Source organism: Pongo abelii, chromosome 10 (assembly GCF_028885655.2).
Source record: "Pongo abelii isolate AG06213 chromosome 10, NHGRI_mPonAbe1-v2.0_pri, whole genome shotgun sequence".
In the NCBI taxonomy this organism is placed as follows: Eukaryota; Metazoa; Chordata; class Mammalia; order Primates; family Hominidae; genus Pongo; species Pongo abelii.
In genome coordinates, this window is record NC_071995.2 from 38294778 (window position 1) to 38789564 (window position 494787).

Below are 494787 nucleotides of genomic sequence, written 5' to 3' on the forward strand. Positions count from 1 at the left end.
AGCAAGTTTACATTGAAATTATGCAAATACAAGTTATTTCCAAATAAAACAACAAGTTTTACTTTAACTGGCATGTGCAATATGCCTTGCCTTCAATTATATATATGCAAAAGGTTTTGACTTCTGCTTGGAAACATTTCCTTTTTTTTCTTCCACTTTTTACTTTTTTTTTCAACCTGGATTTTGGATTCTCCAATATAGTAAGTATATAGTGTATAATTTGTGGTATAAATTCCTCAATATAGTTGAGCATTAAGGTTCTCAACAGAAAAGCTATACCTCAGCTCTTCAAGTGCCTGTTTTGTCCAAATGTCCAAACCTTCTATTTAGGATGGATAGTTGGATGGACTACAGAGATGACAGGTGAACCTATCATAGCAGCATTGTCCCTCCATCCTATCATCACCAGTGCTATGCAGAAAATAGGAATCTATCTGCAGAAACCCATGTACTGACAATTTGACAGTTGGTTCCCCTTCTTCAGAGGGAGGTGGATATTTGTGTTGTATTCTCATAATTTCAGAAACACTGAAAAATTTATGTAACTAGAGTTTTTAGTATAAAATGAGAAATTTATTGGCTACCATTGGGATAAGTTATAAATAATAGAACAGTGTGTGTGAGCTTGCTTATTAGATTAAATGCAAACTTTTTTTTGTTTTTGTTCTTTCTTTTACTTTTTTTTTTCTTTTTGGTTAGGTTAAACTGCAAGATTTCATTTGGCACAGCTCCTAGAATGTAACGGAAATTTAGAAACAGCTAGAATTGCCCTTCTTTTCATTTTTGTTGAGATTGATGCCAGAGGCATGATGGAATACAAATGTGTGCTTCTCCATCTTGTAAGTAAGCACATTCTGTTTACTTAGGCACAATGCACACTTAATTTTGTTGATTTGATTCTTTGCATGAACAATGAGAAAAGGAAAGTCAGCACAACAAAGGAGGAAAGAAAAAGCAGTTGTTGACTTGTCCAACTTGAGCACTGTTGAAGTTCAGTAAGCTGTAGTAAGAAGTTATTGAGAGAATAGTGGAATTTGGAGTCTAAATTCCTGGACTTAAACCACAACCCTGAAACTCATTAGATTTATGACCTTGGACAAGCTATTAGCTTTCTCTGAGTTTCAGTTTCCCATTTGTAAAAATGAGGGTAAGGATAACCCATCTTGAAGATTTGTGATGAAATCCTGCCTTTTCTAAAGGAATCTGGCACACAGGTGCTACTCCAAAAAGACTATTTAAATCTGAGAACTCTTTGTTCTTTTATTCCAAGTTGCCTGGTTTCCGCTATATTTCATTATGGTTGAAAGTTTTGGCTTAACTATTTAACAATCATGCTTCAAAGTAATTCCAAGACAAGATAAGGTGAAAAAAGAAGGATATTGGATGGGCTGCAAATTCATTTTTTTCTATTTTCTTTTCCTGGAAGTCTTTCTTCCAGGATTTGCATTATATATGTCTTGTTTGTATTCTTTTAGTGGTAGCCTTGACATTGAAAATTGCATTTCAGCAAGTTTTATTAAGCGTCAGTATTTAAAACTATGGATTCTGCTACTTTTGTGGCTATTACTTGATGTTTCTGATTCAGATACTTTTTGTTGCTCACTGTTAGTTTTTTTTTTTAACCGTTTGTTGTTCAGATTAGAAAAAAATGTATTATCGAGGTACATTTTTGAAAAACTTAAAAATGCTTAGCTGATATTTCAAACTAATTAAATATTGTAATTAAAAACAAAAATAGTTATAAAATCGAAGTTGTCTTTCAAATTATAGTTATAATTTGGTCTTAAAATTTCTAGAGTTTATAATATTCTGCTTCCCAGGTGATATAATTTGGTCTTAAAATTTCCAGAGTTTATAATATTCTGCTTCTAAGATGCTGTACTGACCCCTCTACTTCTCTTTCCTGGTTGAAAATCTCTGTTTTAATCCTGATTACCCTTTTCTCTATTTATATTAATCCATTTTTTCAACCGCCAGATGTCCATGTTTGTATTATTATTTTTTTCTGGAAGTGTATATAAATGTATTCTTTATGAGACCTACGTTTCTAAAATTATATTCTTTTGCCCTGGCAAATAAATAGAAGACTGAATTTCACCAAGGTATTAGTCAGTGAATGCTAAGTGTCAGGATGAGGTACTTTTATTTGTATTCCAATTAATATAGTCTCTAAACTAACTCCTCAAATATTCCACCAGGAACAATTTCTTAGGAGGGTACATAATTTTCAAAAAGTTATTACTATGACAAATTATAAGTAGTTGTCCCTTTGCTCTACTTCTTCCTACTCACAATTTCTGTTTCCCTGAGGCAGCCATTTCCAACTCTTTTGATGTGTTTTTCTAGTATTAATTCTCAAAACTGTAAATTGTATGTTTATAAATCACCTGTCATCTATGAGTTATTTTCTAAACATCTGAAGAGCTGAAGATTTAATCTCTTTTGTTTCCTCTCAAATCTCCCACATTCTTCCCCTCCACCTCTTCCAAACCATCACTCAACTAAAATTTTTATAGTTTTTTGCTGAATGTGATGGTTAATTTTATGCATTAACTTGATTGGGCCAGAGAATGCCCAGGTATTTAGTCAAACATTTTTCTGGGTGTGTCTGCAAGGGTAATTTTGAATGAGATTAATATTCAAATCAGTAGAATGATAATATGGTGGTCTTCATCCAATCACTTGAAGGTCTGACTAGAACAAAAAGGTTGAATCTCCCGAGCATAAGCAGGAACTTCTGCCTGAATGTTTTGGAGCTGGGACATTGGTCTCAAACTGAAGCATTGGGTATTCTTGGGTCTCAAGCCTACTGACTGTTGAAATAGAAATTACAACATTGGCTCTCCTGGTTTTCAGAATTGTGGAGAAACAAATTTCTGTTGTGTATAGCCCACCTACTCCATGATATTTTGTTACAGTAGCCCAAATATATTAGGACAATAGTTATGGACATGGGTATACAAATATCTTTTGCTTTCAGTTCTCTCAGATATATATCCAGTAGTGGAATTGCTGGATCATATGGTAATTCTATTTCAATTTTTTGAGAAATCACTATACTTTTTCCACAGTGGCTATGCCATTTTACATTTCCACCAACAGTGCACAAGGATGCGAATTTCTCCACATCTGTCAACAATTTTATTTTTATTTTCTATTTGTTACTTAATAGTAGTCATCCTAATGGGTGTGAGAGATCTTTATATCTTTTATGGAAATGAATATGTTGTCTACCAGAGACAATTTTGATAAACTGTATTATCATAAGAAATTATCTGCTGTATTTTCAGTTTTCAACATATATCTAAAAGTTATTTTACAATACATATATCATAAAGATATATATGTATCATATATATTTTACATGTTAATTTTTATGTTAATCATGTATATAATACATATTTATATTTTATATATTTATATATTTTATAAAATATATTATGTAAGATTAATATATATTACATATATAATATATGATCAATATATATTACATATATATTTCTCCTATATATCAATAGTAATTTCTCCCATGCCATTTCTTTTCCTTTCATTTGTACTCAGTTAGCTAGTGTTTTTTCTATTTTGTTGACTTATTTAGAGAATCAAGATTTTTATCTGAAAGACTGTTTTCTGTTCACTACCTCATTAATCTCTATTTTTATCTCCGTTATTTTCTTCACCATGCTTATTTTGGCTTACTTTTTAAAACTTTTTGAATGGGAAATTTATTTATTTACAATTCATCTATCTTTCTATTGATACATATGCAGCAAGAATTGGCAAACTATTTTTGTAAAGGGCCTATAAATAACATATATTTTACGTTTTGTGGGCTGTACAGTCTCTCACAACTACTCCACTTTGCAGTTGTGCAAAAACAGTCACAGAATATGCTTAAATGAATAAGTATGACTCTTTTTGTAGGCCATACAAAACAGACAGTGAGTTAGAGTTCGCCACTACTGTGACCAGTAGTTTTCTGACCCTTGAAACAAATGCTTAAGTCTCTGAATTCTCCAATTTTTCTTTAAATATATCCCACAGATTGTAATAGGTAGTTTTTTTAATCATTCTTTTTTTCCAGAAAATTTTGTGATTTCTGTTTGTGTTTCCTCTTCTACCCAAGAGTTACTTAGTAGACAGTTTTTATTTCTGTGTGAAAAAGCCATTTTTATTTTAATTTCTCATTCTTTTACATTGTAATTGGAGTGTGTTGTCATTGTTTCAACTTATGAAAGTTGCAGACTTCTTTGTGATTTCTTTTTGTGACTACTCCATGTGTACTTGAGAAGAAACTATATTCTCCGTATCACTATGTAGTGTTATGTTTGATATACCTCCATAAGACCTATATTGTTGATTGTTATTTACATTTTCTCTAATCCTTTTTTTCTTTTACCTGTCTTACACCGAGAGTAATATATTAAAATCAAATAAATATAGTGTTTCTATTTTATATCTCCTCTCATTTGTTTTAAGTGATTATAGTATTACTTAGTGCTTAGATATTCATAACTTTCATATCTTCACTGTAAATTGTGGCTTTTAATATTTTAAAGTGCCCATTTTTCTCATTTAATACTTTTTGCCCTGAATTTTACTTTAATGTCAGAAACACAATTCCTGCTTCCTTGTTGTTCCCATTTGCCTGATATAGCTTTGCTGATGCCTTTATTTCTAGCACATTTGAATTATTATGTTTTATGTGTGTCTCTTGTGCACAGGAGAGTTGAGTTGCTTTATGAGCCAATTCAAAAGGAGCTTTCTTTTAGTAGGTGAGTAAAGCCTATTTATATTCAATGGTACAATAATTATGTTGGTTTCTGTCATATTATGTTATAATTATTGTGTCTATTATGTTATATTTACTATGCGCCTTTCTGTATTTATGGAGTTTTATTTCCTTTATTTGAAAATCTCCTTTTGTATTTAGAAAGTCTTGTGTTTTGTATTATCTACTACCTATTCATGCACACCTTTTAAGTGCCTTTAATAACCTTATTTCTTCCTTAATGTTTTACTCTGCAGTTTGTGAAATGTACATGGTACTCTTTGACTCCCGCCTATCACCTTTACAGTCAATGCTCTTATTCCACTTTCTCCTTTCTCTTTCTTTTCTCCTTCCATCTATTAGTTGTGTTCTTTCTACTTTGTCAGTATATGTAATGCTTACACACTGTTCTTTCATTCACGTATCAACATTGTATTAGTGTTAGTTCTACAGTTAAACACATTAAATGCTCATCTTTGGTCCTTTTGTATAAGCTTCCCCAGGCATCTGTTTTGGTGAAGTTTATCTGGTAATAGACTACTCATGAAGAGCTCATGAAAGTAACACAACTTGAATTTCTTTTAATTCAAAGCTATTTATTTCATAGGCTTGTTATTTGAAAGATGACTTGGCTGCATATAAAGTATTTTTCTCACACCTTCTCTAGGTTTTTAAAAAGTGTGCTTATTTTTTTTTAAACGTGACCTTGCTTTTTATGTTGCTTATGAAAAGTCTGGCACCAGCCTACTTTTTTTAATCCTTATAATTTTGTTTTATCTGCAGATGCTGATGATTTTGTTTTTGTCTCATAAAACCTAATCATTTTACTAGGATATGTCTCAGAGTTATTATTCTGGGTCAGTTTTCCCAGGTACATAATGGGCAGTCAGTTTTTAAATTAAAGTTTTCTTTTGAAAATCTTGTTAGATTATAGTTTTAAATATTATTTCTGTTGATTGTGTTGCTTTCCTTCTTCTGGGATTCTATTTATATGTGGTTAGGTCTTCTTCGTCTTCTATATCACCTGTCTCTCTAAACGTGTTTACTTCTTTATTTCATTTCATTTTTATGGTTTCTTTTCTTTCCCTCTTTCCTCAATGCTCCTTACTAAATTTCCATTTAAATCTATTATCCCTTGAACATTTGGTAATTTATCGTTCTTTTCTAATATGATTTATGTAATTTACTAAACTCTTGTTGCTTTCTTTCAGTGGAAATTTTGTTGATGGTGCTTTTTTGGGGACCATTTGTATTCTTAGCTTTTGCATTTTTAATTTTTGTATTTTCTAAAAATACCTTCCAATTCCTGCTTGAGGATTTTAAACTAAGACTTAAGCGTTCTGTTATAGGTTTATTCTGCTTTGTGGCTTGTTTTATTTTTAAGGAGAAATTTTCTCAACTGAAATCTTGATTCACACCTTCTCTTTTCTCACTTCAATGCCATATATAAAATTTGTTTGATTTATTTCTATTTGTGAGCATCTAATGGACAAGATTCTTTGTTTGAAAGCTATCTCTTAGTTTATGGAAATGTAGTTTTGTTAATGGTTCCTTATGTTTATTCTGGTGATGGTTTATTTTTTCTCCTTTTGTTTCTGCAAGATTGTTAATTCCCTCCTCTTTGTATTTTTGTTTTCCTCTACTACCATATTTTCCCAAGGGGCGTTACCCTTCTCTGTTTATCTCTCTTCCCCAGAAGTAGTTCTTCTCTCAGGCTGTCACTCCAGTTCTCACTTTCAAGTACCTTTCCTGTAGTAATGTGAATTACCAAGTATCAGGCAAATACTTGTGCATTTGCTGCTGAATCCCTTTCTTGCTCCCTTAGGAATACTTTTTCCTTAATGCATATATTTACTCTGTCCTCTTTTCATGGACTTTCTTAAGCCTCCCCTCTCCTATCATCCATACCTGCAGGTATGCAACAGCCATGGGAACTCTGTCAGAAATTGGGTGTTTATTTATTTACACCTAATCTGACTCTTTTAGTATCCTCTGACTTTTAATAATGCTGAATACTTGGGTCATATGTGATTTTATTTGCCTTCCTTGTTGCTCTTATGTTTTTTGAGATAGTGTGTAAAGATATTCAGATTCAGGCAGTCACCCTAACCCTCCATAAATCTAGTTTTAAATAAGGTTTTTGAAATTGAGCCTACATTTGAAAATACATGACATGAGCACCATATCCACAGTTCTATAGCAAGACATGTCTCTTAGTTTTCTGAAAATAGTCATTTCAGGCTAGGCATGGTGGCACACACCTGTAGTCTCAGCCACTTGGGAGGCTGAGGTGGAAGGATTCTATGAGCCCAGGAGTTCAAGGATGCAGTGAGCTATGCACTCTAGCTTGGGTGAGAAAGTGAGATCTTGTCTCTTAAAAATAAATGAATAAATAAATAAATAAATAATTAACTTTTTTGTAGCAGAACTATAGTTTAATCTCTTAGAGAAACCACCTTCTCTGAATAAGTTGTTTCTAGAAATGTTTTTCACAAATAATTAGTAGTTATAAATTAAAGTGAGTATCTCTAGACTCAACCTTGTGACTCTGCTCTATAATCTGGTCAGTTTGTGGCTTAATTGAGTAGCTTTATATCTCTTCTTGTCTTCTGACTGGTGTAAAAATTTTACCTATTCCAAGTTTAGGGAAATTATGTGTGTGTAGGGGAAAATAAAGTTTGGGTACCTAAGCAGAATTATGAGAGTATTTCTATTATGTGAAGGGAATTAATAAATTACCAACATTAGTAAGTAAACCACCAAGTTATTTGATGTAAAGCATTAGAAAGCTTTGCTTAAATGGACTGACTGTATCACTGCAGTGCTAACTCCTTTGAGCCTACCTTGGAGCATAACCAAGCAGCCTATCCTGGCTCTGACTGGAGCACTCTATAGGACAGTTTATCCAGTGGGTAGTTGTCAGTTTGTGACTATGTGAGTGCTCACCAAAATTGTTCTTTTATTACTGCCTGCCATGGATATATATATGTTTTTTAAATAGGCATGTGTTATTATTGTTATTTATTTATTCTAAAATATCTGTTGAGGCCAGGCATGGTGTCTCATGCCTGTAATCCCAAGACTTTGGAAGGCCAAGGTGGGCAGATCACCTAAATTCAGGAGTTCAAGACCAGCCTGGTCAACATGGCAAAACCCTGTCTCTACTAAAAATACAAAAATTAGTCAGGCTTGGTGATGCATGCCTGTAATACCAGCTGCTAGGGAGGCTGAGGCAGGAGAATCACCTGAACCCAGGAGGCAGAGGTTGCAGTGAGCCAAGTTTTTGCCACTGCACTCCAGCCTGGGTGACTGAGTGAGACTCCCTCTCAAAAAAATAGATAACAAATAATAAATAATAAATAATAAATCTGCTGAGCACATAAGTTCCTGTTCTCACAGAGCATATACTCTTGAAGAGAGAGAAAAGAGATATACAAATAAACAAATAAATACCAAGTTTTTTTCCTGCAGGAAAGTGTATGGAAAGGAAAACAACAGTGTGATGTGATAGTGAAGATACTTTAATAGTGTTGTCACGAAAGTCTTCTCTAAGAGGTAACATTTAAGATTAGACTTGAAAAATCTTAAATAGCCAATCATGAGGAACCAGGCAAAGGTCTTCTATAAAAAGGGACAGCAACTGAGTTCGTCACATTTGAAAAACAGAAAGAAGGCCAGTATGACTAGAATACAGTGAGCAAAGTGTTGAATGGTTTAAGATGAAGTCAGAGAGGTGAGGAGGCACCAGACCATATGTAATGAAAAAGAGTTGGATGTTCTAGCTGGAATTCAAGGCCATTAAAGGGTTTCAAAGGAGGGAGTGATATAATCTCAATTTTACTTTTAAATGATCACTCTGGTTGTTTGAGTAAAGCAAACAGCTGGGAGACATGAGTGGAAGGAGGGAAATCAATTAGCAGACTATTGCACTAGGCCTCCAGAAAGATAATTGTTGGTAGCTTTGATCAGAGTGACAGCACTGATGATACATTAGAATATAATCTGGAGGAGGATTAATATGAATTATGAATGAATTAGATGAGTGAGTGAAATGGAGGAATGGAGGATGACTTCTTGATTTTGAATTTGAGCAACTAATTGGACATTGAAAAAATAATCTAAAAAATTGGCATTTAATATTGCAGGAATTGTTGCTGATTTGCTTTATTGTCATCACAAAAGTAGAGAGGAGGGATACAGGAGAGCATAAAAGTGAACTGGTAGGAAGTTTCCATTTTCTTTTGTTGCACCTGGTCAAAACCCATGGTTTAGTTTTACAGTATTGTTAGGGTCAGCAGGGATTCAGTTAGTGGCTGAACAATGGTGGCCTGGGCCTCAGCATGCAGTAGGCTGTGCACCTCTGCTTAGTAGTGTTGTCAGGGAAGTCTTTTCTGAGAGGTGCTATTTAATACTAGAATTCAAAAATCATAACCAGGCACATGAAGAAGCAGGAGAAGTCCCCCTTTTCAAAAAAAGGAACAGCAACTGAGTTTGACAAATTTGAGGAACAGAAAGAAGGCCAGTGTGGCTGCGACATAGTAAGCAAAGTGCTGAATGGCTTGAGATGATATCAGAGAAGCGGGGGAAGGGTCAGATCATACATAATAAAAAATAATTGGACATTAACACTGTAATGTAGGGCCGGCCATTCGAGAGTTTTAAATAGGGGAGGACTTAGTTGTGAGAGGACTTTTAAAGTGAGAAAGCGTCTCAGGGTGGAGTAATTCCAGCTCCAACAACCCTGCATCTCATATCAATTCCATTATGCTTTTCCAAAGAATTGTGGCACACATGAAAAACTTCAGCATCTCTTATCATTTTCAAGACTACAGTTTAAATAAGTCATTATAGTGTGTTTTTCTTTTTGTAACTAACCTGACTTAGGTTAGTGTTTTTACTAGAAATTTACTAGTAAATAATGGAATTTTTGATAGTATAAGAACAATCTACCTAATGTAGAATAATAAGATTGTAAAGAGCAGTAGCAATATAGGAAAAATTCATACATTCAGCTATACTGGAGAGGTATGATAGGCAGCTTCCAGCAATATATGTGATAAATATATATGTCTATATCTAATCAGTTAACTCCCTTTAGTTAGACCAACAGGTGGAGGCAAGTCCAGGCTTTGATCCAATTTTATTTCAATGCCAAATGGTACAGCTTCTTGAGAAAGGAAATTATTATGTCTACCTAAAGTGTAAGTAAGTTTTCTTTTAAGTAGAGCTTCTTAACTGAAAATTCAGTGGTGGCTAAATGCTTAGATTTACTGGAAATAGGCAACAGTTTCTCAAGCTGTGCTTTTTGCTTTCCTTGTGTGTTGAGATATTTGTGGTTTATGTTCCTCATAATATTACTGAAGACTCAAAGGAATGGCAACAGAACAAGACAATGGCAGATCTCGTTTTCTTCAGAAACAACAAGCTGGAATTCAGAGTCCTGAAGTTTGAATTCTACATATTTTCTACTTGTCTAAGTGGATTTAGAATTTTTGGTGCTTTAACCTGTGACTTGCCGTATTTTCATATTTAAAGTTATGAGAGCATCAATTTAACACATAATGAAGATAAAAAGTGACACAGCTGCTCTTTCTATAGTGAGAAACTGGTGATATGGTCCTTAAAAATTTCTGCTATTTCACATGAGAATAAGGAAACTAAAAGCAAAGTAAGTTGTCACTACAAAACTACATGTATGCTATTTCTTATCCCTTATCTAGTTGATTTTCATTTGTTTACAAATACATAATTCATATGACACTTTTTCTGAAGGCATCTCAAATGATATATAATCGAAAGTAGACAGAAGTAACATTTTTTTTTTCAGTTCTGACCAGGATACCCAATAAACAAAATATAGCCTTTGCCTTAAGGAGCTTTTATTTGTAATGAACAGAAATATACCAATAAATGCCTACAACAAAATTTTATAGTATCATGATAAATTTATGTGTAAAGTGTAGAAGTACTGAAGAGGAAGTGGTTATATCTGGGAATGGGAGTAGGAAGAAGGGATAGAGAAAGCTTAACGAAAGAAGTAACTTCTGACAAAATTTTGGTGGGCAAACAGGAATTCACCTGGTTGAAAACAGTCTAGGTGGGGAAGAGGGAGGAATCGTGTCCAGGTCGAGAGAAAAACAGGTGTGAAGACAGAGTCAAGCAAAAAGAATGGCATTAAGGGTGTTCTGTTTTGTTTGTGTTCCTAATTCTTTAATTTTCTTTTTTTATAGGCAACAAATATTTATTGAGTACCTATCACGCCCCATGGACTGTTTACTTTATGAAGCTTAAGTTGTAGAGAAGAGGTAGGTAACTATATTCTACAAGATAGACAATAAACCCAATGAACACAGAACACATACTGTAATGGAAAATGCCATTGAGAAATTGGAAGTAGGAAAGGGGATGGAGAGATCTGGGATGGGGATTGGTGAAAGTGAGTTTTAAATGAGATGGTTAGGAATGGGCTCACTGAGAAAGTAATATTTTAATAAAAATCTGAACAATCTTTTCATGCAGAAAACAGAAGAGCACTTCAGGAGAGAAATCAGAAAGTACAAAGGCCCTACAACTGGATTTCTCCTCATTTACTTAAGGATTAATGAGAAGGCCCCTGCAGTTTCTAATTATTTTTCATCCTCTTAATGCTTATGATTTAATCACAATCGACTCCTCTCAATGCTTGAGTATGCCTTACTATTTTACAATATAAATTTTTTATATTTTTTTCTTACTAGAAATGCCATCTTATATCTTTATTTCCCTGAATATAAACAATTTTTACTTTAAGAATAGTTAAGTGTTCACCCAAATGTCATCTCTACTTCCTTTTTTTTCCTCTTAGGCATATTGTGGTGCTGTTGTCACAGTGCTCCATTGTAGATTGTACTGAAGTAATCAGTTAGTTTTGGACGTTTGGAATTTGACATGATTTTGAATCAACTAGATAAAGATGTTTACTAGAGGAATGGATGTATGAATCTGAAGTGCAGAGTATATCCAAGGTTGGATATAGAAAGATGATCTTATAGGATGAAGTTGGGACCATAAGAGTTTGTAATATCACAGAGAAGAAAAAGTGGTAAGAAAGTCAAAAACTAGCTCTGCAATTTTTAATAAAATCAACAGTGAGAGACAGGCCGAAAAAGAATATTTGAGGAGGGAGCTTTTGAGTTCTTAGAGAACTAGGTAAAAAAATAAGGAGAAAATTGAAAAATGATGTGAAAGCCACATGTGAGGATCACAGTGGAAAATTTTTAGTTCTCAGGGTCTCTTACTGTAATTAGAGGGAAATGCAGGGTCAGAATCATTTTCCATGAGAAAAATTTGAACATGTTTGTATAATAAGGGGAAGTCTGTAGAGAAATGGATGTTGGACATACAAGATGTATAGATGATACTTGCTAAAAAGGGAACAGGAGAAGGATAAATTTTAAAAGCCCATCTTCTGGTATTTACTGCAACTAGTCAGCCTTCAATTGGAACACCCATGAAAATTCAGAGAAAATTTGCAAAATTACAAAAGCCTAGTAAACTAACATCAAACAATAATTTGTCAGTCTTTGCAGAGATTTCATTCCAACTATTAAGACTTGTAGTTTTTCACACTTTCTATAATGAGCATATATAATTTATTACATTATGTTGGGTTAACCAGGAAGCAGAAGCTAAGATTTGTGTGCAGAAAATTTATTGGGGAAAATATTCAATATGGACATATTTTCCTTTTTGGCCTTACACAGGGTTATAATAGCAGTTTTTAAAACCTTGCCTGTGATTATAATATCTGAATTTTCTCTTGAATATGAATCACATTTTCCTATGTTTTGGAGGGGAGGGGATGAAGTGGAGAGCAGTGAAGCAGGAAATTTTAAAGTATATCTGGGACGCTATGATGATGCATCCTGGATTCTGTTGTATGTATGTGGTGTTTTTTTTTGTAAGAGTATTAATTTTTTTTTGGTATGTTTGTTTTAGGAGACAGTTAACTTGGTTGCACTCAACTGCAAACTCTGTCTCCCCTTGGACAAGCAGCTGCTGAAATCTCTGCTAAGTTCTTGTAATGGTTTCTTAAGGCTACTGTAACATAATGTGACCACAATGAAACAATAAAAATTTACTCTATTATTTGAAAAAACAAAATGTCTTAAAATAACAAAAACTTACTCTTTCACGATTCTGGAGACCCACAAGTTCTGGAGACCCACAAGTCCAACTCAGTATCACTGGGCTAACATTTAAGCGTTAGCAGGGTTGTATTCCATTCAGAAGCTCTGCAGGAGACTCAGTTGCTTGCTTCTCCTAGCTTTTGGTGTTTGCTGGGACAGCTTGGCATATGGCTGCATCACTTGCTTATCTTCAAGGGCAGCATCCCCAAATCTCTCTCTGTGGTATCTTCACATTACCTTCTGCTCTGTGTAGTAAAATCTCCCATTGCCTCCTTCTTATAAGGATGCATGAGGTTGCATTTAGGGCAATCTCAGCTGGATAATCCAAGATAATCTCTCCATCTCGAGAGCCTTAACTTAATCACTACATAGACTGTCACGTAAGGTAACACTCACAGATTCCAGGGATTAGAGGAAGAGGGTAAAGACTTCTTCTATTTACAACTTTTAAAGCCTTATTTGGGCTGCTTGGAGTTTGCCCTGTGTTTACAGAGTTTAAGGGTCAGTTTAAGATTTGGATAGAGTTTATCTTCAGAACTGGATGAAAATTTTTCTGGATGTCTATTTTCTAAGATTCACCTGCCTTACTTCTTTCTTCTGTTATCATCTAGAGTTCTGTCCACTATTTCTTCAAGACAGAAAGATTGTGCCTTTTTTGTTGTTTGAGACTTAACCATCCTGTTTGGAATCAGCCAGTTTCTGCATTCAAGACCAAAAACTAGATGAAATAGGAAGCTACTTTCTGTCATTTCCTTTTCCCACAAATATTCACTTCTTCAGTTTCTGCCTGCTTTGGACTATTCTACAGTGCCCTCAAGTAGGTGTTCTTCTCTTTTTCCCGGAGTTTATAGTTTTTATCTATAGGATAGATGGTCAACAGCAGTTATTCCTCTGTTACTGAAAGCTGGGCCTGCACATTTTTTTAAGAGCACATGGGGCATTTACAAAAAAAAAAGAAAAATGCAAGTTTTGGTTTATAAACAAAGTCTCAACAAATCACCATTTAGGTTGCAACACTTTTAAAGTATTTTTCTGACAAAAGAAATTTAAAATTCTAAAACAAAAAGATAAACTAAAAACCTTAAATGACTATATATAAAACAATGGACTTTTAAATAATCTTTGAGTCACAAAAGAAAAACAAAGATTAAAAAACATTTGGACCACATGCTAAAAAAGACATTAAAATGTGTCAGATATACTAAGGCACTACTTAGAGAAAATATTATAGCCTTAAAAGCAAATATTTAAAAAGAGAGAGGGTGAAAAGACAATGACGTATGTTTCCATCCCAAGAAAAAGAAAAAGAATACCAAATCCAAACTAAGTAGAAAAGGAGGAAGGAAATAATAGAGATACGAGCTGAAATAAATAAAATTAAAACCAAATATACATTAGAGAAAAATAACAAAGCCAAACTGATAATTGAAATGATTAACAAAATTTCTGAACACTGTGAAAAACAGACAAGAAAAAAGCTGACAACTTATCAGTAATCAGGAATAAAATTTAGATTATAAATACAAATCCAATAGACATTAAATATAATAAAGGATACTGTGAACAGTTTTGTTCAAAATATTCAAAATAAGTTTGAATATTTGGATGAAATGGACAAATTCTCTTCTCTGTTCCTTCTCCTTTGCACCTCTCTATTATTGTGTGAGGGTGGGATGTATATCTGGGTAGATGACCTTTTGTAAAAGAACTGCTTTATTGTATTAGGCCATTCTTGCATTGCTGTAAAGAAATGCTTGAAACTGGGTAATTTATAAAGAAAAGAGGTTTAATTGGTTCACTGTTCTGCACACTGTACAGGAAACATGGAGCTGGCAGCTACTTGGCTTCTAGAGAAGCCTCAGGAAGTTTACAATCATGGCAGAAGGCAAAGGGGGAGCAGGGATGTCACATGGTAAAAGAAGGAGCAAGAGAGAGAGAGTAGAGGGGAGGTGCCGCATGCTTTTAAACAAACAGATCTTGTGTGAACTCAGTGTGAAAGCTCACTTATCACTAAGGGGATGGCCCAAGTCATTCATGAGGGATCTGCTGCCATGATCCAAACACCTCCCACCAGTCTCCACCTCCAACACGAGGGATTACATTTCAACATGAGATCTGGGTGGGGACAAATATTCAAACTATACCATTAGCAAATAGTTTTGAATATGAGTATTGTTTAACTTTGCTCCTCATTTTATGGCATAGTAAACTGAGGTTTACAATTCTTTCCCTATTCTCTTAGCTAGTTATTAGTGGAGAGTTGAGCAAAGGTGTTGTTGTTTAAATGTTCATGTGTTGAGAATTTAATACCAATGCAACGCTGTTGAGAGGTGGGACCTGTAAGACATGATTAGGTCGTAGGGCTCTGCCCTCATGTGTGGACTAGTGCCCTTATGGCAGGAGTGGGTGATTTATAAAAGAGTAAGTTGAGCCTTCTTCCCTCCCTTCCCTCCCACTCCTTTTTTCCCTCTGCCATGGGATGATGCAGCAGAAGGCCCCCACCAGCTGTCGGCCCTTTGATCTTAGACTTTCCAGCCTCCAGAATTGTGAGGAAATAAATTTCTGTTCTTCATAAATTACCCAGTCTCAGGTATTCTGTCATAGCAGCGCAAAACAGACTAAGATAAAAGGTCTTCTAACGTCCAGTCTTTTATCCACTTCAGAGGGTGAAGGTATCCATTATTTCAAAGACCTATTCAGAAAATAGGATTTTCAGTGTCTATAATGAGAGTTGGTAATGAAAGGAAAGGACATATTAATTAAGGTTGAGAGTGGGAGTTCACTAATAATATCTGACTGCTGACTTTCCATGAATAAGAGACTAAAGCTACAATTTAAACAACTGAATTGAGCATTGGCCACTCCCCATGAATTGTATGGGTTGAAAGAATTTGAGGACACATTGGCTATGAACTAAGGAGTAACATATCCTTTTGTTACATTATATGTTGATTCCTATTATATAAATGGGGCAACATGAAAGATAAATTAGTGGACTCCATTGTGAAACAATAGATGTGAAGATGTCCTTGCAATATTAGAATGTGTCCTTTTCTGTAAATTTGCTCTTTTGGTGCATAACAGTTACTGCTAAAGCTAAGAGATTCAAATATTACTCTTAATCCCTAAAAAGATTACAGTGGCTCTGCATGAGTAGCAAGTTGCTGCTGTTTAATATATATCCAGTATTTAGTATTCAAAAACTTTCCCATCCTGGTCTCCCCACCACGTGGCACTGATAGTGTGTGTGTGTGTGTGTGTGTGTGTGTGTGTGTGCACGCATGCTTGGTGCACTATGCGTCCATCCCATTGCCTGGATTCCCAGTTGGCTATGTAAAAGCTAGGTCAGTGGGCTGACGTGATCTCTGAGATGCTGCAGACTGGGTTTAGCATGACTCTCTTTAAACCAGTAGACAGAACCTTGGTAACCTTTCTGCTGTGATAATTGCAGCTTAAAATATTAATTGGAAAAGCCCCGTTTTCCTTACTGTCCTGCTTTTTTGCCATATCGAGTATGTTAGAAACTGTTCTGGGAAGCCTGGAGAAGTGAGGAAACGGTGGGCGGAGCAGAGGAGAAAGAAAGGGAGTACATGCTGTGGAAAGCTGCACTTTCCCTTCACTGAGGTTTAATCACTAGTTGGAGGAAATTGGAATGTTTGAAGAAGGAGGGCCAGTGCAGGGTGGAAAAAGGAGGGGAAGACAGGAGAATTCAATAATAAGGCCAAGGGCAGTTTAGCAAAGCAATGCCCAATAAATTGTACTATGGAACTCTGTAAGTGGCTAGGGAGTCAGAGCCATCCAGGGCACATGGCAAAATTGTCCTGCTGTTTCTTTTGAAGATCTGCAGACAGGTTCTATACCAGACTGCCAGATTGGAATCCTTCAGACTATTGTTTCTATAATTCCCTTCTTCCTAATTTTAGGGACAGAAGTGCCAGCTGGCCATTCATTTTCCAACAGCTTTCTTCATACCTCGACACCAGTCCTGATGACTCTGATCCCATACTCATGAGGCCGACCTCAAACTTACAAGCAAGTTGAACCTGAGCTGAATTTATAGTTAAAGCGGCATGCTTTCACATATTTTTATAGATGCTGGAAGATGAGTACACCAGTTGGATCAGTCCTGAAAACATCAAAAGGCTGGATGATACAGGGAGGAAAAAGAGAAGGAACTCTGCTGAAAGAAATACCAAAACTATTATTGTTCATGTGGTAGAAAAAGTAATGAATGAAGTCTTAAGACCTGGGGTCTAGCTACAGCTTTCCCCTAACTAGTCACATGACCTTAAGCAAATTCTGTCCCTCCCTCACAGAATAATGAGTGGAATTCAACAATTCTTTCTTCTTCTTTTTTCTTTCTTTTTTTTTTTTTTTTTCTGAGATGGAGTTTTGCTCTTGTTGCTGCCCAGGCTGGAGTGCAATGGTGCGATCTCGGCTCACTGCAACCACCTCCGCCTCCCAGGTTCAAGAGATTCTCCTGCCTCAGCCTCCTAAGTAGCTAGGATTACAGGCATGCGCCAGCACACCCAGCTAATTTTGTATTTTTAGTAGACACAGGGTTTCTCCATGTTGGTCAGGCTGGTCTCGAACTCCCAACCTCCGGTGATCTGCCTGCCTCGGCCTCCCAAAGTGCTGGCACTACAAGGAATTCAATAATTTCTAAGATCCTTCAAACTTTCATAGTTTCAAAACCATATATTTGTCAACAAATAAATATTAGATGTCTGCAATATGCCAAGCATTATATACCCACCTATAATATTTTACTGCCTTGTTTTTGAGGGACCACATTTCTCTTTGGTTACTCAATTTCCTCATTGTGAAATGCGACTAATGATGACTCTCCTGCTTATTTTAGAACACAGAGGGAAATTGTATCTGAAAGTGATTTGGAAAATATAAAATGTTCTGCAGCAGATACCTTTGACATATTCACTTGTATTCTGGGAACATATGTACAGATTTTTCTCTTTGAGATAATAAGCAATAACCTGAAAACACTCTGTTTTACTTGAAAATGTGTGAGATGCCTGATCCAGAGAGAAATTATCCTAATACTGTTCTAGAGTTGTGTGTGCATGTACACGCAAAGCTGCTAATTAGATCACAGTAAATGCACAAAGCAACATTGTCTGCTTGAAGAATAAAGAATGTGTTCCATGAGAGCTTGCCTATTTTATTCATCATTATATTTATAATAGTAATATTTGTTGAAAGAATGAATGAATGAAGCAATGAAAGAATGCAGATAGCAGAGATTTCTTTAGTTTTCTTTTCAGTACCAATTTCAATTCTTGTGTTGTCTTTAATATTTAGATATTTTCTTTGATACTTTTTCTTCTCCTCTGATTACCTCTAGAGGAGAGCATGTTGAAGCTCATTTTGACTCAAAATAATTTATGCTTAGGAATCAAAAGATGTTCATGTTGCAAACACACATTCCTTTTTTTTTTTTTTTTTTTTTTTTTTTTTCTTTTTTTTTTTTCTTTTATTATTATTATTATTATACTTTAGGTTTTATGGTACATGTGCCCAATGTGCAGGTAAGTTACATATGCATACATGTGCCATGCTGGTGCGCTGCACCCACCAACTCGTCATCTAGCATTAGGTATATCTCCCAATGCTATCCCTCCCCCCTCCCCCCAACCCACAACAGTCCCCGAAGTGTGATGTTCCCCTTCCTGTGTCCATGGCAAACACACATTCCTAAGAAATATTATTATTGTAATTGCTTCCTGAGATCATCTTTAACGGGTCCAATACATTATTCTGCTTTAGTTCTGTAGCACCTAACACAGGATATGGCACTGAAAAAGTACTCAGTAATTCATGAATGATTTGGCCAATCCAATGGAATAACTGGTGTGAGTACCTGGGACAGAGGTGCATGACTAATAGGAGTATTGTGTAAGAAATGACACAGGGGCTCTGAAATTTTGCCACGGCATATTTAGTCATTTCCATTCAGTGTTAAGATGGTTGTCACCACACAAATCATATCTGTTTGTTCACTGTAAATTTTCTCCAGGGTCCCTTCCCACCTTCAAATGCATTATTTTATTTTATTTTATTTATTTTATTTTATTTTATTTTTTGAGGCGGAGTCTCGCTCTCTCGCCCAGGCTGGAGTGCAGTGACGCAATCTCGGCTCACTGCAAGCTCCGCCTCCTGGGTTGACGCCATTCTCCTGCCTCAGCCTCCTGAGTAGCTGAGACTACAGGCGCCCTACACCATGCCCGGCTAATTTTTTGTAATTTTTTTTTTTTTTTTTTTGAGTGGAGACGAGGTTTCACCGTGTTAGCCAGGATGGTCTCGATCTCCTGACCTTGTGATCCGCCTGCCTCACCTCCCAAAGTGCTGGGATTACAGGCGTGAGCCACCTCGCCCGGCCCCCACCTTCAAATGCATTAATCGGATTCCTTCAGTATTATGAAGAAAACATTATGAAGAGCCTTACCTGATGATAGTAATAACAACCGTAACCAGTAAGTAGAGTCTACATTTATTAATAGCAATGTCATCTTCTCTAACAGTTGTTCCAGTGTCCCAAGCCTATCATAAGCTCTTTGAAGCTCTTTGAGAATGAGAGTTGTGTCTTATGCTCAGCACTTAAGATGGCTACTTAATTTAGATAGAAGAAGAATGTGGCTATTTGCAGGCAGAAGGCAACTTGATTCCTCACATGGTACTATATACTAAGACACCTTACACCCCTAGTTTTACATGTGGTAGTTCTAGCATGTTCCTTCATTTAAGAAGTCTCTTGAATTCCATAATTTCCAGATTCCACCTGAATAAATGGCAGAGATGGCAACTGGACACAAAGTTATTTTACCCTGTTCCCTTCACATAAAAGGCAGGCTTGGGATCACTTAGGTTTGGGGGCATAAACATCCTCTCAGTGTCTGAGTACCAAAGAAATGATAAACTACTATCAATAGAAAAGTAACAGATCGCTTAATTATCCATCAGTCTAGTGGTGATTATTTTAAGACTTTTGCCACAAACTGAACTGCCCCAAAGCAAATCTCTCATGCAGTTTGGCCTTAATTTCTTTTACCCTTTTTTTTGAGAGGTTATTATGCAGTGCTTCCCCGTTTAAAACACTGTCTCTACCAGGGAATATTTGGGGGTCTTCTGCACTACAGACTAAGCAATTCAGTCTTTTCTCCAGAAAAACTGCCATGTTACATCTGGACAAAAATGGAAACTTTAAAAAAAAAACCTCACATCATTTTATTTTCCCTTCTGTGTGTGTATTTTTTCCCACATAAGTATCTTATTATTTCCTAATCGAAGCTCATTCTTCTCTATGAGGCGCTGGCCTGATATTTTCGCCTGACAAATCTCCCGGAGCAGATGGTCCCTTCAGGGAAGCTCAGGAAAGTGCTGGGTGTCTAGTTATGCCTGGCCCCTCCTTCCCTCTTGGGGCCTCAAATGACAAGTCATCAAACCAGTTTCTCTCCAGCAAGGGTCCTTGATCCGGTAGCAGCAGGTTTGGGTTTCAGGCACTGCAGAGACCCTTTGCAGTTGGGTTTAGCAGCTACCCAAGTCTGCAGCCTGCGCTGGTCCTGGGGGTGAGAGTGATATCCCTGTTGTCCAATCAGAGACGCGAGTTTCCCTGTGGTCCCCGCCCCACTTTCCCTGCTGTCCCAATAACCGCCCTAAAAGGCCGGGCTTCTGCTGTCAAGTAGCCAGGGTGGGCTCCGCCGAGGCGAGGAGGGGCGCCGGTGGGGAGATGCGCTCCCAGGTGTTTGCAGCGGAAGTGGGAAACCTGTAGGTTATGGTCCAGCTGTGCCGCACCGAGGCGAGCAGGAGCAGGGAACAGGTAGGAAGCTGGACTTTTCCTTCTTTGCAGATAAAATAAAGAATGCGCATTTCCATGCTGTTGCTTCCCTTCCCCCAGCCCCGCCCAGCCCTCGTCACCCCCAAATCTCCTGTGGTCGCTGCAGCTCTCGCCGTGAAGTACGGCGCGGGAAGGACCGGGGCGGAGGTGGCTGGGGTGCGGGGAAGCAGGGGTGCGGGATGCCGGAGCCCTGGGGTGCTGGGCAAGGCAGGACGGCAGTGCCCTAGGAGAGGGCTCCGAGCCCGGGGTCTGTGTCTCGTCAACTTTCCTTTCCGCGGCTGCCGCCGCCAGCGCCGGGAACTCGCCCCAGGGATGCCATGTCGCCTCGGCAGGGGAGGGGTGGGGAAGCAGAGAGGTCGGCAGCCCAGGGCCCGCAGGTCTTTTGCTCCCGACGTCGGCCCGCACCTGCTTATCTTTCACATCCCACCTGGGCGCCTGGCTAGCGCATCCCGGAAAACCTGGGAGCCGTTGCGGAGAGGGGAGGAAGGGACTTGTTTGTCCCCTGACCCCTCTGTTAAGATCTAGCTCCCTTCAGGAGAGGGGGGTGGGGAAGAATCCCTGCAACTCGAAGGGCACGTTCCGATTAATTACATCTCCGTTGAGAAGGCACCGGCCCTTCTCCACGATCTGCGGCAGGTGGGAGGGAGAGACCGCGGAGCCACGGCCCCTTCCCTCCTAGCCTGGCGCTGTCTACGGGAACCACCTTCACACCTAGTTTCTGAAAGGTGGGTTTGGCTTCAGGGATTTCCAGGGAGTCAAGTGATTGTGCCCGGATGGGCTCCGAGCGGCTGCGAGGCTGCCTCCCTAGGTGACCGCATCTGGGTAGTAGGTGTTGGCCCAGTGCCGGTTCCTGCAGGAGTCAGATTGCTGGGAGCAGTAGGCAGAAGAATTGCAGAGATCAGACGCTGCATCACCCTCTGGGACTGATGACACCCTGCTTTGAACATTCCTGAAAAATTGGGATAATGGGAAAGAGGGAAAGTGGATAGCTGCGACCTTTCCTTATTTATTTATTTATTTTCATGCCAAACCGGGCATGGGTATTTGTACGTGTGCTTGTGTGTGCACATCTCCAAGGTGGAGCTATATATAGCTCCTGCATACCCAGCCCGGCTTCCCTGCTGCTGAGCCGGCTGCCTTGGCCTTCTCAAGCAATCTGGAAGCACTGAGTGGGAGGGGCAAAAGGGAATCCAATTCTCCATTGGGGGAAAAGCCAGAGAAGAAGCATTCAGACTGCTGAAACCCTGCGTGAAATAATGTTTTTGTAACTCACGTAAAGATCCATATTTCATATTTCATGTTTTCAATATGTCATATCTCATGTTTTCAATATTTCAGTATTTTGAAAACATTCTTATAGTGCCAATATGATCTTCATCCATTTCGCCGCATTTTTCGGTTTCTAAGTGTACATATGAACCTTACCAGGCCGAAGTGTAATGCAAATCAAATTAATACATGCCGTATCTGGGATATTTTATTAGACTCGGCATAATGGTTTGGTTATTTGGTAGTAAATTTATTTCAGTGATAACTTATGGCTAACAGCATTTGGGGATCTGGGAATGGATCCACCCACTTTCCAGGAGTAAGGAACTGCTAGAACCCTTGCTGGGGTAGATGTGAGGTATTTATTTGTACAGATTTTACTTGTGGACCTGATATTTAAATTTGTACTGCTTTTTCATATCACATCTATTTGTACTATGTGGACTTTCTTTTATAGATTGATGTATGTGCATTTATCTTTGCCATTCCCTGAAATTATTTATTCCTGATGACAACCCTTCCATATTCACAGATGAAGAAACTAAGATTCAGAGGACACAAGTGATTGGTTGAAAGTCTTCTGAAAACTTTAATATTCCAACAACCTGCCGTGTAATTATACTGCATAGCAGTTTCCCCTCAAATAGAATACTTTTTAGCTTCCCAGGATTTTTGGTCCTGGCAACAAAATGTGGTTAATGTTGATACCAGGAACAATATAAACCAAGTTTATTCGGTTCTAGTCTGACATGTATCCCTACAAAATTTAATTCTGTGTTTTAAGAACAAAATTCTAACTTGCCAAGTCATTTTGAAGATAAATGATTTAATCTACCAAGTTACCGTCACAGGCAATGCGAGCTGGCTTTTAATTTTGCTCTGCAACTTCCTGATGATCTGATTTGGAGAAAGTTAATTAAACTCTGAGAATCTGTTTCCTTGTCTTCAAAAGGAATTTTATAGCATTGAATTTTCAGGTTGCTATGAGGGTCATAAAAAGTATGCATGTTTCTATCATGGGGATGGGCGCATAGTGGGTCATTAATAATTAGGGCTATTGGTAATAATAACAATACATTGGTATGTATCAACTATATGCATTTTAAAATTCATGGTTCTAACAAAACCATCACTCCTCTTCAGAATCTCTAGTAGACTATTTTCACTTGGAAACTTAATCTTACTTAGTCTTATTTTGTTGCTTAATCCTCATTTGTATGTCTGATTTGTTTTCTAATTAGGAAGTACTTTGCAGAAAAAGACTATGCTTATAATCTTTTTGTATACCCCGCCACATTGAACACAGTCCTATAATAAGTAGCCTTAAAGATTCTTGTTCAGGAAGCATCATCCTAAGGAGCTGGATGGGTGCCGCAACGATTTGGGGATTTTTTTTGGTAGAAGGCTATGCCTTGGGAGGAAACTTCCTCTGGCTTTATGATCCTCTCCATGAGGAGTAATGGATGACATAAAGTGTTTCTATATCTTTTCATAGACTGATTCAGTTCTCCAGTAGGGGTTATGACTATGTACTGGTTCTATGTATTCTCTTGTATCTTGTGTCCCTTCAGACCAACTAAAAAGAGCTGAAATAGACAATTTATATTTCTGTATACAAAATATGCCCTGTAATTGCCTTATTTCAAAAAAATCAACAAATGCTCCAATTTCCATCTATTTCTACATGTAAATTGGCCATGGTCTCTATCATATCCCACAACTTATTCTAACTCACCAGTAAGCTCCTCCTCCTCAATTCCAATGTTTATTTTCTTTTTATTGATGTATTATCCATTGTTCTCTTCTGACCTTCTATTTTCCATATTGTCCATCTTCTTCTTGAAATTTTGCTCCTTGACACTACAATGCTCTGATACCATGCTTTTTTCGTAATTTTTCTAACTTTCCTTTCTTTGTCTCCCTTATCTTCTCTTTCTACTTCTAGCTTTCAAGCAAATCCCCCAAATTGATGACAATTTATCTTATTGAAAATAAAGTTCTCCTTCTGCATTTCCATTCCTAATCTCCCTCCCATTAGCCATTTCCTTTACACTTATCCTATTGGCTAAGAGCACAGGCTTCGGGAGGAAGCCTGCAGGTGTTAATATTTATGTATCATGATGCAGTTAAGCGAACATCAGCAAGTCAACTGGGGATTATCATAGCACTTATGTGAGAGGATTTTGTGATTTGTAAAATATTAAGTGAGATAATGCGTGTTAAACATTCAAAATAGGGTTTGGCCCATGGTAATTACTCATAAAGAATAGCTATTAATAACAGAAGTGCTATTGTAGCAATTGTAATGCACAAGGTGAAAACTGGTTTTGCATTTTCTCCATCAATAGGCATCATTCCTAAACTGGCTTTTATCAATGGATACTACAACTTTACAGGCTTTCTGGCTTGTGGTTAGTTACTTTTTAAGACTTTCTTTCCTCTAGTCCAAGTGTTCACCATATAGTCAGTAATTAATTCATTTTTATTTTCAACTCTAATTTGTATCTTTCTCTGCTTGTTCCAGTGCTAGTTTCCTCTGGCACTCCATGTCTGGATGAGTCCAGTAGGCATGTTATCAAAACTTCCAATGTATAAGTCTATCTGCTTTAATCTAAGATGCCATGTATTATTGGTATAATGTGTTTTCAATTTTCATTAGTGCTTCTATTTTCCTTTGAAACTTTCACTGTACTTTCATTCAAATCTTAAAAAGAACTGATTTTGGAGCAGGAGACTCAGGTTCAACTCCTGACAACAGGACTGATCAGTTGTGTGACGTTGGAAATGTAGCAGCAGGAGGATGGAGCATTATTTCACTTCAATAATATGAATGACCTACTGTGTAAAGTTACATTCAAAAGTCTATTTAATATTAAATTGAAAATAATACTTTATTATTATAAGGACATCTAGAATCATTAAAGAAATACTGGGAATAAAGAAAAATCCACCAAATTCCACAATACAAAGAGATCCTATTTCAATCTTCCAGTCTTATTTCTATTAATATAAATAGGTATTTTTCAATTATAGATTTGAGTTTATAGTGAACATTCACCTTTGTATTTAGCTTTTTAAACTTAATATACCATAAACATTTATTCATTTCATTTACTATTCTTACTAGCCATGTGTTTTTTGGCTGTCAATATTCTATAATAGATCTTCAGATTGTTTTCAGTTTTGCACCGTCATGAAAATGAATCTTTATATACATTAATATTTGCATTTCTGACCATTTCCTTATGACAACTTCTTAGAAGTTACCCAGGCAAAAGTGTAAATATTTTTAGCCTCATAACACTTACTGCCAAATTGCTTCCCCCAAAATGTAAGCACAGATTTATACTCTACCAGTGGTTGTACCAGTTTGGCTATACTCTCATTAACACTTGGTATTATTTTTAAAAATTGGGATCATTTTGATAGTATAAATTGTGTATCTAGTTATTCTTCTGAGTTATTGTTCCTATGATTTTGGATGAGTTCAAAAATGTTATTATATTTATAGGTTCTTTGTATTTCTTAATTTGTGAATTTCATTTGACTCTTTATTGGAGTGTTCATATTTTCTTCCCGTAATAGGAAATTTGTGGTATACTGCAAAAATTGTCCTCATCTTGTTCTTTGCATTTTAAAAAATGCTCTCTAACACACAGAAATGTATAGCTTTACTGTAGTTTATAAATCTATTTGCAGTAGTATCTCTTTGTAGCTTTCAGGTTGAGAAAACTTTCTACCACTTAACGGAGAATTGAATATAAAAACAACATGTGACGGTGCTGTTGCTGAACTTCTTTCCTCCTTTGAATCAGAATCTGACTTACGTATATCATATGTATATCCCAGTGCGAAATGGCTCTGGGGACACATAAAATTCACTCAGTCTATTAAGATCCCATTATTCTTTAGGCAGCTCTCCCATGAAGTGAATAGTACCTTAATTCTTTCTGAGCTACTATTGTCCATTTCAAAAGAGCCACAGGGCAGAATGCACTATGGAAGATATTAATGGCCAGGTTACTCAGCCAGAGCAGGGCACTTTGTTTGCACAATTATCTGAATGACTCAGGCACTAAATCTGCTTCTGCCAGGATTATCCAGATGGTCCTTAATTCACTAGATAATTGTTCACCCCTGTACTTGATTTTGTTGGTGTAGACCTGAGTATGTCATCACTTTTCCTGCACTGTTTTGTTACTACTCTAAATGCTTAGGGCTGGTTGCATTGGTTTCTTTTAGGAGAGGCAGGTTGCCCGGTTCTTCAGAGCATAGGTGTTAAGAGTTATGCAGAGCTTTGCATGAAACCTAGCTCAGTCAGTTACTAGCAGTGTGTTTGAGGCCAGCCACTTAATTTTTTTTTCTTTTTTCCTTTTTTCTTTTCTTTTTTTTTTTTTTTTTTTTTTTACGGAGTCTCACTCTGTCGTCCAGGCTGGAGTGCAGTGGCGTGATCTCGGCTCACTGCAAGCTCCACCTCCTGGGTTCACACTATTCTCCTGCCTCAGCCTCCCGAGTAGCTGGGACTACAGGTGCCCATCACTTTGCCCGGCTAATTTTTTTGTATTTTTAGTAGAGATGGGGTTTCACCGTGTTAGCCAGGATGGTCTTGATCTCTTGACCTTGTGATCCGCCTGCCTTGGCCTCCCAAAGTGCTGAGATTACAGGCATGAGCCATCATGACCGGCCATGAGACCAGTCACTTAAATTTTTTTACAACATTGTTTTCTGTGTAAGAAACATATTTAGAGTTTGAAGTCCCTATTTCATTCTCCTGCCTCATAGTCGCCTTCTTCTAAGTACATTCTATATGTCATAACCACAGTTGTCTTTCTAAAACCAATCTCATCGTATTCTTCCTCTGCTGAAAATTTTTTGAGTTAGTTCCCCTTTTTTTTGTATTAGTAAGATGTCTGAAGTCTTTTGCATTGCACCTAAAGTCCTTTATTAAATGGTACCTGGTAACTTCTCTAGATTCATTTTCTGATTAATCAAATTTCTTCCATCTCCAATCTCCCACAATGTCAATCAACTGAACGGTATGCCTTCTCCTAATGCATCTTGTTTTCTCTTTTCTCCCAACACCCTCCCATGTTCCCCATGTTCTATTCTCTACTATAAATAACCTGTTTTCTTGTCTGCTTTTTAACTAACCTAACCTTTTCATGCCTTGGGTCAGGTGCCACCATTTCTTGGAGAACTTCCCTGAATTCCCAGTCTTAAATTTTGACTCCCATGGTAACCTGTGGATATCCCTGCCATATCACTTACCATACTATATTGTACTGATTGTTTACTTGTCTCTTGCCCCCACTGTAAGTCCTTGAGGATAGACACCATATGTTATTTTTCTTTGTGTCTGATAGAGGACCTGACATAGAGTTGATACTTAATAAATATTTTCTGAAGAAATGAATAAAAGAAGGTTAAGACCAAATTAGTTTTTAGGATTTCAACAAATGAAGGATTCATATCTTTACCCTGGAAACCAATCAATAAAAACTAAAAATTATGTCACTCTTCACAATATTTCAAAAATTAACTTCCTGGTTTTGTTGATTTATACAGAATAAATAAAAGAGAGTTTTTTTAAATGAGGAATTTTGTAATGAAAAGCATGCCTAGGACAGTCAATAATTCCAAATTGCTAAATCAGTCAATAAATATCTTTTAAATAATTCTGCATTTTAAAAGAAAAGAGGAATGTATAGTTACATGGATAATGTAGATGTATAAATTTAGCTGTGTTGGAATTAAATAATGGCAAAGTTAATTTCACTTTTCTTTATTTAATAAAAGGTCTTCCATTGGTGTCATCTTTGGTAGATTACAAAGCATGGTCACATGTGTAGCCTTATTTGATCCTTTGTAACAGTTTTGAAAGTTAGATTCAAAGGCATGGTTATCCACATTTACAGATTTAAAAAAAAAGCTCAGGGAAGTAACTAATTTGCCCAAGGTTACACGTTAGGGGCAAATCTGGACAAGTAAGATGATCTTTCTCATAGTTGAGTGTCCCATGTGTTACGCTTGGCCCAGAACATTTCACTGAGACATGACGGCCATCATTTTGTCTAGGTTAAGGACAACAATCTTGTTAATAATAATCCCCTGAAAGTCCTGAGCAATCTAGTAAAAATGTATTGCATTATTACCTATAGAGGATTTTTACTTAGATTTTTAGTAATCTGAGAAGAAACCAGCTGACAGAACTTTTTGCTTTAAACATATTTTAAAGTCTTATATTTAGTTACTTAATCATTTAGAACACATACACATACACACACACACCATATTACCCTTTTTGTTTGTTTGTTTTGAAGTATTTGTCTTTTTATATTAGGTGACAAGTACAATGCTGTTTCCCTTACTTTTTTTTTTTTAAACTTGAATTATTAAAATATTTTTTTCAGCCAGGCATGGTGGCTCACGCCTGTAATCCCAGCACTTTGGGAGGACGAGGCGGGCAGATCATGAGGTCAGGAGTTTGAGACCAGCCTGGCCAACATGGTGAAACCTCATCTCTATTAAAAATACAAAAATTAGCTGGGCATGGTGGCACATGCCTATAATCCCAGCTACTCAGGAGGCTGAGGGAGGAGAATCGTTTGAACCCGGGAGGCGGAGGTTGCAGGGAGCTGAGATCATGCCATTGCACTCTAGCCTGGGTGACAGGGTGAGACTCTGTCTCAAAATAATAATAATAATAATAATAATAATTCTGGATTTTCTTTGTTTAGTAGACAATGTTCAACTTTAGTCTTCAGGTTTTGGCTTAGCATATATTCTGTGTAATCTTGGAGAACCAGATAGGTCAAATGCATTTTTTAGGAAATAGTGCAAGTGATGAAAAAGAAATTTATGGAAAAGAGATGGGTACTTAGTAAGAATGGTGATCTATCCTAGGTTGAAAATTACAAACACCGAGATATAAGATTGATTTTTAAAAATGGACTTGTGCAAACGTCTTCTCTATAACTGCACCTCAATTATTAATAATCACTTATTGAGCACTCACTCTGTGTTGGGCATTTAAAAAACAATGTGTTGCACATGACCATCTCAAAACTTTACAAAACCAGTGAAAAGTATTTTTAAAGTTTACTATTCCAATTTTGCAGATCAGGGAAGTTAGTTATTAAAAAGTTAATGCATGGAGAGGCTAGAATTCACACCCAGATTGTCTGACTCTGAAGTCCAAGTTTTTAATTGCTGTGTTATTCAGCACCAATCCCCAGTGCTCATGATAGCTGGTTTTAGTATTTTGTGAGTCACGGTTTAAAACGCTGCTATTCTAAGTGACCAGAATCTATCCCTAGACCCTCAAATAAATTTAGTATTAATACAAGGAATTAAATCATTCTAAATTTGCATGTTTTATTTATGAATATCTTATTGATATCTTTCACTACAGTAATTTACATGGTGCAGTTTCCCAAGCATGAATTGGACCATTACAATGTGTCATTTAAATATGCCTCTAATGGGCCAATCATTTGAATTTTGACGCAAGCACCAGAAGTTTTATGCATTTCTGCCCTAATTTTGCTTTCTAACATCTCAAACCATAAACAATAAGTCTCTCCTAAGGCTTCTAATCTGATAGTATTTAATTGTCATGGTTACTAAAAGTACAGATTTGTTAACTGTAACAGATAAGATGAATATTATAAATAATATTTATAGTATTCTAGCTTGAAACTCAAGCTGTTTACTGTAATAGAATTTTATCTCAGTTAAAACTTTCCTTTGTAAATTATTTTTATACATTAAATGCGGTGTAATATAATTTAAAATATTTGTAAATGCCTAATGGATTGACTTTATTTTTCTTTTGGTCTACTTATATTATTTTGGAGAGCATAACAACTTTCAGATTGCTTGAAAATTAACCTAATTTCTCAAAAAATGTTATTTTCAAATTTTGGTTTATGCACAAGTTGAGTGGTAATGAACCTAAGACATCAACTTTCAGTAAAACACTGTATTATTACATTCTTTCCTTTTCTCTTTTTAATTAAAGAATAGCAGACATACAGAAAACATTTGGCCCAATGAGCTATAACAAAGTATTCATACTATGAAATCAACACTCATTTCAGAAGAAAGAATCTTGTCAGCACCCAGGTACCCCGCTTCCAGCCCCACTTAATCACTATCACCTTACTCTTCTCCAAAGATAGCTTCTGACTAATAAGACTGTAGAATAGTTTTGTCTGTTTTTAAAATCTACATAAACGGAATCATGAACTACCGATACTATTGTATCGGATTTTTTTTTTCCCCAGAGACAGGGTCTTGCTCTGTTGCCCAGCCTGTTCTCGGACTCCTGGTCTCAAATGATCATCCCTGCTCAGCCTCCCGGAGTACTGGGATTACAGGCATGAGCCATCATGCCTGGCCCAGATTCCTTTTGTTCAAAATTTTTTGTGAGCTGTGTCAATATTCTTGCATGTAGCAATAATTTATTTTCATTGTACTGTAGAATTCTAGTGAATGAATGCCCCCAAAATATACATATTTATTCTATTGTTGAATACTTGGGTTGTTTCCAGTTTTGTGTTATTACTGATAGTTCTCCTATGCATGTTTTCAAGTTTATTAGACATTCTTTTTCTTTTTTCTCTTTGAGACGGAGTTTCACTCTTGTTGCCCAGGCTGGAGTGCAATGGTGCAATCTCGGCTCCCCGCAACCTCTGCCTCCCAGGTTCAAGCAATTATCCTGCCTCAGCCTCCCAAGTAGCTGAGATTACAGGAGTCTGCCACCACGCTTTGCTAATTTTTTGTATTTTTAATAGAGGCGTGGTTTCACCATGTTGCCCAGGCTGGTCGTGAACTCCTGACCTCAAGTGATCCACCCACTTCAGCCTCCCAAAGTGCTGGAATTACAGGCACGAGCCACTGTGCCCAGCCCAAAATTGAATTATACTATATACGGTGTTCTGCAACTTCCTTTTATCTTGGGCAATTTTTTCTTTCCACATATTATAGTGCCAACACATTCTTTCCAGCACTTGCATAGTATCCCTTTGCATAAAACACAATTTATTTGTCTCATTGTTGGAACTTTGGGTAATGTTTCCAATGTTTTTTAAAAAAGAATGCTACAGAAACATTATTCTACGTGTAGTTTTGTATATTCCTGGGAATATTTTTCTAAGATATTTCCAGAATGAAATTGCTAGCCAAGAGGTATATATATATTTTTTACAGATTATTGATATTTCCAAGTTGCCCTGTAAATTATATAGTATAAATTACTATAGTAATTTATAACCTTAGAAACATGAATAAGAATGTCTGCTTTTGCATATTCTCCCTAGTACTATTATCAGTCTTTTAAATATGTTTGGATTTTGTATTTCCAAATCAAATTATTACTGAAAAAATAATGTAAATGAAGCATAGCTGTGTGCTAAAGAGATCATAAAACATAACATTTGGTATTTCCCTATAGACCAAATTTTGCTATTTTATATAAAAATATTTCAGTTATTTTTGGAATTGTAAAAACATTTCAGTTTATTTAAGTGGATCCTAAGTTAAACTCCCCTGCTTTCATCGTTATTTTTAGTATTACAGCTTTTCAATGGATAAAGATTTAAATCTATATTCTGGCACATAGTAGATACGTAATTTTGGAAAATTTACTCAGTTCCTCTTACTCTGAGTGCCTTCATTTTCCGAAGTCGTGAAAATAGATATGGAAGTTAAGTTTGCCGTATCGCTCTCATCTGATTGTTTTCCAGGTTTGATTTAGGTAATTAGGCTACTTAGGCAGGTGCCTGTTTCTCACTGACCTATTTATGACCCTCTCAGAGCTGCTTGTTCTTCAGTGAGAAGTTTCTAGACATGTAAAGGGGCCTGTTTCCTATGAATAACCTACAAAGTAGTCCCTTCTGCTAGTTAGAAATGGAAAGAAGTGACGTGAATAATATTTCCTTCTTTCCTTCATTTATATTGTTGGTGAGAGGAGGGAGAGAAAGAGAGAGAGAGAACAGAAATGCAGATCTACCATGTGGTAGACATTGCACTGGGGCTAGAGATACGGTAATGATTAAGTGAGACTTTCTCTTGCCTTCAAGAGTCTTCTAAACTAGGTGTGTAAAATAGATAAAAAGGTAGTTCAAAACTGCAAATGGGTGCTTTGAGCCAAGCAGAGCCAATATGCTAGGGGAATTGTTCTATGCAGAGGACAAATAAAGACCTGGAGGCAAAGAATAGCATGACTGGTTCAAATAATAAAAAGAAATAAAGAAATATGGCACAGTATAAATTATACAGTAGCCAGACACATGGCTGAAGAGCAGAAAAAGAAAGTTTCTTTAAAGTGTTGAAGTATGTGTCTTATTCTCGGAGCAATGGTTAAAAGAAAGGCAGTGATTTAATCAGATTTCATAATTATTTTTTAGGATTTAATAAAGTAAAAGACACTAGCTATGAAAGGGCTGTAATTTCAAAAATGTTAAAATAAGTCTAGATTTGAAACAGCGTATCTAGATCATTCTTGATAAGAAAAGAAATTTTGAAAAATTGGCAGGTCCATACTCTCCAAATTATCTTTAATAAGATCTAGTAGTAATTTTATTATTGACTGAATTCATCTTGCTGTTAGGTATGTTATAAAAACTCCCTTTGAGTAGTTAAGAAAAGATAATTAAACATAGAGTCATATTTTTTTCATCTTCATCTTTTTCACAGCTTCTTTGATTTCACAGCTTCTTTCTTGATTTTGGCTAAGACACATATATTTTAAAAGCCATAAAAATTCACAGATGTCCTAGACTTAGGATTTTATCCCTAGCTATGGCTTAGAATACTACCTTGCTTATTTTTATAAACACGTATGGTTTCCTGTTTGTATACAATCATATCTGTTATGGGGGTATAAGAAATAGTCATTTACAATATGACTAAATCACTAAGGAAAAGATGTACAGTAAAACTTGGATTTTGGAGATATTTTAAACTGATGGTTTCTATAAAATGCTATTCCCTGGAACTTCTCATGCCTCACATCACCAGACTGATAATTTTTTTGTCTTATTTATTTTTACAATGGTAAAGTGATTAGTTGTAAAGAGGAAAAATTGCCATTGCTACTGACCTAAATGATTATGTTAGTCATACTGAAATGTGCTCAGAGAATCATTGCTCAGCATGTGAAAAGCTTATCCTTGCAATAAAAATCCCTCTATTTTCTGATACTCTGATAACATTATATATTGAGAAGTCACAAAGATTTACTGATATATAGCAAGTGTAATTTCTTCTTTGTTTCTTCTTTACTTTCTGTCCCTTTTTAGCGCCTTCATTGTTCAGGGAAGTGTCATGCCAAGGTATATTGACAATACTGGTCCTTTTTGAGTGTCCAAAAACAGTGGTATTTCTCGAAGCTAGTGATTGCCTATTATTTGATTCATTAGGGAATTAAACTTTGTCAGCCTTTTCTCCAGGATTTTGTTTTATCCAGAGAATATTTTCCTTCCCAATTGCTTGCAGTTGACACCACTATTTGAATCCTGATGAATTATTTCTGCTTCATGTTTGCCATAGACCTTCTGCTCAGTTTGCATATGCTTATATACTTTATTTATCAGAAACTTCCTTGTGTTTGAGATGGGGTAAGCGCTGTTGATGATGGGTAGTAATAGAGAATTATTCCATCTACATCAGATCATAGTTTTTTTTTCAATGTTTAATAATAGGTTTTAGAATTCTGGGCAAAAGTAACATCTCTTTTTTTTTTTTTTTTTAAGTGTTGTGTTCGTCCATTCCTGCATTGCTATAACAAAATACCTGAGACTGGGTAATTTATAAAGAAAAGAGGTTTAATTGACCCATGGTTCTGCAGGCTGTACAGGAAGCTTAATGCAGGCATTGCTTCTGAGGAGACCTCAGGTAGCTTCTAATCATGGTGGAAGGTAAAGAGGGAGCAGGCATCTCACATGGCAGGAGCAGGAGCAAGAGAGAGTGGCAGGAAGGTGCTGCATGCTTAAACAACCAGATCGGTCACAAGAACTCAGTCACTATCTTGAGAACAGCACCAAGGGGTTGGTGCTAAACCATTCATGAGAAATCTACCCCAGGATCCAATCATCTCCCACCAGGCCACACCTCCAACACTGGATATTAAGATTTGACATGAGATTTGGGTGGCAACACAGATCCAAACTATATCATTTGATGCTTTATATATATATATAGATATATATTTTTTTATTATACTTTAAGTTCTAAGGTACATGTGCACAATGTGCAGGTTTGTTACATATGTATACATGTGCCATGTTGGTGTGCTGCACCCATTAACTCGTCATTTACATTAGGTATATCTCCTAATGCTATCCCTCCCCCCTCCCCTGATGCTTTAACCAGAGAGAAATCTTTGCCTGTGTCTTCACTGTATATCTGGTAAACATCTGCTCATTTCTCAAGGTTCTTCCATGCCACATTTTTCAGGAAGCTTCTCCTGGCCTGACTTCTCCCAGGCAGATTGACACCTCCCTCCTATGTTCCTAGTGTATCTTGTATAAACTTCTCACATAGCCTCTTTAACACTTCATTATCCATACTTTTGTCCATGTCTCCCTTTCTTTACTAGATTGTAAGAGTGGAGAATATGTCTTTTCAATTTTTATTTTGAATCTTCAATGCCTAGAACACAGCCTCAAACTTATAGGACCCCTCAAAACACAGTGATGTTTTGGATGTTTTTAAGTAAACAAAGAAAATATTTTAGAAATGTTCTTTTGTAATAATATTTCATATTCTGAAAATCCCAGAGGAAGGTTGTCTATTTATTAGCAGATGCCGATACTACTTCTTCCATATTGGTAGATATGATCATGATAATATATGTGCTGCATAACTGATACGTTATGAGGCACTGGCTGTTCTCAAAATTTACAGTTCATAAGAATTACCTGAGATTGTTAAAAAGGAGGAATCCTGACTCTCATCCCTACAGACTCCGGCTTAGTAGATCTGATATGGGACCCAGGAATCTGCATTTCTAACAGTGTCTCTGTTGCTTCCCAGAGCGCATTCCAGAAACAAAAATTTTGATCAACCTAGATGGAGTTAATGCTTGTGCTTCAACAAAACATACATATAAAGACGTGCGCGTGCACATACACACACACACACACACACACCCCTGCTCAGATTAAGACTATAGAATTGCTTTTAAATACCTCAAGGATCACGACAGTGCCAGAGCCATCACCATTACTTCTTTCTCTTACTCTGTTCATTGCTTTTCTCCTTTTCCCCTTTCATTTCTTTTCTTTTCTTTTTTTTTTTTTTTTTTTTTTTTTGAGACGGAGTCTCACTCTGTCGCCCAGGCTGGAGTGCAGTGGTGCAGTCTCAGCTCACTACAAGCTCCGCCTCCTGGGTTAACGCCATTCTCCTGCCTCAGCCTCCCGAGTAGCTGGGACTACAGGCGCCTGCCACCACACCCGGCTAATTGTTTTTTGTATTTTTTAGTAGAGACGGGTTTCACTGTGTTAGCCAGGATGGTCTTGATCTCCTGACCTCATGATCTGGATTACAGGCTTCCTCTTTCATTTCTGTTATCTTTCTTCTTCTCTAACAAAGGATGGCTTTTTACAAACATTGCTAGCCAATCTGAGCATCCCTTTCCTTTCATGTTAAATACTAATTTATTTCAGTGCACAAAATGTTGTAATCTACTGTGCTTGTCCAGATATGTTTTTTGATGACTGATAATGGGTGACTGATTTGTCTCTAAAGAAAGTGTTTCGTTGTGAGATAAAGAGGAAAATATGAGGAAGAAACAGTATTTTGGAGTCTTCAGTTTCTTGGGTGGCCATTGGAAAGATGGTTTCTATATGGTTAATTTTAATGTAAGATATTTTTAGTCAACCAAATTCTCAACGTGGCTGCAAAATGAAGCATAATTTATGTACAAACTAAGAGCAAAGGCCACTTGCTGTAATTTTTATATAACTGTTATCAAAAATTGATGCATTATTTTATAATATTAACTCTTCCAATGGCTTTTTAGTCCTAGGTACTTTTCTCAAATAGAAATTATATTATGATCTAGAATTTTGAATATAATTTGAAGTTACATTTTCCTCCATTTATTAAATTTTACATTAGAGAGAAATTATGGTATATTACGCATACTAAGCTTTCATTTTGGAAGTCAAAATTGTACCACTAAGACTCTCTATTAACGTTTGTTCATTAACTACTGGGTTTCTGGCAAGCTATGAGCATACCTTGTAGTTTTTGTGGGTTTAGTTCCAGACCACTGCAATAAAGCCAGTATTGCAATAAAGAGAGTCACACAAATTTTTTGGTATTGCAGTGCTTATAAAGGTGATGTTTACACTATACTGTAGTCTATTAAGTTTGCAATAGCATTATGTCTAAGAAAATGTACACACCTTAATTAAAAAATACTTTGTTACTAAAAATGCTAATAATTGTCTGAGCCTTCAGCCAGTCATAATCTCTTTTAGCTGGGAGAGGGTCTTGCCTAGATGCTGATTTCTGAGGACTGATTTAGAGTGGTGGTTGCCAAAGATTGGGGTGGCTGTGGCAATTTCTAAAAAGATGACACTGAGGTTTGTGAAATCAGTTGACTTATCTGTAGCATGCAATTCTGTTTTATAGCCTTTTACCCACAGTAGAACTTCTTTCAAAATTGGAATTGATCTCTCAAATCTTGCTACTGCTTTATCCGCTGAATTTATGTAATATTCTGAGTCCTCACTTGCCATTTCAACAATGTTCACAGCATCTTCAACAGGAGTAGATTCTATCTCAAGAAACCACTTTCATCCATAAGAAGCAACTCCTCTTCTGTCACAGTTTTATCATGAGATTATAGCAATTCAGTCAAATATTCAAGCTCCACTTCTAATTCTATTTCTCTTGCTATTTCTACCACTTTTGCATTTATTTTCTCCACTGAAATATTGAACTCCTCAAATTCAACTTCTTCCAAACTCCTGTTAATACTGATACTTTGATTTGACTTCCTCCCAAATGTACTTAACGGCATCTAAAATAGTTAATTCTTTTCAAAAGATTTTTAACTGACTTTTTTCCCAGATCCATCAGAGGAATTACTATCTATGGAAGCTAAAATCTTATGAAGGGTATTTCCTAAATAAAAAAAACTTGAAAGTCAGAATTATTCCTTGATTCATGGCTGCAGAATGGATGTTATGTTAGCAGTCATGAAAATAACAGCAGTCTCTTCATACATCTCCCCCAGTGCTCTTGGTGACCAGGTGCATTGTCAATGAGCAGTAATATTTTGAAAGGATTGTTTTTGCTGAGCAGTCGGTCTCAAGAGTGGGCTTAAAATATTTGGTAAACCATGCTGTAAACAGATGTGCTACATCCAGACTTTGTTGTTCTATTTACAGAGCACAGGCAGAGAGAGTTAGCGTTAATTCTTAAGTGCCCTAGAATTTTCAGAATGGTAAATGAGTATTGGCTTCAGATTAAAGTCAGCAGCTACATTAGCCACTAACAAGAATGTCAACCTGTCTTGAAATTTTGAACCCAGGTGTTGATTTCTCCTTTTCAGCTCTGAAAGTCCTAGATGGCATCTTTTTCCAGTATAAGGCTGTTTGTTTACATTGAAATTATGTTGTTTAGTGTAGCTACCTTCATCAGTGAGCTTAGCTAGATCTTCTGAATAACTTGCTGCAGCTTTTACATCACCACTTCCTGCTTCACTTCGCATTTTTATGTTATGGAGATGGCTTCTTTCCTTAAACCTCATGAACCAACCTCTGCTAGCTTCTAGCTCTTCTTTTAGCATTCATAGAATGGAAGAGAGTCAGGGCCTTGCTCTGGCTTAGGCTTTGGCTTGAGGGAATGTTGTGGCTGGTTTGACTTTCTATCTAGGCTACTCAAACTTTCTCCATTATCAGCAATAATTCTGATTGTCTTTCTTATTTGTGTGTACACTAAAGTAGTACTTTTACATTTTTTCAGCTAATTCTTTTTTTTTTTTTCTTTTATTGTAATTATTATTATTATTATTATTATTATTATTATACTTTAGGTTTTATGGTACATGTGCCCAATGTGCAGGTAAGTTACATATGTATACATGTGCCATGCTGGTGCACTGCACCCACCAACTCGTCATCTAGCATTAGGTATATCTCCCAATGTTATCCCTCCCCCCTCCCCCCAACCCACAACAGTCCCCGAAGTGTGATGTTCCCCTTCCTGTGTCCATGTGTTCTCATTGTTCAATTCCCACCTATGAGTGAGAATATGCGGTGTTTGGTTTTTTGTTCTTGCGATAGTTTACTGAGAATGATGATTTCCAATTTCATCCATGTCCCTACAAAGGACATGAACTCATCATTTCTTATGGCTGCATAGTATTCCATGGTGTAGATGTGCCACATTTTCTTAATCCAGTCTATCATTGTTGGACATTTGGGTTGGTTCCAAGTCTTTGCTATTGTGAATAATGCGGCAATAAACATACGTGTGCATGTGTCTTTATAGCAGCATGATTTATAGACCTTTGGGTATATACCCAGTAATGGTATGGCTGGGTCGAATGGAATTTCTAGTTCTAGATCCCTGAGGAATCGCCACACTGACTTCCACAAGGGTTGAACTAGTTTACAGTCCCACCAACAGTGTAAAAGTGTTCCTATTTCTCCACATCCTCTCCAGCACCTGTTGTTTCCTGACTTTTTAATGATCGCCATTCTAACTGGTGTGAGATGGTATCTCATTGTGGTTTTGATTTGCATTTCTCTGATGGCCAGTGATGGTGAGCATTTTTTCATGTGTCTTTTGGCTGCATAAATGTCTTCTTTTGAGAAGTGTCTGTTCATGTCCTTCGCCCACTTTTTGATGGGGTTGTTTGTTTTTTTCTTGTAAATTTGTTGGAGTTCATTGTAGATTCTGGATATTAGCCCTTTGTCAGATGAGTAGGTTGCGAAAATTTTCTCCCATTTTGTAGGTTGCCTGTTCACTCTGATGGTAGTTTCCTTTGCTGTGCAGAAGCTCTTTAGTTTAATTAGATCCCATTTGTCAATTTTGGCTTTTGTTGCCATTGCTTTTGGTGTTTTAGACATGAAGTCCTTGCCCATGCCTATGTCCTGAATGGTATTGCCTAGGTTTTCTTCTAGGGTTTTTATGGTTTTAGGTCTAACATTTAAGTCTTTAATCCATCTTGAATTGATTTTTGTATAAGGTGTAAGGAAGGGATCCAGTTTCAGCTTTCTACATATGGCTAGCCAGTTTTCCCAGCACCATTTATTAAATAGGGAATCCTTTCCCCATTGCTTGTTTTTCTCAGGTTTGTCAAAGATCAGATGGTTGTAGATATGTGGCATTATTTCTGACGGCTCTGTTCTGTTCCATTGATCTATATCTCTGTTTTGGTACCAGTACCATGCTGTTTTGGTTACTGTAGCCTTGTAGTATAGTTTGAAGTCAGGTAGCATGATGCCTCCAGCTTTGTTCTTTTGGCTTAGGATTGACTTGGCGATGCGGGCTCTTTTTTGGTTCCATATGAACTTTAAAGTAGTTTTTTCCAATTCTGTGAAGAAAGTCATTGGTATCTTGATGGGGATGGCATTGAATCTGTAAATTACCTTGGGAAGGATGGCCATTTTCATGATATTGATTCTTCCTACCCATGAGCATGGAATGTTCTTCCATTTGTTTGTATCCTCTTTTATTTCCTTGAGCAGTGGTTTGTAGTTCTCCTTGAAGAGGTCTTTCACATCCCTTGTAAGTTGGATTCCTAGGTATTTTATTCTCTTTGAAGCAATTGTGAATGGGAGTTCACTCATGATTTGGCTCTCTGTTTGTCTGTTATTGATGTATAAGAATGCTTGTGATTTTTGCACATTGATTTTGTATCCTGAGATTTTGCTGAAGTTGCTTATCAGCTTAAGGAGATTTTGGGCTGAGACAATGGGGTTTTCTAGATATACTATCTTGTCATCTGCAAACAGGGACAATTTGACTTCCTCTTTTCCTAATTGAATACCCTTTATTTCCTTCTCCTGCCTAATTGCCCTGGCCAGAACTTCCAACACTATGTTGAATAGAAGTGGCGAGAGAGGGCATCCCTGTCTTGTGCCAGTTTTCAAAGGGAATGCTTTCAGTTTTTGCCCATTCAGTATGATATTGGCTGTGGGTTTGTCATAAATAGCTCTTATTATTTTGAGATACGTCCCATCAATTCCTAATTTATTGAGAGTTTTTAGCATGAAGGGTTGTTGAATTTTGTCAAAGGCCTTTTCTGCATCTATTGAGATAATCATGTGGTTTTTGTCTTTGGTTCTGTTTATATGCTGGATTACATTTATTGATTTGCGTATATTGAACCAGCCTTGCATCCCAGGGATGAAGCCCACTTGATCATGGTGGATAAGCTTTTTGATGTGCTGCTGGATTCTGTTTGCCAGTATTTTATTGAGGATTTTTGCATCAATGTTCATCAAGGATATTGGTCTAAAATTCTCTTTTTTTGTTGTGTCTCTGCCAGGCTTTGGTATCAGGATGATGCTGGCCTCATAAAATGAGTTAGGGAGGATTCCCTCTTTTTCTATTGATTGGAATAGTTTCAGAAGGAATGGTACCAGCTCCTCCTTGTACCTCTGGTAGAATTCGGCTGTGAACCCATCTGGTCCTGGACTTTTTTTGGTTGGTAAGCTATTGATTATTGCCATAATTTCAGCTCCTGTTATTGGTCTATTCAGAGATTGAACTTCTTCTTGGTTTAGTCTTGGGAGGGTGTATGTGTTGAGGAATTTATCCATTTCTTCTAGATTTTCTAGTTTATTTGCATAGAGGTGTTTGTAATATTCTCTGATGGTAGTTTGTATTTCTGTGGGATCGGTGGTGATATCCCCTTTATCATTTTTTATTGCATCTATTTGATTCTTCTCTCTTTTTTTCTTTATTAATCTTGCTAGCGGTCTATCAATTTTGTTGATCCTTTCAAAAAACCAGCTCCTGGATTCATTTATTTTTTGAAGGGTTTTTTGTGTCTCTATTTCCTTCAGTTCTGCTCTGATTTTAGTTATTTCTTGCCTTCTGCTAGCTTTTGAATGTGTTTGCTCTTGCTTTTCTAGTTCTTTTAATTGTGATGTTAGGGTGTCAATTTTGGATCTTTCCTGCTTTCTCTTGTGGGCATTTAGTGCTATAAATTTCCCTCTACACACTGCTTTGAATGCATCCCAGAGATTCTGGTATGTTGTGTCTTGGTTCTCGTTGGTTTCAAAGAACATCTTTATTTCTGCCTTCATTTCGTTATGTACCCAGTAGTCATTCAGGAGCAGGTTGTTCAGTTTCCACGTAGTTGAGCGGTTTTGAGTGAGATTCTTAATCCTGAGTTCTAGCTTGATTGCACTGTGATCTGAGAGACAGTTTGTTACAATTTCTGTTCTTTTACATTTATTGAGGAGAGCTTTACTTCCAAGGATATGGTCAATTTTGGAATAGGTGTGGTGTGGTGCTGAAAAAAATGTATATTCTGTTGATTTGGGGTGGAGAGTTCTGTAGATGTCTATTAGGTCTGCTTGGTGCAGAGCTGAGTTCAATTCCTGGGTATCCTTGTTGACTTTCTGTCTCGTTGATCTGTCTAATGTTGACAGTGGGGTGTTAAAGTCTCCCAATATTAATGTGTGGGAGTCTAAGTCTCTTTGTAGGTCACTCAGGACTTGCTTTATGAATCTGGGTGCTCCTGTATTGGGTGCATATATATTTAGGATAGTTAGCTCTTCTTGTTGAATTAATCCCTTTACCATTATGTAATGGCCTTCTTTGTCTCTTTTGATCTTTGTTGGTTTAAAGTCTGTTTTATCAGAGACTAGGATTGCAACCCCTGCCTTTTTTTGTTTTCCATTTGCTTGGTAGATCTTCCTCCATCCTTTTATTTTGAACCTATGTGTGTCTCTGCACGTGAGATGGGTTTCCTGAATACAGCACACTGATGGGTCTTGAGTCTTTATCCAATTTGCCAGTCTGTGTCTTTTAATTGGACCATTTAGTCCATTTACATTTAAAGTTAATATTGTTATGTGTGAATTTGATCCTGTCATTATGATGTTAGCTCGATGTTTTGCTCGTTAGTTGATGCAGTCTCTTCCTAGTCTCAATGGTCTTTACATTTCGGTATGATTTTGCAGTGGCTGATACCGGTTGTGCCTTTCCATGTTTAGCGCTTCCTTCAGGAGCTCTTTTAGGGCAGGCCTCGTGGTGACAAAATCTCTTAGCATTTGCTTGTCTGTAAAGTATTTTATTTCTCCTTCACTTATGAAGCTTAGTTTGGCAGGATATGAAATTCTGGGTTGAAAATTCTTTTCTTTAAGAATGTTGAATATTGGCCCCCACTCTCTTCTGGCTTGTAGGGTTTCTGCCGAGAGATCCGCTGTTAGTCTGATGGGCTTCCCTTTGATGGTAACCCGACCTTTCTCTCTGGCTGCCCTCAACATTTTTTCCTTCATTTCAACTTTGGTGAATCTGACAATTATGTGTCTTGGAGTTGCTCTTCTCGAGGAGTATCTCTGTGGCGTTCTCTGTATTTCCTGAATCTGAATGTTGGCCTGTCTTGCTAAATTGGGGAAGTTCTCCTGGATAATATCCTGCAGAGTGTTTTCCAACTTGTTTCCATTCTCCCCGTCACTTTCAGGTACACCAATCAGACGTAGATTTGGTCTTTTCACATAGTCCCACATTTCTTGGAGGCTTTGCTCGTTTCTTTTTATTCTTTTTTCTCTAAACTTCCCTTCTCGCTTCATTTCATTCATTTCATCTTCCAGGGCTGATACCCTTTCTTCCATTTGATCGCATCGGCTCCTGAGGCTTCTGCATTCTTCACGTAGTTCTCGAGCCTTGGTTTTCAGCTCCATCAGCTCCTTTAAGCACTTCTCTGTATTGGTTATTCTAGTTATACATTCTTCTAAATTTTTTTCAAAGTTTTCAACTTCTTTGCCTTTGGATTGAATATCCTCCCGTAGCTCGGAGTAATTTGATCGTCTGAAGCCTTCTTCTCTCAGCTCGTCAAAGTCATTCTCCGTCCAGCTTTGTTCCGTTGCTGGTGAGGAACTGCGTTCCTTTGGAGGAGGAGAGGTACTCTGGTTTTTAGAGTTTCCAGTTTTTCTGCTCTGTTTTTTCCCCATCTTTGTGGTTTTACCTACTTTTGGTCTTTGATGATGGTGATGTACAGATGGGTTTTTGGTGTGGATGTCCTTTCTGTTAGTTTTCCTTCTAACAGACAGAACCCTCAGCTGCAGGTCTGTTGGAGTACCTGGCCGGCCGTGGGAGGTGTCAGTCTGCCCCTGCTGGGGGGTGCCTCCCAGTTAGGCTGCTCGGGGGTCAGGGGTCAGGGACCCACTTGAGGAGGCAGTCAGCCCGTTCTCAGATCTCCAGCTGCGTGCTGGGAGAACCACTGCTCTCCTCACAGCTGTCAGACAGGGACATTTAAGTCTGCAGAGGTTACTGCTGTCTTTTTGTTTGTCTGTGCTCTGCCCCCAGAGGTGGAGCCTACAGAGGCAGGCAGGCCTCCTTGAGCTGTGGTGGGCTCCACCCAGTTCAAGCTTCCAGGCTGCTTTGTTTACCTAAGCGAGCCTGGGCAATGGCGGGCGCCCCTCCCCCAGCCTCGCTGCCGACTTGCTGTTTGATCTCAGACTGTTGTGCTAGCAATCAGCGAGACTCCGTGGGCGTAGGACCCTCTGAGCCAGGTGCGGGCTATACTCTCCTGGGGCACCGTTTCCTAAGCCCGTCGGAAAAGCACAGTATTCGGGTGGGAGTGGCCCGATTTTCCAGGTGCCGTCTGTCACCTCTGGAAGGGGAACTCCCTGACCCCTTGCGCTTCCCGAGTGAGGCAATGCCTCGCCCCTGCTTCGGCCGGCGCACGGTGCACTCACCCACTGACCTGCGCCCACTGTCTGGCACTCCCTAGTGAGATGAACAGGGTACCTCAGATGGAAATGCAGAAATCACCCGTCTTCTGCGTCGCTCGCGCTGGGAGCTGTAGACCGGAGCTGTTCCTATTCGGCCATCTTGGCTCCATTCTCTTACATTTTTTCAAGAATTTTTCCTTTATGTTCACAAATTAGCTATTTGGCCAGGAGCCCCAGGTTTTTTTTTAGCTTTCCACATAGCTTCCTTACTAATCTTAATAATTTTTAGCTTTTGATTTAAAGTGAGAGACGTGGGACTCTTCCTTTCAATTGAACACTTGGAGGCCATTTTATTTGACTTTTTCCCAGAACCATCAGAGGAATCACTATCTATGGCAGCTAAAATCTTATGAAATCTTATGAATCTTAGAGGCCATTGTAGGGTTTTCTGAACTAATTTCAATATTGTTGTCTCAAGGAATGGGAAGGCCTGAGGAGAGGGAGAAAGATGGAGGAATTACCCCTTGGTGGAGCAGTCAGAACACCTATTGATTAAGTATCAATTAAGTCTTACATAGGTGCAGTTCATGGCACCCCAAAACAATTACAATATTAAAATCAAAGATCACTGAACACAGATCACCATAACAGATAAAGTAATAATGAAAAAGTTTGAAATATTGTGAGAATTACCAAACGATGACACAGAGATAAGAAGTGAGCTCATGCTGTTGGAAAAATTATGCCAATAGACTTACTTGACACGAGGTTGCCACAAAACTTCAATTTGTAAACACATGTAACATCTGTGAAGTGCAATAAAGTGAAGTCCAATAAAATGAGGTATATCTGTACTGATAAATTTCCACTGAATATGGAAATCTAATATGTGATCTAAGGTCGTAGATATGAATATAGTGACTGGTATTCATTTAAGATATTTTTTAAGTGCAGACTGTAAAACAATGTTACAACTGTTTTTACAAATATTATTTATTCATAATGTCCTCTATTTCTAAAAAGAATACTGCAAAACCAAGGAATTTCTTATGGGTTCTTGCAAATATACAGGTAGATACAATCTTGCTGTTCTCAACAATTATTTTATCCTTTTAGATTTCATAGTGTAATTCACACATAAGCTACTTATTTCTACTTTTGAATTTTAAATTCACCCTTTCTCCACATGCTTTGTAACCTATTCTAGAAGAAGATACTAATATTTATATTGCTAAAAATATCACTCTGAGGTGCAATATCTTAGTTAAATTCGGCTTCACCTCAGTACCACAGTGTAGCTATTTCTACAGCTATCCTTTAAACCTGTCAGAGAGAGGGATCTCTTCTCTTTCATATTTCCATCTCTCTACCAGTGCTGTGGATCTCAACTTTCCACAACATGAAGGGAAATTTTCTCTTGTGCTCAGAAGTTTCTACGCCTGAAATTTCAGTCTTTCCCTCTCAATTCTAGAATTCTCCTGCCTTCAAACTTTTGGGTTATGTTTCTCTACTACCTTTTCTAGCTATGTTTTTCTTTCATTTTTCTCTTCCCTTTTCAGAATTACTAGTCTGTAGTTTCAAAATCTCTTCCACCCAATTTATTGTAGAGAAAAAGTAAAGCCAATTTTGGTCTAAGTCTTCTTTCTCCTCTTGGGTTCTGGGTTATATACCTTCACATTTTTAGGGACCTCACTGTATTCATTATCACTTCTTTCTTGTATCTTAAACTTTACCCTCTCTATTGACTTCCTGATGTCAGGATTTATGCTTAGCTAATTCTCTTTATCTTAAAAACAATGCAGAAGAAATTAAACAAATGAAAACCCTCCTTAAACTTTTGCACCGCCAACTAATGATCATAGTCATTTCTCCTTCTTCTCTTTTGTAGCCAAATTTCTTTCTTTCTTTGTTTCTTCTTCTTCTCCTCCTCCTCCTCTTCCTACTCTTCCACCTTTTCTTCTTTTTTTAAGAGACGGGATCTTGCTCTGTCTCCCATGCTGGAGTGCAGTGGTATAATTAATAGCTCACCATAACCTCAAACTTCTGAGCTCAAGCGATCCTCCCACCTCAGCTTCCCAAGTAGCTGGCACTACAGGCACTTGCCATTATGGCTAGCCTGTTATTTTTATTTGTAGAAAAGGGGTCTTGCTATGTTTGCTATGTTTCCCAGGCTGTTCTCAAACTCCTGGCCTTAAGTGATTGTCTTGTCTCAATTTCCCAAAGTGTTGCTATTACAGGAGTGAGCCACTGTGCCCAGCCCAAAATTTCTTTAAACATTCATCTATGCTTACTTCACAGTTCTTTGCCTTGAATTCACTCTATATTTCTGAAATCTGCTTTTTATTGTTTTATTAAAGCTGCACTTTACTAGGTCACTAAAATATCCTTATTTCATAAATTGTATGAATACTTTTCAGATGTTATCTTACTAGACCTTTCATCACTAATTAACACTGTTTAATTTTTCTTCTTGGAAAAAACTTTTGATAGTTTGAATTTGTTTTTCAGCAAATATTCATTTGTCTTCTATTCCTACTGTGATAGAGCATACTGCCATGTCAGTTGATGTGCTAGGCCATATGATTTTCTATGACCAATGTAATAGTAGTGGATAGGAACTAAGTAGAGGTTTCAAATGTGCATCTGCTATTTTTTTTTTTTTTACTTAAAGACTAGTGTGATAGTAATGCTTAGTTGTTATACTCTGTCATCTGCCTTGAGAAGCACATATGCTAGTAACCTGCTGATCCAAGGTGGATGTGGAGCGATCTGAGCAGAGTTGAACTCAATACAAAGCTTAGAGCAACCCCAACCAACCCCATAGCCTAAAGTGTAACTGGCCCAGTCAAACTGTGGACCTATGAGCAAGAAAAAAATAAATGCCTGTTGTAATTTGGGGATGTTTGTTTTGCAGCCTTATCAGACAATAGCTGATTAATATAACTCAATTCCTAGAAATTTAATAAAACCATCTTCTGGATATTTCTTTTAAGTTTCAGGAACCATTGTAACATGCTATAGTTTGGATGTTTGTTCCCCAAAACCTCATTTTGAAATTTAATTCCCAATGTTGGTGGTGTAGCCTAATGGAAAGTGTTTGGGTCATCAGGGAGGATCCCTGATGAACGGCTTGCTGTCATCCTGCAGGTAATCTGGGGATGTGAGTTATTTCTTAATTCCCACGAGAGCTGGTTGTTTAAAAAAAAGTCTGGCACTTCCCTTCGCACTCTTGCTTGTATTGCTATAAAGGAATACCAGAGGCTGTGTAATGTATAAAGAAAAGAGGTTTATTTGGCTCATGGTTCTGCAAACTGTGCAAGAAAAACACCACTAGCTTCTGCTTCTGCTCAGGACCTTATTTTTGCATTCATTTCAAAACCAAGCACATTCCATTAAAAAGTTTTTAAATGAACTGAGCCTTTTATTTTGAATCCTATATCATGATTTTTTTTTTTTTTACTGCTTTCTCAAAAATATGATTGAAGTGATTTATGTCATCTAGAGAAGTATTTTTCTCCCTCAAGTCATGGATTGATATAGTTCATGGGAATAATTATAGGGATTTATTGAGCAGAAATTTAAATAAACTTGGTGTTGGACAAAATCAATACTGTCATGCCGAGGAGCATTTTATCATGGTTGTTATCATACTTGTTTATATTATACTAAATAAAGTATATATATGTATTTTAAATGCAGAATAAACTTACTCAGTGATTTCTGTTTATTTATGCTAATAACCTATTGATTATTTGGAATATTATCATGGGTTGATTTTTCTATTTATATAGAACGACATAACACATATAAATGCCCCCCACACACCATAAAAAACATTTGACTAATAAAAGTGCTAGAGAAGTTGGCTGTAGATGTAATATTTTTAAGATCCTATCATGTTAAAAATATGCCATAAGGCACAGGAAAAGAAAGTCAGTATTTAGGGAGAATGAAGGAACTCTATATGTTCCCAATACAATAAACGAAAAAGTAAATGAAATGTCCAATCCAAAACCCTTGTGCATTATTACTATGAGAACCACTGAAAAATAGAGTCATATGTCTTTTCCACATTTAGTGCTTTGTTCATATCTATTGTTTAATGACAGAATCATACCTTTTTCCGCTAGTATTATGAAATTACACTCTTCTCTATTTCTCACTGCTAAGAGGAACAGGATGAGGTCAAGTGACCTCCCTGGTGGGTAATTGGGATTCTGCTGATCACTGGAAAGATCTTATTTTATTCTTTGACTATCTATGTGGTATGAGATGGGAATGATTACCAGCTGTTTTTTTTTTGTTTGTATTATTCAGAAAATAGCATTCTCTACTTAAAGAACTTACAATTGGAAGATGACTTAGCATCTTGTCTGTTTGAAAATTCTTCACAGATAGACACATATTAAACACTTTTGGATTTTCAAAAAGCAGATTTTCACTTTAAACGTTAATAAACTCAAGAAAGTCGTGCAGTTTGGGCACTTCATGAAGAAAAGTGGAACAGTATGTATGTTTCTGGAATCAGTGTGTTGCTGGATAGTAACTGTAAATCTTACACAAAGGATCCCATATTACTGAATAATAGCACCTTCCCCCATCTCTCCAACATAGGCATGATTAAAATGTTGATTATTTGTGAAGTTATGTTATCCATCTTTATTGGAAAATGAAAAGATACAGTAGCATGTCTAATCCTTTATTAACAAGATGCTCTTATCTTTTATATCTTCACAGAAATAGAGGTTGAGATCAATATTATATATTATTTGCTTTAAGAAGTGACATGTTGAATCAGCTTTCCTGCAGACTTTCACTTATTCAGCCTTGAACTGATTACCTTGTAAGATGTCAGGGTTGTCAAAAATGCTATTTAACATGATTTTTTTTATAGAAATAAAGCAACTAAAATGCAAGATTATATTTCAGTGAGCTAAAAGTGACTATATCATATCAATATTCTGCAGCTTCTGAAACTTTGGGATTTTGTACTATCCAGCTCCCAAGGGATTCTTACTGCCTCAGGACCTGCTGAAACAAAATATGCCTTTGATATTTAACTCTATGCTCTGTATGTGATCCACTCAAAAATAGACTGAAAGTCTTTTGTTTCTTAAAAAAGAGGTAAATATTGACCTTAGACAAGAACTTCAAGTCCTCGTGGTCATTCTGCAGCGGATTGAAAAATTCCCTGTGAAAGAAAACTATTTTGTAAGCATTTTTCTAGAAAAATTAAAAAATGGATGTAGAAAGACATGCAATAAGAAAATATAATACCATGAATTAAGAACTGAATTTCATTTGTTTTAGATTTCCTCTAAGCCCATGATTCTTAAGCATGAATGTACATTGAATATCACTGGAACTGCTTGTTAAAACAGATTCCTTGACCCCGCTATCGGAGAGTCTAATTCATTAGGTCTTGAGTGGGGCCTGATAATTTGCATTTTAACAAGCTCCCAGGTGATGGTGGTACTGCTTTTTTGAGAGCCTCCTTTGGGTAGCACTGCCCTAAGTAGTAACTTTGGTGCCGCCACTTCTTTGTTACCTGGTAACTCTCATCTCAGAAAATGATAATGATGCCAAGAGTATTAATGGGAGAAAAGAACAAAACAGATTCGTTTATGCATAGGATAGCCACATTAGCAGGATTTTTTTTTTTGCCTTCATTTAACATTACTAATTTCTTTTTATTAATTGGTGCAAAAGTAACCGCAGTTTTTGCCATTACTTTCAACGGCAAAAACTGCGATTACTTTTGCATGAACTTGATATTAAAAAACAACTAAGTAGTCTTCCAGGACTTGATTTGATTCCCCTTGTGTTGGAGAAAATATTGACATTCCTGTTGCTTTTAAGAAATAAATCTGTTAGGGTCTCAAGTTTTTATTACAATCAAGCCTTTGGGGGAGCCAGTGGAACAGATCTGAAGCTTTTTCATTAACTGATTTCAAATCTCTTATAGTTTAGCAGTCAGAGGAGTTGATGTAATTTGCCATCACAAATCACTAGTAAATGCACCCTTGTGATTAATAATTAAATTCCACAGATGTCTGTAATATTTTAAAAGTCAGGATGGTAGAGTGACTCACAACCTCGCTGAATGTTAAAATCACCTGGGCAATTTTAACAATACTGATCTGATGCCTGGGCACCACCATTCAGACATTCAGAGTTAATTAGTTTGGGCTTGCATCTTGACATAGGGAAATGGATAGAGGATAATAGTTAAGGAGGGAGAGGTGCAGATATGAAGATAACTACCATTTCTTGAGACCTACTTTCTTTATGTCAGGCACTACAGAGGGCATTCTAAAAATACTGTCTCTAAGCCTCACATAAACTGAAAAGGTAGCTTTAAAAAAAAAATCTAAGGAAAGAAGCTTGAAGAAAAGGATAAACTTTTCCATGGCAAGAGGTTGTTAAGTAATGAGGGACTGGCCCCAGCATCCTTGCAAGGGTACTAGATGCCTCCATTCCTTCTCTCTCTCTCTCTCCTTTACTTCTTCCCTTCCTTCCCTCCCTCCTCCTTTCCTTCCTTTCTCTCCCTTTCTTCCTCCTGTCTCCTTTTCCTCCCTTCCTTTCCTCCTTCCCCTTCCTCCTCTTCTCCTCCTCCTTCTCCTCCTCTCTTTTCTTCTTTCTTCTTCCTCTTTTTTCTCCTCCTCTTCCTTCTCCTCCTTCTTTATTCTTCCACAAATCTAAATACCTTGGGACAAGAGACAACCTCTAACAAATGTTGAAAGTCCCATATAAGGAGCAATGTATCCTTCAAAATATACACTTGATGCCTATTATGAATAAAGCTTTACCTGCACCACCTGGGTGTTGGACATAGGCAATTACAAATGTGTCTAGAGACTGAGACACTAGCTGCATTTCCAAGCATATCTGAAACTCATCGGCTTAGCATGAAAAGGGCATTGGAAGATACACAGATAGTTTAGATTCAGAATTTGGCAATAATTATTACTGTAATTGTAGTTGAAAACCATCTGTGATCTTATTACATAGTTACAGGGACAAGATGAGGGTAAACCTCTGATACTAAGAATAAATGAACCGTATCAGAGAGAACACCAGAAATTCTTTCTTCTCTAATGTTAAGGAACCCATGTAGAAATCAGTCTACTTAAAAACAGATAAATATAACCTGCTCCCATATATATTAACAACACTTTAAGGCTAACAATTACAAAGCTCTTTCAGATGTGTTTTGTAATCTTGTTTAATCTTCACAACATCTTTTTAGAGCAATGGAGAAAGAGAAAATAATGGTTTATATATTTATAGGTGTGTACAAAGCCTTTTGTACATATTTTTATGTAACCGTCACAGCTAGCCAAAAGTGTTATTTTTTTTTTCTGTTTTATAAGAAAGGCTCAGAAAAGTGAAATAACTTGCGCATACTCATTGATTCAGTAGCTACTGGAGACAGATCAAAACCTGAACCCAGTACAAGCAAAAAGTTGACTAAAATTACTGCTCTCACTCTCTTTAACAGTCATTTGTATTAAGCTGAAACACAGTTGAACCTCTGTATAGAAGCTGTTATTTGTTTTACCTAAATGTATATATAAATAAGAAAATCAATACAGGACATTCATTCACCTAAAATTATAAATAATAAATCCATTAAACTCAACTAAAATGAACACTGAGCTACTTTTCATATAAAGGGCTTTGAAGAATGTCATAGGGTATAGTTATTATATTCTTGATATGCATTGGATTTCCGACCTAAAATTTTTTTCTTCCTTTCAGTTCCAAAGTACATTCTTATTTAAACTTCAGCTACCCATCCAAATTGGTATTTAAAATAAATGAATTTCTGCTCATTCACTGGGTGTCAATATTTGTAAATATACAATCATTTTCAAATGAACTTCATTTATTTTATTTCAAGTCAGTTTCTTGAAGGAGCCTTATGACATCATGAGGAAAGTCATTTAACAGTTTTATGTAGAAATATAGTTTTGTTTTTCTAGCATTGGTTATGTTGAAGCTTTAGAATTGCGGGCACCACTGGATAAAATTGCTCCCGTAAACATGGGACACCTGGTGGATTACTTCAGCAAAATAGGGCCTTGTTGAAAAGTAATTGTGCCCATGAATTCTTACAAAACTAGGTTTGTCATCTTTAGGTCTATATTAATCAGTCTTTAGTGAGCTTTAAAGTTACTAAGAAAATAGGACTTTTTAGAAATAGGTTATATATTTTGTCTTTAAAGAAGAAAGATTCTAAAATTTTAATTGAATGACTTAAAAGTAGATTAAGCTTTAATTTTTTCTCAGTGTTTTATTTATGTTTTCACATGGAATTGGGCCTATTTAGTTTCCTTTATCTCATCTGATGGATATCTCTTTCTTAAAGTAATGTGCATTCTCATTTGAAACCAAGAACATGCTGAATAATTTTAAGGATATTTTCTGAGGTTCATAAAAGGTTTTTTTTTGTTTGTTTTTTGTTTTGTTTTGTTTTGAGACAGAATCTTGCTCTGTCACCAGGCTGGAGTGCAGTGGCACAATCTTGGCTCACTTGCAACCTCCATCTCCCAGGTTCAAGCGATTCTCCTGCCTCAGCCTCCTGAGTAGCTGGGATTACAGGCACGTGCTACCATGCCCGGCTAATTTTTTTTTTTTTTTTTTGTATTTTAGTAGAGATGGGTTTTTGCCATGTTGGCCAGGATGGTCTCAATCTCCTGACCTCGTAATCCACCCGCCTGGGCCTCCCAAAGTGCTGGGATTACAGGCGTGAGCCACCGTGCCCAGTGTTTTTCAGTGCCTTCTCTGATAAGGAACCCAAGAGGCTTCCAGTCAACACTGGGGGCTGGCTTTAGTGAATTCAGTCATGCTGGTAGAGCCCACTATTTTTGTCCTAGTGGGCAAAAAAGGAAGCCTCTAGGGACAATGGCTAAAGTGTTCTGAAACCCATCATGTTGCAGCAGTACAACTAAACAGAGTCCTCACATGGCACTGTGAGGTAGAGACTACTATCCCCTCTTTAAAGATGAAGAAACTGAGGTCAAATGAGGTTACAAGTTTAGACTCAATAAGTGATAGGGCTGGGATTCTAAGTTACATCTGATGGATGTCATACCTATCCTTCAAAACTTTCTCTCACCCTACTGTTATCTTTATTTCAAAAGGCCTTTGTGTGCATTTCTGAGCCCTGGCTATTCATATGATGAATATCTGGGATTTTTTTTTTTTCCATTAGAGAACATTTTCCAAAGATGCCCTTAGAAGGATGGTTTCATCACATTTTCTTTCCCCTCACCTTGGATGTTTGGAGGGCTTGATTCTTTTTTTAACAGAGGCTATTTGAGATCAGCATTATTTGATTACCTGCATGTTATTATGGTTCAAAACTTTTTAAACACTGAACAACTGAAGTTAATCATTTACTTATTTGTCCCTTGAACAAGTGTTGCCCATTCAGTTAGAAATAATGTGCTCACTATGGAAAAATTAACAGTTGCAGAGTCACCAAAGGAAATAATGCAATTTATGGATATTCTTTTTTTATAATATTAGAGTTTGTAAATAAATCAGTAATATGTGAACACAGTGGGAAGAGGAATTAATAGTTACTTTGATTTAAGATTGAGGATAGTTGTATTTTCGGAGTATGGTATTTAGGAAAGCTTTATATATAGGCCTAATCATTTAGACATCATAAACTTCTTTAAGCTCAAAAATTGCTGTGTAATTTCTAAGCTTTTTACAAGCAAATTCTAATTAGTTGTCCTTCTTAACCTGATGATCAGGCTTATAAAAGAGTTACTAAATGTCACAACTGAAAGAAAAGAAGCAGTAGCTTTTATGAAAAAGAGAATCTATCTTTGAATTAAGACTGAAACCTTAACTATATTCCATGTGTAATTGTGAAACTTAAATTATCTTATTGTGCTTTGAGATTAATAAAATATATCATCCTTATTTGCTTAGTATATTCTTGCATGGTTCAAATGAAATATATAACATGCTTGCTACATAACTATAGATCTTAGACAACAAAGCAAATATTTACTATTTACCATGTGTCAGTACCACGCAAAGTTAAAAGAGTAGAGTTGTTAAAAGATTTATCTTGGTGGTCCAAATACTTTGACATGCATCAATGTGGCCTTCTTTTTTTTTTTTTTTTTTTTTTTTGAGACGGAGTCTCGCTCTATCTCCCAGGCTGGAGTGCAGTGGTGCAGTCACAGCTCACTGCAAGCTCCGCCTCCCGGGTTCAAGCAATTCTCCTGTCTCAGCCTCCTGAGTAGCTGGGATTACAGGCGCATGCCACCACGCCCGGTTAATTTTTTTTTTTTTTTTTTTTTTTGTATTTTTAGTAGAGACGGGGTTTTACCATGTTGGTCAGGCTGGTCTTGAACTCCTGACCTTGTGATCAGCCTGCCTTGGCCTCCCAAAGTGCTGGGATTACAGGCATGAGCCATCGCGCCCGGCCTAATGTGGCTTTCTTAGACTTGTCTACTCATGACTAGTCTAAGAATTAGACTATTTGTTTTTATTTTCACCTATCTTTATCTCTAAAATATGTTAGAATCAAAAGAGTAAGTTTTGAAAAACATATTTACTGGTACTAATTTGGTCTCTTCGGTTCTAGTTTTTTTCATTGACTTTTAAAGACTTAATTAAGGTATGCTTGTTTCATTGTTAAATACTATAGCTAGATCACAGGATAAGTAACACCCATCTCAAAGGGGTGTGTGTGTGTGTGTGTGTATACACACACAAGAGTCATGCAGTACAACCAGTGAATTAAGGCACAGAGTCAAATACCATTTCGTTTGTGTGACTGTTTGTTTTGTGATTTTGAGAATTGAATTGTGTTTGAAATGCAAAGACAATACAGTAGATGGATAATTGAATCATATTATAAATCTCCTTGAAAGTTTAATAATCATAACAATTTGTTGTGTAATTAAAAAAATATTGTCTGGCCAGGGGCAGTGGCTCACGCCTGTAATCCCAGTACTTTGGGAGGTTAAGGTGGGTGGATCACGAGATCAGGAGATCAAGACCATCCTGGCCAACATGGTGAAACCCTGTCTCTACTAAAAATACAAAAAAATTAGCTGGGCGTGGTGGTGCGTGCCTGTAATCCCAGCTACTCGGGAGGCTGAGGCAGGAGAATCCCTTGAAGCAGGGAGTCAGAGATTGCAGTGAACCGAGATCGCACCACTGCACTCCAGCCTATTTGTGACAGAGCAAGAGTCTGTCTCAAAAAAACAAAAAAAAAGAGAGAAATGTATATATGTGTATATATGTTGTACACATATATACACATATACACATATATGTATGTATATATGTTATACACATATATACACATATATACATATATATGATATGTAGTCAGATTGTTTAAACTGAAATACAGCTATGAATATGTAAAATATAAAGTGAAATATGTTTTTTCTCATTTAAGAAAACAAATGCATTAGTTGAATCTCTGTCTCCTCTTTCCGAATCCCAGGCATCACATTCATCTAGACATCTCACTTATCAGAATTACGTTTCAGACAGTGATACTTACATAAAGGATGTAATGCATTCCATCTCCGTCCTCTTTCATAGCAATGTCATGTGCCAGTTTGTCATGTTTCTTATCACATTCTCTGCCCCAAAATGGCAAGGTAGCTACATGGATGATGACTATAAAAATATGCAGGACCATCTCCTTTTTTTTTATATTTAACCTTTTTTTCTAGGTTTTAAGGTTCTTTATGTCATATAAAGATCTCTAAAAACATCAACTTATTTTCCCTGCCAAAGAGAAATACCAAAGAAAAATTCGACTTTGATTCTCAATCTCAAAACTTAATATATTCATTTTTATAATTTATCATGAAGGATGCTGTCTGCTGAATTGGGACATATTACATTAATTTGAGCCGTGGGGAACAACAGACTTCTCCAACAGCTAACAAACACCTTGTAGGGGAGCTGCGCAGGGTACAAAAGAAGTAGAGGTCCACATTTCCTTCCTTATAATATGGAAATTCAAACTAAACATGCAGTGTCTGTGGCTCATTTGGTGACAAAATTTGATCTTGACCTGAACTCACTTGTTAGGATAACCTGTTCTGAACTGGTTTAAGGCAATTTATATCTTATCTATTCCACTTGGTGTGAATATTCGCAATATTCACAGCTTTTGCTGAAGAAATATGGATGTCTTTGATTACATGTTGTTATTCCAAACACGTATATACACATATATACACAAATTTCTAAAAATTATAAGAAATACCTAGGTCCAAAACATATATGGCCCTATGAGCTTTGGAAAAGTGGTTGTAGGTCTCTATTAGATATTGTCCATGTCTTCAAGCCACTTGTAGCTTATTGAGATGCGTGACAGTAAACTCTACTCTCAAACAGAGAGTCAGAATAGTTATTGAAAGTCTAAGAGTTGGCTGATATATACATATACATACATACGTACGCATACACGCATGCACACACTATCCATGTTTTGTATATATTATATATAGTATGGATTTTGTGGTACAGGAGAAAAGTAGTGTTAATGTAGAATGAGTCTAGTAATGTAAAATATTTCAGAGAGTAATAGAACTGGTTCTTTCTTTTCTAAGTGTATTTGAATTTATTTCTTAATAAAATAAAGCAAAACCACAGCCAGTAAGAAAACCTCTGCATATATGCCGAGGGAAAACGTATATAAGGCAGTAAAATTTTCATGAGAGCCCTCCAACAAATGTATTTTTTTTTCCTATGTAAAGGAAAGGTGTTTTGAAGATAGAGTTGTGTAATCAGTTTAGAGCAAAGAACTAAATAGAATTTGTTGGCTTTCACTCTCGCCTTACTAGATCTGACTTTAGGCAAGTTACTTAAAATCTCTCAGCCTGCTTTATTGTCTATGAAATATTAATAATAAAAGTAGCTGCTATAGAGAGCTGTTAGAGGATGACATGGGATAGTGCGTGTACTGGTGGGAGCCTGGCACAGAGGAGGCAGGCCAACTTCGCTCTTTATCTGGAAGCTGTTCCATCCAGCCCTAACAGATGATGTTTTTAGACTGTGGAATTCCACATAATTAATTCTTAGCTATTCAAGATTATTATTTTCATTGCATATTAGATTTCCCTTTGCTGGGCTAAATTGTTCCATAATCTTTAAGATTTCATCTCTAATAACTAAAGTAGTTGTCTAGTGAAGCAGCCAACCTCAGCTGCTTTACGCTTTCAGTTTTATTAACCTGAAAGCCTCCGAGATGACTCTCATGAGACTTCCAGATTGAACCTTCAGAATTTTTCCAGAGAGTGGAGGAAACTGGAACTAAATGGCATATGGCTATATAAATGTTCGTCTGAGTGGTTTTTGAGCTTTGAAAGAATATATACTTTATTATCCCTGATTTGTTTTTTAAAGTGTTTTGTGAAACACTTGATGTGTTATTCATGGACTTATAGGTGACTGAAACTTTTATAGCTCTGTTATTCATTCCAGGCATGAAGTGATCACACCTTTTGCCCTATTAGGATTGTACCACAGTAAGCAACAAGATACAGAAACAGGGGATATATGGCAATGGGTGATATTCACATCTAGAAACTCTGACATATTTCTGCTAGATATAGTGAAGTCATACTAGTTTGAAGGAACTACTAATGTGACCAAGAATCTCTGCATGTATTTAAATGGTTTATCTAAAAGGTAAGTGGAAGAGACGGTAGCAGGGCCTCATTATGACTTTCACGGACCCTACACACTTCTAACTCCCTGGGCCTCTCCTTCCAATAGAAAGAGAAAGAGAATTATAAATTATAAAGGAGAAGCAGAGACAGAGAGAGTTACAAATTATATTCTGTCTTAGTATAAAGACTGGATTCATTATTATATATTCATTATTTTATAAATACTATTCCTTGTATATCCAGGTTGGATTCATTATTATATATTCATTATCATTATATTTTTTCATTTCTAATTTAAAGACAAATTAGAACATTTTTGAACCTCTAAATGTAACATGTACCCTAGGCACTCTGCCTACTGTGCCTGCCTCCTGGGTAAGTCGGTCCCAGATACTCGGAGAAGTTTGCTAATCCTTTCTCTTAAAAGCCAGTTATGGTCAGATTCTGGCATATTCTGGGAACAAAGAGAGGGCACCACTGCAATCCCTGGATTTCTACAGGAGTGTCTTTCAGGCATAGAATAGTGGCTTGGCTCATCCAACTACTGATTTCTTCAACAGAGGAAAAGAAAACTCAGCTTCAATATAGGCTGACTTGTCTTGACTTCCAACACAACTTAATTTCTGTCTGCCACTATCGTAGGCTATTGGATCTCCTGACTAGCAAAATAAAAATAAAAGAATTTAAAATTATTTCATTCTCCTTTCATTTGTGCTAGAAATATTTTGAAATAGACACATAAGTTTTTTGGAAGAACCTATCTCAATACTCAGTATTGAAAAGGCACAGACTGTCCTCTGTGATCATGAGCAAAGAGAAGAACACTTACTTTGGTTCAAAAGATAGTGATATTTAAAATAAGACAGTATAGATTTATACATTGTTTACTACAACACGCGATAAAGGATTTTTGAATTTATTATGTTGGTATCAAAAATAAACCAAGGACATGCTTTTCCAATTAAGGTAGAATAAGAATCATGGATGAGAAAATGCTCTGAAACAATGAGAGATTGTGTGGAATGAAAAGCACTATTGCTATATTTAAAACCTGAAAGAAAATAGAGATCATTGATGGAATTTTACCAAATCAGCCATGTAGATGACAAGTTCAGGAAATTCTCCTGGAACTCAGAAAAATATAAAGAGACCAAAATTACAAAAGCCAAATGACATGTGACCAAGAAAGACTTAAGTTCCACTTACCTTGACTAAATTGGCTTCTTCCTAAGTCTCAGTCCCCTTACCTCCCTTTTCTAGGGGATTTACCTTAGAAAACTTGTAATTGGGCCAGGTGTGGTGGCTCATGCCTGTAATCCCAGCACTTTGGGAGGCCAAGGCGGGTGGATCACCTGAGGTTGGGAGTTCGAGACCAGCCTGACCAACATGGAGAAACCCTGTCTCTACTAAAAATACAAAATTAGCAGGGTGTGGTGGCGCATACCTGTAATCCCAGCTACTCAGGAGGCTGAAGCAGGAGAATCACTTGAACCTGAGAGGCAGAGGTTGCGGTGAGCCGAGATCACACCGTTGCACTCCAGCCTGGGCAACAAAAGAGAAACTCTGTCTCAAAAAAAAAAATAGGAAAGAAAAAAAAAGAAAACTTGTAATGGGAAATTTTTTTCTCTTTTTCTCTACCCCTTTGAGATGTACATAAATCTTTTCCCAGCCCAGCCTCTAGCCAGTTTTACAATCCAGGAATGTCTTTCTCAAGGACCTGGGAGCCATCCCTTTGAAATATAATCACTAAGGAAGATAGTGCCCCTACCCCTATCTCTTAGTTTCTATAGGAGAGTGGAATCTAATTTCAACAAGTGCCAATTAGCAAACACAGTTGACCTAATCACCAGCCTCACCATAACACCCTTCAGTATGTCCACTAGCTCACCTCAGCTCTTAAAATCTCTCTCACTTATTGTTTTGGTGGAGTTGAGTCTAATTCCTTTCCACTATTGCAATAGTCTTGAGTAAAGTTTTTCTTGCCTGGTTAAATTTGTGTGGTACAATATTTCTTTGACACAAGGAGGCCAGAGCTCTGAGATTAAATAGGTGTTTAGTAGGCATTCAATTAAAAAAAAAAACAGAGCAAACAGGAGAAGCAATAATTTAAAATAGTGGGGAAAAAAACGTTTCATGAGTTCAAGGAAGTCTTGAATCAGCATTTGTATAGTAATAACTGATGAGAAGACATCAGTACACAGGTATGGTAAAATATCTAACATTTCAAGAATAATAAAACCTTTGTTTAATGACTAGGGAGGGGGAAAGAATGTGGCAAACAGAAGAAAATAAATTTCACCCACTCCAGAATTAGAATATAACTATTCTTTATTATTCTTGATGTGATAAAAAGTAATACAAATATTAAAATATTTTAGAAAAATAAAAATGTTAAAACAATTCAGAAACTATGTTCTGGTTTAAAATAGTACATATGAAGAAATTTGATAAAAAGGATGTATTAGTTCATCTCACACCACTATGAAGAAGTACCCCAGACTGGGTAATTTATAAAGGAAAGAGGTTTCATTGACTTGCAGTTCTGCATGGCTGGCAAGACCTCAGGAAACTTAAAATCATGGTGGAAGACAAAGGAGAAGCAGGCACCTTCTTCACAGGGTGGCAGGATGGAGTGAGTGCAAGCAGGGGAAATGCCAGGTGCTTATCCAACCATCAGATCTCCTGAGACTCACTCACTATCACCAGAAAAGCATGGGGGAAACCACCTCCATGATCCGATTACCTCCACCTGTTCCCACCCTTGATACATGGGGATTATAGGGATTACAATTGGAAGTGAGATTTGGGTGGGGAGGCAGAGCCAAACCATATCAAGGGATAATTCAACAGTTCTTTTCTTTTTATATTAATAATGTCAATAAAAGATGTGAAATTTATTTCAAGTTTTAAAAAATTCTGTTGGAATAGAAATAGAATGTTTGCCTTCAAAATCAGTAGACAAACTAATAAAGGAAAATGAATTAAAATAAGTTAGCCATCACAATTTTTATAATGTATTATATATTTTTGTTAAAATACTTATGTTTAAAATTCTCATGTTTTTTATTAGAATTTAAACATTATAATAATAAAATTAATTATGAAAAATCTAAATAAAATTAAATAAAAAATTCTAATCTGATTTTTAATCTAAAAAGTCTTTTATTATTAGAATTTAAAAATTCTAATAATAAAATTATTTCTTTAAAATACTTCCTCATATTCTTTTTTATTATAATAATTAAAAATTTCTAATAATAAAAAAGAACATGAGGAAATATTATTTTTAAAATACGTGATACAGTATAATAAATGTGATGATTACACTTCTTCAAGGACAAAGTGTCAAAAAAGGAAAAACAATACAAAAATCAAAGACTCTAAGATTGGGGCAAAAAAAATTCCTGATATATGCTATTTACAAGAGAAAAGTTTAAAAGTTTTTAGTCATTATGTTTAAAATGACATAAAGCTTTAAATAAAATGAGAAGAATGTCAGACAAATATAATAGCAAATGAAAAGCAGAAATACTCAACAGAATTCAAAGCAAAGAGGATAAATGGAATGTAGAGGATTAGTTTTATAAACGGTAAGAAAATGTACATCACAGATTAAAAAAAAAAAAAAGAATGGTCCTGAATGAGCCAGAAAATGTACATGCAAATTTTAAGAACACTATTATAAATACAAGGAAATTCAAATGACAAATAATATAAACATATTGGATTTAAGTGATAGAACTAATAAGATTAACTTATATACTAAACTTGTAACTTACTTAGAAAAAAACACTGTATTTTCAAATTTCCATGTATCCAAACAAAATCAGTCCTATATTAGGCCATAGACAAATTGTTGAAAAATTCTAAAAAGCAAAAACTACACATGCTACACCCTTTATCTATAAAATAAATATAGGATATTTGTTAAAAATCCTAACATAAAAATATGCACTGAATTCGATAGGCCTTCCCAGATGCAAGTGATTTATTAAGGAAATATACTCAGGACAAATCTGTAAGTAAGGGAAATAGAATAATGCATTCCAGTGGTATGAGAGACTGAAGTCTAGTCTCAGTCACTCCCAATGTAAACTCACATCCAAATGACCCTGTAGAGGTGCCCACTCTCAGGCAGAGCAGCAGTGTTTTTGGACTGTCCTATCACTAAACCATTGGCTGATGTGTCATGCCCAGAGTAAGGCAGCTCTTCTTAGGCCAGGACAATTTCCCAGAGAAGAGTGCAGCTATGTGCTCATGGTAGCTGGGAGACATTTGTACTGTCTAGTAAAAAGGATTCTGGGTTGAGAACTGACATCAACAACAGCCATGCTTTCAATTAACATTTATTTTAGCAGCTAGAATGAGAAAACCTAATGAAAGTAGTGTAAATAAGAAAAGGCTTTGTTTTTTTCATGAAACAAGAAGTCCACAGGCAGGCAGATTAGATCTGTGCATTAACTCCAGGAAATTCTTAAGTATCTCTGCTTTTTCTCCCTGCTCTCCCGCTCCATAGTATCCTAGGTGTGTGGTTTCATCCTCGTGTTGAAGAAGACTGCTAAGCCTTTGGGCAAGTGACCATATCCAGGCAGGAACAAGCGGAAGAGTAGAGGACCAAAAAAAGGGCAACTAGTAGTAAGCTCTGTAAGACTTCTTCTAGAGCTTTCCTGGAAGTACTACCTAGCGACTTCTGTTAATATCTCATTGGGTAGAACTAGACCCTAGTTGTAAGGACTTAGCAAAAATGTTGGTTGTCCACATTCTATAGGAAAGGAAGGCAGACAAGAAGTGGGATTTGGAATGGCTCTAAACACCAACAATGTTTACCAAATCAACCCATTTTACATTTGAGATAAATGACTCTCTTAATTAACTCTTAGGAAAATAGTCACTTTTACAATTTTATCATGCTTAGAAAATAACAGAGATTAAAAAGTACATATAAAGTGATGCACAGGCTTCCTCCTCCTCCTCTTCCCAGGTGAGTGCTCCCCCAGTAGGCAGGCAGCATGGTGGCCAAGGAGACAGGTGGCTGGAGTCCCCAGGTCAATCTCTATTGTCCTACCTGCATCAACTGGGCATCCAAGGCTTGCAATTCTGCTCACAGAATATTTCCAGGAAAATTGAGCTGCTCACAAATTATTACATAAGAAAGCAAAAGATGAAAAGGAAAAGCAAGAAGTGTCTTCCTGGACTGTAGAAGGTGATATTAACACTGACCCGTGGGCCAGTGTTAATATCCATACACTGGTCAACTTAGACCACACTATCCACTGATGACAACAAGACCAGTGCCAAGTTATAGTCAAAGATGATTTTACTGATCATTCCTTGGGAATGTCTGAATCTGAACAGGCTCTTAAAGATACTCCTCAAGTTAAATTTTTCTAATCTGAAGATCAAAAGGGATGCGACTTGTATCTAAGCTGCTAGAGAAGTGTTGAATATTGCTGCTGGGATGGTTAAGCCAGGTGTAACTACTGAAGGAACAGACCATGCTGTACACTTAGCATGCATTGCAAGAAATTGTTATCCTTCTCCTCTGAATTATTATACTTTCCCACAGAATTCCAGACAGTCCTTGGAAGAAGGTGATAATGTCGACATCACTCTTTATTGCATTGGTTGTCATGGGGACATGATTAAGACATATTTTGTTGGCAGTGTGGATGAGGATGCACGGAAATTTGTTCAGACCACGTATGAGTGCCTCATGCAAGCCATTAATGCAGTGAAACCTGATGTTTGATACAGAGAATTGGGAAACATATTTCAGAAGCCTGCCCAAGCAAATGAATTTTCAGTTGTTTGAAGCTATTGCGAGCATGGAGTCCACAAACATTTTCATACAGCTCCCAATGCACTCCATTGTGCCTAAAATAAAGCAGTTGGTGTGATACAGTCAAGCCATGTATTTACAGTTGAGCCAATGATTTGTGAAGGTGGATGGCAGGATGAATCCTAGCCAGAAGGTTGGACTGCAGTGAGGAGACAGTGAAAGCGGTCCACTCGGTTCCACTACTCCTTGCTGATCACAGACACTGGCTGTGAAATGCTAACCTGGCAACTTGATAGTGAATAGCCTCACTACATATCCCAACTTTAATTTCTTCCAAAATAGCACATCTCAATTGTACCTTCTTACTGTACTATGCATTTTTTGGGGAGTAGAGAAAGGAAGGGGACATTTTTTATCATTTGTTTTGTTTTGACCAAAGGTAAGAAAGGACTATAGCAATTTGATGTGTGTCCTCAAGAACTTGTTTTGAGTCTAAAAAAAGCTGAGAAAAATAAAGGAAACATTGCTCAACTCCTTTCAGTGCTGTCCCCTCCCTCTAAATCTTCCTACACACCCATTTTCTCATTATCAGGCTTTTTAAAGTTTAGATTATGGCAAAAGTAGCCATGCTCCCAGTGGTGGCTGACTGTTGCAGGGCATGAGAATTTTGTAGTACACTGCTATGCCAAACCGCTAGTTGGTCAGAAATGGGAGCGGCAAAGCCCCTTTTCTTCTCATCTCTATTTTATTTCAACGGCATACCTTGGAGATTCTCAGAGAAGGGTGGAGGGTGCACTGTGGAGGATGATGGGGAAAGAGTTCTAAAGTGTCTCCAGCTGTGAGCACAGTGAGTCAAGTGTGCTGTTAGATTCTGTTTAGTAAACCTGATGGTGACTATAGCAGGGATGTAACTGTCCATGGTATCCTGAAAACACACGTCACCTTTACATAGTTGAGAACCTCATTAGAAATGACCTCAGTTGCCCAATATCTATGTTCCTTTTGACAGTTGTCCAAATAGGAATGTATCCAATGACTACATATCAGATCCTAAAGTCATTGTCATTATTAGAGTGGACTTAATTAATGGGTATTTGCTAACTTTCATGTAATATAATTTCATACCACTGACATGTTATATAATAGTTGTAAGAGTATATCTTTTCCAGAGTGTCTGAGTCCTTATTGTTTTAAAATAGTTATAATAACATTTCCATTGCTTTTATTATTTGATTGATTTAGTAAAGTGACTATATCTGGTTTCAATTTGGGGGAGTATGTGTGTGAAGTTTTTATCAATCTGTAATATTTGTGATGGAATGCCTTGCAATGTAAATGTTAATATAATGTGTAAAATGAGATTTAAAAGTTTAAATGACGATCAAAAAAGGTATTACGCAACGGGCATAGTAAAGCCTGAAAATAAGTAAACTAAAAATTAAATAAACTAAGCATTAGAAAAAAAGAGTAAGAATATATACTTGAGGAAAGTAAAGAAGAAAAAAATCACCAAAAACAAAAGCTTAAATTTAAAAATTGGGATAAAAAGGGGAAATGCCATTTTTAATTTAATATTTGTTCTTTGACAAGGTCATTAAAATAGACCAATCCTTGGCAAGACATATAGGAAAACAAAGGAGAAAAGAAATGTATAATGTTAGAAATGATGGTGGGAGGGATATAACAACATATTTTGGGTGTTTTTTCCCTTAACAATAAAGCAAATACTATGACAATTCTATATTTTTTAAAAAGGCCAAACAGGAGTGAATTACAAACTTTTTAGTAAACCATAAATGACTAAAATTGATTTGACAGATAATAGAAAACCATGGGGAAAATGCATAAAGCAGCCATTAATTTTCAAAACACCATTTGTCAAATTGAAATGGAAACAACAGTCTGAGCAAAAAATCCTCAGCACAATTTAAAAATATAAATTTCAAAAGTTTTTAAAAATGTACATATTCTTTAGATATTTTGCTCGCAGGGATTTTTATTGGGGAAAGAATGAAAAGATATACATAAAGATTGATGTGATCAAGTATGCAATATACCATAGTTTATTAGCACTACTTATTATAGAAAGTATTGACAATAATTTCAATATTCAACTGCAGAAAATTAAACTGCAGAAAATTAATATATTCCATACAGTGGAATATATTAATTAGGTTGAACTGTATCAAATTGCCACTATTAACCATTTCTAATCAACAAAAACAGTGACTTCAAACCTAATAAATACACACAAATATGTATTTAAATATCCCAGTAATTTAACTGTGGTTATCTCTGACTGGGGCTCTTTTGGGTGATTTAAACAGTCTAATTAGATTCTAATACAGGAACAAAATAAGCACATAACATGCATGTATTGCTTTATAATCTTTCACTAAATTATGAACTCTTGGGGAACGGGCATTTGGTTTTGGTAATCATTACATTCTTGGTGCAGAAGGAAATCTGAAAATATTTGTTGAATCAATGACTGAAAAAATATTTGTACTATAAAATAGAAAATTTTAAATTGCAAATGAGAAACACTAGAGAAATTGCTCATTAAACCATTTGCCTTACCATATGGAAGGGTCAAAGCAATTTTAAGTCTATAGCGCTTAATTTAGGCAGTAATTTTTCTGCAAAGTATTCAGTATGTATAGTATCTGATAATGTTATGTCTACTTTCTAGCTATCTTTGAAAACATCTTATTAAATTTCATAAATTTAATATGTGGAGAACTAAGGAAAATTCCAATGATAAATGGGGACATTCAACATTAAGAGAACATTCCTGCGTAAAAGTTTGGAACAGAACTGCAGCATAATATTTTAATTTATCATAATGATTTATGAAATTACATCAAATACATTTTACTGTCTCATTATCTAAAACTCTCAAATTTCAAAAATGAAATATTTGAAGATGTCAAATAATTATGTAGACCATGCTGATAGTCTGCCAGGAAACCTTCATTGCAGAATTGTAGTTGAGTTGTTTTCTCCTTTAGTGCATAGAGGGGCATAAGAAACCACTGACTGTGATGGTCTTTAATGTAATGCAAAAGAACATTGAAATCCATATTTGCTCAGAAATCCTATTAGTGTCTCTATTGAGGAAACCTCAAAGAAAAGCACTGAAGTGTTAATGATTTGCCTACAGAATTTTTTGTCCAAATGTTTGGATAAGCTGACAGGAATTAATTCTATAAAAGTCATTTCTTTCAAATTATTTCACTAATATAAAACTCCCTAATCCAGTAGCATTCTTTGACATTTTTCTTAATATCAAAATGCTAATTTTGCCTACATAATATTAATAAATGAAGCAGGCATTTTTTATTACTCTCTCTCCTTACTCATAGGGTTGGTGTATATTTTAATTAGTTTCAAAAGTTACAACTGCCTTGTTATTTTTACTAGAAAACTTATTCTTGTAGTCACCTAATGGATATGATAATCAGTACGGAGCCTAGAAGCTTCTGCATTCTGTTTATAAAAGAGACACAGTTCCTGGGTATGAATTTGGGCTCTGAGTGGAGACAAGTAAACCAGGAGAGAATATTTATAAACACATTAAGTAGATGTATTTGGTTATAATATTTTGTTGGCTGATGTTACACTTGATTTGCAGTTTTCAAAATACAGTGTCCTTAAAATACAATGTTGCCCCCTAACAAAAAGCTTGTAAACCCGAATAAAGTTACTTGTTTTTGCTTATTATTTTTCTGGTCACAAACAAATAGCTTAAAAATGATGGCTGAAATACACATTCTAGATTTGGATTCCTTATTTTAAAAGTCAGATTTTTTTTTTCAAAAATTAAAATATATTCAGTGGCAAAATTTGACAGCACAATATGGGGTTCATATTTTTACTCTCAAGCTATTATTCTCAAAAGTGTTCAGGTAAGGAGGTCTCCCTGCCCTCCCCCTTCCCCTGCCAGAGGAAGAGGTACAAGAGATTTTTGGCATCATGAGATAAAGAAAGGCAGCAGGCTTAAAAAGCAACTAAAGGAGTTGATTGTGAGGAATTCTTTATTCCCAGTAGTTCAACGTTGAACTAGGAAGGGATTGCAGAATATTTCCAATTTGATAAAAATGTATATAATACATTCTAAATATTTTATATTTAAAAAGAGTAAATATTCTTTCTTGTCTTTTACATTTATCTCTACTGCCACACAGCTCCATTTAATGGAATTTAGAAAGTTTGTCTGTGAAAGAGTACGGTCTTCAACTGATCCTCACGTTTGTCAAGAACACTGATGATTGATTTGATTGCAGCTCCAGCAGTTAAGGGAGTGTTCATTTCATGATCAAGTAGCCTGAAAACACTTCTTTAAAATGAATGTTTCTTTTATATTTGGTGAGTCACTGCTCACCAGGGTCTCTGTTCCTGGGTTTTCCCCACAACTCTCCTTCTGACATTTCCATTAAACTGTAAAAAATAAGTGTCGACTGATTAACATCTTAAGAGCTCTGCAAAAAGCCATATTCATGAATCAAAGTCAGTGTGCCCCACTGGTAATTAACTTGACAAAATTCAGCTTTCCAAGCTAATCATCCTCTGGCTGCTTTATGTAATTGCTGTCAATTCAGATCTACAAAACAATTGGAGTCCACTAAAAGGCAGAGAGAGCATAAGAACTAATGATTAGGCCAAGTTCTCTAGCTGAGAGCATATTCTGATTAAAATGCTGGAGTATAATGAGGAAACAGAAACATTCAAAATGTTGACTTGAGGGTTCCACATTTATAATTATATGAAAACAGCCTATTTAAGATCAAACTAATGGTAAGGGTTAAGTGGTGAGATTCAATGTAATAAATATCCTGGGGTTTACCATGTAAAAGTTACTGAGCAAGACCCTGAAAAGGCAGTAGACCTTTAGGGCACAGTAAGGCATCGTGGATGAAGAGCACTGCTTCTGCACTGAGACATTTAAATACTGGCCTTTGGCTGATTGTGTGATTTGGGACAAACTGCTCGGCTTCATTCAGCCCATATTTTCTCATTAGGAAAATAGAAAAAATGATTTTACTTAGCTTATACGTTTAAGGATTAATGCAAATAATGACTTAATCTGTTACCTGGAATTTCGTAGATGCCAAATAACTATCACATATTCTATTATCATTACAATTTATCACTAAGGGAAAAGTCAAGTATGCAAATTAATATAACATAATAAGCATGCTAAGAAAAATACAGATGAAATTGCCCATTGTATTTACAAATGGAGAACCAACATCTGGGTCAGGAAACCTTGAAGGAAGAGAAATTGATTTTGGAGGTGTTTTTTCACAAGAAGTATAATTTATCAATTAAGTTGAGAAGATTTATTTCAGTAAAGTAAGAGCAAAGTCATTCATCAGGAAAAGCATGGTGTGCAACATAGGAACAGTAAAACAATCATTTTACTAGGCATACGATTTTATGATAGTGTAAAAGAAGATTATACTGCAAAGAAGGGTTGGATAACTATTGTGGGTTGACTATTTAAATCATCATTGTTGAATGTTTCAAAGGATATTTTGTTCATTCCTTAAAGACCAGAATATTTCAATACCAAAGAGTTCCACAGAACCAAAACAGGCTTTCTCTCCCCATAAACTCTCAGTAGACATATATTCAATAATTAAAGCTATGTATACTTTCTTAGATTAAAATGAGTAGCTTTTATGGAAGTCAGTTTAGTACTCCTATTTAGAAGTGACAAGAAACTTCAAACAATGTAAGAAGATTCTTCAAAATACACATTTGGTACATACAAAGAAAGAAAGGTAACTAGAATATTTTAAATATTATTAAAAGCCTATATTTGTTTGGCTAAGGCAATGGGCATCGTTCCCACAGAAAAATCACCTATAGAGTTTATCAAATTAAACATCTCTTGGGCTGAGTCTTAAAAATTCTGATTTCATTTGTTTAGAGTGAAGCTCAAAGCATCAGTAATTTTCAAAGATATAAGGGAATCCTAATTGTGAGAAAGGAGACAAAAGATACTTCCTCTTTCTCTCCTCCGAAATCATGTAAACAAGAATAACAAGAAAAATGTAAACCATGTTTTTGACAAAAATAGGGATATCTATAATCTTGAATCACAATTTAAGATGAAGAGCTGTCAAATGCAATAAATATCAAATCAGGGTGCAGGAAGATACTGACAGAGGGCATATGCAGTTACATATCTCAGACACAGCCAGCCAAATGCAAACATTTTCCAGAGCATCGGGGGATGCTAAAGAGGAAAACCAACAGTCCTCGGTTTGAGTCAATAGAAACAACGTGTTTGAGCTGACTGTAGGAACTCTCCTGTCCTCCATTTGTTACTACAGAGAGGTGGGGAGGTAGGTCTCATTGAGGAAATCACATTGCTTGCCATCTTTGCTGGAAGAGAAATGTGGAATAAGCAGAGGAGAAAACATCTACTGCGATTACCCTGCAGCTGTCTCAGAAAGATGGGGCAAGACATGATGGCCTCATACAGACATCCAATCCCCAAGGAAAGCCGAAGGAAAAGGCAGCACTCTGTGAGCCAGGGCCACTTTCTCTTAAATAGACCACTATTCTGACACACACAGACACACATACAGAATCAATCAATCAAACATGAGCACTTGGAAGTGTAAAACGTATATAAATGATAATGAAGATCTGGCAGTCATTAATACATAGGCATAAGTAAAATGGACAGAAATATAGTAATACAATATTCTAATTTATATAGAATATTCTAATTTATCTCTCAGACCACGGCAAACAAATAGACCAAAAGTAATGCATAGATCTTAATAATATAATTATAAGATATGATTTAAAAAGCTCTTGCAATATTCACATGAGAAAAAAAATAATAGATTAGAAAGAAATCGCTAACATATTTCCCAAAGGAAAAGAATTAGCTTCACTGATCACAATGAAATAAGTGGCTCTCACAAGTGGCTTTTGGGTTAAAGATGAAGTTCAGAGAAAAAGAGCAGATTACTTGGAAAATAAATATAATAAAGCATTATATATGAAGACCTATGGTATACAATTTAGTCACAGTAACTAGAGACAAGTTCCTAGCCACAAACACTTGCATTGATAAAGAATGAAAATAAATAATTTTGGTAACTAACTCACACATAATAAAATAAGTTAGATGAAAATATTTAATAATTTAAAGCAGAAAAGTAATGTCTTAGAGAACAGACAAAACAGAGCTAATAAATCAACCCAATAACTGGGTCTTAAACAAACAAACAAACAAAGAAAAAACAATGGCTAACCTAATCAGGACGCTGATGGTGAAAGCACAAATACATTAAGAACTGGAAATGGGAAAATATCTCAGAGGCAGAAGACATTAAAAGAATTGCATAAGGTTAGTTTTTTCAACATTATAAAAATAAATTTTAAATCCTACACAAAATCAGTATTTTTCTAGGAAAATAGAAATGAGTGAAACTGATCCTTGAGAACACAGACCAATTGCTAAAGAAAAAATTCAAAAACTTTATCATGGAGATATTCCCCCCTCCAAATCAGTATAAATCCAGATTGGTGGATTTTATATATAAATTTTTTATCTTCAAATAGTTTGAAGCACTACAAGAAACAGATGCTTGTAGCACTTCAAGCTATTTGAAAAGATAGGAAAATAAGTATTTACACTTGTATTAGTCAGGGTTCTCTAGAGGGACAGAAGTAATAGGATATATATATGTGCATATATGTATATACACTTATATATGGGAGTGTATATATGTCTATATATATATATGAGTTTATTAAGTATTAATTTACATGATCACAAGGTCCCACAATAGGCTGTCTGCAAGCTGAGGAGCAAGGAGAGCCAGTCTGAGTCCCAAAACTGAAGAACCTGGAGTCCGATGTTCAAGGGCAGGAAGCACTCAGCATGGGAGAAAGATGTAGGCTGGGAGGCTAGGCTAGTCTCTCCTTTCACATTTTTCTGCCTGCTTTATATTCGATGGCAGCTGAGTAGATTGCACCCACCAGATTAAGGGTGGGTTTGCCTTCCCCGGCCCACTGACTCAAATGTTAATCTACTTTGGCAGCACCCTCACAGACACACCCAGGATTAATACTTTGTATCTTTCAATCCAATCAAGTTGACACTCAGTACTAACCATCACACAATTATATTTTCTAATCTAGCATTACATTACTACCAAAATCTGACAAATTAAAAAGACATATAGACAATGGAACTTGAAACAAAGATCAAAATAAAAGACTAGCAACTAGAATGAAACATCACAAATAAAGAGTAACATACCACCACTAAGTGTGGCTTACTCTAGGAACTCAAATATGGTTCTGGATTGAGGCATCATATTAAGAGATCATATGAGAAAAATCAAATATTTAAATACACAGAGATTGAAATTATTTGCATAATTCATCATATATTCTGTATTTTTAGACTTTTAATAAGATAGTAATAGGTTTGTTTATTCTTAATAAATAATCTATAAATCCCAAAGTGATTTTGAAGAACAAGTGAAGGGGAACTGCTGTATCACATACCAAATTTAGCATAATTTCATAATAATATGATATTTGTTCAGAGTGTACAATGTTGAACAAAACACGGAGCTCAGAAACTTATATTGATGTCATTATATGGATACACCAACTAGTGCGGGAAAAGAAAACTATTCCACAAATGGCACTGGGAAAATTGCTGTTTTATTTTGGGAGATGGGGCAGAAATTTTTACTTCATACTAATAAAATAATTCAAGTCCATTAGAATTTTGAATGGTAAAAAAAATTTAATCTTTAGAAAAACAATTTATGAAAATATGTGGATGACTTTTGTGTTGTGAAGCATTTCTTAAACAAATTACAGAAAGCAAAAGGGAAAGATTAAAAATGTAAAGCTTCATTTTGACAAAGGACATCATTAAATACAGTTTGAAGTCAAGCCATAAACTAGCGAAAGTAATATACAAGACCTACAATAGAAAAGGAACCACAAACAAGTTATAAAAATTTTATAACTCAATAACTGAGAGATAAATGACCCGTTAATAAAGGGTCAAATATTGTGAACAGGCATATCAGAGAAGAGAAAATCTCAATAGTCAATAAATACATGAAATGAGGCTCAACGGCACTAACAGTCAAAGAAATGCAAAATAAATCTACAGAGATTTAATGTTTTGTGTCTACCAAATTTGCAAAAATTAAAAAGCATAGCAGTGGAGAGTTGTATCTGTAGTCGATGGGATTTTGAACTAGTAAAAGCACTCTGGAGCTCAATCTGGCAATATTTAGTATCATAGAAGATTCATAGGTTCATAGAAGATTCATAGGTTCATAGAAGATTCATAGATTAAACCTAGCAACTTCACTTCTAAAAATATATGCTGGAGAAGAACAGTGGTTCTTAACCTTGGGTGCACGTGACAGTCATACCAGTACCCAGGCTGCACTACAAACCAGTTAAATCAGAAATACCAGAGACATTTTTCTGGCATCAGTATGTTATAAAGCTCCTCAGGGGATTCTAGTGTGCAGTGGAGCTTAAGAACCCATGTAGGAGACTCTCTCACAAATACCTAAGAAAAATGAGAAGAAATCTATGAGCACATTAATTTTAATCTCGTTTGTAATAATGAAAACCTGCATTTCAAATGAGTAAACGACTTGGGTAGTCAATAAGGATAAATCTCAAAATCTCAGCATTTAGTTTAAAAAGCTAGCTGCAGAATGAAACATATTGTACCATTTATATAAGATTTGAAGGCATGCAAAACAATCCTCTAAAATGTTCTTGATCACATAATGTGCAGCGTTTTGAAATGTGTAAAAATGATTAAAAAACAATTTCAGGATATTTCTAGACCTCAGGCATAAGGATGTCAGATTTAGCAAATAAAAATACATTCAAATTGTATATCATATGAGACATACTTACACTAAATATTTATTCATTGTTTATGTGAAATTCAAATTTAACACGAAGTCCTGCATTTTATATGGCAATCCCACTTGGGAGGGGAGCTGGAAAGGTAAACAGAGGCTTCAGCCATATCTGCAATGTTTTATTTCTTTAAGAAATAATTGAAACAAGTATGGTCAAATGCTAGTTTGACAGAGGTTGTTTACTACAGGGGTATCTTATATTTTTCTGTGTCCTTGAAATACTATTATAAACATATTTTAAGGAAAATACAAGGAAAGAACAGACCTCAGTTGTAGTAACAATACGAAGGAGAAACTATATTGAAATAAACATTAGTAAATGTCCAAGATCGATAAGAAGAAAACCTATTACACTACCAAGGATTAGAAAGGAGGAGATGAATAGACAGAAAGACATGCCATATCTTGCTTTTGGATTGTTAGACTTACAGTGTAAAGAAATCTGAGCTTCCTATGTTAGCCCATACATTCAATAAATTCCCCTCAAAAATTCAACATAAATTTTTATGAACTACACAAAATAATGGATTCTAAACTTCATAAGGGTAAATAAATTCACAAGATCTGCCAGATAAATCTGAGAGTGATGAAAAATAAAGGGTAGATAACTCAACCTTGTAATGAAACATGTTATAAACCTACTGTAATTAAAACAAAGGAGTATATAAATAATCATTGTTACATTCGAGCTAAAGTTGTGACCTTTGATTTGGATGGCCATAGAAGTAAAATTGTGTCAATCATTGCATAATGCAGATTTACCCCCAATATATTTTAAAATCTATGCTATCCTCGTTATCTTTTTACTTTTTGCCCCCATTCGGATTTCTATCACCTTTCTTCTGGAAATTATAGTAACTCTAACTGCTGTTCTTCTTCAAGTTTCTCCTAAAACTTTAGCCAAAACATGATTGATCATAAACATAAAATGTGTCAATTCTTTACATAAAATAGTTAAATGCCTCTTCATTGCATCCTTGACAAATGTTAGGCACAGTAACATGGAATAAAAGACACTTTAGGGCCCAGCCTTGACCTCCCTCTTCAGCCTTATCTCTAGCACTGAAATAACTCTGAGAGTTTCCCCTTGTCCCCTCCTGATATGGTTTTGCTGTGTCCCCACCCAAATCTCATCTTGAATTGTAGCTCCCATAATCCCCACATGCTGTGGGAGGGACCCAGTTGGAGGTAATTGAATTATGGGGGTGGGTTTTCCCATGTTGTTCTCATGATACTGAATAAGTCTCACAAGATTTGACGGTTTTATAAAGGGCAGTTCCCCTGCACACGCTCTCCTGCCTGCCGCCACGTAAGATGTGCTTTTGCTCTTCCTTTGCCTTCCACCCTGATTGTGAGGCCGCCCCAGCCATGTGGAACTGTGAATTCATTATACCGCTTTTTCCTTATCAATTATTCAGTCTTGGTATTTCTTCCTAGCAGTATGAAAATGGACTAATACCCCTCCTGTACACCTGGCCATTTCTCACTGCCTGGAACTTTTACCTTTTTGCACTCAATTCCTAGCATCCTATATATATAATTGGTGGTTAGTAAATGAAGTGACCTATGGAATATCCACTGAAGTCTTTTCAATAAACAACTACATACATGCCCAGATAATTGATATTTAAAATAGACAAAAAACAATAAACTTCCTGGGATAGGAAGCTGGACAGATATTTCTAGTTTTATTGACTATGTCCTTATGCTGGTTTTTTTTTACTTCACTTTAAATCAGCTTTAATAAATCTGTTTTTTGATATCAGTTAAATGTAGAAGAATCAAACCATAATCCGTATTTCTTCATTTTACAATGGTAGTTCCAAGAAAAACTCTAATGAGGAAGCTTCCCTCATTTTTATGATCCAGCCCTTTTTCTTCCTATATATGCTCTCTAAATTATCTTACACCACAAAAAGATATAAGAGTGATAAACTAAAACACTGAGTTTAATTGGAAATAATCTGATCATTTAACTTTAATTACAAGGCTATTGATGTATTTAAATTTCATTTTAAATGACATCTATTAGCAACTGTTTGCACCGGGTATTATAAATATCAACTTAATACTTGAAATAGCCTGTGGATTAGGCATTAATTCTATTTTACAGATGATGAAATGTGACATTGAGTTACCACTAGTAAATGCCAAATCTCAGAGAAGTAGACGTTATATCATTTCACTTCAGACTTATTTTCCTTGATACAAGTGTTTATCCTATTTTTACTTATCTTTTGTGATGGTTATTTACAAATAACAACTATTATTAGATGAAATAAATTTTAATGGAAAAATTTTAAAAATTCTAGAAATGAATTCATAATGTATTATCATTTCTAATTGAATACATTTGAACTTGCTTTTTTTTTAATTTTTCTTTGAGAAGCAGAATTTATTTTTCTTTTTTTCCCTCTTTACTGTAGGGGGAAAAAGTCTAAGCTTTCAAAATTTCCAAGAGTTTTGTATATATATTCTGAAGAAATGAGACAAAACTCCTTCTACTTATAATAGGACTTTTTCTCAAGTCAGACAAACTGACCCAATAATATCACATTACAGTGGGATTTTGGCCTAAAGTACTTAAAATATAACCCGTGTAACCTAGCCACAACTGAATGAAGCCAATAATGCTCTCCTACTGTTCAATGATAAAAAGAACTTCAGGAAAGTTTCATTTATCCTGCTCGCTCACTGTTCAGCAAGGTGACTGCCAAGTTGAGTTTACAATAGCTTAAATGGGCTAAAACTAAAAGCATTTGGTAGAGTGGTATTTCACCATAGCAGTTCTTGTGCTCAATAGCTGAACTGAATTTACACAAAAAGGGAAGGAGGAAAATGGTTTGTCTTTTTTTGCAGAGAATTCTATCCAAATTAACTTGCATTTAATTACTTCGTATTTTGGAAATAACAACATTTTCGAGTGAATAAAGTTTGTCTTTTCTTTGCTGCTTTTCAACTCTTTCATCTTTCTTCTGTAAGTATATATTTTTAATTTAATTTTCTTTCTTTTTTTTTTTTTTTTTTTTTTTTTTTTTTTTTTTTGTGAGACAGAGTCTCGGTCTGTTGCCCAGGCTAGAGTGCAATGGTGTGATCATAGCTCACTGCAGCCTCAAACTTCTGGACTCAAGCAATCTTCCCTAATTTCTATATCTTGTCTTCTCTCATGTCCTTTGACTTCTGTTCCTAGAGACCTGTCAGCCTTTGCTATTAATTCTCTTATAAGGCCTTATAAGCAATCAGTTTTCAGTCCTTGAAAACTGATTCATGGTGCTCTGATAATTTTCCTCCTCAATCATTAATCAAATATGCCAGGCACTGAGTGAAGCATTAGCATATGGTGGATGTGCAACTAATATTGCATAAGACAATGATACAATGATGAGTAAGACCCAATCCCTACTCTGGATGAGATTATTATTAAGTAAGCAAGATGGAATAGCCAGTAATTAAATTCTGTTACCTTACAGTAGGTAATGAGTTAAATATATGAAAACTGTATTATGGGAACGCGGCGAGCAGGACAAATTATTCTGCAGGTTGAGGCTGGGGGAATGGGAGGCTTCATTAAAGAAGAAACGTCTGAGTCTTGTTGTGAAGGATGTCTAGGGAGAATAATTGGGACAGTTTTCTAACCAGTTGAGGTATTCACAAGCAATGGGGTTGGGCAAGGACCAGTTGTGTCCTGAGTCTTTCTATTGAGTTTGGAAGGAACACAAGGTGTGGGGTGGGAGTGACAAGTGATAAACTTGGACAGTTAGACTTGCTCTAGACTTTCAAGGACTTTCTTTGTGATGCTATTGATTTTGAATGTAATCATGTGGGCAATGCAGGACAAAATAATGTTAAAAAAAATTGTAATAAGTGACATAGAGACAGGGAGATTGTTGGAATAGTTAAGGTTGCCAGCTCTGCCACATACTAGCTGTGTTATCAAATTACTTATCTTTTTGTACATCAGTTTTGTCAACAATATGGTGCTAATACATATGACTGGTGTAAAGATTAAAATAGGTAACAAAGGCTAAGTATTTAGAATGGGTGTTTAGGAAAAAACAAAACATGTTTGTTGGCCACATAAATGTCTTCTTTTGAGAAGTGTTTGTTCATGTCCTCTGCCCACTTTGTAATGGGTTGTTTCGTTTTTTTTTTCTTGTAAATTTGTTTAAGCTCCTTGTAGATTCTGGATATTAGGCAAAAATATTCTCCCATTTTGTAGGTTGTCTGCTCTAATGATAGTTTCTTTTGCTGTGCAGAGCTCTTTAGTTTAATTAAGTCCCATTTATCAATTTTTGCTTTTGTTGCAATTGCTTTTGATGTTTTCGTCATGAAATCTTTGCCTGTGCCTATGTCCTGAATGGTATTGCCTAGATTTTCTTCTAGGGCTGTTACAGTTTTGGGTTTCACATATACACCATGGAACACTGTGCAGCCATGAAAAAGAATGAGATCGTGTCTTTTGCAGGGACATGGATGGAGCCAGAAGCCATTATCCTCAGCAAACTAACACAGGAACAGAAAACCAAACACCACATGTTCTCACTTATAAGTGGAAGCTGAACAATGAGAACACATGGACACAGGGAGGGGAACAATACACACTGGGGCCTGTCAGTAGCAGGGGTAGAGGGAGGGAAAGCATCAGGTTAAATAGCAAATGCATGTGGGACTTAATACCTAGGCGATGGGTTGATAAGTGCAGCAAACCACCATGACACACATTTACCTATGTAACAAACCTGCACGTCCTGCACATGTATCCTGGAACTTTAAATTAAATTAAATAAAAAAAATAAAAGAACAAAACAAAACACAGAGATGAACGCATGAAGGGAATGAGGGTGGAAAAGATGCATTAATTTCAGTAGATTTCTGGAATGGAATAGCCTGCATTTGGGAACTGGTGTGTTGTGATGGGAAAGGGAGAGAAAGAAGTGAAATTTGCGCTGAGGTTTTCTAGCATGGTAGCATAAAATGCTACAGAGGGCCAGAGGTGATTGAAGGAATTCCTGTTAACATTTTTGTACAAAAGATGCTACAAATCTTTGCAAGAAACTGCTATATCTTTCAGTTGATATAGATATAGAATACATAGGACTGAAACTTAGAATAGAAGTAGTAGTTAGAAAAGAAATATTTGGGAATTAAGGGCATAAAAGACAGCTGTTAAAGCCATTCAGGTTGAACGTGTGGATTAAAAGGCGGAAAGAATTGTTTGTTACAGCAGTTTTTAAGGATGACCAGAGGAGAAATTGCTAATGATAGATTCCTAGATATATTGGGGAGGGAGATCTTTTGGTGCAAGAACTTCTCATGGAGGCGTTTAACACCTATGTTACATATTAGGAAAATAAAATTACTGTTTTGGAGAACATTTGGAAAAAAACCATATTTATTTTATGTGTTTATTTTCAGCCCTTTGTTTCCTAAACAAATGTTTCCTTACATGTTTGTGATTGGACTGTAACAATGTATAATCTGCTTCATTCACTTAATATTTGATGTGATCCATATTGTCACATAATCTTCATAATCACCACATTTAGCAGCTATAAAAAGCCCATATTGAATTGCACCAAATTTCCTTGACTATTTCCCAACTGGGAGATATGTTAACATTTTCTTCATTTTGTTCTGCCAAATATCTTCAGAACTAAAATGACTTTATCTGTTTCTCATTTTTCCTTATGTTGATGAGAAGAGTCAAACTCTGTAAAATATTCGAAGAGATTTATTGTGAGCCAAATATGAGTGACCATGGCTTATGACACAACCCTCAGGAGATGCTGAGAACATGTGCCCAAGGTGCTCGGCCCACAACTAAGTTTTATACATTTTAGGGGGCCATAAGACATCAGTCAATTCATGTAAGATGTACATTGGTTCTGTCTGGAAAGGTGGGATAACTGGAAGGGGGCCAGGTTTCCAGCTTATAGGTGAATTTAAAGATGTCCTGATTGGCAGTTGGTTGAAAGAGTTTATCTAAAGATCTGGAATTAATAGAAAGAAAATGTCTGGGTTAAGATAAGGGATTTCGGGGAACAAGGTTCTTACTATACAAATTAAGCCTCCAGGTGGCAGGCTTCAGAGAGAATAGAATGTAAATATTTCTTATCAGACTTAAAAAGGTGCCAGCCTCTTAGTCAATTCTCTCCGGGATCAGGGAAAAGGCCTGGAAAAGGGCAAGGGGATTCTCTACAGAATGTAGTATTTTGCCCACAGAAAACAACTTTGCAGGGCTATTTTAAGATATGGCAAAGAAACGTATTCGGGGTTAAAATATTTTGATTTCTTTCCTTATCTGTCAGGTGATGTTATGCCAGAGTCAGGTTGGAAAGTAAGGTATGTTGTATAGGGTTAAATAAAACCCCTCTGATGAGACTTTATGGTTTGCAGGGAGTGACTCCCTAGTCCCTTAGATATGAATTTGGGCAAGAGAAGGAAAAAAAATCAAAGTTTAGTTCTCACTTAGGTAGCCCTATTTATGAAACTGGACATAAATCACAAAATGTCTATTCCACAGAATTGATATTTACTTTAACAGTAAGACATATTCAACTTTCCAACAATTATTGATGCAACAACTTAATTATTAGTGGCATTCTCACTTGCATTATTGTCATTTTCCATCAAGGTACAGGTATTGGCATCAAATGCTCCTTTTTAAAAAAGACCAAATATTGGCAGTCTTACTACTACCAAATTATACTTAACTGTTAAAACATTTTAAGGTATTAAAATCTGCTTCAAATAATCTTGGCTATTCCAATACTTATTAATGAGCTTAATTCTGTATTTATTATTCACTAAAGAACCAACCATATAAGCCATTATCATATATGAATACGTTACTGGCAGCAAATCTATAAGGGTCTGCAGCAATCTAAATTCTTGCCTCCTCAGAAGAAAGAATTTGACTGAAGGGCATAAGGCAGAAAAAGAGACCGAGGTAAGTTTAAGAGCAAGAGTAAAAGTTTATTTAAAAGCTTTAGAGCAGGAACAAAAGGAAGGAAAGTACCTTTGGAAGAGGCCCAATAGGTAACTTGAAGGAAAAGAGTGGGGTTTGATCTTTTGAGTTGGGGTTTTATATATTGGCATACTTCCAAGGTCTTGCATGCCATTTCCCTTGATTTTTCCCTTGGGGTGGGCCGCCTACATGCACGGTGGTCCGCTAACACTTGGGAGATGAGTATGTGCAGTGTGTTTACTGGAGGTGTAGGCACGTTCACATGAAGCATTCTTCCCTTTTCCGGTGGAATGCCCACGGAAGGTCATATACCAGTTAAACTCTGCCATTTTGCCTCTGAAGTGTGCATGCTTGAGCCCACTCACCCAGTTCCTGAGGTCTTAGCAGGAAACTGTCAATCACCAGGTTCAGGTGCTTTTATCCATTAGGAAATTGCCTTTCCCTGATGCTGGCTACAACCAATTATTACTTTAGAGACGCAGTGTGACAACTGCCTGACCATCACCTGATGGTTGCCTGACATTCCTAGTGGGGTACGGGGAGCCCCCTCCTGCCCCACTCCTACCTATCTACTGTAACAAATATAGCCTAGACACATTACGTGTAATGGAGATAATTAATCTGATAATATAGATTAATGTGAAAACTCATTCTGTCTCTATCATTGAGTTTCCAGTTGGGAAATTCATATTTTTGTTTGTCTCACTGGGTGCATGGTTTACAAATGAAATAATTATCATACATGGCATTTCTATCTCGCTTTTTCAAACCAGTTGAATTTTGTACATATTATAATAGTATTCCAATATTTTGTGAAGGGGTGTGTGTGTGTGTGTGTGTGTGTGTTAGTGACTATTTTAGATAAGGTGGTCAGAGAAGGTATCTTCAGAGAAGCAAGCCATGCAAAGACACGGGAGAAGAATTATAGACAAAAAAAGATGATAAAATACAACATGCCAGGAGCCTAGTGAGCAAAAGCCAAGTGATGAATTCCAGAGCACAAGTGATGAGGTGGCTGGCCTGGTGCACAGTGATTCGTGATACTTTTGCCTTGTGTTCTAAGTATGTAGACCCACTAGTGGATTTTAAGTGGAGCTGTTACCTAACACGATTTGCACCTTTAAAGTATCAGTTTGGCTGCTGGATGGAGAATAGCTTGCAGAGGGGAGAGGAAGTAAGGAATCTAGTCAGGAAGATATTGTTGTAAATTAACGGAATACATAATAACACACGGAGTGGTAAGAAAAATTAGCCATATTAATGTCAATGGACTTGACTGTGATTTGATGCCAAAAAAAAGTGTTTCTTAATAGGAAGTTGAGATACAAATAAAGACAAGTATATTACAAGCAACAAAAAACTACTTTGGTAACAAAGGCTTCAATTTGCATGACTTCTTGCTCAGCAATCAGTAGTCTGAGTTGAGTGAAATGGTGTATTCATGAAAGGAGAGTATTAGATACTAAATTAGATCTCTGTGGAGGCAGAGAGACCCACATTGTGGAGGGCATAAAATACAAAGTTCAGGAGTTTGTACTTCATCCTGTAGGCAGTCGTATTAAATGCAAATATTTGAAGAGGACCATGGAATGTACAATTTGGTGCTTTAAGCATATTGATCTGGCAGTGGTTTTTAGTATGTTTTGAGGGAATAAGAGTGCACGCAAGAAGACTTGCTGGGGAATAAAATAATAGATGGGATATAAATGAATATCTGAGCAGAAGCCAGGTTCATTGTTAACTGTTAGGTGAGAGACATTGGAAGAGACTGTCTGTAGGGTTGAAGAAGGAAGAATGAAGGGTAATTCCATTTTATTTACATAAAAATTCATCGTTAATCCCTGCAACAAACTGATGAGGTAGGTAAGATTCTTTTACAGAAGAGGAAACTGAGATGGCCATGGCATAGTAGCTTGCTGAATTCTCACAAATAGTGACGGACAGAGTGGGACTTCTAAGCCCTGGTAAATTATATAACACAGTCTCCAAAATCTGCTGAAATAATTAAAACTTTCTAAAGATTGATTGTGCACACTTATTGTACATATTCTCAGAATATTTATTTCCTTGCTGAAATAGTTGTTATACTTGAAACTGTTGTGCTTATTTATATTGTTGTTGCTAAGCTATTTAAAACACAATGTAAAATTGAAACTTTATTTAAATAGAATTTTGACTTTTATCCTCACTGTATTCAATTAATCACAAAAAAAGTTAATGTACTTGTTCCTAAAGTCTTTTATATTGCTGTTTTGTTAAATCTATTTGCTTACTGATTTAATTAATGATTTGTCTATGCCAGACCTATTTGGAGATTACTATGCTTAAAAAAATGGGATAAAGTCAAAGAAATAAAGCTGTAGAAACAATTTAGTGGAAGAGAAAATGCTTTGACAATAAGCAGTAGTCTAAAAATTTTAAGTGCGATATATATTTTTTATCTATGTTTTCTTGCTAAGTTAAAATTAAAATGTGCTAGACTTGAAAACAGACAAAACACCCCTGAGGTTCTTTTACCTGGTTTTATACCACAGCATTCTTTGATATTAGTGAACTATTTCAGTTTGCTTCTTTGCATTGTTATAGGAATGATTAACCTGGTGTTCTCCTGATTTATTAGTGCTATCTGAAAAGCACCAATACTTCATTATCTCTCCGGAATTCTTTTTCATTTTGTAAGCATCGTTGAGAGACTGAGCTGTATAATACTTGTATAGAGCTGTGTCTTCTCAAAGATTTAAGGTAAATCATTATAAATTAATAGTCATTGACTTCACATAGTGGACCAGTTATTGTAGCAAACTGAATGTACAGTAAACAGCCTATACCTCTATTGTCCACCTTTCAGTTTAACACACCGCAATTCGTTGATTTCTTTGACTGAAAAAAATATTTCTTTTTTTATCCTTATGCTTAGTCCTGCACAGGAGTGTACAGATATTGTGATGTATGTTAGTGCCACTTGAGACATCTTTCAGATGTCTTCCTCTGGGTGAATAACAGCTAGAATATAAGTATAATTCAATATTTTTTTGTTAATAACCTGGTAGGACTAGGGTGAGGTCATAAAGAAAATGAGGAACTATCTATACAATGGTAATAGTAGTAGTTACATATGTGGTTTTGTTTTTTGTTTTTTGTTTTTTTTTTTCATTTAATCCTTGAAACCTCTCAGGCAACCAGCTTATTTATAATCATGCCATTTTCATGGATAATAGAAAATAAAGTTCTGACAGGTTAAGTAACATAACCAAAATCACAGAGTTTACATTTCATGAAAAGTAAATCTATATGTCGTGGCAATAGGTGTTGTGCAGAGCTTCAGTGAAGCTGTGTGAGGGAGAGAGTCTGGTGAAAGAGAAGAGTTGGAGTCTAGGGTGTTATGGATGAGGTTTTTCACTATTTTACGTATGTGGTTAGGAAGTTCTGACTCTCAAGAAGGAAGGAGTGATCCACTGTATCAAATTCTCCTACTAGTCCCTATAAAATGAGAACTGAAGTTTGGACCTTTAATTTGGTGGTGTAGAGGTCACTGAGGCTGTGAAAAGAGCTATTTCCTGGAGTGATAAGAAGATAAGCCTGATTGAATTGGTTCAGAAGAATGAGAGGAATGGAGACAGTATTAACAGCTCTTAAGTGTTGCTATAAAGGAAAGCAGAAAAATGGGACAGTAACTGGATGAGGATGTGGGATCTAGGAAGGCTGATTGTCACTTCTAAGATGGACAGTTTTTTAAAAATGAGGTTTGCATGATGATGACTTCATCTACTAGAGAGGAAATATCAATGAGGCAGGAGGGGAATATTCTGGAACATTGCCTCTAAGTAGATATAAAGGTATGGATGTGTTCTAATATATAGGGAGGGATTCACTCTAGGTAAAGTAGGGAAGCTCATGTATTTTAACAGAAGAAAAGACATAATGCATGAATACAGATGAAAGTTAGTTGGTAGGTATGGTGCTGGCGATATTTGAAAGTTCTCTTTTGATTGCATTTTTTAAAAAAGAATTAGAAAGCACGGCTATCAGCTGCGCATGGTGGCTCACACCTGTAATCTCAGCTCTTTGGGAGGCTGAGGCCAGAGGATCACTTGAACCCAGGAGTTTAAGAACATTCTGGGCAAGATAGTGAGACCCTCATCTCTATTTTGAAAATAAAAAATAAAAAATAAATTAAAAAGCATGGACACCAGTTGAGAATCAGAAAAGAGGAAAAATGCTAGTGAGGGAATAGAAATGAGACAACTCAAGAAAAGGCACTTTGGAGAAAGAGGATTATAAAGAAAATATATTTATCTTGAGGATCTTGTGTTTGAGATCCTCTGGTCATTCAAGAAAAGAGGATATCTAATCCTTTTGCCCAGTCAGGAGATGAAGACTAGAGATAGATTTGGGTATTTATGGCACAGATATGGTAATTTAAACCATGGTGTAAAATATATGGCCAGGGAGAACTAGCAGAGTGAGAAGAAGCCAAGGTCATAACTTGAAGAATTTCATTATTTGTTTAAATAATGGAAGAGGAGCGAGCACAGGAGGAAGAAAACAAAGACAGGTAAAGAAAAGTAGGATCAAACAGCAATGGCAGTGACAAAATGAACATTTACAGAGTGTTCAGTTTTTAAATGGAATCTAATAGGATGAAGACTAAAAAGAGACCACTGCATTTTTAAAAATTAGGAAGTTATTGATTATCTAACTTGGAATTATTTCAGAAGAGTGATGGGTTTGAAATTATAATAGTGTTGGCTGCAGATTTGATATATTTGACCATGAGAGTGAAATGAAACATCCTGGGATGTTAATAGTTTAAACTGTGTAAGAGGAAGTTTTATGTTTTTATAAAAGTTAACTAAGTATCTCCTGTGTGCCAGACACTATTCCCAGTACCCTTGGACAAAATGGACATTGCGGAAAACATATAGACAAAAATTTCTATCCTCAAATTTCTTACATTCTAGGTTAGGTTCTTTCTTTTAGCCTGGAAATTTTGTATCAGGAGAAGGAGTCAAAGGAGAGAGAGAAATAAAGGAGCTGTCTCCAGGGCACTGCAGAGCTAAGAGAAATTCACAAAGTGTTTAGATTACATCACAAGAGGAAACCATGATAAACTGTAAACCAGGCAACCCTGGTTTTCAGTTTATGGCTTTTACATGAACAAGGATTTTGTAAAGAAATACTATAATTCAGTGAAAACAGCAATATACTAGGTGTCAGAAGACTGTGGTATCAGACCCACAGCATCACCAGTTATATGAGTTAAGGAAAGAATCCTGCAGAGCCATAGCTTCTTCTCTGCTAAGTAGCGATAATATCTACCTATTGACCTCCAAGTGTTGTTACGCTGGTCAGATGAAATTATATGGTCTCTAAAGAGCCTCATAAATTAAAGGGTTTACTATAAGAAGGCGCTAATTGACAAAGCATATCTTCAGAATCTTGTGACCCATATTTTGTGGTTCTCAAATTGAAGCCATTTTTATGATCATTATTTATTTGTATTTATCTGAGGTCTACTGGAGTGAATTTTTTCATCTTCTTGATGTTTTTATTCTTAAATTTAAATTTGTAAAATATTTACAAAACATTTTATTAAGTTTTTTTATGAGCCATTAACAAAATAAATTTGGAATATATAATTCTCCTTGACAACTGTGCACTAACACAGAAACAAAGGCTTTATTATGCCCTGTATGGTCACATGTTTATAATAGATGAGCCTTAGCTTACAATGACTGCTTTGTTTGATGTTTATTAGTCCATGCCTTGGTGCAATTTAACTTGTCCTAAATTCACTGTTTCAGAACTACAACGTGTGTAGCACATTCATTGTCCTTTGAATCATACTCTGTTGCTTGAGTAGACTCTCATGAGACTATAACCTTGGGATTTTAAGGTTCTTTCCTTATATGCTCTAGAGAATCCTTAATGAATGTCAATTATGTAAAGGCATTAAAATATTTTAAGTGGTAGAAACTGTCCTTATATGATTTTGAAAAAATACCTATTTTTAAAAAATAGCTACGTAGAGGATCTGGCTTACCTTACATTCTCCCCTTAGTGCTGATGTTAATGAACGTGATCCAGGTGTCAACTTCAACTAGTGGTTATTTTATCCAACTTCAAATAAGACAATTCTATGTTATAGTATATTTTTTATAATTCTAATCTTGATTCCAGGAAGTTTCCATAATAATTTTGATGATTATTACTTAATGTTTTACAATGGTTTCACAAAAGTTAAAGACAAAAACATTTCAAACATAACATTTTAAACTCTAGAACACTTTCTTTTTAGATACCCTTGATTTATAAAAACAAAATTTGTTTCTCCTTATTTTTCTCAATATTACTAAATAAAACAAATGGGTAATTAAGGTACTAAGGTAATGAGATTATCTCATTCAATCAATTTATGTTATAATTAAAACTGAAGTTTAAAAATATTCTGTGACTCCCCAAGCTACATGATTGGAATGTAGAACCTAGAATCCCTTCATTACCAGAGTATATGTCATTGCCTTTGGTGGTTTTCATAATTAAATATCTTCACATATGGTAGTGTTAGTGATGGTGAGGAAAGAGTGGGGTTGACCACAATCCTGCAATGTTAATTTTACCTTGCAGGGGCCTGCAACCATGTGACTACTCTGAAGCTCTAGTAATTTTGACCAATTCCCACTAAAAGGAGTGAAGAGAGGCAAACCTTATTCTTCCCTCCTCCTCATCTCCTTCCTTTTCATCTTCTTCGTCTTCACTATTTGTTGCTTTCTTCTTAACTTTCTGAATAGACTGCTATAAAAAAGAGGAAAATGCTGAAGAAAATTACAATTACTTATAACTCCATGACTCAGAAATAGCTACTCTCTTTATTCTCCTATCTTATCATTATTTTTATTAGTCAATTTTCATACTGCTATGAAGAAATACCCGAGACTGGATAATTTATAAAGAAAAAAAGAGGTTTAATGGACTCACAGTTCCACGTGGCTGGGGAGGCCTCACAATCATGGCAGAAGGGGAAGCAGACACGTCCTTCTTCACATGGTGGCAGCAAGAAGAAATGCCAAGCAAGAGGGGAAAAGCCCCTTATAAAACCATCAGATCTCGTGAGAACTCACTATCCAGAGAGCAACGTGGAGGTAACTGCCCCCATGATTCAATTACCTCCCAATAGGTCCCTCCTATAACACGTGGGGATTATGGGAACTACAATTCAAGATGAGATTTGGGTGGGGACATAGCCAAACCATATCATTATTTTTCTGATGCATTTTTTGTAACAGATATTTTAGAAAATTGAGACTATATATTTCACACTATTTTATTACCTGCCCCGTAGATTAGACAGTGTCTGGAGCAACATCAAATATGCTTACATGTTCTTCAATATTATGAATTTTAATTGTTCTATAACATTTTAATATAAGGATATATTATAATTTAATTCATCCCCTACTGTTGGAAATTTATATTGTTTCTATTATTCACTGTTATGAAAATCAAATTTTTTAAACTTTGTTTCATATTGTTAAATTACCTTCAGAAAGTTATCAGTTGATATTCCACCAGTATGAAAGCCCTCATGTTCTTCTATGCTTCACAATATTTGGTACACTATAGATGTGTGTGCATATACACATATATAGGATAAATTATAATATGTGTTTAAATAATTTAAATACATAAGTCATAATAGTACCTCATTTTTTGATTTTGTTTTACATTATTATATATTGGCAAGGCTAAATATCTTTCATATACTACTGGCTATCCCTATAGTCATCCCTTGCATCTACAGGAGAATTGATTTCAGCACCCTTATAGGTATCAAAATTCACAATGTTCAAGTCCCTTTTATAAAATGGCATAGTATTTTCATATAAACATTCTCCTGCATACTTTAAATCATGTCTACATTACTTACAATTCCTAATACAATGTAAATGCTATGTAAATAGTTGTTATACTGTATTTTTTTATTTCTACTTTTTTTTACTGTTGCATTTTTTTTAATGGTTTTGAAAACTACTTTTTTATCCACAGTTGTTTGAATCTGTGGATGTGGAACGTGCATATACAGAGAGCCAACTGTATCTTCTTTTGCATTTCTTAATCATGCATTGCCAGTTTTTTCTTTTGAGCAATCATTTGTAACAGTTATTTGTATTTTTATGATACTTTCTCTTTTTCTACTATTTATGTTGCAAGTTTTTTCTCAAGTTGTCAATGTTATGTTCATATTTTTAAAAATTAAATCTACCTGTATTCCTTTTTGCTTTGTATTGTCATAATTATCACATCCATTATTAGGTCCCTTTCCGTACCTCTACTCTGTGAAAAAGAACTCTATACCTTCTATTAGTACCATTTTCAATATCGTTGTTGCTTTATAATATGTCCTCATATTTTAAAACTGATTTCTATACATTTAAAAAAATTTCTTGGTTGAGGCTGGGTGCTGTAATCCTAGCACTTTGGGAAGCCAAGGTGGAATATCCCTGGGGCCCAGTCGTGATCAGCCTGGACAGCATAGTGAGACTCTGCCTCTACAAAACATAAAAAAGTTAGCTGGGCATGGTGGCATATGCCTGTAGTCCCAGTTACTTCAGAGGCTGAGGTGGGAGGATTGCTTGGGCCTAGGAAGTTGAAGCTGCAGTGAGCCATGATTTTTCCACTGCATTCCATCCAGGGCAACAGAGTGAGACCCCATCTCAAAAAAAGAAAAAGAAAAAGAAAAAGAAATGGCGTGGTTGTTCTTACTATTTATTTATTTATTCCAGAAATAAAAATTCTTTTTCATTTTCTTATTTCTTATTTATTTATTCTTCCAAAGAAACCTATCTGGGAAAAGAGAAGTAATAGCAAGTTTGTGTGTTGATAGGAATTAACAATGGGTGTTGGAAAACATTGATGATACAAGAAGAAAAAGAGGCTGGGCAAGGCTGGTCACATGATAATCCTAGTACTTTGGGAAGCTAAGGTGGGAGGATTGCTCGGGGCCGGGAGTTTGAGAACAGCTAGGGAACATAGTGAGATCCTCTCTCTACAAAACATTTAATTAAAAAAAATCAGCTGGGCTTGGTGTTACAATCCCAACTACTTGGGAGGTAGAAGCAGAGGATACCTTGAGCTTAGGAGTTTGAGATTACAGTGAGCTATGATTGTACCAGTGCATTTAAACCTCAGTGACAGAGCGAGACCCTGTCTCTACAAAAATTAAAAAGGGGAGACTTCCTGGAGTGATTAGAGTAGGTGAGAGGGATAAGATCTTGTGTATAAGGGGGAAGTTTTGATCTTGTAGAATACGATCTTGTAGACCCTTATTATTATATGCTACTTGCCTAGTAAGGGTGGAATTGAGGGAAGGAATATTAATAGCTTAAGGAGAGAAGAGTAAGTTTGAAATACTAATCTAGAAGAATGGGAGCATGAATGGTTTGGTTTATTGGGGATTGTTCAATTTCAGGATACTGTTCATAAATGTAAAGTGAAAACATTCTGTATGATTATATGGTGTGTTTTGTTTTTCTAGCCACATTTAGATACACAGTTGCAAGCACAGAAAAGGTGTAACTGATTTTAACTGGGGTTGGATCCAGTCAAGGCTACAGTGAAGCAGGAGAGGAGCAAGGGAGTTTTATATAATGAAGGGATTTTTGTAATGTGTCATGAAATTTAAGCCAAATAAGGAAAAGAGTAAGAGCATGAGATGGGGGTGAGGGATCAGGTAGTAGGATCTATGGATTGTAGGTCTTGGTGTGGTAGAACCATTGGAGTTAAGGAACTTTGAGTGAGTGATCTGGGAAGAAAGAAGGCCATAGTCAGAGAGTACAGCGCTAGAAACTGAGATTATAAAGGGAGTGTCCTCATTGGTGTAACCAGAGGAGCTGCAGTGGCATGGATGACAAAATTACCAAATGAGAGGAAGTCAATAACTAAAAGATCAGTGTTTCAGTGGAGCCATGTGTACAGCTATTGGAACTGCCAAAAATTACAATAAAATTAGCATTGGAGATTGTGACAGTGGGCAAAGATGTCTAAGAAATTAGTAGGTAATTGCAACAAGAAGCAGTACTGGATGGTACCGTCAAAGGCCATGAGTTTCAAAGCTGAGGGTTGTTAGGAAAGGCATTTGCACTAGGTGTTCCCCAAGCCTAGAATGCTTTCCCCTAGATCTTACAAATAGTTTGCTCCTCTTTATTAATTAGTTCTTTGTTCACATGTCACCTCCAAGAGGCTTTGCGTCATCATCCAATTTGAAGTAGTCCCTCAAGTCATTCTCTGCTTTGTTGCTTGCTTTATATTTTAACAGCACTTATAACTAACTGAAACTATCTTGTTTATTTATTTGTTTTTATATACTGGACACTCCTTCTTAGGGGATATATTTTGAAAACAGTTTTGCTAGTCTTTTTGTGTAGCTAGTTCCCAGACTTGTGATTACAGCCACATAGTAATCAGTCAATAATTAGTTTTTGATTGAATGAATGAATATTTATAGGACGACTTGGTCAGCTTGGGCTGCAGTAATAAAATGACATAGACTGGGTGGCTTAAACAATAATGCAGTTCCTGGTAAGGGCTCTCTTCCTGGTTTGCAAACGTCAGCCTTCTTGCTGTAACCTCACATGGCAAAGAAAGAGTGACTCTGGTCTCTTTCTCTCCTTCTAAGTATATTAATCCCATCATGGGGATTCTACTCCTATGATCTCATCTAAATATAATTATTTTCCAAAGGCCCCACCTCCTAATGCCATCATGTTGGGGGTGAGGGTTTCAATATTTGAGTTTGGGAAGGACAAAAAATTTCAGTCTATTTCATAGATGAAATATTATCTTCCACATTCCTGTGACTTCTTTCAGAATCCAAATATATTTTTTAAAGCATCCTCCAGCTCAGAGCATTCATTCTTATAAGAATTCCTATTATTGACCCTTTCCTCAAGAAACGTGAATTAGAATACAAGAAGAAATAAAGTATAAAGGTAAGGCTTGCTTTGTGATAGTTAAGCTTTTAAAGTTAGGATTCACAGATATTGTCAGTTATTACTTCAAGCAATTCTCACCAGTGGGTTAATGAACTTGAAGTACAGTTATCTTTTGATGTATTGGTTTCAGCTTCCACTATGCTGTTTTGCTCAGCCAATGATAACCTTCCATAGATTTTCACCACACAAGGATAACCTTGTTGCTCCCCTCACTATGACATTCTTTCAGAATTCTTCGCATGTTCTTTTAGAAACCAGGGTAAGCATGAATTGAAAATCTCATTGGTAAGAAAAAAATAAAACCATTTATCTATCTTAAGTTAGTCTTTCTTTATTAAAATAATCAAATATCTTTATATTTTTGTGCTAAATACAAAGTACTATAAATAAATTTATTTTCTTATGGCTTGACAATAAGCAGACATATTAGGTAATTAACATGATATTTAGTTGATATATAGAAAAGTAGAAATACCATGGTGTAGTAGAATGAGCACTTGGTGTTGTCGAGGATTAATTAAGATAACAAATGTAAATCTGTCTCCCCTTCTTTTCTCTTTAATGGACCAAATATGTGTTATTCATCTTCTTATACTTTAATTTGGTGCCTTAGAGAAAGAAATTTTTTCCACATTGTAGATAGTTATTATCTAGTATGATTCTAATTGTTGCTGCCCTATTTTTATAAAATGCCATTCTGTAATCACATCAGTGATTTAATGTTTCTAATAATTTACATTTTTAAGCCTCTGGTGTTATGAATATTTTATACAGTAGTTGATTTCTATGTATATATTCAGAATATTTGAAGTTCAAAACAAAGTTTTTTTTTTATTTGTTGGTGTTCTGAGAATTTTATAGGAGATTTGAAGAGAAATATGTCACCATTTTAAATTCTGCAACCAGTTATTGAACACCTACCAAGTGAAAGACCGTAAGATAAGAAATATAGGCACCTTTTTTGAAGTAAAAACTACTGAGACGATAATTGCAAAGGTTATTTCATTTCCTGTTACAATGTAATTCTTTATATCAGCTTAAAAATTGTGTCTTCTGTAGATATTGAAACGTTTATGGACACTCCACATTGTAATATTTTGCATCCCAGCAAACTGTGTAATCTATTTTTGTTTTATTTTGTTTTTATTATGAAAAACTTCAAATATGTACAAAACCAGATGAAAGAGTATAATGAACTGCTACACATACATAATCCAGTTTCAACAGTTATCAACTCAAGATGAATCTGATTTTTTTATACCACACCCACTTGTATATAACTTACCTCTTTGAACAAAAGTTCTCGAAAAACAAATCTGAAGGAAAGAGACTTTATTCCAGTGAAGAGTTTGCAAACCAGGGGAGACACAGCCTTCTTGTAATGAAAGTACATTCCAGACAATAGACGGAGGATTCAGGTTTTATATATACATATATATATATATATATATATATATATATTCTTTTTTTATTTTTTTTTGAGACGGAGTTTCACTCTTGTTGCCCAGGCTGGAGTGCAATGGCACGACCTCACCTCACTGCAACCTCCCACTCTGAATTCAAGCTATTCTCCTGCCTCGGCCTCCCAAGTAGCTGGGATTACAGGCATGTATCACCATGCCTGGCTAATTTTGTATTTTTAGTAGAGATGGGGGCTTCACCCTGTTGGTCAGGCTAGTCTCAAACTCCTGACCTTAAGTGATCCATTTGCCTCAGCCTCCCAATGTGCCGGAATTACAGGCATGAGCCAATGTGCCTGGTCAAGTATTCAGGTTTTATAGCAAAGTTCCTGCTCAGTTTCGAAATAAGGTTTGTTTATACAAATGGAGGATTGAAACTTGCTTAGTTCTGATTGGTTGATAGAACTGAGCCCTGATTGGCTGGGTCAAGGGAGCTCTGATTGGTTGGTTTCCAAGCCCAAAACCAGAGGTCTCTGTTAGGTATTTTTTCTTTTTCTTTTTCCTTTTTTTCTCTTTCTTTCTCCCTCCCCTCCCCTCCCCTTCTTCCCTTCCCTTCCCTTTCCCTTTCTCTTTCTCTGTTTTAGACAGGGTCTCACTCTGTCACCTAGGCTGGAATGCAGTGAAATGGTTATGGCTCACTGCATCTTCTACCTCCCAGGCTCAAGTGATCCTCCCACCTGAGCCTCCCAAGTAGCTAGGACCACAGGCACCCACAATCACACCTGGCTAATTTTCTGTATTTTTTTGTAGAGGCGTGGTCTTGCTGTGTTGCCCAGGCTGGTCTTGAACTCCTGGGCTCAAGAAATCTGCCCACCTCGGCCTCCCAAAGTTCTGGGATTATAGGCATGAGCCACCTCACTTGGCCCAGATATATTTGTTTTTTTTTTTTTTTCAAAAAGCCACTGTGGGACTGGGGAGTGAATCAGGCAACAATTTATCTTGGCACCTACAACAGGAACCGATTTGACTTTATTATAGAAAGGAAGGTCCTGTCATACTTTTATAACATCTTTCTGAGAACACAGAGTAGGTGACCACTCCCTTACCCAGCTATGGCCACCAGGTTCTGTCTTAAATATAGACATCTCAGTTAGCCACGGGGGTCCATTTTGCCTGTTGGTCGGGGACATACTTTAATACCTTAGATCTGGAATCAACCACTCCTCCAAGTTCTGATTGCATTAGTATTGCAAGCCTTTAATCTGGGTGCCAGGGGATTTTACTGCTACCAAGCTGGGTTTGTTTTGGTTTTTTGCTTTTTTTAGTTGACAGTATAGGAAATATGTTTTGTTTTGATTTTGAATATAAAATATATTTTCAGTTCATACTGGCTTTTACAATTGAAATTTAAGGTTTCTGAATTTTTAATCACTTTCTTATGTCTGTACATCCTTCTTCCATATCAAGCATCCCATGTGTCATGAAAACAAGAGATGATTATATATCACAATTATATCACAAATTTGTATCACAAAATTACACATTTGTTTTATCCTATAAAAAACGCACAAGAATATCTACAATACAAACACTGCTACCAACATTATTATTATTGACAGCAGTTAATATGTTTTTTTTGCAGTTCTTTTGCAGTTCCTTAGATTATAGCTCACTAGGCGTGTGCAAATTATTGTGTTTTAAAATCACTTGGAATTGCTGTTCACAGTGTGGCTATACCAGTGACTGGATACACATTTGGATCTATTTATTTCATATTATTTTGTGATTTTAAAAGCTTTTTATTGAAAATCGGATTTTATTTTCTAATTACCCAAAATATTTACATGGTTCAATGAAAAAATACAAAACAAATTATATTTAAGTAAATCTAGTTGATAGCTCACACCCTGAACTCTATTTTTTTATCCCTTATAGGTGACAACTTCAAAAAATAAATAGTTCATACTTACATTGTTGGTCTTTTAAAATAATACACACACACACACACACACTTCCATTCTGATATCATAAAGGCCAAGGATGTAGTCCATGTTACCTGTGTTCCCCTAATTTAATTTAATTTTATATGATATGCTCCAGAACACTGAATTGTGCCCTTGGAAAAATAATTACTCTGTCAAATAAATTTAGAAAAATGGATTAGTCAAACTAAATAGGTTTTCTGGAAATGTGCATTATAATCTTCAGAGAAGATTATCATACATGTAGCATTTCACAAATATATTTCATAGGTAATCTATTTGTAAATCAACATGATAAAATCTCTAAGTGAAATACAGTTTGGAAAATACTGACTTAATTCATGTACTATGGAGTTGTCAACAGATTTATCTAAAGACTTCCAATTTTTAAATATTTTTCATCTATACCAATTTTTAGAAAAACATACTCTGTAATTTAGTGTAGTAACACTTCTTTTTAGTTAGACACCATTTAATTTTCTTATAAAATAGTAGTGGGTATCTTTTAAAAGCATCCTAGACTGGGGAAATTATAATAAGATTTGTTCTTCTACCAGTCTTCACTGGAGCACTTCTATTCTTTAATCTGCAGTTTTCTTTTTTTTTTTCTTGAAAAGTTTTAGTAAACTATTTTTAAATACATGATTCAGTCAGTTTTGATTCCTGGTTCTCAGTTTGGTTGTGGACATGTGGCATTAAAACATATTTTGGTTTTATTTTATTTCTTAGATAGATCAGCTTAAATACTTTAAAAGGTAAGCTTTTTAAAAAATCTACTGGTTGGTAGCTGTTGCTTGTATGAGTATTTATATTTCAGTTATTTTACTTGTAATATTTTAAATTTAACATTTTTTTTCTCCATAGAGGGTTTTTTGTTTGCCTGTCTATTTTACTGTTCACTTGGATTTTGGGGACTGTTTGTGTCTTCAGTGAACAATCTTCAGGCTAGAATTGTAGAGAAATTAAATGTTATTTTAGAATAGGCTAAACTTCTAAGCTTAATTAAACTTTCAAATTAATACCAGAATCCTAATTTAAGCTGAATGGCAATGCAGGATAACTGATTTCTTTGTTTTTGTTAGGGACACTTTTACAATACAATCCTAATTTAAGCTGAATGGCAATGCAGAATAACTGATTTCTCTGTTTTTGTTAGGGACAGTTCTACAATACATATTGACTAGCACAGACATCACAAGGTCTTTACATTCCAGAATGTATACTTTTTGTTCCTCTTTAATTCACAATCAGGCTCAAATATATTAATCTCTGGGTAACCACAAGTAAGTATATATTTAAAGAAAGCTAGACTTTATTTTCTTTCAAAAGAATAGTAAGTACAAACATTATGAATTTTACTGTTACACATATACAAAGATCACCTTTAATATAGCCATTTACAAGTACAATTTCCAAAGTAGAAATAGCCTTAAACTACCACAAGAGGGATTTAGGGCAAACCTTTGACATTTTGTAGAATACCTTCATCAGTGATGAACTGCTAGATATACTCTTTAACTGTGGGTAAAAATCATGATGATAAGACAAGGAATTGGTCCATGGACAATAGAAGTCATCACCTTAGAAAACAGATTAAAATTTAAATGTTCTTGAGAATTCAGAGAAATAGTCAGAACTTATCCAAAATAACAGTATATTTAGGCAAAAACTTTACAAAATTTTAGATGAGTAATACGTATTATCACAAAAACTGAGCATAAGTTCAAAACAAAACAAAAAAAAATAAACGTCTTTATATAATGTATGAGGATAAATGTTCTACTGCATAGAATAGTAAAAGAAGGAAAGGACTTGTGTCCTAGCAGCTGGATTTGAATCTTCACTCACGCATAAGAACTGTCTGAGACCCTGCTTTGTGCTATACTGTGTGCAGGTACCACAGATAAAATGATGAGTAAAATTATACATGGCCCTTTTTCTTTTGTGGCTTACATTATAGTGGCTAAAACAGGAATTGAGTAAATAATAATAATAATGAAAGCATGTAATTAAAAAGTGAAATGGTGTTCCTGTTTCTCCACATCCTCTCCAGCACCTGTTGTTTCCTGACTTTTCAATGATTGCCATTCTAACTGGTGTGAGATGGTATCTCATTGTGGTTTTGATTTGCATTTCTCTGATGGCCAGTGATGGTGAGCATTTTTTCATGTGTTTTTTGGCTGCATAAATGTCTTCTTTTGAGAAGTGTCTGTTCATGTCCTTCGCCCACTTTTTGATGGGGTTGTTTGTTTTTTTCTTGTAAATTTGTTGGAGTTCATTGTAGATTCTGGATATTAGCCCTTTGTCAGATGAGTAGGTTGCGAAAATTTTCTCCCATTTTGTAGGTTGCCTGTTCACTCTGATGGTAGTTTCTTTTGCTGTGCAGAAGCTCTTGAGTTTAATTAGATCCCATTTGTCAATTTTGGCTTTTGTTGCCATTGCTTTTGGTGTTTTAGACATGAAGTCCTTGCCCATGCCTATGTCCTGAATGGTAATGCCTAGGAGAAACAGGAACACTTTTACACTGTTGGTGGGACTGTAAACTAGTTCAGCCCTTGTGGAAGTCAGTGTGGCGATTCCTCAGGGATCTAGAACTAGAAATTCCATTCGACCCAGCCATCCCATTACTGGGTATATACCCAAAGGACTATAAATCATGCTGCTATAAAGACACATGCACACGTATGTTTATTGCGGCATTATTCACAATAGCAAAGACTTGGAACCAACCCAAATGTCCAACAATGATAGACTGGATTAAGAAAATGTGGCACATATACACCATGGAATACTATGCAGCCATAAAAAAATGATGAGTTCACGTCCTTTGTAGGGACATGGATGAAATTGGAAATCATCATTCTCAGTAAACTATCGCAAGAACAAAAAACCAAACACCGCATATTCTCACTCATAGGTGGGAATTGAACAGTGAGAACACATGGACACAGGAAGGGGAACATCACACTCTGGGGACTGTTGTGGGGTGGGGGGAGGGGGGAGGGATAGCATTGGAAGATATACCTAATGCTAGATGACGAGTTGGTGGGTGCAGCGCACCAGCATGGCACATGTATACATATGTAACTTACCTGCACATTGCGCACATGTACCATAAAACCTAAAGTATAATAATAATAATAATAATAATAAAAAAAATAAAAATAAAGTATTTAAAAAAAAAAAAAAAAAAAAAAAGTGAAATGGGTGCTCTGAAGTTAAAATATAGTTTGAATATTTGTCCCCTCCAAATCTCATGTTGAAATCTGGTCCCCGATGTTGGAGGTGGGGCCTAGTGGGAGGTGTTTGGGTCATGGGGCAGGAGCCCTCATGAATGGCTTGGCGCCCTCCCTGCGGTAACGATTGAATTCTCACTCTGTTAGTTCGTGTGAGAGCAGGTTGTTTAAAAGAGCACAGTGCCCATCTTCACTTCTCTTCCTCTCTTTCTAGCCATGTGACAAATCTGCAGCCCCTTTGCCATGATTAAAGGTCTCCTGAGGCCCTGACCAGAAGCAAACGCTAGTGCCAGGCTTCTTGTACAGCCCGCAAAACTGTGAGCCAAATAAACTCCTTTTCTTTATAAATTACCCAGCCACCTTTATGGCAGTGCCAAATGGATTAAGACAGTAGGCAAATAAAATGAGCTTAGAAATCTTCATATTAATGGAAACGTAAATCTTGAGCAAAGGTCAGGAAAGAGTTCACTGATGGAGGAATTTAAGGGGAGATCTGAAGGTTAAGTAATATATTTATTAAGTAAATTTAGTAAGTAAACGAAGGGTGAGGGGCTTGTGCAGCTGACAATATTCTAGGATGGAAAAATGTAGTAAGAACAAATGTTTTGTGGAGGGAAGAAACACATTGTATTAGGAAAACGGGAAGAATGTCACTGTGGCTAGTGTACAGATAAAGGAAAGAAAATGAAAGGAAGGTGAGGCTAAAGAAAGGAGAAGAGGATACACCACAGAAGGCTTTGTAGGCCATTTAAAGTATTTGGGTCTTTGTCTAGGGTGCCACGGAATAAAATGAGGAAAACAAAGTGGGGCTTCAGAGGTATGTAATATCCATGACTAATTTATTGAAAAGTGAATTTCAATGAACTTACTGAAAATATGTTGAATTATCCTCACAATCGCAAAATCTTATTGGCTTCTAAGTACACTTATTTCCCACTCAATGGTCTGAACATTTCCTGTAGCAGCTCTGCTCCAGATTTTAGACTCTAGGCCTGGGATATCTCAGAATATCTCATTAGGGACTCAGTATCTACCTGGACAATACTTTTCTTATAGCATGGGGTGTAGGAGATGGGGGCGGAAATAGCATGGGCCAAGCCAAACCATGGAAACACCTTTAAGGCTCTGTTTAGAGATGGTTTATTTCCATCTGTTCACATAAATGCTTTCCATTAACTGAAGCAAGTCACATGGCTAAATTCAAACTTAATAGAAGGGGTACTCCTTCCATAGAGGGAGTGTGGAGAAATGTGATTATTTAGTGAACCATAATATCTACCTAAAGGATTTTCTGGAAGCTATGGGTTAGGAACGTTAAAGAACAATAGCACCAGGCAGATTAAACAGGCAAGGAAGACTTTATTCAAGACTATTGCAGTATGGGAGAAAGACTGTTGCAGTAGGGGAAAGAGATTAGCCTCAACTCCAGTGAAACAAAAGGCAGAAAATGCTGAGATGAACTAATGCTGAGATGAACTAATGGAATAGTACTGAAGGACATTAAGAAAAGAGGTTTGTCTATTTGATTAAGCCATCTGTGTTTTCTAATTGTTTTTTATTGATGCTAGGCTCCTACTCTCCCACAGAGACTGTAGATAAAGGTATTAATACTATCTTTTTTGATGATTACATTTCAAAGAAATGGCTTCCAGGACCTTGACAAAGACTTTCCTAGTATAGAAGATTTACTTCTCAAAAGTGCAGAGAAACAACTCACAATTGCAAGTTTTAAAAAAGCAATGGTCTGAGAAAAGTGAAGTCAGGGGCCTATTGTTAGGAAGAAACCTGCCTAAATTCTAATAAAGTCAAGGGAAAATGTAAGACTGTCTTGGTCAGAAGAAGGAACAACCACATGCTTAGAAGCATTTCAGCAATGTCCCTTAGAATTCCACCTTTCATGAGAAGATACTCTCCAGGCATTGTTGGATTTCTTCTTTGCACCATTGATTGTTTAGCAGCATATTACTTAATTTACCAATATTTGGGGATTTTCTGGTTATCTTTTGGTTTATGATTTCAAATTAAATTTCCATTGAGATTAGAGAACGTATTTTATTTCATCTCTGAGTCTGCTTTCCAAAAAATTTGTAAAATGTTCCATAAGCACTTGAAAATAATGTGTTTTTGTAGTAATTGGATACAATATTTTATATTATATATATTAGGTCATATAGAATATATATTTTATATATGTATATAAGGATATTAGAATTGAGGATATTGTTGACAAGATTGATAATGGATATATATGCAGAATATGGTAAATAAAGGAATCAAGAATAACTCTAGATCCTTGCTTCGTGGCTTGACTTGAGCTGCAGTTTGAATGATGAGGACATTTTTCTGAGAAGAAAACTCAGAAAGGAACAGGTTCGAGTAATATGTCAAATTTGGCCATGCTAAGTTTAGATGTCATTTGACATACAAGTGGAGATGTCAGTTCAGGAGTAGAGTATAAAAGTTTGGAGCTCAGTGAAAAGATAGGAAGCTGATTCACAGATTTGGGAATCTAATAGTGTCACCTGGACAGAGCGTTTAGCTAGAGAAGAGTCCTAATGTATTTCAACTTCAGAGATAGAACAGAGGCAAAGGAACCAGCAAAGGAGAACAAGAATGAGTCTTTAGGAAAATGAGAGGAAAATAATAAGTTTGGTTAACAGAGTCAAGGGAATAAATGTGTTTTAAGATGGAGTTCAGTGGCTAACTGTGTCAAATATTTCTAAAAGGTGAAGTAATATGAGAACAGAAAAATGACTATTGATTTTGATAATCCAAGACCTTTGATGACCTTGACAAGAATCGTTGGCAAAAGATGGTATAACACTTACCCATATTTTTTGCCAATAGAAAATTTAAAACATTGTTTAATTCTGAAGAATAAATAAATTCACACATTTATCAATCTCCTGCTGTATACAGGTCCCTGGGGACACAAAGATAACAAATGCTGTTTTATGCTTTGATGGAGCTCATAGTGTTGGAGGGAATCAGACATGCAAAAACAAACTAAAACAAAATTTTACAAGTCCTGGGCAAGAGATATATCCGATGTTGTGGAAGCTGGAGATGCCCATGGTTATTTTAACTGTGGGAAACTAAGAGGAGGAAAGACTGGGGCTTGAGAAGTGCTTGACAGTTTTCTTGGCAAACATTGGAGGAAATTGCATTCCAGGCTGGGCATGGTGGCTCATGCCTGTAGTCCCAGCACTTTGGGAGGCCGAGGCCCTCAGATCACTTCAGGTCAAGGGTTTGAGATCAGCCTGGCCATCATGGCGAAACCCCATCTCTACTAAAAATACAAAAATTAGCCGGCATGGTGACGTGTGCCTGTAATCCCAGCTACTTGGGAGGCTGAGGCAGGAGAGTCACTTGAACCCAGGAAGTGGTGGTTTCAGTGAGCTGAGATCATGCCACCGTACTCCAGCCTGGGTGACGGAATGAAACTCCGTCTTAAAAAGAAAAAAAAAAAGAAAGAAAAAAAAAAAAAGCATTCCAGCATTTCAAAAGCATTGAAGAATGTGCTCTTAAGGCTCAGAGGCAGAACATTTAGTGAAATAATCAGAGAACTGTACCATCACCTCTGAGATAATTATAAATGTGTGTATGTATTGGATGGGGCTTGGTCCTGCAAATTTTAGGTGCTACCGGCCTTTAAAAGGGGTGGAGGATACTAAATATCCTGTAATCCTTGGGTGGATTCTCTTGATCAACTTATCTGATGCACCCCAATAGGGTGTTTCCCCATGGAATTGTAATATAATATATTAGATTGTGATACATGGAAGGACAGGTGGTGGTGGAGGATGAGAAGAGATGTTGGACAGTAGAGAGATGCAATGATAAATAATGGCAGATATTTTAGAATAGAATACGTTTAACCTGGAGACCGATCAGATGGGTCTGAGGTCAGGCAAGGTTGTGACTGCCACCTTTTAGATGTGAGTCACTGTGTGGATAGTGGTGCTTCTTAATCAGACAGGAATATATGGACAGAGCAGATGTCAGCCTGTGGGAGATGTTGAATTTATTTTTGAACAGGTTAAATTTTAGGGGTCTATGGGAAATATTCAAGTATAATGTCCAGTATAAAACTGAAAATAGGAATCTGGACTTCAGAAGAGAGATTGGGAATGGAGATAGATATGGGTTAATAACAATGAACTTTATAGTAATGAAAAGTTACTTTAAACAAATGTAATGATTCAAGGAAATATATATTTTTAATATGATCAATGAGAGTATTTAGAAATTTCAAATTTCCAATTTATTTTACATAATCTCTCCTTGGTCTGAAAATTACTAGGGGTCAATAATACTATGATATAAAATGTTTACTTTTTAATTAGTTCTTAATAATTGAATTATCTTATTTCTACTGACCTTTCTATTTTTTTTTTTTTTTTTTTGAGACGGAGTCTCGCTCTGTCGCCCAGGCTGGAGTGCAGTGGCGTGATCTCGGCTCACTGCAAACTCTGTCTCCGGGGTTCACGCCATTCTTCTGCCCCAGCCTCCCGAGTAGCTGGGACTACAGGCGTGCGCCACCTCGCCCAGCTAATTTTTTATATTTTTAGTAGAGACGGGGTTTCACTGTGTTAGCCAGGATGGTCTCGATCTCCTGACCTCTTGATCTGCCCGCCTTGGCCTCCCAAACTGCTGGGATTACAGGCATGAGCCACCGCGCCTGGCCTTTTCTTTCTTTTTTTTTTTTTTTTTTTTGAGACGGAGTCTTGCTCTGTCACCCAGGCTGGAGTGCAGTGGCGCGATCTGGGCTCACTGCAAGCTCCACCTCCTGGGTCTACTGACCTTTCTTTATATGTTACTTAAATACTACTTGAAAAGTTATCAAACTGAGATAACTTTCTTTCCACTTTTCTTATTAATTTATATTTTAGTAAGTAAAAATAAAGTGTTTTCCTTAAACAATTGACTTTTCTAACCTAGTAAATTGTAAGGCCCATTAATGTTTCTTTAATACTTTGTATTCCCAAAAAGGAAAATCTTAATGTAATAAATGATTTTGTTGCAATATTTTATCAGTTATACTTCTAAAGACTGATCAGCTTATACGTTTATAGACTGATAAAAATAATTTTAAAATAAATTTCTTCCCAGCACAAATGGAGATTGGCTTTACAACGTTACTCATATTCTCGATGTATCCTTTAAATTCCTTTACAACATTTGTATTACAGTTTATAATTTACAAATTATTAATAGTTGCTGTGTTGCTTAATTGTTACCACAATTCTGTGAAGTGGATGTCAGTAATGTTATTTCATGGAAAAAGACACTTTAGCTCAGAATCGAAGGTCACCCAGCTAGTAAGGGATGAGGGGCCCTCAAGTTGGTTCCTCCATCGCAAGCCCGCAGATCTTTGTCCATACCTGGGTAATTTCAAAGCCATATCAGTACTTTTGTTAAAACACTTGTTTGTACTGCTTTTACAAATCCCTTATAAGCACACACTAATTGGGAAATCATATCCTTTATAGAAAATGGCCAAGACGTGATCCATCTTCTCCTAACCCTCTGTCTTTTTCTCAACTGGACACAAGTAAGCATCTTGTATGAAACTGAAAAAGTACTACACTTTTTGGGTTATAACAAAGCAAGGTTATTTTCATCTCTAACAGTTCCTGGCTGATCACCGTGTTCCATGCCACAGAAAAGCCTGAATAATTCCTTTAAACAACGTACTGAAGCCAAGAATTAGCATTCTTTCTGGCTGAATTGCAACTGCACCCAGGTTGGCCTCTCATTTTTACAACAATGTTTTCATTAGATCAGCTGAAAGGCTGGCTTCTCTGAATGCAAAGTGAGAAACAGACAAGGAAGAGGAGTTTGAGCAAGAAATAATCTCTAGTGAGTCCCTTGTGTACATTTTCTCAAATTTTAAATAGTAACTTTATTCTTATGCGCAATCAAGGATTATTTATTTTTATTTTATTATACGTAAGAATCTTTTATTTGTATGTTATTGCATATGTTCATATATAAACATATATGTTTACATGTTCTTTCAAACTCTGGTGGTGTCCCCAAAACAGTGTGCTGTGATGATCAGCATGAACCAATCATCCCAAAGCAGGATCTACAGAAGGTCTGAGTGGGTATAATTGCTTTCTAGTGGCAATTCATTATTGCAAATTACAAAGTCAGATATACCATAGTGCATCTGTGTGGAATTACAAAGAATTCATTATTGTTATTTTCATTCCTAGATTCAACATGCTTTAAAAAAACATAAAATAAAAATAAGCAGAATAATTCTATGAAGATGAATTTTAGTAGTTGTAAACAATATCTCTTTTTTTCTGAAACACATGAGCAATTGATTTTTATTAGTAGGAGGGGAAGAATAATGTTGCACTAAATTCAATCTTCTGATAAACATGATGTTAATGTTATTAAATATCATAGCCAATTGTAATTATTTTGGAAACAAGAGCAGACTATGAAGTGCATCTTGTGTTTGCCCATGGCCAACAATTAAAATTCAATTTATACAGGAGAAAAAAATAAATACATTATAGATTTGGTGTTTAATGATATTTATTCTGACATTTATGAACTGAACTCTAGCATGTTTCAATTAACCCAGTGTAAGAGGAAACAACCAGCAATGTGAGGGCTTATTTAGTTAGATACAGTGCATAGGAACTTGTCTTCATTTAAAATTTTTGTATTTTGTTCATCATGAATTTTTGCATCAATTTCACTGCTTTAGGATATTGCACTAAAATATTATTTATCCTTATTAGGGATTTTTTTGGAGTTCCCTTAAATTTTGCACCTGAGGCGAATGCCTTATTGTTTCATCCAGGTCCTGGCCCTGTACTGTTTAGATATTTTAAAGTCAATAATAAATTGTAATATTTATAGAAATATACCTCTAGGAAAGGTTTCATCCTTGGCCCACTATTTAATTAGTTATGTGTAAATATCTCTAACAGAACATTATTAAAAATAAAAAACAGGAACCATATGCAGAGAGGAGAAGACCTAAGGGCCTATGAACTCTGTTGCAGAGAAGTGAGAAGAGAGTTCTACTAGGTTGTTTTGCACTCAGGCACAGTGTTATTTGACAGGTAGTGAAACAAAAACTGTAACCCTATTGAGATTGGAGGAGCTCTATAGCCGTAGTCGTGCCAAGCTTTGTATTTTGTTAAATACTACCAAATCCCTCTTTATAAAGCAATCAAATTTTTTTAGCACCTGAAAGTATGCCACTGTTACCTGGAAAGAGGGTTCCTTGGAGAATAAATTGGCAGTCTTTGTAACCTCAGTTATTCTGGAGAGGCATTTACCAAATCAGCGATCCATAGAAAGAACAGCTCTCAGGCCCAGGGTCGCATTCAGAAAATTTTCAGAGGAAATCATTAAAATCTCTTTGAGTCTTTTCTAAAGAGCCAACTTAGATGCAATATTATCTGGACGTGGAAATAAAACTAGCACTAGAATAATAAAATTTTCAGTAATAAAGCCTGTATAAATGGAATCAGAACATTTCTACGGTAAACTTTTGTTAAAATACAGCCATTAGATTTTCGTATGTATGGATGTGTGTATATGTGATGTGTGTGAATGTGTGTATTTTCAATGCTTTAGGTATTGAAGCCATGAAAAGAATTAGTAAAGGGTGTATATATAGCTTAAACCAATTCACATACTGGGTTCAAATAGGAATTTTAGAGTCTAGATGCCATATAAGGAATACATAAATCTTAACATATAACTTGCCGTTAACAAAAATATAATCACAAATATTTCTAAAATGTATATAAAGAGGGGATGATCAGAGATTGTGCAAGAGACTGAGACTGCCCTGACTTGATTCATGCTTTTTCTGTTACCTGAACTTTATTGGATAGTCTAAAGCACATGGTATATGCAAAATAATAAATATAAAATATGAAGCTATTACATTTTACTAGTGACAGTGAAATAAGCAGGGGTGGGTGCATTATGAAACTAATGAGGTGGAAACTCCCTTATTAGTGTTTCAATTTTAATTCATTGTTTTCCAATCCTATGAGCTGAGTCTTGCTTTGCTTATTGAGTCAGAAACCTCAGTGCATTTTCATTTGTTCATAATTATAGTCTGTCCATGTACTAAAGAAGCCTGCTCTAAGAGAAACCCAGGAAATTAATTCAATAGGATCTCATGAAACTCTTAGAATATTCTAATAAGAAATCACATTAGACATAAATTTAATTCTGCTACAATTAGAGAAAAGATTGAGGCTTGTGAAAACTTGTTGAATTAGGATCACACTCAGAGAGTATTAGAATCTGGGCTAGAACCATTTCTCAGGCTTGCAAACTAAAATTCTTTTCTTCATATCAGTCTGTCATCCTGTATTCTTTCCATGAATGGTCACTATGTATATTTTTTACTTTGGCTTTAGGATAATTTGCTGAGAAGCTTAATTTTCAAGTAAAATAAAGTCAATGTCTAGTGTTATTTATTTCTTTTACAATGTTGTTCTTGCAAATATTCTGCTAGATATGGGAAACTCTATATATTTAAGAGGAATGTGTTCTTATTTAGACAGCCCAGACAGAGGAAACCTAAGACTATTTATCTAATCTGTGCTGATGCAGAAAGTCCTCAATTCAGGATTAGTCAATGATCGTGTAAATAAGTGGGAAAGATATGTATTGCTGCTTTCATAAGCAACTGAGCTGCAAAATTAATAAGCACAATAGGCACCTATAGGCTGTGGGTTGCCTATGGCCCTACCCAAGGAGAACTGCCAGTTGTAAAATTGGTTAGGGTGGGTGGTGTATTTATGAGGTGTCCAAAAAATAAAATATGAGATCTATTATAATTATTTGGTAATACTAATTATTTAATAATATCAATTTTATACGATTTTTAATTTTTGTTTAAAAGACAATTTGAATGGTCTTGATCTGCACCCTCTTCCTTAATGCTATGCTGAGGGAAATACACACATAGCAATTTGGACAGAACACATGGCAAATGGCAGAGGAGGATTAGAGTCTAAGTCTCCAGGGCTCCTGGCTCCTTAGATTTCTCAGAAAATTATGCTTGTACCTTTATATGGTCAAGTAAATTTACTGGAGGAGAAATCTGGTTATGCAGATACTGGAATACTAATTTTGGCTTCACCTCCAACCCTTCATATAAACTTTTTTCTCATATTTATTTCTTATCTGCAAAATAATATACTGCAGATAGTATATGGAATTGTGAATTATTCACATAATTCGAATAAAGTTGTTTCTAAATGGCCTTCAAGTATTTGTGCTTTAAAGATAAATTAAATCATTTTTTATCCATGTGGTACAAGTAAAAAGCAAGAAGAACATGAACTTTCTTTGGCTGAAGCAATCACACTCATTTGTTTGTCATCACATATCGTGTCTTATCACAATATAATAGATGACTTCCATAACAAGTTACCTAGAGGAGTTTTAATTATAATATGAGAAGTTAAAGCCAGAGAATAAAGAATTAAAATCTATTCTGGTATTAAAACTAAGAAGAAGCAAAATAGAGGGGAGATATTAATACTTGCTGAAGAGTTATAAGTTTGAAAGATTAACTTTATACCTACCTGTACAATTTTTGCCATGTTTTCTCTTACCCAGTAATTCAATACTGTAAGTTGAGTATTTAGGCTCATGAAAAATAAATATAAGCATCATTGTGTACCTTGATAATTTCAAAATGAATATTGAGCTGATGTTGGGAAGGCATTGAATATATCTTAACAGGACAATCAGATGATTATGGCTGTGACATAAGAATATTTCTCTGGAATCAATGCGCCAGATAAAGTGGAAAAGGAGGCTAATTAAAAAGTTGTTGTAATTGTCTAAGCAATAGAAAGAAGGGCTTCATTAGCGTGGGGACAGTGAGACTAAACAGATTGTAGACCCCATTAAAATTGCCACTTCACATGCTGTTAATTTCTAAGGGAAGTGGAACTAAAACGCACTGTGTCAAGCTCAGGTAAGTGGAAAAGAAGTATATATATCGTGTGTGTGAATATATATCGTGGATTGGATATACGCACATTGGATATACATATATTCCAAACTTTTGTAACTAATCTTAGATAGGCAAATGTGTATAAACATTGCTTTGGTTGATATATTAGTTCTTTTAAAAATTCATGCAATAAATCCACCGTATGCTGACTCTAATATTAATGTTTCTGTCAAATAACACCTTCAAATAAGTTTAAACTCCATAAAAATTAATACCTGAGTTAAAGACAACTGAATTCCAGATTTGTTTTATGAGACAAAGTGCTGATAAAACACTCTATGTAAGCCTGTATCCTACTCCTTTTCTGCTCTGACTGGCTTGGCACTTTTCGTTTTAGAAAACGATATAGTCGTTTTAGTTTTAATTTTACATTCATCCTGTACAACAGTGAGGATTCAGACATTTTTCCATCCTTTCAAATTCTCAAAACCTATATTTATTTTTAAAAATATACGAATAGATGTGTAAACCTAGGAAATGATTCTAATATACATAGTTAACATTTCATTGACTTTCATATGTTAAATCTGTGCTGTGTAAGCAGCAGGAAGCTACAGAGACTTCCGAAAACAAAACAAAACAGTGTTAGCTTTATGATAGTGCTCAGCATTCTTCACTTTAAACAAAGTTTTTCTGACCTCTGACCAGAAACTGTACATATATATATATATATATACATATATATATATATATATATATATATATATATATATATATGTTGCTATTCTAAGTACTTTCTGGCAAGTGTGAGCTGTTATCCCTGTTCTTAACAAGCAAATTTTGCACAAAAATTAGAGCATATTTCCAAAGCAATGTATCAGCAAACATTAGTTTACATTATATATAATTGTTAGAAGCATATGTTTAGTATTGGACACAGAACTCCAGATATGATCTCATCAAATGCAATTTTCATGGAACTTATTTTTGTCAGCACACTTACCATCTTCTTTCTCTGCAATTTAAGCTCCACGACGGAAAAGATGTGTTTGACTTGTTCTCATTGGTTGTCACTGTATTTGCAATGCCCTGAAGAAGCTGGAGTATAGAACAAGCTGAAGTAGGCAGACCCTCATGAGCAAAAACATGTAGTTCCAAACAAGGAAGATTGTAAGATAATATAATAACTTGGTTGATATAGGTGGGACGAGTTGATCAGGGAAGAGAGAAGCTCAAAACAAATTGAAGACTACATAATTTTTTTGCAAAATTAAGATCTATAAGTGAGGATTGGTGACAAAAGGAAGGAGCCTCATATTTGAAAGAGCTCCTCAGAAGGTTGTCAAGTAATGTGGGGTTTGTGTTGCTGGAAAGGCACTCTAAGGAAGGCAGTCATGATTGTGATGTCTAAAGAGAATTTCAAAGACTGGATTCATTTCTGAATGTTTAAGGGAAGACATCGATCTATCAGTAGTTCAATTATTCATGAGAGGGAAATTTGCAATCTCACAAGACAGCACATATTTAAAGAATGATTATAGAAAATATATATGATCTGATGAGAGTCTCCTCCAAGGAGAGAAAAACTAATGGTGGTTGTCAACTTTCATGAATATTTTAACAAATAAATAAACTCAACGTGATAAAGTCTGCTTTGTAACGTATTCTACTGCTTCCTCTCCAGTGTAATTTCATGAATAACTACAGAAATCACACACTTAACTCTCATCTCAATATATAATTTAGCTATTATTGAATCTTCTTGCACTAAGAGAACATTTAAATTATGCTTTTAGTCTTCTACTTTTGGTCTTTTTTTTTTTTTCATTACCTTTCTCCAGTTTTTTAAAACCAAAGTTTACTAAAATATTTGAGAGAGAAATTAGAGCAACTAAGTCTTTTTAAATTTTTTATTACTATGGTTAAATAATAGTTGTACATATTTATAAGGTACATGTGATACTTTGATACAAGTATACAATATGTAATGATTAAATAAGGATAGTAGAGGTATCCATCATCTCAAGTATTTATCATTTCTTTGTATTTGGAGCATTCCAATTCAACTGGCTTAATTTAAAATGTACAATAAATTATTGTTAATTATGGTCACCCTTTTTTGCTACTGAACACCAGCTCTTATTCTTTCTATCTTACTATATTTTTGTACCCATTAACCATCCCCTCTTTATTGTTCTTTCTAATGTTTAGTAGGAAAGTGGTTATTTTTCTTGATCTACTATATGGAGAAGAGATTTTAAAAATAACTTTAGATGCTGTATTTGGAAGGAAGCTAACATATTTAAATGAAGACTACAATAAAATGTTTTTAAATATAATGCATGTTTCTTTAATATAAATAAATTATATATAATGTAATGTATATTTCCTTTGGTAGATATTAATTTGGAAAAATTTTTAGGTATGAGATATAATTACCTAGAGGCCTAGAAACTTGGGTAGGTAATTTATCTTTAGTTCTATAATTATTTTTTTCCATTATATTTTGGGTACTAAATACATGTCTCTTTGATTACATATCTAAGCCTGATATCCTAGTAGGGAATAACATATGTACGTTATGACTAGGCCATGGTTTATCTTTTTTTCTGTTCACTTTTTACTTCATTTGAGAAATCGTTTCTCCTAATCACAAGTAAAATATGAACATACTTTAAGTCTGGAAATCAGCATTCAAAAACTAAAGTGTACAAATACATAAATCCATGAGCTTAAAGAAAGACAGTAGAAAGACAGAGTTACATAATAAATTTTTTTATGTGTAGGCACCAGCAAGTTTTGTTATAAATTAAGACCTAAGTTAGACACAAATAACTAAGACAATGGTGACTTGAAATGCTAGAAACATTGCGGGGTAACATTGCCAAAAACAAGTAAGCAAACAAAAAAAAGCCCCAGAGATCAATATGAGGCAAAAACATAGTGTAAGTAGTATGTTGTCACTGCATAGTTACTTCATGAGTCAATTACAGATATAGATAGATTTTTAATAGTATAAAACAAAAGTTTTTTGAATTATACAGTGTGGCTTATTAATTATCCATTGTAAAAGTTACAATAGCAACTATGTAGAGCATTTGCCTCATTCCACATGATGTATGGTAATGTTACTGCAGCCCAAAGCACTGATATTTCTCTATTATTCCTTTGTTTTAAATTTCCATTCTTTTTTATTTAAAATGGGCCACAAATTATAGTTTCTGTGTTATACTAGCCAGTGTACAGTTGGGACTCATTACTGAGTCTAGAATTCTACAACACTGTAAGACAGATAAGATCAAGAGTTCTCAACAAGAGTTGGACACATAAGATAAAAGTAAAGCCTTTATAATAAACCAAAATTCACTGAATTGCACACTTAAAATAGATCAATTTTAGGGTGTGCAAATTATATATCAATAAAGTTACTTTTTGTTTTCTTTTGTTTTGTTTTAAGATAGAACCAGGAGAGGATTTCACTTCCAGCCATTATTGATTTGTGACTCGTAATTCTTAGGTCTTCTGTGAAATACTGTGGGGTCAATTACTCAGGCCTCATTTTTATATTTTGAATTGCTCCTTTTTTCCAGATACATTCCCAACTTTAAAAATGCCCATTGAGCTTACATTCTTAAAAACAAACAGGAAATAAACAAAAATCTTTCTCTATCCCTACTTCCTTCTTTTCTGTCTTCTAAGTTTTAGACTTAAGAAAGGAATAGTCTCTGTATTATTTCAACATCTTTAACACCTCCCTTTACTATTGGGTCGAGAGTGACTTTGCAGAATTCACCAGTTACTCTTGAATTGCCAGCTGTAATGATTTCTGTACAATTCTCATTTTTCTAGAACTCTATCAAGTAGGGTTCACACTTAAGAAACTCTTTTCATTAAAGCAGTTTTTGTTTTTGGCTTCAGTGACCCTATTTTAACATGTTATATATTTTCTCTGGTCACACTTTTATACTGTTATTTTGTTTTTTGTTTATCTTGTATATCCTACCTCTCCCAGTCTTAAATTCTTCCCACTTATGTCCCCTGATTCTCTTGGCATTAACTGTCACACCTCTATAAAAATGGCATCCCAAACCCTAACTCTAGCCTTGACCTCTTTCTTTACTTTGGGTACATATATTCAACTTCCTTTTTGATCAATATAACATTTCTCACTAAACCTTAAAGTGAAAATCATCTGTCTTTCTCCAGACTCTATCTCCAATATCAGGTAATAGCATATCCATACATCTAGTCAACCATGCTAGGATAGTGAGGGTATCTAATTACTATGGTTTTTTTTTTTTTTAATTCTCTATATCCAATCAGTTACCAAGTCTTATCAATTCTATCTTGAAATTTCTTTTATATATGAAGTCTTTCTGTGTGTATATAGTAATAAGCTCTTCCTAGGACTTAAAGGAAGGGAAAGGCTAATGTTACATATGCTGTCCGGGAACACAGCATTTCCTCAATACCTTACTCTTTGGTAACACCTAGGCGACCCTCCTGGCACAGAGTTTAGCATAATGTAAAAGAACAAGTCTTCAGGGTCAGCACAGGATGAGTACTATCACATATGGCACATTGCAGTGAATTAGAAAAAGATTCCTTCTGTAATATACATCCTTCTTTTTAAAAAAGTCACAATCTAAATTTTTAAGAAAAATATATGTTACTAACATCTATGGGAAAAAGTCTGGAATAAATATACAAATCTGCATTGTCTATCCTCTGATGTGTCGTGTTCTAAGGGGTGCATAAACTGCTGAGCGCACATGGTAGCTCTGCGTAATGCTGTGCTTTTCAAACCCGGGTTCAACTGTTTAGTAGCTTAACCTTGGTAATATACTCAACAACTTTGAGCTTGAGATTCATCACCTATGGCGTAACTAATAACACTGTCTCTTTCAGTCAGTCTTTGGGAAGGGTAAATATGGAAATATATATAAGTAATAAGCAACTTCAAATTTACCTGTAGATGTTTTCAGTCTACTGCCTCAAAAGCACATCATGACAAGATACCAGATTGTGGAAGTCCTTACGCTAATGTAAAGGGGCAGTGAAAACACTGTTGGTTTTACATTTCACTACAAATCATTAAACATGTCTTCAGGAATATTATTTGAGGTCATTTTAAAAGAACCAGAGGAACAGTCATCCTATTTATTTAATAACTCAAGAGGTAGCCTGAAATCTAATTATACCTGAATGTTGGACAAAACTATGTGAAGGCTTATTACCAAACTATAAAAAAGTATCTTGGCTTCACCATTTCCATGTTATCATCATATTTTATTGTTCTCCTATTTCAGAGGTCAGCAAAGCACAGGCCATGGACTATATCCAACCCCTGTACTGTTTTTGTAAATAAAGTTTTATTGGAGCATAGCCACATGCATTCATTTATATACAGTCTAGGCTGCTTTCCTGATACAAGGGCAGAACTGGGTAGTTGTCACAGAGACCATATGGTCTGCAAAGAATAAAATATTTATCTGGGCCTTTATGCAAAATATTTGTGAACCCGGGATTTTTTATCCATTTTAAAATACCAATTCACTTGACTTTCCATTTTGCTCAATTTTACAAATAGACAAAAAATATTATATTAATCTGGAGCATAGTGAGTCTTATTTTGCCTTTCAAAGTATCTTTTATGAATGAACATAAACCTAATTATAGCATGCTGGCTTAAACATGAACAATTCCTTAGGTATTATTTTAAAAAACAAAACAAAACTAACCAAAAAAAACCTAAGACAAAGCAACTTGTTCATTTTTGCCAGATTTTTATTGGAACTAAATAGAAAATATTTCCTATAAGAAATTGGCTCTCAACGACTGATTGTTTTGTCATTAAAATGTAATAGTGGGGAAAAGTCCATTTAGTAGTTTTAGAAGAGCCATGTTATTTGATGATACAGTGACTGAGTTAGTTGCCTGTTTGAAACTATTTTTGATTGATAGGAAATTCCGTGAGCTCCTACTTCATTCATTAAAGCAAGTAGTTGAAACCTTTCCTTTTCATATGGAAAAATGACTAAAAATTAGGCAGCATATTGTTATGGAAAAATATGAACAGTCAGGTAGATGTAGTCTTACTCAAATACTAGCTGTATAATTTTGGGATAGACTTTAGTTTCCACATTTCTGAAAGCAAAATAAATAATCTTTATTTTTTTAAGGATTTTTGATAATTATGTTAAAATCTTAGTAAATAACAGTTTCTTAATTAATAGTATGGTAAAGATTGAGTTCATTAAGTAAAATATGTCAAATTTACTCAGAATATTCTTCAAAAAGTCTATTTCTCAAATTTCCCCATCTGTTTGTGTGAATTTATTTAGCAATTTGTTTTGTGTACTACTTCTCATTCTTGAAAACAAGTTAAGAACTTAACCTTACTCACCTTTTTCCACCTACCTTTTAAAATGATTCTACCAAGGCCACTTATAATTTAAAAGCTAGTTGTCTGGTATCATTTGGATGTGTAGATACAGCTAAAGGAATAATTAGTTACGGAGTAAGAAAATAAACAGCAAACCTTAAGAGATTAATTTTTTTATTGAGCTTTCCAAAGTCCTAAATATCAGTGGCCAGGGATTGAACCTTAATTATAAGTACAGCCTCCAAAAGCATCGCTGTCATTTAAGACATTCTTTTAAATGTGTTTCTTTAGAGTTAAGCCATGAAAACGAAGTTTTCCTATTATTGACTGTAGAACAGTTAAGAGATGCTTTGTAATCCAACATAGAAGGTCCTCAAAGTTAAATGAAAATAAGAGCAGAAGTTAAATCTATTTTTAAAAGAAGAAATTGAATATAAAAAGTGTCATTGCCATTGATATCAAAGTGCAGGTATAATCATAGTTCAGCAGGATATATTTTAGCTAGATTATGAAAGCTTTTCATAGATGAGCGCAGTTCAAAGCAATCTGATTCTGGTTTCTGTTTCTGCCATTGTTATGAGGACTCTTTCACATTGGAAGACTAAATCTCCCCAAACAGGTGTCATTCTGGAGCAAATTGAAAGAGTTTGAGCTTGGATTATAGTTAGGATTCCTAAGATCTTCTGGACCAAGTGTCTTTCTCTTGAAAAGCCTTCAGACCAAAGTGTGTTCTCTTTTTATATCCTAAAAGTGACCTGCTTTGGAGATATGGCTGATCAGTACAGGTATATGGAAGAAATTCTCTGTGAACTTTGTAATTCACAAATTGTAAGAAGTTGTTATAATTGTACAGGATGATCATGGGAAGCTATGTATCTCAGTTTGTCTACCTAAGATGGGCATCCTGGGAGGATTTCAGGTGAACTTGTCACGTACGTATCCCAATTGGGAAAAGGAATAAGGAATTATCTGAATGATTAGGTTTTGAAGTTTAAGACGGAATTCAAAATATTTCAGAAGAAAAGTCTGACAGTGTTTAATAATTTATTTAGTTAACAACACTGTGGGCAGCTACAATGTGGTTTCAGCTACAATATGGCAGCTACAGTATTTCAATTGATTCCCATGCTACCTATCAAAATAAAATAAAATTTGAAAGTCTTTCTTATACTTGCATGTCTGATATTTTCATAGAGAGTGCCATTGTGTGAGAATAAAATGTCAAATTCTCTATTCTCAGGAGGCTGACATGGAGGGATCACTTGAGGACAGGAGTTTGAGGCCAGCCTGGGCAACATAGTGAGATTCCATCTAAGAAAAAAAAAAAAACAAAAAAACACCAATCCTCATTTCAAGGTTCATCTCAAAAATCCATGAATCAAAAGAGGAGGCCTTTAAGGAGAGGTTAAGGCATTCTATTCAAGCGTCTTTTTTTTTTTTTTTTAATAGAGGTTCAGGGTTTGTTGAGTAGGAAGGTATGATGTGGCTCCTGGAATGACTGCTCATACCAAAGGGTAGAATTTTCATTTTAAAAGAATTTTATGCAAAAATGATGGAAATCTTTTTTTTTTTAATTTCTAAGGGTGATATGACTCATTAATGCATCAGGCTTTCTTTTACACTAAACAGCAATCACATGCTCACTACTAAGGTTACCTCTGTTAGCAAGAGGTATCTCACCCATAAGCAGCCAATAATGGGAACCAAATAGATAAAATAAATCAGATGTGAAACAAATATAAGACCCTTGAAATGTAAGTGACCGGCAAAGAGAATAGTGCATCTTGGGACATAAGCTATGACTATATTAGACCTTCAAAGCCATATTTGCACAGATAGGTAAAGTGCTAGGGACGGGTGAACTCACAACCATACCTGTGGCACAAAAGGCCTCAGATGAGATAAAGAGTGAAGTCAGAAGAAGAGAGATTTTATATAAGCCACCAGAAGACACAATAGCACTGCACTCTCACACTTGGGTCTCTGTCTCATTGGACATCTGTCTTGACCATTCTAATAGAAAATTTAAATATTGGTTCAGGCTGGGCCATTGATCCTGGTCCCAGTCCTCTGTTGAGTATGTGTCAGAGATCCCTGGGTGAACTTTCCTCTCGTTTCCTAAGGGTTCCATGGGAGACAAATATTTCTTCTGCATGTATTAGGAACAAACTTAAATGTGGTACAAATTTTGTTATTTTATTATCTTGTATGGGCTAACGGGAGGGTTAGTCATTGTTAAATTTCTGCCTCCCATTAAATTTCATCATTAATCAATTTTTTTAAACCAATATCTGGGTTGAAATGAGTCGCCAAAGTGAAGAACTGGAACATAAAAACCCAAAAGCAACATGATCATGAATACAGCAGAATAAAAGGCCCTAAATTTAATTGTTTCTCTGTGTACACTGTGTCTTCTCAATTGTTCTCTATTATAGTCAGAATGGATCCTTATTGATTTATTTAATTATATAATTATATAATTATATAATTAATGTTTATATTTTGGTTTCTGCATCTGATCTCATATTTTCTCAGGAGAATATAATGCTTTTCCTTTAGAATGCAATGTTAATTATCAAGGTAACTGAGATTTGGAAATTTAATGTGCTCTTTCTGTTCTCTTCCTTCTATTAATTTTTTATGAGTCATCTTGAGAGAATAAATATTTTTAGAATACTATCTAAATATAATTTTGTCTTGTCACATGAGAAATTGTTAATTTTTGAAGTTTAATTTTGTTACATAATAGTAATTGAGTGAAACCATCCCCTATTACCTATCTATCGATATGCACACATATTTTTTACAAGTTCCAATAATAGTGTTGTACATCATAAAGTGGGACAAATTCAGCAGTGATATTAAAGTATTATAGTTTTATTTGAAGTATTAATTTCTAATAGAAGTTGATAATGCTGAATAAGATGGTGTTTTGGATATGAACCATTAACAGGCTTTGAAAAAATAAAAAAAGGTCAAACCCTTTTAGCTTAAATGTATTTACTGATTTTATAAATGTAATTTATGAATATGCCAAAACCTTATATAATAGTCAAAACAACAACTTAAAACTTCTTAGGGATTAAAATGCAACTGATCTTCTATAGAACAAATTGAAAATTTTTGCTAAAAGTAAAAACATTTTAATCTTCAAGTTAACTAACTATAATTTCATAATTACTGATTTGTAGATATCCACTTTGGATCATTTCTAGTGTAGTTACTGGATGAGGTCTGTCTAACACTGAAATTTGCTAGAGGGACAATTGGAATGATGCATATTTGAGGAAAATTTAGGAAAATTGGGTCACCCAAGTAGTTGGGGGTGTATGGACTTATTTTGTTGACAAGAGAAAGTGATTTTTCGAGCTTCATAACTGATCCCCTGATTCCAGTGTTCTCTACCTGAAAAATAATGGGCTGCATTTTATAATATCATAGTTGAGTGAAAGAATTCACAATCTATATGGGGTAGCCAAATAAAAGAAATTTAAAATGACGAATGATCTAGTTTTTCCAAGGTATAAAACGATGACTTAATCCTAACAGAAGCAATAGAGGAAGGGTGTGTATGCTGTTGCCAGAAGACATAAAGAAATAAATATGACAGTATTTATGATAGATTAGATGAAAGGAATAAAGAAAAGAGGAGAGAAATTGGTTTTGGGGTTTCTTCTATAGCATAAGGGAAATTTTCAAATGAATGTAAGTAAGAATATAAACTGTTTTGTTAGAGAACAATATGAGTTTGATCTCTATTTTGCTTTTAAAGTACCAGTGGAAGCTCAGTTTCATTTATTCTATAGGACATAGAAAGTTGAGTGAAGAAAAGAGTTAAAGATTGAGTCCTAGCTCCATTAAATATATTTATTAAAGATTTTAGAGTGGGTGATTTCTCTCAAAGAATTAGTATAAAAATAGAAGAACATAGAGCTGGCATTTTAAACATATCAGATGAACAGTTTTGAATAAAATATAGCTGTGTGAGATTAAAAAATATATGTGAGAAGATGGAAGCTGAACGCCAGTCTTGCCTCCTATACCTGACTCGAAAATCTCAAAAGATTTTGTGAGTTTTGAATTTGTTTTTTGTTAGTTTGCTTGACATTAAAATGTTGACTTCTACAAAGTGAATAAAGTAGATTAAAGGCTGATCATCAGACTCCCTTGATAATGCAAATTACATAGAACACAACTCTAGTAAACATCAATTTCAATATGTTATTGACAATCTGACTTCTCTTACCGTAAGCATTTTCTTTCATATGGTATTATCACTATTCCATTAACAATGTTTCAGGTAAAATATGATTTAAAACAACTTGTATTTTAGAATCACAGCACTCCTTCACTCGTTGTGTGAAACATGTAAATCAGGTAATAAAAAAATAAAAAGATGAATAAAGAAGGGAAACTTCTTATGCTAGAAATTCATTTTGAGAGATGTCATTCATTAATGCTGAGGTAAATATTATAAAAATGAAAGGCACTTTTTCTTAACATTAGTAAATAAAATATAGATGGAAATTATATGTACAACCTAGTTACAAATTTCTTACCAATTAATTTCTTTATACTGACCATCTTCACTTGTACATTAAATTTGTCAATTTTATGCTAAATTTTCAGCTAACAGTAAAGAAAAATAGATATTCTCTTCAAGATTCCCACAGTGTAGTTAAAAATATCAGATATGTAAACAAATTACTACAGCATAGTGTAATCCCCTGCTACAGAAGCCCAAAGGGTGCTATTACTCATTTTGACTGGGTGGTTCAGGACTAGGGAAAATATGAATCTTTATCAAACTTCTAAAAGAAAATATAATTTCTGAATTTAGACCTGCATTTGTCTGGAGATGAGTCTTCATTTGGCGCTATCAATATATTTTTAGAAAGTGGGGATTTAAAATGTGAAACTTGTGCCTGTGGTCTGCTACTTACTTTTCTCACACAGCAGTTCCCCCAATAGTAGTACTTTAGTTAAATGCATTAAGAAGTTGAGTGGAAAAGCTATCACTTTGGTAATTGTTTTATTTAAGGTAATGGAACTTATGTACAGGCAATGCAATGAGTCACTTCAGTTTTTGAAGATAAATTGAGATAGTTTTAAAGATTATATCGAGGGTTCTCTTTCTGGCAGGTTATAAATGAAAAACTCTAAAATATGACTGTAAGAAACTTGTTTTTAAATGTTTTGCTGAGCGGGCTAGAAAAGAAAGTATTCCAAGAGGATAAAGATAAAGTGAAAGCAGGGACCCTGAGAGGCAAGCAAGTGTTAAGCTGGGAATGTAAGATAAAGCCTGGCTTGCCCAAGTTGGAGACTGATAGAAAGCTCCCCAGAGAGCAGGATCCCAAAGGGCAATACTGTAAGAACAGGTTCAACAGGGTCGTGTTCTATACAGGAAATAAACCTATCACTGGGAATATACATCAAAGAAATGTACTTACCCACACTTTGCCACTGATTGGATTGGCACAAATCTGCCCTTAGAATTCAGAAATATAAGGTAGCCTTCACTCAGGTTTGGGGGCAGAATTCACCTGCGTGGTCCAACAAACCTCAACTGATACCTCTGAGTGGTTACAGATTCACAGTCACGGAGTGGATGCAAAAGGAATCCTTTGTAGTGTGAACCTAAATTGAAGGCCTTTCCTAGATACAGTTCTAAAGAAATGAGTAAATCATCTGAAAATTATAAAATGTAAAAAATAAAATAGACTTAAAGCTAACAAAAGCATGACAGGAGATCTAGACTTACAAAGATTTCAGATATTGGAAGTATCAGACACAGAAAAAAACTGTTTAGTATTATATTAATTTTCTTTTGCTGTCTGTGTTGTTCCATTTTTGCATCACTATGAAGAAACACCTACAGACAGGGTAATTTATAAAGAAAAAAGGTTTAATTGGCCCATGGTTCTGTAGGCTATCCAGGAAGCATGGTGCCAGCATCTCCTCAGTTTCTGGTGAGGCCTCAGGGAGCTTTCACTCATAGTGGAAGGCGAAATGGGAGTAGGCATGTCACGTGGCAAGGAAGGGGGTGAGAGAGAAGGGGGGAGGTACTGCCTCACGTGTCCGTGTGAAGAGACCACCAAACAGGCTTTGTGTGAGCAACAAGGCTGTTCATTTCACCTGGGTGCAGGCAGGCTGAGTCCAAAAAGAGAGTCAGCAAAGGGTGGTGGATTATCATTAGTTCTTACAGGTTTTGGGATAGGCGGTGGAGGGTGGAGTTAGGAGCAATGTTTTGCGGGCAGTGGGTGGATCTCACAAAGTACATTCTCAAGGGTGGGGAGAATTACAAAGAACCTTCTTAAGGGTGGGGGAGATTACAAAGTACATTGATCAGTTAGGGTGGGGCAGAAACAAATTACAATGGTGGAATGTCATCAGTTAAGGCTATTTTCGCTTCTTTTGTGGATCTTCAGTTGCTTCAGGCCATCTGGATGGCTTAGCTTGGGCCCAGAGGCCTTACAGTAGGATACTCTTTTAAACAACCAGATCTCACATGAACTAACTGAGGGAGGTTCACTTATTACCGTGGGGATGGTGCTGTCATGTATAAGGGATCTGCCCCCATGATCCAATCACCTTGACCTGGCCTCACCTACAACATTGGGGATTACATTTCGACATGAGATTCAGAAGGGACAAACACCCAAACTACATCACTGCTATAACAAATTATCACACACATTGTGTCTTATGACAACAGTTTTGTAAAAACATAGTTCTGTAGGTCAGACATCCAGTATGGGCATTACCAGACTAAAATCAAGGTATTGTTAGGTTATATTTCTTTCTTGAGACTCTATGGGAAAATCATTCTCCGACTCATTCGGGTTATTGGCAGAAGTCAGTTTCTGTGGTTATAGGACTGAACTCCTTATTTTCTTGCTGCTCTAGGTTGAGGGTTGCACTCAGCTTCTAAAGGCCACAGAATGCCTTTGTGTACCACCTCTTCATCTTCAAAGCCAGCAACAGCTGATTAAGTCCTTCTCACATCACATCTCTCTCTAGCCCTTTCAGTCTAAGCCGGCAGTGTTTCTGGTGATACGAAATTCTCAAGAACTCTGTGAGTGTCTTGTGTATGTCACAAGGCTTTACTTCATTAGGTAAGAGGCATGTCCATGGGTCTTTCCAAGGTGATCCCTTCATTTTTGGCTTCTGCTGAGATGGCTGAAGGGACTTATAAGGTTGAAGATATTTACAAAGTGGTTGCTTTGAATATTATTAGTAGAAGTATGGGCATTAGAGACTGTCCAGTCTTCAGAACTGGAAATCCAAGGGAAACTGAAGCAGGATAAATTAAAAGAAAATTATGCCTAAACACATAAAAATGAAATGCAGGACATCAACAATAAAGAAGAACTGGAAGCAGTTAGAGAAACAAGGGAAAGCATCAGTGAAGGAAAGGCAATTAGACTGATTGATAACTTCTAAATTGCAACAATGGAATCCAGAAGATACTAGAATGTGGGATCTGTCTAGAAGATTCCATCTCTCTGTGAATATCTTCCATGTCACTCTGCTCACTTCCATCTTTCAGTTATACATTATTTAACTGGCCTTATTATTGTATTTATTCCCTTGTCCTTTAAATTCAGTTTAGCACTTCTAATATCTAATAAATAAGTATAAATCTGTGTCACATATTTAATTATTCATTTATTCAACCAATATTTGTCATCAGCTCACTATGATGTTCATTATAGGCCAAGATTTACTGGAATACTGGGGATATATTAAAAAATCTGCCTCTATATCAAGTTATTTATTTATATCAATTTTTCCAATTTAGAAGTTGTAAGTATAAAGTCATACTGTTCATCTTATTTATAAGACAACCTCTCAATTGTTTATCACTTAAAAACCTTTATCTTTATAACTTTTATCTTATATAATTTTCCAACAATTCCATGGTCTCTCCTAAATGTTACAGTTGACTCAGGACTTGGCAGCTATCATCAATCAACAATAATTTGTTTAGCACCAAATATGTGCTCACTACTCTGCTTAGCACTTTTGGGTACACAGGGAAAAGTGTTACAGCCCAGCTGTATCTTTCAGTGTCATTAGAGACTATTCATTATATTGCATTTGGCAGCCTCCACTTTTTGTTATTTTTATGATTGAATTATTTTGGATTTTTAATAACTTCTAGTTCCTCATCACTTGTATTAGAATAAATTATAGAATAGATGTTCAAAGTTGTTGCTTTATTTTTCTGAGCATGACTAATATAAGAAAATCTCATGACTTTTCATTTCATTTCATCAAAACAAGAATTCCTTATTAAGTAAAAGTAAATCCAAGCAGTCACAGGGATTTGGTGCCTGAGATTCAGTGAAGAATAAAATAAAATAATTGTGAATTTTTCATAAAGCAAACATAAGTTTTATTTTTTCCCAGAATTACTCAATGACATTCATCTGGAATTTAGGAAAACATTTTGCCAAATTCCAGATGAATTTCATTGTGTGATTGATCTGGAATTTAACATTTTGCTGAATTTAATAATTTACTAAATGTTGCTGGATGTATAATTTTATCTGGAAAATATATAATGTGGCATCTCTTATGCAGAGGATAGAATATTAGTGTTAAACAGAATTGGTTTGAACCCTGGCTTTGCAAATTACTAGCTGTGGTTGCTTAGGCAAGCTATGTATCTCCCCTGAGCCTCATCTCACTATTAAAAATAAAAAAAGCTAGAATTCAAACGCAGTCTTTTTTATTTCGAATTATATTAACTCTAAACTTGGCATGAGCATGTTTGCAGAAAGCCCAATGTCTCCTCCCATCGTCCAAGATTCCTAGAGAATTGCTCCATCTAATGTAATCTGCCCTGCTTCCAAATGCCAGGCTCAGAGAAAACCAGGAAGTTCATCCATTGATTTCTGTCACTGTACACACAGCCGCTATGGAAAAATAGTTCCCAGCACATTCTGACTGGTGATTTTGCATGCTACTGAAAAGGATTCTTCAACACTTGCGAGCTTCATGATTCCATCTGTCATGTAGAAGCACCTCAAGCCAGTGTTCCTACATGTCCACCATGATGCAGTAGCCGGGACAGGAAAGGCTGCCAGGTTCAGCCCTTCTGCAGGAGCCTCTAAACCACAGTTCTGAGCCTGGCCAGGCTCTCCTTTGCCTCATGGTGACCTATTTGGGGCTTCTGATAGCCTTTCCTGCCAGCAGCCTCAGTCAAGAACAGAAATACTTCAAAGAGGTTCCGGTAGCATTAAAATCACAAAAGGATCCTTCTCCAACAACCCCAAATGACCCCTTGGAAAATTTGCTAACACCTCTGTGACCCAGTCTTGAGGAGGCTTGAGTCAGCCATAATTTAGCAGATCATAAAAGGACCTATTATTACCTTCCCCCAGGGAAATAGATACCTCCTAGGTGACTAGAGGCAAGTAAAGTGACTGTTTAAAGTAAAGTTCTTTCTAGGTTTAAGTTGACTAGCAAAGCTTCTCTTTCTTTTATGTTCTGCCTCATCACATATATCATACATCGTGCTATTGTTAGGATTAATGAGATGACATATGTAAAGTACCCACTACATATTAGGCACTTTATACATGTTAATTTTCTCTCTTGTTCGATATTCTTAATTTTTAGTTTAGATCTTCATTGCTATTTTTCATTTTCACTATATCCCACATGAGATTATAAAATCTATAGAGGAAGGGAGTTATGTCTTATATATCTTTCACATCCACAGATTATTTAGTATAATTCCTTGCAGCTACATGTTAGTTGCTATATAATTATTATTTCAGTGAATACTTTGAGATTGATTTTTTCCATATGTAGATAATAAAATCTGCTTTTTAAATTTCTTTGTGTGACTTTCTGCTATGAAAGTTATTATTCTGAGAAGAAGCTTGGCAAGGAAAGGAGATGAATTTCTAATCCAACTATTTGCATTTTGATAACTGAATCACCCATCAGTCAATAACACTTAAATTGCTTAGAAATTTTCTTGAACACTTGAAATAATGGGTTCCCTTCTTTCTCAGAAATGGTGAGGCAAGAATACATTTGTAAGAGGCATACTGTTGCAATGAAAACAACCTAAAGAAACTGAAATTTGAATTCTGAATCTCCACTGATACTGGCAAGGGAACAGGCAAGTTGTTTAGTGATCCTCATTTGGCAAAAAGGGGATGACAATGAAAAGATCATTATAAGGATTACAGAAAATACATGCATACTGTCCTGTGATAGGAACTCTTTAATTTAAAAAATGCACACACATGTTGAAAAAGTTGGAAAATAAGAGAAATATCTCATAATCTCATATCTCGTGGATAAGCTTTTGTTAACATTTTGAGATATTTTGAGTTCATATATGCCTAAATTTTAATATCCTATTTTTTACTTCATGTTTCATTGTGTTGAATTTTGAACTTTTCCATATTGTAAATTCTTCAAAAATATTATTTTAATGCTATACTTTATATAATGTGGACATTTCTCATGGTTATACCAAATTTTTTCTATTGTTTAACTTAAAACAATTATATTATCATCTTTGTAAAGTTTCCATATTTCTGTATATTTCCTTGGAAAATATGATGGGAACACGTGGAAGAGTCTTACTTTTTAGATTTATACCTTTGATATCTGCTAACTTAACATTTCTTCTTCCATCTAATCTTGAAATACCTCCACAGACCCATGACTTGTATAAATCTATTATTTTGCTGACGTTCCCACATGTGTGCTGCCCAGGACTAGTGTTAATAGTATGCACTTCGCCTATATTGAGGAAGTCTAGCGGCTGCATGCCTCTCTGCTTCCTTCTAGCTGCAAATTCTAGTACATGGAAAGACTTGTGCAATACGTGTGACTCCTGCTCTTAAGGTCCAGACCCAATTGGCCTTTGAGATTTGTCACATCCGGCTGATGCCCCTTGCTGCCTCTAAAAGGCAACACAGATGAACTTCAGGAGCCAGGGAATCTCCCAGACAACTTCCTGCAGTGGGCAGTGTTATGGATAGGAAGCCACATGCCCAACTTGACCCAGTGAGCTGTTACCACCTTTATGATATGATCACTTCATTCTACCAGAAGAGCTCTTAGAAAACTTGACCCCTAGATTAGAGCTTTCAATTAACATCTATGGAGAATTTAAATGAATAGGCACTAGGAATTTTCTCAGCACATCACTATCTCCCTTAGAAAAATAGACTGCTTTGTCCTCTTCTCCCTGCCTGTATGTACCTCCTTGCCTTCTCACTGCTGTCCAGACTTTGGACCCTGGCAGCACTGAAAATACCAGGGATACTGTTGCCCAGTAAAGTGCAGGCAAGAAGGGTGTACAGCACCCCTCATTCAAAACCACTTTCCAATCTTAGGGGAGAATTTTCTGTCCACATCTCCTGTACCACCGCCAACCAACACAAGAAAGGGTACAATGTGAATCTTTTTTTCTCCATACATTCTTCTCTCCAAGTCTGTTTCTGAAGCCCCTTTAAACATCTTTTCCATGTTAAAAGATCCCCCAAAACTAATTCTACCTAATTCACCTCAATGACCTTAACTCAAACTCAAGGAAGCCCGTTGTAATAATTAAGGTCTGGGCTTTTATTCTCAGTCAGCCAAGGATTGTCTTCATAGAATCCCTGCGTTTTAGTCTCAGCCACAGTTTGTAAAAGAGAGGCTTTCCGGTAGTCTATGCCTGGGGTTAGGAAAGAACACTTTCCTCAAATTCTTTATTTCGTATTCTTACAACAATTTTGTTATTACTTGTTTTGGTTAGCATTAATAACTACCCTTTTTAAGTGCTCTGTTTCACAAATTTAACATTTGCACACATTGATGCCTATGATAGATATTTAGTTTGTCAACCTTTTTTGTTTTATATTTTAGCAAATGAAAAGAGACTCACTTTTAATGTGGCATCAGTTACCTTTGATTTTGCTTAACCCATGTCATTGTCTTATTTCCAGAGATGGTTTATCACCTTGTTCCTGACAATATGTATACGTAGAGTAATTGCTCACCTCAATTACCAAAATATGTCCCAAATTCTCTGCTATGGTCTAAAATTCCCGTGGTTAAATTTACCATTTAATTTTCTTTGTAAAATTTTTCTTTGAAAAATTTGTAAAAAAATTTCTTTGAAATTGTTCTTTGTAACCAAAGTTGGATCATTTTCTCTACTAGACCAGTTAAAATACATGTGGGCACTGAATTTTTCTTTTGATGAAGGGATGTTGATTCAGTTATCAGACTAGCTTAGGAATAAATTTGGGTGGAACTAAGAAATACATGTAGACTATTCCTTTAAATATTGTAGTCATGTACCTATATTTCATTACTCTAAAGTCTACAATGTTCATTTACATTTATAATCATTTTTAACCTTCACAAAAAACTGTGAATTATGTAGCTTGTGCACAGAGCTAATAAATAGTAGAAACTACAAGATAATGTACCACTTTGTTAGGATATGCAAAAATGGTCTCCAAAAATATACTACATGTCAGAAAGTATCCTACCCACATCTTCCCACTGAGCACTGGAAATGATGGCTGACTGCATGATATTTCAATGATTGGGAGAGATGTTTATATTGATGTAAATAAAATAAGGGCTGAAACTCCTGAAGATGTAGTCTGATCAATCTACTCATGTTTCAGAGTACTTGCTATGGGCTCAGCACTGTTTAGAGTTTTATGGGCCATTCAAAAGAACACAATGTTGTTCTATTTATCAAATAGCTCATAATCTGTGTGAGGAAATCAATTTAACCTGAAGAATTATTAGAAAAAATAATCAAGAATTCATAGAAAACAATTAATATTAGGGTTTGGAGCACTGATCATCTAGGAATTCCGAAAAGGCAAAGAACAATAGGGGCTGGAGTCCTCAGAGGATGATTCCTTGAGGAAATAACACATGAGTTGAGCTTTGGGGAGAAATGGGACCCAGCAGCACCCAAATCTCAGCACCTCCACCCACTTTTTAATTTTGTTTGGAATGTTACCTAAACTCCTTGAACCACACATGTTGACAGTGGTAAAATGAGGAGGCAATGCTTACTTTACTTATTGTGACTATTAAGTAAGATGTTTTATAGAAAATACAAGTGCTTGATAATAACAAAAATCTCCATTTTTTTTTACTTTTAAAATCTGTTATTTAAACTTGTTTACTATTTAATGACTTTTATTTCTCTTTGTTTTCTTCTCTGGACATGTAAAAGGAGGTAATGAAAACATTCAAGAAGGCAGAAAATGAAAATTATTGTAAACCACAGCACTAAAATAATAGATACAGAAAGCCTTGAGGACACAGACTTATCTGTGGGTTAGTGGAAAAAATAAATTCTTGATTTTCAAAGACTACCTCTCTTCTACTTTCTATCTTGATATACAATTATTTGTCTTATATTTATTATTGAACTACGAGGTGTTGACTTTTGTGGGTCTTTTTAGTTTTAATTGTTTATTTTTATCCTCCAAGACCCTTGGCAAAATTCCTTGCATATAGTTTTTTAGGAAATGTTATTCATTTGTGTATTCATTAAGTAAATATTTCTTCAGCAGTGAAGGAAACCAAAAATATTTCACCCGAAAATATATTTATTTGACCTATTTTGAGATGGCTATTCAGACAGGTTACAGACCGCAGGAATAGCTCTGAAAAGCTTCCCTTTGTGGGGGGAGATTTGCATTTGTAGGGAAAATCTACATTAGTGAAATAAACAGCCAAGCTTTCTCTGGAGTCCTCCTTAGCCTCATCTAAAAAAGATTAACTCACAGAAAAAAAGAGACTCAGTCTAACAATCTTAAAGGTCTGATTGAAAAACTGTTACCACAGGCTAGCGTCTCATCTTTCTGAGGGCTGCTACCTGTGAGCCTTCATCTGAGTAACAAGACCATCTTGCTAGCCACGCCTTTCCTCCTTTCCCTTCTGTAACCTGTCTTGCCATGCTCCAATCCTTTATTTTTTCTGTAACCTCAGGATGGTATACAAACTTCAACTATCTGGCTCTTCTTTTGAGTCCCACACTTTATGCATGGTTCCGGTGTCCATATGCACATTAAAATAAATTTGTATGCTTTTTTCCCCTGTTAGTCTGTCTTTTGTTACAGAAGTGTCCCAACTAAGAACCTATGAGAGTTAGGGAAAGAAATTACGTATTTTGTCCCCGTCAGCACCTACTTGTGGGAAAAAAAAAAAAAAAATCAGGTTGTATATGTAATGTGGAACCAGGTCATGAAATACTTTGGACTCTGACATCAACATTTTAAACTTATAAGATAAACAATAATGGCCTTATCTCTTTCTGTCACTCCAAATTATGCCTTACTCTAGCATTCTTCAAAGAGCATAAGCCAAGCTGTGTCATCCTTTAGTACTTCTTTTATGTGGCTTCCTCTTCCTGGAATCTCTCCCCTGTCTGCCACCTGGAAAATATCTACTCTTGTCCCAGCACTTAGATGAATGAAACCTTTTCTGACCTTCTTCTTCCCCACCCCTTCAGGGAGGTTATTCTAGTTTCTCCTTTCTGCTTGCTCTGAAGCTAGTACTTATTTTTATCACAGCCCTATAACATTATTCCATCCATTCATTCAAATCTTTTTCTATTATAATGTAGTACTATTAGACCGCAATTACTTTTGCACCAACCTAATACATTAGAAATGTAAATACTAGGGAAGTGGTGGTAAGAGGGAAACTCATTTGCATAAATTTAGGTCATTTCTCTTGTACATACCTAGTAAGTGTTCCACAATTCAAGGTTTTACCCAGATGTGCGTACAACCTGAAAATCTTCAGGATGCTGGCAAAATAAGAAATTTAGTTTAATAACCCTATCATTGTACAATGAGGAAACCAACTGAGATAAATAGGCTCATTCAGCAGCACTTTGCATGAATATTTTTTAGTTATGCCTGTAAGAGACAGCAACATTATTTTTGTATTGCTGAAGTGCTTTGAGAGTAATGCCCTGGTGACAGCATAAACAAAATACAAAGGCCAGTTTGTTTTTATATATAAATGGGGGATTGTTGGTGAAGAGTTGTGCCAGCCAGTACAGAGTGGAATAGTGTTTTATTCCTCTCAAGATAGATAGATGGCTGAATTGCCCGAGTTCCTGCTGTTTTATAGCCTGCCCCTTGAATTTAATAATGAATAACTACTCTTTTTTTTTTTTTGCATGGTTGGTGAGGAAATATATAATTTAAATGAAACTGAACAAATAATATTGTCACTAAAAATATGTTCACCTGGTATTTTACCTAAATGATATATTGCCAAAAATATTAAATATCCTATTTATTAAACATTATGGGGTTTTCAAAGTAAATTATGTCTTTATTAAAATGGAACAGACCCCTTGTTAATGCATTACACTTTTAAAATGTACAGAGGATTACAGCACAGAGAGATGCAGAAAAGTTACTATAATTCTGAAAAAAGAGATGGGAAAGCTTACTTCTAGTAGCTCCCATTGGGAAGGAGTGATTGGGAAAGGCTTCTCAAACAGAATAAACTTAAAAAGTGAGTCTGCCAATTGAGGAAGGAAGAATTACAAGAGAAGATTTGAGTGGAATCATGGAGGCCATTGCACACTATGAGAGAATTTTATTTTTGTTTGATAGATATAAAGGAGTTGTGATTATTAATTTTATGTGTCAATTTGGCTAGGCTATTGTACTTACTTAATCAAACACTAATTTAGTTATTGTTGTGGTGGTATTTTGTAAATGTGGGTAGCATCTGCAATCAGTTGATTTTAAGTAAAGCAGATTTCCCTCCATAATGAGGGAAGATCTCATCCAATCATGTGAAGGTCTTAAGAGAAAACTCTGAGGATTCTCAGATAGGAGAAAATTCTGCTTCAAGACTGTAGGATCACCTACTGCCAAGTTTTGAGCCTTTCAGCCAGCCTTGGGGATTTCTTACTTGCCAACCCTACACCCACATCCTCTGAACCAATTCCTTAAAATAAATCTCTGTAAACATGTCTACATGTATACACACAAACACACACACACACACACACTTTTTTATTTTTGAGACAAAGTCTCGCTCTGTCGCCAGGCTGGAGTACAGTGGTGCGATTTTGGCTCACTGCAACACACACATTTTATTAAGCAGAATCTATACATTTAACAGAACCTATACGTATAGATTATATGTGTGTATATATGAACATATATAGAATAATATACTTAAAATAGTTGTATTTAGAATATTTAAAATATATGTATTCTATTTATAGGCACATATATATAGGTTCTGTTGGTTCTGAAAAATACACACACACACACACATATAATGCTTATTCTATTGTTTCTCCTAAAAACTAATAAATGGAATCAGGAGTTATAACAAGTTTTAAACAAAACTATATTTATTACCTTTCTGGCAGAAATTAGATTCTGTAATTTTAAGCTCTTATTGGTCATTAGTTTATGCCAGATTTATGCTACATGCTATACAGTAAACAGAAGCATAAAACAATGCCAGTTTTCAGGGATTTCTGCAATCATTGCTAACAGTTTTTATCACTTGTGTGTGGTAGGCAATGTGCTAAGTGTTTTTTAAATTTTTTACTTAAGTAATCAATGCAACATTCCTATAAGGTGGATATTTTTAACATAGATATTATTATATTTGTAATTTGACAGATGAATTAATTGAATTTACAGCTAGTAAATGTCATACCCAGTGCCAAACCTGGGCTATAATGCACGAAATATGTATTTTGCCACCAATGTGCACATCTGCTCATGTAATACAATTTGACTATGATCAATGCCCAGTGAACAATATAAAACCATGCTTTTAAATATTCATAAAGAAAAACATAAGTAGCTATATTTCTTGTAGAAAAGGGTTTCTAAGCACAGGAGGCTCCATGGGTTGTGGAAGGAGGCTACTGGCTTAACCAGTAACAACAGAGAAATAGCATAGAATGTGATGACCAGCTCTAAGAAACATTAAAGCAATCATGGCATTTCAAAACGTCAATTAGCCAACTTCAATTCATACTTTAATAGATTTGCTTCAGACCTTTAGACTAGGGCTCTTCAGAATATGGCTCTGTGACTAGTAACATCAGCCTCACCACTACCCGAGAGCTTGCTAGAAAAGCAAACTTGGAGACTTCATTCCAGATATTATATATCAAAATCTCTAGGAGTGGGGCCTAGAAATCTGTTTTAAACAGCTAAGTGATCTATGCTTAAGTTAAACTTCAAAAAGTACTGTACTAGAATAACAGGGCTGACAAAGAAGAGTGCCCTGATGCTGAGGTGAGCTTCCCCAGGGAAAGCAAAATGAAGACATCAAGCTGGAGTGAACTAGAATTAATAATGGTTAATGAATGTTCTGTCTTAGGCATCTTGCAAGGTGGGAATCTGGGACAGAAATAACTTCAGGAGGGACAGAACTTAAGGAGAGTCATGGAGAAAATGAAATTCTCTCACTTAAGTGAAAATGAGTTTGGACAAAAGTCAGAACGGTAACACCACATAGGCCAAAAAGGTCAGGATTGTGTGTGTCTAGGATCAAAGCAAAGTTAACAATGAGGACAAAGCTTGGCAAGCCAAGGAGACAAAAGTCCTGGGACAAAAGAATCGCTATTCTCAAGAGAAACTAAAGATGTAAGAATTCATAGCCACAGGTCTGAAGTTGAATATAAACTAATTATTTGGAAGCAGGCAGCCCACATCTATTAGTTCAACCATCTCACAGTTGTCAATTCCCTATCTTATTGGCACCTAATAAAATTATATCTTGTGCCACTGATGCATTCACCTATTAATTCAAAAAATATTTTTGGCACCCACTATGTGCCCAATACAGTGATAAATAGCAGAGATACGAGGGTAAGTGAGACAAATGTGATCCCAGACATCAGGAGAAAGACATTGAATAAATAATTACACAAGTAAGTATTTAATAACAATTATTCTAAGTTCTACCTAGAAAAAGTATGGATATTGTGAGTATCACAGGACACCTAACCTATCCTGCAAGGAAGACTGGTGGGAATATGATCTGGGAGTTTTTCAGAGGAAGTAAATTTTAAATAACAACCTCAGATAAGGTGTTAGCTAAGAAAAGAACTGGGGAAAAGCATCCTAGGCCAAAAGAGCAGCTTATGCAGAGACAGAGAGTATGTTAGGATAGAGTGGGAGGATGCCCTGGGTGACTGGAATGTAGCGAGTGGGGGGAAAAATAGCTGAAGATGAGGCTAGTGATGATACAGGACCTGCCATGGCCTGTTGAAGACATAGCATAGCATCATAAGTATAATAAGAAAACATTAAACATTTTTAAGCTAGTAAATAATGACGACACTGACATTGAGAATATTCTTCTAGGTGCTCTGATAGAGTTTTGGTACAGAGAAATCTTTTAGGAGTTTATTGCAATCATTCAAGCAAGGGAAAATGATAGCTTGGACTAGGTTAATGGCAGTGAGGAGAGAAAGAATACAATGGATTCGGTATATAGTTATGAAGTACAAAACAAGGTGCTAGTGTCCATAGAGGAAGAAGAAAATATAAACTATGACATCTAAGTGGCAGATGGGTGGAGACTGGTCCCATTAACTAGAATAGGGACAACTGGAAGATGATCCCATTTTACGGGAAAAGTCAAGAGTTCAATTGTGATTGCTTGAGTTTGAGATGCCTGTATATATACCCGAGTGTAATATAAAATATATAAGTGGGTTAATGAGTCTGGAGCTCAGAAAAGACTTTTGGACTGGAGATGTAAGTTTGGATGCATTATACATAATAGATCATATTATTAGAGTGGATGAAAATATCTAGGGAGAGAGGATGAAATGAGAAAAAATTTCTTATCCTTCAATCTTTAAAGCATGATAATAAAAATGTTGCACTGGGAAAGGAGACCGAAAATGAATGAACAGAGAAGCAAAAAGAAAAGGAGGAGAGCTTGTGTCTCAGAAGCCAGTTGAGATGTTCCTACTAAAGAGTCATTGATTGTGTGACACAGCCCCAGAGGTTTAATCAAATGGAGTGGGACAGACAGATTTGCTGTCTTTTGTTTTCCTATACTTTCTGTACTTTCTTAGTCAATCTTGCCCAACTAAAGACTTTTTTTCAGACAAACAAAGCTGCACAAATTCATTGCCTATAGACCTGCAGCACAAATAATGGCAAAGGAAGTTCTTTAGGTGGATGATAGCAGAGGGTATTCCCCAGAGCAATGCATTATGAAGGCCCGAGGTATAAAAGTCTGTATTCTACCACTCAGCCATTAAAAAAAGAACAAGATCATATCCTTTGCAGGGACATGGATGGAACTGGAGGCCATTATCCTTAGCAAACTAACACAGGAACAGAAAACCAAATACTGCATGTTCTCACTTATAAGTGGGAGCTTAATGATGAGAACACATGGACACATAGAGAAGAACAACAGACACTGGGGCCCACCAGAGGGTGGAGGGTGGGAGGAGGAAAAAACTCAGGAAAAATAATTAATGAGTACTAGGCTTAATACCTGGGTGATGAGGAAATAATCTGTACAGCAAATCCCCATGACATAGGTTTACCTATTTAACAAACCTCCACATGTACCCCTGAACTTAAAATAAAAATTTTCAAAAAGTCCATATTACATCCACGCTACTCTCTAGTCAGAAGCAGAATGCAATATAAGCATAACATTCTAACTTATTTTTTAACTTTATATATATGTATACATAAAGATCAGTAAATTGAATTACTGTTCAAGTCTCTTAGGTTATTGGATCATTACTGAAGAAAAACAAGGTATTAAAAGGTTGTTGGAAACATGAGATTTGATAAATCATGGAAAATATATAGGAAAATACCAGTCACAAATAAATCTCATAATCTATAGCCTAATATTGTTTGATAATATATATAATAATAATAAAATCTATTACTTATAATCAGATGTATTATTTGAAGTTTGTTTAATTAATTGATATTTTTATACTTGGTAAAATCTATTATTGAGTAATTATTTAATAATCTATATACAATAAAATCCATCACTACATAGAATTTGCACTAAAATTACCTGTATGACCAAGACAGAGTATACAAAGGGTAAAATTATGATAAATACTGAAATTAAATTACCTTAAATGCCTGATGAGTTTATTTTTTCCTCTCAGCATTAAGAAGTTGGTAAAAGTTGATATAAAAATTAGCAAATACTTTAAAATGTGTCCCTTTTTTTTGGCAGAACATAACCCTTGTGTTTCCACTCTTGGCTCTCCTTGTGAGAGATAATATTTTCTGAATCATTGAGACCTGACAAAACAAAAGGCTTCAGAAAATCTGGCTAAATTCACCAGCCAGTCAATAAGTAAGCATTTATTATAAACCAATTTTATGCAAGCTGTGTACTAGATGTGTACAATACAGAAGCATAACGCATGGTGCCAGCTTGCATAAAGTTTATATATTAATAGTAACTAACAACTAGGAGCACTTACTATATAGAAGCACTGTGCTTGGTATGTTTTTTCATGTTCTTTCATTTAATCAGTCCTTACAATATTTCCATGACATAGGCATTATTAGTAGTAGTAGTATTTTCATTTGAGAAATAAATACAGTGAGGTTTAATGAGCTTAGGTAACTTGGCTATGGACAAACAATAACTAAGCGTACAATATGACATTAAAGTCCAAAGTGTGAGAAATGAAAGTTCATGCTTTTAACAATAAATATACTCTCTCTCCCACTTTACAACTAATTGGGAAGGTGATATGGTTTGGTTCTGTGTCCCCACCTAAATCTCACCTTGAATTGTAATCCTTTTTATCCCTACGTGTCAAGGGTGGGATCAGGTGGAGGTAATTGGATCATGAGGGTGGTTTCCCTCATGCTGTTCTCATGACAGCGAGTTCTCACGACATCTGATGGTTTTATAAATGTCTGGCATTTCCTCTGCTTGCAATCACTCCATCCTGCCACCCTATGAAGAAGATGCCTACTTCTCCCTTGCCTTCTGCCATGATTGTAAGTTTCCTGAAGCCTCCCCAGCAATGCAGAACTGTGAGTCAATTAAAATTTTTTCTTTTATAAATTACCCAGTCTTGGGTATTTCTTCATAGTAGTGTGAGAATGGACTAATGCAGAAGGTAAGGAAGATACATTTGAAATAATGAATAATACAAGTTAGGAGGAAAAAATGTTCTTTAATTATCCTTATTAAAATATAATATTCTCTACTGTTAAGCAATATTTGTGAAATTATTAAATTAAAAAATCAGCAGGCTTCCCAGCCAACTGAGGTTTTCTCACTTTTGATAGAGAAGAAAAGTGACGGCTTAATCATTGAGAGTACAGACATAGATCATACCCTGGAAACAAAAAGTTAGAAAGGTTAAAGGCATAAAGCGTTTTCAACATATCTGGCAGTCATCTCCACATCAGATGAACACATCAGCCTTAACAACTAGAAAAATAGGAGCCAGCTAAGAACATTCTCAAAGAGCTGAGGAAAATCTCCCTGGAGAAAGCAAAGTGAAAACAACAGACTTATTAGAATTAATAACAGCTAATCAGTGTTCTGTGTTAGGTTGAGCATGAGCAGGAATCCATAACAGCAGAGAATTCAAGTAGGTTAGGGCATAGGTAGGATTGTGGAGATAAGAAAACTTTCCCACATAAGAATAAATGAGTTTGGACACAAAGTCAGAGCAGAATGTGGGTAACAGCAGGTCAAACTAGATTTTTTTTTTTTTTTAAGATAGATTTCACAAGCTAGGAAGGCAAAATCCTGGAAGAGACAAGTAGCACAGATTTTTAGAGAGAAGAATAATAATAACAAATACCCTTAGCCAAAGGTTTGAAGTTAAAAGTGAACCATTTATTCAGCAGCAAGCATCTCAACTCTAGATGGTCAACTCCATCCCGGTAAATGGTAATTCAAAATTTAAAAATCAGATCATCTGACATTAGTGATAATATACATTGATTCATTTATCCATGCACTCAGCAAGTTATCATTTGGTAACCTCTATGTGCCTATCACAGTGATAAACACCAGGCCTCTGATAAATGAAGGTCAAAATGAAACAATATGTTCTTTGCTGTAGTGGAAATTGCATTATAGTGGAAGAGTTAGGTATTAAATAAATAATTATAAAATTGGGTTGTTAATTATAGTTTTGATCAGAGCAATAGAGATAAGGTAGAATTTTGTGAGCATAAATTGAAGAAGGAAGTTTCCTAGTTTGCAAATAGTAAAGAAGATACAGTCTCAAATATGAGACTGTTAGCCAGGTAAACATTTGGAGAAACAGCACTCCTGACAGGCAGCGTAAGTTTCATGAGTTGGAAAAGAATAGGGAGATTGCCAGTGTGGCTGGAATGTGGTGAAGGAGGGGGAAAGAGAACAAGATGAGGCTAGAGGGTTGGTTAGGGGCCAACAGGATGTTTTATGCTATATTGAAGATTTAAAATATTAATCGTAGTGGGAAAACACATTTTGAGTCCAGTTGGTATGATGATATCCACATTTTTAAAAGACACTTTGAGGTGTTCTGATACAGTATTTGGTGTGAATTAGCAAGCAGGAGTGTGAATACGGGGAGATCATTTATAAGGCTATTTCAGGAGTCTAAGCAAGAGATAGATTATGAGGGCTCGAACTTGGTTATTGACAATGAAGACCAAAAAAAAAAAAGTAGATGGAAGATGGATACAGTATATAATTAGGGGATAGAAAAAGGAATTGTAGCTGTAGGCATCAAACATGAGCAGATGGTGTAGGATGGTGCCATTTACTAGAAAAGGAAGAACTGAAGGAAGACCAGATTTTGGGAAAATATTGAGAGTTCAGTTATCTCAGAATGAAATAACCAAGTAGAAATATTAAGTGGATGTGTCTACAGTTAGGAAAAGATATCTTGGTTAGAGACAGAGTTTGAGTTCATCAGTATATACATGTTCTATAAAAGATGACATCTGTAACAGGAAGACAGAAGGAAATCCAAGTTTAGAAAAAGAAAGCTGAGTTTTGTATTGCCTGAATTTGAGATGTTTGTATGATATACAAGTGTAAATATTAAGTATGAGGTAACTTCAGTATGGTCATGAAAAATGGACTTAAAGGTAGAAAAAATATAAACTTTATTTCTCAAAATAAGCTCATCAATGACAAGACACTTTTGTAAGCAATGATAACAGCCATTTAGTCCATCTCTAAAGAACTAAGAGTTCTGGGAATTTAATCATGCCAATGCAGTCTTTTTTACATTATTAACTGAAGAAAAATGGGTGCCCTTTACAGACTTTTTAAGATTAGGAAACAAAAATAAGTCAGAAGGAGCCAAATCAGGACCATAAGATGTATGTCTGATGATTTCCCCTCAAAATCCTCCCCAAATTATGCTTGTTTGATGAGAAGGATGAACAAAAAAAGCATTGGCATGGTGAAAGACTCTATGGTGAAGATTTCCCAGACACTTTTCTGCTAAAGCTTTGGCTAACTTTTCAAAACACTCTCATAAAAAGCAGATATTATCATTCTGGGCACTCCTGAAAGTCAGTAAGCAAAATGCCTTGAGCATGCCAGAAACTGTTGCCATGAACTTTGCTCTTGGCCAGCCTGTTTTGCTTTGACTAGACCACTTCCACCTTGCTTTGATTATCTTTGTCTTTGTCTTCAGAATTTTACTTGTAAAGCCATGTTCTGAATCCTGTCAAAATTGTTTGAAGAAATGCTTTAGAGTCTTGATCCCACTTGTTTAAAATTTCCATTGAAAGCTCTGCTGTTATCTGCAGCTGACCTGGGTGCAATGGTTTGGGCACCTGAGCGGAAATTTTGCTCAACTTTAATTTTTCAGTCAGAATTGTGTACGCTGAACCAATTAATATATCTATCGTGTTGGCTACTGTTTCTTCTGTTAATTGTAGATCTCTTCAGTTAGGGCATGAACAAGACCGAATGTTTTCCTCACAAATTGTTGTGGATGGTATGTCACTGCAGGCTTCATCTTCAACATTGTCTCATCCCTTCTTAAAATGAGTTATTCATTTGTAAACTGCCTATTTGTGGGGAGGCATTGTCCCCGTAAACTTTTTGAAGAGCATCAGTGATTTCACCATTCTTCCACCCAAGCTTTACCCTGAATTTAATGTTTAATTTTGCTTTAATTTTAGCAGAATTCAAGTTGCTCTGATAGGGTCTCTTTTCAAACTGATGTTTTATCCTTCTTAGTGTCTCAAACTAGATCCTGTTTAGACATGTTTTAACAAGCTAGTACAACTTTATTTTGATGCAAAAAAAAATTGAAACCTATGCTTAGATTTTCACAATATGCATTTTTGAAGACCCCCTTGTATGTAATTTGCCTAACGGTCTGAATTTCAGAAAAGAAATTTTGGCTAGGCATATAAGTTTGAATTTATTATATGTGATCTTTCAAGTTACAAGAGTAGATGAGAATATCTAGGGAGAGAACATGAAGGAGAAGAGGAGAGGGGAAGAGGGAAGAGGAGAGGAATGACGAGAAGGATACAGGAAGGGAGGAGAGGAGAAGGAAGGGGAAGGAGAAGATAGGGGAGATAACTTTGGACCACAGATCTTTGAGGGAAGATAAAGTACATCCGCTTTAAGGGCATTAAGCTGATCTTAATACCTGATCACTTACAAGACAACAAGCTATGATTCACTTACGATTACCTACCAAGAGTTACTGCATGGTGCAGGTAAAGGAGGTATGGTTGAGTGCGCTCACTAGGCTAATTTATCTAGTTCCAAACTTTACTGCTGCTAATTGCTCTAGAGACTACTGAACGTGGTAATGTGACTCTCATTAAATGAATAAAATAATTCCAAGTGACTTGTACTTCTAGACTTTGTTCTGGAAGTTACATAGAAGAAAAGACAGATCAGGTAAAAGCAGTGATTAGGTTGTGGGCTTTGAAATTTCCAGCTATTCCTTTGAATATAACAGTAATAATATTGAAGTAGGAAAGGTGTAACATTTATAAATGTTAATAAAATTTAAAACAAATGTTGACAAGATATGTGTACATAAACAGTTCACAAGCCATCTGCCATTTTACGAATGCTAGTCATTTTCTTTAATAATTCCATAAAATTTTATTTCAGGTACTATTGCCATTTCGCAGTTGTTGTTTTGGAAACCCCTGAAGAGACTGTATGTTTGAAAATAAGGTTGGGAAACCAGTTTAATATTCCACTGGTACAAGAGCAGATGGTTGCCTGACTCCGTATTAGATTGAGGGATTGCAGTCACATGCCTCTGTTAATAACAGGATGGGATTGATGGCTAGAGGGGAGGGTAAGATTTAAGATGCATCAAGAGAGCAGGGCTTAGGGTAGGAAAGGCAAATGTTAATGGATTCAGGTTATAGGGTCTTCAGAATTTTATCTCAGGGTAACTGGAGCACAGTGGACTGGCTATTTTTACCATTTTAAGAGATCTTTATTTTTTTTTTTAAATGTATAGGCCAAATTTCTCTCCAGCATTACACTCCTTTGGCCTAAAGAAATAATTTTAATATTTCTTGTAAGTCAGGTGCATTGGAAATGCATTATCTCAGTCTTTTTTTTTAATCTGAAAAATGTCTTTATTTTGCCTGTATTTTTGAAAGACTTTCACTGCGTATCAGATTATGGATTGACAGTTGTTTTTATTGTTGCTGTTGTTTCCTTCTTCAAAGATATCACTGCAGTGTCTTCTGGTGTACACAGTTACTGACGAAAACGTCTGACTTTTTAATGTTTGTTCCTTGGTGCACAATACATTTTTCCATATTCTCACTGCCTTTAATATATTTTTAATTTTTATTTTCATCAGTGTGACTATGATGTATCTATGTGTTGTATTTGTTTATTCTGGTATTTATAATATTTGAGGTTCTCTGAGCTTCTTGGATATGTGGTTTATTGTATTTTCTTCTTTTTGGAACATTTTCAACAATTATCATCTCAAATATTTCTTCTACCCCCTTTTCCCTCTTTTCTTCTGGACTTTTACACGACTGATATTTACCATCTGATATTGTCCCAGAGTCCTTGGAAGCTCTGTGCTATGTTTTTCTCCCCACCATTTTTCCTTCTATGTGTCAATTTGGGTGATTTCTATTAAGCTATCCTTAAGTTCATTGAATGTTTCCTGAGCTGTATCAAGTGTACTGGTTGGTCTATCAAAGAAATTCTTAATTTGTAATATTATCTTCTTAAAAAAAAAGTCTAGTACTTCCATTTGACTCTTACGTAAAGTTTCCATCTTCCTGCTTAAATTCTCACTATGTTAAGGAAGGTTTCCCACTGTCCCCTTTATATCCTTTAGCATTTTAATCGCTGATATTTTAAATTCTCTATCTGATAGTTTCAGTATCTGAGCTATCTCTGAGTTTGGTTTAGTTGGTTACTTTGCTTTTGAAAATAGGTTGCTGGATCAAGAAAATGTGGCACATATACACTATGGAATACTATGCAGCCATAAAAAATGATGAGTTCATGTCCTTTGTAGGGACATGGATGAAATTGGAAATCATCATTCTCAGTAAACTATCGCAAGAACAAAAAACCAAACACCGTGTATTCTCACTCATAGGTGGGAATTGAACAATGAGAACACATGGACACAGGAAGGGGAACATCACACTCTGGGAACTGTTGTGGGGTGGGGGGAGGGGGGAGGGATAGCTTTAGGAGATATACCTAATGCTGAATGACGAGTTAATGGGTGCAGCACACCAGCATGGCACATGTATACATATGTAACTAACCTGCACATTGTGCACATGTACCCTAAAACTTAAAGTAAAATAATAATAAAATAAAAAAAGAAAATAGGTTGCTCTGTGTGTGTATGTGTGTGTATCTCATAAATTTGAATGCTAAACATTGTATATGGAACAGTAGAGGCTGAGGTCAATGGTATTTATACCTGAAAATGAGCAGGCCCCTTCTATTGGGTTGTTAGAGTGTGGAAGGAGATCTGAATTTTTAGTTTTTTCTTACTCTGGCTATCTTCAATGGGACACAGGCTTCAAATTTCTCTAGCGTGGCCTGATGCTTAGAGAGAAGGTTGGGTTGCTATTGCTTGTTTGTTTTCTTTCCCATTTTTTAAACCAATGTTGTAATTTGCTCCCATCTGTTCCCTTTGCTCAGATGATATCTCTCTCCATGTTCTTTACTGCCCTCCAAAGGTAGAACGCTGTTGCTTGATAAGTGCTAGGTTATATTGGAGTACACGGATAACAGGCTCTCTATTCTGCTCTAATCTCAGCCTTAAAGAGCTCCTGTGTGCCTATGCTTCAAGAGTGCGTGTTGTTCAGCATTTCTGCCCCTCCTCCCCATGAAGGCCAAGCTACCTTATATATGCAACTGGTCTTGGCAGAGAGTTTCCCGCCAATCCTTTAGCAATAAGAGATTTCAACTTGCTATTTGGTATTGCTGTAGAAGCCTAGATCCAAGTCCTCCCCCAGAGAGAAGAGTGGTTTTATTTGTTTGTTTGTTTTTACCATTCCCCCAGCCATAATGTGTCTCTTTGTTCTGTGGTTATGAGACCTTACCCACCCGCTAATGTCATAAAATGTTTCTTTTGTAAGAGAGGAGAGTTCAGGGAAGTGCATGGCATCACATTCCTATTCCTCCACAGTTCCCAATCATTTCCCACCCAAATGGACCACTGGTGGGGGCTCTCTGGTCTCCTTCCCTAACGCCAATCTTCTTTATGAGCACTTGAAAAATATCTTTGGAGCTTGCAAGTGATTAAAGCATTTCTTTTTGTCAGATGTCCCGAGCTATTTCTGATTGACATGGTAGCCCATATGGCCTCTGCAGATCTTTAAAATTTTAGCTAATTAAGTCTCAATCACACACATATTGTCCCTAGTGTGGCACTTCTTTCTCCCATACTCCACCACTAGTGAGACAGTTTGTGTGCCCTGCTTTTCCTTGGAGGAACTTGTCCCTTTTTCACTTATGGGTTACATGATTACCTTGTAGTCTGAGCTGTCTGACAAACAATAAAATCATTATTTTCTAATTTATTCAGTTTTTTCATAGTTATGGTAAAAGCAATATTCTCTCAGCTTTCTACATCCTAAATGAAGGCAAGTTATAGGACTTTTTTGACTATCAGTCATATTGTTGTAGAGCAGCCACACTATACCAAGCACAGAAAAGGTACAGAATAGTGATAATTCATACAAAATAATCACTGATTCTATACCGGGAAAGGACCCTAAAGGATGGATACTTACCTTGGGCTGGGATCAAGAAGTATAAAATCCCTGGAAATGAAATAACATATATTCCCTCCTCTATAGCTCTTCATTCCTTCCTACTTCACCTCCTCACTTCTGACATACACTTGCAAGAAAAGGGGGTGTCCACATCATATAAACGGCTCCCTCAATTATTATTATTATTATTATTATTATTATTATTATTATACCCCTCCTCTTTTTATCACCATCCCTACATGGTGAGTAGTTCTCTAGTCTAGAGCATATGGACCAGAGACTTGATCACCAACAGAGCTAACATAGTAGACATTTCCAAAGAGCTAGCATAAGAAGGGCAAAAGTGGCTCTAGCCTTGTCTAAAAGCTAGTGCTACCCTCTTCTTACATTTAAGATTTCTGCTGCACTAAAGGCCAAAGCCTCTCATTTTCAAGGACTCTGGAATAGTCCTGCTAGTGCTCTAAATGTAGAGTGATTAGAAGATCTTAGTTAATTAAGACGGATACAGGTTAGGAGTGGACTTCATAAGATCCTTCTCAGATCCCATCAGAACCTCAAAATTATTCTCTGTTCTTATGTTTCTTCAAGTGGAATCTATAATTCTTATCCTACTTTGTTAAGCCATTGTACTGTTTAAATTACGGTTGTGTATTTTTAGGTAACTACCTTATAAACCTATTCAACCGTAGGAAAAAGGCACATTTGGAGCTAATTTTAAATATAATTACCTTTAACATTTTCTTTTATCTCTTAATATCTTTTAATATTATTGTCATCCAGGAGGGATGGGAATTTAAAGAGGATGGTTCAAAGCATATTTATAGCTAACTTGCTTGCCTGTAATGAAGCAAATTTAACCACAATGATTTTCCAAATTCTTTGTTTACTTAGTATAACTGCCTTTGATAGTTTCTTAATTTTCTTCCCTTAACTGTCAATGGTAAAAGTACAGATCTTTTGGAATAAGCATTCCCTGGGTATTCCTTTAGATTCAGTCATTGTTCAGTTGACCAAAGAGAACTTACTATAGCTCAACTTTTGCCTATCCATACTGGAACATTAGTTAAAATTTTGAGTTGACTGTGTTAAAATCAAAATTTTAAAACACTATTTTTTGGAGTTAGTTACAGTTAATTGTCTTTAAATCTCTCAAGTCATTGAATTGTGAGCTGAGATGTGCTGGTAAATGTGTAACAGCTGACTCTCCCAGGGAAAAGAGAAAACCCTAATGTGCAGCATTTGCTGATTTTGGTCATATAAATATTTCCACCATGGTTGATTCCAAGTTACCAACATGATGTCATCGAGCACCATGTAATTGGGAAGAGGTACTCAATAGCACACTGTTATACAGAATTTCCACCATACAGATAAAATAGGTGTAAATAATCTCTATAGCATTAATAATACTAAAATGTATAGGAGTGATATATTTTGAGTATTTAGCATTTTAAAAATATAATTTAAAGCTTATCATTTAATTATTAATGATGACTGTGATTTTTTTAAACAACCAGCTTGCAAAATTCCTGAAATTAAAATAGGCTTTTCCAAATTGTGACAGGCTGATCTCAACAAACCACTGGTTCTAAGCCTTTGAGGACAAGAGCTTTTAAATTCCCACCACCAGATTGGGTTTTGACTCACAGCCCACATTAGTGAACATTTGCGAAAGAAAGAGCTCAAGTCAAGGTTAGCCAATAGAAAACAAACAAACAAATAAACAAACAAACAAAAACCTAGGTATTATTCTTTGAATTCATACATCTGCATGGTCCAAACTGGTTTTTCTTTCACTTCCATTCCCTTGTTTTTCTTTGTGCATGTAATTTAGATTATTTTTCAAACATAATTATTACTGGATCATATAGTGGTCACTCTAGTCAAGAATTTTGCATTTGACAATTTTTCACCAAGAAGGCAGTCTAGATCATGTGTTATTCACATAAATTAGGAATTTTATTACCTACTTTAAATCAATTATCTATTTCTAATTGAAATATTGTGTATTTCTATATAAAGTAACACTTTGTTCAGAAAGATCCCTACAGCCATTCCCTAGAACTAAAATATTAGTTGTATTTTCAAGATATTTTTATGACTTCCTCTTTAATTTCATAGCACAGATGTCTGTGATGAAATTTTTTCCAGGAAATTACAGCTGCTAGTTTCAAGATAAAACTCCTTATGAAGAAGCAAAGTTGATTGATTACCTTATGCAATAACTCCACAAAATGAATGTTTTACAAAATAACTTGCTGGTACATTAATATCCTTCTCTGGGGGTTAGTTTGGGGCAGGAAATAAAATGTGTCCCAAAGTATGCATATCAAAAGGAGCTTATACAAAATCATCTTATTAAATGAATCAACAAATTTTACATCTTGAACCTATAGTCAAGTAAGAATGGAAAGAATATATATATATATATAAAAAACATTTGTTGGCCGGGCACAGTGGCTCACACCTGTAATCACAGCACTTTGGGAGGCCAAGGCAGGTGGATCACGAGGTCGGGAATTCAAGATCAGCCTGACTAGCATGACCTGTCTCTACTAAAAATATAAAATTAGCCAGGTGTGGTGGTGCACGCCTGTAATCCCAGCTACTCAAGAGGCTGAGGCAGGAGAATCGCTTGAACCTGGGAGGCAGAGGTTGCAGTGAGCCGAGATTGTGCCACTGCACTCCAGCCTGGGCAACAGAGCGAGACTGTCTCTCTCTCTCTCACACACACACACACACACACACACACACACACACACACAAATCAAAACTCATTTGTAAATGGCTCTATACATTTGGAGAATTTTAAAACGCTACAGATTGTTTTTAATAAAAATCAGGTGACACTAATCTCTATTCTTAGTCGTCAGGATAGTGGCTATCTTTGGGGCTGGTAGAGGATGGATTAGTGTGCATCATTAGTGTGAACAATATATACTTGTATGCTGTAATCATGGTATGGTTATTTTAAAAAATATATGCAAAAGTTTTTAGATAAGTACCTTTTTAATGATAATGAGGCTGAAACTCCATAAATGAAGCCTGTATTTTAAATCAAGTATTGTAGCGAATTTTGTTTGAGGCATTTATTCATTCACGCATTCCTATAATAAACCCTCTTTTATATTCTTCAGCTTTGTTGAGGTATACTTGACAAATAAAAATTTTATGTATTAAAGGTGTATATGAGTCACAAAGTGATGTTTTGATATCTACATACAAATTGCTAAATGATTTCCACAATAAAGTTTGTTAACATAGCCATCACCTCACATAGCTACCTTTTGTTCTTTTGTGCTGACAATATTTAAGATCTACTTTCTAAGAGAATTTCAAGTGTATAATACAGCATTATTAACTATAGTCACCATGTTTTACGTGAGGTCTCTAGAACTTATTCATCTTACAACTGCCACGTTTGTACCCTTTGACCAACATCTCCCCATTTCCACCACGCCCTAACATCTAGTACCTAAACTTCGATTCTGTTTCTATAAGATTGATTTTTTTTTTAGATTTCACATATAAGTGAGATTACATAGTATTTATCTTTCTGTGTGTGACACTTCAGTTAGCATAATGTTCTCCAGGTTCATCCTAGTTGTTGCAAATGACAGGATTTCCTTCCTTTTCAAAATTGAGCTGGGATAGTGTCTCATGCCTATAATTTCAGACCTTTGGGAGGCTAAGACTTGAGGATTGCTTGAGGGCAAGAGTTTGAAACTAGCTAGGCAACATAGTGAGACCTCATATCTACCAAATGTAAATAAATACATAAAGTAGCTAGGCATGGTGGTACATGACTGTAGTTCTAGCTACTCAGGAGGCTGAGGCAGGAACATCACTTGACCCCAGAGGTTTGAGGTTACAGTCAGCTACGATCATGGCACTGTACTCCAGCCTGGGTGACAGAATGAAAGCCTGTCTCTAAAAATAAATAACAAATAAAAATTGATTAATATTTAATTGCATATACATCAAATTTCTTTGTCCGTTCATTCATCAATGGACACTTAGGTTGTGTTCATGACTTAGTTATTGAGAATAATGCTGCAGTGAACATGGAAGTATAGATATTTCTTCAAGACAGTGATTAAATTTTCTTTAGATATACACCCTGAAATCGTATTGCTTGATAATATGGTCATTCTGTTTTTAATTTTTTTAGTATCATCCATAATGTATTACATAACCCTTTGCTGGTATTTTATAAAGACAACACAATATGCCTTTTGAAAACACTGAGGTGAGGATATTTGCATCTATGTTTATCAGAATTGGCCTGTAATTTTCTTTTCTTGTAGTGTGTTTATCTGGCTTTGGTATAAGGATAAAGCTGGCCTCATTAAAATGAGTTTGAAAATGTTCACTTCTCTATAATTTTTCAAACTGTTTGAGAAAGATTGGCATAAATTCTTTTCTAAATGTTTGGTAGAATTCACCAGTAAAGTCATCCATTTCTGGGCTTTTTTTGATAGAAGATTTTTGATAACTGATTAGATTGCTTTACTTGTATTGGTCTGTTTAGATTTTCTATTTCATAATTCAATCTCAATACGTTGTATGCTTCTAGGAATTTATTGATTTCTTCTAGATTATCCAATTTGTTTGCATATAATTGTTCATAGTAGCCTCTTATAATCCTTTGTGTTTTGTAATATCACCTGTCATGTCCTTTTTCATTTCTCATTTTATTTGAGTCTTTTCTCCTTTTTCCTTCGTCTCACTAAAGGTTTGTCAACTTTATCTTTTCAAAAAAAAAAAAAAAAACTCTTAGTGTCATTGACGTTTTCTGTTGTTTTTCCATTTTCTATTTCACTTATTTCTGCTCTGATTTTGTTATTTTGTTTCTTTTACTAACTTTAGTCTTAGTTTGTTCTTCTTTTTCTCATTCCTTGAGGTATAATGTTAGGTTGTTTATGTGAGATCTTTCTTTTTTTTTAATGTAGACATCTATTGCCATAACTGTCTCCTTAGAACTGCTTTTGCTGCATCCCTTAAATTTTGGTATGTTGTGTTTTCATTTTTGTTTGTCTTAAGGTATTTTCAGTTATCTTTTGATTTCTTTGACTCATTGGTTATTCAGGAGCATATTGTTTAATTTCCACATATTTGTGAATTTTCTAGTCTTTCTGTTATTATTGACTTCTAGATTTGATTGTAAAAGATACTTAATATGATTTCAAGCTTCTTAAATTTGCTAAGACTGATTTTGTGGCCCAATGTTTGATCTATCCTAGAGAATGCTGTGTGTACACTTGAGAAGAATATGTATTCTGCTGCTGTTGGATGGAATGTTCTGTATATGTCTCGTGTTCATTTCCTCTATAGGTTATTTAAGTCTGCTGTTTTCTTACTGATTTTCTGTCTGGATGATTTATCCATTGTTGAAAATGGGGTATTGAAGCCCCTAATACTATTGTATTTGTGTTCATTTCTCCCATCAGTTCTGTCAATATTTGTTTTATATATTTAGCTGCTATAGTATTGGGTGCATATATATTTACAATGGTTATATCTTGATGAATTCACCCTTTTATCATTGACCTTTGTCTCTTATGACAGTATTTTACTTAAAGCCTATTTTGTAAAAGACCATTTTATATATTTAGGGTTCCATTTGCATGGAATATCTTCTTATATCCCTTCACTTTGTTTGTATGCGCCCTTAAAGCTCTAGTGAGTCTCTTGTAGGTAGCATCTAGTTAGGTCTTATTTTTCTGTTCATTTGTCTGCTTTAATCCATTAAGCCACTCTGTATCTTTTGTTGAGAGAATTTAATCCATTTGCATTCAAGGTAATTATTTTAGGTAAGGACTTAATACTGCCATTTTGTTAATTGTTTTTTTTTTTTTTTTGGTTGTTTTGAAAATCAATTCCTTCCTTCCTTCCATCCTTTTTCCTTCCTTCCTTCCTTTTCTCTCTCTTTCTTTCTTTTTCTTTCTCTCTCTCTCTCTTTCTTTCTTTCTGCCTTCTCCTCATTTCTTTTTATTTTTTGCTGTCTTCATTTTTGACTCAATAATTTTCATTTTTTTTTCTTTTTTGCTTCTAAAAAGAAAAAAAAAACAGGATACATGTGCAGAACGTGCAGATTTGTTACATAAGTATACATGTGCCATGGTGGTCTGCTACACCTATTGACCCATCCTCTAAGTTCCCTCCTCTCACCCCCCACCCCACAACAGGCCAGGGTGTGTGTTGTTCCCCTCTTTGTGTCCACATGTTCTCAGTGTTCAACTCCTTCTTATGAGTGAGAACATGCAGTGTTTGGTTTTCTGTTCCTGGGTTAGTTTGGTGAGATTGATGGCTTCCAACTTCACCAACTTCATCCGTGTCCCTGCAAAGGACATGATCTCATTCCTTTTTATGACTGCATAGTATCCTATGTTGTATGTGTACCACATTTTCTTTATTCAGTCTATCATTGGTGGGCATTTGGGTGGGTTCCAAGTCTTTGCTATTGTAAATAGTGCTGTAATAAACATACATTTGCATGTGTCTTTATAATAGAATCATTTATATTCCTTTGGGTATATACCCAGTAATGGGATTGCTGGGTCAAATGGTATTTCTGGTTCTAGATCCTTGAGGAATCACCATACTGTCTTCCACAATGGTTGAACTAATTTACATTCCCACCAACAGTGTAAAAATATTTCTATTTCTCCACAGCCTCGCCAGCATCTATTATGTCCTGACATTTTAATAATGGCCATTCTGACTGGTGTGAGATGGTATCTCATTGTGGTTTCGATTTGCATTTCTCTGAGGATCAGTGGTGTTCAGCTTTTTTTCATATGTTTGTTGGCCATGTAAATGTCTTTTTTTGAGAAGTGTCTGTTCATATCATTTGCCCACTTTTTGATGGTGCTGTCTTTTTCTTGTAAATATGTTTAAGTTCCCTATAAATTCTGGATATTAGACCTTTGTCAGATGGGTAGATGGCAAAAATTTTCTCCCATTCTGTAGGTTGCCTCCTCACTCTGATGATAGTTTTTTTTGCTGTGCAGAAGCTCTTTAGTTTAATTAGATCCCATTTGTCAATTTTGGCTTTTGTTGCAATTGCTTTTGGAGTTTTTGTCATGAAGTCTTTGCCCATGCCTATGTCCTAAATGGTATTACCTAGGTTTTCTTCTAGGGTTTTTATGGTTTTGGGTTTTACATTTGAGTCTTTAAGCCATGTTGAGTTAATTTTTGTACAAGGCATAAGGAAGGAGTCCAGTTTCATTTTTTCTGCATATGGTTAGCCAGTTTTCCCAGCCATTTACTGAATAGGAGATCCTTTCCCCATTGATTGTTTTTGTCAGGTTTGTCAAAGATCAGATGGTTGTAGATGTGTGGTGTTATTTCTGAGGTCTCTATTCTGCTCCATTGGTCTATATGATTGTTTTGGTACCAGTATCACGCTATTTTGGTTACAGTAGCCTTGTAGTATAGTTTGAAGTCAGGTAGCATGATGCCTCCAGCTTTGTTCTTTTGGCTTAGGATTGTCTTGGCGATGCGGGCTCTTTTTTGGTTCCATGTGAACTTTAAAGTAGTTTTTTTCCAATTCTGTGAAGAAAGTCATTGGTAGCTTTATGGGGATGGCATTGAATCTATAAATTACCTTGGGCATATGGACATTTTCATGATATTGATTCTGCCTATCCATGAGCATGGAATGTTCTTCCATTTGTTTGTGTCCTCTTTTATTTCGTTGAGCAGTGGTTTGTAGCTGTCCTTGAAGAGGTCCTTGACATCCCTTGTGAGTTGGATTCCTAGGTATTTTATTCTCTTTGAAGCAATTGTGAATGGGAGTTCGCTCATGATTTGGCTCTCTGTTTGTCTGTTATTTGTGTCTACCCTTGTGACATAGTGAAAGAGAAACCCAGTTACTGTAGCCTTGTAGTATAGTTTGAAGTCAGGTGGCATGATACCTCCAGCTCTGTTCTTTTTGCTTAGGATTTTCTTGGCTATTTGGGGTCTTCTTAGATTCCATATGAAATTTAAAATCGTTTTTTTCTAATTCTGTGAAGAATGTCAATGGTAGTTTAATGGGAATAGCATTGAATCTATAAATTACTTTGGATAGTATGGCCATTTTCACAATATTGATTCTTCCTATCCATGAGGATGGAATATTTTTCCATTTGTTTGTGTTCTCTCATTTCCTTGAGCAGTGGTTTGTAGTTCTCCTTGAAGAGGTCCTTCACATCCCTTGTTAGCTGTATTCCTAGGTATTTTATTCTTTTTGTAGCAATTGTGAATGGGATTTCATTCTTGATTTGGCTCTCTGCTTGCCTATTGTAAGTGTAAAGGAATGCTTGTGATTTTTGCACCTTGATTTTGTATCCTGAGACTTTGCTGAAGTTGCTTATCAGTTTAGGAAGTCTTTGGGCTGAGATGATGGGGTTTTCAAACTATAAAATCATGTCATCTACAAAGAGAGACAACTTGACTTCCTCTCTTCCTATTTGGACACCCCTTATTTCTTTCTGTTACCTGATTGCCCTGGCCAGAACTTCCAATTCTATGTTGAATAGGAATGGTGAGAAAGGGCATCCTTGTCTTGTACCAGTTTTCAAAGGGAAGGCTTCCAGCTTTTGTCCATTCTACATGACATTGTCTGTAGGTTTGTCATAAATAGCTCTAATTATTTTGAGATATGTTCCATCAATACCTAGTTTATTGAGAGATTTTAACATGAAGCAATGTTGAATTTTATCAAAGGCCTTTACTGCATCTATTGAGATAATCTTGTGGTTTTTGTCTTTGGTTCTGTTTATGTGATGGATTATGTTTATTGATTTGTGTATGTTGAACCAGCCTTGCATCCCAGGGTTGAAGCTGACTTGGTCATGGTGGATAAGTTTTTTGGTGTGCTGCTGGATTCGGCTAGCCAGTATTTTATTGAAGGTTTTTGCATGGATGTTCATCAGGGATACTGGCCTGACATTTTCTTTTTTTGTTGTGTCTCTTCCTGGTTTTGGTGTCAGGATGATGCTGGCTTCATAAAATGAGTTAGGGAGGAGTCCCTCCTTTTCAATTATCTGGAATAGTTTCAGAAGGAATGGTACTAGCTCCTCCTTGTATTTCTGGTAGAATTCAGCTGTGAATCCATCTGGTCCTGGGCTTTTTTTAGTTGGTAGGCTATTAATTACTGCCTCAATTTCAGAGCTTCTTATTGGTCAATTCAGGGATTCAAATTCTTCCTGGTTTAGTCCTGATAGGGTGCACATGTCCAGGAATTTATCCATTTCTTCTAGGTTTTCCAGTTTATTTGCATAGAGGTGTTTATATTATTCTCTGATGGTAGTTTGTATTTCTGTGGGGTCAATGGTGATATCCCCTTTACCACTTTTTATTGTGTCTATTTGATTCTTCTCTCTCTTCTTCTCTATTAATCTAGCTTGTTATTTATTTATTTATTTATTTATTTTTAAAAAAACAGCTCCTGAATTCATTGATTTTTTTGAAGGGTTTTTCGTGTCTCTATTTCCTTCACTTCTTCTCTGATCTTAGTTATTTCTTGTCTTCTGGCAGCTTTTGTATTCTTTTGCTCTTGTCTCTCTAGCTTTTTTAATTGTGATATTAGAGCGTTGATTTGAGATCCTTTTAGCTTTCTGATGTGGGCAGTTAGTGCTATAAATTTCCCTCTTAACACTGACATAGCTGTGTCCCAGAGATTCTGGTACATTGTTTCTTTGTTCTCATTGGTTTCAAATAACTTCTTGATTTCTGTCTTAATTTAATTATTTACCCTGGAGTCATTCAGGAGCAGGTTGTTCAACTTCCATGAAATTGTGTAGTTTTGTGTGAGTTTCTTAATCCTGGGTCCTAATTTGATTGCACTGTGGTCTGCAAGACTGTTCGTTATGATTTCCATTCTTTTGCATTTGCTGAGGAGTGTTTTACTTTCAATTATGTGGTCGATTTTAGAATAAGTGCCATGTGGCACTGAGAAGAATGTATAGTCTGTTGATTTGGAGTAGGGAGTTCCATAGATGTCTACTAGGTCCCCTTAATCCAGAGCTGAGTTCAAGTCCTGAATAACCTTGTTAATTTTCTTTCTCATTGATTTGCCTAATGCTGACAGTGGGGTGTTAAAGTCTCACACTATTAATGTGTGGGAGTCTAAGTCTCTTTGTAGGTCTCAGCTTGTTTTATGAATCTCAGTGTTCATCTATTGGGTGCATATATATTCAGAATAGTTAGCTCTTCTTGTTGAATTGCTCCCTTTACCATTATGCAATACCCTTCTTTGTCTTTTTAGCTCTTTGTTGGTTTAAAGCCTGTTTTGTCAGAGACCAGGATTGCAACCCCTGCTTTTTTTTTTTTTTTCCTTGCTTTTCATTTCCTTGGTAAATTTTCCTCCATCCCTTTCTTTTGAGACTGTGTGCGTCTTTGCATGTAAGATGGGTCTCCTGAATACAGCACATTGATGGGTCTTGACTCCTTATCCAGTTTTGCCAGTTTGTGTCTTTTAATTGAGGCATTTAGCCCATTTACATTTAAGGTTAATATTGTTATGTGCGAGTTTGATCCTATCATCATGATGCTATTTGGCTATTTTGCACACTAGTTGATGTAGTTTCTTCGTAGTGTCATTGGTCTTTATGTTTTGGTGTGTTTTTGCAGTGGCTGGTACTGGTTTTTCCTTTTAGTATTTAATGCTTTTTTCAGGAGCTCTTGCAGGGCAGGCCTGGTGGTAACAAAATCCCTCAGCATTTGCTTGTCTGGAAAGGATTTTATTTTTTCTTTGTTTATGAAGCTTAGTTTGGCTGGATATGAAATCCTGGGTTGAAAATTCTTTCCTTTAAGAAGGTTGAATATTGGCCCCCCATCTCTTCTGCCTTGTAGACTTTCTGCTGAGAGATCTATTGTTATTCTGATGGGATTCCCTTGGCAGGTGACCTGGCCTTTCTTTCTGGTTGCCCTTAACAGTTTTTCCTTCATTTTGACGTTGGAGAATCTGATGATTATGTGTCTTAGGGTTGATCTTCTCATGGAGTATCATCTTAATGGTGTTCTCTGTATTTCCTGAATTTGCATGTTGACCTGTCTTTCTAGTTTGGGGAAGTTCTCCTGGATAATATACTGAAGTGTGTTTTCCAGCTTGATTCCATCCTCCCCATCTCCTTCTGGTTGTCCAATTAATTGTAGGTTCAGTTTTTTTATGAAGTTCCATATTTCTTGGAGGCTTTGTTCATTCCTTTTCATTCTTTTTTCTCTATTCTTGTCTGCATGTTTTATTTCAGTAAGATGGTCTTCAAACTCTGATATCTTTTCTTCTGCTTGGTCAATTCTTCTGTTTTTACTTGTGTATGCATCACGAAGTACTTGTGCTGTGTTTTTCAGCTCCATCAGGTAATTTATATTCCTCTCTAAACTGGATATTCTAGTTAGTAATTTCTCTAACCTTTTATCAAGGTTCTTAGCTTCTTTGCATTGGGTTAGAACATGCTCCTTTAGCTCATCATAGTTTTTTATTACCCATCTTCTGAAGCCTACTTCGGTCAATTCATCCATCTGATCCTCCATCCAGTTCTGTGCCCTTGATGGAAAGATGTTGCAATTATTTGGGGGAGAGGAGGCACTCTGGCCTTTTGGGTTTTCAGCATTTTTTCATTGATTCTTTTTCATCTTTGTGAGTTTGTCTAGTTTTGGTATTTGAGGCTGCTGACCCTTGGATGGGGTTTTTCTGGGGGCCTTTTTGTTGTTGTTGTTGATGCTATTTTTGTCACTTTGTGCTTGTTTGTTTTCTTTCAATAGTCAGGTCTCTCTTCCGTAGGGCTGCTGCAGTTTGCTGGGGGTTGGCTTCAGGCCTTATTCATCTGATTCACTCCTGTGCCTGCAGATGTCATTCAAGGAGGCTGAAGAGCAGCAAAGATGGGTGCCTGCTCCTTCTTCTGGGACCTCTGACCTTGAGGGGCACCAACCTGATGTTAGTAGGATCGCTCCTGTATAGGGTGTGTCTGACAACCCCTGTTGGAGGGTCTCACTCAGTTGGGTGGCACAGGAAGCAGGACCTGTTTAAGGAAGCACTTTAACCCTTGGTGGAAAGGGTGTGTTTTGCTGGGGGGAAACCCACTTGTCTGGGCTGCCCAGAGTCTTCAGAATGACCAGGAGGAGAGGCTAAGTCTGCTGGTCCCCAGAGACTGCGGCCACCCCTCCCGCTAGGGGCTCAGACCCAGGGAGATCTGAATTCAGTCCCTGAGCCTCTGGCTGGAGTTATTGGAGATCCTGTAGGAAAGCCCCACCCACTGAGGAAGGATGGGTCAAGATTAGACCTGAAGAGGTGCTCTGGCCTTATTCCACAGCAAGTGTGCTGTGCTGTGGGGCCAAGCTAGCCAGCCTTCCTGGCTCCAGCAAGGGAAAAGCGTAGCCTGGAGCTATAGACATAGGTGCCGCCCTTCCCCCTCCCAGGGAGCTTAGCATGTTAGGCTTTGTAGGTCCCAGTGCTGGCTGCTGTTCCTCCCTCAAGGAGCTCAAATGGCTTAGACAGCAGGCAGCTGCAGCCAGTGCTGGTCGCACCTCCCCCCTGGAGTTCAGTAAGCTTAAGCAGATTCCAGCTGAGAGGCTGTAAGAATCTGCACGTTCTGGGATTGGGACACTAGGCTCTGGTGGTGTGGGTTCATGAGTAGGATCTTCCGTTCCGTGGGTTGCACATTTCTGTGGAAAAAGGACAGTTTCCCCAGCTGGGTATCATGCTCACTCACCACCTCCCTTGGCTCGGGGAAGGGGGTTCCCCTTCCTTGTGTGGTTCTCAGGTTGGCTGCTGCACCACACTGCTCTTTCTTCTCTCCGTGGGTCATGCCAGCCTTCTAGTCAATTTTGATGAGAGAACCTGGATACCTTGGTTGCCAGTGAAGGATTCACATGCTTATTATGTTTTTATAAGAAGCATGGCACTAGCATCTGCATCTGGTAAAGGCCTCAGAATACTTTCAGTCATGGCAGAAGGCAAAGGGGAACCAGCATGTGCAGAGATGACATGGTAAGACAGGAAGAAAGAGAGAGGGTGAGGAAGTACCAGGCTCTTTTTAACAACCAGCTCTTGTGGGAACTAATTCACTCACCTCTGATGGAAGGCATTACTCTATTCCTGAGGTATCCATCCCCATGACCCAGACACCTCCCATTAAGTCCAACACTGCCACATTGGGGATCAAATTTCAATGTAAGGTTCAGAGGGGACAAATATTCAAACCATAGCAGTGGCTCTGATTCTGAGGTGTGGACACATGTGGAGTGGCAGTGAAGTCAGAGTCCAGAGTACAGTTGTGTAGAGTGACTATAGGACCTGGAGTGTAGGTAACTCTCAGGGACTGTGGCTCTGGCGTCTGAGACATGGGCACTTACAGTGGAGTCATAGAGCCAGTGGTCTGGAACGTGGGTACAAGTGGAGTGGTCATGACTCTAGAGTTTGGTGGGGTTTGGGAGGTATCATCACAGTAATAGTTCCTTTTTGGGGAGATCACAGCATCTCCCTCTCCAGGTTGTTCACAGTGGCAATGGCTCTTGATTACCTCAGTGGTGAAAGTTACCAGTGTCCGTTACAGAGAAGATTCACTGGAAACCATGCTGGCACCTGATGCATGGCTAATACTGATAGCCCCCACCATTCTAGACATCTCTAGATATCTCAGGTGTGCCATTCTTCTCAGTGATTTATTCTGTGTGATTATTCTGGGCATTTTGTTTATTTATTGTTTGTTTTGTTTCATTTTGTTGCATAGATTCTTTTGAACCTTTGAGCAATCCCAAGGATGTTTTTCTTGCCTTTGTAGGGAAAATAAGGCTGATGTCTCCATCTCTGTCATCTTGATGACATCACTCCACATTAAATCTTTCTAAAGGAATTACTTACTGTTTGATTCATACTTCTCAAAAGCTCAAAAGTTCTAAAATAACCAAGAGTGTACACATATTTGTTGAATAAATAATTTGAGACATAATGAGACAGGTCTAAATTGTCTTGAGACTGGAAATGTGTTTAGGCTAAATTATTTTTCAAATATTTAAATGTGTTACTAGAGAAGCTAAATAGGATGTAATTTTAAAAGCTCTTCCTTAATATGCATCCAGAGAGACAGATTGGCAGGTATCCAAAGCTATTTGGTGACTCTCATGGGGCAGAACTTGTTGCTGAGATTTCTTGATTTAAATATGAGTTGAATATGCCTTCCTCCAGGAGCATTTAGTCACTTAAAAAGAAAAACTGCCTATTTTAAAGTAACTAAAATTAAATATGATTAAATAGAGATATTAGAATTATTTGTTATACTTTGCTAAACTTAAAAGACTTTATGTTTTTCAATTATACTTGTAACCATTAGTAGTAGTATTAGTGGTCTCATTTTACATGGAGATTAAATTGCAATTAGCTCATTTTCATGAAACCTGGGAAATCATTTGGTATATGGATATTTGAAAACTATTTGAAACATTAGGGAAAATCTTGGGCATTTTAATGGAAGCAGAAATCCTTTAATGTTACATAAACCATGTACAAGTATCTCAAATTTTGAAACATGTTAGTATACCTGTTCACTATAGATACTTATTTTTAATTTTTTTTCTTTAACTGAATCTCTCTCTTAATGGTTGGAGAGATGCTTCAAATAGAATTGGATGACATTAGAAGTATTTTTTTTCTCCTGGTTACCATCTTAAAAGGGAAATAGAAACTGAAGAAAGGGGACTTCAGCTATAAAACCAAGGGAGCTGGCTTTATTATATTTTCCTCACTTTTAAAATATATTATTGATATTTCAAGCATTTAGATAGTATTCAAAAACAAAATCAAAATTTGTGTTCCACTACCAGCTTAATAAATAGTACTATGTGCAATTGAAGTCTTCGGTGAATTTCTTTCTGGTAATACCCTCCTCTGCTCCCCAGAAGTAACTATGATCCTGATATTTATATACTTCTCAATCTTTTTTATAATTTCCAGTCTAGACAAAATATAAATCTTTTTTTTTTTTTTTTTTTTGAGACAGTCTCACTCTGCCACCTAGGCTGGAGTGCAATGGCATGATCTCAGCTCACTGCAACCCCCACCTCCCAGGTTCAAGCAATTCTCCTGCCTTAGCCTCCTGAGTAGCTGGGATTACAGGTGCCCTACACCATGCCTGGCTAATTTTTGTACTTTTAGTAGAGATGGGGTTTCACCATGTTGGCCAGGCTGGTCTCGTACTCCTGACCTCAAGTGATCCGCTCGCCTAGGGCTCCCAAAGTGCTGGGAAAAAATATTATTATACTATCTTGCTTGTTTTTACATGTTATGATTGGAATTGTGATGTATGAGTTCTTCTGTACATTTTCTTCCTCAATATTAAGCTTGTAGGCTCTATGTTGATACTTGTAGCTCTATTGTATTTTTTCTGAGTGAATTTTTAAAAATGCTATTAAAGTGTGATATAATGTAATAAACATGGCTTTTTGTCATATGGAACTCAAATTCTGTCTTATTCCTTATATTTATGTACCTTTAAGAAAGTTATTTAAATGATCTCAGCCAGCTTTAAAAAAAAATCTGTAGAATAAGGTAATAGCACCTTTTTTCTTCCAAATTTTATTTTAGAACCAGGGGCTACATGGACAGGTTTATTACAAAAGTATACTGCTTCATACTGAGGGTTGGGGTATGATTGAATCCATCACCCAGATAATGAGCATGATACCTAACAGGTAGTTTTTTTGACTCCTACCCACTTCTCCCTCTTCCTCTTATATTCTCCAGTGTTTGTTGTTACCATCTTTACGTCCATGTGTACCCAATGTTTAGCTCCCACTTATAATTGAGAATATAGCATATTCTTTATAAAGTAGTCTTGGTATAATGATATAATGGGTGTATATATTTAAACACATGTATGTATGTATACACACAAACATATCCACACATATATACAATAATATATGTTAGGAACATAATAACAAATATTAATTCTTTCCCATATTATAATTTTCTTTTCTATCTCCACTTTTTAAAATTAGTTGTGATTGATTACTATAAATACTTTTTATGTAACAGGGACTACTTGTTGGTATTCTGGGATATAAGAATGCAAGGAAAAAAATTTGAGAAAAAACATTCTGTTCATGTCTGTGGTTCTCAGCAGCTTGATGCAGTGAAAGAGGCCTGAGCTATGAAGTCATAAATCCTGGATGTGACTTCCAGCTCACTGGTTCACTGGTTATGTGACTTGACCAAATTACTTAATTTTCTTTTAGCCTGATTTTTCATTGGCAAAATGGAAATAGATGCTACTTAACTGATAAGGGCTTTGTGATGATCAAATTAAATCAGTTTAGTAAAGTACTAAACATTTTTCCAGGCTTATTTATTGTATATGTGTAATGAAGATTAGCAATTGTATATGTGTAATGCAAACTTACCATCACTTTATTAATATGTCAAATATTAATAGAAGTCTTTTATATACATTTACTTATCCACATTTCAGGGCTTTATTTTCCATCTTCTTTTCACTGTGCACTTTCAAACCCTGAGTTATTTCATGGACTTCCACAGCTTAAGCAGTTCTGGACACTAACAAACCAACGTATTCAGCTACAGACTCATTATCCAATAGATTATTGGAAATTTTATGTGCCTAACTCTTCATCTTCCTAGTTTACCTCTCCTTTGTTAAATCTAAAATTATTTTCTCATATCTCTCCATATTCTTGTAATACTTAGTACTACTACTCTAGTGTTTAAATATCTCTAAAATATTTTCCTCACCATATCCTTACATTTGCCTTGTTTAGGCCCTCATCACTTCTGGTGGATTAGAAATGATATTTTATTAAATGTATCCCTTGCCCATGCTTATGGCATCATTCCCCTACAAAATCTGGCCATATTACTCTCTTGGTGAAATCTTGAAATATTTCTGTTTCTGCAGAATAGCATCAAACACCTTAACAGCGTTGAAGTTGTCCTATATAATCAATATTTTAACAGTTTTTAAAAGGTCTATATAAATCAGATTCTATATAATTTTGCCCTATCACCTGATAAATTGTGCATTGTATCCAAAGTTCTCATCATAGAGAAACTTGAGTTTCTCAAAGCTTATCATGTAATGTCCTCCCTCCCTCCCTACAAATGCATGTGTTGTTCTCTTTCCTGGAAATGCCTTCAAGCCTTTTCTTCCAACACTAAGCCTTGAGAGAAAATAAATTAATGTTTCTAAAGTCCTTACTGTATCAGAAACTGTGTTAAGTAATGTAAAGACATGGTAATAGTTGAATTTCCTAATAACTCTATGAGGTTGACAAGATCTCCATTTTAGAGATGAAGAAATTGAGGCAGGATTTAAACTCTCATTGGCTGACTCCAAAAACTGTATTTTTAACAATTGTGCCCTAAATAATTTATTTAATTCTCACAAAAACCTAAAGAGAGATAGATATTTAAGTTGATTTTTACATGATAAAACTGATGCTCTTGTAGTATGAATGGTGTATCCTAGTCATATAGTTAAATTCAGCAAAGCCTAAATTTAATATCAAATTTGACAAACATTAAAGCCCACATTGTTTCCATTATAAACCCCTGTGTCTTTAAATATCACCCCTTCCCTCAATGAATCATTTCCCAATGCTCCCATGGGTAGATGATAATGCCAATGTTTCCTCTGCTGATATGCCTCGTATAGTGGAATAAAATAAGAATAATTAACATTTACCTAGCAGTTATTTTACATATAGACACAGTTCTATGTGATTTAGTTAATTATCTAATTTACATATCTCAATGAGTATCATAGCGACCGTGTGCATTACTCTCCAACAGTGTGGTGGCCTGTTTTCCTTATGAAAGTATGAACACCTTGGAGGCAACAACTGACTGATACATATTTGACTTCCTAGCATCTAATGCAATTCCTTGTGTGTAGAAGGTACACAATAAATATTTTTAATTAAATGAATGGGCTATGTTAGAGAGTGTTTATGTTATTGGTAGGACACAGAGAGAAAAGTAGAAAGCATGCCTTAAATCTTAGAGAACAAATAAAATCTTCTCCCACAGTACTTATCCCTTGAACTCAGGAATGCAGAATCTTTGGTAGGATGCATTCTTTTCCTAACTTGTCATGGCATTATTTTTTCTTATATTGGAGACAAATTATGCATTTTCCAAATGACAGTAGTCAGTTAGACATCTTAATAGATATCACAGATTTATACCCAAATTTGCTTTGATTTATACCCAAATTTTGATTTATCTTATTGACCCCATTCATATTATAGAGTTCACTCCTTATTTTACATGCACTATAAAATTCAAAATATTGGGAAGCCTCTTGATCTGCAAAGACATCACATTTGTCTAAAGTGGCCATCTCTGTTTTCCATCCATTTGGAAAGATCGTTTAAGTGTTTTTCTCAGGCATAGCCAGACTTCTGAAAAATGGAAATTGGCTCTTTATTACGACCTTGTCTTTGTTTTATCTGAGAGTACAATTGTCTACTTTTCCTCCATCATTTCCATTCAAGGCTTACTTGCTGCATCTTTTCTTTGATTTCCTCAGGATTTACTATCTCCATAGTTTTCCTCATGCCATATATTTCTCTGCTTTGCTGGATTCTAATGTTCGTCTGTTCTAGGATGATGACAATGATGATGATGATGATGAAATGATGATGATGATGTGTGTGTGTATGTGTGTCTTTGTGTGTTTCTCATCTCTGTCTCCATCTTTAGACAATCGAATCCTGAAACTTAACCAAGCAGATGCAAACTTGCAGTCTTTGTTTCAGAGTTGGCTATGGAGATTTGTATGTAAGAAAAGATACTGGCTTTCCTTCCACTCACTGAAGAAAGAGGGACTAAGCTAATGCTCTTCCCGGCCACCTGGTTATGCACTGTTGAATCATGCCATTTTAGGAAACTGAAATTTCTAATTCTTACATTTGTAATTATCGTAGGTTATGGCAATAATTTAGATTTCCTAAATTATTGTACTCCATATAACCTTGTACCTAATAAATTTCAAAATATTCAAATTTCTAGTTATAAATAAAATGCTCTTTTTATAAGAAATTGCTTCCATATATGATTAAATTGATAAAACTTCTGTGATTTTTCAAAATGTCTGAGGCCTTTAAATCTTCTATTTAAGGAATAAATAATATTACTCATAGAAGAGAGAAACATTATAAAACAAAGTCTATGTAGTTTACTTGAAGTTTATTAGCTTGGTGACAATACCTGCAAATATGAAAATAGAAGCTACACAGGGCACAACAAAACACTGTGGCACATGGAATACATAATAGACAAAGGAATTGGATGGCTAATTTCTCAGACAGCCATTTGGAATGTTTTAGCATCTTTATCAGTCAAGTGCAACTGTCTTCTCTATGGCTCAGCAGGGATTGTGCTTCACGTGCACTTCAACATCTCTAAAGTCTGCACCTATTGTCATCAGCACCCCTACTACCTTCAAGGGCTGATATCAACTGCTATTGATTTATTGATGAAAATAACCAATGATGACACCACCAAGGGTGAATAGCTCCCTACAGCATAATTATCAATTGGCAAACTTTGGTTTAACTCTGACAGTTATTCTGTACTCTAACCCTGAGTAATGAACTTGAAGGTTTCACTTTGATTTTACAAATGATCAGGTGGAATGACATAGAAATATGAATTGTGTGTGTGTGTATGTGAGAGAGTGTATAAAACAAGGCTTTGGGAAGATATGACTTTAGTCATCTCAGTGACCTTAATAACATCATGTTCAGTCTACTTTTGGTGGAAAAATGAGGCTTAATTGGTTTTTATATCTAAGATACTTTGAAAAATAGACAAGCATTTTATACATATATGTATTTACTGGTTTACATGAATCTCCCATCCTAGTATTTTTGCAAATACTGTTATGACATTTTTAAATGCTACCTTTGTTTTCCCTTGATGAATATTAGCAAAATTAAATGTACATTTTGTTTTAAAGCCTGCTTTTTTTTTCAGGCAATGAAAACAATGTTGTGTTCTTAGAAGCTTAAATTCTAAGAGCAAGAGCTCTCAGAACCTCTGAAACACCCAGAGTAAAGGTGCTTATGTTCCAAACTAATTAATATTGATGAACACATGTACCCATATTGATGATTTTTAAGAGAAACTCCTTCCACATTTTTGAAATTAAAAATTAATTATTTGTAAATTAAACTTTTGTAAAAAATGTCATTCAAATGAGCCCAGGTAAAAATCTCCATATTCTATAGCCACATATTTTCTCTTTCTTTCATTTATTTATTTTCTTAATTTTCATTTAGCCTTGTTGATGTTCCAGAAGTGATAGCAAAAAGCCAATTCTGTATATCTCACTTATAATGTAAAATATTCAGCCTAAATTTGCAGAAAGTATATCTTTTGAATAAAAGACAGCAGATGCTGTAGCATTTCTGCCAAAGAAGGAGTCCAGTTTAAACATTCTGCAGTATGCAAATGTCATCTCCTCTATGTGAATGTTTTCCCCGAGTGGATGTTGCAGGGTTGGAGGCTTCTGCCTATGATTTAGGTTGTAATTTTATTTGTGGAAATAAACCAATCGTGGAGCTCCAATTGTCTTGGCGGTGAGGTGATCAATAGCCCATTACTGGATAGAACAGCGACTACAGGAAGAGCATTGAAGATTTTAATGCATGAATTATGCATGCAGCGCTCATTCTTTAGTCTCCGAACAGAATGACAGGGTTTGTGAAGTCGCCTCAGATAGTTTCTTGCATTAAGTGACTGCAGTGAAATGCTTAATATTTTCAGGCATAGAAGCAGCATTGACTCGGGCCAGCCAAATTTGGAAGATGTAAATCTCCCAGCTCACAGCATGGAATGCTTTATTTGAAAGTATTGCTATGTAGACAGCCGGCTTTTCTGTCATCTAACCTGCTCTCCCCAGGTTGGCTGAAGGATGGGAGCGGCTGTGCCTGCCTGTGAGGTCACAGCATGAAGTCCTTTTAACTTGCTTTCTGCTGCAGGAGAGAGGCGTATTGTGGTATAACTGTTGCTGTATTTATTCAAATGGACAATTTGCAATAGATATTATACCCAGGACAACAGATAAGTCAACACATAAGGTAAGTCCAAGGTTTTTTTTATAGGTTAGGTAATTGTAAACTAGAATATGCTGAGTTAGGATAATGGTGATGCCATATTAGTAAGGTTGACTCAGACCTTAGTATTGCAACGCCAGCATCAGGACTCTCAATTGTTATGTTAAATGAGAGGTAACTTTCTCTATTTGATAGTATTGGACCATAGGGTATTTTATCTTGCATGCAAAAGCTTTCCAAGAATGTACTAGAGCTCGAATGTGTAGAAGACTGCAAACTGGGGAGGGGCAGCAGGAGAATGAGCTGAATCGATAAGTGGAAATTACCTCCTTGTGGGGAAGTTTTAGCATGGCTGTGGCATCGCATTGGCTCAGATTATTTCCTTAATGTCAACATTTTCAAATTCTAGTAAAAGATGTGGGTAGACACCAGAAATGCTCAATCCTTCTCCCAGAAGCAGAGGAGAGCACCGAGGTACTCAAACTCAAATACTGTGTTGCATGCAAATGGAGCAGATGGAATTAAAACAATTTGGACTAGCATGTCCTTGAGGGAAGACCTTGCTGTCAAACAAAACCATTTGACTTCTACCTGTGGTGGTTTGGTTTTGTTTTTCCCTCTTGTCAAGAATGCCTTACTCCAAAATGTGTGGATAGATGACATGTTGTGATATTTACCCAAAAAAGAGTTTTATTTCTTGGCGTTTTAAAAATAACCCTTATACAATTATAGGACCCACTACATAAGATCCAAATAAAATTTACAAAAACTCCATAAAACTGAAAAACACAGTACTATATGAGTATATTTGTCAGAAATCATTGTTAATTAAAGTTGCTTGCTTAAATATCATGGCAAATGATTAATTCCTAAACATTTCTTTAGGATGAGAGAACACAATTAATAAATATAAAGCAAGAGACACTAGATAAGTAAAATTCTTCAAGGATACTTTTCAATTTATGTTACTAGTGAATATATATTACTAGTGAATATATATACTAGTGAATTTATATTACTAGTGAATATATATGCACACACATACATACATATATACTATAATTCACAGTTTATAAAACATAATATATGCACTATAATATATAGGTATATCTACTTCCTCGTGTATGTTTATTGACACTGTTTTTAAAAGTGTGTTTGCTAAATCATCTATCAAGACCAAGAATAGATAAGGACAAGTATGTTTTGGAAAAAAAAAGCATCTTTTTTTTTTTTAAAAAAGAAAGAAATTTAGAGTAATGATGATAATAAGAGCACAGGAAAACTACATTTTATGCATTTCAATTCTGCTACAATGTTGCTGTATTATTTGGCTTTCCTGTTGTCCAGGCGTTGTGCACAGAACTCCCAGCATTACAGAATGGTTTAAATCTTCAAAACTGATCTAGCTTAGGTATAAGAGGAAACTCACACCTGAAGTTTTTCCTTAGGGAAGGGAATAAAGGAAGGAGATATTACTACCTATATATCTTAGAGGTCTCCTGATGCTGAGTCATGGTGTTCAGTTCTGCTCAAATGCCTCCTGGCTGAGGTGGCTGATTAATAGCTAATAAAATGGAATCTAGAGGAAAATAAGAAAGAATGGAGGGGGGCAGAAACTTAAAGATAGTTATTGCCTAATGACACACACTAAATTCTGAGTAATAAGTAGAATGGCAGTGCTACTTGTTGGATCTGGCTGAATTGACAGTAGGAGAATAAAAGCTCCCGTGCTGGGTGACAAGATCATAGCAGTAGAATTAATGGCCTAACAGGGGGAGAGTGTATAAACAAAGGGATTCAAGAAGCACTGCCCTTATACTTATCTAAACCTCTCTGTCTTCTTTCTAGTCTCAACCCAAGCCATTAGTCAATCTCATTTAAAAGACGTACTGTTCAGATAAAGAATAGCTTCCGGATCATGTAAGGAAAATCTGGAATAAGATGTGCTCAGTTCCTGCTTCCCACAGGGGTTATAATTAATTTTTATAGGCTATCAATTGGGAGGAACCAACAAAAAATCGATGAGAATTTTTAAATATCTTCTTTGGTATATATGAGGCACCAAAATGAGTTTAGGTAGTGATTGTTATGGCAACATATAATCGTATTAGATATAATTGGAAAAGGAGACTGAACGTATTACAAAAATATATATTAAAAAGGAAACAGGGCAAATGGAATGAGAGAGTACTGAAACATCAAACATAAGATTTTGAAAGAAAAATGTAGTTAAATTTTAGTTGATATACGTTATTAGTGACTCAAAATCAATGTATAAAAAATTCTGAAGTAACAGGTTTACTAATATAAGGGTTTATAATTTCTTTAAAAATAAATTTTAAAGGTGACTTAGAGTGAGAAATAATTGACAATAATATTTTAAAGTAGAAAGGTGTAATATTTCTTATAGGGAATAAATACTGATAGAGCTAAAATATATTTGTACTTATGTTGTAATAAATTGAAGTAGAAATCTCTCTATATATATTGAGAGAGAGGGAGAAAGTATAGTGTATATATACTCTTTATCTGTCTACCTATCTATCCAGTTTTCTACTTAGTAACTACCATAAGTGATCTGTAACTACCATAATCCTAAGTGGTAGTTACACATATATATATATATATACACACACACACACACACACAAAATATATGAAATATATATACTGTAAGTTAATATATAGTATAGTATATATATTTACAGTATATATACTATAAATATATACAATATATACAGTATATATACTATATATACTATAAATATATACAGTATATATACTATAAATATATACAGTATATATACTATAAATATATACAGTATATATACTATAAATATATACTGTAAATGTATAGTATATATATTTACTTATAGTATATACATATACACCTATAATTAAATGTATATACTATATTTACTTAGGATTGTGGTAGTTACAGATTACTTATGGATGATTAGGAGGCCTACAAGTATTTGAAGAGAGGTAATATACCCATTTTCAACAAAGCAAGCTAATATGAAAATTGAGGAAATCAGAGCTTATGTTTAGAGAACAAGAAAATTTCCCATAGGGTGCCTCAGTAAACAGTCCTGATGAGTTGCAAGCTTTGTGAAATCCACAGAAAACTTTTGCAAGTATGAATCTACAACAAAGAGTGATTGTTGGGAGATATCATCTTCTTTTCTCTCCTATTCGAGAAAAATGATTAAATTGGTTCCCCCTCAAAACTTTTTCCCTGAGTAATTAGCATATAAAACATCTTTCTTTCAGATATGCTCTTAAGGGTTGACTCTGAGGAGTGCCTCAGTTTAATATAGCTTCATGGATGCTTCACCAATTTATTCCCTCTTACTGTAAATATACCTTTTACTCCACTTTCATTGTTCATCCATCTCTTTCTTCTCACAAGACAACTCAGTGCAATAAGGAAGCATTTATTAAGGATCCTCTTGTTTGGTTTTGCTAGGTACTCTGGTTTTGTAGATGCAAAAGAAGATGAAGGGCCTGTGCTTTCAATGGGAACAAACAAGTCAAATGCAGGGGGAGAAAAGATGAAACATAAGAGCACCCAAAAATATTTGGTAAAACGTTCTACTGTCATAGGAGAAATGAGGAATTATGCACAACATTTTTTAAATGGCACCTGGAGGAAGAATACGCATAAAAGTATGGAGGCTAAAATTAATATTATATATTTTAATGTTGGTACTGAAACAGAGGGATTGGATGGGTGGTGTAGTTGAGAATAAACAAGGTGGGGGCAGGTTATTAGGAACTTAGCCACCAGAATAACATGTTTAGACTTGACTTAATAGGCAGTGAACACCCACAGACATTATTTAATCTCACTGGAGGCATTTAATGATAAAGAAGTATCTGACTCCTGAATCAGATAAATTCTCAGCATTTCTTTTTAATGGCTGCTAATCCTAAATTAAATAGTCATGCACCACATAAATACTTTTTGATCGCGTATTTGACAGTGGTCCCATGAGATTATCATGGAGCAGAAAATTTCCTGTTGCCTAGCGATAGGGTAGCCCTTGTAATGACAAAGAGCAACACATTACCTTTTATCTATGTTTAGATATACAAATACTTACCATTGTGTTATACTTGCCTACAGTATTCAGTACGGTAACATGCTGTTCATGTTTGCAGCCGAGGAACAATAGGCTATGCCATGTAGCCTACGTATGTAGCAGACTAGACCATCTAGGTTTGCGTAAGTACACTTCGTGATGTTCCCACAGTCAAAATCACCTAACTGCTCATTTCTCAGAATGTATCCTCATAGTTAAGTGATGCATAACTGTATTGTATTAACCATGTCTTTTATTTTCTGTATTCTGATACTTTAGCTTTGCAGACCCTGGAAGGACCACCCTTCCTAGGTGTTAGCTGATTACTGGAGTTAGTATACAACTTGCCCCTGAGTACACTTTTCAAATGCCAACCAACCAATCCAGAGCCCCACCACTACAACCACCTTCCTTATCTGGGCTCTCACACTCTGGGCCACTATCCACTTGGCTAATCACCCCGGGGACACGTACCAGACAAGTGACAAATGAAATTTTTCAAACTAGCCAATCCTAAACACTTACCTGCTCCTGTTCATTCTGGTGAAAATCACACAGTTCCCCTCTCTCCCTCTGCCTGCTGACCAGCCCCAGTTCTTCTCCATGTTCCTCCTCATGGTGTGCTGTGCCATTTGCTCTGGTGATCGGTGGGTTTAACAAGTTATCTTTTTTTTTGAGATAGAGTTTCATTCTGTTGCCCAGGCTGGAGTACAGTGGCACAGTCATGGCTCACTGCAACCTCCTGGAGTGCAATGGCACAATCTAGGCTCACTGCAACCTCCACCTCCCAAGTTCAAGCAATTCTTCTGCCTCAGCCTCCCAAGTAGCTGGGATTACAGGCATGTGCCTCCACATCTGGCTAATTTTTGTATTTTTTAGTAGAGATGGGGTTTCACCATGTTGACCAGGCTGGTCTTGAACTCCTGGCCTCAGGTGATCTGCCCACCTTAGCCTCCCAAAGTGCTGAGATTACAGGCGTGAGGCACTGCACCTGGCCAACAAGTTATCTTTTCAATGACAGTTGTCTCCAGATCTGTTGTCCTTAACAAACCTAAATAATAAAACCTACATTAAAATAAACATTTAAAAATCTTCTAAATTTTAATACAAACTAACATAAATAGAAATATTATATTCCCAGGACATGAAATAAATTAGCCAAGTCTTTTTTCTTAAAAAAAAAAAATCATCACCTTTTTTACTAAACTGTTAACTTATTTTGAATTTAAGGATAAATTCTGAGTGAATCTCCTATAAAAATAAGCTTAACTATTTTCCAAGTTGTGGTTGATAAAGGAAGGGTATATCCTCTAGAAATATGAATGGGCAATTAGAAGTTTTCAGTCTTATGTCAAGATACGTAAGTCTAAAGTTTTAAATATTTTCCTGAGATTGCTTTAACTTGTAGTATGTCATATCTACTGCATGGAAACAAGCATTTACTTTGTCAAACAACGAAATCAATGCTGAGGGAAAATGCTATCTTTATACTACTTGAATATAGAAATTTTGAAACTGTAACTACCAAATGCTAGTTTTGTTTACATAATGTCTTTAATATCTGATGAGGAACTACACTACACATCCTAACAAAAAGAAATTCTGTTACATTAAGCCACAAATTGAATTGAATTGCACTCTCTTGAGAACAGTGTCCAAGGAGAGATTGTTAATCAGTGAATGCAAAACTTTAGAACAATGAACCAAATGCAATTAAGCAGAAGACTAACAAGAATTAGACCACACAGAAAACCGTGCTTTGAAGAATATGTATCACAAGATATTGTCTTTTGGTGGTGCACTCCATTATTTTAAAACACCATCACTGAAAGAAGAGAACAGTAAACGATTTTAAGAGGTAGAATAATTCAAATATTAAATGCATGTTTGATTTTTACGGCCATTAACTGCCCTTTCACCTGTTCTACTCCTAGATTGCTTTGTAAGTTATTACTGTAATCGTAATAGCCCTTTGAGAAATAAACTTTTGAAAAACTCAAGTGGCAAATTGATGACAATTTAGGTTGGGAATAGGTTAGAAAAGATACTAGTCATGATAGCAGATGGAAGGGCAGCAAGGTAGGTGGCTGGGAGGGAATCTGGAGGCGGAGCTGTGCCAGAAAGAACATAGGAATTTAAACAGATGGAAGATGATATATCAGTTGGCAGGGAGAGCCGCTGGGTGACAAGCAGAAGAATCTATTGAAGAACTGGGTGGATAGGCAGCCAATAAGTGAATTAGATGAACCAGTAATAAAAGAAATAGATCAGTATGAGGGCACCCAAGCTCCAGAACAAATAGACAAGAACAATAGAAAACAACTACAATTTGTCCCTTTGCTTGAACCTCAGGAAATGACTTTTATTATAATCTTTTAAAGTGCTTAGAAGTGATGATGAATAAATGATGATAAATAAGATGATGATCATCTTCTATAGAAGGAAAATTTTAGTATAAAATTTAAGGATGCTTACCACTAAATAAATATATTCTATAAAATTATTGTGAGTATACAATTTATTTTATGTCCTAGTTTTGGATTTCCTATAAATTGAGCTCTGGCCCTGCCTTGGTTAATGTATGAGGCTATGGGGACCTGGCTGGAAAATAATACTGATGCATAGTAGAAGTGGAGAATAAGAACTTTAATTCCTTTCAAAAAAGAGAATTTACCAGACTATGGCAAATGTGAATATGATCTTTATAAAAATAGCTTATGTTGTTTTTGTCTATTAAAAATGATAATAGCAGTGCCTCAATGAGGATAAAGAAGACCATTACAAGTCATTTGGTCTGTCTTCTGCCTTCAGACTTACCTACCCTTAAATCACCATATTCTTAGGCAATTATTCATACTTGCAAGCACTTAGTATAATTGTGTAGTGCAGTTATGCACTTTTTAAATGACAGCTGTCATTATGGGTTGATAGAAAGTACCATACCCAGGAATATTTGTAGGAAGGACTTGGCTTAATATGACCATTCTGATTGACCTTCAGATAATTACATGGTTTCTTAGCAGAGAAGATACTTCAATTTGCCACATTATAAGCTTAAAATTAACATTCTTTTTATTCTTCCATCTAGCCTATAAACTTATCTTTCTGGTGCTGTCAACCATATTTCTCAGGCCACTCTATTACTTTCTATTTTACTAGCCAAAGCCCATATGCCATTATGCCTGAAACTGTGTTGTTTTACTGCCAATATGATCATTTCTAAAATATCTGTATTCCTGTCAATCCCACACACAGAATCAGGGATCATTTATCTCAAGGGTTGTCTGAGTTATACGAATATTCTTTTCAAGTGAATTTTTTTAGCTGGCACTTTAATCTCTTGAATTAAACTTCTGAGCACAGGCTAGTAGCAGTGTCTTCCGACATTCTAAATGCTATTTATACACACACACGCACACACACACACACACACACACACACACAAGTTAGAGCAATTTCCTAAAGAACCTGATGAGGCAAATTCCACACATATGCCAGGCACTAGGCCAGACACTGAGGGATACAAGGATAAATAAGATATGAACCTTTTCGTCAGAGTTTATATTTTGGTGGATGAACAGGTATATATATCTATATATCTATATACACATATATATATGCATATATATGTATATGTATACAGGTGTATATACACGTACATATACAGGTATATACACATATATGATAATATATAATCGTATATATGTATATATAGTCATATATGTATATATTATAATACATATAATATGTATACAGGTATATATATACACATATATGTGTATATATATATAAAATCAGATACTATGGTACACTTTAATAGATGCAATGATATTATATTCATGTAATATATGTGTATATCATCCTCCATAATTGTAAATCTCTTGAGGTTAGGGAACACACTAATTTATTAATTAGTAAATATTTATTAAGCCTCTTTTATGTACAATGGTCATGCAAAGGGAAGATTTTTCCCATTGCCATGGGCGAAACAGTCTATTGAAAAAGAGAAAAGAAAGGAGCAAACTTTCTGCGAAATATAATGGTACACAGTATGTACAATAAGTGCATATAAATTGGGCTCTAACCAAAATCAGGAGAGGACATCAAGGATAACTTCCTCAATGAAGAAAACAAAAGATACATAGGATAGTTTTTACACTATTTAAGTATTTGTATAATGGTTTATTCATTGTTGTTATAAAATAATGGTGTTGACTGTAAACTTTAGAGGTTCAGACTAAAAAAGATACGTGTCTTTAATGAAGACAATTTGAAAGGAAGCCAAATATGTGTTTGGTGTTGAGATAATTATTTAAGTATTATCTCACTTAATCCTCTCCAGAAGACTATGATATCCTCACTTTTAAGATGGATGTTACACTATTACTAAAACTCTTTAGTTCAGGATTAGGAGATTAAAGTTTCTCTTCCATATCACCATAATTTTGCTAAATTTTCTTGGCACTTTGCAGAAAACTTTAAATGTCAATGCATTTATATATTCAGTGATATTCTGGAACCCCTATATTCATTAGATTGTTCATCTCCCTTTCCTTTTAACTAAAATGTATATAATGGGGCCAGTACAACGTTGCATGTTAATTTTTATTCAGATGCTATTGATTAGGAGGTGGAGGGGGGCCTCAAGATGGCTGACTAGAAGCCTTTCATGCCCGCCTCCTCCACTTTAAAAACCAAAATAGTGTATAGACAGTCACATATTGAATATATTACCTGAGAGAGAGTGGTAGAATTCAATAGGGAAGTGACAAAAACACCAAAAGCAGGAAGGAGAAGGGAGAGAGAGACAGTCTGCCTGCCCAGAATCAGCGGGAAGCTGGGAGTGACTTCCCAGCCCAGGGAGTAGGTGAGCAAGACACATCCAATGGCCCACATCACTATCATGGAATTATGCAGTCCTGGCTATAGGAGAACCCCTTATTATTCTCAACCCCTGAAACTATCATAGGGAGCTGCCAATAGACTGCAGAAAGTAACTGCTCCAGGGAGGGAGCTTGCACTGGGTCCCACACCCTTTCTGAGACCTAAGTGGCTACAGCAAGTTGCCATTTTTAAACCTAGCTTTTGACAGGCTTCCTGTTGTCCTGGGGTGCAGCAGCGTTGAGCCTGAGGTGTTAGGGAAACTTGGGCTGTCCCTGATGGGACTGAGGAGCAAGCCGAGAATGTTCCTGCAGCCAAGGCTAAGAAGCAAGTGAGGTGTGGGCTGTAGTGGCCACTGCCAGGAAGCAAGCACTGCTAGGACAGAGACTGAGACACAAGCAGGATGCAAGTTGACACTGAGACATGGATGCCAGCTGGGTAGACACTCCTGTAGCCAGGGCTAGGGCCTGAGCTAGGCTCGGGCTACCACTGGTAGTGGTGGAGTATGGGACAGACCTGTGTTTTCTACCAGCTGTGGCCACTGAGGATAACCCCACCCTCTCCAATGGCAGGGTCTCAGCATCGCTGCTACTGCTTCTCCCCGGAGCATTGCACCTGGCACCTGAGGATTACCCTACCCTACCCACAATGATTGGTGCTCGCTTTCACCATTCGGGGTACTGAGCAAAAGGCCACCCAGCCCGGCATTGCACCTGCAAGACAGAGCACGTAGCATGTGGCCTTGGGGATGGCCCAACCCAATTTACCACTCTGGAACCTGAGCACTCCTACTAGCATCCTGAAGTTGGCTCTAAACTCCCAGCCACTACCACTTCAGCTGGCACTTATCTTCAAGTGCCATCTGTGAGCCTGGAAATGGGCCTGTCTAGCCTATTGCTGCTACCATCAACATCAACGCACACCAACTGAGACCCAAAGAATTTTTCTGCCATTGCTATTGCCATCCTCCATGCCACACCAGCTGCCCAATGTCCAAGTATCTGACCACCCACTTGGTCTACTGCTGCCACTACTGGATTCTGAGCAAGACATCTGGAGGTTCAAGAGTCAGCCCTCCAGTAACTGCAAACAAAAGTACCTGTGTATATCACCCAGTGGAACAAAAATAGGCAAGCTCACTGCACTGCTGCCAGCACTGTGGCCTGAACACTGGCCCACCTGATATCCCAGTCCCCAGCATAACTTCACCACAGCCTCCACTAATACTCACACCCTAACTCACCAAAAAATGACAGGCATCACTAATGCTGTATGTAGCAAAAGAAATTATACAGAGACACACTTAGAATCAAAGTCAAAGTAACCTACCCGAACAACACCATAGAAATATCCTTAGGAAAAGTTCTCCCCTACAAAAGTAAATTCAAAAATAGGAAGAAGCAACAGTTATACCATATGTGCAGATATCAATGCAAGGACACATGAAGCATGAAAAAGCAAGGAAATGTGACACCACCAGAGGAACACCGTAATTCTCTAGTAATAGATCTTAATCGAAACAAAATTCAACATTTCAGGCAAAGAATTCAAAATATTTATTTTTCAAACACTCTGTGAAACACAAGATAAGTCTGAAAAATGATACAAAGAAATCAGAAAAAACAATCCAGGATATGAATGAGAAATTTACCAAAGATACTTTTTTTCCTTAAGGAAAAACAAATAGAAATTCTGGAACTGAAGCACTTCTTTTGAAGGAAAAACAAAATACATTTGAAAGTATCAAAACTGGAAGCTAGATCAGGCAGAAGAAATTATCTCAGAATTTGAAGATAGGTCTTTTGAAATAATGCAGTCAGACAAAAATATAGAAAAATTTAAAAAGGATGAGCAAAGCCATTTTGACATTTGAGACAACATGAAACCATTGGATAGTCAAGTTGCTGATATCTCCAAGGGTGAAGAAACAACAATAAAAAGATTAGAAACTCTGTTTAACAAAATAATAGATGAAAATTTCTCAAATCTAGCAAAAGATTTAGACATTCAGATAAAAGAGGCTTAGCAATCCCCAGGTTGATAAAATACAAATGCGCCTCCATGGCACATTATAGTATGACTGTCTAAAGCTATGGATAAAAAGCCAATCCTAAAAACAGCAAGAGAAAAGTATCTAGTCATCTATAAAGGGAACCCCATTAGACTAAAAGCAGATTTCTCAGTTGAACACTTACAGGCCAGAAAAGAATTGGATGATCTATTCAAAGTGCTGAAAAAAATGTCAGTCAAAAATGCTATATCCAGCAAAATTATCCTTCATTTAATGACGTAGAAATAAAGTCTTTCCCAGTCAAGCAAATGCTGAGGGAATTCATAACCACTAGACCAGTCCTACAAGAAACGCTCGTCCTAAACCAGAAAGCAAAAGAACAACATTCACCAGCATGAAAACAAGTAAAAGTGTAAAATCACTGGTTAAAATAATAAGCAAAGGAGGAAGAGATAAAACTCAAACAGTGCCACTGCAGAAATCCACCAAACAAAGAGTATCAATAAGAGGAAAAGAAAGGGACAAGGAATATATACAACAACCAAAAAACAACAATATGACAGGAACAAAGCCTCACATATCAATAATAATCTTAAATAGAAATGAACTAAATTCTCCACTTAAAAGTTATAGACTGGCTGAATAGATTAGAAAACATGAACCAACTATATGCTACTAATAAGAAACTCACCTTACCAGTGAAGACACATATAGACTGAAAGTAAAGGAATGCAAAAAGATATTCCACATAAAAGGAAACCAAAAGCAAGCAGGAATAGCTACATTTATATCAGGTAAAATGGACTTTAACTGAAAAGCAGTTTTAAAAAAAGACAAAGGTCATTATATAATCATAAAGGAATGAATTCAGTAAGAATATAACAATTCTATATATACATGTACTCAACACTGGAGTACCCAGATTCATAAAGAAAATATTACTAGATCTAAAGAGAGAGAGGTTATAAAGAATAATAGTGGGAGATTTTAACACCCCACTCTCAGCATTAGGCAGATTATCTAGACAGAAAATCAGCAAAGAAACATTGGATTTAAACTAGTCTTTAGTCCAAATGGACATAATAGACATTTACACAACATTCTATCCAACGATGACAGAATATACATTCTTATCATAAGCATGTGGAAAATTCTCCAGGATAGATCATAAGTGAGGCAGCAAAACAAGTCTCATCAAATTTTTTAAAAATTGAAATTATATCAAGTATCTTCTCAGACCACAATGGAATAAAACTAGAAATCAATACCAAGAGGAACACTGAAAAGTAAACAACAAGCTCCTGAATTAACATTGAGCCAACGAAGAAATTAAGATGAAAATAAAAAGGTTTTGAAACAAATGAAAATAAAAACAGAGCATACCAAAACCCATAGGGTACAGCAAAAGCAATGCTAAGAGAGAATTTTATAGCAATAAATGCCAACATCAAAAAAGCAGAAAAATTCACAATCTAACAATGCACCTAAAGGAACTAGAGAACAAGAACAAACCAAATCCAAAATTAGCAGATGAAAAAAAATAAAAATGAGACCAGAACTAAATAAAATAGAGACTAAATAAACAATACAAAGGATCAGTAAAACAAAAAGTTGGTTATTCAATACAAACAAAATGGATAAACCTGCAGCTAGACTAATCAAGCAGAAAGACCTAAATAAACAAACTAAGAAATAAAAAAGTATATATTACAACAGATACCACAGAAATACAGAAGATCATCAGAGAACTGTTATGACCAACTATAAACTGAAAAACTGGAAATAGGTTCCTAGAAACATACAACCTACCAAGGTTAAATCAGGAGGTAGAAAGCCTAAACTGACCAATAACAAGTAGCAAGATTGAATCAGTAATAAAAAGTCTCTCAACATGGGAAAATCCCTAGACCAGATGGAATCACAGTTACATTCAATCATACATACAAAGAAGAACTAATAACTACCTTCCTGAAACCATTCCAATAAATTGAAGATGAGAGTATTCTATCTCATTTTATGAGGCCAGCATCAACCCGATACCAAAACCAGAGAAGAACACAAGACAACAAGAAATCCCTAATATGTCTAAGGAACATGGACACAAAAATCTGCAACAAAACACTAGCAAAATAAATCCAATAGCATAACAAAAAGATAATACACCTTGATCAAGTGGTATTTATACCAGGTATGCAAGGATTGTTCGACATATGCAAATCTATAAAGGTGATACACCACATTAATAGAATGGGGGACAAAAACCATATGATAATGCCAATAGATGCGGAAAAAAAATTTGGCAAAATTTAATATCCCTTTATGACAACAACTCTCAACAAACTAGACATAGAAGGAATGTACCTCAACATAATAAAGGCCGTATAGGACAAACCCATAGCTAACATCATACTCAAAGGGGAAAAGCTGAAAGCCTTTTCCTTAATAACTAGAAGACAAGGATGCCAACTGTCACCACTCCTGTTCCACATAGGATTGATACCTCAAATGCCCTGACTTGATCACTGTGCATTATAAACATGTAACAAAAGTATTCATTGCCCCGTAAATTTGTACAAATTTCTTAAAAAGAAAAAAAAAAAGAAATAAATAAAAAGATATTTTTAATTAGGAGAAAGTCAAATATAATTTGAAAAATAAGCCACCCATAAACCCTAATCTAAGTTAAAAAGGTCACTTTGCTTGAGTATGGAAAATGTGACTGGCATATACAGAATAAAGTGCCATTTGAGGAAATACGTACATTTTACAAGGTGTTTGTTGCATGTACCCTGCTGAAATATCGGTGAGTATCTTGATGAACAAGTTTTCAATAAATTCATATTAATTAGCTTGTTATTGGTTCCTCTAAAAAATGTATTGTTGATAGCAGGTAGAAGGAATAAGTTCAGTGTTCAATAATAAAATAGGAAATTGTAGTTAACAATAATTTACGGTATACTTCAAAATAGCTAGAAGAGAAGATTTGCTATGTTCCCAACACAAAAGAAAACATAAATGTTTGAGGTGATGGGTATCCCAATTATCCTGATTTGATCATCACACATTGTATATAGGCATCAAATTATCACATGTACCCCCATAATATATATAACTTATGTATCAATAATCATTGTAAAAGAAAAAATAATAATTTTTAGTTTCCCTGAGGAGATGCTTCAGACACTTTTGCTTCCTTCCTATCTCTGTCAAGCAAAAATAAATATTAACTGGTAGAGTCTTCTGTGTAAGATTGAAGATTATGGAGGGCAACAATCTGCTTTGTTCATCTTTGTATTCCTAGTGTCTAGCACAGTGCCCTGAACATAGTAGATGTTCAATAAATATATGTTGTATAAAAGATCACATGAATTATTAATACAAAGACATTATTTGTCACACCATCAAATTAATAGACTTTTAGGGACTTGTTATGTTTAATGTACAATCAAATGTAAGATGAATTCTGTAGTAGTCGGTCTTTTTTTCAATGATGAAAATGTGTCTCAAACTAACGTAGGCAAAAGGGGGATTTTATGCAATGACATAATACCACATACCTGAAGGCTATATAAGCAAATTCTAAGAAGGATGGAGTCGAGGTGTAGCTGGACCTAAAGTATACCTTGAGACATCCAGAATCAACAGTGTCAGCTTCTCTGAATACAGGCTTCATTTCCAATGAAAACTAACTTCTTTATGCCTTAGAAAATATGCCTGGTCCTAAGTCTAGGTATTTTCATATCTTGCAGCACTTCCAATCCCCCTCCTACCAGTAAGTATGTTTTTGTGATAGTTTTTACAAATATTATGTTGTAAATGGCCAGTTCAGGTGATAAAGCATAAATATTTTGTTGACATATTGACTGGAAAATGAATGGGAAAACACTTGGTTGAAAACTTGAACAGATATTCTGTTCAATAAAAGTTCTTCGAATATTTTAATAAAAAAGAAATTGTGGCTTATGCTGAAGTTAATGAATATTGGGGATAAAAGTAATTAAAATATTTTAAATTATTTTAAGTAATATTTGCCATCTTTTCAGACTCCATGGAAACAATATTCTGCTTATCTCTCCATATCCCCAACATTTGGCACATTGCCTGGTGTATTGTAAATTGTTGGTTTACATTTGTTATTAATATATTGATAATAAGGTCTTCTCGGCTCACATATGAATGGACTACAATTAGGCAGTTGTGATAAGAAAGTATGTACAAAACTAGTAAATGCATCCCATATTGTGACCCACTCATACTTAAAGGGCAAAATATATAATACAAATTGTTTAGAGATAAATGACCTGCAAGATAAGCAAGGATCTAGACCAAAAAGAATATGTCTGGTTGGGCCTGAGTTTGTATCATATTCTTAAAAATAGCCTGAAATAGTACATCGTTTCTTTGGAATTCATTGAAGATGTTAAATACGTGGGAAATCCTTGAGAGGAGTAGAACTAAGTAGAAATAATAATAAAGATTTTGAGAGAAGTGGTTATTTCTGCCAAATTAGCTAGAAGAACAAGAACATGGCTAAATATTTTCACATAGATATATTTGGATGAGACTTTTACAGGAGTGCGTGAATGCCAATATTGTTGATTTTGTAATAAATGCCATATTTTACTGAAAAAATTCTTTGGCACAATGATTTTTTTTTTTTTTTTTTTTTTTTTTTTGAGATGGAGTCCCACTGTGTAGCCCAGGCTGGAGTGCAGTGGCACGATCTCAGCTCACCGCAACCTCCGCCTCCAGGGTTCAAGCGATTTTTCTGCCTCAGGCTCCCGAGTAGCTGGGTCTACAGGCATGCACCACCACACCAGGCTAATTTTTGTATTTTTAGTAGACACGGGGTTTCACCATATTGGCCAAGCTGGTCTCAGGCTCCTGACCCCGCGATACACCCGCCTCGGCCTCCCAAAGTGCTGGGATTACAGGTGTGAGCCACCGCGCCTGGCCACAATGATTTTTTGAAGTTATTAAATGCAAGAAAAATCACAAATATTGTTTTTTTGTGTGTGTTCTTTACTGAAAGCAGAATGTAGCCCTCACCTATGAGAATATGAATGCCTTTAAGCAAAGCCTTCCTTTAATTTAAATTGAACCTAAAAAAATGCTGCTTGCAGTAGTGAAAAAAATATATTTGGTAATCTAAGAGTGATATTATTTAGAATTTGCCTCTCTAATCCTTCATCAAGAATAAAATGAAATCTTAGAAATGGAAGAAGTCTTATAAAGATTGTGACTAACCCTTTAGTTTTACAGGTAGAAACTGAATTTCTCATGATTGATTCTTACTGTCTAAGGACCTACTATTTATGCATACCCATGCAATGAAAACTAAGTTTAAAAGCATAAATAGTTAAAAGTGTAATAATAATTTAAAATTACAGTAACATTTTTCTTAATTGTATAATTCTTTATTGAAGTTTAATGTTCTTTATGTGAATTACATTTTTAGTTTGAGGGAAAATATTTTTTAATGAATTGCTTTTGCTTTGCTAAGTTATCTATTTCAAGAAACAGTCTCTCTCCAGAAAATAAAGGAAATTTAAATGAAAGAAAAATCACTCTTCTGTTATTCCAAACATGTATATTTCTTAGATCTTAATCACTGAAGAGTAATGTTGAAAGAAAATCATTCATGAGCATTGATTAGGAAATTGGTGCCCATTGAGATATGCTCAGCATCAATATAAATGTAATTTTTCTTTAAAAGAGCTAGTTATATGTCAGTTGACTTGCTGAAAATGCTTCAGTTATATTATTAAAAACAGAAATTTCAGTGGCTTTTAACTTAGGAATAAACAAGAGTAAAGGTGTGAAACTTGAAATGCAAGTTTATGAATCTCTATTTGTCATATAGAAAATTGATTAGAATTGTTAGCCCAGTAAAGTGCAGATATATAATAGATACTAAATGTAGAAAACCTAAGAACATAATATTGGCTACAAATTAGACAATGCAAGAAAAATGAACACAGGTTAATTTAACTTGTTAGTCTCAAATATATATTATCACCTGTTTCACAGCAAAATTATACTATTTATTGTGTTTTGTTGACAGAACAGAGTACCAAGTAAAAGAAGAACTACTAGACTATTAAAAAATAAAAAATGCAATCACACCTTAATTTATGTTAATGAGATAGTGTTGAATAAATCTCCTAGATAGCCTCAAGATGGGGCTAGTCACCAGAAAGACCAAATAATTAGATAGCTGGAAATTTCAGTTCCACCCTCCAGCCTCTGGAGATGAGAGGAGGGCTGGAGATTGAGTTATATAAACTCTTCACCAGTGAGATTCAGGGAGCATCCCACTTGGTGAGCACACTGGGGTATGGGGAGCGTCGTGTACCCAGAGAGGACACAGAAGCTCTGCACCACTCCCCAACCCCCATAACTTGCCCCATGTATCTCTTCTATTTGTTCCCGAATTGTAGGCTTCATAATAAACCAGTAAACGTAAAGAAAGTGTCAAAAACAATAAAAAATGAATATTAGTGGAATGGCAATTAAATATTCCCCATTAACAGTAAAAAATGATTACCGACAGATTTGTTAGTTGGGGAATGTGAATTACATAGTGACTTTCGAGTGTGATCTAAAATGAATTCAGCAAACAGATCTATGGGAAATAATCAGTTTATAGGTGAAAAAATTTACTTCAGCAATGACACTGCCGAGGAAGTTAGAAAAACAGTAAACTCATACAGATAACTGACACAAAAAGGACAGAGCAAATTCTCCAGTAATTAATAAAGAAATGGCAGGGATTGGGGTGAGGGTAAAAAAAATGGCTCACGCCTGTAATCCCAGCATGGGATTTGGGAGGCTGAGGCAGGCAGATCATGAGGTCAGGAGATCGAGACCATCCTGGCTAACATGGTGAAACCCCGTCTCTACTTAAAATACAAAAAATTAGCAGGGCGTGGTGGCGGGCGCCTCTAGTCCCAGCTATTCGGGAGGCTGAGGCAGGAGAATGGTGTGAACCCGGGGTGTGGAGCCTGCAGTGAGCCGAGATTGCGCCACTGCACTCCAGCCTGGACGACAGCGAGACTTCGTCTTAAAAAAGAAAAAGAACTCAAATGCTTCCATGAAGTCCTGGCAGCATTTTCATTGCTCCCATGTGTCGTCACTCCATAGAGCAGTAGAAAATCTTCACCGGAGTCAAGTCTCCACCACCACAATGCTCCTGCTCATTTATCTCATCAAACTAGGGAGACTTTGGGAGAGTTTCAATCAGAAATTTATAGGGATCCTCCTTACAGTCTTTTTCTTTTTAAATTTTTATTTATTTTTTGTTGAGGCAGAGTCTCTCTTTGTCACCCAGGCTGGAGTGCAGTGGCACATTCTCGGCTCACCACAACCTCCATCTCCTGAGTTCAAGTGATTCTCCTGCCCCAGGCTCCCGAGTAGCTGAGATTACAGAAACATGCTACCATGCCCAGCTAATTTTTTTTTTTTTTTTTTTTTCTGAGATGGAGTCTCCCTCTGTCGCCCAGGCTGGAGTGTAGTGGTGCAATCTTGGCTCACTGCAACCTCTGCCTCCCAACTCCCAGGTACAAATGATTCTCCTGCCTCCACCGCCTGAGTAGCTGGGGTTACAGGCTTGTGCCACCATGTCCGGCTAAATTTTGTATTTTTAGTAGAGACGGGGTTTCCCTATATTGGCCAGGCTGGTCTCGAACTCCTGACTTCGTGATCCACTTACCTCGGCCTCCAAAGTGTTGGGATGGCAGGCGTGAGCGACTGTGACTGGCCCTCCTTATAGTCTTGATTTGGCTACCTCTGCTTCCTTTTTGTTTTCTAATCTTAAGCAATCTTTAAAGGGCACCCATTTTTCTTCAATTAATAACGTAAAAAAGACTGCATTTACCTGGTTAACTTCCTGGGATCCTTAGTTTTTTAGGGATGGACTAAATGGCTGGTCTCATGGCTTATGAAAGTATCTTAAACTTCATGAATAAAGTTTTTTTTTTTATTATCATTATACTTTAAGTTTCAGGGTACACGTGCACAATGTGCAGGTTAGTTACATATGTATACATGTGCCATGCTGGTATGCTGCACCCATTAACTCGTCATTTAGCATTAGGTATATCTCCTAAGGCTATCCAGCCCCCCTCCCCCCACCCCACAACAGTCCCCAGAGTGTGATGTTCCCCTTCCTGTGTCCATGTGTTCTCATTGTTCAATTCCCACCTATGAGTGAGAACATGCGGTGTTTGGTTTTTTGTCCTTGCAATAGTTTACTGAGAATGATGATTTCCAGTTTCATCCATGTCCCTACAAAGGACATGAACTCATCGTTTTTTATGGCTGCATAGTATTCCATGGTGTATATGCGCCACATTTTCTTAATCCAGTCTATCATTGTTGGATATTTGGGTTGGTTCCAAGTCTTTGCTATTGTGAATAGTGCCACAATAAACATACGTGTGCATGTGTCTTTATAGCAGCATGTTTTATAGTCCTTTGGGCATATACCCAGTAATGGGATGGCTGGGTCAAATGGTATTTCTAGTTCTAGATCCCTGAGGAATCACCAGACTGACTTCCACAATGGTTGAACTAGTTTACAGTCCCATCAACAGTGTAAAAGTGTTCCTATTTCTCCACATCCTCTCCAGCACCTGTTGTTTCCTGACATTTTAATGATTGCCATTCTAACTGGTGTGAGACGATATCTTATTGTGGTTTTGATTTGCATTTCTCTGATGGCCAGTGATGGTGAGCATTTTTTCACGTGTTTTTTGGCTGCATAAATGTCTCCTTTTGAGAAGTGTCTGTTCATGTCCTTTGCCCACTTTTTGATGGGGTTGTTTGTTTTTTTCTTGTACATTTGTTTGAGTTCATTGTAGATTCTGGATATTAGCCTTTTGTCAGATGAGTAGGTTGCGAAAATTTTCTCCAATTTTGTAGGTTGCCTGTTTACTCTGATGGTAGTTTCTTTTGCTGCGCAGAAGCTCTTTAGTTTAATTAGATCCCATTTGTCAATTTTGGCTTTTGTTGCCATTGCTTTTGGTGTTTTAGACATGAAGTCCTTGCCCATGCCTATGTCATGAATGGTAATGCCAAGGTTTTCTTCTAGGGTTTTTATGGCTTTAGGTCTAACGTTTAAGTCTTTAATCCATCTTGAATTAATTTTTGTATAAGGTGTAAGGAAGGGATCCAGTTTCAGCTTTCTACATACGGCTAGCCAGTTTTCCCAGCACCATTTATTAAATAGGGAATCCTTTCCCCATTGCTTGTTTTTCTCAGGTTTGTCAAAGATCAGATAGTTGTAGATATGCGGCATTGTTTCTGAGGGCTCTGTTCTGTTCCATTGATCTATATTTCTGTTTTGGTACCAGTACCATGCTGTTTTGGTTACTGTAGCCTTGTAGTATAGTTTGAGGTCAGGTAGCGTGATGCCTCCAGCTTTGTTCTTTTGGCTTAGGATTGACTTTGCAATGTGGGCTCTTTTTTGGTTCCATATGAACTTTAAAGTAGTTTTTTCCAATTCTGTGAAGAAAGTCATTGGTAGCTTGATGGGGATGGCATTGAATCTATAAATTACCTTGGGCAGTATGGCCATTTTCACAATATTGATTCTTCCTACCCATGAGCATGGAATGTTCTTCCATTTGTTTGTATCCTCTTTTATTTCATTCAGCAGTGGTTTGTAGTTCTCCTTGAAGAGGTCCTTCACGTCCTTTGTAAGTTGGATTCCTAGGTATTGTCTTCTATTTGAAGCAATTGTGAATGGGAGTTCACTCATGATTTGGCTCTCTGTTTGTCTGTTATTGGTGTATAAGAATGCTTGTGATTTTTGTACATTGATTTTGTATCCTGAGACTTTGCTGAAGTTGCCTATCAGCTTAAGGAGATTTTGGGCTGAGACAATGGGGTTTTCTAGATATACAATCATGTCATCTGCAAACAGGGACAATTTGACTTCCTCTTTTCCTAATTGAATACCCTTTATTTCCTTCTCCTGCCTAATTGCCCTGGCCAGAACTTCCAACACTATGTTGAATAGGAGTGGTGAGAGAGGGCATCCCTGTCTTGTGCCAGTTTTCAAAGGGAATGCTTCCAGTTTTTGCCCATTCAGTGTGATATTGGCTGTGGGTTTGTCATAGATAGCTCTTATTGTTTTGAGATACGTCCCATCAATACCTAATTTGTTGAGAGTTTTTAGCATGAAGTGTTGTTGAATTTTGTCAAAGGCCTTTTCTGCATCTATTGAGATAATCATGTGCTTTTTGTCATTGTTTCTGTCTATATGCTGGATTACCTTTATTGATTTGCATATACTGAACCAGCCTTGCATCCCAGGGATGAAGCCCACTTGCTCATGGTGGATAAGCTTTTTGATGTGCTGCTGGATTCTGTTTGCCAGTATTTTATTGAGGATTTTTGCATCGATGTTCATCAAAGATATAGGTCTAAAATTCTCTTTTTTGGTTATGTCTCTGCTCGGCTTTGGTATCAGGATGATGCTGGCCTCATAAAATGAGTTAGGGAGGATTCCCTCTTTTTCTATTGATTGGAATACTTTCAGAAGGAATGGTACCAGTTCCTCCTTGTATCTCTGGTAGAATTTGGCTGTGAATCCATCTGGCCCTGGACTCTTTTTGGTTGGTAAGCTATTGATTATTGCCACAATTTCAGAGCCTGTTATTGGTCTATTCAGAGATTCAGCTTCTTCCTGGTTTAGTCTTGGGAGGATATATGTGTCGAGGAATTTATCCATTTCTTCTAGATTTTCTAGTTTATTTGTGTAGAGATGTTTGTAGTATTCTCTGATGGTAGTTTGTATTTCTGTGGGATCGGTGGTGATATCCCCTTTATCATTTTTTATTGCGTCTATTTGATTCTTCTCTCTTTTCTTCTTTATTAGTCTTGCTAGTGGTCTATCAATTTTGTTGATCCTTTCAAAAAAACAGCTCCTGGATTCATTAATTTTTTGAAGGATTTTTTGTGTCTCTATTTCCTTCAGTTCTGCTCTGATTTTAGTTATTTCTTGCCTTCTGCTAGCTTTTGAATGTGTTTGCTCTTGCTTTTCTAGTTCTTTTAATTGCGATGTTAGGGTGTCAATTTTGGATCTTTCTTGCTTTCTCTTGTGGGCATTTAGTGCTATAAATTTCCCTCTACACACTGCTTTGAATGTGTCCCAGAGATTCTGGTGTGTTGTGTCTTTGTTCTCGTTGGTTTCAAAGAACATCTTTCTTTCTGCCTTCATTTCGTTATGTACCCAGTAGTCATTCAGGAGCAGGTTGTTCAGTTTCCATGTAGTTGAGCAGTTTTGAGTGAGTTTCTTAATCCTGAGTTCTAGTTTGATTGCACTGTGGTCTGAGAGATAGTTTGTTATAATTTCTGTTCTTTTACATTTGCTGAGGAGAGCTTTACTTCCAACTATGTGGTCAATTTTGGAATAGGTGTGGTGTGGTGCTGAAAAAAATATATATTCTGTTGATTTGGGGTGGAGAGTTCTGTAGATGTCTGTTAGGTCCGCTTGGTGCAGAGCTGAGTTCAATTCCTGGCTATCCTTGCTAACCTTCTGTCTGGTTGATCTGTCTAATGTTGACAGTGGTGTGTTAAAGTCTTCAATTATTATCATGTGGGAGTCTAAATCTCTTTGTAGGTCACTAAGGACTTGCTTTATGAATCTGGGTCCTCCTGTATTGGGTGCATATATATTTAGGATAGTTAGCTCTTCTTGTTGAATTGATCCCTTTACCATTATATAATGGCCTTCTTTGTCTCTTTTGATCTTTGTTGGTTTAAAGTCTGTTTTATCAGAGACTAGGATTGCAACCCCTGCCTTTTTTTGTTTTCCATTTGCTTGGTAGATCTTCCTCCATCCTTTTAGTTTGAGCCTATGTATGTCTCTGCACGTGAGATGGGTTTCCTGAATACAGCACACTGATGGGTCTTGACTCTTTATCCAATTTGCCAGTCTGTGTCTTTTAATTGGAGCATTTAGTCCATTTACATTTAAAGTTAATATTGTTATGTGTGAATTTGATCCTGTCATTATGTTAGCTGGTTATTTTGCTCGTTAGTTGATGCAGTTTCTTCCTAGCCTCGATGGTCTTTACAATTTGGCATGATTTTGCCGTGGCTTGTACTGGTTGTTCCTTTCCATGTTTAGTGCTTCCTTCAGGAGCTCTTTTAGGGCAGGCCTGGTGATGACGAAATCTCTCAGCATTTGCTTGTCTGTAAAGGATTTTATTTCTCCTTCACTTATGAAGCTTAGTTTGGCTGGATATGAAATTCTGGGTTGAAATTCTTTTCTTTAAGAACGTTGAATATTGGCCCCCACTCTCTTCTGGCTTGTAGAGTTTCTGCCGAGAGATCTGCTGTTAGTCTGATGGGCTTCCCTTTGTGGGTAACCCGACCTTTCTCTCTGACTGCCCTTAACATTTTTTCCTTCATTTCAACTTTGGTGAATCTGACAATTATGTGTCTTGGAGTTGCTCTTCTCAAGGAGTATCTTTGTGGCATTCTCTGTATTTCCTGAATCTGAATGTTGGCCTTCCTTGCTAGATTGGGGAAGTTTTCCTGGATAAAATCCTGCAGAGTGTTTTCCAAGTTCGTTCCATTCTCCCTGTCACTTTCAGGTACACCAATCAGACCTAGATTTGGTCTTTTCACATAGTCCCATATTTCTTGGAGGCTTTGTTCGTTTTTTTTAATTCTTTTTTCTCTAAACTTCCCTTCTCCCTTCATTTCATTCATTTCATCTTCCATCACTGATACCCTTTCTTCCAGTTGATCACATCGGCTCCTGGGGCTTCTGCATTCTTAACATATTTCTCAAGCCTTGGCTTTCAGCTCCATCAGCTCCTTTAAGCACTTCTCTGTATTGGTTATTCTAGTTATACATTCGTCTAAATTTTTTTCAATGTTTTTAACTTCTTTGCCTTTGGTTTGAATTTCCTCCTGTATCTTGGAGTAGTTTGATTGTCTGAAGCCTTCTTCTCTCAACTCGTCAAAATCATTCTCCGTCCAGCTTTGTTCCTTTGCTGGTGAGAAACTGCGTTCCTTTGGAGGAGGAGAGGCACTCTGCTTTTTAGAGTTTCCAGTTTTTCTGCTCTGTTTTTTCCCCATCTTTGTGGTTTTATCTACTTTGGTCTTTGATGATGGTGATGTACAGATGGGTTTTTGGTGTGGATGTCCTTTCTCTTTGTTAGTTTTCCTTCCAGCAGACAGGACCCTCAGCTGCATGTCTGTTGGAGTGTGCTAGAGGTCCACTCCAGACCCTGTTTGCCTAGGTATCAGCAGCGGTGGCTGCAGAACAGCAGATTTTCATGAACTGCGAATGCTGCTGTCTGATCGTTCCTCTGGAATTTTTGTCTCAGAGGAGTACCCAGCCGTGTGAGGTGTCAGTCTGCCCCTACTGGGGGGGTGCCTCCCAGTTAGGCTCCTCGGGGTTCAGGGGTCAGGGACCCACTTGAGGAGGCAATCTGCCTGTTCTCAGAAATCCAGGTGCATGCTAGGAGAACCAGTGCTCTCTTCAAAGCTGTCAGACAGGGACATTTAAGTCTACAGACGTTACTGCTGTCTTTTTGTTTGTCTGTGCCCTGCCCCCAGAGGTGGAGCCTACAGAGGCAGGCAGGCCTCCTTGAGCTGTGGTGGGCTCCATCCAGTTCGAGCTTCCTGGCTGCTTTGTTTACGTAAGCAAGCCTGGGCAATGGCGGGTGCCCCTCCCCCAGCCTCACTGCCGCCTTACTGTTTGATCTCAGACTGCTGTGCTAGCAATCAGTGAGACTCCGTGGGCGTAGGACCCTCTGAGCCAGGTGCGGGATATAATCTCCTGGTGTGCCATTTTTTAAGCCCGTTGGAAAAGTGCAGTATTAGGGTGGGAGTGACCCAATTTTCCAGGTGCCATCTGTCACCCCTTTCTTTGACTAGGAAAGGGAACTCCCTGACCCCTTGCACTTCCTGAGTGAGGCAATGCCTCGCCCTACTTCGGCTCACACACAGTGTGCTTCACCCACTGTCCTGCGCCCACTATCTGGCACTCCCTAGTGAGATGAACCCGGTACCTCAGATGAAAATGCAGAAATCAACCGTCTTCTGCATCGCTCATCCTGGGAGTTATAGACCGGAGCTGTTCCTATTCGGCCATCTTGGCTGCCAGCCAAATTTTATATTTTTTATTTTTATCTTTTAATTATATTTTTCCACAAACTTTTTGAAGTCCCCTTGTATTTCAATTGCAATTTCTGTAGCAAAGTACTTCAAATCAGCCAAAACTTTTTTTTTTGTTTTAACATTCATATTTCAGGGGAAAAAAACTGAATTCACGAATGATTGCTCTTTCTTTTAATTTGTGTTACTTTCAAACATTGTGTTCACTATTTATGCAAATTAAAACTGTAAACTGAAATTTTAATTTTATTAGTTTCAGGGAAACGTTTAGAAAGCAGTGGATTTATAATGTGATTAGCAATTACAATTACATTTTACTAGTTCTATCCCAGGCACATTCTTGAATAGGAAGTAGAATTACAGCCTGAAGGAGTGGGCTGTCCCTCTCCTGTTGGGGATCCTCCACTGGGAATCAGTGGCCCCCAACTTTTTTGGCACCAGGGACAGTTTTCATGAAAAACAGTTTTTCCACAGATGGGGTGAGGATGGTTTTGGGATGAAACTGTTCCACCTCAGATCATCAGGCATTAGATTTTCATAAGAAGTGCACAATCTAGATCCTTTGCATCACTTGCATGGGCAGTTCACAATAGAGTTTGCGCTCCTGTGAGAATCTAATGCTTCCACTGATCTGACAGGAGCTCAGGCAGCAAAGCTTGCCTGCACTCCGCTCACCTCCTGCTGTGTGTGCAGCCCCCTTCCTAACAGGCCACAGACCCATACCACTCCACAGCCTGGGGTTTTGGGACCCCTGATCTAGAGTTTCTAAACTCTATAAATATTTTGTCTAGGAATAGTTAGCTTTATGCCTTGACAGAATGGATTCTCCAGGCTGTGATTTGACATCAGAATTCATATAAGGATTCATGTATAAAGAACACATCTGATACTCTTCTCTACTTCCCTTTAAATTACTATTTCCCCCAATTTCATTTATATTAAGTCAAAATTCCTATAGTGTTTAATGTTAGCAAAAATGGTACTGTGCTCTAGTCTAGATTATTAATTCCTTTCATATTGTTACCTCATATATTATTGTGTTGAAAGCTTTATTGACTATGTAAGCTGTCACAATTTTTTTGGAAGTATTAGTGTTTATATAATGAAAAATTAAGTAGGTGAATAATGTATGAGTTAGCATCTAGCCCCTCATTTGTTTTGAATGAGTCAAGAGATTCAGATACTATTTTGAAAGTTATAATAAACAGTAATCTGACCACATTCAGTTCTCTTTAAAAACAATATAGATGTAATAAAATGAAGGAAGGATATTTTGAAAATGCTCTTTTGATTTTTTTTCAAGTCCTTTCAAGGATGCATGTCACATGTCTGGTTCCTAGCAAAGTTACTTGGTCTTTAGATCTTCTCAAAGTTGTAAGTCCTACTGAAGTTGTACTGTACTGAGTTATACATGATGGTTTTATATTATAGTTCAGACACTCTAGGGCACCAGGTGTGTGTGTGTGTTTTTTTTTTTTTTTTCCAGTAACAGTAGGGACTGGTTATAAAGGAGAAAAATCACTTCTTTCCCTATGGATTAATTGCCTTCTTAAATAAAATAATCAAATACAGTATAAGAATATAATGTAATCGTATTTGTGATAGATCCAAATTACTAAGGTAATGAACTATCAAAAGGAAACATTCCTGTGGAGTTAAAAGGATCAATAAATATTAGTGTGGTTGTACCATCAAACACTGGACTAAGGACCAAAGAACCTGAATTTAGTCCCTTGAGATTTTAGACAAATGGCTTAATCTTTCTAAGCTTCAGGCTACTGATCATTAAAATGGGGATTAGTAATACCTGGCTTCACCAATTGTCAAACTGCTCATGAAGTACAAATGAAATATTCTCTGAACTGCTTATAATCTTTACACTTATTTAAAAAAGGTGTAAAGACCAAGAAGGTAAATTTAACATTAGCAACAACAAGAAAACCTACATACTTGATTAATAAGGGTGATTTTATTTGATTAATATATATGTAAAGTTCGTCATTCAGGGAAAGTAAAACATAAACAAATGTAATAAATACATTAATGACTGACTCCAAAAGAAGCATATTATAGCTTGGAAATCATAGTGAATCTGTCAACCAATTCCCGCAAAACTGACTCACAATTATGCCCCAATCGAGTCTACCCTCTGATTCCCCTAATAGCAATAATGGAGCTTGGTTGTAATTGATTAGGAGAAACAAAGGTAACTGTGCTAGCCATTATATTAGGGTCTCTAATTTATTCTCAAACTATCTGAAGAATTTCTATTAAGGGGACTGAGTCTACATAAAATATGGAATGCTAACAACACTTTTTTATTTACCTTTGTAGTAATTGCTAATGTATAATAATATATTAAACAAATAACAGTGATTTATATTATTAAAATAAGGATTTTCAGTTTCTCAGCATGCCATATACAGCCAAAGCCAAACAAATTCAAATAAGGAAAAGACTCTTTTTTTAAAACCTGTGAGACACAGAATACTATTTTAGTGAGATACATATATAGTACACACAGTATATATAGAGTACATACAGTATATATGTATCTCACCAAATATATATATATCTCACTGTATTCTGTGAAACATAGAATACTATTTTAGTGAGATCTATATATATATGTGGGTACTATACATATATGTAGTTAAGAATCAATCAATTCCAATCAACTCCTTAGAAAATGATATTGATGTATATTTTTAAATGCTTGTATCTTTAGCATTATAATCTATGCTTGTTGCGTTAATTCTATTTAATTTGAAATTGCGATTTTTACACAGGCACCCAACAATTTGCTAATTTTTCCTGAACTCTCCTTCCATGGACATGCCCCGTAAACCTACCTATATTGCTCATTATGAAATTACCTTATGACAAATCTTTGTTCATTTTACATTTTTCTAAAGACTGTTAGCTTGCATTCATTTGGCTTGAAGTTTCTATAGACTAGGCCAGAGTCATTTTTTCTTTCTCTTGATTTTTCAGATATGAATTTGAATTGATTCATTACTTTTCAGCCTTTATGTTAGATGCATTCCAAACAGTGCCCTGCAGGGCTATCCAGAAGGAGTTTTGGTAAAAGGAGTGAGTAGTTATTGAAAGCTCTATTCCTTTATATGTTATAAAACAAAATGGATTTGCTAAAGCCTTCAATCTATTCCTTTATCATTCTTTGTATTAAAAAAAAAGCTTTTAGATGCACACCCAGTCTGAGTTTGTTATTGTTCCCACTTCAACTGACATAATCCAAATTATTCAGCGATGATATTAAAATATAAGCTAGTCTTTATAAGTTGCATGGCTAGATGAATAAGTATAAATAGTTTTTGTATTCTTCAGTTGTCTATGAGATTATGGTTGGTGTAGATTTGTACCAAGTGATCTGAGGGGTTTCTTTAATTGTTAGTGGGAGTTGTGGATAAGGATATTTACTCATTTTTGCATTATTACTGTACTAAATCTAAGACAATTATAAATGATCAGTCCCCATTTTATTCTTTTTCATTTTGAAATTTAAAATACTATTTGCTTGGCATAAATGGTGTTTGTTTGGCATTTTGAGGTTTACAAAAACCATTTATTGGCATGAAATGATTTATTTCCATCCAATTGTGTTGAATAGGGAATGACTTTCATCTAGATTCTAGATAACTTTCAGATTTTAGGGCATGAGATGGAAGTATTCCTGCTGGGATTCTGATTGGGACTGTATTTACTGTGCGGTGAACCTTCATTTGCTACAAATCAAGGACTTTTCCAAAGCCTTTGAGTAGACTTCTAATAGTGGTGGTAATTGGGACTCTGGATTGAGCTCCGAGTTAAAGGTGGTAACAGGGTTTCCATGTGCCCTGAGATCAAATAACATTTTAGTAAAATTAGAGCTTAGAAATAGGTGTGACTCTCTTGCCTCTAGTTTGTATATACTCTTTTCACTTTTCTCTTTCCCTCTCGTTGTCCTGGCATTTTCCCAGTGCACTGGGGATGAAAGCCCTGGTTTAGAAAAAATGTATATACGTGCACGCTCACATGTGCACACACATGTATTTGCGTTAAATCATATTTCGCAAAGGAGTGGGTAATCCACATGAAATATGCAGTCAAAAAGGAAGTCTTATCCATATTTTGAGACTCTGCTGGGACATCTATCTTTCAGCCATTCTCAGCCTCTCTGGGGTTAGTCTTGCCAGAGAGTTATATGCTCATTTTTGTTAAAACAACAAAACTACATTTCTAAAGTTGTTATTCATACTTTTTTTCCCTCTTATTGTTCCCAGCCAGGTCCAGGTCCTTTCTGACCATGCACAGTAAATTAATCACTGTGACATGGGTTTTTGCAGAAGAGAAATTTATTCGCACAGGCATCCAGCAAGGAGGCAGGAGCACAGCGCTCAAATCTGCCTCCCCAAAGATAAGGCTTAGGGATATTTATGAGTTAGGGAAGTGGGGTGGTCTAAGGCATGGGGAAAGGTGATTGGCAGTGGGGAAAAATGAAGTAATGGGTTTATTCTGTGCAAGTGTAGTCAGGGTTGATGGCATTTCATAGGACATAGGTACAGAAAATGGCAGCATTAGCATAATCTGAGGGTAAAGTTTTGGGCCCTCTGAGGTGAAAAGGACATCTTTCCAGTGCTTGTACAGGCTACAAGTTGAAGGCTAGGTGGTCTCAACTGGCTTGAACTGGACAGGAGCTGGCCCAAATTCTTGAAGAACAAATAAATCAACCATTACCATGGTGACCAATGGATGTTGTCTGTAAAGTAGCCAGTGAAGGTTAAGTTTCAGCATTCAGCAGGGAGGCCTTCAGCTACCGTGGCTTTCAGCTTCATGGAAAAAAGAAAAAGAATAATAATAATAACAAAAAGCAAGTGAGTGAAAGTAAACAGGGCTGTCAGACCTGATCAAATTAACCCCTCGGTTTCCTTATAGTTACTCAGCCATACTTAAGGTTGGTTTGAAAGCCATTTTTCTTCTTATTTTATAGATGAGGAAATGTTCAGAGAGGTTGGCTTTTGGGTTGATCAGCAATGCTTGGTTTTAAACTTGGCTGGCTCTCTCTGGGACCAGTACTCTTTCAGGTACCTGGTATGACTGTGGCTTGGCTTTCAAGCTCTTTACCAGATTTCCTACATATCATTCATTTACCCAAAAATGTTTATTAGCATTTTAAGAAACTTGTGTGCTGCCTTTTTTTTTTCGTGCCGTATTCTCTCAATTCTAAATGGCACATTTTTCCTACTGCTAAAATTAATGTCCCAATGACTTTTTTTTTTCAAAATCTGAGAATAAATTGATTCAACAGCTGATGTCATAGAAATGAGGAAGAACAATATTTGTGTTCCATCACTATGCCTAGAAAACTTATTACATGTCTTGAATTCCCTCTTCTCCTACCTCTGAAAAAAATTTTTGCTTTTGTGTGAAAACTTTATGTATCTCAATTACTATTATTTCTATTCTTACAATCTTCCTTTATTAATTTTCATGATTCTAAATTTATTTAAGTCACTCAGTTTTTTCAAGAAATAATCCTTATTGCATAGTTTTTTTTTTATCCTGAGAGAATTTGATCTAATATCTACTAGTTTTTCAAATGATCTTGCTAAATAGTTACTGAGATTTTTCAATAATGGCTGGAGTTATTGGAATGTGTTTTCTCCATTGTGTTAACATAAACATTATCCTGTCTTCAAACTTACTTATATTCCATGACATCTTGTCAGTATTTTTCAGCCCTGGTAAGAAAAAAAATATGTAAGAAATTAAGTTTTTTAATTTCTTGCTGACTTTTTCTGTCTTTGCCTTAACTGCTGGAGGTTTTGTTACCAGATATGACAGGACCTGAGCAGAGTGAAATTAAGGTTGAAAAAAAATTGAATGTCTGAACCATTGACCCTAAGAGTAAGAGGGAAGGAAGAAGTGGAAAGCATTCCGAAAGATTATGTTCAAAGGACTATGGAGGGCAAAACTTCAGCATAAAGAATTGAAATGAAATCAGTGGCTCCATTATTAGTGGATTAACTAAAGTATTGAACAGGAAACCAAGACTGGATTTTTGTTGAATGAACCTAGCCCACATGAGAAAAGTTAGTGAAAGACTCAACTGACCGCTCAATCCAAGGCATCCTTTGTATTTGATCTGTGACATCAAAACTGTTTCCAACATGTGATGGTCATGTTTACATTGTCTTAGTCTGGCTTCATTCATTCATTCACCATTTATTTATTCAACACCCACTATCTGTAAGACACTGTGATAAACAGGTGATATACAAGATAAACAAGAGATATACAATCCTTTTTTTTCTCCCTGTAGACTGTAGTCTGTTGGGAAGCTTGGGCAATAAAATAGGTAATTACAATGAAGGCTATAGCTTTGATATCAGGAGTTAGTCTAGCTCCCTGTCTAGCTCTATCCACTTCCTTTCCCAAGCCCCTCTGCCCTTACTTTTTGTTTAAACAGCTCTGATCATATCAAGTTATTCTGAATAACTTTAAAAAATGCAGGAAGATATAGAGTCCACTGATCATATGCCTCAGTAGTGAAAAAATGTGTTTATGTATACCTGCCTCAGAATGAAGCTTCCTGTACCTCCAAATTTATAATAATTTTCCAAATATTTTCTCAGCTTTTTTCAGCACCTCTTTTCCAGCATCCTAGATCAAAATGATTGTTTTTAGAGATTTTTATTAAACATTCTTTAACTCATTCCTACTGTGTGCTAGGTACTATGCTATCTCTCAAGGATATAATGATAAGTAAATAGACAGGCTGACATGCTATCTATCCTTAGGGAGTTTACAGTCTAGTGGTAAATACACATATTAAGTTAAAAATATGCAAATGACAAGTCAGCTTGTCATACATGTTAACAGGGAAATTGCAAGAGCATAGCATTTCCTTGTGGGATAAAAGTGAGTGGGAGTGAATTTAGATGAATGTGGAAAGACTGACTCTTGGTGAAAGTTTGATTTATTTTGAATCCTAAAGAATAAGGATTTATTCAAGACAGAACATGGGGGAATAATTAGTTATTCCCACATTCTCATATTTAGTTTCATCTCATCATCTCATCTCATATTTCTAGATTTAAAAGTTTGGTCATGGTTTTTTAAAGATGTGAATTACCTTAAGTCTCTAAGTCAAGACTCTGTGTCTCTAAACTTGGATCAGAAACTAGCTGGAGAAATAAGAAAGGAAAAAAAAAGACTGTCATGCAAATGTCTAACCATTTAAAATATGAGGATTTAAGGAGCCAAAGGCAGATCAGCAAGTGAAAGCTTTTCACTTCCGTTAACATTTCTAGTTCTAAATTGGAAGTTATGTGCTATGACAACATAAGAAGAGGATTTCTAACTCAGAGTAGGAGAGCCAAGGAGCATATTCTAAAGCAACTGATTTCAGAATTGAGACCTAAGTGATAATTAGGAGCTAATCAGAAGAGCAGATGGCGGAAAAAGTGGAGGAAGATAGCCCAGAGGAGTCATGGAGTCAAGAAAGAAGAGGAACTTGAGAAAGAGCCCAGAGGCAAGAGGGCTGAAAAGTCCTGTAGTTCAGTACCCAGAGGGTGCTGGTATAGGGGAACAGTGGCAATGTGTCACTGGGGAGGTGATAGGAAAGGCAATGAGTGACCCTTAGATTGTATTAAGAAGACAAGTGATTTGATTGAATTTCTGTCTGCAAGAAAGCTCTGGCTACTGTTGTGAAAACATTTTTGAGTGGGGCATGACTGTGAAGCAGAAAGAATACTAGAGGGTAGTACAGTAACCTTGGATAGAAATACTAATGACCTATTTTAGTGGTTACCAAACTTTGTTCCTCAAACACTCCCAAAAGAATTTTGTAAAATTCTATATCATCTCATATAATTATGAATTGACATAAACATTCATCATAAGTTTAAACCGTTGCAAAATGTAATTTTCAGCATATTGTAAATTTTGCCATTTTAAATTGTCTGTTATATTACTCTTAATAGTATCCATTAGAATCTGAATAATACCAAGTTTCAATGCTCATCATTATCTATTTAAAAATATTTGATATAACTCTTGTGCAACTCTAAAAACTTTTGTGCCATTTTTTTCTTCTTAATTTATATTTTCATTCTCATGGATTTCACCCTTTTATTATACATAATATGCTCAAAAGTATTTAATTATCCAATAATACATTTTAGTTATAAAATGGTTATAATTGAATTTTAAACATTTCCTATAACTGTAAGGTTTTAAGTGTTAATTATTTTTCTAGAACGAGTCGTCAATAAAATTTTTATTACTGAACACTTGACTAAATCTATATAACTACATTTCAAATTCTGAAAAAATTGTTACTGACAAAAGAAGTACAACTTTATTGGCAATGTATTGCTTAATGTAACAGATGGGCTTTTAAAATTTTTAATCCCTCTACCTTTGGGAGAATGTTACTCATTGCCAAAATTAGACAGAGTTTAATATTAATCCTGTTTTGAATTTTTATTTTTACAGATGTGTATTAGTAGATGGGGATAAAGAGTTGAATAGAACAATTTGTGTCATTCAACTATTGAAATTCTAATCATATGTTAAAAATTACATGGTGATCTATTGTCAAAATTTATCTTTAATAAACTTAATTTTGTTGAATGCAAAGAAATGGAAATTGCTTGACTTACAAAATAATTTAGTTGCTAGCCATTCACTTTCTCAATAGCAATACCAGTATTTCTCAACATTTATATCAGTTATCTTTTTGTTTGGTGCTCCCAAAGAGTTTACATGCTCAAACAATGCACATTAAATTTTGGGTGGGTAAGAAGTATGTCTTTCTTCTGTAAAATAAGAGGAAGGTAACTAGGAAAGAGGGAGTTGGAAAGTAGAGCCTGCACTTGTGTCTGAAGATAGAGCTGAAGATAAATGTATCTTACGTTAATTATCTAAAATCTCTTTCCAAGTACAACTTGGAAGGATTTGTATGCCCTCAGGAATATATATACACCAGTTTAAAGACCACTCAGAGAGATTGAGGCAGTGACAATGACAGTAGAGAAAAGTGGAAAGGCATTAGAAAGAAAGAGAAATATAAGGTGAAAAACTCAATAAATTTCTGTATTGTGTTAGATTGGTAGCATGTATAAAAGTTCTAGAAGTCAACAAGAGTGGGCTACATTTTAAATATTCCTCTAGAGAGTAGAAAATCGCTGAGTAGGGAAATAGAATGATTTGCCTGGTATCTGCAGATAATAAGTTTATAGGGCTGACCTGCCAGGCTGTACAATTTTCTCTGCAGTCATCAGCCACAAGGGTGAAGATGCAGAGAAAGCACAAAGTTGAGGGCTTTGCGTGCTAATTTCAGAAAGCCGATTTTGAGGGATAGTGAATTATTATGAATGAAAATGATAAATTTCAATTTCTCTGGGCAAGATAAACTAAAAGTGGACTCAAACAGAGGAATGTATGTGTAGTAGTAAGGAAGACTTGCCAAAGTATGTCAGGAAGGGAAAAGAACTTGAAGAAAAAGTCCAGTGGCAGGAGGTCTGGGATGTCCTGCAAGGTTGACTTTGAGGTAATCCATACACAAAAATAACTTGAGAATGCACAGTTCCTGAGAAACAACCCCTGCAGATCAAAGCAAAGAAAGCTGCCATAAAAATAATCAGAATGACGTTCAGGAGACAAAGTTATGGAACATTCTAGGCTCTCTCTCTCCAGTGTTTTACAAACATATACTTAAAGTAACTACACAATATATAACACACTGGACATTATATTACTTGAAACTATTTACATGCATATTAATAAGAGTTTAGATGTCAACATATAATATGCAAAGGGGTACATAGCTTTTTTTGGGGGTTTTGTAGGCAAAAACTTTGAAGACCACTGAAATGAAGTACTGAGAACTAGAAGCAGAAATTTAGAGATACTGATGTTTATCTAGATGCTGGGGAATATGTGATGCTGAAAGATGGTGCTGGTAGACTTAGAGTCGATTTTAATCGTAAATCTACACAACTTTTCCAAAGAATTGTATGACTATGAGTATTCCAAAGGTGTTCACCAAATGAGCCATTCTAAGAATTTGGTAGGGCTGTTGAAAATAGCAAAGGCAGTATGGGCAGGTAATACGTCTTTTAGTGGAAAAGAATTTGATAAATTCATCTTCATTGCTACATTCTAGCTTGCGGTGGTTTGTTGACAGTGGAGATGCCTTATGAACTTTGGTGAAAGTTGACAGAGAAAGAAGCCTAGGTTTAGAAACATTTATACCTTTAAATCATTCACAAGAAACGAATGACCTGAAAGCAGGTGGGTTCTCAGAAAATAGACAGAACTATGGTGCTGCTCCAGTAGAGAAATGAAGTTGCTTCCTGTGGAAAAAGTCAAGTCAGAACCTTGATGCCTTCCAGCGAAATAGTATTAAATTGATGAATTAAATTTTTCTAAATATGTAAGTTTTTGCATATTCATACAAAAGAAAATCTCGGAAAAGTCAGTCATTGTCACCTTACAGGTACAAAAAGCTGAGCTCTGCATACACAGCCCTTCATATTTCCGGAGATAGCTCAGGCCCTAAACAGGATTTGGCCAGCTTCCTTGACTCTCTGTATGAATCTGCGAGTTTCTTTGTGTTTCATTTTTCTTGTCTCTGGTAGTGGTGGTGGTGGGATATTACTTTTTAATTCTGTGTACACATTGCCACAAACTTAGCAACTATTAAAACATACTTTGTTATCTCAATTTCTTTGGGTTAGGAGCATGGGCACAGCTTAGCTGGATCCTCAGTTCAGAATCTCACAAGGTTGAAGTCAAGTTTAGCTGGGCTGTGTTCATTTCTGGAGCTTAGTATTCTCTTCCAGTTGTTAGCAGAATTCAGTGCCTTGTAGTTGTAGGACTAAGGTCCTAATTTCTTGGTGTCAGCTCTGAGAGGTCACTCCCTATTCTTTGCCCTTCTCACTGCACCCTCATCTGGCCTCTCACAACATAGCAGCTCACTTTTTCAAGGCCAGCAGGAGACCCTTTCTCTTCTGGAAGGGCCCAAGCCCTCTTTTAAGAACTTTCACTTGATTAAGACCAGCCCATTCCGAATAATTTCTCTTTCAATTAACTCAGAACCAACTTATCTGAGACCCTAATTAAGATTAACAAACAATATGAAAAAAAGCTCAACATCACAGATCATTAGAGAAATGCAAATCAAAACCACAATGAGATACCATCTCACGCCAGTCAGAAGGGCGATTATTAAAAAGTCAAGAAACTACAGATGCTGGAGAGGCTATGGAGATGTTGGTGGGAATGTAAATTAATTCAACCATTGTGGAAGATGGTGTGGCGATTCCTCAAAGATCTGGAACCAGAAATACCATTTGACCCATCAATCCCATTACTGGGTATATACCCAAAGGAATATAAATCATTCTATTACAAAAATACATGCACATGTATGTTCATTGCAGCACTATTCACAATAGCAAAGACATGGAATCAACCCAAATCCCCATCAGTGATAGACTGGATAAAGAAAATGTGGTGTATATACACCATGGAATACTATGCAGCCATAAAAAGGAACAAGATCATGTCCTTTGAAGGGACATGGATGGAGCTGGAAGCCACTGTCTTCAGCAGACTAATGCAGGAACAGAAAACCAAACACTGAATGTTCTCACTTAGAAGTGAGGGCTGAACAATGAGAACACATGGACATAGGGAGGGGAACAACACATACTGGGGCTTGTCAGGGGGTGGGGTTGGGGGAGGGAGAGCATCAGGAAAAATAGCTAATGCATGCTGGGCTTAATACCTAGATGATGGGTTGATAGGTGCAGCAAACCACCATGGCACACATCTACCTACGTAACAAACCTGCAAGTCCTACACATGTACCCCAGAACTTAAAATAAAAATAAAAAATTTAAAACAAATATAAAGAGGAGATGGTGAAAGGGGATGAAAAGGTTAAAGAATACGGAGAATAGACCCATAAGTAGGTAAAATAAATGACTAATAGACTAATAGTTCCAGAAGGCAAGAACAGAATTGAGAGATGAAGAGAGGTGTAAACTATGGACTTTAGTTAATAAATATCAATATTGGCTCATCAATTGTAACAAAAGCCTCACACTAATGTAAGATGTAGGATATATAAGATAAGATAATAGCCGAAACTGTGTGGACAGATGAAGGGAGTATATGGGAATCTATCTGATCTTTTTATCACAATTTTTCTGTAAACCTAAAACTCCTCCAAAAAAGTTATTAAAATAAATAAGTAAACAAATTGTGCAATGAAACAAAACAAAACAAAAAAACAACAACAAAAAGATTTTCTTTTTTTTTCACTTTTGCCACACAGTATTTTTTCACTTTTGTGTAACTTAATACAAAGAGTAATATCCCATCATATTGACAGCTTCCATCCACATTCAAGGGGAGAATAAACAGGAACATTATGCTGGGGGTCAGGGCAAGAATTTTGAGACCATCTTACAATTCTGTTTATCACAGGAGTGAAGGGTACAGAAGTATAGTGATATTTGATTATCTATATCCTGTCACTTTATTATAAAATTACCTGATTCAAGTTTTAATAAATTTTTACCAATGATAATATTTTCAATTTGGCTTGCTTAAATAATTCACCATTCAAAACTTTTCTACTTTCAACATTTAAAACTGAAGACTGCTTTTTATAGCCGAAGTCAGTGAAAAATCTATTAATATAATTATTAGTTTAATCATACTTTTCCAAAACTTTTCCAACTATACTGTTTTCCTTAAAATAGAACATCCATATCTTACATATTACATTTGAAGTCTTCACCTGTTACAAACCCTATAAGACTTTACATTTTTTCTAATTCTTTACATAATATTGACCAGAAATTGGGTTTTTAAACCCATTAGGCTCAATTCAATTCAACACACAAAATTCATCCTTATAAACATATATTGCATACTTTATTAGCTAGTCAGTTTGCCAGGATATAAAACTGAAAAAGATTATTCTGTTCTCAAATAGTTTGCGAAAAATCTCCTGATGATACATTAGGATAATTTTTAATATTTTGTCTGGATGTCTTCTAAGGTCTGACGCAATATGTGTGATATCTTCTCTAGTAACACTTATCCAGTTTTGATTCTCTGGACACCAACTGGGTGTTCAACAATTCAATTCAATTCTGCCTCTAATTTATTGGAGTTAGTGCAGACCCCACAGGTTAATGGCTCAGTCTTGCAAGATTGCCCCCCACTTCAGATGCCAGTTGCAAGCCTCAAGCTTCCTGTATTTCTGATCAACCGGCTACAAATTGCAGGCTCCCACGACATCTTACACAGGTTTAATAAATTGCTGTAATGTCTCATAGAACTCAAAAGAATGCTACTTACTATTACCAGTTTATTATGATGGATGCAACTCAAAAACAGCCAAAGGGAGGAGATATGTAGGGCAAGTATGGGACAAGGGGCAGGAGTTTCCATAGCCTCTCTAGGCATGCCACTCTCCCAGTACCTCCATGTGTTCACCAACATGGAAGCTCCACAAACCCCAGCATTTAGGGATTTTAATGGAAAGTTATTACTTATGCATGATTGATTAAATAATTGGCCACTGGCAGAAAGTTTGAGGTGGGGCTGAGAGTTCCAAACTTCTAATCAAGGCTTGGTGTTTCTGGCAACCAGCTCCCTCATCCTGAAGCTATCTAGGGGCCCACAAAGAGTCGCCTTATTAGAATAAAAGATACTTCCATCATCTTTAACACTCAGGAAATTCCAAAAGTTTTAGGAGCTCCGTGCCAGGAACAGGGGACAAAGACCAAATATCTACGTTACCACTCAGGGTAATATAACTACCAATTCAGAAATTATCACTGTACAACATAATTTAAATTGCTTTGGAAAGAAACACATGGCTACTTAAAGCTAATTGAAGCCTATTTGCTAACTTAAAGAACATATCACATTTTCTTGACATTTGCCCCAACTGAGTTGGCTTGTCCATGTTAAGTCTTTTTACCTTTCTGCAGACTTAAGTGATTTGGCTGCATTTTTCTCACCCCATTTATAAAACATTAGATGAAACTAAAACTGCTCCTAGCACTAATCCTTAGGGAACTCTGATGAAAAGTTTTCTATTTAGAAAAAAGTACATATTTATGATTAAATTTGCCTTTTTTAAAAAAAGTAGAAATGTCTCTCAAGTACCCAGTGAAACATTTTTAAAGTTGTTTAATGGAATCTTGTTTCATAAATTAAGAAAATAAGTGTAAGTAATTTCTACTAGTTTTCTTTCTCTATGATTTTTTTTCTCTTAGTCAGAGATTATTTAGGAATGTATTTTCCCCTTGAAATACAGCTGGATTGCTCCCCACTGCACCATTTTATTGTAGAAGTGAGATTCACTCACTCTAGAATAATCCTTAAGAATCATTCTGTGCCTATTTATATTTACTAATTTCTTTAAAACAACCCTCTTCAAAAAAGTTATTTTCAGGTTACTCATTAATTTTTTATTGGTTTCCTTTGAGTTTACAGTATGTGTCTTTATTTAATCACTTTTGAATGATATCATGTCACTTCTTATGTAGTACAAGGACCTTTACAACAGTGTACATGCGGTTCTTTCTGCCGTCACTGTTACTGTTGTCATACATGTCATTTTTACTTATGTCTTAAACCTCACAACATATTATTATTTTTGTTCTAGATAGTGAATTTTCTTTTACAGCAATTAAAATTAGGAAAAGATGGGAGGGTTGCTTGAGGCCAGGAGTTTGAGGGCTAGGAGTTTGAGACCAGCCTGGGAAGCCGAGTGAGGCCCCTGCCTTTACAAAAATAAAGAAAAAAAATTGCTGGGTTGCCCCTAGCTTCTCAAGGCTGACGTGAAACAATCACTTGTGCCCAGGAGTTTGAGGTTGCAGTGATCTATGACTGTACCACTGCACTCCAGTCTGGGTGACAGAGTGAGACCTTGTCTCTTACACACACACACACACACACACATACACACACACACGAAATATTTTTCTTATTTACCCTATTTTTACTTTTCTGATCCTCTTCATTTCTTTCTGTAGATCCAGGTTCTGTTCAGTGTCATACTCTTTCTGCTGTGCAGCCCAGTTTCTAACAGATCATGGACTGGTACCAGTCTACTGCCTTTCACATTTCTTAAAACATGGGTTTCCCTTTATGGAGTTTATGGAGGTTACTGATTTCTTCTGTAGTCTGACAAAAATAAAATGTTTCATGTGTTTCCTCTCCTTTTGGAGAGGTTTGGCTTTTACTCGGTGGCTTTACAACTTCAGGTCTCTGATACACTCAAGGAAAGTTATGAATATCATCTGGCTTTTTTCACATTGTTACACAGAGGCGAGGTTCTTTGAAGTTTTCAGCATCCAATGCAGAAGCAGAAGTCCACTCACAATTCACTCCTTCAGTGATTGTATGCTGTACCGTCAATGTAAACGTCATGAAAAAAATCTCCTTGTTATTTCATGAATTTAACCCTCTTTTCTGAGCTGGGTAAAGACTCCTTCTTTCACTGAATTTGCCTTAATACCAAGCTACATCTGTAATCTTTATAAATACTGAATACATGCTTATTGAAAGTTGCAGAGCAGACTGGTTTTTCTTCCCATTTCATCCTAACTGTATACATAATATTTTGAAATCTACCATTACTATAAACTAGAAGCATTTTTATATTTATTAAATCTTTACATCTTTTCTCTACCTCATTAAATGAAGATGTATTAAAGAAAGCGTGTTTTAACTTTAGTCATTTAAAATATAGCTATTACATATTTGCTGTTTTATAGGCATTGAGGAAGATGTTCATGACAGCATTGTCCTAATGACAAAAATTGGGTTCAGGGACTTTGATATTTTATGAATTTAAAATGATAATCTTAGAATTATTGCCAAATAGAACTGCAGGAAGTATATTATGTTCAGTGCTGGACTGTTAGAGGTTCTGAATTAATGTTTATGAATATAAAATTCATCCATGATACTTGAGAAAGCTAAAATTGTTGGGATTTTCCTTCTACATACTGTTATTTCAGTTAAAATATAATTGATGAATAGATAATTTATAATTCTAATTCTAAAATACTGTAATTCTGTATTAGACAGAATAGGCTAAGATAAAATATGCAACAATTGTATTAACAAATATCCATAAAACCTTAGGTATTTGACACAGTAAAGGTTTATTGGCTATTCACATCACAGCTAAATGCACTAATATCCTATCTCTTAATTTATGTATAGCAAATGACCTCTAAGGATTCCTTATAGTAGGAGTCCCCAGCCCCTGGGCAGTAGACTGGTACCAGTCCGTGACCTGTTAGAAACTGGGCTGCACAGCAGGAGGTGAGCAGCAGATGTGCAAACATTACCACTTGAGCTCCACCCGCTGTCAATAGTAGCATTAGATTCTCATAGGAGCTGGAACCCTATTGTGAACTGTGTATGTGAGGGATCTAGACTGTGAGTTTCTTATGAGAATCTAATGCCTGATGATCTGTGGTGGAACAGTTTCATCCTGAAATCATTCCTTCTCATCTGTGGAAAAATTGTCTTCCACAAAACCGGGACCTGGTGCCAAAAAGATTGGGGATTGCTGCTGTATAGAACAACAAAGGGCTGGAGGATTAGGTGGGATCTGGACCTTCTTTCCTTCCTTCCTTCCTTCCTTCCTTCCTTCCTTCTTCCGTCCTCCCTCCCTCTCTCCTCCTTCTCCTCCTTCTCCTTCTCCTTCTGCTTCTCCTTCTACTTCCCTTCCCTTCCCTTTCCTTTCCTTTTTTTTTTTTTTGACAGAGTTTTGCTCTTGTTGCCCAGGCTGGAGTACAATGGTGCGATCTCGGCTCACTGCAACCTCTGCCTCCCAGGTTCAAGTGATTCTCCTTCCTCAGCCTCTGAGTACCTGGGATTACAGGCGCCTGCCACCACGCCCAGCTAGTTTTTTGCATTTTTAGTAGAGACAGGGGGTTTCACCATGTTGGTTAGGTTGGTCTCGAACTCCTGACCTCAGGTGATCTACCTGCCTTGGCCTCTCAAAGTGCTGGGATTACAGGCGTGAGCCACCATGGCCAGACCTATTTTTCTTTTTCTTTTAATAACTTTATCGAGATATTATTCACATACCCTACAATTCACCCATTTAAAGTGTACAATTCACTGATTTATAGTTGTGCAATCATTAATCTAATTTCAGAACATTTTTATTCCTTAAAAGAAACTCTATATGTGTTGGCTTCATTCTGCCCCCATCCCCTCCTTTTACCCCTAAGCAATCACTAATCTACTTTCTATCTTTATGATTTACCTATTCTGGACACTTCATGTGAATGAAATTGCACTATATGATTTCATACCTTTTGTGAATTTTCTTTCACTTAGCGTAATGTTTTCAAGGTTCATTGATATTGTATCATGTATAACTACTTCATTCCTTTTTATTACTGTATAATATTCCATTGTATAAATATACCACCTTTTCCATATCCGTTCATTAGCCGATGGACATTTCAGTTATTTACGCTTTTTGGCTATTATGAATAATGCAGCAATGAATATTTGCGTGTAAGTTTTGTGTAGATATATGTTTTTATTTCTGTCGTGCATATAATTAAGGGTGGAATTGCTGGGGCATATGGTAACTCTATTCTTAAATTTGGAGGCAAAGTTACCACCAAACTGTTTTCCAAAGTAACAGCACTATTTTACATTTCCACCAGCAATGAATAAAAGTTTCTTTTTTTCCACATCCTCACCAAAATTTCTTCTTGCCTTTTTTATTAAAGCCATCATAGTGGGTGTGAAGTAATAGTTTATTGTGGGTTTGATTTGCATTTTCATAATGAGTAATGATAGTAATGATTTGGATGTCTTTTCATGCGATCATTGTCCATCTGTGTATCTTCTTTGGAGAAACACCTCTTCAAATAGTTTGTCTATTTATCTAATTGGGATTTTTGTCTTTTTAGGTATTGAGTTATAAGAGTTCTTTTATAATTCTGGATACAAGTCACTTATTAGATATATGTCTTGCAAATATTTTGTGCTGTTCTGTGAGTAGTCTCTTCACTTTCTTGATGATATACTTTGATGCCCAAAAGTTTTCAACCTTAATGAAGTCTAATTCTATTTTTGCTTTTGTTGCTGATGCTTTTTGTATCCTATGTAAGAAATTTTTGCCTAACTCGTGGTCAAAGATTTACTCCTATGCTTTCTTCCAAGAAACATACAATTTTAGCTCTTACATTTAGATTTATGATTTATTCTGAATCATTTTTTTGGTATGGTGTGAAGTAGGGGTCCAAACTTATTTTTTTTGTATTTGAATATTTAGTTGTTTCAGTACCATATATTCATTGAACTGTCTTCACATTCTTTTCAAAATCTATTGACCATAAGGGTAAAGGCTTATTTCCATACTCTGAATTCTGTCCTATTGATCTATATGTCTATTATTACCAATACTACACTGTCTTGATTATTGTTACTTTGTCGTGAATTTGAAATTTAGAACTGTGAATTCTCCACTTTGTGCTTCTTTTCAGTACTCTTTTGGATATTCTGGGTCCCTTGGATTTTCATATTAATTTTAAGATTGGCTTGTCAAAATTTGCAAAAAAGTCAGGTGAGATTTTGAAAGGCATTACATTCAATCTGTAGAATAGTCTTGGGAATATTGACATGTAAAATATATTAAGTCTTCTGAACAATGAACATAAGATGATTTTCCATTAATTTAGGCCTTTTGTTTCTTAAACAATGTTTTGTAGTTTTCAATGTAAATTTCTTGCAGTTCTTTCATCAGATTCTTTCCTAAGTATGTTATTCATCTTGGTGCTACTGTAAATTTAATTATTTTTAAATTGTATTTTCGGATTGTTCATTGCAAGTATATAGAATATGATTATTTTTGCATATTTATCGTCTACCCTGAAACCTTGCTGAATTCATTTATCAGCCATAATTTTTTCAGTGGATTCCTTAGAATTTTCTAAATACAAGATTATGTCATCTACAAATAAAAATAGTTTTATTCTTTTCCCCCAACCTGGGTTTCTTTTATTTCTATTTCTTATCTATTTGCTCTGTCTAGAACTTTCAGTAAAATGTTCAATAGAAGTGGTGAAAGAGACATCTTTGTCTTATTCCTGATCATATGGGAAAAGTATTCAGTAATTCATCTTTAACATAATGTTAGCAGTGGATTTTGTGTTGATGCTCTTTATCAAATTGGGAAAGTTTCCTTCTATTCCTAGTTTAGTAAGCATTTTTATTATAAAAAGTGTTGGACTTTGTCAAATGCTTTTTCTACATCTATTCAGGGTGATCATGTGGTTTTTGTTCTTTATTCTATTAATATGATGTATTGCATCAATTGATTTTTGGATTTTAAACTAACCTTGCGTTATTGGGAAAAATCTCACTTGGCTATGATGTATAATCCTTTTTACCTATCTAGCCAGATTCAGTTTGCTAATATTTTGTTGATAATTTTTACATTTGTGGATCTCACTCACCTGTTTATTTTTTTATATATTTTACATTGATAACTAGATGTCTTAGATAATAACATCATAGCAACTCTGGATACTGATTTCTCCACCTCGCTATTGTTATTGTTGTTTAGTTTTTGGTCATTTGTGTATTTGTTTTGTGATTCAGCTGAAATAACTTTGTGAAGTCTTTCTGTGCAGGATGTTTTTAAGGGCCAGGCCTAAAAGTTACATACATCACTTTTGCCCCAATCCCAAATGCCAGAATTTGGACATGTGGTCCACACCTAACTGCAAGAGAAGCTGGGAAATGTAGATAAGCACAGTGTTACTTGGTGAGCACCAGAAGTCTTTACCATCATTCAAACTTCTAGTTATCAAATATCTCTTTTCCACGTTCAATGTACCTTGTTGTCCAGGGAGTTCAATCGTAAATCACTGAATTCCAAGTTGAAGAACCCTCAAGTCAGGAAATGCATCCACTTGGTCTAGTGACATAGAAACTAAAAAGACAAGGTCTCCCCACACCCCATCTGCATCCATACATGCCCCTAACCTAAATGGTGGGGCAGGGGAAAGAAAAATGTATCTACCATTAATAAAATGGAAGGCTGGATGACATACAAAGATCACTTATCTTTCTATGAGATATTGGTCAAACGACACAACATGTCAGCTAAATAAGAGGAATAATTTCAACAGCATGGGACTATAGTTAATAACAATGTATTGTATTTGAAAATCTCTAAGAGTCAATTTTAAGTGTTTTCACTACAAAAAAAAAGTATGTGAGGTAATGCATATATTAATTAGCTCAGTTGAACCATTCCACAGTGTATACATATTTCAAAATGTGTTGTATATGGCAAGTATATATAAATTTTATTTGTCAATTTAAAAAATAACTTGTCTACAGAAATACCAGAATCCTTTAGGACAGATCATTTGTGAAGTTTTTCCACTCTGGCAGTGAGGGAAGTCTCCTGAGACTCATTCATGCTCTGTTCTCTGAGCGTGAATTTTTCTCTTTACTTTTCTCTTTACTTTGAATGATTTTTTTCTCTTTACTTTGTTAAAGGTTTACTAATATAAAATGGAGTCACACTGCTTCCTTTCTGTAAAGGGAGAGAAGAGTGAAGATGGGCTTTCTGAGTTTATTATTATTATTATTATTTTGTTGATATCTTTGGTGGTACTTTTATATTTGTGCTACTGTGGTTAGAAACACCACTGGATTACATCTTAGCTTTGAACCTAATTTTGGGACCTGTTGTAATTTCTGGTTTTAGCTTTACTACTGGAGAAATTATTTGCTTTGAGAAGTTAAAAGTTTTATTAAGTCCCAACTTATTAAGATCTTTTAGATTTTATTATTCCTTGAGATAATAGCTTCTATTTCTTTTGTTTATTTTTATTTCTAATATATTTCCTTTCTCTCTGGGCATAAGAGCTTCACCACCATAAATAAAAACAATTATCCCGATGGAAGTTTTTTATTTATTAGAACTAGGAGGCCATTTGAATGCTAAGTTTTCTATATACAGAGATCATTAAGATTTTAATTTGGATGAAAATTTGTAATTTGTAAGTAAAATTTCAAAGCAAAGCTTCTAATCCAGTCTGCTAAACGGAATTACAGAGGATTACATCCTTGGTAGATGGGAGCAGAGATTCAGGTTGAGTCAGTACTTATGTGATTCAACCTGAATCTGAACCCAGCATGCCAGAGGAACAGTTGCTATAATAATTTCTATGAAGTCTACAAAAGGGTAATTAAGGATGCTGAAAACTGACCTCAGCAGTAGCATTTCTTTACTCTTCACTTCCATGACCTAACTCCCCTGCACTCTCTGTTAGCCTCCTGGAACTACTTTCACCTCCTTAAAAATTGCCCTCTTTGCTCCTCTTGATGCTTCTGCACATGCTCCCTCTGGGTGATAGGCTGCCATTGATCCCGTGGCTGATTGTCCTGCATCCCAGCCTGAACACCTATCCCTGACAATTTCATGGTCTTTGTCTCTATGTGCAGTCAATTATAAATTCTGTGTGGATTGAGACCAACTGTGTTTTCTCTTCCCAGCAGCTGTAACCTCACATGTCCCCCGCCACTGGTACTGTGCTAGAAACCAATAATAGACGCTTTAAAACGAGTTGTCATATGAATAAAATCTCACCCACTTCTCAGTTTTGCTTGAGTTATGGACCTTGAAGTTAGTTACTTGCTATTTAGAGATTTGATACTACACTGTGATTATTCATTTCAGACTTTTTTCAGAAATATTAAAGTCAATATTTCTGTGAAAAATGAAAAAAAATTTTATGATTAAATTTCTATTAATTTTGAATAAAATGCTACATTAATGAATGAACGTTTTGATAGTTTATAAAACAAAATAATACAATAATAATTTAAGTGATATACAACAATAATTTAAGTGATATTCTTTAAGGTTTGGTCTAAGGACACAAATATATGCATTAAATATTGAAAAAAAAAATAAGGATGACAGGATACTAAATCCATCGCTTCATTCCTCTTTTTTTGTTTTTTGAGACAAGGTCTTTCTCTGTCACCCAGGCTGGAGTGCAGTGGAGCTATCACAGCCCACTGCAGCCTTGCCCTCCCTGGGATCAAGTGATCCTCCCAACTCAGTCGCCAGAGTAAGTTTGGACTACAAGTGTATGCCACCATGCCTGGCTAACTTTTGTATTTTTTGTAGATACAGGTGTCTCACTATGTTGCCCAGGCTGATCTTGAACTCCTGTGGTCAAGCAGTCTGCCCACTTCAGCCTCCCAAAGTGCTGGGATTACACCTGTGAGCCACCGTGTCCAGTCTTCATTCCTTTTTTATATACATATATTATTATAGTCAATTCATCAGAATGAACTATAGTTCATAGGAAAATATTTTGTATATAGTTTCTTGATAAACAATGCTTATTATGCTAAACCTATTGCAAAATCTATAGTGGTTTTTCATATCATGTTGCTTTCATGGTTTGCAAACCAAACACAAATGAACAATTAGAACCACTAATTATTTTGTCTGTTAGTGAAGATATTGGAATGGAAATTATTTTGAGTTTCAAAGGTGAATAATATACTCTGAAGACAATGATTATTTTTCTCATTTAAAATGTACATTGATATGGTTTGGCTTTGTCCACACCAAAATCTCATCTTGAATTGTAACTCCCACAATTCCCACGTGTTGTGGGAGGAACCTGGTGGGAAGTGATTGAATCATGGGGATGGGTCTTTCTCATGCTGTTTTCGTGATAGTGAGTGGGTCTCACAAGATCTGACAGTTTTAAAAGTGGGAGTTTCCCTGCACAAGCCCTCTTGTCTGCTGCCATGTGAGATGTGCCTTCACCTTCCACCATGATTGTGAGGACTCTCAGCCACGTGGAACTCTAAGTCCAATAAATCTCTTTTTTTTTTTTTTGCTAAATTGCCTAGTCTTGGGTATGTCTTTATCAGCAGCATAAAAACGGACCAATACATACAGGTTCCATTAGAATTATTCAAAGAATAAAGCAAAAATATTAACATAAAATGACTGAGTTACTGGAAAATTGGACTACTCATGGCAGAATCTATTGTAACAAAAGACATCTTTGTCAAAATTGTCATTTCATTTGGGATCTCTTTTTCAATTCTCGAGGCAAAAATAAGATAATTTATATGTATAGTTTAATTTGCAGTCTAGGGAGACTTGGTATATAACTCTAGCCATAATGTTTATTTCAACTTCCATTTTTTTGACATAAGGCACTCAATCAGACAGATAATAGATTTTCATCTCCAAACCTAACATTTCTGGCAATCCTGGGCATCACTTTTTGGAGGGAAATCAATAAATCAAATTTTAATCAGTATTTATTGAGTATCTGCTAACATAGATGCTATGGTAGGGAAAGGTTGTGGGTGAAGGAAAGACAGAGGTTTATGAGATATTGTTGCTGATCTAAAGAAGTTTTTATGCAGAATACATGCACATAACACACATGCACGCACACACACACATACCAACCCAAACACACTGTCACACACAAATAAATAAAAAGCTTATTATCGTTGAGCTTGGCCAGTTCATAAATGGTTGGTCTGAGAGGAAAGACTAACGAGAACTACAGCATCCTTGGTTTGCAGATGTTTCCATCTTGTGTTATACAGAGTTAGCAAACAAGTATCTAAGAATAAAAGTGAGTGAATAGATGCAGTTCCTGCTTGAAGCATACCTGAATTTTGTGCCTTGTCTACCTGGAGGAGAGAGATGAGTGAGGATTCTGCCAGGCCAGATAAACATAAACCAGTGTCTCACAACCTTTTATTCCCTGGAATAATCCTAACTCATATTTCTCTCTGCTACCATAAAAGACAATTCTTTGTTGGGAGTCAGTTATGTAACTAGTGAGAAATCCCTAAGTAGTGACTTGGATCTGTTACAGAGGAAAAAAAAAAGACAGAAGAAGCAGCTAGAGGCTGATAAACACAGGGTATGGTATTCTGTGCTATGTTCAGGAAGCAGGCTGGAGCTGAGATAGATTGAATACTATGGGACTTACATAATACCTAATTGCAATAAGTATTCATTGTATGACTCTAGGGAGAAGAGAAGTATGGCTTACCCTTTAAAAGATCATTCTAAGCAATTTTATAGAGAGTAGACTACAGGGAGGTCAGTTGGGAGGCCTGGACTACAGTAGTAGTGTAAATATGGGGCAAAGTGGTTGGATTTGGGATATTCTGAAGCTAGACTCTAAACATCTTGCTAATAGATTGGATATCAATGGAGAGAAGAAGGATAATCAGTAATCTCTGTTTTGTGCTTGATCAACTGAGCGAATGTTAGTTTCATTCTCTGAAATGATCCCCAATGAGACAGAGGAAGAGGTAAAATGTTTTGTATAAAATGTTAAGGTTATGTTTTGCATTTTACATTTCCAAAATAGAATTAATTTGGCCAACAATGATCATGTTCAATGGAGTGAGTCAGACCAACTTGCATAATTCTAACATAATTTGAATACTCATCTGTTATTTTTCTTTTGGCTGAAGGTTATTGTTGTTGGTGGTGGTTTGACAGAAAAATTGCAGACTTTTTGGCCAACTATGAGAAGGAAAAACTTGACACACAAAAAATCTGGTTTATTGAGTGATTTCTAGAAATGAAAGGTATTTCTATTTTCCTAAAATGTGAATTTATATTTGTTCTTTGTCCACCACTGAATGAGATTAGATACTTTTTGAGAGGAAATGATAAAAAACTATTTTTACTTTTATGGGGCCCCTTTCTTGAAGTTACCTTGGAAGTCATCTACTCTGAATCTTGATTTTATAGTAAGAGAAAATTGAGCTATTGTAAATACCAACTGAATTTTTAAAAGATCTTACATATTTAATCAGTCAACACAGACCTTGAGCTTAAGAGATTTCGGTAGGGTTTTTCCGTTGTTTGTGTGTGTGTGTGTGTGTGTGTGTGTGTGTGTGTGTGTGTGTGTTTTCCCTATTATGATACAGAAAATCACAATCATTATTACAAAATTAAAAACTTTTAGTGTATAGTTATATCAAGTGTAACAAATCAATATCAAGTATCAAAATCATTAAATGAATTTGTGTGGACTCAAATAAAAGCTTCCACAATATAAATGAAATGCTCTGTTTACCCAACCTTGAGTATTTCTAACTATATAGTTATCTTGAGAGGGCTTAGCAAAATGCCTCTGATATTCAAATGGCCTTTGAAATATTGATTATACTATTTACAGTAATAATTTGTATTGCATGTACGAAGCATTTTTTCTTTCTTTTCTTTTTTTTTTTTTTTTTTTTGAGATGGAGTCTGGCTCTGTTACCCAGGCTGGAGTATAGTGGCGCTATCTTGGCTCACTGCAACCTCTGCCTGTCAGGTTCAAGCGATTCTCCTGCCTCAGCCTCCTGAGTAGCTGAGATTACAGGTGCACGCCACCACGCCCAGATAATTTGTGTACAGATGGGGTTTCACCATATTGGTCAGGCTGGTCTCGAACTCCTGACCTTGTGATCCACCCACCTCAGCCTCCCAAAATGCTGGGATTACAGTCATGAACCACCATGCCCGGCTGTACTAAGCATTTTTATAGTCATTTTCTTGTTGCATATTTACAGCAACCTTATGAGTCTGGTACTATTATTACCCCATTTTAAAAAATGCATAAACCTAGGCTGAGAGGAAAGATATTGCCTCAAACCATAAGGAGGTAAGCAGCCCGTCCAGGACTTAAACCCCAGTCAGGCTGACACCAACCCCATGCTGCTCTCTACTCTCCTCTGCCATTTTAGTAGTTGGTAACCCAATAAATGTATCACAATCATGTGACTAAATTCTTACAGAAAGTGGAACATATTATAATGAAGACAGAGAGGCATTAGGTAAGAAACAGAAAATGCCTAAGTAAAAATTCTAAAAAGTGCTATAAGATATACAAATTATTTTAACCTTTTTACACACAAATTGCAAGAATTATCATTAGTATCTATTCCTGAAAATTTTAGCAATTTGATTTCCTGTCACATTATACATTATATGTAATGAATTATGGTGTATTATAAAATGTATAAGACATAAGCTTAATTCATGTCTCAAAGAATAGTTATAATCCTCTTTATTGAACCCAACTTTGATAGAGCTTTCCTGGGTTAAGCTTTTGATTATAATACATGTATTTTAAAACATAATATAGACTCTCCACATTGGTTTGATTGCTAAAATATTTTTTAAACCAAAACATGTAAAATTTTAGCAATTTTTCTTTGCTTCTTCCAAATGTTCCTGTTAAAGTTTTAGTGTGTTAGGCCAAAGGATATTTATAACGATATGAAAAGCCTTAACATATGTTTTTGCAGTCCATGATATTTGCCCAAGGATCTTCCTTTTAGAATACAATACAATTTTAAGATGTACCAATATGTTTTAAAGGCCATATCTGTAAAAACCCAAAACATAATTCAATTCTAAATTTCTCCACTCTTTCATCCTCTACATTTTTTTTTTGTCAGTTTGTTACTCTGTAGACTAAAAATCTGTAATGGTTCTTCGTTGCCCCCAAACTAAATATGTAAGAATAGCTATCAACTATTGGAATATCTGCTGTGTGCTGGACCCTTTAGTACATTACCTCTCATCCTTCCAATCACCTGCTACATATAGAGACAGGAAAACTGGAGCACAGGGAGCTAATCTTGAAACCCATGTCTATTTGATTTGAAAATCTTGTATTCTTTCCACTAGAAATGATGGTACCTCCTCTTTAGCAAATGCCTACCATGTTCTAGGCACTATACTCAGGAGTTTGGGTTCAAATCCCGGCTCTACCACTCCCAGCCCATGTGTTCTTGGGATCATTACTTAAACTTTCTTTGCCTCAGTTTTCTTATCTATAAATTAGGTAAATAATAATAATAAGAGTACCTTATAGGATTATTGGGAGGATAAAATGAATAATCTATATAAAGAATTTAGTATACAACCTAGTAAATACAAATACGTATTAGCTATCATCATTTTTATTAGGAAATACTTCAGATACACAAAAACCTATAATGATAATAAATATCAAAGACACAATGAAATTTAAGGGATAGAACACTATAAATACAATTGAAGCACATGTTATTTTGTAGCTCAGTATTTATCCTTCTCATGCATGCTTTTGTTCTTTCATTATAGATGAAATATAGATATATTATAGATATATCAATATAGATATATTATTTTACAGATGTCTATATTATAAAGCAATACATAGAAACATTTTCAAATTTTTTAATGGATGAGACCAACTGCATTTTTTCTGTAACCTGCTTTTTATGATAAATATGACGCTTGCAAAAGCCATCATAATTGATAAATGAAGCTCTAGTTCATTTATTTTCACTGCTATACACTATTTATGAATGAATCTGCAGTGAAACTAGAATAAGTCTGTTGTAGGAATGAAACTACAGTTCATTCATCCACGCTCTTATTGATGTGTATTTAGGTGTGTTTTAAAACTTTTACTATTTCATAAACTGCTATAGCATAATAAATGATGATAAAAGTAATATAAAACACTTTCTAATGCTTACTTCTCAGGCAATGATTTACATATGTTGAATCATTTAATCTCATAAAATCTCATAGTAAGAACTATTATTATCTACAATGTACAGATGAAGAAAGTGGGTCAACTTGACACAGCTGGTACATGGTGTTCCTGGAAATAAAAATAAGGTAATCAGGCCAAGATGTAGCTGTCTTAATCACATGTGTCTTCGGGCACACATATATACAAGAGTGCTCTAGGACTGGTTCTCCATCTTGTCTGCACATTAGAATCATCTGGACACTTAAATACAATGACTCATGCCTAAACCTCTCTCCAGATAAATTGACTCAAAATAGCTGGGGATCAAGTCTAGACATAAATATTGTTTAATCTGATTTTTAATTAAACTTCTTGTTCTGAGATAATTGTAAATTTGCATGTTGTTGTAATACTATTTACCATTTACCCAGTTTGCCCCAGGGGTACCATCTTGCAAAACCATAGTACAACATCACATCCAGGATTGACATTAATACAGTCAAGATCCTGAACATTTCTGTCACCATGATGATCCCTCCTGTTGCCCATTTGTATCCACACCAATTTCCCTCCTGCTCATCCCCTCCTTAACCCCTGACAATCAGTAATCGGTTCCATATTTCTGTAATTTTGTCATTTCAGGAATGTTATAACATTCTATATAAATGGAAAGTCAATTCCAAAAGGTTTCATACTATATAATGGAATTCCATTATATGGGATTATATTATAGGATTCTGTTACACAGTATGGGATCCCATTATATAGGATTTCATTATATATATCCTTTTGGGATTGACCTTTTTTATCTATCAAAATTCTCTGAAGATTCATCTAGGTTGTTTCACGTACAAATATTTCACTTCTTTTATAGATTATAGTAGACCATGGTATGTAAGTACCACAGTTTGTTTCAGCATTCACCTGTTGAAGGACATCTGGATTGTTTTCAGGTCTTTTTGGCTATTAAATATAAGCTTCTATGAATATTTATTTACAAGTTTTTGTTTGAATGTATGTTTGCATTTCTCTGGAATAAACACCAAGGAATGCAATTACTAGGCCATATCACATCCTGACTTATTCTTGTCTTTTAAGGAAATTGTGTTAACTGGCCAACACCTCTCTCTATCTTTGATCACCCTTAAAGGTCAAAAAGTCAGTGTCTATCTCAAGGTAACATTATTTTTTATCTCCAATGATGATTTTACCACCAATACTTTTAATTTTGATATGAATATTATTTCTAAGAAATTGGAGATCACAAAATGGCTACAGGTTAAATATTGCTGACATCATTTAGTAAAAGCCAAAAAAAAAAAAAAACCCAGAAAACAGTTTAAGGTTTTCTAATCTACAAAGCACCCTACAAGGAAATTAATATCTGTATGCAACCATCTCACTAGCTTTGTTTAACTAGACATGGCATGTGAGAAAGAAAACACTTCAAATAGTTAAACATTTCTAAAACCAGATTCAAAGAAGCATACTTCTCTAATGAGATGTTCATTGACTTGAAACCAAAGTAACAAGAATGCTTTGAAGAAAAAATACCCAACAATTTGTGTACTAAACTGGATATAGTGTTCCATTTAAACCTCGTAGAACCCCATGAAAAAATTAACCAAGTAAGACTGGATGATATCCACATCCTAGAGGCATGTTTCTTATTTATTAGACATTTGACTAAACCATCAATATGACCACTTTTATTCTCAGATATTTTTAGGATACTAGAGCCAATGAATATAATGTTCTATTAAGGAGAATATGTTTAAATAATCACAGAAATTAAATAGCTTATCCCATTATTATTTAAAAAGTTGTATGTGTCTATTTTTATACCAAAACATTTCCTATTAAATATATATGTATATATAATAACTTATTAGCTTTGTTTTTTCCTACCTGCTGCAACTGGAAATTTCTCTGCTTCCTTGAGACAGAAACATAATTGTGTATCTGTTGGACAAATATTATTTTCCTTTTTTAACAAAACTTTTTGATAGAAAAGCTTTATGTTGGCATCATTTTAATGAATTCAATACGTTCATTAAAGAAGTGGTAAGTCCAATAATATATTTGCTTCTGTGCATTATTTTTCTCTAAATTTTGGGCTACTTGTCTTTATATATTGTTTCAAAACCTAGACACTCAAGTGTGTCATTTTCCATTGCAATTAATCACTTGGTTTTGAGCTGCTCTAAGAACTGAATTTCGCCAAAATAATTGTGAGTATGAACTTTCTTGTTTGTGAGCTTCTTGAACAAGTTGGCATATTTTCCCTTCAACAACTGTCACCATCTGACAATTTGCTGTTATAGCTAGACTAACATTAAGATTTAATTATCTAACTCTGGGCTCAGTGAAGGTCAGGCATATTTAGACAGTTTTCCACAGAAAAGTTTGAAGTTAATACCCTGAGTTTCCTTGAATTGCATTTAATAACTTCTAGGTTAAAACCCCAAATGGTAGAATCAAATAAACAGACTCATGGCATAGGTCCTGAGAGATGGGCAACAGGAGAAAGAGGTTCAGATGAGATTATTTCCTCTGAAAGTACTAGTTCCTATTGTCTTGGAGGAGAGAAGATCTAGATGAATATTCATGTAACTCAGTTTTCTGCATTGCACATTACAGAAAGTCTACAGAGAACTCTCTGGGAGAGTGAGTCAGAAACCAAAATCAATCTGGGACAATATATCATTTATTTTCATACTGGAATGGCTTTCAAATCGTTACTTTTATTGTTGTTAATGACACATGTTTCTTCTATGTAACAGTCTCTGAATCAAACTAAGAAAAGGCATAAATATACTGATGAGGTTTATACAACCCATGTCTAAATAATCAGAACAAATCACTAATGACATTTAAAGTCTTCGAAAATGCTTGTTACTTCAACTTGTTCTCTCTATACCATTTCATGTGCCTATTTTTCTGATACTTACTTCTTTTGTTGCCTTATCCAATCACAATCAGGATTAATGCTTGGGAAATTGAGAAGTGACCCAAATTTATTAAAGGCAATTATTTTTCCACTTCTGCCTATCTGTCCCTGTAAATTTTCCCCTTATCATCTGATGTCTAATATATTGGAGCCCCCATCCTCCTATCTTCATCTCTTCCTTCCCCACCAAAGAAACAATTTTTTTCCTTTTTTTTTTTTTTTTGAGACAGAGTTTTGCTCTTGTTGCCCAGGCTGGAGTGCAATGGCACGATCTTGGCTCATAGCAACCTCTACTTCCTGGGTTGAAGCGATTCTCCTGCCTCAGCCTCCTGAGTATCTGGGATTACAGGCATGCACCACCAAGCCCGGCTAATGTTGTATTTTTAGTAGAGACAAGGTTTCTCCATGTTTGTCAGGCTGGTTTCGAACTCCTGACCTCAGGTGATCGCCAGCCTCAGCCTCCCAAAGTGGTGGGATTACAGGTGTGAGCCACCACAACTAACCAAGAAACAATTTTTTAAAAAAAGAAACCCATTCTCTGATCATTCACAGTAAGTTATAAATAGTTCATAAAATTACTAAACATATACAAATACAAATCACATTTTACAAAGAGGGAAAAATAGTCTAGACTGCACATATAGAAAGCAAGTCAATTTTTTCTCCAACTACAAATGACTGATATGTTAAATTAGTTTTACCATTTTTTTAAAAATCAGAGTCCATTATCCAGAGCTCACATGAGGAAAAGTTTAGACAAAATGGTAAACCCAAATCACCTATGCAAGATCTTTATGAATGGGTGTGATAGTCCTTTATGTGTAATGTTACTGAACTAGTAGCTGCAAAACCTTTGTCTATTTTCCATTTTCTGATCCCTCTTAGGAAGTAATAACACATTTTTGTAAGTCAATAGCTATCGCCATGATGCCCAAAATAGGGGCCTACTAGAGTATTTTACATTTTTTTGAGTGACACCCAACTTCTTTATCTTTCAGATCTCAATATTTTGTTTTATGAAAGAATCAAAGTAAGACCTAAGCATATGAAAAAGCACTTATTTCCAAAGGAAGAGATCATTGTAGTTGTTCGAAGGCTTACATGGTTAATGCACTTTCTATTTGTTAATGAGACTTGTTCACATTACGTAGCTTTCAATTAGTTGTTTTGAATTAATTTTTTATAGTCCATATAAAATTATAATATTACAAAAATAAAATCAACACGACTGAGGAGTCTGAAGGGCAGCGAGGTCACATATCCCAGCCTTGGTTTATTCAGAGATTGATTATTAACAGGCTGTGCCTTGGAGTTGGCTCATGTGCAAGAACTAAATCAATGTCATGGTTTTTCATGTTGAAATTTTAAGGCACCATGATGACTTTAATTATATATATTAAATTTATCAAATATTATAAACAGCACACTTTACTATTTCTTTATAGAACATTGGTCAGCAGCTCTTTTCGAAAACCAGTCACCCATCAGAATTTTATTTACTACTTTTCCAAAGGATTTTCCAATATTCCTCCTACAGTTAAGTAAAGGCCATTTCTCTGGCATGTGTTTTCTTAAGTCCCTTAGCTTACTCAAACATTCTGAGAAAACAACAAAGATCCTGCTTCTCTAAGCAATACCAGACATAAAATTCCCCAAAAAGAAATAAATTGAGCATTTTATGCTGAACCAAGAATTTTTTTCTTCTCCTTCTCCTCTCTCCTTTTTTATATGTTATGCCAAATCATGGGGATTAGGAATGAGAAAAAGAAAATTAAGAAAGGAGTGAGACAAAAATCAAGAAAGAGTCTAGTATTATATCGCCAAAAAATAAGATATGTGTCAGGCAGCAAGGAGGGAAATTACAGAAACTAACTGAAGGCTGGAATAAGAAAATATGCATAGTTTTGTTCTTGATTTCCTATGTATAGAAGGAAATTATGGTCCTCTGTGAGAAGACAGGATATGAAGTTCACAGAGACACATAAATTCTTTGTTACAATCAATCCTACTTATATCATGACGTTTACCTTTTGTGAAACTTTATGTCCTTGTTTTTTTTTTTTTTTTCTCTGTTGGGCATTTAGAAATATGTATCAAGATAAAGAAAAAATAGGTAACTCATTAGAAGCAAGAAATTCTTAGTGATTATTGTATGCTACATGAAAATAAACAGCATTGTCTTATCAAACAAGCTGAATAAAGATTGTGAAAAATGTTATGTAACTTACCTGCACATTGTGCACATGTACCCTAAAACCTAAAGTATAATAATAAAAAATAATAATAATAATACCTTTGCTCCAAGAATTTTAGTGCTAACTGCTGCAAGGAATACAAAATGGTGTAATATAGAGTGTACTCTCAAGGAACAAATTTATTTGAGGTGACACAAAGTCATAAGTAATGTAAATATTATATAATAAAAAGAAAAAAACAGATTAGCAATAAGGAAAAGGCAGATTATACAGTGGATACATACTATGAGTGCATTCATTTATTCAACAACTATTCCCTGATTATCAGTAAACCTAAAATCAACTAGATTTTAGAGGTCCAAAGATTATTGTGAATTCTACAATTTAGGAAATCTGAGTAAGAGGATTTCCTTTTAGTAAGTTTTACATACGTTTGAAGGGGATGTAGGAGAATATTCTTTCCTAAGTGGTTGTAAATACGTTTGCTGAGTAAATGGTTATAAAGAAAATAATAAAGTCATCAAGTTTTCAGGATATAATGATATATACCTTTGTCTGTAATGCCAAGTACAAATACATTTCTGCTTAAATGATACAGAAGTGAGAATGCTAGAAAGGAGAGATTTTAATCATTATTCAAAATATTTGCTATTGGTGCTATGTGCAAAAAGAAACTTTACTCTTAAGCAAGTAGATGATGTAGTAAAAGATTGTGCATCACTTAGTACTCCTTTGACAATAAGTATCAGAGAACACAGCTAAAGCTGACCAAAAAAAGAACAGGTTTGTATTGATACATATGACTGAAAAGTTCAGAAGTAAATACGGCTTTACGAATACTCTGGAACACAGATGATTTAATCAGGAACTTGTTTTTATCCTTCTCTTGACTCTATTTTATTCTCAGGCTCCATGACACTTTTTTTTTTTTTTTCAGTTTTAGGCTTATATCCTCAAAGCATTCAGTCCAGTAGAAAAGAGAGGGAAACTTTGGTTTGCTTCTGAATAAAGTTAGTGTGTTCTATGCTTGGAACTTCTAAGCTTATCTCTTAGCCAATCTCTAGGGCTAAAACGATGGAATTACACAGATTTACCAGTAATAGACTACAAACCTATCCTTCACTTCCTGTGAATAGAAGAATTCAGTAATTTAGTGTTACAACTGGATAAGCATAGAATCTATGCGCTCCCACTTACATCCACATAGAATGAGAATTGAGGAAGTTTATTTCCCAGAGAATAATTGTTGTACTGGAAACAGGTGCAATGCAGAAGTTTTGTAAATCCACCCAAATATTTACTCCATGGTGTTGTATAATAGCACTATGCTGAAAGGGTTGGATGAAAGAACACTTGGAGAGAGAATGACCACGTACTATGGCTATAAATTGTGTGAATTTGAGCTATATACATAAACTGGAATGGAAAGGGTGATATTCATGTGCAAAATTTTTTGAAGAATGACCTGGTAGAGCTTGGTGATTGATTGTCTATTAGCTTATCCAATAGTAGATGTTTTCACAGTTACACATATTAGGGCTATACTATGGCCAGAGGTTCCTAAACTTTTGCAAGTTACAGCACTCTTAATTTTTCAGTTATTTTTGCATGGTACCCCTTCACCAAAATAAATAATTAAGAAATATATTTAATAAATATTGACTACTCCAGTAGGCCCCTATTTTGGGTATCATAGCTATAGCTATTGACTTACAAAATGTGTTATTACTTCCAAAGAAGGATCAGAAAATGGAAAATAGATAAGGGCTTTGCAGCTACTAGTTCAGTAATATTACATATAAAAGATTACCACACCCATTCATGCAGATCTTGAGTAGGTGATTTGGGTTTACCATTTTGTCTAAATTTTTCCTCATGTGAGTTCTGGATAATGGACTCTGATTTAAAAAATGATAAAACTAATTTCACATATCAGTCATGTGTACTTGGAGAAGAAATTGACTTGCTTTCTATGTTAAGTCTAGACCATTTTGCCCTCTTTGTAAAATGTGATTTGTTTTTGTATATGTTTAGTGATTTAATATGCTATTTATAATTTACTGTGAGTGATCAGAGAACAGCATTTTTAAAAAATTGGTTTCTTTGGTGGGGAAGGAAGAGATGAAGATAGGAGGATGGGGGTTTTAATAGGCATCAGATGTTGAGGGGTGGAGTACGAGGACTGACAGGCAGAAGTAGAAAAAGAATTTTCTGTAATAAATTTGGGTCACTTCTCAGTTTCCCAAGCATTAATCTTGATTATGATTGGATAAGGCAACAAAAGAAGTATCAGGAAAATAGGCATATGGAATGATACAGAGAGAAGAAGTTGAACTAAGAAGCATTTTGGAATACTTTAAATGCCATTAGTGATTTGTTCTGACTATTTAGACATGGGTTAAATAAACCTCATCAGTATATTTATGCCTTTTCTTAGTTTGATTCAGAGACTGTTACGTAGAAGAAATATGTGTCATTAACAACAATAAAAGTAGATGATTTGAAAGCCATTCCAGTATGAAAATAAATGATATATTGTCCCAGATTGATTTTGGTTTCTGACTCACTCTCCCAGACAATTCTCTCTAAACTTTCTGTAACATGAAACACAGAAAACTGAGTTATATGAATATTTATCTAGATAATCTTTCCTCTAAGACAATAGGAACTAGCACTTTCAGAGGAAATAATCTCATCTGGACCTCTTTCTCCTGTTGCCCATCTCTCAGGATCTATGCCATGCCTAATCATATGATAGAGCTCAAAATAGTAGTCCATCTTCACTAAGCCCACCTGATGTACCTTCTAAGCTTAATATGAGTATCAATATTCATGAACACAGTCTCCTATTAAAATGCTTTGAATTTAACATATTTCATATTTAGTATAAGTAAAATAGTTTATAATAGCAAAGACCTTTTAAAATTATTTTTTTCTTACTTGCTTTGCACATATGAAGCTTTGATTTTTACATTTTGGCTTCTTTGTGGTTTTATTATCTGAACTGTACCTTTGATTCATTTGAGCAAATCTCCTTACAAGCTAGAATATTTAAGATACATCTGATCATCTTTCAGTAATTTATTTCAGAATATTTATTCATCACTGACTATATGTCTTGCACAATATATATGCTTTTAATTAGGCCATATGTTACAATCACCTGAAGATTTCCTCAAGCCTAAATTTTAATCAAGCCTGACTCCAAACAGAATAACTAGAGTTTTGAACCAGTGGAGGGGTATGGTTTTAGATTCCCAGGTGATCCTAATTTGCATTCACGGTTGAGAATGATCTAATTCAAGCAATGCTTTTTTAAGTTAAATGTATTCTTCAGCTATTTGTTGACTATTTCTGGTACTGAGAAAAATGAGGATGATATAGTCATGGTGTCTGTTCTTTTTCAGTCCACATTCTTGACAATTAAAAATATTATGAAAGTCATACAACTGTGACAGAGAAATGCAAATGTGTTTCTCCAAACTTAAAGCACAAGCGTCATAATATTTCAAAGGAAACAAGAAAATTCAGGTGATTTTTGAATTGATACTCCTTTTCTCACTTTCCAGCTGCCTGCTACCTAGTTCACATGGTTTAGTCACAGGATAAGAGAAAAGTTTTCAAGCATTTTCCACAGATGTGAATGTTTGATATAAAAAAAGACACTCTGGTTTAAAGAGTGTTGCTAGGAAACACAGTTTGAAGATGAAATCCCCTATAGAGTTGACTTCTATCCTGTAATAAGAAAGTGTGGTGGTAGCATGTCCTGATTTAAAAAGCAAAAAAATAATCTATTAACTGTGTATCCAGAGGGAATTTGTTATAGGCTCATTTAAAACTTATTTGGAAATAGTTTTGGTTTATTATATGCACCACAACTTCCGGGAATTCTTTTGTTTTTTAATTGGTGCAAGGATAAAGTTGTAACCATATAATATTTTGTCCAAATAATCACTATACGAGAAATGCACTTAAATACAATAATGAACTCATGTTAATTTTTGCTTTAATAGTAATTTCTATTAGAGTAATATATCCTTTATCACAGTAAAATGTGGATATACAAAAAATATGCTAAGATAATAAGGATTGCCCATAATGCCACCTGATAGAAATAATCATGCTTTGGTGTTATTTATGTTTTATTTCTTCTAAATACTCAAGGCATGTTGGCTAATGGTTGTTATAGGTTTGTTCTGACACAGCCATTTAGCAAGTAAAATAGTTTAATCCACTTATATTTATTATAATTTCTTATGTACCTTGATGCATTTCTAAAATCTTATTTTATGTTTTCTTAATTACCTATTTTTTTCTTTCTCCTTATTTTCTGCCTTCTATTTGATTAGTTTATGTACCATGTATTATTATTGAGGTCATAATATCTAATATTTAGCCTTGCATTTTCACATAATCCAGTATAAGCTTTTCCTGATTCTGATTATTATAAAGCATTTGAAAGTGTAATTTTAAGGCTTCCCTAATATTTTTATCATATTGCTCTATTATATGTAAACACATCAAATTATTTAATCAGAATAGATTTCTCTATGAGGAATCACTGTATCAAAATATCTGAATACTTTTAAGACACTTGATGCATATTACTAAATTATTTCCTGAAAAGTTTGTCTTAGTTACTACTTCTTGTAGCAGTATAGGAAAATATTAATGATTGCATCCACATAAACATCAAGTATTGTTAATTTTAATGCTGTGCAAATTTTATCAAATAAAATATATATACAGCATTAAGTTGCATTTTTATTCATGTCATACATGTATGTTCATTCATGTAAGTTTAACATGTTCTTTATTCATTAGTCTATTATGATTATAATAGTCTTTCATATATTAACTGTGAGTTCCTTATAGCTACGTCTGTAATCTTTTTGAAGTTTTTTCCCAATTAATATTTTGCCCTTAAAATTCATTCATAACTTTTATATATACAACTTAAATTTTTTCCTTTGTATTGTCTTATATTCAGGGAGTTGGTGTATTTATTTCCTTTTTAAGTTTGTGTAAGTTAATTTGATTTTTATATTTTGACTTTTAATTCGTCTGAGTTTTTGTTGATATATGAAGTGAGATTAGAATACTTATTGATTTTTTTCTAGCTATTAATTGCCTCAGTGCCCATTATTAAGTCATATTTCATATCTTCACCTGTTAGCACTTTCACAAATAGAGGATGTAAGCAACATAAATGTAAGCCTGGTTTAAATCTTAATTCCACCACTTACTAGTACCAGAAACACCACAATCCTGGGCAAATTGCTTAACCTATATGACTCAGGTGTTTCATCCCTAAAATGGACACAAAGAAAGAACCTGTATCAAGGTTTTTGAGGGGTGAGATAATACATGTAAGGTGTCTGGCACACAATAAATGCTCAGAAAATTTTAGTTCTTGTAGAATCTGTTTATTCTTTAATGAACATCATTTTTTATGAAGCTTTTTATTATGATTTTCAATTGGTGGGATTATAGTTATTTTATTAGCCTTGAGAAACAATTTGGTAGAGTACTTAAGCACATGGACTCTAGAGCTAAACTGCTTGGTTGTGAATCCCAACATGCCAACTAGTTAACTGTGTGACCTTAGCTACTTCACATCTTTGTGTTTCAATTTCTCTGTCTGTAAAATTGAGATATTCATAGCATTTACCATAGAGATTTTCTGTGAGAACTCCAATGAGAATTAAATGTATTTAAAGTGGTTGGTAGTAAGTGCTATGTATGCATTAGCTATAATTTGTTCCAAAATAGTCTTAATGTCCTTTTCAGCCATTTTTCTTCTCTAATAAATTTGAGACTTATTCTTTCAAGTTTAGAGAAATCCCATTTGTGCTTTGATTGAAAATATGTCATTTTGGAAAACCTTAAGAATATTGAGTCTTGTTATCAGGAGCTGGTATATTTTTCCAATTTGTCAATGCTTCTTTTAAGTCTATCAATAAATATTTATAGCTTTTCATTTCTTGTACTGATTATTAAAAGTATTTCTAGGTCATCAATCGTGTGTTTGTTAATACTGCAGGCTGAGGCTTCATTTTTCTTATTTCTAAGTAGACATTGTTAGTACAAAAGAAAACTATAGTTTAGTTTATATTTATCTTCTGCTTAGTCACTTTGCTGAATTCTTAATGTTCATATTTTATTTAAATCCATTTTCTTTGATATCCTGGTCTATAATCATACCGTATGCAAATAATAGTTCTGCATCCTCTTTTTTGATTGTTGTAAATACAATTTTTGCTTCATTTTGAACTATATTTGCCTAAGCTCCAAAACAGTGCTAAATTCTGTGTTTCGGGTATGGTAGAAGACACTGGGATAAAAAAACAGACCAGACAGTGATGGGCCCTGTCCTCACAGTGTTTTAAATCAGTTCCCATGGACTTAACATAATATTGATCGGTCAAATCCTGTGTGTTGGTTTGCATTATTTAGGGGAGATGTTATATAACCTTCATTAGATTATTAAAAGGGCTTATGACTGTAAAAGGTTGAGTCTTTTATCCTAATTTATAGTGATAAATCAGTCTTATTAATATCCCGATTAATTTTTGTGATGATTTATATGTTCTTATTCACTGTTACAGACTTTTTAAAATTTCAAAATAACTGTGATAGTGTTACCATTTCCTTATATGTGTACTGTATATATATTTCTAATTACCCATATTCTCAAAAATCAATAACTAATTTTCCATAGAGAAATGTTAAAATATATCAAAAATAAAAAGACTTTAGGTACATTAATTTACATTTTTAAGAGTCTTATTTTGGGTGTTCAAAAGTAGAAACATAATTCAGTCTGCAATCATGGCTTTGTCACCTATGGTTTCTGTAAACATAAATATAAATAAAGATATGATTTACAATCTTAACTTGTTTTAGACTCCCGATTACAATTTAAAGAAATGTGATTAACAACAACAACAAAAAAAGCAAGTATATAGAATTTGGTTTTCTTTTGCCAGCAATTAACCTTTTTTGTGGACTACAGAAACATGGGGGAAAGATAGCTGATTGGTAGGAGAGATAGCAAGGCATTTACTGGGCCTGGTAGAGAGACTGTGGACCCATTTTATCAGTTTAATAAACAGAGTAAGAGTCTAACAAGCTGGGTGGCTTTCCACAAACAAAACAAGTTTGAGAGTTGCAGCAAAAGGAAAAGATCCTCTCCCCTGATTTAGTATCTAGGAGAAAACCATTCAAAGGAGGGACACTCATGTGGACAAAGAACACAGCCTTGCTTCCCCTCCTGCCACTCGGTTCACTCCACAGCGTCTTGCCAGTGGGCATGCAGGCCTGTGCCAGGGATGTGCTCCATGGAGCCAGTCAGCAGAAATCTCTTGAAAGTATTTTGACTGAAGCTGTAAAAAGTTGAACCATCTGAAAATTCCTTCTCAGGTTATTCTCTGTAAGGGTTAAACCTGCTGCCTTGGGAAATTCACTTCCTATCTGTATACTTGCATTTAGAGTGGGAGGGAGATTCTTTAATAGGTTGGTGAGAAGTAGCTGGACCTATAATTAAAATCACTGCTCTTTATTAACTAGATTTTAGCCATAATGTTGAGAGGAAAAAACAAAGATGGGGGATGTGATAAGTGATTTGAAAGAAAACAAAACGAAATTGTTAAGAGTCAAATATAGTGGTCCAGTTTGAATGGAATTGAAGGAAAGAAAAGGGGCAATTAGAATGTCATTGCTTCTCTTTTCAGTCTCTTCAATTTATCCCTTTAATATTCTGTACAAATATTAAGCAACTTTTTTAGGTAAGTGGCATAGTTATAACTCTCAAAACAATTTGCTAATTTATAAATTCAGTAATTTAAAAACTGTTTACTAAGCATTTCCTGTGTGATAGGTGTTGTGGTAGGTTCTCGGGTTTTTGAAGCCCCAAATCAATGGGAAAGTCAGACACTGAGAATTATTTAATCATAAAATGTAATACTCATCCTTAAAGAAAGGCACAAATGGTATAAATCTCAATGTATTATTATGAGTATTAAAAAAAGATAATTCACATAAAGAACTGGCAGTGATCGTGGCAGTTTACCTATCATATGTACTCCAGTGATGAGAAGAATCATGAAGACAAGGATTATGCTGAGGATGAAGATATTAGGGGACAGGTACTGCCATTTATTATCATTGGCAAGCTGCTTGACTTCTCTAAACCTCGTTTCTCCATGTGTTAGTTGGAGTCAATAATAGTTACCTACATGTAATTTTGAAGATTAAAGGTATTTGTAAACCACTGGTATTTGAAACAGTGGGTGTTCTATAAATGAGTTATTTCCTTTACTAGACTCCTATCCATGGGATACTAATCTCTAATACTATACGGATATTATCAATAAAAAAGAAATACAGATACATGAGTGGTATATTCTGAGAATAGCACTAGATATGGACTATCTCTAAGGTCATTTTTAAACAGAGCGAGTATCACCTTTCCTGTGACTCCCCACTGTACTTTATTTCTCCCTATAATTTTATTATTTTTTAATAGACTTTAAGAGTTTTAGGTTTACAGCAAAGTTCAGCAGAAATAACAGCGAGTTCTCATATACCCCTTGTCTCCTCACACATAGCCTCCCCCACTATCAACATCCCGCACCAAAGTGGTACAGTTGTTACAATTGATGAACCCGCACTGGTACATTATTATCAACTGAAGTCCTTAGTTTACATTAGGGTTACTCTTGCTGTTGTACGTCCTATGGATTTGGATGAATTTGTAACGACAGTATCATACAGAATAGTTTCACTGCCCTAAAAATCTTCTGTGCCACTGCATTCCAGCTCTGTGATCTCCCTATTCATTTCTCCCTCCTTGCTAACCCCTAGGAAACACTGATTATTTTACCGTCTCTGTGGTGTTGCCTTTTCCAGAATGTCATATAGTTGAAATCATACAGTATATATTCTTTTCATATTGAATTCTTTCACTTAGTAATATGCATTTAAGTTTCCTTAATATATTCTTATGGCTTGACAGCTCATTTCTTTTTAGTGCTAAATAATACTCCATGGCCTCGTTGTACCACAGGTTATTTATTGATTCCTCTACTAAAGGATGGGTTTCAATTTTTTGGCAATTATTAACTAAGGTGCTATAAACATCCTTGTGCCAGTTTTTGTACCGACATACATTTTCAACTTCTTTGTGTAAATACTAAGGAGTGTGATTGCTGGATCATATGGTAAGAATATGTTTAACTCTGTTAGAAACTGCCAAACTGTCTTCCCAAGTGGCTGTACCATTTTGCATTTCTACCAGTAATAAATGAGAGTTCCTGTTCTTCCACATCAAATGCTAGTGAGGATATGGAACAGCAGGAACCAACAACATTTGGTGTTAAATTTTTGCCATTTGAATTGGTATGCAGTGATATCTTTTTACCACTTTAATGTGCAATTCCCTGATGATATATGATGTTGAGCATCTCTTCATATACTTATTTGCCATTTGTTTATCTTCTTTGGTGAGACGTCTCTTCAGGAATTTTGACCATTTTCTAGTTGAGTTGTTTGTATTGCTATTTTTAAGTTTTAAGAATTTTTGTATATTTTGGATAACACTCCTTTATCAGTTGTTTTCACAGATATTTGTCCCTGCCTATGGCTTGTCTTCTCCTTCTCTTGACAGTGTCTTCTGCAGAGCAGGAATTTTAAATTTTAATGAAGTCCTGCTTCGCAATTCTGGTTTTCATGGATTCTGCCTTTATTGCTATATCAAAGAAGTTTGGATTCTGCCCCTATTGCTATACCAAAGAAGTTATTTCCATACCCAAGGTCACCTTGACTTTCTCCTAGGTTACCTTGTAGGAGTTTTATAGTTTTGCATTTTAAATTTAGGTCCCTGACTCATTTTGAGTTAGTTTTTGTGAAGAGTGTAAGGTACATATTTAAATTTTTTTGTTGTTGTGCATGGATGTCCAGTTATTTTAACACATTTTGTTGAAAAGACTGCTTCTTCATTAAGTTTCTTTGTCAAAGGTGAGTTGATTATCTTTATATGGTTCTATATTTGAACTCTCTATTCTGTTCCATTGATCTATGTATCTGTTTTTTTCACCAGTACCACAGTATCTTGGTGACCATAGCTTTATAGTCTTTATGGCTTTAAATCTTGAGTTTGGACAGTGTCAGTCCTCCAGCTTCGCTCTTTTTCTTCAATATTTTGTTGACCATTCCGCTTCTCTATGTAAACTTTAGAATCACTGTCAATGTAAACAAAATAACTTGCTGCAGGTTTGATTGGAATTGTATTGAATCTATAGATCAAGTTGAGGAGAACTGATATCTTGACAATTTTGAATTTCCTTCACTATGTTTTTATTTTTGTGTTTTACCAAATATTTGTTCAAGGAAAGAATAATTTGAACTCTTCCATACTAGAGCCCTATCTAAAACGTTTATCCTCTTTGCTATCCTTAGTTTTGGTCAAATAACTAGTTGGCTGTTAAGGCTGAGCAAAGATCTACCACTAATAATTTGTATTGTGAGCCTGTCTGAAGGTGAATGATGTGTAGATTAGATGCGAATAGCAGAAAGTGATAAGAAAGACATAGCTACAGTGGAAATGAGCTTCTCTCAGGGTCTAAAATCTGTTACTCTGCATACCCCTTAAAGTGTTGCTCTCAGTGGATTTTTTTTTTGTTTCATAAAATAATATGTGTATTCCAGATGAATCCAGGAAGTTTCTCATTCTCAGAAAAACACTAAATCCCAGGCACATTAGAATTTTTCCATGAGAGGCTGTAATAGGTTACTGACTCCTATTCAAATAAAAATATTAATTACAGAAAACAAAATGGAATCATTCCCAAAGAAGGAGACACAACAACAAGAGATGAAAAACCACAGCCAAACAATCATTATTACCGGCATATCGGAAATAGTACCTGACTTAGTTAAGATATTGTGCTTTGACAGGAATGCTAATCATGTTTCAGGATATAACTTATCCAACAACTATATACTCACAGCTTCCAGAAGGGAAGTCCACTTCTGCAAGGGCAAGAGATTTGAAACCTGAAACTTTGTAATTTTTTTGCTGATAGGGTCGGAGGGTGATTTGCTAACATCTCATTATACATTGTATGTTAAGAGAAATGTAAAGGTCAAAACATGGTGCTTTCTGTTTCTGCTGGAGTGCTCAGTCAGAGAGATTCAGTTAAGCACAATATCAACCATTACAAATTCTTCCCCGAAATTCAAGACACATTAATCAAAACAAATGGAACTCAAGAAAAATGAAAACTGGGGGGTGAATAAACAAATACATGATTGAGTTGAAAACATAAAAATATTTATTAAAATGCCAAAAATATTAAATAGAAACATTCTGATGTAATGATTTCAGATACAGTTCAAACTTAAATAAAGAATGTATGGTCACATAAAATGTAAGTAAGTATATTGCCTTTCACCTAAAGTTTTCCAGTTAAATGCAAAACCTTCCTCTTTACCCTAACTAGGTAGATAATTATATCACCCTGCATAGTCATGTTAGAAGTTTAATTTTCAAGCTAAATCAAAATCACTTAAAATGTCAATGATAGTTTAAAATTTAAGAATAGAAATTTGGACATATCAAACTCAAAATTGATACTTTATTGAAAAAAACTAAATGTCTTTAAATTGCTATAACAAACTTTATATGTTCAAAATTAGTTAACAAAAATAAAAGAAGACAAATTTCTGCATTCTTCAACCTCCAAATTTCTAATATCTTTATTCTAAGAAACTGCAGCTATTGTAGTGATATTCCTTCAATCCTGAAAACACTCAGGAAGCAATTTTTTTTTAAATGTTCTACCTTGGCAGGAACTTTAGATCACAAGTCAAAGGTATCTCTTCTAAACTTGTAAAGAAAGTAAACAATCTACCAAGAGAACAAACAGCTCCATGGCTGCCAATAGATATAGCTCTTACTGCTTCCTCCCCTTATTTTGTTTCTTTTAGTAAGAGAGCCATGACAAAGGAAAAACAAAATAATTTCAGATTTATATTTCTGCTGCTTCTTTTTTCTTCCTTCCATTTTGTTCACTGCATAAAACAAATTGATTAGGAGATTCTATTACTGGTCTTCAAATATCATCAATATGTAGATGACTTCCAAGTAGCTATCCCCCACTCCTGTCTGACTTCTAAATTCTGGTCTTATTTATTCAAATGTTTACCTAGTATCTCCACTTGAATGTCTAATGGGAAACTCAAATATAATACGTTCAAAACTAAATTATTGGTCAACTCACTTTCCCATCAAAACTCGAGTTCCCCTTTGTTGAATAGCAACATGTTACACTCTAATAGCCACCCCAAAAGGCAAACACTCATCCCTGAATTCCTCCCTTTTCCTCATCGTCTGTTCCAATATCTCTACAGGTACTACGCAGTCAGTGTTTATCTTTCACTGGTTCATACCCTCCTTGAAGCCAAGAACCATATTTCTTGGATCTGTTAAATCCCTAGGACCTTTAAATATTTTAAAACAAATAAAATTACCTATATAACAGCTTCTTCATTTGCTAAGCAAATGATTGCTTTTACATACCTACATTGCAAGTGATACTGGCCACTTCACTGCATTGAAGAAGTCACTAGATCTTGAAAGATAAGCTCTATTGTATCCTTCCTCTCAATTGTTAAAACCCACAGCAGATATACATGAAGAGTGAATGTTGATTTAAACTGTGAACTTTAGTTAATAATAATGTATTAATATTAGCTCATCAACTGTAACAAATCGACTACAGTAATACAAAATGTTAATGGGGAAACTATACAGGAGAAAAGGGATATATGGAAACTCTCTGTACTTTCTGTTCAATTTTCTTTAAGTCTAAAACTGTTCTGAAAATAACATATAAAATATGTCACAGGAAAAATATTTCTCTCATTTTATGCCATTATATTCTCAAGACATCTAGAGACCCATTTTTTCTCCAGTCCCCAATGCCTTGTCTTTTAATACCTAACTTTTTAGTTAATTTTTTATCTATTAGCTGAGTATATTTCATTTCCCTTCCCATAAGTGAAGAGATACTATATAATGCTGACTTCATGAAGACTTATGAAGAAATCAATTCTATGAAATAAAAATATTTCTGAATGAGTTTATTACAACTGAGAGGGGAATTTGTTGGAAATTCACACTTAATAGTATCGTTTCTAGAGAATTTGGTCCATATAAATTCAGTCTTGGCAACTAGCCATTAGGGGTTTTTGAACTGGCATATTTGAGAAGTGTTCTAACTTCTCAGTGGAATAAAGAAGAGGGGAAAGAACATTATAGAATGATTCTTTTCTTTAATAAATTTCCATATAAAAGGGTTTTGAAAGTCTGGCCTCAAGATAATTCCGGAAATAGATTTCAAAGACTGCGACTCAAGTTTCTGTTTTATAGTAAGCTTAAGTTTTATAAAGTGTCAAATTGATGATCAGTTATATGGAAGCCTCTATTTATAATACTATAGTCCATTTTTATACTACTTTTAATTTGCAAAGGTGCTTTCATATATTATCTTATTTGGTATTCATAGTCATCCTGGGAAAATTGTAGAACAGATGCTAACTCCTAAATAGATAACCACAATTTCACAAAGTAAAGAAAAAGAAATGCATGGAAGTATACTCAGTCCAATTTTATTAGTCCATTTTCTATTGCTTCAAAACACCTGCAACTAGGTAAGTTATAAAGAAAAGAAATTTATTTCCTACAGTTATGGAGGCTGAGAAGTCCAAGGTTGAGGGGCCATACCTGGTGAGAGCCTCCTTGCTGGTGGGGACTCCATAGAGTCCTGGGGCAGCAGCAACACAAGGCGTCATGTGGTGAAGGGACTGCGTGTGTTCTGTTGTTTGCTCAGGTCTCTCTTCCTCTTCTTGTAGAGACCACCAGTCCTACTCCCATGATAACCCATGAATCCATTAATCCATGAATGGATTCTAATTCGACCACCTCTTTATCTCCTCTTTAAATACTGTCATGTTAGGGAATGTTTCCAACACATGAAATCTGGGGGACACAAGCAAACCATAGCACCAATGTTAACCATTTAATAGTAACTCTTGTGCTTGAAGATTTTTTTTGTTTTGTTCTGTTTTTTGTTTTTTGTTTTTTTTGAGACGGAGTCTCGCTCTGTCGCCCAGACTGGAGTGCAGTGGTGCGATCTCGGCTCACTGCAAGCTCCGCCTCCCGGGTTCACGCCATTCTCCTGCCTCAGCCTCCCGAGTAGCTGGGACTACAGGCTCCTGCCACCATGCCCAGCTAATTTTTTTTTTTTTGTATTTTTTTAGTAGAGATGGGTTTCACCATGTTAGCCAAGATGGTCTCGATCTCCTGACTTCGTGATCCACCCGCCTCGACCTCCCAAAGTGCTGGGATTACAGGCGTGAGCCACTGTGCCCGGCCGCTTCAAGATTTCTTAATGAAGGTAGTTGCATCGATGTTCATAGGTGCTTTTCTTTGAATTATCAGCTCTATTCTAAGACACCTAAATCTTCTGAACACACACACACTTACATGCTGACACACACTTACATGCTGACACACACACTTACGCACATACATTTATTAATCACACACTGTGCAAAGTATTTAAGCCCCAATAGGAATATAAAGATATGTATAAGGTATGTTTTTTTTTTCCTCTCTCTCAGAAACTTATAGTGTAGTTAGGGGTAAAGAGAAATGATCACAGGTGTCTTACGTACAGTTTTAATATAATTCTCAGGAGTATGTATTATATTACTATTCCCATTGTACAAACACTGAAATGACTTGCCTAAATCCACTGAGCCATGTGCATCACTTCTGACTAGACTCACAGTCTGTACCCTTGTCTCCTAGCCTCACTGCCTTTTGTTAATATAAACACCTAAAATGCCATGAACATAGGCTCAGATTTCCTAGGACAGTTTTATAGCTGGTTATTGTGTTCTATTTATTGTCCATTAAGACATATCAGAAACACCAAATTTCAACAAAGAAAATACTTCTCCAAAATACTTTCTTTCCTCAACCTTTTAAGTTGTCCTGAAATATATTTTTTCTAATTCAGTTTCCCGATATTCAATTGGAAGTGGCCTTGCGTTTAAAAAGTAACCAAGAATATAATAAGATATCAGTAGGTGAGACAAAGGACCACTCGAAGATTTTTGACAAGGGAGAAGACCTCAGAGGAGGAGGTTGGCTGAGGAGACACTTTCCTATAAAGATAAAATTTAATCTGGATCCTGAAATAGAGTTGAAATTCTTATTTTCTCATTTACAAACTGAAGCTAATAATAGTAGCTACATCATTTGTTTAGATGAAAATTGAGTTAATACTTAGGCTTTTAAAACAGAGCCTGACTTAGAAGTTGGAAGATGGAGTACATATATCTTAACTACTAAGCTAAAAGTTTTTATCTTTTAATTTCTATTGCCTAGCATAATGCCTAACACATAAAAGTATTTAATAGATACTTGTTGAATGAATGATGAAATGATGGTGTATCATCGGTAAATTTTGAGTCAGAGAGTATAGTAAGAGAATTATAGTTTTTGGAGGTCAAATTGACATTTGTATTGTTCACTAAGCTTCAGAGATTTGGATATATGTTCTTTACAATAATAAATGCTTAGACTGTTTCCTCTTGGTGGAAGGGATCAAAAGGTAGATCCATCAAGTTTTCTCTAAAGCTTGTGCCTAACTAGGTGCTAAGCTTTTGAAGTTTGAGAATTTGCTTCTACTGTTATTACTAACTGGGGCTTGTATGAAGCATTTCACATAGCAAGTACTCAGGAAGTATTTATTGATTGATAAGACTTGGATTTGATACAAGGAAATAGTTGCTTACATTCAGTGAGAATAATTAAAGATACCAGAAACTATAGAATCACTTTCCTTTAGATAGTTTTTGTATAACCCACATCTCTTTCTGTAATTTCATATGACTGGAGGAATGTATTGACCCTTGCCCTACTGACAAATTAATTAATATTTGATATAAATTTGAATAAAAAGGAACAAAGCTCTCTGTGTAGCCCAAGACCATGTTGTGAATGTAAGTCTGAAACTTCAATGGTTTGGGGGCACCAGGTTAAGGTAGCCAGGTAATTTCCCTAGTATCTGTTCTGGTAATGAAACCTTTAAAAGGAGCCAGAAGAGCAGAGCCTTCATAAACCAAAGCACTTAGGATTAAATATTATGATGATATTTTCTTGTAGAACTATTCAACAACTCTCTGTGAAACAAAAGTTCAACACATGGCATTTAAGGTGCCATGATTTTAACACACTTCTCTTTCTCAAATATTTTCATGAGTATATGCCCTAGCCATGCTTACTCTTCAAGGGTCTCTGAATTTGACCTTTATTTTTCTCCTTTCTCTATTGCTACTTCCTCTTGGATCTGCTTGCCAAGTATGGAACAATAATTTGTTTTTAGGAATTTCTCAATAAACATGTTCAACAGATTTTAATGGAGTATCTTTGATGTGTTAGGCATCATGTTAGGTAATGTGGGGGGTATAGAAAAAGGAATGAGATAATCTGCTGTTGAGGAGCTTGTAATTTAGAAATTCCCTCCCTGAATAAATATCTTTGATTTACCAATACTTATGCTACTGCTACAATATGTCTGGACATGGTAGATACTTAAGAAATATGTATGGAATACATTAATAAATAATTTTAAATTACCATTCATCTACCCTTATAGGATTACTTTGTTCTATATTCTTCAAAGAAAATGTAATACATTTCTTGGTCTTTGAAGAGGTTTTGAATAAAAACAGATGTCTGCATGATTAAATTGCACAATCATTGAGATTAATTTATATATGTTTCAAATATAAATGCTTGAACAGTTTGAATTGAATTGAAGTGAATTTAACGTAAAGTTCTCTTACGTTCTTTCTAGAAATAAGGGCCTAAATAATTTTGGTATGAATCACTTATCAGTTTAAGTACTGATACAATGACCTGTATTCAATGACTCTTTTATCTAAAAAACAGAATGTCAATGATTACATCATGCTCCCAGGAGGACTGTACCTTCCACATTGACATCTCTTAACCTGAACAGCAGCTAATAGGAGTTACGAGATCATCAGTCTCATTCTCACTTCAGGGGTGGTCTCGTGTCAGAACACACTCAGAAGTTTTGTGTACCTTTAGGTTTGTGAAGTGGAATAAATGCCTGATATTTTAACAAAGATATTCAGATACTGTGCAGCATGGAGCAGCCTCGAGCATCATAATCCTATGCAGCAGCATTAGGTAGAACGACTTAGAGTGGAACCTCTGAAAGCACAGTGGCAGCAGTGATGAAGCCTTTTTATTAGATGTGGGCATCTCCATAGTGGAGTAAGGACGTACAAAGGGAATATTACAGCTCAGGAAGTCTTTAAAACTCTCAGGGTACATTGAGTGAGCTCTTGAATCTGGCATTGTTTCTTTACAGGTCTTATCCTTTAATGCTTATATGTGAGAGCAAAAGAGAAAGGAGTTTGGACATTCTATCTTGCTGACATAGGATTTTTTTCTGCTGTATTAAATTCAAAATTCTACTTTGGATCTTTAGATATGATTCACAGGTATCACAAAGCATATTTCTTTTGTAGTAGTCTACCAATCTCAGATCGGTTTGAATTGCAGTTGAGCAACAATGGAAGTTAAAACACATTCAATCAGGTCGTTATAGTCCAATAAGACAGTCTCAAATAAAAGTCAGAAAGCTTCTAGTTATTAGTCAAAGCAATACATCAGAATGCCTTGTTTATTATGGTACGACAAAATGAATCAGATGTAGACATAGAGGATATTTATTTATCATGTAGACCAAATGCCACACAAAATATACTATAGACATAATTTTAAGAGACAGACTATTAAATATCATGCATCTTCTAATTTTTAGAGCTGTGTTGGCTGAACATGTGGCCCTAGAACACATTTGCATGCACATAGATACCTAAACATTGTTCTCTGTGAGCAATGAAAATATTCCAGCCTTCACTTAACACACTTACTACAACAATCCTTGAACTTTAGTATGCCCACAAATTTCCCAGAAAACTTGACTAAAACGCAGATACTAAGACTATTCTTCAAAAGTTGCTCAGAAATCGATCTTATTAACAATCACGTGCCAAATGCTGGTAATGTAGGTGGCCTTTGGGCCACCGTTTGGGAAACACTGACTTATTGTTATGAAAAATATGTTAATTATTGAATATGCAAAATATTTTTTATAATCTAAAGCAAAGACAGATACTAAGTATCTTTTTAAAAAATTAAGTAATAAACAATAAGGGATTTAAATCTGTACGGAATAGAAGATGTCAAACCCTTGCTCTGTGCTCTGTTACTAGCTATTTGTATTTGAGCAATCCATGTAAGCCCTTTAAGTCAGTCCATCTCTAGAAATGGCTGCTGAGGAGAAAAAATCTTAAGGCTTTGACAGACATGGATGTTAATTAAGTGCTGACAGCACGGCATGCATTCTACAGAACAATTGACTGCTTACATTTTTAGATAATTGGATTTATAATTAAATTAATTGCTCATTTATTTTTGAAATGATGTAATGCAAGCAGAGGAAGGTAAAAATAGTGAAACTTTATTTGTGATGTTTATAGCACATATTTTTACTGGAATAATTTAAGCCCATGGTGTCACACAGGACTATAATTGCTACAGCCATGTGTATTCCCTGGAATTTCAGGAAACCATCATTTTTAGGTGGTAGCAAAAATAGGAAGTCCCACATAGATTTTTGTCCTACATTTTGGGAGTGTGTGTATGTATGGTTAGGTGCCTTGTAAAGTTCGAGAAAATGCAGAAAAGCCCTGCTGATTCCAAACTATCTTGCCCATGGAACTGATAAGGTACCAACTCCACACAGTTATTTTGCTTAGAATTATAAAATTTGAGATGCTAATGGAAAATGGAGATAGTAATAATGAACAAGTGATATTATTTCTTGCTTATCAGCAATCCTGAGAATTACTGATTCAATCAATGAACAAAAGAGGCACTGTTTTAGCAAGCAAGATTTAGAACTCACATATGTATTTACGAGATTCCACTCAACTTCTTTCCCATCAGTATATTAATAAGAATCAGTTTATTACTCAAGGGCAAAGCCATATTTTAGGTTTGGCAAAGAATTGCTGCTTAAAATATTAAATGAATATTAAAGGAAAGACAAAACATGGTAGATAGGTTTTAGTAGGAGCTGCGAATGATGCAGGGATGTGAAACTGACAACTGCTCTGTTGTCGATGATTTACATGAAGAATCTGTGTGGAAGAGACTGAAGGGAGCCAGGCAATGAATGGGAGTACTGAAGGTGACACAGTAACCTCAGATACATAAATGCAGTAGAGAAGGAAATAACAGGCATATCTGCTTAAAATCTTATAAGCCACTAACTTGTACATTTTCGTATCTGATCCTGACCAAATCTCTCACATTTCTAGAGCTGTACTGAGTTAATTGGGATCGTGTAGATTGCCCAAAGACGCATAGCTAGTAATACAGCCAGGGTTTGAATCCTTTTATTCTAGACACATTTAAATTCCCTATGTTTTATTAGTTTTTTAAAAAGATATTTAAAATCTGTTCTTGATCTAGATCATAAAAAGAATTTTTTATATTCACAAATTAGCATATTTTTTTCATAACGCTGTTAGTGTTTCCCAAAATGTGGTCCAGGGGCCACTTAACACCATTTGGGGTGCACTTGTTAATTAGACAGATTCCTGAGTAAATCACAAGATAATAAGAATTTCTGTGGAAATAGCTCAAGCATCTGACTTTAATCAAGCTTCCTAAGGAATTTGTAGGCATACTGAAGTTCAAGAATTACTGTAGTAAGTGTGCCAAGTGAAGGTTGGAATGTTTGACACTCTGGGGATGTTATATATCATGAGATGTTTTAGAACGTGTTGTGTTGCTCCTCTTTCATGTATACGGCACACACGTTCAAGTGACAGGCTGTTTGAGGGGCTAAGGCTGTTGCCATCTGAAGACCAATGCAGCTCTATCTGCTCATTGAACAACATATTTTATTCTGACAATGGAAGGATACTGTTTGTAATCATTTGCAGAAAAGGGGGTACTCTCCTTGTGTATGTACTGTATTCCTTGGCTTAGAACAGTATGGTCTTCAGAAATTTTTATAAAACGTATTTGACCACTGCAATAAGCTGTGTAAACATTGTTAATGACTTTGTAGAAAATGGTTAGACTTTTGTTTATAGAGTGTAAAGAAATCACTGTGAGGCTGATCTAAAACATACCATTAGTCAGTTAAAGGGGGTTTCATCACCTATATTTAAATTGTATTTAATAATCCAAAAATTAACTGGAGAGAGATATTTATATGAAAGTGTTTAATTGACTTTGCATTTAATTGTATAGTATCCCCTTTTAAAGGGGTAGCAATTTTAAAATTCAAAACTAGTTTTAGTTCCAGAAAATTTCATGTATTCATCTCATGCATTTAACTTTTATGTACATATGTTGCAAAGCTTTACATCCACACACACATATCCATATACATGCATTACCTAAACCTCACAATAATACTCTTAGTAGGAACTTGGATCTTCATTTTAAAGACTGACACCTCAGAAGATTAAGGGACTTGAGCAGCAGAGGCAGAATTTCAGATCGAGTCTGAGAGGAAATTGTCCCTCAGTTTTGAATTGTAGAGTAGGAGATATTGGTGTCTTTTTGCCTAGAATAATATGTGCTTAAGTTGAATAAGCTTCTGATGATCTCTTGGAAATAGAACTTTGTAGTGAATGTTGTTCAACATCAAATTTTTGGTTAAATATTTTTTTAAAAAATGAACTTTCACAAGGTTGAAATAGAGGTACAATTTATGGATAAAGGCACATTTTTCTTTTGTGCCTGATGTGCCAAAAATTCTTTTTTGTAAAAGTGATATGACCATTTGCTGATATATATGAATATTTCTTCAATATTCTTGCGATGTTCTCTGTCAATGTAAATGATTGTCTAATCATCAGTGCGATGAAAAACTCGTTTCATTTGTCATGATGGAACACACTTTCCTTACACAGCAGTACTAAATTCTTTGTAAATAATAGTTGCTAATATATTGTTGAAGCATTTTATAATAATTTATTTGGACTATCCAGCACCAGAATAAAACACGACAAGAGCTAGATGGAGGTCTGTCCAGCAGAAAAATGCGTATCTAGATATAGGACAGATTTCTCAAATGAGAAAACCCTAGTGTTGTCTAAGGGAAAGAGGGAGAAGGAAGAAGAATGACAAGTAGAGGAAGAGAGAAGGAGAAAGAAAGACGAAGGTGTGTCATACTGCCTTGCCTTACTATATTGAGAAGTGTTGTTGTTTTAAAATATGTATAAGAGTTTTAGTAAAGGATGCCGGAGAACAGAAGGTGAATTCTCCTGGAAATTAACAGAGTGCCAGTCCGTGTCAGGGATCCATCAGTCATGGAGACCCACAGAAATGTGTGAGGTTGTGAGATGCAGCAGTAGCAGCAGCAGCAGTACCTGGCATAAGGCCTGGCTGGGTGTGCAAGAGTTCACAGGGCTCTGAAGGCTAACACGTTCAGGGAGCTGGCCAGCACAGCACGGCCTCAGGAACAGGAATGCACCCCCAGTTCCTGCTTCTGGTTCTTCTGTTATTTCAGTTGTTGAGAAGAAACAAGCCTGCTCCTGCGACTGGCACATGTTTGTCAGAGTTGCTTGTTTTTTTGCCTCTGTCACTTCATTTTTCGCAACACTTTCAGGTCCATGGAGGTCAGGGGGCTAGCTGTGAAATACTAAGTGGTGTGGCCTCAAACGAGTAGTAGTAAGGGCAGTTTCTTTCACATTAGCAGGACGGGCTCAGCTTGCTGCCTTCTCTACTGTGCTGCTGAAGGATGTGATCAGAGAGTCACAAATGATGGGATAACTGGTGACACAATAGAACAGATCACCAGCAGAAAAACAAATGTGTGAACAACATATGAAAGATACTTTTATACCCAAATGGCAAGAAATCCGTATCATAAAATAAATTACATGCTGCTGGGGATGTCTCACTGTCCTACTGAAAGACAAAACATTTTGAAGTGAAGGAAAAGATAGCATGGAATAACACAGAGAGGCTCAAAATAATGAAAATAACTTTTCATTCTGATTAGAGTGTACATATTCAGAACTGGAAAACAGAGACTTCCAGTAACGCCCAATAAACCACATATTTCAAAATGCTTTTAAATATTGATACTTAAAATATCCTTTCCTGGAGTGTATTTATAAACTACAAGAATCCCTAACAAGGATCAAAGCCCCAGTAAGAGACATTTTCTTTCCTTCTTTCTTTCTCATCTCTTCTCTTCTTTTTGAGATAGAGTCTCACTCTGTTGCCTAGGCTGGAGTGCAGTGGCGTGATCTCGGCTCACTGCAAGCTCCGCCTCCCGGGTTCACGCCATTCTCCTGCCTCAGACTCCTGAGTAGCTGGGACTACAGGCGCCTGCCACCACGCACAGCTAATTTTTTGTATTTTTAGTAGAGATGGGGTTTCACCGTGTTAGCCAGGATGGTCTCGATCTCCTGACCTCGTGATCCGCCCACCTTGGCCTCCCAAAGGGCTGGATTACAGGCGTAAGCCACCCCTCCCGGCCCTCTTCTCTTTTTCCTTCTCCTTCTTCTTTTTCCTTCTCCTTCTTCTTTTTCCTTCCCTCCCTTCCTTCCTTCCTTCCTTCTTTCCTTCCTTCCTCCCTCCCTCCCTCTCTCTCTTTCATTCTTTCTTTTTTATTTTTCTTTCTTTCTCAGAGTTTCACTCTGTCACCCAGGCTGGAGTACAGTGGCACGATCTCCACTCACTGCAACCTCTGGCTCCCGGGTTCAAGCAATTCTCCTGCCTCAGCCTCCCAAGTAGCTGGGATTACAGGTGCATGCCACCATGCTCAGCTAATTTTTTGTATTTTTACTAGAGATGGGGTTTCATTACGTTGGCCAGGCTGGTCTCGAACTCCTGACCTCTGGTGATCCACCCGCCTCGGCCTCCCAAATTGCTGGGATTATAGGCGTGAGCCACTGGACCCAGCCCCTATTCTTATTTTAGGAAATTAAAGTTCATTTTGGATTGGATTATAATTATGTACATGGTCCATTCATTTCATCATTTATTCAGTAACTCCATATCAAGTGACTTGTGTGTGTCAGGCATTAGCGCCACAACAATGAACAAGATATGTATCCCCTGCCCTGGTTGGCTGATGGCCTAATGGAATAATAAATGGTTACTGAATACTTTCAGTCAACATTTTGCATGCACAGCTTTATGCAAACCTTGCAATAGTGCTATGAATTAGATATTATTTCCATATTAAAAGGTGAAGACAATTAGGTTCAGAGGTTGAGTAACTTGCCCAAAGTTGCAAGCTAAAGAATGGTTGAGGCAAAATTCGGCAAGATCTGGCTAACTTCCCCTGTACACATTTATGCATTTTGGCACATGTTCCCATATACTGTGGTCATTATTGAGAAGGAACTGTTAAATTACATTCTAGCCCTAGAAAAGTTGTCTGTATTTTATTTTCAATTTACTGAGATCTCTTGCTGTATGTGGACACAACTAATCTTTTTTTAGGCCTATCCCACTTCTTTTCCAGATTATCTATACAGTTCGTGGGTAAATAGACCAAAATATCACTGATGTACTCTATAATGAAAAATAAGAGGCAAACTTTCACAGAAATTGCTCTTAATTCTTCACCTTTATTTATCTGTTTCTTTTTCTCTCTGCTCAGTGCTGCTTTCTTGCTCCTCAATACCAACACTGCAGTAGCATCTCTTGCTCTTAAATGTGAATATCTGTGGGAAACATTTAGAATTCTCAAATTATAACAGTTTATTATTACACAAATTAGGATTTCACTCTGTCACTCAGGCTGGAGTACAGTTAGGATTACACAAATTAGGATTTGTGTAATAATAATAAAATTAAAAATAAAAATAATAATATGTCATCTAAGTTAATTTTTACAAAGTCAATTGCTTGATTGGCATTAAAGCTTTGGCATTTCTATGTGTTTGCTTTCTCTAACTTTCTCTTCATTAAAAGAACTGGTCTTATTTTGTATGTGTAACTCAATGAGAAAAATTAGAAACTATCAGGACAAAAAAATGATCAAATTCACATTTTTGTGACAAAGTTTAGATAGGCATAACCAGTGTGTACACATTTCAAAAATTTTCACTTAGGTCTATATGTAGATAATGATGTCATGCACAATCAAAATAAAAAGCTAAAAATCTTTCCACAGATCATGTAATTGATTTTCCTGTCCTCTAAAAGAATTGTTGGCCGGGTGCAGTGGCTCATGCCTGTAATCCCAGCACTTTGGGAGGAAAAAGTGGGTGGATCACAAAGTCAGGAGATCGAGACCATCTTAACACGGTGAAACCCCGTCTCTACTAAAAATACAAAAAATTAGCCGGGCGTGGTGGCGGGTGCCTGTAGTCCCAGCTACTCGGGAGGCTGAGGCAGGAGAATGGCGTGAACCCGGGAGGTGGAGCTTGCAGTGAGCCGAGATTGCACCACTGCACTGCAGCCTGGGCAACAGAGAGAGACTCCGTCTCAAAAGAAAAAAAAAATTGTTTTGCATTCTTCACCTCTATTAAACTATTTATTTTCCTTTCTGCCCAATTCTGCCAAGGAAAATAAACTAATAAAAATTTAAAATTTCAGACATATATATTAAAAAGGAAAAATATGTTTATTCTGGCCCGTATATTACCATGGTCCAGGTAAAAATTTTGTCCAGCCTCTGCCAAATGCTAGGATTCTTGCAAATCAGGGAGTATATGTATTCTCAAAATCCATTAAAAAATAAATAGACTCATATATTTTTCTTTGACATAATAGTATGATGCAAGCAATCAGTAGGATTTTAATGTTGCTGTTTTAAATATGTTTGAGTATATTTATACATTGAACACTACAACATGTGTCTTCTTTTTTTTTTTTTTTTTTTTTTTTGAGATGGAGTTTCGCTCTTGTTGCCCAGGCTGGAGTGCAGTGGTGTGAAGATCTCAGGTCACTGCAACCTCCGCCTCCCAGGTTCAAGTGATTCTCCTGCCTCAGCCTCCCGAGTAGCTGGGATACAGGCATGCGCCACTAAGCCAGGCTAATTTTATATTTTTAGTAGAGATGGGGGTTTCACCATGTTGGTCAGACTGGTCTCGAACTCCTGACCTCAGGTGATCTACCCGCTTCAGCCTCCCAAAGGGCTGGGATTACAGGTGTGAGCCACTGTGCCCAGCCCATGCTCTATCTTAATTTATGTTTTCATTCAATTCTATGTCATGAGATTTCAGTTATGCTATTATATATTCTTTTAAAACAATGATTTAATGTCTTTTCAAGATGAAACTCCTATTGTGTCATTATTGATGAGTGCTCTAATGCCCTAGGCCATATTATTCTTAAGGTGCTCCAGTAAGCAGTGGTTGAGGCATGAAGTCACCAAATGACTCAAATCTAAGAATGCAACACTCCTGTATAATGCCCTGCCTACTGCAGGAAGGCCCATTCCCACCGTGCTGTGTTTACCATGGTTTCAGTGAAAATGATTAACACTTTTTCACGTTTAATAGCATACAGGTCCACACAACTATGTCACTGCACTGCTTGTTCATATATCTGTGTACTACTTTTCTATGAACTTCTTAAGAGCAAGAAAACTGTGCCTTTTCTTTTTTGAGTCTACGTAGCTACATGCTTAGTCACAGTGGTGGATTTTACCACGGAGATGATGGAACTTAAGTTGCAGGGCCCTTCACCTGCATGAGGCTATTCCAGGGTCCTGGGTGAAACCTTAGCAGTGTAATCACATGGTCGTACATTATTGCAAAATTTTTAAAAGCAAGATATTTTAATTAGAGTGCTACATGGTTTTGTAGTTTCGTTTATATTAGTAATTTTATTTTCTTCTTGTCCTGAAAGAAGGCTCTCCGAATGGACAATTTTGGTCCCACAAAACCTTGATTGTCCCCTGTTGACATGCAAGGAACACTTATTTGCTTTTTTCTTGAATAAGTGAAAGAAGTAAAAGGGATGAGGAGGAATGAATATTTTATTAATTAATATATTTTAACATTTAAAATTAGCATGTCTGGCAAAAATTTTCCTTAAGCCACTAACAGAAAATGCTAACATCATCACTCTTGTGTAGTGTTTGTGAGTTTACAAGCTCTTATACAAATGTAACTTCAACCGAATCTTTGAACCAGGCCTTCCGTTAAATGTAACCTTCAATTAAAGTGAATGATATCAAAATGTTTACAACTGTGCTATTTGTAGAAAAGAATCATTATACTCAATGGTTACAGAGGAAAAGAAACCTAAACACATGATTGACTGACCCTCGTGATTGCATTGTGTCAACACTAGGATGTCAGCTGAAGCCTTCTGATACTGACTCAACTCTTTGCATTACACGGTGTTTACAAATATATTTAAATAAATGAAAACTTATTCTACAAACAAAAAACATAAAATCACATAGGTTAATAATGTTTTCCTCAAATGATGAACGTTTCCCATTTCCTTCCCTTTCTTTCTTCTCCTCTTCTCCTCTCCCCTTCCTTCCCCTCTCCTTCCTTCTATTTCTTTCCTTCTTCTCGTTTTCTTTCTTGATGCAGGTGTTTAAAATTATCCAACTGCCATAAAGCTAAATTCTTTTTTGGAAAATTGAACCGAACTTCTACTGAATACAAGATGAAAATGTGGTTGCTGGTCAGTCATCTTGTTATAATATCTATTACTACCTGTCTAGCAGGTAAGAAATATCCTTTGTATATTCTACATATATTATGTCAACATAATTGATATGTGTGATTACTTTATTAAATGTGTTGTATGAAGTAAAAATTCTTATTTTCTCTTGACATCTGGGTCAGATAAGTAGATAAATATGTATTAAGGGTGACCCTATTTCCTTTTTAGTTTCAATTAAGACTTCACAACCCATTGTCAGTCTTGGGGAATAGTGTGCTGGTGAATGTTGAAAATCTAGATCTCTGGGGAGATCTCTGGACTGTAGCATTTTTCTGTTACTGGGGAGTAAATTCTCCTACCATGGCCGGTTTCAACTTGACATCATTTAATGTGGAACTGGAAAGATGTGCAACAGCTCAGCAGTCTGTAGTATTTTCACCACTCTGATATAAGTAACCACAATGGCAAAGAGAATATAAAATATAGTAAATAAAAGAGAGAAAGCAATGGGTTTTAAGCATGTTCCCTTTGTTCTTAGTATAATTTCTTCATTTGTAAATTAATACAATTTTTAATACTGGCCATGTTTAACAACTGAGTCACAAAATTTCTGAAAATTAATAATCACTTCTTAAGAGCTATAAGTAGATGCAACACTCTACCGAATCTCACAACTTTTTTACCAATTTGATCAATATAATTTAAAAAATGATTAAAGTAATCTAGAGTGTGTGTAGGGACATAAGACTAATAAAACGATTTTGAGAGTGCCTTCATTTTAGGACAAAGAAATATTATATTTCTGTCTTTCAAAGGCAAGTGTGAAGCATTCAGACCTATTTCCTACAATGAGAGGCACATCATATCTTTATCTGAAAAATTGATGTAATTACCCAACTAGTGCTTATTGAGCTAGTCCATTATTATGAAAGTATTAGAAAAATTGAATTCTAACAATCAATTTTTCTAATACTTTCGTGTTAATGACCTAACCCCATAGATACTTGTTGAGTGACTGTTTTGTTCAAGATATAAATGGTCCTCATTCTTTTGTATATAAATCCCCACTGATCACTTTAATGATTAATCTGATGGGCATCATTATTAAGAACATAAAAAAATTATTTTATTTTGGGGAATAATTTTTATTATGCTCACTCCAAAACTCAGAAAAGATAATTTCATTAGTACTTAAGGATTTTAATGACATTGATAAATATATATTTTGTAACCAGGGTAATTATGCACACACACCCACATACATATATGTAATTACATGCATAATATATTTACATATATTACATATATAATGTAAATATAATGAAGAAAAAATTTGGTAAAGTCATTGTGAAGTCTCATTTTTGTGAATAAAATACAACAAAAATTATCTTGTTAGTACTGAAAATTCATACAAATTCTACTGACTGCAAACTTTGGTGCTGCAACTATCAATGTAAAGATAAGAAATAAATATCCACGCAGCTGTGAAGATACTTCAACCTTTATAGTAAAGAGTCACTACTCTCATTCCATTGTCTAGCATCTCAGCTATTTAAGTAATGTTTGAAACCACAATTCAAATAATTGCTTCAGGATCAAAATTGTTTTTTCTTTCATTTTTAGAGTTTACATGGTATAGAAGATATGGTCATGGAGGTAAGTTGACCAAAGAGTAAACCTTGTAAACATCTTTTCTCTATTGAATCATATTTTATCTCTGCTTTAAGCTATTAACTCTCTAAACTTTAAGGCAAATGGTTAATGTTAGATCACTATGAAATTTTGTAAGGTGGTCATTCTGAGATTATAAGCAAACTGTTTGTTGAATGAGTGGATACATCATAAAATAAATATCCTATTAGAGGACTGTAGCAAATGGAAAATATTCAATGTGGCTGGCATTTTTTCCTGCATGCTTTGTAACAATGCTATGCCACTAAATTTGGAAGCAATATTTTAAAATTTGTAAGCATTGAACTTATTTTTGAAAGCCTCTTGCTTTGTTGCAAGGGAGATAACTAAACTTAGTAAACTTGGAATCTTAAGATTCAGTTCAATTAAAAGTCCACAGATATTGCAAAATTTATTGTTTAATAATCCTCCCAGTTTAGAGCCTACTTCAACCACCAAACAGATATTGCAGAAATAAAGTCAGGATGGTATACTGGAAAAAATACAGAGTCTAGAGTAAGACCAACCTGAATTTGCATTTTCAGCTCAGTACTCACTAGATGATCTTATTATCTTGTGTAAATTATATAACTTCTATGAGTTTCAACTTTCCAATATGTAAAAATCACAGAATTGTTGTGAGGACTAAAAAATGAATTGCACTGATAACTTGTAGCGTAATGACTGGCAAGTAGGTGCTTAATGAGTGTAGCAACACTAGTAACTTATAAAAGCCACTGCATCACGGTAGGAGAATGAAAAATCATGAAGAATCACTGAACAACCAGTGCTAGAACTTGCATGCCAAATCATGGTTACCCATTGTGTTAGTCTGTTTTCACGCTGCTGATAAAGACATACCCCAGACTGGGAAGAAAAAGAAGTTTAATTGGACATACAGTTCCACATGGCTGGGGAGGCCTCAGAATTATGGCAGGAGGCGAAAGGCACTTAATTATTTATTTATTTATTTATTTATTTATTTATTTATTTATTTATTTATTTTTGAGATGGAGTCTCGCTCTGTCGCCCAGGCTGGAGTGCAGCGGCGCGATCTCGGCTCACTGCAACCTCTGCCTCCCGGGTTCACGCCATTCTCCTGCCTCAGCCTCGCGAGTAGCTGGGACTACAGGCACCCGCCACCACGCCCGGCTAATTTTTTGTATTTTTAGTAGAGGCGGGGTTTCACCATATTAGCCAGGATGGTCTCAATCTCCTGACCTCGTGATCCGCCCACCTCAGCTTCCTAAAGAGCTAGGATTACAGGCGTGAGCCACCGTGCCCGGTCGCAAAAGGCACTTCTTACATGGCCGCAGCAAAAAAAAAAAAAAAAAATGGGAAGAAGCAAAAGCGGAAATCCCTGATAAACCCATCAGATCTTGTGAGACTTATTCACTAAGTATTTTTTTTAAAATAGCCTATGGCTGCTTTTTCCAATTCCTTGACCCATATTATCCTTTTAATCTGCTGCAATCAGTGTTTCCCATGACCGCTCAACAAAAACTGCCTCATTCAGGTCTCTAATGTCACACATTGTAAGTCCAATGGTCAACTCTCAGGCTTCCTACTTAACCGGCTGGCAGCAGTGCTGCAGTTCCAGGTATCATACAGAGACATAACAATGTCTTGTAGGCAAATAGAGCATGCTTATTTTTTTCTTGTATCTATCTACCTTTAAAAACAAGGAGACCTTTCTCAGAAACCTTACACTACAGGTCCAGAGTTGGGTCACACATTCACCACCAAGCCCATCGTTAGCAAGAGTAATGGCATCACTCCCTGTCAGCCTTTACTTCTGAGTCATTTGAGGGATAGGTTGATCCTTGAACTAAGCTGAGCTTTGTCATGAAGGTAAACGGCAGAAGAGGAGCTGATTAGTCAACCAACAATGTCTGCTGAATTACTCAGGTGAATTGAAATTGAGATTTTTCTCACAAATGAAAAAGTTATATCCAATATGTCATCCAGCATATATAATGGTTTTTAATGATTATTTTACAGCAACATTAGTAACTAGTGTTCAAATATATATATTAAAACAAAAACATTTTAAATTTGAAAAACAAAGTACATAAAAGATTATAACAAAATCAAAACCAACTTCACTCTTCATGTCTTTAAGAATATTTTTCTTCTTAATTTTTTTTAGATTTTGTGAAAGCAATATTGTATTCTACTGAGATAAGAGCAAATATGAATAAGTTGCACATAATCTGTAATGTTTAGATATTTAATTAATAACTAAATCATTTGACAGCAAATATTTTAGATGCTTTTTTCCACTTGTGGTCTGCATTTACTTTACTTTCGTAAAGAAAAAAAAACCTGCAGCTATTGTAGGACCAACTTACACCCAGGCTAATCTAAAATGAAAATAAGTATCTTTAATTCCTTTGTAATTCATTGCGAAAAAGTATCTTAAAAAAGAAATAAAATAGCAGTATAATATATATTTTGTAAGAATTGGGATATGAAATAATATATAATTTATACTTTGCACATGTAGAGTTACGATATGACTGTATAATATCCAAAGCTAATATTTAAAAAAAAGCTATCTTCATTGCTTAGCTGTAGGCAGGGCAGGTAGAACATTTCATATATCTTTACAGTACTTACACCAAGATTTCCTGTATATTTTTTCAACTAGACTCACATCAGTCACTAAGAATTATTTTCAGTACATATTTCTATCTCTGAATATGATTGACATTTTATAGCAGCCAGTGACCTGTCACTATTTTGATATATGGTCCCACATAGCCCCATTCAAAATAGACTAGAGTTAGACTGAAACAGGACGAGTTCTGGAAGTTGGCCCACCAGCCCAGTCATGCTATATATTAGGATGTAGTAAGACATGAGGTAGGTGTCAGAAGATGCCCAGCCAGGTATGTAAAACAGAGTCTAGATGCTTCAGAGGTGGGTCATAGGACAAGGAAGTAGTTCCTCTAGAGAGATGTGACAGGCGCCCCTTGGGCAGGTATAGCCAAGCAAGGAGAATTTAGTTCACTTAACTTTCATCTAACCTGACTATATTCTTTATTCTAATAACAGTATTTCTGCAAGTTTTTGAGACCAACTCCTTACTTTGTATGTTTAGTTATGGAAAAGTACTGCAATGTTATCTATTACCCATGACCCTAAAAAATTGGGGCACCAGAGTATTTAAAAGCTAAGCCCATCTTCTCTTATCAGCAAGAAACTGTTGGCAGTGGAGATAGGAAGCTGCAAATATGTGGAAGAAGGATGCTTTGTGACAATTTAAATATTATCTCATTTAGAGATTTTCAAGAAAGCTTACACCACTCCCTACCCAATAATCACTGTAATACTGTAAATGTAAAAATTTCCATTTTAGTCTTTTGAAATTTTGATGCCATCACCTTTTGCTAATAGATTTTTCCTAGGACTCTTCTTATAACATGCTTATGTAAAATTGTGTTTACTAACTAACAGATTGAGGTGACATGTAATAGAATGGGAAGTGGAGTTTGTCTCAAAAAGTATATAAAATGAATACAAATATCTCTGAAGCACAAATCATAATTTTACTTTCAATTTCCGGAAATAGAATAGGAATATTATAGTGGACACTCTCCACGTAGTGATAGGTGAAGTAATCCCATTTGAGATTATATAATTATATTAATGGTGAAAGTGAGAATGAAAGAACAGTGACTTTTGCCTCTCATTTACATTAGTAAATATGACTGCAAATATTCATACATTATTTATTTCTATCTTAATCTTTTCGATCACATTTAAGAAATGTACTTATGTCTGTAATAGATTTATGATAATCACATTATCTGGTAGGAAGTAAATGTATTTGCATTAAAAGCAGATCAAAATAGTGATATGAAGTGTTAAAGCTTCAATTAGCTTGAGAGGTCATCTATAACTTTGTGCTCCTTTTAAGAAGAATCTATCTAGTAAAAAAAAGGAATGTATTTAAAAAATAATTTTCGTTGTTAAAAACACAATCTCTATCTGTGGTTTGTTTCTTATGCCTTTTAACCTCATAATACTTCCAAAGCATCAAAATTTGTCATCTAAGTGTTTCCATGGTTGTAGAAAAAACTCAATAGATGACAGTATTTTCTGTAGGCTGAGAACATAATGCTTACATTACTGGATCCTTTGCTGAGCTTTGTATTGAAATATCCTTCAAAATTCTTTTCCCTGCATCTGAGCACCCTAGTTGAGCTAGCATGGTCAGAAACTAAGGTACAGCCTGCAAGGGAGACATGAGGATTATATTCAAGAGGTTCATGCTGAACCTGGCAATGCAATACAGATGCTTGTTTTGAGTAGTTTTTCTTTCAAGGGCCCAAATATGTTCCTAAAATAAAATATATACAGTAATTGCTAAACCATCAAACAGAATACATTATGTGATTCAGGCTTGAAAAGTTTAGAAAAGCAAGAAGCATATCGTTATGAAATAAAATCCTTAATAGAAAAATGAATGTGATGTGAAGTGTGTCCTATTCTGCTTTTTGTTCTAGGAAAGAGCAAAGGGAAATATCTTAACTGCAATATTCTCTCAATGTGAAAAATAATTTCAGTATTTTCTTGGAGATTCGCGTCTTATTTTAATCCCTGAAAGCTTGCATTGTCTGTTCCTATAAAGGTCAAATATAAGTGGGAGTATTGGGAAATATATACATATAATTTGTGAAAGGTATTACAACTGAGAAGAAAAAGTAGCGTAAGGCACCAATATTATCCAGTTTGGCCTATAAAATTCACTCCAAAATTGTATATCCCCTTCGAGGGTTTGCTCATTCCTTATATATAGGAATAACCCTATATACACACACAGTATAACCTTATAGGGATAGCCTCATCATTATTAGTATGTGACATTCTATAATTTTCAGTGAAAATTTTCCTTGCTAGCACCTTTTTCTTTTTTAAAAAATACATATTATGGGGGAGGGATAGCATTGGGAGATATACCTAATGCTAGATGACGAGTTGGTGGGTGCAGCGCACCAGCATGGCACATGTATACATATGTAACTTACCTGCATGTTGCGCACATGTACCATAGAGCCTAAAGTATAATAATAATAATAATAATAAAAAGAAAAAAAAAAAGAAAAATTTAGGTATGATACTACTTCTGTAAAATATATTATAAGAAATGATAAAGTATTTGTGTAGCAGTGTGCTCCTATATGTATATGGGTAAAACCTTGGAAAGAAAATTAGCAAAATATTACTAGAAAGTTGAATTAGTAATGATTAAATTAATAAAATATTTTAAAAAATACATATTATTAAGATAAAAAAGCTACTTAAAACATATTCTCGGTTTTCTAAAAGCTGACCAACTTTTATCTCAAAAGCATAATATACCTTAAATGAAAGGATACATTATCAAAAGAAATATTTAAGACTACTCATTTCATTAAAATATGAAAATCTGCTAACTAATCTTTACATAGAAATATGTTCATGTGAATCTGTCTTTATTGTATTTGAAGGCGCCAAGCAGTACTTTCAATAATCAAGCAATTCTGAATGACCATAACTCACCTTACTTCAAAGAGATAAAAAAGCTTCTTTCAAGGAAGCAAATGAAATTATAAATTAAATTCAGAATTCTGGACGATGACCCTCCATATAATGACACTTCTAGAAGCCACTTTAGAAGCAGACACTAGACAGGCCAGGGCTGTCTATTTCTACACTGGAAGTACAATTGTGTAACTGGTCTTTATTAATGTAAGCCTGTACCTCTTGAGATGAGTTCATATTTTAGGAAGTCATATTTAATCACTACTATATTCCCCATTATTAAATGAGACTGATATTTAGTTTCTAAAAAATCTTTCCAATGTGCTGCTTGTAGAATGCAAGTCGGAGAAGGTTCAAAGGAAAACTCTTAACCCTGAAGACCTGAGATTCTCTTAACGATGTCTTTCACTGAGCAGATCTTTTGATTTTAAGAAAATCCAACTTAATGCTTTTTTTTTCTCTTTGATAGATCATGCTTTTGGTGTTGTGTCTAAAAACTTATTGAAGTACCCAAAGTCAGATCAAGGACAGCTAACACCTATAGTGTATCAAATTGTTGCTCCCAACGTGACCATCTGAAATTTCTGTGCTACCACTGTTGTAAGAAGTGGAAACTCAAGATCCAATCCAGTGCAGATTAGTGGCCTTATGTTTAAAGTGTATGCATACTTGCAACACACATTCATTTCTCCTTAAATCTCCTTACATGTATAGCCTTCTCCATTGGTAATAACATTTACATCATCACCAGGCTTGTCGCATAAGTATCAAAGTACTTAGAAGATCTTTATGAACTTTACACTCCCCTAAGCAATATTTATTTTTAGTTTTTTAAATGTTTATGAACTTAGACTTAAAAAAATTGTTTTAAAATAATTCACACGAAAGTCATTATTTATCAAGGATTATAGTGGGAATAGAAATTATCTTACCTTCAAGAAGAGAATCTAGATATATTGATTTCTCTACTTGTCTTTTTAAGCATTTTTATATGCATTGAGAAGAAACAACAAGATCTTCAAATTGGCAGGTGTTACTAAATTGCTCCAGTCAGAAAACCTGTGCAATTGGGAGAGACTCAAGGAATAGCTTATGAAATTTTCAAGCTGAGAAGAAAATTAGCATATGATTTTTATCAGCAATAAACACAAGGTCATTTCTTTCAGAAATCAGAAAATCCAGACCTTCCATAAAAAATGAAAGTCTTCAGTAATCAGGACTCAGGATTCATTTCTCATTTTTTCCCTGCTGTGCTGTTACAGCCTGAATAGCCAGAAAATATCAGGCATCTTCAGTAAAAGTATTAGAAGTGAAGCAGAAAACATTATATTCATTTATGGCTTTTACAACCTCAAGAAGGATATGGAACTAGAGACAACCTACAACACAACTTTCAAAATTATTAGCAGAGAGCATCTCTGTGACTACCTCATATTTGTAATCTTAATAATAATTGTGGTAGGCACATGGAGTCCTTAGGACATATGCTCATGTTCCTTTCTTTTCTGAATGTACAAACCCTGTAAAACAAATTGCTTGCCTAAGACAATAACTAGAAAAGTTCCTGGCAGGAGCTAAGTCTCAGTTCCTCTCATTCTTCTGATTCTGATCCAGCTATTTCCTATCTGAAATAGGAAGGTGGTTATGGAATATGTCTGAGGTCTATAAACTATTGAATAAAAGTTTCAGCAAATTTCAACCAAGAATGAGGCAGCTCCCTTTGAAACATTTTCGGTTAACTTATTAATTAAATAAATTAATTCTTCATACCAGTGGTGGGGGCGGGAGAGGGCAGAACTAACTTGAGGATTTTAATAACCATCTATATGTACAACAAAAATGTACTGAGTGTCCCAAACAACACAGTGCCAATAGCACCAGAGATACAAGAGTGAAAACTTGGCTTTTGGTTTTTAGAAGCTTCATGATTAGTTGAATAGCTTATATACATAAGAAACATAAACTAAATTTTGAAGAGATTGACAAATTCATGAGAGTGTTTTTAAAATTAGCATTTATTCACTGCTGATTATAAGCCAGGTACACTGCCATCTTTCATGAATTGTCTCAAAATAATTCTGATAATAACCTTATCAGGTAGATTTTATTATCCCCATTTTATAAAGAGTGATATTGAGCTTTGGAGAGATTAAATAATTTGTCCAAAGGCACGCTGATAATGTTACTGAGACAAGATTTAAATGACATAATGAAACTATTTGTTCAAAAGGAAGCTGGAACAGCACTCTCATCTTCAAGTTTAGTGTCACAGAAGACAAAATGTTTGTGTGCTATTGCCTTTACCTCTCTCTTAAAAAATAACTGGAGGAGTGAATCATGGCTTAGATTGGGCAGAGACATTCCAGTGACCTATAAGAATATTCGTTCTTTCTAGCCACACAGATGATTATTAATTCATTTGAGGCATATGGCTTTGCACTGTGCTCTGTAAATGCTGCCGCAGTGGTGGCATGTGAATGATTCTCTTCTCCTCATCCTGCTGTGAGGTGTCACTCTTCCCTTCCAGGGAGAATAGACCACCAGGAATAACTGCTTCTCAACACGGCTGTTTGTGATAAATTTTAAACCAGTTGTTCAGATCCAATATCCATGTAATTTATTGATTGATTGTTCTAGATGGTGCTGAGTGCCAATGCTAGTCACATGTTTAGAAAAAAATCAACAAAAACTGGCTCAGAAAAGAGACTCATTTTCTCAACATCAAGAAGCTCTCCTTCACATTCAGACTCTTGTTCAAAAATCATTAGGCTCCTTTTGTTTTCCAGACAACCCAGGAGAATGATGTACACAGATGAAAGAGGTAGCCACCTGTTCTCAAGCATTTGCAATCTAGCAGAACACAAAGTTGTACCAAGAATCATAGCAAGTGTATTAAGTACCATAACCTTTATGGGGAGCTACAGGAACTCAAAACAGGACCAGTACAAGCCAGGAGAGATGAGAGGTTTTGGCTTCCTGATGGAACTAACTATGGCTAGGTCACCAAAGGATCATGCAAATTTTGATAACACAAGAAAAGTAGAATGATGATTCTAGGAAAACCAAAAGCATATGCAGAAGCTCAGGGGCATGAAAGCACAGCTTGTTTGGGGAAGTGGAAAGTAGTTAAGTTTGGCAACACATGGTACATTTGGAGAAATGACAGGAGATGCACAGAAAATAATTTTAAGTGAAGAACCTGATGTTTGGCTCCGTATTATGGAGGCAAATATCTTTGTTTTGAATTAAAATGGAGATTCTGTTTCTGATTTTTTTCAAGTAATTTTTTTTCAATGTTCTCAAATTTTCTTTGACTTATAAAGCAGTACAATGTAAAACAATTTTATATTTCTTGTAGTTTCTGAGGAAGACAAAGGATTTGGACCAATTTTTGAAGAGCAGCCAATCAATACCATTTATCCAGAGGAATCACTGGAAGGAAAAGTCTCACTCAACTGTAGGGCACGAGCCAGCCCTTTCCCGGTTTACAAGTAATTTACCTCACTTCTTTTTTCAGAGTGGAGTGTCAGAGTAATGATCACAGATCAGCATCTATGAACTTGTACAGATGTAATATAGTGCTTTCTGCAAATTCCATGGACATTAACAAAAATATTGGCATACAAACTATTTAAAAAGTTGTCTAATGCTCAAATAGCAGATTTTCTTAAATATATGCAAATAATTCTCTTACTATTTTTGGCACAGATAATGTTACTGGCATTTGACATTATCCACTTATAAATTGTATAATGGAAATCATGTTTTTAGGCCTATGAATGGTTACATAAAATTATGCATAATTTAAATATACAGATTTGAGGATAAAATGTTTTTGTTATGTACTGGCCTGGATAACTCATACCTACAGATATGGATAAATTTTTATATTAAGTACATTTAAAGATCTTGCACAAATAACTGTAGAAAGCACCATATTTTTCAACAGTCTCATATCTATATTCCACCCAACACAGCAAATTTCTTAAATGTCTCTACCTATAGCAAAATCTATATAAACATACCTCTTACTATTTTTCTGGGTTACATATGTATGCTATCAAAAACAACTTTATAAAAAGCAACAGTGAGTTTTCCTGCTTCAGTTGGGTCAGAAAGTATACTAACAGTTTCTCATCTGATGCAAAGAATGAGATGCAAAAATCAACCAAATGCCAGTGGATTTAAGTTTCACCTGTGCAATGGTTCCATGAAGACAAAACAAGTGACTGATGGAGAAATTGGGGGCTCTAGTGTGTTAATGTCACCTGACTTAATTGAAAGTTGTCACTCAACAAAGTTAATTTTAATATTTTTTCCTGGATACAAAAGTAACTTTCTATTATTATAAAAAGTTCTTATAAAAGAGAATATCCCCTTCCACCCATTTGATTCTAACAGTACTCAGTTTTTTCCTGCCTTTGGCTATAATTACAAAATTATTCTTAAGATAAAATGTGAATTTAGATACAAAATCACCATCCCATGGAAATTATTTTTATTGTTTCAATTTCATACATGGAAATATGATATAAGTAGGTATTTTATAAATTATAAATAACACACTTGTTCTCAAAATATTTGATGCACTAGACTTATTTCCACCCTTAAGCCATATATAATGAGAGCCTATTTGTCATTGACATGGAATAGTAGAACTAATAGGATCTGTAGAGGAGATCCAATCCAAGAAAATTTTACAGGAGAGGAAGCTGAATCCTGAATAAGTAAATTTGCTTGCTCAAGAACTAGTAAATCACACATCCAAGAATGAAACACAGTTTTTATGACTTCCAATGAGGTATGCAATTTTTTCATTATTTATCTATCTGGATAGATTGATAGAATCCCAAAAGCTCTTTCAGTGACACTTATTCTGTGACACTCTGTTGTTAACATTCACACAAGGGACCTTAGCAAATCAGTCTCTAGGCTGGAACAGAGGCAACCAAAAGAAAGGGCTGCTCTCAGATAATGTTCTAGAAACATGGAAAAGGCTATGCTTCTCCTTGCTGCCCCCATCCCCCCACCCCACAGGCACAATAAAAAGCAAAGCTTTGCTTTGCCAGTAAGTCACCAACTGCCTCTCTCAGGTTGCACCCAGCACTGAAATTCCCACTTTGAGTTTGGCCTGGTTATCCATACACTAACAGACAGAACTGGAGAAGACAGATGTCCTGAGGACATGGAACTTTAAAAGATAAACCCTGATAAAGAATGATTATAAAATTATACAGTTGGTTCTCTTAGTTGAGAACTATTTTCTACATGCATTCTTTTCATCATCACATCAGAAAGTTAGATCCCTGTTTCCAGTCTATTTATAACACTATCCCTATCAGTTAATGCTCTGATTATCTGCAGCATGTCTTATATTGTTATGATATTATGTGGTTGGGGAGAAAAAGAATTGTTCCTCTTTTTTACTTTATTAAAAGTAATCTTAGAGTAATGAGAAAAGACATAAGTGACCACTAACTCTAGGCTGAGGAAAATCCAGTTTTACTTGTATATTTGTGGCTCGGAATACATTTTTAAAAACGCAACTGACTTTTATCATTTTCAAATTGCGTGACTGACCTCTAGTGGTCAGAATATGTCACTTATAGAGCAGAACCCAATGTCAGTTAGTTTGTTTTATTGAAAAATTACTTTGAAATTTAGAGTCAGATATTGATATTTTATATTTTATTTATGGTAGAACAATGCTTTTAATATTTTAGACAGTATATCTGCATATGTATGAATCTAACTGGTGCATAGATGGCTATCAATTACATCCCAAGAAATCAATTTATGGAGAAAAACTCAACAAAAGATTTGTCACTTGAGATACCTCACAAAAAAAAGACAAAATACGTCATGTACTTTGATGTTTCCTTGTCTGTACTTGAGCTAAATTACAAATTATGGTCCTAGAGACTCAGAATTATAGAGTGCAAAGAAATACCACCTGAATCATATTCTTAATTGTCTGACTTCACGTGGAGCTGTACCCAAATTATTTTAGAACTGTGTTAGCTCCATAGAGTTTCTAGGTCTCATGACCTGTGATATGACCTTTGTGTCTTTTTCTCATAGATGGAGAATGAATAATGGGGACGTTGATCTCACAAGTGATCGATATAGTATGGTAGGAGGAAACCTTGTTATCAACAACCCTGACAAACAGAAAGATGCTGGAATCTACTACTGTTTAGCATCCAATAACTACGGGATGGTCAGAAGCACTGAAGCAACCCTGAGCTTTGGATGTAAGTAAACTGTAACTTTTAAAAAAGGGCAAGCATGTTCAGGTGAGTTCAGCAAGAAGAACAATCAAGAAAGGATAGTGAGAGGAAGGCATCATAAATGAGGTGGATCTTACAAGATGAGTGGACCCTAATTGTGTAATGGAGACAACAAAGCACCACAAGGCATACTATGAATGCACTTGAAACAGTGAAAGATGATGTTGTCAAATAAAGGAAGGCCAGCATCTGAGGATCTTGAATGACTCTTTAAAAATTAACATCAGGCTGGGCGCGGTGGCTCATGCCTGTAATCCCAGCACTTTGGGAGGCTGAGGCTGGTGGATCATGAGGTCAGGAGATCGAGACCATCCTGGCCAACATGGTGAAATTCTGTCTCTACTTAAAATACAAAAATTAGCTGGGCGTTGTGGCGTGTGCCTGTAATCCCAGCTACTCGGGAGGCTGAGGCAGGAGAATTGCTTGAACCCGGGAGGCGAAGGTTGAAGTAAGCCGAGATTGTGCCACTGCACTCCAGTCTGATGACAGAGCAAGACTCTGCCTAAAAAAAAAAGGCATCAATGGAAGCACCAAGCCATGTATTATCAAAGGGGCACTATCACCCCTAAGGGGGTGAAAATTGGCTTTTGGGGGAAGAAAATGTCACATATTGCAACATAATGGCTGTGACTCTTCAAAGATCAACCCAATATGACAATATTGTATTCCCTAATATTTAATTTCTAATAGTAGGAATAAATTTAATTATGTTTTAGTTAATTTATTTTAAATTTAAATTATATGAAACATTTCTTTTAATTAGGGCTAATAATGAAAAACTGTGCTAAGCTAAAAATTAGAGGTTGTTTTGAAAGAAAATTTTACACTAGGAGATGAGTTGGACCAGGTGAGCTCCAGTATGTGATTTAAGTCAGCACTTAAATCTTCTGCAAAATGAATTATAGGATGAAAACAATGTTTTAAGAAGTCCTTCATGGTAGGGTTTATCAGGAGGGAATGAGAGAGGTCCAGGAAGAAAAATAAGATTAAATTAGTGTGGTGAGAGTGGAAATTAAATAACATACATTAACCATAAGGAAAGAATTAACAGGTTGCATTGCACAAAAGGAAAGAAGACTGTACATTTTTTTTTCCAAGCTATGTCTAGTCAGAGGGTAGAAACATTCTGTTCTCATTAATAATGGGATGGGAGCAAGAAAAACCAATTTCAAGGATGGCAGGAAGCATTTAAATGGTTGCTTCACATGCAGAGGTTATCGTGATATTGAGTTATCCAAGTTGAAATGTCAAGTAAGCTATTGAGGATAGAGATGGCATTCAAGTAAGACACCAGGCCTAGAGAAGTAGATTTGAAAAGTCCTCTGCAAAAAAGTAATACTTAGAATAGATGAATTTTCAGAGGTATACACTTTATACTGAGAAAAGTAACAATTCAATGTTATAATTTGGGTGCTGATCACAGGTAAGGAACAGGAAGAGCGGCAGAAAAAAATAGAATGAGTATCAGTAAAACAAATGAAGAACTGGAAGAATATCAAGGAATCAAGTGAAATGTAAATTCCAAATACATAGAAAAGAGTAAAGAAAATAAGAACTGAAGCAAACCCAGAATTTGAGAAGGAGCAAGAGATTGGTCACTTTCACGTTCCCTAATGAGGGTCCTGCCTTTCACCCTTATTCCTTCCTGATATCCAAGTCCTCCCTCAGGAAGAGAAATACCCTTCAAATGAGTCCATTCCTCTAAGTCATTCCTTCTTACTTACTTTCTTTGGTAGGTCCCTGGTTTGTCTGATTTCATTGTATTTCCAGATACCCTGACTGAGATTCTCCCTAAGTCTGAAACAAAAGTCTTCAGGATATTTGTGATTTTCAGGGTTGTCAGAATTCTTATGCAGGCTGCTCCCAATATCCATAGAGCTCATAACAGAACTTTTTAATAGTGTATACAAAATCTCAGCAATGTAAGAACGAGGAGCTGACTTTACTAGGTTTCACCAAACCACTGAGAAGTGCTGTATCTCACAAATGAGTTATTTGCTGAAAGGTAAAATTGATGAATATCTCTCTTTCTATTGACCAGAGAGTGAATGTTTCCCTTTTTTTCTTTTGTAATTAGATCTTGATCCTTTCCCACCTGAGGAACGTCCTGAGGTCAGAGTAAAAGAAGGGAAAGGAATGGTGCTTCTCTGTGACCCTCCATACCATTTTCCAGGTAAACTTAATTCCTCTCTGACTATTAGCATCTATGAAACAAAATGGACAAGTTTCCATTTTCTTAGTAATAATGCTACATTACTAATAATCATGGCTCATTATTAATTAAATGAGACTGAATATTTGCATACCTTGTAATGTGTCACTAATTGTTATGGACACTTCCTTTCTCAGCTCAGTCACCTGGCTCTAGTCCCAAGGATCTCTAATCATTTCAGTTTATAAACATATATATATATAGTATTATGTCATCATTAAAGTTCCTATTCCACAGGGAAATTCTGTTAGATTTTCTAGAAAATATTCCTGAAATAGAACAGTACCAATAAAGTATGTATAATTAATCATTTTCTTAACAAGTTAGTATCTGTGAAATACTGTGAACTGTATGTAACTAAACCCTAGAAGGGATAAAGACATAATAAATTATTAATCTCCTTAGGAATACCAATCAGCAAGAATAATCATCTACCTTATAAATGGGGCTAAATTAAGTGTCATCTGTTATGAAATTCAACTTTGAATCTATGTTTTCTGTAATTTTATATGGCTAAGACAAAGGCCACCAAAGTGCTAATTAAAAGACGAATTCCTCATATACTTTCACCAATTTTCATTTATTTATCAAATATCTGTTTGAGACAATATATAAATACCTCTTTTCACAATTTAAAAATCATGTTTCTATTCTTGTAGTTCTAATATTGTGCCTTAAATTTGACTTTAAACATCTCCATAGAGAATGAAACGTAACAGGCTTTTAAACTCCATACAGGATTTTGTGTGGGATACATCAATCTGATGTGTGTGTGTGTACATATACACACACATATATTTCACACAAAATTATACATTATATATTCCACATGAAATTGTGTGTGTGTGTGTATATATATATATATATATAGTTGTGGTTGTTTACATATCAAATATTGGTGATTTTCTCCACAATAGGAGAAAGATGATTGCTTGATAAATGCAGGAGGTACATATAAAATTCAAAATTTTCTAACACCCTTTCAATAGAAAAACCTTTTTCTTAAGGAACCATTGAAACTACATATATATATATATTTTTTAAAAACCTACCATTTTCATAGCATTTCCCACAAAGTAATGACCAAAACTATCTAGTGACTACATTTGACCATATTCAATACTGGATGGACTTCACTGCATCACCCATTGACTCAGAAAATCTTTTATGAGTATTTGTTATACAGCAGGCACAATGTATGCCACAGAAATGCCTCAGTGGAGCAAAACAGGAAAAGCTACCAGCCTTCAGAGGTCTTCCACTGGGAGAGTCAGACATTAATAAGATAAATGGCTAAAAGACATGGCATGTTAGATATTGCTAAATAAGGAGATCTATATAGATAGATAGATAGATAGATAGATAGATAGATAGATAGATAGATATAATGCAGGGAAGTGGGGAGAGTAAGTATTGAGGGGATGACTGAACTTAGGAGGAGCATCACTAGAAGGAAAGTTGGAATAAACACCTGAAGGAAGTAAAGGAGCTAACAATATGAGTATCCGAGAGAAGAGCATGCCAGGCAGATGCTGAGGTCAGACTATGGAAGACCAAGGAAGCCAGGGTGGCTGTCATACAGTGAATAAGGCAGAGGGTAGTAAGAAATGAAATAAGAGAGGTACAAGAGCTGCATTATGGAGGACCTTATGATCCATAGCAATTATTAATACTTTGGCTTTTACTTTGAATGCGATTTACATTGGAGGGCTTTAAGCAGAGGAGACACATGATATGACTTAAGTTATAGAAAGGTGACTCTGGTTACTGCTTTAAGAAAGGACCTGGGGAGGACAAAGGTGGAAACAGGAGATCAGTTTGGAGGTATTGTAATAGTTAAGTAGCATATGATGGGCCAGAGTGGCGGCAGTGGAGGTGGGAAGATAAATCCAAGCATATTCTAGATAAAACAGAATATACTAAATTCTATATAGAAATCCAGGTATATTTTGGTTAAATTCTAGGTATATTTTGAAGGAAAAGCCAAGAGGATTTGCTTGTTGACTTTCTGTGGTATATAAGATAAATACAAGAGTTGAGGGTGGCATAAAAGTTTTTGCCGTGAGCTCCTAAAAGAATGAAGTTGCCATTACTTCAGCTGAAGGAATAGGTGTGGACATGTTAAATGTGAAGCATCTGTTAAGCTTCCAAGTGGAAATCAAGGTGGCAGTTCTATATGTGTGTAGATGTCGGGGGTGATGGAATACCAATTTATGATTCATCATTCAATAAGTTGTTTTCAAAACCATGGGACTGCAATGTGATTACCTAGACTTCTGGGGCAAAAGCAAGAAGTGTCATATATCTACCGATAAAAGCAATATTTCTTAGGCATGTGCTGGCACTTACTGAAAAAATAATTTTATGGTTATTTATTGTTTAATCCAGTCTATAATCTGAGGAAAACAGATGGCTTTTGCAAAGATGGTTGATTTTATCATCTGTGTGGGGCTAGGAAAGACACAAAGAAGATGGTCTGTTGAGCCCTCGAAAGAACTAGATCAGGGCTTAGCTCTTGATTGACAAAATCACGTCTCATCCGTAAGTCGGAGAGTCAGGGTGGCTATTGCTCCAGTGTTGGTACAGCTTATTTTGGTGATGGTGGGTGGGGAAGGAGGTGAGAACATCAGTTCTGCCTCCCCTTTGCTGTATGACCTCAGGCAAGTCACTTCACCCTATTAGGCCTTGGATCCCCCATTTAAAAATGGCAAGAGCCATTCCTACCTTTGTTCTAATGATTGCTGACAGATTCTAACAAATTGCAATTATTGTTTTGTCCAAGTGAATGGCTTTAAAAATAAGTAAGATTTGTTAAATAAATTTAGATTAATTATATTGCAAGTCCCACAAATCCAAAGGCCACATCTATCTTGTTTAGCAGCACTTGGAAAGTACTCAGGTTTTGCAAAATAAATAAATTAGAGAATATACATTGGGCATTCAGTCAGTCAGACCAATTGTTCTGTAGTCCAAGACTTATGTTCATACAACATCATGACCATAACTTCTCGGATTCAGCATTTATCCCTTATAAGGATCAAGTACCATCACTTCTTTCATTCCTTTTCATACATCTCTTATGAATGGGGCACAGGAAAATGTCTTACATTTTAGAGAAACTGAGTAATAGAGTGACTAATTGGCCTGATAAAAGTCATACTGAGAATTAAAATTCAGGTCTCTGTATTCACATAACCACAGTGGATTCAGATTACTCTAAATGCATTTTGTGGGCAGTATCTTTCATACATTCTACAGTTACAAAAGTCCTTTCTCTGTAAGGAAATACACACTTTCTTGACATTTTTGGCTTTGGTGGTGGGGCAGAGGGAGTGGGAATTTAATTTTTAACAGAAATCCTTACAAAATTTGGATTTACATCTCAGCTGAGAATAGGAAATATTATTTCAGAATCAGAAAAGATCAAAGTCTTCTTTTAAATGTACTATACATATCAGCTTGGATGAAAGACTGCTTAATACTCCTTTCTGAATGTGATACTTCTTTATTTATCCCAGGAGCCCTCATTTAAGAAATTTAAGCAGCTCCTTAAATATTTTCCTATACTAATTATCCTGTGACCCTAAATCAGCAAAAAGAAAACAAATTAAAAGAATTCAATTATTCACAGATATAAGTGCCTAGAAATATATGTTAACCATAATTCTGAGTTAGAGGCTAATTATGGTAGTCTAATTTTCTGCCTCTTTTTAACTGTATTGTTTCTTCAATAATAAATATATGCTGCTGCTTCTATAATTTAAAAAAAATCAATGTTGAAAACCAAAAGAATATCATCATATTCACTGCCTGTCTTGACGTTGTATTTTGCTGGAGAAAATTACATAGCTAAGCTAAATATAATGCCCAGGTTATTATTCCCAATTATGTGAAGCTTATATAATGTGCATCTCTTTTAGTTTTTCATAGTCATTGTGCTTTCACACTCTTTTTGAAAGCTTTGCTAGCCACGTTGAGTTCCCCAAAGCAAAATAGCTGTTTGTCATGATTATTCATCTTTAAGAGAAGCCTGAGTGCTGCGAGTTCTTGGTTTTTCACCATTTTACACCTAAAATCCTATCTAATCTGACCTAGAGAGATTCCCACTTACATTCGTCCCAGTAGAAATTGTCTTTATGTGATTAAGATGTTTTGAAGGGAATCATAATTTTTTGACCTAAAGGTATGCATTGCCCGTTGTCTCCTCTTGTGTATTTGTTGAATGACTCCTGGGGAGTCATTCATCAAAACAGAGAGGAAAGAAGGAATAGAAAATTGTAGGAAATGCAGCAAATTAAGGAGGAAATTCAGTTTTCCATTTAACTAGTTAGTGTGTTCAGCCAAAGGAATTTCATGTGGGTAAGAGTTACCATATGATACATCTCCTAATATTTAATTAAACCAGTACCATACTTTTCCCTGTTTCTGTGGTTTTCTCTTTTTAATGTGACCACAATAGGTTATGTAAGCTCATTTCTAACTCTACAATTTAAAATAGGTGTACGCACACACACACACACACACACACACACACACACAAAGATAAAGCAGTAATATGGTAAGTAATCTTAATTATATTTATAAAATGCAGCATGGCAGATTAATCATGGCTTTCGAGTTATCAGACGTGGATTCAAAATCCTATTTCTTCTTAATAGTCATGAAATTCTAAGCAAGTTATGTAACCTCTTCGAGTTTCACTTAGCCCATCAATGAAATGAAAGCAAGAATATAAGAGCCTTTATTAGATTAAGTGATAGGTTGTTACTAGCCTCTATTAAATCATGTAACAACTTTGGAAGAAGCACTGAATATTTAGAAAACAATATTTTCTCCTAGATGATCTTAGCTATCGCTGGCTTCTAAATGAATTTCCTGTATTTATCACAATGGATAAACGGCGATTTGTGTCTCAGACAAATGGCAATCTCTACATTGCAAATGTTGAGGCTTCCGACAAAGGCAATTATTCCTGCTTTGTTTCCAGTCCTTCTATTACAAAGAGCGTGTTCAGCAAATTCATCCCACTCATTCCAATACCTGAACGTAAGTATTTTATTTGTTACACTCTGTTTTTGCAAGGTTGTCTACATATGGTATACTTACCGTAATGAAAAGAAATATCCAGTGAAAACTAGCTGGCTTTTCAGGAAGGACAATATAAAAGGGGATGCACGTTGAAGGGGCCAAAGGCTTGGTCCTAAGCTTTTTGCGTTGAGAAGATTCAGCTAATAAAATTGCTGTAAGAAGGTTGAGTTCGGATGAGTTGCCTCTAGCTCGGGAAATACACAGGGGCCTGATACCTTAGTCCAGTTCTGGCGTATTGGTTACAGCGGAAATTACTGACATCTACTTTTTGTTTTGTGGCCATTCCTACTTCTTAGTAAGCTCATGAGGAAATCAAATGATTGGTAGATCAAAACAAACAATAGTAATTGTAGAATTTTTTTAAGTCATTTTGATTTTTTTGGTATTTTTAAGGAACTATTTATATGATAGAAATAAGTAAATAAATGGTCTTTTCTAATCTACATAATCAGCATGGGGTGCTACCCTGGTAGCACCATGGCAGATGACCACTGACAATCTGATTGGCCTTTCCCCAGGCTCCAATTGAACTGCTTCCCCTTTAAAAAGCACTCCTGCTTAAGAGAATCAAATCACAGTATACTTGCTTACTTTACATTATTTCTATCCAAGTCCTTCTGCTACATTAATATCAGCAAATTCAAGCTCATGAGAGCATACCAGCATCAGATTAACAGATTTAGGTTTGGCTCCTGCCTTTACCCCTAAGTACAGTGTGATGATGGGAAAAATGCCATAATACCATTGAGGTTCCATTTTTATTTTTCTCTGCAAGACAACACTCACATAATTGGTATTCAAAAAATACTGTTGACTTTCTGGCTCATTTTTCTTTTCTCAGTTTTAAGAGATAATCTCACTCCCTACTTCACAGACTGAAAAGGAGCCATCATGTAAAAATTCTCTTGATTTTCTTTCTACTCTTCCCCAGAAATATACTTGCAGTTCAGCATGTCTATTTATTTTCTTACTTTTTGTCTCCATAGCAGAAATATTTCTCCCCTCGCTCAAGCTAGGTTCTCCAGTTGTTCTGGTTCACATTCCATTTGTTCCAATTAGAAACTTCACTACAACACTTATTTTCTTCTTTCCTGAATCTTCAGATTCTACTCTACCTCATTATCTCTGCATATTCTCTTGTATTCAATGCAATTTTGAATTATTATGAATTCCTATTTGCTAAATCCAAAGGACACTTTGAAGTCCTTATTCTGTTTGAACTTTGACACTGCCTCTTCTGCCTTTCATGAACTTTTCTTTCTTCACTTAATTTCCTGAACTCTTCATCTCCCTTCTGCCTCTGACAAATTTCATAGAATATTCTTCACAAAATATTCTTCTTTCTTATATTTTTCTCTAATCTTTTCCTAGGTATTCTCACCCACTTACACATTTTCAACAGTATACCTTTGCAAGAAACTTCAAGTTCACATCTCTGAAACTTTTCTTGTGTTTAGATCTCAATTCTTCCTATATCCTGGATGTGTCCCCCAGAAAGCTCTCAAAGATGTTAAGCTCGAAGTGCCACAAATACACATGTTACTTCTCTCCAAAACCTTCTCCTTTTCTTTAGCTTATTTAGCAATACAATTTTATTTCTAATAACTCAAGGTAGCATTATTTATTATCAAATCCCAACTTCCTCTGATCTTCAGGACAGCTAACCCAGTGGTTCTTAATTAGTAGGTAAGCACCTGGGGAGTTTTGGGAATAATGCAGGACCCAGAGATACTGGTTCAGCAGGCCTGGAATGTGACCCAGGAATCCACAAGTTGAACCAGTATCCTAGGTGATTCTGATGATTGAGCCTTTAATCTACACCTTGAGAAACATTGATCCAAGGAGCCGTCCTGTTGATTCTGCCTCTAAAATACAATTTATATTTACTGTTTCCTTTCTGTTTTCACTGTAACTATGCCCTAGTGTTGGCCCTCACCTGTTTTGCCTGAAGTATTGAAACAGCCTTTTTTGGACCTCTGAGACTGTCTTCTATATTTCTCCTCTCCATGCTCCATCCTTTAAAAATGCCAACAAGGTCTTCTACTTAAACCAAAGATAAGATCCATGTTACTTCTCCTACCAAGTCCCAATGGTAGTTACCTGATACGAGTTGGCTGTGTCCTCACCCCAATCTCACCTCGAACTGTAATAATCTTCACTTGTCAAGGGTGGGGCCAGGTGGAGATAATTGAATCATGGGGGGCTGTCTCCCCCATACTGTTCTTGTGGTAAGGAATAAGTCTCATGAGATCTGATGGTTGTATAAAGGGGAGTTCCCCTGCACATGCTGTCTCTTGCCCACCGCCATGTAAGATTTCCCTTTGCTCTTCCTTAATCTTCCACCACAATTATGAGGCCTACCCAGTTATGCGGAACTGTGAGTCAATTAAATCTCTTTCCTTTATAAATTACCTAGTTTCAGATATGTCTTTATTAGCAGCATGAGAACAGAGTAATACGTTACCTATTGAGAAAATTTGTCTCAAAATCTTTAATATTATTTTTTCAGTCCTTCTAGATTGTGGGTTCAAGCTCATATACTTCAGCATCATTTGAGTTCCTAGACCTTTTAAAATTCCTTGCACACTCCTGGAGCTTTGTCGTAATATGCTGTTTGCTCAACCTAAACTGGTCCAATTTAAATGCCATATTTGCCTCAGAGTCCTATAGCCCTTACCTACTTCTAACTACCCTCCTCATCAGTCACTCTTTCGAAGTACCCATTTTGATTTGGCTTATATATCATTATTTATTTATTTGTCTCTTCAGCATTTTACAGTGTGAGGTACACACTCAATTTGTGATCCTAAACAATGCCTTTCACCTTTCTGAGCCTGATTTTTTCTGTAAGCCTGAAGGATTAATACATCTTTCAGGACTGATGTGCTAAATAAATGAAATAAAGTGTCTAGTTTGAAGAGCGCTGTGTTGTCTGAATAAATGTTTTCCTTCCTTCCCTCTCTCCTCACCTTTTCAATTTGTTTCCCTTTGCCTTTATCTCTGTGGGCATGTCTTCTTTTCTCCTTAGTTTCTTGCCTTGCATCTTTCTTTTCTACTCTCTTCTCCTTCCTCTCTTTCCTTCTCCCTCATTTTCTTTCTCTGCCTTTCTGAGTTCCATGCAGCACTGATCACAATGTTTGACAGATATCTGTTGCTCACTAAAGACAGGAATTTTTTTATTAAATTGAGTCACAATGGTTATGCAGCTGTCAGAACGAGCCAATATTATTGAAAATACTGAGAAGTTAAACTATATTCATACTGTGCATAAACAAACAAGTCTATCCATTATGATATGACCTGTACCTGTACAGAGAAAAGCTTCCATGTTGGAGCAGCTCTAATCCTATAGAATTACCGTGTTTAAGAATAACTACTATTGTGCCTAATAATTAGTGGATATTTGTGTTTCTCTTAATATTAGGAACAACAAAACCATATCCTGCTGATATTGTAGTTCAGTTCAAGGATGTATATGCATTGATGGGCCAAAATGTGACCTTAGAATGTTTTGCACTTGGAAAGTAAGTATACTGACACTTTTATTAATATATATAGAAATAGCACCATTTTAGGAAATAAATAATTGTTTAGCTATAAACATAGAGTAATTGTCTTTTAAGTGTGTGAAACTTTAGCACTTTTATCTTCTATTTAAAGTCCTGTTCCGGATATCCGATGGCGGAAGGTTCTAGAACCAATGCCAAGCACTGCTGAGATTAGCACCTCTGGGGCTGTTCTTAAGATCTTCAATATTCAGCTAGAAGATGAAGGCATCTATGAATGTGAGGCTGAGAACATTAGAGGAAAGGATAAACATCAAGCAAGAATTTATGTTCAAGGTAGATACATTATTTTAATTTTGTATAAATTTCATCAATATCTTATTTAGAGCCATTTCCATACATGAAAAACTACTATATAATGATTAATAGTTTTAAAAACAGTGATGCATGTCACATCATGGAGAAAGATTAAATATTTCTCATATGTCTAATGAAGTCACAACTATGAGTTATAGAAGTTACGAACTTATTACCAATTGAACCATAGGTAATAGCAATGGATTGATAGAAGTGTTATTGGTAATTTTCAGAATATACACTTAATATAGTTTGTTTACTCATTTTATCACTGTCTTTTTTCAGTATCTTTTTATTTATAGAAGAAGCTATGTGTTATGACTTAGTTTAAGTCAGTGGTTTGCAAACTTAAGCATGCATCAAAATCACATGGAGGGCTTATTAAACCACAGATTGCTGGGCCAAACTCTCAGAATTTTTTATTCAGAGGTCGGTTAGGGGCTCATGAATTTGTATTTTTAACAAATTCCCAAAGGATGCTGATAATATTGGTGCTGGAATCACACTTTGAGAACCATTGGTCTAAGGAATCATTTTTTTTTTTTTTGACACAATTATCTTGGCACAAGCCTTTGATTTTCACACATTAAAATAAACTTATATTTGGGAAGAGAGATTTTTTTTCAGGCCACACTGGAAACTTTCCAGACTGACATAATCTCTATAATGTTCCACAACATGAACCTTGCAGGTCACAAGTGAATAAACATCGAGGGCTTCCACAAGATTATTCGTTTTTAACTCTGGCTACTGTCCCATTTCACTTTCTCCTGTCTCTCCCAAAAAGGAATAAAAAATTTGACAGATTCACCCATACTCTCTAAAAGTGTTGTCTCCATCTCCAGTTTTTCTTCTCTCTTAAATGCACTCCAACATGATTTGCATCTCTGCCTCTCCACAGAAACCTTTCTTTTCATGACCACAGACTTCCATATTGCTAAAGCTAATGATCAATTCTCAGTTGTGCTCTGTTTGATCTAACAGCAGTGGTTGCCTCAGTTGGTCCCTCCCTTCTTCATGATTCACTTTCTGTGCTTCGTGTCTGCAACCCACTTTGTTATTAATTTCCTTGTATAATCTTTCATTCTCCATTGCCTTTCAACTCCATACTTTTCTAACATTGGTGTGATCAGGGTTCCATCTGTGAACCCCATCTCCATTTCAGTCACTCCCTTTATGATCCCACTCGTGATCGTGGCTTTAGACACACTCTGTACCCTGAATGCTCTAACCCAAACATTTACCCTGAACTTCAGACTTGTATGTCCAATGCCACAGTAATGTTAATGCGATACATATCAAGTGTGCATGAAATGGCCTCCTAAAAGGAAGAAAATACTAGGTAAGATCCTTTAAACTTTTGAAATAAATCCACCACTTTCACTAGGTTTCTAAAGCTTATAGACCTGTTTTTATTCAACATATTAAGAAAACTACACTCCAGGTTCTCAACAGAGTAGAATTTGGAACTGTCTAATATCTAAAGCCTTAGAAGAACCAAGGTGACAGAGCACATATTTACAGAAGGTAATTTAAGAGAAATATTATTTATTCTTTACTAATGCAGCATACTAAATATTATCTTTAGGTCTGATCACATCACTAGAAGATTACATAATTAAGCCATATATAGAATGTGTCAAGCCAATTCAATTATTCATTACATGATGTAATAGCAAATGTCTGTGTTGTCTTTGTGAGGCCAAGACAGGAAGGGTGCTGATATTCCTGTATTATGTATTGCTAAGATTGTATACAAAATAAAACCTTTCTCCATTACAATGAACATATCCACCAATAGTTTAAAAAATATCTCCCTATGTTACAAATATAATGATGAGTGAAAACATGTACTAAATAAGATTATATGTGCTTTAAAATATACAGGTGTACATATGACTACATGTATAATGTATACATTATAATGTATAATGTTGATGGTATTTGGTGAGATAAAAATGTTTTCTAGTTTTTAAATTTCTGGTATTTTATTACTTGTTTAATGTTTTTTATAAGATGCATATATTGCTTTTGCCATAAAATTAACACAAGTTCCCAGTTTCAAAGAAAATTAAATATTATTCTCCACTCAGGATTCTTTTTTCCTACTTCCTTTTTATTTTATATTATTTATCTGCATTTATTTTGACTAGATAACTGAAATAATCAAAAAGACTGTCAAATTGTTTATTTGCTTGTTCCCTAGAAATATTTTTTTCTTTGGAAAATTTTTAGCATTTTCTCATTTTTATGGCTGTTTCTTTAGCTATCAAGTAGATGAGACTAAAGAATGAGACTGAGATCAATTTTACCAATGCATGGATTTCACCAATCATGGCTACTGTATATAGTTTCTAATATGGAAAGAGTATATTTAGGTGTCCAAGTCATTTTTCTAGCACCAAAGTAAGATGTTACAGTGGCCACTAGCTGAAAGTTCCATCAAAATGAAGATAATGTATACCTGAGAGAGTGGGAAAAAAATCTGAGTCTTTATCCAAAATGTTAAGAGATGGTGTCATATTGAATTGAGATGTAATTCTTTAAAACCTCAATTATCATTTTGACAGACTTGAAAGGTTTATGTTATGAGCAGAAAAAAATCAGTTATTTTAGTAATAATTATAACTCAGCTTTTCAACAAAACATGATTTACAAATGGAAAAATAATGGCCGAGTTATAGTTACCTCCTGCTGTAATAATACAGGATTTGCATAGGTTAAACCTATGCAAAGACAAGGCCTATTACTGAATTCAGGATACCTACACTATTTGATGTATTCTGCAGAATTAGGTTAACTAAATGTAATATTTATACTCTGGCGATTGTGACGGATCTTGAGACTTTCAGTTAACATGTACAATATTCCTTACTTTTTAGCATTCCCTGAGTGGGTAGAACACATCAATGACACAGAGGTGGACATAGGCAGTGATCTCTACTGGCCTTGTGTGGCCACAGGAAAGCCCATCCCTACAATCCGATGGTTGAAAAATGGATATGCGGTATGTATGTTCAAGTGCTTTGCTGTTCCTGAGTCCCTGTTCAAGCAGTGTTTCAGGGTAGTCCTGGGATAAATTTAGCAGGAGAGACAATAGAGAAAGGGTACTTGGGCCCTGAAATATAAAAGCTTCCTAAAAAAGACAAACAAAAACTGAACATAAAGTATCTTCTTTCAGTTTAAACAACTTTCTGTAATCTTACTCTACCTTCTCTCTCTCTCTCTCTCTCTCCTTATTTTTTCCTTTGTTCCACTTTTCCACCCTCTTCCTACTCATCCATCTCCAATACCTGATATTGTCCTCTTTTTCTTGCCACTATTTTCCTGTACCCCACAGAGACAGAGGTAAGAGTGAAGCTCTAAGTCCTACCTTTGGCCCTGGGGACAAGTAGCAGCAGTGGGATTCTTCTCTACCTTCCCACTGTAATCTCCCAGCTGGTCCAAGAGGGGAAAAGGTGGACTCTCAGCTCTGTGGGATGAATAGAACAAGAACCTTTGGGCATGGTAAGTGGGTTTTCCTTTCCCATGCCATGAAAATCCCACTCAGTTCATCTTAGATAACAGTGGGGGCAGATGAACATAATGTATCTAAATTAAAAGACAACAAAACCCAGACCTAAGTGAAAGTATTTCTATTAAAGTTCATTGAGAATATGTTTCAATTTTATTCTTTTCAGTATCATAAAGGGGAATTAAGACTGTATGACGTGACTTTTGAAAATGCTGGAATGTATCAGTGCATAGCTGAAAACACATATGGAGCCATTTATGCAAATGCTGAGTTGAAGATCTTGGGTCAGTATCATTTCTAATTTCTGTTAAACATTGTTAAAGCAATATGTCATATCACACAAAATGTTTGTTGAGCCTACACAAAATACCCAGTACTGTGTTAGGTGTACAACATAGGTTGGTTGCTTACTGATTTATTTATTGCCAATTATCATAATTCAGACTAATGAAACAATGGAATAGAATGAATCTTTGCCACAAAAAAAGTCTTCTTCAGAGCATCAGCAGCAGTGGCCATACCTAGGAGCACAATAGAAGTGCAGAATCCCAGGCTCACCCCAGACCTACTGAATGGACACTTTAAAAAGATCCCCAGATGATTTTAATACAAAGATAATTTTGAGAATGACCAGACCAGAGGATGAAGAGTCAAAACCCAGATGAAGATATGCTTAGGCCTAGAAAAGCCTCCAGAAAGTACATAGTTATGGATGATTGTAATGTGTTGAAACATATAGATGAAATCTGCTTGGAGTCTGCCAAGGGAAGAGGAGAGTGAGCAGTGGATTAAATGTGGGGATGCTGAGGAAAGTCAGAGCATGTCATCAATGGAGTAACCTTTTTTAAGACTCTATATTCTGTTCTGATAATTATTGCTCTGTACTTGGAGGTAACAATGAACTACAAATGATCATGTACTCCTTAATTAGTTGATTAGATCCATTATTCCCATAGCTGTTTATAGATAGGTCCTGAAAGCAGGACTCCGATTATTTTGGCATTTTGCAGAGTGTTTGCATACAGATGATGCTCAGTAGTTGTATAAAGAAGGAGAGACTGCATTGTTTAATGAAAAGTACATGCTTTGGAAACAGAAGGACCTAGATTCAAATGTGACTCTCACTTATTACTACCTGTGGCACCTTTGCCGAATTAGATAATCCTAATAGATTTCAATTTTCTCATTTATAAACTGGGAATAGTTCATTCAACATGTGGTTTAGAGGATTGACTAGGACCATATGTCAGTGTGTATAATGCTGGTCAATTTTTTCCAGGCTTTCACTTTACTTTCCTTGTGGAATTGAGTCAAAGCAACTGAATTCAGTGTTAATTTTAAGGTAAATGTGTATAAAACATTTGATTGAAATTAAAGTTATTTATTTATTGAGACAGGGTCTCACAGTGTTGCCCAGCCTGCAGTGCAGTGAGGCGATCACGGCTCACTGCAGCCTTGAACTTCTAGGTTCAGGTGATCCTCCACCTTAGCCTCCTGGATAGCTGGGACTACAGGCATGCACCAACATGCCCAGCTAATTTTTTTGTATTTTAGGTAGAGATGGAGTTTTGCCGTGTTACCCAGTCTGCTCTCAAACTCCTGGGTAAGCCATCTGCCCACCTCAGCCTCTGAAACTGCTGGGATTATAGGTGTGAGCCACCCATGCCTGGATTCTAATTAAAGTTTCTAATAATCAATTCAGTTATCATCAAGAATTGTACATTTGAATTGGGTGAATTTTATAAGTCAAATTTATTAAATAAAAGTTACAAAGCATTAGGTTTAGAATGCCTATTGGTGACAGCTGATCATGTTTACTGAGATTAATCCTTTCTATTAACTATTAAAGGAGAATAAAAGATTCTACAACACAGAAGCAATGTTTAGGCTTTACAAACAGAAAGAGAAAAATAACAATTTGTTTTCTTTTTAGCGTTGGCTCCAACTTTTGAAATGAATCCTATGAAGAAAAAGATCCTGGCCGCTAAAGGTGGAAGGGTGATAATTGAATGCAAACCTAAAGCTGCACCGAAACCAAAGTTTTCATGGAGTAAAGGGACAGAGTGGCTTGTCAATAGTAGCAGGTCAGTGCTGAAACTAGAAATCCAATTGCAAAATCTGTTTGAAAAAGTTTATTTTATAAAAGACTTGTTTATATGTTAATAATGAAAATGTTTTTTGCTCTGAATTTTTTTTTTTTCCACAGAAGATCCTGTAGTTCTAAGATGGACAGAAATACCTATCCCCGTCAGTATCTATTATAATGAAGGTTCAATTAACAGGACTCTATAATGTATAAGGAATTTAGAAAATTGAAGCTCAGAGGTGTTTTTTTGTTGTCTTGTTGTTATAAATTGCCCAGTGTCACACAGCTAATAAACAATGGGAAATAAGATCTCTCTAACATATTTTTCCCCCAGTATAGGCATCTATATCCATTCATATTCAACTGAATTTTGTGCAGTTAGCCTATTAAATATTTTTGTAGAAAAATAAAAAGGTGATTTCAAAGTACAAATAATCTCTTCCTATCTCAAAATGAACAAGATGTTATCATCATCTTCCTTATAAGTGGACCATCTACCAATGTTTTGGTGGTTTGGGGACAAAATGAAAAAGCAGCATACAACTTATATAGATTATTTGTATAAAAGCCACACTGAATAGTTTATATGTTTCCTAGAAGAAGTAATATTGAGTGCAAAAATTATGAGGAGGAGAAAGCCAGGATGGGAAATGGGGGGGATGGGATGCGGGGGTTGGCTTGAGGGTGTATGTGAGGGTGTATGTGAATGTGAGGGCAGCATGCACAAAGGCCCTATGGTGAGGAGTTTAGAATGTGTAAGAAATTGCAGAAACTGAAATCAGTGTGATTTGTCTTTAGAGGAAAATGGAGGAGACTTTTAAGAGATGAGACATAGTAAGCCAGATCATAAATGACAAAGTTTTCTATGCTAAGGGGCTTGGGCTTCATCTAAGAGTAATATAAATCTGTTTAAAGTCTTAAACAAGGGAGGACAAGGATCACTTTTGTCATTTGAAAGACTATTATTACTCACGTGTAGAAAATACATTATTTTCTTCACAGTAACCCAATAAAGTAACATGGGAATTATCATCCATATTTTGATGTGTCTAAAGCTTGGTAAAGTTAAAGTGACCTTCTGAAAAAATATATTCATGCTATCTAAACTAGAACTTGAAGTTGTAAAACATTGATATAAATTGAGAATATGCCAACACAGCCCTCTTATTAGGATGAGCACAGGCACGGCTGTTTATGGAATGGGGCAAGAGGGCAGGGACATCAGGGGCTTCCCTGAACACATTGACTTTTAAAATTAATATGTTTGACCTCAGGGTTGTTAAGATTTTAACAAAATGATACTACAAGGAGTGTTAAAGGAAAAGTCCATTTGTTCAATTTGCTGCTGAAACATTAACGGTCAGACAATGAGCAATGCAGAGACCATGATCAAAGGGCAGCTACATGTGTAGGTGCTTACTCCTTCCACAGCCTAGAGCAGGGCATTCCCCATTGGACAAACGATTAGTTCTCCTCCGTGATAATAAAATCTTTTTCTGATTCTGATAAAGACCCATGTCATGGACCTCTTCAACCAAGGATTTCCCAGAACTATGTTTCATGGACTTGTTTTTCCTAAATATCAATATGTGTTCAAAAAAAGAAGAGAAAGGTCTAGCTCCTGAAATTTTATAATTTTGATTGTGTTATGATATTTTTAAAGCCTTTGAAATCAAATTGAATTATTTCCTTGATGAAAGAGTCTATAAATCTAATTTTTACTTAGTACTTTAACCCATTACTATCTCAGCGTAAATACCATTTGATAGTAGATATAGTATTCATATGCAAATATATTTGAATTATAAAATAAGATGTCTAAAAAGCTAAACATAAAAATTTTGGTGTCTATTTTGAAAAAGAATACCCAAGGACTAACTAAATATTGGTCTTTAAGCATACAAATAATCTTATTCTTCTGAATATAATTATAAAAACCATTTCCACATAACTAAGTTATTTCTGTATCTGGTTAGTGCCTGAAGAGTGGTTTATATGATATTTGGGAGAAGCTACGTATCTTGATAAATAGTAATTAGGTTCTCATTTTATGATTTTATTTTTGGCTCAAATGATATATTTTCTGCAGCAGAATTTCTTTGTAATTAGCAGAATTTAGTTAGTTGCTAATTTAAATTAAATGGATTGCTGTTAGCTCTAAGGTCACTTTTATTTAAACCACTTATAGGAAGGGATCTTCATTAGTCTTTTCTACTCCAGAGGTTATTCTGGAGTAATTTTGGCAACAATAAGTGACCAATTGGTTAAAAACCAGATTGTTCCTAGTTTGTCTGACAGCTGATCTATATCATAGTATCTGGGAATAAGGATAAGATCTTGAGAGTTTAGTCTATATTACTTTAAGAATAAGGAGAATTATTACAAAAAAATGAGGTTTTCTAAATATTTTTATTAAAAAGTAATTTTAATCTCAAGGGCAAAGTACCTGAAAGTATAAATGAGATGAATGACACATGGAATTATGTATACCCTTTAAAGATGGTAAAAGATCCATTGAAAACTGACGTAAGCTAAAAATATTAGCGTGATTTAAGAAAGAATCATCCTTGTTTTTTCCACTGCTACTTCATTATAATTTTTGTTGTGTTTCTTGAAAAATAATTAAATGAGAGGGATGTGGGAACTTGGCTGAGGAATTATACTAGAGCGTAGTGAGAAAAAGTGTGACCCATTAATATTGGTACTGTGTTAATATGTGTCCTCCAAGAAGCTGACGCCAGGAAGATTAGCTGTGTAAGAAATTAATTAATGGCAATGCATGGGAGGGAAAATAGAGAGGAAGCTGGTGGAGGCTTGGAAAAGTATTTTACTGAGATACAAGTCTGATCCCAGATGAAGGACAGAGGGAAGGAAGGAAAAAAGATTGTGTTGAAATGACTTGGACTGCACTGCACTTCTAAGAGAGTATCCCATGCCACTGGAGAGTCTTCCAGTCAAAAATGCATATTAGAGGAGTTTGCTGTCTTCCAGGAGCAGGCCTGGTTTAAAATTCCTCCCATGATCAGTCATTGGCTGAGAACAGCCTGTGGAATGTGTGGCTTTGAATAAACACAGTGATGGATTTCTGAGTACAGCGTCTGGGACAGAGAATAAATTACACTCCTCAGAGTTGGAGACAGGCATATTCTCAGAGCTTCCATGATCTTAAATAATTACTTTTATCATTATATTATTTTGATACTTCATTTCTCCTTCAACAACAAAAAGTATTCTGAAATGAGCTTCAAGTCAGGACTGGATTGTTTAAGAAAGGAAAGGAAATCCTGGACTATAATGTTAGTGGAAATTTTGTTATTTTCTTATATGAAGATTTTTATCAGTAAGGTAGATAGTTTTGTTTCTTTTATCAGACTTTGCCCTTAAAATGGATATATGTTTGCATGTTTTGTGCAAACTTTCAAAGACAATTTAGTTTTGAAAATAATCTATTTAAAGAAAGGAAAAAATCCAATGACAGGCAACTCAATATTTAATCTAAGTGTGAGTTTCTATACAATAAAACTTAGTGAGTTTTTAGTCTCCATCCACTGGGGGAAGAGGCTGACAGGCAGGGAAATATGTGTAGTATGAAAGACTTAGTTTCTGTTCAAAGAAGAATTTCCTAAATATTAATTTGTTCCAGAAGTTGTTACTAAGGAGGTTTTAAAATATTTTTTAAAGTTTCTAAAAATAAAATATGTTTATATTTCTCTGTAGCCATGGAAATGGCAATCTGTCCTCACCTCCTAGTCTGAATTGAAGTCCTGAGGTTACATTTCTGGGAGACCTGGGCTCATTTCTTTCAGGCCTATGACTGATTTCAGCCTGTCCCATAGTGGAAGGTCAGTTAGAAGGCTACGGCAATGGTTCAAGAAAAAGATGAAAGTGGATTTCCAAAACAAAATGTCAGTGATGAGAAAAAATATTATAACTAAATGCTATAATTTTTCAACTTACAAAAATGTCTGTGGTCGTATGATTTATATAGAATGTAATAATTGAAAAATATTAGTGTTTGTAATCTAAGACATAATAATGTATTTTACTAAATCAGGTTTGTGAATTATATATATTTTTATTTCACTAGAATACTCATTTGGGAAGATGGTAGCTTGGAAATCAATAACATTACAAGGAATGATGGAGGTATCTATACATGCTTTGCAGAAAATAACAGAGGGAAAGCTAATAGCACTGGAACCCTTGTTATCACAGGTAAGTTAATGTTTGAGGGTGCTTAATTTCTAATGTATTAAAAAAACATGATTCAGCACTAAGCATCTAAACAGTCAATGTATTTGTAAGTTTCTTCATCAAAAGAATTTCAGGCAAGTTTCTTGCTTGATGATATTGTTCTTGGAATTTGGATGTGAAAACATCTTATTATTTTGCACAAATAAAAATATATTGGTTATTATTTTAATATACCAGATAATATGGTGTCTTATATCTTCTTGAATTGTGCTTTACTTTTAAAAATATATAGATCCTACGCGAATTATATTGGCCCCAATTAATGCCGATATCACAGTTGGAGAAAACGCCACCATGCAGTGCGCTGCGTCGTTTGATCCTGCCTTGGATCTCACATTTGTTTGGTCCTTCAATGGCTATGTGATCGATTTTAACAAAGAGAATATTCATTACCAGAGGAATTTTATGGTATGTGTTTTAAGTTTCATCTTATTAACACCCCAGTGATTCCATGTGTCTGCACTGAAAGTTCTATTACTATAATCACATTTTATATCATCTTTGTTTTTCATGAGACCAAAAAGCAGGCAAAAAAGCTTTTTGTGGTTCTCCTTATATTAACTGTTGTACTGCTAAATCCTTCTAAAATGGCTAGCCCTGAGGATTTTGGTAGAAATATTAATCAATTAATATTAATTGGGCTTTAGGTATGATCTCCCCCTTAATTTTAATACAATTGATGTGTATTATGTCAGTATATATGTGCCCTTGGTTCTAATGCCTTCCTTTTTACTTTAAATGAAGGGCATAGAACTTAATCTTTGTTATAATGATGACCTTAAAGCATTTATGTTATGCTTTAAGAGTAAGAAAGAGACAAAATTATATATGTTGGAGAATGTGGAGAATTAGTTTATGTGATTTAAAGAGGGTTAAATGGCTATATTTTAAGAATTGAAAAGTGTTACATTCTACAAGTCCTATAGTTAAACATAGTGATATAAAGAGTCAAGGTGTAGAAAGAAATAAAATAGAGGGATAAGATTGGGAAGTAATGCAGGCAAAACAACTTGTATAGGAACATCGCTGGTGTCTTGGTAGGCTGTCTAGGTTACAGTGTATTTAAAAAGTAAATTAATCACTGGCCCTACCAGCCTCTTCTTTAGAAAAGCAAACATTTGGAAGACTAAGGACATATTTAGAACATAGGCATAATTAAGAAAACTTTTATCTTAGAAGTCAGTTATTCATATAAAAAAAGAAGCACAAATGAACTCAGTAGGACATTTAAGATTGTTTAAGTCCCATAAAATCTGAAGATTGATATGTACACATTATTATATTATGCTTTCATATTGTCCAGCTATGTTTTTAGCTTTAGAAGAGTTTTAATTTAACTGATCTAGCTACAACTGTACACCTCTAGTAAACATACCAATCCTCTTTCAGTTTCTGAACCAAAATTATACTTTAAAGAATAACAATTGAGAATTGGCAGAGAACTGTAAATTTTGTATTTTGATATTATACCATGTAATATATTTTCCTGATACATCTGAAACTATTTTGCACATGCCCAAAATTAGTCAAATTGGCACCAAAATCTCCAATACTTTATTTAAATTGTATTTTATTTTGCAAGAAAAGTAAATACAACTCGGTTTTTATTCATTTTAAGGGAAAAAAGTAAGCTAAACAGGGATCTTACTTTCTCAAAAAGTAGGCTTCTGAATTTGAAAGAATTATCTTCGGTGTTATAAATTGAATAATTTCAAAAGTAAAGTCTAGAAGTTCCACAACCATAGTTTATAAAGTAGTAACTAATAGCTGCAATGAAGTCTATGTAAATAAATTTGCAGATAAAAATTGCCCTAAACTGAAACTTCATTTTTAGAGCTTATTTATATTCTTTAAAATACTAGTTACATTGTGCTGGTACATGTAAATAATGACTGCAAAAAGAAAATGAAAAAAAGGAATTTAAAGAGAAAGAAAAATGGATCCCCGTTCCTTTTTAAAAAAATAACAGGAAAACAAATAAATAACTGGAATACTAATTAGGAAACAAATAATAAATTAGACCATAAAAATGTAAAAGACCTTGTGGCCACTGAGTGCACACTCTCCCTTTTCAGATGATAGCTGCAGAGATTCACATAGTTACCCCCTCAGCTAATCCAGAGCAAAGTCCTGACTGCAGGCCCAATCTCGGGACTCACCACCTCAAGTTTCAGTTCATTCCGTCTAATAATGATCTGACAGTGGGAGCAAACCTACTCAACTGGCTAGATAAGCATCTTAATTGAATCAGAATATCAAATGCACATGTTTAGCACTTCGTAGACGGACAGATGCATTCAATTATCTCAATTTTTAAAAAGCCCAGATAAGAATCATTTTAAAATAAATAGTTAAACTGAATTCTTTCAAACCAACACAAGACTAATAAAGCTGTCCCTGGCACCTTCCTTCTCTTTAAAGGCAAACTACAAAGTTAAACTTCACTGGTCAATATGCCATGCAAAATTTAAGTAAAAACGCCATAAATATTTGATCCACCTTTTGGAAGAGAGTCCTAACAGCTATTAATTGCTTCTAGGATTGTTAATAGATCATTCTCAGAATAAGTGCCTCCTCCTATCAAAAGCTTAGTGAATATATATATGTTTCTTAAATAATGATTTGGTATTTTATGTAGTTCTCCCAATATTTCAACAATTGAATAGCATTTGTTCATTAAGAATATGTACTAAGCACATGCCATAAGCAGACACAGTTGTAGGCACTAGGTTAAATAAAACACTGAAATAGACTTGGACACCAGCCCAAAATAAACCAATGATACCCCAAGAGTTTAAGATTCAGATGTAAATGTTTTCTGGTAGCTATTACAGTTAACAAAACCGACATAATTAACATGTTTTAACAATTTTTATTGCTAAAAATTAATACAGGAAGTTCTGACTAATAATAAAAAGGAATAGGGAAATCAAATTTTAAACTTTTTACTTCAAGAACCTAAGTTTTTATTTTCCAATTTAGTTTCAATAATAAATTGAATTCAATAATTAAGTATGCACTGATTTTTAACTTGCTATTCTTGATTTTAACCACTAAGGGGCAACCTTGTATAAGGAGTCAAATGTCATAGCCTGGTGTAATTTGGGACTTTTCCTTCATGAAATTAAACAAATGCATTTGCTCATACTTATGAATAAATTGTGAGATTATAGGTGATTTTTAAATGTCTTCTTTATATTTTTTCTAATTAAAGTTATGTAATTATTAGGAAAACTGTAACTATGCATTTTTAAAGATGTATATTTCTTTTAAGAGTTTAATGGGAACACCAAAAAAGCAAAAATAACAGTCTTTGTATTTAGTAATCCTACTTTATGTAAAACTCTTGGGGATTAATTTATCTTTTAATGTAACTTTCAATTTTAAGGCAGTAATTGCACACCTAGTACTGATTATAGAAAAACACTAGGGAGTTAAACATCTAAAATTTTCCTATTAATATGTAATAATTGTCAGATGTTCCACTGGAACTTGAACTCATGCATGGGGGATATTAAAAATACAAGCTCGAAGCAGAAATTTAATAAATCTGAAGCTTTGATACAATAAGATATTAAAGCAGTTTATCTGCCATTCTTTTGTTGATGTTATATGGCAAATGATCATAAATGTTTCAAGTCCAATTATAAAGTGGTTCCAGTTTTGGCTTTCTACTTCAATAGCTACTTAATCCCTTAGAGTAAATACAAATGGCAGAGCCATTTTATTTATTCATTTAATGTATAACCTTTTTTGTTCCAGAAAAGACTTAAGACAACCTATCAAAAACATGGATTTTAAATATCTCATTTCATTCCTCTTTCAAGGTGTCACCTAACCTGTGGAATTTTTCAGTAGCCGTCAGTTTTTGACATTCACTGTGGGTCATTTTCTTTCAACTGTTTAACAACATTCCCTGCTTAGAGTCGTTATCTTAGTTAATTACATGAGTTTCTTAAAATTTCTAGTTCTGGAGATTGTCACTATTTCACACATATATATATACACACACACACACACACACACACACACACATATGTATTACTATTACAAATACATGTTAAAGTTGTAATACTGCTGGACATTATTGCCTGTCTTTTATGAATTCATAAACATCACTTGAATTGTTCAGAGATTGTGTCACAAACCAACCTGGGCTTTAGGCTTCATTTTCTCACCTCTTATGTGGTGACCCTGATCCAGGGATTAAAATTCTCCAAGCCTCAGAATTTCCCTCTGTAAAACGTGATGAATCATTCACTTACTTCATTCAGGTTACTTCACTGGGTTTGAAAAACTAGTTACTTCATGAAAGAGTGCATATAGAGACTTGGCACAGCATCCGAGAGTACTGGGGACACGAATAAAGTATATAAGTGGTTATTAATACTTTTTATAATAGAGCAATCATCCCCCATTGGAAATTCCAGAAGCTTTTCTAGCTATTCTTTCTTTCTTTTTTTTTTTTTTTTTTTTGAGCCGCAGATCTCATTTTTCACAATTTAATTCTTGCACTGCTTGCTGTGCTGGATACTTAGACTGAGACCAAAAAAAAAAGAATCTGGGTATTTCATTGCTGAGGGCGGTGAAGAGGTAATAATAGCCAACATTTATTGTGGGCTTACTGTTTAGACAGAATTGGGTTAAATGTTTTTCACATATTTCTCAGTCTGTGGAGTGCATATTATTGTGATTTTCTCAGTTTTCAAAGTGAGGAAAGTTAGTAATAGAAAAGCTGAGTAACTGGTCCCATGTATACAAGTCGCTAGTGGCTAACAGAAGATTTGAAACCAGGTGTCCTGACTGCCAACCCTGTAATCTCCACCACTTTGATTCTTCATCTTTTGGTTAACGTTCATGTCTGTGTCTATTTAAGTAATTCTCCCTTAAGTATTTGACGCTCTACATGACAGTACTGTTCAACTTACATTTTATTCTCTACTCTGGTTTAATGAACCTTGTATGCTCACTCAGATTGCCCAAATTACCTCATTCTCCCTACACTGTTAGCCACCTTTGCATACACTGTAAGTCATGTCTACACAGTTTCAAGTGGTCTAACTATGAAGTTCCTGGCAATTCCTAATGATCCCCTGTAAATAGGTACGCTAGGTGTGTGTTTGCAGGTATGTGGGTGTGCATTTTTTCTGAGTGCATAGGCAATACCATTCAAGAGAGAAGAAGACAGATTTCTTACCCAAAGGTTATTTTCCTTTTTTAAAGAAAAATTTTATTAAACATATCAAAAAAGTCTTTAGATTTTAGAAATATGTATTTAAAACTAGATCATGCTGTTATCTTGTACAGAAATTTTGTTTCTGCAAGGCAAGAAAAAGGAGAGGAAAAATGATGAAACAGAAGTCAAGTTGTTATTTTTTAAATATTTCATTGTCTCTATTCACTATTTTTGTTGTTGTTGCTGATTTTGTGGGTTTTTTGTTTTCTTTTCTTTCTTTTTTTTTTTTTTTTTTTTTTTTTTTTGAGACGTAGGTGTAGGTTAGCTCTTGTCGCCCAGGCTGGAGTGCAATGACGCAATCTCGGCTCACTGCAACCTCTCCCAGGTTCAAGTAATTCTCTGGCCTCAGCCTCCCAAGTAGCTGGGATTGCAGGTGCCTGCCACCACACCTGACCATTTTTTTGTATTTTAAGTAGAGATGGGGTTTCACCATCTTGGCCAGGCTGGTCTCGAACTCCTGACCTCAGGTGATCCACCCGCCATGGCCTCCCAAAGCACTGGGGTTACAGGCATGAGCCGCCGCACCTGGCCTCTATTCACTGTTGAACAAGAAGGTTAAGATTATCCAGAATTATGTGGGAGAAAACAAGGACAGCTGGGCAATAATCCTTCGCAAGAATCAGATTCGAGCCGAAAAAAATTAGAGCAGGAGACCAGACAGCCACAGGGAGATCGTGGAAGCCCTGAAGTATTGTAAATTTGGTCCCATGTGGAGACATTTTTGGTTATCACAACTGTAGAGGTGTTGAGTGTGTGTGTGTGTGTGTGTGTGTTGCATCTGTTTAGCTATTAAATATCCTGTATTGCACAAGACAGATTCCAAAAACCTAGTATTATCTGGCACAAATTATCAATAGAACCAAGCTTGAGAAATGTCCTCAAGAAAGATATTAAAGAAGAGACTTAGCAATACTGGGACTAGCCACTGCAAGGTTTTCAGCATGGTGTATTGGAAACAAAGAGATGTTATATTGTTTTGAGCATCTGAGAGTATTGGGGACACGAATAAAAAGAAACTAGATTTTTCAAAATGCATATCCAAAATAGTTTAAGTAGTAGAGGATAAGTTTTATGTGCTTCTTGAATTTAAGACTCCTAAATTTTGATGAGCAGTGGAAAAGAGGGAGAAATACATAAAAAGTATACAGGCTCCTGGCATAGTCTTGTGACACACAAAACATACAAAAGCATTCAGCCGATGTCAAATTGCTCTATTTTTCTTATCAGTAGTTAGTTGGAAAAGAGTTAATTAGATAATTCTATCATACTTCATTCTGTATGAATATATAACTTTTCTGATCCCCTTTTTACTACCTTAATCAACCTTTACTGATACCTAACTGCCATATTTTATTTGCTATTTACCAGTTTTAAATGAAGGAAGGTATCTATGTTCCTGGGTGTGTTTTCAGTTGGGCTAGTTTCTGTTAAGATCATCACACTTCCCATGTATAGACCATGTTAGCTGATGTCACTCTCTAGCCTAGCTTCTCATAGTCCTTACTAAGCATTTGTTGATAAGAATGCCAGGTGAATGGAATTAAGCATATATATACATAATATACAATATATAAAATATATAATGTATAATATATAAAATATATATTATGTATAATATATAGTATAATTTATAAAATATATAACATATATATTATATATATATAGGCTTTGAGGCATCTGCCAAAATTCATCAAAATTTAAGGACACACCGTTTACATAGAACTCCACACATATTTAAGCATCTCCACTTACTTATTCTGGCTTTTTATGCTTGTAAAACACAGACAATATAAAGAGGGGTAAATAAACCTGTAAAATGTTGGTGTCTTAAGCATTTTATGAGTTTACATGGTGGACTTCGATGTTTTATTTACAGCATTCTAGAAATATGCTACTTTGTTAATTAGCGCTTGCAGTCCTAAAAAAACTATCTAATTTTTTTAGTTTGCGCTTAAGAACAGAACGTGATCTAAAGATTTGGACATTTGTTCTGGTTTTACCACTGATGAGTTATATGACATTATGTAAAACAGTCACTCTGAGCCTCAGGCTTCTCCTCTGTCATATGAAGAGTTTGGGCTACATCAAAAGTTTCCAAAATCAACAGTAAAAAAGGTTTTTAGCAGCAAAATCCTTTTTGCAAAGACAATTTAAATCAGAACCTCAGTATATAAACAAAAGATGAAAATGAGATTGCCCTGACTGAAGATGAAATTGTGTGTGTGTGTGTTTGTGTGTATTTGTGTGTCTGTGGAGGATACTGCATAGCCAAGACCCTTATCCACAGGGTCTCTCAATTCTTCTTATCCCCAAAATGCCCATTCTGATCACTTTTTTCTATAAAGTGCTCCAAGAAGATTTTTAGAACTCTAAAACTAATGGGAACCAATTTGAAAACCATATAAATTAAATGATACATGAGTTTTATTTCAACTCTAAAACATAGGTTCCAAATCAAAGGCATTGATGTTTTTGTCCATCATTCAAAATGCTTAGGAGAAACCTCAAAGAAAATGGTCTTTTGAGTTTTCATTTAAAATGGCCAGCTGATCAAAATTGGACTCTTCAGCTATCATTCTCATTGTTTATTATATACAAAAATAGCCAAATTTAGAGATTTTCAACACTTCTACTCTTAATTTATATGGAAACTCACTCTTAGTAATTATCTTAGTAATCTTAGAAATTATCCTGGACAACTTGCCTTATTTTTTTTTTGTATGTCCAATGACATCACTTCACTTTAATAAGTTGTTTTGTCATTTTATTTATGTTTTTGACTCAATCTTAATATTGATGCATTTCTTAAAATAACCCTAACAAAAACTAGATAACATTAGAGAATTACTGTTAATTATGTTATGTGTGAAAATGGTTTTGCATACAAAAATTAGCCTAGGGTGGTGGTGCATACCTGTAATCCCAGCTACTCAAGAGGCTGAGGCATGAGAATCATTTGAACACAGGAGGTGGAGGTTGCAGTGAGCCGAGACTGTGCCACTGCACTCCAGCCTGGGTGAAAGAGTGAGACTCTGTCTCAAAATTGAAAAAAAAAAAAAAAAAAAAAGAAGAAGAAAAGGAAAATGGTTTTGTGATTATGTAAGAGAATGACCTCAATTTTTTGAGATTCAAGCTAATGTCTTAAGAAATTGCTGATGAGTTGATGAGTTGAGTAGTATTGATATCATAATATCTGGAATTTATTTTTCCAGGGTTCAGTCCTAGACAGAAAGACAGATAGTGGACAGAGAGAAGTAAATATAGAGCTAGTTAGCTAGACAATTAGATAAGGCAAATATGGCAAAAAGTTTACAATTGTTAATCTAGTTGGCTGGTTTATAGATGGTGATGGTACTATTCTTTCTACTTATGCTTGAAAATTTAAATAGCAAAAAAAATAAGTAAAATAATAACATATCATATATGAAGAAGCACCACATCTACTTACCAAACACTGAACCTAAATCCAGTTATCTGATCTATTAAGGACTACCTTGGAAACAGCTTGACCTGGTGAAATTAGGGCTATATATTACCTATGGGGCCTTCCACAAGTAGCTTAATGTAAAATCTCAAGGTCCTTATTTCTAAAACGGGACTATTAATAGTAAATCCTTGGGTAGTGTTACTTCTGGAACTCAGAAGTGAAAAGGAGATAGTCCTAGTTTCATCATTAGGGCTATGAAATTATAATTATAGAAATTGAATAAGAAAATGGATGTAAAGTAGCTAGCACATTGCTAGACATTTAAAAAACATTCAGTAAATTAGATTTGGTAATAGTAGGAGTTCAGTAGTAGTATCAGTAGTGGCAGTTAACAATAGAAGTTATAGTAGCCATTTTAATAGTAATAGTAGCAGTTTTAGTAGTATTAATAGCGACACTAGTAATACTAGTGGCTATAGTTATAGTAGTTTCATGTATTCCTCTGTAAAATACAGCTAAAAATAGTACGTATCTCATGGGGCTGTTATTAAGAGTAAGTCAGTTCGCATGTATATTTATAACAACCTTTGACACCTAGTTAACCCTAACTAAATATCTGCTGTTAGTAGAGTTGGTGGTGGTGGTAATGTTTGCAGTTGGATATGACATATTTGCTATATTATTTTTGCTTTCTCTACTCTAACAAGCCAAAAGTAAAGAAGAAAAGTTTTATTATTTCATGGATATAGCATATATCAGACATATTTAATAATTTTTGTTTGTGAAACATATTCTTTAAAGGTTGCACTTCTTTCCAAACATCTATATCTCTCCCTTTACTCTGAAATTGAATGGAACAAATTATTTAAATGACAATTATGAGCTCTAAGTTTTATCTAGACCTTTACTGTACCATATAGAATCTTTCTTTGTTCACTAAGATTAATTCAATTTGTTAATACACCGTCATCACTGAGACTCTTTTACATTGCAGAAATGATTTTGCAGTTAGTTTATGGGGGAAGGTGAAGGAAGGGCTGGGTATTTATATGTTGGAAGTCTTTTGATTTAAACTTGGGAAACTTCTAAGTGGTCAACCACATATACACTTTGGAACATCCCTGAGCTTTGCTATCACAATTTCCAGTATGTGATTCAACTCTCCTCATATGAAGGGAGGAATTTTGTAATTGAGCCAAGCTGTGGCTTTTAGTAAAAATATAGTGAGCATTTGTATCTAATTTGTGGTTAGAATGTGCTGAGGCCCATGATCTTTACTTGCTTTGTAAGCGTTCTGCCAACCACTGAGAACCTCAACTTCTCTTGAGGTATGGAAAGTGCTAGTAGTATTTATAAAAACTTTAGGAGTGCTTTCATACATACACAACTATATTGGGAATGATACTTTATATTTTTTCTTCTTTCCTTCTGAGAAGTTTTATTGCTACGTGTTCACCAAATGTAGAACCAGTGACAATAAACATTACAGTTGCTTCTTACTGCTTTATGCAAGTGGGCTTATCAATAAAAGAGTTAATTTTCAAACGAGTTTAACATTAAACTTTTAGAGTAGTTTAATTAAAAGTTGTAAAAGAGTTCATTGTGAAAAATTAATAAATATAAATTTAACATAATGTATTTTAGGATATAAAACAGTTTGTGCTTTTTATTACATGTGACAGTATAAGAAGAATGACCACATTATTCCTATCGGAATAAAATAAGTGAATGTATAAACAGTACCATGTTTCAAAGAGAGTTTAGGGAAAAAAGATAGCAATTTCATTAAGAAAGAAAGAAGATTAGATACATCACATAAATATTTTTAAAAGGGCAATTATTATACCACAATATGTTTATTTTTATATTACTTTCTGCCCTCAATTTTTTGTTGTAAAGTTGAATGAAGAAACATTTTAAATTGCTGAGGTGATTTTTTTGAAAATTCAAATCTAATGACATGGCTCATTGAGATAGTGGGAGTTCAGTAACAGGATTATCTTTCAATTAGACACCAAAGCAACCAAAGTACTGAGTTCATTTAATGAATAAATACAAAAAAAGTGCTTTTTACTTATATGCAGACATTATTCTTTCCAAATATAACTATTATTTTGTCATAGTTTGAAAGATTTACTGAATATATTTATATTATTGAATATTTAGCATCAAGTGCATTTGTATTAAGGATGTCAAGATACATCAAAACAGTCTATTTAACAAACACGTAATGTTTATTTTATTTTACCATAATTATTTTATTTTTTTCTCACTAAAAAATTACTTAGACATATATGTCAATTAACTTTTATGATAGATCAAGAAAAACTCATATTTACCTTCTCTATATACGAATCTTATTCTCTGCTTTCCTCAAAAAAAATTTAAATATAAGTAATAAAATAACATCTTTTACCTCCTTTGTTAGATTAATTCTATTTAGTATAAGAAGTGAGGCCAGCTGCAAAGTTGGGCACAGTCCCCCAAACCACCCTCACTTCTGACACCAACTGCAAGTCCAAGGGGTTGCAAAAACCACCCTCAGTTTCCATGCTTCGCTAGAAGGGACTCACAGAATTCTCTTAAAGCTGTTATACACATGGGTACAGCTTCTCACAGGAGAAGGATACAAATTAAAATTAGCCAAAGGAAAAAGCACACAGGGCAGAGTCAAGAAGTACAAAACACAGAGCTTCTATTGTCTTCTCCCCGTGCGGTTAAAATGCATTACTCTGACTGCTCTGATGTGTGACAGTATGCTTGAAGTACTGCCAACCAGCAAAGCTTACCGAGCCTTTCTGTCCAGAGTTTTTGGGAGGACTTCATCAACTAGACATGATTGATGGACTCATTGCTCACATGGTTAATCTCAGTCTCTAGGTTGACTGATACCACATGAATCAAAGCCCCTACTCTAAGTCAAAATGTCCTATTTGTGGCATGACCAGGCCCTTCTCTAAGACTCGACAGGTGTAGTTAATGCTTGCCCGAAATCACATGGTTGGATTTTCCAGTATGACCCAACTCCTACTCTATGACCAGCCCCAGCTTGAAGACTATAGACGTGTGGCTAACCCCTACTCTAAATCATATGATTGGACTATCCTGTATGACCCAAGACTTCCCAAGCAAAGAAAGACATTATAGAGATTACTTTCTAGAAGCTGAGGGCAATGGCAAGACCTCTCTTTGGGCAAGGCTAAATTCTTTACTACACATAGGGGTGGGAAAAGTTAGAAGTTCAGTTTTCTTGTATGTTAGTGATATTGTTTTCTCTATAAATTTTCACACCTTCCCAATAACCTTTCTATTTTCTTATGAAAATAGTGTATACATATTTGAAATATATCATTCCTGGTAGTTTATCTCACAGATATGGATAGCAATAGTTTTTCTCAAGTCAGTTATTTTATCTCATAACATTATCATTATCTCACCTGAAAAAACCATTTGAAATTACTGAAAGATTGTCTATTTAATAAAAACACTTTAGATTATTTTAATGTATCTGTTCAATATTTGTTGAATTCTCTTGTATGTCAGATATTACATTAAGTACTTTGTATGTAATAATAAATAAGACCTGGTTCTTTCCTTAAGGAATTACAGTCTAGTGGGAGAAATCAACAGTGACATGATTACAGTAGAAAGGAATAGTTACAATGAAAATGTACAAAGGGCAATAACTAATCCAGCCTTACAATTTCAGATATGGGAGGGGTATCCAAAATGTGGGTTGGACATTCATAGCCAAGTAATGGAAGTGGGAGGTGGGGCAATCCAGGCAATGCAAGTGATATATGCAAAGTTTTGATGTGAGAACACATAGCAAAGTATATCCTATTCACTGTGGCTGGGGCACAGGAGTTAGGTGCAGGGGTAATCTGTGGAGGCCGAAGGTGTGTGTGCTTCACTCCCACACAAGAAAAGCCACATTATGTGTTTAGTAAATGCTGTCACTGTCATGAGTGATATGTACTTGCTAACATAATTCTGAATGTAGCTGAAAAGAAGTGAATATGTATTATCTTAAGAGCAGATACCAAAATTCTTGACAATTTGACAAGTTCATTCAAACAAGGTATATTTAATGTGATTATTTGCTTGGCACTATGCTGGACTTGAGAAGACAGCGCATACAGCTGTATACATATATAACACAGGGATACAACATGTCTTCTAAATAAAACAGACGTATTTCCTCACATCAAACTTATAGTTGGCCAGGAAGAACAACTTCAACCACATAATCACAAAAGTGTTTAACTGCATTTATGATATGTAATATGATATAAGTTTCATGGTAGTATAATAAAATATAGAAAGGGTACCTGCCTAGTCCACAGAAAATGGAAAGACTTGCTGGAGAAAATGATTTCAACTGGTATTGGGTAGAGGTGAAGGTGATAGGGGAGGGGGTATTGAGGTTATGAGGGGTATGAATCACAATTCCAGAAGACAAGACAATGTGATGAACCAGAGATTGAAGAGAACAAGATACATTTGTGGTCCTAAAAAGAGAATGTTCTTCCTGGAGAGCAGAGTGTGAGTGACATGGCACACTAGGTGAGCTGGAGCATCAGATAGAGCCTAGAGAATGGAATCAATTTGGCTACAATAATGCTATGGCTTTTGTCCCAGGAAAGGGAAATTTTAAAGGTTTCAGTTTATCTGCTTTTATGGAGGTAAGTGAGTTGGGCCTAGCTGCATTTTTAAAAGGTTATTCTAGGTAACCAATAGAGAAAAGAATAGAGTGGAACAGTGGTGGAAGTAGTGATCAAATAAGATGTAGGGGTTCAGGTGAGAGATGTGGGTAGTTTGGACAAGAGGCAGTAGTGATGGAAAGAATGGATAAATTCAAGAATTTATGATGAGTTTATAAGAAAGTTGAAGAAAGGGAGGGGTTAAGAATGTCCTAGAAGTTCCTGGGAAGTCAGATGACTAGAAAAAAAAATGAGTATTTGAGGAAGGAAAGCCAAATACTATCAAGAAGTCAAATAAGATGAGCTGAAGCAGTGGGACTCAGATGAGAATTGATTGAAGAGTAATAAATGAAGAAATGGAAAAACTAAAAACAGAATAGATATTGTCAGAATCAAAGTAAAAATCAAACAATCAAACAGCTTAATATGAGAAAATGAGAATTATTTATTTCCAAGAGAAAGAAGAGAAAAGAAGAGAGAAGTAAGAGATTGGTAGTAGGAGTGACTGCCAACAATATGGCAGAGCACTGGGAGAGATGAAGGTTACTGGGAAATTCCCAGTAAATTTATGGCCAACAGGACTTTTAAAAACAGAATTATGCAGTAGATGATCATTTTCAAGGTTGATTTGCCCTACCTTTTTTTTTTTTTTTTGATATAACCAGTTCCAGCTCCTTCAATTGTTCAGTAAACTCACTTTACTAGGTAATACTTCATGCTATTTGGTTTTCTGATAAAATAGAGAAAGTGCTGAATTTCTAGTCTGGAGCTGCTTGGTATGACAAAAATAAATAAATAAATAAATAAATACATACATACATAAATAACAGACCAAGAGGACAGAAGGAAAAATCTCCCCTATTCCAGGAATTTGTAGAAATCTTGGGAACTCTTCTAATTTTTGACCAATCTATACCTCAAGGGACTGGAAGATCTCAACCGACATTAAGACTGGCTAATATCAAGGAATAAGGTGTGTGGCCACTGATCAGTTCTTTATGTGGAGATATTAATATTCTATTCCAACGAACTATACCAATATGCTCACTCAGCTATTATTCTTAACCTCATTAATCCAGCAAGGGTTGCAAACCCAAATGTTTTCCAAGAACTGGAGGGAACATACTATATGAAGAGGTTATTGGTAGAACCTATGGTGAAGCAAAACATTCACTCCATGTACAGTCATGATACATCACAGGTATCTAGATATTTATCACTGAAATAGTAAATCAATATATTTGGTTCGTAGGAAAACCAAATGTCCATTTAAAAATTGAGTTTTCCAAGTTTTCATTCTAAGAAAATATCTTCGAGATAATTAACATGAACTTTGACATGCTCCTGCTACCATACAAGCTGAGTGACCTTAGTTATCTTAGTTGAATTACTTGGATTCCTTAAGTCTAACTTTCATTGTTAATCAAATGGATATAATAAGACCTATCTCATGGGACAGTTGTCAAAAAAGAATTGAATAAAAGTGTGTGTATGTGTGTGTGTGCCTGTGTGTGTGTATGTATGTGTACATATATTTGTGTGTGTATATATGTGTGTGTGTGTGTGTGTGTGTGTGTGTGTGTATGTATGTATGTATATACTTGCACAGACCAGGACCCGGTATAGAGTAGGCATTGAATAACTATTAGCTATTTTTGGAAATTACATTGAAATGGTGTCTCATCATCACAAGCAAAATTTCCTCAAGACTCTAAAAAATATGTGTTGAACACTCTTGGAGGCAATAGAATAGAGCATTGAACAAAACAAATACTCTTATCCTCACAGAACTTATAATCTGGCAACAGAGTACATGTTAGTGGAATTGTACATTTTCTCAATTTCTGCAAACTTTTAGTATCTTTGTAAAATGAACTGTGGCACATATTAAAACTAGTCAATTAGATCAGCTTTTGTGAAACCAAATCAATCATTCTTCCAAACCATATAGTATTTGTTTGTACTCATTGATACTTAAAACTTATTGATACTTACTAGACCTTAATATTTCTCTTTAAGAGATATCAATGAAATAGTTTCATCTCTTGAGTTTCTCTCGATATAACCCTCTGATTGTGGAAATAATAGAATGTTAAAGATATGAAAGTTAAAAAATACCTTATCAATAAATTATTCACTTTATTTTTCAATTGAGAAACTGAAGCCTAGAGCAAGGACATACAGTTAGCATGTCTAAAACACATTCTTTAAGTGGTGTTCATTTTGTCAGGGGAAAAAAACTACCTCTTGTATCTTAAATGCCACATAATTGGTGAAAAATGTACTGATTTGAATAATTGCTGTTTTTGCTAACAGCTGGATTCCAATGGGGAATTGCTCATCCGAAACGCGCAGCTGAAACATGCTGGAAGATACACATGCACTGCCCAGACAATTGTGGACAATTCTTCAGCTTCAGCTGACCTTGTAGTGAGAGGTAAGAGTTTCAACATTTTAAAACTACAAAACCAAAGGTATTTGACTCGCATAAACATGTATAATCTTCTGGTAACTCTGGTGCAAATTCTTACATATTTAGAGTCTCAATCCCATGCTTAAGAATGGATCTTAAGCTTCTTCCCATGCTTAAGAATAATCTATGCCAGACAAGTAGTAAACAACACTGATTTTGTTTGTTTTACTAACTACATATCTTCTGGAAAGTTACACCACATACCTCCTACCAAATGTTTGTGCTTTGTAGACTTACCAAAAGTTCTCGTTTCCTGCTAATACTTTTTAGTGTGTTGAGTATAGTACTGTTTCCTTTTTTATTTCTATGGAAAAAATATATACTGATGCTGTTTACTATTACCTCAACTGTTATATATTTATCACTTTTTGTCTTAGAGTGTAAAGTTAATTTATACATGTATCACGTTTTTATTTGTTCCTGGTTTTTTTCAAATTAGTGTTTTTGTTCCTATGAATAATATAATTGAGATTGTGATGGAATACACATTTATTAAAAATGCAACCCCTTTGCTACTGGCCACTGCCATAGCAGTGAGGCTGGCTGGGAACACAGCACACCTTGTTTAAAATAAAGAGCTGGCTCTTCACTGACTGCCCTTTACTTTAGCACCCAAGAAGTACCATGTGTTGACCCCAGCTTGTTTACCTTTAATATCTCACTTCATGTAACCAACTCCAACCATCTAACTAATCCACAAAAATACCCTTTAACTTCCATGTCAGTTGCTTTATTCACAGTATTCTTTCCATGTCTTTTTCTCATAATTTGTTGACCAAATCTTATTCATCCTTCAAGTCTTAAAGTATATACCAAGTTCATGAATCCTTCCCTTGATGTCCCCAATATGAGCTCCGATCTTCTGAATTTTCATAACATATATTGCTTTCTCTCATACGTTTTATAGCAATTGGTACACAGTTATCTACTCTCCTAAGTTGTAAAATTCATATATGGGTTTGTTTTTTTTTTTTAGTGAATGGCACAGTTCCTTTGCATTGTTTTGTAGCTCTCTCTTTCTGTCTCAGTGTCAGTTAAAATTACTATTTTTTCACATTTCACCTACTAAAAATATTTATTGAACATTAATTGTACATTTTGCCTTTACTTTTCACACTATCAGATAAGTTGGCAATAAAACGATATTTGTGGCTTGTTTATTTTAATTCTCCTTCCACATCCGGGTTAATATAATTTCACTCAATCTCATGCAGCTCCTGCATTTCCCTCTAGAGCAATGTTAATATGGGGTCCCTAAGCAACACTGGGCAAATGCTGAAAACCCTTCTACTCCATTTGAATATATTTTCCAATAGAGTTATAAGAAGTCTAGTTGGAGTTTCTTCATCTGAATGAATTTGGAAATACATTCCACAAACCCCTTATTGAATAATAACAAATAAAAATGAGACTACAAAATCCTAAGTCAAACAAAGTTCATTTAGGTTCAGTATTTTCACTTAAAGTATTTTGTTATCTGGGACGTTGATTGTTTTCAAGAATGTTGAGGGAGAGGGATTAGAGGGACTAGTTCACCATTCTTCCTAGTCAGACCACTAGCTGTTAAGTCATTTCCAGAAGTAGCCAAAGTGTATATTTAATTGAAATTGCTTGCATATGAAAATAATTAGCATTAATATTGCAATAGGAGTCATGTTACAATGTGTGGACATAAATCTCTTCATATGATTACATTGTAGTAAACTCATAGTACTATTATCATAGAATACTCTGTAATATTCAGAGCGAAGAGGAATTTTACAGATGAAATGCAAGGGTAGTCATGATACTACCTAAATACTTAGGTAATTAATTATCACCACTATATGTATTTTTATAGAGTCAATAAAAAGAAGCTATAGCCAATATTATGTAGAAATAACAACTTATACAGCATTTTAAATCCTTGCACTATAGTAGGATGTAATAAAACCATACGGGTACATGAAAATACTGCTTACCTCTGTTAAAGTCAGCAGAGTCATAACCATTCTTCAAACTTTATTCCTAATAATAGAAAAAGTATCCATTTCATATCAAAAGAAATTTGCAATTAAAATAGTCAAATATATTTGACTATTGCAGAATTTGTGTCGAAAACATATATAAAGTAGATGTTCTAATATGCTTTATATATTTAAACCAGAAGGTATACAATTAAACAGTTGTTTTTATTTTTTGTAATAATGGTGAGTAATGTATAAGACATGTCCTGCCTTAAGTGATATTATTATTGGTCTATTTATTCATTTAATTATACTTTTGTATCTAGTTCAGGAAATCATAACCTGGAGTCTATGTATAGGCTTTAAGGGATCCATGGACCACCAGAAATTGTACATAAAATTCTGTGTATGTACCTTTTCTTGGGAAAATGATTTGTAGTTTTCATAAGATTTTCATAGCCAGCAATGTCCCACAAGGCATTAAAAAGCTAATCTATTTTTTATTTCCCCATCTAGATCAAGACTCTCTAATAAAATAAATTGAAGAGATGATTATTCACTTCATGCAAAAGAATAAAATACTAATAAATTTCATGTAGTTAAATCTAATAGCACATTTAGATTGTGACTTGCTTTTAAAAGATTCAATTTGCACTCAACTCTTCAAAATTACATGTTTATAAAAAATATTAAATATGTTATGTAGTAGACAGTAGAAATCTATAAGAACTTGCCATATTTGAGATGGACTAATTTTAATCCATATTCAGATATTGGTAATCTGAACTGCAGCTGCTGAAATTAGTGCAATGAGAAGGATAGTAAACACAGTAGAGGGGAAAGCAATTTCATCTGAGGATCGCTAAGAAATTTTTTATAACAAAATTATTTCTGTGTATAAATGAATATGCCTTATCAGAAGACTGAAACAAAAGTATAAATATTTAGACATAATTAAGACTGTGGATTTCTTTTAGCCTACATCACACTGAAGGAAATGAATACATAGTAAGAACAGTGTTGCTGCCCTAATCAACATGTGTGTGCATGTGTGTGCGTGTGTGCATGCATTTGTAATTGTGGGTGGGCAAGCGTGAGTATATGCATAAAGCATGATGAAAGCAATTTATATCAGAAAAAAGTGTGTTTTAGTTTATTCCTTGCCTTTTTATTGTATATTGAGCTTAGAATGTAAGCAGTCAAGTAGTTAAATCTGAATGCCTCTAAATATAAAACTAAAATTAAATATAGGAAAAATATAGTCAATGGAAAATGTAGCATTGGATCTGATTTCATCGGGCCTTTTACTGAGAGAAAACACTCCCGCTGTGAGTTTTTTATGTCATGTATGGTAGGATTTAGAAATGAAGAAAGCAGTGGCAATTGTCGCCAAAGAAAAACAATCTGTAGAAAATGTCCCCGATAATAATATATGAACTATTGTAATTCTGTAAAAGCATAAATGTGTACTTATAGAAAGCTATAGCACTTTAATTTATTCACCATATAACTGGGTCCAAAGATGCTTGAGGAAAAGAGGCCAGTAAAGTTGCATGCATTGTCTAATCCTCCAGCTCTGCAAACAATTTCAAATCATGAGATTGTATTGACCGTGTAATTTTCACTTTTCTTTTCCAAAGTTGGCTTTCATATGAGTTATATCTGTTAACTTTGGCAATATTTCTGTTAGTCTTTCTACAGCATAGAGATTATTTTTGCAAGGGTAACATTTGTTCAAATGCTGTTGTCCAGGAGGTCTAACATATAAAATTGAAGATGAAGATAAATAAATAAACATTTGTGTCGTCACAACCCTGGCAAAAGCAGATTATCTACTCTGAAATAGGACACCTTCAACCCAACCCCCTAAGGATTCTAACAAATTTAGATAAATAAAATATGAATCTATATAAAAAATGAAAATTGATGGCCAGGTGTGATGGCTCACAACTGTAATCCCAGCACTTTGGGAGGCCAAGGAGTGTGTATTGCTTTGAGACCAGCCTGAGCAACATGGCAAAAAACCCGTCTCTACCAAAAATACAAAAATAAGCTAGGCATGGTGGCAAGAGATTAAAATGCTATGCTTGATATGATGACATTTAAATAACTTATAGAAGATTTTAGTGAAAGTTTATTTTTTTCCTATGAAGAACACATATTGACATCAATTTTCCAATTTTCCAATTTTCCAAATAATATTGTTGGTGAAAGGAGTAATTTCAGAATCACTCCTTTAAGACAGGGGTTTGTATAATATACCTGAAGGAATTTAGAACTTAAATCACTATAAATTATTTAATATTTAAGAGGCCTTAAATATGTTGCGTTATGTTTAAAATGTTTAAAATATTTATATTTTAAAATGTTAATATTAATATTTAAAATGTTAATATTTAAAGGTCTTAAATATGTTGCCTTATGTTGCCTTAGTTTTAAAATAAGAACCAGGTATTACACTTCAGATGTTTTTAGGCTTCTGATATAAAAGTCTACATTAAGAGTATTGATACAAATTTCCTCTGTTGTTGCAATAAAATTTTTATTTCTTAGGTCCCATAAAAGTATATTTCGGGTTGCCTCATCAAAGTAAGTGTCTGATGCTTGTGAACAGCCCTGTATGAATATTTTTTAGCAAACAACATTTGTAAAGCTCTTCAGCTAAAGGAGTGTCATTTAGAGGCAAAGGTTTTGCAGGATTTATACAGCAAGATTTATTTTGGAAACCTATGTGCAGCTTGCCAAATCTAAATTCTCATTCATGAGTGCACCTTTGGACAACATTCAAAAATAGACCATAAAATTAGGCCCCAAATAAAAAAGAAATTAGGCTTTAACTTGTACATGTATTACCACTTTCTCTGGTATTTCTGATGTATTATAAATATTTTGGCAATGCTTCTGGCTAAGGAACACTTTCCTGCCACCTGGGTGAACAAAACATGTTTGCCACTGAAATTGCCAAAATAGAAAATGCAATTAGGATTATATCTTATATACTATATATTTGTTTACATCTTATATGTTACATTAAATGATGTTTCTTCACTCAGATCTGAGTTTAAAAACAAACAAAAGAAAAAGAAAACGACTTTGCTATCTAAACTTTTTCTTTTGGCCTGGTTCTCAACTCTAACATATGCTGTATAGAATTTTAAAATGTTTTGGAAAAAGAGTAGCTGAAACTAAAGCAAATGATATGAAAACTCTGTAAATCATTTTCTCCTCAAAAGAAGTTTGTGTTGTTTACATTATTAAATTAGAAGCTTATTTATTGTACCTTATGTGGACTTGTATTTAGGTGAAAACACCATGTGAGTGTGAGTGTGTGTGTGTGTGTGTGTGTGTGTGCAGCTTTCCACTTTATTTCTAAGGAAAAAATACAGTTACAGAATGGAGAGAGATATTAGTTAGAGGTCATCTTTATTGATATACTCTGTTAAGGTTTTTATTGCTTAGCCTAATGACGTGGTTACCAGATTTTTTCTTAAGAAGGCTATTTGGTTGATTACTAAACCACTTTTCAACTCTTGGATTAGTTAAGGTAACATGGTCAAACAAATGAATAAGCCAATAAGCCTGATGGAAGCTGTCAGTATACGTTTTAGTTGGAATAATATTGCAGTATTTTAAAGTACTATAATAGTTGCCTAAAGGTCTTTGCTATGGAGAATGCTCTTGAGTATTTTACTCCCAGCTGGTTTACATTAGCAGAGTTAATATCCAGAGTATCCCACTCTTCACTGTCCAGACAAAATTAGTTCTGAAGCATTTACTTGGAGATGATTGTCCAGGAAAATTAGTATTCTTTTTTTGTAAGAAATATGGAATAGATAAACATTTTCTTTCTCTAAGATAAAAGTGTTCTAATGGTCCTATTATTGGCAAATCATGTGTTAGTTACATCTTTTCTCCTTCCCACTTTTTCACAGTAACTATATGAAATCTCTGCATTTATGTTCAAATTTGAAAATACAATTTTAAATGTAGAACTAATCCTATAGGTTATCTAGAAAGTTCCTACCCCTTCATTTAACAACTTGGACTCTGAGAGAAAGAGTTCCTCCCCTGTATTATCCATCTACATGGTGGCAAACAATAATCTTGGGACCCCAGTCCAGCCTTCTCATTGTACTATACTTTCTCCAGAAAGTATGGATAAATAAAATCTATAGTTAATTTCTAAAACTCACTATACCAGAAAGATTATCAAGTCTATTCTGGAGCTGGTAGGACAAATTCTTTTACTAATTTTTACTAAATAGTAAAAGTTATTGATTTCAGTTTCTGCTCTTTTCTCTTTCTGTTCCCACTATCTGGCATATGCTAATACAAAATATATAATTTTTAAAACAAACATTGTAGGAAAAATAAAGCCAAAGATATGCATTATAAACAGATGTCATCATTAATAATTCTTGGATTATTTAGGGTTCTATTTGTATGACTAGCTCAGGGACCTTGGATATTAGTGAGGGCCACAGGACCGTATGTTGCCATGTGAAAAGTTTGTGTAACTCTTGGTGCTAAATCAGATTTTAGGCTTCTGTGGTATCTGGCATAAATGTTCACATTGTGTTCAAGAATCCTTACATTCAACATATTCTTAAATAAGCAAATATGGGTTTATGTTTGAAATTATTATTAAGGTATGCCAGGCCAAAATAAATTAAAAAGGACTTTTAAATTAAGCAATTTAAGTATCATGTAGTTGGGAAGAATAGACATAAAGGTTCTATGTAATATACACACCAAGTTAAACAGGCATGTAAGTATACACACCTCATCACACCACACACACACAGACAAGCGCGCGCGCACATGGGAAGAGATCCAGAAAAGAGACGAACATATAAAGGCAGAAAGTTCTGGGTCCAAATCATCACAGTCAAATCAAAGAGAATGGTTGAGGTAGTTTTTCAAGTATTTGGGGCAGAAAAACACACATTTACCTCAGATATTTGGATAACTGCCTCTGCTTTCCACTTGCTTTGGCCAACGAAGTCTTGCCACAGAGACAGACTAGAGATTCCAACTCATCAGCCTTGCAGAACTGAGACAGAAAAATGGTCCTTGCTGCCCACACTGGCTGGAACAATGACAACTGGGCGCCATTCTGAGCCATCCTGACCCCACTCTGCACTAACCACAGCAATACATCCATTGATAGCAAAACCTGCCCAGAAATTAAGCCTTCCCCTTCCCACTGAGAATCAACAAATTCAGATCAAAGAAATACGACTGGGCTGGTTCTCCATAATTGCAATACACAAAAGCTAAAATACTGAGCTGAAATGCATATTTGGTTGTAATAAATGCAGAATTTAGAAAAATTAAAGCCAGAACTTAGTGGTTATTTAAACAAAAACTCTAGTAAAAATGACAGCTTTCTCAATTACTTCTGGAATTTTAAAGTATATCAATAATTTGAAATTGTATTTCTCAATGCAAGTTCAGCGTAAATTGATGTACACTCAAGAATTTTTTCAAATATGGCCACAAAGTAGGTAATTCATTCAGAATGATTCACAGTATTTTAAATTTTAAGATAGGTCTTGAAAATTAGCCAGATTAACACTTCATCTTACAAATTCAAAACTTAAAATATAAGGATTAGAAGATACTATGTTATGCGCTAATATAAATTTAGATTTTTCTTTCCCTCCACACTAGAGTACAGTAAGAAAAGCTCCCGTGGAGGATTTCTTCTTTTTTGCAATTAATTACTCCCGGGTCTCTTATAATCAAACTGGTCAGCTTTTGGCAAACTGGAATTTCTTTTTTGCTGCACATTTAGTGTGTACACATAGCTCCCTTAAGAAATAATCGGCCAGGGGAGGCTGAGGCAGGAGAATTGCTTGAACCCAGGAGGCGGAGGTTGCAGTGAGCTAAGATCATGCCACTGCACTCCAGCCTGGGCAGTAGAGCAAGACTCCAGCTCATCTAAGATAACAATAATAATAATAATAATAATAATAATAATCGGCCTGGTGCAGTTGCTCATGCCTGTAATCCCAGCACTTTGGGGCCAAGGTGGGTGGATCAGGAGGTCAGGAGTTCGAGACCAACCTGGCCAATATGGTGAAACCCCATCTCTACTAAAAATAAAAAAATTATTGGGTGTCGTGGCACATGCCTGTAGTCCCCCCTGCTTGGGAGGCTGAGGCAGGAGAATCACTTGAACCCAGGAGGTGGAGGTTGCAGTAAGCCGAGATCGTGCCACTGCACTCTAGCCTGGGTGACAGAGTGAGACTCTGTCTCAAAAAAACAAAACAAAACAAACAAACAAACAAGAAAAAAACCCTTCTACCACTCAGTTTGATTCCAGGGAGACAGCAGGAAACCTTTATAGAACTTAGCAGGCCTTCGGAGCTTTTAGACACTGCATACATTTCAGTGTTCCATATTGATTCATATATCCATGCGTATTTACCAGACAATTATGCCAAATTAGGCTACAATTATGCCAATAATGTCAAAGTTCAAGAGCAATACAGATAATCAGTGATACCTACAAGTCTCGATGAATATGAATAAATGGCAATTAGTTCATATTTTGAAAGTAATTGTGATTTATGTTGGTAAAATACTATATTTTTCCAACTCAAATCTTTAGGCTGTGAAAAGGTATATATATAAAATGATGAATATAAAATAAAAATAAAGATATATAATTACATAATTTAATGGATAATGTATGACAGAATGTAACTACATAGCATGTTATAATAAAATATATATTATACGTCATATAACATGTATTGATTATATCATAAAAGGATATATAACATTTATTAAAGACATTGTTTACCAGATTTAATTTTAAAGGACAGGTATCATTACTGTATTATATTCATTTTACACATGAGAAAATTGAATCTAATGAGGCTAAGTTAATCACTCAAGGTCACAAAGCTACTAAGTGGAAGAACAAAGTTTGAATGCAGACAGTCTAATTTCAGGTAGAACACCCAGCTCATGGCTGTAGCACACTACAACTAAAAATTAATTTGAATATATTCAATGTGATAAAATAATCAGTGTGAAAAAGCTAAGCTGCTAGCCTTCTACTTTCTTGGCAATAAATGTTTATTCCATAGAGAGTGTCACTGATACTGATCTTGCTATTTTATTTTTGCTCGTGTTATATTTATGGCTGGCTGGCCTATTACAAGAGAAACTATAGTAGTTATTTTTTTTTCAGCTACTCAACTTTACACAGTTATAATTACAATAGCAAAACAGGTAAATGAATTGTACTAGATGGCTTGAAAGCTTGATTTTATAATGTGCTCTTTGGCCTAAAATAGGTAAATGAAATTTTGATGTGTGTTTTCCTGCTTTTTAAAATAACATATAATTCATACAGTTAAAAATAGTTCATCCAGAATATTTAAACATCTTAGATTATAATGTCTACACCTATAGGACTTCCCTATAAATTTTACCATGTCGTCCTACAAAATTGCTATGAGGTGGTAGTACAAGGACTGTTATTCCCATTTCATAGGCAAAGGAAGTTTAAAAAAGAAAAAAATATATTTTCAACTATCAGTTACAAAGCCAGAATGTGGCCAGATACTAGTGTTCCAAATTCAACTACATGAACATGCTTTTCCCTTCTTGATGTTTAACTTTCCCAAAGACAGAAGTCAGACCATATAATTTTGTATTGTGCATCTCTATCATTGTTTGTACATGGTTTGTCAAATTAATTAGATCATTCCCGCAAAACACTCTGAGTTATTGATAATTCCAAGTTAAGTTAGAGAGTAGAGTAATATTTTAGCTTGTTTAAAATTAGAATTTCATTAATAGTTTCCCTTTTCAGCTCATTTTACTAAATAAGACAAAAACACCTTAGCCTCATTGCTGAAAATATAACCAAGAAAAAACTTAACGACATAAAATCCCTTTCGAGTAGTTTTTTTACCTATGATTTTTGCGCTGTCTGCCATTTCCAGTCTCGTGACTATGCAATGCTTTCTTGATGGAGCGTTTTGCAGGCTTGCTTCCCACCCAGTTTCTGGAAATTTAATTTGGTCACAAAAGTTTGGGCACCTACGCAAATTAGAATGAAGGAAACTCAGAAAAAGCTTTTACCCTCTAAACTCATCATCAGTTTATGAAGCTACAGAGAGATTTTAGTACTTTTGAATTCCTACAATAGCTTCTCCAACTCTAAATGTCACTACTGGGATTAAATGAAACATACACAGAGAGAGAAAGAAATGTTTTATTCTGCAACTGACGCTGAGCTAGGATACCCCATTAGATCAGAGCAGCAAGGTGTAGTTCTAAATCTTTTCTCTGCCAGAGTGCTTTTCCATCATCATGTTTAACTGTACACTATGCTCTCATAATTGATTGCAGATTTTGGCATAAATCCAAAAAAACCTTTTTCCCCTAAAAAGCACAACACTATTTTGTTATTTGCTTAATGCCAGCTAACAGTGATGATCATTGTGTGGACATGGGAAGACATAAGGGAGTGGCTGAGTTTCATGTACATTTCCCAGGGCACCCCTGAAGAGCCAGCACCTTCACCTAAAAGTGCACTGGGATGCAAGTGCGTGAGAGTTAGCATGCTACCGGGATAACTTTGAATCCACTGTATCCTTTGGGAAAAAAATGCAGAAACTTCTGAATTCTCAATATTATTAGTAGCAAATTACTTGTGACACACCAGAGTGTAGAGATCCCTTGTGTAATTATTCCCAGAATGGTCTAAGGTCCATCACACTGAAGAACCCACTTCTGAGCATCTGCTTCCTGCACTGTTAGTGACTCTCAACAACGAGAACTTGACCCTACCCCTCCTTCACACATTCCTGAGAATTTCTCCAGAAGAAAGGAACTGTTACTGATAGAAATATGTCAGATCCCGCTGATGTGTAGGGTTAAGCAACTTGGAGAACCACTATTTGATATCTTCCTACATTGTCTGGTAGATACAGTGACTAATTCAAGGAAATGGCACCCCTCTCTGGAGGAGCTTAGGGAGGCTCCCTTGGTGACTGTTCACAGCCCCCCCATTTCAGACTTAAAATCTCAAATCACAGATAAGCAAACTCTGGTAAAATACCAAAAACTACCCAAACTGCATTTAAAAGAAAAAAAAAGAATGTATCTAAAATTAAGAGTTTCAGTTCTCATCAAAAGGATTTATTTAGCATATTTTCATATGCTTAAAATGTCAAATGAGTCTTATGACCTTTTTTACTATTTACCGTAAGGACTGAATTTACAACAAGCAGTCAACATAGGCAAGTTTTCCTAGTTTCCGTTTCTTCTATTTAAATAGCTATCTCCAGGGGGCAGTAGTGACTATAAAATGGTATAATTCTAATAACTATCCTTAGTTATGTGTAGGAGAATGAGGTAGGTGATCACTGTTAATTACATGGTTTTCTATAACAATATTGCTGTATTAATATACACATACTGCTGTTAAATGATTTGCATGGTGTGATAGAAAAGCTGTAGCCTTTGGTATTAGGTAAATCGATTAGATATCCACTTTGCCTACCTAACCTGTGGTCTTAGGCTAGTGTATTAATCACTGTAAGCCTCAAATTCCACATTTATGAAAGAGAATATGAATAGTTACAGTCCATACATTGTTCATGGCAACTTTTTATAAATATTTTCCTTTACTTCCTTCACTTTACTATGAATGTATATATCGACATAAGAAATAAATAAAATATAACTCAAGACACAGTTCTCACAAAACAAAGCCTCAACCGTTGATTAACTTTTTCGAACAATTGCTTCAATCTATCCTCATTACTTTTTTTCTTAGAAGTCTTCAAGGCATAAGCATATGTTTTAGTAGATAGACTTGCACTCTGTGGAATGAAATTTAGAAAGGATCCACGAGATTTGTTTCGTTTATTTGTTTTTTGAGGAGAGACTTCAATTACAACGCTTGCACCTTAGAAACTCAGTCACTGTGTGTGAGGGAAAGGTTTTAATTGGGCCACAGTTTGTGGCATCAGTCTTCTCCCTTTGATCCCCTGTCCTCAGTATGTAGGGGAAGTATCTTTCTGTGTTCATTCTTTTACCTTACCCATCAAGGAAATAGGGCAAATCCCCCAAGTGTATGGCTTCCTGCCCTAATTGGGCATCCACACTCTCCCTTCAGCCTTGATCTTTCCTCTTGCAGGTAAAAACAGAAAAGGTGGAGAGAAAAACATGGTGGATTCCTTTCTCCCCGTCTGTGCAAGTCTGCCTCCAACCTGGTGATCGTTGACACTCACCATTTCTGTGAAAGACTTTTTTTTTTTTTAACATATTATACTAGATTTGACTAACTCAATCTTGTAGCTTCTGCAGTTCCCCCCACCCCCAACCTAGTTCTTAGAGTATGTTTCCCCTTTTGAAACATGTAAACGTACTTTGGGCATAAATATTTTTTAAAATATAACTATAATGCTTCACTAATACCTTAAAAATGCCTAGTGAACTAACTCAGTACATTATATAACGGCCAAGTGAAAGTTTTGTGTTTTCATGTCCTGTTTTTCTTTGAAATTATATAGCCCAGAAATTAGCTCATTATCTGAAAAATGTATGAAGAACTGATGAATTGTATAATACAGGAGTATTGCCATTGAATGTACTGTTTGATTTATTCAAGCAGGTAATGAACAATGTTGTCAAACTCTCTAATGAGACATCATAATTAGGACATAAGCTAAAAGGGGCATTACTCCGGCAGTCTTTTCTTCTTAATCCTAGTGCCATACATATTCTTGGGCATGAAAGAATGAAAAACATTAGTAAACAACTGAAGTCCTACCATGGCTCTGTAGGGTTTTTGGAACAATTCCTGGAATTGGAAAGTGAAAATGGATAGCATGTGGAGGAAACCCTCATCTGAGTAGCGAGATTTTAGTAAAGATGACTAAGCCATTAACAGCATGCATTCATATTTAATTTTATTGACTCCTGCCATCAGCTTTTGCAGATCTTTTCTTTTGGGTGGAAGGTTGTGATTTTTATTGGGAGGACTTGAGTAGAAGTGGACGATTAAAATTGAGGCATATATAATTCTTTCTGGGACTGCTTAAATGTTATTGTTTGAAAATGCCTTCACTTTCCCCCTTTGGTCAAAGAGATGCGCTTAAAATTCTTATTCCTTCACAATAAATAATTTTGATTTTCTTAGACAGGTTTGTGTTTAGGTATGAGTTTCTCCTTTACTTCATCTAGCAATTCTCTCTGTGGTCAGAAGAACTCTGAAGAAAGCTTTGAGGAAAATGAATATAACTCTTATATTATTATATGTGTGTATATATATATATATAGTTTAACTTTAAAAATAATTTATTAGTCATCATAAAGAAATAAATGTCTCTGGCTCAAGATCTTACTTATTTCCTTCTTTTATATTTTCTAGTCTCAATTACTGTTCCAAAAGGCGCTATCTTAGAATTTAGACTAGAGATCCAGATTAATTGCCATTTTTGTAAGATGTTTAAAATCAATTTGAGAATTTTCATGTGTCTGTAAACAGCACCATGGAGACATGTATGAATCGTATTAAGGGCATCTTTCTATGTAGTCCATACTGAAATTATACAACTAAGACCAGATAGGAATATTGTTTTTTAAAGAAATAATAAAAATTCTAAAGGAAATCATAAGACAGATGTGACTTGTACCAGAAAAGGAGGGACAACCTTAAACTATATCAATATCAAGTAGAAGAATTATACAGGTTCATTTATCTTCCTTCAGTCTTGTTCTTATTTCTAACTGGGATCTAAATTTACCTTTATCAATATCAGAGGTTAAGAAAATTACCATATTCCTATTAAATGGTAGAGATATTTAATAAGATTCAGCTTCATCTTAGTACAACTTCAAACATCAACATGATCACACAACATTGATTTATATTTTAAAACAGGATATTGGAGCCATTGTCTTAGATAATTTTCAAGGCAAGAACAGGCCTGCAATAAATAATGAGACTTTGACATTCCTTGGTGAAGAAGATGTCTCCTGCCCTAATATGACTGTCACTCAGCAATTTCAATTTTATGTTTACTTGATTTAAAAAGGGAAGATAAATTGTTCTGAAAAGTTTTTTGTTTCCTTAACATTTCAAAGTTTTCATTGAAATTTGTTGTTTTGGTAAAAATAAACCGTGAACCACAGAATACTTGTACGTGGTGCTTTGCTTTTAATTACTTACTAGGGAATTACCAGTGGAAAAAAGAATGTCACCAGTGTTATTCCTACTTACACCAGTTCTGCAGCATGAATATTTATATTAAATGTATGTGCTATATGAATTCCCCAAAGAATCAGTAGTTTTGGGGGGTTTATTTCCAACTATAGTTGTTTAGAAAGCCAGTGTTTAAGAGGGAGAGAGCCAGTTAGGGCTACTATTTTAGTGGCACCAACTCAAATGATACGTGGGGTTTAGTCACAGCTACTTTACATCCTGTTTAGAAGTTGAGACACGAGGATCTTAATTTCTAGTCTTCTATCCAATTTGATTTATCAAAAAAAGAATCTTGATTATTGATTAAGAAAATATGGCCAGCTTATAACGTGTGAATGGTCATTTGGAAAATTTATATATTTTTTTCTCACTATCTTTCATCAAATGTCTAAATTCTTCTTCATTTAATGTTACATTTTTAAAGCAGAAATGACAGAACTGATTAACAACTGTATTTCTCCTCATTTTAAAAAATTAGTTTACATATAAATGAGAACTGAGTAAAAATCAAATCTATATTTTGTTCATACATAGGTATGTTTTTCTAAAAACATTAGTAAAATCCAGGAAAGATTACCAGATATATTTATAGCAATCAATAAAGAGTGGGAATGTATTGAATATGAATTTATAAATGGATGATGTGTTCATCTTTACTTATGTGAGTTAACACAGAAACAAAGATTTAAAAAGGCATGATTGGCTGGGCGTGATGGTACACACCTGTAATCCCAGCACTTTGGGAGACTGAGGTGGGTGGATCACATAAGCCCAGGAGCTCAAGGCCAGCCCAGGAAACATGGTGAAACCTCATCTCTATAAAAAAATAAAATAAAAATAAAAAATAAAAAAGCTATGATCAGTATCTTACAGTTTTTGTCATATTTTCCAAAATATTCACTTGTATAAAGTAATTCATATTCTCCCCAAAAAGAAAGGTCAGCAACGGAAACCTAATAACATTTTTGAATGTGATACTGACAATGCTGTTTTAAAAATATTTTTTTCAGGATAGTTGTTGAAAATTTGGTCTCATGGCAAATTGATTAGGTTCAGATTCTAACTTTGACATTTACTTGCTGGGTGAACATGGCCATTTTATTTAACCTATTCTTGTCTGTTTCCTCACCTGTAAAATAGGAAAAATAATAGCACTTACATCATAGGGTTATTGGTAAGAATTATAGAAGATTTGGCAGTGACTTCAATATAAGTACTCAGAAAAAAGCATAATTTTTATTAAAATATACAATATAAATTTCCCCTTTTTGAATCACTAATAATTTTATACCATGTAAATTGTATATTGTTAGCAGTTCATGTGCAAAGAGAACAATAGTGTAGACTTGTTGTCATCCAGGTAATTACTTGGAAGTCTTTTGCAGACAGGCACATTTAAGCTGTATAATCTAAATTTGAAAATGGATGTTTTCTCATTTCGAGTGTGTTATACCAGAAAACCTTGTCTTTGATCCCATCTCTGTACTCTGTCACTGATTAGCTATGTATCTCTGACAACAGCCCTTATAGACTTCGGTGTCCTTTTGTAAAATGGATTATTTATATATATTGGTTTTAGTGGACTCTTAAATGTATGTGATCTACCTTGAATATTGAAATGTTTCTATTATCTGTCTGTAGCACACGATTTAATCGTAAAAATGTTGAAAACATAAAGAAATTTAGAGAAAGAGAGTAGGGGTGTGGCAAATGAGACTCTGCATTGAACCATGAATGACAGGAGATCATTCAGGCCATTTCCCCAGTCCTTTACTAGGTAAAAAGGTGACAGAAACAAGTCTCAGTAGCTGTTCGTAGACTTGTTTTTAGCCAACTTTGAAGAACCCCCAAGGTAAGAAACATAACACTAACAAGGACTTTGATAGATCACTATTTTTGTATGCCCCATAGGTGAAATTTTATGGAACATTCTCAGTCAGCATTCTCTAAGAGGGATTTTTAAAGTGAGAGTGAAAGAATATAATGGGTGCAAAACAAGAATAGTAAGAGAGGGGGTCATGCAAATAGGAAAGAAAGAATAGTCCATAGAGGCAGCCCCCATCTGAGGTACAGAAAGGTAGCCCAAAGACGGGTAGCAATTTGAACACTATGATTTTGAGTGGGAAAATAAGAATCAAAAAAATCAACACTGAAGTTTGTCCTGCCAACTGCAATGAAAGAGGAATTCAATCAGCTGGATAGGCTGAGCACAATTAGTGGTGTCCACTCTTGATGAAATCCTGTCAGCATTTGGAAGAATCAGGAAACAGAAACAGCAGAAATAGTAGGGATATGATATATGAGTGTAACAAAATGTATTTCAAAAACTCGAGAGCATGGGGTAGGGGGAGGTGGTGACAAGAGGAGTGAAGATAAAACTGTATTTATAAAAGCATAAAACAAAAAGCATGCTTTAAATAACTTTTTATTCCCTCCTCCATATTGTTATTTTTCTCCTCTTTCACCTCTTTCTAACTCCCCAATATTAATGTTAGTGAGAAAAATGGATAAAAAGACTTTGCCAGGTCTAGTCAGAAGTATATTTCAGTTCTTTTTCCCCCAACTTCAGATCTTTAATAATTACAGCCAAAGAAAGAAAAAAATAGAAGACTAATTTGTCATCTAATGTATCTAGGCATTTAAAATCAGGTCACATTCGAACAGTCTTTTTCAACTGACCAGTTTCTCTCTTTTATGTTAACTTTGGGGTAAATAGTTCTTAGAATCATTAGCTATCTGGCTGAGAACAGCCTAAGAAACTGGAAGGAGATATCAGTAAAGTAATAGTGAAATAAGCTGCATGCATCAGGCCATTTGCTTACATTTTCTCTGGTTTCCTGAAGGATTTATTGAGAGCATATGGTAATGGAAACTAAAAAAAAGAAAAAAAAAAAAGAAAGAAAGAAACTCAGGGTTAGAATTGTGTATGGTTGGGTTTTTTTCATTGACAAAAGAATCAGAAGAGTGGTCAGTTCCTAAATGCCTTCCTTTGTGCTGAGAACAAAGTAGGTTTGTCATTTTATTTTCTACCTCAACACTTTTCTGTCCATTCTAAACAAAAAAATAAGCACGTAACATCAGCCTACACTGCTTGAAAACCTTCCTGCTGAGAGACACTGCAGGGCTGGCCCTGGGTTGAAGTCAGACTGTCCACGTTTGTCTCCGTGCTCTATTTTTTGCCACAAATTGATTCCTTAATACACAGAGTATCTTCACATTCCCAAATTTTCCTCACCTACATCAAAATTACTGGAAGACATTTTACTTTCTATGTTGTCCTATAAACCAAAGAGTATCTGAGACAAGTCTCAAGAAAGTTTATTTTGCCAAGGTTATGAATGCACCTGTGACAGCCTCAGGAGGTCCTGATGACCTGTTCCCAAGGTTGCTGGGATACAGTTTGGTTTTATGTATTTTAGGGGGACATGAGATATCAATCAACACATGCAAGATGTACATTGGTTCCACCTGGAAAGGCGGGACAACTCAAAATGGGGGACTCCCAGATCATAGGTAGATTTAAGGATTTTCTGATTGGCAATTGGTTGAAAGAGTTATTGCCAATAGAAAATAATGTCTGTATTACCATACAGACTTGTGTGTGGTGGGAATCAAGGTTTTTCTCCTGCAGATGAAGCCTTCAGGTAGCAAGCTTCAGAAAATAGATTGTAAATGCTTCTTATCAGACTTAAGAAGTCTGTTCTATCAATAATTCCCAAAGGGAGGAGGGTATAATGAGGCATGTCTGGCTGCCCCTTCCCATCACTTCCTGAACTAGTTTTTCAGGTTACTTTTGGAATACCCTTGCCAAGAGAAGGGTTCCTTTCAGATGGTTGGGGGGCTTAGAATTTTATTTTTGGTTTACTGTCCCTGCTTTCTTTTAAGTAATAAGTGGTAAATGAATACTCTGTAAACAGATCCCTGACAATGACTTACAATGTACTAATTAATAACTCCTGCCAGGTAGCTAAGATTCTCAGAAATCTTTTAAAGAAGTAATGACAATAATAATATTGCTAATAGATAAGCTTTCCTGATGGCTTTCTATGTACCAGGCTGAGAACTACATGCTTTAAGGATATTATTTCAGTCCTAACAATCATCTGGGTGTTTTTTTGTTTGTTCTGTTTTGTTTTGTTTTGAAACAGAGTCTCACTCTGTCACCCAGGCTGTAGTGCAGTGGTGCAATCTTGGCTCGCTGCAACCTCTGCCTCCCAGGTTCAAGCAATTCTCCTGTCTCAGCCTCCTGAATAGCTGGGATTATAGGTGTGTACTGCCATGCCAGCTGATTTTTGTATTTTTAATAGAGATCGGGTTTCACTATGTTGGCCAGGCTGGTCTTGAACTCCTGACCTCAGGTAATCCACCTGCCTTGGCCTCCAAAGTGCTGAGATTATAGGTGTGAGTTACCACACCTGGCCTAAAAACAATCTTTCATGTTCAGTTTTTATTACTCTTATCTTACAGATGAGTAAACAGGAGCTTAACTTTTTTAAGAAACTTGCCCAAGATAAATTAGGGCACAGAACTGAAAGCTGAGTCTATCTTAAGTCTAAAATCCCTGTTTTTTAATACAATTATGACTTTAATAGTATTATTTTTTCTCAGGCATTTTTGGGGAGATATTTGTAGGCAATTACTAGATGGAAAAATCTACTTCATATCAGTGGAACCATTATCGAGTAAGATTCCCATACCAGGGTTTTGAAAATACCAACCCACCCCTTTCCATTTGCCTTCTCAACTCCACCTCTTCATGATGATATAGTATTTCAAGACAATTGGAAAAATGAAGACTGTATTGTGGATGACAATTATGTTTACAGAACTGCCTGAACATTAATTATAATAATTTATCTATATACCAAATATTTATGAAGAACCTACCATAGGCCAGACATATATCCGAGAAAACAATGGACAAGTATAATTATAGTGTTTCGCTCAACAATATTACCCTTAAATGAGTGGATGACTGAATTATTATGCATATAATGTCTCGACAAATACACTAATAATATGCAGCTTTATTCTGACATTTATGAAATATTATTCATTTGACACCTCAGGAACATCAGAGAATAACAGCAGGGAAATGATTTACACTTTAATGGTTAATGACAAACCTATGATAATTTTGACTTAAATTCCCTTTAACATTTTCTGAATGCCATACCCCTATGCTCAGAAAAAGTATCTGAATGCATGCATTACAGGGCTTTTTCTTCATTTGAAAAATTATTTTATTATTCACCTCTAATTTTTTATTTTAACACTCTAAAATATTCTACTTAGTAATTGACTTAGGATGCTGCATTATGTGAAGTGATGAACTTCTTGGTTCTGATCAAGAATGTACACTGTATTTCCATGTGTTTTCTTACATATGAAAAATGCAGTATGTTCTCTCTGAATATCAAATGTGTTCTGTTATGTGTCTGTTTTCAATTATTTAACATTAAGAAGGCTAAGTATACTATTATAGGTTATAAATTTATAAAAGTTCGTTTGCTTTTCTTATATTTATATGTGATATATTTCCAAATAATAAAATTTACTGTCATGGATAGGGTATGTGTCTTGTGTTATTTTAACATTAGTGGTGACGTGTTTTTGTTGATCTGCACACACTTTCTTCCTTGGGACCACTATAAGGAAATGGGTGAAGGTTTGGGGTGTTGGCCATACCTCTGCAAATACCAATGTTCTTATAAAGAAAAAGGCCATCTAAGCTAAGCAACCCAACTGATATATAAATATAAAGGTATACATTTCAGCTGAAAGATAAAGACAAATGTCCTCTTTAGTATTACATTAATTATGAAAAATGATGGTGCTACTTAATAAAAATTATTGATTAATAATTATATTAAACATGCCTAAATCAGTTGGGGGTGGACTCCTTTCTGGTGCAAATAGAACAGGTGATATGCATGTTTAGTTATAAACATTCTGAAATGTCTATACTAGGAGCTGTCTATTAACTGAGAGGCTTCTTTAGCTTTTTACGTGATAGATGCCACTTCACCACTTAAAGGACATTTTTCTCTTATTTTTGTTTGTCTTATTTGAAGACAAAAAGCTCTTCAAAGCCCAAAAAGTTGTGTCTCATTTATCTTTTAATTTCTATTTCCCAGCACAGTCACTGTTGAGAGGATAAAGGAATCATATTGGTACTGAGTTATGAAGCATCTATGAAAACCTATTTTTAACATTGTTTTTTGTTCTGCAAGAACAATTCTTCTAAGACTCTTTAATATAATTTGAGGTTTTAAGAGCATTCCTGGTATCTCTGAGTTGACAATTATTTTCTATATATTATATAAGTAGAAACATTTTTAATATTATTTATTCTTATGACTATAACTAACATGAAATGTGTTATGCAAAATGATACATGAAATGATTCTCAGAAATTTCCACTTCAAGTAAACTGAATTACCTATAATATTTAGAGTTATAAGAAAGTATGTGGGCCAGTGCGGTTGTTCACACCTGTAGTCCCAACACTTTGGAATGCCTAGGCATGAGGATCATTTGAGCCCAGAACTTGGAGACCAGCCTGGACAACACGGTGAAACCCAGTCTTTGCAAAAAAGTACACACATGCACACAAAAATTAGTTGGGTGTTGTGGAGTGCTTGTAGTCCCAGCTACTTGGGCGGCTGAGCTGGGAGGATCCCTGGAGTTGGGGAGGCAGGCAGAGGCTGCAGTGAGCCATGATCATCCCCACTGCACTCCAGCCTGGGTGACAGAGTGAGACCCTAACTCAAAAAAAAAAAAAAATCACAAAGAACAAAGAGGATGTGTTCAGTCCTGGAGAGGCAGAATGACAATAGACCAAATGTTCCCATATCTAAACTGAATTGTGCTACCATCTCTGATTCATGCATTCAGCAAGAATTCATTAAATCATACTATGCTACAATCTGTGTTAGGTCCCCTTGGTGCCAATTGCATATAATGGGTCAGAGATTATTATATCTGCATAACAATGTCATTTTTAAATGATAGCATTTATCCTTCCTTAAAAAGAGACACATGAAATCATTCAGTGAAAACTACAAATGATATCACTTCTTACAATCTATATTTAAAAGAAATGCAGACACAGTGATTATATTGGACAAATGTTCTTTAGATTAATTGTTAGAAGACATTTTTGTATTCTAATGTGTGTTTGACTCACTAGATGGAATTCACTGATTCATTACCTAAATTTTCATTTCAGGCCCTCCAGGCCCTCCAGGTGGTCTGAGAATAGAAGACATTAGAGCCACTTCTGTGGCACTTACTTGGAGCCGTGGTTCAGACAATCATAGTCCTATCTCTAAATACACTATCCAGACCAAGACTATTCTTTCAGATGACTGGAAAGATGCAAAGACAGGTGAGTTTTATTTGTCTGATTAATCCGTGCATGTTTTCAAAGTGAATTCTTTTCTCAAAAACAAAAATTTGGAGGTTTTAAAAATGTCACTATCTACCTTGAAAGACTTTCTTTATTAAATGTTTAAAATGTATTCTAATATTTTGGTAGTGAAGAAAATTACATGGAATTTACACATTTAAATGTGTTAAAGCTATAGAAAAAGAAGTAGCATTTCTAAATCAATATATAATGGAAAGCAAAATGAGGCCTCCTGGGTTTGTTGAGTTTTGTGTGAGATTTACTGCCCCAAAATCATTGGGAAGTCTATTTTTGAGCAAATAGCATTTATAGCATATTATTTATGACCCTTTTTATTTGGGTATATATGTACTATAGTTCTGAATTTCTAAAAAGCCACATTGATCATAAATCTTAAATTAAGCATCCAAATCTTACTACTATAACCCTTTATGTGAATGATCTCACCTTGTTTGAATTTCCTCAAAACAGATTTTTAAAGACATTTTGGATCTTTCAACCTTTTTCTTTTCTTATATTAAGATTTTCTAAAGTTGATTGGGAAAAATTAATTAAGAATAAGTGAGTACTTTCCTTTGTCTGCAATTCTGCCATTTGTCATGACTAGCCTACAATATCACACATTAATACATATATTTTTTCCTGTAAAATGGAAGATTGAAGATCTTTTTGATAAAATAACCTGTTTATCTTTGTAACTTTTGACAATATTTTTAAACAAACTTGTCATTGCCAGAATTCTTTAAGACGGAAAAGAGGAGACATAGAAATATTTTCCCAGTTGTCACAAGAGGAGAAAAGAGACACAAGTGTGAGAATAAATTGTTCCTCCTTTTTAAAAAACTAAAAAAGAAAACTCTAATCTCCCAAATCTGCTTTCATTTTAGATTTATCTTAACATAATGGAAATCCCATTTCCCAAATGCCAATATTTGTATTGCTCACTAAGATGTTTTAATTTAAATTTACTTCTATTTGATATTTCTCTCCCTCCAGGGAAATAAATCAAATATAAACTTGAGGTCTGTTGCAAGAATTTAGGATATATTTTAACATCAGATGATTCCCCACTTAAGTGTATAAAGTTGCAATAAATTAGAAACAGGTGAAATATTTCCATTACATTATGTTTATTAAGAATTATCTGTAAATATTCTTGAGAAAATCAGATCATCTGAAAAATAATTTTAAAAACTTTTTAAATACTTTATAAACTTAAAGCATGGGCAGTTTCTACTTTTCTGAAGAGAATGGAAAAGTATGATAATAATGAAACTATTAGAAATCTAGTCACATTAAAATAAATAAATGGTTTAAATTTGGTTTGGCCCTGAAAAAAGAAATACTAATTGCAATCATTTTCATTATTTATGTATGCTTACTATGTAGCTCAATTTAAATATGCTTCTTATTTTAAAATATCCACTAGAAAGTAAGCTCCATGAAGGTAAAAACTGTTTTATTCACTGTTCTATCTCTAGCACCTAGATCAGGGCCCACAGTGCTCATTCATTAAACATGTTTATTGAGTCCCCACTGTGTGCCAGAACCTATGCTAGATGCAGTATGTATAGCTGAGCAGCAGTGAACAAAATAACAACCACAAAACCTGTCTTCAAGGAGCTCATATTATAGTAGAAGAGATACCAATACAGAATTAAAATATATAGTAAGTCATGTGGTGATGAATGCTAGAGAGAAACAACAGAAAAGAGGAATGGGGAGGTAGGAGATGTGTTTTAAATAGGGTACTTCTCATGTTCTCACTCATAGGTGGGAATTGAATAATGAGAACACTTGGACACAGGGTGGGGAACATCACACACCGGGGCCTGTCTTGGGGTGGGGGGAGGGGGAGGATACCATTAGGAGATATACCTAATGTAAATGATGAGTTAATGGGTGCAGCAAACCAACATGGCACATGTATACGTATGTAACAAACCTGCACATTGTGCACATGTACACTAGAACTTAAAAGCATAATAAAATAAATAAGTAAATACGGTACTTCTGATATTAGTAATAGCCACTGCTGCTTTCTGAAAGTTCCCATTTCCATTATATATCTTTTCCAATTCTTCTACTTTCATTGAATTTGGGTCTTTGAATCCAAAGTATGTTTTCTGTTGGACACATATATTTGGATTTTTCATCCAGTTTGATAGTCTCTGCCTTTTGATTGAATTATTTAATCCATTAACATTTAATGTTATTATTGATACAGTTGGATTGTAGCTGCATTGTACTTTTGCTTTCTAAATATTTTACTATTTTTGTTCCTCTTTTCCTTGTTCACTGCTTTCTTTTGGAAGAAGTGAGCATTTTCTAGTGTAACATTTTAATTCCTTTGATGATATTCACTGTGTGTGTGTGTGTGTGTGTGTGTGTGTGTGTGTATATGTATGTATGTATAATCCTGCTCCAAAGGGAAGTTTATATTCACTATACATGTGTATATTCAAACACATACATATTTAATGAATACTCTAGGGCTTACCAGATACATTTGAATTTATGAGAATAGGTTTTATAATTTTATTAGCTTAAATTTCAGTGAATATGAAAGTGTTTCTCCTACATAGTTCTATTTCATTCTTCCTCTTTTGTGCTATTACACTACCATATATATACTATATATTATATTATTATATTAATAGCATATATAGTATTATAGTAATATATATTACTATAATACTGTATATTAATATTTTACTATATATGCTATATTATAGCATATTTTATTATATGCTATATGCCATATATAGTAATATATTGCTATAATAGCATATAATATATGCTATTAATATTTAGTAATATATTATTAAATATATTACTCACACACAAAAGAGGATTAAATATATTACTCACGTACAAAAGAGGAAGATGAAATAAAGCTATCTAGGGGAAACACTTTCATACTCAGTGAAATATATATAAATATATATATTACATCTCTATATGTCACAAACCCAATAATCTTATATTAATATTATCACTTTCTATAATTGTTTGCCTATTAAACCAATATATGTTTGTTTATATTATCCTTTGTTAATTTGTCTGTTATATTATCCTTTATATTTACTACTTCCAATCCTCCTCACTTGTTCATGTTGATTTGAGTTTCATCTGTCTAAGTCTATTTTGCATTGCTATAAAGAAATATCTGAGGCCGGGTGATTTTGAAAGAAAAGAGATTTATTTGGCTCACAGTTCTGCAGGCTATACAAGAATCATAGTGCCAGCATCTGCTTCTTGTGAGGGCTTCAGGAACCTTTCATTCACGGTGAAAGCAAAGTGGCTTGTCACATGGTGAGAGAGGGAGCAACAAAGAGAGAAGCAAGGTGCTAGGCTCTTTGTAACAATCAGTTCTTGCATGAACTAATAAAGCAAGAATTCACTCATTATTGGAAGAAAGGCACAAAGTCATTCATTGGGAATCCACCCCCATGACCCAAACTCCTCTTATTAGGCCCCACCTCCAACATTGGGGATCAAATTTCAACATGAGATTTAGAGTGGACAAATATACAAACTATGTATCACCATCTGATGTCATTTCTTTACAACTTTGCTCCTACCTGTCCCCTTTGTGCAGCTAGTATCAAATATATTACATTTAAATATATTATAGATCCAATAACACAATTATATATATATATATATACATACATAAATGCACAACATATGTGTGTATATACATACATATATAGTTTTCTAGAATTACTTTTAAATAAAAGAAGATAGAAGAAAAAATAAGTATTTATACCATCTTTTATAATTATAAAATTACCTTTACCAATGCTCATTATTTTGGGGGAGTTTATTCAAATTGCTGTTTGGGATCAACTACTTTCAACTTGAAGAACTTTAATTTTTTTTTGTAAGATAAGTCTTTTAGTAACAGTTTCTCTCAGTTTTTGTTTATCTAGGAGTGCATTTTGCCTTTGGTTTTAAAATATATTTGCTTGGATATGATATTCTTGGTTGTCAGTTTTTTGTTCTTCTTTTTCACTGTTTTGAATATGTCATCTTAGATGCCTTTTTCAGGCTGAGAAGACTGTTTTCTATTCTATTTGCTGAAAAGTGTCTCAAAATCCCTTTATATTTACCAGTATATTTATTATATCTGGGTTCCTCATTCCTTTCTGTAAAACTGTTTTTTTATCTGGTATAATTTGCACTACTGAGAAACTTATAGCATTTCCAATTGTTCAGGTTGTTGGACTCAAAGGTTTTTACATTTTTTCTATCAGAAAATGTCTTTAATTTCATCTTTAAGTGTCATTTTTGTTTCCTACAGAATCCAAATTGCTCTTCATTTTACTTTGATCACTTTAAAAACATTGTTCTGTTGTCTTTTGTCTCCATTGTTTCAGGTAAGAAGTCAGTTATTGTTTTAATCATAATTCCCTGTACTTGATATGTCCCTTTTATGTGACTGCTTCAAGATTTCTTTTTGTATTTGCTTTTCAGCTTGATAAAATGCATTTATCCTAATGGAGCGTGGCTTCTTGTATTCTTGGGTTGATATTTTCTTCAACTTTGGAAAATTCTTAGCTATTCATTACCTCCTCAAATATTTCCTCTGCTCTACTCTCTCTTCTTGGTTTCTCTTGACACGTATGTTAGATTGTTTGATGTTGTTCCACAGATAATGGACAGTGTGTGTGTGTGTGTGCACGCACATGTGTCTGTTTATCTGTGTGTCTGTGTTTCTGTATGGATAATGGCTAATTTCCTCTCTTGCTTACATAGATAATTTATTTTGCTGGATTCGGTCTGCGAATAATCCCATTAAAATACTTTTGATCTACTGCTTTATTGTGTTCAGGAATTTTTATTTCTAGCATTTGGCTGCTTTTAATATTGTTCACATAATATTCCATGGGAATTTCCTATTTGTTTATACAAGTTGTGCATGTTTTCCACTTGACATTTTTACATACTTAACATAGTTATGCTAAAACCCTATCAGATGATTTAAACATCTAGACCATCTTAAAGTCTAGCTCTGTTGATTTTTTTTCTTTCTTGACAGTGGGTCATATTTGTTTGCTCATGTGTCTGATAACTTTTTGCTCAATTCCAAACATTGTGTATAGAAGAACAGTGATTACTAAAGTAAATATTAATTGATGTCTGGGAAAGTGCATGTCATTACTTTAGGGACTGAGTCAATCAGATTTGTGGTTGAGATGATCTGAGCATTGTTGTTAGATTCAGTTTAGCACAGGCTTCAAGTAATTTGAATGTATGATCAGACCTTCCTACATATCTGAGTGTCTGGAGGTTTTCCCATCCTGCTATCAGATTTCAGCAGACTCTTCTACGTTGGACCCCACAGAGGGCTCTTTCAGCTCTCCTGCTTCTGCCCAGATACCTGCTGCTGATAATCAGTCTAAAGCCCAGAGTGCTCGGGCTTTTTACTCTGTTCTCCTTCTCTTCCCTTAGACTTCAACAGGTCCAAAACACCTGTCCCTTACAGAGGAAGCAGATCTCTCTCAGCACTCCTGCCACTATCTCATGTTTGTGGTATCGGTGCCCCAGAGGGAAGTCTTTTTTGGCTCTTTTGTTCTGCCCCAAAACTTTCTTGAGTACACATGATGAAGGCCTATGAAAAATAATTGTCAAATTACTATAGATTCTCCTTGTTCTTTGATCTCCCCATGTTTTTAAACAGCCATACCAGCCTATACTTTTTCTGTAAATATCTGTTAGAAGTTAAATTGTTTTCTTCTTGCTAACATCTGTGACTACATACTTCTTTCATCACTGTTCTACCAATGATGAATTTTAGTCCATTGTGTCTTCATAAACTCAGCTCTCTAATGGGCTTTGAAAGATGATGGTTTATAGATTATCTATGTGTTCTTTTTGTTAGTGTACTAGTGAAGTTTTCTTGTGACTGCATCCTAAGTGGAAGTGAAAAATATTTTCTGCAACAAACACAGAAATAAAAATCATATGGTTTTTATTTATGATGTGACCACCAGGAAACAAAGGTACAGGATTAAATTCAGCTTCATGAAGGTAAATGCTTAAGATATGAAATAAATGTTTCAAAGATATCAACTTTCAGTGTTCCAAAGATTAAATTTAGAATAAGGAGATGAAGAAATAGACTATGTACTTTTAAGGCAACTTGTAAATTTTACTTCTCTTGGACTGTTTTTAGCGGATGGACAGCAGACAGCTTGATGCTGTTCCTGGAGTTCTACAAGATGCTCAGGTCGTTGTTAGAAAATTGGGTTTGATTCTATGCTGCTACTTTCAGAGGACAAATTATAGAATATTGTTAGTGATGGTGTGTGTGTATGTAAGAGGATGTTGGCCAGAACATGAAGAGGCATAGTAACCATGCTATGAGAAATAGTTAAGAGAACCTGGAATAGATTATCCAACATGAAGAAGAAAATATGTTTATATTTAAATTTCTGTCTTATGTAAGACTGAGTTGATTATTAAAATTTTTCTGCAGTTAACATCTTTGCACATAAATGTTTCTCTATACTTTAGATTATTTCCCTAAAATAGATATTCGTAAATTAAATTGTTGAGTGTAAACAGCCAAAACCCATGAGCTATATTATATAATCACTCTGCAGTAAAGTAGAACCAGTTTTTATTCCCATCAGCAGTATTTGAGTATCTCTTCTGCCATATCTTTACCTAGTATTAGTATTATCTTTTTAAAAATGAAAACTCTCTAGGTTTATTGTAGGACAGTATCCTTTTTTTTTTTTTTTTTTGCCTTTCTGTTTCTTTGGTTTTTGTAGTTCTCATTTCAAACATGAATTTCTAGATTTTTATGAGGCTACCTTCGTATTTCCCTTAGAGAAGTATCAAGGATTCACACCTTCTGAGATGCCAGAGCACAGCTTGCTTTACTTTTGCTTCACGGAAATTTGCCTAACCTATGGCTCCTTCCAGAGTCCTGCCAGGCGATCTATGGGTTGGGTCTGGGACCTGTAACATAAGGCTGAGTAGGTGCGTTATAACCAGTGAGAAGCCTTTAAATGCTAATTTCCAGTCTCAAACAGACACCTGAATTTTTATTTAGAATCTCTGAGTGAGTAGGTTTGTTCTGCATACTTTCAAATATTTGGGTTTTAGATTGAAATGGGGGACATCAAAGATTCTGCTTGTGTTCAGATCTTAAATACCAGAACTTACTCAGGTAACTTGTAAAAGTCTACAGTGGAGGGGCTTACACTGGCTGGAGTTATTCTTGACACAATCTGCTTTTTAGTCCTGAAGTCATTCTGGCTGTTTCCAAAGCTGCTCAAACAATTAATCAGTGTGCTCTAAAGGCAGGGTACCACGAGCATGATTTCCAGGCAACTAAAATACAATGAATTATTGGTCTTATGATACCCATGAGGCTTGATTCTCTTTTCCTCAAAGAATGGTGAGAAACTTCTTTTTATTCTAAGCCTTACGGCCTCAAGGCATTTGTAAACAGATCTTTGAATTATTGCTTATAGCTGGTTGCTAAACTGAGTACTTTGGCCTAAGTACTAAAGTAAGAACTAAGGTCTCCTGCTTTATATCTCTTTGCTTAAAATTTACACTAAAAGTAAAACAAATTTTTAAAGAGCTACCCATTTAATACACAAAGTTTAGTTTTTTTAAAAAGAGAGATGCCTCTAACAGGCATTATACTGTTAAGATCTGATTTTTCACTGCTGAGATTAACTGTATGGCCTGACTCAGAACTGACTCGGTTAAAAATCAGGTCTAGAACAAGGTCTGCTCCTGATCCATCCCCAGTATTTGCCTCCATTATGCAAAGTACTTTACTCTCTTTCTGGCTCCAAGAATAACAAACAGGTTGCAAGGAACTTGGCTGAAGAAAAAGGACACAAAGTCTCTCTGTTCCTGTTTCTCTTCTTCATTTGGCTTGAGGCATAAATCTGCTTCCAAAGCAAAGCTGACTTCTTTAGGGAGCAGGCCTCTGCTCCTAAACTGCATAGGTGATTTTGGAAGCAGTAAAAAAAGAAGAAATAGAAGAAGAAAAAAGGATCCAATAATTCCTACCAGGGCTTAAGGAATAGGAGAGAAGATTGCATTAAGTACAAGTCCATTTATGAAAACATTTAGGGCTCACAATAAAACATATAAAATGTGTTTTAAAAGTAAAACCATGTTTTTAAAAAGCATACAAAGCGGCAATAGAAGAGATAAATGAGAATCAACTCACAATTGAAGGGAAAGGAAGAAACCTTAAGAAGATGGAGTAGTACTATCTGCTTTAGACAGGACAGGACAATTTATGGGCTGAATACATGACAATATAGAGTCATGGAGTGATGGATATTATGTGGTGGGGCAAGGTAAAAGAGTGCCTTCCTTCTCTTACCTGCCTGATTCAAGGATGAAGAAGACACTAAAGTGATTGCTATAGACAAAGTTATACTTCTTGCATTGAGACACTGTCCACTCTAAATAGACACAAACTTTAGAATCTGTATTACATATATATTTTAAGCAAAAATGTATTAAGTACTTCTATTTGTAAAACATCATGCTGGGCATACTAGGCCCTGAGGGGTTTCAAAACATGGATAAAAAGTAGAAGAAATGTATATATGGCCACAAATGACAGCTAGGAACATACAAGGGGGAGACAGAAGAAGTATATTGAGTGTGGGCCTGATGTGGACCTAGCCAGTCTTGGAGTTCCATTTGTAGTGATGATATGGGCTACTTAGCTAAAGATAAGAGCTGGGAAAATTGACAGAATGTGTTTTAAATTATATACTTCTGATGTGGTTGGGGTCAGAAGTGCCACCCAGATTTGCAAAAGTGAAAGCAGCTTAGAGAGAAGAGACACTTTTAATTCTTGGTACATCTTTTTAAAATGATAGATGTTAATCATGTTTTTGCTAAATTATTCCTACTACTTACATAGATGGTTTTATTGAGGGGATATTATACCTATCTACCAAAATATGTTTGTTTTAGATATTTGTATTCTCGTAGGTACCAATGTTTATATAAATTATCAAGAATAATAATAATTGGGTTTGTTCTAAAAAGAAGAGTTGTCAAGCTATTAGCAATCCTGGTGGGAATACTATTTTTAAATATTTACAGCAAATTCCTTCTTTAATAATTCAGAATGTCCATTCTGGAATTCCATCCCCTTAACTTGCACTTCGTTTTCCCCCTTTGAGAGAGTTTTTTGCGTCTTTGGACCAAGGGCTTCTTCCTAGGATCCACCTGCTTGAGGTCATGACTCTGAGTCTGGTTGCTTATTCATCCTTTCTTCATCTCACTCGTTAAAATCAAAGCCTTGGCTCCTCAGCTGGAATCCAGATCTAGCATAAAATGACTCCTGTTGACTTTTCTTGCCTTACCTACCATCATTCCTTCACATATTTTTGGTGGCCAACTATGATCTTCTACTTTATGAAAATGTCTTCCCTTTGTTTGGGATATTTTCATACTGGATCCTCACACTTTTTACATGCACTCAAAATCAGTCAATCAACTGCAGCTTCTCCACACATCCACCTGGTTCTTCTTTGTCTGTCCTAGCAGATACCTGCCCTTACCTGTTGACCTCCCAGCTTCCTGGAAAAGCTCATTCTCTAAAATACTTCCAACATTTCCATCCTTCAAACCCTTAAATTCTGCTGGAGTTTTGAGACTAGGAAGAAGGGGAGCAGGTCAGACTGCCTCAAGCCTACTAAAACACTTTTGTACTGTACACCCCTCAACCCCTGCCAAACTCAATAATTATAAACTCACAAATAGCTCCATCAGCTTCTGCCTTTAAAGTTCAGTATTAGTTTTCTAGGGTTGCCAACAAATTAACATAAACTTGTTAGCCTAAAACAACAGAAATTTACTCTCTCATAGTTTAGAGACCAAAATCAAGGTGGTGGCAGGGCTGCATCCTCTCCAAAGGCTCCATTCCTTGCTTCTTTCAGCTTCTGGTGGCTCCACATGTCCCTTGGCTTGTGGCTACTTCACTTTCATATCTACCTTGGTGGTCTCATGGCCTTCTGCTCTTCTAGGTGTGACTCTTCTCTGTGTCTTTCTTTTATAAAGACATTTGTCATTGGATTTAGAGCCCACCTAGATAATTTAGGATAATCCTACCCTAAGATTCTTAACACTTACAACCTTAATTTGAGGGTCTGCCAAGCATTTTTTTTTTTTCATATAAGATGACATTTACAGGTTCTGGTAATTTGGACATGGACATTTTGTGGGCGGAGAAAGGCACCATTTAACCCAATACAGCCTGTTTTCTATAAGGGGTTAAAATCAATGAAAAGTGTCTAGTAAAAAAGGGCTACCTTGGCTGGGCGTGGTGGCTCACACCTGTAATCCTAGCACTTTGGGAGGCCAAGGTGGGTGGATCATGAGGTCAGGAGATCAAGACCATCCTGGCTAACACAGTGGAACCCTGTCTCTACTACAAATACAAAAATTAGCCGGGCGTGGTGGCATGAGCCTGTAGTCCCAGCTACTCGGGAGGCTGAGGCAGGAGAATGGCGTGAACCCAGGAGGCGGAGCTTGCAGTGAGCCGAGATCACGCAACTGCACTCCAGCCTGGGTGACAGAGTGAGACTCCGTCTCAAAACAAACAAACAAACAAACAAAAAGTCTACCTTACTCAGCATTATCACTTCACTCCGTAAACAGCCCTTCACAAACCAAAACTTTACTTTACTTCTTTCAGTTACCTAGAAAAATGTCCTTATGCATGTGAATTAAAACAAACAGGTTCCGATTTGGTGTGAGGGAAGAGTGAAAGAGATAGGAGATAAAGAGGTAGAAATCCTTAATAAATCTTAATAAATCAAAACAGAGGGGAAGGTAAAGGGAAACTTTTAATCAGAAAGTCAAAAATATATGTCAAATCTACAGAACAAATCCATAACAAAATAACAAATTAGATGGCAAAAGTAGTATCTAGCAGAGTTAAAATTATGGCAGGGTGAGATGGGACAGTCTGAGCCACGCGAGAATTTGTCCAAAAGTAGAAACTGGATGCTGGGATGCTTAGCATTTATTGTGTTGATGGACACGTCATCTTTAAAAATTATGTATTCATGGTCTACATTGCCAGATAAAACTTCCCTAAATGATAAGATATTGAGTCATAGACAAGCCTACAGGTACAGGTATTTATAGGTTGATTATTAGAAACACGTGGAAATATTTGAGGCAAGCTTATAATAATGCACAGATCTGCCTTGGTTGCATGTTTTATTATACCTTAATTAAATAAGCAAGCTAAGATCACATTCCACCCATAATTTATCATCTCATCTATATTAGTATCTAGTAGCATGAATTCTGAGGGATACTTAACAAATCTTAATAAAATTATTATGACATTTATTATCACTTGTCCAAATGATTTGAGTATAAATCTACAGAACCAAGTAAAAAGGATATAAACATTAACCTTTTCTACCTAGTTATAAATCGTTTGCTAGCCATAGACTATATCAGTGGCAATACATAAAATTTTGCTGCTCCAATTGTACCTTTATCTCAGGAAATCTTTTTAGATTGTACCTTCAGAATACAGCTCCTTGCTATTCAAGGTGCAGTTCATGGACTAGCACCAAGCCTGGAGGCTTGCAGGATTGCAGACTCCCTGCCTCAAACTTACTTACATAGGTGATTCATATGCATATCACTCTTTGTAAGTTTATTATTTATTAAACCTCTTCTCTTACTCCCTTGAACTTAACATTTTGTCATTCCTAGTTGTAGTTTTTACTTCAACTCTGTGTAATATATACCATTCTCCCTGAAATGGTAAAATAAAAATGGAAGTTAAAAAAGTGATAAGTTAATCAACCTATATTCTCTATTTACTATTTATTTTATTTAGATCCCCCAATTATTGAAGGAAATATGGAGTCAGCAAGAGCAGTGGACTTAATCCCATGGATGGAGTATGAATTCCGCGTGGTAGCAACCAATACACTGGGTAGAGGAGAGCCCAGTATACCATCTAACAGAATTAAAACAGATGGTGCTGGTATGTATATAGAAGAAACTTGAAATTTTAAAAGATTTACAGTGCCACTTTAATATATGGTTGAGTGTATTTGAAATTAATGCTCTGAGGTAAGTGATTCATCTAAAAAGCATGTATGTGTATTTCACTATCAAGACAGTCAAAAATCAAAAGACGAAATACGAAGTTTACGGATATTTTACATAATTAATATAGAGGAAGAGGTAAATAGGAACTACTGAAAATGCCACTGGAGACCATTGGAATGACATAAGTGTTTAGATTATAAACTTTGATGTAAATTCTGAATCTTAACTAGGCAGACTCTTGCTTGATTAAACACGTTTCATGATTTAGGAGGTTCATAATTTTGTGTCTCCCTCGAACTCGTTTATAACCGAATGGCCAAGTCAGTGGATATTTTATGGTAAATACCAACTGCAATTAAATAGCCTTTAGAGCAGGAAATACTCTATTATTTTTTCCTTCACCCCTGTATTACTAAGGAAAAATGTTGTTCTGATTCTAATGATAGCTCTTCTTTTATTATTCCCTGTATCAAAAAAAAAATGTAGCCTCTCTGAGCTCATTTGACTAGGACTTGCCAAACTTCAGTGTTTTAGATGGTGTAGAGAAGATTTAAATGAATGACAGAGTTCCATTAAAATGCTACTGTGATCTCTTAATATCACTTCTCTACATTTCTGCTTACCTCAGTTCCTTGGCCTAACTTCTAAATATAGTTATGAGTTCTAATGTCTTTATTTTTAAAAGTAATTCACAGGGACTGCCATAAGTAAACTATCTCTTAAAGTTTCATGTAATTTAATGTAATTTATTAGATAAAAATGATAATTGTGAAATTAAGGGGCCAAAGCACTAAAATACCTGGTCTGTGTTCAATATTTTCACATCCATTTCATTTAATCCTCATAATAACATTTTGACATAGGTAGTCCTATGCTCATGTTCATTAATGGGCAATAGACTCAGAGACACTAAATAGTTTAAGTTAATATGACTAATTGTAAGATTCAGAATTCAAATTTAGATCTGACAGCTGTTCTCATACATTGAGCTTTCTCAAAGTCAGCTTCTCAAGCAGGATTCTAGAAACACATCTATTTATATGAATGTTTATTAGAGTTCTAATAGAAACTTAGATTTCATCCTTAACTATGATACTAGATATGACCTAAACACTAAATTTTTTGTTTTAGCATATCCACCTACAAAATGAACACTAGTATTTGCTTTTCTCTACCTCACAGAAATTTCATCAGGATATGTACGTAATCTAAGATGAATCTTTATAGGAGACAGATAACACATAGCCAGAATTCTTGTGTTTGTTTTTTATTATTATTCTCTAGAGCTACGTGTATTTGTAATAGAGGCTTCTGTATTATGGACGGAACACTGTTTCTCTTTCTTTAAAAACAAAAATAAAAGGAAACTGTGGCATGATCCCACTGGTGGTTTACCTGTGTAATTTTATACTGACAGATCATGTATTTGATTTGATTTAACAAGCATTCACTAAAATTGCAGAAAAATACCAAGTGATTAAATTGGTCTAAAAGAACATCTCAGGTAAAATATTTTTACTTACCTATCTCAAATACAGACCTTTAATCATGGAGTTTAATTAATTTTCTGTGATTTCTTGACTAATACAATATGACCTAAATCTTAGCTGAACACCATTCTTTGAAGTAAAAATAGTCAGAGAGAAAGGATACTTTCTTTGGCACTGATAATAGATGTAGGCCTCCCTCCTTCTTTCTTGGAATTTTGTTGCAAATATTATCTTTATTATTTATCTCAGAAAATGATTTCTTTACAATATATAGGCTCATCATCTAGACATGATTACCATAAGATCTGTCTTAAATTATTTTTTAATCTCAAAGTAGAAGTGACAACATTAAATATTTTTTAAGAATAATAACAACAAAAACAATGTCTCGGAGAGATTCAATCTAATTCTTTCATACCTAAATGTCTGAATATAATTTATACTTAAGATCATATCTAGAGCTGGTTCCACGGGGTAATGGTGAACACTCTGGACTCTGAATACTTAAGATCATATCTAGAAGTGATATGCTCACTATCAGTGGTTTGCATGTAACTCTGAAGAATATTTACCATGATGTCTACTTATCCTTAAATGTTAGGAAAAAATTGTTTCCAAGTAATATCAAACCTAAAATTTTGGCACAGTTGTTACTTTAAACCAACTTATTTTTGTCATCACCTTCTTTAGGCATCACCTCTTACATTACATTTTCTCAAATGGTATTTTGTTAAGGACTTAGTTCCCTATCTGATGTGCTTACAAAATAACTTCCCTTACAAGCCATTAGAGCCAAGGCCAAAAGCAAACACACCTATTCACAGAATAAGATACAACCTTGTAGTGATATGAGATGATTCATTCTTCTCAATTGTAAAAAAAAAAAAATTAATTCTGTAACTTCTAACACATTTGTTAATCTATCATCAGAAAATAGAGATATTTGATTAATAAACTCATTACTATAGTTTACACATTTGCAGTATATTGTCAGACACAGTGCTTAGTTCTCTGTTTGCATTGCTTAAGTTAATTCCCACAATAACTTTATGAAACAGATGAGGAAGTTAAGATTACACCCAGCTAATGTGAGGCAGAGCCGGGATTCAAATCTAGGTGTTTCTCATTCTAAAGGCTTTGCTCCTAAACTACTTTCTGAAGACAGTGGGCAGTATTGTGGCTCTAGGCCACTGATCCTTTGGTGGAATGCTGGCATTATTATCTAAAAGCTATGTAATTTGAGGCACATTACTTAACCTCTGAGCCTCACTTTTTTTTTTTTTTTTTTTTAAGACAGTTCAGTGGCTCTTTTTTTGGAGTGCAGTGGCACAATCACAGCTCACTGCAGCCTTGACCTCCAGGTCTCAAGCTACCCGCCTGCCTCAGCCATCATAGTAGCTGGGATTACAGGGGCTTGTCACCACGCCCAGCTATTTTGTGTGTTTTTTGGTAGAGACTGAGTTTCTCCATGTTGCCCAGCTGGTCTTGAACTCCTGGGCTGACGCAATCCACCCGCCTTGGCCTCCCAAAATGCTGGGATTACAGGCATGAGCCACCGGGTCTGGCCTGAGTCTCACTTTTTTCATTTCTAAATGGGAATCATTTATCTTAAGGGATGATTTTTATGTTTACAAACATATTAGGAAAGCAGTTAGCACTACAATGCATAGTATTTGCTCAATAAAATTTATTATGCTATTAAATTTCCTTTAAAAATTTAATATGCTTACAAGAAAATATGGTCTCCTGTCTATTTTGTAATGGATTACCCATTTAGCAATACAATTCCAATTTTTATAAGCATAGAAGAAAGATCATATAATTTTATGTAATTTTCAATCATCTTTTAAAAATCATTTTATGTATTTGATATAAAATTCGACAGAATTTCTCTGACTGTTGTTTTGCCATTTACTTGCTTTATTAAAATTGAATATGCATAAAATTGGACATTTACATTTTTCATTTTTATAAGAAAATAAAAATACTTTCTAAATGAGGGATGTTTGTCTTGTCATGTACCATTATAACAACTCTCTAAGAGATGCCAGCATACGTTATGTGGGACAAAGGCTGGTTCCCATTTGATGGAAAGGTTCGTCCCAGCCTCATTATGCTGATTGAAAGACATGACATTATCCAATGCCACACATGCCCTTATCTGTCCAATTACTTAATGTTAAGATCTCAGTGCACACTTGGTTGCATTCTTTGGATTCAGACAAGTGCATTATAAAATGGATGCTCCCAAATGAAAAATTAGAAGATGTATTTGTAATTCATTTTAACCCATTTAATTTTGATTGTACAAAAGAGATAACAAAAGTATCCTTTGAAATAATGTGTCATTGTAAGACATGCCCCCATAGCTAATAGCTCTGCAGGTGCAGTTGGTGAGTCCACATCCTAAAATGGTACATTCAGGTTTGTTTTAACGGCTTTGTTTATTAGCCAGATCAAGCCAGTCAAAGAAAGGAAAGAGAAAAAAGAATAAAACCAGGAACAACACTTTCATATTATGTATAAAGCCTTGATTTCATGCCTAATGAAGGTCTGTTGTTCTTTCATTTAGTATTCTTTCTCATTCTTTCTTTTTTCTTTCTTTCTCTTTTTCACACATATTTGATAAAAGAGAAGAATAGAACTAAGAAAATATTTCATAGCTGGTAAGGTACTATGTGATGTTAGTTGCTGTTGTTAATAATTAAATAGATAAATCTTTTCTAAAAGAAGCAAAGAGGATAGATTTTTAAGCCATCTGAAGACCTGAATTAAAGATGGCAGCTTCTCCACATGTAAGCAGTATAACCTGGGCAAGTTAATTAGTGTATTTGGGACACATTTGCCTTTCCTATTAAGAGAGGGGATAATGCCAATTCTCCATTAACCTACTTCAAAGTGCTGATCTGGGTATCCAATTAGATGTAGTATATGAAAATAACTTCTAAGTTCTAGATGTGTCTATTATTAAGCTGAGATCATTCATTCATTCATCAAACTTTTATATTTAACACATCGAATTAAAACGAGTTGCACATATTTATTTTTTACCACTATAAGAAGAGCATATCCAGTACTGGAATCTGATTTTATTCATATTGTTATCTTTAGTGCTTCACACAACACAATGTCCATAGTTGGTGCTCAAAAATATTTGTAGAAGATAAAAAGGAGAAACCAGGAGGGTAAGATGATGACTGGGGCTATTGGAAGTCAATTGAGGATGATGAAAAAAAAAGGAGTGATCAAGGCAACAATAGATTTGCATATTATAATTTAGAAGAATCTATTGCCAAATACATTGTGTTTTGATAATTGAAAACAAGTTTAACATATACATTTGATGCTATTGTCCATATACTGATGAAAGAAGAAAGTGTTCATTTTTTAACTTAATTTAAACAAATAGCCTGTAATTGGTTTGGAATCTTCATAAGAATTTTACTGTGGATAATTATAATTTTAATGTAAAGAATTCTTTTCTGCCCATCCAAACATTTTCCCCAACTGACTTATTCTTAGATTATCATTTCATTGTGCAACTAAAAACTCATTCTGCTTCACCTATTTAAATTTCTTGTTTGAAAACAAGGCCTATAACAATAAACAAACCTACAATTTCTATCTGATGAGACATAACTATCTGTGACCCTCCATCTTTTTAACCTACAATGGGAACATCATTTTAACATGGTAGATTATATTAGGGGTGTTAGCAATCCACTCCTCTATCAGAGCAAGCGCTCATAAGAGTTGCAAAGAACTATTCTCATTTTAATATTAAAATATTATATAGTTCATTTGATTTTATTAATAGCTCTTCAGAACTATATACTTAAGTGCTTAAGGTATAATAATAAAAAAGAATGTATGTGTAAATATAGAATTAATGCAGGTGTTAGACTTCAATCCTTTTGGTTTTCCAAACTAGAGCACTATTTACATAACCATGTTGAATCTCTTACTAAAAAAATTGTATTAAATCACCATGAAATTCTGATGCAAGTTAAAGTAAAAAGTTACATTCATGGTTAACTTTTCATCTGTAAAAATGACTGTATAAGTTAAAGTTATAATTAACAAGAATTAAAGTAGTCAATATGTTTTCAATCAAGAGCTTATCTTCATATACTTTATAATTTTTATAATTTAGGATTTGTCACAAGCCGATTTGTACATTCTTAAATAAAACATCAAAGCCCAAAGAGGTACTTATATGAATACTTATTTAAGCATTCAGATCTGAAAGGAAAATTGGCAGCATTAATTTCTTTTCATGGGAAAGAATAGTTATGGCATTGGCTTGATTTTCTTTAAAAAAAATTTTTATATCTATGACTGAAATACAGAAGCATTCTTCTTATAAGCATCATAAGGGAATTACTATTAAATAGAAATTAAGACAAAAGGACAAGTTAAAGCAGCTCACTATTTTTAACCGTTCACAGTAAAATTATACATGTTGTTAATAAATGATTAATAATTCAATAATTTTTCTGAATAATAGTTTACATTCTTTTTAATGATTTATTGTGTAAAGAATGTCTAGTTTGCTTTCTGTTAAGTGCACTGGAGCCTAAACTTAAGCTTCCTTGTACTTAGGGTGATTTACTTCCCTGAAACAAATCACGCTTTGGCCAAGTCCCCATTTCTGCAGGGCTGAGTGCAAATAGAGCACCTAACTCCTCCATTCTCAGATTCATGTTAAATATGTAGGTTATGTGTCAATTCCACCTGTGAAAAACTTTTTCTAATATGCTAAGGCTACAATTGAACATTCAAAGCTAAATGAGAGGAATTAAGTTGATAATCCAAGTAAGATATAAAACACTTTATTAAGAGAAGCAGTTACTGTTCTTCTGTGCTTTTTTTTTTTTTTTTGAGACAGCGTCTCGCTCTGTCTCCCAGGCTGGAGTGCAGTGGCGCGATCTCAGCTCACTGCAAGCTCTACCTCCCAGGTTCACACCATTCTCCTGCCTCAGTCTTTCTAGTAGCTGGGACTACAGGCGCCCACCACCATGCCCAGCTAGTTTTGTTTTTGTATTTTTAGTAGAGATGGGGTTTCACTGTGTTAGCCAGGGTGGCCTCGATCTCCTGACCTCGTGATCCGCCCGCCTCAGCATCCCAAAGTGCTAGATTACAGGTGTGATCTACCATGTCTGGCCTCTTGTGTGCTTTTGTTTATGTCCCATTTTCCATGGACTGAGCTCAGTGAATGATCTTTGAAGAGCAAATCAATCTTGAAAATATGTTACAAAGTGCTTAAAAGAAACATGATAAAATGGAAAGAGATATTCAATCTAATTTAAACATACTCCATTTTTAGGTCTGTTCCAAATAAAAAGGCTAATATTGATTATAATGAAAAACATTTCAGTAAAATGCTTTAACAAATAATACTTGTCCTAAGGAAGGCAATATTTGATTCAACAAATTGCAGTATAATATTTTAGAGTTATTTTTGAAATTATTTGCCTGTGACTACTATACTTGTACTTAAACACCCTTATTGTGTGATTATAGGACAACTTACTTTTTGTTTTCCAATAGCATGAAAAGTTTAACTTCAGAATATGAGTTATAGGGGTAAAAGAGTTCCTAGAAGTTATTTTAATATTCCAGCTCTTAATATATATTCCATCTAAAGTGCTACAAATTATTTATTTTTTAACCCTGTGTAGTCAGTTTCATTTTCTAACAGTCATGTGATGACAGTTGAATAGTAAAATAAAATCTCTCAAACTTCATAATATTAATAATTTCTCTATGGGGAAACAAAATAATCATATAGTTTTAATTTTTTTTTTAATTTCATTTTAAGTTAAGAGGTACATGTGTAGGTTTATTATATAAAGTAAACTTCTGTCATGGGGGTTAGTTGTACAGATTATTTTGTTAACTAGGTATTAAGCATAGTACCCATTAGTTGTTTTTCCTGATTCTCTCCCAACTTCCACCCTCTACTCTTCAATAGGCCCCAGTATGTGTTGTTCCCTTTTATGTGTCCAGGTGTTCTCATCATTTAGCCTCCAGTTATAAGTGAGAGCATGCAGTATTTGGTTTTCTGTTCTTGCACTAATTTGCTAAGGATAATGACTTCCTGCTCCATCCATGTCCCTGCAAAGTACATGGTCTTGTTCTTTTTTATGGCTGCATAGTATTCCATGGTGTATATGTACCACATTTTCTTTATGCAGTCTATCACTGATGGGCATTTAGGTTGATTCCATGTCGTTGCCATTGTGAATAGTGCTGCATGGGTCTTTAGAATAGAGCAATTTGTATTCTTTTGGGTATATACTCAGTAATGGGATTGCTAGGTCGAATGGTATTTCTGTTTTTAGGTCTTTGAGGAACTGACACACTGTCTTCCACAATAGTGTATAAGTGTTCCCTTTTTCTCCACAACTTTGCCAGCATCTGTTATTTTTTGACTTTTTAATAATATCCATTCTGACTAATGTGAGATGGTATCTCATTATGGTTTTGATTTGCCTTTCTTTAATGATCATTATCTGGAGCTTTTTTCATATGATTGTTGGCCATATGTGTATCTTCTTTTGAAAAGTGTCTGTTCATGATCTTTGCCCACTTTTTAATGGGGTTGTTTTTTCTTGTAAATATAAGTTCTTTATAGCTGCTGGATATTAATTAGACTTTTGTCAGATGCATAGTTTGCAAAAATTTTTTCCCATTCTGTAGGTTGTCTGTTCACTCTGTTGTAGTTTCCTTTGCTGTGCAGAAGCTCTTTAGTTTAATTAGATCCAACTTGTCAATTTTTGCTATTGTTACAATTGCTTTTGGCATCTTCATCACGAAATATTTGCCCATTCCTATCTTCTGAAATCTTTGCCCATTCCTATATCCTGATTGGTATTGCCTAAGTTGTCCTCCAGGATTTTTATAGTTTGAGATTTTACATTTATGTCTTCAATTCATCTTGAGTTCATTTTCATATAAGCTGTAAGGAAGGGGTCCAATTTCAATCTTCTGCATATGGCTTGCCAGTTATCCCCACACCATTTATTGAATATGGTGTCCTATCTCCATTGCTTGTTTTTGTCAGCTTTTTCGAAAATCAGATAGTTGTAAGTGTGTGACCTTATTTCTGGGTTCTCTATTCTGTTTCATTGGTCTATGTGTCTGTTTTTGTGTACCAGTACCATGTTCTTTTTGATTACTGTAGCCCTATAGAATAAAGTCGGGCAGTGTGATGCCTCCAGCTTTGTTCTTTTTACTTAGGGTTTGCTTTGGCTATTTGGGTTTTTTTTGTTTTTTTTGTTTGTTTGTTTTTTTGGTTCCATGTGAATTTTAAAAGAGTCTTTTCTAGTTCTGTGAAGAATCTCAATGGTAATTTAATAGGAATAGCATTGAATCTATAAATTGCTTTGGGCAGTATGGCCATTTTTATGATATTGATGCTTTCTATCCATGAGCATGGAATGATTTTCCATTTGTTTATATCATCTCTGATTTGTTTGAGCAGTGGTTTGTAGTTCTCCTTGTAGAGATATTCATCTCCCTAGTTGTCTGCATTCCTAGGTATTTTATTCTTTTTGTAGAAATTATAAATTGGATTGCATTCCTCATTTGGTTCTTGGCATGACTGTTGTTGGTGTATAGGAATGCTAGAGATTTTCCCACATTGATTTTGTATCTTGAGACTTTGCTGAAGTTGTTTATCAGCTTAAGAAGCTTTTGGGCTGAGACTATAGGGTTTTTTTTTTTTTTTTTTTTTTTTGAGATGGAGTCTCACTCTGTTGCCCACGCTGGAGTGCAGTGGCGCAATCTCAGCTCACTGCAACCTCTGCCTCCCAGTTTCACACCATTCTCCTGCCTCGGCCTCCCGAGTAGCTGGGACCACAGGCGCCTACCACCACACCTGGCTAATTTTTTGTATTTTTAGTAGAGATGGGGTTTCACCGTGTTAGCCAGCGTGGTCTCGATCTCCTGACCTCGTGATCCGCCCGCCTCGGCCTCCCAAAGTGCTCAGATTACAGGCGTGAGCCACTGCACCTGGCCATGGGTTTTCTACGTATAGGATCATGTCATCTGCAAACTGATATGGCTTGACATCCTCTCTTCCTATTTGTATGTCCTTTATTTCTTTCTCTTACCTGATTGCCCTGGCTAGGACTTCCAATACTGTGTGGACTAGGAGAAGTGAGAGACAGTATCCTGGTCTTGTGCCAGTTTTCAAGGTGAATTAATCCAGCTTTTGCCCATTCAGTATGATGTTGGCTCCGGGTTTGTCACAGATAGCTGCTATTATTTTGAGGTATGTTCCTTCAATACCTAGTATATTGACAGTTTTTATATGATGGGGTGTTGAATTTTATCAAAAGCCTTTTCTGTATCTATTGATTTAATTATGTGGTTTTTGTCTTTAATTCTGTTTATGTGATGAATCACATTTACTGATTTGCATATGTTAAACAAGCCTTGCTTCCCAGAGATAAAGTCTACTTCATTGCCATGGATGAGCTTTTTGATGTGCTGCTGGATTTGGTTTGCCAGTTATTTTTTCGAGGATTTTTTTCATTGATGTTCAAGGATATTCAAGGATATTGGCCTGAAGCTTTCTTTTTTGTTGTATTTCTGCCTGGTTTTGGTATCAGGATGATGCTGGTCTCATAGAATGAGTTAAGGTGGAGTCCCTTCTCCTCAAGTTTTTGGAATAGTTTCAGCAGGAATGGTACCAGCTCTTCTTTGTACATTTGGTAGAATTCAGCTGTGAATCCTTCTGGTCCTGGGCTTTTTTTTGGTTAGTTGGCTATTTATTACTAACTCAATTTTAGAGCTCATTATTGGTCTGTTCAGGGATTCAATTTCTTCCTTGTTTAGTCTTGGGAGAGTGTATGTATCCAGGAATTTATCCACTTCAAGATTTTCTAGTTTATGTGTATAGAGGTGTTCATAATATCCTCTGGTGGTTTCTTATATTTCCGTGGGGTAAGTGGTAATATCCCTCCTTGTCATTTCTGATTGTGTTTATTTGAATCCTCTCTCTTTTCTTCATTAGTCTAGTTAGCAGTCTATCTATTTTATTTTTTTCCAAAGCACCAGCTCCCAGATTTGTTAATCTTTTGAATGAAATTTTGTGTCTCAAACTTCTTCAGTTGAGCTGTGACTTTGGTTACTTCTTGTCTTCTGCTAGCTTTAGGATTTGTTTGCCCTTGGTTCTCTAGTTTTTTTAGTTGTGATTTTAGGTTTTTAACTTGAGATCTTTCTAACTTTTTGATTGGGCATTTAGTGCTATGAATTTTCCTCTTAACACTGCATTAGCTGTGTCCCAGAGATTCTGGTATGTTGTATCTTTGTTTTCATTAGTTTCAAATATCTTCTTGATTTCTGCTTTAATTTTATTATTTACCCAAATATCTTTCAGGAGCAGTTATTCAATTTTCATGTGATTGTGTGGTGTTGAGTGAATTTCATTCTTGATTTCTAATTTGATTTTGCTGTGGTCCAAGAGATTGTTTCTTATTATTTCATTTCTTTTGCATTTTCTGAGGAGTGTTTTATTTCCAATTATGTGCTCAATTCTTCAGTATGTGCCATGTGGTAATGAGAAGAATATATATTCTGTTATTTTGGGGTGGAGAGTTCTGTAGGTATCTATCAGGTCCATTTGATCTAATGCTGAGTTCAGGTCCTGATTATCTTTGTTAATTTTCCATCTTGATGATCTTTCTAATATTGTCAGTGAGGTGTTAAAGACTCATTATTATGTGGGAGTCTAAGTCTCTTTAAAGGTCTCTAAGAATTTGCTTTATGAATCTGGGTGCTCCTGTCTTGGGTGTATACATATTTAGTATAGTTAGATTTTCTTATTGAATTGAACCCTTTACCATTATGTAATTCCCTTCTTTGACTTTTTTGACCTTTATTGGTTTAAAGTCTGTTTTGTCAGAAACTAGGATTGCAAACCCTACTTTTTACTGTTTTCCATTTGCTTGGTGGATTTTTCTTCATCCCTTTATTTTGAGGCTATGAGTGTCATTGCATGTGAGATGGATCTCTTGAAGACAACATACCAATGGGTCTTGGTTCTTTATCCAGCTTGCCACTTTGTGTGTTTTAATTGGGGCATTTAATCATTTACATTTAAGGTCACTCTTGATATGTGTGGATTTTATACTGTCATTATGATGTTAGCTGGTTATTTTTCAGACTTTATGTGGTTGCTTTATAGTGTCACTGGTCTGTGTAATTCAGTGTTTCTGTGGTGTCTGGTGATGGTCTTTCCTTTCCATATTTAGTGATTCCTTTAGGAGCTCTTGTAAGGCAGGTCTGGTGGTAATAAATTCCTTCACTGTTTGCTTATCTGAAAAGGATCTTATTTCTCCTTGGCTTATGAAGCTTAGTTTGGCTAGATATAGAATTCTCGTTTGGAATTTCTTTTCTGTAAGAATGTTGAATATTGGCCCCAAATCTCTTCCGGCTTGTAGGGCTTCTGCTGAAAGTTCCATTTTTAGTCTGATTGGCTTTCTTTGTAGTTGATCTGACCTTTCTCTCTAGCTATCTTTAGCATTTTTTCTTTCATTTCAATCTTTAAAAATATGATGATTATGTGTCTTGGGGATGATCTTCTTATGAAGTATGTTACTGTGGTTCTCTGCATTTTCTGAGTTTGAATGTTGGCCTCGCTAGTTATGTTGGGGAAGTTCTACTGGATGATATCCTGAAATACGGTTTCCAAGTTAGTTCCATTCTTCCCATCTTCTTTTCCAGGGACACCAATGAGTTGCAGATTCAGTCACATATTTTTTGAATTTTTTTCATTCCTTTTTATTCTTTTTTCTCTATTCTTGTCTGACTGTCTTCTTTCAGAAAGCCAGTCTTGAAGCTCTGAGATTATTTCCTCTGCTTGGTCTATTCTGCTGTTGATACTTGTGATTGCATTATGAAATTCTTGTAGTGTGTTTTTTAGCTCTATCAAGTTGGTTACATTCTTTTCTAAACTGTCTATTTTTTTCTGTCAATTCCTTCATTGTTTTATAATTATTTTTAGCTTCCTTACCTTGTGTTACAGTATACTGCTGTAGCTCAATAATCTTCATTCCTGTGGATATTCTGAATTCTATTTCTGTCAATCCAGCCATCTGAGCCCAGTTCAGAACCTTTGCTGGAGAGGTGATTCCATCATTTGGAGGAAAAAAGGCACTCTGGCTTTTTCAATTTTAAGCCTTCTCAGAGGATTCTTTTTCATCTTTGTGGGCTTATCTACCTTTAAGCTTTGAAATTGATGACCTTTGTTTTTTTTTTTCTCTTTTATCTTATTTGATGACCTTGAGGGTTTGATTGTGGTATAAGGTAGATTCAGCCGACTAGCTTCTGCAAGATTTTATGGGGCCAACATTCACCTCCCAATTCCTGGACTGCATGCTATAACTCTGGGGGACTTGTATTGGGCCCTGACTTTGTCCTCTGGCTCCTCAAGGTTTGGAATCCACTGCACTGGAAGGGAGGGCTAAGGTGTAGCAGCTGTAGCAGAGTGCTAACAAGTGCTGGGGTGTCTGCCTTCCTGCAGGTGTTCACCACAGTGGCAGAGGCAACACAGCTGGGGGGCGGGAGCAGAGGACCCCTGCTGGAGACTGTGTGTGGGCACGCTGGAGGTGGTATTAGCTCCAGGGCTGGGTGCTGGTGGGAAAAGTCTGGGTGTCTTCTCTGTGTCCCCTAAGCAGGTGTGATTCACCATATAGTTCTGCATATAGTTTTATTTGTTTCTGTGCAATTAATGTACATACTTTACCAAAGAATTTACATAGCTAATATCAGAAGTTTTCATGTAGGTATCTTTGAATCACAATTATTAGGAGCTATAATTCAGTAAAAGGATACCTTGCTTTCAGCACTCTAAGGAAGATGTGGCTATTCCAAAATGGGAGGGGATTTGGGGACTAACATTTCATCTCTTTGAAATGTTAACAGATTTGAGGATGGTATTTCAGACTGAGTCAAAGCATTTGCATGGGAAAAGGTATGTCCTCTATAGAAACATGGACTTCATCCACATGGCTGGGTAGCTAGGTGGTGCCCAGATTGCAGGAATAAACAATGAATACTTTATTCATCTGTAAAAGGCCAGTTAGCTGCTAAGCATACAAATCCAATAAGGTACAGTGCTTACCTGAAGGAGTTTCAAGGAGAGAGAAAAACTTGGAGAGAATCAATGAAGAGGCCATTGCACTTGGCAGTTCAAAGCAATTTTGTGTGTTTTTGAAGAGAAATTTCAGTTATTTAAAGAAGTGGATATGAAGCAGCTATATCACCTGGGGTATATACCCTGGGGTTTGTCATCTTGCACCAGGAAAATTTAGGACATGGACTCACACAAGGAGTTCAGGAGCAGAGGTTTAACAGGCAGAAGAGAAGTGAAAGAGAAACAGTTTTCTCTATAGAGAGAGAGGGGTCCCTCAGCGGAAAAGACTGGCTGTCAGAATGTGCCGAATTTTATACTCAGGTTTGAAGAGGTGGTGCCTGATTTACATATTGGTTTGTAATGTGTTTTTTAGCTCTATCAGGTTGGTTACATTCTTTTCTAAACTGTCTATTTTTTCTGTCAGTTCCTTCATTGTTTTATAATTATTTTTAGCTTCCTTACCTTGGGTTACAGTATACTGCTATAGCTCAATAATCTTCATTCCTGTGGATATTCTGAATTCTATTTCTGTCAATCCAGCCATCTGAGCCCAGCTCAGAAATGCACAGATTGGTTTGATCAGGTATGACATTCACATAATGCACGGGGAAGGTTGGTTGTCCCACTCTAATGTTAGCATGCAGATGGGCTTTCTAGTTGACTGGTGCCATCTTCTCTGCTTCTCACTGTACACTTGGCTGACAAAGGGAAGAGGAGATGGACCATCTTGAACATGTCTAGTCCTTCCTTCCTGCCAGCATTCACCCATGCAAGCTCCCAGCTTGCTTGTTTATGTCTGCAACTCAAATTTACAGGCTGCTCTATGTTAGAAAATGATTTATGGCTGCCTTTCATTAAAAAGCAAAGCCTTACCAAGGACTCTCATACAGTTACTTTCTGCCTAAGTGATTTCTTAACTTCTATATCGTTCCCCCCTCTCGAGTGGTAACCCTAACTGCTGTTAGTGGTCATTTGAATGATGACTCTTTCTGGCAACTTCCTCCTAAAAAGGGGCATTGTGTGGGGGAACAGCAGCTATGGCTCCTCCTGGGGTCAATCTAAGGGTCCTTGGAAGAAAGGCATGTCCATGTATGGTTCTGTCTGCAGCACCATTTGGAGTTTGATTGTTTCTAAATGAGAAGAGATGAATGTGAGTTCGAATATGAGTATTAAGATTGCCACTATTAGTGGAGGTACTATAGGCCACAATCATAACAGTACGGTTTGTTACCTGTCAGTCATTTTGATGAAATGAAATACTGGTTTGCTTCTACCAAATGTTGCTGTACTTTACCAGAAGTGTTGATATAAAAGCAACATTTTTTTTTCTTTGAGAAAAACATATATTCCCCCCTCTCTTTGCCATTAGGGGATAATTTCTGGTCTAGGTCATCTTTTATAACTTGCAATATGATTGGGAGAAATATGTTATTGGGTGGCTAGTGTAATTTTAGTGTTAACCCTAGCTAAATCTTTCCTGCAATTAATTCCTTCACAGCTTCCACCAACTATCTATGACATGCTTAAACTTTCTGGCTTGTCCTAAACATCCTTCTTTTTAAACAACCAACTATTCTTTTTAGGACATGTATTTACCATCCTTCTAATCCTTTCATGACTTCCATGAACCATCTATGACATGCTTAAACCTTCTGACTTGTCCTAAACATCTCTCTTTTAAACAACTAGCTATTTTCTTTAGGACAAGTATTTCTCATACAAGATCCTCTCTTATATAAAATCTCTTTCCTTTATAATCTTCTTTGCACCAAATGGTAGCATGAGCATGGAGAACTAAAAAAGCATACTTGGAGTCAGTGTAAATGTTAGCTACCTTTACTTTGCTGAACTCAAGTGCTCTTGTAAGAGCTATCAGTTCAGCTGGTTGAGCACTTATGACTGGAGTGAGAGACACACTTTCAATAACACTCAGAGTGACTACTGCATATCCTGCCTTCTGTACTCCTTGCTCTGTAAAGGAGCCTCTGTCCATGAAAAGGGTCCAATCTGGATTTTCTAGGGGAGTTTCCCTGAGCTCTTCCCTGGCTGCATAGGTCTGTACCACAACTTGTTCACAGTCATATTCAGGTTCTCCAGTTCCCTTGGGGAGAAAAGTGACTGGGCTTATGCAAAAACAAGTTTTTAACTGGATGGTGGAACCCTCTGACAGTAGGGCTTGATATTTAAGGACACTGCTGTCTGTTAACCAAAGGCTTCCCTTAGAAGACAGTAATCCCACCACATTATATGGGGTATAAATAGTCATGTCATTTCCCAGGGTTAATTTGGGGGCTTCTGGGACCAGTAGGGCCACTGCAGCAATGGATCGGGGCATGCTGGCCATCCTTTAACCTCCAAATTAAGTTCCTTACTCAGGTAACCCACTGGCTGTTGAGCTGGTCCACAGACCTGTGTTAAAACTCCCAGGGTCATTTCCTTCCTTTCTGATACATACAGATTGAAGGCCCTTCATATGGAAAGGCTGTGACTATGGCCTCAGTGCGATAGAAGTCCTGAAGTAGTCTTCATTCCCCATTGAGTTTTATGTGCTCCTAACATTGGTGTGTTGAATGGGCTGCTTTAGGTTTTGAAGAGGCCCTGCGTCTTCAGGTTATTAATAATGGCTTCTAGCCCTTTCCTAGCCTCTGGCTTCAGTGGATACTGTTTCTGGTTAGGAAAAGAAGTGGGATCCTTAAGATGGATCTGGACTAGCCTAGCAGTTACAGCTCAACTTATTCTTCCTTGAGTTGCCCACACTTCTGGATTGATATTAGCTTCTACCAGGGGGTGACAGAGTTTGTCCTGGGGCTGTAAGGATGCTGGTCTGCATGCAAGTAAAATATCTCTACCTAATAAAGGAGTGGAACTTTTTGGCATGATTAAAAAGGCATGTGTAAATAATAGGTTTCCCCATCTGCAACCTAAGGGGTTGTTAAAAATATTGAATTAGAGTTTTTCCTGAGATGCCCTGTGACGCCATGGTCATGCTACGGAAAGAGGGGAGGCCTGGGTTAGAGAGAAGAGAGATAGAGAGAGACTGGCGCTAGTGTTCACAAGGAGATCTACTTTCCTTCAATTTCCGGAATCACCCAGGGCTCCTGTGCTGTATGTTGGTTTGAGCCACTGGAGCTCTGGGACCCATCAATCCTGTTGGACCATCTGTGAGACTGGTTTGGAACCCAGTGACCTTCATCTCTGGGGGCAGTCTGACTTCCAGTGGTTCCTTCCACAGGCTAGACAAGGTTAAGGTGGTTTTTTCTTGCTGCCTGGGCATGCTTTCTTAAAGTGCCCTGACTTACTGCACCGATAGAAACTAGCAGATGTACCTCAGGGATCCTGGGCTTTGTATGTCTGCAGAGCAGCTATTAGTGCCTCTGTCCTTCTCTTTTGCTTCCTCTCTTTCTCCTGGATCTCCTCCTCCTGGTCCCTATTATAAAACACCAAAGTGGTCACCCTTAGGAGGTTCTCCAAGATGGTATCTGCTGCTATAGCCTCCTTCTGTATTTTCCTTCTAATATTGGGAGCTGCCTTTTTAATAAACTTGTCCCTTAGGATGAGCTGTCCTCAACTGATTCAGGGGATAAAGGTATGTTTTATGAGTGCCTATCAGTCTTTCCATAAAGGCTGCAGGATTCCCATTTGGTTTTGGTCTATCTTGGAAAGTATAGAGTAATTAATAGATTTTGCCCTAGCTCTTCATAGGCCCTCCAATATGTACATTAAATGGTGTTTCCTTTTCCATCCATCTGTGGCATCACCGGTGTTCCAATTAGGGTTCTTTTTTTAGAGGAACTGCTTCCCTTCCTATCGGGAATGGTGTTTCCATTATTTCTTTGCCTTCCTTATCTCCTTTTTCCTTTTTAATCTACCACAGGAGACATGTTGTTCATCTCCAGAATTTTCTGCTGCCTGCAGAGCTGCCTGCTTTTCCACTGTGGTTAGGATTTGGCTTAAGAGCAGCAAAACATCTCTCCATGTGTGGTGAAACACTTGAGTTAAATTCTGGAAGAGTTCTATATACCTATCAGGATTGTCAGAAAATTGGCCTAAATCTTCCTTTATTTGCTTAAGATTCTGTAATGAGATGGGAACTTGAGGTGACCCCAAATAAGGGGGCTTCTCAGATGGCTCCTCTGGAAGTTGCTTTTCTAGTCTTAGGAAATCATTCCCTTTGGGCCCGCCTGATATGACTGCTACAGCTGCAAAGGTCTAGTAAGAAGGCCATGCCCTTGTGCAAAAGAAATTGAGCCATTTTTTCTTCAAAGTCTCAGGATCAAAGGAGTCCCTGTGCTTCAGAATGCACTCCAGAGGAGTACAGGCCTTAGATGATAAAGAGAAGGAAAAAAAGTCATCCCTTTAGTCTCCTTCCTTTTGATGTGACCCAGGGTGGGAGAAAGACAGTGGGGGTGTCCCCCTGTTGTTTTCTCTCCATGATTCCTGGCATCCCGGCACCTCGTTAAATGTGCTGCCCATGGTTGCAGGTGTGGCTTCCCTAGCCATGGAACCAGAGGCACTAAGTGATGGGTTTTAGTCACCTTCACTCATGCAACTCTAGTCCTCTGCCCAGACTTGTCTGGCCTTTGGGGCTCCCTGAAAAATGGATCTTGGGAGAGACTATGTAACAGTTGCATTTGGGCAATTGTTGCACTCGCCTCTTTAATGGAAGAAGTGTGCTGGTTTGAGCTCTATATCCTGCAATTATGGCCCATGCTAAAGTGTTTACCCTTAGAGAACAGTTCCAGTTAACTTCTGGACTTTAAATCCCCTTACTAATTAAGTACCATTCTAATTGGAGGAAGAATAGGTATCTTAAAAGAATGTAGGGACCAAATGGCCATTTTCCTGAAGAAAGGACAGTATTAAGACTAAAATTTGGTTTTGGAGGACATTTTACTCCTAATTGCTGAACGCAGAGTTTTCCCATTCACAGAAACAGCATAAAGCCTGGTTTCTAGTAGAGAGGCATAAAAAGGGGAGAGAATTGGGAAGCTAGAGTGTTTGGGTAAAGGAGAGGATTCCTATTCCACTAGGTAGTGCTGCTGACTTTGAGATGCCATGTGCTCTCCACACCAAGGGCAGAGTGACCTTGACATGCCATGTGCTCTCCAGGTCAAGGGCAGAGAGAGAGACCTGGAAATGCCATGTGCTCTCTAGAACAAGGGCAGGGAGAGATACTCACTGGGGGTACCCTCTGTTCCTAGAACATCACAAAAACACCTTCCCTTGAGCTATATGCCCATTTACTATGACATTCTCTGATCTTGCCAAACAGGATTCCTTCCCTGAACTGTAAATCTTCCCACACATTGCATACACAGAGAGGATAAGAGTTATGACAGTTGCCAACAGGAAAGAAAGAAATTATGATAGGAAAGTTGGAGATCTTGTGGCTGATAGCCCATCAGGGGGACAGAGGCTGGGGTCAGTCCAGTAGCCTTTGGATAACACCAGGGGTAGCCCCAGCCAGAAATCCTCAGTTGCTCCAGGACTTCTTCCAGCCCCACATGACAGCTAAGTACTCCATGAAAGAAAGCTGGTTCAAACATGGCCAATATGCCAAGCAACCCATGGGTTCTCCATGTTCTCCCCAGTAAGCCCATCCCCCAAGTCTTATATGGCTGGCAGCCACGCTAATTGTTTTATGGCTGAAGGGGGTCCAGTATTTGGTTTGATTTGGTTCTTAAATGGAGGCCAATAGCCTCGGAATGAAAGGACAGAGTTGGAGTCTGCTCCTCTACTCATTGTTTCGATTAATGTTGTACCCTGGTATCCCGGATGAGGTCCCCAATATGAAATGGCTATGTTGTCTGGGGTATATACGCTGGGATTCATCATCTCATACCAGGAAAGCTTAGGACGTGGACACACACAAGGAGTTTAGGAGTGGAGGTTTAATAGGCAGAAGAGAAGCGAAAGAGAAACAGCTCTCTTTCTGTAGAGGGAGAGGGGTCCCCGAGCAGAAAAGACTGGCTGGTGTTGAATGCGCTGGATTTTAGAGTCAGGTTTGAGGAGGTGGTGTCTGATTTACATAGGGCTCACAGATTGGTTTGATCAGGTATGATGTTTACATAGTGCGTGGGGAAGGCTGGTCACTGCACCCTAATCTTATTATGCAAATAGGCTTTCCAGTTGATCAGTGACATCTTGTCTGCTTCTTACTGTACATGTGGCTGACAAAGAAAAGGGAAGATGGAGCCGCCATCTTGAACATGTGTAGTCCATAGTTCCTGCCGGCATTCACCCGTTCAAGCTCCCAGCTTGCTTGTCTATGTCTGCAGCTCGACTTTACAGGCTGCTCTTTCTTAGAAAATGATTTGGGGCTGCTTTTCATTAAAAAGCAAAGACTTACCAAGGACTCCCATACCCTTACTTTCTGCCTCAGTGATTTCTTCTTAACTCCTATATTGGATATATTGTGGGTTGTTAAAAAGTGATTATGGAGTGAAGTACAAAAAAAAATAGCCATATATCAGTTCTTCCATGCAGTACAGTGGCAGAAAAGGATGTGATGGCTTGGGGATTAAGAAGAAAGCAGTATGACAGAAAGATTTTTAAGATCAGAGACTACAAAGGGTCTTTCTAGCAGGGAAACTGATACCACAAGATGATATAAGAGAATGGGGGAGAGAGTACTTTGGAGTCACTGATGGCGCAGTTTCAGAAAAAATTGGGGAACTGAAAGTGAGAGCATAAAAGACGATATTAGGTTTCTGATATTTCTAGATATTTGGGGAAACATTATCCAATACAAATGCATGGTTTCTTAACATTTATTTGTAGAATGAAGCATGAAACTAACACAACATTAAGTTGTTAGAAGTTCATAGGGTTCAAAAGTAAAAGTGGCAAAATCTTTTTCCAACAGTCTATGTAATCGTTCAAAATCGTATTAACTGAAAGGACAGAAACAAGAAAAAGATGGGGAAGCAAATTTGCTTCACTATCCTTTGCTGAGGGAAATGGGCACACTTCCTATGGCACCAAATCAATTTTTATTTTGGCAGAAAAACTGATTATTACAGCTACTGTGAGCCATTGTTATTATAATTGAGTGGATCATTTGTCCAGTATGTTTTTCCTAGTAAAAGAAAAACATTTGTGGTTTCTGTGGTGAATAAGAATTCTAACACCAGGAAAAAAATACAGGCCCTATTTTTGTTGTTGTTTTGCATATATTTGTTTGTTTGTTTCAGCACCAAATGTGGCTCCTTCAGATGTAGGAGGTGGAGGTGGAAGAAACAGAGAGCTGACCATAACATGGGCGGTAAGTATTGATGAGTTGCACATATTATAGGTTGCTCTATCTATATTTAACTTCCACCCCATTTTGTTTCCTGAAATAAATTGAGATGAAAGTGAATGCCTACTGCACAAGCAAGAATATATTACTATTTTTTTTCTTAAATGCAAATCAGATTTTATCTGGCTTACTGTGGCTTAGTGTGTAGCTCCTATGCAAGAATGAATCCTGGATGCTAAGAGATCTGTTAGCCTAGGTGATTAAACATTCAGTTGTCTGATTCCAGAGATACTTTGATCATTGTAGTCTGGTAATCTAATTGTAATTTTAAACATTGTCTCTGGACATTCTAAATTCCAAAGATTCCATTTACAAACTTTGTATCAAAACCCATTTTTAAATTAGAGACTGCCTCCTCACTTGAAGCTTACTTTGATCACTGGTGTAATCTAGCATGATAGGTCAGTCTTAGAAGTCACCCATGGGACTAGTTACTGAGGTATCCAAAGCATTTTATTACAGTTTCATAAGTCACAGTTCTGTATCAGAGACTACAATCTCTAGAAAACAATACATCTTGGCTGGATTTTTGAAATAGGAAAGATATTGGGAGGGGTGGGAAAAGTTGTGATAGGACAAAATTGTCTGACTCAGACACCTGGCATTTATCCAGATAACATGGTTTATACAGATTCATTTATTCATTAAATACACTTAGTGTTGAATCACTGCAGATAGTCAAAGAGCACAATTTAGGCTCCAAAGGATTTTGAAGACTGTGGAAAAAATGACAGGTTTTATTCTTTGTATCCGTCAAATGGATTTATTTAACAAGTGAATGTTTAGCAAAACTTGACTCACTGTGTGCTTTGTAGTCATTTTCTATACTTAGCATTTAAATCACATTTTAAAGCAAGATTTAGCAAAAAGAAAATCCGTTTGCTAATCTGAATCTTAAAATATTTATTTCTAAGTTTTACTGCCAATGAAATATCCAAAAAATGCAAATATTATAAAAATTAGAACATTCCGCTTTTTCTCTTATGGCTTGATTTTTATAAATTCTGTGGATATCTGCTACAGAATAAGATGGGCCTTCTAAAAAAATTCAGTATTGGAAATTCTCCTCCAGAGATTCAAATTCAAGTTTCTGGAGATAGAGCCCGAGAGTTGTTATTTTTGAAAGTTTCATAGCTGATTCTGTTATACTCTCAATTCCAAAAACTAAGTAGAGAACCATCAATAAGAAAAATGTTTAAACTGTTGTAGAAATGTTAGGCTATACTATCTAATAATCTAAAATCACATACCTATTAATATATTGTGCAACCACATACAGCTTCCACCTTTTGACCTTTACACATTTCTATATCTTCCTGTTTAATGTTAAGTATGTCCAAGCAATAGTGTTATATTTACTTCAAGGTTTTGCCTCAAGACATCTTAAATTTGATTTTCTGGTAAAAAAAAAAAAAGTAAATATACAATGTGCATATTTACCTTAATTCCCAAAAAAGGCTAACTGACAAGTACTCACTAGAAGTAGCTGTAAGTCAGTATTTACTAATAATAGGTGATTAAGGCTGACATAGACTTCTTTATAAGGCAATTGACATGAGTGATAAGAAACCTTGAGAAAATGATGAAAAACCAAGCACTTGCTTTAGAATTGGAGATAGAAGCCCAAAGCCATCCCCCTACAAATGAGTGCAATATTGTCCCTTCCCTCCTTGTCACCTACTTTTATTCCTCTTACCAGTTTCTTTTCGATCACAAGGTAGATATTCTAGGCTAGAGTCTTATATAACTCTCTTACCATTGCCTTTCAATTCCAGTGAAATTCATTTGCTCATCCCTTAAATACATATTACTTGAAGCCCTGTTCTAGGTGCTAGGGATAAAGAGGAAAACAAAACTGACAAAAATGCTACCTTCATAAAACGTGTATTTTAGTAGTTGAGAGAGACAATAAAGTAGATAAATAAGTAAATTGTATAGACTTTGTTAGGGTTAAGGAAAAACAATAGGTAGGGTGTGGGGCATGGAGTACTGTGTTGGAGTCTTGCAGTGGCAGAACCTGTGGTCAGTGAAAACGTGGAGGTGATTTTACCTTGGGAAAGTGAGGGGGTAGGAGGAGTCACATAACATCTAGGAGAACATTCTAGGCAGAAGGAACTGAAAGGAAAAAGGCCCGGAGTGGGAGGCCCCTGAGGTGTTCTAAGAGTAGCGAAGCTACCATTTGGTAAATAAGATCATCCCGTGTTTAAGCATGTTTTTCCTCTGACATTTGGAACCAGCACTAATGTATGAACTGCGTATGTTTTTACAAAGAGCATGCCTCCATGTGTGTCATTATCGCCATAGCATTTCCTCCCTGTTACCTGTATTACTAAAACCTACTCAATCTTTTAATTTCTATTTAGCCTTTGTCAAGAGAATACCACTATGGCAACAATTTTGGTTACATAGTGGCATTTAAGCCATTTGATGGAGAAGAATGGAAAAAAGTCACAGTTACTAATCCTGACACTGGCCGATATGTCCATAAAGACGAAACCATGAGCCCTTCCACTGCGTTTCAAGTTAAAGTCAAGGCCTTCAACAACAAAGGAGATGGACCTTACAGCCTAGTAGCTGTCATTAATTCAGCACAAGACGGTAGGTAAAAGAAAGACCTTCTTACATGAGGAGGGAGGAAAAACCTAATTCTCTAGTAGGCATTTAGTTTGTTTCCTTTCAGGCCTTACTTATTAAGACCTTTTTATAGCATTATGCATTTAGTAAATGAGTACTATTTTGAACCAAATTAAACATCAGCCTCTTCATCTAAATGATGAGAATGCTGCTAGAGTCTTTTTCATCATTTAGATCATGCCCATGGTATTAGGAAATCCCCATTAAAATAATTGGCTCTGACTTCCATTTTTGGGCTCTTGATTATAATTTTGTAGTCAGAAACTCTCCATACTTGAACAGAATCTCAATATGTCTGTATATTCATAAAGTTTATAATTTAAAAATTCTATAATATGGCCGGGCACAGTGGTGCATGCCTGTAATCCCAGCACTCTAGGAGGCTGAGGCAGGCGGATCACGAGGTCAGGAGATCAAGACCATCTTGGCGAACACAGTGAAACCCCGTCTGTACTAAAAACACAAAAAAATTAGCCGGGCGTGTTGGCGGGCGCCTGTAGTCCCAGCTACTCGGGAGGCTGAGACAGGAGAATGGTGTGAACCCGGGAGGCAGAGCTTGCAGTGAGCCGAGATCGCGCCACTGCACTCCAGCCTGGGTGACAGAGTGAGACTCCATCTCAAAAAAAAAAAAAAAAAAAAAAAAAATTAGCTGGCCATGGTGGCAGGTGCCTGTAGTCCCAGCTACTCGGGAGGCTGAGGTGGGAGAATGTCGTGAACCTGGGAGGTGGAGCTTGCAGTGAGCCAAGATCATGCCACTGCACTCCAGACTGGGGGACAGAGCAAGACTCTGTCTCAAAACAAAAACAAACAAACAAAAAAATTCTATAACGTATATATTATATATATTATTTGTAAAATGGCCCAAAATTCTAACCTAAAAATGTGTTTAATTGTAGCATTTACGTAACTTTTTATTACAATAGAGAACACAAATTTTGTTAAAGGGAATCTAGACATAATTATATGAAAAAGGGGTCAGTTGAAATTGTTTTCTTGAAAAGAGAAAAATTTGTCTTGTAGGGCATTTAGGAAAAAAACAATACTAATACCAGCTCTTTTTGTTTTTCTAGAAACTTTAACTTAACCAAGCATGGTCACAGAAGACTTTATATATTTATACAAATGATACACAGTTTTAGATTGAGCATAATTACATTATTTTCTCTGATTTCTGTTTAAGCTGCTAGGCTTTTGTTATTTATATTCTTGTTAAAAATAATACCTTTCTGGCCAGGGGCGGTGGCTCACGCCTGTAATCCCGGCACTTTGGGAGGCTGAGGCAGGCGGATCACCTGAGGTTGGGAGTTCGAGACCAGTGTGACCAACATGGAGAAACCCTGTCTCTACTAAAACTACAAAATTAGCTGGGATTGGTGGCACATGCCTGTAATCCCAGCTACTTGGGAGGCTGAAGCAGGAGAATTGTTTGGACCTGGGAGGTGAAGTTGCTGTGAGCCAAGATCAGGCCATTGCACTCCAGCCTGGGCAACAAGAGCGAAAGTCCATCTAAAAAATATAAGATGAAATAATAATGATAATAATACCTTTCTTTATTCATGTGCACTGTGTAAATAATTAATGACTAGAAAAGCAAATAGAGATGTCATTGCCTTCTGATCTTTGGCAATGTACATTTACCCTTGGCCAAGTTTCTCTTTGCACATGTGTGAGAAGCACAAGTAGAAGAGCTTGAAGACTAAAGGTGTGTGAAGTACTCTTCTATCATTAGTGGAAATGGGCTCTATTGGTTCACCCAACTTCCAGTGTTTTTACTTCAAAATAGACATTTAGCCACGCCTTATACCTCAACAGAAATTCTCACGTATATTAATCGGTCACAGAATTATTAGATTTAGTATTTGTTAAAAATGTAATATATAATTAAATCATCCTGTAAGCTTTACTTTTATTAAATGCCATTGTATTCTATATATGTATGTCATAATACCATGTCATATGTCTTAAATATACATAGCAAAATTTAATATAAAAGGCAGTAATTCATATATGTAAAAGTATATATGTGTGTATATATAAGTATATATGTATATATTTAAAATTATATATATACTTTTTACTATATTTTTTACTGCATACAAAAGTATGTGTATGTTAATATGTGTGTGTGTGTGTGTGTGTGTATGTGTGTATTTTTTTACTTTTAAGCTAGCACAACCAAATATGTCGAAAGAATAAAATGTAGAAATAATTTGTTTATTATCAAATGTGGAAAAGTCCTGATGACAAACTTATATTCTCTATGCGTGTGCTCATTCAGCACAAATATGATAACTTGGCTGGGCATGGTGGCTCATGCCTGTAATCCCAGTACTCTGGGAGGTCGAGGTGGGCGGATCACCTGAAGTCAGGAGTTCGAGACTAGCCTGACCAACATGGAGAAACCCCATCTCTACTAAAAATACAAAATTAGCCAGTTGTGGTGGCACATGCCTGTAATCCCAGCTTCTCAGGAGGCTGAGGCAGGAGAATCACTTGAACCCGGGAGATGGATGTTGTGGTGAGCCGAGATCGCGCCATTGCACTCCAGCCTGGGCAACAAGAGCGAAACTCCGTCTCAAAAACAAAACAAAACAAAACAACAAAGAAATACGATAACTTCACTCAGTTTTAATAATTTGAATAACATGAGTACATCTTACAGATAAAATGAGTGTCTTAAGCATTTTACAAGTTACCTTCTCACCTTTTTACTGCTTTACTTGATGCTAAAATAAGCTTTCAGGCAAATAGCTTGTCATCTATTTAGTCATGGCTATTTGTGTTTAATTATATTTCTTTCCTAAATATTTCATGAGTCTCATAAAACTTGCATGTGTTGAAACTTGTATAAGTGTTAATCTCTTCTTCCACTGCTGAGAAATCAATCATAGTGCTACACGTTTGCCTTGTTTTGGAAAGGCAACAGTGTTCGTGTGTAGAACATTTTTAAACATTAAATAGGATTACGGCATTTTGATGAAAGACAATAAAAATTGATCACCCCTGCTTAAAGCCTTCGTTGGTTTCTTTGTGTAAATTTCATAAGGGATGTAAGTTACTTTTTTTCCCTGAACAGAGGCCTTTTTGATACATATTTGACTTGATGCCCAGTTGGAAGATTAGACACATAAAAGCTTTCTTGAGCCCAGGAAACAGGGGATGTTACAACTTGTTTCAAAGGCTCTTAAAAAATTTTTTTTAAAGATCTTAGCTTGGACATAAAAAGGGAAGTTTTATTAATAATATTGCTGTTTGTAGTTAGTTCACACAAATAGCAAATAAGAGAAAATGTATTATATTGAACAATTTTCTGTAATACCAAATTTCCTATTTCCGATAATACAGAGTTGATAGCTAAATATTAATAATTTTAATTTGCATCAACAGGCTTTCTTAAGCATATCAGTTGAGAGAAATTAAAAAATAGTATTTTTTTTCTCACAGATGTAATAGAAATTGATGAAGCTTTCTGTATTTGGTAAAAGTGTGTGTGGGAATGTGTATGTGTATATGTCTATATTAACATTTATGTAAATGAATGTGTGTGCACGTGTATCACTAATGCCATAAAATAAAGTAACATTAGAAAAATACAGGAAGAGGTAATAAAATAATTGCACTTATTTCAGTTTGAAAATATTAAAGCTATTTTAGAAACATTAAAATTAAAGTATGGTCCAACATCATTCATATAGCAAATGATGCTATTCGAATTTCTTAAATGTAAATATCTCACTAATAATATAATGTTCTCATAAAATTTCAGCTCCCAGTGAAGCCCCAACAGAAGTAGGTGTAAAAGTCTTATCATCTTCTGAGATATCTGTTCATTGGGAACATGTTTTAGAAAAAATAGTGGAAAGCTATCAGGTATGTTAAATTTTTATCAAACTAAATACATTTATTCATAAATATATAAGCATATGTTTTCAAATGTGTTGTATGTTTCAATGTCCCATTAATTTATGTGGCAACTAATACTTTATTCTCTGTGTCTAGTATTGTGGTCATATATACGTTAGTTGTTAAGAATAAAACAGGGGTTCCTAACTGGCCTATCTAGGGGAGATGTAAAGAAACCTAAGTCCTGGCAAACAATTGGCCAAAATTAAAACTATGGTAATAACACTTATGATTATCCAAGGTCTTTTTAGGAAAATATTCTCATAAAAAGCTAGTGAATCTCAAGTTTTTTGGAAAGCATTTTGGTAATTTATAGAAGCATCCTGAAAATAGTCATCCTCTTTGAGTCAGTAGTTCCATTTCGAAAAGTCCCTCCAAAGTAAACAATTTTAAATATAGCAAATACGTCTTATGTTATCTATGAAGTAACAATCAAAATGACCCAAATAAAACTTCCCTTGAGCTTAATTTTAAAGAACCAGTAAGAATCAGTCAGATGCAAATGAGAAAACTTGTCGTAGTCAAGGGAGTAAAAACTGGAAAATCAAAACTAGAGAGATTAGTTAGGGTCTTTAATACAATGCTAATGCAATTTTGACTGAGTTATGTAGGAAATGTGAAATCATCATCTCACATTTTTAAGTGCAAGAAGTGAAAATTCAAAGGAATTAACATGGTTTTTCCTTTACAGATGAGCAAATGGATACCAAAGAGATTTGACAACTTGCCTCAGTTGTCACTTACAGAAAGTGTCAGAGCAGTGTCTAAAACTCAAGTTGTCTGATTCAAAGTTCGGTGCTTTATTGCCACACATCACAGACTTCCCTGTTTTTTTTTTTCAGTGAGTGCTGTCTAGGGCTGCCTCTCCCACTCCACCCACCCCACTCCCCCAGCCAGCTTGCATTCTCAGCTCCCCACCCTCCCTTCTCCTTTGTCCATGGAATATTAGCTCCATGAGGGCAGAGTATTGTTCTATTCTCAGTGCCATGCAAGAACTGTGCTGAGCACCTGGCAGGCTCTAAATAGATATTCATTGAATACTGATAGGAATAATGAAGTATGATTAAACAAAATGTTACAATTGGGCTTTCTCAAGGCCATGTTTCTGAGATGTAGCTGTAAAAGAAACTCAAGCCTTTGAGCAGACACACCCAGACCAACAGGAAGCTTTTTTTTTTTTTTTTTTTTTTTTTTTTGGCACAATAGGTTATAATTTGGGAAGATTTTAAAGAGCCCTCAGATCATCTATGCAAAGGGTCAGCTGAATTTATTACAGAACAGAGAAGAGTAGACTGGAAATAATTAGACTGAGAATACCCAATATTTGTAACTTACTAACCTGACAATTAGTTTACAGCTAGTAGAAAAGAAGTAGGAAAGAGAGAAATTAACTAGATGTTACAAACCCCTGTAATAAATACGCCTGTGGTATCTTTGGGAGAAGACATCAATGTGTAGAGCTTGGAAAGTAAAATTTTGGAGCACAGGATTTTTTTCTTCTTTTATATTATTTATTTCTAATAAAAATTGAAAAAAAGGATAATTTAACGTATAACCCATATCATTGAGTCAAAATGCCAAATATATGACATATTTTACTTTATTTAAAACATGGTAGAAAATTATATATTATCTTTGTCAATGCCAAGAATTATATACTGACGATTTGCTTACTTTTAGTAAGAAGAAGACAAAGGAAATAAGAGGTAGGAAGCAACATAGTGGAACCAATGATTCAGATAATAATTAAATATGCTTTTTTAATTGGGAACTAAACCTTGATTAAGGATTTTCACATAGTCAGTAAAAAGTAATCTTTATCAAATAAGATTTTCTCAAATGATAATTTCAAGGGAAAAGTATGTACCATGAGGAGTTGGTTTCACAGATTTCTGACCTTTTCCAACTTACATTAAGTAAAAACTTATGCACTTCGCTGCTGAGCAAACATGGGTTTATATTTCAGCTCTGTCACTTAAGAATTTTGTAGAAAATTCATTTGAACTTTCTGAGTTTCCTCACCTATAAAGTGAGAAAGTAACCACTGCCTCATAGAACTGTTATGTGAAAGATATTAAATAACCTGTATTTAAGAATTTTCCCTGTTTATGTCATTGGGCATTCCAAGATGGTGGTGGTGGTGGTGATGATGATGATGATGATGATGATGATGATGATGATGGCAGTAAGGAAGATGATCATGATGATGTTAATGATGAAAAGACTGATAACACGTCTTGAGTCCTTATTGTGCTAAACACTTAACTAAGGCCATTTTACTAAATCCACACAACCCTAGAGGATAGACACTATTATTATCCCCATTTTAGAGATGAAGAATTTGAGGGTTAGAAATGTTTGTCTGAGTAATAATTGTCATAATCAGATTTTAATCTAGTTCTTGCCTCTCCAGAGAATGGTTGATTAAAATTGCTGGAAGTAAATCACAGAATTATTCTTTCCATTCATTCTTTCTTAAAATCCTTTTAAACCTTTCACACAGGGTCTTGGATATCAAAGAGACAAGCATGAACACTTAAAAGAGAAAAATCCATATTATTTATTGTTCTGCAGGAAATGCTCCTGTGACTGTGGCCAGTAGGCGGGAGGGGGGTCTTGACTGACTATAATGTGGTTGTTTCCATTTTAAAATATGATGGGAGAAGCCAATGGTTTAACAAGATAGATGATGGTGAAAACTAATACCCCAATGCACTTCCCATGACAATGTACGATGGATCTATATTTTTCTGTGTATAAAGATACACAGAAAGCAGGCAGCACATTGAAGACATAAAATATAAAGCTGGAAAGCCCTGACTCCTGCCTGATTGACACCATCTCAAGGTTCATTTCCTGACATTTCAAATGAGAATTGTGAGCAATTGAATTTAAAGACAATCTCTTCCCTTGTGGTTTTAAAGTGTATCTCAGTAGAATGTTTATGTCACTTAGTATTTTTTTCTCTTACTTGGTTAAAGAGCTCCCCACTTTCAATCTTAATACCCAGTGAGTTTTTCTATAGTGTAGGTAAGCTAGAAGAATACAATAAGTCTTTCTTATCAAGGGCATTTTGGAACTTTGGGCTCTTGCCCAGGAATCCACAAAAGACTTAGTTTGCTCACCCAGTAGGTAAAATATTCACTTAATTAATTTAATGAAAATGAGTAAAATAGGCTACCAGGAATAATGAATGCAAAAACTTCAGCAACTGAATTAGAGATTAATGCAGATGATGGATTTCACAATCATAAAAGATGAACAATCCTGTATAGTCTACTCAAATGTTTTTAAAGTTTAAATTATGGTGAGCTGAAACTGATTACTTAGAAAGTGCTTTATTTTCTTATTTTGGAGAAGACATCCGTTTTGGTCTGGATCTCTTTGAAACAGAGCCTCAAACAAAGATGTGGAGAAAGGTTGTTTATTATTGTTGTTGATTGATTGTTTTCAATATGATCCTAGGAAGCAGGTATGAGGAAAAGGCAGAGTGAAGAGGAAAGGGGGGGCTCAGATACAAACGTGCTATTTGTCTTGTTGGCAACCACTGTGGGCAACTGGTACTCCATCCCTTGAGACCTTTGAGGAGTTTTATAAATGTGCCTCTGAAGCTGCCCTGCCTGGGATGAAAAGGGAAGCATTCATCCACTCCTGAATGTTCAGAAATGTGCTCATTCAACATAAAAACCTCACTTTTGCCAAGTGAATTTGAGCCATCCTGTTGCACTTCATAATAGTTTCTTACATGTTTATGTAAATAAAAAATGCAGGATTATATTATTATTAGACATTTTAATCGAGGCATTTTGGTTAATTGTGAAATTACAATCCCGTTATTTTATAGACAGGGCATCTAAAATATGTAAAATATCAGGATAGTTACAAATAATCCTTTTCTTTTTATTCTTATATTACATATAACATATTTTTATTCATTTTTTTCATATCTTAGATATAATTATAAATCTTGAATGCAAAAAAGCCTTTAAAGATGAAAGTTATAATCCATAACTTTTCTTAAACTTTAAGAGAAAAGGAATCCTGTAATTATTTGACAAAAGTAATCATTTCTAATCCAAAAAATCGATAACATTTTTTAAAAAGTATTTTATGGGTAAATAATTTCTACAGTTTATCCAGTTATTAGATATATTTCTTTGATATCTAGCTTCTATATGGGTTTGAAGGAAATAACATTAGATACTTACTTCTGAAAGGAGCTAGAAGAAAGTATTACTTTAGCGTGTTCTAGGCCACATAGTAACTATTTTTATCCAGCAAAATTATATTCCTCTCCAACTGCTTTAAGAATGGCTCAGAACAAGTTTGAAATAATGCAAATAGAAGTAAAACAGGAAATAAATGATAAAAATTATAGTGAGAAGTATTTCCAAATGGAGACCACTTTTATATTTTGAAAGTCTGCTGCAAAGTTTTTGGGATTTTTAAATTTTTTATTTTTTATTTTTTTTAGTCAATGTAAAACTATTTTGGGCAATGAAGTAAGACTTTGATTCGCTTCTGGCATCTTTAATCATTTCTGCCCTGTGTGCTGTACTATATTCTAAGGCTGATAGAAGGGTAGATATCATTAAGAAAGATTTGAAAATATGATGATCAGCCAACAGCAATGGTAACAGAACCAGTTGAAGAGAACTTTTCATAGCTGAAGACTCTAAATCATGGCAAAATATAACTCATCCTGAATGTTTGTAGATTCGGTACTGGGCTGCCCATGACAAAGAAGAAGCTGCAAACAGAGTTCAAGTCACCAGCCAAGAGTACTCGGCCAGGCTCGAGAACCTTCTGCCAGACACCCAGTATTTTATAGAAGTCGGGGCCTGCAATAGTGCAGGGTGTGGACCTCCAAGTGACATGATTGAGGCCTTCACCAAGAAAGCACGTGAGTCTCACATTTTGTTTTTAGACTTGTCAAAAACTACCACTGGATTCAATCATGATACGAATATATTTGAAGGAAATTTCCTACCTAGCTACCTGAGCACATTTTTCAATATCCTTTACAGCCACACAAGATTTCCCTTAAAACATGAATTATTGTAGATGATGAAAAAATGTGAAAAATACCCTCACACATTAAATATTCCATTATAGAAATAAAGTTAGAGAACTACCCTTTTGTACAGGCTGCCCTCTCAAATTCTGTGCCATTAACTTGTCTTCACCCTGTACTTACTAATTTAAACATTGTTTTCATAGGAGTACATCAACCACATATGAAAACTAAAATTCTGCTTATTTTTACATGCTTTAATTTATAAACCTCTGTCATTGCACAGTGCAATGCAAGTTAAATGTGTAGCATTATACTTACTCTCTTATTACTGTATGTTCTAGTACTGTATGTTTTAGGTGGTTCATAAAACAAGACCACCTATCCCTGCTCACGTTCTGGTCATTCTAATCTCTCTGGATTCATTTTGATATCTCTGTTCTTGAACCCAAGTGGAATAAACAAAAAAGGATAATTTGTATGTAGGACTCTAGGGAATGTCTCAAGAATCTGAAGATGTGATTACCATTAGAGTTTGCAAATTTATGAAATTCACTTTGGGACAGAGACTCTCCCAGTGAGATGACAGAATGTAGTGACAAGAACTAGAATTTGGTGTCTAACATGCGTTTGAGATCTGTCTCTGCCACTTGCTAAATGTATGACAATAGATAAATTACCTATTTAAACCGCAGTTTTCTAATTTGTAAAAGGAGCATTCATTTTTGTTCTTTTTCCATTTGTTCATGTATTTATTCATTCATCAAAAATATGCTGTGTGCTCAGCACTATTCTTGATGGTGAGGATACAAAAGGGATCAAACCAGTCCAAGGTGCTCTTCTCACATGGTTTACAAGCTAATGAAATGAGATAGAAACTTCAAACAAACACAAACTCTGATAAATAAATAAGTGGGATTAAAGCAGATGACAGGGCAATAAAATGAATAATAGACAAAAGTAAAGTGACTTAGATAAAAGTGAAATTCTGATTGGGTGGCCAGGAAAGGCCTCTGAGAAGATGCCAGTTAAGCTATGATTTGAGTGATAAATGGTAAGAAGAACCCATTATGTGAAGAGCTTTAGGCAGAGCCGTAAGGTTCTTTGCACTCTAAGTAGTACAAAACCTTAAGGTGAAGAGCACTTAAAATATTTTAGGTGTGGAAAGGCCACTGGGTCCAGGGCATAGGTTCTGAGTAAGGAGGGGGAAGCGTTCTGGGGCCCAATTATGGAGAACTTTGTAAGTAACTGTGATGAGTTTGAGTTCTTTCTAAACATGATAAGAAGCCATTGAAAGATTTTAAAACAGAGAGTGATATCTAATTCATGATGTTGTTTTTTAAAAAATCATCCTGGCTTCTGTACAGAAAATGGACTGTGGTGGGTTAACAGTGGAAGCAGAAAAGCCAATTAGGAGACTATTTCAGCAGTCAAGGAGAGAATTGATAGTGGCTAGCACTAAGTGAAAATGGAGACAGAAGTGGAAAGTTTTCTGTAGGCAGAGTTGACAACTTGCTGCCAATTTGGATGTTGGCAATGAGTGGGATGAGAGACTAAACACCAAATTTCTGCTTGAGAAACTAGGGGGGTTGGTTGTGCCATTTGCTGATGATGGCAAAGACTCATTGGAGAAAGATTTGAGGATACTTGACATTATATTACGTTTGAAACATGTATTACAATTGATTATATTACATTTGAGAAATCTTTTAGAGACTCAAGTAGAAATAGGCTGATATCTGCCTAGACAGAGAGACCTCTAGCCACATACGTCTAGAGGTTGAAAGAGAGATTAGGGCTAGAGACAGAACTGTGAATATTTAAAGCCATGGGCCTAAGTGTCAGTACTTAGGGAAGATCCACAGAGAGAGTAGAAAAGGTACATAGATGAATTCCTAAATCATCCAACAGTTACAAGCTGACCGAGGGAGCCAGCTAAGCATGAATAATGGGAAGCAGCAGCCCATGAGGTAGAAGAAAAACCCAGCTGTTAAGATCTGAATTTAAGAAAAAATGAGAGATTCAAGAAAGAAGATGGTCAATTCTGTGAAATGCTCCAAAAATATTAAATTTAAAAAAGAATAAACAAGTGACATTAGATTTAGCCAAGTGGAGGTGATTGATGACCTTCCAAATAGCAATTTCAAAAGACTAGTGGAGAAAGAAACCCAAGTGGAGCATGATGAGAAGAGAATAAAAGTCATATTACCTAGCTCGCAGTGCCATGGGGTACATTAAATGGACTCATGGATGTAAAGTGCTTAGCATAGTGCCTGGCATATAGTAAACACTTATTAAAACTAGATGGTGGTGGTCATTATCATCAGCATTATAATACTTGATGCAATAGAGTATGCAGAATCGAGATTGGATATAGTGACCATTGATTGCATATTACTACTTTTCACAGCTCCTAGCCAGCCTCCAAGGATCATCAGTTCAATAAGGTCTGGTTCACGCTATATAATCACCTGGGATCATGTCGTTGCACTATCAAATGAATCTACAGTGACAGGATATAAGGTATATACAAATAGTGATGCTTAATGTTTGCAATTCTTGCTGTTTCAGTGAAACCCAAGATGGGTTTCTTTTCTTTTTTTGAGATGGAATTTTGCTCTGTCACCCAGGCTGGACTGCAGTGGTACAATCTTGGCTCATTGCAGCCTCCGCTTCCTGGGTTCAAGTGATTCTCCTGCCTTAGCCTCCCAAGTAGCTGGGATTACAGGTGCCCACACCCATGCTCAGCTAATTTTTGTATTTTTAGTAGAGATAGGGTTTCACCGTCTTGGCCAGGGTGGTCTCGAACTCCTGACCCCAAATTATCCACCTATCTCAACTTCCCAAAGTGCTGGGATTACAGGCATGAGCCACCACAGCCAGCCCCATTCAGCTTTCTTATTCTATTTAATAGTTGTAGAGCAGAATCAGATGACATAGTGCCATGATACATTTTGAAATGGAAAACATTATCTTCACTGAATTTCAGCAAAATGTTACATCAAAAGTGTAAGATAAGTAGAATACTTTAAAGATAAAATAGAATAATCAGAGCTTAAGGAGGAGAGAGAACGAAACTATTTTTGTTTGGCAATGATTGTGATAGGGTTGCCCAGCACCCAGCAAACTCCTTGATAAACTGAATTACTGTTTATAAATGAAAAAAAAGGAGAAAAGCTTATTTTAAATATATTCTTTATATCACACACTATCACATTTTTCACTGGATACCAAATTTTATGGAAAATGGTAAAAATAAAAATTGAGAGACAATTTTCAGACCATTTCAATATATTTTAAAGTTCTCATTTTGGACTTTTTTCTTAAAAAGACTCATTCTTTCTATATTTTTATTTTGGGTCATCTCAAAAAACAAAATTCAGATGCTTAAGTCACATCTCCTTGGATAATCCTACAAACTTGCAAAAATCAACTATTGTGAATTGAAACTAACATGATTTTTTTCATCTAGTTTTAAATTTAGTTTTTCCTCTTGTTTTAAATTTATTAGTTTTTGTTAATCAAAGTGTAAGCACTTTTATTCTGGTTTTAGTGTTAGAGCACTGGCTCATTATTATGACTTTACTGCATATTTACATTTCTTTACTTTATAAGGTACTCTACAGACCTGATGGCCAGCATGATGGCAAGCTGTATTCAACTCACAAACACTCCATAGAAGTCCCAATCCCCAGAGATGGAGAATACGTTGTGGAGGTTCGCGCGCACAGTGATGGAGGAGATGGAGTGGTGTCTCAAGTCAAAATTTCAGGTAAGTGAGTCATTTAAGACACATTTCAACTAAGTACTTGTGAGTTTCTAGACCCTGTGGATTCCCAAGGGTAGGGATAAGCCCGATGCTCACACCAGCGTCCATATTTTCCTAAGTAGATTGGACATATCAAGGATTCCCTGAAACTTGGTATTTCTCCTCTTATGAGTCACAAAAGTAAGTCTGTGACATACCACATACTTCTTGATTATTATCTGGATGTCAAAGCACAGTTGGAATCTTTCAGACATAAGATGAACAAGATTTTGGGATCCAGTATACAGTATGGGATGTATTAGTTTATTTGATTGTGGTAATCATTATACAAAGTATACATATATCAAATCTTCATGTTGTTCACCTTGAATACATTTAATCTTTGTCAATTAAATATTTTCAAATAAAAAGCCCAATTAAAATGGCATAATTTATTGAATACTATATAATACTAGGCTATTATTTAATAATAACCCAACTTCTCTTATATCAAAAGGAAATATACTAGGCTATTTTTAATACTCTTCTAACTTTCTTTCACTTGGTCTATAGATATTGATATAGTAGTAAAAGAGAAAAACACTAAATTATAGCCCCTTTGTCTTTTCTCTTTATCTATTCCTTTTCTACAAACTCTATTTCTCACACCTTTGTTTGATTTGGAAATACACATATTTGAGGCAGTCATTTCTTTTTTTTATTTGTAGCACTCTGTTATTTAATTTTTGACATATTTTTCTCAACCTATATGCAGGATATAGTTTAATTATACTGAATTTCAATAGATGTTAATTTGAGAAACGTATGAGAGGCTTTGACATTACCAGAAGATCCTAGATCAAAGATGATAATAAATAATTTATAAGAAAATTTGGTTAATCTGTACAACAAACCCCATGACACAGTTTACCTGCATAACAAATCTGCACATATACCCCTGAACTTAAAATAAAAGCTAAATTTTAAGAAAACTAAAAAAAAAAAAAAAAAAAAAAAATTGAAAATTTGGTGATTTTGATCTACATAAATGAATATGCTATATATTAAACCAACAAAAAATCCTTTAACACAATGCCAGAGTATTTAATGGTATTTAATAAATGCTGGCTTCAATTGTATGCCATGTTTTTGTGAAATTTGCCACAATACATATATACATCCTTTACAAATCAAAATAGAACTTTGATTTTTTTAATCATCAGTAATTTTGTCTTTTAAGAAAATAGAGAAATTACAGAGATGTGAAAGGAAAAGAAAATAATCATGTTCCGAATACCCTAAAATAGCTACTGTTAATGCTTAGTTGAATTTACTTATAGTCACTCTGTATACATATATAATTTCATGTTTCAGCTTCCATTTATTTCATAAATTGTATTTAAAACTTATAAATGATATTCTTTCAAACAAATATGCAAACTCATTAAAGTTTTTTTCTATCATAAATAATACTTTTAGAGTCCATTTTCATAAATTAATCTTTCTTCAGGTTAAATTTAAGACAAAGTGTTTTAGGTTGCCAAATTTCTTCAAAAACATTTACTAATTTCTATTCCTATTATCATTATATATAAATGCTTTTCTCACTGCACCACTCTAATATTATTGTCTTTCTTTTTAGTCATTGCTAATTTGACAGGGGAAAATAGAATTTTCTTATTTTTGAAACATTTTCTATATTCAGAACTTTGTCAACACCTTCAATAGTTTTACACTTAGTGGGCTGTTTCACAAAAGGAAATCAGAGGGAAATATGGCCATTATTTCAAGGAAGGTAAAGCACAAAGTAACTAAATAAATTGCTCTTGAACCCTGGGCCTTTTTTCTGTGTAGAAGCCAGCCACAGCAAGCTTTTGCTCTCTGTACTCACCCATGGTTCATCATTCCTCATAGAAAGGAGAACCTAGCTTCTGGGATTTAGACTAGAGGTTTTCAGCAAGAGATGCTGTAGCAGTGATGGTAACATCAGTTTACCTATCACTAATGGCACTGGTAAATGTTAAACAGTAGAATCACTAGGGATAGGGGAAAGCCCTGTTTATAATGTTTGCCTGTTTTGTGATGTAAATATTCTCACCATGTGTGATTTCAAGCTTTCCTAGTGATGTCACTTAATGTTGGGCTGTGAAGAGCTACCCAGTAGCACATCATTATATGTCATTGCCACCATACAGATACAATAAGAACCTCAAAAACACTGACAACATTATAACATAGTAAAATATTAAGAAGTGATGAGTTTTGAGTATTTACTACATTTGTTTTAAGCTTTTAAATTTGTTTACATAAATTCTATTTTAATAATTACATTTTTAACACATTGCTCATAAATTTCCTAAAAATTTCACAATTGGATTTCAGGGGTTGTAGGAGTTGATTTCAGCATACCACAGCTGTAATTTGATATTTCAGTATATATAGCTCATGTGTAGAAGAGTATTTTTTTTTAATCCCAAAGTTAGGATATTTTTCATATTTTTCTCTTTTTGCCAACTAATGGACAACATTCTTATTGATTTTAGAATTTCTATTATCTCTTATTCTGACCATAACTGTACAAATAAACTGTAGAATTAACATTATGAAATCTCAGATGCTTGGTGAATAACACCATTCTAGAATATTCTTGTTTTTAAGTTTGGATTTTCAAATCACTTAAATTATTTTAATGAGGAAAATGTGTAAATACAAACAGAAATTACAGGTTTTCTTCTAAATTTAAAAGAGTCTTAGTACTTTCTTTTGGTTTTCATGCCCCAAATACGTAGCCAGGATTATAACACACTACTAGTTCTTAATGTTTATAAGCCTTATGCTCTTCATTCATTCATTTATTCATTCATTCAACAAATAGACATTAAATGACTACAATACAGCAGTCACAGTTCACATATTTAAAATGTGCTAAGATTTACATATTTCCACATATTTCCTGGCCCTGCTGCAATTCTAATGATCCTCTTGCCTCCCAGTGTTGGCCTCCCAAGGCCTATTATCTATGCAATAGACAGGGGGGTCTTTTAAAACACAAATCAAATCATGTAACTCTCCTCTTAGAAAGATGGCTCACAGGGAATGGCATGAACCCTGGAGGTGGAGCTCGCATTGAGCCGAGATCGCGCCACTGCACTCCAGCCTGGGCAACGGAGCGAGACTCTGTCTCAAAAAAAAAAAAAAAAGAAAGAAAGATGGCTCACAGGTAATATCTACATTTCTTACTGTGGCCTATAGTGGTCTATATAATCCACCCTCTCTCTCATCTCAGTTGAGTGCTTTGTCCCTTTCTCTATTGACATTTCTCTTCTTGAACACATCAGTGTTATCCCTGCCTTGAGGCATCTCTACTTGTTCTTCCTTCTGCCTGGAATTCTCTGGATCTTGGCATGTTAGTTTCATTCTCATCATTTTTGTTTCTGTTCAGATGCCACTTCCTCAGAAAAGCTCTATATATGGCCAGCAATTAAGGTAGCAGCCTACTCTGAGTAAATCTTCCTTATATCATAGCACTGTTTACTTTTCATTCTAATGTTAGTAACTATGTAAAATTATCTTATTTACTAATTTGTATTTGTTTATCATCTCTCTCCATCCTTACTTGAAGCTAAGCTCCATGGGAGCAAGCTCTTGTTTGCCTCAGTTGACCTTTGAATCTCCAGCACTTAGGGGACTATTTGGCATGTAGCAGGGTTTTAACAAATAACTGTTGAATTAATTCATGATTTCTGTATAGAGAAAAGCCCACTAACAAGAATAACTTGGGCAACTTAAAACTATAGTTTTCATCTCTAGAAAACCGATATACTTCCCCATTAGGTTCATGATTTATATTATTTCATGTGCCGATCCACAAATTTGATTCTTAAAAAAATTAAGACTTCCTTTTAGACATATTTTGGAAATATTTCAGATTTGATTATCTGTAACTGCACTTCTATCTGACTTGAACACCGTTATCCATTGCTTTAATAACTTATTCCTTATTGAATATTTGTAGTGCATATCAAGGCAAATGTAACACCACAAATGTTTCATCACACATATACTATCTCTAATAATTCTATATTATCTTTCAAAAACCATTTTTAATAACTGTGAGCAAATTAAGAAAATATACATATAGCTATAATTTTCAATATTAATTTCAATAAGCTAATTTGGATTACTACATATTTTCTATAAATTTTAGAATATCAATTGACAAGGATCCTTGGTCATAAATAAATATCCTCAGAGAAGCACATACTTAATTATTTGTAGTGAACATGCATATTTTAAGTCTTTATTTTTCTTTTTAGTTTTAAATAGACTATAGATAGCTGAATCAAGAAAGACTTTTCAGAACATTTTACAGTCTGAACACTTTTCTACGGAAAAGAAGTTGTCATTTGAAATTTTTAAGGTAGGAGTAACATGATCAGATTTTCTCACTTGGAAAATCATATTGGTGACTGTAGCAAATATATATAGTAGGGGACTAAGATATAAGGAGATGAAGTACAAGGTTATGGCCATAGAACGATTAAAAGATAATGATGTCCTGGGCCAGGTGCAGTGGCTCACACCTGAAATCCCAGCACTTTGGGAGGCCAAGGCAAGCGGATCACGAGGCCAGGAGATCCAGAGCATCATGGCTAACATGGTGAAACCCCGTCTCTACTAAAAATACAAAAAAAAAAAAAAAAAAAAAAATTAGCCGGGCATGGTGGCAGGCACCTGTAGTCCCCCCTACTCGGGAGGCTGAGGCAGGAGAATGGTGTGAACCCAGGAGGCGGAGCTTGCAGTGAGCTGAGATTGAGCCACTGCACTCCAGCCTGGGTGACAGAGCGAGACTCCATCTCAAAAAAATAAAAATAAAAAAATAATGATGTAATGATGTCCTGAACTGGAAAGAAGGCAGTGGTGGATGTCTAGGATAGATTCTAAAAGAGCAAGTCATTTTTTCCATTTGATTTAAAGTTACTATATATTCATTTTGTGTATTTTGTCTTCTAATAAATCTGTAATTTATCCTGATATTACCACCGATGATGTAATCTGAATATTTAACCTAATATTTTTGTTAACTCCAAGATATTAAGTTAAACTATATAACCAAATCCACTGACTTAAACACTGTGATGAAAAACACATTTTGTTGTTTTGCTTTGTCCTCTTCTGCCCAGTAGCAGAAGAAGGTCTAGAAAACTATTTTTTGGGTAGAACTTTTATATGTTTAACTCCATCACTACTCCTGTGCTCTCTTCTCCACTTCCTAAGTCTCGCGGTGTAAGAGGAACAAGAGGATAGTAGGATGTTTAGATTCATTTCATACATTATTAAATTTAGTCTGTGATTAAGATACAATCAGATATTATCATTCGGGAAATGCTGTCTCTTCAACCATCTTGAAATAACCAAATATTTTGTTTTCTTTTACGCCAGTTTTCATGGGATCAATTTGAGTATTCAAGTAATAAATCTAGCCTATATATTTTTAGATTGACAAATAGCTTACATTTAAATTACCTCTAAAATACATATTCTCTTCATTACCATTGAATCATGACTAATCACTCAAAGCCTTGCCTAACTGTATAAACGTACTTAGCACTCCCAGTTTTGTAACAAACATGAAGTTGGAAGATAAATTATTTTGACAAAGTAATATTTTGTGAGTCTCTAAATTCAACTTTGGGAGGCAACTCATAGCCTTGATGACTATTAACATAACTCCTGCAGTGACCAGGTTTGATCCAGCAGTTGTTGGACAAGTCCCAGCACAGGGAGTTTCCAGAGTCTTAATTGTCCTTCAGAAGCTTTGAGTACAACTTCTAGAAGCACATTTTAACTCTATGTCAGGCCATAAACAGCACCTCTGTATCTAAACTAACCTGGTCTTTTGAAATTTTCCCTAAGGTTTCCATTAGCTGCTACCGAGTTCTCACAACAACTTCAATATTTTATTTTGCTCATTTACTTAGACTCAGAAATAATTTTGCTAAAACATTCCTCGATGGAACACATATAAGAATGGAAAGGAAATTTTAAAATAATCCTCCAAGATTTACTTTCTAACAGAATAATTTTCATTAATGAAATAAAGCCTTAGTCTCCAGAGTTATATTTTAGTATTATAATGTGCCAATGATTTTTTTCCTATGATAAAATAAAGCTTACTCTTCAAACATTACAGATTTTCAAAAACATTTTGTTCTCTAGTAAATCAATTCATTCAATAAGTGTCTAAACCCAACCATATGTCAGGCATTCTGCTGCGCTATTGGTTACAATAATTGCAAACCCTACTGAAGCTCCCATTCTAATGGATATCAGAAGAATAAAGAACCAACAAACAAATAATAAAACAATTAGACTTAATAAAAATACAGGGAAAAATGAGTGGCTAATATAAAAAGAAAAAGAGGTAGACCAGTTTTTGGTAGGATGATTAGGTCAAGCCTCACTAAGAAGGTGATGTAGGCTGAAATCTAAAGGACAGGAACTAGCCATATGACAAAAGTGTGGGTAAAGGAAGAGCTTGTCATGTCAACGACCTGAAAGGAGGCTGGTGTAACTAGTGTGTAGTGAGGATACAGAGTCATGTGGGATGAGGTTGGAGAGGTAAGAGGGGTAAAGTTATGAACAGCCTGGCCTTGATTACATCTAAAAGGCAATACTCAGATGTTTGCAATTTCTTGTAAGTTCAATGGAAAAATGTTGATGTGCTTTCAGGAGATGAATGACATGATCTAATTTAAGATCATTTTCTGCTTTTGTGCAGAAAATAGATTGGAGTGAGACAAGAGGGGAGGGAGTTGATAGGGCTAGTGAAAAGAAAGCAAGTCTGAGACACAATCAGAACAAGGCACTCTCTTTCAGAAATAATTAATTCATAGGCTACTGTAGGTTTTTTTATGACTCTAAGAAGCAAAGCAAATCATGACAAGATCTTTTCTAGGATAAATGGTTAAAGAGTGTATGTGAAGACCCCAGCTTCTGCTTTTCTATGGCTTCTCAATTCTTCGCCTTCTGCCTTTTGGTGGTAGGAGAGTCTGGAGGGAATGTAGTGTCCACATTTTTACCCCAGGGAAACACAGGAGGGCATTGAGAGCAAGAAGAATGAGGCTGAGATTCTGAGAGAAAATGCTTCATACCTTCTAAAAAAATAGAGTTTTTATGATAATCATCAAAACTAACTTAGAGAACCAAGCCAAATGTGGATTTTTTAGGAAACATGAAATGAAATGAAAGAAGGAAAATAAATTAGCTCTTAGCTTCTAAATCAATTTCATGGTATATAAATTGATATTTTTAGTAGCACCATTAAAATTATAGACCAAAAGCTCCAGATATTGAAGTAATATGATGAAGATATTTAAAAGCAAGATTTACCCAAGATTCAGAAAATAGTGATTAATATAACCTAATCACCAAGGCCCACAGATAATAATGTAGCCATTATATTTAGTTACTTCCCATATTTTCATTTTCAGTATTACGATAACCTCATAATGGATATCTTTGTGTATAGACCTTTTTTCTGGATTCCCAATTATTTTCTTAGAATGATTGCTAGAAGTGCAATTACTGGATTAAAGGGCATGACTTTTTAAAGGCTTGGCATATACTTACCAAACTGTCATCTAAACAGCAATGCCTGCATTTTATCATTAAACAAATTTTTGTAGCATTTTGTCCTTTTAAAAATCTTTGTTAAGCAAAAATACTAATTCACAATTTTTTGTTACTATTAATGTAGCTTACAGATGTATTTGACAGCTGTTTATATTTCCATTTCTGTAAAATTTTGTTCATGCCCTTTCTATGTTTCATATTAAGAACTTTCTTTAAAATGTTATAATCAATGTATAAAGGAAGATTATAAAACTTTTCCTGCTATATTTGTGTAAATATTTTTCCAGGTTTGCTTTTAAATGTTATTGATGATAGATTGGTATGGCTTATTTTTATGCAAAATAATGAATTCTGATTATAAAAGTTCTCAAATATTTAACGTTGAACATAAACAGAAAGTCACAAAATAATACATATAAGGTCATGCATCACATAACAAAGTTTCCATCAATGATGTACCACATACAAGATGGTGGTCCCATAGGATTATAATTCTACATTTTTGCTGTACCTTTTCTATATTTATGTATGTATATGTATATATACAAATACTTGCCATTGTATTGCAATTGGCTATAGTATTCAGTACAGTAATATGCTTACGCTGTGGAGGTCTGTATCCTGAAAGCAATAGATTATAAATACACTATGCCTTCTAGGTATAGTCATATGTTCGCACAATGAGGAAGTTGCCTAATGACACATTTCTATGAAGACATTCCTGTCATTAAGCAATGCATAACTATAATCCCATTTATATGAAGTTTAAAAATAGAAAATACATTGATGTTTAAAGGGGTTTGTATGTTTAATATAAATACACACACACACACACACATATTTATATATAACATGTGAAACTTCCCCAAAAAGAGAATGATTGATGCAAAATCAGTCCAGTGTTGCCTCTGTGGAGTGATTGGGGAATTATCAGGAAGAGGCTTCTGCGGTAGTGCCTGTGTTCTATTTCTTTGCCTGGTTGGTGAGTACAGAGGCGTTGATGGTATTGTTTTTAAATTATGTTTTTAGGCCAGGCATGGTGGCTCATGCCTGTAGTCCCAGTACTTTGGAAGGCCAAGGTGGGTGGATCACTTGAGGCCAGAAGTTTGAGACAAGCCTGACCAAAGTGGTGAAACTCCATCTCTACTAAAAATATGAAAATTAGCTGGGCATGGTGGCACACACCTGTAATCCCAGCTACTCAGGAGGCTGACACAGGAGAATCGCTTGAACCCAGGAGACTGAAGTTGCAGTGAGCCAAGATGGCACCACCACATGCTAGCCTGGGCAACAGAGTGAGACTCCATCTCAAAAATAAATAAATAAATACATAAATAAAGTTTTAAAAATTACTAATTTACATAATTTATTTCAAAGTGGCAAAAGTCAAAAGAAGGTTGAAGTAGTTGAGTAAAGGATAGTTAGTTTGGCATTTTGGAGGTCGATGTATTAGTTTTCTAGAGCTGTCATGACAGTACCACAGACTGGGTGGCTTTGTTCATTTTCTCAATTTTGGAGGCTAGATCAAGGTGTTGGCAGGGTTGGTGTCTTCTAAGGTCCCTCTCCTTGGCTTGTAGATGGCCGTGTCTTCCCATGGCCTTCCCTCAGTGTGTGTGTGTGTGTGTGTGTGTGTGTGCAAGCATGTGTGTTGTACTTTCTTATTCTTATAAGGACTGATTTATATTGCTTTAGACCCACTCTAATGATTTTATTGAAAGACCCTATCCCAAATGCAGTGACTTTCTGAGGTACTAGGGAGTTAGAACTTCGATATACGAACTCGGGAGGGACAAAATTCTGCCCAAACAGATGTCATTAGTAGTTTCAAGAGAGCAACTTTCACAAAATAGTGTGGGTGAAAGTCTTACTTCTCTAAGCAAACCTCATAGAACTTACATTTTAAAGCGAGGAGGCAAAATAAATAATATATAGCAATATGTAAAGTTTTGTCAGATAGTGATAATATCTGAAGGTAGCTGAGGAAGGTAAAGAGAGGTGGGAGAGAGCAAGGGCATCTGTTTTCACTAAGAGTGGCAGGGAAGGGCTTGTTCTGATAAGGAAATGCTGGAAAAAAAAATGGAATAAAGTGAGAGAAAAGTTGAAGTTATCTGGAGGGAAGGAAATGTATTCCCACCAGAACAGTACAAAAGCCCTGAACTAGCTGTATGTTTAGATGTTCAAGGAACAGCAAGGAGACCAGTACGGCTGGGGCCAAGCAAGCCATGGGGAAGACATAGGTGAATCTGAATCATAGAGTTTTATAGGTCCTGATTAAGGATTTTAGATTTTATCCTAAAGGTGATGAGAAGCCATTGAACCATTTTAAGGTGGGAAGTGACATGATCAGATTTATATTTTACAATAGAGCATCTCAACCACTCTTTGGAAGGGAAGTAGAAATCTCATGAATGGTGGTACAAATCTCTGTGAATCTCTGGAAATGGTGGGATCAGTTAGGTGATAGTCCAAGCAAGAGATGAAGATAGCTTTGACTAGTGTCCTAAGAGTAGAAGTGGGAGGCAGTTATATTCAGGATTTATATGGAGGAAGACCCAACAGTATTTTCTGATGATTTTATGAGGTATGTGAAATGGATATGGCAGAACTTTAAGGATTTAGACAGACCAGCACAATCATCTCTTGAAACAACCAGCAGAATTATGTATTAAAACAGAATCTTCTACTGAAAATACATGAAGAAAAGAAGGAGTAGTTCAAATTTTGACAAGCTGAGTTCAATATGCCAGTTCAATATGCCTATGAGACATCCAAGTGGAGAGAGAGAAAAAGAGAATCATCTAGCAAAACTGAGAAAGCAGCTGAGGTCAGATGAAATAAACTTGTCAGAGAACCAACTGGCATAATTATATAATTTTATTTGCAATGCATACCAGCCTGGATGGAGATGGAGGAAACAGAGATAGCAGATGTTTGTTGGTGTTGCCCAAAGTTGGCAAATTGCATGGTTAATATAAGTGGAGATCAAGGAAAACAAGGATTTATTACTTCTAGTTAAAGAATAATTAAAATTGCTGAACAGAGAGTATTAGATATTATGAATATTAGAATATTTTCAGCTGTTAGTAACAAACTCTCAACTCTCAACTCAAAACTGCTTCAGAAAGCCCCTGTGGAATCAGTGTCTCAAAAATATAACTAAAGAACAATTTTTCCCCATTTCTCCACTTGAGAGGCCTCAGCTTCATTCTAAGGCTTGTCCCCTCTGTGGTTGCAAGATTCTGCAGACGTGTTAGGAATCACACAGACCCTACAATGTCCAAGAAAGAAGAGGGTCTGTCTCTTTTGAAGCTTCATCTTCAAAGGAAGCCCAGCTTTTCACAGAAGCTCCTCAGAAAAACCTTCCCTATAATGTTCAGAACTGTGTCAAAAGTCTTTCCTTAAACTAGTTAAATATCATTTCTATAATTGCTCAAAGTGATCAAGATTCACGGCTGGTCTGTGGTTGAGAAAACCTTCCTTGATGAGTGAATAATATCTGAACAAAATATGAAGCGTGTATTAGCAAAGAAGCAGAGAGAGAAAGATTTTTGCATGATGTTCAAAGTTAAATAGTCAGGTAAGTAAACACAGACATAGGATATACACTTAGAGAAATTAGAGACGAGGAAAATAGGTCAAAGAGCAGCTTCATAAAAATGCAGAGAAAGAGTAATGGAAATTTACAGAAAGGCTAGGATGTTAGCTTCAAAATGCAGGATTGTTTTGGATTCAAGAAAGGAAATTGCTGACAAGATGGATACTGAGATTACAACAATTTATGATGCTGGGCAAATTGCCAAGGATTATGTCAATAAGTTGAGTTGTAAGAACTCTGGTTCAAACAAAGTCAGTAAACACAGGTTTATCCTTTAAAACTATATTATTTGGCTCTATCACTGTTAAATAATATTTAAGTAGTCAAGTAGAGAGGAATATTTAAGGATTGGTTTACATCATTAATGACATAAAAATTGTAAATGTTTTTGTTTTGTTTTATATTTTAGATTAGTTATTCCACAATTTTGAAATCTATGAGGCAAATCCTTCACCTCAAAGAGCTGCATTTGGTGATGTATTCTAAATTTAGAATGTTATACTGGGAGGGTAGAATCTGGAAAGAATATTGCTGAAGGAACTAAAATTGGAATCTAGCATGAGGAAGAACTCCCATATATAGCGAGTGCTTTGGAAAAGGAGGTCAGAAATTAAAGGAATTAATCATTTTTGGAGAATGTAATTATAGTGAAGAATTTTCAGAGAATGAACCAATAGTCCTAAGGGAAATACCTTTATTCAAAGATGATTTTATTTTTCTGAGTATTGGGTATTAGCAAAATTTTAATTTTACTAAAAAGTAATGTGTTTCTCTCACCTGTAAGTATAACACCAAGGTTTCAGAAACTTAGTTGTAAAGTTTCAACCAATTTATGATATATTCATGAATAAATTAGTCATGAGAAAATGGATAATCTTTTACAACGATATATCTTACATGAACAATTTTAATTATTGGTAAGCCTAATTTTGTATTTTTCTATGAATGTTGATTTACTAATGACATAAAAAGTTACATTAAGATATCTCTTCTTTACAAACTCAAGTGGATTGAAAACATCCTGTTCCTAAGGATGAACTAAGATACATGTACCCCCACTCCAAATCATAGGATATTACTTTACCTTCTCTTCTGAAATAAGAGCAACACATAAGTTAATTAAAACAATCAGATTATCTTTAATAGATATGTGCATCAGCCATCAAAACAAAACTTCAAAATTCACTTTCCTTTGAAACATTATAGGCTATGTTGAAATTTGTAACCCTCTTAGAAAAATATAAAGACAATTGTCTGTTCTGAGAAAAGGAGTTGGGTTTTAAATTTTCTCTCCTGAGGTTTGACGCTTATTCACTAGAACATAAATTTGAAAACCATTTAGAAAAGAAAGTGACTTTGTAATTGTTAAAAATAAAACCGTTGAAATTTCTCATAAATATAACTGGAAGTCTTTAATGCCATAATAAGAGGGAATATAAAACGCTTAAACTGGAAAGTGATATGTCAACATATTAAAATGGTCCATTCGATACTACATTAGGGAACAGCTTTAGTGATTTATGAAGGAACATTCAGGTCTCAAAGTAATTCCCATAGTTGGGTAAGGCTAGAAGCCAGGCCTCTTGGTAGATTATTCACAGTATGAGAGCAGTGCAAAGGACATTCCAGAGGCAGTTTTTATAGACACCTTCTGCAAAATCATCCAGACCAAAACAAAACAAATAATTTAGAACAATTTCAAGAGTATGAGATTCTCCAGCCAGTAGTCCTTCTTCTATAACCTTCCATTTCAGGACCTGCATACTTGACTCTCACTTCTTTTTCTTAAAAATGGGCTCAAAAGCAAATAACCAGTCTTGGGTCACATGGCCAGGAGAAGTAGGAAGAGTGAAGGTTATTGAAGGTTACAGAAAATGCAGGAAATGTCGAGGGTGTGGCAGAGTACAGAGACTGACTCCTCAAGACCCTTAGCCCATAGAGATGCCTTAGAATTCTGATGTGCCTGAAAGTTGTGAATCTTTAGGATATCAACATCCATGTAGATGATCCATCCAATGCCCTAGCTTCTTAATTTACCTAACTTTTCTTTTCTGATGATCTTGTCCTGTGTCCTGCCTCAGCCGTCCACTCATGATCACAACCGAAACAGGAATTCACAGATTTCAGTGTGAATTTGAATTTGAGGGGTTTCTGAAACTTGGATGGTAAAAAATTACATTATAATTTTAATGAATTTCTAACTGAAATTTGGCATTTTAAAATATATGAATTTAGGTCACATATTACTCTGTCACCAATAACAATCACACATATTCTCATATATTTCAGCTGTTGAAGTATTACTTCCAATAATACATTTCTTAAGTCTGCTCCTAGATCCTGTTATTTAATGTGTTAATAAGCATACTATTTGAATGTGTTAGTAACTTACATTTGGTTTCTTGATACTTTTATAAATGAATTTCAATAGAACAGGTTTTTAAAAAACTCTATGTATTATATTTTATGCATGTAATAAGAGCATTATTCTCAGTATTGTCAGAAATTCACAGACCACTACATGGGTCCATGACACAAAAAAGTTTAAGAACCCCTGTAAATCTTGATATTACTAATAACTGCAAACTTTTTTCTTTAATTTTGATTTTAAATACTGTGTTCTCTGACCACTGATTCTTCTTTTTCTAGTTTATTTCCTTAAATCTCCTCCCAACTCCAGCAGTTCTTCTACTTTCCCCCACCCAGACTACCAGTGATCTTACTGCTTATTCCTTTTTTTTTTTTTTTGTCCTTCATTTATCCTCATGTCCTCAGCTCCTGCCTTGAATGTCAGCTCAGATTCCATGGTTCATATTGAAAACAACTGCCCTATATACCTTGTCCCTTTCCCTCTTTATGCTTCTCACTTGGCCAAACCCAAACTCAGATTAAATATAACTGTTCACATTTTTATGTGTCCACATCCAGGCAGAAGGCAGAAGCCATATGCCCCTACCAAGATCTCCCCTTCGCATTCCCATCCCCTTGCATTCCCATCCCCAACATTCACCCTCTCACCAGCACCACATACCTGGAGACTCTGAGATCTAATCTGTTCATGCCCTTCAGCCTTATTTATGACAGTCAACTACAGAAACCCAGGACTCTCTGATTAACACGGATCCAGGTGCCCATTTTCTGACATCTCTATTCATACTTTACTCTTGAAACCTTCCCACTGTTTCCTCTAAAACTCACCATCAGTTATCAGTAGAGTCTTCTGTAACTTCCATCTATGAACTGAATGCTTCTTTCACCTTTTAACTTTATCTGAAATCTTGCTCTCCCTGATGACATTGCTCCTTCTGTAGTCTATTCAAAAGTGGTGGCTCTCTCTCATACCCCTTGAAGGCTGCACCTGGTGGAGGGTAGATGACCTTCCTTCTTGTCACTTCTACAGTATTCTCTTTCTCTCTTGCCTAAAAAGCTCTGCTTGGAATCATACTATCACCCTCTCCCACCCATTTCTCCTTCTTGTCCAAGTTTTCTACTAGCCTCTAGGGCCACTCTTACTCATTCCTTGAAAACTTTAGTTTTCAGATAATTTTCATTCTTTTCAAATGACATTGGAGAGAATGCCATTCTCTTTTATACTTCTTTCATAATTTCTAGTGATACAATGTAGCCATAAATGATTTTTGCATTACTCTGTCCTCTCAGTTTCTTTCTCTTATTGATGTTCTTCCCACGGTTCTACCCTAGCCCTTTTCATTACTGTCTACATAATCTCAAACATCCTATCCTCTGCCCACTTCCTATCTTTTTTTTCCAGGTTTTTTTTTAATTTTTTAATTTTTTTATTATTATACGTTAAGTTTTAGGGTACATGTACACAATGTGCAGGTTAGTTACATATGTATACATGTGCCATGCTGGTGTGCTGCACCCATTAACTCGTCATTTAGCATTAGGTATATCTCCTAATGCTATCCCTCCCCCCTCCCTCCACCCCACAACAGTCCTCAGGGTGTGATGTTCCCCTTCCTGTGTCCATGTGTTCTCATTGTTCAATTCCCACCTATGAGTGAGAATATGCAGTGTTTGGTTTTTTATTCTTGCGATAGTTTACTGAGAATGATGATTTCCAATTTCATCCATGTCCCTACAAAGGACATGAACTCATCATTTTTTATGGCTGCATAGTATTCCATGGTGTATATGTGCACATTTTCTTAATCCAGTCTATCATTGTTGGACATTTGGGTTGGTTCTAAGTCTTTGCTATTGTGAAGAGAGCCACAATAAATATACGTGTGCATGTGTCTTTATAGCAGCATGATTTATAGTCCTTTGGGTATATACCCAGTAATGGGATGGCTGGGTCAAATGGTATTTCTAGTTCCAGATCCCTGAGGAACCGCCACACTGACTTCCACAATGGTTGAACTAGTTTACAGTCCCACCAACAGTGTAAAAATGTTCCTATTTCTCCATATCCTCTCTAGCACCTGTTGTTTCCTGACTTTTTAATGATTGCCATTCTAACTGGTGTGAGACGGTATCTCATTGTGGTTTTGATTTGCATTTCTCTGATGGCCAGTGATGATGAACATTTTTTCATGTGTTTTTTCGCTGCATAAATGTCTTCTTTTGAGAAGTGTCTGTTCATATCCTTTGCCCATTTTTTGATGGGGTTGTTTGTTTTTTTCTTGTAAATTTGTTTGAGTTCATTGTAGATTCTGGATATGACCCCTTTGTCAGATAAGTAGGTTGCGAAAATTTTCTCCAATTTTGTAGGCTGCCTGTTCACTCTGATGGTAGTTTCTTTTGCTGTACAGAAGCTCTTTAGTTTAATTAGATCCCATTTGTCAATTTTGGCTTTTGTTGCCATTGCTTTTGGTGTTTTAGACATGAAGTCCTTGTCCATGCCTATGTCCTGAATGGTATTGCCTAGGTTTTCTTCTAGGGTTTTTATGGTTTTAGGTCTAACATTTAAGTCTTTAATCCATCTTGAATTAATTTTTGTATAAGGAGTAAGGAAGGGATCCAGTTTCAGCTTTCTACATACGGCTAGCCAGTTTTCCCAGCACCATTTATGAAACAGGGAATCCTTTCCCCATTGCTTGTTTTTCTCAGGTTTGTCAAAGATCAGATGGTTGTAGATAATGCAGCATTATTTCTGAGGGCTCTGTTCTGTTTCATTGGTCTATATCTCTGTTTTGGTACCAGTACCATGCTGTTTTGGTTACTGTAGCCTTGTAGTATAGTTTGAAGTCAGGTAGCATGATGCCTCCAGTTTTGTTCTTTTGGCTTAGCATTGACTTGGTGATGTGGGCTCTTTTTTGGTTCCATATGAACTTTAAAGTAGTTTTTTCCAATTCTGTGAAGAAAGTCATTGGTAGCTTGATGGGGATGGCATTGAATCTATAAATGACCTTGGGCAGTATGGCCATTTTCACAATATTGATTCTTCCTACCCATGAGCATGGAATGTTCTTCCATTTGTTTGTATCCTCTTTTATTTCATTGAGCAGTGGTTTGTTGTTCTCCTTGAAGAGGTCCTTCATGTCCCTTGTAAGTTGGATTCCTAGGTATTTTCTTCTCTTTGAAGCAATTGTGAATGGGAGTTCACAATTTTTGTTTGTCTAGTTGTCTCTTTGTCTGTCTGTTATTGGTATATAAGAATGCTTGTGATTTTTGTACATTGATTTTGTATCCTGAGACTTTGCTGAAGTTTCTTATCAGCTTAACGAGATTTTGGGCTGAGACAGTGGGGTTTTCTAGATATACAATCATGTCATCTGCAAACAGGGACAATTTGACTTCATCTTTTCCTAATTGAATACTCTTTATTTCCTTCTCCTGCCTAATTGCCCTGGCCAGAACTTCCAACACTATGTTGAATAGGAGTGGTGAGAGAGGGCATCCCTGTCTTGTGCCAGTTTTCAAAGGAATGCTTCCAGTTTTTGCCCATTCAGTATGATATTGGCTGTGGGTTTGTCATAGATAGGTCTTATTATTTTGAAATACACTCCATCAATACCTAATTTATTGAGAGTTTTTAGCATGAAGGGTTGTTGAATTTTGTCAAAGGCCTTTTCTGCATCTATTGAGATAATCATGTGGTTTCTGTCTTTGGTTCTGTTTATATGCTGGATTACATTTATTGATTTGCGTATATTGAACCAGCCTTGCATCCCAGGGATGAAGCCCACTTGATCATGGTGGATAAGCTTTTTGATGTGCTGCTGGATTCGGTTTGCCAGTATTTTATTGAGGATTTTTGCATCAATATTCATCAAGGATATTGGTCTAAAATTCTCTTTTTTGGTTGTGTCTCTGCCCGGCTTTGGTATAGGATGATGCTGGCCTCATAAAATGAGTTAGGGAGGATTCCCTCTTTTTCTATTGATTGGAATAGTTTCAGAAGGAATGGTACCAGTTCCTCCTTGTATCTGGTAGAATTCAGCTGTGAATCCATCTGGTCCTGGACTCTTTTTGGTTGGTAAGCTATTGATTATTGCCACAATTTCAGAGCCTGTTATTGGTTTATTCAGAGATTCAACTTCTTCCTGGTTTAGTCTTGGGAGGGCGTATGTGTCAAGGAATTTATCCATTTCTTCTAGATTTTCTAGTTTATTTGTGTAGAGGTTTTTGTAGTATTCTCTGACGGTAGTTTGTATTTCTGTGGGATCGGTGGTGATATCCCCTTTATCATTTTTTTATTGCATCTATTTGATTCTTCTCTCTTTTCTTCTTTATTAGTCTTGCTAGTGGTCTATCAATTTTGTTGATCCTTTCAAAAAACCAGCTCCTGAATTATTAATTTTTCGAAGGTTTTTTGTGTCTCTATTTCCTTCAGTTCTGCTCTGATTTAAGTTATTTCTTGCCTTCTGCTAGCTTTTGAATGTATTTGCTCTTGCTTTTTTAGATCTTTTAATTGTGATGTTAGGGTATCAATTTTGGATCTGTCCTTTCTCTTGTGGGCATTTAGTGCTATAAATTTCCCTCTACACACTGCTTTGAATGTGTCCCACAGATTTTGGTTTGTCGTGTCTTTGTTCTCGTTGGTTTCAAAGAACATCTTTATTTCTGCCTTCATTTCGTTATGTACCCAGTAGTCATTCAGGAGCAGGTTGTTCAGTTTCCATGTAGTTGAGCAGTTTTGAGTGAGTTTCTTAATCCTGAGTTCTAGTTTGATTGCACTGTGGTCTGAGAGACAGTTTGTTATAATTTCTGTTGTTTTACATTTGCTGAGGAGAGCTTTACTTCCAACTATGTGGTCAATTTTGTAATGTGTGGGGTGGTGCTGAAAAAAAATGTATATTCTGTTGATTTGGGGTGGAGAGTTCTGTAGATGTCTATTAGGTCTGCTTGGTGCAAAGCTGTGTTCAATTCCTGGGTATTCTTGTTAACTTTCTGTCTTGTTAACTTTCTGTCTCGTTGATCTGTCTAATGTTGACAGTGGGGTGTTAAAGTCTCCCATTATTATTGTGTGGGAGTCTAAGTCTCTTTGTAGGTCACTCAGGACTTGCTTTATGAATCTGGGTGCTCTTGTATTGGGTGCATATATATTTTGGTAAAGGGATCAATTCAACAAGAAGAGCTAACTATCCTATCTTTCCTCTTAATTCTAGTACTCAGACTCCCAAAAGTTTGTGACCTATCCGGAAGGACAAGCCATTGATCTGACCACTGTCTGTGTCCCTTACCTTCCTCGTATCCTCACTCTTTCCATATCCAGCTTAAATCCCGCAGCCATATAATTATTCCCTTGCATAGACCACCCATTCTACCCAGAGGTTCCCTTTTGCTACTCTAACTTCACCATACTCACTTGGCTAAAGGAATGGATTAAATTTAACTCACTACTTGCTCCAAGCCTACACTTTCACGGCTAAAGGTGGCCAGAGAATAATGCCAACATGAACACTGGTTTCACCTTGAATTCATGACCACAAAACTTCAAGTGGGCCCATAGTGCTGCTGGGCCATTGCAGTAGATTTTCCTAGCACCTCCACTCTTTCACCTAGAAAACTATTTCACACCTTCGTTTCCTCTTTCCTTTAATTTCTAACACATCTTTACCATCTTCTCTCTTTAGTCAATGACCTTGCTTCCTATTTCTCTGAGAAATAAAAACGATCTGCAGCAGTCGACACCTACATATATGCCCATGTGACCTGCCTTTCTTTCTAAGATCCTGGCTGAATGTTCTATGTTCCTAAGGACACCCCTCCACATGGAAGCCAGATTCTAACACCTCTCGTTAATTCAAGAATATTGCTTCAACTACCCTTTCCTTCCTCTTCTACATCATTATATTTCTTTTTTTCTATTTTTCTCATCACCATACAAGTATTCTGCAATATTGCCCACTTTTAAGGGGGTAGAAAACAAATAAGACAAAGAAGACAAAACAAAACAGAGCAACAATTGAAAGAAAGAAGAAGGAAAAAAAATGAGGGAAGAAAGGAGAGAAAGAGAAGGAAGGAAGGAAGGAAGGAAGGAAGGAAGGAACGAAGAAAAACAAAAAAAGAAAATCTCTTCCAGTAACTAACACATGTTCTATTATCTTCTTTGGAGTAAAATTCAACAAATAATTTATCATTTTCACCATCTAATTCCTCTTCCAAAATTCTATCTTAAATTTGTTCCAATCAGATTTTCACCCCAACACCCTATCAAAACAGTTCTTGTCGAGGTTGCTAATGACCTCCATGTTTCTAATTTAGGAGTAGTCCTCTCCTTACTCAACCTCTTAGCAGCATTGATGCATATGGCCACTTTCTCGTTCTTGGCTTTCTGGGCACCAGTCTGTTTTGATTTTTCTTTTCCCCTTATGAGCTGTTATTCTCAGTCTCCTTTTCTGGTTTCTGGTAATCATTCCAACCTTTGAACTTTAAAATCTCCCAGGACTCAGTACGTCAGTAATTCTTTTCCTCTTAGCCCTTAGGTAATCTCATGCAGTCTCAAGGCTTTAAGCGCATGGCATGTATTTGTAGAAAACAATCAAGTGTCAGTCTTCTCTGATTTATTCAGCTGCCCGATTGCTATCTCCATTCAGACATCTAAATTAAACTCTTCCCCATCTCCCTTTGTTTGCTTTTTCTGCAGCTTTACCCATCTCAATAAAGTATCTCCAATCTTCTTTGAAGTAATTTTTGGCATCATTTTCTTTAACACACCACATTCATTTCATCAAGAAATCCTGTTGGTTTTACCACTAAAATAAATGTATTTAGAAACATCCACCTCTGCTGCTACCATCATAGAGTCCAGCCACCGTGCCTTGTCTCCAGGATTGTTGCACTAGCCATCTAATTGTGCTCTTCGCTTGGTGCTTAACACCTACAATTCATTCTTAATATAATGACCACAGTGATTATTTTAAAATATGTCAGCTCTTCTCATGTCTCTGCACAAAAAACCTTTAATGGCTTCCTATCTGAGAAGGGGACTAGATCACATTCATATTTGTATTTTGCCTGATCTCTGCCAATCTGGGTCACTACCATTAACTCCCCAGCTCATGACATATAAGCCAGTTTCTGGCAAACATAAGCCTGTTTATTTTATTTCCCAATGTCCTACAAAATTTGATTTAACTAATTAAGATGTCTGTAATTTTTTTTCTTTTGAGATGGAGTCTCGCTCTATCACCCAGGCTGGAGTGCAGAGTAGCACAATCTCGGCTTACTGCAACCTCCACCTCCCAGGTTCAGGCAGTTATCCTGTCTCAGCCTCCCAAGTAGCTGGGATTACAGGTGCATGCCACTAGGCCCAGCTAATTTTTGTATTTTTAGTAGAGACAGGTTTTGCCATGTTGGCCAGGCTGGTCTTGAACTCCTGACCTCAGGTGATCCACCTGCCTCGGCCTCCCAAAGTGCTGGGATTACAGGTGAGAGCCACTGCACCCAGTCAAGATGTCTATAATATTATTATAAATTTGTGTATGTTTTTATTATTTATATATTGTATTAGTCCATTCTCATACTGCTATAAAGAACTACCTGAAACTGGGTAATTTATAAAGAAAAGAGGTTTAATTCACTCACAGTTTCACAGGCTGTGCAGGAAGCATGGCTGGGAAGGCCTCAGGAAACTTATAATCATGGCAGAAGGGCGAAGGGGAAGCAAGCACATTTGCACACAGTGGCAAGAAAGAGAGAGAGAAGGAGGAAGTGCTACACACTTTTAAACAACCAGGTCTCATGAGAACTCACTCACTATCACAAGAACAGCAAGGGAGAAATTCATCCCCATGATCCAATCACCTTCCAGCAGGTCCCTCCCCCAACACTGGGGATTACAGTTCAACCTGAGACTTGGGTGGGGACACAGCCAAACCATTATCATATGCCTTGATTATTTAGCATAGGTATGTTCTCTTTTTGCGTAAATGAGAATAATGGTGTCTACCTTTGATATGAGCCATAAATGAATAAATTAAAACCTGTTTTTATATATCTTAAACCTTTGCCACCCAATTATAACCAGAAGTATGAGTGGGAAAGAGAATACTCTATATCAGTATTTCTCAAACTTTCTTCATTATTGCCTCCCTCGGAAGCCTTGTTATACATTATTTTTCCAAGTGTTACCACTTATGAAATTGTAATACCAAAAACCTACTGTATAGCTGTTTATGTTCTGTGGCCCTTTAGCAATCCAAAACTATTATGAGATTTCAGATTTTCCCACCCCACAAGAACCAACTTTCACTTAGTTGGAGGCCATGTTGGCCCTATTGAGAATGCATGCTCGGTGGAGATTCTCACTCATTCCATTCCCTGGAGACACAGTAAATTCTATGAATCAATCAATCCAAACCTTCAGTGAGCTGTGTTTTTAGAACATATTGCTTTGTGATCTTTTTTTTCTTTTTTTTTTGAGACGGAGTCTCGCTCTGTCACCCAGGCTGGAGTGCAGTGGTGCGATCTCGGCTCACTGCAAGCTCTGCCTCCCAGGTTCACGCCATTCTCCTGCCTCAGCCTCCCAAGTAGCTGGGACTACAGGCACCTGCCACCACGCCCAGATAATTTTTTTTAAAATTTTTTGGTAGAGACAGCATTTCACCATGTTAGCCAGGACGGTTTAGATCTCCTGACCTCGTGATCCACCCACCTCGGCCTCCCAAAGTGTTGGGATTACAGGCGTGAGCCACCATGCCCAGTCTGTTTTGTGATCTTATATAATTAATTTTGTATTGAATTGTACTTTAGTCTTATGCTATTGGCTTAGATTGAGGGCAATTAAAAATAAAGTAGAGAAACAAAACCAAAAAAAAAATACACAAAATCTACTATTATATTATTCTACAATTGTTGAGGATATATTTCTATATAACACACACAAAAATGTCCTCTTTTTAAGGAACTGTGAATGAAAGTTCTCTCAGGTAGGGGTGAACCTATAGAAGTGAGCACCCTGGTCTAGGCCAATAAATATTTAATGTCTAAATAAAATAATTTAATATTAACATTAAATGAGTCTTGAAATTCCTGCATACTATGTATTTAATGGAGAAGATGAGATCTTGTAAGAGGAAGAATGCAAGGAGGATCACTTCTGTCTAAACTCTGGAACAGTTCATCTCCTAACATCCACCCCACACAAACACACACACACACACACACACACACACACACACACCCCCCAAAAAAAAGAAAAGAAAGAAACCTACTGTTAAATAATCCATTCTCTGTGAGCAGTATAGATATTACTTATTGGAATGTATTAAATAGGAGACTCATTCTCCACACACACACACTCTAAATAGCTTATCAGCATCTTCCTTCAGTAGAGTGCTCTACTTTAAAAGAACTCTGGGGGTAGAATACTGTGATAAATATGCTTTCCCAATTTTTTGTATTTCTAGTACTGTGTTGGCATCCAGCACAGATTATATCCCGGATATCTGCCCAACTAGACTGTTCCATAAACTTTGTCTCTGGTGTTAAGACCAGAAGTAGATAAGCTCTTCCTGAGACATTACTTGTTTTTATCTTTTGGATAAAGACATTGGAAACTCAATGGCTGATGTATTTCCGTGTTTGCACTGCATGGCCAAAGCTCAGAGCCAAATCTGCTACATGCCTCTAGCAAAATATACAAAGTATTGTATATTTTATTTTAAAATGTCTGAATATATATGCAGTGGCTTCAAAAAGTGCCTGGAACAACATAGACACAATAAATATTAGTAATATTTGTACTAGCTTTAGTTGATGTTGCTGCTATTTTGGTATTACCTCTTGTTTTGTATCATGTTTCCTAACTTTATCTTTTTTCCTCTCAATTTTCTTATTTGCTTTCTTTATCATACTTTATCTATCTTTGTAAACTATCAGAAAGCCTTTTTAGAATGAAGTAGCCTATAACTTATAAGTAAATATTTATATTTTATCCCCCAAAGAACCTGGCAAAACATTTTGACTCAGTATTTGTTTTTTCAATTTAACTAGCAAAAAAAGTTCTCTAGATAAATACTGTTGGATTACAATATCTGGAAGACTTCAATAGTAAATGTCTTAAGAACATTTATTTATCCTCAAGAACTACAAAACATGAATCAGATTTCCAGTATATGCTTTATAATTAAATTTAAGCCAAAAAGAATTCTTGAAATATTATTTAAAGTTATAAAGAATGCATCTAAAATGTGAGAGCCAATAAAATCTAAAGAGAAAATTCTTAAAATAGGCACAAGAAGAAAAATGAATTAAAAAGCACTTACATATTTAGTATAATAAATGTTCTTAGCAAATAGAGAACTGGCATGTGTGATTCTAAGACTACGTAGATATTGTAATCCAAGCAGAAGTCTAAAATATAAAGCAAACCAATTAGATAGAGAAATATTTGAAGTAGAAAAAATAATGATGCCATCACATTTAAAAAATATAGTCATCATAATTCTTACATTCTTCCAAGTGTCTCAAGTGCTTTCGTGACATTATATAGTCTGAGTTTATTTTTAGAAAGTCTTGGTTTTTATGAATAAAAAGACATTCTTTCTTTTTATAGAGTCACTATGAATGGCTGACTAAACTTCTAAACATATAAATACGCTGCCATGGATATATGATACTCAAAATGAATTTGATGTAGAGGAAAAAGTAGTTCACAGACAAAATTTATTTAGATTTTGTCTCTTTCATGTTTTCACTAAGTATATATATATATATATTTGCCAATAATGCAGTGTCAGTTCTTTATAAGGTTGCTTATTCCTGGAAACTCTTGTTATTTTGTAATTTTGTTAATTATTTTGCCCTTTATATTGATGATTTAGATGTTTGAACATATCTTTTGTAGCTCTCTGCAGCCACATGTTATTCTTTTTGCTTTTGCTCCTGGGACTGAAAACTGTCATCATCAAGAACTTTTAACTAATCTTTAACAGATTTTAAAATAACTAACATATATTTAAATGTCATTACAAATAATATAATGCTAGCTCATATTTATTATTATACTTGTTGAAATTTGGATTCAGTTAAAGGAATAAAGAATCATTTAACTTAGCATTTTCTTACTCTGATTTTTTAGTCCTTTTTTACCCATTTTTAAAATAAATACAGTGTGCCACTAAGGCAAGAGTCCCCAAAACTCTATTGTCTTCTTGTTCTTTCATTCTTTAAAAATATATATTGTATGCCAGCTCTTAATTGTGTTCATGGAAACTTGTAAAACCTAATCAATATTTTATAAGCCAGATAAAATAAATATAAAACGAAACATTTTATATCTGAATTTTAGAGGCTAATTCCCTTTCCTCAAAGAAAGAGAAGTTATATTATTCTCAAATCAAAGTGAAAATGAGTATGCTTTCTTATTGCTACTTGATTATTTAGGACTATATAGTGCCTTAAAGTCTCTCTACTATCCTTTCTGGTGTAAGATTTATTTTTATAAAATTTGAGAATGATAAAATTAGTAATAAATTTTGCTAGGATTATAGCATCAATATTGGGAAAAAATAAGGCAACTATATTACAGGCAATAGTAAACATAGTATTATACATATTTCCTAGAACATATTTGACTATAAACATTTTTCTTACAAATTAAGTAGATATTGTTGTCAATGCCTAATATCTTACATATTTTTCATGGAACATAACATGTATGAGGCAAGGTTAGTTACACAAAAGTTGAAAAATCACAGTGAGAATATGATTAGAGTCTCTGCTTTAGCAAAGAGAGAAATGGTAATTCTCTCCTCATTTTAAACATAAAAAAGTTTCCTGTCTTTATAATTAACCTATTGATAATATAAACCAAAGCACTTATCACAGAACACAGCAGTTGCTCAATTATTTATCTTCAGCAGTTACTAATACATTCTGTAAGCTAGCACACGAATAAGTTACTTCACATAGAATAATGTCTTTAAATTACACTATCAGTTGCCATGTCACATTTAAAGAACTCATCCTCTAGTTATTAGATGTACTTGAATGTACTTATGTGATTTAGAGAATGTCAAGTCATGCAATATATTTTTGCAAATTTGATGAATTTTCATTTATATGTGTTAATTTTAAAATATTGTTTCCATCATTTAATATATTTTCTACATAGTTCTGCTGCATGGTCAATGAACAGTATGTCATTTGTGGTTTATCTTCAGCCATTTTTAATTAGACGAAATCCAACATTGCAAGTTTTAAAACTAAAGATTAGGCATCATTCCAAGTAGCAAATATTTTCGTTATGGCTATTCTTCTAGGTTAATAACTTCTCTGACATTTGCACAACTGTGTTTGAAATATAGTCTAATAGAATATGTATTTGCCTTCTATAAAATTAATGTCCTAGAAGATGATAAAATATGTTGAAGTTTTAAGGGAATTTTTTTTTTATTTTGGATTGGTCTATGAATTAATGAAATGGAAATTAATATACCTGAGAGGATCAACTGTAACTTTACATTAATTTAGAGTATTATAAGCAATGGCTTAGAATAAGAGTTTACTTTTTGTGAATATCCAGGATAACTTTCACTAGCTTCTCCCTTTTTTGCAATGCATTTCTTGGTAAATATTTTGTTATCATCACGACAGTGGGTGTTTCTAAAACCCATTCATATATTTTGCCCCATCTCTTCTTTCTTAGTGTATTTTCCTCCTCCTCCAGGAAACCCCTTTTCTGCTGCCACCTAGAAGTACCCTCCTTTTTGCTCCCCTCATATCTTTGGCATTCTAAGTGCAATTGTGTTTCCCACACCATACTACAGTTGTGGTTTACTATCATTCAACCAAGATCTCTTGAGAAGAAGAAAGGCCATTTCTGCACCCAGTACTGACCACAGAAGTAGTGGGTTCTTACTAAATTGAAATTCATGAATGGAGGTTTGGCAGTTAAGTTTTTTCCTGTTATATTAAAACTGAGAAGCAATCATAAAGAAAGAAAAATGACTTGGACAGAAACACACATTTTAATCACATTTAGATGGTTCCTGCCCACTTAGTTAAAACAACCAGCATCTTTATCTATAAGTTGGATCATGTCAATGTACATTTCTCAGCAGTGACTTCCTCTCTCTTCCCTCTCAGCTTCCCACACAGGGACATTACAGCCACGGGTTTGCTCTTACTTTGAAGAAGCACAGGTACCTCAGTACCTAGATCCTCTTTTGAGTTTGCACAACCTTGGAGATGCAGAGTAGTTAAGTTGTAGTCAGAAGAGCCCTGATTCCTCCCGGCTTAGATTAAGTGGTACCCTAAATCCTAAATACCTTCTAATGCCCTTTAGTTTGGGCCTGGCCAGATACTTCTTTCCTGAGTCCATTACCAGAATTCTTTGGAATGTGGCCTGCAGAGACCACAGACAAATGGCACTCATTTTTCAACAAACGAAGTAGGTTAGAAAATAATTTTCCAGCTATAATAATACAAAGAGCCACCAATCATGAAATATTTATCTATAATAGCAATGCACTCTGTATCTTTGTTACAATAACACAATTAGCTAAATGTTACTATCACCATTTTACTGATGAAGTCACTGAAATTCGGAGAGTTTATGTAACTTGTCCAAAGTCATACAGCTGGTTAAGCTAGGAGCCAGAATTCAAATGATTTAGTTCTAACACTAAAGCATGTGCTCTTAATCTGTATACTATGTTAGGATGGGATTAGTTCCATATGGCAATTTTTAGCAAGAACCTGATATTGGGACATGACATAGCAACAAGAGAAGAGAAACAGAGATACCCAGAAATACCCAAGTCACTCTATAAGTAACTACCATATTGCAGAATAAATAGTGAATGCCAGATAGGCACAGCTAAAATTTCTAGCACTCTAACTCCAAACCAAATTTTGTTAACTATTTGGGAGAGGACCTGACATAGCCTCTTGCCATTATCTAAACAGACAGAATCCACATGATTCTTGGAGGAGGAAAAAATTAAATAAACTCAGATTACTTTCTTTTAATCTTCTAGACTCCATCTGTACAAGTGGAAAATTCATCTGACTCAGTTAAAAATAACATATTTAAAGCACCAATTATACAGTCCAATTAAAGTATTATCTAAATATAACATATTTAATTTATTATATTATTAGAAATATTTAGATATTTATAAATATTATTAGAAATATTTATATATTATAAATAAATATTTAGATAATATTTTATTTCCTCTAAAGAAACAGCCATGTATTCCTGGTCCAAGGTTATATTCTAAACCCAGGCTTAACTTAAAATAGACCATGATCACTACAGAAAGGAAGAAAGGTGCTAAATAACACTTAAAAATCTCACATGTACATTAGTAGACCCTTTACAAGGAAAAGATTGTTAAAGTTTAATGTGCAACTAATTTAGCTTGGTGAAATCTTTTGATATATATTATAAAATCAACCTATGGCTAGCTAACAATGTAATTCTCAGAATATGGAATATCAACATAAGACTTTGTTCATATTTCTGAATTAAGCACTTTAGTGGATATTGGTTTAGATGGGCAGATTGCTTGATTTTAAATCTTATTTGGTGAATTTGGAATGGAAGATTAAGAAATAAAGGTAGAAAGGTATGATTGGAGTATAATTTATATTTAGACTGTGAAAAGGGAGATTAAGTCTGTGGTCTTTGCTTTTTGTTTTCTGGCGTTTTGGCGTGATTTTTTTTATTTTTATATTTTGCTTTTCTTATACATAAGCATGAGATGATGAGGTCCTAAACTTCTAATGCACAGGCAATAGGGTGAAGAGTCGTGAGAGATTCTAGAGCTATACTGGAGATCAAATCAGTTGGACTTGGCACCCAAGTTGATATATTACAGGCGAGGAAGAAAAAGCACTTTGCAAATGACTGCATTTTCTATTATGAATAATTAAGTGCATGGTACCTCATGAACTGAACTAAGTAGTGCAGGAGGATGGACAATTTTTATAGGAGTAGTGGCAGGAATAGGGAGTATAGAGGGAGAGAGAAGTGGTCCTGTGACAAACGCAAGAACCCCAACATGGAAAAGCAGGTAAAGTGAACAAGAGATAAAACAATCCAGGTAAGACATAGTACATCCAAAATGAGTCAATGCTCCCAAGCTTCTTTTTAGCTTTCCTAACATTTCTCTCAACACCTAGAAAATTCATTATGAATTACTCATAAATGTTAGTATATCGTCATTGACAAACACCTAAAAGTCCCTGTTTCCACTGTCAAGATAAATGAGTATAATAAGACACAAGTCTTGAAAAGAGAAAAAGCAATAATAACGAAAAATTGTATGATGGAATGAATAAAAGAAGCCTGGCAATACTGGTAGAAATGCTGGTATTGAAGGAATTTCAGTTCCATTCACTTGTGGGAATTTGATTTGTTCAATGTAAACAAAATGGTTTCTTAAAGAATTTCCCAGAATTCCAAATGGTTAGAAAGAAGTAACTACTCTGCTGATTTTATAAATAAACTCATGCAAAAGTGATGAAAGTTAATCTTTTTTCCCATTTTTTTAACTTAAAAAGAATTTGAAAAGAACTTAAAATTTCAAGGTTTAACACCATGAAACTGACTAAGAATGAGCCTTTTCGGAAAAGAAGGAAGTCTGAAAAATATATAAACAGAACCAAGGAAATTCTGTGCAGATACAATCTAAATTATTAGATTAGAATTATTTTATATCTTCAGGATGAGAAACTGAACAAGCACAATCTCTTAGAAATTCTTTAGACTAGTCAATGTCCAATTCTAGCCAGTGACTCCTTACACACTTCAGACTATTGTTAAAACAGCTGACAAATTATTTCTGCTGTGGAAATACAAAGAGAAGATTCAGCTGGTTATGATCCTCTTAACAGTTTCAGTGATTCAACGAATTTGGACAGTTTCTTATAAGAACTTCATGTGCATACAGCAAAACAGAGTGACACCAATTAATCCTTTTTGATAGATGGATGACACTGAATTGTGCAGTAAGGTCCCAAGGTCTAACAAACAAATGAGTTCAAGGTCATAAAAGGAAGAAAAATCTTAATAGCAAATACCAGATACCAATACACTAGGAGAAAAATCTTAATACCAAATACCAAATCTTAATGCCAATCTTAATACCAAATACCGATCTTAATACCAAATACCAAAATACAGCCTCAAACAGGTGAATCACTCATTTGTCAGAGCCTCAAAGCCAAAGATGACTGAAGACCAACAGAACTTTTTGCCCTGGTTTTATCCTGAGAAAGTTTCCAAGGTAGTTGTGTCTCTGCATCACCATTTGAAACCAGTGAGAGAATGGGATTATTGGCTGTTGTTGCTATTGAGGCTTTTAGAAACCTCTAGTCATTTTCAACTCTCAACTGATTACATTAAGGAAGGTGGCATCACTGCATTCTCTAGCAATATTTAGAGATGTTTATGAAGCAGCCAGGAGGTAGAGGAAATAGTACTGGGCTTAGATTCTGGTTTATGTTCAGTACCTAAGTTTACTGTCTTTTAGGTATGTAAATATAAGCCCTAGGTCCCTAATCTGTAAATACAAATAATGATACATACTTTAACTGTGTCTTATAAGAATTTAGTAAAATAAATGTTGTAATGTGTCCTAGACAAATTAGGCACTTACTCAGTGGTTTAAAAGAATTTAAAAATCCATTGAACAGGCCAAGTGCAGTGGCCTGCGCCTATAATCCGAGTACTTTGCGGGGTCGAGGTGAGAGGATTGCTTGAATCCAGGAATTCCAGACCAGCCTGGGCAACACTGTGAGACCCCATATCTACAAAAAATATAAAAAATTAGCTGGGAATTGTCATGCATGCCTCTAATCCCGGCTACTCAGAAGGCTGAAGTGAGAGGATCACTTGAGCCTGGGAAGTAAAGGCTTTGGTGAGCTGTGATTGCATCTTTGCACTCACTCAGGTGACTGAGTGAGTTTGTCTGAAAAAAAAAATTAAACAGATATTTGTTAATGACATATTATGGATCAGGCTGTCCAGAATCTTATGAATAAATGAAATAATTTTAAGGAAAATTGACTATCATGGCCAGTTAGTTTCACTCTTTCTCTTTATTGTCAATACCCACAAACACCAACCAGTCTCCCCCAAAAAAGAGAAGCAAAGCAATAGAACGAGCAATTTTTGTGGTGGGGGATGATTGCAAGGGACAGTCTTTCTTTATATGTAAATAAACCCACAGGGCCATGTATCTGTTGAAAATGTCCAAGAAGTCCTAGTCACAGTGCTCAACTGGTTCCTCAAGACTTGCACTGAAGAGGAACCATTAACCTTGGCATAGTGGAACATGTAAATTTTCAGACTTTCTCTCTGGCTCTACTTGTCTCTTTGCCTCAGAAACTAATCTGGAGAAGGCAAGGTAGAGGCAGTGGAAGGAATAATGTAGCACTTGTTTTTATAAGTATGGCAAAATGGAATGGGCATTTGAAGTTCCCAGTCTTTCTAACTTTGATCGAGGCTGAGAAAAGTTACTCCTGGTGATAACTCAGTGTATTCCACAAAGTTGGGGCTGTAAATGTGAGAACGTTCTGTCAAACAGCTACTTCCAAAGCAAAGTGCACAGATTACCTAATAAACTGGCTCTGGTTGTTGGTTAATTAATCACAAATTAAAAACTTGAATGTTATTTATAAAATATTTTGTATATGTTGGGAATAAAACAAACCCATGAAATCCTTTATACATAATGCTGTGTATTCTATAGAACAGAGCTCAGATACCAAGGTCTGGGTCTCTTCTGTCTTATTCCAGACTAAGTATTCTCACTAAATACTCACTAAAAAATCAAATATCTTTTTAAATGAATAAACTACATTTAATATTGCAAATTCACAATTAATAGATGGTTTTTACTTTGCATTTTAACCCCACTAGGTAAGTATTAGACTCCCAATTTTACAGATAAGTAAATGGAGCACAGAGAGATTTAGTACCTTATGAGAGGCCACACACTCAAGTGAGTGGTAACAGTATGCAGATAGAATTGTCTCACCTCAAGTCTCATGCTTTTGTATAAATGTCACCTTGCATTTCTAAAGAAGTAGGTAAGCCAGTTTTAAAAGTCTTCATAATTATGGTCTCACCTTGCCCAGAAATATCAAAATTGGGCTTGTTGAGCATGTGCTTATTGGCCAGGAGGCAGCTAGAAGTTGCTTTTATATTTCCCAGCAAATCAATTGGTCATCGCTCACTCCTTTCTCAAAGAGGAAATGCATCCTGGTGATCTGGTGTTTTCTGACAGGGAAAGGGCCAGAGTCAACAGTAAGGAACAAATACAACTGCCAGGATAAGCTGCCAGAAAACCATGTACCTCTGCCAAACAAACAAAGATCTATTTTGCTTGGCATGTGGGTTTGGGTTCACAATTGCCAAACGAATAGGAGCAGAAAGATTAGTGGGCTTCACTGGATGGAAAAACTCACCGAAGCCACTAGCACTTAGATGATCAAGCACTTAATGTATATTTATAAACTAATATCAACTTTGATTAGCATAAATAAGGGAAAATGTAACAAATATGTTTGCAAATTTTATGGCTCAATGCTTGATATTCTCAAATATATTATGGTTTGCCTGGAATTACAGACTCAGGGCTGTAGTAGGAACCTTAAAACTTATAACATTGAACCCTATCATTTTACAGAAGGAAAATCCACATCTTTGAGAAGTAAGACAGCCAAAGATCACAGAAGCATCAGGACCATGTCTTGAGCCCAAATATTCTCTGTTGCTAAAGTTATATAACTAGCTATTGACAGAACTGGAAGTAGGTCTTAAGCTGTCTTTTTTCTTCTCTACCTAGCTTAGTATTTGAGTGTTGCTATCTCAAGTAGGCAAAGGGAGATAAAATCATCAAAAGCAAAATAAGCAAGCTGATACACAGACAATATCATAAAATAGATATTTTAGGGAAAAACCAAAAATCATCAAATGTGCAAAAATTCTGCTGAACCTCAAAGATCAAACCCATTTTATTTTCTGATTTCTCTTTGGGTCTCTTCTTTAGAAACTCTTAAAACCAATTAGTGTGACTATCCATTACTTTATTTTGTCAAAGTCATGAAGTTAATGCTTATAATAATCTAAAATTCAAAATTACATTAGCATTTTCCCCAAGAAACTGGTTTGAAGCCAATTCAGCTAACTTTCTAAAAAGACACCTCCTTTAATTCTTAACATTAGACCATTCATAAAAATAACAATTTTGGTATATAGTTCAAAGAAAATGTTAACAGTAACCTCACTGAATTACAGCAGTTTTACTGAAAATTGTAGGCTAGTTTCCAGGCAAGTACAACTTTTCTACCTTACAGATTTGTAAGTTTTACATCTCAACTCTAGTCTATACTTGCATTGTTGATAACATTTAGACAGGATGGAAACCTGGAAAGAAAAAAAATTATGCAAGAGAAAATGTGCAAGAAGAAAGAGACAAAGATGAGACAGAAATGCCAAAAATGAATCAAGCAATAATAATTCAAAGATTCCTTTGTTTCAGACATTTCATAAAATCTCAGTTAATACATTTAAAACATTTGTTTTTACCTCAATAGCTTCACATTGACCAAGTGTTAATTCATGGAAGTAAATGGGACTGCATGAATTTTTTTAAATTATCATTGTCAGAAAATTAACTAATAAGTTAGATTTCAGTGTCTCAAAGTAAAACATATCTCTTCTTCTTTTAATGTTTGCTTTTATATATTTCTGCCACAAAATTTAATAAAATAAAACCCTAATTGATTTCCTCACCTAGTTCTGACAGCAATCCAATGGAGAAACAAACACAATTCAGTAATTTGCAGAATGGAACACCACCAGTAAAAGAATCCCAGAAAATTCCCAACTGGTTAGACTAAGTCCAAAACAAAGCTCTTCACCATAAATTTACCATTTTTTCAGACAAATTCTTATGAGTGACTAAATTTGCAAAGTGGCAAACTCACACTATAGGCCTTTCTGTACAAATAAATAAGATAAAAAATGCTGAAAAATTCAAATGCTGCACCTACCTTGACTGCGTCCCAGTGGTTACTCATACAAATGGATCCTGTACTCCGACAAGTTCACTGAAAGTGTTGTCTTCAGTAGCTAAACAGAGCACTTGCTTTTCTTGTGTTGATTAGCCTCAAGCAATTGGGAAAACAGCTAAAAGCTGAGAAAGGCAAATTAGAGAGGTTTTAAATGATACAGGTGAGCAAAGTCCTGAAACACGTTTTTCCACTTACCACAAATTTACCAGAAAACATACTTTTCCACAGCTGTGGGCAGAATATAATTCCTGTGTGATGGTCCTTGATAGAAAGTGACTGTGGTCAACAAGTTTGGGAGATACTGATTATCCTCTGTTGCTTTGGTGGTTCTCAACATGCGCTTATTTGCACTTTTTAGATGAGAATAGTCTCTTTTTTGCCTCAGAACTCCTCTTTTGCTCCTGGATCCACGCAGCCCTTTCACTGGGGAAAGTATTGTTCCTCCTGAGATAAGAATGAAAGCCACCATCTTCTTACATGGCCCTGCCTCCTTGGCCAGAGTGACTGGTTGAGTGATGGAAACCTTCTCCAAGCTAGTTCAATCAAAGAAGCCACTAACTCAGCCACAGTTATTGGTCTGGGGATAGGTGTGTGACCTGATGTTTGCAAAGCAGAGCCTTTCCTTAAGAATTTTTCATTAGTGTTGGGGTAAAAAGATAGCCCAGTCTGTTTGTTCTTAAGAATACGTGATGTGAGCTAGGAGCTCATATCTCTCTTGAGAGAACTCAGTCTGAGAATGTGAGGCAACAGGCCGGGTGCAGTGGCTCACGCCTGTAATCCCAGCACTTTGGGAAGCCGAGGCGGGCGGATCACGAGGTCAGGAGTTGAGACCATCCTGGCTAGCACAGTGAAACCCCGTCTCTACCAAAAATACAAAAATTAGCCGGGAGTGGTGGCGGGCGCCTGTAGTCCCAGCTACTCGGGAGGCTGAGGCAGGAGAACGGCGTGAACCCGGGAGGCAGAGCTTGCGGTGAGCCGAGATCGCGTCACTGGACTCCAACCTGGGTGACTGAGTGACACTCCATCTCAAAAAAAATGTGAGGCAAATTGTAAAAGAACAAGAGGTGAAGGTCAGAGACTTGGAAGACGCAGGCATTCAATTATCTGCTCCAGTGTGCCTGTACAACATCAGCTGTTAGGTTGGGGTTCTGTTTCTTAAAACCAAAGATCCCTGACTACCATGCTACACAAACACTGGAGCTGGAAGCTAGACTCTTACAGAAAAACTCAGTATGCCCAGCTTATGCTATTGTTTGCTTTATTTTATCCAACTACTTTTCCAGAAATACAGTGCAGGTCTAGAACAAGAAATAAACATCATGAAATGTAGTAGGAATTGCTACCATTTACTGGGAGTTATCTATTAAGCATGCATTTCTGAAATGCTTTACATAAAGCAGCTGTTTTCAAACCGTGATAAGCAGAGTCCCACATGTTCCATGGGGTGATAGGGTCGGGGGAAGTACAGGTGCCAGCATGAAAATAGAGAAGACAAAAATCTGGTGGTTTCCTGCTCCTAAACCCATCTTTGAGTAAAGCATCCCCCTTTCACCCAGTTCAATAATGGATTTCCACATATAATTACTTCTGAAGAAAGGTTATGCTACCTCTCTAGATAGATAGATAGATGCCATGAGACATATTATTATCCCTATTCTATAGTTGAAGGAAAAAGGTTTAAATTTTTTAAAATTTTTTTAAAATTAAAAAAATTAAAGAACTTGCTCAAGATTACCCAGATTATGCAGCCAGTAAAAGGCAGAGATAGAGTTTGAACTTTGCTTTGCCTGTTTCCAGAACGTCTGACTCTTAGCTGCCATGTGATACTGTTCCCAATATACCCTGTGGCTCCTACTAGGACAGGCACTCATTGCTTGCTTTATTTTATTTTATTTTTTTATTTTTATTTATTTATTTTTTTGAGATGGAGTCTGGCTCTGTTGCCCAGGCTGGAGTGCAGTGGCGCCATCTCAGCTCACTGTAAGCTCCGCCTCCCGGGTTCACGCCATTCTCCTGCCTCAGCCTCCTGAGTAGCTGGGACTATAGGTGCCTGCCACCACACCTGGCCAATTTTTTGTATTTTTAGTAGAGACGGGGTTTCACCGTGTTAGCCAGGATGGTCTCGATCTCCTGACCTCGTGATCCACCCGCCTCGGCCTCCCAAAGTGCTGGGATTACTGGCGTGAGCCACCGCGCCTGGCCTCATTGCTTGCTTTATTGATACTCATATTAGCCAGCTTGTCCTGTTAAAATGTAAATAGCCAAAGATCAAGCAGAAACCTGTAGTCTGACAAAGCCAGAGTTATTGACTGGATGTAGCAAGGAAACACACACCAGAGCAATCATGGAATACCATGCAGGTGCAAAGGAGAAGTGTCTTATGTAAGGTTTGAGTTCCTGTTGAAGAATTCTGAGGAGGGTGGAAATAAAGTGGCAGTCAGATCTGGATTAGTTTCTGTTTCTGAGGTGGGAATAGGAGGAGCAGGGATTAACTAGAGCTGGGGCTGTCATGAGGGGAGTGCAGTCCAGCAACTGGGTATTCCCACTAATAGGTGGGACAAGTAGAGCAGAGCTGGGGCATCATTCGTAACAGCACCATCCACTCGGTGAGAAGGTCACGATGGCATTCTACAGCAGCTCTGTGATCTTGGTAGTGTTTCCTGTAAACTTTACAGTTGGCATTATCCATGTCTGTCATACGAATCTGAATAAAGGTTTTGTTATTTTTCTGCCTCAGCTGATTTTCATTCTAATCATAGGGATGTTTTTACTCTTTCAGTTCTCAAAGGTGCTGCTGTCCCAGCAGGAGTTTTATTGAACTCAACAGTTTTCAATGCAAGCATCCATTCATGTGTACCTAATACACCTCATATATGTTAGGCACACCTCTAGGCAGTGGGGAATCAATCATCTAATAAAAACACTTTCTTCAGTGTGGCCAGGGCCATTAATAGACCTTGGAAGAATAAAAAATAATGTCGGACCAGGACTAGTTGGAGGACTCCTGGACTGAGTAGTAAAATCAATGCCTTCTGATATTATATTATGAATTTTTAATATCATCTCTTTAATAGGAAAAAACTATTTTCTGAGGAAAAGTAATCATAGGAAGGTATAACCCCTTTCTTTGCCCAGGTTCCTAGAAGTTAGAGAGATTATGCAATATAGAATAAAATAAAAAGAAATATCAGGGGTCCCACTGAAGGTCACAGTGGTTTCCTCTAACCATCTTCTTCCTTAGACCCCCTGTGCTCTGTAATAAGAAAAAATTCAGGGCCTGCAATGGAGGCATAACTCAATCATTTAACATTATAGGTTGAGTACTTTCTATGCACTAGGCTTGGTATTAGTCAACACAGCTAAAACATGATTTGGATATCATCTCTGTCTTGAAGTTGTTCATAATATAGAGATATTAGCAGTTGTGGTCACAAAATGTGACACCACAAAGAGAAAATTCTAAATGTTATGGCATCGTCAGCAATTGGCAAGCAGTAGAAACAGAGACTGCATTACAGTGTCCAGATTGAAGCATCAGAAAGGAGATTTGTATTAAAAACCAAGTAGAGCAGTTTTCTGCTTATCAGAAAGCCTGCAGTACTGCTCAACTTTTAATTGAAATTTCTGTTTTCAGCATCACTCTCCATATAGTGAGAATTCTCCCTGAAGGAAGTATGAAATCAAAGTTTAGATTTAAAAAAAAACAAGAAATTCCCATGGAAGAGATACAGTACTCCAAATTGGTTTTACGTTTCTTCTGATAGAGAAAAATTATTCACAAGATCAATGATTTGTTCAGGTTTAACATTCATCAGCTATGTGAAAAGCAAAATATGTGTTTACTATATACCATATAAGTACCAGAATTATGATTGATAGCAGTATTCTGATACATATGTTGTTAGATTCAAAACCAATATATATTGAAAAACTCCTCAAGAATATATGTCATTTAAAATGATATTAAATAGTACTTCAATTCGGTCTCTAATTTCTGTTTGGAATGTGGGAGAGAAGTGAAGATGAAGACCAAAATTACATAAGCTTGAGCCATTAGAGAAATTAAATGTAACACATGTAAACATGGAGAGTTTATTTCAAATATCCTGATGTCAAAGCCACAAATTATGAAATTGTATTTGGTTTTCATACTAATACCAAAACATCAAGATGGCATCCACAATTCACTAAATTTCTTTCGAGCAGCCACAGTTTGTACTTTGCCAACCCACGTATTCAGGCAAGTACATAAACGTGTCCCCAACATAGATGTAATTTGTGGTCAAAAGACAGAGCATTGTGGAGACCCTGCAGACAAAAAAGGCTTCAAGACAGATCATTTACACTGGGTCAAACATTGAAGTTTAAAGGTTTTACTGTGTGATTGCGGTTTATTATTGGGCATCTTATCAGAATAAAATAATGTGTGGTCTGTGGCATATTTTAAAAAATATGTAGAAAAGTAGAAGGTAAAAAAAATTACAAGAATACAAAGACCTCTTTGAAACAGTTTATGTGTTAGCTGTTTTCCATATGACATTTATTCTTTTCCTTCGGTGCCCTTGCCTTGACACATTAAGTGCAGAGCGCAGTGTCCTTCTGCATTTCTAAAACTGGTCCCTTGCTAAAGTTATCTGCAGGAACACGGCAGAGAGGTCAAAAGTGCACGGCCTTTGCAGCTGGACAAATCTGAATTCTAATCCCGTCTCTGCCCTCTAGTGACTATTGGACTTGAGCAACTCATTTTACCTGACTCAGTTACAAAATATATAAAATTGGGGTAAAAAGACCTACCATTGTAGGTTGTTGTAGTCATGTCATAATCTACATAATGAGCCAACATAGTCTTGTAGCTGGCTGTAGGGCAGTAAGTAGCATCTCTCATAGTAAATGAAAAGTTTACTATTGTTATTGATAGTGTCCTTAGGAGCTCTGCTACTTGAGGGCTGTTCATATTCCCCTTGTTATCTGCCCTCACTTTTTGACCCTCACTTTCCTGCTCATTTCTAAGAACTACTTTATCTGTATCCGATAAAGCTTTTCCTCTTATGTTTCCAGGCAGCACCAAAAGCCCCAGGCAGGGCAATGTTGAAGACAAGCAAGCAGACAGACACTATTATCTTCCACCTTATAGGGAACATGAATGTGCTTTTAATGGCCAGAAATTCAGGAGAAATACACTAAATCTCCTTGAATATAAAAGGACCATGCCAAAGAATGAGCTGTTTATGGTCACTTTTAATATGATAGATAATAATAATTTATTTGGTGGTTTCAAATTTAGAGAATAAACTTCCAAAAATTAACAAAAACTGTTATATTAGTAAGCCATTGACTAAATTTTTTAGGTCTTCACTAATTCTAGCAGCATGTTCATTGAAGATAGTGCCAGCCAGGCATGGTGGCTCATGCCTGTAATCCCAGCACTTTGGGAGACTGAGGCAGGAGGATCACATGGGCCCAGGAGTTTGAGGCTGCAGTCAGCTATGACTGAACCACTGCACTCCAGCCTGAGCAATAGAACAAGACCCTGTCTCTTAAAAAATAGTAATTAATTTATTTAAAAAGAAGATAGTGCCTAATAGTTGTAGACATTGGGAAGAAAGAGTATGACTTTTTGGTCCTACTTTACAACAGTTTCTCAAAAATTCTCATGTCGGCAGGACACGGACCTATAAACCTACTTGACTACAGGAGTAGCCCTTCTAAGTGTCACCCAAGATGTAAAATAAGTCCACAGCATATTATAATACATCATTTCAATTTTTAATTCACAGTATAATATCTCAGGGCAATTGTTCTTTAGATAAAAATTGAATGAGATTATTTAATACTATCAGAAATACATTACTTAAGTCATTCTGTATAAATGTATAAATGTCTTAAAACCATTGGGATGTGAAATTATGCAAGATCTACCTAGCATACCTATGTTGTCATTATCTCAGGAAAAATTATTAGTATTTTTACTGTATCTCTTTATCTTACTTTTTAAAGCTTACTTTTTTAATGCATATATATATGTTTCTCGACATTTTGCCTTCTGGTAGGAATTTGGGACTGCTGGATCATAGGGACAGCATACACATTTGTGATCATATTATTTTAAATGATTAATTTAATCATGTTGTCTAAACAGTTCACATGGTCTCACACAGAAAATCCTTGATCAAAAGCTTTTGTTTTTCTTAAATCATGTAAGAATAAGAGACTCTGTTTTGTAAAAGGACCCATTTGTTTTCCAGGGCTATGCAATCTTGCCTTAGCCGAAGCAGACTAAATCAGCAAAAGTGACGTGTATCAGTGAAATAATATGCACACTTTTGGTTTACCTTGCAGGTGCACCCACCCTATCGCCAAGTCTTCTCGGCTTACTGCTGCCTGCCTTTGGCATCCTTGTCTACTTGGAATTCTGAATGTGTTGTGACAGCTGCTGTTCCCATCCCAGCTCAGAAGACACCCTTCAACCCTGGGATGACCACAATTCCTTCCAATTTCTGCGGCTCCATCCTAAGCCAAATAAATTATACTTTAACAAACTATTCAACTGATTTACAACACACATGATGACTGAGGCATTCAGGAACCCCTTCATCCAAAAGAATAAACTTTTAAATGGATATAAATGATTTTTAATTCGTTCCAATATGCCTTATAAACCACTTAACCTGATTCTGTGACAGTTGCATGATTTAACCCAATGGGACAAGTTACAGTGTTCAATTCAATACTATAGGCTGTAGAGTGAAAGTCAAATCACCATATACAGGTGCTTTAAATTTAATAACAAGTTGTGAAACATAATAGAGATTGAAATGTTGGTTGTATGTGGTAAATGTAAGAGTAATACAGTCTCTTGTACTTTCCTCACTGTTTTGGGTACTGCATATTATTGAATGGCCCCTATCATTCATGACATCTTGAGTTTTCTTGAAAAGACAATAGAGTGTAACAAATATTTTGTCAGAAATTCCATTATCAAATCATGAGTTGAAAGATTTTGACTATTGAAAACCAAATTCTAGAACTTACTATCAGTATTCTTATTTTCAAAGTAAGTAATTTTCTAAATATTTGATTTTCAGAATCAGTTTTTTAATAGTAAAGCTAACATACCATATAGATTTTTTTTTTACTTTTATATTCTACTCTGAAGTTATTTTACGCTTTTCTTATCAATTTCAAATCTCAAAAATCACAGCTCTTATCTAGAGTGTCATAATATTGCTATATTTGTTCATATGTGGAGTGACAAATTTTGAAAAGTAGAATGCTTCCTTTTTTATTGAGATGTGACAGTCTTTACACGGTTAGGAATAAGTGACAGTTAAGTGAATATCACAATTACTAGTATCTTGGTTTTTCTGCTTCATTCCTAAGTATTACATTTCTTTATTGCATCTGTCAGATCAAAAAGTCACCTGTAGGTTGAAAAAGCTGCCGTATTCCATTTTGTAAAAATAATAATAATAATAATAATAATTAGTTTTAAGCTCATTTCCCACTTCAATGCAATACTGAAAACTGGCTAAAAATACCAAATCAATATATTGCTAATGGTACTTTTAAGAGTATGCAAAACTGGAAGGCCAGGAGGAGGCAAATAATATGTCTTTCTGACGGTGTCTCCCAAGTGTTGGTGCTTTGGGTTTTTATAAGTTGTGAAAAGGAAGATGCACATTTCTTCATTCTCCATGGTGTGCATGGAAATGTGTTTGAGTGTGGATGTAAAAGAAATCGAGTAATAAAGAATTAGCTGGCTCATGAAATAGTGCAATGTTGGATGCTTCAAGAGGTATAATCCTATTTTATTAGCACAAACTTGCTAGCTAATTAGAGTTTATCTTTTTAGAAAGGACACCGTATAGGTTCATAAAAAAAATATTTACAGGAAGCAAAATAGATCTATTACGACTTTACCGACTTTACCCCCTTTCTTTAATTTGTATAATTTTTGTACTATATATCGATGTGTAAATGTTTAGAGCCTTCATTATGAAAATATCAATAAATATTTCATTAGTTTACATTTAACTCTTTGTTATAAAATGAAACTTTTAAAAATAAGTGAAATGGATGATTTCCCAGTGGAAGTATGTCAACAGTCTTAAGATCATTGCCAGATTTCATAAAATATTTCAGTATTTGAAAAAGAAACAAAATGTCTTCATACTTTAGGGAAACGAATACTCTGTATACCTTCTGTACAAATGTTTGTGTTTTCATTGTTACACTTTGAGGTTTTACTTTTGCAATGTGACCAATGTTGGGCATTTTTATATAATCAACAACTAAATCTTTTGCCAAATGCATGCTTGCCTTTTATTTTCTAATATATGATAATAACGAGCAAAACTGGTTAGATTTTGCATGAAATGGTTCTGAAAGGTAAGAGGAAAACAGACTTTGGAGGTTGTTTAGTTTTGAATTTCTGACAGAGATAAAGTAGTTTAAAATCTCTTGTACACTGATAACTCAAGCTTTTCATTTTCTCATACAGTTGTACAGATTTAACTGGGACCATCAGTTCTAAACTGTTGTCAAGCTAACTAATAATCATCTGCTTTAAGACGCAAGATTCTGAATTAAACTTTATATAGGTATAGATACATCTGTTGTTTCTTTGTATTTCAGGAAAGGTGATAGTAGTTTTATTTGATACTGATAAATATTGAATTGATTTTTTAGTTATTTTTTATCATTTTTTCAATGGAGTAGTATAGGACTGTGCTTTGTCCTTTTTATGAATGAAAAAAATTAGTATAAAGTAATAAATGTCTTATGTTACCCAAGAAAGAACAACTGTCCTTTCAATTTACCTCAAGTTTAAATTTATTTTTAGAAGGTTTTCATTACAAGTTTGATAGCAGGGAATAAATATTCTGGTTAAGCAACAGTTCAGTATTTGAAGTACTACAAAAAGTACACACATAGAAACACACACAGAGTCATTATTACATTGAAATAAGATCACCTGGTAAATAACTTCAACCCATGAAGATGTCAGTGAATATCATTCAATGTAAAGTGAAACACTAAAGCAAGCTGCTAGATGCTAAGAAAATGAGACTTTTTAACCCTGAGTGAGCGAGCCTGGAATAGAGGTATCTGCATAATGGCATGAATCTATAGGAGGAGTCTGCTACAGGTAAAGCTTCTGAGTCCTGAGACAGGCTGGGCCCAGAAAACTGCATCCCACGGCTGCCTGTGTTCTGTCTTCCCATTTTCTCCTGTGTTCTGATCGTGGTTTCGCATTGGAATTTTCATCTCCCTTCCTGTTTCATGAAGCTTGCTTCACCCTGGATTCTGGTTTTCCTTTTTGGACGTTGTCTCTGTTTCTAGACCTTAAGTATTAGATTACTTCCCTTCTAATATTTTGTATCTGGTATTTGACCTTCAACTGACCCCAGCTCAGATTCTCCAGGCTTTGGGAGATCAAAGCTTCTTTCTGTGAGAGTGTGTTGCATGTTAATGATTCTCAAACCTGGTTGCCCATCAGGATCACCTGGAGAATTAGAAAAATTAAAATGAATTCCCTGGACTCCAGTCCAGATTTACCAAATCAGAATCTGGGGAGTGAGCTATATTTTGGAGGGAATGTTCAGTATTATCTGATAGGGAGTTAGGTTTGGGGTTTTCATGATCACTGCAGGCTAGATTAACTGATAGTGGCAACTAAAAGAAGAATATATTTCAATAACATGTCTACATAACTTAATATCTCTTAAGAAAAAAAAAAGAATCCGTAATCTTTACTTGCTTAAAATGCTGATTTGTTTATAATTATTCTTATCTTTTGTTCTACATCTTAATATCAAAATACAATGCACTTTTTGTCTGGCAAAAATATCCCCTACCTTGTTTGTATCCAGACTGCAGACAAAAATGCACCTCAGAAGATTTCTTCTCTAAAGGAATGTGGACTTTTTCTTTTTCCTTCATGATACTTGGAAAATGAATTAAATTTTAATACTTAATTTCCTGAGTCTATCATCTTCTGGAGGTTGCTAATAAAAAAATAATGAAAGCCTCCCCCAAACTTCAATATTTGTTTCTTCAGAATACACACATGATGACTTTGAATGAATTGACTTATAAACTAGCTTATAGGTTTCACCATTGCTCATCCTATTTTAAAACCAAGTTTCACTTTTCCATTACTAGAAATAAGTCTGCTACCTGGGGTAATTATATCAGTTCCTACAACGCCATTACTAATTTTGCTCTAGAATTCAGTCAGGCTCATCTTAAAGCACAACCGTGAAGTTAATCCTTTTTCATTCAGGATCATTTTCTTTGACACATGCTGCCTTGAAAGCAAAGCCAAATATCTTAATCTTTTCTTGCATTTGTTTCCCAGAACTGCAGTAAAAATTAGCACAAACCAAGGGGCTTACAACATAATTTATTTTCTCACAGTTCTTGGAGCTGTAAGTCTAAAATGAAGGTGTCAGCCTGCCTTCTGGAGACTCTGAGGGAGAATCTGTTCCACACCCCTCTCTCATAGCTTTTCATGGTTGCAGGCAGTGCTTGGTATTCCTTGGCTTGCAGCTGCAACACTCTAATCTCTACCTCTTGCCATACGGCATATCCCCTGTATGTCTTGGTGTCCACATTTCTCTCTTTTATCAGGACACCAGTCACTGGATTGTGGACCACCTTAATATCCAGCATGACCTCAATTTAATTACATATGCAAAGACCCTATTTCTAAATAAGGTCACATACACAGGTACTGAGTGGACATATATTTTGTCTCAACCTAGTAGTTCTCATTTCCTCTTTTTGAAACCTGATATGCATCACTCACACTAATGTGGATATGACTGAAATGCTGCTCTAAGCATCTTTTCAGATAGCATTTATGTTGATAATTTACAACAATATGGATGAAACTCAAATGCATTATGCTAATTGAAAAGAAGCCAGATTCAAAATGCTGCGTGATGCCATTTATAGAACATTCTGGAGCAGTCAGAATGCTAGTGGCTGAAAGGAGTTGAGAGGAGGTGGAGGGTCTGACTGCACAGAAGCAGCATGAGGGAACTCTTAGGGTCAGTAGAACTGGTTGTGGTGACTCAAATCTATGCATTTGTCAAAACTCACAAAATTGCCCATCAAAAGGATGAGCTTTACAGTATGTACATTAAAACAACTTTTTAAAAAATGAAGTTTTGAAAAGATCATGACCATTGGACAGATCTGTGATAGTATTTTAATGCTACCTGTTATTACCTGTAAGATCTTGAAGAAGAAATGTGACATTCTGAGGTGCAGTTTCCTCTCCTGTAAAATAGGGATAATACTTCTCCATTGTTCAGAATTCTTTTAGTTGCAAATGACAGACACTCAACTCCAATAGCTTTAAGAAAAAAAAAAGAGAGTCTATTGGCTCAAATAATGTAGTCTCTAAGATGGAATAGATATAAGGGCTTTAGTAATGTTCTCAGGGTTTCTCTTCATCAGTGGATTCTGCATCTCTGGCAGCCTATCTTTTTGTAGAAGGAATCCGGGGTGCTGACAGTTCCAAACCTACATCCTCCTGATCAGTGGTCCAAAAGTATTAGAGCCTCTCTCACTCTGACTTAGCATACATAGAAAATCTCAGTGAAGACTCAGATTATCCCCAGGAATTTGGTATATTTTATTTGCCATTTTGGATATCCTGTCCACCCTTCTGCGTAGTCAAAAGGTGGCACAAACATTGTAATAGAAATACCCACCAGCCAGGCATGGTGGCTCACGCCTGTAATCCCAGCACTTTGGGAGGCCGAGGAGGGCGGATCACCTGAGGTCACCTGAGGTCAGGTGATCAGCCTGCCCAACATGGTGAAACCCCACCACTACTAAAAATACAAAAAAAATCAGCTGGTGTGGTGATGTGTGCCTGTAATTCCAGATACTCAGGAGGCTGAGGCAGAAGAATCGCTTGAACCCCGAGGGCAGAGGTTGCAGTGAGCCGACATCGTGCCACCACTGCAGTCCAGCCTGGGCGACAGAGTGACACTCTGTCTCAAAAAAGAAAGAAAGAGAGAAAGAAAAGAAAAAGATAGAAAGAAAGAATGAGAGAGAGAGAAAGAAAGAAAGAGAAAGAAAGAAAGACGAAAGAAAGAAAAAGAGAAAGAGAGAAAGAGAAAGAAGATGGAAGGAGGGAAGGAAGGAAGGAAAGAAGGAAGGAAGGAAGGAAGGAAGGAAGGAAGGAAAATAAATTAATTCCCACCATGACTAGATGGAGTGGAGAAGGATGGTTCCCCCAGAAGAAATATCAGGTGCCTGTCAGCACGAAGACCCTCCTTTTACCACATCTTAAATGTACACTATTCCTGGTGATGAAAGGTGAGGGGAAAAAATTGTCAATCAGTCCCATCTACACTGCTTTTATTATTTCTAAGAATGACATGAATATTCAACTATAGTACAAGTTTCCAAGGGACTTTGAAACTTCATTAGAAAAGCTTATCCACATTACACAAGCACTTCAATTAATCACAGGGAAGGGACATGTCACATTAAAGTGCTGCAAAACATATGCACTATTTTAAGTGAACTATATTCGTTATTCACAAAACCTCAGTGGCATATAACAATAAAGAAATTGCTCACACATTTGGACAGCAGTAGGTCAGATATGTGGCTTTGCTTATCTGAACTGAACTCCCTCACATGTTCAGGAGTCAGTTGACTGTCAGCTGTTCAAAGCTGCCCTTAGATGGGGCCTTTAGGATAACTTGGCTCCGCTTCACTTTTCTCCCATTCTCCAGCAGGCTAGACCTGGCACGTTCTCACGGCTGACAGAGGTGAAAGAAAGCGAGTGGAAACATGTAGCTACTCTCTCAAGCTTTTGCTTGCCTCATGTCTGCTAACATCCTATTGACCAGATCGAGTCATATTATAAACCCAGAGCCAAGAGGCAAGGCAGGTCACCCACATATGCGGGTGGACACTTTAAAGGTACAGCAAAGGGTGTGGATATAGGGAGTGTTGAAGAATTGGAGCCAAATGATGTAATGTACTACAGATACTTACCAAATTCCACTGGATCTAAGAGGCCATCAATTTTACTATTAAAAAAGAAAAAAAATTTATAATTAAACTATAACACAATGCTTGTTTATCATGTAGAATTGTTATTCTTATTGAAACAGTTACTTATTTGGAAATATGTTTTTCTGGTTTGTTATACTCATGCATAGACAATGAAGAAACTATACAAAAATTGTGCTAAGATAGTCCTACAAATTCTCCACATTTAGAATAAGACTCTCATAAATCATTCCTAAACTCTGAGTAGTTGATGTTTGTATTTTGTTACAAAATGTCATATTTTGGTGGTATTGGTGTCTACAACATTACTTAAAGGATGCTCCAATATTTCTTTCAAGCTTCTGATGCCCATTCTGCCAGTGTTTTCTCAATTTTACAAGGCATCAACAGAAAGTTATTGTGGTCATTGAAAAAAATATGTTCATAAACTCTTCTCTTCAAGAGGTGGAATGTAATTCTGGTCCCCTTGAGGGTGTGCTGAATTTAATGAATCACCTCTAGAGAATGGGATAAAGCAGAAGTGACAGTGGAGGACTTTGAAAACTAGGTCATTAAAAGCCAGTGTGGTCTCCATCTTAATTATTCTCGCGCTCTCTCTCTCTTAGATCAATGTCTCTTTGAGAAGCCAGCTGTTATGTTCTGAGGGAATTCAGTCAGCCCTGTGGAGATACTCATATAGTGAGAAACTGATACCTCCTGTCAGCAGCCCTGTGAGTGAGCCATCTTGCAAGCATATCAGCCTCAGTCAAGCCTTCAGATGAATACAGTCTAAGCTGAAAGCCTAACTGCAATGTAATGAAAGACCTTGAGCTAGAACCACCCAATCATCTGCTCCCAGGTTTATGACCTTCAGGAACTATGTGAGATAATAATTATTTGTTGTGTTAAGCCACTACACTTTGGAGTAATTTATTATATAGTAATAGATAACTACACAATTGGCATATGATTAAGACTCTTAAGTGACTTGTTGACAAAAATTTTAAGAAAATGAAGTTGTCCAATTTGACCAATAAAAATAACAAAGGTAACCCTATATGCCCAGCTACTCTATTTTCATGTATTTCTGTATGCTATTATTTAATTTCAGTGCTGAATTATAAGACACTTAAAAAGCATTCAAACTCCTGTGTTATCTCCAAAATATTTCCAACTCAATTGAAGTAATGATAATATAAACAGTTATGATAAGGTGACTTATGTGTAGGCAATAACAACTCTGCCATAGTTGTCTCCTGGCTAAGAGCAATTGAAAGATACCATTAATTTTAAGATGCATCCTATTTTAAGAGATGTTAACATATTTTAAAAATGTATGGACTAGAAATATGGTACTTAACAGTTCTTATGAACACTTGCAGCTTCTTTGACTAAATTTAGGGTAAAGAAGGTGAAAGTTATATTTAGGTTAGGATGTTGAAGAGTAATTGGTTTACTGAAGATGCAAGACTCCAGTTTGGCTGTCTGGGATCCCAGTGGGAGCTGAGATGAGCATGGCTGTCCAGGGAAATAGTTTTTACCTTTATAGCTATCATAAAGGCAACAGCTCAAAGAGTTCTATCTAACTCAACTGTTTCACTATTTCTTTACATCTTCACACATTAGTACAAGCCCATGCATGAAATAAGGACTCAACACATATACAGTGAATGGATTGTTGAATAAAAAACAGAGGTTTTAGATTTTCAGTGTTTTAGCATATTTTCTAGAAATATTTTTATGTTACTTGATTGATAATGTGCTTATTTCACATATTCTAATATCGTGAGACCTCTTTACTAAAATAACAATCGGCTTTTGACAATGCTATGTTTACAGGTTTAAGTCTGTAAAAAATTGTAGGTGGAGAAAAGGCTTATTGAAGGGTGATCACTAGAGAGGAAGAAATTTATCTATAGTTGTACACCCAGGACATATCCAGGACCTCCTCTTCTGAGTATTGTTTCTGCAACATTTCATTTCTAAATGTTTGCACCACAGGCATGCTAGATCATATTAACATCAGCAATAATACTCTAAAATTTGTGGCACACACTAACGCCATATGCACAATGTCTCATTTATTATTTATTTTTATGTATTTATATATTTTATTATGTGTTTCTCTATTTTATCTCCAATCCCACATCACACCATGCTTTCACTGTCGTGTATTCAATGTTTGTCCTTTCAATTAATCTTCTTTATTTTATTTATATGCTATTACATGAACAATAAATAAGATTCATATATTTGGTTTTATTTATATAACTTATATTTTGCTGCATATTCTATTCTGCTTCATAGCTCTTTTGGTTAACGTTACTTTTTCTGATATATCTATATGTATGTCTAGTTTATTCCCCTGGTTAATTTTGGTACATTTTATCCCTTTGTTCCCATTCTGTTTTATAATCTCCCCACTGGAGATAATTTTACAGTAAACATTTTGCATGCTTCTTTACGTACCTCTATGGGAATGTTTCTGGCTACCATTCAGTAATGGAATTACTAGATTATTGTACATGTGTATAATATACTATTTATCATGCATATTCATTCATTCAACAGCATACGTCTCCTCTCCATGTTGAGGATACAGCAATGAGAAAAATTAAGTCATACCAATTTGAAAAAGGTGACTCCAATTTTCACTTCTTTCAACACTTGAGGATTTCCATTTTCTCATCCAAGCTTGATATTATATAGATACAAAATTTAGCCAATCTGGTCGTGTGTAAAGTGTTTTAATTTACATTTCTCTGATTACTAAATGTTCTGACCACCTCTTTGTATAATTATTACTTATATATTTTTCTTTTGTGAATCGTCTGGTCATAACAAAACATTTTAACATTCTATAGAAATCTTAAACATACACATACTGATGTGGTTTGGCTGTGTCCCCACCCAAACCACATCTTGAACTGTAGTTTCCATAAAGCCCACATGTCATGGGAGGGACCCAGTGGGAGGTAATTGAATCATAGGGACAGGTTTTTCCTGTGCTACTCTCCTGATAGTGAATGGGTCTCATGTGATCTGATGGTTTTATAAAGGGCAGTTCCCCTGCACATGGTCTCTTGCCTGCCACCATGTAAGACATGCCTTTGCTCCTCCTTCACCTTCTGCTATGATTGTGAAGCCTCCCAAGCCATGTGGAACTGTGAGTTGATTAAACCCCTTTTTCTTTATAAATTACCCAGTCTCAGGTATTTCTTCATAGCAGTGTGAAGATGGACTAACACACTAAATTGGTACCAGTAGAGTGGGGATATCCAAAAATGTAGAAGTGACTTTGAAACTGGGTAACAGGCAGAGGCTGGAACAGTTTGGAGGGCTCAGAAAAAGACAGCAAAGTGTGGGAAAGTTTGGAACTTCCTAGAGACTTGATGAATAGCTTTGACCAAAATGCTGATAGCGATATGGACAATGAAGGCCAGGCTGAGGTGGTCTCAGATGGAGATGTGGAATTGGTTGGGATCTGGAATAAAGGTGACTGTTGCTGTGTTTTGGCAAAAAGACTGGTGGCATTTGCCCCTGCCCTAGAGCTCTGCGGAACTTTGAACTTGAGAGACATGATTTAGGGTATCTGGTAGAAGAAATGTCTAAGCAGCAAAGCATTCAAGAGGTGACTTGGTTGCTGTTGAAAGCATTCAGTTTTATGTATTCACAAAGATATGGTTTGGAATTGAAACTTATATTTAAAAGGAAAGCAAAGCGTAAAAGTTTGGAAAATTTGCAGCCTGACAATGCAATAAAAAAGAAAAATGCATCTTCTGAGCAAAAATTCAAGCTGACTGCAGAAAATTGCATAAGTAACAAGGAGCCAAATGTTAATCGCAAGACAATGGAGAAAATGTCTCCAGTCCATGTCAGAGGTCTTCATGGCAGCCCCTTCCATCACAAGCTGGTGGGCCTAGGAGCAAAAAAAATAATTTCATGGGCTCGGCCCACAGCTTTGCTGCTCTGTGTAGCCTCAGGACTTGGTGCCCTACATCTCAGCATGGCTAAAAAGGGTCAATGTACAGTTCAGGCCACTGCTTCAGAAGGTGCAAGGCCCAAGTCTTGGTGATTTCCACATGGTATTGGGCCTGCGCATACACAGAAGTCAAGAATTGAGGTTTGGGAACCTCTGCCTGGATTTCAGAGGATGTATGGAAACACCTGGATGTCCAGGCAGAAGTGTGCTGCAGGGTCAAAGCCCTCATGGAGAACCTTTACTAGGGCAGTGCAGAAGGGAAATCTGGGGTGGGAGTCCCCACAAAGAGTCTCTACTAGGGCACTGCCTAGTGGAGCTGTGAGAAGAGGACCACCATCCTCCAGACCCCAGAATGGTAGATCCACTGGCAGCTTGCAACATGTGCCTGGAAAAGCCACAGACACACAATGCCAGCCTGGGAAAGCAGCCAGAAGGGGGCTATACCCTGCAAAGCCACATGGTCCCAAAGATCATGGGAACCCACTTCTTACATCAGCCTGACCCGGATGTGAGACATGGAGTCAAAGGAGATCATTTTGGAGATTTAAGGTTTGACTGCCCTGCTGGATTTTGGACTTGCGTGGGGCCTGTAGCCCCTTTTTTTGGCCAATTTCTCCCATTTGAAATGGGTGTATTTACCCAATGCTTGGACCTCCATTGTATCTAGGAAGTAACTAACTTGCTTTTGTTTTTACAAGCTCATAGGTGGAAGGGACTTTCCTTGTCTCAGATGGGACTTTGGACTGTGGACTTTTGAGTTAATGCTGAAATGAGTTAAGACTTTGAGGAACTGTTGGAAAGGCAAAATTTGTTTTGAAATGTGAGAACATCAGATTTGGGAGGGCCAGGTGCAAAATAATATGGTTTGGCTGTGTCAGCATCCAAATCTTATCTTGAATTGGAGCTTCCATAATCCCCACATGTTGTGGGAGACAACCAGTGGGAGGTAACTGAATCATATGGCAGTTTTTTTCCCTTGATGTTCTCATGATAGTGAATAAGTCTCACAAGATCTGATGGATTTATGAAGGATATTTCCCCTGCACATGCTCTCTTGCCTGCTGCCCTGTAAGATGTGCCTTTGTTCCTCCTCTGCCTTCCACCATGATTGTGAGGCCTCCCCAGCCATGTGGAACTGTGAGTCCATTAAACCTCTTTTTCTTTATAAATTACACAGTCTCAGGTATTTCTTCTTAGCAGTATGAACATGGACTAATGCACATATCTTATGAGCAAGTGATTTCACTTATGGGTATATATGATAGAAAAATGTGTGCATATGTGCACCAAGTATCAGAATGTTCATGCTAGCATTGTTCCTAATAGCTCAAATTTAAAATCAACCTAAATGCCCATCAATAATAGCTTAGATAAATACCCTATGGTATTGTATTAGTCAGGTTCTCCAGAGAAACAGAATGAATAGGATAGAAAATAGATAGATGAAAGATAGATAGATAGACAGAGATTTATTATGAGAGACTGGCTTACATGATTATGCAGTCCCCCCATTTCCTATCTGCAAGCTAAAGGCCCAGGAAATGTGGCAGTATAGTTCCAGTTCAAGTACAAGGCCTGAGAACCAGAAGTGCTGATGTCAGGGCAGGAAGTGATGGATGTCCCAGCTACAACAGAGAGAGTAAATTCACCCTTCCTCTACCTCTTTGTTCTACTTAGGCCTTCAACAGATTGGATGATGCCCAGCCACATTGGTGAGGACCATCTTCTTTACTCAGCCTACTGACTTAAATGCTAATCTCTTCAGGAAACATCCTCAATGGCATACCCAGAAATAATGTTTTGGCAGCTATCTGGGTATCCTTTAACTCCATCAAACTGGCACATAAAATTAACTGTCACAGATAACTTTCATGTAATAAAATATTATACAACAATGAATATGTAGAGCCTATTGCTACATTCAACAGGAATGTATCTTACACACATAAATAGGATGGAGAAGCCAAACACAAAGGAATACATGCTGTAAGATTACTTTTTAAAAAGTTCAAGGACAGTAATTGCCATGGTTTGATCATTACACATTTGAGCACATATCAAAATATTACACATACCCCCAAAATATGTACAACTATTATATATAAATGAAAAAGTACAAGAACAGGAAAAATTGGTCTATTTCATTAGAAGTCAGGATATTGGTTATATTTGGAAAGGCAGGTGAGGGTAGTGAGTGTCAGGGAGCATGAAGGGACTTCTAGAGGGATGGTTTTTCCGTAATCTGGATGGTAATTGCAGTGTGTGAAAATTCATTAAGTTTTACACTTATGACTTGCACAGTTTTATATATATCCATGTTATGTTTCAATAAGATACTAAAAATTCACTAAACCTATTGGTACACAACTCTGCATTTCTAATTATGAACTAAGGTAAAATTGTTAGAATGGGGGTGTGACTATATCATGCACATATCTCCTACAAGGGGCTTATAAAAGTTATTATTCTTGGTTAACAAGAAATACAGATGACTAAAGAACAAATTATGATCAAGTGTGATAAGTCCTATGATAGGGAAGATTTAAGATGCCTTGAAAATTGAGTGGGCTTGGCAGCAGCAGTTTAGGAATCAGAAGAAGTTTCTCAGAGGGAACAATGGATATGAGACTACCTGAAAAGAAAAAAGCCTGAGTATTACATGGGGACCAATGAGGAGAAGAAGGTGCCCAGCATACAGAAAGGCACTGTGAAGGCACCAAATTGAGAGAAGCCTAGTGAGGCTGAGGTTGTAAGAAGGACAGTATGGCTGGAGTATGAGAATTGAGGCCAGAGTGATGGACAAAAGTGGATGGTGAGTGCTTTATAGACCCCGCTAAAAAATAAATAAATGAATAAATGAATAAATAAATAAATAAACAAACAAATAAATAAAATCTGTGCTTTATCTAACAGGTAATAGGCCACCTTGGAGGGCAAACAAATGGTGAAATAATAATGTTCGCCTTTTACTCCTAATTCAGACTACAGTGGAGGACAGCTTAATGCATGTTAGTCTGTAAAGTAAAAATCTGAAATATCATCATGACTCTACAAAGGACTTGCTTAGATAAGCAGAAATACATTATATTGCTTAAAAGTTTCTCTCTCTAATATTTCATTATTTATATAAATGACGAGATTCTCCTTTAGAGAATATTGTCATATAGATATTTTGCAAGTGGATAGATTAACATTTGCCTCCTCACTTAATCTGTTGTGCCCAGAAACACTGGCTGACTACTTACCTATTTTCCATTTCCAAAACCAATTATTGGGATGAAAACTACTGGTACTGAGTGATTTGCAAATTACCAAAAGGACAAACTGTCTGATGAATTGTAGATTTCTATATAATTATCTTTCTTTCCTTTAAACAAGTGTCCCTTAAATTTGAGGAAACCACAGCTGAAATGAAACAAATCAACTCAACAATCAAAAATATTCAGTTGACTAAAATTATTATTAAAATGTTATTTAAATATATACAATGTAAAATCAGTTACAAACTTCTTGTTCTTGTAACTCATATCAAAGCAAATTTAAAAATAAAACAAAGATACAAGGCTAGTAATATTAAAATTAATAACTGATTTAATATGACTATTGATGTTGTTTTGCTGAAATTAAATTGCTGCCCATGGGCCTAGATATCTGAATCCTTCCACCATACTTTTCTGTCCTAGTTTTTGGCAGGCAGTGCTAACATTTGGACATCACTTAGTGCAAAATCATTATTTATCATTAAGTTCACATCTGTTCCTTTCTTATTAACCAGAGATTGTACCAATGAAATTGGCACTTGGCAGCAATGAAATTGTAAACACATACTCTAGGAATACAATTATAGGAAACATTTAGTTACCCCATGGTCATCTAGAAGATCCAGAATATGCCTGCATTATTTTTAAAGATATCATCCAAAGATAATCATCAAATGATCAGAAATTTTTAATTCTCCTTAGTACTCTCAGAATTTGTGGGAAGCATGTTCTTAGACCAGAACCAGCTTGAAGAACCCTAAATTAAGTCGTGATAGGCAAGAGTTAAAATGCAAATATTATTTGTAAAGAATAGCACAGGCAACCTTTTCACACCCTAACTCAAAATAATTTGAGAAGAGAAGGGCTTTGAAGAAAAGGAAATACAACCTTTTTTGGCTTGATTCAGAGATTAGAAATGGTCAATATTTAAAGCATTTGTAGTGGTCTGAAGCTTTCAGAAGGTGCTAAAATTACAGAGTCCATAGTGATCATCAGCCAGGATAAAGAAGGCGATTAAAGAGGGGCTGAGGAAGAATGTAAAGCATAATGTGAATATCTAATAAAAATTATCTTAACATTAGTAAATACAGATACAGTTACACTTTTCATTTCAGATACACTTGTGTAGAATTAAAGTTATTCAGGAAAGTAAAGAGGCAGATTTAGAAAATGACGTCAGGCCCCAACGGGATTGTGTACCTTGCTGACGCAAAAAAGCTCTCAGATAAGATTGACCGATTGACATTTTTGGCACTTGAGACACTATTGATCCTGTATATTCATGACTTTCTCTTACTTAAATTGTAACTCCTGTTCTTAAAAAAGTAATCTTATTATGGATTGGCAGATTGCTTATTTCTGAAATGGCTCATATGGCATGAAATGGCATAATCTAAGCAATCCAGTTTGGGAGGACTTGAAAAACCACTTGAAAAATCTTGGAAAACACAGCAACTCTTTAGAAAAAAAAAATTACTAGAAGACTTAAACGATAGAGTGGAATTCCAGATCTGGAGATATTGACCTAGATACATGATCCTTGTGAATTTCAGGTTTGTTCACTCTAATAGGTGGGAGTTTACATAAATAATTACTGGCTCAACCTCCCTATATCATCAAATCAAGCAGAAAGATACATTTCCTCCAACTTGTATCCCAAAGTTCTATAATATTAATGTTAGACAAAAAGACAAATAAATTATGTCTCCCTCTAATTATTCACTTGGATCTCACATCCATCATATAAAGAGTATTTCTATCTCACTTCACATATATGCTTGGTTCTCAGCACTCGTGGGCTAAGTCCTAACTGACAAGCAATCTCTTTCTGTGCTTCGAAAGCAGGAAGAAAAGTACAACATAATTTAATACTATTTTCATTATCTCAATTTGTAAAAAGAAATCATGGCCTTTCTTATTACTGACACCTAGAACTTTAGAGTGAATATATTTTTCTGTTTATTTTGCATAATCAAACACTGTTTAGCCAGAGAAATACTGCCTCCAGGCCACTATGAGGTTATACAAAATCATGATTCATTAATGATCAAATAAAGAATGCTACCTATTCAAGTTCATAAAATTTTTTTCTTTTAGAAACAGGGTCTCACACTGTCAGCCCAGCTGGAGTGCAGTGGCACGATCATAGCTCTCTGCAGCCTAGAACTCCTGAGCTCAAGCCATCCTCCCACTTCAGCCTCTAGAGTAACTAGGACTATAGGCATGAGCCACAGTGTCTGCCAATATATTTTTTCAGAACTTTTTTTTTTGTTTTACTCTTTTTCCTTTCTTTTCCTATTTTTTAAAATTCTGATTAGCATAACATAGTGATGAATCTTCAAGGGGAGCACTCTGTTCTCTGGCACTCAGAAAAGCTCAGTTTGGGTGGCCATACTAGAGAGCCATAAAATGCCATGTGGGTCAGCAAGCCCAGATCAAAGAGCTGCCTCAGACAGATGTCTGTCCCCAGAATAACCACAGGAAGCCCTTTGATCTCCAGGTTGTCCCATCACCCTCCACCTTCTGTGACAGGCTGCTCTTTGGGGTTGGGTTCCTGAGCAGCTGCCTCTTTTGTGCTCATTCTCTAGAATCTGCTAAGGACAAATGTCATCTTATTCATCATTCCTTCGAATACCTTCATTTACCTGTGTCTTCTGATAACACCTCTCAGAAAGCTATAGTTCTTGAAAGTTTCTATAGGATTTCTAAAATTTCAAATATGCAGTCACTTAAAAAAACCACACCACAAAAAATCTGGCAATTGCTATTCAGGAAATAAATTTTAAAAGATGAGCAATCGGGCTATGCTGGCTTTGAAGAAGTAGACTCATAAAATCGGGAGAAGGTGGGAGTTAAGTAGTGGAAAGCAACTGCTTCTCACGAGCTGAAGAGCAGCTGGCAACACACTTGAATGTTACCATGCAGACCTTTTTAAGGCCTCTAAAATATATTTTCTCATTAATTATTTAAAGGGTCTACCAGATTTGATTAAGTGTGGTTTGGATTTTTAGTTACGATCTCTGGGAAGTTGATTCAAAAGATTTCTAACACATGTGAGGCTAAATATAGACTTATTTGAACTTTCATAGTTAATTCTGTTTATCTGCTCTCATAAACATTGGCATTTAAGAGTTAAATAATTGTAGACCACGTACAATAAGACAACTCATAACATAATTTTCAGTGCATAATCTCTTAGATGGCAAAATCGATGATTGCTTTAAAAACTATGCCGTTCCCTTTGACAACTGTATTTGTTTCTTATGACCACTGTAAGTAATTACCACAAGCTTGGTGGCTTAAAATAACGGAGATTTATTCTGTCACAGTTCTGGAGCCAGAGGTTCCAAATCAGTGTCAGTGAACCAGAATCAAGACATTGTCAGGGTCATACTCCCTCTAAAGGATCTAAGGAGAATCCATCCCTTGCTTCTAGCTTTTGGTGACTGCTAGAATTCTTTGGCTTGTGGTCACATCAGTTCAACATTTACCCTTCTCCTCTTTGCCTTTTCCTCTTCCATACATGTCAAATTCTCCTCTGTCTCCCCCTTATAAAAACATATATTGAATTTAGGACTAATCCTGATAATTTAGGATAATATTCCTACCTCAATATCCTTAATCACACATGTAAAGTCTTTGCCACATGAATTACAATTTGCAGTTTCCAGGGATTGAGACCTGATATCTTAGAGAGCTACTATTCAGTCTTCTGTTTTTCCAACTTAGGCTTCTTTTCCTGGAGTGATGATCTCAATAAAAAAATTCCCATAAACAACGTGATTGTTTCACAGTTAATAAGTTTGTATTACTATTCTGAATAACAAAATATGTAAAACATTATACTATAAATTACCTGGCAAACTTTTCAAATTGTTTCAAAACAATGTTTCCCAGAGGTGTGGTTTTACAAAATGACCTAACATTATTTATTTCATACATGAATCAGTATATTTGCCACATAATTTTCCCCAATATTCATCATTAAGATGTATTGAGTGATAAATACCCTAATTTTTCTATTCCCATTTTTTCCTAGTTCTCCTGGACATAGGTAAAATAAAGTACAAACTTTAAGCTTTATTTAATATCTATAACTAAGTAATTCTATTTGTCACATAAATTGACATTAAATATGTAGATTCTAAATCTGAGAATGTACTAGATACTGTCAATCCAAAAATCCATTCATCTTACCTCCACCACTGATAGTTCATCTCTTTCCTGTACTGCCATGCACAATTTCTCGGGAGCTTGCTCCTGTATTGGGGCTTTAATCTTTTTCAATGATACTATTACATGAGCTGATTTTAAGCCCCTCCTAGACTCGTAGTAGAAATGTCTCCATTGAGATGAATAACTCACATGTTTTCCACGAACGATACTCACAGCTATGCAGTCTGAAACAGCCACAAACATGTTCTCAAATTTGTTTCAACTGAGCTTTCCTTCCATCATCAAGCTACCAGGACTATCATTTCATCATTTCCCGAATTCATCCTTGGATGCATCCCTAAACACTCAACACAAGGAAACACATTACACAAACTCTTCAAAAATTCCCAAGGGAGAAAACTAAATTCCTTGGCTGTAAGTCTTCATTTGTGTCTTTTTCCTCTTCAATCACTTTCTATCCATGATGTATGCCACTCACTCTCTATGTACTTATATTTTACCTGGTCATTTTCTTTTCCTATCTCTCTGAGCAGTTTTTTCCAGACTTCCATGTACAGACTCCATTGCTAAAGCAGCTGTTATTTACTGCCCAGCAACCCTTTCCCCACATTCAAGGGCATAACATCTCAGTTTTCCTCCTCTAAGCCAGATGATTAGGTTAATTTAAACCCCATCCTCATTACTAAAAGTTGGCCCTGATTTACTTAAACCAGTTGTATCCTGCTGGCTCTAGAGATTGGTGCAGGGGGGGCATTAGAGTTAAGATGTGTTTCAATGCAAGCAACATAAAACTCATCCAACAGGACATTTATTGTTGTCTCATCAAAAATCACAAAGACAAAAATATTCAACTCGTATCAATAACAAACAAAGTAAAACAGCAGTAGAGCTGCCTTTCAAGAAACCTAAGGAAAGAAAATGCAAACCACAGGTCTTCATATATCAAAGCTGAAGAAACATATTTTGAACACGGAAGAACTCATCGGATGCTCTCCACCTGTGCCCTTTTTGAGGAATCTACTGCAGGGTAAGCTTTATACAACCTAAAGCTGACTGGAAAATTCCAGCAAAGGAACTGATGGTGAATACTGCACATAATTGAAAAGCTAAAACGTAAACCATAGTGAGGTTATAGAAGAATAATTTCAAAACATTATACTTTCTGACAGAGTAGAAAGAATGCAACTTTAAAAAGGTGAAAACAAGGGAGAAAGAATGTAGAAAGTAGAACGATATTATTAACTTTTGTACAGGTAACAGGCCTCAAAAGACACTATTTAAAACTAATATGGGAGATAGTAAAAAGGTTAAATACAGAAAAAATAATATTAAGGGCATTATAAAATGTATTAATGTAAAATTAGCCACTAGAATAAAATATAAAGCTTTTTAAATACCAAAATTATTTTTTAAAAAAGGAAAAAGGACACACCAAAGAGAAAAAGAAACAGTAAATATTACATAATGTGCATATATACAACTTAAGATGATACAGCATAATAGAGTAGACAAAATAATAAGGACATGAAAGATCTAAACAACATAATAATATAGATCTTTTTGGGTATATATCAAGCACTACACTCAAAAGTTTAAAAAAATCATGTTTCTCAAGTATGCATGAAATAGTCACAACAATTGACTCTATATTAAGGCACACACAAAAACATAGTAAGTTTCACGCAATGGAAATACTCTGTAAACACTGATCTCAGTGCAATATGACCAGAAACTAAAAATAAAAGCAAAATATAAAAATGCATGACCTAGAAGGGACATAAAATGTGGAATGGGGCAAGGCAAGAAAGAACCCTATTGGAATGGATTAGAATTTCTAAAATATGTGTGTATGATGTATATATGCATGTACATGTATGTATATATAAAAATACATATGTATGTATATGTGTGTATGGTTTTCTACCCACATATACATATCCTTATTTATGTGAACATGCATACAATCTATGTGGGTAGTATGTATGTATGAGTATACACATGCATATATTTTCTAATTTAGTTCACTGAAAGGGCAAAGGTCCCCAATAGCAATGACTGCAATGAGCATGTCTAGATACCAGATCTTAGTCTCTACTACCACTCAACCTAAAAAGGAACCAGGGATCTTCTGAGTAATGACTAATTCCAGGGTTAGGGCAGGGCAGGTACAAGATGAGGCTGGAACATTAGTTCTGCCAGAAAGTAAGAGCTATCCAAAACATGATGTGGAACATTTCACAAGAAAATAAGAACAAACTTGAAGGATTGCCACTAGTCAAATCTGGGACCATTTGAACAAGATAAATAAGGATAGCAATGAATTATAAATCATTGAAAAAAATAATATGAGTCTACCACGATGAGAGAGATAGAGAAATGGGAGAATTAATGAGGTCTCTTGCTCACAATAAAATGCTAGGTGCTGACAAGCCAATGATCATATTTTGTTTCTTGATCAGTTAATATGGTGAATTACATTGACTGATTTTCAAATGACAAACCAATATTGTATTCTTGGGTAATCCATTTTTATACATTTTATTAGGGATTTTTGTGTCAATTTTGTATGTTCATGAAAGACATTTATTTGTAGTTTTTTCTTCTTTTAAAAGTTTTGTCTGGCTTAATGTCATGGTATTCCTGGCCTCATCAAATGAGTTAGAAAATGTTCCTTCTATTTTCTAAAATAATTTTTGTAGGATTCACTCCTTTTTTCCCCTTTGTTCACTAAAATATCATCATGGGACAAAATAATTTTTAAGAATGTTTGCACCTGATTTAAGGCCTTTTTTTTTTCCATGTAAGGATTTAAAGAAATGCAAATCAAAACCACAATGAGGGGACGGGTGCCGTGGCTCACGCCTGTAATTCCAGCACTTTGGGAGGCCAAGGTGGGCAGATCATGAGGTCAGGAGATGGAGACCAGCCTGACCAACATGGTGAAACCCCATCTCTAGTAAAAATACAAAAATTAGCTGGGTGTGGTGGCACGCACCTATAATCCCAGCTACTCAGGAGGCTGAGGCAAGAGAATCGCTTGAACCTGGGAGGCAGAGGTTGTAGTGAGCTGAGATTGCACCACTGTACTCCAGCCTGGGTGACAGAGCGAGACTCCGCCTCAAACAAACAAACAAACAAACAAACAAAAAATGAGATACCATCTTATGCCAGTCAGAATGGCAACTATTAAAAAGTCAAGAGTCAAAAAACAACAGATGCTGGCAAGGTTGCAGAGAAAAAGAACACTTCTACACTTTTGGTGGAAATGTAAATTAGTTCCTCCATTGTGGAGGACAGTGTGGCAATTCGCCAAAGATCTAGAAGCAGAAATATCATTTGATCCAGCAATCCCTTTACTGGGTATGTGCCCCAAGGAATATAAATCATTCTATTATAAATATACATGCACGTGTATGTTCATTGCAGCCTATTCGCAATAGAAAAGACCTAGAATTAATCCAAATGCCCATCAACAGCAGACTAGATTTTAAAAATGTGGTACACATACACTAAGAAATGGTATGCAGCCATAAAAAGGAACAAGAGCATGTCCTTTGCAGGGACATGGATGGAGCTGGAAGCCGTTATTCTCAGCAAACTAATGCAGGAACAGAAAACCAAACACCGCATGTTCTTACTTATTAAGTGGGAGCTGAACGATGAGAACACATGGACACATGGTGGTGAAGAACATACACTGGGGCCCGTCAGGGGGCCGGAGGGAGGGAGAGCATCAAAAACAGCTCATGGGTGCCAGGCTTAATCCCTGGATGATGGGTTGATCTGTGGGACAAACCATCAGGGCACACGGTTACCTATGTAACAAACCTGCACATTCTGCACAGGTACCCCGGAACTTAAAATAAAAGTTGATTAAAAAATAAGTAAATATAAAATAAAATACTAAAACTAAAATAAAATGATAAATTCTCTCTAACCAATGTTCTAATTGCATTGCACTATGTTCTGTTTTCACTATTATTTAGGTTAAATATTTCCAAATTCTTTTGCTATTTTTGAACCATGAGTTATTTAGTATTTGAAATTGTTCAATTTTCAAATGCTTTAAGCTCCCATTATTCAGCTCTCACTTATAAGAACATTCAGTGTTTGTTTTCTGTTCCTGTGAGATAAAAATCCATTTTAATTGATTTTAATTTAATATAATTGTGGTGATCTCTCTATGATTTTATTCCCCTTAAATACATTGGGACTTATTTGATGGTCTAGAATATGGTCTGTCTTGGTGATTAGTCAATGTGCACTTGAAATAAATGCACATTCTGTTGTTTTGTATGAATAGTGTTCTATAAATATCATAGGCCACGTTGGTTGTTAGTATTCTTCTGATCTTCTAGATCCTTACCAATTTTCTGTATTCTATAATTAACTGAGAGAGGAGAGTTGCATACCCAATTATTACTTTGAATCTGCCTATTTCTCCTTTCAGTTCTATTGGTTTTGGTTTTGGTGTTTTGTGTGTGCGTGTGTGTGTTTTTTTTTTTTTTTTTTTTGTATTTTGAAGCTCCGTAATTGGGTACAAATACAATTAGTATTGTCACATATACTTGATGACTTGATCCTTTTAATACAATATCTCTTAATATCTCTAGTAATACTTCTAGTCTTAAAGTTTACTTTGTCTCATACTAATAGGTCCACTAGAGTTTTCTTATGATTAGTGTTCCCTCTTTGCATTCTTTTATTTATTTACTATTTTTGTCTTTCTATTTAGTGCACGTTTTCTGTATAGAGTTATATAGTTCTTCCCCTTTTCTGTTATTAGCCCTACCACTGCTGTTTTCATCTCCATGCTTTTGCTTACTGAAGCCTTCACATGACTCAAAGAATTGAAGAATGTTTTGCAACTCAAAAAAATGTGTAACAGAATTATGTGATCTTCAGCTCTTTTTAATTTCTAGCCACAGACATATACTCTTAACACAGACATATACTCTTTTGTTTGCTTGTTTTCAAATACTACTTAGAATATGGCTTGTCTTTTTCTCGTACATGCTTCCTGAACAACCCCAAAAATGGACAACACTTTTCTTCATTCTAATATTCTGCTTGGTAAGTTAAACCTCAGCAGCCACATTATATAAGATGCATGGAGCTATAGGAGGCAGTTTAATGAGCTGCTTTGCAAAGCCTAGCAAGTTTCTCAGTTTTTAAATTTAATTTTCCAAGTTAACATTAGCTTCATATGCAGATAATATTGGTTTAAAAATACAGAGATATATTTCTTAGAAATGTGGAAGAAGAAAGAAGAGAACTGGTTTGGCAGTTTTGTTCCACAAAGTCTTTGAGAATTTAGGCTCCTTCCATTTCACCAATCTGTTTTTTCTAGTCTTCAAGATTTAAGAGGGTTCCAGGCAGTGGAGCAGAAGAAGATGGGGGGAAAAAAACAGCAAAGGGCATGTTTTGGCTGCTTTTAATGAAGCTTCCTGAAATCTGCCAAGTGACAAAGTCTTACCTTCTTCTTAGGGAAGCTGGTAAATGTAGTCCTTTTTCCCTAGAAGGCCATATACCTTAAAAATGAAGGCTGAGGCAAGACAGTCCTCTGACTTCTTTATCTTACTTTGTATTTATTTACCTTACCCAAGCTGAATGATGTCCTGCATTTATTTATTTATTTATTTTTGGCCTGCACTGTCTTTTTCACTACTTGTCAATGAATTTCATGTGAAATATTGGATTCCTGGCTTTTCTTGAAAAAGCTGACAGATCTAGCAACAATGGGATATGTGTCCACCAGGAAACAGCTGGAATTGAGTACAGCCTCCGTCTCTAAAGGAGGCCTTCACTCTGCAGATAGCAGAGGTTGCTGGGCCTTCCTGTTCCTAACACACTGGCCAGCTGCCTGGCCCCACAGGCATTTGTTGATACTGCTCCTGTTTCACACCCTTTCCCCAGGGCAATGACTGCCAGGTTAGCTTATACTTCATAGCTAAGGAAGGTCACTAGAGAAGTGCCTTGAGTTACTATGCAGCTTTAACACTGAAGCTGGTTATAATTTAGTTTAACATGCCATGTATAGTTTACTTTCTCTTTTACGAAAATATATTTAGACTGCTTCCAATTTTTATTACATAGAATTTTGTATATACTTGTATGTATTATATATATTCTTTATATATTTTATATAGAGAGTTGGCCCTCCATATCTTTGAGTTCCACATTTGCTGATTCAACCAAGAGCAAATTAAAAATAGTTGGAAAACACAGTAAAAATAATACAAATTTTAAAATATACTATAACAACTATTTACATAGCATTTACAGTGTATTAAGTATTATAAGTAGTCTAGAGAAGATGTAAAATATACAGCAGGATGTGTGTAGGTGATATGCAAATATTACCATGCCATTTTATATAAGGAACTTGAGAATCAATGAATTTTGGAATTCACAGTGGGTCCTGGAACCAATGCCCCCATACCAGGTACAACTGTAGTACTATACATATACACAGACACACTGTATCTACCTTATATGGTTGTGTCAAGAATTCCAATTACATAACCCACGTAAAGCACTTAGGAGAGTGTCTGAAACATGTAAGAACTGCTAAATTAAGAAAAGTCTGAAAGATCAGGTTTTAGAGATTATAGGCGCTATGACATCTCCAATATATACAAAAAATATATTTAATCAATTCCAAGCTGAAGTTTTTTTTATATTTTAGCATCTATAACATTGGGATGTGTTTTATCATTGATGGTATCTCACAATTATGGTCATTAAAAAAAAAAAAAAATTATGGTACTTTTTTTTCCAAGTACATGACCTTGTGTGAGTGCTTGAGAACTTGGTCATGACATTAATACTGTGCTCACTACAGCTAAGTAACGAGCATGGCCCACAACTGGAGAACCACACCTAGTAGTGTTTACATCCAGAACATCTTGATTATATTATGAATTGGTGTTTATTGAAAAAGTTGCTGTGTATGCAAAAACACATAAAAGCAGCAGCAGTGCATTCATTTTATATTGGTGAAGTTAATATTCAGTGTTGAAGAAATGACTGCAAGTACCAAAAGTTGCTGAACGGATGTCAGAGATTTGGAAGAAAATATGTGAGACTAAAATGTGCTCCATCATCTACTGTCTTTATGGCTCAGAGAATGAAGAACACTAAGTACTTGGAGTCAAAAACTGATTTATAAGAGAACACTGAGTCAAAAATGATTCACAAAATGAAGAGGATTTAGGCATACCTCAGCCAATTGATTTCATTTATATTTTTCTTTTTCAATGCAAGAGTAATATATTTCTAAGTACATCTAAAAGAGCTCTTTTGCTAAAGAGAAAATTTCTAAGTGGTAAGAAAACATTGTCTGTAAAATTGATACCTTTTTCTAAGTGATACGTACAGTAATGGTATATCTAACATATATGACATCGTAGACTGATGAAATCTATAAATGAACAATTTATTTAGCACTTCAGTGTTTTTAGATCCTGGTCAAGATTTAAAGTCCAAGGAGGGAGGCAAGAATAGCCCTGTTTAAATCACATGCCAGCCTATTGTCCTTGAAAAGGGTGGGGTACCTTGATTGGCAGTTGCAACACAATTTAATTCGATAAAGATGGGAGAGATTTCCAAAGAAATATCAGAATCTTATTATAAAAAAAAAAGGAACATGAATATTGAGCAGGCAATACAACTGGGTTTAAAAAAATGCATTATGAATTTTGACAGCTTGACGACTGCCAAGATCTATTGTAAAAAAAAAAAAAAAAAAAAACTGAAGCAATTTAAATTAATCAACAGTCATGAGATATAAATTTACCAGAATCTTCGTCAGCATGATGGCCATACTCTAATTATTGTCTGTTATGTGTTGTTACATATATCTTCCAGTCTATCATTTTACTTTTAACTTTGCTTGCATGGTGCTTTTTCATACAGATCATTGTTATTTTGGTATTGTTGAGCATCTAAAACTCCCAACCCATGAAAGAAAGGGATTTAAGCTCAGCAGAATATGTTCTTTTGAAAGCAGCCAGTATAACTGGGTTCAGTGCAGCTAGAGAATGGAGACAGATCCTCCAATATGCTGAGGAGATAACTAACTGGGCTATTCAAAATAGTGAGTTGGAGATTTCACCTAGGTGTCAACAGAGGGGCAAGCCCTTCGTAGATTACTGAGTCTTCATCTCCATCTTCCCTTATGCTGTGTTGTAAAAAACAATACATAGAAAACAGCCTACACAGGGTCACTCTTGATACTTGGGGATCCCAAAATTTCCAGAAGGCATGGAATCCTCTCAAGCCCCTACAATGAAGTTAAACAGTCCATGTGTATCACCAAACACCCATGTCCAATACTGACTTTATTCCTTTATTTCCATGATATCTTTCAAAAGAGGGGATCATGAGTATATGGAATTTTATCCCTTAAGACATCTAGATCTTTTCTGTCTGGGCTAAACTTCAACCTCAGTAGTAAAGCAATAATTATGTAAAGCCAGTATTTATCCCAAGTACCTTTTATTAAATATTCAAAAATGCTAACAGAAATGGAAAATGTGTACATACAACTTTGTAATTTAGAAAAAAAGACCGATAATCATTCAACCAAATATTTTGACTCAGAGGTTCTTTTTTATAAAATCTGATTTTACTTTTGGTACTTCATAATTGGTTTGTTTATTTTAGTCTGTAAACAAACATTAAGAGAGATAAGAGAACTCTTAACTCCCGAAATATAATTTAGAAGACTACATTTTTATTCATACAACATAAAACATTAAATCATGTCTTTATCCTTCATGCTTCATGATGACAATGTGTTTGGAAACACATATTTAAAAACTCGAAAAATGTTTTGAAACCAAATACCTGAACTAATGCCGAGAAGAGGGAATCATTCTGAAACAAAATGTGTAAAGAATAAACGATTGCAACATCAGTCTCCCCACAAGTTTATGGAATGTTCACAGAAAGCAATTCCGAGTTCACACAATAATCCACTTTAAATGCTGGTGATTATGATTTGTTTGTGATTCTGGAAACCATAAGTACTATTATTTTTGAAAAGCAATTAATATAAAACAGCAGTATTAAATGTGTGTCAACAGAATTACTCATTAATATAAATGCTTTTCCCCAGTTATGGTGACAGGTGTTGATTATTTGTAGGCAGAGGAAATTAAATTAAATAAACCCTAATATCTAGGGCCTTGCCATTTTGCTTCGTAAGCAAGAGATATTTTAAGTTAATCCTTGAGGTTGATTGGCTGACTGCCATTATTAGATCAGATCCTGGGTTTCTAGTGGGGAAATTTAATCCTAAGAAAAAGTCATCTCCCATGGTACCTTAAATGTAGTTGATACAGGTGTCATTTAAATTTCCAGATATAGAAAAATTAAGTCAAACGTTTGAGAATGAATTTTCAATACGTCTGGTAGATACTTTATAAACTTTTGTAAAATGCTTCATTAAAAAGTATAAAATAATGACAAAGATTTTGCATTTAATCTGAACTATAACTTATGTGATTTCCTGTCATTAGCCTAGACTTATATATAAACTCTATGGACAATTCTTATGGGCTCAAAGACCAAGATTTGAAGATTATTCAAGATTCTTTTTTTTTTTTTTGAGGCAGAGTCTCACTCTGTGGCCCAGGCTGGCGTGCAGTGGTGCGATCTTGTCTCACTGCAAGCTCCACCTTCCAGATTCAAGCAATTCTCCTGCCTAAGCCTCTCAAGTAGGAAAAAAAAAAAAAAAAGATTGTTGTTAGCCCTAAGACCAGAGCTTTGTCGACAAGGATATCATCATTTGAAGTCAGCTTTAATGTCTTTTCACAAGTTATTTTTGTAATTCTATTCCAAATTCTCAAACTTGTCAAGTCACAAGATGATATATAATACGTCTTGCTTTTTATGAAATGACAGTTTTCAAAAGTGACCTAGATAAATAACTTAAAAGAGAGATAACACACTTTAGAGAAACATTTCAAAAAACTTTCTTCATGGAACAAATTGGTTTTAAACCAGCACTGTCCCCTCAAACATTCTGAGATGATGGAAATATTCTATATTTGCACTGTCTAAAGGGGCAGCCACTAGCCAGTGAGAACTTGAAACATACCAATGTGAGGAGAAACTAAATGTTAAGTTTAATTATTATTAATTTAAATTAAAATGGCCTTGTGTGACTCATGGCATGTTGGATGTCGAAGCTCTAGGATATAGATTCCCTATTCGAATAGCCATGATCACTCATCATTTGTTAATCATAAGAAAGAGGAAACAACTCAGCTCTTCTGGGTCTCAACGAATATGGACACTGGATTAAGTCATCCCAAAATGGTGTCAAGAATTCTGGTAATGAATAATCCAGTCTCATCAATTAATGTGTTAAACTACTGATCCACAAAACTGATTGTATTCATTCTTCACTTTCCCAAACAGAATTATATATTAATCACTTCAGACAGTGGTGTTTACTTATAAGGTTACCACCACTGACCTAGTAAATATAGATATGTGCATTTATGAGTCTGGCTTGGAAATAAGTTTCCCAGAGGTACTCTCAGTCATTCAATTGTTATTTTGCAATTTTTGTTAATATAGAATAAATAGAAAATGCTTTTATTACCTGTACTTTATTACCCATACCTATTGTAACAAATGTATATTTATTGATTATAAAAATTTGCATGTTTAAAAAAATCCAAGCCACACAACATAAAAAATAAAGTTAAAAAAATTCTATCAACTAGAAATAATTATTGTTAAATTTGTTACCTTAATTCCAGACATCTCTATTCATAAAGAAACATAGAGGTATAGATAACTAGATTGAGATCAAACTAATGTTATTAAAATAGAATTGTACTTGCTATTTTCATTTTCAAAATTATGACATGCTATTTTATTTTAATTTAAAATTTAAAAGTGAACAATGCTGCATTAAAATGAAATGAATTGTTAAATTTTTGGTAATTGTTTCTTCATCAAAAAAATACCATGACCTAAGATATTCATCTAAATTAAATTTTAAATGATTACCACAAAATTTAAGTTGTTAAGTCATTTTTTTCTTTTTAGCTAAATATCTCAGTTGCAGGCAGTAAACGAATGGCTCATATGGAGACGAGGAAATGAATATTCAAACACTGCCTCCTACCACCCCTCTTCTTTCACCTAAAATTAGTGATCCTGTTTTTGGTTTTTGTTTTTATTTTATTTTATTTTATTTTACTTTGTTCTGTTTTAAATTATATTCTGAAGGTTTATATCACTTACACTCTATTCTGTAATATTTGAATTCTTAATGATAACTCAAGCACAATATGACCAGCTTCCAGCTCTCCAGTAGATTAAAACTTGCTCTTCCTAATGTCTTGGCCATTTGGGTCATAGACAGCTTCAGGCTTCCACTTGCTCAGTCCATAAAACTTGAAGTCATTCATCATTCTTGAGTCCTCTCCATCTCCCTCACTCCAATTCCAGACCATATTCTGCTGGCTCTACCTCCTAAATGTCTCCAGAACCTGCCCACCTTCCAGCAGCTTCACTGCCATAACTTGGTCCAGGTTACCATCCCTCGCCCTCAGATCCTTGCGCAGTCTGCCACCTGGCCTTCCTGCTCTGCTCTGGCCCTGGCCCCTCAGTCACATCTCAACACAGCAGACAGAATGATGCTCTTACAAAGACAATACAGTGATTTTAACCCTTTGAGCAAAACACTTCAAAGCCCTAACATTGGCCTAGAAAGCCCAATGCAATCTTGCCCTGTTACTCATTTCATCCCATCTCCTACTATTTCACTCCAGGCACACCAGCCTTCCCAACTACACCAGGTATGTTCCCGCCTTATGCTTTTCACACTTGATGTTTCTTCTTTCTGGAACCACTTTGCTTCAGACTCTGTCACCATGAAAGATTTACTCAGATGCCAACTTCTCAGGGTGGCCTTTCCTGACCACCCTATTGATTGATTTAAATATTTTATTGACACAAGTATGTGTATATATTAATGGGTTACATGTGACGTGATATTTTGTTACATGCATAGGCTGTATAACCATTAAGTGAGGGTGTTTGGGATGTCCATCTCAAGGATCTATTATTTTACATGTCGGGAACATCTCAAGTCCTCTCTTCTTGTTATTTTGAAATATACAATGCATTGTTGTTAACTATAGTCACCCTCTCTGCTATCGAACATTAGAACTCATTCCTTCTATCTAACTGTGTATTTGTACCCATTTACCAACCTCTCTTCATCACCATCTCCCCAACACCCAAACACCCTTCCCAGCCATCATCCTACTGGTAACCATCATCCTACTCTCTAACTTCACGAGATCAACTTTTTTAAGCTCCCACATATGAATGTAAACATGCAATATTTGTCTTTCTATGCTTGACTTATTTCATTTAACGTTATGCCCTCCAGTTCCATTCGTGTTGCTGCAAATAGTAGGATTTAATTCTTTTTTATAGCCAAATATTATTCCATTGTGTATATATACATTCCATATTTTTTTCTATTCATCTGTTGATGGATACCACTCGGTTGATTCCATATCTTGTTATTATGAATAATGCTGCAATGAACATGGTAGTCTATGTATCTCTTTGATATACTGACTTCCTTCCCTTTGGATAAATTCCCAGCAGTAGGATTGCTAGACTGTATGTTAGTTCTGTTTGCAGTTTTTTGAGAAATTGCCATACTGTTCTGACCTCCCAACTTTTTTTTTTTTTTTAAAAGATAAGGACGTTTTATTAAGCAGAATCCCAATAGTTTTCATATCTGAAAAATTATATAAATGATTATCAAATGTTCAACTGTTTTACATGCTTATCTGGCCGATTTACACTTTATAAAACATATATTTCTTTGATGGAGTAGCCAAATACATAACAAAAATAGTGTAGACTGGGTGGCTTATAAACAACACAACTTTATTTCTCACATTCTGGAGGTTCTGACCTCCCAACTTAAATCACAGTCCTCTCTTCAAACTTTCCATCCATTTCTCTCTCTAGCTTGTTTTTCTCCATAGAATTTATCACCATCTGACATATTGTGCATTTTATTTCTTACTTTGTTTATTGTTTGCCATCCCCTTATTAGAATGTTTCCACAAGGGCAGGAAAATTTCCCTGTTCTGTTCACTGTTTTAGGTTCAGTGCCTGGGACAATAGTGTCATATAGGAACTTGATATTTGTTTACAGAAAAAAAATTGAGTGAATAATTGCTGCAGGATTTTTTAATGGTTTTTGTTCTTGATTATTCATATCTCCTATTTTTATATAAATTCCTCCCCTCACCCTATTACCATTGTTTATATATTTCTGAATTGTCTGGAGATTTTAAAATTTTCTATTGCAATGTAACAGATTACCGCAAACTTAATGATGTAACACAACACTCATCTAATAACTCACAGTTCTATAGGTCAGAAAACTGGCACAGCCTCCCTGTGTCCTCTGCCAAGGGAATCACAGGCTGAAATCAAGGTGTCAATCAGGGTGAGTTCTCATCTGGAGGCTCTGGGGAAAAGTCAACTTCCAAGGAACTCTAATTGTTGGCAGAATTCTCATCCTTGCTTACTGAATGTCAGCTGGGGCCGTTCACAGCAACTAGAAGCTACTTGCCTGCCTTGCCTTCTGTCTTCAAGCCAGAAATGTTGAACCACTTTCTCGTGCTATAAATCTCTGACTTTTTTCTTCAGCAACGAGTGGGAGAAAACACTCTTTTTAAAGGTTTATGCGATTAGGTCACACCCACTTGGAAAATCTTCATATTGTAGGAACAACTGACCTGGCACCTTAATTATGTGTGTAAAATCTGTGTACCTAGATTGGTGTTGAATTGAATAACTGGGAGAAGGTGCGTGTGTTGCAGGGGCTGGGAACCTTAGAGGGGCATTTTAGAATTCTACCTACCTCAGATTTCAATATAAGATTTTTTCTTCTTCTTCTCCCAAGAAAGGTTTGTAAGATCTATATTCCTGAATTGCTGCAAACTTGAGAAACTTGTCTCCTAATGGGGCAAACAATTATTTACTTTTTTACCAACCAAAATGCTATAGACCTTGCTCCTCGTATTTCCTGCTTTTAGCTGTCTCACTGATTTTTGCTACTAGTTTTCCACTCTTCTGATTTTCTGGATTTAATCATTCAGTGATTTGGGTTGTTTTTTTCCAAGAAGTAATCATGGGCACAGTAATTCTTAAATTTTTTTAGTGTTTCCAAAATTCTTGTTCAGTGAATAATAAAAAAAAAAAACTGGCCATAATATTCATTCCTTCAAGACTTTGTGAACATGATCTGTTATCTTCTGATACTGATTATTGTTGTGAGAATGTTCAAGTCCAGCCTGATCTCTTTGTTGGTAACTTTCTTTTTCCACATTCATGCCGAAAGTTTAATAACAGCCAGAACACATCTTGATATTTGCATCTTTCACATAAACTTTTAAAATACAGATTTAGCTCTTAAATAAATTATTTTCTATTATATCTTCAAATCACTTTATTTTGGGGCTTTCTACTTCAAAAACACCAATTATCATCCACAAACATATTTGTCTTCTTTTCTTTTAAAGGACTTCCAGCTTTCTCCTAGATTGTTAATTAGAACTTTTTCTTTGTTATCTTCCTTTCTACAAATTCAGAACAGAGTCCTGTAGAATATTGAGGCCTGGTGACATTTTTTTTTTTTCCCCAGCTAGAACACAGCAATGATAATTGCTCTGCCTTTCACAACTCTGCTCTTGTCCTTCAGAGCTTTCCTCCAAGCTCCCACTTTCCCTTGCATCCACTTCTCATTAAGTAAACATTTCCTGAATTTTTTCAGCTTTCAGATATCACATTTGGCACATTTGGGAGGTAACAGCAGGGATAGGTTTGGGAATGGTACTAAGACGTGAAATAACATCTTGTTTATTTCCTTTCTGTTACTTTTTTTTTCTTTTATTATTATTATTATTATTATTATACTTTAGGTTTTATGGTACATGTGCCCAATGTGCAGGTAAGTTACATATGTATACATGTGCCATGCTGGTGCACTGCACCCACCAACTCGTCATCTAGCATTAGGTATATCTCCCAATGCTATCCCTCCCCCCTCCCCCCAACCCACAACAGTCACCTTTGTAGGGACATGGATGAAGTTGGAAATCATCATTCTCAGTAAACTATCGCAAGAACAAAAAACCAAACACCGCATATTCTCACTCATAGGTGGGAATCGAACAATGTGAATACTTTTTAAGACAAAGTACTAAATTATACCTTTCCATTGTTGGGTCTCTCTTGGTGAGATTGTTTTTCCTAATTTTGAAGTTTTTGCTTGTTTACTGATTTGCATGTTTGCTGTTTGTTTAGTATATTTTTACCTTTGTTATTATGATGTAGAAGGCAAAGAAAATGATCAATAAAATATAATTGTACAACTCAATACATTATTACAATATGAATATTTCTAGGACTTGGATAATTTTCAGTAACCAGAAATTCTCCTCCTCCTCATTGATTTATTTCCTTTAAAGGTAACCAGTATCCTGATTCCTAACACAATAGTTCATTCTTGCCTGTCTTAAATGTTATATGAGTGAAATAACAAGGTATGTATATTTTTTCTGGTTTCTTTCAGGCTATGTTATATTTTTAAAATTTGTCCGTCTGGCTGCATGTAAGTATAACTTACTTGTTTTATTTGCTCTTTAGTATACCGTTGTTTGAGTCTACCATAATTTAGGCATTATTTATGGTCATTTGGATTATTTCCAGGGTATGCCTAGTACAAATATTTGAGCTGTGGACATTATAGAATGGTCTTTGGTACATGTGTTTACATATTTTTGTTGGATATATTTAAAAGTGATTTTTGTTGGATATATTTAAAAGTGAATTGAGTCACATGATATGCATATGGTTAACTTAATAGAAAGTGCCAAATTGCTTTCCAATGTGGTTAAGCTAATTACACTAATTCACACTTCTACACTTTTATGAGGACTACTATCGCTCAACATACTCACCAACACTTAGTATTGCCAATCTTTTTACTTTTAGCCATTTAATGGGTGTGTAATGAACCTGTACATAGGTTTGTTTCCTATTTTGCTGATTAAAAAGGAAGTTGAACAGTGTTCTGAATTGAGTGTATTAAATTTAGCATCCCTACTAAGATATTTTCTGTATGACAGAGGGTAAACCAGAGACTACAGTCGTAACAACCGCCTGTCTTATTTTGCATTGAAGTCTAACATTTAGAGGCAATTCCTAGAAGGGAAGGGAAGGTCATATTCTTCAGAAGAGGTTGTAGCAAGACTCATAGGCAGACATTAGATTCATAGAAGCCTGTTGAGAACTATTATATGGAGAACACAGACTCTTGGGAACTATTTGCTTTACTGATGTAGACTGAGAGGGTGGGAGCTTCTCTGAGCTCTACTCTTCCAGCTCTTTAAATGTTTTTATAAGCTTCTAATTCCCTCTAATAAAGCCCTTCACACCTAGAATACATAGAGTAGCTTCTGTTTTCCTGTGCAGATCCCCGATGCTATATATACTCTGTCATATGTATTGGCCCTTGAGGTATTTTTGTGAGGTGCTTGTTCAAGTCTCTTGCCTTTTTCTCCTCGCTGGGTTGTCTTTTTCTTAATGATTGGCAGGTGTCTTAGTCAGCTTGGACTGCCATCACAAAATATCAGACTGGGTGGCTTAAGCAGCAGAAATTTATTTTCTCGCAGTGCTGGAATTGAAAGTCCATGATCCAGGTGCCATCAGGGCTGGATTTTAGTGAGGCTCCTCCCAGGCTTCCAGACAGCTGCCATCTCACTGTATCCTTAATAGCCTCTTATCTGTGTGACAGTGGCAAACTCTGTTGTCTGGCTCTCTTCTTACAAGAACATCAGTCGTATCATATTAGGACCCCACTCTTATGACCTTAAAGGCTGTATCTGCAAACACAGAAACATTGGAAGTTAGGGCTTCAACATATGAATCTTTAGAGGACACAATTCAGTCTGCAATGGTAGGAGTCCTTTATATTATTCATAAGTTCAGTTATAGATGAAGAAAATAGTTATCTCACTTTGTAGCTTGTTTTTCAGCCTCTCAAATGGTGTAGTTTGATTAAAAGTACTTAATTTTGAAGTAGTTTAATGAATTTATGATTGTGTTTATGTTTTATTTTAAAAGTTACTTCCTAACAATAGTCACGAAGGTATTCTCCTCTGTTATCTCTATTTAGATGCTTTATTATTTTGCCTTCCATATTTATGTCTAGTGCCTACCTAGAAACAATTTTTTGGTAAGACATTTTTCCCACATATTTATTCAAACAACCCAGTACTCTCTATTGACTAGAGTATTCTTTCTTGTATTTCTCTAAAGTACAAACATTTGCATGAATTAAATATCTATATCTATGTGAGCCTTTTTCTGGGCATCTATTTCATTGCGTTGGTTTACGTGTCTATAGTTGATGCAGCCCCACTCTCTCTTAATTATCTACCATATAGCAAGTCTTGATATCCATAAAGCAAGATTTCTTACACATAAGAATGTGTAATGCAAGATTATCTTAGCTATTCTTGTTCTTCTGAATTTCCGTATAAATTTTAGAGTCAGATTTTCAGTTTCCATTTTGAAGCCCTGCTAATCTATTTTTGTTATTTTCTGTTTTGTTCTGTTTCCATTTGAGTTAGCTTCCTGGGGCTGGGGGATGGTGGGGGTATGAATCTATGCTCCCTGTTGCCAGAGTTATCTGTCTAATGCATAAATAAATATAATCTTAAATTAAAAATTAAATATATATAATTTTAACTTCTAAAATCACCTTCAAGGTAAGATGTAAAATACTTAGACAGTTAAACAAGATGCACAATGGCTTGTCCTGGCCTTTGTTTCCAACCACAACACTGGCTCTGTATCATCCTTCATCTGACATTTTTGAATGCTTATTATACGCCAAGAATAGAGCTACAAGTTGAACTTATTCTCTTCCATTAGATATTAGCCTGGGTGTCATGTTTTCCAGAAGTCTTTCCTGAGTTTCTTTAATAGGGCTAAGGACTCTCTTCTCTGAGCCAGAGATAATTGTCCCTATCTATGTTAGCCTATAGCCTTAAAATTCTCTAGAAATTATTTCCATCTCCCTAAAAACGGGATGGAGATACAATTTAGTCATCTTGAATAACAAAAACTTAGGGCAAAAGCCTGTGGTTTAGGGAATATATATCAGAGAGAGAGTGATAGAGAATATATGTATAAATATGGAAAGAAGGGAAGAGAGTTGTCATTTTGTTTTACTATCATAATAATTTGCATTATTTTTCTATAAGTCATTGCTATGAACTTCTTTTAATTATCATAAAGGACACTGGGAGCACATATTTTAGAAGAGTATTGAAAACAAACAGGGGGTTCCGTAGGGAAATGGCTCTGCCATGGTGCCCTGGCAATCTTGCACAACTCCACGCAGGGCAATGCTTGACCATAGTCTGACTCAAGGCTTGATGGCGAGTTCTGTGACTCTCTTTTTGGTGTAAGGGGAGGTACACCTTTTAAGGAGTTGCTGTAAGGCAGTCTCTCATTCCAATCATGTGGAAGACTCCCACAAGATGATTCTGGTTTCAGTTGAGTAAACGACTTTTCTACCTCACCTCACCTCTTTGAGTACAGCTGCAGACTTCTTGACTAAGTTTATAAACCTGCTTGGCTGTGGTATAGAGGCTGCTCCTCCATGACAGAGTGACACTTCACTGATGGCACCCATCATCTGACTCTTTAGGGTTAGTGTCACAATGTGGAACCAGGGATATGGGGAGCTGACATCATCATGCTGATGTTGCTCTGCTTTTGCATAAGAAGCAAATTGCCGGGACCTCTCTAGGATTGTTGACTCCTTACTAGCCAAACCTATGGAAGAGGGTAAGCCAACCTCAAAACTGTAATAGTCATCCTTGAGGTCTTTTTAGTTACTGTGCTTCTGCTTTGAGAATGCTTGACCACTTGATAGATTCTCCTTAAAATGTCAGCCGATTAGCAAATCTTCCTTCAGATTCTGCCAAAAATACTTATTAATATGCTTTTAAGATTGAAAACTCATGATGACACTATAAAGAAGATCCTACTGTCTACTTGCTGAAATAGAACTGGCAAAATAAAACAACAATAAAAGGGGTGACGGCCTTTGTGCATCAGGTTCACTTGTAGGAAAAATTATGCTTCATTTTTCCTTAACTAAATGGTTTCTTTTTCAGACACACGAGATTGGTGCCAAGTTCTTTGCTACCCCCGGGCATTTAGCAGGCTGTGTTCCCACTGCCTGCTCTCCAGCCCTGTTCTCACCTGACAGCCACATTTATGCTCAGCACATGGTTAACCCCTTCTCATTCTTTAGTTCTCAGCTTAAATGTCATCCACCCAGAGAATCATTCTTAATCCTCGACTACTTTCCCTTTCTCTATTCTTTCCCTTTGTCATATTTACCACAATTTTTTATTAAAAATGAAAGAGAGACATTATGATTATTCATGTTTATCTCTCCCATTGGAATGTAAGGTCTATGAAAATAGAGATCACAGTTTTTGTTTGCTTATTATTACTATGGTATTTCCAGTACCTAGCTCAGTTCTGGCATATAGTGGAGCTTAATAAATATTTATTGAATAAAATAATAATCGTGGAGTGAAAAACTAGAAAAGTGGCCACCCACCTTTGGTTTTTTGGGTGTTAAATCATGGTTGCTGGATTTCTCCTACCAGTTAAAATTTCTTTTTCCTGCTGTATGTACTCAAGGACTTAAATTCCAGAAGTATTTGACAAAACACATATGGTGGGGTGGGTGGGAGTGTAGAGTTAGGGATTCCGTGATGTTATTGAGGAAACTGATGTTACTAAGGGAGAAGGATAGGAAGAAAGGATACTGAGAACGTCACATTGAGACCTTGGAAGTAGAAGCCCCACAGTTAAATTATGTAGATGGAGAGCACACAAGAAAAAGGTGAAAGTATTTGAAACTGGGGTGTGTAGTTTTTAAAAATAAGTCTCTTATTGCTAAGCATGGTGGCTCATGCCTATAATCCCAGATACTTAGGAGGCAGAGGCTGGAGGATTGCTTGAGGACAGAAGAACAAGACCAGCCTGGGCAACATAGTGAGAACCTATCTTTAAATAAATAAATAGTTTTCTTAGTTTCATATAAAAAATAACGGTCTTAGGAATTGTAAGATGTTCTCGCATTTGTCCCTCAAATCTGAATTAGACAAAAGTCTGCTAGACATTTGTTTTGGAGTTCACATCAACCGAGTAAACAGAGCAAATCAACAATTTTAGTTATTTATCAATATCATGTTCTGCAATGACTTCTATGAAGACAAGAATGAGTTACACACACACACACACAGAGCACACACACAAATAATCAGGCAAACTTATTGCAGAGCAAGTAAAAAGAATCAGTATCCTAAATAGTCAGAGGAATACCAATGTTTACTAAGTCAGATGAAAATTTTGGGAAATTGACCCCCTTAATTCAAGAGATAAAGATTCCAGCCCAGGAATAGAGACAATTATAAATGCAGGTATAGATGTAAAGATCACAAACAAAGGAATGTAAGTGTGATAGATACAGATAGGGTGGAGGAAAACTAAAAATCAAAACAAACTGAAATACTAAGTAACAATGAATATCAATGGTTGGAAGACAAACGTGAGAGGCTCCCCCAAAGTGCAGAAGAAAAAGACAAATGAAAATAGTAAGATATAAGGGAGGGGTAATAGTGAGTGAACTCAAGTATTAGAATTATTATTGGGAAAGCTACCAGAACTACTACAAAATAATCTAAAAATCTATCCTGCAAAAATTATAAAAGTGGTCTTTACTCAAGAGAGGTAATATAGTTTGTTCAAATGAAAATAGATTTATCTTGAGATAAACAATTGGAAGAGAAACAATATGTAGCACATGAGCTTCCCCATAAAAAAAAATGGCCACCAGTATTCTTATAAAAGTATTAACACAAAGAAGAATAGACTCATGTAGCGGATATAAGAGTTCCAAGAGGGAAAAACAAAAGACCATGAATCTAACTAAACTCAGATCACAGGATTCCAAACCAGGGGAACTTACTATGTGTATATAACACATGTCTGTCCTTTTTAAAAGAATCTACTCTGCCTTTGATCTTCTACCTATAAAATTTATATTGACATTCCCCCATTAGCTATACCAAAGTTATTTTGTGGCAAGTTAAAAAGTATTGTTTTAAATACTTCAGAAATAGTTTGCAGAATTAGGGAAATGGAAGAAGCTCACAGTAAAAACAAATGAACATGCACACACAAACACACACACACACACAAAACAAAAAAATAGAAAATGGAAAACCATTTTATAAGAGTTATAGATATATTGTGGAATGTTGGTGTGTATATTTCAAAAATAATTTTAAACTGAGCCTCAAACACTACCAGAGGAGATTGACTAAGAATTAATTTGATAAACCTCTATGGAATTTAATAAATTAACTACCAGCAGTTTGTATAACTTTAAGTAAATAAGTTATATAAAATAATTAATGGATAAATGGATAAAGACAGCTGTTCTGCAAGTAGCATAAAAGCCCAACCTTTACAAAATACGGTTTCACTCTAAACCACCAGACTACAGTAATATGCCCCTTTTAAACTGTTTTAATAATATAGGTTCAGTTTATTATTTTTTATAGGTAAGTCATGTCAGTTCATAGACCATAATTCTTTAGGTATTTTTCCTGGACAAAACCTTGGAAATTGTAGAAAAATGACATGATCTCACCACTCAATAAAACAGCTATAATCAATTAGCTAAAATCATATCCAATAATTTTTTATACATTACTTCACTTGCTTGCAGTTATTACACGCATGTAATTTTATATCCTGGTTTTTATACAATGAGCCCTTTAACATGTGACAACATGGTCTTCATAATTATTTTCATAGCTACATAATATTCTGTTGAGTAGAGGCTTTGTAATTGTCTTATCTACTTTTCTTCATTTCAATATTCAAGTAGACCACGGATGAAAAGTTTGTGTCCCTTTCAAAATTGATATGTTGATATCTCATCTCTAATTTGATGGGGTTTGGAGGTGCGGCCTTTGAGAGGTGATTAGGGCATGAAGGTGATTAGGCTCATGAAGGAGCCATCCTAGGTGAGATTAGTGCCTTTATAAAAGGACCCTGAGAACTCCCTGGTTCCTTCTGCCATGTGAAGATGCAGCCAAATGACAGCCATGTATGAATCAGAAAGTGGACCCTTACCAGACACCAAATCTGCCAGCACCTTGATCTCAGACATCTCAGCTTCCAGAACTGTGAGAAATACATTTCTCTTGTTTACAAGCCACTAAGTCTATTGTATTCTGTTATAGCAGCTCAAACAGACTAAGACAAATAGCTTCCTATTTTTATTGACGACAGGAAGCAAATCATACACATTGTTTTTATATAAAGTTTATTATTTCTTTAAAAGGTTTGTATCAATGTTACTGCATATCAAAATATATTATTAGTCTTGATCTATGTTGCTCAATCAAATGAAAACATAGTTTTGCCAATATGCATGTATGAGTACCATTTTACTTCACATTTATTGTTATTTATCATTGAATTTTTACCTGTTTTATTATTTTATTTTCATTATTGTTTCATTATTTTAAAAATTTCTTTGAAAACTAACAAAATTGGCATTGGTCCTTGTTTTTTATTTGTATTAACTACCAAAATTTGATAGAAGTAGAATGCAAAAAATAAAAAATCTAAAATGTGGCATTGACTCAGTAGAGGTGGAGGGGATATAAATATTGGAGCTTGGAAGCCTGGTGACTTTTGTTAAGAAATTGCAAAGCATTGAGTCAAAATATTGCTTATCAAATTAATGCAGGAACAGAAAACCAAATACCACATGTTCTCACTTACAAGCAGCAGCTGAGCATCAGGTACTCATGGGCTTAAAGATGGCAATAATAGACACTGGGGAAGAATAGAAGAGGGAGCAGGGGAAGGGTTGAAAAACTAGCTGTTGGGTACTATTCTCACTTCTGGGTGATGGGATCAGTTGTACCCCAAACCTCAGCATCACACAATATACCCACATAACAAACCTGCGTAGGTACCCCCTCAATCAAAATTAAAAGTTGAAATTATTTTTGAAAAACATATTGCTTACTATACTTTGGAAGATAAATGAAGTACCAGCCAGTCCTGTGGCCTTGGGTAAATAAGTGGGAAAAAAATCAGAATGTGTTTGTGTGCTGGCTGCTTCTCGAAACTTCCAGCAAACAATTGTATCACAAAATTCCAGCAGCAAAATTTCAGGTTAGAGTGAACTAGTCTGCAAGTAGAGACAAAAAGGCAATAGATCTTTGTTAGGAAGAATACTGCCTGTGGCCTGCAGACTAAATTTGACTAAGAATCCAGAAATCTGTAATCTTGTTGAGGGATAAAACCAGCTATGTCTACATACGAATTGAAGTTATTAGGCACTATTTCCCCCCCTACAAACTATGCCTATATACGAATTGAAGTTCTTAGGCACTTGTTTCCACCCTACAAATTTTGTGAGAGCACTGAAAAGGCAGAATTAGGGAGAATGCCTTTACTACTCCTGCTCATCACTTCAGAGTTGGTGGAGAATGGGAGATAGACTATAGGCCAGAAACCAAAAACCATGTTCTGTGTCTAAATAAAAATGTTAATAGTAGTTACCCTTACAGAGAGAATAAATTCTGATTTCTTTTGAATAACATACGGTACATTCCCATATCCTTATGGCCTCATCTGTTTCATCCTCCGTGGCCATCTCTCCACTCCCCACTAGACTGCAGATGCGCAGGACCTCCATTTCCCAATGTGCCTTGCTTTACTGAAAGCCCATTTATTTGTAGAGATAGCTCCCTGCGGCTGTCACCCTTTTTCTCCCTTTGCCCTAAATAACTTCTATTCATCTTAGCATCCATAATAATGTCTCTCACGGTGCTATAAACCAAGAAATAATTTTTTTTATAAAATCAAATTGGAGTGAATCACCAGAGAAAGGTGCCTCCTGGCTGGTGATTCATGATGGTAGAGGAGGCACCTTAGTGTAAGTGGGACTGTTTCATGATATTTTTCCAATTATCTTTCTCTCCTAATTCTCTCTCTTAAACACACACACACACACACACACACACACCAGGCACATTATACACATTACTACATGAAGCATGCTAGCTGGATGTAAACCACATATCTCAAACTCTACTACCAAAAAAAAAAAAAAATACTGAAAACCTGCTTGAATTTAAACGTGGTAAATAATGGCATATTGTTTTGTTTTTTCATAGATCCCATTTTCCCTGTATTTTTCTCTTTTTATGTTATAATAGGAACCTCAGAAACGCTTCTTTCCATAGGGTACCCCTACAGCATCCAGAGAATGCTCTGGTAAACAAATGAATGGAACAACACAAAGACTCAGAATTACAAATTGTATCCCATTCCAGATATAGATCTATTCCCCATCTTAAAATGACATTTTTCCTTTTAAAGAATAGCAAGCCAAATGTGATCAGATTCACAAAACAGCCAGCTGAATAGCATGTGGAATGCTGAAGAAATAATAAACAAAAATGCAAATGAAGCTGGGCACTCTGCCTGGAAAACAGAATCTGTGTGCAAACAACACATATTCATGCCAATTGTTAAACCCCTTGAAAGGACCTTCACCTGTGCCTCTCTCTAAGCCTAAGGCCAAAGACGAAATAGGTGAATTTTCCACCAACACACAGTGGGAAGGTTGTAACGAGTGAAGATCATACATCTAGGAAAGACTGGGAAAAAATAATTGATTTAATTTAATTTAATCTTGATGAGGATTAAATCAAGCTTCACCTCTAATCTGACAGGTTGACATGTCAACATAGGAATAACTACTATCATTACCCAAGAGCAATTCTCAGGAATTACGTTATAGTTGAGCTCCATATTTTAAACTTTATTTTGGTCAATCAAAGTCTTTTAAAAACAGAGGTGTTACCTCAAGAACTAGAGTTAGTCTTATTCTAGATTATATGATTGGGCAAATCACTTTTTTCTGGTTCCACCCACATAATGAAGTTAACCATTTTGCAAATTCACAAGTATAAGGCATTCTGTAAATATCAGGTGCTATTATTGTTACAGTTAGCAAGGGAGAGGAAGTGCATCCCAGACAAAATAATGATGTTGTCTAAAGTGTGGCAGTAAGAAGAAGGCAGGCACAGCTATGGAACAGGTATTCACCTGTTTGGCTGGCCCAATAAACTTTACAAATCTTTTTAAGGCCTCCACTAGTCTGTCATTATTGGTTGAGAGTAATTATCTCTTCCTTTGATTTTAATGACTTTTCAAATTCATTTCATCACAGACAACTATTTTCTTGCTATAATTATTTTCTGGACATTAGGAAGAACAATCCTCTGCCTGACTGTGAGGTCCTATGACCTTAGTTTCTCTTAATTCCAATCCAATATGTCAAGATTTCTCACATACAATTTTCATGTACCTGCTGAAGATTTTACAAGAGTTCACTTTAAGAGGCTACTATTACAGATCCCTTCACTACCAGGATTTCAAAGTCCTTCATTCTCTGCCCTTACTCAAACAATCTAAAATCATTTCCCATTAAACTCTAGAGAGAACAATCCCTTTCACTTCTGGAGAATATTCTTAATCAGGCCTATGTCTCCAAGGCTCAGTCTCTTCCTCCACCTGAAATTTCTTTCTTTCCTTCCAGTATCTTCTTTTTTGCCCACTCATCAAAAACAGGTGATTTTTGAAGTCTCTACAAGTGTTGTAGCTGACTTACTCCTCTGAATTCATTTAATACTTCATGATTCATGACACCATTTAACACTTGTTTATATTTTATATTTCGAGATGACCCAATTCGATTGCACAGGGAATTTTGCTTCTCCCATACATATTAGATGTCTCAAAATACAACTGATTAGTGTATTAACTGATTGCGAGTGAATCCAAAAAGTGGTTCAGAAGTCTCAAAAATACAACAAAGCCACTCCTATTTAACATTCATATTCACAGACTTGCCCACTATCTCCTCTGCCAAAAGCCTATTGGCCTTAGGACAATATCTAAAAAAAAAATCTAAAAAAGATATTCCAGTGAATATCAATGGAGGTAAAGAAAGTTTTCATGAAATCAGATTTGTAGGCTTATGCTGTCACTGTAAGGAAAGAACATTCATTTAGGATAACAAACTGTGTCTTTTGAAGTTTGATGATGGGATATGCAATAAGTTTCCTCTGAGGGTTGAGATAAAATTTAAGTGAATAAATGACACATAGGGGCTGCTATAAAATCAGAAATGTGGCTTTCTGAAATTAAAACTACCTATTTGTTTCAGTGTAGACCATACGGTATGTGCATTGTAAGCATTATTTATATTTAGTATTTAGGTTTTATAAGGAATGAAGAAAAGTCATACCACACCTAGAAAGGGTGTGCACATAGAAGGCAACACTCATGGAAAGGTCTGTGTCTTGACAATATTTTTGATCAAAAGTTGTTTCCATAGTTACAATACTATTACCCTTATCTTACATGAAGTAATAAATCACCGTATTTTTTAATGTTACTTAGTTACTAAAATATAAAATTCCTGTAAAGCCAAATTATTATGTAAATTCATATTGAATATTTATTTTAAAATAAGCCAGCACAACTACTATGCTTTTTCTGTTAGTGAAAAAGACATGCTGCATTAATGTTTCTTGCAAGTTAGATTTCTGGAAATAGATATGGGTGGATCTATTCTCAGAGAAATTACTTCATCTAAAGAGCTTAATTTGAGAGCTATGTTTATTATTAATATTTGATATTACTATTAATTTATTAAGTAAAATAATACTATGATAAAAAAAGAATCAGTTCTCTGACTTTGCAGAATACTGTTTGTTATCATCATAGTTACCACCTCCTTCAAAACAAATTTAGGCTTGCAATTTATGGAGAAATTTAGAGAGGAGATGAAGAATAGAGGCTTTAGCCACTCAAAGGAGTTATTACACTATTCCTTCTGACAGTGTTTGGTTTTTAAGGCTTTAATTTGATGTTTTTTGAAGGGCCATGGCATGAGGTCATACTAAAAAGATTTATTATGTGACTGAAATATTGCATGCCTGATACTTTTAAACTTGGAGGATTCCCTTCTTAGATAAAATAATCTGAACAGCAATTTAGAGGAGTGCAACAGCTTGAGTTAGAGCACATGATATGTAAAAGTTTGGAAAAGCAAGGCTGACAGTTTTGGGTGAAGGAAAGGGCAAGGTGGAAGAGTACAGAGAGGACTTGCTCGGAGGGTGTGGTCTCCTGCAGCACCCCGTTCTCTGGCAAGGACCTCCACCGGGACAGCCAAAAACTTAATCAAATCATGCAATAGGTGGAACAGAGAGCAGCTGAATGGATTAGAGTTCCTCCAATTATTTCCTCCTGCAAAGAACTTTTGTTACCATTAGAGAAACAAAAGCACATCTGTGTCCCCCACCTTCCATTACTCAAATGTCCCTATATTATATCTATCAACTAAGTATTTAAATTAAATTAAATAGATGGGCACAGATATCAGTAAGTGGCTGCAAAGTTTATGCAACAACAGCAAGCAACAACTAGCCTGGTCTGATCCACCTGTCCAAGCCAAGATGGCCAAAGTAATTACTATTTTACTATCCCTGCACCTGGATTCTGTATTACATTTCAGGTAGACTTTTATATGAATTTTACTTTAATTTAATACTGAAACCATGAAATGAAGTAATCCCTAAAAGCACTATGTGGACTCTGGTAAGTCATATGCTTTGATGGATATTCACAGTTATATATTATTAAAAGAAATTTAGAGCTATTACAACCCAATGTTTTTTTCAAGTAAGTTACATAAAATTTTAATGTCCACATAATTTTCCCAAAGGAAACTTTAATTTCTCTGCATGGCATTATGATAGTCACGGTACTGTTGAAAACACAATGGTAATTGTACCTGTGATTCATGAATTTGGGTGAGCCATATGGTATATATGGTATTAATTGAGCTGGCTGAAATCCAGAAGCAGTGAAATGTTCATCTTCCTCTGACTATACAAAAGTTCTGAATTCTGAAGCATTATTTATTAGCACATCAGACATCTCATGCTCAGAAATGCTCACAAGTATGTCAGCACTTTCTGCTTAAATCCTTGAATGTCTCTATCAAATTTTCTCTCTCCTTTTACCCTGTCATTGAACTCTTTGTCTCTTTCATATACACACACAAACAGATGGACACACAGCTTGTACTTATCTCAGTTTGCAATGCTTTTGCTTTTGTAAATTTGAGTGCTCAAGGGGATTTGGAGACTTCTGGTCATATTTGTTTTTTATTTTTTTACTGAAAAAAAATAGCTTGAATGAAAAAGGTGTTCCATCAAGGCTTTGCCTTCTACTAGGGCGCAATTTTCCTCTCTCAAGAAGAAAGTACAATTGACAGCCCCTATTATGACACAGCTGCTCTCTTAGGTAGCTGTATGTACTTATTTCATATAATCCTTATAATCACTCCAGAAAATTCACTCATTTTATTCTTATCTCTATTCAAGCATCACCATGTCAGGAAAGCCTTCTATACTAAACTAAATAGGAACTGCCCCTGTTATCTCAATACCTTTTTTTCTATTTTTATTCTTAGCACTTACTATCACCTGACATATTATACAAACTTTGTTTGATTATTTTGTTTCATCCCTATTATAACATAAGCATTTTAGAGTAATCATTTGTCCTGCCTTTATTACTAGATATACCAGGTATCTTCATTGTTTACAAGAGTAGCTGACACATAGTAGATGCAAATAAATATCTGTAGAATGAATGATAACCTATCAACCAGGGGTTAAAGAACAAAGACTCTTTAGTCTTAATGTATGGGATCAACTACCTAAAGATGAAATATAAAATAGTGGCTAAGAGTGTAGCCTTGGAGTCAGACTGCTTAGGTTTGAATCCCAACTTTACCATTTGGTGACTACATGACTGATATGGTCTGGCTGTGTCACCACCAAAATCTCATCTTGATTGTAGTTCCCATAATTCCCACGTGTTGTGAGAGGGACCCTGAGGGAGGTAATTGAATCATGGGGGCGGGTGTTTCCCATGCTGTTCTCTTGATAGTGAATAAGTTTCATGAGATCTGATGGATTTATAAAGGGCAGTTCCCCTGTACAAGCTCTCTTGCCTGCCACCATGTAAGACGTGACTTTTCTCCTCATTTGCCTACCACCATGATTATGAGGCCTCCCCAGCCATAAGAAACTGTGAGTCAATTAAGCCTCTTTCCTTATAAATTACCCAGTCTTGCATATGTCTTTATTATCAGCAGGACAACAGACTAACACAGTGACCTTGGACAAGGTATTTACCTTTCCTGGGCTCCAGTTTCCCCATGTGAATGGTGATAATAGTAGCAACCACCTCATAGGTGTGGTGGGTAATGTGAAGTCTAGGGCCCATTGGCCTTTGGGAAGCTGAATCACGTGCTAAGGCCCCCAGTGTGTGATGAATGAAATTAATGGATACTGCATGCTTAGAAAAGTACCTGGCACTTCATGTTAAAGTTATCATTAACTTCATTCACTTCAGTTCATAGATGAAGATACTGAGTCTCAGAGAAGTTAAACAACACATTAGGTGGTAAAATAGGCCTTCAGACAGAGCTGCTTCTGTTATTACAGGTGTTTTGTTTTGTTTTTTTTTTGTCCTGAATCGGATTTCTTCTTCTCGTCTTATTCTTTTTTCTTATCATTTTAGTAATGCTATTATTAAAAATAACAATTATTAATAGATATTGAGGTTTTACTCAATGTGAACATTATAGATGGTAAATAAAATAGAGGTCTCTTTTAAGGAAAATATGTAGAACAGTATACTTGGATATATAAAAGGAATTACAATTCATATTCTATTTTCCTCTAAAATCTCTCAGTATTGAATTTTCTACCTACAATTTTCAATTGCTTATTTAAAAATGCTTACCGACAAAATGTTAGGCTGAGAGGACTACAAATATAGATACTTTGATAGTTAATAAGGTCTTTCGATTGCTAATTTTACTAGTGTTGCCTTTGCCCTTTCACGTGATAAAGAATTTCGTTAGCTTTACAGATTATGTATTTTAGCATCTACCTTTTATTCTATCACAATAGTCATTTCTCTGATACCCTACAGCAGTTTTTCACACATTTTGTTTTCTAGAGAATCTTTTCTTCAAAAAGCAGTTTACTAGGAAGTTCTCTATAGAATACATCTGAGTGGGGTTGCTCTGATGGGAATAATAGATGTTGTAGAATACAGGTTAATTAATTCATTTTTCACCTCCTCCCAGGCGGCCTCTAAAATTCAGAGAAGACTCCAGAGTAAGACAGAGTAAGACAATCATTTCAAAAGAAATATTGTGAATGAAGACAGATTTCTTATGCTATGGAGTAAAGTCTACCTAAAGGAGATTTTAAAAGAAACATAGATTTTAAAGGGACACTTTTAGAAGCTTACATGTATTCATCAGTGTTCTCCAGACAAGCAGAACCAATAGAATATCTTTCTTTATCACAAAGTATTGGCTCAGATATGGAGGCTGAGAAGTCCCATGATCTGATGTTGCTGTCTGCAAGCTGGAGACTTAGGAAAACTATTGCTGTAGTCTGAAGGCCTGAGAGTCAGAGGTCAATGGCATAGATTCCAGTCCAAGTCTGAAGTCCTGAAAACCAGGAGCACCAAGGGCAGGAGAAGCTCCATGTCCCACTTCAACCATTAGCCAGAGAGGGAATTCAGTGTTCTCTGCCTTTTTGTTCTATGCAGGCCCTCAATAGATTGGATGATGTCCACTCACAGTGGGGAATCTTATCTGCTTTATGCAATTGACCAGTTCAAATGTTTATCTATTCTAGAAATACCCTCATAGACACTCCCAGGAATAATGTTTAACCAAATACCTGGGCATCCCATGGCCCAGTCAAGTTGACACATAAAATTAACAATCACAATTAAGATGAGCTTCAAAACAGTTAATTTTCCTTTAATTCTGCCTTCTTACTCTAAGGTTGATTTATTACTGTCATTTGCCTTTTTAAGAAACATTCAGTGACTTCTAGGGTATTCCAATTATTAAAGCTTTATCTTAAAACTCATCACTGTCTTCTGACTTATTTTTAAAATGAGATTAGAGAAATGGCTGATAAAGTGATCTGGATTGATTCTTGCTATATGTTCATCTCTTCCTCTCCACTCCACCTGGCTTCCCCCTGCCCATTCCAGGTTTCAAGCATTAATCCTATAGCCAAGGTGTGTAAAAACCAGAGAGAATATAGAAGAACTGAAAGTAGATGCAGCCTAAAGGCAAGAGTTATTCTGGGTTTAGGGCACTGATAAGGTGTGGTTGGTAATGTGAAGTCTAGGGCCCACTGGCCTCTGGGAAGCTGAATCAAGTGGTAAGGCCCCCAGTCCAAACCAGCCTCTCCATACCCCATCCTGGGCAGTGAATGACAGAGCTACCACAGGTCAGGGACTGCCTGTCCTCCTGGAAAATGAGAATTTGAATACATTCAAGATTGCAGTTCAGGGCCCTTTCTCTGATGGGCTTTCTGTGATGGAAAGGAAATGTAAATCTAGACATTGCCTCTATTCATGACTAAAAATCCATTTTTCATAGGTTCAATATGATGGGAGTTTATCTAAGCAGAAGAAGAAAAATAATTTTTTTGCACACTGTGTTTGTGGTCTAAAATGAATCTGCTGCAAATAATTAAAAATTATTTATTTTAATTGTATAATGTTTTTCTGAAAATCATTAAATGTACAAAATTATTTCATGTGGTTTGAGTGTACAGTTGTGTGTGTGTGTGTTCCCAAACTTGAATATTAACTTGATCTGTTGAGCTAATTAATAGAATTTCCAAGTAAAGCAGGGAGTTATCAAAGACTGATTATGAGTTGATAGTAATAGGATTGATTGGCCCTGACTCCAGACCATATATGTGTGAATATTTTACATTATGTTTAATGAATATTGTCTCCTAAATATGTCCAATTTCCAACCTAAAATTTGGATTTTAGTACTAATTTGCTAGCAAATACTTTTAAAGAGTAAAATGTTAAAGTTTATTAAACACGAGTCCAGTTACAATTACATGATGAATTATTACAAGTTGTATTAAAGTTTTATTGTATTTACAAACGTGGGACTGTTAAACAAAAGACACTGATAATCAGCATTGATAGAAGTGCTTTTAATTTTATAAAATAGAGATAAGAAAAGATAAACACAAGAGTATCTGCACAAATTCCAGAGATATTGAATTTTCTCTCTAAGAATATCTGATGCTTTCATAAAGGTTTCAATTCTCTGCACAGTCCCATGGATGGGGGCTTCGTAACTAATTTTTCTCGATGAGGAATAGAGGATGATTGATTAGGAGAATTCATCTTAGTTAATGTTCTTTGTACTTTGTATTACAAAGAATTAAAGTAGCTGTGATCACTAGCTTCGCGGGAATTTGTAGCTGAAAACATGTTAGGTGACTGGTAGCCACATTGAGATTTCATAAAGATCACGCTTTGATTTTGACTATTGCATGTTAATAGCACTTTTTTTTTTCTTTTTAAAAAGTCATCCCGTTTGCTGTTTGGCTTCACCTCAGCTTGTCTTATGTCACCTCATCCATCATACAGGCAGGGTTGTCGGCAGGGAGAGCAGTTTCTCAAAGAATTATAATATGACATGCTGTGAAACTTCTTTCTCTACGTCCTTTAGCAATAGCTTTGACCTATTCCTCTTGCTTAGAGTGGCTATGCACCAACTATACCCTATTAGTTCATTTCAGTGAATGGCCTAATGCACACTTTATCTTGGATTTCTTTCATTATTATATTTTCTGTTTCTATTAGTTTATTTTATTTTCTCATGGTTCAGTTAGTAATACATTCTATGTTAAATAGAGAATCCATGATATCAGTGGTTAGTCTGGAACTGAAAAACAACAAAACAACACAATAACGACAAGGCATTTCTTCCAATTGTCCGAGAAAACCGTGTAAAGAAGGGTAAAATCTTTGCAGAAAATATTTGCTAATGATATTAGAAGTAAATTAGACCTAAAGCTACTATTTCAAAAGAGTGAACAACATGTAAAGCTAACTTTACTTTTCTGCATGTTATTATATAACTTCTAAAGAAACAAACACATAAATTAGCCTCAAGACTCTATAGATGAAAGCATTGGTTTGTAAGGACTTCATGACCGAAGAGTAGGTTCCCCTGCATGAAGAATCAAGGGTAACTCATAACACTATCATTTGGTTGCCATGTTCCACAAGAATTGTTGGTGTAAAAATCTAATATATTTATATCTATACATGTATATGTGTATATATACATATATACATATATGACACTCTCATTTTATATTATGCTCTTCAAAAGGGTTGCATTATATTAATATTTATTAAGCCACATAGCCAAGCATATTTTACACATGCTTCATAGAAAATAAAAATGTTCATATTTTCCTTCCGTATCATAATTGTTACATGTGATTTAAGATGTGGGATTTAATGTCTCCTATAATAAACATTTCCCATTAGTATATTGGACTATCATAAAATATTTGCTTCATGAGGACATCGCCCCAATCCAACATCAACACATACCTTTTTTCTCATATAAGAGGAGGTTTATTCATTTATTTATTTATTTCTTGTAATAAAAAAAAAGAAACATTCAATCCCGAGACCTAGTTTAGATCTATTGTCCTTGGAAGAGTGAGCACTTGGGCAAACGTCATAAGTAATAAACTTGTCATCAATCTTAGTATTGAGTCAGTGACATTCACTACTCCACCCTTGGGGAATTAATGAAGGAGGGAGACACACAGTGAACTGATCATTATGATATGTGTCATTTGACCTAAAGTTGGAATGAGCACAGGGTGCTGTGGAACATAGAACAGAAGGATCCAATCCAGTGTGGAGCAGACAGGGAATGCCCCTGCCTCGGAATGGAGGAGATGATGCCTTCAAACCTCACCACAAGTCTTCAGGGTGATTTGGGACAGGCTAGCTTGCTTGTCCTGTAGTGAAGAACTAGTAACGTGATAGGAACCCTCTTCTAAACAAAGTGTGACATCTTCAAGAAAGTGCCATTTCTTCATTTTCTCAGAGTGATTCTTCATGAAAATAAAAGTAACAAGAGATGGTCAGATTTGCAAAAGAAGAGTAAGGCGGGAATAAGAAGAAGAAAAAAAGAATAAGAATAACTTTAACCATGGGGACAAAAGAGGGAAAGAAGCAGACATGAAAAGAAAAACACAGCAGTATTTGTTCTCTGTCACCACTGACCCAGTAACTCTGAACCAGAAACCAGAGCATGATGTGCTATGCATTTAACATACATTGTCTCATTTAATCCTCAAACCATCCATGAGATCTTCACTATTTTACATATAAGGAAAATAAGAAACAAAGAGGTCAAATAGCCTACACAATGGCTATTAGCAGACTGGGGATTTCAGCTCAAGTTTATCTGATGCCCTGATGCCATGCCATCTGTCTCCTTGGTAGCTCTTTTACCAGTCTCATCCTCTCTGCCATTTTTTTGGATCGGTCTGTCATTAATTATCTCCTAGAAAATGGCAATAGCTTGCTAATTACTCTTCTAGCCATTTGCCAAAGTAAGAAGGGTCAGACCAACCCCCCACAGTCCCTCTAGTGCTGTTCTCTAGGCCATCAAGTTCTGTTTCTGCTTGAATTTGCATTTGGCAACATGGTTGGCATAAACTTTAACATAGCAAACCTATCTAAAATGTTTGACTATTTTAAAATATATCTGCAGCTGGGTGCAGTAGTTACTGTAATTCCACAACTTGAGAGGCTGAAGTGGGAGAATTGCTTGAGGCCAGGAATTCAAGACAGCCTGGACAACATAGAGAGACCCTATCTCTACAAAAGAAAACATTTCATGTAGTTAGCCAGGCATGGTGGCACACTCCTGTAGTTCCAGCTACACAGGAGTCTGAGGTGGAAGGATCACTTGAGGCCAGAAGTTCCAGGTTACAATGAGCTATGATTGCATCACCGTACTCAAGCCTGAGCAACAGAGACCATGTTTCTATAAAAATAGAATAAAATAAAATGTATTTGCAAAGATATGGTTGCCAAGAAGACCACAAAATTCATACTTGGAAGCTCAGATTTCACTACCCTTAAAGATGTCCTTTTCCATATAAAATGACAGCTTCCCTCTAATTTCTAGCGCTGATGATTTTCTTTAGTTCTGGATGTTGAACTGCTGTTGAAGAAAATGCAACTTTAACACAGTGGTAGAGTTGCCTCCAGTTTCTTCAAGCAAGTCCATTATGCACACAGCTCTTAGGGTGACCTTGCTGAAATATTAATTTGGTCTGTATAGGCCCTATAATGATTCATCAAAACCTTCACAATAAAGTTCAAACTACTTAGCTTAGTGTATAAGTGTTAGGAGCCTGGTCTCTGCTTTCTCCAGGAGCTTATATCCTATTATTCCCTCACACAGAACCTATTTTTCCCCCATCTATACCAATCAACCTGTGGTTCCGTCAAAGGAATTACATTCTTCTTTGCCTTCACCTGCTGGTCCCTGGAATAGTTTATCTCCATATTGGTTTAGTCAAATACCAGTCATCTTTTAAACTTAAGCTCAGGTATGTTTCTTCAGGGCCCTTCTCTTCACCTCCTTGTCTGATTGACTCTTCACTGTGCTTCCATTACACTTCAAGTGTACCTCTATGGAAGACTGACCATGTTTTGCTGCAAGTCAGAGTTTCTTTACTCATCTCTGCAATAAAGGGTCAGTTCTCTAAGGACTCTGTATGCCGGCATTCAGCACTGTCCCTACCCTTTTAGTAGGTGCTCGGTAAATGTTTTCTGATTTATTAAATGGGATACAAGAAACAGATGTAAGGAATTCAAGTAAAGTAAATGAAGAAATTAAGAGAAAAGTCCATTAAAAAAGAAAAATAAAATGACAGGTATCCTCCGTTGAGAACATCTTGTGTGCAAATAAGGCCTATGTATTATGTATTATTATTACGTATTGACTTTAAAAAAATGAATGGATGAATATTTGATGGGTAACTGGAGGAAAAGTGAGAGAACGAGCAGTAAAGTGTACAGAAAATTAGAAAATGCTGCAGATAAAGTGTGAATGGGTACAGCAATGACGACAAATTGTTTCTGATACTTCATATGATGAATTTCCAAATGAAGACTCCCAATGATAAATTACTTAAAAGTCATAAGACCAGTATCCAACTCCTCCGATTAATTAGTTGTTTCATTTAACTTTAGTAGTAAGAATAAGTTAACCGTTGAATAAACTGTTATTTTGTAAAGGGCTTTCATATGCATAATCTCATTTAATTGCACAATAGTTATGTGAGAAACTCAAGGCAGGTATTGCTGCTGTTTTACAAATGAGGAAGCAGAACTGAATTAAATGATTTGCCCAATAGTACTTTCCAATCTGTGTTGTAACCAGAATGGATCTTTAGATCATGGCAGCCGGCCACTTATTTTGTAGATAAAGAACAACATAGGAGATATGCCTGGACTAGCTCAGGGTTAACTAAGTGGTAGCCAGGTTTACCCATTTCATATCTCCCAGTCAGGTGCATTTCTAATCAATCTAAATTGTTTCTTTATCATTGTTTATATCATGTGCTTTTAAATGCCAAAATATAATTCTTTATCTTTGTGCTATATTTTCAGATTGATAGTATCCCTGCATTAAAATGTTGTATCTCATAACCTTGTCTCTGGGAGCTATTACTTGCAAAAACCCTGACTGGTAAGGTTTGTGAAAATTGACTGTCTAAGAAAGTGAACTGATCCTGTTTTCTCTTAGTTCCTAACTGAATCAGGACAATGGGAAGCATTTTCAAGTAAAAATAAAATATCTGATATGTCATGTCCTACTGGCATAGCTTCAACCTTGAACCCCATGCCCCACAACACCCCCCCCGTGACTGCCAACACCTGCTTTATTGAGGAGGAAATGCAGGGGTGAAATTAACATGCTGCCTATTTCTGTGCAAACACATTTATACCTCACCAACCACAATCCCATCCAACCACACACATACATGTAGAATTAGAATTCCTTCTGCTCATTAGCTACCACTATTGTTTCTAAATTGCTGAAGACTCATTACTGATTATGTAAAAACCTAGAACATATCTACGTCTAACAAAGGAGATAACTGCATGCCTAACACTTTATTTTATTAAAAGCCTTGTTTTACGGATATTGCATTCAGAAAGTATCTACAGACAATGGAAATGATGCACTTCAAATCTAGGGAAAATATAGACCTAATTGTAGATAGGAAATAAAAGGAAGACAAAACTTACCTCAAGGCGTGCTTGTGAAGGTTTATGAAACATGTTAAGAATCTGTCTTGAAAGATATATTGCAAGCAAAAAGTTTTAAATATTGCCACATAGTTCCATATTACCATGATGTGAAATTACAGGTTTTATGTGTGTGCAATCAAAAGCTTACTGCTCAGTTTGAAAAGTTTTGCAATCACTACTCCACCAGTGAGGGTCAACATTCAAGGCACCTACCTCAATTCAGACATCATGCTGTCAGGCCAGTAATAAGGAGAGTAAAAGTCTCTGCCTCCAATCTACTTATTTGTGTCTTTGGGGCCCATAATCTTTAAATCTTTAAATATTTTGAAGGAAACAAGTTTATTTAATGTTCACCACCTAGCTGCAACATTAAAGCAGAGATATTTGTAAATAAAACCATGACTATTGTGAGAGAATTATATTAGACTTGACTTGTTTTGCTTCTACAACTCAATTTGTGTGCCAATATAAGGATGAGAATGCACTATAGAAATGTATCAGAGTGTCTAATTTCATAACTAGTTTTACCTAAAAGTTTCTGCCAAGATTCACTTATCTAAGCTTTGCCAGAAAGATGCAGAATTAAGATGATTTCTAGGTAAAATGCAGAGTGACTCAAATAATCCAAGAGAAAACTTTGTAGAGAAGAAAGAAGAGAAGGGAGAGGAAAGAGGGGAGGCAGAAAGAGAGAATAAAGTCACATTTTCTGCCTGTTTGACATACATCTTCCCTTACAAGTCCCTCATCTCATAGGTATGGCAATTTATAGAGTGGTAGAAACCATGGTTATATCTGTCCTTATTCATTCCCTCAGGAAACCATCTTTTCTGTCTCCAAGGGCTCCTGGTGGAACTGTAAATTATGATGCCCTACCAACTCCCAAAGATATGTATAAGAGTATCCTTAACCTGTAGTTCTGCACACCTCAGGATACTGTGATTTATACAGGAGCATATATGTGTCCTAGCCTGAAAGCATCAGAGTCTTTCTAAAGAGTATGAGAAAGGTCTCAACTCTCTTTGGACTATGAGATATAAGAATTCAGGTTGGAGGCTGCCAGCATTCTTCTTTCTGTCTATATAGAAAGATGTTGCTTGAGAATTAAGCTCACAGACAAACCTAGGCGATATCATTTAAGTCCCTGGGTCCAACCCTGCTTGGAATTCTCAGTTACATGAGTCAGTATGTTTTGTATTCTTTTCTTTCTTAGCTAGGTTAATTTGTGTTGAGTTTCTTGCTACTCAAAAGATGTGACTAATACAGGTTTATATGGGTTTTTCTTTTTTTATTATTATTATTATTATTTTTATTATTATCATACTTTAGGCTCTATGGTACATGTGCGCAACGTGCAGGTAAGTTACATATGTATACATGTGCCATGCTGGTGCGCTGCACCCACCAACTCGTCATCTAGCATTAGGTATAAGTAATCCTCTTGAAAACCTAATTTTACAGATGAGAGGCTTAGAGAGGTTAAGTAAATTATCCAGTTAACATCTAGGAAGTGTCATCGCTAGATTCAAATCCAGATAGGATTTCCTTGAACATAAACCCAAAGACATTCAGAGTGGACCATGTGGGCCTGGCATTCTTGATAGTTGTATTCTTTGTCCTTTTTATTTAATTTTTATTTTCACTTATTATTTCCTTTAATTAACATTTCTTTCTTTTTATTTTAATGTATCTTTCGCATAAAAGTTCAGATGGCTGAGTTTGTCCCACATCAGTAGGAATAACTCACCTTCTGCAAATATGAAAGCTCTGTTGCAATGCTTACTGTTGTATAATGTGATCATTTAGAATAATTTGCAGTGGTAAAGAAAAAGCCAAACAATGACTCATAATTCTCTATTTATTATTTTGCCATTAAAAGTAATGGAAAAAAACTACAATTACTTTTGCACCAACATAATATATTACTGATTTCATGCACATTTGATACCTCTATCACATTTCTGATACTTTTTTCCTAAGATTTTTAAAGGAAATATTGAGACAGAATTACTCGGCAGCAAAAGATTTCTATGCTCCCAATATGTTCCTTCCTTCTGTTACTAAATCCAGCCTGTTCTTTCTTCACCTACAAAATCTCTACTCCAATGCCTTGACCCCCAAATCTCTTCATACATAAATTTAAAACTTCCTTTTTCTAACCCTCTCTTATTTCTCCTCCTTGGCCCCACTGTTCTATTCACTGCTACAAAATTCATATGAAATTTAATTTTCTGCCTGCCTACTTGCTTTGCCACATGTGAAGAAATCATACTAATTAGGGCCTTCCACTGTGCTCAGCCATGGATATGCAAAAATTATGATATGATTCACAGCCTTAAAGAGCACTATGTTTAGTTGGAGGGACAGGCATATTAATAAAACTTCATAGCAAAGTCAATAATTAGTCTTATGATATGGATATATATGCTTGCAAAGGGAGCCCAAATATAAAAGCAACTAACACAAATAAGACCCAATGGAAATGTTAGATTTCATACATAATGGGAGAGGGAGCAGTGGTGTCAAACAGAGACATGCTAGACAGAAGATGCAACAAACACAAAGACATGAGGCATAAAGGAACTTAGCTTGGGTCACAAAGACATTTTGGAATGTCTGTCCTGCTTATAATAATACCATTCAGGACACAAGCATAGGCAAAGACTTCATGTCTAAAACACCAAGAGCAATGGCAACAAAAGCCAAAACTGACAAATGGGATCTAATTAAACTAAAGAGCTTCTGCACAGCAAAAGAAACTACCATCAGAGTGAACAGGCAACCTACAGAACGAGAGAAAATTTTTGCAATCTATCCATCTGACAAAGGGCTAATATCCAGAATCTACAAAGAACATAAATAAATTTATAAGAAAAAAAACAACCCCATCAAAAAATGGGCAAAGGATATGAACAAACACTTCTCAAAAGAAGACATTTATGCAGCCAACAGACATATGAAAAAATGCTCATCATCACTGGTCATTAGGGAAATGCAAATCAAAACCACAATGAGATACCATCTCATGTCAGTTAGAATGGCAATCATTAAAAAGTCAGGAAAAAACACGTGCTGGAGAGGTTGTGGAGAAATGGGAATGCTTTTACACAGTTGGTGGGAGTGTAAATTAGTTCAACCATTGTGGAAGACAGTGTGGTTATTTCTCAAGAATCTAGAACTAGAAATGCCATTTGTCCCAGCAATCCCATTACTGGGCATATACCCAAAGGATTATAAATCATGCTGCTATAAAGACACACGCACACATATGTTTATTGCAGCACTATTCACATAGCAAAGACTTAGAACCAACCCGAATGCCCATCAATGTTAGATTAGATAAAGAAAATGTGGCACGTATACACCGTGGAATACTATGCAGCCATAAACAAGGATGAGTTCATGTCCTTTGCAGGGACATGGATGAAGCTGGAAACCATCATTCTCAGCAAACTATCACAAGATCAGAAAACCAAACAATGCACGTTCTCACTCATAAGTGGGAGTTGAACATTGAGAACACATGGACACAGGGAGGGGAACATCACACACTGGGGCCTGTCGGGGGGTGGGGGGCAAGGGGAAGGGTAACATTAGGAGAAACACCCAATGTAGGTGACGGGTTGATGGGTGCAGCAAACCACCAGGGCACTGTATACCTATGTAACAAAACTGCACTTTCTGCACATGTAACCCAGAACATAAAGTATAATAAAATAATAATAATAGTAACGAACTCTTTAACAGCAACATCCCTTCCATCAGAATTTAAAATGTGGCTTAAATTTTTAAAATTAATTAATTATTTATTTATTTTGAGACAGGGTCTTACTCTGTCACCTAGGCTGGAGTACCATGGCACAATCATGGCTCACTGCACTGTAGCCTTGACTTCCCTAGGTTCTGGTGATCCTCCCACCTCATCCTTCCCAGTACTGAGTAACTGTGGCTACAGGCTCACGCCACCACACCTGGCGAACCTTTTTTTTTTTTTTTTTTAATTGTGAGATGGGGTTTCATCATGTTGCCCAGGCTGGTCTTGAACTCCTGAGGCTCAAGTGATCTGCCTGGCCTGGCCTCTCAAAGTGTTGGGATTACAGGAAGGAGCCACTGCACAGGGCCTGAAATTTGGCTTAAAAGAGAAAGGAAGGAAAAGAAAGAGCGATCTCAAGCTGTTGGATCTGTAAACTGTGAGTTTCTCCATTGCAACTGCTATGTGGAAGACAGAGGCAAAGAAAGCCATGAAGCCATGAAAACAATAATAAATCATACTAAAACAGAGTTCTGAAGCATTCTTTCATATGTTCAAGTGTATTATGAAATCACGACAGGGCAGGCATTGTGTTAGAAGTTCAGAAAACAAAAATGCAAGCCCTGCTCTCATGAAACCAACAGCCTAATGCAAAGAATAGACAATAAACAAACCAACAAGAATACATCAGATAGTGATTAGAGCTATGATGCAATTAATCAAGGGGATGTAGTAAAGAGTGTTTGGGGCATTGATTTAAATTGATGGTTCAAAGAAGGCCACTATAAGGAAGTTGCATCTAAGCTAAGATATTAGTGACAAAAAAAGAAACCAAAAAAACAAAAAACACTAGTGATGATTCAGAGGAGGAATTATCAGCATAGAAAGAAGGTCAGAGTGATTAGAACTTGGTGAGTGAAGGCAAGAATAATAAGAGGTGAGGCAGAGAGGGAAGCAGGGGCCAGATGAGGTAGGACCTCTATTTCAGGGTAAGGATTTTGGATTTTATTTTACACTTAATCATAAACCATTAAAGTAGACTAAGTAGATGAGTGCTATGTTCAGATATAAGTATCTAAAAATAACTTTAACTTGCAAGAGGGAAGCAGGGAAATCAGTTCACAGAAAACCTGAAACAGCTCAGGTTAGAGAATATGGTAACCCAGTAACCAGGCTGCTATCACCGTAGATGTAACAAACAGGATATCTGGAGATAGAGGAATGGCTTGCTAATCAATAAGATGAGATGAAGAAAAAGAGAAAGCAAGAATGGTTCATAGGTTTTTAGCTTAAACAATTAAGTGGATGAAGATGAAAATTTTCTGAGATGGGTATGACTGTGAGAAAAACAAGTTTTGATTGAGTGGAGTGAATTAAGAGTTTCCTTTGGGCTGGGCCTGGTGGCTAACGCCTGTAATCCCAACACTTTGGGGGGCCAGGGTCAGCGGATCACCTGAGGTCAGGCGTTCAAGACCAACCTGGCCAACATGGTCAGACTCCATCTCTACTAAAAACACAGAAATTAGCCAGGTGTGGTGGCACATGCCTGTAGTCCCAGCTACTCAGGAGGCTGAGGCAGGAGAATCTCTTGAACTGGGAGGCAGAGGTTGCAGTGAGTTTAGATCGTGCCACTGCACTCCAGTCTGGGTGATGGAGTGAGACTCTGTCTCAAAAATAAATAAATACATAAATAACAAGATAAATAAGAGTTTCCTTTGGATCATTCTAAGCTTGAGATGACTACTGGACATCCAGGTGGGTATGTCAAGTGAGCAATTAGATATTCAAGTCTGCAGTCCAGGAGACCAGTCTGGGGTGAAGCTATAAACTTGTTGTAAATCATCATGTAGATACTATTTAAAGCCCTGAGCTGGAGGATATTACCCAGCCAAAAAACACACACAGAAGAAAAAGCTCTGGCCATCTAGAGATTAAGACAAGGAAGAAAAGTCAGCAGAGGAAACTAAAAAAGATGCCAGTGTGATAGAAGATAAACACTAGAGTGTGATATTTCAGAAGCCAAAAGAAGAAAGGGTTCAATAATCAGAGAATATATAATTACGTTGAATAGTTGGAGAAGCTGAGTAAGATGAAGCCGCAAGTATAACTATTGGGTTTGGAAATGAAGAAGACTTTAACACTTTGATGGTATCAATTTTAGGATAGTGATAGAGATAGAAATTGTACTGGAGTAAGCTGAAAATAAGAATGAGAAATTATTTAGTAGAGAGATTACACTGGTATGATTTTCAAGATTCTATTTTTAAGAATACCAGAAATATGCTGGAAGAGCTGAAGGAAAAAATTCCTACAATACGTATGTGTGCCGAGGAAAATGAACCAGCAGAGTAGCAGAGATGGTGACATTGGGGATGCAGGAGAGGGAAGGGACAGGGGCAGGAGGCTCTTGAGAGGGTGTTAGGGGATTAGAGGATGGGATCAAGGAGTAAGTGAGGGAGTGTACCCTTTGATGTGTTACAACAGATGTGGGGGCACTGCATCTGTTGTAACAGGACAGACACAGGCTGTCAGAAGAGTGGTGTATTTGGGGGTATATAGGTATGGGAGCTTCTGCCTAATTGCTCCTATTTTCTCCTTGAAGGTATTAGCTAAAAGGAAGAAAGGAAGGTAGAATGTTGGAGTTTGAGAAAAGGGAGGTAATTTGAAATAAATATTTTAGATAATAGGAGAACAAATGTTCCAGAGTGATAGAGTAGGATTCCTGACCAAAGTTGAGCCCTCACTTGAGATTTGTGGTTGTGAATATAAGGTGAGACTACTTGATACTGTTGTGTGTTTTTTCCAGCAACATTTATATGCTCAAGTATTTAATATGGGAATTGATGCAGGATTTTTTTGCTCCTTAGTTCAGCGAACATCTGGGTTCTTGTCACACAACCAGGAAAGATTAGGCACGCAGACGCATTGAAAGGTGAGGAGAGCAGAATTCATTAAAAGAAAGTTCTCAGTGGAAAAAGAAGGGGTCCTGCCAACAGGCTCCTACCTCACAGATTGAATACCAGGCCACCACACACACGAGCTGAAGAGGCCAGGCTCCTCCCCACTGCATAAGGTGCAAAGCGCCGGTGGCTCCACCCCATTTTTCCACTGTACAGGTGGGCCCCCAGTCTGTTGTGGGCATGCACAGACAAGGCCTGGGGCAGTTTCCCTAATCTGCATAAAAGCATCTGATGTAAACACCTGTGGGGCAGGTTGGAGATCCTCTGGGGATCCTCCCTTACCTGCCTCCTGCATCTATCACAATGGCTGAGGTTTACCACCTTTGGAGTTTTCCAGGCAGATATTGAAGGAAGGAGAGAGATGCATGAAAATTAAGAGTTTTTACAAGAACGTATTTTTAATTATTGGCCATGAAATCTAAGCTGTATAACCATGGCAATGAGAATTACAGGAAAGTAGTTGCTATAGCAAACAGTCGTAAAGAATTAAAGGTTTCAGTGAAGGCAAAGAGTTGCTAGAGTAGGAGAACAAGACTAAGTAAGCTAACTGTAGGAGGGGGGCAGTGAAAGTCTAAAGGTTGAAATAAAATTCTGGTGGTGTTTAAGTTTCATATAATTATAATGTGGAAAGACCATGATATTGTTAAATGAGATGGAGTGAAATTTTTAAAAAATACAGGTGAGGTCAAGGAATTAAGAAAGCAAGGTATTTGGTAGATCATCCAAGCAGACATAGAATCGGCAGGAACAGTTCCAGAGTGAGTATGCTGAAGAAGGCAGGGAACAACCACAAGTCACCATGAATGAAAGGGGTGTGGCCTGGAGACTGGCAGGTGAAACTCAGAAGGAGGGTGGCAGTTGATAAAGCTTGCTGGCACAAATTTCAAAGAGCCTGCTGTATTGGAATGAGAAGGATGGAGAATGCCTGGAAACAGCCCCAGGAATGGCAGAAGACACGCCTTCCCCTTCTCTGAGCCCTGAGGTATGTTCAAGGAAAACAAAAACAAAACAAAACACTCTTTACTTCAGAGTCTTGCCAGGTATGCAGTGTCAGCAGGATACGATGGCCACATTTCTTTTCTTTTCTTTTTTTTTTTTTTTTTTTTTTTGTGACGGAGTCTCGCTGTCTCCCAGGCTGGAGTGCAGTGGCGCGATTTCGGCTCACCGGCTCACTGCAAGCTCCGCCTCTCGGGTTCACGCCATCCTCCTGCCTCAGCCTCCCGAGTAGCTGGGACTACAGGCGCCTGCCATCGCGCCCTGCTAATTTTTTGTATTTTTAGTACAGACGGGGTTTCACCGTGGTCTCCATTTCCTGACCTCGTGATCCACCCGCCTCGGCCTCCCAAAGTGCTGGGATTACAGGCGTGAGCCACCGCACCCGGCCACATTTCATATAAGACAAGAGAAGAGAAGGAATGTTCAGAAAATAAGTTACTGAAAAAGGGATTGGCTATTTGTTCCAAAGGGCAAAATGGAAGAGATCTGGAGGGTGAGGTCTGGAGAAAGGGCAGATTAGACGCTGCAGTGTTAGGTTATAATCCACCTAAAGAGTACGTTTACATTAAAAATCCAGCCCACAAACATAGCATGTCCACAGATAAGAAAGCAGAGTCTCACAGACCACTCTCTCACTTAGTATGTGTGAAGCACTTCGATCAGTTGTATTCTATTTATATAAAGAGAAAATGCCATTCGGGGCCCTCTAAATCATGTTTATGACCCATAACCCGGTGCTGGAAAACCAGTGGAATGGCTCTTGCTTTTCCTTCAGGTTTCTTTTTCAGAGACGTTTCCCCGTTGTTTCCTAAAGTGGCCTACCCGGTTATTTTCTATCTTCTTTCCATGTTTATTAGCTTTGCGATGCTTATAACCAACAGTCATCCTGCTTCTCTTTCTAGTTATTCTTGTCTACATCCTCTCCAACATGTGAATTTTATATGGGCAGGGCATGTCTGTCTTGTGTATCTTTTCACCGCCAGCACAGTACCGGGCATGAAACATGCTCTATATACTGAATTGATGGATCATTGGGAATACCAATTTTAGGTGTTCTAGACTACAAAGTTTCTTAGTTGTCTCTAGAGCTGTATTAAACCTCTTCTATGCTTACTAAATAAATATCCTTTGGAAGGTATCTAAGAAGGTTTTCTTTATCCTTTAGCTTAGACTATATGTCAAACAGTAAAATGAAAAAGAAAAGCCCACTAGATATGCACCATCAGTCCCTCCAGACTCACTTTCTTCCCTTTCCATCCTGTTCTGTGACCCTTTGTTGATTGCATTCCCCTCTGGCTTACAGCTGGGTCCAGGGAATAAAAGCACCGATAAGAGATCCAGAAGTAAGGGAAGTTGGAGAACAGGTGTTTATTCTCCGACTCTTCCTCCTGGGAATGGGTTGCAATGGCTGTGCTCCTATGTGGAAAGATCTTTCAGGTTTTTGTAATTGCTCCTTCCCCTTGCTCCTTGAGGTCTAGAGGTGATGATAGTCCTCCCCTCACCCTCAGACGCAATCCCTTGTCCCATGCTCTTTACTCTGCCCATGACTTTCTAAATAGTTCTGTCCTTAAACTCTCCCCAATTACCTCATTTGTTTCCTGCCTGGATTCTGATTGAAACAGAAATATTTTTATTTAAAATAATCCAGTACCATCTGAGGTGCCTCTGGGTTTAAAAGTCATGCCAAGGGCATTTCGGAACAAGTCCATAGATGCCTAAGAAGATATATTTTCCACTCTCCATTTCTAAACTTATGGAATTGACAGGGTGTTTTCTAGCTACAGGCAAACATTCCATTTTCACCATGCCAGTGTCATTCCTTCAATCAAAACCATTTATCAACTACCTACTGTGTGCCAGGTTATGCTAGGCACTGAAGATACAAGTAGTCAAATAGGCCTCAGTGCCTGCCATTAAGAAACTTAAGACATTCTTCTGAAAAATCTATCCTGTGTTTGGTATTCAAAGCAAAATTAGGTTGAGTGCAACATTATGAAGCACAAAAAATATCCAATTTGAAAGCTGTGGAAAGAACAACTAAATATATAGATATAAAAAGTCTCAGTTTGATCATTAGAAGATATTTAATATTTTGATAGATAAGTAATAAAAATATTAATATATTACTTTTTGAAGCATACACATAACTGGTTTGATATGAAATTCAAAAAAGAATCAGAAATAATATATGCACCTATATATGCATACATACATATATACATATGTATATTTCATTTGAGTAACAGCAAAACACAGATATAAAGCAGAAAGCAATTAGCTCAATTTTTTCAAATTAGGTAAGTCACTGTCTTCAATGTAATATTCAAATAGGCAGTGCTTGCACTCCTAATTTAGGACCTATTGCACAAAGCAATTTTTATTAGGGCCCATTAAGTTTATTTTGTGGTATGCCCATTGATTTGACCTAAACTGCTTAGCTATAGTAAACTTTTTCATCCTGCTAGCCTCAAGGGAATACTGGGTATGACTCATGAAATGGAGTTTGAGATATCAAGGTTTTATTACAGGTTTCCAAAGTAAACCTTAATTTAGATTTAGATTCAAGCCTTAGCAATCAGTTTACTTTATTATTATTATTATTATTATTATTATTATTATTATTATTATGATACTTTAGGCTCTAGTTTACTTTTTATCATGAGTGAAAAACTAGGTTGATAATTTAATGCACTTTAACACTTGCTAAAACATTTCTTCACATTACATTTTTGTAAAGCAGAAGCCATTGATACTTTGATATTTTTTCATAAATTGTTCCACTTACATAGAAAAATATGCAAAATCAAAAAAGTATCCATATCATAAAAACTAAATTCAATATTATTTGAAACAGTAAAATCCATTTAAAAACCACCTTCAAATTAAAGTGATGTTGAATTCATTAAATTTCTGTTAAGGCTTCATAAAACCTTTCCTTTTTTCCTAGAAATTAGAAAAATGTGCCAATTAAAATAGAATAAAATTTGAAGCTAAGTGTATCTCAGGATGGCTAACATAATTGGTATGTGTTGTGAGGTTGAATTGTGTCCTCCCAAAGATATGTACCTGTGAATGTGACCTTATTTGGAAATACAGTCTTTACAATGAATCAAGTTAAAGTGAGATCATACTGGATTATTCTGAGCCTTAAGTCCAATGACTGATGACGTTAAAAGAAAAAAGGAATTTGGAGACAGAGAGAGAGAGACACACACACACACACACACACACACACACACACACACACACACACACACAGAGGGAAAGGGTCATGTGATAACGATGGGAGCAAAGAATGGAGTGAGGCAGCTACAAGAGGAGGAACTCCAAAGATTGTTGCACTCACCAGAAGCTAGGAAGAGGCAAGGAAGGATTCTCCCCAAGAACCTTAGGAGGAAGTGTGGCCCTGCTGACAACTTTCTATTGAACTGCTTGCCTCTAGAACTGTGAGTGAATACACTTCTGTTGTTTAAGCCACCCAGTTTGTGGTACCTTGTTACAACAGCCCTAGGAAAACTAATATAGTATACAGGGTTTTCACAGATGACCATATTTTTCTCTTTCATGGGGATAGAAGGCCAATGATATGTATTTAGTTAAAATAAACAAGCAAAATATATGTAATTACAAACAAAGCATAAATTAGGCCATCCAGAGAAGCCTGCCAGAGTAGCTAAAGAGTTCTGCATGTTCCATGACAAAACATTTATAGTATATTCAGCTGCAATTTAAGGATAGCTCTGATATCTTAAGGAGCATAAAGTTCCTTTTACAACTTATTCTTTAAAAGATGTTAAACATTGAGGAACTAACATTAGAGAGTGTCTATTGTATGCCAGGCCCAGTGAAAGACATTTTATTTTTTGGATGTAATCTAATCCTTATGTATTAATTGGTTCTCACACTACTATGAAGAAATACCTGAGACTGGGCAATTTACAAAGGAAAGAGGTTTAATTGACTCACAGTTCCACATTACTAGGGAGGCCTCAGGAAACTTACAATCATGGCAGAAGGCACCTCTTCACAGGGATTCAGCAGGGAGTGAGTGCACGCAGGGGAAGTGCCAGACGCTTATAAAACCATCAGATCTAATGAGAACTCACTCACTATTACAAGAATAGCATGAGGGAAACCACCACCATGATCCAATCATGTTCCACCAGGTCCCTCCCATGACACATTGGGATTATGGGAACTACAATTCAAGATGACATTTGGGTAGGGATACAGCCAATCCATATCATTCCATCCCTGGCCCATCCCAGTCTCAGGTGCTCACATTTCAAAACACAATAATGCCTTTCCAACAGCCCCACAAACTTTTAACTCATTCCAGCATTAACCCAAAAGTCCAAGTCCAAAGTCTCATCTGATATAAGGCAAGTTCCTGCTGCCTATGAGCCTGTAAAATCAAAAGCAAGTTAGTTACTTCCTAAATACAATGAGAGTACAGGCATTGGGTAAATATACATGTTCTGAATGGGAAAAAATGGCCAGGATGAAGGGACTACAGTTCTCATGCAAGTATGAAATCCAATAGGTACTCATTAAACCTTAAAATTCCAAAATGATCTCCCTTGACACCATATTTCACATTGATGCAAGAGGTGGGCTCCCAAGGCCTTGGCTTTGCAGAGTACAGCCCCCTCCTGGCTGCTTTCATGAGCTGGTGTTGAATGTCTGCAGCTTTTCCAGGCACACAGTGCAAACTGTCAGTGGATCTACCATTCTCGGGTCTGGAGGACAGTGGCCCTCTTCTCACAGGTCCACTAGGCAGCAACCCAATGGGGACTCTGTGTGGGGCTCCAACCCCACGTTTCCTTTCTACACTGTCCTAGCAGAGGTTCACCATGAGGGCTGTGCTTCGGCAGCAAACTTCTGCCTGGACATCCAGGCTTTGCCATACAGCCTCTGAAATCTAGGTGGAGGTTCCCAAACCTTAATTTTTGACTTCCGTGTACCCACAGGCTCAACACCACACGGAAGCCACCAAATCTTGGGGCTTGCACCCTCTGAAGCAATGGCACGAGCTGTACCTTGGACCCTTTTAGCCAAAGCTGGAGCTGAAGCACTTGGGATACAGGGTACCATATCCCTAGGCTGCACAGAGCAGTGGAGCCCTGGGCCCAGCTCAAGAAACCATTTTTTCCCTCCTATGCCTCCGGGCTTGTGATAAGAGGGGCTTCTGTGAAGGTCTCTGACATGCCCTGGAGACATTTTGCCCATTGTCATGGTGACTAACATTCAGATGCTAATTACTTATGCAAATTTCTGCAGCAGGCTTAAATTTCTCCCCAGAAAATGGGTTTTTCTTTTCTATCACACCCTCAGTCTGCAAATTTTCCAAACTTTGATGCTCTTGAGGTGAAACCCTGTCTCTACTAAAAATACAAAAATTAGCTGGGCATGGTGGCAGGTGCCTGTAATCCTAGCTACTCAGGAGGCTGAGGTAGGAGAATCACTTAAACCCAGGAGACAGAGGTTGCAGTGAGCCGAGATCACACCACTTCACTCCAGCCTGGCAACAGAGTACTACTCGGTCTCAAACAAAAAAGGAAAAGAAATTTCTTCCACCAGATACCCTAAATCATCTCTCTCAAGTTCGAAGTTCCACTGATCCCTAGGGCTGGGGCAAAATGCTGCCAGTCTCTTTGCTAAAGCATAACATGAATGACCTTTGCTCCAGTTCCCAAGAAGTTCCTCATCTCCATCTGAGACCAACACAGGCTGGACTTCATTGTCCATATCACTATCAGCATTTTGGTCAAAACTTCTCAACAAGTCACTAGGAAGTTTCGAACTTTCCCATATCTTACTGTCTTCTTCAGAGCCCTCCAAACTGTTCCAGCCTCTGCCGTTACCCAGTTCCAAAGTCGCTTACACATTTTTAGATATCTTTAGAGCAGCACCCCACTACCTCATATCAATTTACTATATTTGTCTATTCTCACACTGCTATCAAGAAATACCCAAGACTGGGTAATTTATAAAGGAAAGAAGTTTAATTGACTCATGGTTCCACATACCTGTGAGGCCTCAGGAAATTTACAATCATGGCAGAAGGCACCACATCACAGAGTGGCAGGAGGGAATGAATGCAAGCAGAGGAAATGCCAGACACTTACAAAACTGTCAGATCTCATGAGAACTCACTCACTATCATGAGAACAGCATAGGGGAAACCACCCCCATGATCAAATCACTTCCCACCAGGTCCCTCTCACGATATGTGGGAATTATGGAAACTACAGTTCAAGATGAGATTTGGGTGGGGACACAGCCAAACCATATCACCTTACTCTGATATTGAAATTATAGTATCTTCACTTTCCAAATAAGGACATTATAGAGTAGCTGCCTGAATTATAAGTAACTTCCCTAAGATCACACCATAGTAAGTAGCAGGGGTAAAATCTGAACATAAGTCTAAGGCAGATCTAGGTTTTGTGGGACCTAAGCTTACACAATAGGTAGGGGGAGAGCAAAAGACAACAGAACATGAAATGCATTGCCTTGTGCTAGTGAGAGGCCCTCAAGCTTAAGCTGTATCTGGTTAGCTCCTGCCTGAGCATCCCTGAAGTCCAAGCATTTTATTTTTCCAGGCATTAGACAATTAATACAAGTTAGTTATAGAAAAATAATAAAATGCACTCATCGTTTATATTTATTTAATTAATTTATTTATTTTGAGACAGAGTCTCCCTCTGTCACCCAGGCTGGAGTGCAATGGCACAATCTTGCCTCACTGCAACCTCCACCTTCCGGGTTCAAGCGATTCTCATGCCTCAGCCTCCCAAAGAGCTGGGATTACAGGTGCCTGCCACCACAATTGGCTAATTTTTGTATTTTAGTAGAGGCTGGGTTTTTTCATGTTGGCCACGCTAGTCTTGAACTCCCGATCTCAGGTGATCCACCCACCTTGGCATCCCAAATTGCTGGGATTACAGGCGTGAGCCACTGTGCCCAGTCTACACTCATTACTTTAAAAATCACTCAACATTCTACCAGCCAGAGTTAATTGCTGTTAAGTACAGATTGTATACATCTTTCAAGAGATCTTCCTATACGTAAGTATTTACATCTTGTTTCTTTTTCGTTTACTATATTATTGACATTTAAAACATAAGCCACAACACAACAGTTTTCTGTTTATAACTATGTAGTGGCTTCTATATCAATTTTTATAGTTTTTTTGTATCAAAATAACATGTTATTAATTTAAAAATAAAACACTGCTGTTAAGCTTACAGCTAATAACAGGAACCCCTGTAACTCCATCATCCAAACTCATACCCTAGAAGCAATCTTTTTAATCTCTAGCTATTTTTTCTTGCATTTCCTCTAAAATTTAAGATATTTATCTAATATTCTCTAAGATATTATCTACTGACCTTCTAATATGGAATACATGAACTTAGTATTTTCACATTTCTCTTAAGTTTTTGTTCTTTCATTTTTCTAAACATTTTAGTTATCTTAATATTCAGAAATTACCTTATTATCATTATGTTAACGTCATTCATTGACAAATTGAGAGATACATATTTTCTTTCTTGTGCAACATATTTTCTTCTGGAATTAATAATGGTCATTATTTATTAGTTATCATTTATTCCTTTGTTACCAGTTCTTTCAAATACTTAGGCAGAACTCTGAACCCTTCTGAACACTATATTCTACATGGCCACACATTAAATAAACTTTTCATTCCAGTTTGTTGTTTTTTTCGATAAAGATATTCCTGCTGGTCTTCCAAATATACTGCTGTTTTCTAGGCCTGCAACTCAGCTACCTATGTGAGATCTCCCTGGGCTCTTTTATGATGATTCCAGTTTTCTTTGCTCCAACATTTAACGTCCAAGTTGTTCTCTTTATTCACTCCCTGATTTTGGTGGAATATATCCTGATAATAGTTTTCAAAGCATGTGTATATGGAAGACAAATTATTTGTGAAACGTGAGTGCCTGAAATGTCTGTATTCTACCCTCATGTGTGTTTAATAATGTCTGCCTATAGATTTCCAGCTCAGAAATAACTTTCCGACAGGATTTTGAAATCATTACGGTCTTTAAGCTTCCAATATTGATGAGGAACCCAAGGCCATGCTGATTGTCAATCTTATGTAGGTGACCAGCTTTTATTCCCCACTTCCCAGAAGATTTTAGGGTTGTTGTTTTCTCCTTAGTTTCCAATATTCCTAATGATGTGCCTGGTGTCATTTTCCATTCATTGGTCAAAAATTCAATGATCTCTTCTAGTTTAGAGACTCACATGTGTCTACTCTAAGAATATTTCTTGTATTATTTCTTAGATAAGCCCATCTTCTTTGTTTTTTTCTGAAACTCTAATTTTATTGAAATATTTTGTTTAAATAAAATATCGATATTATTTAATCATATATTTTATGTTATTTATTCCATTTTTATAACTTCATTATTTTATTATTATTAAATAAATTGACTCCAATTTTGGTATTTGTTTTTAGCCACTGTATGGCTTCATATATTTCACTGAAATTAAGGCATAGTTTTCCTTTAAATATCTTGACTTTTTAAAAATTTCTTCTCTAACTTTTCAAGTTAGCATATTTGGGTTAGTGATGAATATGAAAGAACAAGTTGAACTCAGGTTAGCAGGGAGAATGAGTAATGTTTGGCTACTTACATAAGTATTACAGCAAAACAAACTTATGATGTCCTAAGCTCTTTTAACATTGATGAGCTGCTGTGTTCTGACAACTGAATTAGTCATCTATCGTGCTACATCATGGTGTGGGAGAATCCCATGAAAATGTGCATTATTCACTCATGGAATACCAAACATCCAGTCTTCTTTGTTCATGGTTAGCTTTACTTTTTTAATAGGAGAAAAATGATAATTTTTTGAAGATTTTTTTCTCTATTATGATATGTCACAATAGCCACCAAAGCAATGATTTTTTTTCCTTTTGAAAGAATAAGATTGGTGAGCACTTTCAGAATGTTCTAGATAACATGCAAACTCTCTCTCACCTTTTTTTAAAAAATATTTATCTCTCCAAAAATTGCTGCCAATTTTATTTAACAAATCTACTCATTCTGGTCTTTGTTCCCATTTCTCAAATGGTACCAATGACTTGATGCTTATTAATCCAATATTAATTTTTATCTCACTCAAGCTGCCTTGATACTGTTAACTATTCATTAGCCACTGAGTGAATGAAATGAGTAATTTTCCTGCATCACTCAGTACTACATCCTTGGTCCTTTGCTTCTGACCCTAAGTCTAGTTGCTCAAGTTTGTACATGTTCATAATTTAAACTGCCATTTGCATGCTAACAGCTACAATATTCAAAACAACCTATATCATTTTTCATCACATTAAGCTCTTGTATCCTAAACAATTGATATGCTGCACAGTTACCTTTCCATGTGCCAGTTCAGCTGTGTAGGGAAGCTAATTTGCAGGGACAAGGGGAACCACTGAAATGCTTTCCATTCCCACATTCTCTTTAAATTAACCTTTTATGAAATGTTATTTTCTGGCCATGACGATTCACATAGTTCTCTTTAGTCTCAGATCTCCTATAGTGTTCAGTTTTAGCCATTGAGCTTTTGTGTTTTGCTTTAAATCTGCTTGTTTTCTTTACCCAGTCATATTGTAAATTTATGGTAAGCAGAGATATATTCTCTACCATTATATCCCTAACAGTGTCCTTCACTGGGCAAGGGTAGGTACTCATTAAATACTCATTGAAAGCTTTTTAATCAAATTGGTGGGATTTTCCCCATATTTTGGATTCAGCTCAAACATCATTTAATACATATCCTTTTTTTAGTTAAAAAAAATCACAAACTAAGACTTTTTAATCTGGTTACTGGCCTTTAATTTAATGTTAACTGCCACTATTAGGTTGCATTACTGATCCAAAGAAAATACTGACTGTTGGTTATTTTCTGGCTTGTGATTGATGAAATGTTATTGAGTAACATTAGGTCATATTCTTTGTCAGAATGTGACTTGGAATTTGGCAGCTATACCATCAATTAGCAATATTGCTGATAACCTGTATTTTATACAGCAAGTAATTTGTTTTTCCATAGTAGCTGGGAGGAGAGAAGAAAATGATAGTTACTCATCACCACAAGTCATCTGTAGTAAAAATAATACATTTAAAATATTCTTTAATGCTCTTTTTAAAAATCTCTTAAAATCTTTATGTGGTTATGTGTATGCACACATGCATGAGTATCTTGGTAGGATTTCTGATCCAACATTAAGTATTAATTTACTTTATTGCCCACTTTTAATCTAGCAATTTGATGCTTCATTTATTAGCTAAATTTTTGAATCAGAGTCTAATATTCATGTTGCCATACCAAGGTTCCAGGAGCATTTACATTGCCAAGCCAAAGAGTTGCTAACTTTGCCTATTTTTTGTTTCTCTTTTCTGAAATGCATTTTGTTGAAGCAAACTCAGACTTCACTGCTTTTATTCACATTTTAAAGTAAGTGAAAAAGTGTTTAATGTCTACTATGTATCAAGTAATGTAGAGGTACTTTTCATAATTAAAAAAAAAAATAGGCCTTAAATAACTTAGACCAAAATAATGCACAACTTGTTAGGTACCAATCTGATTTTTATTCTTCAATCTTTTCTGTTCTTAAGTCCAACTTTCAACTATTGATCCACCACTAACACAGACATTACAATTTTTCTGCTACATACTTCTAGACATACAATTGATAATGAAATTCTCAGGCCCACATTAAATAATAACTTTTATGACTTTGAACTAGCACAAACTCATACTGTGTAACATTGATTGACTAATACTACATTAGAATGAAGTAACCAAAAAATCTGGGAGGGAAAAACTATTTTTCAGTGTTCTAAGTAACATAATTAACATGTCATCAATGATAAGAGTTGCTCAGTTTGGAATTAGACTATCAAAATCATGCACATTCATGGCATTAACTCAGTTACCCTTCCCCATAAAACTAAAAATATTATAGATTTCCACTTATTCAACCCACTTTTATTTTCATGAGGACTATCAATTTGTGTTCTAAAGAGCATAAATAATATATCCCATGCCTCAAAAAGTGAACATGTATATAAAAGTAGACAGGAAGAGCAATAAGCTTTTTTGAAAGAAACTAAAGCAGTTTGGGAAAGTCATAAACTTAACAGTTCTTAATGAAGGAGTCACTATTTTTAAAAGTTCTTGCTTTAGAATTTATGACCCAATTGATAATGAAATAAAGGATTAATTGCTTCAAGTCAGATTTACAAATCTAAGATGCTGCTGTAATTCATTTAAGATTTTCTATGTATAAACTAACACATTTTATAAAGTTAAGAATTATTAATTTCCATGAACCTTTACTTCTTAGTGTATACTAGCCAATTAATAACTATTGACCAGCTATTCTGAGACTCTCCCCTATCAGCATCCACATCCTGCCATGCCTACAGACCTATGGGTGATAATCAGGCATACATTCAATGCTTGGTGAGGCATATTCAGGCACACATGAATTTATGGACTATAAATGCAGTAATTGCATTTTAATGTAATTTTCTTAAAAGTAAATTTTTCTGACCTACATCTGTGTTGATATTCCAAATTATAGTTTTTCTAAATAGTTATTTGAGAGTGACAGTAATAAAACACACCCAACCTATAATATTTAAGAATGATGTGGGCACATTTTCTGCATTTCTTTCCAAATGGGCCTTTTAGACAAGTACACCTATCTCTGGCTTAATTATTTTAATTTGTTCAGGAAAACTCTTCTGCTAGGTGAAAATTGTTAAGTGAAAAAAAATCCATGTATTAGAATACATAGGAAAAATTATTAGATATCCCCCTATTCCACCCAAAGATATCCAGTTTTCATAGGTAGAAAAACGTTTCAATTGAATGAGGACAAGTTTATATATTTTAATGGATTTGAAAATAAATACATAAAGTTTGTACATAAAAAGTAAGGTTATAAAGGTTTATTACATTCATCAAAGAATATTTGATAGTGGGCTAAGGTTGGTAGAGTTAGTGAAGGAGGATGCAAAAGAGTCATTCTTTGGAAGATGGTAGAAACTCAAGGAATGAGACTTGATCTTTGGATTTATCAACATGAAGGTCACTGATGGCCTTGAAAAGAAGAATTCCTATAATGATTAATAAAACTTTAGTAAGTTATCTCTTCATTTATTTATGTTTTCAAGACAGGGTCTCGCTCTGCAATCCAGGCTGGAGGAAGGATAGATCAGCCTTGACTTCCAGGGTTGGCCTCCCACCTCAGTCTCCAGAGCATCTGCTGCTACAGGCATGCACCACCACACCTGGCTAATTTTTTGTATGTATGTATGTATGTATGTATGTATGTATTTACTTACTTACTTATTGTAGAGTGGGGGTTTCCCCATGCTGCCAAGGCTGGTCTCAAACCATTGGGTTTAAGCAATCTGCTCACCTTGGCCTCCCATAGTGGTAGGATTACTGGTGTGAGCCACCATGCTTGGCTTCTTTTTAATATTTTATTTGTGGTAGGTTTTAATTGTTCTTCTGGAGTATATTAGCCTAATTATTTTTTAAAAAAAAACAGATTGTTATTTAAAGTAATCAGATATTCCTTGTTGTTGTTTCAGCACCAATATTTAATTACCAACCCCTTCCTTCTTTCAACTCTTGTGCATCTCCTGTGTACTATGTTCACTTTTTAATATAGGAAGTTAAATGAGGTACATCATATCGGATCTCTTAAAAGCTTTATAACAGAATGAGATAATTTATGGTGAAGAGGTAGTAAAGAGTAAGACAAGACTTAGTTCAAATCCCAGCCTGAGTCCTCTTCAAGAGGACTAATTATATTGTGAATATATGAGTGTAAAATACTATTAATTAATTGATCCGACAGTAAATGTTCTCATCTAGTGTGAGAAAAACATCTTAATGTGTCCAGTACAGCCACCAACACCTAATAAGTGAGGGATGCTATACATTCCCCAAACCCTTAAGTCACCAACAGTGATAAACCTCATTTCATTCATAAGACTTTTAAAAGCAATAAAACTCCTTTAAAAATCTAATTCAGATTTTTTACAAATTAACATTAACATACTGACACCTTAACCAAGTTGTGGAAACACTTAATTAAAATTAAATCATAAATTCACTGAAGTGTTCCAGTTCTTTATTATGATGTATATTTTACACTTTTTTTTGTATTGACATGTTGAAATGGTGGGTTTTTAAAATTTTTACCTTTATTTTAAGTTCTGGGATACATGTACAGGATGTGCAGGTTTTCTTACATAGGTAAACATGTGCCATGGTAGTTTGCTGCACCTACCAAACCATCACCTAGGTAATAAGCCCAGCATGCATTAGCTATTATTCCTGATGCTCTCCCTGCCTTCACCCCACCCACTGACAGGCGCCAGTGGGTGTTGTTCCCTTCCCTGTGTCCATGTCTTCTCATTGTTCAGTTCCCACTTACAAGTGAGAACATGCAGTGTTTGGTTTTCTGTTCCTTTGTTAGTTTGCTGAGGATAATGGTTCCCCATTCCATCCACGTCCCTGCAAAGGAAATAATCTCATTCCTTTTTATGGCTTCATAGTATTCCGTGATGTATATGTACTACATTTTCTTTATCCAGTCTATTGTTGATGGGCATTTGGGTTGATTCCTTGTCTTTGCTATTGTGAATTGTGCTGCAATAAACACAGAGGTGCATGCATCTTTGTAATAGAATGATTTGTATTCTTTTGGGTATATACTCAGTAATGAGATTGCTAGGTCAAATGGTATTTCTGATTCTAGATCTTTAAGGAATCACCACACCATCATCCACAATGGTTGAACTAATTTACATACCCAACAGTGTAAAAGTGTTCTTATTTCTCTGCAACCTCGCCAGTATCTGTTGTTTGTTAACTTTTTAAAAATTGTCATTCCAACTGGCATTAGATAGTATCTCCTTGTGGTTTTGATTTGCACTTCTTTAGTGATCAGTGATGTTTAGCTTTTTCCTGTTTGCTGGGCACAAGAATGTCTTCTTTTGAGAAGTGTCTGTTTATGTCCTTTGTCCACTTTTTAATGGGGTCTTTTTTTAATTGTAAATTTGTTTAAGTTCCTTGTAGATTCTGGATATTAGACCTTTGTCAGATGGATAGATTGCAAACATTTTCTCCCACACTGTAAGTTGCCTGTTTGCTCTGATGATAGTTTCTTTTGCTGTGCAGAAGCTCTTTAGTTTAATTAGATCCCATTTGTCAATTTTTGCTTTTGTTGCAATTGCTTTTGGTGACTTGAACATGAAATCTTGGCCCATGCCTAAGTCCTAAATGGTATTGTCTAGATTCTCTTCTAAGGTTTTTAAAGTTTTGGGTTTTACAGTTAAGTCTTTAATCCATCTTGAGTTAATTTTTGTCTAAGGTGTGAGGAGAGGGTCCAGTTTCAACGTTCTGCATATGGCTAGCCAGTTTTGCTAGCACCATTTATTAAATAGGGAATCCTTTCCTCATTGTTTGTTTTTGTCAGGTTTGTTGAAGATCAGATGCTTGTAGATGTGCAGTCTTATTCCTGAGTTCTCTATTCTGTTCCATTGGTCTATGTGTCTGTTTTTGTACCAGTACTATACTGTCTTGATTATTGTGGCCTCATAGTATAGTTGAAGTCAGGTAGCAAGATGCCTCCAGCTTTGTTCTTTTTGCTTAGGATTGTCTTAGCTATACAAGCCCTTTTTTGGTTCCATATGAATTTTAAAATAGTTTAATCTAATTCTGTGAAGAATTTCAATGGTAGTTTAATGGAAATAGCATTGAATCCATAAATTACTTTGAGCTGTATGGCCATTTACACAATACTGATGCTTGCTATCCATAAGCATGGAAAGTTTTTCCATTTCTGTTTTTTTTATTATTTTATTATTATTATACTTTAAGTTTTAGGGTACATCTGCATAATGTGCAGGTTTGTTACATATGTATACATGTGCCATGCTGGTGTGCTGCACCCATTAACTCGTCATTTAGCATTAGGTATATCTCCTAATGCTATCCCTCCCCCCTCCCTCCACCCCACAACAGTCCCCAGAGTGTGATGTTCCCCTTCCTGTGCCCATGTGTTCTCATTGTTCAATTCCCACCTATGAGTGAGAACATGCACTGTTTGGTTTTTTGTCCTTGCGATAGTTTGCTGAGAATGATGGTTTCCAGTTTCATCCATGTCCCTACAAAAGACATGAACTCTTCATTTTTCATGGCTGCATAGTATTCCATGGTGTATATGTGCCATATTTTCTTAATCCAGTCTATCATTGTTGGACATTTGGGTTGGTTCCAAGTCTTTGCTATTGTGAATAGTGCCGCAATAAACATACGTGTGCATGTGTCTTTATAGCAGCATGATTTATAATCCTTTGGATATATACCCAGTAATGGGATGGCTGGGTCAAATGGTAGTTCTAGTTCTAGATCCCTGAGGAATCGCCACACTGACTTCCACAAGGGTTGAACTAGTTTACAGTCCCACCAACAGTGTAAAAGTGTTCCTATTTCTCCACATCCTCTCCAGCACCTGTTGTTTCCTGACTTTTTAATGATCGCCATTCTAACTGGTGTGAGATGGTATCTCATTGTGGTTTTGATTTGCATTTCTCTGATGGCCAGTGATGATGAGCGTTTTTTTCATGTGTTTTGTGGCTGCATAAATGTCTTCTTTTGAGAAGTGTCTGTTCATATCCTTCGCCCATTTTTTGATGGGGTTGTTTTTTTCTTGTAAATTTGTTTGAGGACATTGTAGATTCTGGATATTAGCCCTTTGTCAGATGAGTAGGTTGCGAAAATTTTCTCCCATTCTGTAGGTTGCCTGTTCACTCTGATGGTAGTTTCTTTTGCTGTGCAGAAGCTCTTTAGTTTAATTAGATCCCATTTGTCAATTTTGGCTTTTGTTGCCATTGCTTTCGGTGTTTTAGACATGAAGTCCTTGTCCATGCCTATGTCCTGAATGGTATTGCCTAGGTTTTCTTCTAGGGTTTTTATGGTTTTAGGTCTAACATGTAAGTCTTTAATCCATCTTGAATTAATTTTTGTATAAGATGTAAGGAAGGGAGCCAGTTTCAGCTTTCTACATGGGGCTAGCCAGTTTTCTCAGGAGATAATCATGTGGTTTTTGTCTTTGGTTCTGTTTATATGCTGGATTCCGTTTATTGACTTGCGCATGTTGAACCAGCCTTGTATCCCAGGGATGAAGCCCACTTGATCATGGTGGATAAGCTTATTGATGTGCTGCTGGATTCGGTTTGCCAGTATTTTATTGAGGATTTTTGCATCGATGTTCATCAGGGATATTGGTCTAAAATTCTCTTTTTTTGTTATCTCTCTGCCAGGCTTTGGTATCACGATAACGCTGGCCTCATAAGTTAAGGAGGATTCCCTCTTTTCCTATTGATTGGAATAGTTTCAGAAGGAATGATACCAGCTCCTCCTTGTACCTCTGGTAGAATTTGGCTGTGAATCCATCTGGTCCTGGACTTTTTTTGGTTGGTAAGCTATTAATTATTGCCTCAAATTCAAAGCCTGTTACTGGTCTATTCAGAGATTCAACTTCTTCCTGGTTTAGTCTTGGGAGGGTGTATGTGTCCAGGAATTTATCCATTTCTTCTAGATTTTCTAGTTTATTTGCACAGAGGTGTTTATGATATTCTCTGATGGTAGTTTATATTTCTGTGGGATCAGTGGTGATATCCCTTTTTTCACTTTTTATTGAGTCTATTTGATTCTTCTTTGTTTTCTTCTTTATTAGTCTTGCTAGCAGTCTATCAATTTTGTTGATCTTCTCAAAAAACCAGCTCCTGGATTCATTGATTTTTTGAAGGGCTTTTGTGTCTCTCTTTCCTTCAGTTCTGCTCTGAACTTAGTTATTTCTTGCCTTCTGCTAGCTTTTGAATGTGTTTGCTCTTGCTTTTCTAGTTCTTTTAATTGTGATGTGTGGGTGTCAATTTTAGATCTTTCCTGCTTTCTCTTGTGGGCATTTAGTGCTATAAATTTCCCTCTACACACTGCTTTGAATGTGACCCAGAGATTCTGGTATGTTGTGTCTTTGTTCTCCTTGGTTTCAAAGAACATCTTTATTTCTGCCTTCATTTCATTATGTACCCAGTAGTCATTCAGGAGCAGGTTGTTCAGTTTCCATGTAGTTGAACGGTTTTGAGTGAGTTTCTTAATCCTGATCAACGAGACAGAAAGTTAACAAGGATATCCAGGAACTGAACTCAGCTCTGCACCAAGCGGACCTAATAGACATCTACAGAACTCTCCACCCCAAATCAACAGAATATACATTCTTTTCAGCACCACACCACACCTATTCCAAAATTGACCTCATAGTTGGAAGTAAAGCTTTCCTCAGCAAATGTAAAAGAACAGAAATTATAACAAGCTGTCCCTCAGACCACAGTTTATTTATTCTTTCAGATTTCTGGGAGGTAGGATGATACAGGTGTCAATGATTTCATTTTATAGATGAGATTATACTGAAATTAAATAATTTATGTCAAATCTATGGCATGGCAGAACAAGTCATGGCAAAAGCATCTCTTTGTTTCTTAGACATCATTCTAGTCAACAGAGTTTCCATGTGGAATTTCCAGTATCTGTTATTTTAAAAAATTCTATTTTCATTTAATAAATTATTAATGTATAATATTAATTATGTATAGATTTCCTTTGAGTTTGGGATAAATGAGCAAACAAGTGGCTTCAGAAACCCAAAGAAATACTGATAGTAAATGATATCAGTGATATTTTTCCTGGTTTTGTCTTCAAACCCTAGTTACATTGGTTTTAGGTTATGGTTTCCACATCACTGTAATAAAAAGTAAAAAATGACAATCGACAAAATAATTTCTTTTCATTTTGTCAGCAACAAGCTGACATAATGAGCTCACATCTCAAAATTCTGTGAAAATTGCTGTAATTTTGCAGAAACATCCAGAAAAATATTACTACAGAAAATTTTTATTGAACTAAGCACAAAGTAAGAGTTTGACCGAAATATATAGTGATTGATTTATTAAGACAAAACTTAAAGAACATACGCAATTGGTTTATTACATAGAAAACTTTCAGCTATTTAAGACCAGTTATGTGGAACAAAATGGTCTAAAATAGCCATGTTGGTTATTGGTATTGCATAGAACAGTTAATCAATATTCTCATTTGCATAAACTATTCAAAGGCCTCTAATAAACATGACCTTGGAACTTCCCTCATCAGAGGAAGCAAAACAAAAAGAGAGCTTTTAAACAATGGAATCAAATGAATACAATTACAGCGTCCATTCACATATTACATTTGATAGCATATTTTATTCTAAAATAACCCCATGGCAAATGTAAGAAAAACAAGCCAATACAATATAGCGTTTAAGAGTCTGAGTTCTTTAGTGAGGCTGATCTTAGTTTAAGCCTAGGATCTGCCACTTTTGATTTGTGTGAACTTGGTCAAGTTGTGGGAACAATAATAGTACCCACTCAAAATTGAATTTTGAAGATTTGAATGAGATTGTGTATGTAAGGAATGTAGTGCTGTGGCTGTCACATAGTAAGAGTTATCATATATTAGCTTGTGGTTGTTTTTTATACCATCTCTCTTTGTCAGTGACTATGACCCACAAGATATAACACAAAATTAAAGTTAACTAAATGCAGAATTTAATCTATTTTTCTGTATAAACCATCTCTCACAATAGTCCCTTCTTAAAAAGAATAATAGTACCCTTCCTAATGTCTGGGTGACTTTAGAAGAATCAGTCTGTAATCTAATTGAAAGTTGCCACAATTTTTAATTTAATACCTCACTTTAATTTGATTTTCTTCAAATTCCTCATTCTGCTGTGTCTGATAATTCATTCCTGCAGAGACTGCACAATTATTGTAAATTATTTACTCAATTTTGGTGTGCATAATTGTTTTATTCATATTACTTTATTCCCCTTAAAAATGGCATTCTGTACTGTCATAATACCCCTTCCAACTACATTTTGCCAAAGATAGGAGGAAAGCAAGATAATAGCAAATAACTCCTAATGGATTATGTGTCAACAGACAGGAATTATAAGAATTGATATTGCTCTGTGTTCTCTGGATTTAACTGATTATGTATAATTTGGAGTAAAACATATCCAAAATGTATCACTTCTCTAACATAATATGTTATCAGCATACTTTTGTAAAAAAAAATCTGCCTCATTTTTAATAAACTTTCAACTAACTCAACTTCAAAGTATCTTTTATTGTTCTTATCAAGTTTGGAATTTTTCTGTACTGTCAAAGTGACCTTGTTATTATCGCATGCATTACAAACATAGTCATTTATGCTACTAGGTGCAAATCTGATCCCACATTATGATGGAAAAATTATCAAGATAAGAACAAAGTCTGTTAACTTCAACACAGGTGAATGTATTCCACAGGAAATATTTTGACCTAAAGTGGCTAGATACTTTTGCCTCAGCTACCAGAGTAATTTTATATAGTTGCAGATTACATTTAGAGCACTTGGGATAATTATAGAAATAGTACTAATTTATGATAAATGACCAGGGAATTGAGAAAAGAAAAATATACATAATGAAATTTTCTTTATGAGAAAGCTTATATAATAGAGAATTGAAAAACTATTGTTATATATAAAGTTCTAACTTGTGCTATATGAACACATATAAAATAAATGTTTAAGGTCCTATTCTTTGAAAAATTCCCCCAACCTTTCCAACTTCATGGCCCTTAATTAAATGCATAAAACATGAAAAAGAGTCACAAATGAGTTGGTTTTGACAAAGCATTATCTGTGCATGAGGTGAAAAAAATCTTTCTCTTTCACATTTTACCTCTCCATTCATCATTTTTGAGTCTTAGAATACAGTATTTTATTTTGGGACTTTTAGCATTTGACTCAACAACCAATACCTGCTAGATTCATTCTTGGAAGTAGGCATGACTCAGAGCTGGGATGGAACCCTGCCTCTTTTCACTGGAAACACCCAAGGCACATCCCAGTTTCATTACTGCACTAGGAATTGGCCCAAATAATTTAGCAACTTAATGTTTTAATCTCTTTTCATGAATATATGACTGCTGATAGCAGATGAAAGCAAAAACTAGTTACTAAGCTGAAAATACTCAACCAACTACTGACTGCTTGAAGATTTTATTTTATTTATTTATATTTTCCCTTGAGGTGGAGTTTCACTCTTGTTGCCCAGGCTGGAGTGCAATGATGTGATCTCGGATCACTGCAACCTCCACCTCTCAGGTTCAAGCGATTCTCCTGCCTCAGCCTCCCGAGTAGCTGGGATTACAGGCACCTTCCACCATGCCCAGCTAATTATTTTTAATATATTTTTAGTAGAGATGGGGTTTCACCAAGTTGGCCAGGCTGGTTTCGAAGTCCCAGCCTCAAGTGATCCACCTGCCTCGGCCTCCCAAACTGCTGTTTAAAGATAACTTGAATCAAGCCATGATTCTTGGCTTGGAAATAAGCTAAGTGAATTCGTAGTCTTTCCTTTGTTTCTCGGCTGGCAAAGCACATTCTTAGGTCCAGACTGAATGAAAGGTTATGAGAAATGTAACAGGCTGGGTTTTGGCTACAATGCACAACACAGCTAGAAGCTGGCCTTTTCCAGCAAGAAGACAGTGGCTTTCCTTTCAGCTCTTCCCCAAGTGTTAGTATTCAGCCTGCAATTTTCACTATCCAGGGATGTTTAGATGATAGAAAATTATGATCAGTGAAAACATAAGGGTATGCCCAAGCTAAAGATGCAAGTTGTTAATTTGTCTAATTTGCCAAAAAGCATCTAAATATTACTGGGTCTGTTTTGCTGAAATATTTGTGCATATATTAAACTCATTTCAAGTGCTTTCTTTGTTTACCCAAGCTAATTACTTCCATTTAATTAGGATCCATATTCCTAGCTCACTCAAGCTTTTCAGTGATATTACAATTTTGCTAATATGTAGAAAAATATTTTACAGTCTGGGAAGTGAAACGAGGCTATCTGACTCAACTGATGTCACAGACTTATGCCACAATGTTTCCAGATGGCAAAAGTTTATGAGGTTCACTTGGGTGTGTCCATTCCCTTAGAGTTCAATTCTTGTCATGTTCTTTCCTTATACTTAGCTCTTTTGGAAGTGCTTAGGCTTTTATTTTACTACGTAAAAGATTTTCCTGTTCTGTTTGGCCTATTTCATTTCATTACTCAGTTTCACTTTACATGCCCTCATTTTTGAACTTGCTATTCTCTGTGGACAACGTTTTTGATTTCTGCTTTTCTTTAATAATAAAAATGTTATGCATCCTGGAATTAGTCATATCATAATTTGCTCATGCTCCTTACTTTTGCTATAGGAATAGCATGGGTATACCAAGGACATCATATGAACTTTTCTTTTTCCAAGTAACTGAAGTCTCATGGTCCTAACAGTCTCATGTGTCAATAGAATATTTTTGGATTCCATCTCTTCTCTCTCTTTTTAAAAATGCTGTCAGTGTCATAGTGTTTACTGTAGAACCAATAAATGTCAAGCTATAGCTATAACTGTATATGCACGGTTATAATTATAAATGTTTATAGCTGTAAGCCACAACTTTTTCTATAGCTAAGAAAAGGAATAGATTTCTCTTGCCCAGAAGTATTTTAATAAATTCTAGAACATGCATTTCCTGTTTATGCAATTCACAAAAATATTTTCATGCTGTTAATGTTAAATGATTTCTCATTTAATCAGAAATTTATTGTTTGCCTATTTATTTGTAGAAAGACAGGTCAAAAGAGAGGGGGAATTTTGAACATAGTGGCAAATGTTACTTTATCACATATGAATCTATATGTATTAAATGAGAAATATAGCATCTTATTTTGAAAAACAGTTTAAAAGCATATCAAACATCTAGCACACCAATTGTCACTGGTTATTGAACAACTAACAAAATCTCATCTTTCAAACAGAAAGAAGGCTCAGAAGGTTATTAGCCTCTATTATTAGTCTTTGCTAATTCTTCAGTTAGCTCCAAGGATTTAAAAGACAAAGTCTGGAGCTGTTCTCAACAATTCCAACTGATGCCATTTGGTGTCATACAGAATTACAAGCTTTCCAGGAACAAAGCTCAATTGGCAGCAAGGAATCATCAATGATTAATTTATAAAACCCACCCAAGCATCTGGTGGCAGCTTGAGGATAATGGCAGTAAGTGATATGCAGCCAGGTGACAGGATCTCTGCATTCCTAAGGTTCAGAAGATGGTAAAGAAAGTGGAGTAAGAAGGGTTTGGAATGACGCCCTACTGCGTGTTTTCAGGACGGCTTGTCATGCTACACAATTTGAAGAGTCAAACTAGGAGGGGAGGCAATTTGGATCCAAAGGGTTCATTCAGGGTAAGTAGAAGGAAGCAGCCACTAAGATTTTATTTATATGTTATTTCACTGCTTTCTTTCATCATCCTTCCCTTTAATTTTCCCTTCCGGGTTCCCAAATGATCACATTCCCGTCCCCAGTAGTAAAACGCCCCTGGAAGTAGAAGATGGATGTTGTGGCAACCGAACCTGGAGTCAGACTCAGAATCCCAGCTTCCTCACTCAGGAAGAGGCCTTGCATGGCTGTTTAGGGGCTCCCTAAGAAGGCAGTGTCCTGAGGCGGGCGTTTGACTCTTTCTCCATCTTTGCTGCTAGGTCAAGGATCGCGCCATTTTAACTCACCTGATTTCTGGATCATGGTTTGAGAAGCCTGGCTCTGTGGGTTTCCTAGTGTTATTTTCGTTATAGTGATTTCCTAAGGTCACAGTCTCCTAACTTCTGATTTTGTAGTTTTGATGTGAAAGAACAAAAGTGCTTCTATTTCAAACATATTGGAGATAGACTCGACGCCGGGCGGGCCATGGGCATTCAGCGGAAAACCAGACGGACAAAAAAATTCTGCTCTCCCGAAGCTTACATTGTGGTGAAT

At 35.7% G+C, this 494787-nt stretch overlaps 1 protein-coding gene and 1 pseudogene across 5 annotated transcripts; both read left to right on the top strand.

Annotated features, from left to right (window-relative positions):
- Positions 1-20582: 20582 nt before the first annotated feature.
- Positions 20583-410947, top strand: CNTN1 (contactin 1). Of its 5 annotated transcripts, XM_054526301.2 has the most exons (25): positions 20599-20773; positions 98119-98221; positions 248138-248274; positions 249837-249869; positions 258772-258904; positions 261495-261667; positions 263781-263876; positions 268755-268961; positions 272428-272527; positions 272664-272845; positions 275749-275873; positions 276547-276664; positions 278314-278464; positions 282554-282681; positions 282953-283128; positions 298403-298523; positions 319975-320133; positions 332021-332170; positions 353067-353137; positions 355537-355771; positions 359574-359677; positions 364427-364613; positions 367135-367247; positions 368340-368496; positions 408491-410947. In XM_054526301.2, exons 3-25 carry the CDS (start codon positions 248214-248216, stop codon positions 408565-408567), a joined length of 3057 nt encoding a protein of 1018 aa, XP_054382276.1. In that variant the 5' UTR covers positions 20599-20773; positions 98119-98221; positions 248138-248213; the 3' UTR covers positions 408568-410947.
- LOC129049104 (methionine aminopeptidase 1-like) lies at positions 60902-66631 on the top strand (annotated as a pseudogene).
- Positions 410948-494787: the final 83840 nt, after the last annotated feature.

Coding starts and splice junctions, on each gene's coding strand:
- CNTN1 (XM_009247616.3), top strand. CDS start 248,214: ATGAAAATGTGGTTGCTGGTCAGTCATCTTGTTATAATATCTATTACT. Junction 332,171..353,066: donor AATTAAAACAGATGGTGCTG/GTATGTATATAG, acceptor TGTTTGTTTCAG/CACCAAATGTGGCTCCTTCA. Junction 355,772..359,573: donor CATTAATTCAGCACAAGACG/GTAGGTAAAAGA, acceptor ATAAAATTTCAG/CTCCCAGTGAAGCCCCAACA.